Raw genomic sequence first — 576,716 nt, forward strand, 5'->3', positions numbered from 1 at the left:
GATTTTCTAAAGCTTGTCTATAACTGTGTCCAAGAACCTTATTTTTTTTACAAAATGTATGTTTGAAATTATTTTTCCATGACCCAATAAGGGGAGCCTTATCCCCTTTAGCCCCCTTTCTAGAACAACTAAGGCAATCCTTAGATGTTGCTAAGGCAATTCCTTTAGGCCTAAGCCAATATCTTTCTAAGATTAGATTTATCTTCTTTATCTAAGATTAGCTGTTGTTTTGTCAAAATTGTTAACGTGGCATCTATCACGCTTTATGAGTTTTTACTTGTAATTAATATGCGTTAGCAATTGGAAACTACAAGAAGACGATAAATAATGACAAGACCACAGTTCCATCTGATCTTTTACAAGAAACGTAAAAATGCTAATCTTATAGATAACCGCCAAAATAAAATAAATGTCTAATTTTTTTAAATATTTCTATGTTTGTTGTTTTATTTGAAACTCATGCGTATCCTCTCCTTCTCTGCATGACTGTTTTCGTAGCTCATATGCTTGCTGGATAGGCATAGCCCTAAATTCAATTTTAGCCTAGTTTAAATTGTATTCTATCAACGATCCACCTTGAATTAAGACCTTTAATACTAAGTCTCAACGTAAAGTAAAAAAAAATTAAATGTATTTACACCTGTAACACACCAAAACTTTTCTCAAATTATTTTTCTTCTAAGCTACAGATGTTTTAACGTACATTCTCATATAGTAAAAAGTATTTAATACACACAACGTTTGATTTTAACATTATTTTAAAAGAATTATCACTCTAAATAACAATGGGTCAAATTTTAAAGGCTCGCGTTTTTATGAATCCATCATTAATAACAAAAAATATTATTTATGTAAACCAAGGGTAATCGCTTAAAAAAGCAAGGACAACGTTCATGAAATAACTTTTAAAAATTGGCAAAAAGAAGTTTCTAAATAACGAGACTCAAATTTAAAAATCCAGCGTTTATTTTATAAACCACCTTCAGATAAGAGGCGAAGTAATAAAAAGCCAAAGCCTCGTTGCTTGCCAAAGAAGGCTAAAGAATAGAATATTACAGGCGGAACTTCCAAGGGTGGAGGGGATCATGAGATTCGCGTTGCCAGGAGACAAGGTGTACCCGCCAGAACGTTCCCCTTAGGACGACATTTGCGCGGGAAAAGTATTTGATAAGTCTCCCACTTTGTTGAATGTTTCCACTTTTTTCAAATCGTTATTTTGTTGATGCTTGGACGTAAATCTGTAATCTAGTAAATCATTATTATTGTAAGGGCTACCATATTCATACAGTAAAAGTAGCGTAAAATACCCACGTTAGTATAGTCGCCATTTCAGTTAAAATTATAAAAACGTAACATTTTTATCTACTGATTTTCCATACTGAATCCATCATGTTAATCGTTACGAACTGATGCATGCCTGGTTACCTCTTATCGCATACCAGCTGGCAATATGTATGACGGATTAGGAAGGCTGCAAAATATCGGTTCCTCACCATTGATCCCTCATCTATCGGTTCCTTGACTATTGTTTCCATAAAAAAGTATTCTTTGTTCAGTAATTTGTTGTCAACCCAATCGGGTTTTCAACCTTTGTTTTCTTTACTGTTGTTTCATGTGCTTCTCGATTATTAGTTTCTCGCTAGACTATTTGTTTCTTGATCATCGGTACCTTAACTATTGGTTTCTCAACTATCGATTTTTTTACTGTCGATTCCTCGACTATGAGTTCTTTGAGAATCGGTCCTTCAATTATAATAATAGTTCTAGGAGTTAAATAAATGTATAATAAGTATACTTGGAATATTGTATGGTTTCTTTGATTGTATGCAATCATATTACTCTACAATATATTGTTAAGCAACGAGAAGAATAAATGTCTGTCAACGGAAATCTCGACTCAAAAGCTGTTCAAATAGTAATGATTTATAATGTGATAGCTTCTATAAATATCAAAATAAATCTGATAAACTAATTTCAAGCTGTTTAACACCCTCTTATGCTTAAAAGAGCGGAGAACCGCCTAAAGACTGTTCCAGGCCTATAAGAACCTCTCATCGGAGACATTTTAGAAACACCTTTATTACATATTTAATGATGTGCTGATTCTTCGATTACTACGTCTGTGTCCATAGCCAGGAGTGGAGAACAATGAAATGTGAAACTACTGTGGACATTAGTGGTCCTAACTACTACCCTCTGGTACTGTGATATCATCTGTTACATCGGAGCACATTTTCACCACTAAAAAGTAAGTAAGCAATGTAGTTGATTTGATGCCATAATTTGTAAAGAGGAGTGAGAATTAAGTTATGAGAAGAAGTCCATCTATTATGTTTCAAAACAGATTTTTTTACATTATTTAAATAAAATGACATATCTTCCACAGTATATTATCAATGGCATTTTTAAAGAATGAATAAACTTGTTACATAGTCCTATAAATTATTCTACTTTAATTTTAATCACTTATGAGAAAGGAAAACTTTTTTTAATTAATTAGTGATAAGCATTTTAACTAACTCGCTTCATGGAATCTAATCAAATCATAAACTCTTGCACGCTTATCATGACATAAGTTGGTGATATAAACCTTTAAAAATCTTACTGTCAATCAATAACAAACAATTGCTTTAAAATATCACTGTGAAATAAAAAAAAAAAACAATTACATATTCGAGCAATATTGCTTTAGCTGCACGATATCTCAATGTAAAAAGTATTACAATACGACCGTGTTTCATCGTGAAAAGGTCACGTGATGAAATTACCCATAAACCACCTTGTTATCAAGAATCACATTGGATCGAATGAGGCGTGGATAAAGTGTAAATATACAGGGGCAAGTAACAATCAAGAGGATCAGCTGTTAGTTCCCGCCATTATGTCCGCCGTGAGATATTTTACAGCCAAAACTTTATGAGGTGTTTGGTCAAAGCCTATGGCCAAGAGTCTTATAATACTGTAAATCTCACAAGTCCAGTAATCAGCTGTTGACCAACTGAATTATCGAAACATTTTAGAAAGAACAAAAAAATACCAAAAGGCAGGCAAACTTTTTTATGTTTCATGGGGTTCAGAGGGAAATGCGTTTTGTTAAGTAAAAAGCTATGATATGATATTGTAGAAAATAATACTACAGAAAAAATATGGGATAAACTACTAGCTTACAAAAATAAAAGTAACAATTAATTGGACTATAAAAATAATTAAAGGCGAAATAGGTACTGGATGCATTTGACCCCGTTCAAAACTATCAGCAAAAAGGTCCATACTGATTTGTTACATTCTTTGTGTACCATTGTTAGACTTTAGGGGTGGAAATAAAGCCTTAAATAACACCGGGGGTTTGGCACTTTATATACTTTAAAAGGAAGGAAGGGAGAAAATAGAGATAAATGTGAGCTCATTCGGTGACAATGTAAGAAGGTAGAAGGGAAGTGACGCCATTGGTGGCCATTTGTGGTGAAAACAGTGTTGCCAACCCTCGTCTGAAACAAAAGGCAGTAATTCATTAAAGAGTCACATATATTTTATGTATTATTGATACGCATTTACTTAATTACTAACAATAAACATTACTTAAAGGTTCAGTTAAATGAACAACTTACAAACGGGTTTTGTTTAAAAAAAAACATATATATTTTAAATACGTAAAATTACAAAGTACTAAAGAAAGATTCTGGTTGTAGCATATTATATGGCCTTTGCCTAAAGATACTGCATTTTATGCTTCTCATCTTTGAATTTGAAGTTTTGATGTTTATTCTATTCCATGTATCGCCCAAGCAAATTCTTCTCGTCAAAAGTTCATATTTCATATTTTTGGGTAATTTTTACAACACTATTTCACTCATGCGCCAGATGATATGCAGTCAATATTTGCTGCAGAAGATACACGATCAATAATATTGATCGTAAATATAATTGATTATATCTTGGGCAATGTTAATATGAAACGATTATTTCCGACACTTGATCTATTTACTAGAATATATACATAATAATGGGTATAATGGTTTGAGTACGGTAACGCTTTTGTGAACTACATATTCATACTAATTTTCGATTATATTTTCGAGTTAGATATTTTTCTCTGACCAATGAACAAAAATTGTTTGAAATTTTTTATCAGCGTATTTGGATGTAATAAGTTAGAAACAAGAAAATGTAAATAGCTGATGCCTAAAAAACTTCGTTACCAGATGTAAACTTATCTTATAATTTTGTCTTCGGTTGGTCCATTAGTATGATAAATCCACAGAGAAGTAACCTATGTTTAATCTGGGATACCACCACACCACGCTATTGGATATGGATTCAACTCTCCACACTATTAGGTTTTTAATATTTATTAGTACGAACCTTTCAGACAAGTATTTGTAAAGGGAAGCACAAGGGATCGTCACAATTATCATATACAATCCCATAATCCCGGCATATGTCGTGGTCGCCACGCATTGATAAAGTTAGGGAACTGGTGTAAATCCCAATTATCGTATGATTACCATTTAGATGGCGGTTGGAAGATCAAACATAATCATTTGTCACCCCTAATGTGTGGAGAGGCGGGAAAAGTTAGAGGGATGTTAGGGAAGCTTGTTCTGTATTGAGGGGTGTAGTGTAGTCATTGTAATTCTGGTGTTAGAGAAGATGACTAATATTTAATGATGACTAATAGTTACCACAACGTAAACAATTTCAAAAATGATTTGAGAGTCTTAATTTCTACACATTACCATATTTATTGTAAAGTTTTGATTATAAAGTTTTGTATCAAAGCTATTACTCTTGTGTTCCTAGAAAAAATAGAATAGAAAACTATTATCGGCAGAGATTAGGATTAATTTAGAAATCCTGGGTTCCCTGATTTCCTCCGCTATCATTTTCTTCATTGAGGTTAAACGGTTAAAGGCCAAGCTATAGGTGATAAAGCTTTATCCTTAAGTTATCAAAATAAATATAACAAATATAATATTCAACAAACCGATGTATGATTTCTCAATGATAAAATATTCTATAGAATAGATATATATGAATGAAGCTATGAATGGCAACGTTATTTCACCAATAATTACTTCCTAATTTTATAACGCCCGGTCTCCTCTTAGTGATAAAGTGTCTTGACTTGTTAATGCCATTAAAATTAACTTCCATCGTATTAAAACTTTGCAAAGGAGTTTGGAAACTTATAAGCGCCGTTTAATAAGAAGTCAAACTTGGCAACTCGTTCCAAATAACTTTTAGACTCGCTTTAAACAGTTTAGTTTCGCCTGCAGTTTAAACAGCTGTCTTCATTGATTTATTTTATATCATTGTAATATTAGGTTCAGTTCACCACACTTTTTATGGTGAATTGACAATTTTTCCGCACTATAAATGTCAATAATATTTGAAACTATGTTAACTAATTACAACAGTTTTGCGTTTACTACTTACAACATCATCGAAGTCTGGAGACAAATTACAAACCTCCACTACTAGAACAATATACTATTGTAGTGAAAGACTCGTTTGTTGCAATAAGTATGGTTTTTGTGTCCTTTGATCATCACATTGGCACTATTAAAATAAGTATAAAGTCACTTAATTTTAGTTGTTTAGTGACAAAACTAACTCAAACCTACAGGGTAAGATCATAATTTGATTTTAATTAAAGATACTGACAACAATTTACAATAAATTTTAAGTTCATTAAAATAAATTCTCTTTCTTTCTGCATATCAAACAATCTCACTTGAGACAAGTGTAATTAGTGATAAAGATTTTCTGTCAAATGTTGGCAATACGGCATTAAGTAAAAACATAAAATACAAAAATAATCTATCTCAAATTACAAACATGGTTTTCCTCTTCAAAATACAATCAAGTTGATATTTTTAAGGTGGCTGTAGAGTTATAAAGAGTGTAATGGTAGATTATTTTCGTGTATTTTTATGTTATATAAATCGTTATAACTGCTGTGCAAGCATAAAATCCAAATATGATGTTTATTGTAAAGAAATATTGCAGTAACGCACTAGTTAGTTATTCGGCCACTTACAAAACACCCCCACATTAGAGGGGTGACAAATTATTATGTTTGATGTGTCAACCACCATCTAAATGGTAATCATACAGTAATGGGGATTTACACCAGCTCCCTAACTTTATCAATGTAAGTCTACCACGACATATGCCCTATGTATACTATGGATTTACACGGTGTTGTATAAATGAAAAATAGTTTTGAGTAAATATATTGTTTCAATTTTACGGCTACGATTTTAAAATACGATGATTTAAAAATTTGTTTTTGTTTGTAATGGGTTGAACGCTATCACAATTTTCTAATTAATTAAATAATCAGCCCAAACCCTGGTAATATTGAACTAGCAACAGTTATATTTGAAGGGAACGCTATGACCAGTCGAACTACCTCAAAATAACATATTTTCTTCGTTGAATTTTAAGAAAGGCCCACAATCATTGGATATGAAAAGAACGCAAATTTCTTATTAGCATGTGTTATTGTAATTACAAATTGTAAATAAAAACATTTAACTATTTCGCAAAATACCTTTTAAAACAGGGTTTTTTTTAATATTTTTTGAAAAAGGTATGTTTACACTGTTATTAAAAGATATGTATTCACCAGACAGAAAATACATTTAAACTGTGATGAATCGTGACCGATTTTGAAAGTGTCCAAATAAAATGTATCTCTATTTACCTTCACCGACATACTACAGTAAAACAGCCGTCTTCACTTAAAAAGCACTGCAGGAATAATTTTGGTTTTTAAGTTATTCATTTTTAGCGAATTTCCCAGTTGGGGTCACATGGTAAAACCTGGGACAGATTTACTTTTTCGTTTTGTGGTCGCCAGAGGCAAATCCATATCAAATTCAAATATGTTTATAAATGTGTCCGTTAGCAAGACCAAGAAACATTTGGATCCATTTGGATGACAAATGGTAAAAACGTGTAAACCTACATTTATTTGAACGAGTTTGTGATCCAGCATGATCGGACAATGGGAACGGGGGTATAGGGCGTTTATAGGGTTTCCTATTTTAGCCATAAAACCATATTTTTTCAATTTCTTACTTAACCATTTCGTAAAGCTTGAAAAACAAATAATTTCGTATATTGAAGCTTTGTCATGCGCTTAATAGTTGAGAAAAAAAATTAAAAACTGTAAATTTAAAACTCCTATGTTATTATTATAGAGAATAAGGGAACCGTGGTAACTTGGTTTGTTTATGAAGATATGTTGATCTAAATTGGAAAATATATTTATTTCATACCATACGATTAACATTTAATCATAAAAACACTTTATTAGCTTACCTGTAGCAGCAAACCTAATGACTTGTTTATAAACTAGTGTTAACAAAATGGAGATAAATATAACATTTTTTAGAAGATATATTAGCGAAGATCCAATGAAACAAATTTAAATTAGCTTAGTCTGCAGGTTTGCTGCGGCGGGTGTATTACGTCTATGAGTGTGGAACCAGACCATTGACTTAAAGCCTAGCACTATAACCAATTTTCGGGCAAAAATATTGTTAATAGGTACAGAAAAGTGGAAACATAGAAGTGGGTGAGGGAGGAGAGAGAAAGAGAGAACGTTGGCAGAGAGAGGGGGAAAGAGAGATGTGGGGGTGGTGTAGAAGCTAACTTATTTAGTAATTATCTCAATGTAGCCCATGAGAGTCGTCTCGTCGGCTGAAGCAGCGCTCTACACAGTGTAATGGAAAGTAATAGAATATCTCCCTTGAACTGGCGAAGTAGCTTTTACTGACCTTCTAACTTGCTTGCAACTACTTTGCCGCTTATTACTAAGTGCCACAGCGTAGTCTAATTTTCCTATTTAAGTTTTTGTCAAATTATTCATTATATTTTAATATGTGTTTCTCGACAGTAATGTTATTACTAGTTTATTTAAGTTATTGTAATACTAAGTCTTATCGTCCATCATAGTTCTCCATCTCCATAGCTGGTTTTGGTTAATCTATAAACAATATTATTAAACTAATCTTAATTTAAAAAACTGACTCCTATGAAAATTAATTTGTTTTAAAATTGCCTCTTAAAAATTAAATTAGAATCGCCGGATTTATATTAAAGGATTAACAAACAAGTTCTTATAACTGTATTACAAAATCACAGTTTCAAAAGATAGTTTTGGTCCCCAAACTACACCCTTGGTTTACATAATAGATTTTTATATATGTGCGTTGTTCTTAAAGAGGTTTAGTCTTAATCCTCACTTATAACTAAACCATGACAAATATTATCTGCATTTTTCTATTTCTCGAGTAAAGAGAGACAAGAAATTCGGAGATTTGTTTAATTCGATACTTATGTACATACCTTTCTCAAAACAATGTTTAATGTTTTGCAAAATATTATAGCTTTAATAGGTGTAGGCCTACTCTAAGTAAAAATGTATGAATCTTTACAATGTATAGCTATACAATATACTAACATAATAATACTATACAAGTTTATTTGTTATACAAAAATTATTCTCTTTTAATCAAGTTAGCCTTGTAATCTCTAACCATAGGTAGAATAGTACCACTAGTACTGATACGAAAATAGAGCGACGATTCCAGCGGTTTGATGTTGGCTAAGTTTAAGCAAATAAATGTAACTATACATAAATTTTAAAAAATATAATACCAAAACTGTTATTACTTCCTTGTATTCATAGCAATAGCAAAGTATTTGAATTTTACCTTAATATTTACTGATTTGTCACATTTTATTGGTTATGACTTACCAGCAGATAAAATGACTTGGTATACCCTTCAGTTAACACTTATCAAGCTGTGTTTAAAAGAAATTAAGCAAATTAAAGAAACTCAACTGTACTGTTTACATTTTATAATAAAAATATGTGATCACGCACATAACAAAATAAAAATTATTAAATAGCTCATCTAAATCAGTTTCTGAAAAAAAGAACGGTTACATTTTTAATCCATATAGAAAAATTTTTTGTAGAGACTCGCGCAACTTTTTAGAACTACCAATGAAAATAAACTAAATTTATTTTTGTGGTTTTGGTTATTTTTTATAATGAACATATTCGACTCTTCGATCAAGACAAAACTACTTATTCTTTGCAAAATAAAACTTATCAACAATAAAGTCAACACAACAAGATCAATCCTTTTAGATGTTAATTCTTAATATTTTTACAATGCTTAAGCAATTAACATTAATTTTAACAGTTTTTAATCGTAAGTTCACCCTAAGAGCTAGTGGAAAATTGAAAGCAGCAGCGGCAAGTTGACTACACTTCTGGGAGTGATTTGTTAAGAAGTCTAAACTTTTAATTCTTCTGGTTGTAACTAGCCTCGTAAAGGGTTAAAACACGTTTTAAATGAGCACCATCGGGTTTGGTTAACATAAATACTTTCATTCAATGGGATAAGCTTGTAGATCCATCATAATGTTTCTAGTATGGATAAAAAAATTTTATAGTAGAACCTTTATATTTTTGTAAATTTATAATCTTAGACAGAAGGCAAAAAAACTAGGTGTGACATTTTTTTCAAAAGACATAAAGATTTCAGGATTAAAATCTCATTAGTAGCTGCTGAGCGTTTAGAAGAACATTCAAGTTTTAAGATCTTTGAAGATAGACTCAAGAACACGTATAAAAGAAAGATTTAATAAGAACTACTTAGGGTATAAAATATTTTAAAGAACACCTTAAATAAAAAAAAACCTTTAAGTTTAAGGTTTCAAATACGATTTAATGTGCAGGATTCTCGAACGAATTGAGGGGGAAGATCCCTAAAAATGTACTGAAGTTGAAATCTCACAAGAACACATTACGTTGTAAGAACTCTCGATAATACAAGCTCTTTCAATAATTAATAAAAAAAATCTTAAGAACAATCGTGTTGAAAGGTCCCTCAAAATATTTTTAAGTGTAATGGTTTTCTAGAACTTCTTGTAGTGTAAGAGATTTTAAGAATGCCTTCTCATGTGGGAATTGTCAAAAACTATTTTGCATTCACATGAACGTTTTGAAGAACCTTCAAGAATTCTTTGAGTTTTAGGAACCAACAGGGACTAAAGAAGATTGTTAGAAGTCAGTTTTAATACCATTGTGTTCTAATTAATTATTTTTAGATATTTTTAATTTATTGTTTATATTTTTGTACATAACGTTTCTCTGTTTCTTTATCTTTTACGTCTTCATCTTGTTACAAATATATTTACAGACAACATGTTATTTCTCTTGAGAGGCAATATCTCAAGAATTCTTGAGTTTGGATATCTCCAGAATATTAGGTTCATCTCTTGAGAACATCTTGAGCAGTAAGTCTTCTTAAGAGGCAGTATGTCTCAAGAATTCTTGCGTTTGGATATATCCAGAATATTAGGTTCTGCTCTTGAGAACACCTTGAAAAGTAAGTTCTCTTAAGAGGAAGTATATCTCAAGAATTCTTGATTTTGGATGTCTCCAGAGCATCAGCTTCAGTTATTGAGAAAACTTTGATATATCTTCAACTTTGGATATGTTGGAGAACTTTGGGATATCTCCAGAACATAAGGTTCATCTCTTGGGAATACTTTGAAGCGTAAGTCTCCTTAAGAGGCAGTATATCTAATAAATTCTAATGAGTTGAGTTTGGATATCTCCGGAACATAAGGTTCATCTCTTGAGAACACCTTGAACAGTAAGTTCTCTCAACTCAAGCGAGATAAAGGTCACCAGACAGACCAGTCAGCTCAATCAACCAATTATGAGATAATTGCCGATTACAGAATTATTAAATGCTGATCAATTAACGAGACGGCGATATCTTTATGGGTTCCTCCTTATAATTACCGGTCCGCCATACGCCACCTGCTGCTGGACTGCCATCAAACGTGCGATTACGCGGGAGATTGAGACACTTCTGGCGGGAAACTGCGCATTACATGTGTTCGTGTATTGAAAAATATGTGTAAAATGTGCAATCCCAATAAAACCACTTTTTAAGGCCTTCGAGATTGATTGTAATATTCAAGAATATTCTAAATGAAATATTATTTTACTCGGCTCTTCTGTGTAGGTATATATATTATAAGAAAATCCAAATCTAAGATGAATTAATGAATAGACTCAAAGTTTGACCAATTATGTCCAAAACTTAAAACGTTTAACTCCTTTAGTTATCTCCAAATACGTACTTAGTGCATGATCACCTGTATATGAAAAAGAAAAAGTGCCACTCGATGCCAAGCCAACCAAATCTATCATTGATCTTCTACGTATGACTGCAACATGTACAGTCCACTGTTTTTTTGTATACTTTTCCTGCTCATAAAGATAACTAGTTTAAGATTAGCACTGCTCCATTTTTTTAAAGGATTGGTAGTACAGTATCACTTGAGTTCTAATAGGTCTTCTAGATCCAAACTCATTTCCCAAGCAGATCTTTACCTCGGTGGTTAAGCTTGAGCAAATTTTGTTCATATTATAATATTATATTTTTAGTTATACTACCCCAATGTCAAGTTAATCAATGCATAAGGCAAATTGTACTAATCGGGACTATTTCCTTTGGTAAAACAAGCAGACAAACTTTTAAGTCAATGTGATCGACGACTCAAGCTGATTCATTTTTGCTCTTGGAATAAAATAACTTTTTCAGACTTACGCATGTATTGAAAACCACTAATTTTGCTTTAGCAAAACAAAAGATGGCCACATATAAAATTTAAATATATTTGACCTTTTTTCTCTTTTACTCGATGATCTCCTATTGCTCACGACCTTGACTGTGTACACCTAGGGGTTGTGAAGTTACCCTCAACAGTGTAACAGTTGTCTGGACGTGTTGGAGGGTAGAATTGTGCAATCAATTACTGTACTATGACTGATGTGGCCCTAGGGTCGATCCATCTGTGGTGTGAAGTCAACAGGGTTTATGCAATAACCTAGATAATAAACCACATAAGGATCTAGGATATTCAGGGATAGAAGAATAAAATTGTTACGGTTATTGAGTGTCTGAATTATGAAACTTGTATTAACGCTTATTGTTCTTTTGTGTGCTGTATGATTCCTTATTCAACTCTTATTTGGGGATAAAAATAATATATGATTTGCCAATTGGGTCTGATGATGATTGGAGTGTCCAATCGAAATAGATCAACAGTTATTATCTTTTATATGTATTTACCGTCTTATGATTAAACAGTATAAGTGTAAATACATTATTGTAAGTGTTATTGACGTATTTTTGTGCTTTTGGATAGAAACTCAAGTGGTTTCAACAACAATGCAACTTATTCTAACATCCTTAACTACGACCGTTTAAAAGTTTTAAATACAAATACTTACTTACTTACTGCCGTGGCTCTTGTTACATACAAATACATAAATAAAATAAAATATAAATATAAATAAATTGTACACTTAGGGGCTACTTTTGTTTGAAATTATTAGAATAGTGAAAAGCAAGTTAGTCAAAATAGTTTCAACTAAGAAAACACTTAAGTTTCCTTTGGTTGTGGTAAGTAATGTAGGGATATATTCAAACAAAATCCTCTATAAGGTGTCCCGTAACTCTCTGGACATATCAATCAATCAATCAAATTAATCAAAATATCCTTTATTCATTTAAGTACAATTGTACTTAGAGTCAGATCTTACAAAATAAAATGTTTTACATTGAACTAAAAATAAGACAGAATATTTATTTTATTTGTTCTCCCAAAACTCTTCAAGAGAATAAGGGGCAATTTTAATCAAATACTGTTTCAGACAATTTTTAAACTTTTTTGTATTATTTTCAGTTAGAAGTGTTTTTGGAAGATGGGACATAAATAAAATTATAAACTTCTAGATTGTGTCTATCAATTTGAGATTGAGAACAAGTGTTATAATTATGACTAATTTTGTTTGATACATGAGTTTTTATAATATTTTTCGCATAAATAATAGTTTCCAAGATATATAGTCCATGAACAGTTAGTATTCCAAGATCGGTAAAAATATGTTTTACTGAAACTTTCCTTTTCAAATTAAACATAGCCCTAATTGCCCTTTTCTGGTACGATAAAATCCGTTTTAAGTTTTTTGATGTAGTTGCTCCATATATACTGATTCCATAACCTAAATTAGAATGAACTAAGGCATAATATATTGATATTAATGCCATATGTATATAGCGTTATTCCTTAGGTCAAGACAAACACATTTCACCATAGGAACATGGGTCTGTGGTGCCTAGTTATTATACATATATTATATTATGATACCTTATTTGTTAAAAATGAATAAATAATAACAGAGAAACGTGTTATTTTCGTAATGAATCCCTTTTCTCTATTTAAACAATGCTAATACTCCTTTTACATTGTTTAACTGGAGAAAAGTGGTCATACATTACGAAAATTACAAGTTTCTCTGTTATTATTTATCCAATCTTAAAAAAATAAGGTATCATTGAAAACTACATAGAATTTACTAACTTTTTGTCTTTTGCAATTCTTTTGTAAAGTTAACGGTTTTCGCGAAATTTGGCATCATATATTTTAAATGGTCGCCATTTTGAAACGGTTAATGATTTTTTAGTATAATTTCTAACAAAAATAGGTCTTAATAAGATAAACATCTTTGCAAAATATCAACGCTGTATCTCTAATCGTTTAGGAGTTATTAGTTTTTTTTAAGCACTTAAATACCTACAGACGGAAAACTAGGCACCACAGACCCATGTTCCTATGGTGAAATGTGTTTGTCTTGACCTAAGGAATAACGCTATATACATATGCCGAGAGAGTTACGGGACACCCTGTATATTTGTGAAAATATACATATTTTCTATCATGACATGCTCGTCTTAATGATGGTTTAATGCTCCAAGATTCGTTCGACCTGATGATGATGTGTTAACATCGAAACGCGTAGTCCATTGTGAGAGCAGAAGAGTAACAAGATAGTACCAGTTATTTTAACCTATTTACTATTTATATCATACAATTTAATCGTATATTTCATACAATTTAACCGTAGTAACACAATGTCTATGGCAATTTCCTTATAACTAACTTATTAAATAATCTACCCTACTTTGGCATTGAAAATTTATTAGTAGACTAACTTACTGATTTTTATTTCGTTTATTTCAACAGAATTTGATTAAACTTTAAAACTTAAAATCAAAATTGAAACAATTTAAAAAAAAACTTTGCATGTATTTAATTTATTTTAATTTTTACAACGATGCACACCATTTTGATAATAATGCTGGAATGTCAAATATAATAATACTATATTTATTAAACAAAAACCAAACCCTCAAACAAAATCTATGGAATCAATCGTTGAGGAGTTACATCGCCAAAGGCGCCTCTTGACGTAGACAAATCGAAAATCACTGACCAAGCATCCAGCGAAGTCCCTGGGGATGCTGTTGGTTATTTTGACATTCCTGCGAACCCGAAAATTCCTGGATTTTGTCCCGAGGGAGAAGGGAGGATTCTAATTTCTGTTTTGGGAACTGGAAAAAATCAGTCTAGTGCTTGACTTTCTCATTACAAAGATTATTTTAGTTCCAGTTATTTTTATTTTGTCTGTTCAGTAAAAGTATTGTGTTTTATTTATGTAATTCACCACTTTATACTGATCGTACCACCAATACATTTTACCGCCGTTTTTGTTATCCGTGAATAAAACACCATTCTTTTCAATCAATTTTTTTAAGCGATTAACATTTTTTTAAGTTTTACATTTTTCAATTTAATTTTATATAAAGTTTGTATAACCCTTTAATTGAGTCCCTTTAACATCTGGGGGTATTTAATGTTGGTTGCAATGGCACATAAATATTAAAATCTATTCAAATAAAAATAATTATGTTAAAGCTATTTAGCAAGTAATAACGTTGATTAAAATGCAAATATTTATTTTACTTGTTAATCTTTATTCAGTGGTAATACATATTTGTACAAAAAGACCTTTTGATAAACTTATTTTAACCAACAACAATAACGACAACAACAGAACAATAATTTTTTAAATGATTTTACATCTTATCCAGGTTTTGAAACGTACAAAACAAAGCAAGAATATTATTAATTTATTCTTAGTTCAAGTTACATGAAAAATTAATTTGTCTGAACTCTTACTCTTTTCTTTCTTTCATCTCTGATACCTCAAAACAAGCAATAAATAAATACTAGACGAGTTATTTTATATCATGCAAACAATCTTTAAAAATACCAAGATAAAAATTAATATGGTTTATTCTAGTGACAAACAAATCTACCGCGATCACATGTTTAAGGCCACAACGATTGTTGTCATGATTACTCCATATTATGAGTTACTGCGGTGTTTGAACTAAGAGTTATGGCCTAGGCATCGACGGCCTAGGCGTGTCCCTCTCCCACCAAAAACACTGTAGCGTTGTCAAAACTGATCAAATTTCCGAAAAGCTGGCCCAAATTGACATGGCGTGTTAGCCTAATTGATAAACGGCCTTGGGTTTTAGGGCTTGACAAGTTTCAGTTTTGCCAATTTGTAAACCCCGTTAGTTTTCATTTGTATCATATCTGATTTGAAATGTAGAATCCGTACACGTTAAGGTATAATAATGATTTAATGTAATTTGTGTTTTTGATAACACGAGTTTCATTGTTTGGGTTTTGAATATTTAAATCATTGAAGTAGGGTCTGCCAATGAAAATATTCAATGTTATCCTACTAATATTATAAATGAGAAAGTTTGGATGTATGGATGTATGGATGTATGTTTGTGACAAGTGAACGCGAAAAATACTGGTCGGATTGGGCTGAAATTTGGCATGATGATAGCTCACATTCCCGATTAACATATAGGCATATTCTTATTTCAAAAATCCTTTTGGGCTCCGCCCCAGTGGCTCTGGAGTTTCCCATGTTAACCTTATGAGAAATGGAATTATTGAATCTTAACAGCTGTTTCAATCAAACAAGTTGGTTCTGTTCTATGATGTTCAATAGCATTAAAAGTTACAAGGATTACCAACAGGGTGCAGCACTATTTATGACAACAGCTAATTTGCAACCAAAAGGTGAGTGAGCGTAGCGAACGAACTTCAACCTGGAGGTGAGTTAGCGAACGAGCTAACCTGAAGGCAAGTGAGCGCAGCGAACGAGCTCCAACCTAAAGGTGAGTGAGCGTAGCGAACGAGCTCCAACCTAAAGGTGAGTGAGCGTAGCGAACAAACTTCAACCAGGACGTGATTGAGCCATGCGAACGAGATAATCTTGAAAATTAAGAAGTTAAACGGGGCAAAGCCCGCGGGTTACAGCTAGTTAAATATAATTTTAGATAGCTGAAGGTAGTTTTTACGTATTTCTACTATGGGAATGTTGTGAAGCCAATGGCATATTTAATTTATAATTCGTTTGTTCGGAATTAGGTTGTGATTTACTCCCAAGTCACTAAAGAGTATTTTACTGTTAAAAAATTACAATTATTGTGATTGAGAAGTATCTATCTATTAATCGGTATTTAAATTAATGTAGATGGAAATTTGATAGTTGTACACACCACTCAAAAGTACTCTAAAATATTACTAGATAAACCTAACTTAAAAATAATAAAGTAATTAAGTAGCCACGTACACGTAAATTAAGCTGGTTATTCAACTTCTTGAAAAATGCCAAGAATGAAACTTGAAAGTAGCCTAAATCATATTTTTGTATAAGTAGTTAGTTTATTATCTCAAACATTTGAAAGTACATATTTATCATGACGACCATACTCCAATACAGTAATTCAGTAATGCTTTTCTCAGAGAATCATTACTGGTTATAGGACGAGGTGTATATACTTAACATTCAAAACTGTAACATTGTAGTTACTAACCTAAACATTATTCACCATCAACAATGAAGGCTATCCAACCAGGTAATTCAATTACCTCAATTACAAGAGGGAGTAATTCAAGTTTCTCAACAGCGCCCTGGTGTGTCGTAGTAGTAATTACTGAATAAATTACCAGACACAGACATCGTGGATAAAGGGTTGTAGACGCATTACTTTATGTACTTTCTGAGAAGGTTGTCTTTGCATGAATATGTTAATGTTATGACTCTCATTCTTTCATAAATCAACCATAAATTGATAAACATTGTACATAATAGTACGAAACTCGTGTGTAAACCTACCCTAATGTACGACCATTTTGTTGCCGCAACAGAAGGAATTGGCACCCCTGTTTCCCGCCACAAACGGCGACAATTGCGGGGATTTGTTTCCTGTGAGGGGAAATAATCTCATCCCGCTTACTTTGTCACAGACGGAGTTTTTATTTCCTCCATCTTCTCCCTTTACAACCGGGGTGTCAATAGCCCTCAAATCTCCCTTGTCTTTCTTTTATTTGTTTTATATTTAGTCTTTTTCGTTTGTTTCTTGATGTCTTTTATTTCATAGAGACATAACCACGGATAGGGAATGAGGGTGAGAATGTAATATACCTGGTGCCTTATTATATTTTTAATTCCATTGACTTAGGAGTTTAATCTAGTTATCCTACCTATATTGATTAGTTTTGGTCAGTTGTTAAGAGTCCTTGGGGCCTAGACGTTCTAAATCATAAAACAATTTAAAAACGACAAGGACAATTTCTAATCTCATAGTCCAATATATTTTCAAATTACAATCACATTGGTGTTTGAAAAAAAATTGAGGTGGTAAATAACTCTTCAGTGGTTATTTAAAATTAACGAAATAACATTGCTCTTACGGTTGGCAAATCCAAGATGGCCGTTAGCTTTCATTGGCTCTCTTGGAAAACAATTCAAAACTACAGTACAAAGAAAATTTATAATCTCACAGTGTCCTAGATATTTAAATTACAATCACTTTGCTATTTAAAAAAATTTCTAAGATAAATAACCCTTCAGCAGCTGTTTGAATCCATCCCAGATGACCGCTAGCCTCTACGAAGTTCGAAAATAATACTTGAATAAGCTTCTGAAAGAGTAATGATGGGAAATTATGTGATGATTTAAAACAAAATCTTCCTATTAATTTAATGCCATGGACAGTTCATGTTTAAGAAACCATGCCATCTTAGTAGCACACTATCAGGGGGCTCAATTGATCAACATCAAGAAAGGATTGAATTACCTACCCTAAAGTAGTTTATAGATAGGCAAATACATTACACATTTTATTCAACATGTTAAAACGTTCAAATAACCATAAAAATACAAAGTACACCCCAAGTTGTAATAAATCCAACATAGTCATCTAGGTCAGTCGAAGACGCAGACGGCTGGGCGGCGGACATAACCTCAAAGGTCGAGTTTGAGGTTATGTTCGGGTTATCAGCTGATTTTCTCTCCATATCTACAGCTGATGGATGTCAATTAGGCGGCTTGCAGCCAGCACGCGGGGTTATCTCTTTAGATTACTCGTCGTGTTTTTGTTGTTCAACGTCTGTTCAGAGTCCCGCGAACAAGGGTTTTGACAAGCTGATGTTGTTTATAGGTTAGGGCGTGTGTTTTTGTTTTTTTGCGTGACACGTTATTCTTAAGGGAAGCGTAGTATGTCGAATATGTTTTTAGTGAAAATGCTGTAAGCTATTCGTGGAGTTGGTGGCTTGAAGCTCACCGTACCAAAATAATTTCAAGGAGAAAAAACATTATGGTGTTAGCGATTTAAAGTCTAAAAATGCTACATTTACAAGTGTGTAATTATAATAGTTACTTTAAATAGAAACATTTTAAACGGGTCAGATAAACATACTTCTAGGTTTAAAGTTTAAGTAAGCGTCATCATTGACTTTAAAAATTGTACAAAGAGTCGTATCATCCTATTGAAAATAAGGAGCTATTGGTTTTTACTTGTAATTTTTACATTTCGCAGTGCGTAAATATTTCTCTGGTAATAAAACAAGAGAGCAAGAAGTAAATGCACGCAAAGGACAGAACATGTCCAATCATTTTCAGATAATCTCAACAAGGATGAAATCCATAAGAGAGTTCGTTTATTCGCTGTTCTAATGCATACTGGTGACAAGCACAACCAATCAAATGAATACAGACACTTGCCAATACACTCATATGACGTCATAAATTATGCGCAGATCATCTTCATGATAATAGTTTCAATACAAAACTACAACTGACCTTAATTCTTATATTCTTCGTCATGACATCCAGATTTAATTCACAAAGTATCAAATCATTTAATTTAAACACACCTACAACAATAAAACAACAAACCCAATGACAACAACAACTAGTTCATGAACACGTATGATTCAACATTATGAATACGTAAATACGCAATAGAAAACATCTGTCACTTACACGGTGATTGTGCCAAAAACCATAACATTTACAATCCTAAATGGAATTCACCGCAAGTGGATTTCACGGGTACAATAGAGCACATGTGCTGCAATCGGAATGGCAGTTTATTATACGGATGATTCGTCGTCCCCGAGGTAGGGGTGGGCCCCATTTTGGGGTTGCAGCCCCCGAGGAGTCGTTTGACAGTCTGTGGTCAAATCTGTGATTCTGTGCCGAATGTGGCGGAATCTGGTCTGATTGGGTGTGATTTCGCGTTGATCTTGCGTTTTGGGGACGATAGATATAGGAGTTTAAGAGTGTTTTGTGTCTTTATGTAGAGGGTTTTTTTTGATAGGATAGGGAGAATCTGATGGGTATTTGTGATTGACATGATTATGGGCAAACCGTGGATTAGAACCAGCATATACAGGGTGTTGAAAATGTCTGGAACCAACATTATATCTGGTGAGTGGTTAAAGAAAAACAACTGATATTTTGTATACGGATATACTATGGTTTTACCTATCTTTTGGTGCCTTATGAAATTTTTTACCACTTATAGGGAACGTCCCGTAGAGGATGCAGTAAAAAGTTTTAATGGAAGCCTATGGTAAATGATACATCATTTTAAAGGCCATTTTTTTCTGAGTAAGGAGCCACAAGTTTCATCTCAAAAGGACCACCCTAGCAAAAATGGCGACTGTTTGAAATTTAAAAACCCACTTATAAGGAACGTCCTGTGGAGGATGCAGTAAAAAGTTTTAATGGAATCCTATGGTAAATGATACACCATTTTAAAGGCCATTTTTTTCTGAGTAAGGAGCCACAAGTTTCATCTCAAAAGGACCACCCTAGCAAAAATGGCGACTGTTTGAAATTTAAAATTCAATTATTTTCAAAAACTTCAAACAGTCACCATTTTCGCTAGGGTGGTCCTTTTGAGATGAAACTTGTGGCTCCTTACTCAGAAAAAAATGGCCTTTTAAATGATGTATCATTTACCATAGGCTTCCATTAAAACTTTTTACTGCATCCTCCACAGGACGTTCCCTATAAGTGGTAAAAAATGTCATAAGGCACCAAAAGATAGGTAAAACCATAGTATATCCGTACACAAAATATCAGTTGTATTTCTTTAACCACTCACCAGATATAATGCTGGTTCCAGACATTTTCAACACCCTGTATAAATAATTGTATCGAGAGAGTATGGGTTTTAAATTGACCATTAAATTATTTTAGACAGAACTACTGTTTATTGTGAGTATTTTAAAATTGATATTTATTTCAGGGTGAATATAAAATAATAAGTCAATCTTACTCGTGATGGGTTATCACTCTTGATTCAGGTCAAGTTTCGTTTTGGTAGGCTATATGTAAAGGTTTGTTTTGGTTTACAATTTGTTTCTTGATACTTTATAAACTATACATTACATATTACAAGCAATCTACTCGTCCTCCAGTATTGCAGCATGTCCTAAGGGTAAAGCACAAATCCTAACATTTACTCTACAATAAATGATAAACATGTAATGCCCATCACTCAAATGTCACTAACATTCACTTTGGGAGCCAGCTGGTCTAAAGGTAGAGTGCGGGGCTTCGGTGCACAATATCCCGGGTTCAAACACCGCCAAACACCAATGAATTTTTATCTATGTGATAATTCCGCAACCCTATATAGTACTAGCTTAAAGTGTGTAACACAGTTCTAGGCTAATACTAGCGTCCTAGGATGTGAAAAAAACAATCAACAAACGAGCACAGAATACAAATTTATATTCAGTGCTATCAGAGTAGGATGGAGGTAGGCAACCTGAGTAGCATTGTGGCTAAATTTAGCGGGTTCTATTGTCGGACCACTTATTAGCAAAATGATCAAGCACAGCTGGTCCAGTTTTGAACCATAAAAAATCAACTGACTTTACTCAGGATCAAAACCAACAACACAGACTGGAGGTGGGCCATCATTAACCACCCAGCGAACCAGCTTTAATACTACTGAGACGAACCAGTATTATATGATGAAATAATCAACTTGCTGCTATTTGATAACATGACAATCTAAAGGACTGATTAAATCTTTTCTTAAGTTATTTAAAAACGTTTTCCGAAAACAATATAGAAACCACTGTTAAATGTGTTGAATGATTTTCCACAACAAAATTACTACCTAATAACATTGGGAATAAACTTTTAACAAGTTTATTGGTTAGGGTGGCTAGGGTATACAAAAGTTTATTGAACTATATCCCAATAAAAAAACTATATTTCGCCAGATTAGTTAGTTATGATATACATGTAATTCAGAGCTAACCAGAAAGCGGGTTTGAGAAGCATTAAAATGATTTGTAGCGAACAAGACGGAGGTCGAAAACGAAAAACGGCAGAAAAACTTTTTCCATCACCGAACAAACGAACTTTAACTTAGAGAGAAACAATTGAACAGCCGGAAATGGACCGGGTCCAAACCGGAACCAGGCAATCAGGGTTGCCAGCGGAGAAACAGTAAATATACCAACAATCAAACTTTTATAATTTTTCCTGATTCTTCTAGACCCTTGTGGTTTGATTTTTACCTTTTATTCCTCTTTCTCATGCGATATGCTACGAATGTGAATCATGGAAATGACTTTTTATGACTTGGTGTATCTAAAAACGTGGATAATTGCATTTACAATTCAAATAATAATTTATACATACATATATACATACATTATTATACATACATTTATTATTATCTATTGTAAAAGTATGTCATGATGTTAACGCACAACACCAATGTTAGCCATCAAATTTTTCATACGTATTGTCTTGTTAGAATTTATAGCATATTAGCATATTATTGTAAATGGTTGTTACCATCAAATAAATAAATATATTTTGCAATTAAACTGAAGGACAAGTTTTTCAAATTTTTTGGTGTTTGCATTAATTTACCCTGCGGTATATACACGTGATGAATTTTCTACATCTTTCAATTTTAAAAGAAAACTGAAAACGTTTTTATCAAATCATATGATTGAATTCACCGTCATGATTACTATACGTATAACAAACACTCCTATTCAAACTCTGATTTAAATTGATGAAGTGGAATCAAGTCTACTTAGACAACAATGACAAAAGAGGAAAACTTTAAATTTACAATATATTTTGCAAAGTACTATTATAAACCTACAAAAATATGATTGTGACGTTTCATATGCGTTTGAGCAAATGGTTAAATAATAATAAAACGCACAGTAGTTAATATAAATACATGAATAAATCAAAGGCTGAACAATCAGGATACAGTTTCAAAAGTTAGCTATGAACTGCAATATTTATTTAGAGAGGGTTAGTAACATTACAAAATCCATTTTATTGTTTTTATTCATCAAGCTGTAAGATGCATAACCAAAATGCTTTTAATCCAGAACTATACTGGAGAAAGGCGTTTATATTACAGCATAGAAACCTTTACTTTGTATCAATATGTTCAAAGCTGCATTATTTGCAACTAAAAATTGCGCCTTATTTTGTTGTAATTCTTATGAATCAGCTGGTACCTAACAATAAGGCTTGTTTCTATCTTAGGTATATATATTGATTGTATTTTATTCGGTTAACTTGTTTACCAACCCAACAGGTTACTATTATATCTAGCTAAACTAATTTTTAAAGTTGTTAGATAACAATAAACGAATAGTGCATAGCAAATAATGATCTTCTACGTACCAGCGAGAACTTACTTTATAATTGTATTTAGCTAATCCATAAAGATAATAAATAAAAATAGAGTGATTATGTTGATTATATTGAATAATAATTGATTATTATTGATTGATTGATTATTGATTATGTTGAAAATAGTTTGATGTTTTATCTATGACTTTAACTGCATTAGGTGCGCAGAAGAAATATAAGTTTTGCTTGAAATCTGTTGTTTTATTGTAATAATTTTACGGTAAAACAATTCTATTACAAATAGTCTCTGAAAATATTAAATTTAGTTGCTTGTGATTTATGACTGTACCAACGTCAAGTTACATCACAAGTTGGTTTATAAACATCGAGAAATTTAAATTGATTGTAAATTTAGAATCAATTGAATATACACAATAGTTTAACTGACATTTGGAACTGGATTTATTCACTTACCTAAACACAAATAAGATTAGATAACAAATAATGGCTCTTCTATGTTTTTCTCTATCACTAGGATTTTAGTCAACAGGAATTGAACATAACAGTGATTTTAATCCATTAGTTGTATTTGCACTGAGCAGCTGTTGATATAACAAGTAGTAGACAGATGTTATATCAGCTGATTCAGATATACATTTATGATGGTATCATGTGAACTTCGTAACTAAGAAGTCGATTTATAAATCATATACCGGGTGTCCGATAAAGAAGTATATATTTTTGAATTGATATGACAGACGTATAGAGCGCGCTACAGACTTGAAATTCTTGATTTTTTTATGTTAAGTGTTTACGTAATGGCAAATTATGGGAGTTATGAAGAGAATAACTGATAGTGAGGAGTTTTTTCCTGAATCAGAGAACAAAGGAAGATTTTGTTTGACTAAAGTAAGAGTTTGAAGGATTAGATGGATGGATGAGTTAGAATTTGGGATTGAAAGAAGAATGTTCTGCAGGGTTTGCTTAAGATTGAAAAAAATATCTAATGTAATGACTATAAACCAACCCCAACCGAAAAACAAACCCCTATTATTCAATCAGTTTACATGCTAATCTATCGCCTAGCGTTACAAACGAGCGACGTCAGAGCCATCTGTCGTGACCACTAGCGCTGCAGTGGTACCGTAACGTACTACAGTTGGGACGACGTTGTGCGCGATGATTTATACGCTTTTTTACACCATTTCCACCCTCCCTCGCCGCTCTGTTTCAATGCACCTTATCACAATTAACTTTTATCGTTTGTGCCCTGTTAGACTTATCTGCACCCTAGAGGCGACCTCCTATCTATTTCTCGCCATTCGCTGCCCGCTGGCCTTTTCCGCTGATTTATGCAAACTGTGGTGTAACTCATATTTACTGTTTTGGCTTTTTACCCGAATATGGGTTCCCTTTTGAATTCAAACGTTTATCTCGCCTAATTCCTCCAGGGCGGAGATAAATGTGTTCATTACCAAGTGTTTTATCGTTATTAACCGCGTTTATTATCTCGGAATTACGTTTTGGTTTAGTGGGATTATTTTTTTGAAAGATTGCTTTTGTGCTTAACTTTTTATTGTGTAATAGCATTTCATTCTACAACTTTAAGAAAGGAATGAGACGCATTTGACTTTCTACAGTAAAATGTTTCAGGTTTGGGACACCTTTATGCAAACATGTTCTATTGCTGATGGAAAATTCTGTATCGAATACAAGGGAAACCAAAGAAACAAATATAAATTGTTAATTTATTGAATAAGAACACATTACTAAATCCTCGATTCTACCTACTTCGCTCACAAAATAGGGGATGAGTCAGCCATCATTTACACATTTACACAGAGGATCGGATGGCGTGAGTGTTTCCAAACACAGCCACAAGGCAGCGCTCAAACACTTACACTCACTTCCGGTCATCGGAGAACCGGAAGTGACTTGGACCGTCCTCTATGGCACTTCACCCGGTATAATGTCGTATAATGGTAGACCCGCTAATGTCATGTGAGGTATTATGGTTTTATTTCTTCAGATAAGTGTAATTTGGAGGTGCACAAGGAAGGATATTTGTGAGAGTTTATCGATGTAAACCATCTTGAATATACGAGATGACACATATAATTTCAAACCTCTTAAGCTAATTATTGTTGATCTTTGATCTTTTATAACTCGATGATTATAAAATGAAGTTGGTTTATGTTTATAGTATGATAAAGTAATAGCATATACCATCTGTGGTATTATTCTTGTAATTTGACACATATATTTTAGAGTTTAGTGTTTGGTCGTGCATTTGCATATCATTACCAAACGCATCTTGATTCTTGATTCATTCCGGTAAAATTTATAAACAAAATCAAGGAGTGAGAAAGTACAATGAATTAATTAATGTACACTACAATATAAATACAATTACACCCTAGTTGATGTATTACATTCATAGCATCTCTTAAAAAATTATTAAAGGTTGCTGCAATTAACGTTATCAATGTTGTTTGGTGCTTGTAAATAATTCGAAAACATTATACAACAATGTGCCCAACAACACGCCCATGTCGATACATGTCCATAATTTATTAGTCCTTCTCAATGTTATTCCTTCCAATCCACATTCGATGTATGCAGCAAATAAAAATTAATGACAATAACAGCAAAGGCTTGAGCTGCCTAAAGGATTATTTGTTTAAAAATCATTGAAGATCAGTTACACAGAAGTTATACAGACTGTCCCACAAGTCCCGGACCGGTTTAATATTTTCTAAACGACAACAGATAAATCAATAAGATTTTGCACATCAACACCACACTTAAAAATCTACTTTTTTAAGGGACTATCAATTTTCTGTCATATCATGGAGACGTCCCGCAAGGAGTCAGAAGGAAATCTTAAATAGAAGCATTGGTTGACATGCACATCAAATTAAAGACCTTTACTAGTAGATTACGATGCCGTAAATTCAAGCTCAAAAGAACGCCTGAGTAAAAAATGGCAGCCGTTCAAAGATTTCTCGAACCTGCCATTTTGAATCTTTGGACGACTGCCATTTTTTACTCAGGCGTTCTTTTGAGCTTGAATTTACGGCATTGTAATCTACTAGTGAAGACCTTTAATTTGATGTGCATATCGACCTATGCTTACTTTAACAATTTTTCCCCGATTCCTAGGGCTGTGCCCCCAAATGCAAATTAAATGAATCTTTGAACCACTGTCATTCTTGACTTGGTTGTCCGTTTAAGTTCAAATTTACGGCATTATATTCTGCTAGTAAAGACCTTTAATTTGATGTACATGTCAACCTATGCTTCTATTTAAGATTTCCTTCTGACTCCTTGCGGGACGTCCCCATGATGTGACAGAAAATTGATATTTCCTTAAAAAAGTAGATTTTTAGGTGTGGTGTTGATGTACCAAATCTTATTGATTTATCTGTTGTAGTTTTGAAAATATTAAACCGGTCCGGGAGTTTTGGGACAGTCTGTATAATCCTACTGTACTTATCAGGGATTACCAATTTCTAAGTATGCCTATAAAGAATATTAATTTGTTATCACCAACTATAAACCAACTACAGATAAAGAAGAGGTGGTATGTAAAAAAAACCTTAGAGCATTTGGATAAACTAATTTGAAGATAATTTCAGCGCAGAAAGATACAGATAATGTGGAATAATCCTCTTAATTCTGGCATTGGCAAATAAAACAAATAAAAGAAATACAAGGGAGATTTGAGGGCTATTGACACCCCGGTTGTAGTGTAAAGTAAAGGGAGAAGATGGAGGAAATAAAAACTCCGTCTGTGACAAAGTAAGCGGAATGAGATTATTTCCCCTCACAGAAAACAAATCCCCGCAATTGTCGCCGCTTGTGGCGGGAAAAAGGGGTGCCAATTCCTTCTGTTGCGGCAACAAAATGGTCGTGCATTAGGGTAGGTTTTGCGCACGAGTTTCGAACTATTACATAATTTATACTCAATGATAATATTAAAAAATGGCTGATTTATGAAAGAGTGATAATCATAAGATTATAAGTACCAGTCATAGCTTTGATATTAAAATATTCATGCAAAGACAACCTTCTCACAAAGTACATAAAGTAATGCGTCTACAACCCTTTATCCACGATGTCTGTGTCTGGTAATTTATTCAGTAATTACTACTACGACACACCAGGGCGCTGTTGAGAAACTTGAATTACTCCCTCTTGTAATTGAGGTAATTGAATTACCTGGTTGGATAGCCTTCATTGTTGATGGTGAATAATATTTTAGGTTAGTAACTGCAGTGTTACAGTTTTAAAGGTTAAGTATTTACACCTCGTTCAGTAACCAATAATGTTTTTCTGAGAAAAAAATATAGACTAATTAAAACGATACTGTGTAGATTTGCATTTCTGTATGCTTGTTATGATAAATATTTATTTTACTGTAAAACTACTAACAATATGATTGAGCCTATATTACAAGTTACATTCTAGAAGAAGAATTAAAAGTTTTGTTTCCATTGGACGTTTCTACTTAACTACTTACTTTAGGTAGGTTAATTATGTTATTGTTGTATCTATTAGAGTACATATATATGTATTATATATATATATATATATATATATGCTATATAATGTGAGTATATGTATTATATAGTACATTTGAGCGGTGTGTATAACTATTAATTATTAATATAATATGTATTAATGTTGGTCTATTATCGTTTTATATTTGCGAATTATTTTGAAGTAGACCGATGTAGTTAATTTTTGGAAAAGTGTTTTTGTGAAACTTAACAATTTTAGAGTTTATATTGCTATTGTGTTTCATTTGTGTTCAAAATCAGCTTAAATATCCATACTAAACTTATTGATTATATTATAAATCCTTAGGTACCCAATTAGGATAAATTTGTTTATGAATAAGAATGAGACAGACCATAGCACACTTTAAAAAATATTAAAAACCATATATTATTTTATTTTAAGGTTACAACACTTATATTCATTCATCCGAAAAGTAGGAATATGTTTCTCGTAAATATTAACACCCTGAGAAAATTTAAAAACAAATATGATGGGGTAGTACATAGTCAACTAACAGAGATTGAATCACAAATATGTTTATGAGATCAACGTTAGTCACAATTATAATAATATTCCTGCCAACAATTCAGTACATTCATACTTTACCAGACAGAGCCATTTTATCAGAATTCACCAATGTAATTATCAGACTACCATTAAATCTACTTTTGAATTAGGTAAGAAAATCTTTAATTTGCTGCCACATAATGTTAAATGCTTAGATGATAAGAAATTCAAAGTGCATTTGAAATCTCTTTTGATAGAATTAAGTGTGTATGATGTTGACGAATTTATCACTTATTTAAGGTGTCCAGTTTTGTAAATAGAAATTTATTGTAAAATATGACGATGCCATATGTATGTTTTGTATGTTTTACGGCAATAAATGATTTGATTTGATTTGATTTGATTAATATTGTACAGTACTTCAAAAATTGCACTTAAACACTATCAATTAATTGTACCCTCTATTGATCCTGACTATGAAATGAACACTAAACACTTTGAACATACAGAACAAGAAGAATATTGAATAATCCATTAAATATCGATCATTCAAAAAAGTAAATTCAGAATATTTACTTTATTGAAGAAATACTCCATTTGTAATAGTTTTTTCGTTATTTTAATAATTTAATTTAGAAACAGACGAGTATGCAATTGCACAGTATAAATATATCGTGACTGATTATAATTGTAGCCGCAAGTAAATATCGTAGATAAATAAATAAAAGAAACTAAAAATACTTTTGAATCCCTGTGGTCACTTTTGGATAGATACAAATTGTAACGGGTGTTACAAAAAGAACTGATACTTGTTAAACCCTAAAACCTAAGGCCGTTTATCAATTAGGCTAACACGCCATGTCAATTTGGGGCAGCTTTTCGGATATTTGATCAGTTTTGACAACGCTACAGTGTTTTTGGCGGGGGAGACACGCCTACGCCATAACTCTTAGTTCAAACCCCGCAGTAACTCATAATTTGGAGTAATCATGACAACAATCGTTGTATTACATGGCGAGTGTGTACTGGTAAATATATTGTGATAAACGTCAACCAGAACAGTCCAAACGGTTAGCTGATACAATAAACACGCTTCAGTAACGGTAAAAATATTAATAAAACATGTTCTTATTAAGCTTATTATCTCTAAAAAATTTTATTTCGAAATCATAAGTCGTAGTTCAAAGACCAATTACTGCTCAAGTTATGCGTTAGCTTCAAAGGTTAGCATTAATTGTAAACAAGTCTTTATAGCATAAAGTTTGATGTATTATTTGATGGTTTGATTTGCAAACTTTGTACTGTTTATGAAATGATAATGCTGAATGTTCATCGTTGTATACCATGAGTTGTTGTGCATCACCGAATAGGGTAGCAGATTTAGTAAATACACCTATGTGTAAATAAAATGTGTAAAATATAATGTTATATTACACATATGTGAGTGTTTTGTTGTAGTTATGTTATGTTTTATTTTGTGTTTTATGTTGACTTTTACTTTTTAAACTTTTTAATGATCTTAAGAATTGCTTAGCCTGTTTTAGCGAATTTCCCTATAGGGAAATAACTATTACCTTAGGTGGCACGGTAAGACCTACTCCCGGGACCGTTTTACTTTCTCTTTTTGTTGTCCCTAGAGGCGAAAAAACCATCCGTTCAAAATGATGTGTCCGTGAACGCGATAACTTGAATCTTGATTTTTGATGAAGTTTGGCATTGAAGGTGTAGGGCGGCGGATAAACTTGCATGGGTTCACGAACCAGCATGATTGGACCATGGGAACAGGGTTTATGGAGTAAAATAAGCTTTTTAGCGAATTTCCCATATAGGGAATAAGCTATTACCGTAGTACTCACGGTATGACCTGGACCCGGGACCGATTTTTTTTTTCGTTTTGAGGTCCCTAGAGGTCAAAAACACCATCCGTTCAAATTCATATATATATATATATATATATATATATATATATATATATATATATATATGTGTCCGTTAGCGCGATAACTCGAGCAAAAATGATCCGATTTTGATGAAATTTGGTACAAACGTGTAAACCTACGTTTATTCGAACGAGTTCGCAAACCAGCATGATCGGACCATGGGAACGGGGGTTTATGGGGGCTGTTATGGGGTAAAAATGGGGTTTTCCCATTTTTGACCCAAAAAACATAAAATTTTGCAATTTCTTTCGAAACTATTTTGTAGAGCTTAAAAAAACAAATAATTTAGTATATTGAAGCGTTATAATGCGCCTAATGGTTACGGAGAAAATTCCAAAAAATTGTAAATTTAAAATTCCGATGTTATTCTTATGGAGAATAAGTAAACTGTTGTAGTTTGCTTGTTTATAAACATATTTTGCCCAAATTTGGAAAATGTTTTTATTTCTTACTAACTATTAACATTTTACATAAAAAACACTTTTACCCTCCCTGTTGCAGCAAACCTAAGTATGTTTTAAACTGATTCTATTTAAATAGGGAATAAATGTGATAATTTTAAGGAGACATTTTAGTGTAAATCCATTCAGGGAAATGGAAATTCGCTTAGTCTGCAGGTTTGCTGCGGCGGGGGTATTTTAATTTTTTACCCTCAAAACAATTATATCTAATTTCTATCTGAATCATTTTAAAGAGCTTCAAGGAACAATAATAATTTAGTATATTTAAGTGTTTTTGTACTGTTGTTACGGAGAAAGTTCTAACAAATTGTAAATTTAAATTCCCAGGTTATCCTTATGGAGAATTTGTAAATTGTTGTATTCTGCTTGTTTATTGTTATATTTTTATCAAACTTTTCAAGCTATTACTTTTTACCCTCCCTGAAGCAGCAAACCTAGGTATTCGCTATATATAATAAAATGTAAATAGATTTAATTGAAAATCATATCAGACAAATAGAAATTAGCTTAATCTGCAGGTTTGCTGCGGTGGGGGTATTTAAGTTTATTGCAGTTATCCATCAGTTTGAAGATGTGCAAGTTGGTGTTGTAGGTGTTATTTTAAATCGGTTGACTTACACTCTTAATAACAAATAAGGTTGGTAAAAATATTGTAAACCCCAACTCTCCACTTAAACCTCTCTCTCCAACTTTATCATGACTCACAAAGTCGCACAAAACGTGTTCAACCACCCTTACAAGTACATAGGTGTTCCACAGTATCAAACAAGATATAGTTTAAATTCAATATAACCTTTATCTACTTCAATTCCAAACCTTGCAATCTACTAATTTAATCAAGTCGCAAAACCCGCTCAAAGTACTCGAGCTTTCAATAAAGTTAATTTAATCCATTTCCACAGACAGTCGAATCGCGCACACAGAATGTATAAAATGAAACAATCCAAGAGAGAAAGAGGGTGAATTGACAGCTAGAGCGTTGCTAGGCAACGGCCAATGGAAGAGCGGCTTTTAGACCACGCCTACTGGGGAATCAGCTGTTAAAACAGCTGTTTATTGACTGTCAATTGAAACCCCCCTCTCTTCCGCACGCGGATCATTATTGTTATAGAAAATTCAGCTAAAGGAGCTTATGGTTTATTTGATAACTTTAGAGAGTTAAGTATTTTATGGGGTTGCTAGGAACTATTTGAATGGTGTTTCAATGTGTTAGTTTATTGAGTTAGGGATTTCATTAGCCATTAAATGTCTTTGATTTTGATGTGTCAAGATTTATTACTTTCCTGATTATCAATTAATCAAATAATCCTTCATCTTGTATCTGAATAATTTTAGCTTTATAATCGTTGTACTTTTTCCGATAACCTTGTTTTTTTACGATAACCAACAATTACACTAAGAACTATTAAAACAACTAACTGAAAGCACAAAAATACGTCAAATAACACTTAATAATAATATATTTACCTCTTACCGTCTTTTATATGTATTTACCGTCTTGTGAGTAAACAGTATAAGTGTAAAGATATTATTATAAGTGTTATTTGACGTATTTTTTGTGCTTTCAGGAAATTTAATACAACATACGATGCTGATCATGAAGTTATTTACAACTAACTAAGCTAGTTGCTGTCAGGACCTATTTTAATTAGTTTGGTTAGTTTACAACATTTTTAATAATAATAAATTTACTTTTGATTATGAAAAAATCTAATAAAGGTTTAGTAATCAAAATATCGATTGCAGGTCGGCTAGAAACTGCACAGAAAAGGTTGTAAAAATGCTTCCATGGTATAAAAAAATACAATTCTAAAACACACAAATTATTAGAATTCAAATCCTATTTTTGGAGCCATTAAAAGTGTCATATGTAATAAGGGTATCATGCAAACCTCTACAACGAATCAGCCAAATACTACTGTCAAACGAGGTTGTTTTAAACGTTATCTGTATCTATCTTCCCAGGTGGTGTGTGCTCACTGAGAACTAGTATACACAATATCAAGGGAATGTTTGAATGAAATTTAAGTTTAGTGAAATTTAATCTCAAGGTCAAGGAGTTTAAGATTTTAAGATTCGTAAGATTTATACTTAGTTCATGTTTTGGACTTCTTGCAGAGTTGTACTAAAGAGTATGCTATGAAAATAAATATCGTACAATGTAAAAAAAGTAAAGTACAATTTGCAAGACAGGATCTAATTCTACAAATTACAAGTAAATTATTCTTTTGTCATAAAACGTTCCCATTATATTTTTCGTTCTTGTAGTGGTGTATTAGTTTATGTAGATATATCATCACTATACGTACAAAAAAAAACTATTATCACTATTATCCTATTTATAAGAACAACATGCAAATTTTAAGTATTCAAAATCAGATTCAATTCAAAATTTAAAATCTCAAGGCTGAAAAGAGCCTAGAAAGAGCAATAAAAATAGAAGAGGTTGGGAGAACTTTCTACTCCTAACTTTGACTATATAATAAGGTAATTTTTCATTTCATTACCGGTACCCTCTAAACTTAATGGAATAAAGACTTCGACCTATTCCAAAACTTGGTCAAAAATTCCAAACACATAACCCTAACAATTTAACCGCCGTTACAATTTCCAAAATGGCCGCGGAGAAAGCAGAGTGAATAGAGGCTGTGGAGTAAAATTATGACATTAAACAGATTATCGCGAACCATCCGGTAATAAGACATTATAAAAACAAACACCGCCGGATAACAGGAATCGCGGGAATAATGGCGCGCGATGCTGTTTATCTCACAGCTGATCATGAACACCAGCTGATCCGCTGCCACGCCTACCAACCTAACAACTTATCGTTGACATCAAGTGGTTACACTCGATTATAATTCGATTATCCGCTATCGGTTTTTTAATCGATAAAACGCGGACATGATTTACCGGTTATCTGATGGAATGTCGATTGTTCCTTGTGAAAAAGGTAATTTGCTCACAACTGAAGAGAACTGCAGGGTAGATGGCGATCGGAAGATTAATAGTGCTGTAAGAGTGTAATGTATAGAACAGAAAGCGATATACAGTATGTTACAAATGACTATATATCGTGTAAAACATGGAATGGATTGTTGAATTTACATTTTAAATATTGGTAGGCATTAATCTAATCAGTTAGAACGTGTCTAGTTTTGTAAGATAAATAAATATTGTGGTCATAGTAATTTGTAGGCTGTTGTAAAAGTTTTACATCTACATACCCAGCCAAGATCTCATAACTTTGTTAGCTATAAGATAGGTATTTTCAACAAATACATGAATATAAAAATCCAGCTTTAATCCAGCTTTAGATGGGTTAAAATTAGTTTACATATACTGTACTATGTAATATAGTTTATTGTAACAGTTGCTCTCCACACCAGGGCTTTGTAACAAGTCAAAAAGTGCCCCCGGTTCACCTTATAGGAGCCTAGAATGTGATACTTGCCCCGGGGCCCCTGAGGTCCTAGTTACGGTCCTGCTTCATGAAACTTGTCTAAACAGCAGTAGGTTGCCCATAAACTAAATCAATTAGGTATTTACCTGACAAATCGCAAAACACATGTTTCCAATGATGAATCAAAATATTGTTTTACCAACATATTTTATACTTAGTTTACTTGCATATTAATAACAAGTGCCTTAAAAGAAGAATTATAGTTTAGTTCCTAATTAATAAATTTATAAATAAAGAAAAAAGACTTTGTAAAAATGCTGGTTTTAATCTATATAATTAATACGCTACACGAAACTTTGTCGGTTGAACTCCTCCGCCATTTCTTAACCGATTTTATCCATTGACGTCTCATTGGAAAGAGTGTGTCGCGTAGATTTGCAAACTGGCCTTACATTTTTGAAAAAGTCCCTTAGGCTCTGCCCCAGTGGCTTCGAAAGTTTCCATGTTATCCTTATGGAGAACATAATTGTTTACATTTTGATCAGCTGTATAATATTATTGCAGTACATTTATTTACTATTTGAGTTTGTGTAAACATAACCCCCAAGACGGACCGTGTTAGTATGGCTGTATCTTAAATTTGTGCATTTATCGTGGTTTTGTTTAGCTATAATTTGTTTATTTGTTTCTTTCTTTTACATTCCTCCGACGCGACGACAACGAAACATAGACAGGAGGCGTAGTCTAATCGTGATAACGACCGCAGCTACAGAACAGTGGCTTAACTCATCACAGTCAGCACCTGACCCTGGACAATCTCAACTTCAGGTTACCAATGCGCCCTAACACTACCCCAAAACGACTTTTCGTTCTCAATTGGCCCTCTATCAATGACCTGTATTGCCTGTACAGCGAGGCATTTTGAGAAGGAGAAAACCGACCGTAATGCTTTAGGTTTATCAATAAAAAAGATAAACATGGACAACCTTATTTGGCTACAAGTCAGGAAATGTTTGTAGAAAACATTAAAAAGCAATACCAGGTTATGAAATATGATCAAATATTTACAGGAAATGTTTATTACCGTTATATACATCGTGAATTTCTCCATGAGCTACACACCGGTAATCTTTGAGTTGACTCTTTTAAACTCATTGTAAATATGACCTGTGCAATTCGTTTTGAAATAACTCCTGCAATACTTTGCAATTGCTCGAATTCGAGCAACATGTACACTAGTCATAATTAATTTGTTATGGTCTTTTATAATTTAAAAAATGTTAAAACCCCTGCAACAATTACGGTTCAAATGTTATTGCAACTTTGGTGATTTTTAACTATAAAAGATAATATTTACTCCCACCGCTTACCCACGATAAAGGTTATTGACAAGTTTACAGTATAGGAGAAAGTATGTGTCACAGTCCTGATACCGTTTGTTTGCTGTTGTAGTGAGTCCAGACAATTTGTAAACACCCTGTATACATTTAAGGTATGAATAATTTTTTTTCAAAATGTACATATTGAATATATAATATTTATTATGTCCGTAGTTTGATTCTTGTACAATATGCATATTTAAGTGTGACATATTTACCACGGCCGCCTTTAACTCCAGCTGCTGCGGTCTTCGAAGTGGCAGCGTCGCAAGTGGTGTTGTAACAGCTGTTTTGTTTGAAGCAGCTAATGATATTTGTGTATTTATGAAAGATTAGTTACTGGACTATGACAATAATGACTCCGCTTAAATTGTACAGATATCTATTTACTTATTTAATACGCAAGCAGGTTTTTTGTGACAATTACTCCTCCGAAACTACTGAACCGATTGACATGTTTTTATTGGAAAGAGCGTAACGAGAAGTTGTGCAGGAGACTTTCTTTTTAGGAAAATAATTAGAGAGTGAGGCCTGGGGGCCCTTTAAAGTTTCGTATTTCTCCATAAGATTAACATGGGAAACAAACATTGTTATGAAACTCCAGCTGTTGTCAGAAATGCTGTACTGCTATTTAATTTAATTTGTTTACAAGGAGATTGTTTCTTGGTGCCATGTGGTCAATGAATTATATTTTTGCATATATTTTAAAATATACTCTACTAGTGGCTTGTAGGGACATAAGTCCCTAAAAAGCTCAAATGTAAAACAACTTTTTGCAATACCGGTATTTAAACAAACTCAGAATAACATTATCTATGTGTCAGAATAGGCATCCCTACACCATATATTTTGTGTAAAAACCAGTTTGTTGTTCTTCTTTGTTTGCTTTTGTTGATGTCATTTTCAATAAATAATTTGAATCACTCCAGTGGTTTAACATGAAAAGGCAGCAAACATATCATTGTTTGTGAATAAATACTGGTTTACTAAGGTAGCTTTGGTCTTGTGGTTAATGAGGATAAATAAAAGCTTCCCTGTTTGGAATTTTTAAAATTCATTGGAGGTTCGCCTTCAGATGAATTGAAGACGCCTGCAATTTCATCTGCAGGTTTATTATACCTACGACGATCCATATTTATCCTGTCTACAAACCTAAGTTCTAATTCACTGACACCTTGTACAACCATTTCTTCCGAAGCTCTTTTGTAAATTTGTGCAAATGGATTTTCTAATAGAATTTCAGCTAGTTTTGACAATATTTCAGGTTTAAAGACACTATTTTCTCGACGCCTTTGACGAATTTCTGTTGCTGTTGATGTGTCAATAATGTACAATTGGCCATACACGGGGTCTTCATCATGTTGAGGCAGCAAATCTGAGATTGAACGATAAATCTGTCCTTGAATTTTGAAACAGTATGGTCCTTTTCCTGGAAAATCTTTCTTACTGGCTGAAAAATAAGCAAAAGCCATCGCACTGTTGCATTGTCGAATGAATTTATACAGTTGTGGGCTCTCTTCAAACAAACTTTTAAGTTCTACATTAGTTTTTGACTGAGGAAGGTTAATAAGTCCGTTATGGCAACATGTCATAAAACGATTATTCGTTAGTTCTTCTATAAAATGAAGAGCACTACATTGAATGCACTCTTGGTCCAGTAATCCTGCATCATGGATCTTTACATTTCTCTCGTCTACCATGGGTCTCCTAAAAAGGGGTTGTAACATATCTTGATTAAGTTCGTCATTATCTACTCTTGCTCTCCTACGTGCACTGTCATTCCTATGAACAGTTCCCCGCCTTTGTGGTATTCCCCTGGCGTTCATATTAATTACAGTACTTATAATGAAAAGAATATATATCCAGCAGCCTACATACCAAAACATCTTGAATCCCTGGTGATTTTATAAAAGTATGATCGAATATGATTACTCTACGTTGTATATTCATTGCACTAAAAAAATTTACTTACGAAGGAATTCAAATACACCATTTTAGAACCAATAACATTTATAGGTTATTTTAGTTGTATATATTTACACAACCTTAACCTTAAAATGTGTAGAAATATAAAGAAAACAACATCATTTAAAATAAACTTGAACATATGATTTAAAAATAAAAACAAAACAGAAGTTAGATTTAATTTCGACTCTTTGATTATTTATACAGAATATTTATTCTATGTCGTTTATTCCTTTAACACGACAATAACGTAAAAGCATGAAAAAATGAAACTTGAGTATATGATTTAAATATAAACAAAGAATTTTCCGACTAATCTTCAATATTTCAGTTCTATTATGGTATACATTTCATAGTTGACTGGCTCAAATGCGTGTATTAATCACTGTTTTCAAATATGTGGCACAGCTGTTTTAATTTCAAAAGATGTAAACAAATTAAACCCCATGTTGTTTTAATGGGAAAAGTTTTATTCTGTTGCGAATTTATGGTAAAAAAAATAAGAAAAATGAATAGTTTTCCCTCAAAATTCACGTCAAGACCTTTAAAATAAGACCCCTCCCATCCTTCTACGGCCATCCAGTCACTCACAATTTCTTTACAAAAATTTGACTTACGGAATTATATATATAGATTAAAAATGATAGTACTGTAATACATTAAGATATCTTAATTTAAATAATCAATAAGCAGGATTGAGCCTTTGCCTATAAGTTTCCTGGTAAGTATGGTGTAACTGTTTCTCTTAGTATATTATAGTATCTTAAAGTAAAACCGAATTATTCTGTTCTGCATTCTCATCCCGTAGCGAAGCACGGGCAGAGCAACTAGTAGATTTTTAATTCATGTTTCGGCTTTTAATTCTTTATGTTTTATTTTCAATATATTTTGATAAATTTATGTTCATAAATTTAAATTTAAATCAATAAAGTGTGAATTAATGAGCTGATATACCTGTCTGCCATGTTATCTTATGGGACGTCTGTCACTAAACAACACCACTTGCGACGTTGCCAATTCTACCAGGCCGCGGCCTGTAGTTAAAGGTGGCCATGTATTTACATATACAATCTGTACTATAGAGTTTCTTTACAGATTGTATACAAAAGCTATACCATGTAAGTAAATAATACCATAGACAAATAGAATGAATATAGACTGGCAGCAGTGCTGCGGTTAGCATATGTTCCGGCACCCACCGCTAGGAGTGTCGTGTATTACAGCGCACACCGCTGCAGCGTCTGCTCCTGCTGGTAGCATACGGCTCCTGCGCTCCTTGCCTGCAGCGGTGTGTGCCGTAACTACACGGCACTTCTAGTGGTGGGTGCCGAAAGCTTCCTTTGACAGTCTATATTTATTCTATTTGTCTGTGATAATACGTAGGTAAATTCATAAACTAAATGTTTTATCTAAATTATACTTATTGTAAAAATCTAAAATTGTGAAAATCGGTCTTCAGAGAGCTTTGTATTCGTGAATTAAAACTTTAAGAAATTTTTCATAAAGATAAGAGTCGGATTAATACCGTTGAGCATAATTAACTACAAAGGAAATGACCAATCAGGCCTAAGCACCATTGGCTTTAGATGGAAATTATATTTTTTAGAAACAAAGATACCATTTACTATAGATACTGCAAGTGGACATCCCATTTACGTGAACCGTGAACCTGATGTGTGGTTACATTTCTCACAAGTACCGGCATTGGATTAATATGCTTGATCCACTCAATATTGCAAGCAGACAACGGAATTCTTAACCTACTTGTAGTTGTTTGGACGGCCACCTTTACCTCCAGGCCGCGGCCTTCGCAGTGGCAACGTCGCAAGTAGTGCTCTAACCGGTGTTTTGATTGGAAGCAACCATATTATTTTATGTATTTGTTAAGAATACGAAAACTTGGTTACTGCTACTCAAACTGACTCCACCATCACAGGAATACAGTTTCAATTTATATCGTGTTGGTTTTCAATTCAATGTTTCATTTTCAATCTTACATTTATTTTCATAAATTTAAATGAATACCTAATACGCGAATTAATGAGCTAGTGTCACCTGGATACCGTGTTATCTTATGCGACGTCTGGCACTAAACAACCCTACTTGTGACGTTGCCAATTCTACCAGGCCGCGGCCTGAAGTTAAAGGGGGCCGTGCAAGGTTGTTTGTCCTTGTGTATGCTTAATACTATTTTGCGTGCACGCTTACGCGGTGGGAGTTATTATATATCGATGGTCGCAGTCGGCCCGACGTAGGCTCCGTAGACTAAGTGTGCACGCACCGAGACGTGTTTTGTCTTGGTTCGGGAAAAGTGTATTTAACGAATCGTTTTAACGAGGATTTACCTGATGATGTGACCGTCATCTCGAAACCTGTAGTCATATGACACAACAAGGGATATTGTAATGGTCACAGTTTATTTAATTTTTTAAATCTACAATATGTTTTTTTTTTGTTAAAAAAAAAGGTTGGTGGCCTCTTTTAACCTTGCATTTTCCCGTCCATAGACTAAGCGCCCGTGCGTGGATCGTTTACAGCAAATCAAGGAGTGAGCCGGTACAGTACAAAGGCGAACTGTACTGATAAAATGTTATCGGCAGTGACCATCAGGATCCGAACCCACGACATCGCTGCCTTGGTCCCGAAGTCCGCGACGCTACCGACTGAGCCACCGACTCACTTTTAAATATCCAAACTCTTTTTTCCACTTTTTTTATATCCAATAGTATGAAAATGAACCATGTTTTATCCATGCCTATATCATCAGAGTTCATTTTCATACATACATTCATACCCTCCCAAAACTGTTCATGTAATTCATTGACATTAGAGAGCTGAATCATATGGGGAATGTTTAATCTAAGACTGTAAACAAGTTTCTTCCACTATAGAAGGACTACCAACAAAAATCAATGATTCAGGTATACCCTGGACCAAACTTCCACCGGAAAGTTACATGCCATTTATTCAAGCCTGTCACGGCAAACAAGAAGAAGAAAGAGAGAAAAGAAGAACCTTAAACGTCAAATTCAAACAAACCGAAACAAAAACAAATATAACCTCTTCTCTTCCTCTCTCTAGTTGCTAGTTCTTCTAGTTTGAAATAATCTTTTAAGCCTACTTCCATTTTTGTTTTCTTAGTATTATTATTTTACTGGAGCAAGAGAATGGTATCCGAGGAGGAATTAATGGAGAGTAAGTTTGTAACATACTTAAACTAACAATTTTCATCTTAATATTGGCGTAGGCCTAGGCTAGTAAATATTAATTTTAAGGTTCTTAACTTTATAGGCAGTCATAAAACTTCAGGTAGGCCTACCAAAAATATTGTTTGCCTAAACATAGTAAAAAACAATTTACCTGATGATGTGACCGTCATCTCGAAACCTGTAGTCATCTGACACAACAAGGGATATTGTAATGGTCACAGTTTAAGTTATTTAATTTTTTAAATCCTCAATATGTTTTTTGTTTTTTTAAAAAGAGGTTGGTGGCCTCTACTAGTTATTAACCAGTAATTAGTAATTAACCAGGACTAGTTTTTGGTGACACCAGTCTAACTTAGAACTAGAAGTAAGTTTTTTAAGTAGTGCACCGTTTTAACATATAGGTAAGTTATATAAGTTAATCTTTTGGTTATGAGCACGCCTTGACTAGATAATGCAATTACTAGGCCTATCTTAGTACCCAAACAATGACTGACAGCCCAAGCAATCCCCAAAGAATATTTCTTGGTGGTTAAGTAAGTTACCCTTTTAGCCACAGGGATTATCTATTGATATAGGCTACCGGTTACTCAATATTTTGTCTATTTTTAAAACACATCTTTTATTACATCCTTTCATTCATATCCTGTTCACTTTCCTTAAAAAAAAAAACTCAGTAAAGATAAGCAAAACGTAACAAAAGTCTTTGTTTGAAGTGAAACTCATAAAAATAGCTGCACTTTACTTTACGTCCTACACTCATTCCAATGAAAATATAGATCGATATATCGATTATTCAATAAGTTATATCGTTCGGTTAGTTAGGTAAGGTTAACCTTATCTAAATAACCAAACGATATATCGAATGAAACAATCGAATAATCGATCATTCGAATAGTGTAGGACGTAAAGTAAAGTGCAGCCTGCATTGAGCCTCTTCCACAAATTGTTATCAAATATATTAAGTTAATAAAAACTAACATTAACTTCTATCTCAACAGTTTTAAAAACTACACTTCGAGATAATGGTCAATATGGAAGAATCAAGGCAGACTTGATGAATCAGCTGATGAACGCTCTAGGTATGGATAAACAGCAGCTGATTGACACAGATAAGCCTACACCTCCTGTCAACATAAGTCTTGTAAATCAGCTGATCTTAGAATATCTAAACTGGGCCGGCTACAAGTTCTCAGAGAAAATGTTTACTGCAGGTAGTTAATTTATATAACTTCTTTAAAAGTCAGTTTGTTTATATTTTTTATTTAGGGATAGCCTTTAATATTTAGTAGACTTTAATTGAGTAAGCTGCATGGTTGACGTTTGTGCTAGGAGTCCTAATATCTGTTTTGGGATTAGGGCCTAGCTTGTTTCCTTATCACTGTAGAAATCTGTAATCAGGTTTTCAGATCTAGAATTTAAAAACTGAGAAACATCAGATAAAGCTTTTATCAGTAGTTAACAAAGCCACACAATGCATCTCTCACACCCCTCACTTATATTTTATTCATTCGTAGGCTGTCTGTAAATTATAGTCTCCATCGTGCTCCTGTAGCGGCCAAGAAAGTTAGTTCAAAATTAAAACCAACACTTCATTGATTGCTTCATCCCTTACTAGCCTATTCTAGATACAGTAGAGTCCCGCAAACTCGACACTCGATAACCCGACAGTCTGGATAACTCGGCCATCACATAGCTCAGTAAGTTAGAGATATTTTTTGTTAAATATGTATGGGTACAGTAATACATTTTTTTATTTCCTAAGGCACCAAGGGTTTGTTTTAAGCCCTATCTGGTGACTTAATACTGACTTGAAATATAAATAAAAAAGGCGGTTGAAAAGCTTAAAAGTTGTATTGTTCTTATTTTTAACCGCAGTTCCCGATAAACCGGCATTTTACAAACTCAGCACCCTTCCACTCCACATTACGCTGAGTTTGCGGGACTCTACTGTATCCATTTCCAACCCAATGCCTAAGCACGATTAGTTTCATCGTAGAAGCCGAAAATTACAAGAGGGTAAATAGCCAAAAGCTTATAAATTTATACAACCAGGCCGGCATCAGATGTTCACCTGTTTTTATCATGACGGTATGTAGTTGACATTGCTTGCTAATCAGTGTGTTTAGACTGCTGGGACTATCAATTCTTGATAGTCTAGGCCTAATAGAAACATTGTACACCATATCTACTCATTTCCCTAACGGCGGTTGCCGGGGGCGGACCTCTTTAGGCGCGATTGCGGGAGATGTTGATGAAATATGCACAACCGCATAAGATCTTCACTATTTTGCCACGCCGCAATCAGAGGTGACGAACAGTAGTATCCTCTAGGTCTTTTTGTCGATCGAATTGTTGGAAGCAAAAGGTAAATTCATCAAGTTGAAACAATACCACATGTATTTCTAAACCCTTAAGTTTCAACCTGTCGAAGAATAAGAATATGGAGAGGAGTCTTTCTAGTGAGAGCCGTCTGGGGCCTCGTAGGTTCTAAATACGACCCTGTATCTACTTCATTCATGTCCATAAACTGCCAATGGACCTCAATGGCAGTTGACGCCTTAGACCATAAAAATCTAATCACAAAATTTAATTCAGACTGGTAGGACGTTGATTGTCCTTCACATCGTTTTTGGCTTCTGTGAAAAGACTAACTGGTTCATATATTTGGATCTGGCTAGAATTGTTGTGGGGGAGTAGATGATATAAAGAACATGGGGCAGGTCTAAGATTTGAACGAGGTACGTTCAAATCTAATCATAGTAGGAGTACCTTCTCCCTGGCTCCAATGGGAGCGTTGGAAACCTTAATTTTTGGACAAACTCTGTATTGGTTTAAATACGTACCGTATAGTCCTTGAAACTTGTCTTTGTCTTTTTTATCTTTGTCCGTGGTTACGGATAGATAGCGTCAAATTTTATAATACTTTATACAATAAAACATATATTTACAACACATAGGTCTAAATACTAAGGCTGTGGCGGAAATTTCATCCGTGCATGAGAGGTTCCTCTACCAACTCTTGCACACTATAGGCTAGAGGGGCCTTTTCAAGAGAGAAATGCTCACTGTGGATTGAAAAGCTTTCAGGTCTAAGTTTCTGACTCTTTCAGGCAGGGTGTTGAAAATCTTTATAGCAGAGTGCGGGTAGGTAGCTCTTTTGCGTTAGACTTAGACGGCAGCGAGGCATGTCCAAGTCATAAGCTCTACGTGTTCCGTGGTTGTGGTGGCTACTTCTGCTAATAATTAAAGCTGGTCAGGTTCTCTTTTTACAGCAATAGGCTGTTCAGGACATACTGGCTAACAACGGTGAGTATACCCATAATTCTTTAAAAAGGGGTCAGCAGTGTTCTCTTGGGCCGGAAGATGTTATGACTCTCAAGGCTTTATTTTGCAGCAGTAGTATATCCTGGGCTGAAGGAGATTGGCCCCAGAGTACTATTCTATACAGTATATGGCTATGGAACAAGGAATGGTAGATGGCAATCAAGTAGTTTTTAGTAATAATAACTTCTCTAAGCTTCCTGAGAAGGTAGAGGACTCTTGACAAGTTGACCTTGTCTGTGTGGACGTTCCAGCCTTACCTAGGGTCAATCCAGAAACCTAATAGCTTTACAGCCTCGTCTTGTTCTATCCTTGATGGCAGAGTACAGATAAGGGATTGAGTTTTCGCAACATTGATTTTGAAGCGGTTTGTTATTAACCAATCCTTAGCCATTTCCAGCAGGTTGTCTCCTTCTGCCCTCAATCGCTCAATGTTCATTCCCCCATTGAACAAGGTGGTATCCTCAGCAAACAATAAGGTTTGTCCATTTGGGTCCAGATCGTTGATCATTATGCTGAACAACAGGGGTCCGACCACCGACCACCCCTTGGGGGATAATCTGCACCCTTGAAGAGTTGTTCCATTCAATGACACAAGCTGCTTTCGGTCTGCCAAGTAGCTACTTAAGGTGTTCAAAACTGTGCCTCCGATACCATACCTCTTAAGCTATATCCCCTTCCTATCTCAATATAGTAGGCCTAATATAGTCATGGTTTGATTTGTATTCTAGAAGCATCCGTCCCTGCTACGACAACCTCAAGGAATGATCTCAAACAAGAACTTAAGATAAAAGAGTGTCATCATACAGAAGGACTGTAAGTAATTCTCAGATATATTTAAAATCAACATTTTTCTTAAGTAGGCCTATAATAACATGGAGTCCTAAACTACAAGTTATATGCCACATTTGACAATAGTCTTATTACTTAAGTGCATCGCAAACTGTATGAATGAATAGGCCTATATTCATAAGAATATAGCAAACAGGTAAATATAGGTGGAAGAGTCTTACCCGAAATAAAAACTGGATGGCTCCGTTAGAAGTTGCGAAATGGGTGGATCTTGTAGGCTAATTTAAAGTAGTAGGTCCTAGCCAGAATTAGAATCCAGTAACCCTGCCATAGCAAATCTGCGCACTAAGCGAATTCCCATTCACCTGATTGGATTTTCTCTTAAATATTTCCTTAAACAGGTATAACTTATTCCCTATTATAACATTAGGTTAAGGAGTATTTAGGTTGGCTGCTACTGGGACAGTAATAAAGTGTGTTTTAAGTAAAAGCTTATTATAGTCCTCGCCACCCTAACTTGAGGCAGCCCAAGGCCGCACGCGGTATATCTAGTGCGGCCTTGGGCTGCCTCTTCAAGTTAGGGTCGCAAGGACTATAAAAAATGGTAAAATTTACCAAGTTTGGTCAAAATATAGGCCTACCGGTACCTTAAACAAGCAAACTACAACCACAGTTCACTTTTTCACTTACAATTTTTTAAATTTCTTCTACTGTATAACCAATAATCATGCAAACATACTTAAGTATTTGTTATTATTTTAAGGTCTTCAAAATCGTTTTGAGAGAAATTGGGAAATTCTAATAAAAAATTAAGTTCTACAAGTGGGGATTTTTAGCAAGGGCCTTTCTTGTGTACAAGGGTTGGTAGTTTTTTTTAGGCTGTAACAAGGCTCCTCGTCACTTACTGGCATTATTTGTGAACAGAATGACACCAATCGCAGCTCTCTGTAGCTGACATATATGTGTGTTTTTTAAGTATTTAAATGATCAAATATCCTGCCACCCAGAGTTTTTTTCCCCCGATGACAGTCTCACTTGACATGTTAAAGCGGCAAGGATAGCGAGTGGTAATGCTGGATTACAGTAATTTAGTATATATATAAATTCTAATATATAATAATATAAGGGTGAAATGTAGCCTACTGATTTTGTAAAGAAATTGATAAGGCCTAATGGCAAAAGAGGTAAAATGGCAAAATCGGCACAGGTACCAGCTATGCTACCCGCTCCACTATGTTCTGGCACACCTACATATATTATTCTATACTCACTCAGCTAGAGCGTAGCCTCGCCGCTCCGATATATTTTTACCCTAACACCTTCATTTGTTGGTATAAAATTTAACTAGAATGTATTTGCAGTTATTATTAACACTTCTAGTGATAATCTGAATACATAAATAGACCTTTATTAGGATATGTAGGCCTACCATAATCTCAGTACTTTTGATATGAATTTTAATAGATCAATTCTTTTTTTCAGGCCACTACTACTTCTACTACTATCAACAATGAAAGATTCACAATCCAACAGTCAAAATTAAAATCTATACAGGTAGGGTTTGAATGTTGTAAATATTTTGTATGTGAGTATTTGACAATAAATGTGTTTATTTTTTTATATTCAGTTGATTTACATGTAAATTTACCAAGCCTCTACCTTTGTAATTTTACATTATAAGATACTGACTGAGTAATGGAATGATAAGAGAAAGTTCTCACCTTTTAATTCGATGGTTACTGGTTCAAACAATTCTAGACCACATTGTCACTCACCATTGGGATTTGATAATTGTTTCTGGCTAAATAAACAGCTGATTTTAGTCTGTGGCAAAACTTTGCAGATAATCTCACTCACTTGCCTTCATATTTAACAATCCATACCTAACTGTGTGCTGCATTGACATTCAATAACCAGTATGTTTACTTAACAACATGATTAAATAATTTTAAGTATTTTATTATTCATTGACATCTTCATAAAACAAAATAAGCATTAAACTTAGCAGTAGGCCTACACAAAAATATTTGACTTTTTTTCTGTTTCAATCAGCTGTGTTTCAGCATAAGCAGAGTTGTTAACATCATGACAGTGTTGCCAGGTGTACGATAATTATCGTATTTGTACGATTATTTTGCTCCTTCCCCATAAAAAATAATTTTGAAAAATTGTACGATAATTTTGACGTTGTGTACGATTTTTTGTCATAATGTACGATTATTTTTTGGGGGCTGGAAAATAAACTATTTCATATTGATTATTATACATTTAAACACGTTTCCCACTTTTAATATATGGAAAAACGGTAACATCACTTCGTTGCTGTTCGATCTGGCAACCTTGCAAAGGCATCAGCTGCACTGAGCTAAAATTATAACTGGAGGTAGCACTGCCATGGCAGAAGTCTGTCAAGAGCGTGTCGCTGATTTTGTTAGGTTGGTATAGCAGTGAGTTTTTTTAACCAATGACATGGCTTCTATAACTAGGTCTGTATAGCAGTGAGCTTTTTCATCCAATAACATGGCTTCTTTATAACTCACACCTCACGCAAACATGGCGGCTGGCGACACGCATCTTTGACATTCAGTGCTACCTCCAGTTAGAATTATAGCTCAGTGATCAGCTGTGTTAGAGAGGGCCCATTGGCTACCAACTTAAGTGTTTATAGGAGAATATTGAGAGAAGTTGGCCGCCATTTGTACTAGAGGTAGATTACGTTGTACCTTCAATTAATTATTGTACTCATTACATTGGCAGTAGGGGAATGAAATAAAGCAATGAGCTGGTTGATTTTTCCAGTTGAGACCGAAAATACCATCATTTTACAGCGTTTCAATTTTTTTCTAGCAGAGATGCAGATTCCGCGTGTGTGTATGATAGTGTGCTGCCTCCGGTAGAATTTATATTTTTCATTTTTCTAGCTCAGTGGTAGGCTAGTAGAGCAAAAACGGTGGGTGGCAGAGACAAATAGAGTAAAATTTCGGCCATTCCATCATCGACTTGCTTGTTTTACATTATAATAATATTATTATAAAATAAAATTGTGTGTACGATAATTTTGCCCCAAAAACGATAATTTTGGCCTGCTTGTACGATAATTTTCGCCGGCGAATCTGGCAACACTGCATCATGATTCTCTTAGTGTTTCCATGGTAACCGATGAATCAAATAATTTTCATAATGTTTAATCATTGACTTTTTAATAAGTAGATGCCATATTTATCAGCTGTAGCCAATTGTTGTAGTCATACTAAGCATAGTTGAATGTAACACTCTTGAAGTGTGCTAGATTCAAAAATTATATTTTCTTCTGTTAAAGCTGTAACTGTGTCGTGATAAGTTGCCCTTTTAGTTTTGCTTTGTGAAACAGTTAGCATATTTAAAAAAATCAGTACTGTAATTTATTTAAGATCTCTCGGTCAATCAGTAGCTCAATTTAACTAATGTTAATTTTTTTTATATCCGGCTACAACTTTAACATTTGAATGGAATTTCGAGTTCTTATTCATAGTAAAATGTTTGATTTTAAATTTCATTATATGCTGCAAGATTAATTAAAAATTGGTTATTCTATTTTTTTTTTACCAAGATAACATTGGAAATATTTTAACTTCAACACACAACCACAATAATCTTCAACCACATCATGGAAACAATTAATTTGTGCAAAGCCACATAATGCTTATAATTGTCCATGGATCCACCAGTTATGTTTTCAAGGTTGAGCATTATTGACAAATCTAAACCCTCTCCCCCCTCTTGGGACCTCAACAGAAATTCTGTTGCTGGGCGACTCTTAAATAAATTCATCTTGACCCATCAAACGCGTCTCAAATTAGTTGTACGGTATTCTAACTGAACTGTCAATGTTCATTAATTAGATTGGATTACTTATATAAAGCTCAGGTAAGTAATTATTTTTATTATTGATGTAATAAAAAGGAAACCCTTGATATATTTTAGTCCTTCTAAATGATTTTAGAAACATACTATTCCTACATAATGCAATGACTCTGTGAGTGATCACAATAAATTGAATAAATAATGAAAGTTTTTCTAATCTTGTTTTAGAATGACAATCTACATAACATGGAAAATCTAACAAAATGTTTTGCAGATTGGTACAAACACAAAATAATTTTCTCTGAATCAAACTTGGAGCAGATTAAAAAACTTGTGTGAAATTGTTATATTTTTTTATTTCCACTCATAAGAAGTTTAAAACTGTAGAGTACTCAGTAACTAAGTACTACAGTAAGTAAAAAATAAGGACATTTCTATTGGATAGTCCTCATCAGAATTTACGTAACGAGTTTAATTTAGGAAGAATATATCTGTCCAAATTCTCCCAAAATTAAACTCTTGAATCAATATATACTGGTAATTGTATTGATGGACGACAATACATGCTTCACTATTATTTTTTACATACTGTACTTAGTAGGCTATGTAATAAAGTTGTATAAGTAAAGATAGTCAAATTGATTGTTCAATATTGGAGTACAATTTCCATTGGGGTAGGTATGTACCTATAAATTGATTTTGCTTAACATTAATGAATGTCAAAATTCATATACCATAGCTCAAACTTACTCCATTAAACATTTATCATCCTTGCAGATAATTTGAAGACAGTTCTAATATATGTCTAAGTCATGCTCGAGTGTGTCTAACTTTTCTCTTTTCTGTACTTAAAAACTAGCCAACTTACATTATTTAAAACAAAGAGAAGATAATTTTTAAACTACTGTTTGTATTATAACCAGAGAAGAGATTGAAACACTGTAACATTCAACAAAAACAGATTAGGTATCTACTTCAGTACTGTAACCAAAATCATTGTTTCCAGTAAAGTAAGACAAGAAAAAAATATGAGCTGAAACTATTGCTAAAGCCCAGACTTTAGTTAGTGATTAAACAATACATTTTCCATCTACAGTACACTTAAATAAAATAGTCCACACTCTGTATTGTATTTTATCATGGATTTTTCAGCTATAATAAAATTCCACAATGTCATCAACTCACGAAAAAGAAGATCCAAATATAGAGACAACAAACAGAGTAGTTGCAGAAGAAGATAAACAAGAGTCTACAACAAATGAAGATCAACAGTCCAATCTGAGAGACAAGGATAAGACAGAGGAAATACTTAAAACTAATGAAGTTATTGAAGAGGATAAATCAATACAAGATAAATCACCTAGGAAAGACAAAATACAACAAGAAAGCACTGATCTTACAACGGATAATGAAAAGAACATTGACGATGATGGTCCAAAAAGTACAACTTCCAAAGAATCTCCTGGAAAAGACATGAGTTCTTCTCCACCACTATGTGACAAAGAAGAATTTGGAGTGCTTGGTCAGTCTAGAGCGGTTAACACAGGCGCACAAAACACCCCCAATCAAGAAGTAGTCACAGTGAAATTTATTTTAGAAAATTCAGAAACGTTCGCTTGTGCTTTTAAAATTACCTCAAACATACAAGAGGTAAAAGAGCGTTTATCAGACGTTCTGAATTTGAACTTTGACTCGATTAAGTTGGAAAAAGATGGGTTTGACGTGGATGACTGGTTACCTTTGCAAGGTTTAGGTGTCGAGCCGTTTGGTTCTCTCGAGTTGAAACTTACATCGACTCAACCGGGGAAATGCATAACTGCGGCTAGTGTAAGCGAGTATATCCCCACGGTGGACGTGATTACTGTACACATCTGGCAGGATGGTACCTTTAAGGATCTCATTGTGGAGATTGAGAATCAATGTGTACAGAAGGAATGACTGGGAGGGTACAGGAACAAACTGACCAAACTAGAGTACCATCATGCATTCTCACAGACCGCTCCCAGAGAACGCAAAGTGTTTGATTACCCTGAGCCAGGAGTTGGCGTTCCACTTTTGTTCCATCGAGACACTCAGACGCCTTTTCCCCTTAAAGAGTCAAAAATAAACACTTCTTCTGAAAAAAGCACACAAGTGTACAAGAGCGATCGGATCATTCCTAAAATAGCGGATAAAGTTATATCAGCCAAACCTTATCAGTCGTACGCGGAATGGCTTGTGGTTAACAATGTTGAAGAAAAGGTTATGAAGATTCAAAGAGCTGTACGACACTGGCTGCATCGTTGTCGAGTAAATAAACTATTTGCATTGCAGCGATACCTCTTGGAAGACGTGAAACGCCAACGCATTGAAATGTTGAAAGAGCAGGCGGAAAAAGAAGAGAAGATTCTAACAGACCCGTTTCCATCGAAAAGAGACGACTTTTACATGATGTACCTGATGGTGGGCAAATGGTGGCAAAAAGAATGGCAGAGGATTTGCGATATGAAAACGGAAGCGCCGAAAAAAGCTGAGTTTGTTGCGCTTTTAGAAAAAGAAATCAAGTTGTTATCTGCAATTGAAAAACATCGAATTGAAGTCAAACGAGAGGCACTGAAAAGACAACAATTGAGATTTCTCGAGATGTCTTCTCGTCCTTTGACCTTCAGGAACGCTAACGGGCAACTGACCACCATAGATGACCCTGCGACCCAGAGAGCGAGAGAGTTCAAGGAAGTCTACACAGATTTGGTGCGAACAGATGTCACACCCAAGGATAGAATTGACTTCCTCATTACTCTGAAGCAACTCATGTCAAATTACTCTGCTTACGAGTACACAAAAGATATTATTAAGTTAATCGACCGAGAGATAAATTTACTAGCAATAGGTACAAAAGACGCTGACTTATCCATGCTGAGAAAGAGAATCGAACAGCTCTATATGGATTTCCTCCATCATCCCCAGTTCAATCCAAAAGTTGCGAGTTATAGGATACCCAACTGGACCAAGAAACATGATGCGCTCTATAAATGTACAAGATGTATGAAACTACTACCCGCATCTAGATATCCTGTTCATACCAGGATGAAAGCCTACACTGTGTGCAAGTCTTGTGATTGGTTGCAGAATGTGGGACACCAGCGGATAGACATGACACCCTACATGAGGCTACTCAAACAGGTAGGTCATATTTTAGTTTCTCAAAGAGATTTAAATATCATTGTACTCTTTAAACTATGAAACGTTTCTCTAGCTTTTCCATTTTTCATTGGACAATGGGTTATAGTAACTTTTGTTATAATGACAGTATATTTAAATTCACATTAATTCAACTTACAAATTGATGCATGCACAATTAGTAGCTTTGCTACCATAATTGGACCCAGAGTCCAAAAATGATTTTGAACCTACTGTGTAAAATATAGCTAATACCCTCCCATTGACTGTACAACATAACATTTTGCTGTGAATGGAAAAACAATAGATAAATTAAATGTATTGCTTAGTAGGTCAAAATTGTGAGTTATTTTCATTATCTGTATGGCAGTGAAAAATGAAAAATAATAGGGAATCAGTGACATAAAACAAGATAAAAATTTGTGCTTTTTTTGTTGCTAAGGAAACAGATGAATGAATATTTATAATCGTAAACAAAAATAAAGTTAACTAAACATTGACAGAAAAATTTCCCATAGGAACCAATCGATAAAATAACATTTACAAACTTCAATGGTAACTTTGAATACCGAGAGGCATACAGCAATAAGCCGCGCATACATAAGGCCTGTTGGTAGGCAGGGTACTTGCTTCAGGTAACCTGAAATACATTTGGCAAGTAACCTGTCCTGCAACCTGTCTACTATACCGGCCTCGTGTAAACACTGGGATTTAAAGGATAAGACTCTAACATCCTCAGTCTCCTGTAACCAATAATTTCAGTTATGGTGTAGTGGAGTGGGAACACAGAGCTCTATTTTACTCCCATTTACTCTACTCTTTGAAAAATTCTATAATTAATCCCTTATGTTGGGCAGTTCTTACAAGACAGAGCGTTCCCGCTCTGGGAAATCTATGATTACACCACTGTTCAAACCTCTCTGTCAACATAATTCACAATCGAACACGTTTTCAGGTACAAACCTCAGAGATGCAGAAGAACTGCTACTCTTCCGTCTGCTTCGTGTTTCAACAAATCGGGATGTTTTTCCTGACCAGCGTTATTTGGCACGGACACTCAGCCATCAGCGAAGACCGAGACTTAGCCAAGCTGACCCACGTAAGATGGCAACGCGAGGTCGAGTGGTCTCCTTGGAACACTATCCTTCTGACGGAAGAAGAAGCGGAATGCCACATCAACATTGAGAATGTTGGAAAGTTCTACGACAAAGTGTTCACCGAAGCTGTCAGACAGAAGCATATTCTAGCGCGAATCCATTTTACACCTCTGCTCAAGACAGATAAGCATCTTAGGAGCACTGGAGTCTGGGAGAAGATCACTGATATCGTACCTCCACCACCGAAAGTGGTGCCGCTTAAGCCGCAGATTGTATTTAAAGAGTAAATATTATGATTGGTTGTAGCTTCCTGCTTAGTAACTTGCTTATGGTAATTCCTTATGCCGTGTCATTGACATTTTGGATCCTGAAATAGACATCCCATCTATATGGAGCAGCTGTAGCCTCCTTTTATAAAAAACCCATCAATTGAGTTATATCAGAATTATGTTTTCTCCCTTATAATAATTGTTTACATTTTTAAAGATGATGTGGCAAAAGATTATGTAATAGTAGCTTACAATAAGCGGTTCAATCAGTTTGTCTTGGTTGAAAAGTTGGCTTGAAAGTCAGAAATCAGTCATTTACAACAAAAGACTGTTGGCTCAAGTCAACTTCAGTAAAGAACCCCCCATATCCTACCTCAGCATGATTCCTCTGGACCGTCTGGAACCACATACTTTTTTTCTGTTTGGGGCGATAACGCCAAGAACGTTTATACTTGAAAGGTTATTCGCCAGCAATAGTCCTTTGTTTACGAGTCAGTTCACCAAGATTTACACTCATCAGAAGTAGAGGAGTGACTAGCTTAAGCAGTTTGTTTATTGAAATAAACTTTCTTGTACAAAGAGATTTTTGCTAATTCCATTAATCTGACCTTTTGACCCTTCCCACCATGGTCAGATACGAGGGGTACTTTAGGGGGCACTTACTATCTTGCTCCTTGCCTCCTTTTGAACTACATTACTTTGTTGAGGGCTTTTCATAATAACGTTTAACGCAACTTTTCGCCACACCCCTAAGTTGTCGACCACCCCTGGAGGCGCTGACATGGGTTTTTACACTCACCTAGGCCCTTACTACCAAAATCATTTACTTACGTTTAATTACAAGGGAGTTATAAACCTATAATTAATAATATTTGTAACCTATAAACCTCCAATTTTTAACCCCTAAAATTTTACCGCCCCTAAAATTTGCCGCCCTAGGCACCCGCCTATTTCCGAATAGGCAGACTAGGCACCCGCCTAGTCCGCCTATTCGGAAATATATCCCTGCCTAGGCCCTTTTTACCAAAATCAAAAGTCAATTTAAAAAATCATTTACTTGCGTTCAATTACAAGGGAGTTATAAGATGTTTGCCGATTAATGTTTTTCACAACTTTGCGCCCCCATCTCTAAGTTGTCGACCACCCCTGGGGGGACAACATGGGATTTTACGCTCCCATTACCAAAATCTAAAGTCAAAAACTCTGACTATTTTCATGCATACTATTTTCATGCAGCTATAGCACCTCCATATAAAATGGAAGATATTTTTTTATCATCCTGCAAGCTGTCAAAATCAACATTTTTTATTTAAAAATTTGCTTACAGAATTAATAATATAAATAGATGAAAAAGATGGTACACTTATTTAGTTAGTGGTTTTTTGGTACCTAGTAGTCCTACATATTATAATTATATTTTTCTCTCAAGCCACATTTTATGTATAACCTACAGTAGAGTCCCAGAAACTCGTCACTCGATAACTCGGTAGTCTGTATAACTTGACCATCACATTGCTCAGAAAATTAGTGGTTTTTTGAGTCCTAGTTTAACATGGACTCAAGCCAGCTCAAGTCAAATCATTCGTAACTCGTACCAAGGATTTGTTGTGCAATATCTGATGACTTAATACTGACTTGTAATATAAATATTAATAAAAAAGGCGGTGTAATGACTCAAAATTCAATGTTTATAATTATAGTCCTTATTTTAATTTCAAACTCAATCTTGTTATATTTTCAATATTTATCCATGTCCATTGTTAATATTATTAAAACCATATTGTCTCAACATATATATATTTTATAATCAAAATTTATTCATTGGCTTATTCAAAAATTATTATTCAAAAACAAATCCTCCAATCAGAACACCATCCATCTGGGTTCAAGATTATTAATAAAATTCAACCATGTTTTTATTTATGTGAACCCCATAACTTGATATGATTTACAACAATGAAAAGGAGTGTGCAGTTTAAAAGCATCCAAGAAGGACATAAAAGTTTAAACTCTTAATTGTGAAAATAATTGTCATATTATAAAAGAAAGTAGTGTCAAAATTTCCAAATTTTACTGAAGAAAGAAGAATTTAACCCTTTAAACTAAGAAGAAAATTATTATTACAGAAGATTGGTGAGAACATTCCATTTTTATTAAGTTATTGACTCAGACTAGACTCTTCAAGCATCCATTTGGACCCAATTTACCTCTCTTAATTAAAATCAAAATCCTTCTTATTTAACTCATTATTTCTAAAAGATTATTTAATTCATAACTGACCATAACTTACTGAAAATTTAAATTTGAAATCTTTTGATTCGGCCAGCACGAATCCCCACCCCTGGACAATTTTTGTAACCCTATTTTAACCATTTCAATTATCAATTATCAATTATTTAAGATGGGGACGCCACTATGTGCGTATTTTAACCCAAATATGAGTGAAGGATGAGTGTAGGATGAGTGGCGCGATCTTGTAGTCTTGTTAGTGACTAAGGCCGACATGTTCCTTAGACACAGCTGTTAATTAATAGCCCATACAGCTAATGGCAACTAAGGGACCTACAGTTTATAGTGGAATCCGAACCAAATTTTTCCTTGTAATTTACGAATTGGTCTAATTATCAGGATAATTTAACTTATGTACCATTAAACCTTGTATTTTAAAAACCTCTGTCCATGTAATTATTATTGTTTAACTAAGATAAGATTAGAATACAAACCATATTTAGGGTTTATTTCAGCGGTTAAAAAGCTTATAAATTGTATTGTTCTTATTTTTAACCCTAGTTCCCGATAAACCGGCATTTCTCAAACTTGGCACCCTTCCAGTCCACACTACGCCGAGTTTGTGGGAATCTACTGTAACTTAATACTCCTTAAGTTAAATAACTTGTGTGCAACAACAGTTTGTCCCCACACAAATATGAAAAGTCTTTGTGGGGAACTTTTTACTATACATATTTGTATTTGTAATACAGTATGTTTTTGTTTTTCTATTCTAATCACTATTTGAAATATTGTCTTAGAAAATAAATTATATTATTTTAACTTTAGTAATATTTCCCAACTATTTCCCCATACTTAATTAAAAAAGAAACAGTGATAAAGTGTAAAATAGCTAAACTTTTTCACAACAAAAAAGTAGGCATTTATGTTTACATGTTTGAAATATTTAGTTCTAATTTTGGGATAAAATTAAGAAATAACAAAGTTCTGCCTCTTATGGCCATGTTCCTTGAAGTGACTACTGTATTTCTTAAAGCTTTGCCACTCATCACTTAATGCCTACTTCATTGCATGAGTTAAACTGTTTCCCTTGTTCCTAATTTTAAATACACCAAGGTTTTATTAAACAGGATCAAAGATAGAAAGAAGGAAACAAAGGATCGTAAGAAGAAGTAAACGACAAATGAGTTACAATGGATATATATTTCAATTATAAGGCGTTGGTCTCCCGTAGATATACAAAGAAATAAACGATTTATACAGTATGTTATTGTGTGTGAAAAAACACCGTTACACTATATAACCAGTACATGACCAACTGTACACACTTGTACGTACATACACCGTACATACATACAAACATACACGCTTTCATGTCACGCGTACAGGAATATTCTTTCAAGCAAAAATACAAAATGTATAAAATAATGCTGAAACAATACCTTCAACGTGAAATCGTCTGTACCTAGTGGATTTGTCTGTAAAAACCAATAATGGTGAACATTTCTCTTAAGTACATAAATTAACCTTAGGCCTAGTTAGTTTTGTAAACCAACAAATTGTTAATGGAAATGCTAAAAATAATAGACAACAGTTGAACAATAGAATTTAGTATTAGGACTATTAAAAGTGTATTTATAAATAAGTAGGAGTCTCAACTGAAAACGACAAATTACCTACTTTGAAAAGTCTATAAAATTACAATAATATATAAATATAAAAGTATAAAAAGTAAATTATATGTGCTGAAACGTTGTGCTGGATTATCAAATAATCAGTGCAGTTTTAGTTTTGAGCGAATAACTTTTTGCTCTTTGTTGGAAAGGAAAATGTTTTTGAAACGTAAGGTAAATAAGTCTCTGTGAAAAATGTCAAATGAAAGTTTGTATAAAACACTTTAAGTTTTGTTACCAAACTTAACATAGCTTATAAAATATCAAAAACAATTTAACAAATTTTAAAAATTAACAAAAAAACAGTACGAGAGACGAATCTAGCTATTCACCTTCTCCAAATTGGAAACAATAAACAATTAAGTTGTTTAAAACAACCGCTATCAATATTTATAGTTATTAAATAAAAATACTGCATTCGTTGTTTTCAAAATATTGTATATAACTTGAGTATCACACTTAACGCCACCTCATTGGAAAAACTAAGAATTAACATCAAAATATCTGATGAATATTAAATACTGCAAACGCTGTACATGGAATTATATAAGGACTAAATAAAAATGCAATGTGTCTTTTAAAGTTATAACACAAATTGTGAAATGCAATTTGGTTTTTCTTGGAGAAAAATTGCTATTTTTAATATAGAACTGATAAAAAAATCTATCATTAGTTATGCCACAGTGACTTTGAAATTCCCTACCATATCCATGAATGAAAGAGTAAATTTATCATAGATTTTATTTATGAATTTATGTATAATATTGTAACTGAAATTTGTAAAGGCCTAGTCAAACAGATTTGAAATTTGTATTTGAGGAATTATTATTTCCCAACTTAATTCAATAAGCCAGAGTTTCATTTTATTGAGCTTGAATGGGCACACTGAAATTTTTTTGTAAAAAATTAGGTACCATAGAGTTTTTATCAATAAGAATGAAAGAACATTCACCTGAAAACTCCAAGGGAAACCAAAATGCACTCACCTCACTTGTCACAAGAGCAAGACCAAATCCATCCAATCCGATTGCAAAGTCCCACCTAATAAATACGGTATATGTACACCGGAAAAAAAAACTTTGATTCCGGGATCGGAAACGAAAACCCCCGTAGGGCTCGGCCCTATGATCTGAAAGACTTAGAAAACATCAGGGGCGCGAGTTCACACCTTCCATATATATAATATGTATAGTATAATACATGGTTACAAAATACCCACTATGATAAAAATATTGTCCCTCGTCTGCGTCGCACTGAGTGTTCATACACTGACGATTGCACTTATAGTTAATCAGTCACGGCGTTACCATGTGCGGTGTTTATACATTTATACAAAGACCTCTCAGCTGTGACTTAGATCATGTGACTCCAGTTCATGAATGTAAAAACTTTTGCAAACAAAATTTAGTGTTCACTTGTGCATGAACGATTCAAAGCTACTGTATCTGTTGGAAATTTACACATTAACGTTCTGTGAAAATAAATTAAACTGAGACAAAAAAACCGATGGTGAGATAGTGAACTGGAGTCGTCACAAAATGGCGACGACCATCAGCAAGCGCGAGTCACCTTTCTTGAAGACAAGCCAAGAGGTCGGGGGGAGCGACGGTCGATGTTCGACGTAGGGTTTACGCCGCAACCCCGTGTGTCATACCTGCAATAACATCACAATATATAAAGAATTGTAAAAAATTGATAAAAAAATTAGAAAAATAGCACACAGATTTCAAGGTTATTATTTAAATTACAGAAACTTTTACTTTTTTTAGTTATGATTATGAAGCTTTCAATCAAGACTGATACTTTTACTTTTATTCAAATATTGAAGAGCTGTTAACTTAAATTCATACTAACATTGATATGGATTTGACTAAAACTCACCTCTCTTTTGAAGTTGATGTTCTGAGCCGAGCAGAAGTGGTCGGTGAGAGGGAGACAATTGAAGAAGCTGCAGATCTGACAGTCGTAGATCGGAGTGATGTAAAACAGCAACAACAGGGTGAGGAAGAGGAACACACACGTCATCAGACAGACCTGTGGAGCAATCTTCATCAGCATCAACAACAACAACATGATAATCATCATCAATATCAGCATAGTCAGCTTCGTCATCGTCATAATTATCATCAGTAGCAGTTGTACAGTAACATACACTTGGCATTTGATAATTTTACACTTAATATTATTGATCTTGATGGGGCTAGTCACCCAACGTCTATACAATACTGTACTGGAGTTCAATTAATGATTTGACAGATGTATTTTGTCATTCCTGTATCGGCTTCTGGTTCTACAGTCTTTATGGCAACTATAGGAGAATAATTACATTCCTGTGCTTAGCCTGATTGATCAGTTGGACTGTAGTATATTTTAAGTGTTGATAAACTAAATCAGTTAGAGTTTTATTCTAAGTAAACATTGCAAACTTTCAAATAATGAATAAAATTATTAACACTCTCTTTTTCCCGTTAGTTTAAGATTATAAAGAGTCAGCTGTAGTTAATTTTGTATTGACAATTATAGATAAACATGATATGACCATAATCCTCACCCATATAAGGAAGATTTTCTTCTGTCTGTCGTACTCGCCGAAGGAGACGAACGGAAGGAGCGCAAAGGACAGGAGGAAGCCAAAGATGAAGCCAAAGAGGTGGGCGAAGTTGTCAACCCAGGGAAGCAGCCCGAAGACGAACAGGAAGAGCACGATAGAGACGAGTTTGAGCAGAGCATGGTGCGGACTCTTCAACATCTGCCAGCTGTTGAGCACTTCAACGATGAGACAGGCAAGCAGACCAAACTGAGCCCCGGCGGGCCCCACCTGTGAGGACAGGAGGCTGTCAGTATGGCTAAGAAAGATTAAATGCATAAAAAGGGATAACGAGGGAGAGAATATAACTCAATATGAATATTATTCAATACAATTTAACATGTCAACAACTGTTTGCGAGGTGGTCATTTGTTAATAATAATGGTCGACTGAGTACTATCTTTGAATATTGCTAGAACTTGACATTCCATTTATATGTCGAAGCTGACGTTAGTTTTAGAATCAAAATTGATGTACATTTGAATTAAGACACCAACACAGTTTGTTGATGTAAATTTCCTATTTTGGTCAAGTCTTTTACCAAGCCAAACTGATGGGATTAGTTATTGTAAACTATATCATCTTTTATGTCACATTATTTTACCAAAGGGCAAAATCTGAATCACAGTCCATAAGAGGCACATCCGACCATATTTTTCTTTTGAAAAAAATATTTACAGCTGGTCCATACAGATGGGATGGCTAAATTCTACTCAGACCACATTATTCTGCAACATTTTACTATTTTTACTTTTTATAAATTCAAAGATATAACTCGCAAATAATTTACTACAATAATAGCGACTGAGTCTCTTTCCTCTTGGTAACAACCCGTGTACGTAATCAACTAAAGTACTGAAAAAATCACTCACGTCAGCGCGGTAAGGTACAAAGATAGCACTGGCTAGGTTCCCTCCGACGCCGGAGCCCATGTAGATGATCATGATTCTCAGTGATCCGGTCAACTTCTCTAGATCTCTCATCATGAACCACTGCAGTACAAGAGTGATGGCTAGATGAATGACCCTGCATAGAACAAAACATTTGAAACACACTGAGGGTATTTAATGGAGGTGTGGCTGGCCAGGAGTAATCATGGAACAAAAGTGAAAAAGAAAAGTTTAGCTGAGTCATTTTTATTCGACTTTAGGTTATCAGCAGATATACCCTGTGGATGATTGAGTAGTGAAATAGTGCGCTTTTTGTGCAGTATTACTATAAAACAGAACTTATGCGTTCAGGTTTGTCCCTTTTGTGTTTTTTTTTTTTGTCCCCCGTCTGGACTCGGAAGTTAAGCACCAAGCATTAGTCACCTGCATAAAACCTCTACTAACTGTTACTTGTGGGACCAGGACAATGACTTTATACTGAATAGACGGATATAAAAAAATTACTTTCTGCATGACTATAGTCTGAAGAATTACATCGTGTTGCAAAGGAATAACACAGTGCACATGAGAATTACACACAGTACTGTAAATACATCTATTTACAGAATATATAACAACAAAAACATATCACTTCACAGTCAATGATCAACAATTTCAATCAATGATTCACCAGTTCAATAATTTCAGTCAATGTGAGACCATTTCTTGCACTCTATTTCACAGATAAAAGATTTTTTTTTAATCGGGCCATGCCTGTTTCGTGTGATAGAAAGGTCGGAGAACTATCTAGAGGAAAAGGATTTCTCTCAAACATCTCACCCTGCATGCAAAAATAAAGAGGTCCACAGCCTGTAGAACTGGTCGGGCACTTCAGGTGAATAGAAGGGAATCATCCCACATACGTTGTCCAAGCAAGAAACCTAAAATAAACAGCAAACAGTGAGAAAAAAAGTTTTTATGATTAAAACAAAAGTATCCACCTCAAAGAGCTAATAAAATAAGATAGAATTTTTATAAGGATAAGGGTTATTCAATTGTTTGGGATATTTATTGATACGATTTATTGAAATGATAGGAAAGATATGTCATGAAATTGATATTTTAAGAGAACACCAAGTGAATGATGCAGGGGTTTTTTTTAAGTGGAGTTCAGCTGGTTTACATTGGAGAGTTCAAGGGACTACTTGGGAGTTTGTAGGGCTTGTAGATACAAGATAAAATGTGACACAACACAAAGTATGCTTTTATCTACTCTCTGAATAAATCCTAGACTCTAGGATGTAATATCTTTGTTATATGACCTTAAGGATCAGCCCTGAATATCAATTTTACCAAGTAAGCTATAGGTAGACTCTAGGGACAAAGCTTAATCAACCATTTGGCTTTCTCTTAATAGATACAAGTCAATAGATACTTCAAAGAGCCAAAGCCATCACTATTAGACAAACTCAATAATTCAATACTGCAGCCTAGAAATACAAGGACCATATGGTGTACCCCAAGGTTACATATAGGCTCACACACCTGCGAGCAAAGCGACGCCTCCTCGTGGAAGTACCCGTGGACAAAGTCGCAGTACTCCCTCGTTGTTATCCGACAGCTGCCGTGGATACCGATGCAGCAAGGGTGACCGATCACCTCGCATACCATGTGTTCGGCTGTGAGCCGATCTTTCTGTCGTTCGCGCAGCCGACGCTCGCTGCCTGTGAACGTCTTACGGCAGATGGGCCACTTTGTGATGTCATCGGGCCACTCATACGGAGCCACAGACGCTGGTGCCTCACAGAATCTAGAAATGTTGCGATGGTTTGTCATTTCTACAGAAAATTTCAATTTTAATATAGGCTGCATAGTGGCTGTATAATAAGCTGTGAGATGAATTTAGGTTTTTGATCAATTTGAGTTGTACGCCATACATTTTCTGTCTAATTAAGTTATTTATCCTTATAATTTCTTTGGAAAAATTAAATAACTTAATGTTTCTCTTTCTGTATATGGAAACTTCTTATGCACCAGTTCCAAAACTTACATGGCAAAACAGAGCATCTTGTGAGAGTTAACATTCAACAGTGTGTTATCTGTGATTTGCCACAAAGAAGTACAGAGGAAACATACAATGGAACACTTAAGTGGTGTCTAGCACTAGTGCTGGTGTCTAGCACTAGTGTTGGTATCTAGGACAAAGTCCAACACCATCACCCTTGGCCTCCCCATCATACGTACTACAACACTCACGGTAGAGGAAGACCCTGTGCCCTGTGCGATAGGAATTTCCACATAGTGCTCGCCCTTTGGGCTCTTTCTTGCTCGTCAAAAGTATATTTCCGCCCCAACATACTAGAGCTGAAAGCACACGTTTGTCCCTTAAGTGTGTTTTCTCTGTACCTTACTTCTCTGTGGTTTTGCAAAGTTTTACTTACTTGGGGTCCAGCCCACAAACAGTTCCAGATATTCTACCCCCAGGCCCAGAATCTCCAGGCGACCATTTCTTCCACGTTGAGATGGTTTTCTATAAACATATTATGGAATATTAATAAAATTCAATTTATTCCTGCAGTATATTTCATTTAACCATTGAAATCAAAATGAAATTGAGCTCAAGACTTTTCTAATGAAAATCAATACTAAAGAACTACTTATACAAGAGTAAAATATATTTGTATTACTAACTTATTTCTCTAGTCTTAAACAATAGATACAAATTGTCAAACTCCCTGCATTCAAACATACTGCATTTTGGTATACCGGTAGTTTAGTTTTTAATAAAAATGTGTCAAACAACTCTATGTCTGCTTTATAAATTAATTTTTGAAAATAATCACACAGTGATTTCATTGTATCAGCTTTAGTAAAATAAATCAAAATAGATAATTATAATAACATGCACAAAATTATATGAGAATGTTTCCCATATTTATTGTTAAGAAAGTAAGGTTGTCAGTATTCCCTCTCGTACATTGTCTTAACTTAAAAATTTTGGTTAGTACACACTTTGGTTGGAACGAAAATTAACGAATTAACCACACATTTATGTGTTCGAAATAAGCAAACTTCAGTATTTAAACCAATATAACAAAAACAGCTGTAGGCCTACACATTGAAACAGGTTACGACTTGCTTGTTCACGTGATTATGGAAATCAACGTGAATGTACAAATGTATAAATCCTACAAAAGTTATCATTCAAATCATCCTGATGAGTCACACTAAATATATCTGACTGAGATGAAGTCTACTTACTGTATGGTACAGTAAAAAATTAACACTCACATTAAATTAAGTTAGTTTGACAAGTAAAATAAAAGTTAAGTGATAAAAAAACAATACTTCTGACATTAAACAAACAAAACCAACACTACTGTAAAAAATCACAAAAGAAAAATCAGTACTGTTACAGAAACACACATGAGAGTAAAGTTCATGCATTTGACGTGCCTCGATTTTTACCGTTGGTCTCAGGTGTTGGATAAGGTCCCCATGATGCGTAATCAGCATGAGAAAATAAACAACATAAGTACAACAGCGTATAAAACACCAATCATTTAGAGATACAATCATTACTTATTGACCTTTCTTCGTAATCTTAAAAGTAAACTATGAAGTCTAAAATAAGAAATGCAAAGTTTACTCTGTCAAGTGAAATGGAAAAAGCCGTATGAACGGTCAACAATAAATCAATCAATCGCAATTGTGATTACCCATTGATTGCTTGCGATTGCCGTGATAGACTGTTTGCCGAGGACATTAATGTTGTGTGCATTGGACAGAGTAGTTGACTTTGCACTTGTCAATGAAATGTAATCAGGTTCTACATAGGTACTCCATGTAACTAATGGTTAAGCTATAACATTGAACTAGCCTGAAACTAGTGTTATATTTTAAAGGTAAGTCAATTTGGTTGGTGAGGATTTTTTTGAAAAGGAACAGAGCAGCTAGTTTACCTGAGAGAATTAGAGTCCAGGGGCTTATAGATAGGCAATGAAAGAACACAACACGTTGAAGAAATGTTTTTCTCTTCAACCTACTTTCTAATATTTCCTCGTACATCAGGACAAAATATCAGTATTTTGTTTTGTGTTCTTTTATTGTCTATCTATTAACCTCTGGACTCTAATTTTCCCAGATAAGCTAGCTGAACTCTATTCATTTTCTAAAAATTCCTAAAACTAGTATTAAACTGTGTTTTATGATTATTCAAACAGGGATATATTAATATTTTTAAATAGCTTTGCATTAACATCCTTCCAAATACCTTCTTAAAAAAAAAAACAGTAATATTTTATTTGGAAAATGTTAGGACACTTACAAAAATATTATATGAAGTCAGCATTGGATCATTATTAATGTTAAGTTTAGCATACTTGGGAACAAGTGTTTTTCTTCACCAACCCAGAATATTACTGAAAAGTGAAAAATCTTCTAAAAATACCCAAATTTTACATGCTTACTAACTTGGTCCAGTTTCTATATCATGTATATGCAATGTATTATATTTATGTGCAGTAGACAAACAATTTTGCATATATTTAACATAGGTATGGGTGAAGTATGAGTGTAAAGAAGAGTCTAAACTTTGAATGCCAAATGAACAGGTCTAAAGATTCCTGAAAACCTAACTATGTCATTCCTTATGGTAAAATATGTTTAGGTTTTTTTTATCGATAATATGTCTCAATTTAGATTCTACGCTCAATTCCACGTCCACTGTGTATTACAGGTCTTACGATTAATAGTAATGGTATGAACATTACTGGAAACGTCATGTTTAGTAACATGGGGGTTGTATCAACTGTCCTCATGAGTACCTTTGTGAAAGCGTTAAAGCCTTAATGCCTTTTACTAAGGTGAATTGATACCTATATTTTGAATTAATTATTTAGACTTTAACTTTGGTATTGTGAAAGTTAGTAGTATACTGCATAAGAAAAAATTTATAAAGTAGTGTTTTTGATGTTCTGAAGTTTTAGGAGGATTGAAAATGACAAATGGTTTAAGAGATCTCTTTCCTGCACAGTGAAAGTGGAATGGAGTATGGTCAAGTGAGTTCCTAACCAAATGGTTAATCACCGACTTCAGTGTGATCCAATTATTCAGGAACACATTTGTGCTCTGAACTCCTTTTGATGAATAAAGTAACAAACATAGAAACATTTTAAGGTCTAGATCAAAATAAAACTTCTTTACTCACCGAACAATCCGCCTGAGAAGATTGCACACACCCTGAGTCATCGTTCCTAATGCAACAAGCTGTCTCCCGCTCTTTTTCCCTCCCTTTTTCTATCTCTTTGATGATTTTTGCGTCTTTCCGCATGCAGGGGGCAAACTTTGCACCAAGGTGTATTAAATCCGCCTGGAAAAAGTAAAGATATGTTGGTTTTAACGAATTGTTGAAGTAAGGAAGTTTCCTAGAATTATATAAACAAGAGTGCTACTGGCCAATAGTTACCAATTTGTATCCAAAGCAAACTGTTTTTGTGCTTTGCTAAAGCAATTTGCAGGCTACACTTCTAGATTAAACTTCTAGGTTAGATAAATTTTCACTATAAATGTCAAGCTGCATTGAGAGTGGCAGCATTTGCACAAACATTTGGCACAAAGTAAAGGCTAAAACTCTACTACCTTAGTGTTAAGCTCTTATGAACAAGATGTTCTGGTTGAAAAACTTATAGTCAATATATGCATAGGGAAAAATTGTGGAAGTTTTTGAAATCATCAGTAATAAAGACTTATCTACCATTTCATCCTCTTAAACTATGAAAAAATATGCAGGTTATTTATCACACGTCTTGCATACAAATTTTAAGGGGTGAACACATTTTTTATGAACTTACCGCTCTCGGGCCTATCCAGAAGTTGGCAGGTTCGCTAAACTCTACTTGTTGCAGTGATAGACTTGTTACCAGCACCTGAATTAAAAGGGTGTGAAATAAATCAAGTGAAAAAAATAGCTGAAGATGAATACAAGGTATCTTAATGTGAAGAAAGTTATGGAAAAGCAGATAAAACCCTTTGTATCCCTAAATGTTAGTACAATAGTTTTTCTTTGAGCCACATTTCTGTTTAAAACAAATAAAATTTAACATTATATCAATCAGACCATTTCTACAGAAATTTAAGAAAAGTTAAATGTAAAATATACTTCAAAATATTAACATTCAGCAATTGTAAAACACAATTAAAAGAAACTGTATCCAGTGATCTTGACACTGTCACAAGCTGGTGGACACATCGCTCCAAAGATTAAAATAAAGGTTTTAATCAAAATATCAGAAAAACTCAAGAAAAAAATTGGTTTTAATTCCAATAAAAGTTTTCCGGGATCTTTCATATATTTTTCTTTGTAGTTTTGGACGATTTTCTCTGATGAAAAATATAGGTAAAGTACTAGAATAGAAGTTAATTTTAAAATATTAAACTACAAATTATAAATTCTGTAAAGTTTTTTAATAGTCGAACGAACAATACTTTCTACCTCTGACGTTTTAGAAATAAATTTTACTATAACATTACTTATGTTTCAAATATGAGTTTCTGAGTTTGCATTCATGGTTTGACATCATTAACTGTTTAACACCCTAACAATTACTTAATTTGTCGAGTGTCATCAAAAGTTTATTATTGATTCTAAAAATTCTTTGGCATCAGAAACTGACCAGTCCCGACTCCTGGTGGAGATCAATGCCGATTGGTCCAAAGCCGTAGCAGAAGAGAGAAAAGAAAAGAATGAGTATCTGCACAGTCGTCACCCAGTAAGTGAAGAATGGACGATGGTCTTCCAAATCTTCCAGTTGTTCCTTTACTGGCTCTCGATTGGTCACAGATCTCTTCAGCGATCGCCTGAAACAATTGTTTCTGATTAGTACTGTTCAGTTTTGAACAGAGGAAACCCATAGGATAAATAAATCAACCTAGACGATTGAGTCCATGAATTGATAGGAGGGTTTGAATTAAGACAGTATATTTTAATCTCTTCTGTGTCTACTATCAGATACCAGATAGGCAAGATTTTTGTGTTACCATTAATATGATTTGTATGACTTTTAATTTTATGACTCCTATTTTTTTTGTTCCTGAGAAGGATTTATTCTGTACAAAGTTATTGTCATTTCTCCAAAAATGGACCCAGCTGCCCTTTACCATTGAGCTTTAATTAAATTATGGATGCAGGGTTACATTAATAGTTGAAGGTAAAACTGAAATCGTATTAAACAACATACTGGATACCTACCCAAACAATCGTCCGACGATGCCCATCCCGTACTGTCGTCTGTCAGAGTTGTCCAAGACTCCATCCAGTGTGTGGTTGTATATTCTGTTGAGACCAACTTGTCCCACAGCTACCAGGTCTTGCTGTTTGTCTTGTCGCTTCCAGCTGGACAGCCGATGCATCCTGGAATGATTCACCAATAAAATATTTTGTTTAGACTAATAATGACTCGACTTTTGACTATAGATCAAGAGCCAGGCTTGTCATTTTTTAAATTCCACACAGCTGTTTCCCGCTTATTGTGTACCCTCATGACAGGAAAACCCGTAACATTTCAGATCCTTTATGAAGCTTGAGATTCTCTTAACGATTGTTCCCCAACTTTCTTGATTCCTACAAATTAACCGAAAGGATTTTGTGCGAATATCTGGGTGGATATTATAACAATATCTGGAAGGCAATTATCTGAGTAGCCGAGTGATTATAGTGTTCATCTTCAAATCTGAAAGATCGCTGGTTCGATTCCAAGCATGACCGTTTCCAGACCCAGATACCATTTTTCATTGGGCTAATTTAAGAGGGTTCAGCCCAGTCAATTCAAGATGGCAGCTAAACATAATCATGTTTCCAAACATGCCTATAGGGTACAAGAGCTCTCAACACTCTAAAACTAATTTGTTTCCAATGATTGTGTGCTTTTTGTGTTCTTAACATATCAGAGCTTGCAATGGCTGGAAATAATTTTTTTAACTACTGTATTATTTAGAAGCTAAAATAATCACATGTGAAAAAGACTAATTTACAGATTTTCAAAATGATCTTAAAGAAACAGTTACACAGTTTTAGTTCATCCAGGGCATAGTTTGGATTTTTGTGAATTTTATACATTTTATTGTAGCTCGATAACCACTTTAATAATGCCACGAGGAACTTTTTTGTAAGACCATGTTTACGTCTGGGTGGAACCCTCTTAATGGGCATTTAATTAATGGGCCATTCTGGTTTAATGAGCATTTGGGAACCATGATGAGAGAACGATTCTCATAATGCAGTTTGTAGCCAGGTTGGCCTAGAAATTATTAAAATAAACAATATGATTCATTGAAAGAGGGTACTTTAGATAATCCTTTAGAGCTTTACTCATTTCTTCACTCTGTTACTGTTTGAAGATATGACGTTGACATTTTTACTGTTGGTAGGTTTTTAATGCTGCATTTTTTAATATTTAGTACTATTAGTTGGACCTTGCTTTAGATATAAATTAAAAACTTAAAATTTTAAAAGCTTCTTTAATATAGGTGTAAAAGCTTGAAATATTGAATTTTTTACAACAACAAATAAATGTTATGATGTTAGATTGAGGATGAAGTAACAACTTTTAGTAGTTAGGAGGACATTAAACAGGGAAGAATCTTAAAATCAAATTCAACTCGACCTAATTGATGCTACAAAAGCCAAGAATGAATATATTGAAATAGGTATAGCCATTTTAATGGCTTAAAGTCAGGAGTGTTTCTGAAAAAGGAATACAGCTACCTTACCCGAGAAAATTAATTTCTATGAGCTTTATACAAACAAGTTCACACAGATTTATCAATTAAATATACTTTTAGGTTACTCACCTTTGCTGGGGTAGAACCTCTTCTGGTACAATGGCAGGCGTGAACCTGTCTGCAGGATGGGGCGAGTCTGTTACTGAGTCAGCTGTGATGACAGGTGCAGACGACGGATCCGTTAAACTGGGCTGGTCATAGAAAACCTGCAGAAATATTATTTGTGAGATTTACTGTTCAATGTTTTCACTGAAGCTTCTTTTTGCATTAAATTAACTTTCCCTGGCCATATTACCCTGGAATTCTCATGCTATACTAACTAACATCAACATCCTTAATATATATATAACAATATTAACCAAAAATGTTTTTACAAAAATTATAGGAGTATCTTCCTGTCTTTTAATCGAATCAACAAAAACTTACTTCCTTCAAACAAGTAGGCAAGTTTTTTTTGTAGCATTTAATGTGTTTTACCCCCAAAAGTAAGTGGAATAAAATTAATATTATTGCAGCTTGCAGTACTTTTTAAAGTATAATTCAGCGGTTTGGACAATGTTTGTGTTTGATTGTTTATAATATCATTGATTTTACATTGCATATAGGGAGGAATCTGGTTTTCCAAAGGCTGACAAAAGTGTTTAATTGTTTTGTGAACATAAAATTTGATATAAAAGGGATCTGATGACCAAATTTTAAACTATCATTATTTTGTTAAATTTGTTTCAAGAAGAATTTTATGGTTTGGATGATATCCAATTCATAGCAAGCCCACACATACATAGGGATGAACCCATAATGTACTCGACTTAAACATAAAATTACTTTCACAAAAATAATAATGTGATATATTGTCATAATGATGAGTAAATTCCAAAGTAGTTGATTACTATTGAGATACAATCTCAGACAAAACTACGCCTTAGATCCTCTGCTCCAGTTTGACTAGTCTTGTACCTGTGATCTTTGATGTAGATGTTAAACTAGACTTGATCAGAGTTTGATCGTGATCAACCATCCTTTGATTAAACTTGACTCTGACAGCTTGAATCTCAAGTCGACAATTAAGTGTTGCAGGAAAATTACTCAGTCGCAAATCAATGGTAAATTGGTAGTAGTCTATATCAAGGCCAATTGGAAACATATAATTAATAGATAGTGATGTGTTATTTGTGCAAGAAATATTATTGGGAGTAGCCTATACCAATATGTGACTTTCATAATATGTATACTGATCATATGGTACCAATAACTAACTACTTGTTTTGTTAAACATTTCTGTGACAAAATAAATATAAAATGCCTTATGTGAGAGTGTGGGATATTTTGAAAATTATGTACCATGTATGTGAGTGATACAACTGCACAGGGGCGTCGTCTTGGGGGGGGTAGGGGGGGGAGCCTCCCCCCCCTAGAATCCTGGAAAGAGAAAAGTTGGGAATTTCCTTGCCACGAGTTGGGACAGTTGGGAAATCAGATACAAGAAAAATATATTTTTAAACTAAATAAATTTTAAAAATATTTGCGAAAATCCATCAAAGATCAAAATTTCTTTGACTTGGACGAATAAACTTGATGTTTCTTTGATTTAATTTAACTTTGATTAAACTAGGCTAAACCATGGCTAAACACGCCTTATTTTAAGAAATCGTTAACCAATTAGCGGTATAGTTTGTTGGAATTTCGTTTACGAGAAATTTTGTTCCTTATTGGACGTATGTTGGCTACCTTGATCCTGTCCTGTGTTGATGATTTTCTGAATGGTTCGTCTGCGAGACTGCGAGTTTGAATTTTGAAAGTGCAAGCGGCGTAGCTCTTCAGTTCAATTATGTTGTTTGTTAGTGTTTACAAGAAGTTCAAAAATATTTTTCATGTCAGTCAAATAAACTATATTTTATACCTTTTTTTGTAGTATTTGGAGCAGGCTTACTGACAGGAGTACTTGCTAATAGGTAGATTAAAATAACATTAAAGATAGGTTTTGTATATCGGTATTGCCTTTAAAACTCTAATTTTTAATAACCTAAATGAAATATTTATTCTCTGAATATTATCTAAAAAATCTACAAAAGTGATTTATCATTCCTAATTAAGAATTTACAAAAATGAATCAACTAATCACTCTGAAACAGATCTACATAGACAATAGACAAAACATAACCTAAAATTTGATGTTTGACTTTCACGTTTGAGTTTGATTTTTGTCCAAGTTCTAGTTTGATGAAGATGAAGGTTAACATTTTTATTGTATGTATAAGTTTATTATCAACCAAGTTGAACGTTTTTATTTTATACAAGTCTTATTTTAGGTTTATTCTTTTCTAGGCTAGAATAATATTATTCACAACACTGATAATAATATTTCATCATTACAAACTTGTTTAGGCCTAGTTGTAAGTTTTATGAAAGTTAAAGTGTTGATCTTAATATCAACTTCTAAAAGTATTGTAATTTCATTATTTTGTAATAAAATATTGTTTTTCTATACTAATTTGTACTAGGCTTATTTTATATCCCTAAAATTTTACACTGCTACCACAATGGTTTGTAAAGTTTTTTGGATTTGAAACAATACTTATTCAAGTTTTTGAAGTCATAAAACTTCATTATGAATTGGTAGAAGTTTTAGACGTTTTTTGAATTGAGTAATTTTGTATACATGTAAAACTAGCTATGTTTTGTTAATGCAAGTTAATAAATACTGAATTGAGTGTGACTGCAGTGTAGTATAATAATTTGTAGATTTTTAAAAATAGTACAGAAATTGATTTTTTTTTATAAAAAATAGTTGGGAAATCTATGTTAAGCAGTTGGGAAATTTGAGGCTTCTCCCCCCCCTAGAATTTAACCAAGCAACGCCACTGCAACTGCATCACAAATAACCGAAACTGTACAGGCACATTATTTCCACCTACATCTGATTGGCAGGCTTATCAGCTCCTTCGCCTCTATGTTGTGAAATTATACTGTAACATTTTTTATATGGATAGTATAACTACTAACTAGTATCAATTGCTGCCTCCAACTTGTAATAGATAGAAAAATTATTTATAACTGATATTGGGCAAAACTACATTCCAAGATGAACTCTTTTGCCTTACGATTGTACTTAATTATGCATGAATTTCTCAAACCACAATCATGCTTGATTTCCAACATTTGAATTCATTGTGTCTCAAGGACAGTATTGTGTAGTAATTATATTCCTCAAGGTTGAGCCAATGTTCGTGTTTCCCCAATGATAATTTAAAACAAATTGCACGTCTCAACATGTATGCATACATCACAACATGTCCTAACATGTTTCAGCCTGTTGAAACTGTTTTAAACATGTATGAACACATCATAACACATCCTACAAGCCACAACTGTTTTAATGAAACTCAACAACTCTCAAAATATTTTAACAAATTGTAAAATGTCTCAACATCTCTCCACAAGTCGTAGCAGGACTCAACTTATCTGAACTCATGGTACACCAAAACATGCCTCGACCTGTTTTAACATGTCTCACCTCGTCCTCCAGCGGTGACGACGGGTCAGGGGTGGCAGGCACGGTGGAGGGAGAATAGCTACGAGACATCTGACGACTCAGCTGTGAAGGATGAGTACCACGGTGTCTCCCCAGCGTCTGAAATAGAGTCATTGATGAGCACAAGCTCAGTAGACTATGGGTAGAACTAGACGTTCCGTTCACATTTTAAAGTTAAATGTTAAACCAAACCATACCTAAAGGACAACATATTGTAAGCTGTAAAATTGTTGTCACATGGAATAACACAGTAACAAAAACCAAGGGAGGAAAATAGAATTCTAGACTGTAGCATTTTGTGAGTAACTAAGTCAACTCAACTATGTAACTTATATTTGAGTCAAAAAAATTGGCTTAAGTAAAAAAAAAAATTGAACTACCGAATATCCTATTGATGGGATGTCTAATTCAGTATCCAAAAGTCAACAGTATATCATAATTAGTTAGAAGCAGTAGATAAGGTCGAGTTTAGATAGTCAGCAGTTTGTGATAGCCGCTGCTTTAGTTTGACATAGCTACAAAATTACCTTGACAAAGAGTCGAAGAAATTAAATCTTATCTTAAGCAGAAAATCTCTATACTTTATACTAACTCAAGGAATAACGGAGAATTGATGTTGAAAGGTTGGCGTTGGCAGCGATCTTGAAAACTACTGACTGTGAGCATTTCACAAAAATGGAACTTTTTGTTTTTTAATTGAAAGAATTTTAGAACAATGTTAAAACTGCTTTTGGTGTCATGTGGTGTTTGAATATCGTAACCTTCACTCAATATATTTATTGACAACTGCTTTCTGTTTTGGAATGAAGCTTATCTAGTTAAGTATTTAAGTCTTGTTTAATTATAATAGATATTATCAAACAAACTATCTTTAGCTCTGTATTATTTTGGTCAAAACTAGTGCTAGAGAGTAAAGTTTTAACCTTATCAAACCAATTTTTAAACTGTGATTTAAATACTGAAAAAAAGAATATATTTACATAGGCCTACTAAAGATTAGAACACGATCATACATGATACTACACTCATTCATGTCATAATGCCAAAAGCACCAACTGTAGGTAGCATACAACCAACACATACTTGACATACTCCTTACTGTAAGAATTTGTTTATTCTAAGTATCGCATTGAATTTCTATACCATCTTGTACTTTGAGTAAAGAATATTCAAAGGCAGTTATAAATCATGGTTTAATTTTATTACCACTTTGAAACCCTGAAATGGATTGTAGTTAAATGAACATTAGTCGAAAAAAGGAGAATGAAGGGGAGCTAATTACATCAAGGAACAACAGAAAACACAACAACGTCTTAGCGACTTATTCTTGCTCTTAATTCACCCTCTTCCTAAATTTTAATAAATTACAAAAGTCATTAGCCTCTTGGATATTACCTAATTGTTGATGAACTCTGTGTCTTAACGACTTATAATAATAAGTGAAGTTGAAAAGTTTCTTCTTTTGGGTATGGTTTATGATTGATTAATCATACTCGCTAATAGATTTCACTTCCTATAAATTTTCTGAAGCCAAAATGTTTAGTTATGTTTCTGTAAGGTACATGGTGATGCACATTTGCATTATCTAATGTTTACTATTGTTTTTATGTAATTTTACCAACTTAAAAACATTTATTGGCAAATTAATTATTCATTTTTAAACTAGCTGCTACTTATGCTTCAAGTGTATACTGTAAAATTTCCAACAAAATAAAGGAGAAAAATTTATCTGATATTAGCGCACTCAAACAAGGACATTAATTCACATTTGTATTAATTTTCATTGTTATTTTACTTAAGATACAACAATTTTACATTGGTCATTGGTAATGTAATTAATTAATTATTTTATGTAAATATCTTATACTTGGCATGAAATGTAAGTGATAATGCATGAAAAAACCCACTCAAGCAATACTTAAATTGCCTGAATCATTTTAGTGCAAATAGTGAATACTGTTTTGAGACATGTTAAAAAAGTAAAATAAAATAAATCAAACCCATCAAAGTCAGGTTCAAATTTTACAATCGGTAAAGAAATTACTAGCAGAATCCAAATTCAATGGCTTAATAGCAGTATCCTATAGCCTTCTTAATGTATTCAACTCTTTGCCTTTTATGATATTAATCAGACACCAGCTATTGAATTATGAATACAACTATTATGCATGTTATGGATACCTACATCCTAAATTTCGAATAATCAATATTTTGTAATTAATCCAATATTTTACTAATTTCAACCTTGTAATAAGCCCTCATATCCCAGTAATTCTTATTTGGTAATTAAATACCTACTTTTTGTAGGCATTATTTAATAAAATAATTTATATTCTATACAATATTTTGTCTAGTAAACTTTTATTTGGTAATAAATTAATTTTTTAAGCAATTCTTATTTTGTAAGATCATTTTCTCAAAGTAAACTGTCTACTCGATGTTAAAAGAAGTTTTTCTATGTCAATACAGTCTGCCCTGGATCTCTGGATGTGTAAAGTGTAGGGACTTTTGACAGTTTAATTGACTTGTAAAACTGGTGAACAACTAGAAACTTCAACGACAAGTTAACACTGAGTCTAGTAGATATTTCTTGAGAGAAATTTAGAGAATTTGTGTGGGAGTCTTCATCAACCAATAAAATATATAATGAAATTAAAAATAATAGTAAAAATTAATAAAAATGATAAAATATAGTAGTACAAATAGGTTATACTCAATCTTGTACCACACAATGACAAATGCCAAAAAAAATCACGGGAGTTATGTCAAAAAATAGTGGAAGAAAAGTAGATTTTTTAAAAGAAATTTCTTTGCTGTATACCCGTTATTGTTTCATTTCAAAACAGAACTTACTTTCCAAACGTACCTCGTAAAATTAAAAAAAATATATATAAAACAGTAAAATAAATAGCAATAAATATTTTAATGAGTATGGATAAAAATTACTAAAATTTGTAAGAATAATTATTGTAGAATAAATTTGACAACATGATAAAAATTATAATACAGCCTACAAAAAATGAAGTTAAGGATTTCATAATTAAATTATAACATAATTGATAATAACATAATTAAAGCTGAGCCAGTAATATAATGAATAATAAATTTAAAAATATAAACAAAACAATAGTATAGCTCCAGAACAAACATACATGAGTCTAAAAAACTAATTTATCTCATCCCCTTATGCGTATTACTTATCAATATTATATAATTTACTCAGAATATTTTATAGAATAAATTTGAAAGTCAAACTCCTGTAAATTAGTTTTGACTTCATTAACAAGTTAATAATTTCAGAACAATGGATTCCTCACTTAAGTGGATGAACCTCAATTATCTTCTCGATTCACAAGTTTACTTTTACTTTTGGTAAATTATAAATTTTAATTCCCAAGCTTAATTTTGATACAAAACTGGGGAAACATTTATTTTCTACCTACAGAAGAATTTTATCAGCACTTTTTTACATTTAAAAGCTAACAAAAAATGTTTGTAAATTTTTTTAATTGTAATGTTTGATAACTTCAGTTTTTTTATATTTTTTATATTTGTTATGACATTGAACTTACTAAATAACAAAAAGTGGTAACTAATACTTACAAATTTGTTTTAATTTAATCAGCAAAAGGTTAATGACACATATTAAACATTGAAATGTAAAACAAATTAAATAACACCGGTTAAAGAACGTAAATAGTAGTATGAAAATTGTGTATGCAAAGAATAATAAATGTGGCAATCAAAGCAAAATCTTCTAAGAATCTTTTAACAATTTCATGTCGCGATTTCCTCATAAGCTTCCTCAATGAATCAATATGATCAACATTGACAACATTGATCAATATTCCATGTTTACTTATGCTCAAAGCAAACTTAACCTATACCTAAGGAAGGAATAGTTTAAATTTACAATTTGCTGACATTATAGTTGATAAATATTTTAGACAAGTGATAGCAGCAACTTTTATAATATTTCTCATTGTTTTATTTATTTGCACTTTTTATTTTAAATATTATGTTGATTCATGATTTGTTTTAAACTTATAACACCTAATATCACATTTATTTCCAACTTTTGTGCTTGGAAGTTTAGTAAACTTTATGTTCAACAAAATGGCAAAATAAGCTTTGGGCTTTATACATCCATCAACAATATTAACAACTATAAGGTAAAAATACTAATAATACAGCTATTATAGGGTATATAGGGTTCAATTTTAATTAATTGTTCTTGAAAATGTAAATGTAGAATACTAAACAAAATCGACAAAATAAAACCGTGTTTTACACCAGCACAAACTATGTCAGTGGCTTGTTAAACTAAGTTCTTTTATTCAAAAACAGAAAACAAGTTCAAAATGGAAATGGATCGTGCCATGTCCAACATGGAATATGCATTACTATAAATGTTGTTGACAGTAATTTATACTTAAATAATGTAAAAATAAATATGTTCTATTCTAACTAATTGAACAGAGTGAAGCGAAGCTCTTTGGGATCAACTTTAATGCAAACTTTGCTACATCATAACACAATAGTGCTTGAACATATTTAAGCCAAACTTACCAAGGATGTTTATACAAATGGTGGGAAGGATTGTAAAGAAAAACTTCAATTTGATCATGCTTATGTAATTTAAAACTAACTTAAGATAAAATTTTTTGACATATTAGGTTTATTGGTTTATGTTCTTATGGGTCGTGATGGTTACGGAATAACAATGTAAATGTAAACAAAGAAATAGGTACACTATTTTACACATTTTCTTTATGCAATCTAAATTAAAACTAAAACAAATAAATTAATTTATTTCAGTTTTAAGATACAGTAGCAAACTGTCTATTTATATAAAATGCTATTGATACACATTTTTTACCATTGACTGAAAACATTGACAAACAAATGACAGTAGGCCCTACTGTGGTTTGACCAGCTGACATTAACTGAGAAACATAAATTACATATGCGTTATAAGAAATTTTATATACGTTCTTATTTAAAAACAAATATCATAAAACTTGATCTCTCCGCTCAACTGACTTTCACTGCCCTGAAAGCAATCCTTGTAAAGATATACATTCAAGGTTTGAGATGGTGGAAAGCAGATGAAAGCTTTAAGAAAATATGTAAACACTGAGCGGTGTGTCTCAAAATCAATTCAACCACAGACACTAATCGGGGCTCATCAAGATGGCTACATAGTGCTTAGCCAAACGGTTACTGAGGTTCATTTGCAATTATAACCAGGCTACTTAGCCAGACCAAGACCAGCTTGATGGATTTGCAAAACACTTAGTAATGATCTTAAAGTGCCTTAATGCACTGGGGAATTTAAATCTGAATAAATCGAAGAACCTTGTTAATACTTTAGTGCTCCTTTTATAATCAGTTGCTTTTGGTTTCTTATCTATTATTTTTAAATGTTTTCATCTTTCTTTTCCTTTATGAATATTGAAATTCTACTTGTACAAAACTAAAATGTAAATTAACTATGAATCCACTCTAAATGTAACCTGAATATTTTTATTGCTTGCACTAATAAATGAAGCATTACAAATAATTAAATCCCTAGGTCTTAAACAAGCTAAGCCCTTAGTGAATTGACATTTTAATTAAAAAGTATAAACACCTCTAAGTTATACTGGTTTACTTTTAATTAGAGTTAGATTTCTTAAAGCACCTTTAATGACAAGAATTAATTTGTTTTGAGTGCCCTCTTAATCCTTCTGATTAAACAGCTACAACATTTTCTTTTTAAGTAATTCATTTAGCTAGATTGACAGACTACCGGAAATATTGATGTAAGAAGAGTTTAGTGGATGTGTGTAATATTCCAAATCGCTTAAGTAATATCTTGGATCGAAGGACCATTAAATAATGTGGAGTGTTTGTGAATAAAAATAAAATATTAAGAGAGAAAAAAATAAGTCATGTTTTCAAGAAGAACAGAAATCAATAATATTTATTTATACAGTTTGAATCATTTTTAAAACATCAGCTGTTCTAAATAAAGGCTAAAGAACATTATTAGGTGATAGAACTTAACAATGTTGGAGTGTTAAACATTGGTGGAACATGGTGGACCCTGTTGGAACATTTTTGGAACATTGCTGGGCCAAACATGGTCCACCATGTTCCAAAAATGTTCCAACATGGTCCACCATGGTTGGAACATTTTTAGAACATTGGTGGAACATGGTGGACCATGTTGGAACATTTTTGGAACATTGGTGGAACATGGTGAACCATGTTGGAACATTTTTTTAACATTGGTGGAACATGGTAGAACATGTTGGAACATATTTGGAACATTGGTGGAACATGGTGGACCATGTTGGAACATTTTTGGAACATTGGTGGAACATGGTGGACCATGTTGGAACATTTTTGAAACATTGAAGGAACATGATAGAACATGTTGGAACATTAGTGAAACATGGTGGACCATGTTGGAACATTTTTGGAACATTGGTGGAACATGGTGGACCATGTTGGAACATTTTTGGAACATTGGTGGAACATAGTGGACCATGTTGGAACATTTTTGAAAAATTGGTGGAACATGGTGGACCATTTTGGAACATTTTTGGAACATTGGTGGACCATGTTGGAACATTTTTGGAACATTGGTGGAACATGGTAAAACATGTTGGAACATTTTTGAAACATTGGTGGAACATGGTGGACCATGTTGGAATATTTTTGGAACATTGGTGGAACATGGTGGACCATGTTGGAACATTTTTGGAACATTGGTGGAACATGGTGGACCATGTTGGAACATTTTTGGAACATTGGTGGAACATGGTGGACCATGTTGGAACATTTTTGGAACATTGCTGGGCCAAACATGGTCCACCATGTTCCAAAAAAATTTCCAACATGGTCCACCATGGTTGGAACATTTTTGGAACATTGGTGGGACATGGTGGACCATGTTGGAACATTTTTGGAACATTGGTGGAACATAGTGGACCATGTTGGAACATTTTTGGAACATTTTTGGAACATGGTGGACCATGTTGGAACATTTTTGGAACATTGCTGGGTCAAACATGGTCCACCATGTTCCAAAAAAATTTCCAACATGGTCCACCATGGTTGGAACATTTTTGGAACATTGGTGGAACATGGTGGAACATTTTTGGAACATGGTGGAACATTGGTGGAACATGGTGGACCATGTTGGAACATTTTTGGAAAATTGGTGGAACATGGTGGACCATGTTGGAACATTTTTGGAACATTGGTGGAACATGGTGGACCATGTTGGAACATTTTTGGAACATTGGTGGAACATGCTGGACCATGTTGGAATATTTTTGGAACATTGGTGGAACATGGTTGAACATTGGTTGGTGGAAGATGGTGGACCATGTTCCAAAAATGTTCCAAAAATGTTCCAAAAATGTTTCAACATGGTCCACCATGTTCCACCAACCAATGTTCAACCATGTTCTTCCAATATTCCAAAAAATTTCCAACATGGTCCACCATGTTCTACCATGTTCCAAAAATGTTCCAACATGGTCCACCATGTTCCACCAATGTTCCAAAAATGTTCCAACATGGTCCACACATGGTGGAACATGTTGGAACATTTTTGGAACATTGGTGGAACATGGTTGACCATGTTGGAACATTTTTGAAACATTGGTGGAAACATTTGGTGGAACATGGTGGACCATGTTTGTGGAGTGTTTGTGAATAAAAATGAAATATTAAGAGAGAAAAAAATAAGTCATGTTTTCAAGAAGAACAGAAATCAATAATATTTATTTATACAGTTTGAATCATTTTTAAAACATCAGCTGTTCTAAATAAAGGCTAAAGAAAATTATTAGGTGATAGAACTTAACATACTCCCGGCCTTGAAGTGTCCTCACTTCAACAGTTAGTTTAGAATAAAACACATTAACACAGTTTGTCGTAGGCTGGCTATAGCAGCTGGTTGCTTTTTTCTACTTCTGCTTTTGAACCTAAGCCATCTTTGCTGGGGATACAACTTAAATACGTTTGCTGGAGACCACTGAAGTCCTAATACGTTGAAATTATGATCATCAGAGTTTTGAAGACCCCTTGGAGTTTCATTATGAGACTGAAGAATATAAGTTAACAAGTCTTTAGAGTTCATAACACATTTTTTTAATTTAAAAAATTCTTGTTTTAATAATTCAACGAGTTGTGATTGTAAGGTGAGTACTTTTTCTGTAGTTTGTAATGAAGAGTAGCTATTTGTCAGAGCTCCATCGGAAGATATAACCACTTGACTGGATTGCTGGACTGTCTTCACTTGATGTACTTACAATTCGATAAAAATAAGAATCAAAGTCTTCTTTCTTATTCTGGGTTTCTTGCATGAGAGTCTTTAAGGCTTCGTGTTGCACAACTGTTAATGTTTCTTCTTGTTCAACATGTTGATCTACGATGTTTCTTATTTCGTTGAGACGAGTTTTAATAAAAGATGTGAGTCGTGTATAAGTTTCAATTTTAAAATCACTATTTGGAGATGCCATTGTACAAAGATGATGAGATAAATGTAAAAAATTCAAAAAGTGTAAATGAGAGAGTTAAGTAGTTCCTGCAAGACATTGCACATTATTTTTAGTGTGTTAATATTTAAAATGGATAATAATATAGAAATACCAAATAAACGGTATCAGCAGTTTGAGTAATTTCTCCCATTAGCTTGTCAATAACCCTTATCGGTAAGGGTTATAAAATATTGAAATTATGCAAAAAATGCAAAAAATGCAATTTTTTAATTTGTCATGATTATGTTCATTATAAAAAAAAATGATTAACCAAACCTAATACTTGTCAGTTCGATTTTATCAGGGGTCTACCCAAACAGCTGATGCATTGGTAGTTTTTGCTGTTATCCATCTACAATCTCTACCATGGTTGCAAAAGTTGCGTGTCGACAAAAAGTAACTAATGTAACAGCTCCATTTATGGTGTGGGTCGGTCGGGTGATACATCATTGTTATCTGGCCCACTTTCAACCCTTTCTCTCTCTCACCCCCACTTCCCCACTGTACACCACACCGTTCAATATGCAATGCAGAACAACTGTACTATATGTTTTGACGGATTGCCGAGTTCTAATAGAGAAATTAAGCAAAACACGATACTCTCAAGAGATACAGCTCAGGTGAGGGGGAGGGGGGCAGTAAAGGGTACGTGGAGATTGGTTAGGTGGAATGGTTGACTTTGGGTAATAAAGTAGACATTTTATACAATGTCAAAAAATATTAAATTAATTATAAATGTAATTTACTTGTAATTAATGTTGTAGCGTAAAAAAAGAACCTGATTTTGACATATTATTTGGGGGGGGGGGGGGAAACAATAATTAGTAAAAGTGGGATGGTTGTGAATGTTTTTTTAGGTCTTTTTCACGTTACCATAGCAAAAACTTACATGTCTTTGTGATTAATTTATGTGCAATAAAACCAGACAAAAGAAAAAAAGTAAAATAGAGGTTATTAATGACAAAAATGGGGGAAAAAAGTTATTAACGAGATTTTCACATTTTTTGTCCTATCTGAGAAGTTAGTGGACCCTGTGGCATGTCATCTTTAACGGATCTGCCAAAAATAACTTTTAGGTTAGTTCTCTCCAGTTTGTGTAGAGGACGTTTTGTTCCCCAAGATTTGTGTTCTGTAACCAAACTTTACAGCTATTTAATTAATCTGAATACAACATATGATTTGTATGTTCTTTTGTTTATAATCAGTTATGAACCAATGAATAAAGTAGAAATGATAAAATCGTCCATAAAATAAGAGGAACATTTAGTCAAATCAGTGAATTCAAATGTCACCAAAATTAAACACATAAAAAAGTCTAATGGTTGCAGTTAATCTTTTATTGATGGAACATTTGTATTGTGGGTTACAAAAATTGGTTATGTTGTATATTTTGATTTGGACAATGAAGTAGACAAATCTTCAATATATGTAGCATGTAGATACATACTGCACTACCCAGTTTAATCAAATTTTCTGAGAGATTGAAGTCAATTGAGCCTCTTACTATTGAAAGTATTTTTTGTTACTTTGACATGATGACTGTTGATTGGAATATAAAGATGCTACATTTTACAAGAGAAATCATCCCCCTACCCTCCCTTTTAGTTTGGCAGGACTTAAAAGGTTGTGTGTAAGATAAAAAGAGTATTTTACAAGAGCATTGTCGGAAGGTTCAACTAAACTAAGTTATTGTCGTTCCTGCAAAACTGGGAACAATTTCAACTTAGTGTGTAATGCCACAGATAATATATTATCTGTGGTAATGCACAGTAGTGTATTTTTAGTGAAAGGTTGGCAACTCTATTGATATCTTTAACTCTATCAGCTTCTTTCGTTTAGAAAGTGAATATTTTGTTTGACATTTGTGTCCTTAGATATTTCAGTAAACGAAAAAATAATAATTATAAATATTATGGAACTTGCACACTTATGTGTTTTTTAGGGTACTAAGTGTTTAAAAACTTTTTTGTATCAAAATTTCTTATTAGTTTTTCAATATAGTTTAACAGGATTGGTTGAGCATTTCCCATAAGACTATTCCATTACTAACAATTACATCTTATGCATATGTAGGAACTTTTCTAATCAAATATAATGCTATGTAAACAACTTGATATCCATATAATAATACTTGGTTAAAATGTCAATTGTAAATTTAAGTAATTTGAAAAAAAAATTAAAAAGTAATTTAGTCAACAAAAAAAAATCAACAAAATTCCCAACTTCCAATTCACAGGACTCATAATAAACAGGTAACACCAGATTTGATAACCGAGTCAACCTATATCTTTTAACCATGGATTCACACGAAAAATTAATATTGTAACCGACAACAGTGATGTTTGCATTCTGTTGTGTATTAAACCACAACCATTCATTTGTGGTTTCCGTTTTGCAAACTATCAATTTAACAGGTCTACCACCAACTGATGTTTTGGTCTGGTGAAAAATTCTATCAAGTTTGTAAACTGATTTAATTTACTTTTACTGCGAATATATATTTTTGTAGAAGAATCATATTTGGTAAAACATTGCAAAGCTTAAATGATTAGCCAATGAGTTCTAAAAATACGTAAATCCTCTAAACATTTTTGAAAATAGTTTGTTTTTGTTTTGTTTATAACTTTTAAATATATTTGGTTATATCTTTTAACTTTTAACTTTAAAGATTTTTTTATTTTTATATTTGTTATAATATTTTTAGTTTTTTTCAATTTTTATATATATATTTTTAATCTTGTCAGTTTTTATTGTATTTTTCAGAAGTTTTGTTCTCACTTACCTGTACCACTAGAGCCATCCCCTTGAATGTCATCTTGGCCACTGAGGGTTTCCGTCGGACAGGAGGTTCCGTCCACTTCGGAGCATCTTCTCCTTCGTCCTTCCCCCCATCAGCCTGCGAGCAACACAAATGAACATTTGGCGTCAGAGTTAATCAAAATATTCTAATGGAAAAATAAAATAATTACAAGAGAAAGAACATAAAAGTTATACAACATGTGATTTCATCACAAAAGAAAATACTATACCATTCTAGAATAATACATGTATTTAAAAGGTGTCACCAAAAACTATTGATCATTAATAGCAGGATAGTCTTTTCAGTAAGAAGAACTGTCTCTAATCTGGTTATCTCCCTAGCATTTATTTTCCCTTCCTACACTCAAAAGCAGAGTGATTATTTTAACGAATCTTCTCGTATAGATATATACACAAAATATTAATTAGTTGTTTAGTTTAATTATTCTTGTGCGTATTACATCCTATATTGTGAATTATGAAAAATAGGGAACTTGTGTATTTTTTTGGGTAGCAATCAAATATAAAAAAATTAACATTTATTATAGAGTTGAATTGTTTTTTTTATTTATAATTAAAGACTTGAGTCAAACTAATTTGAGGTCTATTAATATATTACACACATTTTTTTATTTAGTTTTCAAATTGATTTATATATTTTATAAAAATAAAACCATCCTACTGGTTCGTATATAGAAAAACACAGTCTTCAACACATGTCGCTTTAAAAAGTTAGTAATTACTAAAAAGTAACATTGTATGTTTCTCATAATAGATGCGTGTACACATTTAAAATAGATTAAATAATAAGGAACTCTTTTAAACTGCAAAAATTTTCAAAATATAATAATTCCTTATAACCTATTTAGTGAAAATAATATTGCACGAGGAAAACTTTAACAACCTTTCACTAGACCACTTAAAGTGAAAAGCTTTGTTGAATATTATAAATAAGAGCTTACATTTTCAAAAGCAAACTGCATTCGTAAAAGACACGTGTATCGTCTCTATTCGCACAATTACAAATAAAACCTATTGAATATGTTAGGAGAGGTATGCTTGGATCGTAAATTGTAATTATAAATTGCTTCAATTGTTAACAGCAATGTTACCGTTACAGTAATGAAGAAGTAAATGGTTCCTTTTCACAAAGAGTTGGAAAATACGTTGATACATCCATTCAGTTTGGAAACAGTTAGAGGGTAAATTACCCCAATAAGCTTTTGTACAAAGTTTCAATAATGTTGTATCGATGTATTTGAATGAAAATGGAACAAAGGAAAACAGACTTTCAGAGATAAAGTTGAAAACAAGTGAAACATCACTAAAACCTACACGAATTGTTTGGAGTTGGTGGTTTTTTACATTGTTCTCATATATTGTTATTGCTACAGATGGGGTGACATTATAATATCTATTTTATAATTCTGATTGACCTCACTAAAGCTTACTTCTGATACTTTTAAGACTCAAATATTTACCATGTACAGTCTATATAGTCCAATAATTATAACGAAAAATCATTCTTTTAGAATCACAATCATACTGTTATGAATACGTCTATATTTTCCTATAAGCTTAATATACTGTAATAGTTTTAAGAGAATCATCTCCTTCTCTTAAATAAAATATCACCAAGCATTGGAAGGCGATTTCACCAAGATTTGGAAAACGGTTTTAAAACTCTTTCAACGAAGATTTCTGTCATGGGAAGACAATATCACTTCTTGAAAAATGATTTTATCACTCTTTGGAATCCTATAAACCACTTGCTGACAATCTTATCATACATTGGATGACAATCTTATATTGGAAGACAATCTTATCTACCATTGGATGACAATCTTATATTGGAAGACAATCTTATCAACCATTGGATGACAATCTTATATTGGAAGACAATCTTACATTGGAAGACAATCTTATCAACCATTGGATGACAATCTTATATTGGAAGACAATCTTTTCTACCATTGGATGACAATCTTACATTGGAAGACAATAATTTAAATCCTTGGAAGGGAATTTTATAATTCCTTCCAGACCATCCAACAAGAATGTCTCCTCATAAAAACGAATGGTCTTATAAGATTTTGGGATTCTAAGTTAAGCGTTACAATTATTATTACTCACTGATTCAGTGGGCCTTGGGGTCTGGCAGTGCTCGGGCTTGAGGCCGTATTTCCTGGTGCAAAGTCTCTTCCTCCTCTCTAGCCATCTTGCTCGCTCCCTAGCCTCCGTCTCCTTGTCCACTCCCAGGAAAACAGCAGCCTCTCTTTTGATAAAGCTGGAACAGAAATTAACAGGATTGTAAGATATGTATCAAGAATGGAAAGTTGACGAACATTTAAGATCGTTCTGAGTTGAACAGTATATAACGTATACGTTATAGGTATAACGTTGCCTATAGTTGAGACTTTTATATTATGTCTTTGAATGTTGAAATCAATTATTTTATTCAAATTTGGTGGTCTAAACTATGAACCCACTGAACGTTTAAATATTTGATATAATAGAATGTAAAGTCAATCGTACTTTTAGGAGGAATACCACCTCATGCTATTTTATATTTTTATGGTAATCAGAAACAAATCTAGGATGGGATGCCTTTACTCAAATTTTATCAAACCTTTATAAAAGGAGTGTAAAATTAGAAATAATAATTGGTTGCTAATTTAGCGGTTTTACCACGAACTAAGCTTATCTCAACCATTTTTTCTATGTCTCCACGCACCTTTACATGCCTTTTAATTTTTTACGCAGACAATGTCTAAAATTCCAATCTGGGAAGGCTTTTTTTACCATAATTAACCACAAGACTAAAACTACCTTAGTAAACCAGTATTTATTCACAATCAATTACGGTATAGGTTTGCTGCTTTAGGCAGAGTTAAGCTCCTAGAGTGATTCACACTTTTTATTGAAAATAACACCAACAAAAGCAAACAAAGAGACTGTTTTACACAGAACAAAATAGTGTACAGGGTTAATCTATCAAGACAAATCTATATTGATTCTGAGTTTGTTTAAATATTACAATAATTTGTTTTAAATTTGAGCTTTTTAGGGACTTATGTCCCTAGAAGCCACTAGTAATTTATTATTTTCTCCTATAACCTAATTCTGGTTTTGCAAGCTTTTTGTAGACTAATATTTAGTTTTTTAAGTATATAATTTGCTTCATTTTCATGTTTTACATATATACCAAGTGTTAGTGTGTACCACTTATTGCTATGGAATATAAACTGAATTGCTTTCAATAACTGCAATATGCAATGCATTTTGTGTGTATTGTCATCCTCATGACTGACATGGAGTATAAAAGTATTTGACATGTTACTGACAAGCTCTACTTAGCTAATATAAACTGCATTGGATATGTGGAATACATGTTTTCAATTCCAATATGTTCTGTATTCATCTTTATTAAATCTACGGTCGCAGGCTAGATATTTATAAATTCTTCACTGGCAGCAACAGGTATTTTTTCACAAGGATTCATGAATAATGTTTGTATAGACATGAATAATGCAAGCCATACAGACTCTCCCATAATCTCATGGTATATTATCATTTGAATTCATAACGAAATGAACATTAATCATTTCGTCATGAATTCAAATGATAATATGCCATGAGATTATGAGAGAGTCTATATGGCTTGCATCCTAAATACATATATTAGACCATTTATTAGGACTTAACTTTATGACCTATAAGTACAGTAGTTAAGTAGTTATAAGTAAGTATAAGTAGTTGTATCTTCATACAACAAAAGAGGGACCTGGTGTAGTATTCAGAGTACTGGACATTCTGTCCGAAAGTTGTTGTTCAAATCTAGCCAATCACTAATTGCTTTTAGCTGTGAGACATCGCCATAACCTGGTGGTTCAGAACCCAAGTCACATGTTTATGAATTTTAGTTAACTGTATGGGAAGAACTATTATACAATATGTTGTCTTACCAATTGAAAATTAACCAGGTAAGTAACAAACCACAATTGAAAAATAGTTGAGAAAAGAAAAATCAATACCACTCTAAATGTTTTTAAACCTCGAATCAATTGTCTTGGTGGTAAAAATTGTGATTTCCAAAACATACGATGGTAGCCCGTTTAATCCGGAAAAGGACCTGTTCTGACTACCCCATCCAACAAAAGATTACCACCAGACTACAAACTTAAAAATTTAAAAAGTTACAAACAAAAGTAAAACATAGCAAAGTTATTCTACATATCGCCAAAACACAGATACTTTTACAAATATCCAAATTAAAATTACAAACTCAAATTCCATAATTTAATTATTTAAACTCCACAATGGGAGTTGGCATGGAATGAAAAATAAAGTGAGTGTGGATGACACATGAAGGATTTACAGTTCGGTCTGTACAGAGAGCTGTGTTTAAATCACCCTTGCATCCAGAAATGAACAAACCGCTGCTGAATTAGACTGGTTTAATTACTGAAACTACAACAGCAAACTATGGTGTTGTAATATACTGTGGAATAATTACAGTGTGGAAAATTGTCTTACTTTTATATTATAAATCAAAGCGGGGGTTTTAAGCTACCTATCTTAGAAATAGTCGAGGTTAGTACCTACATTTATTGTTTGGCTTTTTAGTGGAGGGAGTGTCCAATAAATAAGTTCCCTGGGACGAATCATTTGTGTTTTTGGAAGGTTAAGGAAGATAAGGCTTAAACCAATGAAAAAGCGTCCCATAGGTTGGTCCAGATATTTCATTAGTAATTCATTGGATTCAAAACTAAGGTTTGAAGTTCTGCGCTCTAACCACTAAACAAAAACCACATGGTTTGTTTGCACATTAGTACCTACATAAAGTTTATTTGTGCAAAGTGCCTACGTAGGCTACAATTTTTTTCACATAATACCTAAGTATGGTTTGTTTGCATAAAGTACCTACACACGGTTTATTTCCACATTAACATCTAGATACCGTTCATTTGCACATAAGTACCTGCATATGGTTTATTTAATCTTTATAGTTTTTTTCACTCACAAATTTCAATTGTTAAACTGAAAAAAAAATTGTTTTAAAATTTGAAACTCTTTGATATTTTTTATAACATGATATTCTACAGTTTACAATTTTCAAAGCATTGTGGAATATTAAATGGTAAACTTATTTTCATGTTATACCTGGAGTAGAAAGTTGGAAAGGGTATTCTTACTTGCAAGAGTTGATGAAGCTTTTTAGGCCTAACATGTATTTTTCGAAAAGAATGTTGATACAAAGTACTGTTATTTTCTTTTTTGGCAGAGGGACTTTTTAAAATCAACCAAAAAAGAAAATTTACAATGTAAAACTACTTTAAAGGTACAAAGAGGGAGTTTGGGTCCAGTGTGTGTTTAGCAGATTGGAAAACTTTTCTCTGCTTTATAATGATGTTTACAGGGAGAAGAGTGTTGAACTTTGTACTGCAGTCGATTTAAATACTGTTTTGCTGCGTACACAACGAAAAAACAATTTAGCTCTTCACTGAGAAAATGTTTATTGTTTCATTATAGAAGTGTTTTATCATCCAGAGTTTTCTAATTTGTGTACGCTGAAAATTCCATGATCCGATTACTTATAAGAGGTTTACTTATATTATAAGAACAATAGCTATATATTTATATAGTGTACTGGTAATTATCTGAGCATAAGAATCGGAGCACTGCATACACTTTTCTACCCCATAAACCTTTTTTACTTTTTACTCAACAGATTTTAGATTTCCAAAATTACTTTCTCGCTGCTCATTTATTACAAAAGGTAAACAAATGATATAATTTTTATTACGCACCATAATAAATTGGGTTGGCAACATAATCAATGTTTTAAGCATAGCAAGTTATCTCTCAAGGCAAAAATGTATGTAGTGATGTAATAAAAGTCTATAAACTGTCTAAATGTTATTGCCTTCATGATATTTTGAGACATTTCTTTATTAAATGGCATGATTTAAAAGAATGAGAAAACATATATGTGTGACCAAAATAGTATGTTTCACTTAACATATTTATACATTTTGTAAATGAAGTCTTGAAACAAATCTGTTATTTTAAGATCGAAATAGATATATCTATCTATTTCGATCTTAAAATAACAGATTTGTTTGTGGCAATCTATTTGTTATTTATTTGTTATTTATTTGTAACAAATTTGTAATTTGTTTGTGGCAATTATTCTGTTTGTGGCAATAATTTTTAACAGAGGTTCCGCAATTTGTTACATCAAAAATATTTTAAAATAACAACCCCTATTGAGTGAAGCGCTCGTCAAAAGAAACGCAATGACGCAAATCCGAGGTGAATATCTCACTCCTAGTCAAAATGGCGGGTATTCCAAAATGGGTGTTTTTTTCACATGAATCAAATGTTGGAATACCTACTCTTTAGGCTAGGGGTGAAATATCTACCTCGGGTTTGCATCATTGTTTTTATTTTGACGAGCCCTTCAAAATGATGGGTCACTCAATAGGGGTTGTTATTAAAAAAAAAAACAAGTCACCTCCACCCCCTACCCTGTTAAAGGGGTTAAAAATATTAACCTTTTTAATCAATATACTTTATTGAAAATATTGTTGCTGTAAAAAATTGCGGAACCTATGTTAACAGTAAATTCCACAAACATAATATTACCATCTATGATGGTTTAAATAATACAGATTTGTTTCAAATAATACATATTTGTTTCAAGACTACTTAATTTAATTTACACACTGTATAGTATTTGTATGATTACAAATAATACACAATAAATAATAATACGTATTGTGTTTTTACGGTTTATGCTAAGTATTGGTTAAGTTTATTAACTACCTTCCTCGATGTTGTAACGGTAACTTTAAGTAATATTGTACCTTGTAAGCATGAAACTAGTGCTTAATTAAACTCTAGATTATGATGTTATAGTAATAAGGCACCCCTTGAAAACTTCTAACCCTCGAAGGTGTTACGTTTTCAATCATATTTCACAGCTTAGTCTCCACTTCTTGAGAAACATTTTCTAAAAGCTAAATAGTTTTCTCAATTTAGGGAGTAATGAGTAATTTCAAAACTAAATAGTTATGCAACATTGCTAATTTAAAGGAATTTCCTTTACTGAATTCTCACTCCTTGAATTTGTGGGTCGAGATTGGAAAACTTTGCAGACTTTATACGGTTTTTATTAGAGCGTAAAAAACAGACTTGAGAATATGTCAGCGTATGAAATCGTCGTCTATTTACTTGGTATGAAATAGAACGAACAAAGAGGTTACCCTGAACACTGAACTACTGTTGTCATTTCAATTGGTGTGGTATTTATTTGGTGCAGTCGTATTTTTAAACAAATCTAAGACTGTACTGCTTAAGTAGCTATCCCGTCATGTAGAGCTTAAAATAAATTATAACCTAATGTATTCATTAATAAAAAATAAGTAATAGTAAAAGAAATTATTAATAAAAAAATATTGTATTTTGATTTAACTAAGGAAGTGTATAGGGCTTGGTTTGCTTATTGGTTATAAAAAAAGTTGAGGTTTAGTAACCAAACATATAAAAGCTTCTGTTGGCTTGCAATTTTCGTGCATAAACTCATGATACGATAATAGGTGTGTAAAATATGTGAATTTTCATAGTTCTATCAACTTAATGCTGTGATGTGTTTGCATTTTGTCTATCGTGCAATTATGTCTGTAAAATCACCACTTAAATGTCCTCATTATGAATTTGTATTTATTGATAGTGAAAATAATTGTGTCCCATCCAGAAATCCAAATGAAACATATCATACTTTTAGTATGATTCAAAACATAAAAGAATTTTAAAGTATGAATATCCATTATTTATTGAAAAACAATTTTTCGTAATGTTGAAGAAAAGTTGTAGGGGATGCATTTTAAAATCAAAACATACTCAGTAGCTCATTACAGATAAGCATGCCAACCCTATAAATATTAATGACGTCATTATAGCGCATGACGTGGAGAAGCATATGTTACTCGTCTTGGAGAGTCATTCACTGGATGTGTTTGTTTTAAGAAATAAAGAGGATACCAGTACCAGTTTAACTTCCATTATTAATGATACCTCTGATACTTAATAAAACAATCAAATCCATCTGGAATTGCATGTCGAATAATATACATCAACCCAAGTTTTATGTGGATTGTACAAATCAAATATTTGATTATAATTTATATGGTTCCTATAGATATTACGAAAATCGTTTGGTTCTCAAAGTAGGTATTCACTTCTGGGTAAATACCATTTACGGTTTAATTTTGTTATCATGATATTTTACAACACTGTTAACAAAAAGGTTCAGATAGCATTTTTCCATGTGTGCAGTAAAAAAATAATTATAACTACTGTTTTATCTATTTTTATACTTATTTTAATTATGAATGTCATATTTTGGATTATCAATTATTGGAATTTACATTTACTTAACAATGCGTCCAATCAAACACAACTACCTCTTAATATAAAGCCTCAATATACTTTTTTATATAGCCTCAGTTATACGTTTTACCTCAATATGGCTTTTATTAATGTTAAGTGAGTTCATTATTTATTTGTTTAGTAATAATTTATTATCTAGAGTCTAGACAGAACATGCAATTTTTTACTTAACATGTTATTTAATTTCTAATTACACGTTATATAATTTATCTTTCTTTGCACTATAACTTATGTTTTGTTATTTTGTATCACAAATTAAAAACATTATGACTACGGTCCTGATTGAACTATCAATATGCAAAACAAGCTTAGGGGCTCGTAATCAACGTATTACTAACTACCTTACAATTAAAACAATATATTTTTTTCTTTTGCTTCGAATCAATTTAGATTTTTTTCTAATGGATGATTTAAATTGTAATTGTACTTTTTTGCGTAACCAAATTGAGTTACATTTATTACGTTGGTACCATTTTAACGTTTTGTTGTTATTAACTTAGCAATATTGGTACAATGTCTCTAAAAGCAACAAAGTGTACTTAAGTGCTTTTTAGCACTTCCCTAAATGGTGTTCCGTTCTCTATTGGCATTATTATGAGACATTAGTTTACATTTGCATGTTTTGTGCATTACACATACAGTTATTGATCCATGAGTAAAATTAACTGCAACTAAAACGAGTATTCATTTTATACCATAATGCCAACACATTGGGCAAAATTACTACAAAGATGTATATATTTTTAATTCGTCCTAAAGAGGTTGGTAGTCTGTTTTGTATCCTTCCACTTTCATCCACAAGGCCTTGGGCCTGTGTTGATAGAAAGTATCCAGCAAAGCATGAGGAGACCTGGCACAGTAGAGTGTTCCTGTATTGATAAAATGTCGGCAGGTACCCAGACCCAAACCCACGGCATTCAAAGTCCGTCACTCCACCGACTAAAAAACCGTAGAGTAAAAAGTACCAAAGGTATACATACACATCAAGTTGATACCTTAACTACACAAGCATTGAAATTGAACTGCTGTGTTGTTTAAAAACTCATACAACACTGTTATATATATTTACGTCGGGTTTTTACAACTTATAAATCTTCCGCTAAGGGAGAAAAAGTCGCGTGTGAGGAAAAAGTAACTTAAGTAACATCTCCGTGGCACGGTTGGGACGATTCATCATTGTTATCTATACATAACTTCTCTCCTTAGTTCTACACCTACGACTCAATTTGTGATGAAAATACGAACCAAGAATCTTTCCTTCAATATATAAATATAACAAATAGAATAAATTCGTGGCAACATTTTACTTATGACTATTGATAGTCTATGTGAACGGGAAAATGCAAGGCTAAAATACTAACCTTTTTTTTTAAAGAATAGTATCTGTACTGGTATCCAAAAGTAAAAAAGTTGTACATTGATTTATTTCCGAATAGTACTAAGATATTTTTACAATAGCTCAACCACATACGGCTATTAAAATCAAATGCATTATAATATTCCAATTTGTTCGACCAGACATGAGTAAAAAAATAAATTTTCTTTAATATTATGAGTTTGGACGGCTACGCACTTGTATATTTAACATAAAAAGAGTTAGCAATAGTAAGTTTGCTCCTTTTTATACTTATTAAACGTAGATTGATTGCTACAGATCAATGATTTAAATTCACAATACAGTGATTCTAAACAAAAACAATTTGAAGGGTAAACTTGTTTTAAGTGGCAATTGCGCAGATTGATGACCAAGGCAGATTTGTCAGATGATTAAATTCTTAAGGAATCTTTAACTTGTCATCTTTATCTTTTTCAATTGTTACTAAAATAATCTCTATTCATAGTCTATTAATATCAGTTGGACCAGATATAAAAATATACTATCATGAGTAAGTTTATACACGATTTTTCATTTACTGTGAACTGGGTTTAGCTATATTATAGTAAAATATCTATAAAAAAAGATTGTACTAAAAACAATCCTAATAAAATGCATTACACCAACAGCTATTTCGTTCCTTTTGACATTATTCCGCGTCATAAGTTTCAATTTGCATCGTCATTTTATTTAATTTAATAAAATACTATCGTGATCATATCTATTTTATACATGAACCGTTACAGTAAAAAATAAATATGTAATAAATATCACACACATTTTTTAAATATGGGCTATATTTTTGTGGACACAAATTAAAAGAGATCATTCCAGTGTTCAGTTGACGATGAACCACAAACTTCTGCGGGTTTTGTTTTACAAACCAACGACCAGATCACTGCACTTTATCTCGATAAAATATACGTTTATTTGGATGTTTTTAAACTTGAACATTTCACATTTATTTTTAATTGCAAACACAATACTGTCAACGTTACATCATCAAATATTTATTTGAAAAGTATATCAGCTTTGTCCAAACATCCTTTAACGATTTTTTATGAATAACTGTGTTTGTGGTACCCCTATTATACCTTGAAACTTGATGAAATAACATATTCAATTGATTAACATATAAAGGGAAAACAACGAATCTGAAAACCCAAAAGTACAATTCCTTTCATTATTGTAAAATGGTTACATTTAAAAACAATTAGATCAGTACAAACCCTCAAGTTATTTTTTTATTAGTCAAATTAAATTTAAACGATTCCTGGTAAGGTAATATTTCCCCTGTTCACAATTAATTTAACTGATATTTTTTACATTTTTATAATGATAATTGTGAAAAGAAAGTTAATGGACTTTGGCACGGGACCTTTATCCTGAGGTCCTAGGTTCAAATCCGGTTAATCAATAGCTTTTAACAATGTGATATTAATGTGACTGAATGAAGGAAACGAGGAAAAGAGATCTTTCCTAGGAGAACTATCCGGACCAAATCCATGATACATTTAATATAGTTGGAAACTCTAATTCAAATTGTCAGCCTTACACTGTCCAGAAGCCCACTAGTTGACTTTGACAGTTTGTAAGTAAACTTAGACAACTTGTGTGGATAAAAGTTGCCGGCTGTTTCCATCCTTGGTCGACGTCACAAGCTGTATTGGGTTAGTCTGTCCTCCTGGGATTGCTGGCACAAGTTGATGTCAATAAATGTTTTGAACTTGATAAGCTAAAGGGTAAAAATGTAACTATAAAGCATCTATCTCTTGCTCTACAATCATTGCTATACATCCTTTTTACAATATGATATTTTATCTTATAGATGGTTTTTTAATTGGTACCTAGTTTATGAGCACATAAAAGGTCTTCAGTTCACTTTGAGCTACCATTTTAGATAAGGTACGAATAAAGTTAGCGTATCCAAAAAAAAAAAAAAAAACTGCATTTTACAGCAATAAACGGTGTCGGTGGCTTAATCGAACTCAGTGTTTTTCTTCAAATATTGAAAGTGACATCACAAGACATCTAATTAAACGTGGAAATGAAATGTATACCAAACTAGTACAAAACAAGTTGCACTGTTGTTGGCAATGTAGAATATTTCACTTTTTATAGGGGTTTAACCATGGTCAATTGAAGTAAGCAATTTTCTCTGTACGTTTCAGATAAGAAGTAATTCTACTGTGAACAGTAATAAAAAACTTTGTAAAAACTTCAAAACGCAATAATTTATGACAGATGTCATTGTTTAAAATGCATTCAATTTTATTTGACGAATAGATAATAGTAAATAAGAGAATAAAAGAAACATATTACTTGATTACACTAAAATACCAGGAGAACAAATGATTTTCTTTAATAATAAAAACCATTGTTTTTTCTTATTGCAAAGAACAACCCAAATTAGGTTTGAAGCTTGGCACTCAAACAATGAACAAAGTTCTTCTAAGGCAGTTAAAACTCAGCAGACAGTGGTACCAACCAAACTACAATAACCCACCAAGAGTCGCCAACTTCTACATACTACTTTTAAGGCAGTTAAAACTCAGCAGACAGTGGTACCAACCAAACTACAATGACCCACCAAGAGTCGCCAACTTCTACATACTACTTCTAAGGCAGTTAAAACTCAGCAGACAGTGGTACCAACCAAACTACAATGACCCACCAAGAGTCGCCAACTTCTACATACTACTTTTCACTTAAACTTGACTTTTTATCCTCAATGTAATTTGGCCTGTGATGTTGGTATGACAATATGTTAAACATCGAGCTTTGTGATTTCGAACGCACTTTTACACAAGGTGGTTTTGATTGTCCCTTTAATGATTTGGAATGGTCTAAAACGTATTAAAAGTTTTAAGTGTGCACTCTTTAGCTGATACAAAAATAATATACATGAATTCATTACAGTATATGAAATACATTACTGATATTTTAAGAGGATAAGCTTTTCTTGATAAGCCATTAAAAAAGAATGAAGTTAATTAAACCCGTACCGAGATGGTATGTGATTTAAACGTTTTTCACGTTAATATGTGATAGCTCGATGGGCCAATTCTTATCAGTACACTGAAATAATCTGGCTAAACATATTTAAATTGAAAATCAAATGGAAATCGAGGAGTACGTAGACTTTTAAATTTAAAACAAATACTAAATAGAAAATGTATGCTTTTTAATACAAGACAAGAAAACCAATCCATATACATTTTTACAAACAATCAATTATATTTATGTACAAAACACAGAATTATAGAACAATGTATGAATGATATTTTACATTATTGAGTTATTCTGTGTGGTTGCAAGACTGCACGCTACTGTACATGTTAATTAATTGTTTAAATCGTGTTTCGTGCCTACTAATTCTTAACTATTAAACATTCGCTGCATGAAAATTTGCTATGTAGATTAGTTTGATTAATTAATTATGTAATGTATTCCTGCTTAATTAAATTGTTGGCCAACGGGTAAATGATATACTAGGCCTATACACCAAGACTTCATTATGCATATGGTATGTTACAGTTTTAAATATTAGAATCATAGGAATTATAGCATTTTGAAGTCCATTCATATTGCAATAATATGTGATCTTTTGTATATTAATTTTGTAGTTGCAACAAGTACAAATTATTGTTCGTAGTATACTCGTAGATCTTACTATCTTTATGACATTTTTATCCTTAGCAGACTTTTTCAGTATTTGTCCAGAACATGTTGGGTATAATTTAATAAATAGAAAAAATTAAAACAAAAAAATATTAATCTGATATTTTTTAATGTCATGCATAAATACTTTGGGCTACGCTACATGAAAAAATAAGAGATTTTATAGTATTTTCGTAATGCCTATGAAAGATTTGATGTATTTAGATTGCTTATAAGTAGTAATTTCAATGAAATACAATGTAGTAAACGCAAAAAAACGAAATTGAAATAGTTATAGAAGCAATGCAAATCTTTTTCCATTTGTCATAAAGTTTGAAACAGTTCTTAATCAGATCTGTTTTCTTTAAAAGAAATTTCATGTTGGACGAGTATCATAGCTATACTACTAAGCTCGTATTACATAGCTAAGCAATAACTTCAAATATTGCCCTAATTCTAAGCGACCCTTGGTGCATAGTACTGCAGTGTTTAGAAATTCCATACATTTATATCACACACAATATTGAGGCAAAGTCTCTTAGAGGGTGTCTCCGAACTTTATGATAATATCTTAATATGATTATACCAAAGAGAAGCTTTTTCTGAGCCATAATCAAAACAAAACAAAAATTTAAATTACGACTATTTTAAGATTCGTATTTGTTTATATAATTCTTAGCAAAATTTATTCTCCAATTTCTGTGGTGTAGTTTCTACAGAACTTTTATGGGATATTTCTTTCCAATAGTGCTCTATAAAACTTCTATTTAGCCAATGATGACACTAGTAAATTATTATTAAGTTACGTTTGTATTTCGGTCATTGAAAATCACATCACACAGCAAATATTTTCTTTACTAAAACATGTTTAGAACGTTGTAATTTATGGGTTTGTTTAGCAAAGAATATTTACAATTGCACTTAAGTGATTTAAAATATTCCACAACAGCTAGCAATGCTTACTAAAAAAAGTTATATATAGCCTACTTATACTTGTTTTACATTTTTCTAAATATTTACCTAAAACAAACATTGTCTCCCTACTAATGCAGCCAGTTTCGTGTCGTCTGCTCATGAATATCATATGACTGGGACAACTCTGTTGCACCTTGCTTATTGCGCAATGCAAATCGCAAACAGCTGATTTCATTGTTGACTTCTTATTAAGTTTTTATTCAAAATTAGTAACCAAAGTTTTCAACTAGAAGGTAAATGTGTGAAGGTATGTGTTTTTTTTACTTTTTTCGAAAACTCCACAAGGAATTAGTATCCATTATATTTTAAAACAAATATGAAAGAAACGAATGAATAAAAAGAAGAAGGATGAAATGAAGGATTAAGTTTCAAAAAAGTACGTATAACATTTCAAAACTATAAACTCACACAATTACAAGGTGTTATGTTTAAAAGTTTTCGTAAATATATTAAATATATTTTTGACATTCTGTAGTTTTCTTTATTTACAAACAAATCAAATTCTACTTAACATTGAATGAGTATGATTATTGCATTTATAAAATATATTTCAAACACTACTCAGAATATATTTTAAAAACCTATTCTAATCACATTCACACGTCTTAGGATCGTAACCGTCTGTCATATTTCCTTATCAAGGATAAAGTTGCTGAAACAATTCCTTATCACAAAGTTCTTGGAACGGCAAATGCCTGTTAACTACTGGTATCACACTCTAGCTCACGGCAGTTGTCTGTTAATGTCAAATGTAGTGAAAATGAGAACTTAGTTCCAGCATTAATCCTTTTACCTCATCAAGTATATTGTTTTATCTTAAATTCTTCCTGGATTGGTAAAACAGATTTTGATCTAAGTAGAAAAATCTCGCTCTCTAAAAAACAGTACTTTCGTCGTAATTGTTTGGCCAAACGATCGTTCTTTTTGTGTGAATTTGGTCTTATAAGTTTTCGTGGACATACCCTGGAAAGATTGCCTCGTAGAGAACGTTATCTGGAAGTTTGATCGCAACTTTTATTACGTAAGTTAAAGTTAAAAAAAATTAATCATGTTTAAGAACCCCTAAGACTCCCTTTTGTGTCTCACGAAAGAATATTTATTTTATGAATAATCATGTACTTTTCAACCTTTTTAAACCCCCCTAATTGAATTGTTACACCCCTATTTTGTATTACACAAAAAATATTCATTAGTAGTAATCATTGTGTATTTTCAACAGTTTTAAAACACCTAGTTGAAACGTTACAGCCTCTCCTTTGTGTTACACACATAAATATACATCAGTAAAGATAATTGGCTTTTTTAATATTTAAAACCTCTTGATGAATTGTTACAAGGAATATTCATTCGGAGGAATCATAGTGTATTTTTCACCGGTTTAAAATCCCTATTTGAATTGTTTTACCTCACCTTTGTGTTACACAAAAGAAAATTCATTCGTAGAGCTCATAGCGTATATTTTAACTATTTTAAGCCGCCTATTTGAATGGTCACACCCTTCCTTTGTGTTACACAAATTAATATTCATTCGTTGAAATCATAGTGTATTTTTCCATCTCTCAAGAGTCACCGATGCACTGTAAAAGAAACATGGACTACATCTGTATCCTGGACGTAAACAATGTTTTGATGGACAGGATAAAATTGGTTTGGGGTTTGCGGCGTAAGGTCTCCCACGGGGGCTGACCTTTTCCACCCCCCCCCCTCAACCACCAGGGTCCATCTGGCCTCACTCTTCTGTGTTTATGCGGCAGGCCTTGATTTTTGACCGGTCATCTCAACAGTATTTTTATTCTTGTTTACTTTATTCTGTCCAAATGTCCAAATTTAGTTTCTCAACCAACATCTTTTTAGAAACATTCAAATGCTTAGGTATTTTTGTTGCATTCATATCGCTGTTGGAGAATAATTTAATAAATTTACCAAATCAGGCATTATAAACACCATTACAAATTAAGTTCAAGGTTTTTATTAAGGAGGGAAATATTGAGGATACTTAATAATTCCATCCTTTAATTTAAAACATACCTTTTTTATAAAATTGAAGAGAAAGTATTGAAGTTGATAAATACTGTTCTCGCACAGAATTATTTTGAAAAAAATTAACTGTCAGGAAAGAGGAAACTCATGTCATATAATTTACATGAAGTTGAGCCTTCTAGCCTATGATTCCGGGATTTAGACCCTCATCAACTCTCATTTTATAAACATTTATTTACAAAATATAGGTTAAGTGCCCAAGGTATATGCCTAAACCGTAAGAGTTTTTATAAAAACATTATTTCGTAACCATTCTTATCTTCTTAAAAAAATATATTTTAATTTCACGTTACATATTTAACAGAAAGGATGGAATGATTTATCCTTTGTGTGAAAGGAGGTGAGATTAAATGGTAAAAGATTGAGTTGAAACACCCTGAGAGGCGAGAGGGAAAATTTATGTTGCGCTACCTTTAGTGCATCACTGAAATACACACCTGCGCCGTTCGTGTGCCAAATGCAAAGCGAAACCCGTGTATAAAACCAAAGAATACTATAATTTCTTGGTGCTCCTATACTCAGGGGCGGACTGGGTACTCTATTAGGGCGTAAACCTTGACCTGCCCGAAGGCGCCAACCGGGGGGTCTGGGGGGCATGGAGGGAAAAACGTTTTACAAATTATACCTGTAAACTGACATTTTTAGGCAATCTAGAGGCATTAACAGTGGAAAATCAGAAATCTGATAACTGACACTATTGGTCAATGTTTGGTTTACAAAATTTAGACTATTTACCCACCCGACTTGGTGCTATTCTGACAGTAAATATCCTAACAAAAATAAAAATACAAATGATTTTCTTAGGTTCTTTCGTATTATATTTGTGTATTTTCTTTATTTTCCCTTGCATGACTTGGCTGCATGCATACAATATAAATCATTTGCTTCCTGTTTACAACCTGAACTTGCAACTGTTGTATTTTTTGGCACTGTAAATAACAGAAGTTATATATTTTAGATTTCTATGAAATTATTTTAACACAAACAATATGCTTTCACTGTGAACTAAACCAATTTATTGACTTAAACTTTTTTAGCATTACATTAAGTCAAAACTGTAACCCTAAGTAGGCCTACCTAACCTATTTCTACAAACGAAATAGCCTAGAGAGAACTACGAAGGTATTTTGAGCTGGCTATCTGTAAGTAAAATAGGAAAGTTGACCAAATTAGTGCCATAGTGCATATTGAAATAATTAATTAATAGGCGGTAGCCACATACGGTATTAAAATAATGTTTACTGTTTAACCTTTACTGTGTAATGGTTAAGTTAACAAATACACTGTCACTAAATCTAATTTAAATTTTGTAAAAGTAGTAATTCTACAATACTGCTTTCGTTCATGTTTCCTGTGTAGGTAAATAATATAAAAATAAATTGAAGCTTTCGACACAGAGACACAAATCAGACACTCACTAAAGAGAGACACATTTTAATTGGCAGCTCACACTCTTTATTTATTTATTACATGCACGGCAAACGCCATTTTACAAGAGAGTTGAGTTGACATTGATAAAAATTAAATATGACTTAAAGTGAAATAGTTATAGTGTGAGAAATAATTAAATATTATAACAAATATGAATAATATTAAATTATCTTCACTAGTTGTTTACCACAGACGACATTTTGACACCGACCGATGTCGGATGCAGTCGCAGTGCAGTTTTTTTTCGGGTTCGGCGTAAAATGACGCGGGAAGAGGACAGCTGTTTTTAAGTACCTCAGACCACAGAGTAAAGTGCCTTCCACTCAGAGTAGGCCTACACGTACGAGAGAGAAGAGCTGCGTTGCTCTCGCTTGTCGACAGTGTCTATTCAGGTCTCACACCCGACTTTACGTTTTGCTATTCACTGCTGAAACTTTTACTCTAAGTTTTTCCTCTTGCTTTCTAAAAACACATCTCGTCTCATTTTTTTTAAATTTTTTACGAATTTTTCCTTTAACGAGGGCGCAAATATTGGAATGTTGAGAAGGCGTATCGGCCCATCGGCCGGTGGGCCGGCGGGCCAGTCCGCCCCTGCCTATACTGTAATACATAATCAAACAAAATAGCCTATATTTTTACTTGGTGTTGATTTTTAAATTTTGTATGCAAGTGTTCCTAGAAACCACAGAAATAACAATTGTTGACTGACGAGTAAATAAGTACTTCGAATCAGGAGCTAACATAGTATTATTTTCATGTACAACCTTAATTCATATCTTAGTAATAACGCGAACCTTTTTAGAAGAGGGCTGCCAGTTTTTAAACTGTAGAAAATCTCACAGATTAGGTTAGGTGATTTTTTGGTTTTTGTGATTATTTCTGTTCAGTAAGTAAAAAAAAAAAAAAAAAACGTGTGACGAACCCTATAATCTAACCTAACCTAACCTAAACTGTGGTTTTTCCACAGTTAAAATAGTGGCGGCCCTCTTCTGAAAAAAGAACCATTGACGCAATGTTTTATATATAAACGAACATATTTGTCGACGAAACATAGACGTTTGAGTGGTTGCTAGAAAATCTGAAGATTGCTGTCACATTTAAATTAAAACTAATTTATTTCTTGTTAAAGTTATTTAACTAGAGTTTTAAAGGGTTTATATGTTTAAATTTACCTACTTGTTAGTTTTACCTATTGTTAATTGATATTAAATCTTATCATCAGCCATATTCAAATGACACTACTCAAGTTGAGGTCGTCGTTAAACACATACACACGAACAGTGACGGAAATCACAAAACACGGATATCGAAAGTGCAATCAATACTGTACGTGAATATACTACAGGACACTACGACAAGGCACGGCTATATGCGTAATCATTGTTTTTATAGGTATATTAAGAGGTATAAACTGATACAAAATTTAATAATTGCCATTTATGAATAAATACACCATTTGTTCCAAGGCAATGCAAATTATAAATACCACTAAAATGTCATGGTCGTTCAAAGTAAGTTGTAATATAGGATGGATAAAATTGTAAATTTTTAGAAAATATACTCGGGTTGACTTAGAGAGACCGAACCATAAAATCGTCAAGTGGTTGTTTGACAAGGGGAAAGTAAACGTGTAAAGTTGAGGCGTAAAGATGAAATCCGCAGTTTCTCCTTTGATGGCTAAAGTTTCAACTGACTTTCGCACGTGAAAAACTTGTTAACGGCTCTCTAGGAGTGAGATGTGTATTTTCGTTTTATATTTGTGATCTGCTCTACAAAATTATTTTTTTTTATTTTCGTGCTTAGTAGGTTTCCTTTGAATTTATACCATGAATCATTAAGATTCACTGATAATACGGTGTATTTTTCACCACGCTACTGCGAAATAACCTGTTTCGTTGCTTGTTTATCACCTTCGAAAATTCATCATTACATTGTTTACTACGGAAATATAATGTTTACTATGTAAAAGTAATGTTAACTATCTTTTTTGGATTTTTCCGACGTAAAAAACACAGATTTGTTTTGTCAACTGTTTCAATTTTCAACAACCAAAGTAACAATTAAAACTCAAGTTTACTTAAGTATCAATTAACTTTAAATTGAAGACATAACCTAAAAATTCTAAGAGTTTTATTATGTTCCTAACTGCAATAAAAGACATATCCGATGTCTGTTTTAATTTAAAAAAATAATTATCAGTCTTTGTAGTGGAGCAAAAAAACGTTCAAAACACGATTAAAAGTGGGTCTATACATATTATTATATATATAAAATGTTATAAATAACTAAATTATTTATGTTTGAACCACATACTGTAAGATGATAGCATTTGAGCAATTAAGGACCAACAAATGAAGTATCCTTTCTTAAATTTTACTTTGTTCAGTAACTGCTCACAGTTAGAGGTTTTGAGGGTGAATATGATTAGGTGCACGTATATATAGACAAATTATGTAGCCTTGTTACTAAGACTAGTTTTTAGCCAGGATTAAAAAAATCCTGTTTTATAAAAAATACAGGAATTTCACGAAATTGATCCGGCACCCTTCTGATAAAAATATAACCCTATAACCATACCCCAAGGTCAATAAACAATCTACGCATTTAAACAATTATCATTTATTGATTAAACAAATTAAAATCATTATTGGCTACATTTCTCTGTAGTTTAAGAAGAATAATTTAAAAAGAAATCTGTATTTAAAACATAGCCTAATACATTTATAAGTACGAAATTCAACGTGATATTATAAATACAAATCAGTAAGTAAACGCATAATACACAATCCGTTTTACAAATCTTTCAATGGAGAACACTAAAACCCGTTTACAAAGACGATTCGGCTGTAAACCCTTAACAAGAAATGTCGTTAAAAAAGTAAAGACCTTTCACAAAGTACCCTCATTTTACAGCTAATGAATATGAATACTTATGAATATTCGTATTGACGTCGTCCCTATGAATATTTCAAACGTCATCAACTTGTTTACCGTCTAGCTGCTGCAGGCTTTTCTTGCATTTTATCTCCACCTTCCAACAAGACCTTAAATCTTTAAATACCCTTCAAGATGTAGGGCCTTCAGGAGAGTGAAACCTAAAAGGTCAAGCTTTACGAAATTGGTTTCTTTTGATGAAGGAAATAGAAAAATGAGAGATATCGGTTATACTTATAAGACTGCTGTATACACACCAGCCATTCCTGTATGAACAAATGTAGATTACACCGTTTGGTTCTATTTTTATTTTACAAAGTTGGTGTAGTGGTTAACAATAAGTAATTATTTATAACATGTGGTATTTTATTCGTGTTAGTTCATAATATAAAGGCACCTATTTCAATTTATATCAGGTACTACAGGGAAATAATAAACGGGAAAAAATCTGTTCAATCATTAAAAGAAAATATCTTGTATTTCAGCTAAGAATTCTCAATGAAAATTTGACCTGAAAAAGTTAAAATGGGATTACTAGCTGGCTAAAAACACGATGGAAAGAATTGCTTAAACCTTTCCTCATGACAATCTTGAAAAGAGACAAGTCTTGGAAAATGTAGGTCGATGCTATTTTGACTTATAATCCTCCTTGTCGTCGCACATATTTTAACTGACAGCATGCATATGATAAAAACCTTGGACTGTGAAATTGGCAAATAACTTTATGATTCGACTATTATTACAATAGTGGTTGGAACGCAAGACTGTTCTGGAGGACAAATTCAAGTCTATATTTGGTGTCGGCACATGGAAAATTAATATAAAGTAGTTCTCAGACAGGTCAGTTGTTTATTATATACCTCCTCCTACGACTGCTTTTTCCTCAGTTACTTTTAGATATAGTAGAAACATTAGTTGGGGTTTATTTTAATTGCACAGTTCACAAACGATGTATTTTTTTGAAAAAGTCTTTAAGTATAGATGTGGCTCTACTAGAAGCTAAATCATGTCACTTAGTGGAATAATAAAGAAAATTCATCCAATGGCAGTCAAAACTACTAAGAAGTACATACTACAATTATAAATAAATATAATATAATAAACAATCTCGAGGATAAATTACTCGAAACTCACATTCAACAGTTGATTTATTTAATGAAATGCAGTCAGCTTGGAGATGATTTTAAACGCAGTAGGGGATTTAAAGTTTAAATCGCTTTGACATACTTTTTCCAAGAAACATTCATCTGTCTCTTGTAAACTTGACTCGTGGAAAGGTGTTAGATATTTCTTGCTACATTTAGAATCATTAAATTGCAATCTTCTTTTACTAGAAGAAATATTAGGGTGAAACTCTATAAAATAGCGAAAATATAGGTCGATGAAATAGTTCTTTTAGAATCGTTTACAAAAGTATTTAGGATTTGTTTGAACTCAAACGAAAAATACATCCCTTTAGAACAGAAATTGAAATTTTATAAAATATAATGGGTGTACAGACGAATAAATAAATTTAAGAAATGAAATACTTAGCAGCTTAAGGTAAATCTTAACTTATTTTTTGAAAAACTTTTACTCCTTTACTACTTTTTGTAATATTTTATAAACTAACCTATAGAACCGGTTAAAAGTAAAGTTTTACACGTTTAGACAAGCACTAAAAAAAGAATAACATTTTATCTAATGACAAGTTTCAGAATAATGACAATTACTAGAAACTCACATTCAACAGTTGATTTATTTAATGAAATGCAGTCAGCTTGGAGATGATTTAAAACGCAGTAGGGGATTTAAAGTTTAAATCGCTTTGACATACTTTTTCCAAGAAACATTTATCTGTCTCTTGTAAACTTGACTCGTGGAAAGGTGTTAGATATTTCTTGCTACCATTTCGAATCATTAAATTGCAATCTTCTTTTACTAGAAGGAAGATTAAGATAAAACCATAGATTAAACATACTCCTGTTTAATCTATGGCAAAACTCTATAAAATAGTGAAAATATAGTTTGATGAAATAGCTCTTTTGGAAACTTTTATAAATGTATTTGGGATTCTGTTTGGACTCAAACGAAAAATACCCCTTTAGAACAGAAATTGAGTTTTTATTAAATATTATGGGTGTACAGTCTAATAAATAAATTTAAGAAATTAAATACCCAGCATCTTAAGGTAAATCTTAACTTATTTTTCGAAAAACCTTTTACTCTTTTTGTAATATTTTATAAACTAACCTATTGAATCTGTTAAAAATAAAGTTTTACACGTTTAGACAAGTACCCTAGTAAGAAAACACTAAAATGTCAACTAATGACAACTTTAACACTGTTAGGGTAACTAGTAAAATACAGAAGTATTACGTAATAACTTTACGTAACCAACTACCTAACTTCTTATATAACTTTACATAACAAATTATGTCTTTGTAATCCATAATATAAACAAGTTGCGGATCAAATCGTTTGCTTAAGCTCTTCAACTACGAACTGAGCAAGTTTCGAGTGGGGAAAAGCGGTGTCGAAAAGTTGGCAACACTGGATTATTGCGGTTGTTCAGTTGGTACAACTTCTGTCTTGAAACGTGCTTGAGCTATAAATTGTCCCAAGTTAACCTCATTCTTTCAATATGATCTAATCGGGTGTAGTAAAATAACTTTATTGTGAAAAAATGTGTTACGAAAAACTAATCAAGAAAGAAGATATGTTCTAACCTTATTTGATAGTGCCGGACTAATTAACGTTAGTATTCCAAAGCAGTCCTACAGGTCCTGAGTAATTTAATTTTTAAAGGGAGTGCATTGTTTGTGCGCCACACCAGCATAGCCACTACTAGGTCATGCAAAACGATAATGCAAGCGTTCCAGGAAAACTACTTTGAGTCTCATGTAGCGTTACAAATTAATACTCAATAACTATGCACGACGTGATTAATGGGAAATACGCAGTAACTATCGATCTGCGGGTTTCACCCAGTTATATTATTAAACGACAAATGTGTAATCATAACACATATCGGTTAGTTTATACTATCGTGATGGAATGGAGCGAACACCTGGCAATTCATTGTACACTGATTACTTTTACCATCCCTTAGCTTATATTTGGCTTCAAATACGTAAAGTAGTGTCCTCATCTCAATTGATGACAAATGTATTAATGATAATTATATGAATAAAAATGTTGTTTTAAGTAAAATAATGTTTAAGCATTACAAACTATCAATCATATATACAGGATGTCTCACCTAAAGTGAACCAATAGCTAACTGTTTTATTATGAGACATAGAGTTAACATCTTATTGGACACTCCCCTTTATTTTTTAAGGTGTTTTTGGGATGGTTTCAAATTTTAAAAATATGTCTGCCATTTTCCAATATGGCTGCCAATTTTGTTATTTCTTATGGAACTTATGGTATTTTATGATTGGTTTGGAATGTAAGTGCAATTTTAAAACGTTTTAATTCTTCATTTTTTTTCTCTAATGCTACTTGTTTAGGAGTTAAAAAGCATGTTACACCTAAGAAAAAAAGCTAGTCGTGTACATTATGCACCCTGTAGCTGCTAAACGAGTAAGTTTAGAGAGAAAATGCAAAGAAAAATATATCTTAAAATCGCATCTACAATCTAAAAAAATAATAAAAATAGGTACGTTAAACAATTTGATTTTACTATTTTAAAAATTGCAGCTAACTTTTAATATTGGAACACTATAAAAAATCAAGAATAAACACGTTTTAAATTGCATTTACGATCCAAAACAATACAGCGTGTTCTTTGAGAAATAACAAAGTTGGTGGACATATATTAAAAATTTGAAACCATCCCCATAACATTAATTACCGTACAATTTACAATTTTAAAATTTTACCGAAGTTTAACTTGAGTATCAATTTACTTTTAATTGTAGGCATAACCTAAAAGAGTTTTGTAATGTTCCTAACTACTGTATAGTAATAGTAGTTTACGCAACGATTGCGTTAAGTTAGTCTTTACGACACGAGTAGAAAATTTAAGGCACGAACCTTGGCGAGTGCCTTAAAAACTTCTACGAGTGTCGTAAAGACTATTAACGCAAGTTGCGTACACTACTTTACCTACGACCGTTTTTTAATTACTAACAATCTGGTTTTTAATTACTGTACTAACAATCGCTACTCATAACTTCTGAGAGAGGTTATGTTTTCGTTTATTGTCATTGCCACTGAAAGTGATGCAACGAATTATTGTATAATCAGCTGATTTCATGTAATAAAACCATGTTTGTAAAACTTCGTTAAATAATACGTTTTTCAGGGAATAGGTTCTGCTAGTAGCATTCTTACCATAAATGCTGTATCGGGTACAATTACGGAAATATTGTATATTTGTTTGGACAACTGAATAATATAGTGAAACAATTAGTTGCTGGTATGTAGTTTTATACCTTTGTTTAGATTTTGGTGGGAAAAGATTATCACAAAAAGTTTGTGCTCTCATTTCCATCTCGTCAACTTCAGTTTCACCAACTGACATTTTAAAATCAGTTTAATCTAACTTCCTTTAACTTCCACCAACTTAGGTTAAGAATACGCGAGTATCAACAGTAACAAGTCGGATCAACAATTAAAATTGTCAACTGATCAGCTGATAAGTTGACGTTCGAAGCATTACAATTTTACTTATTTTCTCTGAATCCTTGAACCTCATTGGTCCGTTACCCGTGTTGATATGAGAAAAACTATGCTGTTATGAAATGAAACTATACTGTTATGAAAGTAAACGGATGTTAAGTGAAACTTTTCAATTCTAAGAACTGACCTGAAATGGCTACTTTAAAAAACGGTCGTAGGTAAAATAAATATTCGATGTCCGTTTTAATTACGAAAATAATTATCAGTCTTTGTAGTGGAGCGAAAAGTGACGTTCAAATCACGAGTGAAAGTGGGTCTATACATAGTCTCGACCATTTAAAAGTGCTCGCTAACTTTAAACATATGTTCTCAAATAGTTATTTAATGACTCACTTTCAACTCTTGTTATGAAATACTGTTATAAGTAAATAAATAATTAATGTTTGAACCAGATACTTTAAGATTAAAGCATTTGAGCGATTAGGAATCAACAAATGAAGTCTCCTTTATAAAATTTTACTTTGTTCAGTAAACTGGACACAGTTAGGGGGTTTTGAGGGCGAATATGATTAGGTGCACGTAAAAATAGACAAATTGTGTAGCCTTGCTACTAAGACATGCTATTTTTTTTCCAGGATTCAACAAAAGCCTGTTTTATAAAAAAAATACAGGAATTTCACGAGCTGATCCAGCGCCCTTCTGATAAAAATATAACCCTATAACCACATACCAAGGTCAATAACAAATTTTCGCATTTTAACAATTGTTACTTATTGATTAAACAAATTAAAATCATTATTGACTACATTTCTCTGTAGTTTAAGAAGAATAATTTAAAAAGAAATCGGTCTTTAAAAGTACGAAATACAACGTGATATTATAAATACAAATCAGTAACTAAACGCATAATACACAATCCGTTTTACAAATCTTGCAATGAAGAACACTAAAACCCGTTTACAAAGACGATTCGGCTGTAAACCCTTAACAAGAAATGTCGTTAAAAAGTAAAGACCTTTTACAAAGTACCCTCATTTTACAGCTAATGAATATGAATACTTATGAATATTCGTATTGACGTCGTCCCTATGAATATTTCAAACGTCATCAACTTGTTTACCGTCTAGCTGCTGCAGGCTTTTCTTGCATTTTATCTCCACCTTCCAACAAGACCTTAAATCTTTGAATACCCTTCAAGATGTAGGGTCTTCGGGAGAGTGAAACCTAAAAGGTCAAGCTTTACGAAATTGGTTTCTTTTGATGAAGGGAATAGAAAAATGAGATGTATCGGTTATGGTTATAAGACTGCTGTATACACACCAGCCATTACTGTATGAACAAAATGTGGGTTACACCGTTTGGTTCTATTATTATTTTACAAAGTTGGTGTAGTAGTTAACAAAAAGTTATTATTTATACCATGTGATATTTTATTCCTGTTAGTTCATAATATAAAGGCACCTATTTCAATCAAAATCAGGTACCACGAGGAAATAATAAACGAAAAAAAATCTGTTCAATCACTAATAATAAAAGGAAATATCTTCTATTTCAGCTAAGAATTCTCAATGTAAATTGGACCTGAAACAGTTAAAATGGGATTACTATCTGGCTAAAAACAGGATGTAAAAATTACTAAAACCTTTCCACATGACAACTTTAACGTCATAAGAGACTTTACGTCAACATAAGATACATGTCTTGGAAAAAGTAGGTCGGTGCTATTTTGCCTTATAATCCTCTTTGGCGTTGCACATATTCTAACTGACCAAAACTTTCCAATAGCTTTCAGTATTAAAAAAACCTAACGATTACATGGCATTTCATTTGGTAAACGTGAACCAATAAATTCCTCAAAATATCACAGGTTTAGGAACACCTAATAACATCCTCGTGGTTGAAGTTTATTTGATGCTTATAAAGCTTCTTGGAAATTTTGTCAAATTATTTGAAATATTTGTTTAACTTTTTCTACTAACTGTTTTAACTTTTCCTCTTTTTCCTCTAAATATATCGTACTGCGAATATATTAATGTAGGTAAATAATTGTTTATATATGTATATATATGTTTATATATATGTAATAGAAAAACTACTACCGTTAATAAACATAGCATTTAGAAGAAAATCTTTTTCAATAAAGAAGCTCAACTTAAACAAAAACAAAAATTATACCATACAAAAAATAAAAGGCAGTACAGGTTAAATAGCAAAGGCAAAATATAAATGATTCTAAAAGTAACAAAAATTATATATTTTGCAGAAATGAGCCTCAGTAGTATGTGCGTAGACTCGAGTTTTTAAGAAATTAGAATTACTAATTTATATATTATTTTCAAGCGTGTGGTCTAAATGATATGTGCGACTATTATTTCAATAGTGGTTAGAACGCAAGACTGTTCTGGAGGACAAATTCAAGTATATATTTGGTGTTAGTAGGGGCACATGGAAAATTTATATAAGGTAGTTCTCAAACAGGTCAGTTGTTTATTATATATCTCCTCATACGACATTGCTTTTTCCTTAGTTACTTTTTAGATATAGTAGAAACATTAGTTGGGGTTTATTTTAATTGCACAGTTCACAAACGATGTAATTTTTCGAAAAAGTCTTTAAGTATACATGTGGCTCTACTAGAAGCTAAATCATGTCACTTAGTGGAATAATAAACAAACTTCATCCATTGACAGTCAAAAACCTCTAAGAAGTACGTACTACAATTATAAATAAATATAATAAACAATCTCGAGGATAAATTATTTGAAACTAACTCTCAACAGTTGATTTATTTAATGAAATGCAGTCAGCTTGGAGATGATTTTAAACGCAGTAGGGGATTTAAAGTTTAAATCGCTTTGACATACTTTTTCCAAGAAACATTCATCTGTCTCTTGTAAACTTGACTCGTGGAAAGGTGTTAGGTATTTCTTGCTACATTTCGAATCATTAAATTGCAATCTTCTTTTACTAGAAGGAAGATTAAGGTAAAACTCTATAAAATAGCGAAAATATAGGTCGATGAAATAGCTCTTTTAGAATCGTTTACAAAAGTATTTAGGATTTGTTTGAACTCAAACAAAAAAAATACATCCCTTTAGAACAACATGTAAAATATAATGGGTGTACAGTCGAATAAATAAATTTAAGAAATGAAATACTTAGCAGCTTAAGGTAAATCTTAACTTATTTTTTGAAAAACTTTTACTCCTTTACTACTTTTTGTAATATTTTATAAACTAACCTATAGAACCTGTTAAAATAAAGTTTTAAACGTTTAGACATGTAGTAAGAAAAGAATAACATTTTATCTAATGACAAGTTTAACACTGTAAGTGTAACTAGTAAAATACAGAAGTATTGCGTAATAACTTTACGTAACCAACTACCTAACTTCTTATATAAATTTACATAACAAATTATATGACTTTGTAATCCATAATATAAACAAGTTACGGATCGAACCGTTTGCTTAAGCTCTTCAACTACGAACTAAGCAAGTTTCGAGTGGGGAAAAGCGGTGTCGAGAAGTTGGCAACACTGGATTATTGCGGTTGTTCAGTTGGTACAACTTCTGTCTTGAAACGTGCTTGAGCTATAAATTGTCCAAGTTAACTTGATTCTTTCAATATGATCTAATCGGGTGTAGTCAAATAACTTTAGATATTGTGAAAAAATGTGTTACGAAAAACTAATCAAGAAAGAAGATATGTCCTAACCTTATTTGATACTACCGGACTAATTAAAGTTAGTATTCCAAAGCTGGTTGTGGCTGCTTTAAACTCTTTGGTCCTGAGTAATTTAATTTTTGAAGGGAGTACATTGTTTTAAGTGCACCACACCAGACTAGCCACTACTAGGTCATGCAAAACGATAATGCAAGCGTTCCAGGAAAACCACTTTGAGTCTCATGTAGCGTTACAAATTAATACTCAATAACTATGCACGACGTGATTAATGGGTGTCACGACGCAGTAACTATCGATCTGCGGGTTCCACCCGGTTATATTATTAACCGACAAAAGTGTAATCATAACACATATCGGTTCGTTTATGGATTCAAATACGTATAGTAGTGTCCCCATCTCAATTGATGACAGCAATAATAATGATAATGATATCAATAAAGATGTTGTGTGGTAAAATAATGTTTAAGCATTACAAACTATCAATCATATATACAGGGTGTCTCACCTAAAGTGAACAAATAGATAACTTTATATTATGAGATATAGAGTTAACTTCTTATGGGGCACTCCCCTTTTTTTAAGATGTTTTTGGGATGGTTTCAAATTTTAAAAATATGCCCACCATTTTCCAATACGGCTGCCAATTTTGTTATTTCTTACAGAACTTATGGTATTTTATAATTGTTTTGGAATGTAAATGAAATTTAAAAACGTTTTTATTTTTTAGTTTTTTCCCCTAAATACATAATACACTAAATACATAACCTAAAAGCTACATAATGGGGAGTTAAAGTCTGTTACACCTAAAAAAAAAGCTAGTCGTGTACATCATGCATCCTGTCCTGCTAATCGACTAAGTTTAGAGAGCAAATACAAAGAAAAATATATCTTAAAATCGCATCTACATTCTAAAAATAGTTTAAAAAAATAGGCACGTTAAATTTGATTTGCCTATTTCAAAAATGGCAGCTAACTTTTAATATTGGAACACTTGGTATTTTTTTTTGTGTACCAAGCTAAATTGTAACTTCTAAACGAGTAGCTTTAGAGAAATGATTCCAAGAATAAAAAGTTTTAAATTACATTTACATTCCAAAACAGTCATAAAATACAGGATGTTCCGTATGAAAAAACAAAGTTGGCGACCACATTGGAAAATAGCGGACATATTAAAAAAATTGAAACCATCCCAATACAATTTTACCGATAAAATTGAAAATTTTACCTATAAAATTGAAAATGTTACCTATAAAATTGCCAGATTGTTTAATCGACTAAAAAAGTATTAGTTTTATGTGGTAAACTATTAAATATGGAGAAAATAAAGAAAACTGTTAAACGTTGGTTAAGTAAAAAAATGAAATTAGAAACCAATAACGGAGAAAATAATTTTTCAATGTAGTGGATTATGCATCTATTATATGCAAGGAAAGCAGGTTGGTCTTTACTCACTGATTTTTTATATTTTCAAACTTACACCAACAAAAGGTGTCTTAAAATTAAATTTTTATATTAAAATCCATCACACAAATATTGTGATTACACTTAAAAATTGGCTTAGCAACAGAGAGAGAGAGAGAGAGAGAAAAATTCTTTATTTACAACAATTATTTTGCAGCATTACATAAAGAAAATAAAAAAATATCACATGGGTCACAATGACCTGTGCGTGATAGAGTCCTTATTTGGCTGCTTAAAATCAAAATAAAAGTTCACCACACTTCACATAATAAAATAAAAAACAAATCGAACAATATCTTAGTTAAATAAGCGTAAAAATTAATTTACTATACAATTATAATTATAAAAAACTGCGAAACCTAAAAAACCATATACAAATGTAACTCAATAGTAGGGAGCTCATTGCTACTCATCATTGCTCATCTGAATCTGATCTGGCTGGCGTTTTTTTGTTCTGGTTGTAACAGTTTAGGAATATTTATACTGATCCGCAGCCTAAATTCAAAACAGTTTACCATCATGTTTGGGTTGAAACTATTGAATAAAGGTATTCAATTTTAATTTAAAACTACTGTAAAGCAGGAAAACAGATATAATGGTTTCAGTTTAAAAGCGGGAAAGAGGGAGGAAGGATATTTCAAGGGGTAAGGTTGGCAGGGATGGGGGAGGATATAAATTATTCAAAACTGTGACAGTCTCGCCTACAGTTGGCAACGCTGGATGAGTGTTGACAACCTTTCAACGTTAAAATTCCCTAAAAAATTTAACGATACGTTCTTCCCTCGTTTTTTACATATTGGTAACGAAAATTAATAACTACGATCGGATACTACATTAAAATAAACACTGTAAAATTGGATCATTTGATACTCATTTGTAATGTGGAAAGCTATTTTTCTAAGTAAACTAAATGTAATGCATACGTCGTTTTTGCAAATAGATAAACGGAAAGTTATAGTAGATACGAACCAATCGATTAGCGGGTAAGGAATTATTCTTTTGAAATTCAATCAATTGTACTAACAATAAACAATAAAAAAACATTATCACCAAACGAGGAGCATATTTTGCACGTATGAAAGTTATAACGACAACACAAGTAAGAAACATACTTTTGACAACAAACCTTTGCCAGATTATAATGCAATCAAAATTAAAAATTTCCCCATTATTGTGTTTTTTATTATAAAAGTGTTGCTATTTGTGTAATCAACCCCTTAACAAAGCTAACCTTTCGGACTAAAATTGAAAAGTTGTGATCATGTGTAATTTCTCCTGTTTTGGTCGTGCTAAAACTTTTTAAATTTAAAATTAACATCAGGACTACTGAAGACAAATAAGGGAAAATCTTTACGTCACTCTTAATTTTTGTAAAAAGATAAACATACGTGGTTTAAAACCAAAGTTTTGTAAACTATAATAACTCTACACATGTAGGCTAATTAAAATTAATAAAGTGTGTGTAAAAAAATATTAAGTATGAGTATAACTATAAGCTTATGAGTACATTTGTTTCTTTTGGCAATATTAAGTAACAAATGATTAGCTGTGTAAGATTTTAAGAGAGTTGAAACAGTTAAACGATTTCTCTACAAGACAGTTTAAAACATTTCCCTTCAAAAAACCTTCCAAATATCCAATTTACCAATTGACCAAAAATATTACTTTTACTTATTGCTAGAAATCATCAATAACACAACCGTTTATGTTTATAAAACTTATGTTTTCTCCACAGATTTTACAAGCTGCAGTAAAAATAAATCGAGTGGAACGGAAGCTTAAACAATGACCATAAACAAGGTTTAAAGTTCGAAACAACGTGTAAATGGCCACCTTTACTGCAAGTCGATCCTAATGTTCCATTCACCTGAGCTTGAAGTAAATAATTCTATTCTGTTCGATGATAAAAGAAAGTCTAATGCAAACGTTAGATAAGACAAATTAAGTTTAACAAACAACACTTTACCAGTGGAACCTTTATAAGAAGACCCTCGATAACAAGTCACTCTTGATAACAACTGTAACTATTTTCAAATTCCCTTGAATTTATTTTACCCCCAATCACATAACCCTCAATAAGAAGTCAACCTCGATAACAAGTCTTATTTAATAATCCACATGAGACTCTGGTTATCAATTTTTATTATTATTTAATGAGGTTTGTTACGGTTTATCTTTGACTATTATGTCCCCTAAGTATGCGCTTGTACTATTTTATTAAGATTCGGGTAGAGGATTTTGCGTGGTACATAGTTATTTTGTGCGTTAAATTCTCAGATTTAGCCTAGCAAAGTTGAGCTTTTACAACAAATAGTTTTTATGTAAAAAGGGTGTAGCAATTTGGTTAGAAATATTAACAGGATTTAATTTTTACATTTCATACTTTTCCGTTGGTTTAACTGTAGTGAATAAATGCATTGACATTTTAAAACTAAAAAATAAAGTGATTTGTAATCTTTAAAGATTCATACAACTTTTAAAATATAAAAAATTAAACGAACGTTTATTAGTAACGTTATTTTTTAAGGGTGGGTTAATTAAATTTATCACACAAATAAACATAGCAGCTAACTCAATGAAAGTTTATTACTATAAATATCGAGCTTTACATAGAATAAAATAAAAACCAAATTAAGTAATCGATTTAGTAAATGTTGCTATAATTTGTTATACAATATTAAAAACGATTTAATGATTTATATAATCGATTAATTTAACTATTAAAAAATAAAGTAAAAACACGAAATAAAAAAAATATGTGTAAAGGAAACACCAAAAATAAAATATTCACTTCCCGAGGTCTGATATTCTCAGAAACGTTGAAAGAAACCAGAAAAGCGGAAATTCTTAAGCGACGTAACTCAAGTTTTTTTTAGCGTAGAGCATCTTTAAATGTGATCTTTAAAAGACGTGGTCTAAAATCTTTCTTCTCTTTCGGCATTTACAACTTTTGACAGCTTACAACAATAAGCTGATTAAAAATTTCCTAAAAAGTAAAAAACATTTTGAATGAATGCATATTTTTTAGTAGAGGACACGAAAACGCATAGATGAAAAGGCATTTTTTAATGTCAATTAAATATTATTGATTTTTAACTTATGTTCTCTAAGTCGAGGAAAATATCCACTTATAGTTACAGAATTAAGTATCTAATTCAATATGCTGAAAAAGATCCAATACAATTTTTCAAAATCAAGTAACTAGTTCAAAAAGACATCAGGTATTTTTTATTATACCAATCTGTTTGAATTAATTTGAATACTTGTTCAAAAAATACATAATTCAGTTTAATACAACATTATGGCTAGGTAAAATTATAAATTAACTAGTGAATTGTAAAATAGGATTATAACAAATTCAGAAATACTGCAATGGGTATAAATCATTAATGGAAATAAAACTAAAATTTACACCAAGAAAATCTTTAAAGAAGAAACTAATGGTATTTTACTTTTACACGTTGGTAATGGTGATTTTCCCTAAACATCGCATCTGCCCAGTGACAGCACTGAATTATTTATACTCCACCTTGCTATCCAGCTCTCATCCCTTCAAAACCAATAAATAACCTTCCTAACGGCAGCGTCACGACCAATTATTGGGCTTTGAATTTCTATTTCACGTTTGAGATGCGTTGCACAGATATAAGGTTGGGTAATCACTTTTTCTGATAAATAAAGATGGTGACGTATTATAAATTACGAGAACATGTGTGTATATGTAATGTAAATTTATAAATATTTAGTTGTATCCATTCAGAGCTCACTTGTGGACTTGTATAATTTACTATCAAACTATTCAATGCGTAAATTCTATAGTAAAATACACTTGTCATGTACATTTTAATTTGAATAAAAAATTAGATTGTAAAAAAAGTAAAAATGTCTATGATGTTTATTTACCTCCTATTTGTTGAAAATATTGACATATACACTTCAGTCGAGGCTCATTTGTATGCACTGTAGGAATAGATCACGTTTACTTAAGTTGCACATAGAGGAAGAACTGAGTAATAGGAATAAGAAAAAACTCTAATTACTAACGTGTAAAGGAGGATCTCCAAGAGAAGAATGAGAAGAGAAGAAAAAACTATATAAGTTTTACAAATACTAACATTTTAAAGGGATGTAATAAAACTTGGTGTTATAACTGGATACAATAATTTGTCAGACTGCGGAACTTGTGAACTATAGGGCCTGAATAAACTCCTAACGATAATATAAAAACCTTAAATCCCTAATTTATAATTATTTATAATTAAATCCCCCGTGGAACATTCTTATAATGAGAATGTCAATTTGGGGGTAAGAGAGCGGAAATACACCTATTGTACTAATATAGCAAAGAATTTGAATAAGGCAGAGGAGTATGAGGGATGGATGAGTGATGATATACAAGGGAAAAGACTGAAAATGAGTGATCATTGGCGGTCATACATTGTGGACCTTAAAATGCAATCCCAAACAGCACGTAAATTCTATTGGCACTTGAGAATGTGAACTAACAAATAATTGTATACTCCTCTTCACGACAAAGCATGCGATATTAACTTCAATCTCCTTAGTAATTTGCGAGAGTACTCACTCTTTCACCAGCTCCGTCCTGGTCAGATGGACTCTCCGCATCTCTGCCTGTGTGACAGGGGCGGAAGCCTGGTGCAGCAGGGGACGTCTCCTCGGGGGTTGCAGCCTGAGAGACACTGGAGGTTGTAGGGGCGCCACCTGCTCAGCAGCCTCGGCCGCTTCCTCAGAGTCGCCACAGGTGGCTCCGGGGGCGCCAGTAGGGGTGGGTGGGTCCGAGGGAGGCGGCAAGGGCGCCGTCGGGGCCGAGACTGACCGCATGAACGGGTGCGGTGAAGACTCCATCTGGGCACTGGGGGATGTGCTGCAACAAAACAGAATTGTCTGAGGTCTGAAAAATGTGATGAATTAAATAATGCAGCAAGGGTAAACACGTTGAAATGTACAGAAGGGAGGCAAGAAGGTAGAATGGTTAAGGAAACCGAAAACAACGGATCCATGGGAGATTGCGTAGTACTAATTAATCTGGCATGCATAATTTTTTGGCTTCCCAAGAAGGCACTGGAACAAAATAAATTTGGTAGAAGTTCATAAATATTTGGAACAATGAAAGCAAAATAAAATACTATTATAGGGACAGGAAAGAAACGTGAAAAGGGAACAGAAGGAAAGCCCAGAGGTGCAATTAAATTGCTTTACAAAATAGATAATTATCAAGTATCTGTAAATCTGGGATCCATTTTGATTATCGAAGTGGCGCTGGAATATATCTAAAAACAATTAAGATGAATTAGGCTTTTGCATGCGATGGAAATGACAAGGATTAAAAATATGGTTAGTTTAAACAAATATAAGCCTAACTTAAAATTGAAGAATTAGGAATGGGAAGTGAGGAAAATAGTAAAGTGGTAAAAAGAGAATAAAATGGGTGGAATTTTGAAGAGAATATGGGTTTGAGGATACAAAGTTGGAAGAGAGAAAGAACCTACACTCTCAATAGAGCAAATAATTTGTATAAGGTAAAGAATGAGGAAGGGGCGAAGACACTATGAATGATGTAGGAACATTGAAAGGAGAAAAAACTAGGAAATGAGCAGGATTATATGACTAATAAAGAAAGAACAAAGAGACATATATGGAGGATAATATAAGAAAAATAAAACAAGAATATATAGGTAACGATAGTCTAAATATTTTGTTCATTTAAAGTCCTTTTAAAAACTATCAAGATTAATCAATTATTAAAAAACAAATGTAATACAAAAATTTTCAAAATTTAAAAACTCTAATAACAAAAATTTTACGACAAAAAGGTAAACGAAGGTGTTAAAACATTTCTATAATTTCAGATGTAGAAAAAAAGTAAAAAATCTTAACAATCATTAATGGATTGATAAAACGAAGAGACAAGGATACAAATATAAATATGCATAACGGAGTGGAAATGTCAACAAAGAAGTGGGTTGAAAGTTTACAGAGACTGTTAACACATTCAATACAAATGCGATATTTTATTCAGCTTGGCCAATCAGAGTCTCGTATCAAAGACCGCTAAACTTCGGCCACTATTTGTTCTGCTGCCTTTGATGTTTCAATCGGAGATGTTTTATTTGGTCCGCAAAGTTCAGATTCTTCACCGATGAACTCCAAGCAGATGAACTTTACCAGTAGGGATTAATAAGTCGGAATTTTTTTGACTACTGTTTATCATTTTTCATAAAAATAATCGTTAGGTAAAAAAGTAATAATAAATACGTAAATAGTTTACGTAAATTGACATATTTAAAACATATGAGGACGCAAAATGTATAAGTAAAACTAAACATAATAAAATCCAAATAGGCTATGCAATACGAATACAACTATAAATTTGTCCTTATAACAACTTGTATTCTTAGGAATATCAATTGTTTTGTACAACGATAATGCCTCTGTAATAATAATAATAATAATAATGTTTTAACTGTCTGTAAATAACACTACTATTTTACATTTACAGACGGTTAAAAATGAAAATCCTTACAAACGCCTTCATTTTCATGAAAGCAGTATTAACGCAGTCCCTAAATCACGTTCTTATAATGAAGGGGTTTGTTCAAAATTATTAGCAAGCAATTATAAGGAGGCCGATTTAATTTCCACCTACAAAATATATACACCATTGGATGTAGCAGTATTAATTAGTAACTATTTAATAAATAAACAATTATTTTTTATACAACCTGAGATCTACAAATACGCATAAAAAAGGATTATCATAGACGGATTGTTGATCAGCAAAAAAGTCGTGTTAATAAATGTTTAAAAAACATAATAGTAAATACAAAACTAAACAAGTGTGTTATGTCTTAACAAATTTCCAATCAAATGATCCTACTACTTTTCTCAAATTCAATTTTAACAATCGTTAGTTAATTTTTTATATTTAATTTAATATAAAACCAGTGGTTTTATATTAAATTGGCGCTGGATTGGCGCTGGATTGGCGCTGGCTCATCGGTCTAATCCCCTTAAAATGCCAAAAGCTAGAACCGTTCTAAAAAAATATAAGTTTCACAATTTAGATTTTATTAATGAAAACAACTTTACTGCAAGCTACTTTACACGAAGTACAAATTTCCATCAAATATTTATTCATTCCAATGAAAAATAAGTTATTTCTAGAGTAAATTGGAACAATTAAGAAAACTCAGCAACTGTAGTGTTGTAGAAAGCAAACAGAAAGATGCCGATTCTTAATTGATACTTCTAGTTGAACAATGTTCTCTAGATACTTGAAGATATTGGAAAATTATTTAACTTCTTGCAAATGGATTTATCTGTAGTAATTCACTTTAAATACTTAAGCAAGAATTCTGTACACTCTCTTGTCCCAATAAACTGACTGAAATATAAATCAATCAACTATAACTTTTGTAGAATATGTGAAGTAATTTTTCTACCTTAAGTTATTAAATTTAGTTTGAAATAGTAGTTTGAAAATTATACAGTATACAATTCGGTTCAAGCTAGTTTAAAACCCGGAATCTCTATTGTTAACGTATTTATTAGGTCTACCGTTCAATATTTTACTTTAATCTATCAAATTTTACAGATTGGTCACATAAAAAATATTTTTTAACCGAACCTTTTATTTGACTTGTAGTTTTTAAGTATTTACTGAGCTTAAACCCAATTCAACAAATTTATAAAGTAGTATATTGTTGAACTGAAACCTTTAAACAAATATTGGAAAAATCTTTCTTTTGAAAGAACATGTTTAAGATACTTTAACGTAACTATTTTTCGTTTAGGCTATTACTTTTTCCTTTAACTATAAAATCTGAAAGGATATTCAAATTTTTAGCGAATTTCCCTATAGGGAAGTAGCTATTACCGTAGGTGGCACGGTAAGACCTAGACCCGGGACCGATTTACTTTTTCATTTTGATGTCCCCAGAGGCCAAAAACACCATTCGTTCAAATTGTTATATATGTATATATATATATATATATATATATATATATATATATATATAGACTTATATATATATATATATATATATACGTCCGTGAACGCGATAACTTGAGTAATTTTTGTCCGATTTTGATGAAATTTGGTTTAAAGGTGTAAAGCGGGATAAACTTGAATGAGTTCGCGAACCAGCACGATCGGACCATGGGAACGGGGCTTTACGGGGGGTTTTATAGGGTAAAAATTGGTTTTTCTCACTTTTGACCCTCAAAACACAAAATTTCCCGATTTCTCTTTAGACCTTTTTAAAGAGCTTAAAAAAACAAATAATTTAGTATATAAAAGTATTTTTGTTCGATTATTAGTAACGGAGAAAATTAAAAAAATTGTAAATTTAAAATTCCCATGTTATTCTTATGGAGAATATTGTCAAATGTTGTAGTTTGCTTGTTTATGGATATATTTTGATCAAACTTGGCAAATTTATTTATTTTGTACTAAGCTATCAATATTTTACTCAAAAACACACTTTATTAGTTTCCTTGTAGCAGCAAACCTAGGTACTCGTTAAACCTAATGTTATTAAAATATATTTAACTGAAAATCAATTCAGACAAATGGAAATTCGCTTAGTCGGCAGGTTTGCTGCGGCGGGGGTATTTTATATTATAATTCCTGGATTCATTGTGTAGTGCACATCATTGTTTTATCAAACTTTTCTAAAAATGCACTAATTTCCACTAGAGATACTTGAATACTAAAATAAACATAACTGTTGTATAGACTGTTGTGTAAAAATGTATTTTGCCAACAATAAATGATTATATGAATAAATGACATGTATTACTTCTTATTTTGTAATTTTTATATGCCAATGAATATTTTTAACGATTTTAGGTAACAGCTTAAAACCCATATTCTTGTTTAACCACCATTGCCATTATACAGTGGAACCTCAATAACAAGCGGTCCTCTATAACAAGTATCTTTGTACAATAGCCTTCAATTTACTACATTTAATTTACATGTTATTTCAAACCTCGATAAGAATTTTATAAAAAGTCTTATTTGATATTCCTATGAGAGACTCGTTACAAATTAAAATTGTTAGAATCGAACCTTTTCAGGGCTATACGTTTGTTATGTAAAACCGTTGACTACTAAAGGCTATTTAATAAAAAAGAAAGAAAGACCTTCTATTATTTATTATTATTATTATTATTATTTTGACTTTAATAAAACACCAATACATTCATCGCACAGTAATTGCCCCAATGTTTCATAATGAATGATTCGTTTTGCACTAATGTGGTCAAAGTTTGGTCACCAGTTGGGGATTTATGAAGATGGCGAACCACAACCAGCCTCATGTTTTATCTGTGGTTGACCGAAAATTAATTCGTCCCTAGGACAAAGTCGATAAAATTATAGCTATTGGCGGTTCGATCATGAAAACTTTAGCTTTCAGTAGTTTACCAAACTTAACGCAATACTGGTTTCAATATTGACTTAGCGAACAGATTAATTTGGCTGGAATTTAATCAGTGATAATATTGATTAGCATGGAATTACTAGTAATTTTAGTTTAAGTACTGTGATTTTAGATTAATATAACGTTATATTTCGGTAAGCAGCGATTTTTCAATTTGAAAGTATATTTGTTTTTTTCAAACAATGTTTTTTTTTATTTAAATGAAATTTTAATTTAAAGTCCTTTTTCGCTGACAATGATTTAAGTAACACTATTTACTGTATTACTAAGTATTTTAGTTGAAGGTTCTAAAGAGCTGTTAATTTTTAAATTATATACCCATTTTTATGTACACTTGTTTAAGTCTAACTTTTTACCTCTTACAACTTAATTATATTTTAAAGAATTGATCAACATATTTTGAAAACCTTTCAGGCAGGTTTGTTATGAAAGCGAGTTTATGTTCCGATACAAAAAATACAACAGTTCTATTATTATAAGACAGAAAATACTAAATACATGGAGTACAAGTAAGAAAATAAGGCACCTTTCTGTCATCTTGACCACACTATCAATTATTAACCAAACTATTGTATATGTTTGGTCGGGTTAGGTACAGTTAACGTGGCCTAATATCATACAATTACATAATACTAGTGCACATGTAGCTCGAATTCGAGCAATTGCAAAGTATTACGGGCGTTATTTCAAAACTAATAACAGTCATACTTTCCAATCACTTAAAAGAGTCAACTAAAAGATAATGTAATCAATCACTCCACTCCAGTTATTGAAACTGAAAACGAACGCTCTTGTGTGTATTATGTGTTTACTATGAACAGCTGTAATTAATACAAATTATACGTCCATTTAAGTAAACAAAATATTTTATCCATAAGAAATACATTGGTATTTTGATGGCCTGTGGGGCAAAGCCCGAGGACTTTTATTACAGGAATTGGTGAAAGGGAGTATCTACACAAACAATACTTCATTTTGACACATCGTTTGTAAAAACCCGTCCATTATAAACGGTAGAGTAGTGTTTCGTAGAAATCGCCTTCACGTATTATTTATAAGGATTTGTAGAGATAACTTAAAGTACATATGTTGTATACTAAACATGATATAAAAGTAACCTAACTTTTTCTTTCACCCATTTGTACTGTCATTAAGAAATTGCAGACAAACTTGAATCGATAACAACAAGGACACAATTTAAAAACTGCAGATGCAAAAAAGGGTAGAGAAACGAAAATTATGGAACTATTACAACATTTAATACCAAAGACTAAATATTTTTTTTATTTTTAAAAGTAAGCCTACATAATGAAAGCCAACAAGTCGATTAAGCTGCAAACATTAAATTAAAGCATGTTTTATACAAATAAATGAAAAAAAAACGGCGCATGATAGATTTGATCGTAGACCTATATAAAACTTCTGAGAAAAGATACATAAACATTAAGTCCTAAGTATTATTTACCGGGGGAGTTTGGACGTAGAAATATGATTCAAAGTAAAGCAATATGTTAAACTCCCGGCAAAACTTTCCAACTGTAGGGCTTGTACTCTCTGCTTTTGAAGTTAGTCGATTTCTCTTAGAAAACAATAAAATGCGATTGTGTAAATTCAATTAAAAGGATATTTTGTTAATCCTGTAACGTTTTTTACACTAAGGAATTTATTTGGTCTGAGCGATTAAAGTAAACTTTACCTAGTGTAAAATGAATATATTGGTAAATTAGTTTAGTTATTAACAAGCAAAGAATATCTGTAAAGATTATAGTTTCCGATTTAAAATTGAACCATTAAATCTTGATCATAATCAGATAAATATCGACCCAACTTTGTTCATTTGTAATTATAGTTAACATTTCAATAAATTATCTACTTGGCTTAAGCTTTCTGTTTAAATTATTTGTTTTATACAGCTAGTGGTTTTAAAACCATGTCCTAATTTGAGATATTTGTAAAAACCTATAAACCAACAACGTAGCTGGTGTTTGCGTTTTAAACATTGATATCAGATTATACAAATATACAGTAAACGATTTTGTCCTGCCAGGAATCGATTTAAGAACATTAAATAAATATATACTATTTGTAAAACTTAATTATTACGTATTTTTATATGATAAAGAGTAATTATTGTGTAGAGTATAATCTAAAACACGTACTTGTCTAAATTGGAAAATAGTTACTTACAACAAGTACATAAGATTGATAAACCATAAATATTTGTAGTTACTTCTGTCCAAACATTGGCAATGGTCTATACCAACGATGCTTTCACTCTTTTAAGTACATAAGTTGATTTTAAAACTGTCAGATTAAAATTGTTATTGATAAATAATAATAAAAACATAAAAATAACTTTTTCTCATGTGTTAAAGAGTAAATTTTTCGTTCTAAAATATATTATTATCTATATCGAAAAATGTTAAAGGATAAATATTTGTAATATATGAGGCAAAGTTAGGAATATTTTCCCTCCAAAAGTTTCAACACAAAGAGTTCGCCCGTCTGGACAACTGCTTTTCCCTCCGGTTTGTTAACAGCTGATTCTACAGTTATTCTCGTTTTGCCATTGTTGCAAATAACTCGGATTTCATATTTACATCTCAATAAAATACACGGAAGATCCTGACTCAGATAAATTTAGTATAACATCATATTGACCTACTGTTAATAGACTATATGAAAGCATACATTTTATTGAATTTAAAGAAAAAAATAATGATATTTGTTATAAAAAAAATAAACTGGACGGATTTTTTATATAGATTTATTTTTGATTTTAGTAGTAAAAATATTATTACTACACGAAACAGTTTTAACATTACGCAAGAGAAAATAGTCACAAATCTCAGCATCTATCCTGAATAGATGCTGAGAATATACATATCATACTTCATTAATTATTTTTGAATTGATTACACGATATTGTTGCAGGTTGTACTGCATTTGTATTTCATCTGAACAATTACCTGTGCAAAAATCATTGTTATGCTACAGATAGCTTTGTTTGGTTGGTACATTTGAAATCATACTTTTATTGAGTCAAAATTATATCCACGCTTATAATGTTGTGATGAATGATTAATGATTGTGTTTAGAGGATTTTCTCAGAAGATTTAATTATAAATAACAATTACGGTATCCAATACAGTGATTACCTGTATGAAATTTAACGACTTTTCTAAAATATAGTTTTTAAAGCGAAAGCTAGGTTTTTATGTTGAATTGAAAATTAATTTTCATTCATACCTATATTTTTTTATAAATTATGTTGAGATAGCCTAAATCTGTTCAACCTCTTCTGTGGGTTAAAATGCTAATTGGAATACATGGGCTAGTTAGAGATAACAAGCAAATAAGAAGAAATTAACTTCAATTTCGTTACTGCCTTTCACTACTACAAGCTTTACAAAATAACACTTTAGCCAAGAAGATTTTTTTACAGTAGAATACAAAAAAAAATCAACCAAATTAGTTTAGAAAAGTCTATATATCAAGCTTTTCTGAATACCAAACATATGTTGAGGAGAAATTGAATTTGACTTCCGGTCCAACCGGAAAATACGTCACCCCTGGCGGACGTTACCGGCACTTCCGCAGTGGGGCTCTTACTGCTACCGCTGTACTCTTAGGGGTGATTTTTTTACAATAATTAAAAAAATAAGCAAGATTTCCTGTTAACTAAACTAAGGTAGTCTCTAAGGTAGTATAAATTAAATTCAGTAAATTTAAATTGATGTTTTGGTAATTCTTATTTGAAGTCTAATGTTTCTCGTTCGATTTCATAGCCCTTAACTCATGTTGTATTTTGTTTTTTTTACGAATAAACATTAACATGTTATAAAAACATTTCACAAGATTTTTCACAAACTGATTGTTAAATAGTGTGGAACTTTAAAAATACACAATGAAAAGTGTGGTACGAAAATAGCTTTGTAACAGGAAAGCCAGATCTAAAGGTTAGGTTAGGTTTAATATTCTAAAGTATTGATTTTTTTACCATCTGCTAAACAATAATTGTAATTTTCTATAAATTTAAATTAAGTAACAGTACATAACATTCTTTAAATAAACACTATTCATAACAATCTATCATCATTAAGTATTATAAATACTAAAAACACGCTAACAACTAAACTTATTTGATATTTTAATGAGGTTATTTGTTCCACGTTGTTCAAAACTCTAGAAGCGATTTATTTTCGTTATTTACATTCCAAAGTCTTTGTGATGCAAATTTACTTCGTTGCCCGCTCTTTTAATCCCTGAATATTTTTGCATACTATTGATGGTAAACTTCTATTTGATTACAATATTGTGGATAAAAAGGTTTTACTTTTATACAAGTTTTTACCTCAAAAGTCAATTATAGGTTTTCAGCCCAGTGTTGTAAAATCAATCAGAATGTGAAACCGTGAAATTTAATTAGACCTAAGTTATGTTTAATTATTTGAATAAAGTTAATCTAATTTTTTAAGTTTGTCCACAGACTATAGAGTAAATACTACGTTTACTCTATATCGGTAGTCTGTGATTTTTCTCTTTGGATATTGATATACTTCGTCACTTCGATTACAGATACATCCAGTATTGTGTATACAACTTTTTTTAATGCAAAGAAAACTAATATTAAATAAATCGTATTATTTACGGACTTGGTTTTGCAATAACAATGTATTTCCTGGCCCAATGAAAAAAATATTTGAATGTACCTATGAATTATAATATCACGTGTTTTCAAATGCCCAGCTGTCCATGATCATTAATTTTCTTTCAATAAATGGCCCTAACTAAGAAACAAAATATCTTAGATAACAAAGATACATAAATAAATCAACCCAAATTTAGTTTACTATTTAATTTGATAATCATTCAATGATTTAAAATTGATAACTGATATTTAATTTAATATTTGAGCTAATAATAAATCAATGATTTAACATTGAGAATACCCACTTCGTCTACTAATAGTATAAATGAAAAACTGGAAACGAATGGAATGAAAACATCACAACGAAGTCAAAGTTTCGTCTGTGTGTTTTTGTGCTTTTAGTAAACAAAAACTGTGTGTTAGTGACACAAGATGGATTTATGTGAACAATAAAACAAACTGGATAAACAAACTGGACGGTGACAAGAGTCGAAACTGTGATGGGGAGGGGATAGTGTGGGGGAGGGGGTGTGTAGTGGAATGTCATTAGAATTTACAGCTTAGTTAAAAAATTACTAGGTGAGAATACATCAAAAACATATTTAAAAGTTTTTATAATTAGGACCAAGAAAGGTTAGAAGAATTTTTCACATGATTTTTTTATAAACAACTCTGGGTCGTGTCATTAAATTCGCGAGGAATAAAATATACTTTTGGTCATGTCAAGAGTTCATCAAATTAATAAAATCTACGAACGTTTAATTAAGCAATGGTAAATATCTCTGCGGGAGCCATTCGTTAAAAGATTAGATATTTTGCGAGATTTTTTGGTAAGCCCAATATTGTAACATGTGTAACCTTATCTATAGACACTTACAGCTGTAGTCAGGATTATACCAAAGAGAATAGACTATTAGAATAGACCATAGTGGTCTATTGTCTGTAGTTGTGCTTAAAGAAGATACAAAGAAAACACCTTTTGGGTGTGTTACTGACAAAGTTTGATTTTCCATTTTAGTTTTAAACTCAATAATAATTTCATGGAGGAAATCGATATTCCCTTAGAATTGGAAACTCTTTCAGTTTAATGTAAATAAAAATTTTGTTTTGTAAAAGAAAAGTAGATCTTTAAAAGAAATAAATGGTTTACAAAATTTCTTTCTGCCAGTAGCTTAAAGTATTTCAGTTTTCTTTAAGAGAAAATTACAGCGATATTGAATGTGAATGTTTTTACACTTACACTATTTACACCTTTGATGGTGTCTTTACAACCACAAGTTCTATGCAACCAAAGTTACTAGATACCAGACTACTATTTAGTAAGTGTCAACATTAGCATCACACTCGTGTATCCTCGAATGGTGTTAAATGATTAACTATACAAATTATTACAACTAACAACAGAAAATATAAACCTTTTTATTGATTTCTTAACGTACAAGTACAAGCTTTGTTAACTAACGTCTTTTGTTTCCTTAGCCAGCACCATTAATTGAAAGCTCATTTGTGTCCTTGGATTGTAAAACGTGATCTTTACATTTAATTATTTTCTTGTCGATTTTATCAAAAACATTTTGCTTCATCTAAAAGTAGGCCTACTACAAATGTTAATTTTAACCAAAAGAAAATCTAAATTTAAACCTTTTTTCTTAAATTGCTGTATTTATCTATAACTTGCACTATGATGAACTTTTAAATATCCCAATAATTTCCCAAATCAAACATTTATTTTTAAAACAAAATTGCTCAAGGAAAAGGTAAAACGAACAAACACTGATGCTGACAGCACCAGCAAGAAGCCGCTCAAGGCTAGTATAAAGTGCTAAGTGTGGACAGTAAGTGCTAAGTGGTGTCGGCACTTAAGTGCATGACAATGATGTGGGTATACCTGCACCCCTGACCTACAACGGTAGAGTGGTAGCCAATAGAAGTGGGGCATTAGCTCACTCACTTTAAAATGCTTACTTAACGTATACACACATTGATTCAACGTATAAATGGGTTCAGTTGGAATGGTAGTTTTAATCCATGAGAATGGTGAACAACTGGTCAAGTGGTACTTCAGCCCGAGGGTTCAAATCCCGCTAATCAGTATTTTTTCAACTATGAGATAATTATGTGACCCAATGGGGCTTAGTACATTTTTAGGAGAGGATATTCTCCTTTGCATTGACAATCTCTCCTATTATATCTATTATTTTTGCTCGCATTAACCTTTGATGACACATTCATACTGTTGTAGTAGGAGATTTTCTGAATCTACTGTACTGCAATTTGAGGGATTTAATGCTAGTATTAATTTATAATCACCAATTTTATTGTGAATTGAAATACAATTTGACGTATGTGTTTTGCCATACTGGGCTCACACAGTGTTAATATTGTTAAAATGGGTCTCAAAGGTTAAAAATAATTTATATTAGTGATAAAATTAAATATTCAAAATACAATAATGCAAAATACAGTTGAAAACTGCATAGCAAGTCTGTCCTGAAATATTAATTCAGTTAACTAAGAGAAAACTTGAAAAAGTAAGGAAAATATACATACAATTAAGGAATTATTTAACTAATAGAATTAATAAATCACATTATAATATATTGCTGAGTCAAAACCGACGTATAAATAGTGAGAAAGAAATATTAAACATCGTAATGCACTGGACAATGTAATGTACTAGTTGTAAATGTACTGGACAGAAACCTACTTTAAACTTATTGACGAGATCCTTAAGGATATTCAGTCGAATGCACCATTGAACTAATTTTGATTCAACTAAGTAAAAATAGAAAATAAACACACGGTAAAAACTATACGAATTTCGATTGTCAAAACCAATTTACCAGCCACCGATTACGTCATTACATGTCATGACAAACACGACAATTAGGTCTCTTTCACCTACCAGCTGTAAATTAGCGGTATAGCCCATTCTGCAATGATTTATCTAACGAGTTCATCAAAGTGAAATATGTATCTTTGAACCTGTTTTGACATGTTTATGACAATTGGTTGTGACATTCGCACTCGTATACGTCACAATTCCAACTTTAAAAAGTAAAGAGGTAAAAATATGATTTGTTCCTGGAAAGGAATCCGCGGAAGTCAGAAGCAAGATTGGTTAAGCCAAGTACCACCACCACAGCAAACCTGCAGACTAAGCGTGTTTCTTATGGCCTGATTGGATTTTAACCAAACTATTTCCTTAAACTTGTCAGATTTATTCAATGCTTAAATAACATTAAATTTGACGAACACTTAGGTATGCTGCTACAGGAAAGGAAAAAGTTTTTTTTAAATATAATAACTATTTGTTAGTTACTATTTTTTATGAAATAAATACATTTGTTCGAAATCCTATGAGAAATTTGAATGTACAGTTTTTTTTTATTTCTCCGTAACCTTATTACTTTAAAAAAACTTCAACGTGCAAAATTATTTGTTTATAGATCCACACGATAGGGGTAGTGTAAATTAGGGTTTTTATTTTTCAAGGGTAAAAACTTGAAAACAGGTTAATTTATAGATAGGCTACAAATTCCAACCCCATAACACCCTTTTCCCGTGTCCCAATCTTGATGGTTTTCAAACTCATACGATTGTATCTAGTACTAGGGTACATGACTATGCCAAATTTAATCAATTTAATCCATTGCATACCCTACTTATTTTTGCTGACGCCATTTAAATTAAGCGAGAAGACATCTTAGAATTGGTTTTAGGTTTTATGATTTGTCTAATGTAAGTCGGAAATAGTTGAAATTCAGTAAGGTTTTTGTTCACATTAATGTAGCTGTTCGAAATATTTACAATATTTAAATGCAATCAGGAGGATAAAGATCAATAAAATGAAATAAAAGATTTAAAAGATACTTCAGCAAAACAAAAAAATATTTTAAAATTTTACTATCTACATGTAAATTATCCTAGTAGGTATAATGTAATCTATTTGATATAACAAAAAACAACAAAAAATTTTTGGGAAATTAAAACATTTTACCAGACAGGAACCGTTAAAACGAGATGTGGAATGAAGCTGTCACATGTTTTGACAAGTGTATGTAAACCTCACTGACATCTGTATGATAACTGGGCTATTAACTTCACCTGCGAACGAGTAATATATTCACTGGACAAAATACTTCTAGTTATAATTTTTAATTATTCCCACATTAAAACCAGTAAAGGCGTTAAAAAATAACCAAACAAGTTCATACATTACAAATCTACGTGAATATATGTTTAAGATATTTTTCTTTTACCTAACAGGAAACTATTTCAGATAAAATTCCAAAAATTGCTATCCTATTTGAGTATTACGGTAATTTTTTGTCATAAATTCATCCTATTAAAGCAGTTTTTTGTCTATAGTACGTGAAAAAATGCTGAATCCTAGAACAGATTGTTCTTTCAGTTTTGAGTTATAAAATAAAGAACGGTACCAAAAATGGCAATTAATTAATGCCACTTGTTTACTTATGAATATTTCTTCATAATGACGTGCCTTATTTTTAACTAACTCGTAGGATTGTTCATCTAACTAAAAATTCTAAGTCTGAGAGTTTTTGTTATTATTTTTTCTGGCAGCAACCTGAGATATTACTAGTATACCCCCGCCGCAGCAAACCTGCAGACTAAGCGAATTTCAACTTGTCTGATTACATTTTTACTCAAATATTTCCATAAATAAGACATATTTATTCCCTATTTAAATAACATTAAATTTAACAAGTGCTTAGGTTTGCTGCTACGGGGAAGGTAAAAAGTGTTTTTTGACCATACGTGAATAGTATGGGATGAAATAAATAAATTTTCCAAATTTTATCAATATATATCCATAAACAAGTAAACTACAACAATTTTTATTTTCTCCATAAGAATAACATGGGAATTTTAAATTAAACTATTATTGAATTTTCTCCGTGACCGTTAGGCATACAACAGCGCTTCAATATACTAAATTATTTCTTTTTTTAAGCTCTACAAAACGGTTTAGAAATAAATTGCAAAATATTTTGTTTTTAGGGTAAAAAATGGGAAAAACACATTTTTACCACATAAAACCCCCCATAAACCCCTGTTCCCATGGTCCGATTATGCTGGATCGCGAACTCGTTCGAATAATTGTAGGTTTACACGTTTGTACCAAATTTTATCAAAATCGGATCATTTTTGCTCGAGTTATCGCGCTAACGGACATATATATATATATATATATATATATATGAATTTGAACGGATGGTGTTTTTGGCCTCTAGGGACCTCAAAATGAAAAAAAAATCGGTCCCGCGTCCAGGTCTTACCATGAGTACTACGGTAATAGCTTATTCCCTATATGGGAAATTCGCTAATAACGAATTTTAAATCTAAGTATACCAATAAAAAGTAACTGAAAACTTACTTTGTACACAAACTTAATTTGCCGCAAAGAGGTATTCATTATAATTAAAATACCAAGCTTCCTGCTTTACCTATAACATGTTTCACATTCCCACTTAAAAAAAAACCGTTATTAATTAATTAAATGCAAACACTTTTAGACTATATGTATGCCATTAAATATCTCTCCAAACTCTTTCGTTGTAAAACCCTAGAAAACTAGTATAACTTTCCTAGCAAACGTAGTTACAACGCTATCTAACGAAATCAAGCCATCAAAAGTAGTAATTGTTAACATATTCATAATACCCTCACTTTCTCACATTATAAGAAAGTGTTTTTTGGACGATATGTATATTTTCTGTCGTTTTAGGCACTTTTATGGAACCTTTAAAACGATTGCTATGTTCCCATTTATAATGTTCGTTATTGAGTAAGCGAAATTTCTCTTTGAATCTGTCAAGTGTTCGCGTCAAAATCAGAATCTTTGTAGAGTTAATTACTTTTCCCTCTCCAATTACCACCACAATTGCATTTGCTATTGCGTCATCTTCATTTTGAGGGGAAATGATTCCAGTTAAAAATATGAATTTTACTGTTGTATCAGGGTTGAAAATGCCACCTCTAAATAAAACAAAAAATTAACTTACTTTCACATTTTATTAAATTATATTTTCATGTAATTACTATTACGTTGGACTTTTATGCAAACAGATATTGTAATTTTTAGAGTGCACAAGATACGCATTTTACACACAATAAGCACAATTAACCTTGTTTGAAAATTTTTTACTTAATGTGAACATTAATCATTAAAATAGATTAAAAAGATAAGTTTAAGTTTTCAACTTATTCAGATTTATTTGATGATTTGATATGAAATGTGTTGATCTTTAGCGAGTAAATTAGGAATTAATGTGAATTATAAAACGTCTTACGTTTTCTTAGGTTATCTGTTGGTGATAAAAATACACAAAACATTTTTTTTCTTTTAAAAAATAAACGAGCAATCTATAATGATTCATGTATCCTCCTTGGTGTTAAAGGAGACAAAATATTGCGTTTTTTAATATCCCTGCAACTATTGAGCGTATAATAAATTACTAGGTTTTAAAAAATTTATTTGAAAACAGATACGAAGTCAAATCGTTTTATTTATTAAAAATTGAGCTTATACATATTCTGTATAGCAATTAAAACTATTGAATACAAAACTAACGTTAACATGATGTAATATAAATTACTTTCTAAGGCTTCAAATATTATTTAGTAGAATATTGTTCAGATTTTCTTCTTAAGTCTAGAAGAAAACAACAAAGTGCTTCAAGCAGTTTGGTTGTCAAAGGAGTTGGCTTTGTTTCTACGAAGCTTATTGATTTCAAGAGTCGACGAACTCTTTATAAAATACATTGGTTTCTAGAAGTTACAATTATTTTTCTTTCTTTTAAACACATTATTTTAACATTAATATTTTAAAACATTAGCCAAGCCGCTTATCAAACGCTGAAAACATATAAAAAGTCGTCATATATTTGCATTTTTTGTTCTAGCATATACAAATCTTATACAAATAGCGTTATATTTGTATTGCTTGGTAAAAAATAACAAAACATAAAAGAAAAGTACTTATTTTTCGGTGATAATGCATACCATTATGTGTAATATTAAACACATAATTCCAGTATAATATAATTTAATATTATCATGAATATCATTTAAGTATGGCAATAGTTTAATGTGATTAAACTATTTCAGTTATAATATTAACAACGACACTAATGAAAATTTTAAAGCAACTGAAATAGCACTGCATTTCTTCAGTTTTGCAATTCTGTAAAATACAAAATTAATTTTAAGCTTTGAAAGATGACACTAAATTAAAACATGGCCGTAATATACATTTAGTGTTTATATACGAAGAACAGTATTGTTCTACTACATTAAGATTAAGAGCCCAGTATAAGAAATAAATGAAATATCTTTATTTCGTGTTTTCTTAAACTGTTTTTATACTATCCACTATCTTTTATATTTTAAAACTCGTTCTGCTTAAATATTCAAGAGGCAAAAAACTGATTGATAGCTTAACATGAATAGGCATATATTTTGCGGAGAAGAGAATAAATAAGATATGAACAAAGGTATGTTAGAAATATTGCTACACTAAACTTGTATTCAATAGCTCAAACCAAAATACTGTAACAGTTGTAGATTGAAAATGCCTCCCTGCATTAATACCAGAGAGTACAGAATAGAAATTGCAATTGCACAAACAAGACGCTGAAAATCCGCTTGAAAATCAATGCGTTTTTTAGTTTGAAAAATTCTAACAAAATCTTCTTTCATTAAAAACTGTTGGCAAATACTTCAGCATATTTGTGAACATAGATTTAAAGAGCATCAAGGTCAATATCAACACTTTGTCAACAACCAAATAGATTTTAAGTAAAACAAATTGGCCTAAAAAGAAGATTTAAAACACTCAGTTGTCTAAATTAATTCTACTTTGGAACTCCTAATGATGGAAAACCAACACTTATATGAAACATAGTTTATATGTGTACCAAGGGAACTCAAGTTATGTATTAATGCAGTAACTACGTAATGGGGTACATTCGGTTCATTAGTGGACCAATGTTCAGTAACTTGGTGGATGTTCGGTTGTTCTTGGTACAAGTTTGTAGAAAAGTGTAACTTGTAAACATTATATATTTTAATTCATGATCGGTTTTATATAAATCATTTAATTTTTGAGAAATTTACTAGAATTTGACTGAAGAAAGTAACTTTACGTTGTTGACAAAATCTCACTTAAAATTATGTTACGGTAAATTAGAGGGTTTATTATTTAATTTACATTGGTTTATTAATATAACTGATAAAAAGTCAAAATATTAAAATAATTAGAATTTATACCAGTGTTAATAAGATTATTTCACTAGGTAATGACTGGATTGAAGATTCAGTTATGTTCATTGTTTTTGTGTTGTTATTGACATTAAAAATCGATATGGACTAAAAAAGGAAAATACTTACACTTGGTGACATCAAACATACATTCTGTTTTATTTCAACAAACACGTGAAAAAATGGTAAAATAACAAAATACGTTTGTCGGTTTTAATAAGACGTATGTATTAAGATAATATTATAAATAAAACAGAGAAAGAAAGAGGTACTAATGCAAACCGGTTTTCAATTTTTATAGCTTTAAAAAGCACACTATTCACGAAGTCTGTAGTCAATGTATTTACAAAAAAAGTCTGTCCTTGTACAAAGCAAATCCTGCCAAAACAAACCAATAAGATCCTCAACCCGATTCATTTTGGCCAAACCCAAAACATGTTTACGCTTTACGAATATCTGTAGGATGACGCAAAGAAACCTTTAACTAACTGGTGGATAAGAAAGTAACATACACAATTATCTGACCTTTGTTCAATCTAATTTATTTTTCAGATGAATACAAAAATTAAACATTACTGCTTAACATTTTCATTAGAATTCATACCTCCCTTGAAAAAAAAAAAACTAATTCATAACAATCGAAAATGTTTTGTGATTTATTATCCTAATGCAGTTGAGTCATAAAGACAATTAATGGCCCCATAAAGTCCCAGGCGAATTTATTGTATTGTTTACACCCAACATAGTTCACAAATCACGTCATGTGAGCGTCTTTATTATTTATTCGACGAGAAACACATTTTTAGGGTGTAAAAGGAAGTTATAAAAAGATTACAAAATATATTATTTCTCCATGACCAAGATTATGTTGCTGTTCAAAGAGCTATGTTATTGGAAAGGTGTAAATAGTTTTAAAACTTGCAGTATTATTCTAGTAGGAAAAATATAAGTAGAGTTGAATATAATTAACAAATTATTATCTTTTAATTCAAACAGTGATTTGCCACAAGGTTTACACTATTCAGAACAAAAAAAAATTATATTAATGATTAAATATATTATTTAACCCTATTCAACTTGTTATTACGAAAAAAAACTTACATGAGATGGGGGTGGGAGCAGATTCAAATAAAAAAGAGGTTAGATGGTAAAATGGACTACTATTATACAGGGTAGTACAGTGAATCGTTAACTGAATGGACATAGTACTCGTTCACTAACCAGAAGGCTACCTGTTTGATCCTGAGAAAAGCAAATAGCTTTTTGATGATTTATTTCGGAACTAGACCATGCAACTGTATAAGATTGCTGTGATTGGCCTTTTAATCATCATAAACAATTCCGGGAGTAAGGAGATAGTGATAGAGCGCGGGTCTTCGGTCCCAGAGGTCCCAGGACCTAGCCTGAAGTAATGTGGAAACAAATTTCTGACTAAAACGTAGAGGATAAAAAAAATTATTTTAATTAACAGTATTGGTTGAACTATCTGGTTTCAATCAGTAACAACGCCATGATCTTACAGATTTGATACTCGTCTTAATACCTTCGCATCATGACCTTCACGCCACCGGGTCAACATCTAATACAACATTAGAATACAAAACAGTAGGCATACAAAGTAAGCCACTGTTTTCCATTTGATGATTAGGTATATGTTTTGAACAAAGAGTAATTAATTAATAGTATTTATTCATAATTTACTGTATTTTTAAACACCTACTCACCTGGGCGTTGTAAGGGTAGGCAGAGACGGGGGTTGTGTGGTGGGGGGCGGTGTCGGCGAGGGGGGACTCTGCCCCACAGCCCTCCTGGAAGAAAAAACATAAATGAATAAATATAAAAAGGAGAATACCCATGAATACACATAGGATAATAACTAGGTACATACGAATTCGCCCTCAGAAACCTTCAAACGGTGTTAATTTTCTATAAGATTTGAAAAAGTAATTAATATAATTTTTTTCAAAATTATCACAATAAATTTATCAAAGTTTGCTCAAAACTGACCATCTACATACAGAACCAAAGAACAAACATAGAGTAACATCAACTGCCACGGTACCGAAACCCACGAAATAAAAGATAACTCAGTGGATCATTTTGGTCAATTTGTTATGGCTACGGTTACCTCCCGCTATCTCCGCGTCCCGCCACCTCCGTGTACCGCTATCTCCGAATTTCAGAGTGACACCTATAATCCTCGGTTACTTCCTGCGTTAAGACTTTCCGTCCAAACCTAACCTAAATTAACCTAACCTAACCTAACCTAACCTAACCTAACCTGACCTGACCTAACCTAACCTAACCTAACCCACGGGTTAAATTTTCATTAAATCTTCCATCCACGGGGCTTCGCAGCCGTGGATGCAATGACAGCTAATAACGCAGGCAGTGACGGGATTATAAGGGTCACTCAAGAATTTGGAGGTGGCGGGACAGATTTGGGTTCGGAGATGGCGGAACGCGGAGATAGTGGGAGCACACGATGGCTACATCTAGTGAATGCAATCTGAAACTCAATCTAAGGAACGTATGCTGAACGAATATCCTTTAAGATCATAGTTTGACCCCCAGAACCAAGATGAATCTGCACTAATTCTGATTATAAAGGTATTTTTGTCTTGATTAAGACAAATCTAAAATTCCTGATGGTATAAAAGTACACTTTACCTCTTGGATACAGCTATAATTTCGTACTTTGGTAAAATTTTCAAAGGAAAAATCTGAGGTTTTATGCTTTCACAAAGAGCGGTCAAAACCCATAAGTTTTGTGGGTGTGCCAGGGATCGAACCCGTCCCTTCCACACCGAAGTCCGAGACGCTACCACTAGGCTAGTAACGAAGTTAAAATGATTTTGAATCACTAATAAATTAAAACATCGCTTGACAATACAAAACTGTAAATGTTTATGGTAGGTTACTGAAACGTACGTTTTACATACACTAAAGGAAGGCTTAATGAAACTGTGGGTATATTAAACCACAGAGATTATCTACTGCGATGTAGTAGTGTATTCGATATCAATATCGATTACAATATCCTGAATTGTATCAATCTTAAGGCCCCGTTTATGCACCAAGTTCGGTAGCGGTAGCGACAGCGGGAGCGATTTCTAACACCATTGAGTTAAATGGGGCTGTTTATGCACCAAGAGCGATAGCGATAGCGGTTGACCTCCCGCTGCGATTTCTAATTCGCCCGCTGTGTAGTTAGGAATCGCAGCGGTTGCTTGGGCTGAAGCCAGGGTTGCCAACTTGACCCACGCGCATGTGCACTTAGGACAAATAGTTGTGTTAATTATTTGGCAGAGTTTGAGTTGGCAAGACTGTGTCCCCCTTCCATTCTCCTTTAACCAACCGCTACCGCTATCGCTCTTCGTGCATAAACAGACTCATTTACAGCGGGAGCGGGCCCGCTATCGCACCGCTCCCGCACTTGGTGCATAAATGGGGCCTTTAAGGCATGACCTCATTGCGTTAGTGGGGACCTAGAGGGAATCAAATGTCCGTGCTAATCTAATATGTCATTAAATTCGTTATAAATTGAATTTTGCTCGGGAGGATTTATTATTTGAATACGAGTTTCAAAAGTTTATGCAATTTTATGAGACCTTTTTAATGACTAAATATCAACGTAAATAATTTACTATGGGAAATCAAAAACTTATAACCCGTCGAATGTAAATGTGTACATGAAATAAGAAGGTCTAAAACTAGAATCGGGTTATTTAAATCTAGTTACTAGAGATAAATAAATATTTTATGTTAAATGTTTATATTTGTGAAAATCTGTGTGATTTCAGCTGTCATTTTACAAAACTAGTATTTTAAAAGTAAATCTAAATTAATTATTTTATTACGGTAAAGTAATGTTACTAGTAAACTACTGATCGTGAAAAGTATTAACCAAAGGCAAAAAAGGTTATCAAAACCATTGTAAAAGGGTAGTGAGATGATAATTAAACTCAAAATCGTTAAATATCCGGCTTTAACGTCAACGTCCCAGTCACGATGACATTATTTTAAATCTTTCATTAATTAGAAGATGGCTTCACGATAAGAAAAAATTAAAAACTGCTGTTAATTTTTAAAATGCAGACAAACAAAAGTGTTTGTATAACTATAAGACGCTTAATTTTAATTATTACTGTCAAAGTGATGTTAAAAGAGGCTTATTGCGACAAACCTTCGTTTGTAAACAAATTGCATTTCTTTTAATTATAAAAATGGAACGATTCTTTTGCAATACGATTCGATTAAATAATAAGTGCCAAAAATGTGTTAAAGAGGCTTACTGCCAATAATCTTAATGCATGGCCTAATTGTTTTTATATACGACGATGATATTTCATAGAATAAACCAAGAGAGCAACATGTAAAAACCTTACATTTATTATTTCCTCACACAAATAATAATTGTTTCGTTACAGTAAACTGTAATTAACTTCTTTCTGTGCTATTTTTCAGACTAGAAAGTTGTAGTTTACATAAACCGTTAAAGTCAGCTGGAGTACACGTGCTTATTGGGGTAATGATACATTTTACATACATTGTGCATTATAACCAATGGAGCAAAACATTGCTAACAACCATGTTGCTACTTACTAACTAAACGTTTACAAAATACAAGACTACCATAAACAATTTACATTAGATAACAACCAACATTTTCTTTTGTACAATTCAACAATTATTTCGGCCCAAACGTCTGTGAATCCTTATCAGAATTATTCTGAAGCTCCTGTTAGATCATCCTCACTAATGATCTGTAAACAAGGACTTCGAATAATGACGCCACCCGTTAAATGATGTCATTAAACGGCTCGGACGGCCATTTTGGTGTCAGCTCTGTAAAATGACGTCATTATAAGCGACCATTTTGGCAACTGCCTTACTCGTTTACGTATTTTTGTCATACTGCAGCGAAAAAGGATGTTTTTAATGCATGGGTTACGAGGCTAAAGAGTTGTTTTAACTCCCTAGAACAAAAAATAAATATAAAAAAACAGGAGTCGAAGACGTTCCCGGCGAGTTTACCTGATAAATAAATTTGTCCACTGATCATGCAGGATTAATATTCCCAGATAAATAATTTTTGCATCGTCAACCAAATATTGTTGTGTATACTATCGTGTTGACTCAGTATGTTCACAACATCGGCGTTTTATATTTAGCGACTTTTGTCAATTTGATTTTATCATTTTGTTGGTCGAGTAATACATGTTGCTTCTAAATAACGACAACTGACGTTAGTATATACGCAAATAGTTACGGAAACAATACGGAAATAGTTTAGATGTTAATTTCTGGGCGAAATTATTGTTTCGTGATTTTATGATTTTAAGCTTTACCTCAGCTCGGGAATCTCAGCTCGGGCTTCAGTAGCTATGTTGCGCCTTTGAACAACTCCGCAAGAAGCACTTGCACACGTTAAGTCCTCTCGAGTTCAGTTGACTTTTAAATTGTGATTCATCTGAAGAAGGTTTCTTACACCTTGCTTTCAAATCTATGACTTTCTGGTTTCAATTTCCATCAAAAAATAATTTCTCATAAGTAAAATGCTTTAGAAAAAGCTTGTTTTTAAGTTTTTACCAGTCACTTCACACTTAAATTTCTACTATTAGCACTTAATTACAAACCATACAAGCTTTCAAAAGTATGACATGAATAAATTAACATAAATATATTATTTCCAATCGGTTAAAAACTAAGCCAACAGTGACGGAGATCCTAAGCCATTGCACTAGCGCGCAGCGGTTAGGTAGGGCGGCTCCATAAATAGTATCGCAGTATATACTTACGAACATTCAGTTTACAATATTAAATAAAAAAATGTGTTTTTAGAATAATATTTTTCATCACATTTACCAGAAGTGTCAATTGTTGGCTTATTTTGTTGGTCAGTTGTTGATTATCTTATTTTTTAGACAATCTTGTTACTTTTGTGTGTTACTTGTTTGTTTGTACACCATTTATGTGTTAAAAATGTCATTCCTTTGTTTAAATAATAACTATCCTAGCCTTTATGCATATTTCTTCAGGGTACGATTTGTCAACATTTTTTAAACAAATTAAATACATAAATAAGATGATACATTTACCTAAGAATTTTCCCTTAAAATTGTACGTGATTTCTATTTTTTTTATTTATTTGTATTCGAACAGTACTTTGTTCAATCAACGAATAAAACACATTTACCTACGACCGTATTTTAAAGTAGCCGTTTCAGTACAGTTCTTAGAATTGAAAAGTATCTCATAACAGCATTGTTTACTTTTATAACAGCATAGTTTACTCATATTAACACGGGTAACGGACCAATGAGGTTCAAGGATTGAGAGATGAGAAGCAAAATTGTAATGATTCGAAATTCAACTAATCAGCTGTTCAGGCCAATTTAATTGTTGATTGGTGTGATAAGTGTGTGATACAATGTTTCGTTACATCACTGAGAGGTTATAAATATAAACAAAAACACAACCTCTCTTGGAAGTTATGAGTAGATATTTTTAGTAATTAATACACCATCGTAGGTAAATAGTGTACGCAACTCGCGTAAATAGTGTTAACGACACTCGTAGAAGTTTTTAAGGCACTCGCCAAGGCTCGTACCTTAAATTTTCTACTCGTGTCGTTAACACTATCTTTACGCAATTGTTGCGTAAACTACTATTACAAATCAACGTATTTTAGTTACAGCCTTTTTCAAAATACACATTAAAAACACCGTAACACTGTCTTTTAATGTCGAGAGTTTTCTATGAATTGACAGGGATTCCGAACTATAGGGTTCATACACGATCGACAAAGGTCACTGATCGGTGGAATTTAAACCCATTAAACAAATGTACAACAAAACATAATTCCCATACTTTTACCACCTAATCTTTGATTGGCACGCCTAAAATAATACGGTTTATAACTGTTAGAAAATATAAATAGGAACAGCTTCACCCTAAAAATAACTCATAAAAAAAGTTGTATAACTGTTAGGAAATATAAGTAGAAACCGCTAGAAGCTATTATAATGAAGAGACTAACTATCAATTTTATGTGAAACTATTTCTTGAGGAATCGTTTAGGAACTTAATAAGGTTGGCAAAATGTAATTTCTCAGAAATTTCAATATTCTTCTTCTTGTTTTACTGTAAAACAGAAACAGTTTTGTCTTCAATGTAGCAGAAGCACCTTTTTATGGTGTAACACAAACAATTATTTATATTCTTTTTAATTTTTTTCTATTTGTTTGTAACAATTCATTATATTTCCAATGATATTTTTTTCATTCAATTTTCAAGTTTTGTTTCTTTTAAATCTGCATTTCAATGTAAATATCCATTCTCCCAGTTCCAATAATAATTATCATAATAATCAATTATAGTATCAATTATAATAATAATTATTTTTAGTGTGTAATAATTATCCAAGCAGACCATTTGGTAATTAATTTAATGTAATATAACAATTTTTTGTATAACCTAATTATGTAAATATGTGATAGCCTATGTAGCCTTTTGTAAAAAAAATCAAATTAGCTCTTTATCAGATGTAAGTTTTTATAGTGTGTGTGTGTTTGTGTGTGTGAACAGTGACCTAAAAGTCTACAGTGATATAGTCAGCATTGACATGTGATTTCTATGCAACAATGCCCTAAACCTTCCTCACTTCCAAGAGAGCTGAACTAGTGTTAAAATACTAATTGTAAACTGGCATATTTTAATATCAAAATTTTGTCCCCATAAAGGTATATTTGAACAAAGTAGTTCAAATTTCTTAGAAGAAGATTCACAGGTCGTATAATGTCCCTTTTTATAAACTTCAAGAAGTATTTTGACCTGTGAAGAAGCCATCTAAATTGGGTGAGATCACACCTTTAAAACCAATACCTGGAATCCATTAAAACATTTTAAGGATTTTTATAGCTTTTGAACATTTATACAAAATTTGTACCTCAAGAAAATATTTGACTATTCCAAAACATTCATTTCACTAATTAGAAGAAGAATTTTAAGTAATATTACATAACCTGTTCGGACCAATGCCCGTGTTTGACTTGCCCGTGTTTGACTTTAACTGACTTTATTTTAAACATACACTTAAGTTTTCCAGAAGAGAGAAAGTAGATAAGATCACCCACTCCACCAAAGTTCAGGCTTTGCCCACCAGAGTTCAGCACCAATCAAACACAAACACTGCATTACTTAGTTCACTCACTTTCCACCAGAGTAAGGAGATTGGAGGGAAATAAGGATGGCCCAAACATAACCAAATATGAACATTTAATCCTTATATGAATACAGCCTATGAAAAGATCAATTACTACATCAACCAGAACATTGAACAGTCGATATGATCTCAAGTTTTAGCCATAACCTGCTAAACTGAGTCTTTATTATAATTTAATATATTAGATATTTAATTCTACAGGACTATTAATTATTAGCTATGTTTAATAACCAAGTAATCAAATCACAATATTAAATTCCGACGCCACCCGATAACCCTAATCTGAAAATTAAGAACATATGAAAGAAACCCTTGAGTCTATTGAGAACATTGTATTTAGCCTAGGCTATAAGCATTAGGTGACAGTAAATTCAACTCCCTTTATTGTTAATCACCTCTTTATATTTCATTATCAGTTTTGTATTTTCATATAATAAAATTAGGTTTTTCGTAATTGTATATGTGGAGTTTCCATTTTAGGCTTAAGATTTATTACATGTTTTCGATAAAAAATTGATTCGATATTTTCAGATCAGTTGTTCAGGTGGTACAATACAATACAGTATTTTGAGTGCTACACAAAGGTAAAGATATTAAAAATTTCCAATATTATTTGGTTATACAACTTATGTTTTCAATGTAGACCTGTGTCCTTATTTTGTTTTACGTATAACTAGTTTAGGGGTTCAAAATGTACGAACAATGGTACAAAAAGGTAAAAATTCTGATTTGGTGCAAGGTTTAAAAATCATGTCGATGTACAACCAGGTGGTTTACAACTCGACTCCTAAAAACTAACCTCCAGGACACTTGATCAGTTTTGTCCAGCCACGTATCAGGTGGTAATAGGTTTATTCAGCAATGCTGACAACTGTGCGATTGTAAATTTCCCTGCTCGTGCAGGCAGAATATTAATCGCCCTTCAAGTTAATTAAGATTGTGTTTAACAGTCTAAGATATGCTAATAGAATAATCTGTGCTCGACTGTAAACTAGATTTATTATTGTGTGTATCATGAATGAGATTTAATTTTTAACACGATTGGATTTTAGTTTTTCTACGGTAACTTCACTTGAGATGACAGAGTTAGTAGTACAAGTTAATAAATCGTATTTGCAGTACAACTTTCAAAATTATTATTTTCTTAAATTTAGATATAATTTAACCTCCTCAAGATATAGCCTAACTTATTTGGTATTCAATGTTTTTTTTTTTTAAATTTATAGTAAATTTGTAGAAATAATTTAATTTTATTTATCAATTTTAAATGGCTTTCACAAAACCTGTAGTTGAAGCTGGAGTTAGTCAACGTTTACAGATGCACTTGAGTTCGGTAATCGTGAACCGGAAAATAAACAGAGTTGACAAGTGTACCTACAACTTTATTTTCATTTATTTATTTTCTCGTTTTTTCCACTTTAACCATACTTGTTCACAATGGATAAGGTAGCATGGTCAAATATTATTCAAAATTTAAAATTTACGTAAGCAGCTTTTATATATCGTTGAACCAGATTATTTCCCATTGAATTGCGATACTTATTTGATTGCTTTCACAAACCCGAATTGAAACAGATAATTAAAACTGAAACAAATGTTTTTCAATATTATATTTATGCGTCATTCCTTGACCATTATTTTATATAACTTAGTGAATGTTGTTTTAAACCTACTTCAATTATGTTATATTATATTTTCTATTATATATTGTACTAAAATTGTAAATAAAAACGTACGAGCAATTACTAACAATGATCTCAAGCAGTCCAACTATTTTTCATTACATATTTAGCCAATAATTCCAAAATATAATTTGCTAACGTAGGCATCAGCTACACCTCATTCAAACAGAATAACCGTATTAATTCCGCCATCTTTTAGCATCATTAATATCTCAAAATAAGCTTGACATTTTAACATTAACATTGTTATGCTTCTCATTAAAGCACTCGCATTATAACGATAGGTAATAATCTAGCTAGAATGGCCATTATATAAAGCGGACCCTCGTATAGTACAGTTTCTGTGTTATAATTCAACACGGGGAAAACTAGGCCATAAACGGGTCTTTAGTGTAGTAAAGCAGACATGCCATAAACATAGAAACTATGCTATACCATGAATAGTTTGGTTATTAGGTCAAATGTTATTAAACTCTTTTAAGTCTAACAAGCCTTTATCTACGGTATACAGGGTGATCAACTTAAGGAGGCCACCATTGTTATATCGGAAACGGTAAGAATTAGAAAAAACTTTAAATGGGGGACATTCCTTTATTTTTTGTGGCAGTTAAAAATATGATTTTAGTTTTTCAAAATTCAGCCACCATTTTCCAAAATGGCGGCCAACTTTGAAATTTCTTACGGAACACCCTGTATTTTATCATGTTTTCGTATGGAACATGCAATTTAAAAACTTTTTTATTCAAGACATTTTTTCGATAAACCCACTCGTTTAGGAGTTACAGCCTATGGAAAAATGACTTCCGGTGTACATTTTACATCATGTAGCTCCAAAAAAGTAGGTTTATAGCGAAAATGCGAAGAGAAAATAAGTCAAATAAGTCTTAAAATTGCATCCACATTCCATTAAGACCATAAAATACACAGTTTTCCACTTTTCAAGTTTGCCACCATTTTGGAAAATGGCCGCCATTTTTAAATAATAGAATTAATATTTTTAACGAATTTTATGGACTTTTAAAATACAGGGTGTTCCATATGAAATTTCAAAGTTGGCCGCCATTTTGGAAAATGGTGGCTGAATTTTGAAAAACTAAAATCATATTTTTAACTGCCACAAAAAATAAAGGAATGTCCCCCATTTAAAGTTTTCTCTAATTCTTACCGTTTCCGATATCCCAATGGTGGCCTCCTTGAGTTGATCATCCTGTATACAGGGTGTTTGTGAACTCTCTCGAAAAAATTCACAGGATTATTCCTTGGGTTAATACATGAATATTTTACATTATAAACATGGGTCGCCGGAGCCTCGTTTTCCGTCTGTCTGTCTGTATGTGTTTTTTATAAATAACCTTATAACTCGAGTTTGAATCGAGGTACAAACTTTCAATTTGACACACTTGTGTATTTTAACGTGGTACACAAACATGCAAAATTTCATTTCGTTGACTATAGCCGTTTCAAAATGGCGGCCATCTAAAATCTTTGACCTAAAATTACATGAAAACCACTAGTTACAAAAAAAAAAAACACAAGAATAACCAAACGTATCCCGTATATCCCGAATTTCTATACAAATCCAATCATCCGAATTTTTGTCCATCCGAATGTGTTAGGGTTCCAATTGATTCGGATTGTAGGAGTTCTACTGTATTGGTCTTATGTGATAATTGGTCAGCTGAGCATCCACCTTAAGTTATGTCAACCAATCATGAAAACAAAGATCATGTATTTAAGGGAAAAGAAATATCTTTGTTTTTGAGAACTATGAACACAACAAAAACATAGAGTCATTTATTTCTTTGGTGTAACAAGTAAACCAGTCACTAGCTAAGCTAATGTATTTTTGCATGAGTTATTAAACAAAAAATAATTAACTAACATATTATTCAATGCAAATCGGCTTGCATCATGGTAAAAAATATATGCAAACTAAAATTTACCTCATTAAACAAACGACCCAATAAAACAACCCTCTAATGCTCACTGTGATAAGTAACGACTGTCTGCGGGGATTATTTATCCTGGAATTATGGTAATCCTGTTGGTAAGTGAATAATGAGAACGGTTCGCAGTGATGCCAACATTATAAGCTGTAATTTCCCACAATCTGCTCCGGAATATTAATGTATCGGCTCCAATAGTAGAATTGATGGCCCTCATTTTCCCATCGTGTTTAACATTTCGTAAATATTCCAGGAATTTAGGTTAATTTGTCTGTATCGTTAACTATAAATATTTATTTACAAGAATTTCTGTAAAATATTAAACAGGGTGATAACATTTATGCAGGTAATTAATTTTGCAAATATGCATTAAATAATATTTCTTTGGGTTGATATACTGATGAAAGTTTTTGTATGAAATATATCTTCTAACATTATTTAATATATTTAAAGGTATACTTTCATTGTTTGCTATACTGTAACTATAGATAAATAACAAATTGGCTTATTACTACATATCACACTCCTCCGTGTGGACAGTCAGGCCGATAACTGCCAGGCCTGATCAAAATCTGTTTGGTGGTTAAAAAATTATATTTGTTTAAAATGCTATGTTATACAAATAATAATACATAATTTTAGCAGAAAACCAATTGAAAAAAATTCCCAACTAAACCCCCCTCCATAGATAAAACATATCCACTCTGTTAATCTTTATAAAGAATAAGCGTACGGATACTAAAATTATGTTTCAAGAATATTAAGGACTTGGTAACCATTATGTAAGTTGGCCATGGTCGTAGATTGTTAGAAAAACTTAAATAGAGACCAATCATCCCTCCAAATTGCTTCGATATGTTCTAGATATTTTGAAGTTTTGTAGGTGTGATGGTCCAAAATGGAATTTTAAAAATTACAACCATTTTGAAATCCCGATTATGTTTATCCCTATTGTTTTAACCCCACTCCCTCTTGCGGAAATAAAACAAGTGCCAATAATAATAACGTTTACAATGTGTGTACTTTTATATTTTCTTGATCTCATCACATCACCGTGGTCGGCCTCGGAGGGGCCCATTCTTCGTAACGATGACGTGAACAGACAGGGGATTTTCATGAGAAAGAAGTTTCGCCCAAAGAAAACTATAGCTAAAGCTAACCCAAGATTTTGATTGACTACTTCACTTCAGTAAACGCTATAAAAGGATATTACAATGTACACAGCTATAACAATAAAATAAAGCCATAAAGGCTTTTTTTCTGTTATGGCTGGTATTGAGAATGATCATGCTTTTTGTCCATGCTGCAAGAAATCAGTATTAGATGATGAAAAAGGCGTGGAATGTGAAGGTTTTTGTAAGTTTTGGTTCCATACTAAGTGTGTTAATATTTCTGATCATGAATATGATTCAATGTCCGAGCTTGGTGACAAATCGAGGTGGTTGTGTGCAACCTGTGGTTTGAGGTTAGATAACCTTACCAAGAACGTGTTTGACTTGGAGAGTATCATTAACCTGAACTCTACTGTAAACAGACTTATTGACATTGTAAAAGGTGTAGTTTCAGATAATGTGCTATTAAATGAGAAAATTGATTCAATTTCTAAAAACACAAATAGTTTACTGACTAATTTTGTGCACAGTGACAGTGGTGTTGTCTGCACTAGGCCTAAGGAGAAACTTTCTCGTAATACAAACAGACAGTTTATTCCATCACAGTCCTTTGGACGTTCGACAGATTTCCGTAATTCATTTGAAAACTCTTATCCTAATGACATCTTAGACTCTGATAGTGTAAATGCTACTAATGGAGGTGAGACTGATCTTGTGGTGAACGTAGAGTCTAACGTTTCCACAGTTCTAACCTCACAGTCTGAACACTCTCAGGATAAGGAAGGTACTGGTATCATTGCTAGAAATACTCCAACTCCTTTAAGTAGTGTAGGTAAAACAGATAGGTTACTCTATAGTACTGTTGTTTCAACCAAAAAGACTCGTATAACTGATAGGCCTACTCTGAAACGAGACAGTAACAAAACGAGACCAGTTGTAATTGGCTGTAACGAATCTAAAGATGGTTTGAAACATGCAGAACAAAAAAGGTGGGTTTTTGTTTCTAGGTGTGACATAAACACAACAACTGACGATCTTACAGTTTATTTAAAAAACAGTGGATTATCTGAGGTATCCTGTGAAAAACTGACAACCAGGCATTCTAATTGTAGTAGTTTCAAGGTAAGTGTGCCCGAAAAAGACTTTTCTTCAGTTCTGCAAGGTGGTTTTTGGCCCAAAAATATTTTGGTAAAAGAATTTGAGTTCCCTCGTAGGGTTTTTAGGCCTAGACATAGTGGAACCGGGTTAAGCAAACCTATTTTTTTAGCGAACAAAAGTCAGTAGGCGAAGAAAACGAGTTTTGTCTGCGTCTGCTGCATCAAAACGTGGAAGGACTTGGAAATAAGTTTGACACTGTAGAGCTGTTTCTTTCGGAGCTTGCTGCGGATATTTTTGTCTTGACGGAGCATCAAAGGCGTGAGGAGGATATTCACTTTTTTAAGTTTGAGGGATATAGCCTTGTTGACTCATATTCTAGAAATCTTCATAAGGGAGGTGGTGTAGCTATCTACATTAAGGATCATCTCAGTAAATTTGTATCAAGGTTCAGGCCTACTTGGGTTAAAAATTTGTGCAGCGATTTAGACTTTGAAGTTGTAATGGCTAAGATATGTATTGGTGTTTTCATTCTATTTGTGATTGCTGTATATAGGTCACCTAATGGAAACCTGTCCACTTTCTTGGAAAATCTTGAAGTTGCGTTAAATAATATTCCAAAAAGTGACAGGGTGAGAGTTTGTATACTGGGTGATCTGAATATAGACACTTTGAATGACAGTAATGAAAAGAGAAATTTGTTGGATCTGACTGAATCTTTTAGGTTAGTGGATATTTTAGGCCATTTGCCCACTAGAGAAACTTTATCATCTTCATCTTCTATTGACCATATAATCACAGATGTTAAGTTTACAGAAGCCAAAGTGATAAATGGTTTTATATCTGATCATTATGCACAATATGTAGATGTTAAAGCTGTTGTAGCTTACAATTGTACTGATACATTTTTGTACAAGCGCAAATTTAATGAAGTAAATGTAGCTAGCCTTAGACATAGTCTGTCCAGGGAAACTTGGGATCCAGTTTTTGTTCATATGGATGTTAACGATAAATGGAAGGCGTTTTTTGACATCCTATTGTGGCATTTAGATGTAACTTGTCCTGTAACTAAAATTAAAAAGAAAGGTAATGTTCATAATAAAGCTGTAAGTAAAGTGGTTCTGAGTGAACATACATTAGGTTTGCAGGAAAGTATGATTAATATGCATACTATTTTCAAACAAACTGGAAGTGAGATCTACAAGGCAAGGTACACACGACTTAAGTATCTTTTTCGCAAAGAAGTAAAATTGGCAAAATCTGAACATATCAGATCTAAAATAACTTCATCAGATAATGTTTCTAAGAGTGCATGGTCATTTGTAAATAGCATTAGAAGTAAGCCTGGTTTGGAATCTGGGCCTAAGAGAAACATATCCCTTGTAGAAGGTAATGAGGTAATTGTGGATCCTGTTGCTGTAAGCCAACATTTTAATGACTATTTTGTAGATATTGTTAAGAATGATGCAGTAGAAAACGAGCTTAACTTGTTTCAAAACCAGGGTACTGATTTTATCAATACTCACTGGGGAGTTCCACTAACTATTAGTAATGAATCTGTTGTTTTGATCATAAATAGCTTAAACAACAAAAGCTCTTCTGGCTGGGACAGCATATCTCCAAATTTGTTAAAGAAATGCAAATCTGAACTGGCTCCTATTTTGGTGCATTTGATTCAGACTGTGTTATCAACATCTATCTTTCCAGATCCACTTAAACTCACAATTGTTAAACCATTGTATAAGAAGGGGGTAAAGACAGATGTTCAGAATTATAGGCCTATTTCTCTCACGTCTACTTTTAGTAAAGTAATCGAGAAGTTTGTTCTTGGGTGCCTAATACAATTTTTTGATGATCACAAAATTTTGTCAGATTTTCAGCATGGCTTTCGGAAGGGTCGTAGCACTATCACTGCTGCTGTTGATTTTGTTCACACTGCTCTTGAAAAACTTGATGAAGGTTGTAAAGTGGCAGCGCTTCTGCTAGACCTTTCGAAGGCCTTTGATCGGGTTGACCATTCTATCTTATTGGCAAAACTGATTGGCTATAAAGTTCCAGGATGGTTGGTGAGTCTGGTGGAATCTTATTTAAAAAATCGCCAACAATGCACCACAGTTTCTTTTGATGACGGTACGACAGAGAGAGAACATAGGTCGGAAACACGAGTGGTAACCTCAGGGGTTCCGCAGGGCTCAATTTTAGGACCTTTTCTGTATATAGTTTATGTAAATAGTTTTATTGTCATGGATAATGTTTTTGCATGTATGTATGCAGATGATACTTCTGGTCTGTGCTGGGCAAACAATATGGTAAATCTTAAAGCTTTATTAACCAATTTTTCTGAAGCTGCCAATGCTTATTTTTTGGAAATAGGTTTAAAGGTAAACTTAAGTAAGACTGATCTTGTACATTTCTCAATTGGTCGCAATGTTCCGGCTTTTAGCATCTCAGGTGATAATATGACTCTGGAAGGTAATGATTTTTGTAAATTTCTTGGAATATTTTTTGACAAACATTTTACATGGGATAAACACATTGACCATGTTGGTGCTAAAGTCTTGAGTGGTATTTCTTTGCTAAGAAGACTTTCAAACTATTTGGACTGTGAAACATTAAGGTCAGTCTATTTTGGAGTGGTGTATCCATATCTAGCTTATGGGCTTGTCCTGTGGGGAGGTTCTTTTCACACCTATACCAAAAGAATTTTTCTGTTACAAAAAAGAGCTGTACGTTTGGTAGCAAAAGTTAGCCCAAGGACTCATAGCAAAGGCATTTTTGTGTCACACAACATTATGACTTTGTACGCAATGTATGTATACCAGGTTATATGTTTAGTTAAATTTAGCTGTAGTTCTGGTATTTTAATTGCTAATGTAGGACAAATGCATGACCATAACACTAGACAGTGTAATGATTTTTTCAGAGTGAGAAGACATTTCAAAAAGACAGAGAATAGCCCTTATGTCAAGGGAACAATTTTTTTCAATAAGCTACCAAACTCCATAAAGAAACTAGAAGGTAAAAACTTCAAAATGGAATTAAAAAAATGGCTTATTAATAAATGCCCAGACAGCCTTGAAATGATTTTTTAAGTTGAAGGTATGCCTATTGTGTAAGTAGATTGGTTTGTTTGCCTCAACAGGATTGTTTTATTGTAGAGTAGAAAGCATGGTTTTGTTCTTTCTAACTTAAGTTTGAGTTTTTTTTGCATGGTTTGCACTGTATGATATGCTACTTATTTTATAATCTAAGTATTTTGACGATTGCAATGCATGTTATATGATGTTAAAAGCAATAAAGACATTTCATTTCATTTCATTTCATTTCATAAAGCACAGGTTTTAACCTCCAAACCGCACACGTTAAATGCTTCTGGTGCTGCCATAATTATGGTAATTTGCCGTTGTGTTAAATGGAAACCTTCTGTTGTGGTATTTATAACAGAAAATTAGCACATGGCTGCCTTAACAAACATATATTATGGTATAAATTATGTTTTTATACTAGTTTTCAAACAAAAAATTCTAGTTGCAAAACTCATGTTATCCCGCTCAACCATTGACTTTGAGTAATTTAATTGAGATCATTGCGTAATACTCTTCCTATGGTGTAATTCGAAGATTGATTTAAAGATCGTTTCATGTTGGTTTGATTGGGGTCGAGTCATCAGTACATTTTCTATCATCGAATCTACCATTCAAGCACAGCTATACTCTATAGTTTAAAAACGCAATCCTATCGTTTTATTTTGATGTACCAGTAGTGAAATCTGTTGAACAGAAAACATACGGTTGAATAAGCGAATAGTAAACAAAATAGATTCCAGATGAACCAGACGAAACTGTCCCTATAATTAATTGTCATCACTGTCATAAAAATTAATAAATCTATAATGATTATATTTGATATATGAATCCACAAGCATCCAAATACAAATAAGAACAGGTGCTCAAAGTTTAAATAATGTATTGGTTGAGTCATGAATTAAGAACAATATGACATGTTACACGAATAAATTATGTATGTAATGTGTTCATTTAATCACAGTATTACCAAACTATTTAGCATTCAAGGAGGGAGGTTGGGAAATTTACATTCTCAACAGTGGCAACACTGCATATTAATCCTATAGTTACCCGGTGAAACACAACTTAACTACGGTAGATTATGAAATTAGGAGACGAAAATACAATTGTTGGTCAAATAAGTTTAGAATTTCTTGAAATCTTCAAAATTTTTTGTTTAATTAGCGATTCTAATAAACTATTATTTGCCAGGAGGGGTTTTCACAAATTCATTGAATGATTTCTATATTTTCTTTCAACAGACATTGTATTCTCGATTAGGAAATTACGTTTAAAATTGATAAAGTGTTCTACATTTATTAATTTTTATAAAGATACTAGCTGGCCCTACAGACGTCGTCCTGTCCTAATGTGGTTTTATGTCAATGCTCGTTCATTTTCAAGATGAGCTCGTTCGCATGGCTCAATCATGTCCTGGTTGAAGTTCGTTCGCTACGCTCACTCACCTTTAGGTTGGAGCTCGTTCGCTACGCTAACTCGCCTCCAGGTTGTAGTTCGTTCGCTACGCTCACTCACCTTATGGTTGCAAATTGGCTGTTGTCATAAATTTAAAAAATACTAATGCTGCACCCTGTTGGTAAACCTATTACCTTTTTAATTCTACTGAACATCACAGAATCAAATTGATTGGTTGAATTGTTGTTGTTTGTTGAGTTAAGGTTCTTTAATTCCATTTAAATATGAGTACTCATAAGGTTAACATGGGAAACTCCAGAGCCACTGGGGCGGAGCCCTTTTAACAGATCCGCACCAAACTTCACACAAACCATCCTTGAATAATGCTTAATAATGCCTGAAAGTTTCATTACAATCTGTCGAGCGGTTTCGGAGTCCATAAAGGACAAACAAACAAACAAACAAACATACATTGGATTTTATATATATAGATTTTATTGATTTTCCACCGTTAAACAGAGTAATTTTCATAAAATTGTACCCCATTTCTACAACAAAATACTCGGATAAATTTGCAAAGGTTTACTTAACTCGTTTATTTTTCACTATTTTTGGCTCATAGAAATTGAAAGGGATACGACTGCAATCGGTACCAAACGTGCAATATTTTTAACGAGGTATATAGCCTAACTTAGAGTGCAATAACCGAAGATAGCATCAAAACAGTTCAATGTTTGTGGTTTATTGGCATAGACTAGTTACGTAATCGACGTAAAGAAACACGTCTAGGAATGTCTCCGGCTTATCCATAAGGATGAAAAATCTAATGGAGAATACTTTTTTATCTCTGCTTAAACTATTTCAAATCTTGAATTAGGCTTTATTTAGATGAGAGCAAAATCAGCATAACATTTTGTTAAGGTTAAAACACCCTGCATACATTTAGTGTTTAGCATTTTATTAAATAGTATAAATACAATGGTCCCAAAGGGAAATATACAAAACAACAAAACAATTTACTACGTAGTTATTTCGTATTCTAAATAGAAACGTCGAAAGGACTGTAACTCATATCCAAAATGGCCGCGGTGCATTTAAGGTCCCAACGACTGTAACTGTATAATAAAGCCATAGTGGTAAACCCTACTTTACTTTACTGCTGTTACTCAAGACTCAAGATGATTTTCTGTAAACTTTACGTAACCATTTTGTATTTTATTCAGATTTTCTTCAGATTTCTTGAATACCCAGCTAATACTTACAGAGCACCTTTTAGTGACGGGTGAATTACATGTATTGAAATCATAACACATATTAACTGAACGAGAATTAGTGTATGAGTAAACAGCGAGTAGAAAATCCATTTGAAAATAGTTTAGTTATTAAGAATAAACTAAATCCACGCCTACCAAACTATATTTGGCTTTGCAGTAAATTATATTAAAATCCCCCTCACAAAAGATATTAAACAATTCAAAATAACAAAGTATAATGTTAATTTAAAATAAAAGTACGTCTTCTTAAAGGAATTATTTGATGTTCAAATTAAGTACAACAAAACGAACTACGATATAAAGAACTTATTAGTTATGCGAGGTTCAAAATCATGTTTCTTTGAATTAGAGTCTCTGGGACAGTACAAATATTTTCGAGGGTACACTCGTTTGTCTAAATATGATTCAAACTACAATAAAACACGAAACAAATGCAGAGATAACAGCAGAATGTTTGCGAGAGGTTAAATTAATATTGAAATACTACTAAATAAACTATTCTTGCAAAACAATGTACATATATACTATACGGGATCCAGATTTAGATGTTTAAATAGGTAAAGCTTTGCATAACAATTAAATGAACAAAACCAAATAAGTGCAATTAAATGTATATTTGCATTCGAATTAACTCTTGTGCAGTATGCAATCAACGTGTGTTGAAGACTTTTGCCCTTGAACTGTCTCTATCATGTGTGTGTGTATTTGCCATATGCTATTTTTTCTATATGTTTACTTTTTTATTACATTGTTTTTATTGCTCAAGTTAACATGGTTCCTTTTTTTAATTTTATTTTTTTCATTTTCCAACCCAACATTTACATGATTATTTTGACATGTGCCTACAACCTTACATTTCTGTGGTACGAATAATTTAAATATTGTAATGTATCAAGTTTGTCAGTTGTATACTCCTTGGTGTTTGTTATATTCATGAGGCTGGGGTCCCCACCACTACTATTGTAACTAACGATGAATAAATCCTTCTATGTTGAACCATCACACGATGCACTTGTAATTATTTTACCTACCATGTTCAAGGTGATAATTATGTAAGGTAGCCTATATAAAGGAAATATACAATCATGTAGCCTATAAAATAAATAGGCATACACGATAAATATGTATTTCAGGTTCCATAGTAAAACTGTTAACTTGTGATTAACTGAACTAATAGACTTGATTTTGTTTAAAATTTATATCTGAAATAAGCTTAAATAACTAACTTAAATAAATACAAAATGTAAATCAAATAAAGAAAAACAGGTTGGTAATATTTATGATTTTATGAATAAACACCAACTGTAAATAACAATCGTTACTTCCTAACTAAATAGGCCTACAGGTACGGCAAAACTAAAAACAATTCGAAAAGCTATTAATTAAAATATTGAAGTATATGCATATCTAATACTTTCATTATTGAATTCTCAGATGATATCATGTCAACCTGGGCACATAATTTGCACGTGTTACTGAACTAAATAAACAAAGCGTATGTTACATTCAAGTAAATTTGAAAAGTTCTTATCCATTCCCCCGTGGTTCGTACTTTTTGTTCTTTCTAAAAATCATGTTATACATTTAAAAAAGTTGTGCACACAATACAATAGTGAGAACAAAAGAAAGATTTGTTTACTATTGATTCGTCTGTCGAGGTTAATAGAATATTTTTTTACAACATATCTGATGCGAGAGTACTAGAAACTGTTTTACTTTCCATTCTGTTGGTATTACTTTGACGTAGGCCTATGTTATTGTTATTCATAAGTATGCCTACACAAAAACGGGACGCCTTAGCAGTAAAATATTGTGGTATAATACATGACTGGATACTGTTTAGATTTAAATCTATAATTTAAATTTACTTCTTGTTACTTTGGATTTAGAATACTTCAGGTAGACTTGTCATCTTTGCTAAATTTTAAGATTTTGTGGATGTATTTAATGCCATAAACTTGACATCTGTTTTACCGAAATGATATAACACATCTTTGTGTAACTTATGCTTATTGCTGTTATAGTAAATATGTGCAAAAATTTTTGAAATAGGAAAGATTCATTAAATCACCACTCTTAACCAACAAAAGTGCATAAGAAAGGGTATATATTTTATAGCCAGTTGAAAAGGTACCTGCATTCGCACTATTCCAAGTAAAGCCAATATTTTATTCTACCTTTACCTTTGGGTAAAGACTACAGGACCACACACGTACCTGAAATCAAACGCAACTGGTTAAATATATATTTATTTAGGATTTCATTTTTATGTTACGAAAGACATGCATATATATTTGTAGCTGCTTAGCTAATACTTCCATTAAATACGCACATTAAAACAATGTTAAGGCCAGTTTTTTACAATGAAAAAAAATTTAAAAACATTATTGGTCTAATAATACATTTCACGTCTACATACAGGAAATGAGGAATTTTTAGACCCATGTTTATAAGATGTTTTTTCAGTATTTTGACCCAGAAACAAATACACCAAAGCTTCCCAAAGTGATTTTTTTATACACCCTGCATATGAATATAGCCTACATTATGGATTTGTTTCGAACGGTTTGAAAGTAAAATTTACTTTCATGGCACATATTTTATGAGCTAGAGCACGAAATAAGTGTAAATAAACATTATTTATTTAACGAACAGCAACCGTAATGTGGAGCCATGTCAAAATAATATGGAAACCGTTCGAAACAAATCCATAATGTAGGCTATATCTATATGCAGGATGTATAAAATCACTTTCGGAAACTTTGGTGTACAGTATTTTGTTTCTTGGTCAAAACACTGAAAAACATCGTATAAACATGGGTCTAAAAATGCCTAATTTTCTTTGAAAATCGTATCCAATCGTACCGCACAATTTATAACTCCCCAGTGCTGCTAACCATTCGGAGTAGTACGGCTCCGGAGTATTTTATTTTTAATTCGAAATACTTTAAGAACACTTAAATAGTTTTCTAATTTATTATTATTTATTATTTTTATAAGTTTTATCACCATAATGAGGAAATTTGTTGTTTTCAATACATTTGTTGCTTGTGTCAAGTATTTTTTATCCCTAGGGTAAAATAAAATGAAAATGAGACGGTAACATACCTTATCGTTACGTTGACATTTTTAAATATATAAACGGTGTTTAAAAGCGCACTAGAATGTATTGTCTTATCTGTACTTTGGATTACATTTTATTATTTCGATATAATTAATTCATACGTTTCTCTGTTTAGGTATGGTTAATAAAATAGTGCAATACGTGAATTTATCATGTATTCATTTCAATATTTAAATAAATCAAACGGTTATTTGAATAATTTAGCATCTATGTTTTCTGACTTTAATTACGTTTGAGTACTATGATAAGTAGATTAAAAATACGTAACTCAATCATTCTCATATTTTAATATCAACTTACTAATTTGGGAATATTATAAATGTATATCATAAACATTCAAATCCAATTATGTTAATTCTGTGAGCTTAAGCAAATCGGGCGAAATATAATTGGATTTTAATGTTATTCCACAAACAAGCATTCGATGTATTTTTAGAGACAATCATTAAGGTCAGCTAACAGATTATTTAGTTGGAGTGGTTTACAAATAAAGTGTTTAAGTGTTAAAAGGGGTAGTATATGGCTAGTTTATTTGTTTACAATTTCTTAATTAATTAATACTTCAAAAGTTCATAGATTTAATTTTTACACCTTTATTTTATCAACGCCTTAATTAAATTATTTACATCACGGAAGCCTAATTGGTCTATATAAATTAATTAATTTGAAAAAATATTCCACGCAACAAAATTCAATATTTTGACAAGGGCATATGTTAAAGCTGTTATGTAAAGGCTGAAGACAAATTCAAGTTGTAAGGCCGGTAAATATTTAAGGGGTTTTTATTTCCCTACTATTTTGTTTAAGGTTAAATATTTTGAGGTCATTTATAAAAGGACTTTTACTGTTAGTCATTATCGCCAAACAGTAAAAGGCACATCGCAAGATTTACCATAAAATAAAAATTTTGTCAACAAGCGCACTCAAACGAAACATAAAACATGCTAAATATTTTTACTATAGGATGATAAATCTAATTTCTGCCCTAAAATCATTAATATATCCACTACACTAATGTGATACATAAACATGATTGTTTTTCTTTTCATAACGTAATCCAAGTTTTTTAATAATCGTTAGAATATCGGTCTAAAGTTTTATAGTACATCTAGGTTAAACAACCTGAAACATTATACCGTTGTTAAAATCATTCAAAACATGTGTTTGTCCTATTTTTTGCAATGTCAATCGTTGTTCACCGTATTTGTGTTTCTATCTAGTTCCCTGAAACCGTATTTTCCTCGACGGTGCTATTACTGGTAAGTGTTAAGATGGGTGGGATTTCCAGCAACGTATTTGTTAAACATTTTTCGAGGCTGATAAAATGAATCCTATAATAGATTGCTTTAACACGCATATTTGACGAATGCAGGAATCGTGGTTTTATCAATGCCTAGTTCCAGTTTATATGATGATAAATGTATATACATGAGTGTGAAAATAACTGCTTCAAACTATCTTAATGTTAAGAGTTCTATCATATTGGATGTAATATAAGTTTTAACTTGTTAACTACATAACTAATCACATAAATAAGTATTGCTTTATTTTTATCCAGGTTTATAACATATAAATTCGTCAATAAAATACGTCCATGTAGATAGATGTTAAGATTTTATGCCTAAGTTATGTATGGATATTTTCAAGTAATTACAATAACTGACATTCAACAAAAGCATAATTAGAATTCTGTTGTAGGTAATTATGTGTTCATTTGAAATCTTAAAATATTTCAGCAACACTTTAAAAATTATAACTGTGGATTTTATTTTTGTGGTCAATGATAGTTGATTAGACCTACGACCCTGATGGTGGACTAAGTTTTGTACATCTATTTACTTAGGATTCAACAAACTTTGCTGTAATCATTGACTCAAACTTTCGATCCAACTCCAACATTTGAGTTACAGTTATTATTTCACTTCTTAAAATATAATAGTGCTATAACTATTATTTTATCTTTTAGAAGACATAATTTCTGCAATGTATATGACTAACATTTTTAATAATGTAAAGTAAAAATATGACGACAGAGAATAATGATATAAACCTTGAAACAGCGATAAGATGAAGAATAATTACAAGTTAATATTGTGTATATCCGGTTTTCACCGGAAACAAGTCCCACCGGATGTCCCGTGTGTTTCTAGCTGCATTTCAGAGTGACCTACATGTTGAGAAATTAACTTTGTGTATTAATAATTTTGTAATAATTATGTTTCCCCAAATAAGTGTTTTCGTTTAACTTATTTACTTGTCAACGAGAACACTACAAAATAAAAATAGTTTATTAAATGCTATTTACCATATATTACGAGTTATAGTTCATTTATTCTGCTACGAAAGGAACATAAAATACAAGAGGTAAGAGGAAAATAAATAAACTAACTCATGTAACCAAATAAAAATTTTGTGAGATCACAATCGATAAACCTACTTATTTGTAAAGAGAAAATTATATTTGTTAGAAAAGCTAACGAACAATATTTCAAGGAGGAATTCAATCGCAAAAGGAATTAGCCTACGCATATTTTTATGAGTTGGCCCATTTACATACGTTTTACAAATCACCAAATTATTTTTACTTCACTAACAAAACTTTTAGAGCTCTACTTAATAAAGTATAGTGGTTGTTTTTTAATTAATTTAATAATTAATTTAATTTAATTTAATAATTTAAGGTTAATAATGTGTGAAATCATTATTTCGAGCAAAAAGCAATTTGAGGGCAACCAAGCAAATTGTATAGGTGTGTTTACTAACAGTACAACTTTGAAAATACCGATACAAACATGAATCAAAATAATATAGTCAAATGGAAACCTAGGAATTTATATTTACGTATTGTTTACATAAAATCATCTTGAGTCTTGAGTAACAGCAGTAAAGCCAGACAAGTAAAGTAGGATTTACCACTATGGCTTTATTATACAGTTACAGTCGTTGGGACCTTAAATGCACCGCAGCCATTTTGGATACCAGTCTTCTACATTTACGATTCTATGTATCTATTTTGTCTTCCACTATGTATTAATTTTAAATAAAATAATAGAAAACAAAGGATATAAGTTTTTTGTTGTTTTGTATTTTTTATAGTTCGCTTGGAGATAAGAAATTCATCAGAATTTTACTGTAAACTTAAAGATTGTTATTTGTTCATTTTTTAGTAACTTTAATTTAAAACTGACAAAGCTTAAGGTTCTAATAGTTTTAATCTGAAATTTTAGTTTTTGGACTCGCTACTTTAAAGGTTTTGGTAAGGAAAAGCTAAATGGATTTGATTTATATTCATCCATCTTTTTTGTATATTTACCGTCTTGTGAGTAACAGTATAAGCGTAAATATATGTTTTAAGTGTTATAAGACGTTTCTTTTATTTACTTTCCGTTATATTTATCATCCATAAATGTAAACTGTAGAGTATTTTTATCTTTTATATTACCTAACTAGTTGCTCTGTACGAGCTCCACAAAAGAGGGAGAAGAATTTCCGTTTGGTAGGCACTTTTTCTTTGTGTAAATCTATTTAATCAATGTCCATGTCATTGGGGAAAATACTATATAGAAAAGCTTTTTTATGAGTGAGTTGTAACACACAAGGCTCATTCTAAACTATATCGGTCTTATTTCACGTTATTATGAAACAACTGTCAACATTATAATTAATTACAGTATTTATATTTATGTTATAGAAAACTCAACTGCTTTTATTTAGGTTCGTGCAATTATTCTAGTGTGTATCGCAAAACTAACGCTATACCGGAGTTCCTGTTCCTTGTCAACTTTATACATTTACATAGGTTTAATTTTATTTTATGTAAATAGTTTTTATTAATTTATCTCTAAAAACATACTGATGCTAGGCGCATCGTAAAAATCAATAACTTTCAAAATATTAAGATAACTAACCTCAATATAAATATAAAATCGATTCAATAATATAGCTATCGTATGACAATAATTCCAAAGCTAGAACAGAACATAAATTACGTTGATTGGTTTAACACTGAGCATATATATTTTGTGATTGGTATGACAATATATCATGCTTTTTCGCCAAACTGTTATGTGTGGCAGCTAAAGCCTTCATGGAATTCGCGGTGGGAATTGCGTTCTGATTAATTAATATCAAGCTATACCTACACGTAATGTCAAAACATTGCAACATTACATAGTTTACATGTTACAATCTAACTATATCGGACAGTACAAATAAAAAAAGTTCTTAATGTAATTAATTTTGGTTTTATTTTCTTTTAATTTCAGATTGTTATTATTCTATAACGTCCGTCCAGTTCTTGCGTCATTCAAATTTTGGGTTTCGTTTGTTAAATTTTGTTTTAAGTTATGTGATTCTTAATATAAACATGTCACGCGAATATCCGAATCCGAGACGAAAGGTTTTGGTGTATTCTAAGATCAAACTAAAATCAATATCCCAAAGAAAGAAAATGCGTAGTATGCTCTTTACCAACATTACTTTTTACCCTTTTCCTCAGATTTTTTTTTAATGTCAGTTTCGTTTCAAGAAGTATGGACTGTTTAAATAGTGCAGATATCTTTATTTGTTTGTAAAAACTTCAAGTTTTACCTTCACCTACTCTTTTCGTCTCAAACGTGCATGAAAGTTATTAAATTTAATGTTGTTAAAATACAATATAAAGACAAAACCCCAGTGTTCATTATAAACGTAAATGAACAAAACCTTTGACTTATTAGTCAACCATTTGTCAACCATTAACGCACGGACAATCTATTGCAACAGTTTAGAATTTAAAATCATCATTAACGTTAGGCATCCAGCCAAGGAAGCACTTCAATAAAGAAAAGCTCTTTTTTCAGAAACACTACTTTATTTTATGGTTGTAGAAAGGTGGCCCTACTAATTTTGACAAACCAGAACCAACGATTCACTGCATTTTGTATCAAATTACTAACTAAAATTAATTGATTATTAATAGAATTTTGAGCTCAAGGTTTTAGGACAGTAGTCCAGCTGCACTATAAGACAAGTAAGGCTATATTACATTACACTAATTGCACCGGTGAGCAACCTATGAAGTCAAATACATAAATACTTAAAAATAATAAATAACGAGCAAAAAATAATCGTGGTTTAGCCTACTAAAACAACAATACTCTACACTATAAAGTGGTTGTTAAGGAAAATTAAGTTTTAATAAACCTGGAGAAACAAATTACTTCCAACAAACTCGTAAACTAATTGTTATTCTTCTGTATTTACTGATTATATTTAAAAATGATGTTTAATATATAAGCCTAAGTGTATCAAAGTAAAGTAGGAAATTTTAAAATTTAAAGCAAAAAAAATTTAAAATTTAAAATTTAAAGTAGGGAATTTTTTTAGGGGCCTGCATATCGTACACGAGGTAAATTAATTGATTTGCTAAGTTCTTGTTTTGATGTATTCGTTTTAAATTCAAAAGAGAGAGCTCAGGGCTGGCCAATCGCGCTAATTTAGTCAACCACTTTAACGCTCGAGCCCTAATATAGTACAGTTATTTAAAATAAAATACTTTCCCAGGTACTTAAGTTCTAATAAACATTATCTTATTCTTTAGGAAGACAATGGTATAAAGCTGGATCTAGTTTCAATATAAATAATTTTGATGGCGAACTTAGAACAACTGTATCCATCCTTCTTATATAACAAAAAGAAACGAACTAACTAACTATATTGAATCACATAAAAACCAGCAAAGTTGTAGTACAATGTACAAATCAACTCATTAACAAACACACTCCATAGAGTATACAGACGCACCGAGCCTCCTCATATGTATCATGCTGCAGAGCGTTACTCTATGTAATGGCGGGAGTAATTCACTACAACGACTCTACAGGGACACACTTACGGTGTGAATTAAACAACGGAAATGGAGATGAAGAATACATTTTTGTGGATGCAACGAAAGTTATGATTAATATTGAAGATTTGTAAACTGCAATAAAATTAATTGTTTTCGCTCAAATTGTTGGAGTATTTTGATAGATATAATAACGCAATCTTTAAATAGGACTGATACATTTATATATTACATGACGATACAATACAACTCATAACACTTTTGCTAAAGCAAACTTCTAATTTGAAATGACCATTTTAAATTTTATGTTTGTACTATTTTGTTATAACTCTTGTATTATAGTTCCAGAACTGCTGCCAAGTTCCTAGAATGAAATACCTTTAAAGCTGTTAATGACAAAAAATTCACTGAGATAGGCCTAGCTTCAAAAATACACACTTCCTTTGTACAATTACCACAAATTATCTGCTATCGTCTTTGGCTTTACAATTTAATTCTTTTTTTTTAACTTTCATAGTTTTAACAGTTAGTTTTTGAGGGAGCATTTTCCCCTCGTATTTGATACTGTACAAAATTAAGCAATACATTTTACTTATCATAATTGTAGCGACATTTAATCAATTAGAGGAGGTAACGAAACAAATGAATACATGGCCACGTAACCAATAGTCACATTTTTATTGAAAATTAAATAAAAGTAGTAATCCATATTACCAATACACTTTTCAAACCTTAATCGTGTATTATTTGATATCAAATATCGATTAAAAGTGTTGAATTACAGATCGAAGTAATTTTCGTTACAATTCGAATTTCTTTGAACAGAAAAGGATTAATGAAAACAACATTCGCTCAGTTCTTTCCTGGAACAATTACTTAAATGTCCAAATAGTAACACCTGTTTTCCTCATTGTTTGGAAATATCAATCATTTTACCTCAAGAGAATTTCATTTTACCACACGTAAATTGTTTATCATATTACGATAAGCACAAACTCGTTTGAATTAATATTAAACGTATGTGGTGTAATTTTAAAACATACAAATATAAAGAAACGCATTATTTAAATACACAATTTAAATATTTCTGTAATCATAATATTGATTTTTGTTCCATCAACTTGCAAAGGTTAAAATACTTACTTAAGGGACTTAATTATTTGTTACAAAATATGAATCTTAAATATAATCTTAATTAACTAGCCCTTTACTTTGTATTGTTATTTGACTTAAAATGGTATAAAATATTATACATATGAATTCCTTTTGGATTAAATGGCATCCCCAAAACATGTAGTCGTAATAAAATACAAGTAGCAGATTAGTTTCCTTTTCTATATTAGTTATTTGTATAATAAATGTATAATAAATAAGGACGGTTGATTTTTGTTCCATCAACTTGCAAAGGTTAAAATACTTACTTAAGGGACTTAATTATTTGTTACAAAATATGAATCTTCAATATAATCTTAATTAACTAGCCCTTTACTTTGTATTGTTATTTGACTTAAAATGGTATAAAATATTATACATATGAATTCCTTTTGGATTAAATGGCATCCCCAAAACATCTAGTCGTAATAAAATACAAGTAGCAGATTAGTTTCCTTTTCTATATTAGTTATTTGTGGAAAAGTATTTCTATAAATAGGTTTTTATACAATATGATACCACTGCCAATTGGATACCAAAGTAATAAGTTATAAGTTGTATCAATAGTCAAAGATGATACTCTGACTACGATAATATGACAACTAACTAAACTTAAGTTTTTTTTCGTTAAGTTTTAAGTTTTAACACGTTGGGTGCTGATGACGGGAATTCCCGCAATTGCTTAACATTGAAATAAATGCAACTTTTATGTTCAAACATGTCGATAGCACGAATAGTGTTAAGTTATAAACTTCGAATGATAATTAATGTTTAGTTACTTTTTGATCTAATTAAGATTTTTGTCTAGTATATATATATATATATATATATATATATATATATATATATTATTTAAAGCTGCTATCTATTTATATATTTATTTAAACTATGCAATAGGCCCGATTAAACTATATGTAAAAATTATGTGTAATCAATATTTGCTAAATTAATAAAAGCCCTTTTACAGTTATTTCAAACTATTTGTTTTTTCCTCACACTTAAAAGTTATCAACTGTATTTCAGCACGTAAACTAAGCCCGTTTTAGAAGGTGGGTCAAAAAACAAAAGTCCTATTGGTAGGCTGTATTAGATTTTTGTTTTTTTCTTGATACTTAAAATGTTGGTGGAAGACAGTTTTTACATCTCGAACATTAGCCATTGTTGCAAACCATACTATTTACATATTCGAGGTTTCAAGACAATCTACTCAGGTGATGGTACATAAAAATCCCCTTGGTAAAGTTCCATCTAAGAGTCCAATCTTCTGAGGACAAATAACAACAATAACAACACGTAGAAAACACTGTTTCTCTTGTACATTTGTTCCAGTTTATGACATTTCTAGTTTGTCGTGCACAGTAGTTATATTTGTCATCAAAACCATCGCCTTAATAACATATGACAATCAACCATATCTGTGGTAAATGTTGTAACTATTTACCTAATCTATCAGAATTAAATGTCTCTTCAATTCCTAAATTAACCTAAACACTGAAAAGTATTCAAGCATCCATGCTTGATTAGACTAGAGATTGAAATTAAATTTCAAATTTTATTGGTAATTGAAAGCCGAAATACTAGTTGAAATAATGTTTTGTAGGACATAGCATACGTAATAAGTAATGATTAATGACTAAGTTTGCTTACCAAAACCGCTACAAAAACATCAAAACAAAAATCGTTCACTGGAAATTATTCCAGTATTGTATTACATACAATTGAATGTCAAGTATTTCAGGGAAATATTAAAAGTACAACTAAAATGGTTTAAGATAAATAGTGAGGAAGAAAAGTAATATTATTGTAGATTGATTCCTTCTAAACAGTATCTACGCTTAGTGATTTAACAATAAATACATTTAAACTCATATCAGTATTTTCTTTAGGCAGGACCGATTTTTTTCGATAGATAATTTAGTTAGGGTAGTTTAGTCAATCATTTAGCCACGATCATTTATCCAGTCAACTACAAGGTTAATAAGGTAATTTAGAACGATTTTTAGCTAGGTTTCTCGTTTTTAACCTCTCTACTTTTAACTACAAGAACATTTTAAATTCTTTAGTCGACTAAAAATGAAATTAAAGATTAAACTTAAACGAACTTGAATTTAATTTGAAGTACAACATGGAAAAGCAACGGATATAATTACCACTACAACATTCTAATGATATCTGTTATTCAAGTTTACGAAATATTTATTTAAGAAATTATTTGGTACGATTGATTAAGCAGCACTAGCATTTATCTATATTCGTAAAAGTGGTATAAATTCCTTCATTATTTACCAACAAAACATGTTTAATCGCATAATAGAAATGCTATGCATATTTCAAATTCTGCGGAGATGTTATACACCAGGTATATTACATGACCACCGTGCTGTCATTACACAATTCATCACCGACATTGTGATGTGGTATTTACAATCTGTGACAAGACTGCGGCTTGTAGTTTGTAGTCATATGCGTTACAAGCTGCTACAAGCCCACAACGTGTTGCGAGAGTTCGCGATGTTACAGTTATTTGTGTAATTAGTAACTTCCACGGTTCACATAAAATTATTTTTTCTTTAAAACGCTAGGAGACGCGTTATTCTGAAATAAATTCAAGGAATTATTTATAAAATTACTTTCAATTTGGTAAAAAACATCTTGTAAATTATCCGCATCCGTTACCCTTGTTGTTATGAGTAAAACAATGCTGTTATGGGAAACTTTTCAACTTTTTTTATTATTTTTTATTTTTTATTATTATTTCTTTGTCATGAGAGCCGAAGCCCCCTGACTACGTACCCGGTACCTATCGTGAGACTTACCCGGGCCCCATGATGTAGGCCGAAGCTTACGCATCAACCTTTAGCACATCATGGGCGGATGACTTAAGGTCATCAGGCTCGCCGGCTGCCGAAGCAGACCAATTGCTTCGGAAAGAGGGTTGCCCCTCAATCCTAACCAGGGATTCCGGCTGCTTGTTTAAGCGTCACTCCACCTGGATTCCACCAGGTACAAGCCCTAGGGGACCATAATGGAGCGCCCCGACGCATTTAGTGCAAGCAACACTCGGGACCTATCTAATCCCTGACAGGCAGAACCCTCCATCATAGCCAGAAGGAAGGGGACCGTCAGCACGCTGACGGGGGAACCCCAACCTCCCATTTACACCACTACCCGATCGAGGCCTTACCCAGTTGCTGGGAAACCAGAGATAACCAGAGCGATAGATCCCCAGATACCCCTGGCGGGCTCGGACCCAGCACCCGATCTACTTCGTTTGCCCGTCAGACCCAACATCACTGCCAGGCCATCAGGGTTTCCCAAAAGGAGGCAGGTATAGAAGTGGGACCCACCCGGATGAACCTATCCACCAGAGGTGGCGACACCCTTGACTCAATTGAGGTTCCTGGAAGAACCCCCCACACTCAAGATAACCATACCGTCCGTGCTCTAATTTTTTTGCCAAACTTTTCAACTCTAAGAACTGAACTGAAACGGCTACTTTAAAAACGGTCGTAGGTAAATAGTGTTAACGACACTCGTAGAATGTTTTAAAGCACTCGCCAAGGTTCGTACCTTAAAGTTTCTACTCGTGTCGTTAACACTATCTTTACGCAATCGTTGCGTGAACTACTTTACCTACGACTGAGTTTTAATTACTAAAAATCACTACTCATAACTTCTAAGAGACGTCATGTTTTCGTTTACAACCGCTCGTTGCCACTGACAGTGATGTGACGAAACATTGTACCAAACACTGATTGCACCACTCAACAATTAATTTGGCCTGAACAGCTGATTAGTTGAAGTTCGAATCATTACAATTTAACTTCTCCTCTCTCAATCCTTGGACCTTATTGGTCCGTTACCCGTGTTGTTATGAAAAACTATGCTGTTGTAAACAATGATGTTATGAGAAACTTTTATAAGAACTGAACTGAAACGACTAATTTAAAAAAAGGTCATGAGTAAACTAACTAACGAAACGGGAGATAGTTTAATGTTGTTGACGCGATTGGTTTGATGACAAATATAACAAACTATTGTAAGTGAAACAAATTACACAGAGTTTTATGGTTTTACACCACATCTTGTTATTGCTGTTATTTTTGTCTACAGATTAAACACATTTCTATCCAGCAGCTAAATAATAGGTCTAATTACTAGAAATATGTAAATACACTAGTATATTTTCGATTTCATGGGTAAGCGCTATTCAACACCATTAAAATGAGTTCCCTTTGGATAGAAACCGGCTACAGCTGATACCAAAAGATTTGGTCCACTGAATATTATCACCAGGGTCTTAATAATACAGTATTAATCAGTTTCTTGTACTCTTTATCTTCATACGGAATGTTAACTAACCCAATGGAGGCATTATATCCATTAATTGGATAACTAACTACTCTAGTACGGAAATGCATCATATCCACCTAAAAATCTAATAAAGAGAGAACACATAGGAGTTATAGATTTCCCAAAAGCCTGTAACAAACATGGTTATCTAACTAAGGTTAGGATGTGTAACACAATTTAATGTTACTACTGGCATTGTAGCCCTTGGGGGCGTGTTTTATTTACTAGCTTTATATCGCCCGAGACTTTTAGATGTAATTATTTGACACATACAGTACACACATGCTTTATTGTGTGCTTGGCTAATTTCCAAATAAAAACATTTGTTTGTAGCTTTTATACATCATTTTGAGAAATTATGTTGTGGTTGATATACTATGCATTTTTATTTACTACTCAAGAATTAAGATCCCTTAAATTGAAAAGAGGTGTGAAGGAGATGCATTTTTTTCAAGCAATTACCATTATTATTGGATATTAAGTATGTAGTATTGAAGACTTTTCATCCTTTGATTAGATTTTAATTTTATTTCTATGTGTTTTATCTTGTCTGAAATCGGTTGACCGTCTTTATGACAACTCCCATCGAAACGTGTTCTCTTAAACTTTAAGGCGAACTTTTCAGTGCGTATTTTACTTCTATATATACCTTAGGATCAGCATTAGTTTACAAATGGGGCGTTCTATCTAGTCATGTCAAATTTAAACTTAACAGAATATTCTGGAAGTTACCAAAAGAACTTTGTTAACTATGCCCAGCTCATCCTTTAGAAAAAAATTTAATAAGTTGGTTTAAGTACCGACACATTTGTACGAGTATAATATACTCGTACAAATGTGATGTGCCTTGTGTGCATATTATGCACATAAGGCTGTTTATATATAACAGATAATCAGAGAATCATAAATAATATCTACACATCCATATAACCTGCATAGTAAAGCATACTAAAGCTATATCAAAGTATAAATATGTAGCTTTTACAAAGAAATAGCACTTTTCAATTTTTTCTGCTAATAATATTTGTTTATGTGAAGCTAAAATTCAAAGCAAACGGGGAAAAGTGCAATGGTCATTCATACATTACTGAAAACTAAATTTATAATTATATATACGAATTCTATAAGCATCATGGAATACTATGATGTTCATATTCTAATATAAACAAATGAAACATTCCATTATAAAGTGTTAGATGGTGGTCCAGCAAGACCTGAGACTTTTGTGAATCCAAGAAGTTGCTGAGGACAGAGACAGATGGAGGCGCTGTGTTGCTGAGGCCAAGTACCGACTGGGGTATAGTGGAGTAGGTAAGTAATCAAGTTATATATAAAAAAAGTTTTGAAATCTGTACCAAAACTGAATAGTTAAAAAAACGAATTACTTAATCATGAAATATGTTATTTATACCTTACAATAGACTTGACAATCATTAGTCAGTGTAGATATATTGCGGTATTTTGACATTACGCGTAGATATTGTGATCGTGTTTGGTTAATTAATCAGAACGCAATTCCCACCGCGAATTCCATGAACGCTTTAGCTGCCACACATAACAGTTTGGCGATAATGCATGATATATTGTCATACCAATCACGATATATATGCTCAGTGTTAAACCAATCAATGTAATTTATGTTCTGTTCTAGCTTTGTAATTATTTTTATACGATAGCTATATGATTGAATCTATTTTATAGACCTTCTATTTAAAGTTCAAATTGACATTGATTTTTGTTGTTGCAAATTGAAACTGTCATCAGAATGAATAACAAATGTTTGTTTGTCTATCCAAAAAGATAGTTATTTACTTTTAAATAGTTGACAATATTTTTCCATAGTAATCGATGTAATGGTAAATTTTCTCAGGTGACAAAAATATTAACGAAAACAATTCATTTCACAGTAGTGTAGCAAACACATTTTTGCGACATCCTTTTAAATACACTAGGCCTAAGTAAAAAATACAAAAATCGAATACAGCTCAATAGGACTTTTATTTCTGGACCCACCTTCTAAAACGCTGTTTGTGGTACATCATGTGATGCTGCCATACAGTTGACAACAGTTAAATGAGAGGATAAAGGAAAATGTTAAAATAACCGTAAAAGATTTTTTTATACATTTAGCAAATGTTGTGTTTATACATAATACAATTTGTACAAATAGTATTAAGATACAACAAGGGCTAGCGTTTGAGGTGTGAACACATTTTTTCACTATAATCTTTCAATAAACTAGGTTGAACAATACACAAATGATAGATTAAAAGATTTATACAGAAAAATGTAATCTAGAAACTATTATCAGAGTTTCCGTTGCTTGGCAACGACAACAATGGATATAATAAATGTTTACTATCTTGTTGATAAAACCTATTGAATACGGTCAGGAGAGACTTTTTTATAAATTATCAGCTTTTCGAAAGGACTTATTTTTGGATCCGCCCTCTAAACGGTTATTTAGTTTATCGTGAGTTGGTCTAATACAGTTGATACAACTTTACTGTGGTAATAAGCTAATAATACTAAATACATCGCCTAATATTTTTTTAGGTATTTTTGAGCTTTGGGAATAGTTTTCTTTAAACATATTACAACAATTTTAAAATAATTTAGTAGTAAATTTGCGCATTTTAAAACAAACCTATAGCTGTCACCTATTAGAGTAACAAAATAATAGAAATATTTATTAGATCTAATAGTTGTTACTTATCTCAAATTAGATATATTAATCTCTATTTGAAACTAAGAAAATAAATGAATGTTTAATGTGTATAAACATTTATTGTTAAAAAATACACATAAACGACCTAAAATATGAACAATTATCAACAATATACACAACAGATGGAACATAAAATGGTTCCCTTCAATAAGAAATTTATTTGTATTATAATTCCTTTTCATTTATGCATAATAAAGTCGAAAACGAAAACAAACACACGATTAAATAGAATTTATTCGAGTTATTGTTAAATAGACTCCCTTTAAGGTAAAAAAAAACAAAAACAATGATTGATATTTTCAATCAAGGAGGAGAACAGATGTTACTATTTGGACATATAGTAATTGTTGCAGGAACGAAACAGAACGATCGTTGTTGTCATTAATCCCTTTTCTACACTAACAAATTCAAATTGTAGCTAAAGATACTTCGGTCTGTAATTTATAATTGTAATCATGATGTTTGAAATACATTATTACATTTTATTTTATATATTTTTATTGCAATTAAAATATGTTTCAACGTTACTTAACTTACTATACGTATTCATATGTTTCGTATCGTAATCAAATTTAATAAACTAAATTAAAATTGAGTTTAGACCTATAAATATATATACAAATAGTATATATAAAATGTATTGCCACTGTAGTTTATGGTATCAAATACACGGGGAAAATGCTTACTCATTGTTTAATTTGATAAAAAGTAAAAAGTATTTTTTAACATTCAAGTTGTTTCTCTTTATTCTATCACTGTTTACAATCAATATCATTGCTTAATTATTATTGACAACATATGTTAAACAAATTATTTTAAACAAAGACTTTTAAGTAAGTAATATACAAACATCTCCCTTTTTTAGCCGTCTTGACTGTCCTTCTTTTTTAACATAGATTTAATTTTTCTTATATGGTGTGTGTTTCTTCTTAAAACAATATTACTTTCTAATTTTACCAAATAAGAACGAGGTTCCGGTAATTTTTTTAAAAATCACACCAGGATTCCAAAATTTGGTTTTAACATCCTGTACTAAAACCTCTTCTCCAACTTGGAATTCATCTTCTTTTTTCAAGGCTGATCTGTTATACATTTGTTCTTGATACCTTTTGCTTTCATTTATGCTTTCATGTACCTCAAAAGAAACTGTTTTAGGCTGTAAATAACTGTTTGGTATAGGTAGTTTTGATCTTATGTGTCTGCTGTTTAAAAGCTGAGAAGGTGAATAGTCCAGGTTTGCAACAGGTGAGTTTCTATAATTTAATAAGAAGAGTTCAAAATCCTGTTTACTTTCAGCACTCTTCTGTAACATTTTCTTTACAATTCCTACAGCCTTTTCTGCTAGTCCATTACTTTTTGGATAGTGAGGACTTGATGTAATTATTGTAAAATTCCAATTTATAGAAAACTGTTTCATTTCATAGTTATTAAATGGTTGATTATCAGCCACTAAATACATAGGGATCCCATTTCGACTAAATAGCTCTTTGAATTTACCAATTATTGTATTACTGTTTTTACTGTTCAACTTAAATACATCAATCCAACGTGAATAAAAGTCAACAGTTACAAGATAGTATTTACCTGCATATTCAGCAATATCAGCTCCAATCTTGATGAAGGGTATTTGAGGAACACTGTGAACTTTTAAAGGTTCATTCAATTTTGAACGTTGGTGTTTCATACATATAGAACATTGAGATACTGTATTTCTTATGTCTGATGACATTCCTGGCCAGTAAAAAAATAAATTGGCAGTTTTCAATATTTTAGTTGTTCCCAGATGAGTCTCATGCAGGTGTGACAGCATAAATTTCCTCAGTTTACTTGGTATTATAAGTTTGTCATTCAAATAGAGTAATCCATCTTGATGAGTTACATCATTTCTCATATTGAAATAAGTCTTTAGATCACCATCATTAACAGATTTTGGCCATTGGGTTTTACAAAATTGTACAACTTTGTTTAAAACATCATCATTTCTTGTTTCCTCTTTAAATTCCTCAAGTCTTCTATCACTAAACTTCACTTCAGAAGATTCAATACAATGCACAATACCATCTAAGGGTTCATGCCATTCAACCTCATCTTTAATACCATTCCGAGATAAAAAATCTGCAATATGCATGTATATCATCAATTTTAGTTTAATATGCAATATTTTAGTTTAAAACTGTATATCATCAATTTAAGTCTGAGTCTTCTTATTCTGTTATTGACAATTTTAAACAATGGCTTATTAAAAATTGACAACAGAGGTAAATGGTCAGTAAAAATTGTTACATTTTCATTTCCATATATATAGTTGTGGTATTTCTTGCACGAAAAACAAATAGCTAATAATTCTTTTTCAATTTGAGCATAATTAACTTCTGCTGTGGTCAGACTTCTAGAAAAGTAACTAACAGGCCTGCCATTTTGCATGCAACAACACCCTACAGAATCCTGTGAAGCATCACATTGTATTTCAATAGGAAGAGATGGATCAAAATTCCCTAAGACCTGATTACTACAGAGTGATTGTTTGATTTTTCAAGAGCATTAGAATGATGTTCATACCATTGCCAGGGAACATTCTTTTTTAGTAAATCTCTAAGAGGTGATGCTATTGAAGCCAAATTAGGGACGAAATTTCCGATGTAATTTACCATACCTAAAAATCTTTGTAATTCTACCTTAGATGTAGGAGTTTTAAAATTCTTTATTGCTTCTATTTTTGAAGGATCCGGTTGCATCCCTTGTTCACTGAATATAGCACCAATATACTTTACCTTATTAACACAGTATTGCATTTTACTATAGTTAAATCTAATATTATACTGTTTTGCTCTTTCCATTACCTGCTTTATAATTTTATCATTTTCCTCTTTAGTATCAGTAGCAATGCACAAATCATCGAAATAGATTGAAAGACCTTTAATATCTTTGAAATATTTGTGTACCAATCTTTGAAATATTTCAGGTACACAAGAGAGGCCAAAAGGTGCCCTCAAAAATCTGTAAGTTCCAAAGATTGTGCTGAATGAACACATTTTACTGGATTCTTCATCTAGTTTTATATGATAAAACCCGTCTTTCAAATCTAAAATTGTAAAGTATTTCTTATTACTTAAGTTTGGAGCCAAGTCCTCTAGCAAAGGAATTGCATACCTCTCTCTTATGATATATTTATTAAGTTTTGTAGGATCAATACAGATTCTTAAAGATCCATTTGGCTTTTCTAGTACTGCAATATTATTGACCCATTCAACCGGCTCTTCAACTTGCTTAATAATTTCATTGTCAACCAGCGAATTTAATACCTTTTCAAATTTATCTTTAATTTTGTATGGTATTATTCTAGCAGAACTTACTTGTGGTACTGCATCTTCCTTTAATTTTATCTTACAAATGTCAGGGAAACAACCCACACCATCAAAAACATCTTTATAATCTTTATTGTTGTTGTATTTTTCTTCATCTTCTTTTACTGATAAACCATTAGCAACAGTATCTACCTTCTTTATTAAATTTAAACTTAGACAAGATTTCAGCCCTAGGATTGGAGTACATTCTCCACTGACCACTACTAACTTTACAACATCCATTTTATTTTCTGTCTCAATCTGTGCATCTATGTATCCTACTGGATTTATTTGAAACCCCCCGAATGAAATTAGTTTGTTTAGGTTTTTCTTCATCCTACTTTGTAGTTTATTTAGTTTTACAAAGGAATATGGGACAATGTCTACTTCAGACCCAGTATCAAGTTTCATTCTTACATTGAACCCTTCAACTTTAACACTTTTATACCAAGCTTTTTCTTGATTACCAATGGAATCAACTACACAAACTGTGTTAATCTCATAGCCTTGGCAATTATGCACAAAAGAACTACTACTTTGATCAGTTACTTCGTTACATTTCTCATTAGAAAGAATATTTAAGTTTGTCCTACACATACTTGCAAAATGATTTGACTTTTTGCATTTACTACAGATTTTACCCCAAGCTGGACATTGTTGTTTTCCATGACTACCACCACATCTGTAACATTTAAAACATCTTTTACCTGTTTGGTCCTCCAACTTACGTGTCCCAGCAAAGGTTTTAGTTACTTCATGAACTTCTTTCTTCTCATCATGAATATTTGTAATTTGAAGTACTTCTTTCTTCTCATTGATTTCATTCATATTTTGTTCAGTTAACTCCATCGTTTTGCAGGTTTCTATTTCCAATTTTAGATCTTCTCTCAAAAGTTTTTCTTGGACATTTTTTGAACTTAATCCCAGTATTATCTGAGCTCTCAACAGTTTTTCCTCTTGTTCTTCAAATTTACATGGTTTGACTAAATTTTTTAGGTCCGAATAGAATTTATTAAATGGTTCATCTTGTTGCTGCTTTCTTTTGAAAAACTTATAAATATCCATGATTTCATTCCTTCTTGGCGTGCAATACTTCTCTAGTGTCTCTAATATCGTTTTTACTATTTCTGGTTCATCTTGTTTGAAATCTTTATAAATTTTCAATGCTTCTTTTCCTAGTAGGTTTTTAAGCCTTGCTGCTTGTATAGAGTTAGGTTTCTTTTCGGTTTCAGTGGCTATAAAATATATCTCCACTTCTTCTTTAAATGTCCTAAAATTTTCCTCCAAGTTGCCTTCAAGGCTTAGGATATCCGGTTTGTTAAATTCCATTTCTGTGTATATTCTTCTGATATTATTCTTAATCAAATCTTTACCGACTGCGCCATGTTTAATTTGATAAAAAGTAAAAAGTATTTTTTAACATTCAAGTTGTTTCTCTTTATTCTATCACTGTTTACAATCAATATCATTGCTTAATTATAATTGACAACATATGTTAAACAAATTATTTTAAACAAAGACTTTTAAGTAAGTAATATACAAACACTCATTACAATTTTTCCCAATCTATTAAGAACACATAAAATAATTAAGTGACTGTCAAACCTAAATAACGGGGGTTAAAAGTGTTTTGCCTGAAACATCTTACGATTTCCTGGTAAGTTAAGTCATAACTTAAGTCGTTACATCAATCCATATGCATAATTACCTTTTTAACGGCAGTGAAGCCTTATGTGGTTTCATGACCCGATTTTAACAGGGATAATTCTTCTCACAAAGTTGGCAACGGTACAAATACTATACTGCTGAGTTGTGAAGCAGTTGTGTGTGGGTTCAGGGAATAAATTCCCTTCTATCGTGTATATGGATAATATGCTAAGGACAGGAACCGCAATTAAAGGGCTGTATTTTATCACATTTAAAAAATTGAATATTTATATTTGTTTTAGTTTGTTTCTTTACTTTTCCTTAACCTTTTAATCTACCATAGGTTTATATATTGCATCAAGAGAAGTGACAGTGCATTTTTCTTTTAATGTGGAATAGTGTTTCGGCATTTGAATTCTGTTTCAATTGCTTACTTATTAGTTCAGTGTTTTATATATATATATATATATATATATATACATCAAAAAAATTGTTGTGTTGTTGTTTATGTATTTTGACTCATTGCGGGACGTCCCCATGATATGACAAAAAATTCATAGTTCGTTGAAAAAGTAGATTTTTAGGTGTGGTGTTGATGTACCAAATCTTATTGATTTATCTGTTGTCGTTTAGAAAATATTAAGCCCGTGCGGGACTTTATATACACCCTCTAGATCTTGCTGTATAAGTAAGCTCTCAAAGGTTAAATTTACGCAGACCGCTTGGATAAAAAATTAAATACTGATAACAAGAGACCTAAATACTTTCTTACAATTATGTAAGCAAATTAATTATAAGAATGGTTCACACGCGTTATTTGCCGAAAGATTTTATGTAAACAATTTATCCATTAAAAAACGTCGGCCTGGGATAAATTCTAGTCGGTTTATTTAAACAATCTGCATATTTAATGTTAAAACAGTTAGAGCAAATTTATGGCTTTCATACAAAGGGAGCATATATTATTACAGAACAAAGAATATATATACTCAGAATAAAATGTTAACTCTTCATTCAGCTTTCTTTTTATGACAGTATTATTGAGGTCATGTTAGTACAGTGCTTTTATCAAGACCAGCTTTAAAGATATGTTGTCTAGGGAGGTTGGCAACTGCCCATGAACGGAGCTTATAATAATAGTGCAAACATAACAATTCAAAATGTCCAATCCAATTTTGAAGTTGAATTAGCCATAGTGGCTCTCTTTACCATAAAATACAATATAATTAAGACGATTTTATGCATTTTCCAAGTGGCAAGAACTAGAATATTTAATTATTGAACTAGTGTTACCCGTTAGAATTTGTTCTTGCTAATGAGTTACTATATAATTGTATAACAAGCTTTTTCCATATTACGATTTTATATATAACAACATTGACCAAGTTGAACAACGAAAACATATTGCAGGGTACCAATTCTCTAAAAATAATATAATCTCCGTTAAACACACATTCTGACAATGTATATTCCTCATTGACATTTCCGTTGTTTAATTCACACCGTAAGTGTGTCCCTGTAGAGTCGTTGTAGTGAATTACTCCCGCCATTACATAGAGTAACGCTCTGCAGCATGATACATATGAGGCGGCTCGGTGTGTATGTATACTCTATGGAGTGTGTTTGTTAATGAGTAAACGAATCGTTGATTGCTGCTTTACTGGTTTGTGTGAGAAGCAACAGTTTTTCTTTTAGTTTTATTCGTTATTTGGCGAGGGTGGAATATCTATGGTTTGTTATGTTTGAACTTGATGATCAACTAGTTTCTTTAGGAAAAAGGGGTTCAACGTGACGTGGCAAGTGGACTAGAATAGATTGAATTGCAAAATAATAAAACTTAAAGACCTAGAAAAGGATTCCATTTTACATTATAATATTAAAGTATCAACATCTAAGAAGTTATAGCTTTTTATGCCAATGTAAAACGAATGATAAGATATTCTTGACCATAGTGGCCCAATAAACGTAAATTTTGAAACAAATTAAACTTGGACAACCATTTTTTTTCTATCACAATCAACACTGTGTTCTCTATTTTGTATTTAAAATGCATTAATCAAAACTGAAATAAAATTTGTTTAAATGTTGTCTTGCGATACGTATAGTTTTAGATGTCTTTGTCACTTTATTTTGATTACCTTAGCTCATTTGGTAAACATCATTATTAAATAAAACCAATAACTGCATAAGACCAGTGGAAATTAGTTCAACCAATTATGAAAGTAATTACTTTTGACAAGCAATTATCTCTATCAACTGTACTATTATATTTCGCGAACAAGGTTTGTAATTGAAAATTAAACATTTGTTTTACATTCAATCCCAAATGGTAACTGTCATTAGTAATTTAGAAGCAATCAAATTAAATAATTATTATTCATATAGGCTTACCCCCGACAGATCGAAAAGTATATGCATCTAATGGATCAGTGTACTTTGTACTAAAACAAGACTGATAAAGTAAATGATAAAATAAATTAATGTGGGACACATGTTGTCTGGGATGTTGTTGTTATTTGTTCACCGGAAATTGGACTCTCGACCGGAAATACAGCCTATCTTGATAGGTCCTGAGTGTTGTTGTTTACAAAAACAAAACTGCTGAAACCAAGAGAAAATGTATGGAATATTTTAATTTATTATTTTTAAGCAACCTATTACTTACAGACGTAGCTTACAGAATTTAATGTTATAGTTATGAAGAGGTTGGTCGGATATTAGAACAGACATACTACTCTAAAACTCGATTTGAAATTCAACTAATTAATTATCAACTAGATTTAGTTATATTATATATATTATTAAGACTCGTTGGTTTATGATCCGTATAAAGCTTAACATATCTAGAAAATCATAAAGAAATAGGATACTTGGGAGATGAAAATCTTTCTGTATTGGACAGCTACCTCCACTAAAAGCTGTACAATTTGGAATGAAAAGTTTTAATCGTCACTAACAAATCGAAAAGTAAACTAGAATCATTAGGCAATTACATCAATAACCTTTAATTGATTTATTTAAATCGAGTTCATTATGTTTTACTGTTTTAACTGTCCAAGGATACCTGAATATCGCCGCTGAATCAGCTGGGGACAGCATTAAAACGTAATGTGCAAGTTCGCTTTACGTGTGTTGTGTTTTTGTTTGTGTGTTTATTAACGATTGTTTTGTTCATTTACACCCCCAGCGTGTTTAATGATATTTCAAACAACATTACATAAAATGACTTTGATGTTAAACATTCAAACCATATTCAACGATAAAATGGCAAACCTATGAATAGTAAACATTATTATAGTACACCTAAGTGATATTACGGATAAAAATGTATATTTAAAATATCACTAGTGGACCTATTTTGAGAGCATCGTAAATTAACAATTTAAATTATCTAAACAAACGAAAACCTTTGGATAATTTTAAAATAAACTATATTTACATTAAAATTATATATAATACCCAAACGTAAAATTACGTAACATTACTAGTATATAAGTTTATTACAAACATAAAATGATAATTTCGTACAACTAGGCTGTGCATATAAATCAAATTAAACGATAAATTAAATGCCTTGATATTTTTCATACAAACATTGGTGTCATGTGTGGGATTCATTTAGGTAATGTTTAATTAGGAGCCATAATTTCAAACATATTTGTTATAGTGAGGAGGCGCATATAGTAAAATATGTAAAACTACAAAGTTGGCTCACCCCGAAACCTAACCAGCGAACACTATGCTAGATTTTATTGTACAGTAGTAGATATTGTGATCGGTTTTCGCTCTGTATGAGTGGGACTCTCATTTCTGGACGCCATTTTGGAAAAGTGTTCGCCGGTTAGCTTTCGGGGTGAGTCAACTTTGGCATTTTGGTCATCCGCCTCTAAACTATTAGGTGTGTGAGTGTATTTATTATTCAGTATAAGCGTAAATATATGTTTTAAGTGTTATAAGACGTTTCTTTTATTTACTTTCTGTATTTATTTTAAATTAAAATAAATTTTATATTTACAAAAAAAAAAAAGAATTGGTGTATGGACTTTGGTAACTATGACAGATTGAGCGTTCAAATTGCCATAAATGTACACATCGTGCAATAGTGTCATAAAGCCTGATGCAGAATTAATGAGTCAGTTTGGTATAGCCACTTGATTGAATTAAATTGACTCATTCCTCCTGTTAATCACCTACAAATTATCACAGCCGATTGACAACAAAACATAGATTTCACCCTAATTTATAACTTAAATTATTTTAATTTAAAAATAATTAGTCATTCGCAGTACTAAAAATTAAACTAATATTGGTGTGAGCTGCATTTTTTGCAAATGTAAAGTAAATGACCAGATGTTGCGTAACTATATAAAAACTAGAAAACCCGTGTGCGGCTCAAGGAGCCGCATAGTATGAAACATAATGTCGAGGAAAACGTTATGCTTAAATTAGAATAATTCTAGTTACATCTTACAGTTGTTTGAAAATTTGTTGAAAACTAATTATAAATATCTCTATTTACGTCGTCAAGGTTCACCTACATTATTTCTCATTTCATGTGCACAATTTTTTTACTCACAAACTCTAGGTTACCAACTTGACAGTCATAATCTGCTTTGAATAGGCTAAAGCAGCAACACCATTGAAAGTTGGTTAACGTATTTTAACGTGTTGTCTGTCAGTCACAGTATATGCTCCACACATTCTCACGTTGTTCAGTGGAGTTTCTCTTAATACCCGTCCCAAAGTTTTGAAAGTATGGATTTATCTAAACTAAAATTGTTCTTTATTATCTTGAATTTTAAAATGAGCAGCTTACACTTTGGTTGTAATACCGAACAAACACAAGTTTACAAATACATATATGTTTTTCATGGTTACAATAGGTTTAAAGTACGTTTAAGATAACAAAATTGAGACAGCCCGCACCTTAGTGTTACCTGATTCGTAAGAGTGATAAATCTACAATGGATTACGTGTATGTTTATGTTGCCAGCAATGATCTACGGTTTAGCGTTCCCCTAAGCAGGTTATACAATCTTTAGCCAATTTAGTATAAACTCAATATGAAATATTTTAATCGTGTGGTTACTTATAATTATTATACTTATCTTTATATATTCAATCTCCAGAAATCTGATTTATTACGATTATATGTGTAGAATGAAAATATTATGTTACAATAAATAATAGTTAGTTTTAAAACAGATCTGCATCAGTTGACCTAGGTAGACGATTGTAAATACTTCTCGAAGGGCCACTTAATAAAGTATTTTTATACTAACTACATATTAAGTAATGTCAAAGCTCATTATGGATATTTCATTATTCACTAAGGGCTTTTACATTGATAAATACTATAAAAGACATTGATCTATAAGCAACTTGAAATAAAGTACTTCACACAAAAAATATTATCTATAGGAAATAGTTAAGGATGGATATAAAATAAAGGGTGAGGACTTAACGTCAGTAGATAATTAAGCTACTGTCATAAACGTAAGTTCAAATTTCTATTACAATTTTCGGCTACAGTTGAATCATCAGTAATTAAAGTTATCACTTAAATATTATCATTAACAATTTTTGTATTTACAATTTACCGACTGAAGCACGTCGAGGTACAAGTTTCATCAACTGTGATACATTCCAGGTAATTAGCGTCGCTTATGAATCAATTAAAACCAATTAGGCCGCAATTGATTGATCAATACTGAATCAATAAACATGTCTGCCACACAATAGTGATGCTTATTGTTTATGTGTTAAGCGATTTAAGCTCCAAATTAGCCATAGTTTTCCGTGTTAATGTTATGTTGTTTCAATCACTATTACACACAATCACTTAACAACTGTATAATACATCTAAAATACACCAAATAAAAAGGAGAGAAAAACATCTGGTGATGAAGATTTCCGTAAAAAATAATGTAGTTCTTTTTTTAGTTTTCAAGTAATAAAATTCTAAGATAAATTACCTTTATGTAAATAAAATCCCTTCCGTAACAACATAATAATTGTAAACAACAAATTTATATTTCCAACGTGAAATCATAACGTAATACGAGTAATATATCAAGTTATACTATGTGGCTTTACATTTCATATAATTAATTTACTTTAACAAAGTTTTTCCTACAACCGGATCGGGTTATTAAAAATAATTCAACTTAGTCTACTCTAAATTATAGTTTAAAAAAAATATTTGAGTAAAACAGTTAATAACATCAAACCATTCGGATGAACATATGTACATTTAAAACTGATCTTTGAAAAGTTTAAATACATTGAAACTATATTGATTTGGTTGTTTATTACTTTTAATCTTTTAGTGAAAAACACCTTTTGCTTTATGTTCAACATAATTTAAGGCATAGCATTGTTCGGAGAGTATATAAAGTATATATACGCACAAGTGTATAAACACAAAACCCCATCGTCCATTAACAGCATAATGGTGTAATGAACACAACACATGTTACTAAACACACAAACATAAAACATCAACATAAAGCGCGCTTGCAAGTTTAAATGTGGTCCTCAGCTGGTACAGCGGCGATATTCAGGTAACAATCGTTGTAATAATTAAAACATTAAACTAAATTACCTCGATTAACACATATAAATTCGATTCATTACTGTTCTTCGACGTCATTAATTTCATCGAAGTGCCAATTATATCCTATAATCAACGTGAAAAATATTACTTATTTTTAGTTTAATAGATGAAAAATATAAATATAAATCTGTCCTTAACCGTATCAATTTTTTTCGTATGCATAATTGAAAACTAAAAAAAGTATACTAAATAATATAATTGATAAGACTCCAAGAATAAAGTTTAGTAATACTACATCCGATAATTTCCAGTCAGATACGTACTGACACAATTTATTTTTTATTTTTTTAAATGAATTTCCTACCGTGTTAAGTTTGAAAATATGACATTTATTTATTATTACTAAATCTATGGACTGATGCAAAATTGAGGAAATCGTTAATTTTTCATAACAATACAAAATAGTGACGTATGTTAACAAATTAAATCGAGTACCATTAAAAATGTATGATTTTCTTAGTTTTTCTTTGTATCTGCAGTGTTGTGCGCTCGTAAACAACAATACTGGGTATCAAAATAAGTTCCGAACTTCCAGCTGAGAGTCCAATTTCCGGTCAACAAATAACAAAAAAACAACATCTGGGCAAATACAATGTTAGTCTCGAATATTTGTTTCGATCAATTACTTGTACATCAACTGATAAGGGAATAGCGTAAAATTTTTAAGTTAAATTTTTCCTTTACATAAAGCTAAAGTACTTCAGAAAATAAAACTTAAAACTGTCAAAACGTCTATGTAAATAAAGCTCGATGAGTCAAAATATTACTTATTTTGATTACGTCAAAGTTACTGATTACAATTACAATTCGCGGGTTGACTAAAATGTTTAGTTTCCAATTACGAACCTGGAATTTGAAATATTAAAGCTTGTTTGTGGGAGATAATAGCATGTTGAAAGTAATTAATTCCATTGTTGGTTGAACACTACATAAATTTAACATTATATACACCTCTCTACAGCAATTAATGTTTACTGAGATAATTAAACCTAAGCGAGCAAAGTGTAAGTACCTAAAGAAATTAAACATACACAATGATTATTACAATATAATTTAAGGCTTACTGAGATAAGGTTTTAAAAGCCAAACTAGAGATAACAGTCTCAATATTTAATTAATATTTGCTTGAGTGATATCAAGTAAATAAGTTCTTCATCAGCATCGTACGTGTTATTAAATTACCTGAAAACACAAAAAAATACTTCAAATAACACTTATTATAATTGTTATTTGACGTATAATTTGTGCTTTCAGGTTATATCAAGTCACAATAAAATTTATAAACCCTAATTCTCTTTAAATAATATATAACCAGGAGTTTTTTATTGGGTTTTTTTTATCAAGTACCGAGGTGAATAAATTTAGTCAATAAATATAATCTGTTAAGTTAATCTTATCTTTAACAAGATAGATTATTTTAAGCCCATGATTACTATAAATGTATTGAACTCAAACTTAAAATACCCCCGCCGCAGCAAACCTGCCGACTAAGCGAATTTCCATTTGTATGAATTGATTTTCAGTTAAATATATTTTAATAACATTAGGTTTAACGAGTACCTAGGTTTGCTGCTACAAGGAAACTAATAAAGTGTGTTTTTGAGCAAAATATTGATAGCTTAGTACAAAATAAATAAATTTGCCAAGTTTGATCAAAATATCTATCTATATATTATTAGGCAAGCATGTTTCTTTAAAACCTTTTTTCTCAGCTCGTGTGCATCGTAGGGAAAATCTACGCACACTGTTAGAAAGCTATTTTCCTGTAGGTGTGCAGAATCCCTTTATAAATTAAAATAGGCTCAAAAATAAGCACAAAAAATGAATTTAAAATTTTGAAAAATTTAACATGGATATTATGAGTTGCCATGCTGGTGACGAAATAACAACGAAATATAAACAGAAAATCAAAACAAATGGAAGAAACTCCAATCACATGTTCTATTCAAAGTGTGGAATGAAAATAAAGAAGTCTGTACATTAAATATTTTTGGTCGAGTTTCGACCACTGGACGACCACTAGTATTCATAAACAAGCAAACTACAACATTTGACAATATTCTCCATAAGAATAACATGGGAATTTTAAATTAAAATTTTTTTTAATTTTCTCCGTTACTTATAATCGAACAAAAATACTTTTATATACTAAATTATTTGTTTTTTTAAGCTCTTTAAAAAGGTCTAAAGAGAAATTTGGAAATTTTGTGTTTTGAGGGTCAAAAATGAGAAAAACCAATTTTTACCCCATAAAACCACCCGTAAAGCCCCGTTCCCATGGTCCGATCGTGCTGGTTCGCGAACTCATTCAAGTTTATCCCGCTTTACACCTTTAAACCAAATTTCATCAAAATCGGACAAAAATTACTCAAGTTATCGCGTTCACGGACGTATATATATATATATATATAAGTCTATATAAATATATATATATATATATACATATATAAAAATTTGAACGAATAGTGTTTTTGGCCTCTGGGGACATCAAAATGAAAAAGTAAATCGCTCCCGGGTCTAGGTCTTACCGTGCCACCTACGGTAATAGCTACTTCCCTATAGGGAAATTCGCTAAAACCATTGAACCGTAGGTACTTTATGTCCATTCATCCAAACAACTAAAGAATTACACTGCACTGCACGCTAAATAAACTAACAGAGCAGTAACACTGTGAATATTATCATTAACAAACACACTACATAGAGTATACAGACGCACCGAGCCTCCTCATATGTATCATGCTGCAGAGCGTTACTCTATGTAATGGCGGGAGTAATTCACTACAACGACTCTACAGGGACACACTTACGGTGTGAATTAAACAACGGAAATGGAGATGAAGAATATACTGTCAGAGATTGAGTAGTGTAGATTTATTTTTTATTATTTAAACGTATTTAAGATATCTGAGACATTGTTTTAATGTTATGGTGTGGAAGGTAATGTTGGTAATAATATTGTTTAAAAGAATTGTTGACAAAAGATTCAGAGAATGGTTGGTTATGAAATAAGTAAACGTATTTGTTATAAAGTTTTTAGTCGAGTTCAGTTATTGAATTACAGCAATAACTTTAAAGTTATACCGTTATAATATAATGTACATACACTTAAATAAGTACCAGTTAAAGTATTAGACCGTTCGAATCGGTTGTGTTTAAGTTTATATATTGGTTTACTCCCTTAATTGGCTGACATACTACTCGAGAATCAGTCGTATTCGTCTTACTTATAAATTTCAAAAAATTTTCGAGTACAACTTTTGAGTTAAGGTCATCTATTTTAACTTTAACTAGGACCTAGATGTCAATGCAGAATAAATAATTATTACCTTTTTTATTTTGCACAAAAATATGTGCATAGAAATAATGCTAAAACTGGGTTAATCATTCTACTTCCTAACTGTTTAAAACCGGCAATTGTTATTTTCCATGGTATATTTTATTTTAAAATTATTTAAAATCACGTTACTAAATAATTTGGTTTTAAAATGTATTTCCAAATATTGAGCATCGTAGTATATTAACACAGTATATTTAACACAGATATTAAATAAACAAACCAGAATGGACCCAATTAAAAACAATAAAAGAGAAGGTTCAAGGGAATTCAGAGAGGGTTAACCTAATGTGGTACAATGGAAGGGAATTTTTGTTCCTTGGGTTACCACAACTGCTCCACAAGTCAGCATTATAGTATTTGTACTGCTGCCAACATTGCGGGAAGAAATACCCTGGAAAATCGGGTCATGTAACCACTAAGTTTGAATGGTGGTTTAAGCGATAAGACAACTTTAAAATGTTATAGCACTCTAAACTCATAGAATATACTTATCGTTGTATACTACGAGTTTCATATGTTTAAACAACATAGATAATTTTTTCAAAGATAAAAATATTCTAATCCTTTAAAAACAGTACATTCAATTGAGCAGAACTATTAACAGATTCATACGCTGTGTTTTTTGTATAATAGTAAATTACCGCTATAGGGTTTTTTATCCGCACTAATATTACTACTACGGATCAAAATAGTTAACAACTAAAGCAACATTATATAAATTACAAGTTTATAATTTATAGCTTTAGGTTTAAACACTTATAACATTGTCTTATCTCTACAAACTGAAATCAAATTGAAAAAAAAAACAATGTAGGCTACCAATGCAAAATCCAAAGAAGTAATCATAAAATTGGTAAAGTTTATGAAATATTCCATTTGCGTTTTTGGCGACAACTCAAAGCATTACGAGACATGCAAAAGTGCTGGAAACCTTTCAGATTGAAAATCATAAATTGTTTATTCAAATTGTAAATAATGTAAATCTAGTTATTCGAAGCAGTAATGAATAATTCTATGCTGTTGAGATTGTTCATATGTCCGACCTTATTTACACACACGATACATAAATTTATTTATCACCACGAATACTAGAAAAATACTAGTATTCGTGATAATCACTAATGGACAGTAAATACTTACGAAAATATATTTTACATGGCCTTTAATTTAGTACAATAATGATTAGGGTACAGCATTATTTCTATGAATGAATTAACAAATATTTACTGGGGTTTAATCAAAAATGAATTTATCCGTTTAAAACAATATTTAGGTTAATCAACCCCCTTATATTATATAAAGGTCAAACTTAATTGCATTTGACAAATACATTAGCCTTTCTCGCTAATTGATGATAATTATCTCTTAGTAATTAAACTAACATTTCTAAATAATTAATAAAATATTTATATATAATATATTCGGTTTTCGCTAACAAAATAAAGGCATATATTAATGCAATTTACAAACCGGAATTTTGTAATATAATGTAATGTGTAATTACTATTTGAAGATCAGAAACAGTGTATTTGATAAATAAATAAATATTTAATATAAATTTACCTGGTTTCTTATAGGGTACTTTGATTCTAATTTTCTACTTCTCAAATGTTATCTCCTTGGTCTTTATACAGAATAGTTTGGCAACAAAATTGTATGACGCTTAATTTTCTGTGTATGAAAGAACTTAAATTAATTATGAATTTTAAATATGTTATGTACATATGTACTGAAACTGACATAGTATAACTCATAACGAGAATAATTGATTGAAAAAAATCTTTAAAAAATAAAGAAATACACAAACGCGATATAATACCCTTAAAACTGTTTCCTTGTAGATTTATTTATGTTTATGTGCGTGATTTATTTATGTTTTGGTTGGTGCCATTGGTTTACTCTCCCCCTCCATGCATAGTATGTGGAGAAAGTATTGTTTTCGTCAACATTTTCAAGTTTTAAGTTTTTGGTAGGTATATCCGTTCCGCCTAAACCCCAAAAAGTGGTTTTCGAAGTGATGTTTGTATGTGTGGTTTTGTTTCTCCTTTGCCATTGAACCTTATGGAGCTCCGAAATCGCATTACTACTGCAGTACAAAGTGTCAATGAGACCATTCTTGAAAACGTTTGGGCAGAATTTAGTTTTAGAATAAATGTATGTAAAATAAGCCGAGGATCCCATATTGAGCACTTGGAAAAACTTGAGAATCTTAGCTTTCTAATGGTGTATTTCACTTACTCCTAGGTAGTATAACTTTCCTGTAATCTTTTATTAAAGTTGTTCACTTCTTTTGTGTTCACCCTGTATATATATAAATCTTTAATCTCAACCACAGACTATAGAATATCTAATGGTTTACTCTATAGTCTGGGTCTCAACTCTCCGTCGTCATAGACTAAGTAGTGGTTTTAAGACTGCGAAGTACCATAAGTTATAAGATACTGAAGGCTGTTTCGAACCCAAGACAACCCCTGAGCTACCGTGCTCGTCAATGAACTAGTATTTAGGTTTGCTAAGACAATGTGAAAACAAAACACAAGTGTTAAGGGCCACTACACATACTCCAGACTCATATGACCTTAAACATTGAACAATGATGACAAAGATCGACATTTATTCACTAAAATAAAAATGACCACAAAAAACACTAATTGTTTTCTAAGAATCAAACCAGCAAACCCCTCAACACTATGCGAGCACTACGACCAATTCTATTCGCTAATTTCTTAATATTTCAAACAAACAAGAAAATATAATGCAAATCTAATAAAGACAAATCTTAGCACAACGGCAAATGACTGTGATTTACGTAATGACTTTAACCCTAACTCCTCGCCGCATCATTATAATGACCTCAACTGCAGTTAACTAGGTCTTAAGGCGGTGACACACTATCGATCTTTTCCCCGATCAAGACCCCGAACCGAGCAGGGAGAAGGGAGAAGGGAGATAAATATCAGCAAAATTTTACTCCGAACATTTCCCCGAACATGACCAAGACCAGACGAATTCTACCGAGCGCGGTAAAAGGAAGTTTGGAGAGAGATAGAGAGAGTGTGCGAGTGAGAGCGCGGAACTATCAATGCTAGCGCAGGCGGCCGCTCGGTGCGGCGCTCGCGACGATGTACGGGGCAAAAATGTACCGTGACACACTATCGTACATCGGACCGTACATCGGACCGATCTTTTCTTTGATCTTTCGCCAAAAAACCGCCTCCAGAGCGCTCGTCTCCCTGCTCGGCCTGATGTCTTGTTCGGCGTCTTGATCGGTGTACGGACCCGTGACACACTATCGAACATCCTCCCTTCGACCTCCCTTCTCCCTTCTCCCTGCTCGGTTCGGGGTCTTGTTCGGGGAAAAGATCGATAGTGTGTCACCGTCTTTAGTCATTAGTTGCCATTGTAACTTATAGCATTGATATTCAACAGATGAATTGATATTAAAGGGTCAGTAATGGGAATGAGACTATTTGAAACAAGTGGTTTTAGTATTGAACTAAATTATCGTATGATTTTCGAGATATCTCCAATGCAAAGAAGGTTCTCTCATGAAAGATCTAATATTAAGAGTTATATGGTGGGTTACGAAAAACGCTTTATCAACATTATCTTACATATTTCTAATGCCATTAAGACTGGCTAGATTTTACCCCGTGGCTTCAGTACTAAGGGTGGGGTTTCCTAGCTCCGCATTATGTGCGCAGCCCGCACTGAGGAGCCTACTTAACAACACTGAACACTGAACCAGACGGCGCCGTTTTCAGACAAATCCGCGGTGCGCAGTGCGCTCTCCGCTCTGCGCAACTGGCCGACTCCTCTGAGAGCAGTCAAGTGCGGACGACGATGCGCATTGGACACATATTACATACACATCGGCTGCTGATATCGGTCTTGTAATCCTGTTGAAATACTGGTTTTCAAATCATTTTCTAAAGCAAGTATTCAAACTGACACCTAGTGATCTGAAGTAAAATTCTAATTTCACATTGTCTTCGAGCAAACAAAATGTCTGTGGATCTAAAGTTTAAACACTCCCTCTTTCTCTCTAGATGTGTACATGGAACTGACAGATTTTCGCACTTTAAAAAGACGACCAACAATAAAGTAAATTTCATCTTCGATCTCTCTTCCTCTTCTAAAAATATCAAAAACCCTATTTTTGTTTCTTATTTATAGAGAGGACGAGAGCTCCAGCTCATGTTCACTCATTGTTAGCAAACAACGACTGACAGCAAACAAAATTATTCAAGTCTAAGTTAAAGAAAATACCAAGCATGTTTTTGTCATATTAAGCAAAAAACTTAATACATTCTTCAAATTTCAACACAGTGGCATAAATGGCAACATTTTGTTCTACATTACAACGTAAAATTTACAATATTTATAGGTAGAAAGCAGCAATAACTTTTATCTATAAGCCAACTGTACTAAACCAACAAAGTCGAGGTAAAGCGTTATTTCATGACCCTTCTACGGGATATTTCTTCGCGGGATGTTGGCAACGCTACAGAAACCATAATGCTGAGTTATGCGGCAATGCTGACAACCCCAGCAAAAAACTCCCTACTAACATTCTTGTTGTGGTTTCCAGCTTTATATAGCACCTGAGTTCCATTAAAACTTGTATTTACCTTTTATTTATATTTAAACAATAATAATTAATTTCTTCAGTTAGTTATGCTACTAAAACAATTTGTTTTGATCATTACGTACTTGAAAATGAATAAGAGCACACTTCACAACTATATTTTTTATACTTTTGGCTATTTTATTTTTCTATTTGAACGTATTGGTATAGTTTAATTTGTAATGCAAAAAGGGTTTTTTTTATGTTTGGTTTAATCTTTGAAGTTCGTTAGAATCAGCTGACGAATAAATTATGAAAATTCTAAATACCCCCGCTGCAGCTTACCTGTAGACTAAGGAAATTTCCACTAAAATATTCTCTGAAAATTTACACACGCATTTCCTGCTAAAGGAAAGGTGGGTGTTTTTATTGAAATGTCAATGGCTTATTATGAACTAAACAAAATAGTCAAATTTGATTAAAGTATATCCATTAACAAACAAGCCACAACTGTTTATTTATTCTCAATAAGAATAACATGAGAATTTTAAATTTCCATACGCATTAGGAATACAAAGTTTCAAACGTACTAATTTTGTTAAGCTCTACACAAGAATGGTTTGGAAAGAAATCGAGAAACTTTATGTTTTAGGGTCAAAAATTGGAAAAATAATTTGTTATTTAATACAAACCCCCATAAACCCCAGTTCTCATAGTCCGATCATGCTGGTTCGCCTCGTTCGAATAAACATAGCACAATACGTTTGTACAATATTTTATCGAAATCCCATCATTTTTACTCGAGTTATTGTGCTAACAGGCGACCTTTTGAATGAATATGAGGTGTTTTGGCCTCTGCGGACCTCAAATCAAAAAAGTAAATCTGTCCCGGGTCCAGGTCGTACTATGAGAACCACGACAATAGCTTATTCCTTAAATGGGAAATTCGCTAAAACACAAATTTAACGATCAACGACAAACGTTCCCTAAATTCAACTTCGAAACCCTCAATGATTCAAAATTTGTACGAACAGCCTACATCAATTAGTTGTAAGTTGACATTACAAATGGAGTTGGTAAAGTACTATAATTACAAACTCCAAACATGTGAGGGGAGTTAAGTTAGGACAAAATTCTCGCAAATGACACACCAGTGGTACCAACTACAACAATAGTAATTACATTAATTACTGGCGCCCGGTCATTAACTGATTAGCTTTGTAATGACTACGGCGCTCTATTGCGTCATTATTGCTTCATAACTTTTCCTGCTTCAATTTGTGATTTTGAATTTAAAGAGTGTCATGTTTATTCAGCACGAAATCTACACCTAATCATAGCCTACATTTAAAAGAAATGTTTCCAAAGTGTAATTGTTGATCATAACAAATATATTTTAAATTTCAAGGTGGGTGAGAGGGCAAAGTTTGTTTTGTGGTTAATCAAACCCCTCACTAATCAATGGCTATATTATTTGAAGTGCAAAACTGGTTTGTGCAAATGCCTAGAGTTTTGGAATGTGATGCTGGGACACAACACACAGTTTTTAGGCAGCAGCTTACATAAATGTCGTATTAAGTAGCGGAAATTCCATCTTGAAATAAATAAAATTTAAGAAGAAACCACTATTAATGATTGATGTTTTAATTTCAATTACAAGCATTCCTTATATTCTTGTTCATATATTTTAACGGATTTCTGTAAATCACTCATAAAACATTTAATTTCTTTGATGTGATTATTTTTAGAAAATATATTTACAAATACAGACGTCAACTAAACTAATGGAAAGCGTGTATTCTTTAGTTAACGAACTGCCTGTAGAAATCATTTTTAACAGCAGCCTTTTTAGAAAATCTTGATTGCAAACGAGAAATGTCCACTAAAACTCCATTATTCAAAGACAATTTTAGCACATTAAAAATAAATAGCTTATACAGGCTTTTCTAAACAAATGTTACAAAACCTCCATTTACTGTGTGGTACGGAAAGACCAATTAGGATTTACGGAAAAACAAAAAAAGTTTTAGTTATTGAAACGTAAAAAAATAGTATTCATCGATATCGAATATTTTTACACGAGTAATCGTTCGACTTGACGTACATAAATACGCTTATACAAAATCAAACTAATAGTGTTAGGGGCCTAAAAACGAAAAAAATATCGGTCCCGGGTCCAGGTCTTATCATGAGACCTACGGCAATAGCTTCCCTAGATGGGAAATTCGTTAAAAAACCTAGGTTTCACAATGATGCTTTTTATAAAAGTCGTATCATTAAACATTGCATTATAATATCAAATCAAATCAAATCAAATCAAAATATCTTTATTCGTCATCTGTACATGCTTGGTACATTGAATAGTGTCAATGAATAGCCTATATTACATTTAAAATATTTGTAACATAGGCCCTAAAATTAAATATGTAATAAAATAAAATTAATAGTACAAATTCTTAAAATATAGAAAAGAACTTAAGTTACAGAATGGTTTTAAACATCAGCACTAAATGGACTAAATTAAATTAAACTAACTAACCAGCACCTCTATAAAAATTATCTAGTGAGTAAATAGCCCTTTCAGTCAAGAAACTTTTTAATGCACGTTTGAATGAATTTAAATTGTTGTTATTTTTAATATAACTTAGTATGTATTTCAAAAAATTGGATCCATTATAGGTTGTTTTCTTTTCAAAAAATTTTAATCGATGATGATCAATCTGGATTTCATTCCCACTTCTTGTATTGTAAGAGTGTGTTTGATTGTTTAAAGTAACTTTTTCAGGATTGGATTTTACGTAGATGATTGAATCATAAATGTACTGTCCATAAACTGTTAAATTTTTTAGGCCTTTAAAGTGTTCTACAACAGATTCATCTTTTTGCAGTTTTAACATCTTTCTGATAGCTTTTTTTGGCTTCTTAAAATCATATCTAAAGAAGTTATGTTTGCAGAACCATAGATGCATAAACCGAATGATATGTGTGAATGGACGAATGAAAAATAAATTACCCTTAAAGTTTCAGTATTACAAAGGCCTGACATTTTTGAAAGAGCATGTATCCCTGAATTGATTTTGGAAAGTACTCCTTTTATGTGATCATCCCAACTCGGGGTTTCATCAATCTTCAATCCAAGAAAATTTGTAGTATTTTTTCTTTCTCATAATTAATTTCTAATAATTTTATATCAACGAGACAGTAGATGAATATTGAACCCTTGATTAAAATCGTTTTGTTTGGATAGATATTCGGATGAAACCCATTCTTTACCCTTAAGCATGTTTCATTTAAACACCCGTCTTCCCTTTGGTCCCATTAAGATGATCTATGAGTACTTCGTGGATTCGTTCATATTGGGTGTATACCCTGTGTATGCAGAACTTGGGTATATTGCATTGCTATTTCGGTAGACTTAATGTTTTATTAGTATTACTGTAGCCTGAAAAAAACATGTTACATATCGATTTATGTATATTTTCGGAAAAAACCTTGTTAATAATTTCTAAAGATGGTATTAATTGTTCTACGGATTTAGCACTGGTATGCACAGTTTCTTTAAAAAACACCACACTTTTTGATTGCAATCAAATTAAAAAGCTACTTTTTAAAAATAACTCATTCTTCCCACAAACTACCGTAACACGAAAAACAAAGAAAGAACATATAACTTTAAAAGTAGTAGGCTAAAATTAATAAGATTTTCCAAAAATATTTTCCTTTTGATAAAAATACTTCTATAACTAAATAAATTAGGGATGGGGTACATAATTTCCGTAGTTAAACTCAACAGAATACATTCTTTACATTTTAGACTAGGCAATCAGTAAATCTACAACTTATTAGTTCATACTTGAAGGACTTCTTTAACTACGTATGAGTGTAAATAATGGGATGTCTACATACATTTTATCTCGAAATTCTGGTTAAAAACATTTCGAACATGAATTAAAAGTTCCCATACTATAATATTCAATCGAAAAGAGATAAAAAGTGATAATTGGTTGGTACAACCGAAGCGCCTGCGTTATTTGATCTACTATTTGCAGCACAAATGTGCACAACAGGTCGTGGGAGAGTAATAGAAGGCACTAGGTAAATTCCTTTCATGGACCTTAAGAAAAAAAGTACTGTATAATAATAATAAATTAAATAACCGTCTTCTAAAGAATCTAATTCCGAACTGCAATCAAAGAAATTGTATACATTAAACTATACTGTGCTCAATATCTGACTTGCATAGTAAAATGTAGGTTAATCTACGGTTTTCTTTTGTCGTCTGAAAAAGATTAGTAATTAATGGAAATGAAATATTAAAAAATGTAACAAATTTGGAGTGTGAATACCACAAAAAATGCTTACCAAAAGAAGTGTTAAGCAGCTGTTTCTTACCTGAAAATAAAAATAAATTGTTAGTTTATTTATTCTAGCAAACTAAAAAAAAAACTGTTTAAAAAGGCACTAAAAACCAAACTAACTATCATAAATATAGTTATTTGAGTAACTAGAGCATCAGTGATACTCAACACACAAATTACGCATTTGTATTTTCTACAGTTAACACATTACGTATTGTAAACATCTTTCAGGCGTTTTGCAGAAGAGGGCCGCCACTTTTCAAACTGTGGAATAACCACAGTTAGGGCTAGGTTAGGTTAGGTTCGCTTATAGCGAAAAAATCCAGCTCAAAAATCCCCTAACCTAAGCTGTGGGTATTCTGCAGTTTAAATAGTGGTGGCCCTCTTTGAAGAAGACCCCCACTTTCACTTTTTATTATTTTTTTATATTTAATTTAGGCCTATTTATTTATTTTTTGCTAACACCTCTTACACGGCAAGCAGAAACCAGTCATTCTTGCGTCAATATTTATTTATCTGGGAGTTGTGTCACCTCTGAATAAAGTATGGGACAAAACGTGTTGACGAAATATCCTTGGATATTTTGTTTTCTAGCTATATCTCACTTTATTTTCCATCGTTGTTCAAAATAATCATCGTTTGAATCCTTTCGATTGAACCAATTTTGATCTTCCTACAATTTAAAGGTTTAGCTTGATGGGAAGGGAGTATCTGTCGAAGGAAAAGACTCATCAGTCATGTCACAGTGTTTTGGTAAGGTACGGTTTAGGTAGGTTAAGGTACAGGTAGGTATTCAACAACAATCAAACATTCCATAGATATGAAACTTACTATTAATAGTTTTGTCATCTTTGATATCAGCTGAAGACAATTAGGTCCGAATGGTTTAAGGAGAGACCTTAGTTATCTACAACTTGCATCTTATTGTTTAACCAGAAAAATCTGTTTACCATATAAAATAATCTAATTGTGAACTATTTATGACACAATAATGACTACACGTATCAAATAAGGTACAATACAATTAGTGGAATATGATACAGAGGTACATTTGATCACCATAAGTGCACTCAATAGTTACGGACATGACCTGCACGCCAAAACAGGTTTTAAAGGTTACAATTAATACAGGTAAGAAATTTACTTGCACTATTTAGAGTCAACAGCTGTTTAACAATGTGCATCAATAACAATGTAAATTCTTGACCCTTTGACACATCGTTGATACTTTTAGTCAGAATATTGCCAACAATGTAAAACTAAAAAAGTAACGGCAGAAACCAAGCGACGATAAAAGATCGACTATAACCTCACTCTGGTAAACAATGAGTTTACAACCCTTTATAGTTCACGTTATGGCCGCTACCGCCTTACAGCGCTAGTCTCCTTATTCTTTCCTCGGTGAGGAATTTTAATAACACTTTTGTGTGACACTAAAATTCTGGCTAAGTATCAAACTGTTTTATAAGCCTTAGATTGGATATTCATTGGGCAGTAAAGTTTTGATGGGGAAACTCTGTGACCTTTTTTTGTCAACCATGGCTTTTAGTCTGGGCAAGTATGCTGTATGATTTTTCTGCATTTAATTCGTAATTTTGGAAATTATCATGATCAATCTTTTTATTAAGCTTGGCTTTTTTTACATTATCATTTCCTATCACAGAATAAGGATATCGTTTAATTTTAATAGGAACACAATTCTGCGTTTTTTGCCCTGACTATGATTAAGCACTGAGAAAAGAATGCAATTCAATCCAATATATAGTTTTTACTGAATAAGGCCAGCTGTTTTTTTAGTCAGGACCATTAAAAGCCCTTAATGATGAGGGACTAATTCGAACAATTAAAAGCTTGAACGATTCTCAATCTCATAATCGAAGGCTTGCAGCAAATAAGACAATGAGCTTTTGTGTTACGTAAGCCAGGGTTTTTATTTCCTTTGTATTTGAGAACGCCGGTTGGACTACTTATATCTAGTTATAACTCAAACAAGTTATTCCCTTCATTGAATTTAATCAAACAATTAGTTTGAATTTTATTTCAAAGTTAATACGAATTAGAAGTTAAATTATAAAATATACAAATATAGTTTCCCCCCAAAACGACTGATCAAAACGCGTAAACACAACTTATTAAAATAATAATCTGTAAGTCATAAACTTTGACCAAGTGACTTGTCAAACTGAACATATGTCCGCAACAGCATTTCCGCCCGGTAGAAGCATAGTGGATGCAATGTATAAAGTGCCTGCATTTAAGTGCAGAGTGGTGGCACTTTAGTGCAACAAGTGATGTGGTGATATGTGTTGCTCTTTGTAGTGGTGGGTGGGTTGCTGTGTAAAGCACCTAGTGAAATATCCAACCCAAACCTACCATTTTGATAATACATTCAGTACAAATCATTGTTTAGTTTGTAAGAAATGTGTTAATAAATTCTACAATGAAAACTACTATTTAATACATGCTTCAAAGGCCGAAGTGGCTATTTTAATCCATATAGAAAACAATAAACTGTAGTTGGTGGTATCAGTTTGTTTTTCTTTTGTGAACTGGTGATGTCGAAGAAAAAAGTTACTATGAAAAACACTATCATGTCATCATTTGCGTTTAGTGCGGTTTATCTTTGTGCTGCATTGTATATGTTAACATATAGATATCCCTAATACCTAGAGTACAGTAATTTAAATGTACATCTAGTTCACTTTGATCGTGAAATTCTTGCTAACTTATTTAACGAATTATTAATACTTTTAATTTTTTATCATCTTCATTTGAGATGGTAACGCCACCTATGTGAGTATTCTAACCCAAATATGAGTTATGGGAAGTGTAAAATGGAGGGCGATGCGTTGTGTAGCTTTATTACTGGCTACGACCAGCTGTTTCATTAATCAGGACTACTTATTAAAAGCCCAATGATCAATCAAGGACAGCTGGGTCCAGTCCAAAAACCTTGTATATACCTCGGCATTCCATACAATGTTGTATGAATACTTAGTTTATCTGATAAGAAAAAAAGGTTATTCAAAACCACATTCCCCCCCCCTGTGTTCTTGGTGCGGACTTGAAACAGCCTTGGTGATTTAAACGCCACGGATGTATCTGGTATTACTTTAAATACAACGATCAATGAGTTTGATCTTAACAACACCATGCACAGCAATAAACCTTTTAAAACAACAAAAATCATCTTAACTGCAACTTAAAATATTGAATTACCGATTCAATGTTGGTGTTATAAAAAGTTGAGTTCAGAAATCTGATTTAGTTTCGTGTCCAACCTGTACATACACTGTCTACCTAGAGTTTATACAAGTAGCTACGGCTCGATATATCTCGGCGCAAACAACATCTGACATGCCACAGCGACATTGGTGCTTAGAGGTTAAAATTGGGTTACATGCTTTTAGAGCTATTTTTAGCGTAATAAGGAGACGCGAGGGAAATAAAGTTTTATCTTTTCCGAAAAAGATAAATTGATTAGTTAGAAATCCAAAACGTTTACATTTTATGGTCCTTCTTAACTGATTCAACATATTACTACACAAATATGTAATAATACCAAGAATTATATCAGTACAATAATTATTCGTATGATAATATGATATTTCTCGTTAGTTTGGGTTTACAAAATAAAACGAAATGCATCCAAACTTTTCTAAATTTAACAAGTTGAATTAACGTTTGCGTGATGATACATTGGACAATTTTTAACATATGGGTATTAAGCTGATAGAGAAAATGATATTCTTCAATACCTTTCTGCAATAAACATATCGTAAATAATGTTTATTTGAGGACTATAATTTTTGTTAATGAGTAATATTTTTCCATATAGGCCTAACACAAAAAATTATTTCAGCTTTTCATAAAACAACTTAACTTTGAGCTGAATTAAATGAAATATCAACAGTAAGAATACCAACATTTAACTGTTTAATACTGTCATTGATTATGGACATTGCAAATATGCCTTTAATTTATCCTATCATTAAATCCAAACTGATAGGCGCGAGATCACTCTACTACGACTGACTAAATCAATATCGATTATTTTATCTCAAATATTTCTGAGTAAATTTACAATGTGCTCCTTACTCTTCACAACTCCAAAGAACAAGCAATAGTTAAATAAATAGATTTTTTTCTTGTTGGTAGTTGATAAAATAACCTAAAAGAAAATCCATCAAAGCATTCAAACATTCCCAGATAATAGTTTACAGTTACTTGCCTTAATAAGTACTGTAACACTATTTTTAGCAGACCCTTTGAGGATTAAAAACCTATAAGAACATATGTTTGATATATGATATTGCGAAACAGATTTTTTATGACGGAAATGATATCATCCATACAGACCAGCAAATCAGCTGATTAAAAACAATTGATTAAACCTTTTGTGGCGCTAAGATAACACACAATGTCACGAAGATAACATATATCTTTACAAGAGGTTATCACCAAGTAATTTGACATTGCTAGAAAAGTCATAGATTAACTATTTCATTGTTACAGTTTGATTGCCATATTTAATCTAGAGGTATAAAAACAGAGTTATTCTTTGCCTTATTTTCAACCTATCATTGGCAAAGAGAAAAATTTTAACCGTATTCGGCTAAAAATGGCATTTCTTAAGTAGATAAGAAGAGCATTTGAACATTTGCATGAGGAAATATAATCTATAGCTATAAAAGAGGAACTATATATATATGTGTGTGTGTGTGTGTATATATACATTATGGACTCCGAAACCGCTCGACAGATTGTAATGAAACTTTCAGGCATTGTTAAGCATCTTTCAAGGATGGTTCGAGTAAAGTTTGGTGCAGATCCGTCAAAAGGGCTCTGCCCTAGAGGGTTTTAAGTGGGCCAATGTCAGACTTTTTGATCTACAATGTTTACAAATAAATATAATTTAAAAGCAGATGTTTACTTTCACCAACTGTGTTTTGTAGGTTTGAATAATCACAACATTCTGTATTAGCATTAGTCGTGATTTGAAATAGTGCCACAGTGTTTCTACAGAGTGCAGCACAGAAAACTATAAATGTATTAAAACCCAATCGCAGCACACCTGTGCACTGAACAACGTTTAAATTCTCCAATGTTAAATATTAAAACATAAAAACCTTTATCAAAGTATTATAAACAATTAAATGGATGACTTTTTTTAATTTATGACAACAGCTAATTTGCAACCAAAAGGTGAGTGAGCGTAGCGAACGAACATCAACCTGGAGGCGAGTAAGCGTAGCGAACGAGCTAACCTGAAAACAAGTGAGCGCAGCGAACGATTTCCAACCTGAAGCACAGAATATATACTACTATTACCTGTAATAGAAGTATATTTTCTGTGCCTGAAGGTGAGTCAGCGTAGCGAACGAACTTCAACCAGGAAGTGATTGAGCCATGCGAATACTTATGAAGTTAAAGCGGGCCAAAGCCCGCGGGTACAGCTAGTACTAAATAGTAGATATTAATAAACTATATTTATTTACGTATATCAAAACTGTAGCAAATATTATAGCAATTTTCGTGATATTACTTCTAGTTAAATATAGTGACAAGCAAGTTACAAGCTGCATTATAATCCTGTCAATGCAATATTCATCAAACTATATTTATAGACTATCTTTTATTATCCATAAATTTGAAAACAAAGTGATCTCTTTAGTCAACCGAAACTACTTTTTTTGTTTTGATACGTTCTCATTAAACAATACTTTCCTTCAAAGATTTTTAACTTGTTATTTCACAAAGAACAAAATTGTAAAAAACGGTCTATTTATAAACTATAAACGCACAGTAAAATTAGCCCCAAAAATAGAAAAAAAACTTTTTTCAGAAACATCATCAGCACTGCTTGCGAAATTGAATATAGAATATACTCATTTAAACTGGCTTCGATTTCATAATTTTTTGGGAAATATATGCATTTTTTAAACACGTACCTTTTTTATCAACTACAGAAAACTATTCTCAGAATAAAATATTTCGGAAAATAAACTAACAAAATCTAGGCATTATTGATTCATAAAATATGCCATTGGTATAAAAGTACATCTGTAGCCTATTTTACTGTTATAATTAAAATTAGCTTTAAATGAGCAGAAATCAAAAGAGCTCTCCTCGCCTAAATTATTTTATTATATGTATACCCATCCCTAATCTATAGTTGGGACATCAGGTAGCGGCTCTGCCAATCATTACCATTTGTTACTTAACATGACTTGAACTCGTGAACTTCAAGAACAGAGGTCCTGTACTTAAGCCTCTTTACAGAGCCCCCTAAAAGATATTAAAACGAAAACAATAGTATCTAGTTTCCGTGAAAAATCCATTAAAATTATTAGCACCATAGGAAACTGTGTTGTTTGAATTCTTCTCTGCATACGGTATGAGGATGAGCACACTACTGCAAAACTGCATGTCTGATAATATTTTAGCGTAACAACAAAATAAAAAAGTATTTTGTAAAATTAACCCTTCAAATAAGATGATGGTTGTGTTGCTAGCCTAAGCGTCTCGTACTTCGGTGCGGGAGGGCCGGTTTTAGTCCACACACACACATCCACCAAAATTTATGGGTTTGGACCGCTTTCCTCTAAAAGTATTAAATCTAACTTTGACTTTGATTAAACATTTCACTAACGTGGAAAAGAAAAATATACATTTCCCCGCTGTCTAAGCTAACAGGAAATTAAAAAAAAAAAAAAACAGGTTTTATATTTTACAATAGGGCGTATATACATGTAGTGTCCAAAGTCAACGCTGTATAACCTAGTTTCTCCAGTATCTTAACGACCATAACACTACCGCAGCCTTGGGATTTCCCGATCAGTAACCGAGGAACCAATACCGTGACCTTGACCTGTCTGCTTGCTCAGTTGGCAACACCGGCAACACGCTGCATTGTTGGGTGACGATTATCGTACTGCCTCAAAATTATGGTACCAGCTGTGTGATTATGGTGATATTTGTAGAATTATCGTGCTATATGTTTGGTATCCATCCTAAAACAGCGTTTGGATGTTTAACATATATTTCTTCTTATTTATTGTTCCCTATTGTTTCATCAATTTTACCTCTAAACAAAAAACATCCAGTTGTTAAGAATAAATTGTCCACCGGTGTTATGTTAATTTTATTTTTAATCACACACTGAAAACCCCCCTACGTACTGTATTAGTGAAAATTATACCATGACATGAAACTAGATATATCAAATCATTTATTTAATCTGTCAAAGTAAGTGTACAAAAGGATTATACGAGGCGTCAATGTGACAAATCATTATTAACAAATGTTTTTCGTCAATATCAATTATGTCCTAAAAAAGAAATATTTCCTTATAAATTACTCATTTCGTTATACATAGCACTAAAAATAGTATAAATTCGTGTACCAAACTAATTTCAAGCCCTTAGCGCCAATAGTGTCATAGCATGTCTGCTATCGTTTAGCTATAGGTCGCTGCTGCCTGTACACTTTGTACTGTGTATATACAACTTGGGATAGGCGGTGTTCCGGTGTTCGTGTACGTACAAGTTATGTGTCACGAAACTGAATCTAGATTGTTGCAAAACTTGTTAAACTTTGAAACTGCCATCTAGATAGTGTAGAGAGTAATTAGCTGAAGTGCTCATGACGCACGATGCTGTACTAGTTCTGCAGTTTATCAGCTGATACTTTGAGATTACCCCTATAAAAAAGTAATTTCTGGCCATATATGGCCATATCAAAATTCCATATATGGTTTCATAAAGCCATATATGGTTTTTTATGGACATATATGGAAGCAGATATGGCCAGATGTGGTTGTATCCATATATGGTGGTGTCCATATATGGTCATATATGTAGTCTATATATGGAATTATTGGCCATATATGGCCATACATGTTTTCTATATATGAAATGATTGTCCATATATGGCCATACATGTTTTCTATATATGAAATTATTGCCCATATATGGCCATAAATATCCTCCATATATGGAATCATGGTCTTTATATGGCCATATATGACTCCCAGGTATGGAATTAAATTACTCATATACGGAATAATAATTTTCCATTTATGCTCATGTATAAATGAGTTTTTGACAATAACTGGAATTATTATAAGGAATAGTTGCCACATTTGGATTTTGTAACTGGACTCCCAAACACTTCTTATAATATATATAATACTATAAATCTTAAAGTTTGTGAGTTTGTGTATTTTCTTGTTGCTCTCGGAAGCACAAACTACTGAACTGATTGAGTTGAAATGTGGTACAGTGGGGGCAGATAATATAGGCATTTCTCATTTAAAGTAATTAGTAGTAAAGTAATAAAGTATCCAGATTTGAACCCAGATAACAAAATCCTGTACATACATCTATTGTACAATTTTACTATAACGCAACAAAATCTTAAAACTGACGTATAATTTTAAAATTGTAAGTGTAGTAGGCCTAAATAAAGAGAATATTATATTAATAATTAATTTATTGTACCTTTGCTATCAAACAGCTGCAAATATCAATGTCACGTAGTTAGGCTATATTAATAATAAAATTCTTCAAATGACATAAAATGTCTAAGAAAATCTTGTTTTACGAGACCAAATACAGCTTCTCTTATTCGTAATGGGTTTTGTAAAGACATCTGATATGAAGCGGTTGTGGTGTAGTGGTCAAAGGGGTAGACTCCCACGCTGGAGTCCCAGGTTCGAATCCCAGTCGGTTACTTGAAAATTCTGTTTTGAAATTTTCAAATTAAAAATTTTTATTATGGTTTTAATGCATAGTTTATAAGATTTAATGTGAAAATATGTTTAATTGTAATTTTTTTATTTATTTATATATTTTTTATTAAAAAATTTCCATATATGGGGGATTCCATATATGATCATATCTGGTTATATTTGGTCCAAAACCAAATATAACCAGATAAAAAAAATTTTATATGGCCATATATAAACTTTTTCATAAGGGTAAAGCAGACAATTTAAGATTTAAAGTCTCATTTCAAAAATTGACTGATAGAATGGCCACAAATTTGAATAATAGTGTTTTGTGCTAAATAGATGTTTAAAACAAGTAATTTATAGCAGGCTATCCGTGTCTCCACAGATCTGAACTCTGAACACCCAGAAATTCAAGTGAGGACGGGACGGGCCATGAATCAGAGATGACTGCGGACTGTATTTGCACTAAAAACTACAAGTCATTTTCAATGATTACACTTTGGCGAGCATTACCCAGCTCGACAAACATCCCAGGCGCCCACATTAAGTAGCACTATAGTCTTTATGATGAAACCTGGCCTGGAGACGCGCCAATGGTTTTAGGATCGGTCCTGTCCCAGGTACATAAGGCCCGCCGCACATTGGAGCGAGGCGAGGAGCAGGCGAGGTGCAGGCTAGGTGCAGGCGGGAGCGGGGACTTTTTCGTGTCACCGCACATTGAAGCGAGGCGGGACAGAGGTTTCCTAGCTTTGGTCCTACTGTCGCGAGTAGAGGTAGATTCATTGGACCTTTACTGATTCTGGTTGCGAGTTTAATAATTTAGTTTGACTCTATTCACTATCCGAAAAACGTAAAAAATGTTTTTGGAAACGCGATTACATGAAAAAAGAATAAGCCATGGAGAGTATGTTTTAACCACGAATACTAGTAATCTCGTTTTAACTACTGAACTGCCAAAACGGTCTTTTAGAGAATATTTTCATGTGAATAAAGGTTTGAAAGACAGGTTCAATCATACATACTATAGCCACAGAAAAAAGCGCTGACACATCCACTCTTTCCAAGGCTACATTCTCTTTAAATCTGTGCTATGGCTTAGATTTGTGAGCTACTTCTGTGTATCTATTATTTGGATTTGGTCTATAAATAGACCAATTTTTCAATGGTTAAATTTGTTGATTACATCTTGAACTATATTATTTTGTCACGCCTAACTTGAATCACCCAATACTCGATTGCAAATGGTACCAAATGAAGTAAGAAACTAAACCACGTTCAAAAATAAGCAAACCCAACACAGGGAACACTGATAAACGTAATCAAGTACTAAGTAGGTCTAATCTACAATATATAGTAATAAAGAAGTAATCTAAATACGTACAAAAGCTTGTAGTTGAACCATTAAAGTAATATTAATCATAATACATCATCAAGACCCAAATGAATACTATTTTCATTAGATATTGTTTATAATAAATAATATAAAACCAACACAGCTAGTGTATAGACGAGTGTTTTGGTGAACACCCAAAAATAGTAATGTAGTTCAGATAATAAACAGTAATTTGCAAATCTTGAAAACATATGTTGACATGAGATAAGTTATCTGGCAAAACGGAGCTTCGGCCACGAAATTAGTTGGCTTATCTGTTATCAGTGGGCTTGGTGATAATGTTATCGAAAGGTTACAAATCGCCCAACTTGTTCCTATATAGACAGCGATGCAATCATTATGATTAAACGCCGGAAAAATTAATTGTGACTGTTAGCACAGAAAACATACTACAGTAATACGTTTTCTGTGCTGTTAGCGAAATTAAATTATTTTGTGGTTGTAAAACAGAAAATGCTGTTTGAATAATTATTGCAGAAATTCGTCAAACATTCAAAGCCAGCACACAATAAGGGTGGACATTTTCAGCTGATTTTGAACACCTCCAACCGACATTCAGATCATGATGATTAATATTATTCGTCACCACTATGTCCACAACGCGACGGTATCCAAACTGATTGCTCATATTATTAGTTTGGTCATATTATTTGATTACAGCGTATTTCGTAATAATTTGTACTATATAGCCTACTAAATACTGCACATAATTTCTTGCTAGTACATGTTTATTGTGAATATTACTTTAACTTAATACTAGCTGTTACCCACGGGCTTCACCCCGTTTGACATCATAAGTATAATACAAATATTTATTGGTTAAGTTAACCTGAAAAAACAAAATACAGTAAAAGAAACAAATAATCACACCTGATTTTAATAAGGCAATAAATTGAAAGAATAACAAACAAATATGTACAGCTGAGGTATTTTTAAGTTCCCTTTAGAAAGGAATTACGACCTTAAAGGGTAATTTAAGAAATAATGGATAGTTTTGCGCAAGGTTTCTCGTCATGACGAACATTTTAAGTACCTGTATATGGTTTAAGGGGGTGTGACTTGTAGTTTTCTCAAAAGTTCATGGGTACTTTTGGCTTTATATTTAGATTTAAGATAGAGTATAAGCTTTTAGTCAATGGTATAAGGTTTAATCCAATATAATGCAATGATTGAAAAGGTAATGACTGAATATACTGGGTAAGTTGAATTAGTCGGTGTATTTTATTGTCGATTAATTCAACTACTTAAATGATTGTCGGTCCATGAAGACGGTAAATTTATTGTGCAGCTAAAAACAATCTTTAGGTAAGAATATTAGTTTCTACCATAGACTAAACGGTACTTACGTATTATACGGAGGCCACTTATTTTACAGCGCGCTGCGGCGGTTAGGTCAGGTTGGGTTATCATAAGTTTTTATGACTCATCTCGTATAGTTCGATTCATAACGAAACTAGGAAAGTTCTACAAACATATTTATGATAACCCAACTTAACCCAACCGCCCCAGCGCGCTGTAAAATAAGTGGCCTCCGTATAATACGTAAGTACCGATTAAACATACTGAGTATGGTTAATCTATGTTTCTACCTTGTGACGTGCCTATTCGCTGCTATGTTGCGACTCGTTTCGTCAACACACTGACATCTCCAGACATCAAATAAAAATAATAAATTTAAATAAATAAATAAATTATAGTCGGTCGTCAGTTTTCAAGCCGTGCACGCGCTCTTGTTTTCGTGTATTCGTATGTCCGTTCTGTACATATATGTGTATTATTTATTCAACACCTGACGCAATGCAAATGAAGAAAACTCGTGTTAAATGTGACAAGACTATAGTTTAGTGGTCTACGCACCTGACGATGGAGTCATCTCCGAAACGGCCGTAGTGGAATATTACCCCTGATTGCGTTGACGGTAAGAACCATAGATATTATTATTAAATAAAAAAAGTTGATGCCTGAAGATACCGTGAATCATAATATTATAACGATAATATTATAACGATTATATCATAACGATGCCTGAAGAATCGTGAAGGTAAAAAAATATTAGTTTTATATTTTACGTTCCAGTAGTAAGAAATTAACCCTAATGCTATGGTATGTTTTTTTGTCGGTATAACGCATGACTTTGTAGATACATTTGTTCGGTATTTTAGTTACATTTCTGCACGTACCTTCACTGATATAAAAAATTTTAAGATATTTGTTCAAGCTAATCCTTATTATCTTGAATTAGGCCCCAAATCAAGATTAAAGGGCACACAGTGAAATATACACTAAAATCGTAGAAAATAATATAAACTTAAATATACGGAGAACGGACATCCAAACATTTGCTCACAGTATGACGAGAAGTGGGATTTCAGTTTTAAAGTCAATTGCACTGTTTTAACCATAGTCTTAGCAATTTGTCTGAATGTGTGCGAGTTATTTCAACAATGCTTTCAGTAGAACTACCAAAACAAGTCTATCCTAGTGTTGCCTCGTGAGTAAACCGATAGCACAGAAAACCTGTTTTACTGTTTTGGTAAGCCTGGGGCCTATTTAATATTACGTCACTATTTGGGTTGGGCCTAAATGTATTTAGGCTGAAACTTAGTCAACACCTTCCGAATTCGAAATTCAACTTTGTCATAATATGTTTGACAAAAGGATTTCAATTTTTATAAAACGGTTTTGAAAATGACGAAACTTTCTTTAAACTTTATGTTATTCGAGGGCGTGAATCTCAACTAAGAAAACTGAGAAAATTGTGCTATCTTGGTGGTCATAACGGTTTTTCAGTTTATATTTAATTATCGTTAGATGTCTGTTAAGATACATGCCTTTATTTACTGTAGTGAAATAGATTATAATTAATAGATCTACAATTTAAAAGCAAAATTTCCCCCGAGTCCAGGTTGACTGTCAGTTAAGTTCTAGTTTATTTTTACAACAAACTCCCTCCTGTGAAGTAGTCATAACTTACTGTGTTAAATTAAAATAAGAAGTATTTTACAGAATAGAGTCTCTGTCTAGTGAACTGATTCAATAGACTTGCAACTGCTTATTTACACTTATTATCTTTCACTACTTTGAAAATTAACATACGGTAATTTTAAGTGACTACAATGACTAGCTTTCTCTATTTGGTTTGAAGCGCTAATAACTCGGATCCAAAGGACCACTGGCGGTGTTAGCAATGTTAGCATACATTACATCACTGGACCACATGTAAACAAACATGTTAGGTCATACCAGTGGTGCCAACCTGGCTACTGGAATAAAGTGAAATTTACCTATCAAATTCTTTGCCGGTACCGGTACTGGTCTGTAAAGGAGAAAGATTCGGATTTGTCTAATTTCGGATATGTGTTTAAATTTTTAATAAAGAGAAATTGGGGTTGGACATCCCTGGTTACTTACTGCCGCATCTGTTTCGTTGTTTCGTTATACAGTACAGTAGGCCTATTATGTTAAAATGTTAGCAATATGTTTAACCGAGTTATAATAGGTAAACATATGATTCTTCAACTAGTGATGTTACTCGTTACTCGTTATTGGGAAACTAAAAAAAAAACTGAGTACGGAATCAACTATTGTCAAATATGAAATATGGTCCAAATTGTAACAAGTACGCTAATTTCATCATATAGGTACTAAGAAGTAAAATAATACAATGCATAACTTATACTGTAGGCCTAAGTGTTCAAAGATGTTATCTTTTATAACTAATAGGCTACTATGGTAAGCAGCAGAGCTTTTTCTACTACTCAGTAACTTAACAGTCTTGAGGGGTGATCCTAGAGAATGCAGATTTACAATATTAATTACTTCATTGTGACATTTAATTCCTTGAATAATATTTGGAAGTAAAAGAAACCCCAAGAGTAGAGTCACATTTGAAACCCCGTATTAATTATACGAATGCGACAAAAGTAGGCCTAAGTATTTTACCCTACGTCAAATTGAAACCTTGATAAGATACCCAACTACAGTATAAAGTTAGGTTTTACCAAAATTGGATTTTCATTTATCATAATCCAATAATAATACCTTTATAATTCCCTGGCTTGAAACAAATTTATGAGTGACTGATGAGCAAAAATATTTAAATTGGAATGATTTAAAAGTAGGTTTCTGTAAGGTGGTGTGTGATTGCAAGATCTGATTTGTTAAATTATGTGCGGAAAACTACTCAACATAATCTACTAATAGTGTGTGTTGAGCTGTCAAGATTTATTTCTTGACATCCATAACAGAAAAATTACTTATTTCCACATGAATTGAAACATAAGTTAATTATGGAAATTGATAACATTAAACCAAACCTTAGCATTATATTTCGTCAAAATCCAAAAACCACAATTCTATTTTAACTCTTACAAATTGATGCAGTATTTGAAGTACAAAATTAAACAAAACCCCAAAACTCGTAACAGGAAACAAAACTTAGTTCCATCAGCTTAGCTGACAATAGCCTAGGGCAATATTATCACACTCTCACCTGTATAGGTTAGGACAGTTCACCTGACTTTGAAATAACAAAACAGTGGCGAAATGAATGAATCCCAAGTATAAAATAACACTTAACAAACTAGAAAATCGACCAATACACAATATTTACCTGGCAAAACAACGTGTTAATTCGTAAATCAGGTGTATTCCAAGATAATCACATCACAAGACACAATCACAACACAGCAGACAGATCACAACACTCTAGGAATGACCGCGACAGACAGGTGTACCAAAAGGTCTACTGATATCACGAAATATCCCTGTCTAGCGCGGCAGACGCTGACACGGGCAATCGCACTTCACGCGCGGGCAGCGGGAAATGAGAAGGGAATTTTATCAGTGTTATCTGTTTTCCTGTAGCGGCGTTTTTATGTTATCGTTCCCTTGTGTCACAGGAAAGAATATATGTAATTTAATTCTATAATTGCGTTAAAATATTGGCATTTTAGGAGCTTCATTTTTTTAACAACAATATACATTTACTGTATAAGAAACATCACATAGAAGTTTTGTGGAAACAGGTTGTTTCTGTAATCGCCTCTCCAACACAATTGTCACAAATTGATATATTAGACAATTCTTTTTTCAGGTTAAAGTGTTACTATCTCTTCAATCTTGTTTAGAATTAGGTTGTTTCAGATTGGGTTGGTTTAGTTTAGGCTAGAACCAAGACAACTCAAAATTAAGCAGTAGTGAATAAACAAAAAAGGTCCTCTGACTTAAATATAATTTTGTAAAACACTGAAAAACACCAAATGTATTCTGTCCTAAATGCTTAGGCAAGTAGTTTACTTAGTGGGCAGATGATATTTGTTACCAAACACGCTAAACATTTAATTATCTAAATTACTAAATTATGTTTATACTGTATCACAATCCCGGCATAGTTAAATAATACCACAATTTTATTTTTTTCAAATATGTGAGGCGAGTATTGTTGTTAAGCATAAATTTGACAACACACATTCTTTGAAAAACTCTTTTACGACGGGGATTTTAATTTATTAATAAAAATTTTAGTTACATTTCAGCTGGCTTAAAGTAAAATTACATTTTATTGTATACATACTATCATTCTATCCTATAATTATGTCCGTGTTCCTTTATGAATTAACCGCAATTCTGTTTTATATAAAATTTCATTGGTAGTTAGTTTTAACGTTCACGCTATAAATAAAATATAATTGTTACTTATTTATTTAAGCGCCGACACCAATTTGCTCAATTACAACCAATTATAAAGAGAACACCTAATAAGCAAATTTTAACAGAAAGAATTCAAACAAGAAAAGAAACTCTAAAAACAATTTCAAGCGATGAAAGCCAATTAGCATAACTTAATTAGTTGGAACAAAGAAATGAAAAGAAGACAATTAGGAAAACTCTCTGTTGTGTTCAGATATCTCGAGCAAATTATATTCCAACTTTACACATGTATGATTGTTGATTTAATAAATTTGTTCGTGTTGTTTGCTATTGCTAATTACCTATTTGTCCCTAACTACCTATTTGGATGTATTTAAACAATGAATTGTAAAGAAAATAAATGTACTCTTTATTTATATGGTATAGCCTCTGGATCACTGATTTTTACAACAAAAGGTTTAAAGTATATGTATCCGTCAAGTGATCCTGGATTGTAGTTGGTTGACTACAGCTGATTCGTGTTCATAAACACATCTTATCAAGTCAAATTACATTGATTTATTCCATAGAATGGTTGTCATGAGTTTAAAATTTCACAAATAAATGTTACATGTACACGAACAATTAAACATTAATTCGCTAAAACACAAATACGAAAAACGTGTAATTTAAAAAAAAAACATTGGACATGTGCGGCGCTGGTAGAAGGTAGGTCATGACTGCCAACTTACTTTTTTACTTTAAATTTTTTTACTTTTTTATTTTAAAAGTACATCTTTAATAGTTGGCCTACTTACAAATTATTGCAGAAATGTATTTACGTTCAATGAAAATAAACCACTTTCACCCCTTTTGACAAGGAAAGATTTACGGGATGACGAAAACACAGTTTTCAATCTTACTACAGATTGACAAGAGGTTAACTTTAAAATACAGTTCTTGATAACAAGACCCTCAATAAGTAAACCTTGATATCAAGTGTCATTTTTAAATATATTGAAATTTATTTCACCCCTACTTTAATGTTATTTCAAACCTCGATAAAAGTCAACTTTGATAACAAGTCTTATTTACCAATCCCAATTAGGGTCTTATTATCAAGGTTCTACTGAAATAACCGTTTTCACCTAAAATGCATTTATAAGATGGACCTAGCCTCACAACATTGAAGATCCAAAATCAATCACTCAAGTCAACCGATTCACACCGAGTCAGTAAGGTCTTGTCACATTTTACATTGTCATATTCCAGACCGGAAGTATACCTTATGACGTCATTTCCCTCGTCACACGCTTCCGGTTTCCGTGGCCAGCCTGAAATATTGCCAGTTTGTAAAAGGAAATTGAAATGCATAACTTTCAAAAGTCGCCTAGAGATAGTTTAGAAAGTGCAGCATTTCAATATGTTAACTAGTTGCATATTGGAGTTTGCCATTGTTGAATTTTTTAGGAGTATGAAAATTCCAAAACACAAACGAAATTCAGTTTAGATGGTTTTCACGTGCTTTCTCCCATAAACCTACAGATTTAAATAATATTGTGTGGATGTATTTATGTGAAAGCTTGCAAGAAGAAGAAAGTTATTCCAAAGCAAAGAAAAGTTGCTAGCCTAGTTAGTGGTTATCGGCTTGGACTTCGATGCGGGTTCGATTCTAGGTACATCAAAAACACTTATGGTTTTAAACCACTTTCCCTAAACGCGTTATTTGATTGAACTGTTAAAATACCACTGGTATCGCCGTCAAGAAAAAAATTAAACTCATTGTAAGTTTATACTATTTAAAATGTTTTATGTAAGTGAAATATAGGGAAATGGGTAATATAAATCAAAATCATACTTACTGGACAAAGTTATATTCGTATTTTTTTTTTTTTTACAAATTTATATTAGTCTATACTGGAATAAATTTAAAATTTATAGAATACAATTGATGTTAAGGCCGAAATAGCTCAGTTGGGAGAGCGTTAGACTGAAGATCTAAAGGTCCCTGGTTCGATCCCGGGTTTCGGCAGTATCATTTTACTCGATGTGTTGCGATAATTTGTGAAAGCTGCCCATGATACAGCTTCTAACACTTAGGACTAGTTACTTGTCACTAAAATAAAGCAGTCAAAGTCGTGACGTGACTCTTTACAATACTTTCACAATGCAACGTGATTCAGGGTGACAATTTTACTGTACAGTAACAAGTAATTTATTCTGTATAACGGCACAGCTTCTGAGGCGCAACAGCACAATATCTTTTACACAATAACAAAACGCTGAATTTTTAATTTAAAATTTTAAAAGGTACCTAACGGTCCGAACCTATCTTGTTACTTAGCGTCAATCTAACATAATAAGATCTTCCGTTGTCACATGGCTTTACCAGTATATTGTATACTGTGTAGCTCTTATTAGCTGCAAAAGTTACTAAATACTGTTATACGATTAACCTAGGGAGTTACATATGTTACTTTTGAAATGTGACACACAGCGTCTAGTGTGGTGGCAAAGATGTAACAGTTATATTGTGCCGTTATTCGGCGCAACTGTTTTGAGTTGGAACAATTGGTTTTTAAAAATAATGCGATGCAGGTTGTTAGAGGTAATATGGTTGTTACAACAACAAACATCAACGCCGTTAATGTACACTCTGTTACGATTCTGTTGTAAAAGTTGATTTACACAGTTACAAATGCGGTGCAGTCAGGGTTTTAAAACAGTCATCCTTTTATCAAACAAAAATCTATGTTGCCTGAGTCTTTGCTTTATATGTTAACAACACTTAACAATTTCATCAGACTTATACACTGTCAATTTAAACACGAAAAAGTAACAAAAAATAACCAATGATTCATTTTGCTTGTGGTTTACCAACGGCTCGTTATTTTAAATGTTAGTATAAAATGTCAAGATTGCCAAATGTGTACACGAAAACACTTAACAACTATCGGATAAATTTTGTCTGACTGTATGAACAGATGTAAACTATTTTGACGTCATTGGTGGTGGCCACAGGATTGGCAACTCTTAGTGTAAGTTTTTAACTGAGACAAAATTAAGGATTAAATCGTAATTACAAATGTGAAATGAACGTAAACTGTTGTATTCAGATACATTTGCTACTTGCATTAACGAGATTATATTTCATCATTAAGACCTAGAGTGACTCTTTTCAACACGAGTTTCGGTATAAAAGTCAGGGTTGGAAAAAGCCCTTTTTGCGATCTATATTTTGTAATACTGCTCAATTTAATAAGGCTGACTGAATTTAAAAATGAAAAAAGCTATACTATTTGCCTTTACAAGTTAGCACCCTAAACGGATTTTTTTATCAGTCAACAGTTGATACCATTTAAAGAGAGATAGGTTCAACAGTTATCACATTTTATTTCATTTTCACATTTTATTGCCCCAAAATTTTGATTCAAGAATATTTATTTTAATGAACCGCACAGTATAATAAACACAAACAATACATTCATTAAAATAAATTGTAAAAATCGTTGCAAATGGTTATTCATTAATAAGAAATAATTTACGGCACATTAGGGGGAACAAGTTGAGAAGTGGCAAATTACGAAAAATGCACAACCAATGTCCTTAATCCAGCTTGTATACTTCGTACCCTAAGAATAAAAAAGCTACTTAAACACCGCACAAATATTGAACAAAATTATTTTCTACAGCAAGAATAAATATAATTCATTACAATTTGCAATACTAACCTACTAGTTTTTGTTTATTAACTGTAATGTATGTTTGTTTTCCTCCGCTACCAATTTAGTTTATACAATGTTTACGCGGGTGTTATAGACGTATTCAACTCCAGCGTGTATTGTTTGATAGGCCATAATGTTTTACGACCTCTGCTGACCTAGTACTTTCCTAAGCTACTTTTTATATCTCTGGACATTATTGACCAAGAAGTAAAATACAAATGAACTGAATACATTTTGCTATAAAAAAAGTCTTGCGATGGATAAAAATGATTTGTTTATTGTTTTTATATTCAGCACTATCTGCTCTACCCGTGCTATAATGGGGCGAGAATGTGAAAAGAATATTTAGGTTTAAAAAATGCTGTATGGTATATTTACACATCCATTATTTAATTTCAAACTATATTCAGTGTTTCTGTTAACTCGATGTGAACACGTAATAAAGCTATCTGGGATTATATATAAGTGGTGCTGATGCCCTATAAAAATACTGTAAATGTATAAGATTCTATGTTCAAAAGATATGCTTACTTTGTGTGCTGGTGTTTTATTAGAAAATGCTATACTTACTATTTTAAGAATTTAATAGACCAAACGAATCGTACAACATAGTGTACAGAAAGACTAAAATAATTGTTTATAATGTAACATAAAAAATAGGAATTATTTATTATGTCGATTTCATTAAGCACCTCCAGCAATAAAAATTTTCAGATATTTTAAATTTTAAAAAATCTCATTTGTTTACTTTGCTTTATTAAAGGATTCAGATTCAAAAAGTATTATATAAATTATATACTTGTGGATGTTAGGATACAAAATCAATGATAGATTAAAAGGCATATAGCCAAAAACATGGAGAGCAGTTTAAATTGTAAGCGTAAAGCTATCAAAATACCTACTTAAAACCCTGCTAACATTGTAATTGTATTACTGTTTACACAAAAATATGCCAAGAAAATAATTCTCAAGGACTAAGTTCAAAACTAGGGCCAAAGTTGATACAGCGACGGGTAATTGTACTTATTTCAATAGAAACCAGCTGCGTGATATTGTAATTGTGTGAGATTAAAATCAAGTGCATTTGTCGGTTATGCGAGTTAACATTGAAATGTGTAAATGTAAATATTACGAGTTCCCCAATTGTTGCCATGGGTACCAACCAATTTCTATTTTTAAAAGCCTTATTGCCGAAATTAAAAGGCCAGGAGACAGAGCCCTAGGTAAATATCGTAATTGGAATAGTTAAAAAAAATCCTCGGAGGTATGGCTGTATTTTGTGTAAATTTTAAGTTCATTCGGTTCAGTATCTTTTGCGTTTACTTCGTACAAAGAGATGTATAAATATCTATATCTCTACCAACTATATGTACCACCAATGTTAATACAATTTATAAGTTTTATAACCATTTATATTTATTGAATTACTTATATTTAATTTCGTAAAATATTAAACGTCTAAATTTCTTAAGCTACGGTTTAAATTCAAACGAAATTCGATTTAGCACACATTAAAGGTGTTTTGTTGCTATAGTTTACTTAAACTTAAGGTAAGGTTAAACTTAACTATTATGACCGTTTATGACATAAATTAGGTGCATATGCGTTTATAATACATAATTACTAACCATTTTTTTCTTTTGATTTTGTTTAATATTGACTGCCTACAATGTGGCTTTTGTTTTGTTCTTCTCTAATGAAAAAAAAAGGTTTTAATCGTGACCAAAAAACGACATGATAACCCAACGGTTGAGTCTTCGATAGTTAGCATGCTTAGTTAGTCAGTTAGCCAGAGCACTTTCCCCAAATTGGTAATTTGGAATGCCACATCCTCTACTTAGGTGGGTAAAATGTTATTGCCGAAACCCGGGATCGAACCAGGGACCTTTAGATCTTCAGTCTAACGCTCTCCCAACTGAGCTATTTCGGCTGCTGGTACACTTTTGTCTTTGTTAAGACACACTTCACAAAGTTAAGATAGTTATGGCCAAAGGTGACAAAGTTTGTATACTTGTGTATTTGAAATATATTTACTGTAATTGGAAAAGATAAGCTTTAAAGATTATACGACAGGTCCAAAAAGGGTTAAGTTACATACAAAATTATAGTTTTGAAATACCACCACGTAATTATAAAAATTATATTATTATAATATTATATCGTTGGTCTATATTATTATAATAACGTATTATAAAGGATATTTTTTATTACCTAGAATTATGTTGGATATCAATATTTACTTAAAATTAAAATTTCAACACGATAATAAAAAAAAACCATTTAAAGAAAAATAATGGAAATTTATAACTCTTACAATGAGGTATACTAAAATTATGTATTCATTGTATTGTATGCAAATTCTCAAAATATGTTAATCTTTAAAAAACACAAATTTTAATTAAACTAACAGTCTAACATTTGTAACAAATATTTTTTTTGAATTTTAAACATTTACAGAATTTAGATTACAAATACCAACTGAGTATAATTTGTTTTTCCAAATATAAAAAAAAGCTTAAGCATACATTGTGTAAAAATGAAGGCGATTAAAATAGTTAACACTATCTGCATTGTTGATGTAAATAGTTCCCACCTGAGTGGGGAGTAAATAATAAAATGGCTGAAGTGACATAACTTTTTACACCGCAATATTTTACACCGGAAGTCATCTTTATGACGTCATTTCCTGTCTGCAAAACTACCAAACTCACCACTCATCTGAATAACTTGCGTTCGTGAATGTGACGAATATTTTAAGCAGTTTACCTTGAAATAAGGTTAAATTAACATGTTTTAAAATTACACTTGTTAACATAAAAAATACATAACTAATTTATAATATACTCGTAATACATTACATACTTTATTTCAATAATTTATTGTTTATTTTATTATACTAGTGTTATATATACTGAATTGGTTTAACTTACTGGTTTTATATTGCCAGCTGTTTTCAAATAATAATATTTGTATTAGAATGCTTATTTATAATTAACCGTGTTTATTAATTTCAAAGAGAAAATGATAACAAGAGTTTGTGAGTTGTGTTGTCTTTTGACTAAAGAAGATGTTAGTTAAAATGGTTCAAATAAAATAATGTAATTACCTCATTTTACTGATTACTCATAATTTTTCTCAGTTAATTCGTAACAACTAGGATAGGACAGATATTAATTAAATCTTCGGTAAATTTAATAGTTTTATAAATATTACTCTAAAACGACGAGTCCAATAGTATAGTATGAACGTGTACGTCCGCAATACAACCATTGTATGGAAATACAAAGTTGTACGTAAGAAGAAGAGGTATTATTTAAACAAGAATACACGTTAGGAAATGCAATCTTATTAAATACAGAGAGGTAATTCATTACATTGACAGACGAAAAGTATTATTTTCTGAGTTATATCAGTTTATAAATAGCTCAAAGCTAATTTAAACTTTAGTAAACCCAAGTTGCAGTATGGACAGTATAGTGTTAACCATGGTGAAGAAAACTAAATGATTTTTTTGGAAATATTTCAGTCGTTTCATTCAGATTTGTTTAAAAAACTATTATATTTCTTTGGGACTTGTGCGCCTGATTGGAGTACCGTACAACCAAAATGTGCCGTTGGCGTTTTTAATATTCGTCGCATTATGTATTTGTGCCTGAAAAAAATAACCATGATATTGGCATACACAACTTTGTCGCTACAATCTTTTAAACAAGTTAGTTTAAATTAAATACGATTTTTTTTCTATTTAGAATACAGTAGTATTGTTTTTAGTACTACAGTATTTAATTTATAGATTTTATTACATATCAATACTAACCCCAATATATAATTGAGTAGGTATGGTGTTTGTGTTTACATTGGCATTGTATGGTAAGTGTATATCAGTTATCAATTATAAATTATCAGCTACAATTGAAATAGCTGGCAATAAAACAAACTAGGACAGTAAATTACTGTCCTTGTTGAAAAATCATTACAAACTTACAAAAAACTAACTAAAGGAAATACTAAATGAAATTCTCCATTGGATAGCATTGGTTAACGGTGGAACAACGTACAGTACGGTTAAATTGTATACGTTATTTTTTCAACGTAAACCAATTTACAGAAAACTAGCTTAAAACATATAAGTGAGCAAGAAGAAATAATTCTTGGGGTACGGAACTGCCGCTGGACCTATATTTCTTTAAACTCTTTGGTAATAAAACTTACTCAAATATAAAAAAGTTGAAATTTACGTTAGTTTAAAAACTCAGTCAAGTATTCTATAGACCTATTTGATCTAACAATTCACTATTGTGACCTTGTCAATGAGTATTAAATATTAACACGATTTATGTCAAGAACGCCCCAAAAAATAAGTAACCTACTATAGAACTCTATACACCCGACAATGTACAAGACTATAGCGTGCTGTAACTGAAATTGTTAAATTACAGAACGATTACGGAAAAATGCAGGGTCAGAGGGTACTTAGTGATTGGGAGGGGGTAGAAGATAGGGGGGGGGAGCACGCGATCCGGGGAGGGATTATTTATGTACTAAAGTAATAAAACAGTAAAGATACGCAAGATTGGCTTGGTCGATCTGATCGTTTTGAAGTACTGTAAATGGTTTTGTAATACAATAAATTATATTACGTTATACGTAAGAATCAAATAAAAATCAACCCTGTACGATATGGTGAATCTAGATGAAAATTAACTTCTATTTTAATATATTGATTCTTTCCTAAGTAAAGCAAGCTGTTCAATCAAGAGAATATTATCTATATATTAATAGGCAAGCATGTTTCTTTAAAACCTTTTTTCTCAGCTCGTGTGCATTAAAGGGGAAATCTACGCATACTTTTAGAAAGATATTTTCCTGTAGATGTGCAGAATACCATTATAAATTAAAATAGGCTCAAAAATAAGCATAACGAATTAATTTAAAATAAAAAAAAATAACATGGGTCTTATGGGTTGCCATGCTGATGACAAAATAACAAAACAGAAAATTAAAACAAATAGCATAATGGTACACAATTATCACACGTTTTATTTACAGCTTGGGGTGAAAATAGAAAAGTCTGCACATTACATGATTTTTTATCGAATTTTCGGCCACTGGGCGACCTCTAGTTTCAATGAATATTCGTATATTCACAAATTGAGCAAAATACTAATGCCGAAACCCGGGATCGAACCAGGGACCTTTAGATCTTCAGTCTAACGCTCTCCCAACTGAGCTATTTCGGCCATAGAAACAAGTTTTGCTTATCGATCAGAAATTCAAAACATAAATACGAACATTATGTTACCATTATTTTTTTAAATACGTTAATCAATTAGATAACATTTTTACCACAGACAGTGGAAACCATTAAAACATTAAAGTATTATATTGTCTGTGATTTTTACCTTTAACCTCAGTTCTAATTAAGTTAACTGTTATATTGTTTTGTTAGTTATTTTGTACTAATTAAAAATAACTATCCTTAGTCCTTACGAATTTTATCAATTACGTATTTGCAAGGAAACATTTATCAATTATTTTTTTAAATACACACACAGAGAAGTAAGGTACAGTACATTGAAACACTCCACAATCTAATACAAGTATTACATATAGTGGTTATGTAGCAAATTATTGTATTTCAACTACTTGTACTAATTCCATTAATGCAACTACTTGCAATAAAAATTTCAAACGAAACTAACAAAGTAACGTTTACACATATATATAACCACAATAATACAAGTGTTGAGTGTGACTAACTAATTATAAGCACAACATAATAAAAGCAGTATGATCTGCACATTTTGAATGTATATTGTTTCAACATGTTGAAAGTGACGCCAACACATGTATATGAGATTACTTCGGTGGTCTTTGGTCTTAGGGGTGATTTACGTCTACCCTTGTAACTCCACTAAATCCTAATATATAACGGGACCTTGCATCGTAGTTCAAAACATGTGCTACCGAGAAGTTATTGAGATAATGCTCTTCGTATCGGAAACACCAACGCTTTTCTGGGAAAAACTAACCGAAACCCAGTATTGGATTACAATGTTTATATTTAACATGTGTCCGTTGATAATTCCCACGTTTGAGCCAAATTCACGTATGTCATGGTTATAGTAGAACTAGTTTATGAAAGGGGGAAGAGGAAAACATATAAAAAATGTTCCATATATTACAGACCACATTTAAGTAAATATTATGGATTGTGTTTGATAATTGGATGGAAATTAAAAGATTTTTAAACCACCAACATTACCTTTAAAAGCATTAAATTTTCACTTAACATAACAATTGAATACCAACATTGAATTGGGCTGATGAATTAACATTGCCCAAGCTCTATTGTACGATTATAGAAAACACATTTAAAAAATAATACAATCGATTGGTTTATGACTTCACAAATAAATATTGAATTCAAATTTGACTTTCAACGTAAGTTGTATGTTAGCTTTTTCAATTATTGTATTTTTCTAAGGTAATAAACCAGGATAAGAGAGTTAGTGCAAGAAAAAGTTCAAACCCCACCTTAATCAACAAGGAGGGTTTTGATTTATAGTATTTCGAGTTTGTTAAAGCTTATCAGTATAATCTAACTAAACGATTGTTAATGATTTACAGATAGACTAGACAGATGTATTTACAGACAGACAGATTTACAGATAGACAGATACGGGGTGTTCAAAAGGTCTGGCAACGCAACGCCTTAATATTTTTCTTATTATTTAACTCAGAACAATGAAACTATAGAATTACGTCCTCAATGTAGTTACTGACTTTTTGGTCATATAAACGGGTGTTTCGCTTTGGGGGACGTCCTGTGGAGGAAGTCTCAAACGTCTTAAACGTAAGCATAAGGTCAAATTATACCTCATGTTGAAGGGCTTTATTAGAGCAACCCATTGCCGCAAACCCGACTGAAAAAGGGCGATTCGTTTGGAAATACAGTAGCAGCCTTCAAAGTTTGATAACTATTATACGTACAGAAGTGAATATTTTACCGTGTTGGTTAAGATAGTGTTTTAACTTGGATAACTTCATAGCTAGAATGTAGATGGAGGAAAATATCACTAATGGCAGATTAAATTGTTGAGAAAAGCTTTAATAAATAAAAAATTAAAACATACTAAAACGTTGCCAGACTTTTTGAACATCCGATATTTAAGTATTGTAATAGTGTAATACATGTCTACAAAAGAAAGTTGTAATAACATAAGTTATTTATATTTATTTTTTATCAGCTTATTATCTTTCCTATTAAGAATATATACTATTTAAACATTTTTTAGTTGATATTTGGCTTATTTTTCTATAATAATAATAGTTATAACCTTTTTTACCCTTGCTTTGACTACACTCTACAAACAGCTAAAACAAACAGAAAAGAAATGCTGTTTGAAGTACTCTCAAATATTAAATAAGCACAATTTTATTATGAGACATTTAAAAGTAATTAAAAATATGTATTTATATATAGTGCATTATATTACGTTGCAAGTAATATAATATAAAACGTTAGAAAAACGTCTTGTTTTGAAAAATGTAATTAAAATTTTAAAATATTCTATTCATATAAAAGCATAATCAAATTATTAAACACAAGAAATTGTTTGACTGCACTGTTGTATGCTAGTCCTGACCAAACAGCAAAAAACAGAGTGATGTAATATGTTAAAGTAATTACAAATAGTTATATTATTTTCAACCCACAAAAACATATTTGGAGATACAAAAATTGTGGACAATGGGAAAATATTTAGCACGGGTGGTGCAAATGTATAAAAGAGATGGGGATATATGTTACTCGCTCTCGGCCATGTAAAAACGGTTAAAGTATGTGAAACGAAACACCACTTATGAAGGGGGGCTGAAACCCCCCTCTAACCCCCCCCCCCTGGAGCTCAACTCGATATCACCATGGTGACAGCACTCCCCCCACCTTAACCCAGTCTGCACTCCCAGGAAATACTTGCATTTTGATCTCTGCTGGAAAATAGAGATATTTTATTTGCAGTGTATATGCAAAATTCTTTCAGACTAACTTGTTGTGTTTTGCGAAAAAAAATGTTGGTAAAATAATATTTTCTTTAATGCATCGATCCCTCGGTTTACTACTATTTATTATTAATAATATTTTTAATTACAAACATTTTGTATTTGGTTTATTGCTTGTAATTTTTCTAGAACACAATATTTAATGTTTAACGTCCAAGCTTAATGTGTAATAAAATTTAAATAAATTGTTAATGAAATGGTATTATATTTAAAATTTATGTTATAAGAAATATTTTGCCATGAACATTATTTATTGTTTTTTTTTTATTATTATGAAAAATGCATGAAAGTAACATCATTTCAATCACTTGTATAGTTTTCTATTTTGTGTGTCTTTTCATATTTTTTTAAGCCGGTACACTTAATATATATATATTACTGTAAAACTGCAACTTCACATTTGAAAAAAGGTGATTTTGAGCTATAAGGAAATGTTGGTTAAGGTTATTTAAATCATTTAGGCTAAGATGTTTGTTTTGTTCGTACAAAATATTTAATGTGTAAACGTATGCCAGCCTATTAATTTATACCTTAAAACTACTATTGATTTGTTTTCATCGTTTTTGTCTTTTCCTTTCACTAATTGATTAAAACTTATTATCAAATGTACGCATTGGAAATATAAATTCTGTTATATTCAACCTTGTCATTCCAGATTAAAGATTAACTCAAAAGTAATAAGTTAGGTTTCATTACACAATCTGTTTCGGTTATTTGTAAAACTGTTTAGACCCTATTTTATAATTTACCAACGTCAACTATTATGGTTTGTTTTAGTATTTGTATGTTTTCCTGTGCAGAACATTTTAATTTATGACGTAATCATCAACTTGTATATTTCGGACGTTAAATCTTTACTAAAATATATAAGTAACTGAACTGTTAAAGCAGAAATGATTGTGTTCTTTTTGGAAATAATTTTGAGTCTTATTTAGTATAGTAATTTATCAAGGTTTTAATTTAATTCGCATGGTGTAGAAATTAATTTTAAAATATCAAGAACATTGAATATATCACAAAAGATAATTAAAGGATATAAAACATTATTTAGTTAAACCTAAAATACATTACTATATTTTTTGAGTTATTCTTTTTAATCAATTGTAAATCTCGAATCTAAATATAAAACGTACTCGCATATTTCTTAACAATATTATTATTATTAATATTAGCATCAATTGTTATACAGCTCTGTTTAAAATTCAACATTTCTCATACAGAGCTTATTAAGCTGTAAATAAGAAACTCTAATTGTATAATAGATGAGAAAGTAAAAAATTGTCGATTTAAGTTAAGTTACAGTAGTTAGATGTTACGCTAAAAGAAAATCGTTTACGGTAAAGGTTTCAATACACACAAAAGAATAATTGGACCGAAAATATTTATGCGATGTTTTTTAATTACGAACTTTGTGGAATGCATTGATTCGATAAACTATTCACAATAAGCTTATGATATACCTCTATTTAGCTGTTATTTAGTCGTTAATGGAAAGAGGGAATAGCAATTTAATTAATGTTAATAAAAGGAACCTGAGAAAAGAATAATTGAATTACTTTGATTTAATTTTGAGACCCATTGTTGGATAAAATATATTTAAAATTTGTGCTTATGAATATATACGTTATATACTGACACAGTAGTTGACATTATATAATGATAGGACATAATTTATCATGAATTTCCGTACGTACATAGTATTCGCTATAAGTATTTATAAATGTTTCTAAATAAATATAAACATTTTCAACAATAGGATTAGAGATTATTTCTTTTATATCATGATTAATAATTACATCCCAAAGTTAATAGTTTAGGTATGATGAAAAAGATTAAGGATATATTATTGATCTTATAATAAAACCGTTACGTCTAAACAGTAAGGGTTCCATATTGTAAATAACTAGCTGATTCAAAATAATCAACCAACATAGATTTTAATATTATTAATGAGCATACAATATGATTTAGACTAAAAGAAAGAACTTGAATGTTGAATCGTTGAGTAATTATCGTCCACATAATACAGCCTATTGCATCCTGTAATGCCGAAGTGTTGTATATTCAAATTCAAATCCTTTAAAACTTGGTATACTACTTCACTGTTAGATTAAGCTACAATTCATTGTCAGTACACTGGCCGTGAATTATTTATTTAGTGACTTGCCGTTGCTACATGTACTTGCAACCGTTCCACCAACCAAACCTCTTAATAATTCCCACATTCACACGTTAAATTTCCCTGTGGAAACCCTACTCTTTAAATAAACATTCAGTGGGATATAGATTATTCCAAGGAATGTTTCCTCTTTGGGGCTCAATGACAAATTTTATATTATTTTTAACTTAAAAACTTAAATTTTTTATGTCAACATCCACATTTAGGATGCATTATAAGGGGCTTAGACCTAGACAAATTTGACATATACTATTCCTGTGGTAAATATGCATTCTTAGCTTTTATAATACAATTCTACTCTTTAAAAAATATTTACTCTATAGTTACTCTATAATTACTCTATAGGATAAGATGGTAGTTTATAAACGGATAATGAAAATATAATTTTAACTTTTGGTGAGTGGGGTTTTTTGTGCTTATAGAAGATACGTAAAACACAGTTTACAAAATTAATAAGATTATTCAATGTTACATTCATTATTACATACATTTTTCGGGGTAGCGGAATTCTACCCCCCGAATAAACGCCTACGTCATTTTGACGTCACGAGGAGCGGGGCCTATACACGGTAGAGAAACAGCCAGCTACTGGAAATTTACCCAAAATTTGTTATTTATGAAATCAACATGTAATTCTTTGCTTATAAAGTCATTTTCCATACCCTGAAAATCTACCCCCCGTGGTCAAATCAGAAATATTCAACGCCGGAATTCTACCCCCGGAAATTTATCCCCCGCAATCTATCTAACCACGCATCAACTACTTGTTGTACTTTATTTTATTAATTGGTTAATGTAAATCAACGGTTCTTCGGTTAATAATTAGCTTTTAATATCCAGTATAGGTTAGGTTAGGTTACCAATATAAAAAAATTAACTACCCCCTTGGCTTATAAGTAGTGTAGCCGACCACGGTTGTAGATTTCCGGGGGTAGGATTCCGGTGTCGGACATTTCTGATTTGACCACTGGGGGTATATTTCCAGTAAGTAAATCGTGAAATTGTGAAATGTGAATTGATTTAAATAAATAATTACTTATCCGTCATAAAAGTTCACAGCCGGAAATCTAACCCCAATCCTGAGAAGTCAAAATAAAGTTATCATTTTTTATGGGTTAAATTTCCGGGGGTAGAATTCCGGCGACCCTATTTTTTAACGTCTTACTATGTTAATTTTGGCATTGACTAACTTTTTTATGGTCAATTTTAATTGTTTAAAAACTAAGATAATTATAGATAATATGATATTTGTCACAACCATTTTACATCAAATAGCTTCATAACAGTTAAGTTACTAAAACATACCCCCTTTTCTAAGAAACGTTGCATATTTTCAACGGCATCCCTTGGTCCTATGAATACTTTAAACCGCGTCTTGTTTTCTGTTATTCACAAAGCTAACATTCTCCTTTTTGTCATACAACTTAAACACTCAATTTATAAAGCTAAACAAACGTTCCTACTTGACATGTCATGTATTCTTACTGCTGTAGTGTAACTTAATGTATTTAAGAAAATCAAATTTAACGGAGGTATTAGGCCTATTTCAAATTTGAGATTATATTTACTGAGACAAAAGTCAAAACAAAATCGTATTTTTGTAACCTTTACAATTACAATTTTTGAAGTTTTCGCCACTTCCTTAACTGTAATTAGCGTGTTTAGTTGCATATTTTAAATCTAGACATTTCTCTATGCTGAATACCCTATTTGGCCTATGCGGCCCACAGAATGGCCTACCACTGTAGTAAATGCCTTTCTACGGTATGGGTCAAGGCAAAAATTACAATAATTTTTTTTACTTTAATTTTTTAATTGGTAAATAGTTACATTACTTTTTCCTAAAATACCGATACAGTTACAACACCGATTTACAATTAGGCCTAAATATTACAAATAATAATTTTATAAAAATTAAATATAACACAATGCAACGAAAAACAAACTATTGATATAACATATGTACTTAACACGTTCGCTGCGGGCCATCAAACAGCAGGCGTAGCCCCAGTGCGGCGCAGCCCGCAGCGTCGAACAAACCCGATTGCCGGGTGATTGGCTCTCATATTTCGGTATGACGAATAGCAAATAACGTGCGGTGATGTCCTGTTTTATAACAAGTCGACGTAGTTCGCTAAACACTCACATATAGCAGCACTGCTTGGAACGTAGCCGGTCCCATCGTATTAACAATTGGAGGGAGAAAGACGGGACAAAAAGTTGATTTTTAAGTTTGCCAGACGGGGATTTTATGGGGAAATTTTACTACCAACCTACAACACAACAAAAAGCAAGTCACCCACTACACGCTAACGTGGAAACATTCTGCAAAGGGTCGTAAACAAACGCACGTGGCGCGCTCGCCCACCCCCATCCCGCCCCCCCTACTGATAACGCGACAAAAATAGAAACCAAGGTCACCACGGTCATTCAACTGTGTCAACGCAGGTGGCTACAAAGTATTAGTTCGAAATATCAAACGGCTGAGCCACAGGAAAATATTGAAGTTCAGGAGGACCCAAGTATCCATATGGATACCGCCGCCTCTACGTGATGGACTCCAGGTATCCATATGGATACCGCCGCACCCAATGTGTTAATTTATTATATTCCAAAACCTCGTTTTCGAGTTTTCCGGAAACGGGTCATCGCATCCGGTCCAGTCTCACCATAAACAATAGACCGGAAGCAGTGTACCGGAAGTGTCTGATTTATACCTCAGTGGTGCCAACCTCAACAGCTGAATATCCAGTGCAATATAATATACTCTCACATGTATATGAAATAATATTTCGTATATGCTTAACAACAGTGCTTCTACGCCTTCATCATACGTCAGCTGTTGTTTTGGTTTGTAGGGGGTGTTTTATTTCATAATAGTTATAGCTCTACGGGTTTATACATTAAATCTGAATTCAAATATTATAGGCCGATAAAAATATATTCATCCATTATCGTCCATTCACCAATGCTTGTAATAGTCATCGATCTGCATTATTGATATTTTCCGTATATCACGATTTTCTTACTCATAATATGACTATTTTGTTTACTACAATTAGTTTTTAAAACATCGATGATTCTACGAATGTCGTTATGAATTAAAACCTTACCGCAAAGAATAATTATTCAGTCGAACCAAAGTAGCATACAATAACTAAATAAAAATTCTTTGTTAAGCTATTTAGACGCCGAGTCCCAAGACATGACAATCAGGACGAAAGGAATAAAAACGATCCCTTTAGACATTAAGGTTTGCGGTTAAAGAGAGCCAAATTAGCCGCAACGACTACGTAAATGGCTTGACTCTTTGTGGCAGAATTTCCTCCAACGTCAAGAGAAGTGGATTTGAGTCTTTTCATTTTCGTTTTCCTCGTTGCAAGTACTACTTTTCAGAATGTACCTTTATGATTATGGTTTTGAAATATCTTTGCAAAAATCATAATGTTGGCTGAAAAATTTTGAATAATACTGAACATAAATGTACATGGCCTATTGTATAAGTCAAATGCAGAGAATATGTTTATGCATACGCATATTATAAGAAAGATTCTCAAAAAATTCACTCAACACCATACACTAACATACTTTTACATTTTTCATTGACAAATACAACATGACTATGATAAAAAGTGTGGAAACTATATGTTGATTAAATGTATTTTTTTGTTGACAAGAATACAAAGTAGTTAGTATTGTGATTGAATATTAATGGTATTCAAAATTATTCGTAAATCTTCTTTGTACTACAAGCTTTAAATAATCTTTTACCTAAGTGTAAAATAATAATAACCTTAGGGGCCTACAGCTTAACAAGTTTAAAAAACTGTATTAATTGTATGTTATGCCAATCTATTATTATATATAAATTTAGTTAAGAAAAAAGAAAGATAACGCTGCATTTTCCCATCTAAATAGTAAATATGATTCCGTCTTATTTGAATGATTAATATCAACGTCTAACAGTAGAAAAGCTTATAGATTTACTTACGTTGTAATACCAAAGTAACGGCAGAATATTTCCCACATTCTCATAGATTTCCCCAAGGTACGTGAAATTCTTTATGCACATACTAGACTAAGATGTTCTGAGCATATGCAAACCGTATGTTCTCATGGGGAAAAAATAAAGCAACATTCATAGAACATGAAATGGTCACCATTATTATCGATAACAATATAGAAATTTATACCTGCATTGTACAAATAGTATTTAATTAATAATTTAAAAAATACTTTTTTGAAAATTATAATTATATTTAAGGTAGCCTATTTTATAGATATGAAAGTAATTTACAAAGACATTTAAAATATGTATAAATTATATGTATTTGTAAAAAACTGTCTAAAATTTGATTTAAAGCATTGAGTATAAAAGCAATGAATATAATTAAGAATATGCATTTGTAATAGGTTGAACAGTGTTGTAGAAGGCTGACAACAAAACATTACATTCAAAATAATTGCATTAATGATTTTATTATATGCATTTCACGTCCAAATATTTGTTCTACATGTAGAACAATAGCTCGGAACAATGACATTGTTGACAGAACAATGAAGAGGTTCGACAACAATGGCAAGACGTTATTACTTGGTAACAATAACAATGACATATTATGAGTGTACAATACATAGCGAGTATGTAGCTCAACAATTGTGTACGACAATACTTTTGTATAACTAAACAATAGTTATAATACAAGTCGTTGCCACAAGTTTGTTCAAGTCTTATTTTGTAGGTAACTTGGCAAATGCTTGTGTATGTTGTAAATCAGATCAAATACTAAATAAATGTACAAACAGTTAGCGTATTTCTAAATATATGTTTTTTATTTATTTCTTTTAAGCCGGTAAAAGTGTATACGGAGGACATATCATTTCCGGCTCATAAGTTAGAAAAATAATATTGAGATGGTAGGAAAATGGATGGTTAATGTGTTTAAAGAAAATTTATGTTTGTAAAAAAAAAAACAGCGTAATGTTAATAAACAACAACGTGTGAAAGTATTGTAGGTTATGTATTTCTTTATGATTTACTTCGTATTTACTGAACATAAAGATCTTATTCAAAATTAGCAACGAAGAAAATCCGCTGCAAGCGATGAATTCGTCTAGATGAAATTGTTTGGCTTGCTGAAGAGGCTTGGCATCCTCGGAATTCCTGAACGTCTGTTCTGACAAGAAATACTTCAGCCCTTCTACTTATCAAGGAAATCGTAGGTTAAATACATTATATTTAACGTAGTCGATTAAACTATTAAAATATTTTATTTTACATTTTTTGAAATTTAAAATTATACTGTAATAATTATACAGGTGAGTTTTAAATGAGCCCCCCCCCATATTTTCTACATTTCTCAAAATATCAACTGCGGACCACGTCTGGCCATTATAGAGTACTGAAAGTACTTCATTTTGAATGGGTATACATTTTTGGCCGCCATCTTGGATCCACCATAGTGGATACAATTTTTTTTTCAATTGTAGATGTAGGGTTGTGACCCATTTTTCCAAACTAGATTTTTACGCTGAATACGATGCAGCAATCCCTTAAAAAAAACCTTGATCCATTCTAAAGTTATAAGAACTATTTATAACTTTATTTTTAGCCCATTTTAACATTGTGAATTCACAAACTAAGACCATAATCTCAAAATAGTGCTAGATAAAGATAAGTATACACCACTAATCATTGTCGACCTATTTTCACTTGGTTATGACGGACGTATTTTTTCGGCCACTTTGAAATGTGATAAATTATTTTAAATATGAAGGAGGGGTTGTGTTGTGACCCATCATTTTGAACGACTTTTTTATTCTGAACTCAATGCCGCTTATCAAGCTTTCTTCACGAAATATTACAATTATTTTATTGAAAATGTCAATATTTCAAAAAACCAAATATAAAAATGAAAAATGGATTGCAGCATTGGGTTCAGCATACTAAAGTAGTTCAACATGATGGGTCACAACACAACCTTCATATTTAAAATAATTTATCACATTTCAAAATGGTGGATCCAAGATGGTGGCCGAAAAAATACATCCGTCATAACCAAGGGAAAATTGTTCGACAATGAATGGTGATGTGTACTTATCTTTATCTAGCACTATTTTGCTATTATGGTCCTAGTTTGTAAATGCTCAATGTTAAAATGGGCTAAAAATAAAGGTATAAAAAGTTCTCATAAATTTAGAATGGATCAACATTTTTTTAAAGGATTGCAGAATCGTATTCAGCGTAAAATTCTAGCTTGAAACAATGGGTCACAACCCTATCGTGACTAAAAAAAATTGTATATCCAATATGGCGGATCCAAATTGGCAGCCAACAATGTATACCCAGTCAAAATTAAGTACTTACTACTCTACAATGATCTGACGTGGTCGGGAGTTGATACCTTTAGAAATGTAGATAAAGGAGGGGGGAACTCATTTAAAACTCACCCTGTATAAATATCTTTGATTTGATAAAAAAAACCTAGCTCTTTTGTGGAAACTAATTTGTAGCTTTTAAAAATATTGTACTTTTCATATAAACATTTCTGTACAGAGAATAATGTAGCTAGGTATAAGATAAGCATTTACCACTTCCATTTTGTATTTTAAAAGACTTCAATTAAAAAATTGGCAACGAGGGTCACAACTTCTAATTTTAAAGTCATCAAAAATAAACCGGAAGCAGTGACCCGGAAATGTTTGATTTATACCTCAGTAATGCCAACCTCGTAAATGAATATTGGGAGGAATATAATACGGATGAAAGTGTATAATTAATTATTATATATCACATAAAGATAGTTTATGAAATAACCCTTTACCCGTACAGTCAACTTTGACAGCTAACTATGGGGATTTAAACTATATGGACGTATTTGATAGTAGATAATTTAATATTTTTTTTGGAATGCATGTTTTAAACATTTTACTGTAAGCTTTGTCGACTGAAAGCTAACGTAGTCAGAATGACTTCGGTCTCGTAAAAGGTGTAAGGTTGAATCTATAGAGGATTTCCTAAAAACCGTTTAAGGATTTTTCTAACATAGATTTTAATAAGTGTAATATACATACCAAGTTTTATGGAGATCGGTTGGACATTTTTTAAGACTACAAATATTTAGGTAGAGAACACAAAATATTAGTGTTTTTCGTTTGATTAATAATAGGTTGTTTTTTTTAGAATTTCCTGTAACAAAAGCTTTGTTCAAATGTTTACAAAGGAAGTTTGTAAATATTAAAACAAATCAACTGACTACAACCAATGAGGTTTGCATGTCATATCCCATGCTCTAGTATTTTGTTAAACAATCCTAAATGTTTCTTATTCTAAATGTTGTTTAAATAAATAAAAAATATGAGAGTAAGCTCATACATACAATGGTTTAAATTAGTGACTGAAAGTGCATGAAGGCAAAAATTACTTTTTTCATGGTCTGGCGTAATGTTTTGATTACAAAATAGTTTAAAGAATTAATAACCATAAGATGTTCTATGGATATAAAAACTCAGTTGTTAAATCTTAATATAACAATAATATTGGTTTGCAAAATATAAATGCTAAAATAAAGCATATTCGAGATATTTGTTATTAAAATCACATAAAAGATATTAACAGTGAAGTAGTCAACGTAATTTTATATTTTAATGATGAAGATTGACAACAATTAAAAATGTATTCCTATCTTCGAGATTCAAGGAATTTCATGATATAGTGGTTTTAACAAGGGCAGTTCTTGGTTTTCAATGCTCTGACATCAGATTTGTACGTAGAATTGGGACTAATTCAACCGGGGCTTATTCATAAATTTAAAGAACCCCGTATACTAATCAATGTACTACTCGAACAAAATTACACAAACATTAACTCTAACTAAATAGGAACCACACCCACAATGTGTATAATTATTAAGTACGATAACCTATATCTCAGGAGGGATGGAATACATTGGGCCATCTATTATCATGTCGGAGACAAGATGTCCTGTAAGGATTACAAGGACGTTGTAATAACACAATGGAATAACCATGTCATGGCCTGGTACCGACCCGACTCCCCCTACCCCTTTATAGCTATGACTGTTAAATACAGTACAACTATACTACATTCCACGTTCACTGGTACCGTGAGATTTAAGTTGTGTATCTGAAATGGGAGTTTTAGTTGTAATTTACTGTGTTAAAACATCAAAAACACGCAACAGGGTTTTTAATTTTTAATTTTTTGGAACGCCTTTTACTACTAACTTTGGCTATAACAAGTAATAAAACCAAAATGTTGTGTCAAAATGCATATCGATTAAAAGCATAAATTTACGGAAATAATTAGACTTAAGCACCTTCCAAGTGTTGTAAAGGACAAATGTCACAAAATAAAAATATTGTTCTGGTAGAATATTGACAATAGCACGAGTATCCCATAGACCTGTGCCATCGATGTATGTAGTCTAACTGTCTAACTGAATATATAGTTAGACTAATGTATATCGTTTTTATAACATTTAAAATCAGTAAACTTTGCTGTAAAGTAAAGTAGAACTCCGATTATCCGAATCAATAGGGACCAGACCCCATTCGGATAATCAAAAATTCGGATAATCGGAGTTTTACCGGAATTCCGGGAATTTTTTAGAAAAATCCTCATTTTCAGTACTAAGTGAACTTTTAATTAATAATAATTTAAATCAGAACATTTTTACAGTTTACAATGCTCATAGTACAAGTGTTCTATACATGTTATTAAGTCAATAGTGTTCCATCAAAGTCCAAAATCGGCTAAATGTGTTTAATAACAATTCTTTGATATTTTGCAAAACTTATTACTGTAGCTTTACGTTTTTAAAATTGTTGAAATAAGCGATTCGGATAATTGGAGATTCGGTTAATTGGAGTTCGGATAATTGGAGTTCTACTGTAAAGTACCTATGTTTGTGGTTAGTGCGATAAAACCCCTGTACTTAATTAGTTCATTTAAACAATTAATTGAACAATTTACAGTAAAACAATTTTTAAATGGTTATATTGTTATCCATTATTACTTTCTATCGTTTCTCAAATCCTGAATATTTTTTAAACTAATTTCAATACCGTATGTGTAAAACCGGCAAAAAGTAGTATAATCTAGGAATCATTATTTAAAAAATTAGTATTTACAACAAATGTGTTAGACAAATTTGTTCAGGAAATACTGTTGTAAATAACATCTTGATCAGCATCGTACGCATTATTCATTTATCCGAATGTACAAAACATACCTCTACCTCTTACCATCTTGTATTTGTATTTACCGTAGTCAACAGTATAAGTGTAAATGTATTATTGCAAGTGTGTAATTTGATGGGTGTTTTGTACTTTCAGGTAAATACTGGATAAAAAAAACAACAAAACATACTTATGATGCAATACACGACAAGAATCCTTAAGCTTTAAAAATCTCCCAAAAAATGCAATAAAGAATAAGACTTTTTTTAGTTAACTTATACATTAACTTTGTTTTTCCAAGATTTAAGCTATCGTTTGTAATTTATTTCAATGAAACAATTTCAAACCAAGCAAAGTGCAAAAGAAGTCCTCTTTTGCTATGCGGGAGAAAATTGGAAAACTTTCCTAGAAATAAACATGCCGCAGAAAGACTCGTTTCATTCGAACTTAAAGTTTCATTTGAAATGTGTTTGGGCTCGGAAAGAGTTGCTGGCCTATTATTTTGTCTTGGACTCGAGTATTTAAAAAGATCGAGTCTCTCAAGACAATTGAGAATGGGATTTATTTAAAAAAAAAAAAAAACTTTAGGGTTCCTGATTGAAGAGACTATTTATATTTAATTAACTTAAATATTGATACAATCTTTTAAAATATACTTCTTTAAAATGCACCACATTGATTAACTATCATCAAGTATTATAAAATACAGTATGCAAAAAATTAAAGAACACTATTGAATTTGTAGTGTAAAATATAAGTCACACAGCCGCAGCAAACCTGCAGACTTAGCGAATTTCCATTTGCCTGATTGGATTTAAACTAAAATGTCTCCTTAAAAATATCACATTTATTCCCTATTTAAACAGAATTAGTTTAATGAGTACTTAGGTTTGCTGCAACAGGGAGGGTAAAAAGTTTTTTTTATGTAGAATATTTATAAAGGTACTGTGGTTTAGTAAGAAGTTAATGTATTTTCCAACTTTTATCAAAATATGTTCATAAACAAGCAAACTACAACAGTTGACTTATTCTCCATAAGAATAACATGGGAATTTTAAAATTACAATTTTTTTGAATTTTCTCCGTAACAATTAGGCGCATAATAATGCTTCAATATACTAAATTATTTGTTTTTTTAAGCTCTACAAAATGATTTAAAAAGAAATTGTGAAATGTTGTGTTTTTAGGGTCAAAAATGGGAAAAACCTATTTTTACCCCATAAAACCCCCCATAAACCCCCGTCCCCATAGTCCGATCATGCTGGTTCGCGAACTCATTCAAGTTTATCCCGCCTTACACCTTCAAACCAAATTTTATCAAAATCGGACAAAAATTACTCAAGTTATCGTGCGGATGGACACATATATATATATATATATCTATATATAGATATATAAAATTTTAACGAATGGTGTTTTTGGCCTCTGGGGACATCAAAATGAAAAAGTAAATCGGTCCCGGGCTTAGGTCTTACCATGAGACCTACGGTAATAGCTACTTCCCTATAGGGAAATTCGCTAAAAACTGATTAGTTTAGGCTTACTATTTTTAAACTGATCACTTATAAATTACATGAAAAGAACTATCCACATGTTAAGTAACTCATTAAGTAAAATAAATTAGATCTCAATAGAAATAATTCATTCAAAATTGTACAGGGACACACTTTTTATAAAAGTTCTCATCTTTGAATTATTCCTCAGTCAAATCTTCAATTTTTTAGATACTATCAATTTCCCTTAATACGACACCAAGAGGTTTGGTGAAGATTGTCAGGAAGCAAGACGGCCTTGTGCCCTAGTGGTAGAGCGCGGTTCCGAAATGGATTTTATCTTAGTGATAACGCCACAACCCTGGGATAGAACCTAGGATGTACAAGTAAAACAAAAATAGGTGAAGATAGGTAAATAATGCGTGCTATACAAATTATATGATAGCTTTGGATCATCTGGTTCTTCAGCCTTTTTGGTCTAGTTAATAATAATGAAAAACGTCTGACTTTACTCGAACCAGCGACTTTCCTTTTTACTAGGCGAACAATATAACCATTTAGCTACTCAGTTACATGCCAAAATGGATAACAGATGGAGAGGGCAATGACTTAAGTTAAGGTCAAACTAGGTAAGGTTGAATTAGAAATTCTTTATTGTATTAAAGGTGGGCCAGACTTTAGAGAAAATATTAATCCATCCGTCTAGTCTACTATTTCCTTCAAGCTACTGTCGAAAAAGGTTAAGTAAAATATGTGAAAAGTTTTGCTAGGATAGCATAACTTATGTTCGTTTGGTTGTATCAGGGAAATATTGGTCAAGTTCAGCTGAGTTAAAAAAAACTAGGTTTTGGCGTCTCAATTGGTTTGGAAAGATCACAATAAAAATGGTCCAGGTTATGTAAGCCAAGAAATGTTGGGTTAGAACATCTTAACTTTTTTGGATATCCTAACCCTTTGAGCCCTAGAGATTTTTCATAGCTTTAGTCACGCCTGATCTTTTTATCGGTGCTGTGGAGTACTGATTGTTTCAGCATATCTGAAGATTTTTGGGCTACGGTGATTAGACTAAGTCATCAGTACGGGGTAGAGCTATATATGCTAGTTGAGGGTTTTTATGTGAACATAGGTTATTAAGCATTAACTATATCTATGCAGACTACTACTCACCAGACAGAGTTGTGATGCGGCGTGAGTAGCTGCGTGGTCTGAGGAGGAGTAGGTCTTCTCGCATTACAACACAACGCCATCTCACACCCTCGTCTGGACCCTCCGCACTGGTCCTTCACATCACTCACGCTCGCACACCTCGGTAACGGGGGAGTCGTCGACACGTACCTTCCTCCGGAGGAGCCCACGTACTCCACTGGGGTGCTTCCACTCCCACTGCTCCCACTTCTACAAGTCCGTCCCCGCGGGAGCACTGGGGACGTCACGTAATCCCTAGCACTCCCTCCTCCGGAGTTCCCTTCGCGCGTGTTCCCCTGGGGGTACATCCCCGGACAGCAGCGCGTGTGACGATGATGCCTCATGGTAGCGTACCCGGCGTTGTGGTGGGAATGGTTGGGCGTACGTTGGTACACAGGATGGTAGAACCCCGGTGGAGGTGGTAGCCTGTAGTGATGGTGGTAGCCGAGGTCCCTCCGCATGTAAGGGTCTCCAGGTCCCCCGGGGGTGGTGCTGACCACGTTGTTCTGGAAGCGGTCGTACCTGTCCAACGTCCCGCAGAGGTAGCGCTCATGGTAGTTGGGGGATTGTGGCGAGATGTAGTCGTAGTATCTGTCTCGGTAGCGGTCGTAGCGGTCGTACCGGTCGTAGCCGCTGGGTGAGAGGGGAGGGACATAGCGCTCGTTGGGTGCGGGCGCCGGGGGTGATGGAGGTGCCCAGTGGTCCGATGGCGCGGGGGCGGGAGGCGGCAGGTAGCGGTCGGGTGGAGGGAGGTAACGTTCCCCTGGGGCAGGAGGGACCAGGTAGCGGTCGCCGCCGTGGTGGAGTAGTAGCAACCTCTCCCTCCGCACGTAGTCGTCGTCCGCCCCCGTCATCCTCCCGCGACCTCCACTGTCAGGACATCTGAAACAACATCAGACACATCAGCCACACAGGCACACACAAACGTCCTCACAAAACTTCGCAGCCTGCAAATCATCGTAAAATTAAATATAGGGATCTTGAGAAACTTCAAATGCTTAGACAAACTGAGAGACCTTCTACTATGGATAAAACATACCATTCCTATAATGAAGATGTAGCCAGTTAAGAAAAGAATGATTACGGTAGAATAGAGCCACTGAATGTACTGACACATCACTGACTTCAGTTGAATAATACAACTATTTTATCCAAATACAGGACAGCTTATTGTAAGCCATGTCATCGTTTATGTCACACCCACTATATACTCTCTCCTCGGGACCGAGGCCAGTCCGGGTATCAGTTCTGGTTGAACCGACGTCCCCTTAACTCGTTAAATTCAATCGCCACGAGAATCACTCGAAAACTAACCCAAATATTCTACTTGAATTTGGGAGAGCATTGTGTGTATAGATATACCACGAACAAAACAACCTGCGCAGAAACGAAAAGATCACGTGGTTCGCGCAGGTAGTGGGCCGTACCATTGAAACCTGCGCGGCTCGAAACGGCCGAGGGTTCTTTTGTTTCTGGTATTACTATAGACACGTGATCACTGGTCTCAGATCTTTCTCACGAGAAAAGTCGTTGCTGATATGTCACTCCTGTAGAGTGTAGTCCGGTAAAATTATATCCGGATGAGTAAGTCCACTGTATTACCAACAACTTTGGGAGAAAATAGAAATTTAGAAAACGCATTCTTTAAGAGACTCATGTTGTAACTTACTTGTACTTCTTATGTTGTACTTAACTATGTTAATTTCATATTGGAAAATCGACGTCAATTGACATAGCTAGGACATAGATAATATGTGAGATGTCTATTCCATTATAAAAAACCAAAGATGATTCACAGTTAGTCAAGATTTCCAATATGAACGAACACCTACAGTATCATATTAGTTAACAGCCCTCGGAAGTGTTTAGCATATCACAGTTGTTATAAGTAAATGTGCTGAGTTTTCAAGTGATATCATGATTAACCACTGACATGTAACAACCGACGATCGGTAACTGGGATGACAAAAATTTCCAATAATATTAGTAGTCGTACCATAGGTAATGAATTGTTGATATTAGCAGACGTTACCTTACGTAAAGAAACTATATTAGTTGCACTGAGATGATGAATATCCAACACTTTTCGTACTTAAGTTGACAAGTAAAATTGTACATATTTATCTTTTTTTAAATTACTGACAAAGAAATGTATATTACGGATTACACTAGTATTATGGACATTAATACAAACAATAAATTACTTATTTAACTCTAGTTTACAGTCAAGCAAATTGCTTTTCTGTTTACAAAGTCATAATGACCTAACACTTTCAGAGTAGAGTAAGAGAATCATGCCTGACAAGTCCAAACACAATTCAAATGGAATTTAAGAGGTCAAATAAAACGAGCCTTGCTGCGGCATGTATATTTCTAAGAAAGTTTTCCAATTTTCCCCCGCAATGTAAAGTGGAGTGAAGATTCTCTAAACAGTTTGTCCTTTAAAGCTAAATACTTATATTAAAATTTTTAATTTTTTTTAAATTCTCTTCTATTGTAACTTTTTTGATGCTATAATTAACTGTATGCTGCGTCATTAATTGGAACTGGCTTGTGAATAGTTGGTAGTTTGTTTAAGCAATTTAGTTATAGGCAAGTTTTTATGCTTCATCTGGAACACGCAAACTAGAAGTTACATTAAAAACAATTATGTAACGTGTGATGACTAAAATCCTGACTTAATGTACTTAGTGTTATCGGTTAATAGTTTCATATCAAATTTATTATTATCAATCTAATGTATACAAATTAATAACTAAAACCCAAAAATAGGATAAAACTAACAAAAAGATAGTTAGAGAGTTTGGTATTATATGGAACAACCATTAACATTTATTTTCAATTTTGCAAACTATCCTTATGTAGGTCATATTATCTACAATCTTTTATGGATATACTTTGGCAAACTAGTTTCAAACTTAATTAATTTCTTGGGGATAACTTCTTTAAAACAGCTTTTCAACAAAGTTTGCATGCAAGTTACCATGAGTCAGTTTAAATAGTAAACATAGTATTTTAAGCTTTCTGAGTATAGCCGTAATTTTGTAATTGCAGATTCAAGTTATAATCCCTTTTTGTTTCGTATCATCCCACGTTTATGTTTTACCTATTTCAGCCATACCAATAATACTCATACGAATTCAAATATCGAGTTTTCAACATCGACCATCTATAATCTCGACTCTCGAAAATACCCGATTCTCATATCGATTACTTTTGTTTCGCCGGACAACGTTACGCCATGATAAATGATCTTATATGGGTTTTAAGCGAACCAAGACAAATTGTGTTGCCAACGCCTGTTTTTGCAGACGATGGATTGCCCAGCGTTGTGTATGTTGGATTAATGTTCCGGTGTCCAAGGTAATACGATTCTTTTAAACTATTATTTTAAACAATAAATAATAAATTCCCAAATTACTAGAAAAAGGGAATAATCAGGCAAATATAACTACTAACTTTGAACTGGTTGTAATTACACATATTACAATGAGAGGTAAATAATCAACGAATTAAATAATTAATTTGCGCACCGTTCTGTCCATCTTAATATCTCACGGGCAACACTCACGTATCTTTGGTAGGCTAAGTAACAAATCAGATCTCAAGTTTTGGCAATCAGTTAAGTTTCCCCACTAAAACTAATTTCAACAGCAACTGTTATGATTAGTAGTATCGTAATGTTGAATACTGTACCAATATGTTGTCGTTAGCACCACATACTGTGAACTGTGATACAATAGAGTCACTCATAACGCAGACAGAATCACGCTATTTACTTTTTTTTCTTTTTTTTTACAGTGGTCTCTAAGGTCACGTATTTTATAAATGCGTCTAGATGCATGCGGTAAAACTTCTGGAACTTCTCTGGATGTTCCAAGAGCTGGTCATGTATTGGCTACTTTCAACATTTTGGCGTCTATAAGAGGGTACCCAATATTTTATTCACCCTACAGCATTTCATCAACCGATGACGACGTCGACATTTTCCAATGAACTGAGCGTCAAAAAGTCTCACCTCTCTCATCTTGCTACTAGCACGTGCCACCACCATGCAACATGCATGCATCTCGCACAGTGGACTGGCATCAAAAATGGGGCTAGTCGCACCGTGCAAGATGTATGTAACCCACCTTAATAAGCAAAAATTAATTGCCAGTCGTAACTGTTACCCAGTAACGGTTGCTATGGGTAACCGTAGTCAAAAGTAACAGTTGTGATAGTCATTGTTATAGTTAGTTGCCTATTTATTTGTCACCCATCGAAACCATTCTTTATATTTCCAAATGTAGATAAGTTGTGTTTTTTCATTGTCATTTGACGTACTAAACACAGTTTCATATCAAGAAATTAGGGATATTAGGGGGGTCGTGTAAAAAAGGTAAAGAGTGACAAAGAAGCATATGGTGTCAGCTAGCTACGGCTACGTATCAGTTCCGGTTCTACATATTTTAAGAATCAAGTGCATGTTAATAAAAGTTACAGTGGATACTTCATATTGGCAAAAATTAGTGGTCGAGGCTAATAAATTTTTAACACAAAATAAGTCACACGCCGACCAGTTATACAACAAATACATCGGGTAGAATGCATTAATTCCAACAAGTAAAAAAGAAGACACAAGTAGATAAATCTGCTCAGTTAAGTCTAACAGGAGCACCATAATAGTTAAATGATCACATGTAACAATAAGCTATTAGAAAAAAGCGAAACATTTAATGATCCATCTTTCTTATTGCATGCATCTTATTTAGAGCAAAATAGCTTAACATTACCTATCTTAGCTTTTACTACATTTATAACCTTTAAATTTAATAATTATAAATCTAAAACTCCAATATCTCTCTCTCTCTGTTATCCCTCACTAACAAGAACTCGCCAATCAGTAAAGCAAACTTTGGCTCAATTTCATCAGTCTTATCCAAACCATGAAATCTTTCTGTGTAAATCAACTTCGTTTAAAATATCCGTATAAATTACTTTCAGAACTAATATTTTAATTGAACTATAGACAGGGTAAAATGTGCCTCACTATATCAGTTTATTCATTCTTTGATTTACGTAAGCAATGAAATTAAGGTAAAAAATAAAATATTTTATGATCACACGATTTATATTATAGAAATAACATATTAGATAACTCAATAATTATTAGTTGATAAGGCATAAGGCACCTGTAAGTACTGGAAGTAGAATTCGCATTATATTAGAGTACTATGTTGTTCTATAATTTTGCACTTTTGTTTGGAAAAAATTTGCAGTTTATATTCGGTGTGAATTTATTTTAAAGTTACCAACAATTAATTCAGAAAAATCTACTCAAAGTGTTTTTGAACATGAATATAGTCCCTTTGATTTATTTTCACTAGTCTATAAGAATGATATGGTATATTTCATCACTGGGCGTAAAGTGACTCTTTTCGACCCAAGCCCAAGTTTCACTAAATGAGTAAGGGTTGAAAATGCACTTTTCAAAATTGTGATAGGCTATATTTTTCGTCATATTCTATCTTTATTAACCAACTAAGCTAGAAAACCAAAAACCTTTTTACAAAAAAATAACCTCTCAAAACTATTTCCAGCTTGTTTTGAATTTATGCCACTGTAAAAAACCAGCTGTATAGTAGGTGAATCAATCATTTCCATCCGTTACAATTTTGCTACTGTACGTTATTCGATCGATAATTCGAACTGTTGACAATAATAATGCAATAAGCAAAAACCTTACCTGATAAATCAATCGATAAATAAACTTGAACCCCCGAATGCTTACAACCGAAATTTACAACCGTTAACAACAGTTGACTTTACTCCCTAGGGACGAAAAATGCTTTTTTTTACTTCCTCTAGAGAGTAAAAATGCTACTTTAGACCCTCAACACATAACTACTGTTTTTGATGCAGTTTGACGAAAAGTATACAAGAGAGTATGTTGCCAAGATCAATACAAAATTAGTTGCATTTGAATTGGTTTGTAACTGATTTAATCCACGAACTAATGATAATAATTTAGGATCCGATTAATAAAGCATCATAATTATAACAAATAAATAATATTGAATCTATTTTTAATAGCTTTCTTTAACGAGGCACATATAAATGTACTTTTTAGTGGGTCTAAGATTCGAAGTGTAAGGTAAATTTTAATGCGCACCATCAAGTAATAGGTTGCATGCGGCCTTTGCTTTGACGCTCAAAGGCTTTGTTAGCCAGCCTATGAGAACGCAATCAAAACGTTGCCTTTTTGTTTCAACGTTTACGTTAACGTTGTTGTTCAAATTTAGGTCAAATCTAGTGCAGTTCAAAACGTTATACCTAGTGTTTTAGGATATTTTATCCGTGGATTTAATTGCTGTGCATAATACCACTGTATTAAGGGAAAGTATTTGATTACTGAGTCATACGATTATATAGCTCATAAGATGTAAAGATGAGACCATTGATGGTGATTTATTTCAACTGTTGAGTTTCGAATTTCAAAACAATAGATTTTAAATTAATTTAATGAAACCCTTGTCTTAAACGTACCTTTGTATATATTTATCATCTTGAAGAGCAATGTACGACATTATTTAAGGTTTCTTATTGTGCAGGCAATGTAAATGGTGTTATTACAATAACTTTTATTCTGTCTACGAAAGGGGCTTTTCAAAACAAACTACGTTAATCATTATGTTTCTCCACTGGTAATATTATAAAACTGATTTGACCAGTTGAAATATTTCTTTTAGTTTATAAAACTATACTATCGTCGTATAACACTTTAACCTTTCTTCGATTAGTAATTTGGATTTAAACCAAACATTCACGAAAAAATTTAAATGTTTTCGAACAAAGAAGCCTTCGTTTTGTTAAAAAATTAAATAAAGTGCAGTGCAAGCCTTCAAGTAGATTTAATATAGTGTGTTCTTTTTTGCACATTTCGTATGCAAAATTATCTTTTCAAATTTAGTATCTATTTAATCTGTTCGTTTGGAAATAGCCAAAAGGTGACTGAGTCAATATTTAGCCATCAAATCCACTTTCAGCACTTCGCTCAGCTATGAAGTCATAAAGTAAACATGTTATATTTGCACTTCATTTTTATACTACTCAAGGATTGAAACAATCATTTAGCGGAAAATTATATACTTCACATCCGACAAAACTACCACAATTTATAGTTTACAAAATATTTTTTATATTTTTTATTTTATTAGTCGCAAATTATGTATGGTAATTCGTTACCACCATCAATTTCATCCATAGCTGGGAGATCGTTGACCCTACCCCCTACTTCGTTGAGTGCAAACCTAACTATTTAATACGAGTCTTAAATGACTTTGAATTAGTTACCACTAGAGAGGAAACTAGATGTATGTAACTTTAGGTGGAAATCATCAAAACTGGTCCATAAGTTTGAAGTAGTTATAAGAAACTGTGATTTAATTGTTGATAAAACAAGGTTTCGTATAAAGTAGTATAAACGTATTTAAGGTTTTGTTTTATAAATGTAAAATTATCTTTTAGAAAAAATACAAAAAAATTTAGGAACTCAAAATTATGTGACCTCAGTGTGATACTAAATTTAGCTAAATCACCGTTGTCCAAAAACTGTCCTGCATTCATTAAAACCTAGGCTACATCTTCAAGATTACTTTTTACTACTATTAACATTTCAATGCCAAAACTCATTTCGAATAGTAACTGGCATTACAAAATATGTGATCATAAAATCCAAATATTCTATACGTGTTTCTATTAGTTAAAACTGTAAATTATATTGGGTACTCATATAGACTAATAAAAAAACATATTAACGTACAGAAAAATGAAAAGGCTAACAATGCTACGAATTGATATTGTTGTTAGGTAATGGGTTCAGAAATAAAAACTAGTTGAATGGTTTTAATTGTCATAGATTTCAAACAAGTAATTCACTAATTAAAATTTCAGTCATATTATATTGTCGTACTGATGATATTTTGCTCGTATTACAATATTATATTTCACCCCTAGGAAGTGTCTTTTTTGTACGCAATCTATACATACGATTAAGTAGCAAAAACACGTTCGCTCCGTGTGATGAACCACTATTTTCACCATATTGTTGAAATAACCTCATAATGTATACAAAATTAGACCACATAATTTGAGGTTTATACAAAGAGTCCATCAATGTTTACATTTCTTATGTTTAGAAACAACAGAAATTTCTTGTGATTGGCAGCGTTTTCATCATGTGTGTTTCAAATAGTAAACAACATTTATAACATGCTACATATAAACGATTTTAGCGAACCAAAAAATGTAATAATATGTTTATAGTATATAGTAATATGTTTGTTATGTTCCCTATTAGAAGTCACCCGAAAACTACGATTTTGCGGACGATTTAGAGAGCGAAAAACTGCGCTGTTTTTCGAACAGTATGATGAAAAATATACATTGTATCCTGATCCTTGGGCCTTAAATAAATGGTCTTGACTAATGAAACAGCTGATTTTAATCAGTTAAAAAGCTACACAGAACATCTCACACTATACTACAAGTAGAGTTCCCCATTGCAATGACTAATGATATAAACTACCCTAAGTACTAAGCCATTTTACTATCAATTAATTTATTGTCTATTGGGAAAATGGAACGTAATTTTTCTAGTAGCTTAGCATTCAATTATTATGATATCTTTGAAAGAGTTCTCTACGATGTTTTAGGAATAGTAAATTTTAATTACAAATTAATATCGGTCCTTTGATAAACTGTTCATGAATACCGATATTCGTGGAACGTTTGAGAGGTTATTAAAATAAAAGTTTTCCCATTTTTCGCCAAAAAGCAAACTTTGCCAAGGTGAACAACTTTCGTTCTCATTTCATTAAAGATTAATGAGTTTTCTTTAGAAACTACACGAAAGAGGTTTTGGTTGTGCTTGTTCACCTCTGTTTTATATGGTTGTAGAGATATATAAAGTCTCCTTTTAACGAACACAAAGTAGGGGTTAAAGCGTTTCTAAATATGACTGGGATGAGCTAAGTCATGAGCGTAATTAAGTTTCTAGTATATTTATATATAAAAAATTACTAGAAAGCAATAAAAGACCTTAACAAAATACAAACTAGTATTTTAGTATAACAAAGGTGTATCAGTAGTAGGGTGGGAAACACGTTAATGTAAACAAACTTTTAACAATATTTGGAAACTTGATCAAAATTGTGTAATTTTAAAGTTAAATGTTGTTTATTATTGTTGCATCTAAAGACAGTAAGGTAAAAACTACTTTTATGCAAAATTCGACTGAAAACTCGTTAGTACATAAGTTCTGTAGCTGATAATTAACTACTTAAATATAAAGCTTTAATAATTTTATGCAGATAATTGAATCATAAAACTGAATTTTAAGCTAAAAAAGAGCCATGTTCGACAAAACATGTAAAAAATCATTATTGTAAGTTTTGAGAACAGATACACATGTTACAACATAAGATAATATAAATTCAGATTTTAGATTCGGCACATTTTAAAATACTCGATTACTTACATATAGACTATGCATGCATACAAATCATATATATTTATCACATATATTTTTTATATTCACATATATTTTTTATATTTATAAACAAACTAGCTGTTACCCGTAGGATTCGCCCAACATAATTTTGTGTTTTATTACTACTATGAACCCGCTAAAGTCTAAAATGGCCTTTTGCATTAAATTACTGACTAACTGTCCTGTTAGTAGAAGCTTCAAGCTACTCGCTCTGGACCAACCTACATAATGTTTTTCACCAAAATGCTATTTTTGCTACTTCTCCTTTCACTTAGAATAATTATTAGGCTACCCTTCAACTGAATTAGCCAGTCTTGCAGTTATTTAGCTTTTTACTTAATTGAAAAGTGTTACAATTCTTACAGCAGCATAAGAGCATTTATTTAAGTGACACGGTGTACCTTAAGTATATATTCTTAGATACATCCTTACAAACTAATTAATTTCAAAAGCTTCTTTTGAATAGAGCTGGAAAATGGCACGATGATGTATTGTGGTTCTTATAACCCTCAGAGGCCTTAGATAGTTGCAGGTCTACAGTATCTACGAAGTTTTCACTAAGCGGAATGGAAAAAATAAATAAAAAAAACCTTCCACAAAGTATTTTTTTATGCATCGAGTTTATCGAAACTAGCCAGTCCAGTGGTCGAAAACTCACTTTAGCTTGAAATGTGTTGACTTTGAGCTACCGTAGATGCCTAATGAGATTTCTGACTTTGACATTTAAAAGAGTTCCAAGAATGTCGTATGTAACTCCTCTTCAAACAACTCAGTTCACTTTACAACCGAGTTGCCGCTTCTAAAAGCAATTTAATGCTGTTGACGTGAACTAAATAACGCCACTGAGTTCCTAATTAATATTTTCGGTTTAACGGTTTTGTGTTTTGCTATATTTAAGAGTTAAGTATTTTTAAAATATACAATTCCATAAACGATGTATATTTCAAGATAATACCCAGAGAAGGATTGGACATCTTCCATTGATTTATCACTCATGTTCATCAAAAGCTAATTATAAGATATAGAATAGAATATAGCCTAATAAAACGGTAAGTTATTGTACAAATACGTGTCTTTACAGTGCGTATAAATACAGCTTGCATTTATACGCACACAAAACAATGGTCATCAGACTGTCTGTTCGGTTGACAAAGCCCTTTTCCACTACATAATTGAAACAACAAACACTGCACTCCAACAAAATATTTTAAACTAAATTGTTCAAACTTATTTCAGAAAGAATGTTCAGCCTATTTTATTTATATTTTAACTTTTTAAGAAGTTTAGTCAATATAACTAAAAAAACTTTAAGGTACAAAGTTGGCAACACTTTTGGTGCGTTTAAGTTTTCTATCCATCTCTAAAATATTGAAAGTTATATGAATATAGTATACTTTAGTGTTGTTGGTAAAATGAATTTATTTCAAATAGTCTTTACTTGCTTTTGTCAGCTGATTATTTAAATGATTTAAATTAGTCATCTGCCAATGTTTTGTTTTTTAGTTTTTATATACACAATTCTTGTTCAGTTCATGAAAATAAAATAATGTTAGAAGTGTTTGTTAATCTGTGAGTTTATCTTAAATTAAGCTTTCCAACATGGTGTCAGGTTATTAGAAGAATTACAATAATGAATGGAATACCTCTACCAGATCCACTTGACATTTCGGACAAAACAAATGCAGCAGAGAAATGGATGTTATTCAAGGTCCAATGGAACAACTATCTAACTTTGGCTGAAGCGTGTGGTGGCTCAAAATGCAGCAAGATAACAAGCAAAAAAGTTCAGGTAGCTTTATTCCAGTCTCTCATTGGAGGTAAAACATTACAGCTAATAAATAAAATAGGTATGCAATGACAAGGCCAGTGTTGATGAGATTATTGATAGACTAGATGATTATTTTAATAATGCTAAGAATGTTACTTTTGAGCGCTTTATGTTTAATAGTGCTACACAATCACCAAATGAGTCTTGTAAAGAGTATATTAACAGGTTACATGAAATGATAGGAAAATGTGAATTTGAGTCAATGTCAAATTTATCTAGGCTTGAAATTGAAGAGCAGCTCTTATGTGATAGGTTAGTAGTAGGTTTATCAAATAATGACTTAAGAAAACGGCTCTTATCAAAAAAAGATCTGACTCTTGATAATGCGACAAGCATATGTCTTTCTGATGAGCAGGCTAGTAATCTTGCTAAAAAAATCAATGAACGTAGAACTAACGAGACTGAACCTTCTACGGAAAATATAGTTAATGAGTCGTTTAGAATAAACAGTGATCAAAAACTTCTTTCGTGTAAATTCTGTGGGGGAAAACACCAAAGAGGAGCAAGTTACTGTCCTGCGTTTGGAAAAGCGTGTAGTTTATGTCGAAAAAACAATCATTTTGCTAAAATGTGCCTTAAAGCAAAAGAAAAGATTAAAGTAGTAAGCTCTGCTTGTGAAGATACCATTCCTGGAGATTATGTAGACAAAAATGACATATATGAAATGGAAGATGACATTCCAAAAAAACGTCTATTCGTCCATTTGAAAGTCCCATTTAGGAAAGGTAATCGAATGCTAAAATGTCAACTTGATAGCGGGGCGACATGCAATGTAATGAGTTACGATATTTTGAAGGAGCTGGTTGGAGTTGATCGTCCAGTCCTCCAAAAAAGTAATACAACGCTTACTTTCTATGGTGGTGCTTCAAAGGCTTCTCTTGGGAAAATAACATTGCATGTTATATGGAAGAATATTAAGCAAAGAATGTCGTTTGAAGTTATCAATACGAAGCATATTCCATTGATTGGAGCTCAAGACTGTTTACGGTTAGGGCTTATTGCAGTAGATGAGGATGTTTTTGAGTTAAAGAATTCTCCAAATCCAAGCTCCATTCTATCTTCTTTTCAAGACATTGGTCAAGGTCTAGGATGCTTTGAGGGTAAACATAAATTTAGACTTGACGAATCTGTTGTTCCTGTAGTGGTTCCACCTCGAAGATATCCTCTGGTTTTACAAGATGAGATAAAAAGTGAAATACAACGTCTTCAAGAATTAGGTGTAATACGTAAGGTAACGGAACCTTCCTCATGGGTCAGTGCTATGGTTGTCGTTAAGAAACCGAACAAGTTACGCATTTGTATTGACCCACATCAACTAAACAAAGCTATCCAGCGGTCACATTATCAGGTCCCCACTATAGAAGAAGTTGCTCCAAAAACTTATAAAAGCCAGGATATTTAGTACTCTAGACCTAAAAGATGGGTTCTGGCATATAAAGTTAACCGAAGAGGCAAGCAAATTAACGACATTTTGGACTCCATTTGGGAGGTACCGCTGGCTAAGGATGCCTTTCGGAGTAAAGTCAGCTCCAGAAGAATTTCAACGGCGAGTACACGAAGAGCTGGAAGGACTAAAAGGAATTTTTACGATTGCAGATGATGTCGTAGTTTACGGCAGTGGAGACACAGATGAACAAGCTTTAGAGGACCATAACAAGAATCTGCATGCATTGCTTGAGCGAGCTAGACAAAGAAATATAAAGTTCAACATGAATAAATGTAAAATCGGACTGAAGGAAGTTAAGTACATGGGACATGTTTTGAGCAGTGATGGCTTGAAAGCAGATCCTGACAAGATATCAGCAGTCTCAAATATGAAAGAGCCTCAGAACAAGGAGGAAGCTCAAAGGTTCTTGGGATTTATCAATTATTTAAGTAAATTTCTGCCAGGACTGTCAGAAGTAGCAGTTCCAATAAGAACTCTAATTAAAGAAGATGTTAAGTGGACGTGGCAGGAATTACATTCATTGGCTTTCAAGAAATTAGTTAACATGGTGACCAACTCTCCAACCCTACAGTATTACAATAAGGACTCTCCTGTGACGTTGCAATGTGATGCAAGTCAGTTTGGTTTGGGTGCTTCGCTATTGCAAAATGGTAAGCCAGTTTCATATATATCAAGGACTTTAAATCCAACAGAATGCCACTATGCTCAGATCGAGAAAGAATGCCTGGCAGTTCTATTTGCCTTTGAAAGGTTTGAACAGTATTTGTTCGGTAAGTGTGATATTACGGTAGAAACCGATCACAAACCTCTTGAGACTATTTTCAAAAAACCTTTGGTCAACGCACCTAAGCGGTTGCAAAGAATGTTGCTGCGATTGCAGAAGTTTACATTTACTGTTGTTTATCGACCAGGTAAAACAATGCTTTTAGCAGATTTTTTGTCACGCGCCCCAGAAACTAAGTATGAATGCAGTATGCAGGACAATTCAGTAATGATTTTTGAAACCTCAATGAACAGCTCGACAAAGGAGTTTGAACAGTGTAAGTCCTTAGAGTACATAAATGTTACGGATGAGCGTTTAAACCAACTGAAAGAACACACATACAAAGACCCCGTGCTTCAGAAGCTTATACCGGTGATTATAAATGGTTGGCCTAATAGAAAGACTCAAGTTCCCAAGGAGCTATGGAATTACTGGCCTTTTAAGGAAGAGCTTGGAGTTGAAGACGGACTTGTCCTCAAAGGAGAGCGGATTGTTATCCCAAGTAGCATGACAATTGAACTAGTCCATAGAATTCATTTTTCACATCAAGGGGTTGAATCATGTATAAGGAGAGCAAAAGATGTATTTTTTTGGCCGGGAATGGCAGGAGATATAAGAAAAGAAGTTGAAAAATGTTTAGTATGCAAGAAATATGCACCGACTCAACGGAAAGAACACCTCTTACTTCAAGAAACACCATCACGACCATGGCAGCGAATGTGGGTTGATTTTGCTCAAGAAGGCTCAACTCACTTCATTATTGTGACTGATTACTATTCGTCATTTTTTGAGATTAGGAAAACACAAAAATGTACCTCTGAATCATTGATTGTTTTCTGTAAAGAGTTATTTGCAAGATACGGCATTCCAGACATTGTAGTTGGTGATAGTGGCACCCCTATATTAAGTCAAGCATTTAAAGATTTTTCAGAAGAGTGGAAATTTAAGATAATTACTTCCTCTCCATATCACCACCAGGCAAATGGAAAAGTTGAATCTGCTGTAAAGATATTTAAGAGTATTTTAAAAAAAGTGAGAGAAGACAAAGGCGACGTTCAGCAGGCTCTTCTTGAGTTGAGAAATACACCACTCAAAGAAATTGGTAAGAGTCCAGCTCAGTTGTTAATGTCTAGAAGAACTAAAAGCTTTGTACCCACTTGTGAAGATCTGCTGCGTCCTAATGTTCCTGTGAAAGTAATTGAAAAGTGGGATAAAAAGAAAGATGCATACAAAACATATTTTGACAAAGGAGCTAAAGACCTCGCCCCACTGATACCAGGACAAGTTGTTTGGGTTCAAAGGAAACCTCAAGAGAGAAGGGATCCCTGGGTAGAAGGTAAAGTTATAAAAAAAGAAAGAGATCGAAGATATGTGGTACAAGTTGGTGGAAACTTATATGTTCGCAACAGACGCTTTTTAAAGACATAAAAAAAAGTTAAGAAAGGGAGGATGTTGGTAAAATGAATTTATTTCAAATAGTCTTTACTTGCTTTTGTCAGCTGATTATTTAAATGATTTAAATTAGTCATCTGCCAATGTTTTGTTTTTTAGTTTTTATATACACAATTCTTGTTCAGTTCATGAAAATAAAATAATGTTAGAAGTGTTTGTTAATCTGTGAGTTTATCTTAAATTAAGCTTTCCAACAAGTGTATTCAATATTCAATACAGTATTATGGAGAGTTTATATGATAACAAAGCAAGCACGTTTGTTTGTAATACAGTGTTTGTATTACTATCAAAGTAAAACCTGCCCTAAAAAGAGGAGAACTATTTTGTTTACATTAGCTCACACTTGCTATATCGGACAAGAAACACCCTTTAAACTAGGTTTGATATTTTACTATGGAGTGAGAAGTCTTCATGCTGTATTTACCTTCAATTCTAGAGACGATTTCTTTAAGGGATTAATGCTAAGGAAAATAGTTAATAATTTTTTAAATAATTTTTCTACCACATTACAATTTTTTAAACTAAGTATTCACCTAATATTTCATTTTTATGATTCTTTTAGCAATAATCTATTTGTAAGATTTAAGCATTTTTATAATGACACTTTGAGTCATTAACTAATTTAGAATCAATATTTTATTTGTGTTATATTTTAGATTATCTAAAATACTATAGTATATCTCATGAAGTTAGTAATTTCTTTGTTAAAAGAAATGAACACATTTAATATTACAAAGAAAACTATCATGGTTAATATTGGTGACATACTGATCGAAGATATTGTTAAATTAAAAGAAATACCCAAATTTTAAATTTTGCATCTAAAATAAAATTTTGTAGAACGAATAAACAATCATTACACTTATTTATCTCAGGAGTCGTGTTGTGAATAATTTTCACACCAATGTGAAAATTATTTCTTATTCCACCCAATAACAGTTTAACAATTTCCACGTCATTATTTTATCGAAAAATTGTTAAATAGCCAACTAAATTTAATTTCTTGCTACAACTAATATACAATGTAGTTAAGAGATGCATTCAGAATTCTGTTCGCAGCAAATTTTACAGTTATTTCTTATCATTTGACGAAATATCCTAAAATTACAAGCAATCCGAATTTTAAATATTAGTACTGAACTAATATAAATATAATTTAAAATCCGTATGAAACTTTTGAAGCGATGGTTAAAAATGTATTATAATCATGATTCAGGCCTTCAATATCATGCAATTACTTTTACTCAAAGTTTGCATATATCTATGCTGTTACAAGAAAACATTCAAACTAACAACCTTATCATATTTCTCAAATTCTATAAATTAAATACGTGTCTCAATTAGTAATAACTTTCAAACGATACAAACTCACATAGGAAGGAAACTGCTAAAGACATGAAAGCTAATAAGTATAGTACTTTTGAGGATTTAATGTCAGAAGTCCTTTGAAACTTTGAGCAGAGTGTAATATGCTTCAAGAGACCTTCAAAAGCTGAATACTTTGTGAAGCCTGCCTTTGTAGAAATGAGTCAAATGTTGCTTTCTCCAGTGAAACTTCCATGTTTATTACGATCGTATATAAACATGCCTAAATTGGATATGATTTGAATTTATAGTATGATTATTATTAACCTTCATACTTCGCGTTGACCAAAACTTAAAAACATGAAGTTTAAACACAGGGAACGTATTTCACTGTAAAAAAATGTTAATTTTTTTTGTATTTCAGGTATCTCCTTATTTTAGACCTTTAACGGTTTCAATATTTTAAGAGGAAATGGGTCGGTTCTATTTGCAGACCATTTCATGATAAAATTATCATCGAACTCATTTTTCTCACTTTACACATATAAGTAATGAGTCAAAGGCTGTAAAGTAGTGTATGAGGCCATAAAGGTCGGACTCAGGCCCCGGTATGCCAACCGAAACTTGTAGTGCATAGTCAAAGATCTCTGTCAGAATCAGTATCATTTCAGTCATTTTAGAACATATGAAACCATCTAAGCAGAGAACTAGACGAAAAAATGACGAAAAATCTCATGTTAATCATGAAATTTGCTTAAAAAGTAATTGTTTTTAAGTCCATTCCGTAATAATTAATTTAAAAAACCCAAAAACACAGCGTTCCTAAACATAAAATAAATATTGTTGTAAACCAGAACAACTCTGGTTGTCACAGATATTTGAAATAACATTCAAAACATCTAAAGAGACATTGCAACATGTAAACATTACTTTGTGGGGAAAAGAACATCAATTTCGTAACATGACACTACTAGATTTGTTTTCACAAAAACCAGCCGCAGGGTAATTTGTCTTTGTTTCGTTTAAACAGAGGGTAATTTTAAATTAATCTTCTTTTCCGCCACGCCCATTGTAAAATAAATGGTTTCAGATGTATTTAGATTTGTAAATGTAAATCCTACGGCAAACACATTAATTTTACATTATTGAAATCAGGAATAAATTCAAGTATTGATACAATTTGTATGAATGAATATACATTTCACACACATTTCTATCTTTAAAATGTGTGGATCAGTTCTGCAGTTTCTAGTTTGATTTTTCTAAACTTACTTAGCTTAGAGCAGTTTTCGTTTGCATTAGTTTTCCATTGTTGAGAAGGTTCTCAACAATGGAGAACCATGAGAAGGTTGATGGTTTTAATCAACCTTAAAAGGCATGAAATTCCTACTAAAAGTCCTTGGTGATTGGAAGGATTTGAACACTGAACCCCAAGACTGAAGCTACTGCATTAGATCAACTGCGTTCCTATACAATTTTTACTTGAAAACTTATTTCAACACAGATACTAGCAATAGCATAGTTTTTTAAGAACACAAATGAAATGCAATAAAATTTATTTGCACGGTTAAACATTTAAACGTAAAATTTACTTACATAAATATCACTGCAATAAGTATTTTACTGGCTTAAGTTTACGCAGGGATTTAAAGTTTAGAAGTCTTTGAAATGCAGAACGCGGTGCAATAAGTTTTGAGCGGTCTTCGCTCTACGGCTCAAAAGGCTTTGTAAGTTCAACATCCATGGCAATCTAATCAAAACTGTCACAGTTTAATATCATGTTTCGTAATAATTAAATAGCTTGAAATTGAATTCGTAAGTAGTAGGCTTTTTATACCTAATATCTTATATTTTAACTGCGTCAATAGAAATTGTGATATTTAAATTGGTGGATTTTATTATTTTTCAAAATATAACAATAAAAAATATTTTTTTTTATTTGGAGGTTAAAATTGCCATACTTCAATTAATATAATTAATAAAATATGCAATGTGTTTTGAAAAATAATGTAATGCACTCAAAAAATGTTTAAATAATACAAAAAGCAAAATATTAAAATAATATTCTTTGGAAGTTCTTGGAAACTTGTATCTTAATTCCGCCCCTAGTGAAATCCAAACTTTTAAACCCGAAATTATTAATAAGTGACTCAGTGGTGTTTATTTAGTTAATGCTAACGGCATAACTTGTTTTTCGGAGCGGCAACTGGGCTGAGGAGTTACATTCGACATTCTCGGAACTCTTTTAGATTTCAAAGATCAGAAATCACGGTAATTTTCTAAAATAATTTGGAAGTTTGATAATATCTTGATAGGCGTTAAAAAGTTAACATTTTTTTAACCAAAACCCGATTATCCTAGAAATATGTTTAAGTTGAACCATACCACATATATTCTGGAAATATGTTGAATTTCAAAGTTAATGTCATTTGGCTTCACGGAAACAGTAGACTAAAGTCAACGTAAATAAGTCACAGGCTCGTGACTATTTGTGTATGAAGTAATGGCTTAAAAAGTGGGTATTATCTGCAAAATTCTAAACCCCTATTTAAAAATAGTCATAAATGCTAATTTTTAACGCCACTATTTGATTCATGTATGAACAGCTTTGTAAAATAAAATCACCTGACATAAGAGTAACTATTCATTGACTTGGTGATAATTTTATCCCTACACTCACTAATAATTGTTGATATCTTGTTTCTGCTCTAAAACTAATCGACTCAGCTTAAGAGTTAATTCATGCATCAATAATTCACAACTTCTGAACTACATACGCTGTTTCCAGTACAAACCTCTCGTAAATTTGCTTTGCATTTCCAAAGTTTATGATTGTGTAAGGTTTAAACAAAAATGACCTAATCAACAAACTTATCCTGCTCTTTTCGTCAGTTATAATTTTTATTTTACATAGTTTTGCATTATTTTAAGGTATTCCAGATGCATGACGTCATTATTGCTTCTAGATAACGCCAATATAACTTTCTCTTATTACCTCTCGTCAACACGAACGACTGCCATCTGTAAAGTAAACTTTGGCTCAATTTCGTCAGTCTTATCCAAACCATGAAATCTTTCAGTGTAAATCAACTTCATTTAAGATCCCTAACAATTTCATGGAATTGTTATTCTAAATTATTATTCGTGATTATTTTTTAGTGGATTCTTCATTATGACATCAAGCTACACTATATCGATTAAATGTTTTGTGGCTGAAGTTTACATGATGATTAACATTTAAAAACATATTTGTAAATAGTAGGTTTAATGTTGCGCATTGTGTTCTATATTTTTTTGTGTTAGAAGATGGATTTTAATCTGAAGTAGATATTACCATAATCTTTATTTAATTATCATTACTTAATTCATCATCATTTTTTGCAGAGCTTAAAACGTATTAAATTCCTATATTAAAGATTAGTTGTACGTTTAAAGGTTATGGAGGACACTTTAGAATCTATCAATTAAAATTTCCACGATATTCTCATTACAAACTGTTAACTATTGTAGTTTGATGGTTTACAGATATATTTAGTTAAATTTGAAATATTTCATACTATACTATTAATATTAATATTAATACAAACAAAACATAATTTTTTTGCCCTGAAGCAGCCCGTAAGTACTTGTTCAACATAATATTATTTAAATAGTGAATAAATCTGATCTTTTTAGGTAATATTTAGCGGAAATCCAGTCACGCAAATGTAAACTTGCTTGTCTGCAGGTTTGCTGTGGCATGGATATTGTAAAATTAATTGCAAAGTGGGTATCTACTGTTTTACATGACTGTATACTTCCTTGATATTCTTTCCACGTTTCAATGTTCCAAGTTTCATAGTTATTCAGTTCCTTAGTTATTGTTACCATATCTGGTTTCCAACTGAACACCTTTCCCGGGTGACTTAACTCAAACAAGATCGCCTGTAAGTGTTGAACTACCGAACCGAACTTTAGTGTGCACGCGTACTGTTTATGAGTTACAGGATAAGGCCTTCATTTAAGATAAAATGTTGAAGAAGTAGAAATATTATGAAAAATCCAAATTAAAACAAATTATTTTTGTTTTTCTCTTAATTAAAATCCGTTAAATAATTAAAGTAACCAATTAAGGTAATTTCCGACTAGAGCAACCCATCAGGCGCAGAGTTTGTCTATGCCTCCTGATTCCACGGACCAGTACTAAACTGAATTATTTGTTTTATGTATTTAAAACTGGCCAAAATTAAATCCAGAAGATAAAACACAGAACAAAATAGTGGCATTAAAGGGAATAAGAATCACCATATAATGTTTCATATATTTATCACCTTTATCCCTTTACAGCAAAACGGTAGATTTATTGTTTGCAGCGATATTATGATAATACTGATTCACTTACTCGATCCTCGTAGGAACGGACTTTACATGTTTTTGGGTACATCCTCTCAAATCGATCAATTTAATCTGTAGTTTGATAGGAAAATTTATAGTTCACGAAATGAAAATAAATAAGGTACTCGTCTTTTATTGTATGAAAATAAAGACTTGACTTTTTCAAACGCGTAAGAATATACGTAAATAAAAAATTAATCAAACTTTAACAATAGCAAGAAATTTCAAGAAATCACAAGCTATTTCCCCATAATTCCAAACCACGCATAATTCAAAATTACATCCATTACTATATTATTATTAATTTACACTTAAAAAACCCCCTACTGTTAAGAAGTTGTAGGACTTGTCTTGTACTCTCATAAACGATGGGGAAGTATAATGCTATGCCATTAATTTCAAATATTACTTGCCTCCAAATGTAAAAGGTAGAAAGGAATCAATCTTCACAAAGACCCAAGGGGAGCTTTGAAGTCGCTACAAAGGATTTTCATACACGATCATTGCATACGAGCAACATTATATCGTGATCGATAAAATATAATCATTGACAGTTGCATTACACAAGGACTATGTGTTTTGCAAAAATATACTTATTATTCTACTTTAAATTCTGAAGCTTGTTTGATGTATGTTTCTTGTTCAGTACTGCTTTAGTGTACTGGTGTAGGTTCTCGTACTTTATCACTTAAGTCAATTGAAAATGTACAATGTTTGATTAGCTGTGATACTTAAGAACAACCACTGGTGTACAGATTCATCAATGTCGGTTGTTATAGACCTAACTGTTGTACAGTTATAAATAAAAAAAGTAATCTATGCATCCTGGCGTTAAAGGCAAATATACTTTAAAATTATCTTTATATAATCCATGATGGTACCTAACAACTCTATAGAAGAAGTAACTAAGATTTAATTTGATTATTAAAACATTTTCGGAAATCATCACCGAAATCGCATATCACATATCCTTTATCACATAGGAAAACTTGAGTAGCTTGTTCATGCTACAAACAATAGTCTACTTGATGTGTGACAAATAAATAAGCTTTAATTAGCAATCTCAAATTGGTGGATGGCCATTTTTTATTTTACATTTGTATGGGTTTTTTAAGTGGAAAATAAAAGATAATAATCTTAAAAAGGACCATTCTGCCTAAGTATATAGATATTCTATACGAACAATTGTTCGCAAAGTACTTTAGGGGTAATAAATTGAAAGATATCGAAGCGTTTTGGCTTAAAGTAACTTCAAATGAAATTTCCGTATGGTTATATTGAATTGTAGGAATTCTCTTACCACAACTTCAGCTTCTGAGATAATCCTTTTTTTATAATAATAATAATAATCCAATAATCTAAAGGAATTACTATTTAAATTCTACGAACCTTGTTAAATCGTAATAACTCATAGGAGATTCTACAGTACACAAGTCATGGATAAATATATGAACCTAAACCGCTTACGTGGTTCAATTGTCAACAATAATCCACCAATCGGATAACGTCATGAGAGCGCCAATAGCGTTACGATCACCTGACTGCAGTCCCGTGATCATTATTACCAACATCACCTGTTTGTGCGGAACAGCTGATCAGTTTTGCCAACATACCGCAGTGTTAATGCATCAATCTTGTTTATATCGATAAAGCGAGTTCAACGATTTGTAAAATCCCTCAAGTAGGGTTAGAAGTTAATTGATTAAATATTTTTATTTTGAGTTACCACACCTTTTTTTAATACTACAGTATTAATATTTTTTCTATTTACATTTATTTAAATATGTAATGATTTTAAATATCACGTATTGATTTTCCATTAATATGTTTTTGATACTTGATGAAATTAGGAATATTTGTTCTTAGAAGCATATTATCCTCGGTCGAAGATGGATACTAGTATGTTATAATGTAGTTGGTATTAAAACAGAAAATGTGCTTGTATTAATGACAAAATCTAAATCTAAATACACAGCAAGTGAATTATTATGTTTATTTGTTCAGTTAGTTGCATAAGAAACTTGTCTTTGGTGATTAACAAGTAATAAAGTAAAAGTAAAGTAAAAGTAAGTAAGTTAATAGTATATACTATTATGTAGGCGTTTAGAGAGTAGATCCTTATTTTTCATCCTGTTTTCCAAATCCACAAATATTTTACGAAAACCCTTTTGTATTTATACCTTTCCTCAGTGCTATAATAAAATAAGTACAGGATAACAGAAAAAATACAAAAGATTTAATTTATATTTGAGTTAGAGAAAGATTTTTCTTTGACTGAAAACTAAGGCACAAACAGTTAATGAGGGAGAAGAAGACTTGCTCCTTTTGACAAGTCTATCTTATTTATTGAAGCTCCAGAAAATCCTTTGCCAGTTTTCCGGAGAAAAGTGTGTATTATATTTTAGATAAAGAGCGTTGGTCGGGTTTTTTGATCTCACTGAAATATTTTGGTTATTTATTATGTACTAGTCTGTGAGCCTTGAGAATTTCCTTTATAATTTTCATCAATTTTCAATCACTGATGATGTGTGATATTATGTAAAAGGGAGTCTAACCTATTTCCAATCAATATAATATAAATAAGACGACCTGTCCTTTTTACTTACACATATACCTTAAAATCAATCAAATTTATTCCAAACTCATGGGAAAATTAACTGTTTTATTCTAATAAAAATAACATCCCTTGAAAATAATATGCCACATACGTCATACATATCCATTTAAGAGGATGTTTCCCTTCAAGACCATTTATTCTTTCTAATACATTTTAGATTATTCTAGCACACGACAACTAATCATACGATTTAATCAGCTAACATACACAAATCAAACAGTATTTTAGCTGAAAAAGGCTATTTGCTTGATAAACAAACATGTAAATTTTAAACGATTTCCTATAGATCAAATCAGTACACAGTCTAATTTAACTAATCAACTAACATAATATAAATACATATGTAGTGTGTACCTGTGCCTTGTGGTTAGGTTGTTCCAAGCCACAGAGTCTGGCTGGTCCGTGGCGGCCTGGCTACGTCATCACAGTAGCCACGTGACCTCGCCTTCACCCTCCACTCCCTGCATCCGTACCCTGCAACATGACGTCACCATGAGATATAAGAAACTACGTCATCACAGTAGCCACGTGACACCGCCTTCACCCTCCACTCCCTGCATCCGTACCCTGCAACATGACGTCACCATGAGATATAAGAAACTACGTCATCACAGTAGCCACGTGACACCGCCTTCACCCTCCACTCCCTGCAACCGTACCCTGCAACATGACGTCACCATGAGATATAAGAAACTACGTCATCACAGTAGCCACGTGACACCGCCTTCACCCTCCACTCCCTGCATCCGTACCCTGCAACATGACGTCACCGTCAGATACAAGACTTAGCGTCATCACAGTAACCACGTGACACCTCGCCTTCACCCTACACTCCCTACATCCGTACCCTGCAACATGACGTCACCATGAGATATAAGAAACTACGTCATCACAGTAGCCACGTGACCTCGCCTTCACCCTCCACTCCCTGCATCCGTCCCCTGCAATATGACGTCACCGTCAGATACAAGACTTAACGTCATCACAGTAACCAAATATGTAAATTATTATATATATAAATACATTACTAACAAACAAGCTTGATACATCATTAATACATCATTGGTTTTCCACGTGACCTCGCCTTCACCCTCCACTCCCTGCATCCGTTCCCTGCAACATGACGTCACCGTTAGATACAAGACATAACGTCATCACAGTAGCCAAGTGACCTCGCCTTCACCCTACACTCCCTGCATCCGTACCCTGCAATATGACGTTACCATCAGATACTATTCTCACCTAAAATTAATACCTTCTTACATTCGGTGTGAGGAATTGCTCTAAGAGACTCTCCTCAGAAATAATGTAGATGATTTGGCATATATCATAACAACTGTGCTTTGAAGGACACTGCTATGAATAGCACTCCGAAATCTAATAAAATCTAATGAATTGTTGTAGGATTAAAATTCATTGTGTAGCCCCTGAATTGTTGATTAGACTAAAATTTATGGTACATACCTTCACGTCCACAGTTCATAGATTTATGGTCAAACCCACTACATGTTTCGCCTATACATAGGCATTGTCAAGTGATCCTTCAAGAACGTTTCATCCATTGCAGACTCGTCAAAAAACATTTAAATAAATACACAAAACACGATACATTGTACGAAACATTTTATACTTAGTAGGCCTACTATTTACCGGTCGCGGTACGGAGGCCTACTAAGTGTAAAATGTTTCGTACAATGTATCGTGTTTTGTGTATTTATTTAAATGATTTTGACGAGTCTGCTTGAAGGATCACTTGACAATGCCTATGTATAGGCGAAACATGTAGTGGGTTTGACCATACATCTATGAACTGTGGACGTGAAGGTATGTACCTTAAATTTTAACTGTTGTAGGAGTAGAACATCTATAGATTAAAACTCCTCTAGTAAAGTATTAATTTTAGAACCTCACAACGGCTTTGTAAGTCCGTTGGCAAAAACGCTAACACGTTTCGATCCTTGGTCTAACGACAGCATGCATCTGTTAAATATTACTTGCCTCCAAATGTAAAAGGTAGAAAGGAATCAATATAGTACAGCTATATATATAATATATATATATTATATTATATATTATATATATATTATATACCTAAATATATTACAGCTTTACCGTAACGATAAATCCATTACCCTCAATAATGCAGATTAATTTGAAATAGTTACCTATTAATAAACATAGGTTGAATTCCTATGTAAAAATTTCTAAAATTTCCCTCCCATACATTGTGGTTGACAAAGAATTTGTTTGTTCCCCAAGTTGCGTAAAGAAACACTGAATAAAGTTTTGAGCGAGAAATCGTCAGTGACGCCATTAGAGGACCGGAGTCAGCCGGGATTTCCCCCATTGTAATACTAATGAGTGGCTTTATTAGGCTTACTTCGTCAGAGACTAGCTCTACTGTGCATCACAAACTGACTGATTGTAAACGTGTGTTTTGTGAACTCAATATTTGAACTGAAACATCGAAAAAGTAATAACTATAAAACAAGGCTTGATATTGCGTAATATTTGGGATTATGGGGAACTTATAAGACGCCGGCACACTAGGGTGATAATGTTAAAGTGAAGATAAGGACTTCATAAGACTTCATTAAAAATTATACCTAGATCAGCTTTTCTTTGACCAGGAGCGTTTGATAATCATTTAGGCGTTTGCCTTTATTAGGGCAGGTGGTTACATTTTGATATGTCTAGAAGCTATGTATAGCAAAGGGAAAATATTGTTTTGAAAAATGTTGTAAGCTGTAAAACACTATTCAATAAATAAATGAAATATGCATAAATATGTCAGTATGGAAAGTATTTGACCCATTTTTAGTAATTTAAAAATGTAAAGTAAGCTTATTTTCATCGTAGTATTTAGGGAAAAGTGAAAGAGTGTATAAGGGATTTGGTAGTTTAAGATTCTGAAAGTTTCAGGTTTTTAAAAACTATTAAACTAATGTACAACACATAAAATAAAAATAAATAATTGTAATATTACTTCAACAAACTGTGAGCATTTGTGTAGTTAGTTTTAATATTACATTTTTCAACATGATCCTCAACTACAGAAATGTAATACTTGCGACGAAATAAGACAGTCTTGAGAAACGTGAGATTCGTGGAGTAAATCAAAATTTGTTTCTTTATTATAATGAAAATGTGTCCAATAAAACCCATTACGATTCTAAATTTAGTCACTCTATATTGCTCATTTATATTTGAGCCCTAATACGAAATGGAGCTCTCAGAGGCGCAAACAAACAAAGCTATTAAATGTTGCAATAACGCTCTGTTTATTCTACTTAAATACGCCATTTGGATGTTGTAAAGGGTAAATCATTGTTTTGGGAGCAAACATAAAACAACTAATGGGAGTTATATGAAGTTTCTTTGATTACCACGATGTTGCGTAGTTGGAGTTGTAACATACGAGTTTTGTTTACACCTTTACTTTTGGCTAAAACAGTTTTACACTTTACATGTCGTATGTGATATATAAATTTAATATTGGTTTAATAACTTTGATGCAATATGAATGTGTAATTAGATATAATCATATCTATTCTAAAAACGGGTTTTTTGAAAATATTTGTTGAAATGATTTTGAAGTACAATATTTATATTTACCGCGTAGTACCCATTGCTTAAAGAAATATTTGGGCAATTTAACATTAAAAAGTAATTATTGGAAAACTTTTAAATACCTGCTACTAAGCAAACCAATTTTGTTGTTGGATTGCTGGATTTTTGTTGTTTGTAATTTAGTTGCAATTTTGTTGTTGGACTAAATTGGATTGCTTAATAGCAGGTATTTAAACCTTTTCTAATATCATTTGGCAATCCGGAGGCTAAAAACTACCATTAAAAAGTAAACTTATAGTTCATTAAAAGGGTTTTAATACACGTTTTAATTTACGATTAGTGAAATGTTGGACATACATGTATTGGCAAGTAACTGCTCATTTGGTAAAATATTGTTAACGTTTTAATCTGTTTTGAAATGTTTGACACCTTATAAATTTCAAACAGAGAGTAATATAGATGTATGAAGTGGGATCTCAATACAAACCACCATTAATAGTGTTCTGTGCAGGCAAAGATTTCATAGCAAAGACTAATAGTTACGTTAAATTTTAAGCATGTGTGGGTGATACACATTAGAGTGCATTATGTCAAATAAATGTATCTCTTTTTCATTAGGTGATTTTACAGTTTCTTTAGTACAAAATTAAAGCTGTAGCAACACAAATACATTTTTAGTGAAATAATATGAAAAATAGATAGCGGGTCAAATAAATAATAAATCATATTTACAGTCTCATGATTTGACCTTGTTTTTAAAATGTTGTTAAAGGTCATGTTTCGCGTGCTGCATACAGAGCTGCGTTGTTACAGTTGCCACAATCGATGGGGGGGGGGGGGAGAGAGAGAGCAAGAGAGCGAAGGGGGTAGCGAAGTGTCCTTGTTAAATCTTTGAAGCTTTTGTTGAAAAAAGAAAGTAAACACTTAAGACGGCATACTACTTGAGACTGGATTAAACATGGAGGAAACTGTTAAGAATCCACACCTAATTAGGACCTAAGTGGAAACCTCGAGATAATTGACTTTAATTGGCCCCTTTCGTAAACAGAGCAAAGTAGGGCAATTGAATCATAGTGCAATACAGAATCGATTGCTGATTCAGGGGTAATTATCAAAATTGATTGAAGTACGATTTTTCTTTATTTCAAATTGGCATAGTTAAAAAAGGTAAATCACGAATATCTTTATTGTCTTACGCATATTTACATGGATGGAAATAGTCCCATTTTACAAATAAAGTATATACGTAATAAGCAATGACATATATACTAATGCAGATGATTTCAGGCCTAAACTACAAGGATTTTTTTTATATAGTGAGATGATTTGTAGTGGGTTGATAGTTATTTTTTTCCCCCAAATAAGTTAAATTAACATCCCATATTAATTGTAGGCCTAGATGTTAGTATGAGTACATTATTTACTTAAAATCTAATATGCTATTTTATGTTTTGTGATTAATAAGTGGTTACAATAAATGTATGAGTTAATGTATGAGATATATTATTGCTATTTTATGCTCTTTTATGTTATATATTTAGTAGATCTAAATAGTATACCTTACTCAATGCAAATTTTATTAATTTATTAGTTTAAAATCATTTGATTTAAGGACCAATTATTCAAGAAAACATTGTTCTGCAAACAATTTAAGTTACCCTAAAATGTGGAAGAAAACAATATAAATTTTCTGACAAGCCCATTAATTGCTATTACGAGTTTTTTACATTTAAAACCTAAGCTAGAACTTTAAAAAATCAATATTAACTGTAGTAAATTTTGTAATAATTTTTGAAAAAAATTGATTTTTTTCACGTAACTCTATAAAATCGATTAAACTTATTTGTTTATTTGTTAATATAAAAAGTGAACAATCTGACTGCTAAATAAAAACATGAATTTACTAAAGTTGCGTCAAAAATACGGTTTACATATTATAATATCCATTAGGTTTATAATTACGTTAGTTAATTGGCAGCCCTGTTTCCGGTGAGTAATGACAACCTTTGTGACCAGAACATTACTTCCGGTCGTCTGATGATGGATGCTCGCCATTAAAAGTATGAGAGACGTTTTTTAGAATGGAACTTACTTTACAAAGAACTTAGAAAGAGGCACTCATTCTGAGTAATACTTAAAAGCTGCCCCATAAAATAATTGATTAATAATAAAATGTATTAAATCATTTATTATTATTTATTTCTTTACTGTAATTTTTTTAATGGTAAATAATCGTAAGTGCAACTAATTTCCTTGTTTGATTGGGGTGGGCAAACCATTACTATTACTTTATATAACAGGATAAATAATGAAATACAAAAAAAATTAAAACAGAGTTTTTTTTTATTTCATTGTATTTGTCTATAACAAACCCATAACGCTCGTTGATAAAAATAAGATAGGTAGCTTATAACCTATGTTTAATTCATATAAAATCAAACGTAATACGTACAACAAGCAAAGTTTATTTTTTACTATTTATTAATTTATTTTCGAAGCAGACGACCTAATGTCTTTATTACTTTGAATCAAATTTCTTTTACACGATTATGTGTAATAGTGAAGGATTAATTTTGAGTACTGTAGTAGAAAACTAACTTATAATAAGTTATAACCTAAACAATAAGGGCACACTCCACAATATTAAAAAATTATTACTTGATTTAAAAATAATTTGGCGAAGAGAAAGTGGTTTTAGAAAGTGTTTTCACCAAATTCTATCATATTTCACCGATGAGCACGACACACAATTAACTGATAAGATCTGCTCTGTCTAGAATCTAATTGGATATTGCAGCTGTAAGTGATGAAAATTATGTCAATGTACGAATCGTTTTTTTTTCATGATTTAATTTTTAAATAGAATGAGTATATTTGAGACCAATTCTTTAACTTAAATTCTAAAATACCTAGACACAGTGTTATTCAAATTAAAATAAATGTAGATTTCAAACGATATCTTAAAATGGACCTATTTTAGGTGAATTTTTTATTAAAAAAGAACAGGGTACTCTTAGGTAAAAAAAATACATTGTAATAGATCTTCCGGTATTATTTTAATGCATTACACCTTTTAAAAATCAAATATAATAGCAAAGCTTTTGAAGGAAATAATTACTATGTCTACACATATAATTTATATATTTATTTTTTCTCGATATTGTTAGACAAAAATGCATCTTTAACCTTTTAACTTTTCAAATTAATTACGGGGTTTTAATTTACAAATCGCCACCTACATAATATATGCAGAGAAATACAAACTCATTCTTTGCCACTAAGAAACACATTATTCAAGTTTAACCCACATAACTTAACAATCAGTTAGCCTTTTACCCCCTTTAATGACAGCAATACATTTAGCCACCGGAAGTAATGTCATGGTCACAGAGGTCGCCATTACTCATCGGAAGCAGTGTTGCCAGTGACGTAAATCAAGGAAATTATAATGGCCTTTGGATTTATCACTGTGAATCAATCTTGCTCGAACAAAACCTTTTGATATCATTTTCACTGCAGAGGAAAGATGAAAGCGTGTTTAGCTGAAGCTATACTGGTGTTTAAGGAGTTATTGAGGACATTTTAATCACGATAAAAAAGGACACAACGTTTCAAGATCTGTAATCTGGTCCTGTCCTCAGGCGAGACAACCATTTTTTAAAGGTGTTCCTGAACATGCTATGGACGGTAACTTGTTTTATATAGTATTTTAAACACCATATACCCGTCGTCACCAAAAAAATAACTTCAACTAAAGAATCCCTACAGGGTTTAGCCTACAAAAGAAATTAAAAAGCAAATCGTATAAGTATTTGATTTTAACTGTAGTGGTACTGCATTATATTTTAGCTCTCTATTGTTTCAATATAAAAAGTCGTCCATTTGTTTGTGACGAACATGTATTCAATCAAACAATGGACGTTTTGAAACATCGCTGTTGGTTTTCCATTTAATTTCGTAAAATATTTTTGATGTTGCAAAAAGTATTTTATGAAATTAAATGGTTCTCAAAAATCTGTGCTTTTCTTCTTATGTTGAAAAATAATGCTATTTTTAACATCCAAGAATTACTGTTTTCACGTTGCCTTAAAATGTTATGCTATGGATTCTATTTGTACGAAATCCCCCCCAAAAAAACGTTAACAGAAAATGGAAACCGAATAAGCGTTTCATAGTGATAAGACTAACTGAACATGTTCAAGCTCTTTTACAAACAGGATTTAAATCTTACACGAACAATACCTTCTTTTTGAGCTAAAAGTTTCCATAAGTCTAAATGCTTTTAAGCAAATTTGGAAACTAAATGTTTTTCAAACTGCAAGAAGATCACTTACCTAACAGAGAAATTTGAATTTCAAAAGCCCTTATAGAGGAATACTTCACAATTTTCAATTGTGTTCTGGGTGATTATAATCTATTAGATATTCGAAATGTGTGTAATTTTTACTACTGGAGTGTTTTTTTCTTATGGCCATTAGTTTTTGTTCATGCAACAATAATACACTTGCTCTGGTGAAATCAGAAGTATAACCAAAGCTAAGCTAGAGCGTAACCAACGGTTTATAAATCGTCTTTTCGATTAAGATAGTTTAAAAACGGTTTATAAGATGCTACAGTATAGAATTATTAAAATCAATAGTAGTTTTCTTTACTGGGCAGACACATAAACCAAAATTGTCTTTAGCTGAACCAGTGGAATGTTAATGTGTAAACGAAGATTTTGGATCCATGGTTTCTGATTTTATATAACTTTAATTTATAAAACTATACTACTATATTACGTGTGTGGTAATACTTTACTATGTTAAAAATATAGCATTAACTACTACTGCATTTCAATTTTTAATACCAACTACACACCAAGTTACACCTTTATGAACATAACATAAGTTACTTTATCATTACAGTGTTACGAGTTAACCTTAAATCAATACAGCATTTCAATGTCACGAGTATCACGTTACAACAATTACGATAATACGTTGACTACACACTTTATTACATAAAGTAATATTACATTCTATTACAAAATTGCTTGTTACCTAACGTTGGCTTATCTTTACTTGAAATTAATTACCAAAATAAACAGGTCGGGAAGATTATGCGGGAATATTAATTGGTATTGTAGATAACACAAACGCACACAACTTTGCTTCATTGCCGCAGCATGTTGGTGTTTGTTTTGTGATTAGCTAAGCGTTAACAATAATAATCAATAGTGTTCATGTAGCTGTGCCTAATTGTTCAGTTGTTCATGATATCGGAAGTTGTGTTGACTGTCAATTAAGGACATTTCTGAGACAATTATAAATATCGTAAATGTCTACTTTTGTTATGTGTGTAATCGATGGGTATTAAATAATTAAATTTTAGATAAGAATTTGGAAATCGCATCTTTATGGACATCAATATTTTAAAAGCATTCTGTCGGGAATTTAATGTCTAGTTCTAAGCGAAATAAAGACAGTATAATTCCTATTTTGATGTTAGCCTGCGGATTACTTGATTATAGGAATTGGTGTAAATAGCTGCGTCGGTGTTTTCCAAATTGTTTCTTATACCGCAGATCTTAGTCAGTAACAAAACTACATATAAAAACTCACACCATTCTACACTCATCCTTCACTCATATTTGGGTTAAAATACGCACCCAGGTGGCGGCTCAATATAATATTGATGACTGAATTGATGCATTGGTAACTTAATACACTTGCAGATGATAGCTTTGAAGGTTTTTGTTTATGCTAACTTTATCGTGTACTACTCTTATTGCGTAGTTCAATTCGAGCATGGTTTTATGTTCTTAATTCATGGTTCGTCTATTAGCTTAATGTTTTTTTTTTTTTTTTATTCAATGATCAACTAGACGATTTATTTGATTCGACCGACCGTATATCATTATGATAGAATAAACAATAGCAAATAGAATTGTAAAATATTCTCCTAAATTAGTTTACAAGTATATCACAGTTACTCTCCTCGTTTAATCACAACAACATGAGTTACCTCCCTTTATTCTGTGGCTAATTACTTATCAAGTAATGTTTTTTAAGCCATGTTGCGTTAACCCTAGACCTGCTACGGTGACACTGAAAGCTATTTTTAAATTATAAAAACATTAGAGCATTTGGTCTAATATAAACATTGATAGAACGTGTATATAAAAATATTGCTAATTGTGTATATACTCTAAATCATCATTAGGTACATTTGCACTTAAAAGCTTCCCCTTGCTACAAATCAGAGAAAGTAAAAAAAAGGTTTTTTGAAAGAAGTTTGAAAACGTTTACTAGTGTGGTGTATAAACTAAATATAAAGAGGTGTAATTTTAAAATATACAGAAGTAAGTTTACCAAGATTAAAACGTTGTATTTGAGAGATACATGTACAACTTACGCACCAACATCACCAAACACACATTGCTTTCAATTGTGAAGCTTAGGACATAGGAATTACGTTGTGGGCAAAGTTCATTGGCAACACTGTTTCCGATGAAGCATTAGGTTCTTTGTGACCCCAATATTACTTCCGGTGTTTAGATGATGCATTGCTGCCATTAAAAGAGCAAAGAACTTGCTGAACCGTCACTTGGCTGGTACAGTAAGGTTGTTTGTGACATCGAAAAATATCTTGAGAAAACATTTACTTACAGTAAACTTAAATTTTTATATACGAATTTATTACAAACATGATTTTGTCATGACATTAATGAATTGAAGGGGAAAAAAATTAAGTAAAAATTAGGAAATGTATTTGATTGTATGTAAATTTATATAATGCTAATATTAAACACGAATAAAATATATGTAGCAGTCAATGATTTTGCTGTATTTGTTAAAACAAATTAGCTAGTACGAGTATTACTCAACAATAGAATACTCAAAGCATATTTAAATCTAATACATTTCATTATTCCCGTCTAGGTCTTAATTTTTAGAACCAAAACATACCTTAATTGTCTAATGATTTCTATATAAAAAGTTTAATTGTAAAAGGTTAATTAGTAAAAATAATGTAAACTCAATTTTTGTCACTTACGGCTGCGATTTCCAATTAAATTCCAGGCACTGAAGATCTTATCAGTTAATTGCATTTTGCTTTTATCAGTGAAATATGATAGAATTAGCTGGAAACATTTCGCGAAAGTACTTTTTAATTTGAATTGTTCTTTCACAAATTCTTATAACAGCTTTTGGTTACCGCAATTTCTTTAAAACACATTTTAATATTTTAAAAAGTGTAATCATTAGTGCGTATACAACAAATATATACAAATATTAAGTTACAGGGTGGAATTATAGAAATAGCAAAGACGAATAAATTCGAAAGTATAACCACAGAAAATATACTTCTAGTATATATTCTGTGGTATAACTCATAAAGTTAGGCTCAGTTGTTTCGCAGACCTTTTAATGGTGCGTATCCATCATCCAAAGACCGGAAGTAACGTTCGGGTCACAAAGGTCGTCATTACTCACCGGAAACAGGGCTACCAGATAATCTCACGTAGAAAATAATTATCCTTTAATATCCTTAAGGTACACATCTAGAATGTATCAAGTGAGCAGTTTGCTTGTGTTGATTTCGTTGACTATTACTTGGAGTTATGACTTGTCTATATTTTAAATAATTGAAGTTAATAAAATTGCTATCAAATCAATATATATCTCATGCAGCATCACAAAATATGAAGTGGGGGAGCGAGCTGGTGTAGTGGTTAGAGCACGGGACTTCGGTCCCTGAGGTCCCGGGTTCAAATCCCGCCAAATCATCAATGAACTTTACCTAAGTGATAATGCTGCAACTGCTAGGTCTAGCCTGAAGTAATGTGAAAAACAAACCCGGGTTCGTGTCTAGCGTCTTAGGACAAAAATAAAATAAAATGACTTGTCTATATTTTAAATAATTGAAGTTGATAAAATTGTTATCAAAGCAAGACATATCTAACATCATCACAAAATATGAAGTGTTAAACTCATTTTAAATATTTATTTAAATTATTGTTAAGTAATATTGAAAAAACATGTTAACTACGTAAAAAAACATTATTGTCCTCTTATAATTAATCGTTGGAAGTTGCAATGATTAAAGTAAAAAAAACCAACATAATTGTTTAAAGTAAATAAAAGTATTGTGATAATTCCCCAGAGTGAAAATAATAATTATGTAAGTAATAATGTTATTATTGATTTGCATATTAATGCCCAGATGATACAGTATAAAGTTATATATAATACAAAATCGTGCATTTTTAATTTGTTTCAAATAATGGGGTATCTCTTTAATATTTTTGATTTGTAGTTAAACATAGTTCCTAAGATACATCAGCACGAATATAATTAATTAAACGTTGTCTGCACTAAATACGCTATGTTTTAATACAGCAATGTTTAGTGCAATGTTAGTGCCTGGCAACACACAAATCCTAGTGCCTCGGACATCGGTGCAGGGGAGACGGGTTCGATTCCGGACCATCCACTAAATATATGGGTTTGGTCCGAGTTCCCAAAAGGCGTTTATGCATCTCCTTTATAACTTATCAAAAAATGCCACAGGTTGAGACAGTAAAAAAAATAAAATATATTAGATTACCTTTATAATATTTTATTTCTTCAACAAATCTAAATCATATATGCATTTTATTTCGAGCTAAATAAAACTAAATTTCTCATTCTTTAATATTCTTTGAATTACCTCCCAATCTTTTAAGATATTTAGCGAAATAGCTTAGTAATTTCATACTTAATAAAAGATGCAGTTTTCTCTAATTAAAGTGAAATCTCGGATGAACTCAAAGGAAACAGGAACAATAATTAGAAAGAACAGTTTTGCACGAAGACACAAAATAGACACTTTGAAATGGTCGACCCAGTTAACCTAGATGACGCTAAAACTTGGCTTAATTAACAAATCCTTGGCCTTACATTCAGAACTAATTAGTTTTAGTTCTTTTATAGTTTTAGATTGTTTTTTTCTTATGATTATTGTAATCAGTAATACAGTAATTATGCTTTCTTTAAGGTAGTTGAACATAACATAACAACTTACCAACCTTAATATGTCTTAACCGTCTTGTGAGTCAACAGTATAAGTTTAAATATATTATTACAAGTGTATAACGTGTGTAAGACGTATGTATTTTTTTCTGGTAATTTAATAACACGTACGATGCTGATCAAGAAGTTATTCATAACATAACATGCATTCTTCTGATAGACTTTTTCTCTTTGGTAATAAATATGTATTTTTTTGTAAGAGTATATCTAGGTTTTTGTTTGACAATGTATACTTTATATCAGTTACTTCAACCTCGTGGGAAATTAACTTATGTAACGTTCAACTTCCATTCTTCTGTACATAAAGTAATATTCAGATCGGCCTATCTGTTTGCTAATGCCTAAAGGCCTTGTTTTCGATAATAAGCTCAAATAGGAGTCGTATGGGAACTAATAACAAACTATTGTTTAACATAGCAATTATTGTTGGGTCAGTTCTACTACTTCTACTACATAATAACGCTACTCTTTATTATATCGTTATTTGAACAACCGTTCTAAATTTTATAGCTTTGCTAAGTTAATTTATCTTGGGTTAAAATTGTAGTTACAACCCCATTTCTAACAGTTTCTGTTGTTTTTGTAAGATTATAAGAAAGTTTACAGACCATTTTGTCACATTTATTTTAAATAAGATTGGTAACTACTAACGTATATTGAACTTGTTCAGTTATAAATATTTGTTATCGTAATGGATGATTTAAAGTCAGTTAAAAGGCATGCTCTTGCACAGTATATAGAGCTTTGATATATTAAAGGTTATTTAGCGAACTTTCGAAACAATTTAACAAATATTTTGACAAAACAATGTTCGCCCTTCGGTATTTTAGCGAAATTTTTAAGCACGTATTTAAAAAATAACTCTAAAATAAGGACATATTCAGTTGAAAACACGACACTCAAGCGCTCAAATTGGAGAAATAAAGACACGCTTAAACAAGCTTCACATGTTACAAAAGAATCATAAATCAACCAGCAGTATCTATATGTATAATTATAAGGAAAAGATCTACAACCCAATAAACTTCGTTTCGAATTGAAATAACTACAACAAATTTAAGATATAAAGAAATTAGGTTCTACTAAACGATGGAAAGTATCCAAAGGCAATTAAACTCATTACAGTAGTCTACATGGGTAGAACATGTAAACATCAGTAAAATGAATGATTTCTGAAAATATTACGTAAACACAATTTTTACATCATTGAGTGTCTTGTTAACGAAGTTGTACTGAGGTGCAAACTCAAGAATTCTTACTCTAACACTCTTGCCAATAAACTAACTCTTGATTTGAAACAATGTACTCTTTGCAATTTATAGGACGACAATTTCCTTGATTATTTCTTTGACCCCTAACCACTTCCTGAGGCCGTTTGCACGCTATAATTCTATAATAACGCTTCAGGCGAGTTTTCTTCGTGTTCTTATATTGGTTGTTCGCATGTAACTTTTAATGTGTTCGTCCATTCTATACAAAATTAGAATCGTTATGAAAGTGTTTGAAACATTGTATATTAATTAATCTGTATGAATTAATTTATTTTAGAACTGTTAGTTTGAAAACCCTGCTGACTATCGGTAGATTTCTTATGCGGTAACGCGTCCTAATAGTTCATTGTTATACCAAAACTATTACACCAGTGTTTTTTTTATATTTATTTCAAGAATATTTTTAAATTCTGGTAGTATGATTCAAAGTTTACAATTTAAAGTAAAAAATTGTTTGGGTGTACTGTAGTTTGCTATAATATAAAATTAACTTCTATGCCTAATAATTAATATATCCTAGTGGACGTCCAGTGGTCGAGAACTCGACCAGATTACAATTTGTGAGAGCTTATCTATTTTCACCCAAAACAAAAGATGTGATATTGGAATATCTTCCATTTGTTTTTATTTTCTGTTTATATTTCGTTGTTATTTCGTCACCAACATGGCAACCCATAAGGCCCATTTTCTTTTTTTATTTCAAATTAATTTTTGTGCTCATTTTTTGCTTATTTTAATTTATAACGGGATTCTGCACATCTGCAGGTAAATAAATATCTTTCTACGATGTGCGTAGATTATTCCTGCGATGCTCACGACCTAAGAAAAAGGTTTTTAAGAAACTTGCTTGCCTATTAATATATATATTTCAAAGCAATTATAAAAATGTGGTTTCAGCTTCTTTTTTTATCTCACATTTTGTCAAAAACAGTCACCTGCGTTGATAAACGAACAATTTGTGAGCTTTACCTTCCATTAAGTGTCTGTTAAATATTTGAGAGAGCTGCGACAAACCTCAAACTTTAATACAAAGGAACCTAACTTTTGTAAAACATCTGTAAACATTGTATGCCAGTAATACTGCAGTGTGACTGCGAAGAAAACACACTAAAAAATGTGTCATTAAAAGAAATAGGAAAAGAGAACTTCAAATTCTAAATGCCAAGGTATGGTTAGGTAATAACTTTATATTATTTAAAAAATATGTAATAACAACACATGACTATTTATTAATTCAAAATATTTTACGTTGAAGTAACGTTGTTTTTTTTTTATTTGTAAATACAAAAAGCAAGTAAAAAATAAAGTGACAAGATATTTATATATTCACACCATAAAAAAAGTTTTGGCGTATTTAAAAACAACCGTAACATATACAATATTGCACAATGTTTCGTAGGGGATGTTTATGACACATTCTGTATACATTGGCCACCACGTGAGGGTGTAAAGTATAAATATATGATGACGTCACACGTAAGATGTACAAAACATATCTATTGTGTTGGTGGGGGTTCACCAATAGCGTGCTTCACTAAGCTTCTTCTTCTTTACGACTGACGTTGTTCTTGTATCAGTTGAAAAGAACGCATTGCGTGTGTAGGCTTTCGTGGGGTTGGTAAATGTTATCTTGTTAAAACATAGCCTAATGTTTTGATACTTTTGTTTATTGAATGGTTAATAAATTCAGAACTTTGTCGATAGAGAAACACGTAAATTAACTTTAAATCAAAAACTAAACACGAATTTATTCAGGCCGTTTGATTTATTTACTTAGGCAAGAAGATGACAAAAAAATCTTGCACAATGTTGTTTATAGTAGAATTAAATGTTTTTGTGAGGTCTTCAAAAGTAGAACTCACTGTAAAGATTTATTGGACATTGGAAGGTTGTGTGAGCTCCATTTCTAAACTAAAATTATTATGTGACGGATTTTTCTCTTATTTGTCTTTAAAAGCTCTAGGCAAAAACCTAGCACGGACAGTTATAACTTTATTACAGTTATTACTTCAGTCTATACCAAGGGGTTGCGGCAATATCACTTATATAAAATCTATTAGTGATTTGCAGGATTTGAACCCACGACCTCAGGGACCGAAGGCCCGCACTCTACCATTACACCAGTTCGCTCCCTATGTTATACAGTTGTATGTCACATTCAGGGTGGAAAAAAGTCCCGAGACGGTTAAATATTTCAAAATGTAATCAAGATAGAGCTTTAAACTTTGTACACAGTTACTTGGCAATAGAATCATTTTAACACGTTATTCAGTGATGCGCTACCTCCTCAGGAGGACGACCCGTTAGGAGTCATAAAAAAATCTCAAATGTAGCCATAGGTTAATATGCTCATAAAACTTAATGCCTTTGTTAGTAAAATACAAGTCGAGTACAAAATGACAGGTATTGAAAGATGCATTGAATTTTCAATGCTATCAAACGCTGCCTCCTCAGGGAGGCGCCTGCTAGAAGTCAGAAGAGATCTATGGAAGAAAATCATAAACGTGTGTGCATAGGTCATCGAACTAAAGGGCTTTATTGGTAGAATACAATGCCGAAAATTTGAATCAACAGTACAACTGATTAAAGGATGGCAGCCATTCAAAGATTCAAAATGGCAGCTTCATAAAATCGTAGATCTGTCGTCATTTTTGACTCGCTTGTCCGTTTAGATCAAATTTGCAAATGGAGGAAGACTGAATACTGTTAAAATAGCTTTAATACCCAGTAACTTTGTACTGTTTTGAAGCTCTATCTTTATTACTTTTTTAAATACTTAACTGTTCCGGGACTTCTTTCCACCCTGTATAGGTTATTATGTTACATTAAGCACAGATATGTAACAGGCACAGGTAATTCAATATCTACATTTTGACAGCTGGTCACAACTATGATTACATTCCATTGAAATTTTGCGTTAGTCCATAAACTGTTATCGTTCTGATGTAAAGCCGTCTAATTTAGTAAGGGCCCGACAACTTTCCGTGAGTCAATTGTAGAGGTGTCTTGTGACTCCGCAACACCCAACCATCCCCCAACCACCCTCTAGGCCACCGACACATTGATGTTATTGCAGTCTATAAAGGACCCAAACTTGGATTGTTCCGGACATGTAATGCTAACTGAAAATGGCGTCTCTAGATTAACTGAGATTACAGATATAGTTTTGCTGTTGAGAATGAACGATATATTCTAAGGAATTTCCTTAAGTAATAACTAGCTTGCCCTTGTATTTTTTTTTATTTACGATTGTTGGACGACCTTTTGCAACAATATAGACATTGTGGCGACCTCATCAACCCACTTCCGGGCAAGTGCAGTCTAGCACCGATAAACTACTTTGTTGCATGTTCTGTAAATTAAAGAGCCTCGTTGAAATTAAAGACCCATGCACATGCACATTGTAGCATAAAAGGTTGGCGTGCATAATGTAATTGCATAGTCATAAATTGTGTCCATCAATCCTTGGAAAATAATAGCACCTGTTTAATAGGGAGCATTATTACAACATTCTTCAATCTGATAAGTACATCAAAGCTTTACAATTAATTAAAATTCAAAACATTAAAATTAATTAAAAAGTTAATTTCACACATTTTTTTGAAAAGGTTTAACACCGGTTTAATTTAACCGTCTGAGTAATTCAGTTATGGGTTTTATGTAATATTTTTTTTATTATTTAATGCTGAGAATAGTAAAATGAAGTTGAAAATAAGCTACCATGATTTACAAAACTGTACTATCTATGGGCAAGCATGTTTCTTGAAAACCTTTTTACTCAGCTCGTGTGCATAGCAGGGAAAATCTACGCATACTGTAAGAAAGATTTATTCCTGTAGATGTGCAGAATCCCTTTTTATATTATAAAAGGAAATAGACAAAAAAACAGCAAAAACGTGAATTAAAAATTTTGAAAAATGAACATGGCCCTTATGGGTTGCCTTGCTGGTGATGACATATCAAACAAATATATAAACAGGAAAAAATGGAAAAAATTACAATCACAAGTTTTTTTTACGTATATGTAAGTATATACATTACATATTGTGGTCGAGTTTTCAACCACCGGACGACCTCTAGTTAGAATTAATTCACGGAATGTGTCTTGAAGAAATTTAGAACGCTGTTTTCTACCGACCTTAGAGGACTATATCTTATCTATTTAATGTGTACATATATTTATACAGCTACGTTTTTTTAATAGGATGGAGTCTACTCCACTGATCATAGATTTCATGTTACATTTGTTGGCAACAGATCAATAATTGTAGTTATCTTCTTAATAAATATATCTTGATTTAAAAATAATGTTTAATTTCGCAATGATACTAATAATATATTATTTATATTTACTAATTCATGTCTTGGGATACTGAAATATTATATATTTTGTTCATGGAAATTTCAGGTATAAATATTTTAATTTCTTCAACTAACTATAGCTACAGCTTTAAAATACAGTCATCGAATTTTAAACGATTGATTCTAGGTGCATAAATTTGTCAAAAGATTTTTTCTATAAAATTAAAGATTACTGACCCAACAAATAAGATCAAAACGTAATTAATATAGAACCAAGCGTGAAAATGGAAATAACTATAAAACAAATTAGTAATATGAAATAATAAGGTTTTTATGTGACCTAGAATACCAAGGATGATACAACAAGTCACCTATATAAACAGTTAAGCTTTTAAATACTGTTTGAACACAGTCAACGTTATTACCGGTCAGGTTTAATGGACTATACAAGTGACCTTTGCAGCATTATCGTCACAATCAGACAAACAACAATCAACTCGGTCAGTAAACAAACCTATCGATGTATTGATTACAACAACACTATCATAGTTGTTAATCCACAGTTACTCTATGCATTAGACAGAATGGTTTAATCTATTGAGTTGTTATTATAGTAATTGATTATTTTTGTATTTTATTCAGCTAATCGTGGTAATTTAGATTTGTTTATATTAATACGACCTCAATTTATGCAAAGTGATACCTATTTGTACACCAATTGTAGTTGTTAAAGAAAGGTCCTAAAAAAACTATATTTTCTTTATTGCTTTTATTTTGAGACTAGATTAATAAAGTTTAGTTACTATTCGACGCAAAATGGTGCGTTGAAGATACTGATTAGGGACAAATTGTAAATGTTATAATAGTATTGTTTACAAACAGTTTCAAAAATGTCAGCACAATAACGTAAACTCTTCAAAAATCTAATGAAAAGTGCCGATTATTATTAGTTACAAATATTTTTAAGAATAACACTAATTTATTATTCAAAATCATAGTAAAAATACGTTTTACAACAACTTGAATATTTTAAAGGTTTTGAAGTATTATTGCCAATAAATGCCACATACACATCATAATTATGTATTAGTCTGTTGTAATTTAATCTTCTAACAAACTTAATGTGTTCAAAACGTGTCAAATAGTTATTATTCAATAGTAAATACGAATCATTGTTATGCCTTTCAAAACATGTTTGAAATATACCTAAATAGTTAAATTTTGTCAGTAGTGATTTTTTTGAAATAAATAATTCAAATAACATTAATCCATAAAGGAAAGATTTATTTTTTATTCAAAATTTTTTTTACCATTGTAAAATATTTGTTCCTATATTTTGTAAGGAGTTTTCCCTATCGGAAAATACTCTCTTTTCCCTTTACAACAGGGTTGGATCCCGTTGTAATGAACCTTGACTAAATAAGTTTCCTTCCTAATTAGGAGATAAAACAACTTTCAGAAGGGTATAAAATGAGGAAAGTATTACCTTTTGAATTACCATAGACTAATTTTGGTCAAAGGAGATTAAGCAAATCAAAAGTCGGTTAGTATTTAATTAAACTATTCGTTTGCGTATAAACACAACAAACTGTCGTAATTTAATATAATATTATAACATATACAATGTTAATTATAGTGCCCAGAAAATATGTATTGATAATTATAATCAATTAAATTCCAAATAATATAAATCTTTAAAAATAAAGTATATATTAAAATATTTTGGACAACCACGCTCTTTATAATGAGAATAAACTTAACGGGATTTAAAATATTTACTATTCGCATGAATATGTAATTAGAGCTTAAACATAAATATACTCATAATAGTCGTCGTCTTACTGTAAACAATAATAAGCCACGATCTTTAAAGAAAACAAAACTACAGTTAATGACCTATAAAATAATCAGGTCATACATAACAGGATACAAGGCAAATATGAGGGAAAGAGGAAATAATAAATAAAAATTGTCTTGCATAGTAACTTCTTTCCACAACTTTTGGATTGTTCATACTTTAACCTTTTGTTAAATACGTACAATTACATTACTTGAAGCTGTCGCTTGATTTAAAAAGAGTAACTGATTGATGTAGTTTTAAATTAACATCAGTTAGAGCACAGAAAACATACTACTATATCCATATAGGTTACAGTAGTATGTTTTCTGTGGTTAGAGGTAAAAAATCAGTTTTACTTTTGCATTGATTACGCAATATAACAGTATATTATGTAGTAAAAAAACGTTTCTAACATGTCAACGCATAAACTAATTACGATATCATTCAATAAAACGCATAGCATTTTAAAACAAAAAAGATAGTACAGAGAAAAGGCGAATCTAAAAGAAGGGCATAGAGTTTTAAAGCTCTTGGAAAATGTCCCGGAAATCCTAAGGTGGAATTCGATAAGCCTAAGACTGAAGTTATAACCAAGTTGTCCCTTACTGATCTTTTAACATTTTGTTATCGCAGAACTTGGGGCTTACAGAAATGTTTTCGGTTTTTATCACATCGTTTTAGGCGAAATTGTACAAATTCGATTTCTTCTGTTACGCTTAATTTAAGGATGAAATAAAGTTAAGTTACAGGATTACATGTGTTTTGTTACATAGAGGTCGTTAACATTTCAAACATTTTATGCTAAATAAGGTCAATTATAACCAACCATATTTCAGCTAGGTTTCTGATACTGATTCAGCATTAAATGTCCAAATAGTGTATGCTTTCCTCTTAAATTGCAATATTTAACTCCTCGTCTACCGCATTTTTTCTAAAATCTTACTGCACAAACCTTGGTGAAATGAAAAAAAGTTTTATCAACATGTAAACTAGAAAAGTTCTACAAAGTTCTAACACTAGACCTGCAACACCTATCTTAACACACGTGGACGTCGAGGTTTTCTCAATTTTTTTATATTTTGGTTTGTTAAACGAATTCAAAATATTCAGCAAGTCATTTTTGTTATAAGTACCCAAAGTTCGTGTACATTGACTGTAGTCTAGCTGGTTTACTAAGAGGTTTCTTGCGTGCTCATAAATAAATACCTACAGTATCAGATATGTTGGCATTACCAGTTATAAATAGCCCGACTCAGCATTTAATCAATTCTAACTTATTTGTTCACAGAATACATTTCAATCACGTACGAACGTGCCGAAAAATCGTTGACCCTGCTGACCTTGGTTGATTTCAAAGGTTGATGTCTCACCCACTACAAAGTTGATTGAAGGGGTTTTATTTGTAATTAAAACTCCAATTATTGATCTATTCTTAATTACATTGGTTTTGTTATAATTTTTTTAAGAATAGTTATTTGCCTAAATTATACTGTACAAAATCATAAACATTTCTCGTTGAGGGGTATTCGTTGCTCGCTATTTACAAGATATTTTTGTTTGTTATCTAAAGTTGTATATGCTACTAAATGTGGGATTTGACCCATTAATATACTACGACTTATACATGCTAAAAAAGTATGTAAGCTATTAAGCTTTGCTCGATACAAAGAGTGAACATTTAAATACAGATCTTTCATACAAAAAATGTTTTATTAAACTGGAAGGACCAATAATAATGGCGTGTATCGTTGTATCCATCAACTAAGCTTGAAATTTGGTTCTCGCTTTGATGTAAATATTTTTCCTGCAACATGCATTAGACGTGCTTTCTAGTTTTTTTTTTCAGTTTGTAAGTACTCCCATGGTTTTATAACGCAACTTTGAAAACTCAATAAAACAGTGTAACTGCTTAAATAAATTATATCCAGCTACATTTTTTGCGCCGTTAAGTTTGTTGAACATTTTGTGATTTACTTTTGATTTATTTTAACATTCTCTAACAACAACAAGATATCTCAAGTTAATAACATTGATTACATTCCGGTTCTATCTAATCTTATGTGTAATAAACCATGCGACATAATTTACAATTAGTGCAAGTAATGTATTTCCAAACAAATATATTCCTATCGTTTTATTGACGGAATATTACTATTGCAAAGTACTCGATAGAAACTTTGATCTGCGGTTCCAAGTTGAATAAACCCTTTGTAGGTTGCATGTGGATTGAAGTTGACTGCAGTTTTAACTCAAGAATAAGTTTATTGCAGTTGACTCATAGATTGACTTGAATCTAGATATATACTTTATCTAGTTGATTCTAAATATTGACGGTATCTGTAATACACTTAACTCTATTAATTTTTTTCTATTTATATTTTTGTCTGATTATCAGTTTGTATATTTAATCTACTCGAACTTTAACCATAACGATTTGCAAAATTAAATAATGTGTGTGAAACAAAATTTAGCTATCTTAAGTGATACAAACTTTTAACCAAGGGTTTCTAAGTTAAAATTCGATTTACCTCCCACCAATGTCAGCACTGCTTACCTGAAAGAAAGAAATACGATTTTAATATTTAAAATATTAATTCATATAATCATATAATTGCAGATTAAACCATGAATACTTTTATAAATTAATGTTTCCTTTTACTGACACGTGTTTACTTCTTAAATAAAAGAGTGCACTGTACCATTGAAATTTGTATCGACATTGTTATCTAAAATTATTTTAAACGAGTTTCAGCTGTACGATTCATTTATATTTTGGCATTTACAACATTTTATTGGCAAAAGATACCGTGTTAGGGAAAAGTATTGATACACCCTTGTAAACTTAGCAAAGGGTTACACCAGGTAAATTACATTTTGTACACCTTTATATGGACCAAAATACATCATTTTGGGGTCCCGAACAGAATTGCCATAACTACCAAAAAGTAAACTTTTATACCGTGTAAAGATGTAATGAGTTTAGTTTTCCTGGATCAACCCGTTATAACGTTAAGAGGTTGTATCCAGTATTCATGCATGTATATTAGAATTTGCATCTCCATGTTTTGAAAAAAAAAACATTTTATTAAAAACATGAGTTATAACCAAAAATATCAAATCCCGCAGCAAAAATGTATTTAAAAACTGATTTCTCTAACAACATTACCAAAAGCACGATCAACTAGTTGAAGAAACCCTTATAAACAAAAACAAATTGTCTGGGAAAATTCCGTGAAAAACGACCAGCTACGTGACAGCACCGTTACCAGTTATTTGACTACATAATACCTTCAGATAAACAAAGATTGATTATTCAGGGTTACCAACCTCATTGTCTGTACTGGTACTGATAAACGATGTATTTGGCGGGAACAAATTTGCCCTATCATGTTGGCAAGACAGATTGGGTAGGTATTGATATCAGTGTAGCCAACATGATTAATTCATGGGGAAAATTCAAGTAATACTATTTCTTCTGTATGTAAGAGCTAATAATGGATTGTGGTTGGTAGGGTTTTCATTCTGACATTTAACAACACGAGTAAAATACATTCTATTAAGTATGAATAGTATTTTCTGTGAACACTAAACTTCTGTTATAATACATTATATTATACGAAATTAGGGGTTTCCTTAAAATTAGAAGGGGGTTAAGCAAGTGAAAATAGTTTGTTGAGAAATTCAATTATGTGAACAAATTCAGTGATTTTATTTGACGATTTTTGTGTGGAGGTATTCAGTATTATAAAACCAGTTAGAGTAAAATTTCCATTTACTATTCAAGATAATTTACTTTTTTCGAGATTGATTATCTCTAATTTATGTTTTTTACGTTTGTGGAAACTTAAACTCACAGTGAATATAAATTGTAAAACTCCCTGCACACGGTAATTTTTTTTTAACAAGTTTTTAGGTTTTTGGACAATGTTGCATGCATCTAAAATTAAGTACCTCAATGACAAACATTTTGAACATTTAAGTAATTTCATTAATACGTAGGCCTTAATGACGTGGTTTTGAGTGAGGTTTAGATCATCTCAACCATTAGCTTTTGTCTATTAAATACAATTTGCTACTGTGAAAGAATATCTGTGAAAATGATGTGGAAATAATAAAGTTCCAATTCACGAAACCATATTGTAATACTAGTATAATATTTCGTTCTGTCGGTCGAATTATTAATTTCTACCCGTTATTAATGCAGTGGTTAATCGTATTTTAATATTACTAAAACCCAATTATAATCCAATTTCGTTATTTCGCTGAAGTATTACTAAAATAATTTGAATACTTTAATATTTATCTCTACCTAAAGTAACACTATCCAAGTTATTAAAATAATGAATTAGTTCGTTGCATGTATTTGAATTCATACACAGTATAAATAATAGTTCCATAAGCAAAATATAAAAAGAATACTACTGTTTAAGTAATGAAATACATAATATCTTATAATTCATTCATCAAGCTGATTTCTCTTGTAAAACATTATTCAGCAGCAGGGCAGTTATTATTTTACACATGCAACCAAGGAGTTCCAGCCATTACTCAGGTTACTCATAAAATGTTTTTATTTCTTCCTCGTGATACGACTTCAGCTTAAAACTCTCTTCATTTGAATACCTATATTTTTGGCATTTAATTTCTTTTCAGAAAGTTAGAAATACCGGGTGTCCATAAAGTCTTTTCCTGATAAAGAAACCGAATAACACGAAAACCAATGATTGGAGAACAAAGTTTTATTTACAGATAGAACAAGCAACTTCTTAAGTTATTTTACAATTTTAATACAATGTTAGTACACCTCTACGTGAGTGCCTCTAATGGCCTGAATATCAACTAGGCGATTTTCAATTTCATTCCATGTTTTAGTCAGCATATCTTCAGTCACAGACATAACAGCATTCGTAATTCTTCTTTTGAGCGTTTCCAAATCGGCTACCGGGCTAGAATAAACAATGTCCTTTACAAACCCCCACAAGAAAAAATCCAGGGTGTCTTGATTAACACGCGGGCGACCGGTTCTTTCCTTATCACACACACTGCCTCTTTCCTGAAACTTTGCATACCAACTCTTGATACTTTTCACATTAGGTGGAGGCCTTCCAAAAATTCTCAAAAAATTTCTCTGAACTGTAACAGCGGAATGAGTTTCATGAAACCATAAGACGCACTGTGATTTCTCTTGAAAACTTACCATTACAGTATTACTGTTTTGTTTATTTGTTCAACGTAACGTTATTGTTGGAAATCAGCTGGATTTAAAGTGATACCAAACAAAAACTTGATTAAATTCACTTTCAGAAAAACTAAAAAAGTACGGCGTAGCATTGATGGTGTCCGCACAACAAAGATTTATAATCAGGGAACGACTTTATGGACACCCGGTATATCTTTAACTAAGAAGACTTGTGATGTAATGTTGAGCTACTATTTATTTTTAGAGAATCGATAAGGTTTTCATGTTCAATCCTCACATCCTATGGTTCTAGCTTAACTGTTGTGCAAATTACTTCAGGCGTGTCATAGAGGGTCGCGGCATTTTTACATAGATGGTATTCTTTGACCATTAGGATTTGCATTCAATTTAAAAAGTATTAAAATGGACGAAGTTAAAATTAGTTATCATATATCAAATAAGCAAAAATATTAAAATACTATTTTGTTTTGGTTCAGGTTTAACACATTAGTAGGTCTAGGTAACAGTTTTTAAGATTATTTAGACTCTCCTATTGGACCACACGATTACAAGTCTGTTTGCACATTTACACGTTCGAAATAAAACTAGACTATTATTTTAAACCTTATGATAGATAACTGCAATCAAGTACAATTTTAATAAAATAACACCAATTTTTAATTTATGAACTGAAAGGATTTAACAACAGAATCAAATTGAGGTATCAATCGTTGTTTGTTTTATTAGAGATTACAAGGTGAAGACGTTGGTAAAAAAGACGAAAATTTTTCAATTCATAAATAAGAGCAATTATTGTTAAATCTTCATCTAAAAATATCCATTTATATAATACTTTAAAATTCTTTGGGGAATCTTGAGAGTTTTTGATATATATTATATTATATACTACTGAGTAATTTACATGAAACCTTTTTTCCACTTAAGAGGTTTTCATATATCAAGAAAAAATATACAAATCTAATCTTTAGCATTCAGCATTGAAGAAAAATGGCTTGGGCTGATTAAAAGTTAAAAACAACCCTCTTTTATTGAAAAATTAACACATTTGTAAGTTTAATTAATCATAAAAAATATTGTAGAATTTGATTAAAACAATTTGAAACTTTAAAAATTGAAGGGAATTTAAGCTTTTAAATCACTCCAATTTGGCACCACTGTTTCCTAAGACTAATGTGGCCTAGTGACCAGCACATTACTTCTGTTGTCCTGATGACAAATTCCCGCCATTTTGTGGTAGAGAGAGCCAGCTGGTCCCTTATTATACCCGGGCATACTCACTAGAAGCTGCTATTAATTCTGGATTACATCATAATGTTAATAAACTTCGTTGAAGTAATAGACAAAGTGGGTTTTAAGCTTATAAAAAGTGGATGTAGCCTCTAGGTTATTTTTTTTTACAAAATAAATTATTGAAATTAATGTAATTAGTAAGCTTAATTTAATCCTTCATACTATAAAAGTACATCCGTCGCAACAAACCTGCAGACTAAGCCGTTTTCCATTTACCTGGCTGGATATCTGCTAAAATATTCCCTTAAAATTGTCAGATTTATTTCCTATTTAAATAACATCAGTTTTAATAAGTACTTAGGTTTGCTGCTACAGGGAAGGTAATGAGATATTTTTATAGAAATGCTGATAGCTTAGTATGAAAAAACCAAAATTGCCAAATTTGATTGAAATATGGGAAAACCCAACGTTTAACCCATCCCTTTCAACCACCATGTTATGAAAACTAAAAGAGAAAATATAACTTCTTCAGTAGCAAATTATTAGAGGAAGGCTTGTTCTACAACCCTCTCTAAGTGGAAGCATAGATGTTTTATCTATGGTGGAAGCTAGCTACAACTGATCCGTTCAGAAGAGATGTCACTTGAGATTAAAATTACCGCTGAATAAAGTTACTTGTAATAATATCAAAATTTAACTGGTTTATTTGTAACTGTGGCTTTTCTGTGCTTATCAGCTGCGTGGACAAACATATCCCACTTGTAAATAAAGTTATGAATGTCATTTAAATGTTTTTTCTCTGTATTTGTCCTTCTCAAGTAAATCTTTGAACCGTTGATCCATTAAGCTAGAATATTTAATTTAGTTTGCCATCTAATTAAGTCGATCAGTCACTTAAATACAACATGAATACCAAAATATGGCATTTAACGGAAAACTTTGCAATTTAAAGGTCTTAAGTTACTTTAAACGTAATTAATCGGCAAAATAATAAACAGATATCGATAGATTTATCATGTTAAGCTCGGTCTTAGTACAGTTATATGATGTACAAATACATGTTAAAAGTTACATATTTTATTCAATGTTAACATTATCACAAGTACAACGAAGCTCATTGTTTGTTTATGTCAGTAAGCCAATTTTTTAAGCGTTGCCAACATTTCAAAACGAATTTCCCTCCGATAATTGGCTGTCATACATGACAAACTGTGATCGATTTATCAATATTGTAAGGTTGGACTTACAAATACGTATTTATGGGTTTCGGCTAGTCAGATTATGAAGTTAATGGGGAAAGATAATTAAAATACTGAATTATCACTATTAACATTTCTCAACTTTATTGTTATAATTGTTTATATTTTTGTGAAGGTTCTTAAATAAATATGATTATTTTACTTACATTTTGGATGGAAGTAAGTTACCCTTTAAAACTTTTTCTTAGTGCGAAAATATTGTTAAGTTTATTCTGGGAAAGATTGCATGGTACTATATTAACATTTTTAAAATGTTTTATTATGTCAATTCAATTTCTTTAAATAGTAAAAAAAAAATTGTATTAGTTATATTTTTAATTTACTTTGTAATATATGCTAAGCATCATATTAAATATAAAATATTTCACGTCATGCTTTCATGAATACGCACACATACACTATTCTATACTTGACGATACAATGTATACTTGTAAAATGAGTGATTATTGATTTAATGGGAATTTAAAACTAAACTAAACGAAAGCCAACGATCACGTAAAAAAAGTTTAACATAAATAATTTGCAAAAATATTTTACAAAGCATCAAAACGAGTTGTCAAGAAAATAAGAAAGGGAGGAATGCATTATAAAATGTCTTACTAAAAGCATTTCAATTCCTGCTTCTGTTTAAAAGTGTCATTTCTTAAAATACTTTTTGGTTGTATTGTATTACCATCAAGATAATGAAATATTTTATCACCTTTTGTATTGTCTTTAGTAATGGAATATATTAATGGATTCAACCCATGTTTATTTAGAGATTTTATAAGGTATCACTATATGAAATAATATTTATTGAACTGTTCAATTTTTCTAAAAGCTAAATCAAATTTATAATCCCCAAAAGTTGTGTAACTTATGTAAAAGAAAATTTATTAGAAAACACAGGTTGTAAAACTAAATGCTAAATGTTATAAATAAAAATTGCGTACATGCAATACACATACTGTTTAATAGATTATAATTGGTTGTCCAATGGAAATAACCTATCTTTGTATTTTTCAAAGGATCTTTCAGAAGAATACAGCATCACTGTAAATTAGGTTTGAAAGGGACTTTTTAAGCAGCTTCTGAATGATTGGATCATGACATAAAACTTCAGAGAACTTTCACGAAGCCTACAGAGATCGTAGCGGGATTTCCGGGACAATCCTGTTAAAGTTCCCAAGCTAAATGTCAGTTTTCCTCGAAATATTTCAGTTTACAAATGTATAATGCTACAATAATCAGGTAGCCTACACAACTTTATAGGGTGGAAAAAAGGTCACGGGACGGTTAAATATTTCAAAAAGTAATATAAAGAGCTTCAAAACTTGGTACACAGTTAGTGGGCAAGATAATTTTAACACATATTCAAAAATGCGATATCTCTTCAGGGGGATGGCCCGCTAGTAGTCATAAAAAAATCTTCTAAGTAAGCATAGGTTGATATGCACATCAAAATAAAGGTCTCTACTATTACACCCAAATCTGAACTCAAACGGACAACCAAGTCAAAAATGACAGCCGTTCTAGGATTTCTTGAATATGCCATTTTGAATCTTTGAACGGCTGCCATTTTATACTCAGTTGTTCTTTTGAGCTTAAATTTGTGGAATATTCTTCTAATAAAGACCTTTAATTTGATTGTGCATATCGATTATAACCTATACATACGATTATAATTTTCTTCCGACTTCTAGCTGGCACCCTCCTGAGGAGGTAGCGTATAACTGCAATGAAAGTTCAATACATCTTTGAATAGCTTGTCATATTTGACGCGGTTGTCCGTTTGAGTTCGAATTGACGTCAATTTTTTACCAACAAAGACATTTAATTTGATGTGCGTATCAACCTATACTTAATTTTAAGATTTTCTTCTTACTCCTAGCGTGCCCCTGAAAAGATATCGCATCTTTGAATAATGTGTAAAAATTATCTTTGCCCAGTAACTGTGTACCAAGTTTTGAAGCTCTATCTAGATAACTTTTTTGAAATATTTAACCGTCTTGTGTTTCTTCCATCCTATATATTAAGTATCTGCTACGCTGATGTTTTATTCTAATACTCTTTTAACAACAATGAAAACGATTACGTCATAAACACCACAATCCCATCAAACAGCTGAGTAGTGACGTATCGTGTGTGTTGTTTGTTTGTGTTTGACGATGAAGGGATTGGCGGATCAATCAGCAACGCTAACAGAAGCCTCAAAACAAACAAGCGAAATCGTTGGATTGAATAACACTTCCACTTACTACTGTTGACTTCTACATTTACACATGTATTTTATTTTTATTGCAAACCATGAATGTAGAAACAGTTTTGTAAAAGAATAGGTATTAATTGTTATAAATCCAAGTAAAGTATATCAATGAGTTTTATGTTTAAAAATATACCAGCTTTGATACAGTATAAATATTTTAGGTTATTTAAATGGAATACTATGTATTGGCCTATTGGACTGACATAATGTTTTTAATCAGTAAAAACAATCAATAACAATGATGTACTAGTAGTTTGTTATGTTTCACGGTGTCAGCAGTTTTACAGCGTTTCTGACAGGAATGGTAATAAAATTGGTGAACTCATTTATTACTTAGGCTTAAATATACAGTATTTCATTATAAACTGTTTCCTTCTATCATTGTTCACTAAAACAAGTCTTTGAATGTCTTAAATGTGCATTGTAAACCTGTGTGAAATTCTAAAAATCGTTAGGGAATAGTATATTACGTTACTAGTCCTGAAAATAAGTGTTTACCGGACGAGTGTGGTCGTTCCCGTGCGAGACGAAGTCGAGTTTTTGGACGAGTTACTTACGATAGTTTACGCCATACTAATAAATCTGTACAAATCCTTGTATATTTCCACCAACTAAAGGACTAAAGATCACTAGTCATAACCTCTAAGAGACGTTATGTTTTTGTTTATAACCATTCATTGCCACCTAAATACAGTATAATCAGCTGATTGGTGTCCGGTAAAACTCATTACAGTACAGTAGTACGAAATGAAACCCCATTTGAATAAGCTGGCGGCAAACAGCTGTTTTCTGAACTAAATCCTTGCGTGGGAAGTTCGTCAAAATAATGTAGTGTGGCGTAAACATATTAATTGCAAAGCATGCATTGGTGCTAACAGAAATATTTTCACTGTTTAGGTTATCTAAAGCAAACGATCCAGTAAGTTAATTGGAATGGCCGCAAATTGGTAATTTAAAGTTGAGTTTAAAATTGATTACCTCGTAAAGAAACTAATCAATTGCCTATAACTACGTTTATTGGAGGTTTATTTCGGGAATCTGCATAGAATCTACGTTAAGGTCTTAAGTTGGTGAATTATTTACAAATTTATTTTACAGGACTTTCTTTCTGTGTGTTCCCTTTTACTAAATCCAAGACTCTTTGGATAATTTAACGAATTTGCGAACTACCAACACTAAATCCAATGAATACAAATTTAGTGTTTTTGAAAATATATGGCATGTTTACTTGATGGTGTTGTTTCTGTGTCAAGTATAATTTCATCATAATCCCCACACAATAATTGTATTCGTATTCAGTGCATTTATACTAATTGTTGGTTTATTTAAGTTATTTGTCATATTTTTTGTTTTCAGTTTTGACTACCATAATGTTCTGAGTGGATTTTTTTGCGTTTTTCATGCTTTGACTAGCTTGTAGGTAAAAAGTTATTATGTTTTGGTATTAAAAGACTTGTTCAGATTCAAGGTGCCGTAACGTCAAAACACCTAATTAAATTCGGGATAGAAAATGTGAAAAACTCCAACAAATAACATAATTCCGATGATATATTTTTATTTTCAAATAAAAAAAGGGTCATATAGTATTATTGGAAATAAACATAGTGTATCTTGTTTTATTGAGTCTATTTTGAGACTTCCGAAGAGCAGTTGGACACGATTCTGCCCTAGGGAAATGTAAATTGAAACTCGTAAGGGACTCGAAGGTCTTTTATCCAGGCAGGATATTCAATGTATCTTTTCCCTTCAGAACTCAAGATAATTCTAGAAAAATAAAAAGTGTGTATCTTTGTTGATATTGTTGTACATATTATACAATAATTAGGTTAATTTTCTAACTTCGAATATAATAATCATAATTTTAACTAATAGGGAATCCATAACACTTTAAGAGTAATCCTAACTTATGGGTTTTCTACCTATATTTATTTACAACGTAATGGAAGTTCTTTGTAACATTTGTGAGAAAACCATCCAATCTCTCGTCTTGTTATTATTTTACAACCAGCTTTTTAACATTTTAGTTTCACAGCCTATATTTCTACGAGCTGAACCCCCGGGGAAACTCCCAACATTTTTAGTAAGAACGCCACAGGGGCCCATAATTTTCCTATCTTTAGCATAATGATTAGTAAAGACTTCTTATCATTGTGTTATAACTCTTTAGAAAAACTTTCAGATATTTTTACAAAGTATTGCACTTAAAGTGTTTTAATTGGAAGGTTTGAAAGCTGTAACTAAAACAATCTATAAATAGCAACATTTTATTTCAACAAAAATATTTATCAAGAAAAACATATTTAAATAGTGAGTAAACATTAAACACATTATCACAAACACACGCATTATCACATTAAACATTATCGTCAAAGTAATGAAGTTCCAAAACCTACCTCTAGATTAAATACAAAATAAAGGTGAAAAGGTGGGCTTTAGATAAGCCAAATACCTTTCTTTGACCACAAACGGAATCTCGTAGAAAGAAGTGGGAAATAAACAAAGGAAGCTACAAAAAGGCAGAAACCCCTAATCCTTATCTCGCTTCAACCAACATCCCTTTAACTGTAAAAAGGACTTTAGATGGTATCACTTTCTGCACTGGATTTCGCCTATCCACCCGGTGTCGGACAAAAAGTCCTTTCTACACTCGTTTCATGTAAATGGCCTGTAACATCTTTACAAATTAGATAAATTTATAAAATTACTTAGAAAGTTTAATTTAAAAACTAACTTTGCATTTATTAATGAACTATGAAATATATCAACTTGTGAAAGTATTAAATTGTCAAAATTGTCAAACAATTATTTAATTTGCACCCTAATATCCACGCGATTAAATGTAAAAACAATGACATGTAAAGAAGTCAAGGCTACTTAGGTATTAAATATAAAGATAGGTTTCCCTTCCTAATGTACTTCGAGTCGATATGTGGACCTACAGTATAAGATGGGATCTATTGGATCATGGTTATATCACACAAGTAAAAGTTGTTAGTGATTTCGGTGATTTGGACTCAAATCTTCAGGACAGAAGTTTCATACTGTAATTACTAGTATTAATTACTAATTACTAGCACTAACCGAGTCCACCAGTTTTTTATTTCTCAAGTTGAAGTTAAGTTCCTAAGGAAAAGATTGCCCCACAAAATGAACGATTACTAACCTTGTAAATAAATTAAAAGTGGATATTCGGATAATACTTTGAACAAATACCAAGTGTAATTAACTCAAGCAATTTTTATAAATAAACAAACAACATGATTCTAACCTACAATTCGGGTGAAAAATTGTCGGTTGTGTGCAATTAGGCTAAGTTTATAACTTCGCATCACGAATGTTATCAAACGCACGCGAAAATTTCTAGTTAGTCTGAAGGTGAACTACAGTTTTGACCAATAGTGGCTCAAGAAAACGTTTGAATTTATCCATGTAAAAAAAATCTGTGTAAATACCTGAACTAACAATATATTACGTGGTTGAGTTATTTCTGAGTTCTTCCAGATTTTATTTCCCCCAATGTGTATCATTTCCGGAATTTAGTACATAGCAAAGTTTTAGCTAGATTTTCTTTTGTTTTAGCATTGTTGTTAGCATGAAAAATTGCATATTTTACCTTGTTATGTTGCCTTTAAGTAGAAGATAACAAGATTATGACATGATTCTCATAAAATGTGTGTCATGTTATGCAGTGTCTCTATTTTAATAATGTATTCTGCATTGTAGCATTAAAAAATGTAGCATACTAATAAATCAAATTACATTTGAAACTATTAAAACTAACTTATTGGGGACTAACTTCATCAAGGTGACCTTTAAGCAAGGACACAATTTTGATTATCTCTACTCTTATTGGGCCTGATGACGACTAGTGAATCCGGACGAAATCTATAGCCCTTGTAAGAAATGTTTATAGGCCTATTTACCGAGAGGATGGTAGTTTTCATTTCTTCGATAGTTAAAACCATAGATTATGGTGTAGTCTAAAACCATCGGGATTATGGTTGTAAAAGATGTTAGTCAATGTAGGGATTTGAACAGAAGCTTTCAGGCTAGAAATTCCTGCGCTCTGAACAATAAACTTGCCGCACCACTGGTGAGTGCAAGCTTTAACCAAATAACACAGATAAAAACTAGTTTTGAAACAAACCACCCGTTTCTAAAAAGATAAAACGAATGTTTAACTAAAGGAGAATTTGCACTATAAAAGTAAATGACACGAATAACTCTTTTTTAGACCTGCAATGCCTATACCTACTATAGGCGACCACTTCACAACAAATTATCCGCAACCAATAATGCATGGGGATAAAACATGAAACACACCAATTTACTGACCCCATTAATTTCAATTTACATAACCGCGTTCGTAGTTATACTCAGTTGCAATCAATACTAATTATAGCACTGATTACATTTATTGCGTCAATACATTTTGTTAATCACCGTGTGAATGGCTTCAAAGTTCCTGTTCGATTTCACATTGATGGAAAAGATAATATTCGGCAATAGGGTAATTGGAGTAAAGTATAGAACAGTTGATTGTTTATGGATGGTTTTAAAACAATTCATTACCCTTAACCCTAATTATTTTGTGAATTTGCCTACTATTATAGTATTATTAAGTTGTATTTTAGATATTTCGGAACTGGAAATTTCATAACTTTGAATAGCGCTAATAAAATTCAAAAGCGTGTCAGTCTCGCTAAAATGTTTAAAATTATCATGATTTTTTTTTACTCCCTAAAATATTGAAACTCGTTATACGAGATATATTTATGAAGTAAATTAACCTGAAAATCTAAAAGCGTAAGGTTATTACTTTCTTTGTGCGTCAAAGTCAATGGTTTGAAGTAAAATAAAATGTTTCACAAGCTCTTTCAATTATTTGTAGTATAAGTCTCTTCAGTCAAAGGAAATGTATTGCAAATTATATTACGACTTTTATCTGAAATTTTCTATACCGTCAATTTATATTTTTATAACTTTTACAAATGCTATTAGTTACTTTAGTAACATTCAATTTAACTTTATAAAAAGGGATTTTTAAATATTTGTGTGCGATTAATTAATACAGGTTCTGCTTATTAAATAAGCAATTCAATTGTTAACATCATTGGCTCCATTGGCCTATTAAATAATATCTTCGACACGGAGTACAGCAGGTAGGCCTTTCGTCCCATCTTATATGGTTTTGTTATTTCTACGTGTATTTCATGTAAGTTTATGGAGCTTATGCCATCTTAAAGTGGTTCTAATTTTTTATTTTTTATTCTACAGTATACGCTGTTTTGTTTGAGAACTGAAGGACAAACACAAAACAATCAGTTGTTATTTGATTTAAACTGTTTTGAAGTAGTTAAATACGAAAAACATTTTTAGAAGCAACCTATAGCACTTTTCTCGTCCTCTAGTACAGTGCATATAAAAAAATTAAATGTGAAATCCAGAAGTGCAAATATAATATGATGAAGAAATACTTTTAGTGAATTTCCCTATAGGGAAGTAGCTATTACCGTAGGTCTCATGGTAAAGCTACCAGTACACTATCGCCGAACATTCGCCCGAATGTTTCGCCGAATGTTCGGGTCAGATTGCGACCACGAATGTTGAAGAATGTGCAGCCCGAACCATCCCAAACTAACCAAGTACACTATCGGCTAACTTCGGTCGAACTGTGCTGAGCCCAATATTGCGTATTCGCGGCAAAACATTCGCACCAAACTTTGTGCAACATGGACGCTAACGTCAAAGACTATTCTAGATAATTATAGAGTAAATTCTATAATTTCCGTTTGGTGTTAGTCACCACTTGAATGTATCCTAAGGTTCTTACTTCTCTGTGGCTAATTTAAAATTATGCTTGCTTTTTTTATTAAAATGTTTGTATTATATTAAGCGATACTTTGTATATGTATATATTCAATTAAATTATCCCACAGCCACAGAACAGGCTCACTATGGTACAGTTCCATAAATAACAGTGTTTCCTCATTAGAACACTCCGTACTTTGTACAATTAATTTATCTACATAAGATCTAGCAGAAAATAATTAAATAACAAAACTAAAAGTTTTGTTATTTAGTGCACAACCACTGCAGTAAATACTGTATAAAGAGAGCGTCCGTGACTACGAATGACAGCGAGTGTGTACTGGCTATGTTCGTGCCCGTCTGCGTTCAGCATTCGTCCTAGTTCGTCTCCTTTGATTCGCGACGGGAGACCGCCAAAAAAGCGAGCGCACCCGAACACGAATGTTGGCGATGCGAACTACCCCAAATGTGCACGAGCACACCGAGTACACTATCGCGTTCGTCTTAGTTCGCCTACATTCGGCGATAGTGTACTGCAGGCATAAGACTTAGGCCCGGGACCGATTTACTTTTTCATTTTAATGTCCCCAGAGGCCAAAAACACCATTCTTTAAAATTGTTATATAGTTATATATATACATATATATAGATATATAGATATATATATAGATTTATATATATATATATATATATATGTCCGTGAACACGATAACTTGAGTAATTTTTATCCGATTTTGATGAAATTTGGTTTGAAGGTGTAAGGCGGGATAAACTTGAATGGGTTCGTGATCCAGCATGATCGGACCATGGGAACAGGGTTTTATGGGGGGTTTTATGGGGTAAAAATTGGGTTTTCTCACTTTTTACCCTCAAAACACAAAATTTCCCAATTTTTCTCTAAACCTTCTTAAAGAGCTTAAAAAAAACAAACAATTCAGTATATCAAAGTGTTTTTGTACGGTTATTGGTTACGGAGAAAACTAAAAAAATTTTAAAGTTAAAATTCCCATGTTATTCTTATGGAGAATATTGTCAAATGTTGTAGTTTGCTTGTTTATGGATATATTTTGATCAAACTTGGCAAATTTATTTATTTTATAGTAAGCTATCAATATTTTACTAAAAACACACTACTTTATTAGTTTCCTTGTAGCAGCAAACCTAGGTACTCGTTAAACCTAATGTTATTTAAATAGATCAATTGAAAATCAATTCGGCCAAATGGAAATACGCTTAGACGGCAGGTTTGCTGCGGCGGGGGTATTTCCATATACAATCAACTGTTCGATACCATCGTTCCGTTGCAAAGCCTGACTCCAAATACACTAACACAAAAAAAAAAACACAATGCTCAATCAGTGAGAAGAGACAAGAGAAAGAAAAGTAAATTCAGAATATCGTTTTATATTATTTTTATTATTTTATTATTATATTGTTTTTATTATTAGGGCCCTAAACTACTTGCACTGTCCGCGAGGCATTTTTTAAAAGGAAATTTATTTAAAAAATGTTGATATATTCTGTTACTGTCATTTTGTACTTTTTACGTACCTTGACCCGATAAACTTCAAAATAAAAATATAAATAGTAAATCATTTTATGAGATACTAATTATACCATATTATTGATAAGCAACAGGCTGATTTAGATAATTTATACAGGTGTGATGTCTACTTAGACGTACTCTATGTCAAATTAATGTCAAAACCCAGTAAACTTCGTTGTAAGGAATATTCAAAAATAATGAACGTATGAAAATTAAATTTCCATACCCTTTAAAACGATGTTACATTAGTATATTATTTATCTCGATAGCCATTTACATAACACACAATGATAACTTAATTCAAAACAGAAATGGCAAATGGTAGCATTCTCTTCGAGCTATAGTCTTAAGTGTTGATAAGAATTTAGTTAAAAATCATTTGTACTATTTTTGACAAAAAACGTGGTAACACTTTTCGAACAGCAATCTATAAATAAGATACCGCTGAAACTACAATAAATAAAATAAACCATCAACTTTATAGAGCTAATGGATTGAAATTCTAAACAGGCCAGCATATTGAAGGCATGGGGTCAATGCAGTTAGCCTAGATTCTCGCTTATAATAGTAAACTGAAGCAGAATCTGCATAATACACATTCACATTCAACCTTCTACTTATTAATGTGTCGTACTTAAACCCTACTTAGATTAAGTTAGATTATACAGTGTACTTGGTTGAAAATTTAAGTATTTTATAGGTTAATACCAACCGCCGCAGAAAATCTGCAGGCTAAGCGAATTTCCATTTTCCTGATTTGATTTTCACATAAATCTATTTAAATACCGTTAGGTTTGATGAGTAACTAGATTTGCTGCGACAGTGTGTTTAAAAAAGTGTTTTTAGTATGATAATATTATACCATTATAAAATAACAAAATATGCCAAATTGGACCAAAATATATCCATAAACAAGCAAAAAATTACAAAATTTAACTTATTCTCCAAAAGAATAACATGGGAATTTTAAGTATAAAATATTCTTTAATTCTACCATAACCAATAACCGTACAAAATCCCTTCAATATACTAAATTATTTGTTTTAAGCTCTTCAAAATAGTTTGGAGAGAAACTATCCAACTTTGTGTTTTGATGGTCAAAAATGAGAAGACTCTATTTTTACCCCCATAATACCCCATTCCCATTAAACAATACTGTTTTTGGCCTCTGGTGACATTGTCCCGGGCCTAGGTGGCCGAGCCATCTACGGTAAATAGCTACTTCCCTATTCGCTAAAATGGCTTTGCTTGACTAACAGAAACGATCAATACTATTTTAAAATCGATGGATTAATAGATTTAAATTGAATTAATTGAGCAGTACACGATTCAATTAATGTACTTTCAGTTAGATTTAACTATTGTAATTACTAGTTTGATAGGAACGCTTTTGTTTTCGAGGTCTCAATTATTTTTATTATTTAGAATTTATAAATCAATAGCAGAATATATTTCTCTCTCACTTAAATTAAATAAACAAAACACAATTTACACGTAAAATAAAATAACGATGGAATAAAAGTTATTCATTATTTTTGTTTAAATCAACGTATTCATTTATTTTATAAAAAACATCTATGTACTTTAATACAAAAAATTATATGCAAGACCAATGTACCTTAATAGTCTGGTGAGCTTATTTGTTAGTCGGCATTGCTATCACTTTATTTTATCATTGCGCTTTTAATTACGTTACGTTTGGTTGTACGAACAGTTATGGTTAGGTTATTTTGGTTGATGTTGGATGGGCTTACATAATTTGGGTGTTTATTAACTTGTTTTGAATTGTGATTTAATTGTTAGCAAAAATCGAATAGGTTAAATTTTGCCACTGCCATGTTGAACATTGGTGTAAACAAAAGGTTTACATTCTAGCTATTATTTCCCCCGGGATTTTATTGTTGCTGTAAGTTACACTGAACGTTGTGTTTTTACTGTGGCCTAATTTGATTTTCCTCTAGATAATATTGTGTCAGTTAAGGTAGTATTTAAAACTTTCGTGAGCACTAATGTAATTAAAAAAGGGTTGAGAAGTTTTAACCCTTGAGTAAAATTATCCACCGCAGTGGATTCATCCCCACAGCAACAACACAGTACAATATTTACACCATTGTCGTAAGGGCTACACTTACGTAAAGTTCGACAAAAATAGGTAAATTGAGTTGGTTTAGGTTATATGTATTAAAATTATCCACTCTCCTATACATAGGGAAAACAGGAGCGATATGAGGGTGGAAGGTGGTGGAGTTATACAGGGTGGTGTTCTGGTGACAGTATCCATGACAACCACCCCTCCCTTTACCCCCCCCCCCCCCCGGCAAATAGTTTCCCACAGTTCGCTTGGTAACAAGGACTAGCTTTGTCTCTGTATCTTCACCATCAATGTAATAACATTGAGTGGTTTTCCGTTTCCAACTTTGCCATCTCTATTCATCATTTGATTAAAATTGCCTTTCCTCGTCGGGTGAACGGATGCGTTTTATGTAAGGAAGTTGAGAAACGGTTAAATTGGTAAAATTTAAACGGAATGGTTTTTTATGTGTTGCCAAAGGTTAGGTAAATAAAACAAAGTGTGATTTCCAAAAATAATAACACCTTTAAAAACGCATTATAAATATGAAAATTTAAATTAGTTTTTAAATTATTTTAAACTTATACTAAATAATAATAGTATGCGAAAAGTTAATTTAATGCCCCATGTTTAGTTATTAAATGTGTACATGCAAATGTTTTTATATATACATGGCACTCCATGGAAGTGCAGCTCTGAATGCCACGTTTCCGACTAGAACTGTGCACATACCAACAGATTATTCATATTCAATTATCCATTAAAATAAAATTCTGTGTTTTTAGTTTTACTTTAAATGCTACACGTAAAATGTCATCTCAGTAGACAATGTTTATAAGCAAAAAGAGATTGTGTTGCTCCTTATTTAATATACATTTAAAAAGATCTTAATAATAGATCCAGTGAAAAAGTTTGTACTCACAGTCTCAAAACTGGCATAGTATAAGTAACACCAACCTGAAAAACATAGATAATTTTATTCTTAAAATAATATATTTTCATTGTTTTAAACAATACCTGTAATGATCCCTCATAGCTTATAGAGATTCGACAGATAGTTTCCTGATCTTTCGATGATTTCTGCGTTTATGTATAAGACTATTATAGGAAAGAAAGGTCCCAAACCCTTCAGATAGCACCGTAACACAATGAATAACATGCTTTGTGGATTTACTTTCTTGGGGATTTCTTTTTAGATCTCAAGAAATGAAATATAATGAAATAAGATGAATGTATTGCCAACTAACAACCAGTTGTATGAAAATATACAACTGCTATAGCTACAAATTAAACTATTGCATTCTTGAAAAGTACATTCAAAATCTCTCAAAACAGATGATTCCAGTTGAATAGTTGCATTACTCCCAATTCAGTCTATAACCACTAAAATGTAAATACCCAAAAAAGGACTGATGCAAAATAATACCGACAAATGAGCAGTCTACTTTAGTAATCCTGTAATACGTTGAAATCAACCTTGGGAACTAGATCGTCCCGCCATTTATACCAACTGTTGCCGGTTTAATTAACGACCTCATGTAACTTGAGTTTAAAGACACTGCAAGCAGAATAATTTTAGAATTTAAATCCTGAAGGTTTAGCATATGAGGATAGGGACATGACTAGTTCGAGTGAGGGTTTGTTATGCCACCCATTACGTAACATTGAATTATTGTCTCTTTTTGGCTAAAAAAAACACTGTAATGTGGTATTTTTTGGAATGTTGATCTCCCAAATGTACCTGGTGAAAATTTCTGTTTCTATCTGCTTTTTGGGATTTGTTTGCGGGTAGTTGTAGGCTTTGCCTAGTGGCTTTCAATATTGATCTTTGAAGCTCGAAAAGTTTATTACTGATGTTAAACATTCTGGTTAATGTTAGAACTTTTGTTTTCTAGTTTGCAGCACATGTTTTGCTAATTACAGTCTTCGGCGGAATTCGTTCATATCCATAAATAGTGTAAACTAAACAAGTGTTATAACATACTCCCGATATACCGGATTTGATACACAAAGGGTAATTGGAACATTATTCTTTCTTTACTGGTTCAGCCTTCATATAACTAAGGTTTACATAAAAAAAAAACTAATTTAGTAAGATTGTATTTGGAAAAGATATTTAAAACAAAAGTACTTGCGGAACATCTGACTCTATACAGATATTATTTTTTTATTTAATATGCCAGCTTGATAAAAATAAAAAAAGTAACAAATTTATATTAAAGGATTATGACACTGTTCACAAAATAGCTGAACTACTTAATAAATTATTCTAGCATTTTCCAAATACGTTTTCTTGCTATTTAAATAATCCCTTGTTTAACCAAATGGTGGGCCTTAGAGCTGTATTTAAGGCCTTCCACAGTTATAGCCCCCAGAAGTGTTGTTTGGTTGATATTTATTTTTGTCGCTGACCCAAAGTTACTTAAAAGACGAGTTAGACCAGCCTTGTTCGTTTTATAATGGTTATTTCAGCTCTAAAATTGAAAAAAATATATACTAAAACAAGTATCTTTACTTGAAAATAGTGTGGGAAGTAGTGTTTAGTTGAAACTATGAAACCTAAAAACAATCCCAAATATTTAATAAAACAATATTAATGTTTAATATTCGATTGCTATAGCATTTTTGACTATAGAAAGAATTTTAGGTGTGTAATAATTTACATATAAGGGTTATTTTAAGCGGTTGTGTTGAATATTACTAAGCAAGCTTAAATTCCCCCTATCTTTTAAGGATTTATATAAAAATCTACGCAATATACAAAATATATATTTCAAAATTATTTCAATACTAACCTACGCTTTGTAACAGTTTTGTAGAATATACTTTGATAGTGTCGTACACTTTTTCCTTAAAAATAGTTTTCCATTGCCAAAATAGTTAGGATTTGGCTCCTTGCAGTTGTTCTTTGTCTAATTGAGGTTACTTTTGCCTAAGATTCAAAGGCCACATCCGTTGCCCTAATATTATGGACTAGTACCAAACATATTAAACTCATCGGTTTTAACCTATTTTTAAATGTCTATTAACTTCCATTGGTACTAGAATAATTTTAACTGATGATAAGATTGACACTATTAAAAAACGGCTATGTGATAGCTCAAGAATTTGTTCAACTCGAGAACTCTCTGTGTTTAATTAAAAACTGTGGTTATAACTCAATAATAGTTTTGCATATCTCAGGACCTAGTTTTTAAACTCAAAACCCATTTTGTTGGCTCAAGAACGTAACTAAAATCAAACTAAAAATATCAATACCTTACGGTCCTTCCTCCTGTTTTCAAAAAACGCAGTCTTATTTCCTTTTTTGTCATTTGTCACACCCTTACTTTCTTTGAAACTACTACGCCATTTAATTGTGCCTACCATTTATTTCAATGTACCGGTACCGGTATATTTTTTGTAATGTACTTTTAACGTGTTTTACACAATTTGTTTCACTGACAGTGTAAGTTCATCTTTGTATAGCATTACGTGTTTTAGATAAACAAAAACCATCTAAGTGTTTACTATTCAGTAACTCAATAAGTTCAGAGTTTGGTGTATACAGAATCCTAAGGTCAATGGTATGACTCATGATTATTTGAGAAATAAGTTTTAACTCGAAGACCTCTTTGTATGGCTCTAGATAAAATATTATTGAAATTATTATTTATATTATTAAAATATTATTTCAATGCTTAACATATTTTAGTTAGAGTTGTTTAGTCAGCTATATCAGGAAATCTCAAGATTGTCAGCTATAAGCTAAGCCTAAGCTGATTACTCCAAGCTGTCATCTCTTGGATTTAATCTCTAATCAACAGTGAGGTCGTTTGTACATTTCACAACATTTCGCGAAATTTTGTAATTTGAAGACAAATTAAAGTTAACACGTATTAGAGAAAACAATCCAATTGTGTTGTCATGAAACAATAGGATAGCGTAAACTACATTGATAAAAAAAATAGTAACAAAAAATAGTGTTTAAATACCCTATTGAAAATCTGTTTGTACTGCCATAAATGTGATTATTTTAATACGTTTTTATTAGCTCGCTCTCTTGTCCGGTACAAATTTTGCAATCAATTCTAAACGAAGTTCCCGATGAGCTAGAGACTTGAAATTTGAAACACAGCTCACAAATGGATGACAATGCAATATTATATCATTTAATTTCCATCTTTCCCTTGGGCTACGCCCCATGGGCTTCCAAACTTTCCATGTTTACATTTTGAAAGAATGTAAATATATTAATTAATTTAAGTCAGCTGTAAATACTTAAATTTGACAGTTCGAAGAGCAGAGGTTAAGAGTACAGGTTCTGCTCCCGAGATGTTCTAAAAATATAAAACAAGCATTTCAAAGTAAAGATAAAACATCTGATTTCATATAATAAGGTTTTGGTTACGTATTAACAGGCGATATAAAATAGATTTAACATATTTACACATTAAAAACTAAAAATGGAAAATAATTTATAAATAAAAATACTTTTCAAAAATGTCACGTTTTTAAACGCACTAAAAAGTAGACAAAGATTTATAAAAATGTTGAGAGAATAAATACTTGTAAGATTATGACGAAAAACGTGGGGCGCTTGCAATAGATCATAATAGTTCAATAGGTGAAGTTAATTGTAAATTAGCATGCGCCCCACGTTTTTCGTTTTAAATGTTACAGGTATTTATTCTCTCAACATATTTATAAATTATTTTCTACTTTTTAGTGCGTTTAAAAACTTGGCATTTTTGAAAAATATTTTTATTTATAAATTGTTTTTATTTTTGAGTTTGTAATTTCGTAAAATTCACTTAATTGGCTGGTTTAAAACAAATTACTTAACTGGTTAAACCAATCGTTCTATTTTAGGTTTGATTCGGAGATTATAGTTTTGATTAAAAAGGATGAGTACTTTGGTCAATTCAGAAGTTCAATAGGAAAAACCAATTAGTAAAATAATACTGCTCCATTAATTAAATCAAATCCATTCAAGCCTTATTATTTAATTGGTAAACATCCAGATTGTATGTTCATAAACACATTATGAACGTGTTTTGTATGGTTTTTAAGTAGATTTTACTATACAGATGAAACGTTGTTGACCAATTGAAATCAATTAAAATTAAAACCTTTTAAATTCACTCATGTAGCATTGACAAATGGATATATCAGTATGCATCCCTTTTCAGGCATAACTTTCTTTAAAACGAAAGAAAACTTATCACCCTATCATTACAAGTTCCAATTCAAACTCTGTCTCCAACAGGAAACTCAATTCTAACGCTTTTTGTTACTTCTTTCTCCTTCTCGCGAACTAGTTTTATCTTGTGTTCTGTAAGGGAGTGATCAGCAAGTCTTTTGTTCATACGTAAAATCTGTAAAAAATTGTCTTGGAACCTATGTCTTGGAAACAATATAGATAGTGTTTATTTACATTTTCTTCATACAATACTATAAAGTACAGAGGAAGCTACGATTTTACAGGAGGAAAGTTTAAAATTTTAAATCGAAATTCAATAACACAACAATTTATTTTTTATCTTATTTCAAGCCATATACTGAAGAGTAAGGACAAATTGGTTTAAATATAATGGAATATCTTTGGGTACTATCTAGAGCCCGTATTTACAAGTTAAAGGTTCCACTTTCATGACGAATTTCATGACTACAATATAATGCATGTGTTTAGTACTAACACTTTATTTCCTCAATTTCCAACATAGCCAGTTTTAACAGGAAGTAGCAACGGTAGTGCAAGTTATGGATGCAAGTTTTTAAAAACAACGAACTACTCATGGTTTTACTCAAATGTTATTATTCGCCTTACTAAATAGCTATTTTCCAACGTGAATACCAAACTGTATTTAAAACTAACCATCAATTGTATTCTTATTATGAAATGCTCTGCACATAATTATAATGACTATTTCGTGCTGGAAGATAAGTAGTAAGATTGTTGACTGAAATGTTTCATTATTTAGACATATTGTTTAATCCTTTGGGTTAACATTACGGCTGAATTCACTTCATTGCCATCTCACAGAATTCGCTGACATGGTTACGGTTCAGGATTATACTAATCGTCTTAGCTCTCGTTAAAGCTAGCTCTGAAAACATTACATTTACACTGGAACATTGGTTGAGACTGACATATCAGGGACTTGGAATTTTATTAGCTTTTCATCATGCAGTGAATAAAAAGGTCGGCAAAATTATTCATACTAATATTTTTATAGCTATCGATCAAGCTAGCTCTGGAAACATTAAATTTACCCTGAACCATACAGTGATTAAAAAAAAGATTATTTATTTGATATTAAACGATGAATACACTTTGCGGGGTTATTAATACGTCAATTGTAATATTATTTTTTGTTTTAGTGAAATTTTATTTTTGAAAGATTTAAATACTTTGCAAACCGTCCTATTTGCTTTAAAAGCAAAAATGGGAATTTTTAAATAACAAAGGGTTAAAACTTTAGTAAATTCAGCGCTAGGATTTTTTAATTCATTAACACACGCAATGAGGCCAAATTAAATGTCCAAATAAGCTTTTCAGGTGTTAAACAGGGATTTGGACGGCAAAAGTAGCAACCTTGTTGTATAGAAGGATATCGCTGGCGAAACAATAAAAATCCCTTTTTCTGAGGGAAACAACATCCCTGAAAATCCCTACCACTGTAGTCATAGTTGAAGCATTTGCTGAAAAACATTTTACATTACTTACTAGTGAACTGGAAGAAATTAAAACAAAAAGTTAAATTAAACCCAGTAAATCTACTAAATTTGTTTTCGAAATTCATACTTCGCTGTTTAAACAATTCAGCTACCGCAGGGCTGATTATAAATTCAAACAGTGTTGCCACCCGCACTGTGGCTCGAGAAATAAATTTCCCTCGAGGACCCTGCTCAATTCAAATGTAAATAAACCCTGGGTTTCATATCTTTTGAAATTGAGGTATTGGGTTTTGGACCTCTTTTGGAGATTTTCATACGAATAAGTTTAAAATTTACGATTTGAAAAAGTTGTATTAGACGTGATAACGCTTTGTTCGGTACTTTCAATATGCATACTTTATCTTGACTTAATATTAAAAATGGTTGATTTTTTTTCCTATTACAGGTTATAAATGTAATCAAAAATTAATACTCTTTTTTCAGTCATATTTAGTGACATGCCACATTAATATCTGTTAAAACTGTGTATGAACAAGATATGACGCTTTTTATACCTAACTAAGAAAAAAACCACACACAATGAGTATGTTTCTGACTCAGAATCTTTTAAAACAACAAAAATATTAGGTATTAAAACTCATAAAATGATTAAACTTACAAAATAAATAATTTGGCATTTGTATTATTAGATATTGGTGTAGTAACATAGTGAGCTTAATTGAGAGCCCATCTTTAAAATTGTAAGTGTATTTTAAACTTGAAGGCTACACTTTAAAACAATGCAGATTAAATGTATTTATCAAACGTATTGCATTTTAAAATTGAATTTCCAAGTCATTTTACACTGAAAAGTAGTCATTTTGTTGTATACGTATATCCTTGTCATATGATAGTTTAAAAATGATACGTTAGAGCAATTAGACAATCGTCAACATAAAGGAAAATCCTTTACACTATTTTCAAAAGATTTGCCTTTTTATTTATGTAGCCTACAGTTTTCTATTACCCTACTTCTTAATATTCAGTTATAAATAATTTTCAATAATTAATATATCCTAGTGTCACACTAGATGATCTAAGGTAATAAGCATACCTCCAAGTCTATTTAACTGGATGCAAAATGCATCATTAGTTTATGCAAATATATTACTGTTGCTAATAATGCTAATTATAATTAAACGTAATTGGTTGTATGAAATATTATTGAAAACATGAAAAAACCTCATTTACCCAAGAGTCCGGGGTGGTTCAGTGTTTGGAGGGAGGGGGGACGGTGCGACAGAGACAGAAACTAGTGACCGTTGTCATAGCAACCGCCCTATCACTATCACCGCGGAGACTATCTAATATCAGCTATGTTTTCTGTTTATCCAATTTCTGATCGATGGTTCTTTGCAATATCAGTTTTTAGTTCTACATCACTGTTTATTTGTTTTTTGTGATAGCGTGGTTTTCTTGTGGACCTTGAGCTAGCCGACAGGCCCATTCATGTAAAAAGATAAAATTGGATTTTAATTTTTATTTAATCGAGAATTTTTTTAATTACAGGTGGAGCTTAAGAAATGAGTGAGGGTTGAAAAAATACTTAAATCCTATGCGATGAGGATTTATTGTCTTAATTTATGTCTTATTTCACTATTATTTATGCTAATTAAAATAAATATAATTTAAAAAAAACATACCCCAAAAATTGTATTAAAAGCAACCGGTTTTGCTACACAATTACGAACTTTTATTTTCCAAATCAATTGAGGATCATGTAATCAGACCAATAGAGATCTACAACATAATCTCAAAATATGTTTTTCATTGTTACCAACCTCGGCTTGACATATTCCAAGTTGTGCCAACTGACGCAACCTTAATTTCCCTACTAATGAGCCTTATCCAGATCAAAGCAAGGGCCGTTGTTTACTAATTTACAACGTCGTTAATGGCGTTAATGGCGCCCGTTAATGTTAATGCTAATGGTAACAGGAGAGTTATTGTAATGGCCCGTCGTGATCGATTGACCGCCTGTACACATTTGGGAATTCATTTGTTAAATGGTTTTTTTTTGTGGTCTTCTATTTCCTTTATCGTCGATTTGAATACGCCACTTACCTATACATTATTAAGTCTAAGATTTGGTATTAAAACTCGAAGTCCCTTTATCATCTCACGATTCAGAAACATTGAAACTTTGCAGGTAGCAAATCAAATTAGTATGGATCTTGTCAAAACAATATTCAAGTTTTGAAATCGAAGTCTTTTCTTCACATTAGTGGAAATTCATCGGACTTTTGTATATTTTCTATAAAGGTTCAATGCAATGAACAACTCAGATTTTTTTGTATTGTGTAATAAAATATTGTTAAAATGAAGAAGAAATAAATTTCAAACATTTGTACATATACAAACCCTACCACTTGTCCTTTTAGGAAAGATACTCGTATATACAATGACTAAGGGAAACAAAGAGGTTAATTTTGTTGATGAAAATTGCGATGTGTAAATTAATTGAATAAAAACGTCATATGTGTGTCTTCGGAGTTTTCCTATGTCGAATTATTTTAAGTTTAAGTTTTATTTGCAATCAACAAATACGGTTATCAATTTAATATGATTTATTACATGTTGCAATGTGGAAACTGTGACGTAATATTTTACGCATGCGTCGATGAATTTACAAATCAACAACACTTTTTTTGAATGATCAATAAGTTTCTACAGCTCAATGTTTACAGACGTTCTCAACAAATTTTCCCGTGTTAGAACGAGATAAAAATAAACTCCGACAGCCGGTGTCGTCGCGGAAGGGGAGATAATATTGGAGGTCCTAAAATACAGCCTTGGGGAACTCCTCATTCATTGCTTCGAGACAACAGAGAGGTTGTGAAGTGTTTGGTTACATTTGTGTAGATACCGTTATAACTCACAAACAATAAAACATAGACAGTATTACAAAGTACTGAACACTATATTAGTACACAAAGAGGATACGGACAATATACTCTATAGGACTTTTTTGACGACACGTTTCCCAAATTTGTAGTCCACACATCCCACATATTCACATGCCAACGTTTAAAAAATTTGTATGTATGTATCAGTTTGTTTCAAATGTATTCAAGTGTATTGCATTTCTGACGCCATCAGTTCATTTTAGGTAAAAGATGAAGAAACGGTAATAAGGAATATTACCGGTGAAAAAATATTGTATAGAAAATTATTTTGTAGAGGTCGAGGGTCAATAATTCAAGACTAAATTTAGGGATTATGGAGGCTTTAGAAAACTTGCATGTGGACGATTTACTGAAAAATATATGAGTGTTCAAAGACATATCTGGGTTAATGAAACCATAAATAGTAGTGCTCTGTTGTTGCCCTGAAGATGATCATCTTCAACAACATGGAAACGTCAACTTTTTATCAGCAATATGCATGTAAATGTTTTTTTCTTTAAATATCACGGTATTGTAATTTAGTGTAACTAAATTGTCTTGCTTCTAGTGCTAGAATGACTTGCTACAAAAACTGCCCATTCGATTGGATAGTGATAAATTAAATAAACTCAAGAAATCGCAAGATCTTTTTTTATAAAACTTGCTATTTTTTACATTGCATTAGGTTGACAGCAGTATAATTTAACCAGCAACTCAATTTTGAAAGTAGGGCAACATTTCCTCCTTTGCGTCATTAAAAGAACATCAGGATCTCATATCAGTAGTGCCTCTTTGGTGATAAGAAAAATTGTGGATATCGCTACATCGAGGTCTCCTTTAGTTAGACTTAGTAAGTTATACTCCGGGAAAGTACACATTCTATATTAAAGTTGTGGCCAGTTTTAGGTTAAAACCGCAAACTTAGTTAAATTGAGTCGAAGGAAAATTGTGCTGATGTAACCTATATACGAAATAGGAAGGCAAACTCAAGAGGCAAAGTTTTGTCAACGATATAATCTTTTATGTCCTCAGTTAAAAGAACTAGGAGAGAGAATAGAACTTCGATATTAGCTGTACAAGAGTTTTGTTCTAATATGATTCCTTAGAGTGAAATGTGGCAACGTGCGTTTCCTTCAGTAAACAAAATTAATAAGATAAAATCTTCAATACGTGCGAATATAAAGCAAGTATATCAGCTATTTTCCCAAATTTGTCAACATGCACTGTAAAGTAGTGTGTCTAGAAAACCTTTTTTTGGATATATAATAATGTTCACTACTTCCATTATAATATTTAAATTCATAAGATTATCCATTAAAGGCATTGAGACCATAATGGGCGTTGGTTGGGGTTTCTTATAAAAAAAAAACATGTAATAATTTTAACTCAAGAAACTTACACATATAGATTTTGATTCTTTTTTAAGACTTTGAAAACCCTGTGAATCATATGCTTGTAATCATCCATTTTACGATTTGTGGGGGAATAGTTTAAACCCGTCATGCTGTTAAAGGACATAATTTACTAATTGCTAGGAGAAGAATCACAACTGGATTTTGATTCGATATTTTAAGAATACAAACTAGACGAAAATCAGCCCTTCAGCAGCGGAGGGATGCTCTCAGGGCTTAATAGTGCACGCCCTGGAGGAAAGCCCCACACACACACACACACACACAAAACAAACAGATTATTTGTTTGGGTTTGTGCTGTTTTTTTGGAACAGTAAAAAATAAAAAATAAAAAAAATTCAATAGATTTCTAAAACCAAACCAATAGTAAGAACTTAAGTAAGACTTGAAATCAGAGAAAGTTGGAAGCTCGAAAAGAAGATACCAAGCCCTGTTTTTCGAGGGGGTTCTATATATCCTGGGAGACCGTACGGTAAAATAAATTGTATGAAGAAAACGTCGTGAAGTGGAGCTTGGTATTAGGGTTAATCAATAAACATTTAAAATTTACGGTAGATACTTATTTTGCAGTCAAATCATAACATGATGGAGAAAATACTAGCATAAATTTACATAATTTGTTAGATAAAATTATTAACTACAAAATAAATGCTTAACTTTACAGCTTAATTATTTTTCCACTGTGTTTAACATCTTCTTGCCACGTTACCTGTACGATTACTCTACTTTCTGCACCAAAACCAAAGTATGAACAATTCTACTGCAGAGGAACTTAACGTGTGATTGATGTGTTGGACTAACGCTGTCATCTGACAGCTTGGGGTAAGAAGCTTAAGCTTAAGCTTAGACAAGTCGAGAAGCACCAAGCTTTACAAATGTATCCGTACTGTCTGCAATGTTTGAGGTTTCATGTTTGAGGTGACGTGAGCTGTATATATCACATCTAACATTAAATTTAGAAATATAAGAGAGTTAAAACCCGATATCTTCATAAAATTTTTCTTGTACAGTTTATTACTGCAAGGTTTATTGGCTTTAGTATCTGATAAGGCAACTCGAGTATCAATGTTAATGCTCCCCTAGGGCACAATATTCCAAATCGATTTGGATAAATAGGGCATCTAAAGCAACCTAATTAAGAGGTTCAAACTAAGTGCCGGTCAGTAATTTCTGCCTTACTTAACCTAATTCACCTTATCTTATTTTATCTAAGCTTACCTAAACGTGTCTTATCTTATTAGGCCTAATCATGTCTTAACTTAATTTACCTTATTTTATTTAATTATAACTAATCTTATCTTACCCCTTAGTAGGGACTTATTCTATGTATGAATATCAAACATCTTTCGTCTTCACAAAGTACGTTTAGTTGCGTGTGTGTAAAATTAATTGAGGTAAAAAATCGGTATATTTTTTACGAACGAATGGAGAAAAACGTCAACGCATTAAACAATCAACTATTTAATTACAGGAAACATTAATACGTAGGGATGAATACGTTTAAATTTAACCAATGCTTAAACACAGTAACAACTTTCAAGTTTATATTAATAAAATATTAAACTTTAGGATTTCTCCGCTGTAAAAGAAAACCGTTAATACCTTTGAGGGCCAAGGACTCCTAAATAACCCGAGAGCTCGCAATATCAAAGAAAACCTTAACCAATTCAAACAGCGCGGTTCGGTCACGTCGTGCGAGAAACAACTACAAACACCCGTGGTTTCCTGTTATAAAAATAATGCTTCAGAAATAGCAGAACCCTCGGAGTTTCATATTACGTGTAACTGTATAACCTGTAAAACTATCTGGGTAGTTGAGGGGTTGTAGTGCTCGAGTGGTGACGGGATAGTCACCGTTTCAACCCTGAGATGATTCTATAGTTTAAGCTTTCTCGATGAGCCATTCGTGACATTAATAATAAAGGACAGCTAGATCAAGATTCGATCCGTCAATATGATGCTAAATTATCTAATGGTATCATTAATGTCTAAATGAGTGAAGGGCAATTATAAACCCCACTAGGTTACCCTGCTATACTAATAACACATTATTGTAATAGTTTTTTGGTCATATCAAAAACACTAACATTTATCTTGTAATCATGTTTTATATTACTCCAGGCTAGGCATATAGGCTTGCGGCATTACCACATTAAGAGCAGTTTGAGATAGCGGAATTTGAACCCGGTACCTCTGGGACCGAAGCCCAGCGCTCTTGACCTGCTCACCCCCAATCAATACAAGTCTGTTAATACAAGGGGTTTCTCTGTAACATCCATTTTCAACTGCCCTACTTAACCTATTTTTACTATTGATGTATCATTTCAATCGCATGATCTAGCGGATATGCGAATGGCAACTAAAAAGGTCATTTATTTTAGGGCTTTGCCTCCCTTGCGTTTTATTTATATCATGAGTAAAGATTCAAAGATTCGATTATGCTTGCCAACCTTATAACGGTTTAAATGTGAAGTGTAATTTAACAGCAGGGGCCTGTTTCATGATAAACAACAAACTAATATTATTAGTAAATCAGCTGATTGCCCAATGCAAGTCTAATGAAGATTACAAATTACAAGCTTTTAGCTTGTAGTTTATTATGAAAATTGACCATGTTGAATGTTTACAGTCAGATTATAAACAAAAGACAAACAAGTTTATGAACATAAATGCCAAGTATGCTGATTTTTTACAAACGTGAGCTGATTGAGGTGGGTAAACCAATATTTATAGTGTATATCCATAACATATCTGGATTATTTTGTCTTGGAAACAAGTGTTGATACAACTGCACTATTTGCGCTCGGGTCCTCTCATAAGAAAAAATACATAACAAAATTAATTTAAGATTTATCATCTAAAAAAAAAAATAGATATTAAAAAATACGTATTTTTAGACGCAATTCGTATCTGTCTGAAGTTTATAAGCCACTAGGTACTATATTTTCTCACAAACTGCAGCAGAAGTTTTAACTGCCAACTAGATGCTAACTTTTGCCAAACAGAATTGACGCTGGTGACATCCAGCTGGTTGGGTGCCAGAATAAGTAGACTCATGGGAAAACCGCAGGTCTTATGGAGTTTTAAATAAATATACAATTGCAGTATTGAAATTGTCAAGTAATGCCAGTATAGTTGCTTATAGCGAATTTCCCAAATAGCTATATCCGTATGTTTAAGTCCCAGGACCGATTTACTTTTTCGTTTTTAGGTCCCAAAGGTCAAAAATACCATCCAGTCAAATTTATAGTCCGTTATAATATACAACTCGAGACTAAAAGTATCCGATTTTAATGAAAATTGGTAGACATGTGTAAACCTACGTGTATTCGAACGAGTTCGCAAACCGGCATGCCCAGGCTTTTATTTGGGAACGGAGTTTAATGGGGTAAAAATTGATTTTCCCATTTTTACTATCAAAACATACCTATAATTTTTAATTTCCCTTGTAAACAATTTTGTCGTGTTCAAAAGGCACATAATTTAATAGGCGGATAATTTTATCAAAGCATTACTGTACGCTTAATGGGTAGAGGGAACATTCCAGAAAGATTGTAAATAAGAAGATTGTAAATACCCATTTTATTGTTATGGAGAAAAAGTATTCTGTAGTAAGTAGTTTGCTTTTTTTTGAACAGATTTTGATCAAATTTTGAAAATGTTTTTATTTTAAACTAAAAGAAAAATATGACTACCTTTCCTGGAGCAGCAAACCTACTCGTTTACCTAATTTTTTCTAAATAAGGGAATAATATGACAATTTTAAGGCAATATTTTAGTGAAATTTATCAAATTAGGCAAATGGAAATTCACTTAATCTGCAGGTTTGCTACGGCGGGGGATATTTTATCTTTTTATTTGGTAGCGGTCACTAATTAAGGGTCCGAGAATTCCTTTTTGGATTACTAATATCTCCAATGGCTTCTACCTACGATAACTCGGACCGGAGACCAACTTAAGCTCTGGCACTTAAAAGTATGTTTCTGAGGTAAGGCGTACATATTCTGTTTTGCAGGACAATTTCATCTAAAAGTTATGGAGCATTTGTTCAAAGAGGAACAAATTAGACGTATATTTACTTTTTGGCTATTGAAAACCCCTAACTTTAAATACAATTTGATGTTTCATGTTTTTATTTCAGTGTTTTCTACGCCAAAAGCGTTTTTATGGTTTTTAAGGCAACGATCCAAATCTTTGTCTTGTTATTATCAAACATCGAACTTTTATTAGAAAGAATCATTTATTGGTGGCTGAACAAAAATTGCATCTGGGGCCAAATCAATCGGACACGGTATCAAACCTTCAGCCTTCGGATTTGAAGGCTAGCACTATAACTGTCGGCTACCAGCACCATTTCGACCATCCAGAGCTTAATGATCTTGTTAATACACCCAAACCACTTCAAACGGATTCCTCAAATAAAATTGATGTTTCAAATGAATTGAAAACGCGTGAACTGCTCTCCACTTCTCGTGCCAAAAAGTACGTCTGCCAGATCTTACACCGACGAGACTTTTGCAACGGTCAATATAGTTCTAAACGGCCGTCTGGATCTGAAATATTTTTGACCCAGTTTTACTGAAGTTTGAAGATCAAACTCAACACATTCATTAGTTAAATTTACAAACAGAATTTTCTTCCACTTACTGTTGAAAGCAGTTTTAAATTAATTTATCGGAGCATTTGTAGGGCGAACTTCGCTCGATCAAGGTGCATACCTGTAGGGGCAAAACATCCTTTCAAAATATGTGATTTAGGTATAAAACATGTCTGTCTATCTATCTACCTATATACGTAATACAATAAGGGGTTCCTCTGAAGCCTCATTTAAGTGTGTATTTGTGCAGTGGCCCCCTTGTATAATCTAAATATTACGTTTTAAGTTAGTATTAAGTAGATATTCCAATATTATGTCACAGAAAACCTACAAACTGGACCAGTTCTGCTTTTTTTACCGAGTTTTTAGGTTTTAATACTAGTTTCCGCATACTGTACATGTAAATTTACCGTTTACTGAACGCCGAATGTGTTATTTGGTCTCGATATTTCTATTTTATTTTAAAAGTAAAAAAAAAAATCAAATGATTAAATTCAATGCTTTACAAATAAATATCCATAAAAGCGTATCAATTGAATTAGGTTACTTTTAATAGGCCTAAAGTTTTATCAGTGAGAATATACTTGTATACTACTTTTTACATCAAAGCAATAGGTGTATATTAAAAGTTTTGGAAACCACAATATGCATTTTGCAAGTCTTTTAAACCGATTAGAGTGGAATACTTTCTTAAATACCCAAGAAAATGTCGATCGAAAAATTTACATTAAACCATATAAAGTGTAAATTCAGTATAATTCCATGTAATATTGATACAAACCTACATACCTGAGAATAATTTATCTACCTGGATTAATCATGGACTTAATCCACTTTAATCACCTCATTCAGGGTGCGGCAAAAAAACCTATCTATTTTCTGTAGAGCACTGTTAAGCGTCAGGTCGTCTGAGAGTGCTGGGAGTAGGCTCGTTGGAAAGCCTACAAAATGCCATTTTTTTAGTCATAGAGCAGTGATCACCTGAGCTAGAGCGGTTGGTATGAAGTCGTTTTTATAAAGTAGTGTATTCATTCACTGCTACTCTGCGGCAGTGTCATGCATTCTTTCAATTAAGATGACACGGAGAAGTTCCGTTGCATAGCACAATAATGCGGTGGGTTACTTACTTTAGAACAACGGCATCTGCGTTGAAAAGGAAGCTGACAGGCCTTCCAAAGTCAGATCGGACGCCAGACAATGAACATTCGATAGAGTTCGTGCTGCTGTGGAAAACAGTTCTAGTAGGACCGCCCGGAAACAAGCGGCTGCCTTGAACATGTCTGACCGCTCAGTTACACGAATTTCCAGGTTAATTTTTATCCCTACGGATTAGAATAATAATCTGTTTAATTTGGTAATCATCCATACAGATAATCACGACGGAACTTCTCTATGTCGACCTAATTGAATAAAAACACAGAACTGCCGCTGAGTTGCAATGACTAAATCATTACTTTTTAAAAACTACTCGATAACAATCTCACGTAGCTCATACGATCACTGCTCTAGGACTACAAAAAATGACATTGTATAGGCTTTCCAACGAGCCTACTCCCACCACCCTCAGACGACCTGTCGCTGAACAGTGCGCTGCAGAAAATGGATCTGTTTTTTGCCGCACCCTGTATTAATAAAAACTCGTGCTTCAGTTGCCACGTAAAAATACTTTAAAAACAACAAACATACGTTAAACAGTACAAAACGTCATGGGTGTACTCTACGGAAATGCAGCAAAAAAAGAAAGTATGGATGATTTAAGACAGAAAAAGTAGAACCACTCGCTTCACCGTCACAGGGAGTGACTTCTCCCTTGCGAAAAATAAACGAACATCTCAACTTATCATCCCCTTGTTGTACACTTGTCTATATGCCTACAATATCTCTCTCTCGCTCTAAGACGAAGGGGAAACTCGGTGAAAAATAGGGATTGTACAACAAGGGGTTCGCCTTTTGGTGAAGATGGATATCAACGCCGTGAGGGGAATAGGAAACAACCCTCTGAAAGGGGAGCAAAAATGTCTACAGGTGGAGCTCCGTATTTGTTATTGGTATCTTTATCTCCCTTGGGTACTAAAGGTTGACAAATATTTCATTTTCAAAACTGAAATGTTTTCTATTGAACAAGTTGATTTTTTTATAATCGTTTCACAAATATATAGTAGACCATTCGTGTAATTGATGTTTTATCGTTAATACCATTTTTTGAGTGCCTCCAGGTTATAAAACATTTACTAAAAAACAAAGCATAATCTTTGGAAGTACACTAGGCCTATGTAGCAGGCAATACCTCAATGTTTGTCTAATTGGATGAAAGAGTTTCAATGTGTCAGAAACGATCAAAAAGAGCACTGAATCTAATTTACAAAAATTCATCAAAGAAAATGTTAAAATCAAATGTTTTAAAACAAAACATTACAGCTCAATTACATTTAGTTAGCTCGAAATTTATCATAAGCTCTCAGGGTTTTAAGCAAGAAAAACTCACAGACAATCAAATTTTACAACAGACTTTTCAATAAGTTAGAAGGACCATTTAGTCGTTTTTTTTTTTGTAAAAAAAACCAACAACTTTTTACCCGAAACACTTTACACTACCTTAGAAAAATAACTTCTTCATAAGAAAGGGAACCCAAGGAAATCTGAAGTTAGCCGTCACCACAATGTCAAAATATACCCCCCTCGATCCCCTCCCCCAAGGGGTTATATAACATACACCAGTCACGCCTGGCCCCTGGCTTCCTCAAACTTTCTCCCCTTTTCATTTCCGTATATATGTCTTACGTGTCTTTTTCATTTCCTTGGAGCCACGTGCTTACAAACGAAAATCATTCTTTGTCTCTGTTCTTCTGTAATAGGTCTATCACAAAACAAAGGCTAAACGTTTACAGTTGGGAATACAACAAGAAAAATAAGTAGTCAACATGCAAAAGGGGCTTCATATATTTATTGTACAGAAGCAGACTAAAATTCCTCTGATAAAATTGGATGGAAAATCTAAAGGAGTGGATTCAATCAATTTTAATTTAACACTTTCAGTAAAACAGTAATACGTTTGTAATTTGTAGCTTGTATTTGAAAGGCCTTAATAGGTTGTTCGTTTGAAACAAGTTGAAATACTTTCAATCTGCATACCTATCCATTTAAAATCAATAGTTCCCAATCATTAGTTTGTTTACAAAAACATCGTGACTGATGAATAACATTTACTGTAGAATGTTATTTATTCCGTCTAAGGTAGTTTTATCTTGAAATTCCCCTGTGGTCTCATTATCCCAAAATAGCGTATACAACATGCACTACTTGTGTTTTAAATAAGAAAGGTGGCACCAGATTATTTTAACTTGCTGAGTAAACATTTTCCCGAAAGACGAAATGTTTTTGTTTTGCAAGTTAAAAAATTTAAACATGTTTTGACTAAACCTTACGAAATTCTTAGCCTTAGCCTTCTTAAATTGACGAAACAGTTCCGTGTTTACACAAAGCTCAAACAATGAATTGTGGATACAAGATTATGTAGTGTATTATATCATGAACTACTTAAGTTACGTTTTTATGACAGGATTACATACTACGAATAATTAAACCGAATGTTTTAACAGCAAAATATCTCGAGCAAACAATACAATAAAAACTGTCAATTAACTATGATTCGTTCCACGTAAATGTTCTAAATAATGGTTGTAATTCAAATTTAATCCGGTTTATCAACACCCAGCTAACTCAGTGTACATTGGCCTATAATAAACTGCTGGCTTCATTTATGGCTAATTTAACGCCCTATAAAGCTTATTGACAAAGGTTATAAAAGTTTATTGACCTTTAAACTCTGGCGTATTTACTGTTTATGGCCAAAAGGTTTTGTCGACAGTTGAACGTATTTGGTATTGAATCCAGTTGAGTGATTTTTGCGATAACCTAAAAACTATAAATACCACATTAAAGTATGGTAGGCTGGTTTTATGCACCGCGACAGTCGCGAGTCGCGAGTCGCGCCACGTCTTGCGGCTGACAAAAATGTCACGCGATAGCGACACTTTTTTGTCGCGTAAACTCACATCCGGTGGTGGGGGAATTGAAGAAATCAGTCTGTTCTCAATCCAATGTTGTGTGTTGTGTTTTGATGTAGAAGTGATTATTAAGTTGTTTAAATATAGACCCTGTAGTGTTGTACACGTTAATGACAAAACCCCAGTTATTTAAACAACACATACAATTTACAGTTGGAATTGGGTCAACCCTCTTAAAAATGTCATAACATAATATAATTATGTAATTTATATTACAAATAAAGAGTAAAGAACTCATTTATATACTAATTATTAACATTAATCAATATAAACATATGGAGAATATACCACGTGGAGTATGAAAAATACTACTGTCGCGCCGCAACTGTCGCGGTGCATAAACGTGCCCATTTGATCCAATAGAACTTGAACCGCGCGCGACACATTTTTTGAAGCTGCGATTCTAAAACCTGTCGCGGGTATTTAGAGTCGCTCCGCGGCAGTTTGTCGCTGTCGCGGTGCATAAATGCTCCCATTTAACTTAATAGAACTTGAGTCGCGCCGCGACACGCGACACGCGACTGTCCCGTTGCATAAAACCGGCCGTAGTATAGCGGGTTATATAATTACCTAATTTGATAGTAAACATTAGAATAACAGTTGAGAATTCGCTTATTTTACAGTTTAGGTATTCATTTCGTTATCGCGGGATTCTGTTCTCAAAGTTATTAATAATAAAGTAAATGTCTAGAATATGTTTTATTTTAGCGGGGTTTTACCCTAGATTTTAGATTGATTAAACCAAAACGTCCTAAATCCGTTCGTTTGTGTTTTAACGTCAACAGGACTTTTTACATATTTTTAAGGGGCTCGCTCAAACACTAGTCTTTTTACTATCTAACGCCAACCATTTGTAACATATTGTAATTAATACATTAATAACTAACAAATGGCATCTGAGTCTAGAATCTAGTTGGATTGGATTCGAACCCGCAACCCTCACATTTGAAGGCTAGCACTATAACTTGGCTACCGAGACAATCTATCAAAATAAATCGTAATTGTTTAATGAGTATTTCGTAACTATATCATATTGGGTTTATACAATGGTTCAACATTAGCATTTAATTTAAGACTTTAAATTAATTTACGTGTTCCTCTAAAGTTTGTATGATTTGTATACCTACATGTTAAAGATGTAGGCCTAATTTATTCATATTATAATGTCCATAATAGTTATGTTAGAAAAGAACATATGATGTTTCCTTGGTAACAGAGTTTAGTTGTTTGTTATATTTTGATGAAGTAAGATGTATACACAAATCTAAGTTTTTCATTCTATCAGTTTTACTATTAAATTAACTTAATTTTTGATCCACAAGACGACTTGTTATTTTAGACGATATTTCCAACATGGTAGCAGAACAGAGTGGTTAAATTAATTGAGAAGAAGTTAATAGAATAGTGAATGATGAGTAATGAAAAACAGATTGAAAAATTAAGAGGGACTGAGAATTTCACAACATGGAAAATAGTCATGAAGGTAATCTTAGAATGTGAAGGAGTTTATGGAATTGTTAGTGGAGAATTCGGAAAACCAACAACAGGTACACCAAATTATGACGAAAAATTGGTAAATTGGTCAAAAAAAATTATGCAAAAGCCAGAAAATATATTGTTTTATCCCTTGAGACGAATCCTCTACTTAGAGTAAGCAATTGCTCTACAGGAAAAGAGATGTGGGAGAAACTTGTCCACATTTATGATGTCAAGTCAACTGAAAATATTGACATATTGAGAAATAAGTTCCATAACATTTCTTGGGAACCTACCCTTGGAATGAATGGTCATCTGGAAAAGTTTGACGAAATCCAAAACCAATTAACAATATACGGTAAGCCTATTAATGAAGACGATTTGTGTGCTCGACTCCTTCAAACTCTACCAAAGGAATATGATCACATATATGTGACTTGGCACGACTCACCAAGGGAGGTGAAGACGGGACATTCTACAGAAGAAATGTCTCAACTTTGAATTACGTCTAAAGGACAGAGACGAGATGGATGTAGCAGTAGCCATGGTTTCCAAAATAAAAGTAAGTTCTAAACAGCCAAAATATATGGGAGCCAAAAATGCCAAAAAGGGAGACTTGCATAAATTAGGAGCGATAAAATGTTTTTCATGTGGCAAAAATGGTCATCTATCTAAAAACTGTAGAACAGGTGTAATTTGTTTTAAGTGTCACACAAAAGGACATAAATCAAATGAATGTACCCCCCGTGAGATACAAAATGCTGCAATGATGACTCGATCAAATCTAGAGGTAGGCCTAATTGATAAGTCATTTTTCAGTGAATGTGACAACTGGCTTGTTGACAGTGGTGCTTCTCACCATGTGACAAACCGCAGGGACTGGTTCGCCACTTACAAACCATTTGATACTCCTAAAAAGATGGACAGTGCTCGCCAAGGTGTTCATATTCAGGCCTTGGGGTCAGGAAAAATAGACGTTATGGTTTTTGATGGTAAACAGTGGACTTACAGGTATTTCGATGATGTTTGGTACTGTCCTGATGTTGCTTGTAACTTATTCTCTGTGAGGAAAGCAGGTGAAAAAGGCATTCACCAGACTGTGAAAAACAATGGTAAGTCATGGGTGTTTTCTCAAAATGGAACAATCATTGCTTTGGATATATTTAATACAGCTAATCAATTGTATAATATGGTTGTTAAGGTTATTCCACCAAAAGAATCATGTTTTATTTTGAAGAAAATAAACAATAACGATGATAAACACTACTTTAACATTGAAGAGAGTAGCAATGATATCGAGCATGATCCCCTTGACAGTAGGCAATCAATTCTAAATGATGAGACCAGAAATCAGCTTGTTGACAGTAATCAGGACAATATATTCCATGAAGAAGAGCAAGATATTGTGTATCCAGGAACCAATGATACTGATGAGCAAAATATGTTGTGTCCTAGTGATGATAACACTATTCCAGGTGATATATTACAAGAGGAGACTTATAACCTGAGAAAACGTGATGGAATAAAAATACCTATGAGATATAGAGATGATTCTGTCATGTGTGTCAGTGACAGAGATAAAAATGAGCTTTTAGCTTCTGCAATACTTACAAACGAAGTACCGGAAAATTATGATGAAGCAATTAGATCTGAGCATGTTGTCGATTGGAAATCCGCTATGGATGAAGAAATAAATTCATTAATAAAAAATAAAACTTATGATTTGGTTGATCAACCAAAAGGAAGAAAAGTCATCGATAATCGCTGGGTATTTGCACTGAAAACAAATTCTGAGAACGAGATCATTCGTTACAAGGCACGTTTGGTCGCAAAAGGATTTACTCAGCGTCCTGGTATTGATTATGGTGACACTTTCAGCCCTGTAGCTCGGTTTAAGACGATGCGAACTATGTTAGGCTATTCAGTTCAGTACAATCTTGCTATCAAACAGTTTGATGTTAAAACGGCATTTTTGAATGGCAATCTTGATGAGACTATTTGGAAGAGTAAGCTTCAACGGTGTGTTTCCCAATCTTCAATGGAAGCAGAATATGTTGCCGCTAGCGAGACCTGTAAATCCCTTCGTCTTGTGAAAGAGATTGGCGCAATTGAAGAAAAGTCTATTCCTATACTACATGTGGACAATCAAAGTGTGATTAAACTTATGAACAATCCAATGTTCCACGATCGCTCTAAACATATTGAGACGAGATACCATTATGTTCGACAGTTGGTCTCTGGGAAACAGATCACTGTCAGATACATTCCAACAGAAGAACAAACCGCTGATATTTTACCAAAGGGCTTATCATCATTGAAACATGTTAAAATGAAAACTTTCATTGGGATGGTGACCTCTTAACTAAAACTTACTTTTCTCAAATGTTTTATGGACATTACGGGGGTGTGTTAAAGATGTAGGCCTAATTTATTCATATTATAATGTCCATAATAGTTATGTTAGAAAAGAACATATGATGTTTCCTTGGCAACAGAGTTTAGTTGTTTGTTATATTTTGATGAAGTAAGATGTATACACAAATCTAAGTTTTTCATTCTATCAGTTTTACTATTAAATTAACTTAATTTTTGATCCACAAGACGACTTGTTATTTTAGACGATATTTCCAACACTACATTCAATGTAAGAAAGTATAAAAACATTACGTTTTAACAAGATAACATTTACCAACCCCACGAAATCTACACACGCAATGCGTTCTTTTCAACTGGTACAAGAACAACGTCAGTCGTAAAGAAGAAGAAGCATAGAGAGGCACGCTATTGGTGAACCCCCACCATCTTACGTGTGACGTCATCATATATTTATACTTTACACCCTCACGTGGTGGCCAAGGTATAGAGGATGTGTCATAAACCTCCCCTACGAAACATTACAGAATATTGTATAGTCTAAAATTTTTATTCTCTAAGTTAAACCCAAGTATGACTTTAAGTGGAGGAAATCGCAAACACATAGAAAAAATAAATGTATAGTTGAACCTAAAGTTTCCTGGTATGGCATTTTTACTTGGCTAAAAGCCATAATTGGCGAGACTTCCTCCACTTTACCAACTTGACCTGCAAAGGTCTATAAATGTCTTGAGAGAAGTCAATTTAACTTTAAGTTGTTGGCCCTGTCCTAATTATTGTACTTAAATTAAGAATCATGTGTGATTCGAGAGAAATTAAATGGCTTGTGAATTTATGTCAACATAACCCAAGTGAGTAACGTATCAGGCCAAGACGTCATGTTTTGCAGATATAAAAACTCGTATGAGTGTTTGTCATTTATGCCTCATAAATTATATATTATGCTATTGGTTGCCCACTCAATTGCATTATGAACTGACTAGCCTATATTAGCAGGGTAATCGTCTTTCGTCCGGAGATGATGAATGTTTGAATTGATATTCAATTATTTACCTGTTCAATGTCCCTTGACTTTGTTGGATGACGACCGGATTTGCGATGACGGTCACATCATCAGGTCGATCCTCGTAGAACGATTCGTTATAGTGTATACCGAACACAGGACACATAATATTTACAAAGTATTCAAAAAAATAACATATACATAATATATATTAAAATATACAAGAAAGGCTTTCAGATCCTTGAAACCCCTTTAATACGTCACCCATAAAAAACTGACATATTTACTGAAAATTAATCGTCAGATTTATTCTTTATTGAGTTAGGTTAAATGAGTACGTAGGATTGCTATTACAGGCATGGATTAAAGGATTAGACACTCTTTCCTCCTCCTCTTTTGTCACAGGACAGGTAAAATGTGTGTTTATTGAAATTTTCATAGTTTTGTAGAAAATATATAAATATGCTGGTTCGCTAACTGTCTCAAACGCAAGCTTACACGTTTGTACCGAATTATATCTTTCGAGTTATCGCGCCAACGGACACACACGTATACACATGATAAATTTGGGACCTCAAAACGAAAAATTAAAACAGTCCAATGGCTAGGTCTTACCATGAAGCCTACGGTAAAAGCGTATTATCTATGGGAATTCGCTAAAAACTAAAATTAATCGTCTATGCCTTCACAGCTTGAAACGCAAAACTGATCCAGCAGTCAGATTGCGTTAATATTTGTACGGCGTTTCACATAAACATTCGTTTACTTATAAAATAATATTGTTAGTTTAAATTTAATTGGACGGACAGGGTTTTTGGCCTCTGGGGACTTCAAAATGAAAAAGTAAACCAAAAGTGTACGAGTTCCAAGTGCATATGGGTTTATGTATTATCATGAGACCCACTATAGCGTACTCACTGTATGGGGAAATTCGCTAAAATACAAATATTTACCATTCAATTGTTTCTGCTCAAATTTAAGGAGACGATTCATCCAGAGAACGGTGTCAATTACGAATTACGTGAATTATGAATTACGTCATTAGAGTAGCAGACACCGTTCAGAAATACTCTGTAGTTCTACTTCATTAGATTTGGGGGGTTATGTGACGGGGGGGGGGGGGTGAGACCTAATTTGTGACTAACAAAATCGATGCCCTACTCCCACGCCCTTAAAAAGCTTAATTCTCTGGAGTTGTTTTTTTAGCCACAATATAATTGGTATGCCCTAGATATACAATTAGCACAAATAATTTTTGAATTCCAAATCAGTTCATCACACCAGACCGTAGATTTCGAATAGTAACACAACTTAACAAGCATAGTTTAAAAACGGTTTTACTTAACTAACCTAAAGATTTTTGGTAAATAAAAATCAATAATTAGTATACAGAAAACGGCCTCTAAACTTACTGGTTAGAAGAAACATGTGTCAGAATTGTCTTCGGATCGATATGATAAATATTTATTAGATGTTATAGGAAATGTTGTTCCATGGCAATAGAGGCTATTTGCCTAAAAGCATTTTTTTTTCAAAACCAGACAAGATTAGACCTTAAATTAAATCTCTTCTCTGTATTTCATTTACCACGGGAAAATATTACTACTAAACTAGTAGTACGCTTATTCCGCGCGTAACGGGATGAGTGAACATGAGCGCAGTAATGAAAGAGTCCACCCACACCTAGCCTACCGGTGTCACTGGTGAACACAATGTTATTTGTATGGGCAAATCAACCAAATCTTAGTCAACAACAATCCTAACTTCTCATCCAATAATCAACCAAAGTCATTGGTAATATACGTAATGGATTTCCAACAGTTATTGATAGGACGTAAATCCATCGTTCCTGTACAACATGTCTTTTGATTAAATGAAGCCTATTTCCATATTTGTTATGAGGCCTATCATAAACAAAACTAAGCCAAACTGAACTAATCTAACTTAACCTAATTGCCAAAGCACGATGTAAGGAATCTCCTAAAAAATATCGTATGGCTTACAATGATGATTTAAAACAACGATATCGTAATTATATCATCTAAAAATGATTAAAAATCCAATATATGTTTATCTAACTAATGAAGGGTCCCCACACTCCGGACTGTCCGCCTCAACTACTTCCATCACCACTTCTTACGTCGTGGACATGTTTCCCTCCCTTCCCATAGCGTTTTAGTATTGCAGGTACATTAACCTAACTGTCACAAAGGGCCCCCACACTCTGGACTGCTCGCCTTGACTACTTCCATCACCACTTCCTACGTCATAGACCTGTTTAATTCCCTTCCTTTAGAATTTTTTTTATTGCAGATCCATTAACCTAACTGTCACAAAGGGTCCCCACACACCGGACTGCTCGCCTTGACTACTTCCATCACCACTTCCTACGTCGTGGACATGTTTCCCTCCCTTCCTATGGCATTTTAGTATTGCAGGTACATTAACCTAACCCTCACAAAGGGTCCCCACACTCCGGACTGCTCGCCTTGACTACTTCCATCACCACTTTCTACGTCGTGGACATGTTTCCCTCCCTTCCTATGGTATTTAGTATTGCAGGTACATTAACCTAACTGTCACAACGGGTTCCCACACTCCGGACTGCTCGCCTTAACTACTTCCTTCACCACTTCCTACGTCGTGGACCTGTTTCCCTCCCTTCCTTTAGCATTTTATTAATGCAGATACATTAATCTAACTGCCACAAAGGGTTCCCACACTCCGGACTGCTGGCATTGACTACTTCCTTCACCACTTCCTACGTCGTGGACCTGTTTCCCTCCCTTCCTTTAGAATTTTTTTATTACAGATCCATTAATCTAACTGTCACAACGGGTTCCCACACTCCGGACTGCTCGCCTTGACTACTTCCTTCACCACTTCCTAAGTCGTGGACCTGTTTCCCTCCCTTCCTTTAGCATTTTATTAATGCAGATCCATTAATCTAACTGTCACAAAGGGTCCCCACACTCCGGACTGCTCGCCTTGACTACTTCCATAATCACTTCCTACGTCGTGGACATGTTTCCCTCCCTTCCTATGACATTTTAGTATTGCAGGTACATTAACCTAACAGTCACAAAGGGTCCCCACACTCCGGACTGCTCGCCTTGACTACTTCCATCACCACTTTCTACGTCGTGGACATGTTTCCCTCCCTTCCTATAGCATTTTAGTATTGCAGGTACATTAACTTAACTGTCACAAAGGGTTCCCATACTCCGGACTGCTCACCTTGACTACTTCCTTCACCACTTCCTACGTCGTGGACCTGTTTCCCTCCCTTCCTTTAGCATTTTTTTTATTGCAGATTCATTAATCTAACTGTCACAACGGGTTCCCACACTCCGGACTGCTCGCCTTGACTACTTCCTTCAACACTTCCTACGTCGTGGACCTGTTTCCCTTTAGCATTTTATTATTGCAGATACATTAATCTAATTGTTACAATGGGTTCCCACACTCCGGACTGCTCGCCTTGACTACTTCCTTCACCACTTCCTACGTCGTGGACCTGTTTCCCTCCCTTCCTTTAGCATTTTATTATTGCAGATCCATTAATCTAACTGTCACAAAGGGTTCCCACACTCCCGAGTGCTCACCTTGACTACTTCCTTTACTACTTCCTACGTCGTGGACCTGTTTCTCTCCCTTCCTATAGCATTTTTAGAATTGCAGATACATTATTCTAACTGTCACAAAGGGTTCCCACGCTCCGGACTGCTCGCCTTGACTACTTCCTTCACCACTTCCTACGTTGTGGACCTGTTTCTCTCCCTTCCCATTGCGTTTTTAGAATTGTAGATACATTATTATAACTGTCACAAAGGCTTTCCACACTCCGGAGCGCTCGCCTTGACTACTGCCTTCACTACTTCCTACATCGTAGACCTGTTTCCCTCTCTTTCCATAGCATTTAAGTATTACAGATATATTAATTTAACAGTCACAAAGGATTTCCACATTCCGCACTGCTCACCTTTCCGCTTCCTTTACCACTCTCTACGTCGTGGACGTATTTCCCCCCTCTTCGCATAGCAGTTTAGTATAACTAAAATCTTTGAATTTTTAATATTCAATGCCAACATTAAATTGAATAATGTATAAAGCTGCTTTGTTCTAAATATATACATATATATTTTTAATTTAAAGGTGAATTTTAATACTGAATATAAACGGTATATAACTGCCGATAAATATTGTAAAGTTCAATTTATTATTCAGAAAGTTGTGAAATTTAATTAACTTAAACAACATTATTCTGAAACCTGTGAAATTATAATGATATATATTCATAGACGCCAAACTGTTTACTCCATGAATAAAATAGCTTAGAGTAAAAGTCGTTCTCTCTGTCTTAAGTAGACAACAAAATTGTTGGTCGCAAAACGTAAACAAATAAGAAGAAGAAGAAGGTAGCTCCTAATGTTATTCTTATGGGACAAATTTAAAAATGTTTTTAAGGTTTTTATAATTACTACTGAACGGAATCGTCTAGAATTTTAATGAGGTCTTCCCACTGGTGTCATAATTATTTGTGCAAAATTTGAACGCTATAAGTGCAACGGTTCTTGAGTTTTTGGTGCGAACACACTCACGGACTCACAGACAAGCGGACAACTTTTCTCCGACTCCGCTATACACGATACATAGATTCGTTCACTTCGTTCACTCATCTATAATTGTTCAGAAGTTCCATTGTCAGCTTCTCGACGAAAAAATAACAAAGAACAGCAAAACCTAAATCTTCAAATAAAACATTACTATTTAGTAAATATTTTTTATTATTTTAAAGTGTAGAGGTCCATAATATTACATATAACCTTTTACTTATCAAACGTATCCAGCGGGTTTTTATATAAACACAAAACGTGAAGGTAATAAATGTGTGTACTGTGTAGGCCTAAATCTATTAGGAATATATGTTATATGGTTTTTAAAATTTTTATCAAAACATATTTTGAAGCTATTGATTGCAATTAAAGTTCAAGGTTTCATTCGATGCAAAATTATTGGAAATTCAGATTAAAAATGTACTTTGAAGATTTATATGGTTTTTATAATTTTTATAAAAACATATTTTGAAACTATTGATTGCAATTAAAGTTTAAGGTTTCATTCGATGCAAAATTATTGAAAATTCATATAAAAAATGTACCTTAAATATTGCTGGAACATTTTGTTTAATTAGACTATTCGTGCCAATCTAATCCCCACCCGAATGTGTGTTTGAGAAATTTAATTAGTCGCAATTGAATTAACTGCTTAGTACTGCTGATGTTGTTAAATAAATTTAAAACTATCATTGGAAATACCGGTAATTATTACAATTGAACAAATACCCTGGTGTGATATACGGTACTCTGTTTAAGAAACAAGACAATTTTTTTTAGTAAAAAAAGTTTAATTGGACAGAAATATGTTTTGAGTTGTGAAACAACAACAACAAAATTAAGATGAAAATAAATACTCACACTGCACTTTTTGGTAAACTTTTTATCACGCACAGGTCATTGTGACCCAAGTGATATTTTTATTTGATTCATGTAATGCTGCAAAATAATTTGTTGTAAATAAAGAAGTTCTCCCTCTCAGTAATGTACTAAACATTGACTTAAGCTGATTTAAGGGTCGTAAAACCACAAGGATATAATTAATATATTGTGTTACATTGAACAAATGGGAATGGTAGCATTAAATAAATACTTTTCGTGACAAAAACATTATAAATATATTTTATTTATTTATACTAAACAAAACCATCAGTGTAGTTGAATCATTTGTATACATTGAATTAAATGACTTCAATTCCAACTCTTGGCGTCAAATATGAAAGTAGTAGCCTAATGAATTGGAAAATATTCTAACAGTTAACAGTGTGCTGGAAAAATATCCCAAACAGTTACAAGAGCGTTTAACGTTTTATGAACTTTTAAATTTCCTGCAACGACCAACTAAATGGATTAAACAATGTCACAATGTCTTAATTTAAGGAGGCAACTAAATTTTTATTTCAAAAATAAAATCGATAACTAGCCTATTTATCAGTTGAAAAGAAATAGCATAGGAGATAGGTAAAGTTATCAGTAATTTGAAAATAGTTTACCCTTAAATATAAGATTGAAAAATATTATATAAGTAGTAGTTGATGAATTGGCAAAATGTTTTTGCTAGAAGGTTGCTAGCAAAATTGTCATCCAAACAATCCGGAATATAGAATAACTTCATCTCCGTAGGAATTAACTAACAGCACAGTTAAAAATTTACCTAAAAAAGTCTGTAATAATATTATGTCCTCTTTAGTGAATTTACCTTATACGAAATAAGCTTTTACCATATCCTAGGTTTCATGTGAAGGCCTGCACTTAGGACCGTTTTAATTTTTAGTTTTGAGGCCCCCAAAGATAAAAACCACCATCCATTATATTTAAAAAAATTAATGTATATTTAACCAACACACGGTTTACTGTATACGAGTTTACTTCAACCAGGACGTGATTGAGCCATGCGAACGAGATAATCTTGAAAATTAAGAATTTAAACGGGGCAAAGCCCGCGGGTTACAGCTAGTATATTCATAAACCAGCAAATTACAACAGTTTACTTTTTACATGGGAATTTGAAATTTACAGTTAGGCCTAGTTGTAAATTCTCTCCAGAAGTGTTAATCCTGCAAAACGCTTCAGTTATAAAATAATTTGTTTTGTGGAGCTATATAAAAAGGTTTTAATAAAAATTCGGAATTTTGTTGTTTTAAGGGTAACAATTGAAAACTATTTGGTAACTTCCAAATTGAATCAATATCTTCCAATAAAGGCTTTTGCATTTCAATTTTTGTGTTCTACATACCTAGTAGCAAACCCACTTGCTCATTTTATGGATGTTATTTAAACTGGGCGTGTATGCAGGCCTACAGTGTAAATTTCCTTCTATTACCGGTACGAATTTGAACTAATAACTTCTTAAATAACTCTTAACTTTAGAAATTCCCTCAGTCCAAAGTATTGACGTGGCAGGTGAAGGTGATGATAATAGTATATGAATGAAGAATTTATCAAAAAATGTTAACTTATATTGAAGTCACTTAAAACATATTTAAAATTAAAATTTAAATAACTACAAAGATTTCCAAATCCGCTAATAGGGGAACCAAAATGTAATTTATAGGCCTAATCAAAATATTATGGATATAATTTCATACTTGGTATTCAATTTGGTGTAGACGTCAAATTTGTAATGTACATAGCAATTCCCGAGGCTGTAGGCCTATAATAATAAATATGAAATAATAATCTGAAAATAGTTTGGGCTATATGTTCTGTGGCGTAATGAATTTAGGAAAACATTAATTATGCGAAGAGATTTTCTGATTATTTGTCAATACCGTACCTAATAAATAAAAATAAAATTATGTAGACTAGACATTGAAGTACGTAATAAAGTGATGCAAACTTCAATGGTGATTGAGCATAATTGAAATATCAAAAATAAGTGCACAGATAAAAAAAATATCATTACACAATCACTATTCAACTAACTTAATCGTGATTTTAAAACTTTATTACAAATTTTACAATAGAAAACCAAATGAATAAAATCCCGGTTCGCAAATTATTACAATGAGAAAATATTATATCAATCAAGTTATACCTAAGAAAAACAATTTTGTATTACACTATAAGTTAACAAGAATCTAAACCTTTACCCAGTCTACATTAGATTCTAAACTACCAGTTAATTGTAAAATACATTGTTTAAAATTAGATTGATCACATAATAAAAGTAATTAAAGCTTAAAATCACCAGAAATATAAAATTTACTTTTACATTTGTAACAAAATTGTAAGAAACTGCATCATGATTGCGGACTAACCTATCCACCAATCGATAGCAGCCAAGTAAACATGGAACCACACCTATGGCAAACATTGGCCAATTCGTGGAATATAGGGCTACAAAACGGGATACAAATTTGTAAACAATGGTGATTGATACAATAAACTACCTCAAATGTGCCAAATTTCCACCCTAAAGCCACTGAAGTGCTGCGCCCTTTCAAAATGGTGGACCCTAAACCCGTACCATCTTGCGGCTTTTCAACCTTATTTTGTATTAAAATATTGAAAGCACGTACAGTATATGTATTCATTAAAATTCCCTTACCTTACAGAAGTATATCCTGTATTTTCCAGAATGATAGGGTTCACAACACTTTGAAATTCACTCACTTATTTCATTTGGTAATCTCCCAAAACGAGTAAACACTGGAATTTTAGTTAATTTTGAGTTAAATTGTAAAATTTAAAACGATGTTTTCTCGACCTACCGTTTCGCTACGGAACCAAATCGATAAATTAATTAATCGCAATTCTACTAAATTATAACACAACCACTTAAATCACTAAATAAACCCGATTACAACTAAAACCGGTGACAGGATTCCACTGCACAAATACAAATCGATAGACACTTAACGATGTAATCCATACAGCACTGGACAACAATGAAATCAGCTGGTAATGCCAGTCAGTTTTACCAACAACATAAAATTGTAATTTTTCACCACACAGTAGATCTTTCCTCGACGAGCTGGCAGTCGTCTGCTAGGTTGTGACATGCGCATCGCGCAGCATTCTGGGTTGGAGACTAAACTCTCAGACCCAGACGTACCGAGCACAAGACAATCAATACACGATCTAGCACGGGCGAAAATCAAAATCGCATGGTATAAATGACATACTTTGTATTGTTTTTGTCTCAAAATATACATCCAAGCGAAACACTACTTTAATATTAGGCCTATGTTTAGAGCAGTAAAGCAAACTGGATTCGGGACCGTTAAGTTTGTACGTTTTGGATTTGTAAAATCAGATTTAAAAAAGGGTTTTACTTGTAGTTATTGTTTTATTTAACTGCGCAATGTTTTGCCAATCAATTATTATTGGAATTCAAATAAAATATTGGAAATGAACTGTTTTGAGTTATCAATTATTTTAAATTCCTGCAATATTTGTTCGATTGGTTGATTACGAAAAATAATTAATTTTAAAATCGTGTTTATATATTTTTATCATGCTTTATGGCCTTTTAATTATATTTATGTTAAAATATTGTAAAATTTATAGATTGCTTTAGTTTGTTTTAAACTTTTTAGAACATCTTGCACTGGGATCAATTTTCAATTTAGTATTCACTGCTCCATGAGAAATTCTATATTTGTATATTTTTCTTAGTACAGTATTGATTTTCTCTTTGTTAGCTAGTGGTCAATCACCAGCTCATGTTTTTCAAGTTAGATTTAAATGTTGTATTGTTATTGAATTTGCGTATTGTTCAACTTTGAACAGATTGTAAATTAAATCAGTTGAAAAAGTATTGTTTTTACAGAGAAACCTATAGGCCTAGTGACGTAAAATATTTTAAAAACACTTTGCTCAACTATGTTTTACTTCAACGCTCAATTACACTCAAAAGTCTCCTATCATAGCCTGAATCAATATACTCCAATTTATATTTGTTATCATACTTGAAAATTAGCTGAACATTTCATTTAAACTTATGTTTAAACATGTTTTATCCATTGCGCGTATTATTTTTAACAATTCAGTATAGTTCCTGTAGTTTTACAAACTGTGAATTTTTACAATTGTATTTTTTTAATAGTTCGATAGTTTTGAACTGCTGTATGTAATTTAGTTAGACTAAAACACAAACTATGTAACAGTTTGCCAAAATCTTGGTGAAAAGTTTTGCCGACATAACCTTCAAAATGTATTACAAAATATGAATACTCAACACGATATCCTTCACATTTTTGTAAAAATTACTTCTGTAGTTCACTTTCAATGTTCAAGTTTTGGTCTAAATGCACCGTACCATAATAATAGTAGATTTTTAAGGAAGGAAATTCAAAATTTTCCAAAGTTCTCCCTCTACACTCTAGGTTCTAAATGGTATAACTTTTACTAAACAGTACGTGGACTATTTAAAACAACTTGCCGTAGGAAATCTTTGATTCAAGATGTTACGGCTTTGACATTAAATTGCTAAATTCACCGTATTTCAATTATCGTAGCCTAAATGTTTTAAATATTTGATGAGCTACATATAATATTTTGAGAACGAGCGAAAATACCAACTGTAATGAAAACCAATAAATTAACAGAAGGATTAAAAACTAGACTGTTATCAAATTAGTATTAAATATAGTATTAAATATATACACTATAGTATATTAGTATATTAAATATATATAGTATTAAATACTATATAAATGTAGTAAATATTATAAACCATTTTTTTTTGTTAAAAAAGCATTTTATGTTTTAAAACATAATTTTTTTGCATGTAGGTAAAGGTTTTTTATATTCTCAAATAATTTTTGAACAGTTAGTAATGTTTAAAGTGTTCACTTTAAATCTAAAAATTGCCGATTCGACTAGGACCTACATCAAATGACGGTTTCTTACAAAAGGTAGGCGTTAGTAACAGGACCATGGTTTTGAACGAAAATAAAGCCAATAGCATTAACATTAGGAAAATAACCAAAAAAATGCAAAGGTCAGCGAAGGTGTATGTGAAACGCCGTACAAATATTAACGCAATCTAACTGCTGCATCAGTTTTGCGATTCCACTTTTGAAGGCGCAGTTCGTGCTGTGTGTTTAGACCGATGGTTTAGACGATGGTGTTCCGTTTTATTATTATTATTATTATTATTTTTTTTTACTAAAATCTTTGGCTATCAATACAATAATCCAAAAAACTTCAGTATCCAATAGTCAATGCTAAAATATTAAAAACCATAATTTTTTTTATTATTCAGCAGCATAATGTATTAACACAATTTAATCGACACAGTTGTACAATATTTGCTTAGCTTTTGAGTGCATAGATTTAGATTATCTACAAACCTAAATACAGTGCTTTACTGTTTATCGATTCAGAACACATTTTTTAAGTTTAGACTTTCTGTTAGGTGTTTCATTAAGGTCTGTGAAGTTATCAAATATCTATATTAATTTTCTCATATTGTTACGTAAATTTTATGATTCTAAACTATCCTTTAATTAATTTGAAAATAATAGTTTGAACCCTTAATTTTTTCATGATGAAATGTAATAATGGTGTTAAAGAGGAGAAATCGTAGTTAAACTAGTTTTTATTGCAAACGAATATTACTTAAAATTTTACAAAAGTATACTATTTGTAAAAAAACCATGGAAGCAGCAAATATTTCATGGATGACATTACCCAGTTTGTAGAAAATACTTTACAAAATATAAAAAAAATTTAACTTTCTTTAATAATGTGTGATTTTTCTTTAAACATCCTCGTCCAGTGGTTGGTTTAAAAGTCCTTTTAAACACACTTCACAAATAATTTACATTTGTCTCTGGCACATGGTTTTTTTTATAAGGTTTTACACTTAAATTCTTGGTCTTGGCATCTTTTTGTCCAAGGCAAACGGTGCGCCTTTGCAATGGGAGGCTGGATCAGTGGACATGGACTTTTCAATCCAATTGGTTTACAGATACAAATTTTTTTGGCAAAATTTCAATACAACTATCAAAATTATAAATAAAAAAAGTTATGAAGTTAATTATACTAATTATGCTAGTAAAACCATAGATAAAACATCCATGATAAAACTGAGCCACTACTATGGGCACGGGATTATGATTTGTGCATACAATATCTATCACTGTTACTCTCATGCTAACTGATTATGAAGGATTGTGACAAGCTAATGGGAGAAAGGATGCATCAATTACCTGAGACCGTTTATTTTGATACAGCCTACAAAAATTCATGTACAAATTATTTTAGATTCCTAAAATAGCTTTATGGTACCATTCAGACTTATTTAAAATTAAATGAATTACAAGTATGAATTTGTTTACTCTTTAGTTAAAATAAGAGACTATATGATAAATCCCAGATAAGTTCATCTCAATAAACCGATCCTCAATAACCTCAATCTAAATCAAACACAATAGGTATAATTTATTTGCCTTTGAAAATAAATAAAATTTTAAAATGGTAATTCCCATAGAATTTCTCGTCTTCAGCTCCATAAAAAACTAAGAATAAAAGAATAAAGACAAAACCATGATCTGAAAGCTATTAATCAAGACTTAGCAAAATTGTGTTTTTCATTCGTTTGTAAAAAACAAACTCTGTTGATATTGGACATTTTTTTTCAATTTTTATTGGTAACATGTTGTATAAACAAAATTACATACTTGTCATAGAAGTTTGAGGACAATTAGATAACAAAACAGTTATTTTTCTTTCAGACACAATCCAAATTACAATAATAGAGACTTTATTTACCGTTCATATTCACAATTACCTAAATAACCCAAATATTTACCATCCTTAGCCTAGATTTCACTAAAATTTTTTTATTTTATGAATTTTTAAAAACTGCTACTATACATCCACATATTATTGAAGCTTTCTCTAACCAATTTTTAATTTATAGTAATTTGGAGACAAAATGATTTTTTTCTTTACAACAAGAAAATTGTATCTTTACTCTAGTCGCACTCAATGTTCATCCACCCCAGGGCTACCCCTGCATCCACCCCCTTAGTTTTAGAGGAGTCACATATTTTAATCTAGATTTTGGAAAAGTTTCAGTTAAACTAACAAATTATATACAGGGTGTTCATTTGACAACTTTCCATATCTGTTGTGTGCAAAGGTGGGGCTTTTAACACTTGTTTGTTCTCATTTCCCCCTAATTTGGACATGCCAAATCCAATAAAATTATTTTCAATTTTGAAAAATGCCCCAAAAGGGCCCAATTTGGGGTAGGGGTGCTTTTTGAGAAATTTTCAAATGTAAACATGGGTTGTGTGATACACCAATTTAAAGGTCTAATCACCCCGATCATTTTGGTGCAAAAAAAGTTTAATTATCTTTAACCGTATTTACAGGGTGGGTCATAACGTTTTAAAAAAGGACTTTGAAGTTAAATACCGTATTACCCTAACTACCGAACGGAACAGCGCCAAATTTCTTTCCAAGCTTATTCGTGAGCTACTCTTTAAGATAACTTGTAGTAAGGGCATTTTCCATGTTATTTTCTAATTTTAAAAAAAATCTCAAATTTTAAGAATAAAAGAAGCTGAAAACTCAAAATTCTTAAATAGCAAGGTATAACAAATTTCATACCACGTGAAAGGTCCTTTTTTAACAAACATTTTACATATTTAAGTTTTCTTTCTATCTCTTACTGTTTAAAAATTGCAGTAGAAAAACATAATTTTCTATGGTAAAATTGTAACTAGTTTTCTAATAAAACAGCCAAAATTCGTCTCTAGACACATTAAATGGTACAATAACTGAAGGAAACAATTCATAATTATTTTTAGGCAGATAGGCAAACAAGTCATTACGTTTTACTTTGTGAAAAACAAGTTTTATAGCTGATGAGAAAACCCCAAGCGTGGGCCGCTTTCTGTAGTACCATTGACTAGTCAATGGTAGTACTAATTTCAAAAGTACCATTTCCTGTAGTACCTAATCAAATATGGTGTAAACTTAAAAAAATAGACTTTATTTTTACTTATTGGTCAGAACAAAAGTGTTCCAGGATAACTGCAAAGTGTTCAACAATAGATATCCAGGTATAACCTTGAGTCATATGGCTGTAAATGATTTAGTTAGGAAGTTTTCTGAAACTGGCTCAGTTACCAATGAGAAAAGAACAGGATGAAGGGTCCAAGATGAATTCTGACACACGTAAAAGTAGTCGATCAATTTGTTATGAATCCTACTACATCGTTGAACAAAGTGCAATGTGTTTTATTAGAAAACTAGTTATAATTTTACCATAGAAAATTATGTTTTTACACTGCAATTTTTAAACGGCAAGAGATAGAAAGAAAACTTAAAAACGTAAAATATTTGTTAAAAAATGACCTTTCACGTGGTATGAAATTTGTTATACATTGCTATTTAAGAATTTTGAGTTTTCAGCTTTCTTTTATTCTTAAAATTTGAGATTTTTTAAAAATTAGAAAATAACTTGGAAAATGCCCTTACTACAAGTTATCTTAAAGAGTAGCTCAAGAATAAGCTTGGAAAGAAATTTGGCGCTGTTCCGTTCAGTAGTTAGGGTAATACGGTACTTAACTTCAAAGTCCTTTTTTAAAACGTTTTGACCCACCCTGTAAATACGGTTAAAGATAATTAAACATTTTTTGCACCAAAATGATCGGGGTGATTAGACCTTTAAATTGATGTATCACACAACCCATGTTTACATTTGAAAATTTCTCAAAAAGCACCCCTACCTCCCAAATTGGGCCCTTTTGGGGCATTTTTCAAAATTGAAAATAATTTTATTGGATTTGGCATGTCCAAATTAGGGGGAAATGAGAACAAACAAGTGTTAAAAGCCTTACCTTTGCACACAACAGACATGGAAAGTTTTCAAATGAACACCCTGTATAGTTCAAGCAATAAACCATAGGTTATTAAAAGTTTTATGAGAGATGGCAAAAAAATGTGCTCAACTTTTAATCTATGCTATCATACAAAACAATGAATGTCCAACAAATGTTTGCAAATAGTGTGATGTGCTGATTTTTTTGTTTAATTCCAATTCACTTATTTCAATGTTAACTTCTAAAATCAAAATTTTCATCAACTAAATTTTTATTTTTTGGGCCCTATACATAGTATATGGAGAAAGTATAGTTTTCTTAAAAAAATTTTGAGTTTTGAGTGATCTGTTTGGGTCCCCCTGAACCAAAAAAGTGGTTTTCAAAGTGATGTCTGTGTGTGAGTGTGGATGTGTACAGGGCTACAGAACACACCTGTAGTCAGATTTTGATGACACTGTACTATGGAACAAAATGGGACAAATCCTATTTCCGTAAAAATTACGGCTCAAAAGATCCATGGTATCTCCAGTTTTTTTTTTTATTTTTTAAAAATTTTTATTTTTAATGGGGATTTTTACATAAAAACCCATAAAATAACAAAAACATTGGATTTTCTCAAAAACGGCCCAAACGATTTTGATAAAAACCTGGTATATTATAGTCTTTAAATTCTGAACAAAATGGGACAAATCCTATTTCCGTAAAAATTACGGCTCAAAAGTTATTGTAACTTGTGTTATTTTCCCATAAAAAACAAAAAATTTGATTTTAGGAAAAAAACAGTTTTGATTAATATTAATTAACGTGTTATAGTCCTTGTAGTTCTAAACAAAATAGTGCAACCCCCTATTGCTGTAACAATTACGTTAAAAAAATTATGTAATTTTTCCCTACAAAATATAGTTCAAGTTAATCCCACCGCTTAGGTACCCATGATAAAGGTTGTTGACAAGTTTATGGGAGAAGGTTTGTGTCAGATTGCTGATACCATTTATTTTGTTCACTGTTATGTTTTTTTATATTAGTTAGAAACTGATAGTGATAAAATCAATGGGAAAGAAATGCACTGCTGCCTACAAGATCTAGTGTGTCTCAGTTTCTAAGTTCCAGGGTTTTCTAAAGTGCTACCTCCATTAACAGTTCCTAAAGAAATTTGTTAGCTGATGGTTTCAATGTAGAATCTATCCTTATTCCTAGTTGCTACTAAAGCACTTGATCCTCTTGGGGTAAACCACCTTAACTCCTGATAACTACAAAGCACTTCATCTGAGCTTTACGAATAAATTTGTACCTCAATAAGTTAGACCATATGCTTGGATATTTAAAACTACAACCTGATAAATGGTTGCAGTCTATCAATCAGTTTCTCCTTAAAATGATGGTGTCAAAGCTACAATAACGCCTAAATCTTTGAATGCGTGCTTCTTTAATATTTATCGTTATTCATGTAAAACAACTACTCCATCTTACCTCAAAGAGCAGGTTATCGGCGTTTCCGCAAATCTGTAGCATTTCCTGCACAATGGTGCACCATCATACAAACCTGTTGCATATGTTTTCTGAACTGACCCTGTCCAGTAATCAGTTCTACTGTTAGTCTAATTCTTCCCCTATCCAGCCTCAGAATGTTTGAGGCAACCCGGTTTGAAGGTGTGTGTAAGCTTACTTATTAGGTGCTTTAGGAAATCGTCTACCTTGTAATGCAGTGACCTATGACATGATGGAGGTGCACACAAACTTACGTGAGATGCCACAGAAAGGTTGTGGCCCATACAGAGTTGCTACTGAACCAACATTTGTCAGTTTGTCAGTAGCTTTGTTACTTTCAATGCCTGAGAGTCCAGGCACCCAACAAAGCATAAGATTCTTCCTACACAATTCCAACTTACACAAAGGTGAGAAGTCCCACACAAACTTAAATTCATATGAGTTGGGAGCTTTCAAAGTTACTTTAATCTGAGGCCTGTTACAAGTCCAATAAAACTCCCGAGAATACTCTTGCTGAGCTTCATGAAGGCTTCACCTCACTCCTAGTTAGGTTTACTAAGCAGTTTCTTAGCCCACAAAAATCCCAGAATGGAAAACCACCTTGTACTTTTAATTTCTTTGATCTCTTTGAGTTCACTTTGACCTATTCTTCAAAATAAAACAAATGTATTATTTCATACCTTATCTTTATTTTTGTTTATTCACTGAAATCCCAATAAAACAAAATATTTCAACATTTACACATTACAGCTGTTTATGCAGGTTTCAGAAAAAAAACTTCAATATAAAATAAATATAAGGTTTTATTAAAAAAATATCACAGTTTTAAGTCATTCCGAGTCCGATTCAATGACGTAAACTTTATGAGATTTTCCTTCTTTTTCAGTCTCGGATCTTTTTCTCTTTGCATTGTTGGCAGGTTTTGGACAGGAAGATTTATTTTCAGATTTGTTACCCTCGCAGGATTTCTCATCCACACTTTTACCTTTGATTGTCATGGAGATTACATAAGAAGGTTCATCCACTTTATGGGACAACTGGCCTGGAAAGTACAGTAAAATCATTAGGTATTTCCCAAAAGTAATTGAATAAAACACATAAAGCCACGACTATGATGCTTAATTCCATAAATCTTTCCTGAATTTAAAGTAACCTTTTTCTAAAGAATTTTCTCTGCTCATTCAGTTTATATGGAAAAGTTTGGCAATAAAGTAATCTGAAGAATGTTGACTTCTTTGATACTTACAAAAAAAATTTGCACAAAAGTTATGTCAAGTCATTAATATCAAAATATGCTTGAATTGGGTAGCTCTGACAGGGATTTGGCACAAATAAACCAAGAATCCAACTTTATCCGAAGATAGTAGGAAGGAAAAGTTCCAAACAATATCAATAGTGATGACTAATTTGTCTGGGTACCTGAGTGGTTATAGAGCAAAGCAGAATCGATTCCTGGACCCAGATGCCCCAAGAAAAGATACGATGTACAGGGTTACGACTGTTCCTCAGATAAAATGTACAAAATGTAAATTCCAATTTATAATTTACCCAAGATATTTAGAAAATTAGAGAAGAGATTCCAAAATTTTATGAAACTAAAATCAATTTTTCAAACTAAATCTTGAAATTTGTTATGAGTAATTTTGCTCCCAAACTCTCTTTGTGACCCACCTCTCCTGATATAACTGATGGTAGAGTAGGGAGTGAAGTGGAAATCCTCCTTAAGATAACCGTTAATGAGAAGATGGGCTAGAATGTTCTCGGCCGTGTCTCGTGAGAATGTAGGAGCCGAGACGCCTGACAACTTGAGTGCAGGCGGACCTTTACCATACCAGGCATCTAGGATCTTCTGAGCTATAAGGAGAGATTTCATGTTAAAACATGGATAAAGATTTATCTATGCATACAGTAGTGGCCAAGTGTGATATTTGGTCTCCGTTTTATCGGACCTCAGTTTATTCAGCTTCTTTTCAGAAGTTGAAATCAAAAAGTATTCCCATGGCTCAGAGAGCTTTTGCTGAGTGCGGCCATACATTAAGAGAGCGGCAATAACTATTTGTGCTCGTAATACAAAGAAGATTTTTCTTACTAGCATTAATTTGATTATCATAAAACACAGATTAACATTTTAGGTAGTCTATAAAATAAAAATTTAAATTATGTTATCTTTTTTAGGTTACGTAATTTTTTTACCAGATGTTAGTTGTATAATAGAAACGCTAACAGCAAAATCAGTTCAGATTTAGCGAGCTGGAATCAATAAAGCGAAACTGAGCTATTTTTTGTTGAAACAGCAAGTCGATAATGCACTATACGTGTTGGGGGACTTAATATATGGGCTACAACTCCTACTGTTTACAGGTCTGTAAATGTAATGATTTACATGCAGAGTAAGGAAAATAATAACCCTATCCAAAGACACGTAAATTTATCGAAATGTCAAAACCGTAAATCCACTTACCAGTCATTTTAGTGTCGGACGCTGCTGCTTGTGCTAGAAGCTTGTAGATGGTGCGACAGTGTTTGGTAATGTCCACTTTTTTTGGCTCACGCGGGGCACGACAATGGTCGCACATTTGGTTACAATCCGCACGGTCCCACACCTCGTCAAAATGGGAAGCAATCATTTGTCGTCTGCATCTGCAAATAATGAGTAAGAAGCTAATTACAACCTGTGAGTGAATTTGGCAGAAATAATTGTGTATTATTAATGTGTTTTGTTAATATTTTATAAATACCGCAATGTCATTTAAGTTAAAAAATAATTTTGACACATATGTAAACTAAGTGACTTTACACTATATACACAAAACATTAGAATATTCTAATCTCTGATGTTTTGTGTATATAGTGTTAAGTTTTGCGTTTCCTGTGCCAGTTTGGACTCTTTCCCATTCAGGCAAGCCTGCTATCCTCTCAAAAAATTCCAAAAACCTTGGCCCTTATGCTCTATGTTTATGTTACACCCTTAAGTAAATAAATTTTTTTATAATTAAAATTCAAGCATGTCAAGGCTGTTCAATTTTTGACAAGAATAACGGTAAAACCTGATTATATCACAAAAATATGATTCCTCAAAGTAGATTGATTTAATTCAAATTTCAATTTCCAACAATATATACTCCTTGAATTAAAATAAATATATAGGCTACTTGCATATACTGTAAACACAACAATGTGCTACTTTGGATATGCAGTAGACTATTTGCCATAAATTTAAATACTTTTACTAAAATGACAATAACCAAAAACATCTGGCATAAAAACATTGTAGTGCATTGTAGTGTGATTTAGAAAAGAAAGTGAAGTGAATGAATAGAGATGGGATTTAGGGTTAGGAATAGATTTCTATAAAACAACTGGATCGTGCACTGAAATACTCAGAACTTACTATACAGGTTTACATATCTTATGTCATCAATCCTAATTAAGTCTTGGGGAACTAGTTTAGAAACAACAGTTTTATTGTAAACCCTCTCGCTTCTTGAAATCACATTTTCGTCGGCAATACACACAAGCTTTGTGATACAATTTATTACCATAAACAAATGCGGGTCCGGCCACAACACGTGCAGTGACGGACACCACGATACAACTCAAAATTAGAACTAGGCTTGTATCAACAGCACCGCTGCAACCATACACTACATACCATCATGTTATCATTTAAAAATTGATTCAGCTTTATCAATACTTACTCAATTCTGATTGAAATAAAGGGTTCACCATTGCACTCACCATGAAAGTAGGGAGATATTGGTACGGTACAGTATTTAATTCAATGTCAAGTATAGTTTACAAATTATTTTGATATCAAATCAATTGCCGCAGTTTCATGCAGATTACAGATGTGTAAAATAATTGAAAATCAAACTCCTGTGTCAAAGATGCAGAGTCTTTTTTGAGTGTGAGCATGGTAACCCCTAAAGAGGTAAAGTGTAGAGAGTGACAGTTCATAAGTTAGGAGAGCCAAGTGGGTCACCAAAAACCCAGCACAGAGCATGCGATCCAGTTGTAGTGATAGAGATTGATAGGTAAAGGCGGTATAACTGCTGTAATGATACGATTGATCAACAAATATTAGGCATTAGTGTTCATTAAATTAGTAAAACAAATGTAAAATGATTTTTTTTATAAAACTAATGCTCCCTTCTTTTCAATTCAAATTTTAAAGAAGAAAAACAGGTTTTAAGCAAGCTTGGGGTTATTCGAAACTGAGGTTCCACTGTAAAAAGATTTAATCAAATCGCTTCAACATCCTCATTAAGTTTGCTACCAATGTTCACCTGTAAAAGTCCAAACAGTATCCCACCATTCCGTAGAGACATTGCAGCCCAGTCTGTTGTGTAAAGACCATTGTGCTGAGCCTAAACACGTCTGCCAACCTGTAGAACAAGATACACTCGGCAGGCTTGCCATCCCGACCAGCTCGTCCACTCTCCTGGAATACAATGTAATGGTCAAATTGTGTTAGTGGTATTTTTTTGTTATTTATATTCACGAACGATTATATTCATCGTATTTAGAACCAAATTGGTCTTTGTCAGTGCGTCGCTGTGCTGACACCGCGTTGTCGTACGACATAGTAGTAATTAGTGGTATACTTGGTATACATTGGTACACATTGGTATACTTCGTGTACTGGTAGATCGACACAATGGCATCTTACGAAGGCCGAAAAGCAGTTTGCAAGCGACGGAGACAGTTAGCGTGAGAGTCCTGGACTTCTCAAGCTGTCCTAACAAACGGAGGTAAGTTTAGGCTAGGTGACCCTAATCCGAACCAAACACCTCACAAAAACACAGTCAACAAGTTTTTAAAATAACTTAAGTTTGAGCCAAAAGAAGAATTTGTTTCACGTCAGAATAGTGTTAAAGATTTCAAACCCATGAATTGAGCTGTAGAATAGATTTTTGAAATGATAGTATCTTAAAATTGTGTCATGAATGTATAGGCTATTACTCGGTAAACCTTTTTGAGGGATTTTAAATCATCTATTTTTTTGGAGGGTAACAAACATTTTTTTAATTGCACTAAAGAAGTCCATAGTTAGATTCCACAGCCCCCCCCCCATGTAAAAATTGTAAAATGTGAAAAGTGCTAAACATTAAATCAATCAATAATTCCTTTATCTTAATACTAAAATTAATTATTAACAAAATGTACTTGTAATAGGTCTATATGAATGTTGGAAACAACAATAACTAAATCAATATACATCTGGATATGTTTACAGCAACTTCTTAAAAGCCAACTATAAATGTTAATAGTTTTATAAGTTTACTGTGTAACAGAAAGGTAACAGCTATTACAACAAATCAATGGATAGAAAAGATCCCTAATTCTTTACAGCATTTTTGCAGCAGGACCTTGAAGTTGGTTTTCAAGTTGTATAATATGGCACTTGGCAGGGTCAATAGTTTGTTTCAGAGTCAATAAGAAGAAAATTCAATGGTGGAAGCATCATGTCTAGAGCATTTGTAAGTGCGAATGATTATACAATTTTACAAACTTTATTTGCGTAGATAAATAATTGTTTATTGACCTGATAGAAGTTTTCCATAGACTTGCTGAGTGCATGGTGTATAACAAATCTAACATCAGGTTTATCAATGCCTAGTCCGAAGGCAATTGTAGCGACCACTGCTTGGTACTCCCCCGTCAGCCACTTCTGGTGAACTTTACTGCGCAGAGCTGCGTCCAGGTTGGCGTGGTACCCGCTCACACGCAGATCTCGCTTTCTGTGTACAAAATAGTTATAAAGTCAATCAACATTAGTATGTAGTTCCATGTTGCTAATCTCAGAATCTATTGACAGATTCTACTTTAAATAATTCAATACTGAATGCCGAGCGATTCTTGTAACTTTATCTGGACTACCTGTTTTGACTCTTATAAGTCTTATTCAGGTAATAAATTAAATTGTTGTCAATATACGCAATGGCCCAGACTACAGTACAGACAGAACCAAACAAAGCCTGTCACGAAAGGCACCGCTGATGAGTCACCTGCATGGATCTCTATCAAAATCAGGTGATCTATGGTCAGTCTGAGTTACAAGTGAGCGGGTAGTGGTGGAGGGGGAGGGGCTGGCTCCGAGTGTGTCGCCCAGGAGGTAGGCGCACAGCTGTAGCCTGAAGCAACAAAACCACATGGACAACACACATCGTCGGGTGATTGCGGTGGGCGGTGGTGTTTCATTAACAATTTTGTTAATTAAAAGATAAAACATCAGTAGATTTGGCAGGATAAAAGTATCTACCAACACAATGTGTATTAAAAAAATGGTTAGGAGAGAAAAACATCCGTGAACATAAGGATCGGTTTTACAGACGGTTTTAGGAGAAAAGGGTATCTCAACCTCACAGGCCCCTAAACTCCGCGTGCCCCCCCGCACCGCGGGGTCTGCGGGGCTGGCTGTTACACCACTGTGTTTTGAAAGTAACCTACAAATAATGGTGAACAATTTAATGAAATACCTACTATAGCCTACTCCTTACTACCACAAAACATTCTAAAATCCAAGGGAGCTTGTGAAACAGATACAGTAGACCCCCTCTTAACCGACCTTGTATTAACCGATAATCGGATTATCCGCCTTCGATCGTAAAATAATGCAGTTTGTTTTAACCGACCTTGCTTTGAGAGCAGCTCGGTTTAACCGCCGCTTTCTAGGAATCTCGGCATTTCCGCTCCCACGCTGGGCGATGAGAACTGAACCATACGCTTATCTCCACAGGATATGACTAACAATAAGTTATTTTGTGTTGATCACAAAAAATATAGCATAGCCTATTGTCAGTTTGTCATCATCGTTCGTAGCTATATCTGTATTCGAGCACATCTGATCTGATTTGTTATCTGCGCGGCAAATTTATAACATCATAAAGTGCGTCACGATTTTGAGAACTGATTATCTTATCGCCGGAGTAAACAAACAACGCAACTTGTAGGGAAGGCAGGGATGGGGGGTTAACAATTCCAAGGTCAAGATAGTTTTTGTGCCTCGAGACTCCAGTGAGAGGCTATAAATAAACGTCCTGTCTTGTAACAAAATGGTCGCTTGTATCTAATGTCAACAAAAGGTTCTGTACTGTATTACAAGGTATTTGGAAAGCATCTAAATATATAAAAGGCAAAGCCCTCACTGACTGACTGACTGACTGACTCACTCACTCATCACTAATTCTCCCATTTCCCATTTACCTAGGAGGCTGAAATTCGGTACACCGATTCTTTGGGCATTAAATAGGAAAACTAAGTAGTTTTTATTCTGATCGGAGTTTCGGGCTCCGCCCCAGTGGCTCTGGAGTTTCCCATGTTAACCTTATGATTTTCATATTTAAAAGGAATTTCTTAACAGCTGTTTCAATTAAACAAGTTGGTTCTGTTCTATGATGTTCAATAGCATTAAAGTTACAAGGATTACCAACAGGGTGCAGCACTATTATTTTTTTAAATTTATGACTACAGCCAATTTGCAACCAAAAGGTGAGTGAGCGTAGCGAACGAACTTCAACCTGGAAGCGAGTGAGCGTAGCGAACGAGCTAACCTGAAGGTAAGTGAGCGGAGCGAACGAGCTCCAACCTAAAGGTGAGTGAGCGTAGCGAACGAACATCAACCAGGACGTGATTGAGCCATGCGAACGAGCTCACTTGTGAAGTTGAACGGGGCAAAGCCCGCGGGTACAGCTAGTCAATTAATACATTGCAGTACTAAAGTTATTAAAATAGGAATTTTATTGACTCTTGCCTAGTATTATAATATGTTCCACTGAAAGTAGGCCTATTTGACTTAACCGTGTTTTGTGTTTATTTGTGACTTTTCTATCAATATGAAAAAGGAGATAAGAGTAGTTTATTTTATAAATAATGCTAGTATGACTTCAAAATAATGATTATATAATTCCAAATGAATAGCACTTCATTGTGTTATGATTTTTGGGATTGCCCGTTTTATCCGACCTTTTGCGTTATCCGACCTAGGTCCGGTCCCATTAGGGTCGGTTAAGAGGGGGTCTACTGTACATAAAAACAACTACTTTTACTCAAACCAAAACACAATTAACTTATTATTAAATTTTTAAATATTCAGAAAGTGATAAATAATTTGTGATTTTAAATGTGCTGTTCAATCTATAAATTTTGAAACACTGTAAATTCCTTTGAAGGAATAGTGGAGACTGTAGTAAAGCCATCAAGCTATGTAATAAGGAGTTTTTTTTGTTTTTTTTTTATAGATAGAGAGGAAAATGCAATATCTTGAATAGGCTATTGATATTTTTTTTTATGTACATAGCCTACAACTAAACTATCCCTACAACAAAAAAACTCCTAAACCTTACCTTAGCTGCTCCCTTAGTTCTTCACAGTCCTTGATGGATGTTGTGTAGATAATACCTGATTGGTTGGTAAACCTGTGTTTCAGTAAGTCCGCCAACTCGTCTACACATTCATTCATCGAACTCGGTTTTGGCCTCACCTGAATCATAAAGAGTCATTAGTTTCATTATAGAGGAAGAAGGAAGTTGGATACACAACTAACTTTCCTAAGTAGAGAGTTCCTGTCAGTTGACAATAGCTTATCCATATGCAAAAGGTTCACAACACAATTAATTTAATATTCCACCTTTACGAAGGGGCTTCTTCAGAAGGAGTGGATGATGGTTACTAAACTGACTATGTATGGCCTGTTCCTAAATCAGTCTAGCCAAAACATTATTTTCTTATTAAAATATTAAAACTACTCTTTTCCCGTTCATATGTATTTTTCCGTCGTATGTATAATTTGTACATAGACAGAGTGTCATGGACATGACATAATGTAGTTCAGGTAGATGACCATAAATTTGAAAAAGTAGACTCTTTTAAATATTCAGGTGTTGTTATTTCTAGAAAAAAAAACAAAAGGAACAGAGACTAAGGCCTGATTTCACCAAATTCACGCTAAAAATGGTTTAGTTAATCTTTGGTTAAAACTAACTGATGATTTAAAACACAGTTAAGGAAATCTGGTTTTACAATCGAAAACCTGTCAATATTAATGCTGGTTTTATAAACGAGAGTTTAGAGTAAAATCCAGGTGGCGGTGGCAGTAAACTGTCATAATACCGGGCTGTTATGGGAGCAATAAGTAAACATAACCTAGAAAATAAATAGGTGTTTATGAGGTAGTGAAAACAAAACTGGAGACAGCAAGATTACAAGTATACAATAGATTCTGAGCAACAATAGAACGAAAGAACAACAGAAAACAAGAATAAATAGCTAAACAATTAATATGAGTAAATAAAGGGAGAGTAATGTTGATGAAACATTTTTAATTGAGGAACAGAGGATTGAGTTTTGCTGTTGAGTCAAGACTCAAAAATCTAACTTTGTATGGTAGGCTACATTTGAAATAGAGAGAAAACTTGAGGCAAAAAGAGTTACACAAGAACAAGATATAATAAAGATACCATAAAAATAATGATTTTCTATAAATACTAGCAGAATAATGACAATTTAGGTTTAGTTATTGTCCTTTTTACTTCTGACCGAACTAAATTAATTGTTTGACAGTAGGGTTAGGGTTACTCAAAACCGGGAAAAGGAAAAGGCAGCCTATTTTTTCGAACAAAGAAAAAAGTAGTTCGATAATGTAGGTAGAAAAACACTTTTTCAGCCGGGAAAAAAGAGTGGCTGATCACATACCTAGAGATACGTCTTTACTAAAAACCTTGTGAGATGACCTAAAGAAAAGGGCAAAACGTTTTGATAATTCATATCTAGTAATAAAATTAGTTCCGCCTTAGTTAAATCATCAAGCTTTTCTCTTACACACCTAGTTTGGCGAACAACATAGGCAACTATTCATCACATCACTATCACTTTCAAAAGCTAATTCCTATTGTATGCTCTTCTAGAATTTGACCTTTCCATATAAACTTAAAACTTAAAGCCAGCTGATATTTACTTGACGAAATATTAAAGAAGTTAACCGGTCAAAATTGGGCAGTTAATTATCTAACGACAGTGGTGAAGTTAAGAGCTAACTGCAGTTAGAGCAAGGCTTAATGGCGGTTTAAGTGTTTGGTGAAATCTGGCCTTAACCTTAGGCTACTAACCAGAGGTGCCCACAAGGGGGGGCTGTGACGCAGACTGCGTCATTGAAATTCTTGGGGGGGGGGGCTCGAAAAATTCAAATGGGGGGGGGTGGCTAAAGCTAATTGCAACAGTGTTCAACGTGAAGACAATCCAAAATATATTACGAAGTCGCCAGATAGAAAGTGGATTAATTAATGACAATAGTTATATTATTGAATTCAATTAGTTAAAATAGGATTTTAGGATTCGTGTAGGAAGTTATTATTTAAGATTAGCAAGACGTGAGATCTAAGAGGGTGGGCACGGAATGGCTCAACTGCTGTGATAGATAAAAGATAACGCGTGGTACAGACACGTCCAGCTACACCGCGACTCAGCACAGAATGCTTTGTTGACATAAAGCTCGTTAAAATGCAATCAAGTAGCATAGGCTACAATACTTTACACTATTGTGTAGATACTCGATTACTTGAGTTAATAGGGAGAGGGGGGTAATGAAAAATACGGTTAATCCATTATATTATAAAAACAAATGACAAACTCATCAAAACGCTGTAAACAGCCATTAACGTCACGATTATCATTTTTATAAACAAAATTCAATATTGCACAATCATTATTATTGTGCAATAACATTATTATTGTAAATTTCAAATCATTTATCTTGGCTCAGTTGTACAAACGGCAACGTTTAAAATTATAGCTAACTCAAACTCAACTAATCACTAGCCAAACATTGCATTGCTATAAATAACGTAAATATTAAAGGAACCTTTAGAAAGTGTTATAAGGTACTGCTCATGATAGACAGATAGGCTACCGATAGGTGCTGTATCACAGCATAGGAATTGATAGATAAGTGATAAAAAAGTGTAAAATTATATTTAGAGATAATTAAAACACTCTTAAAAAGGAATGTAACGAGAACAATCTTGTTATTCTTTTTCTTTGTTCTTTAATAGGTTTCTCTTCAATTCATACACAAATTCAACAAGTCGCCATATTTAGGCCTACTCATTGGCCAATCACAGCCTTACTAAAGTTAACATGGTTACTATAGTTCGGCCGCTTAGAAAACGACCGGCGCGCTAATGCTAAACCAATGCTGGAGGAGGTCGCTTTCTAAGCGGCCGAACTATAATCACTCAATCACAGTTTACTAAGCATTATAACGTCATCATTCCCCAGCTGTTGTATCTGACATCTGTTGTAACATAGCGGACAGCAGACAGAAGTGTAAAACGGAGCAGACGATTGTTGGCGCAAGCGTTGTTTCCATTTCATTTTCATCAAAGGAGCTGTGATGTTTCAAAAGGGAGGGAGAGGAGATCGTTATATCGAGAAAAGACGCTGACAATTCGTTAAGTAGAGGTTACGAACGCTATATGGATATTCTGACAATAAAAAATTCCTTAAATTGTGGTGACTTATAAAACTCTAATTTTATTTATATAAAAAGATAAGTTTTCCAGTCCTGTACAACACTGATTCGCGGTCTTTTCCCTGTAATCAAAATTCAAGTACAACCTGATACACACAGAATCTCCGGTTCCCGACCTGGATGATGGCTCTAGTTATTTAATTTAATTTACAGTTATATATTAGTACCCGTGATAAATCAAACCCGTTATGTAAGCCAAATCACACATGGTTATTAATCTCACTTGGTTTTGGATTTGCTTACTAACGTGATCGTAAATGGTTACAAACGTGATCGGAAATGGTTAGGGCCTACACAGTATTTGTCAACAACATTTATGTAAACATATCAGTGACAGCTAGGAAAAGGAATCTTTATCAAAACAGCTGTTCGTAATTTCTAAATTCTCTTAACAGATTATTAGTATTTCATAAATAAATGACGTATGTAGTAAACATGGAGAAAATAAACTAGAAAAATCACACAAAACTGTGTTTTTGATCGTCCGTTATTTTATTTCCAAAATAGTGAGGCCATATTTTAATGGCTATGAGGACTCTCTCGCAAATCCTGTGGATACAATTAAACCATTAGAATCATAATCGGTACTCTAGTTTTCTTTAGAGTAGGCCATGAGTAGGCCGCGTAAAATGTCTTCTGGGCCGTGACAGACGGACATAAATGGAGCTAAGACATGTTTCAACTTCTTCAATGTATAAAACATAAATAACCCAAAATAGGTATAATTCTGAGCAATGTACAGACAAACCTATAACTTTATTTATATCTTCATATAGATTAACTGGGTTTGAATTTTAAATATCTAAAAAAATTATAAAACTTTTTTTATAGTTTTAAAAATAGTGCTGGGCGGGGGAATAATGTTTCTCATTTGTTGTGTACATCATTTATGGTGGGGGGGGGGGGCTGTTGCTCAATTGAGGGGGGGTGCGTCATGAGTCTAGGGGGGATGGGCACCCCTGTACTAACGGATTTTTATTCATGCAACAAACTCTTATCTTTAAAATTACTGTCACATAAAACCAAAATAAGAATATACAAAACCACGATTAGTCTAATATTTCTTTATGGGGCAGAAACATGAAAATTAAATAAAAAGATAGAAACAATTTTTTCATATTAAAAAAAAATCTTGCCAATTTTGAAGAAGGAGAATGGAGGAAAAGACACAATAAGGAACTAATACAATAATATACAGTTATTCTAAGTTTCTTTTGATCATCACTCATTTTTGCTTTGTTTTGTATTTTTTGTCCTAGGACGCTATACACGAGCCAGGGATTGTTTTTCACATAACTAGACCTAGGGGTTGCGGCATTATCACTTAGACAGGGTGTCTAGTTTATTTCCATTACAAAATTCAAGACTAATTCCAGACTTTTCAAGACTAATTCCAGATTTTTCAAGACTAGTTTGTTCAACAATTAGTGGGTAATGATACCAAAATGTATCGATTCTCGATCCTTGATGCCGATACCAATTTTTATAGCTTAACCAAATTGTCTATAATACTACACCAACCCCTGTCTTTGTCATAAAGTAGTATTTGATAATGTCGTGTTTTCAAGTAAAGAAATAATGCAGAACTCCCGCGGTAACAAAAACGTTATCGTCGTCGTCCGCTATCACGGCAAAATCATAAACATTTCCTGCGGCCGTGTAGACATCATCGTCGTCTCCCGCGGTCACGGAAACGTCATCGTCGTCTCCCGCGGTCACGGAAACGTCATCGTCGTCGTCCGCGATTGCGACAAAATCATGAACATTTCCCGCAGCCGAGCAGATATCATCGTCGTCTCCCGCGGTCACGGAAACGTCATCGTCGTCTCCCGCGGTCAAGGAAACGTCATCGTCGTCGTCCGCGATCGCGACAAAATCATGAACATTTCCCGCGGCCGAGCAGATATCATCGTCGTCTCCCACGGTCACGGAAACGTCTTCGTCGTCTCCCGCGGTCACGGAAACGTCATCGTCGTCTCCCGCGGTCACGGAAACGTCATCGTCTCCCGCGGTCACGGAAACGTCATCGTCGTCTCCCGCGGTCACAGAAACGTCATCGTCATCTCCCGCGATCGCGAAATAATCATGAACATTTCCCGCGGCCGAGCAGATATCATCGTCGTCTCCCACGGTCACGGAAACGTCATCGTCGTCTCCCGCGGTCACGGAAACGTCATCGTCGTCTCCCGCGGTCACGGAAACGTCATCGTCGTCTCCCGCGGTCACGGAAACGTCATCGTCATCTCCCGCGATCGCGACAAAATCATGAACATTTCCCGCGGCCTAGCAGATATCATCGTCGTCTCCCGCGGTCACGGAAACGTCATCGTCGTCTCCCGCGGTCACGGAAACGTCATCGTCGTCTCCCGCGGTCACGGAAACGTCATCGTCGTCGTCCGCGATTGCGACAAAATCATGAACATTTCCCGCAGCCGAGCAGATATCATCGTCGTCTCCCGCGGTCACGGAAACGTCATCGTCGTCTCCCGCGGTCACGGAAACGTCATCGTCATCTCCCGCGATCGCGACAAAATCATGAACATTTCCCGCGGCCGAGCAGATATCATCGTCGTCTCCCGCGGTCACGGAAACGTCATCGTCGTCTCCCGCGGTCACGGAAACGTCATCGTCTCCCGCGGTCACGGAAACGTCATCGTCGTCTCCCGCGGTCACAGAAACGTCATCGTCATCTCCCGCGATCGCGAAATAATCATGAACATTTCCCGCGGCCGAGCAGATATCATCGTCGTCTCCCGCGGTCACGGAAACGTCATCGTCGTCTCCCGCGGTCACGGAAACGTCATCGTCGTCTCCCGCGGTCACGGAAACGTCATCGTCTTCTCCCGCGGTCACGGAAACGTCATCGTCGTCTCCCGCGGTCACGGAAACGTCATCGTCGTCTCCCGCGGTCACGGAAACGTCATCGTCGTCTCCCGCGGTCACGGAAACGTCATCGTCGTCGTCCGCGATTGCGACAAAATCATGAACATTTCCCGCAGCCGAGCAGATATCATCGTCGTCTCCCGCGGTCACGGAAACGTCATCGTCGTCTCCCGCGGTCACGGAAACGTCATCGTCATCTCACGCGATCGCGACAAAATCATGAACATTTCCCGCGGCCGAGCAGATATCATCGTCGTCTCCCGCGGTCACGGAAACGTCATCGTCGTCTCCCGCGGTCACGGAAACGTCATCGTCTCCCGCGGTCACGGAAACGTCATCGTCGTCTCCCGCGGTCACGGAAACGTCATCGTCTCCCGCGGTCACGGAAACGTCATCGTCGTCTCCCGCGGTCACAGAAACGTCATCGTCATCTCCCGCGATCGCGACAAAATCATGAACATTTCCCGCGGCCGAGCAGATATCATCGTCGTCTCCCGCGGTCACGGAAACGTCATCGTCGTCTCCCTCGGTCACGGAAACGTCATCGTCGTCTCCCGCGGTCACGGAAACGTCATCGTCGTCGTCCGCGATTGCGACAAAATCATGAACATTTCCCGCAGCCGAGCAGATATCATCGTCGTCTCCCGCGGTCACGGAAACGTCATCGTCGTCGTCCGCGATCGCGGCAAAATCATGAAAATTCCCGACTTTGAAATCAAATTTAAGACTAAATCCCGACTTTTCAAGACCATTTTGAAATTCAATACTAATTCCCGACTTTCCCGATTTTCCCGACTACTAGACACCCTGCTTAGATCAAATTCACAAGTGATTTGGCAGGATTTGAACCCGGGACATCAGGGACCCAAGTCCCGCGCTCTAACCACTAGACCAGCTCGCTCCCCCGGACCATCACTAATTAATATGACTAAATTTAGGTCAGCGTTGACTGTCACCTCGTAGTACAAGTTGGGCCGATTGAAGGAGGCTTTGAACACAATACATCCCTGGATGCCCAACATCTTCTGGACATCCAGTGTAACCTTGGATGTAGCAGTGGCTGTCAGCCCCAGAATAGGAACATCTGGGAACATCGACTTTAACACTCCCAGGAACTTGTAGTCTGCAATATAAACAAACATATTGTGAAAATATTACTTACTTATTCATTTATTTTTGTCTCTTCTTTCTATGGGAATATTACTTACAAAATGTTTTGTATTTTTTTATACAAAATACAATCCTATTAACACACCTAATATGTTAGCCTAACCCTATTACCTTGGTATGCGAGAAAATCAAATTGATTGTCATATTTGTGTTTCAACGCCATTAGCATTTTTAATGATTTTGTACAAGAACGGTCCAAACCAAAATTTTTTTATCGTTAGCATAATAAATTCATAGCCCAGCAATGACATCAGGGTCCAGAAACGATCTTGCTTGTAATTAAACCAGCAGCTTCCAGATTTTTTTATTTTTTCTCTTAGTTTTGACGCCAGGGGCATTTTTTGACCAGAGACAATGTCCAGTGTGTACTGAATTACGCTTTCAGGGAAAGTGGTCCAGTCTTAAAGTTATACCAAAAGGGACTTTCAAAACTCATATTGCCTCTGGCCACCATATTGTACCTGAAGAAAACTCTCTCTTCCTCAGTTGAAAATGCTGTCAGTGACAGTGAAATAGTCTAATGTTTTGTGTATACACCCAAAATATAAAAACCTAGATAGTGTAAAGTGTTGTGTCTCTTGTGCCAGTTTGGACTCTTTCCCATTCAGTCCCATCCAGACAAAAATCCTATAAAGTATAAACTCATTTTATGTTGTTTATGTCCTCCGGCACCCAAGTCCGGAACAATTTGTTATTATTGTAATATAATATAATAAGTTATGCCTTCCATCACTATTCAATATATTTATATTTATACATAAATACTGTACTTACAATGACAAGATGGTACCGGTAGATATATTTCACTTTCACTGGCAGAAGTGTTGAAAGGTGTATTTTTTTATTAGGCTATATTCCTAAAACAGCACCCAGGGACCCTATTATAAACAGGCAGACTGGGTATATGCCCAGAGAAGCCTGCCGAATGCTCCCCAACCACCGCTCACCCGCTCTAGGAAAAAGAGGGCGCTGCTTTTGGGTTTGCTCAGGGCTCTACTGACCCTTAACACGGCCCTGACAGCAATAACATGGGTGCTAATCAAGAAATTATTGTATCCCTGTTTGAATGTAAAAGTAACCATTTCTAAACTATTGTCTAAAAAAATTCCTTGTTTGTACACTAAAAGTATCTTTTTGGAAAAATCGGTTAAAGATGTTGGTAAGCGCCGTAAGGTTAGGTTTTCTGCTGGGCTACCCTAATAGTCTATTAGATTTGCATTGTTTGTTTTGGCGACGTACCTAACCAAAGTACGCTCACCTGGCCTAAAGTCATGTCCCCACTGAGAGCAGCAATGTACCTCGTCAATGGCTATTCTCGCCAATCTACCCGCTTCGTAAGCCTTCTGAAGCTTGCTCATGAAGCGTTTGCTCTTGGCTAGCTTTTCTGGTGTAGCATATATCAACTTCAGGGCCGATTTGGAGTCTGTCATTGCCTAAAAATGATCCGCCAAAACTTAATTTACAGTATTATCAAAATCATTATTTTTACCTTGACACAGGGATTGAATAATTTCTTCATTATCACACATGTCTGTACTATTAGGATTAATACATTTTTCAACACTTTTGCTGGTGTATGTGTAACATAGCTACCGTCTTGTGAATTGTAAATTTTTATATGCAAATACATCCAATGGTGATGGAATGGAGACTTTTGATATATTCCTAGAGACACAAGTCTTCTTTTACCTTAATATAAAGTGAAAGGATTAATAAAGCCACACAAGTCATCAGTGTTATTCTCACTTAGTAACGGCTACAGTAGCTGATAGCTTAAGACTATCAATACAACTAGACATTCCATCCCCATGTTAAATTTGTAGCCAGCTTTTTTATTAAAACCGTTGTAGTTGATGTGAGCCACCTACAGATTGCGCTGATCTAAATTACTAAATTTTGCCGAATACACAATCTTTTTAACCAAGTCAAACACAGGGAATGACTTATGATGAGTTATGGCAACTGTTATGACCCATCAACCTGGTCAGCAACAAAAAAAACGTATAAAATAGAATTTTAGACACTAGCGCATTCTGTGACTGGCTCACACAACTACATTCTTATTAATACAAAATTTGCTACAGCTGGTCCATAGGCCTATAGATGGGAAGTCTAATGGTAGAACCTAACAAGTCTCTCATAGGGATTATAAATATGACTTGCTATCAAGGTGGAATTCTAATAGAGGTCGGCAATTACATTGTGATAAGTAGTAGGCCTGCTGATTGGGGGTAGTACACAATCGAAGGCATTTGACGACACTTGCCATGGGTGATTTGCTATTGAGGGTCTTGTTATTGAGGTTTCATCGCAATTTTCTCTAGTTCTTTTGCCGGTTTTAGATTCATCTTACTAACCTTAAGTTAGATTTTATGGGTCTATAAAACCATCATACAACCTGTATCATTGTATGGGTCAAAAGTATGGGCAATGTAAAACCAAGCTGAAAAAAAGCTGATGGTGTTTGAAAACAAAATTTTAAGATGCATTTATGATCCCATAAATGAAGATGGAATATGGAGAATACTCACTAATAAAGAGATTCGTGAGCTATACAGAGACCCGGACATAATAGCCCAAATCAAAAGCAGAAGACTCAGGTGGGCAGGCCATATCGCAAGAAGAGAACGAAATGCAACAGTTAAAGCGATAAATGAAGGACTACCAAGAGGAAAGCGGCCCTTGGGACGACCACGATTTCGCTGGAAGGACCAAGTGGAAAAGGACTTGAGAAGATTGGGGGCAGAGGCTCAATGGATGCAAGACAGAGAGAGATGGCGAGGCATAGTTGGCGAGGCCAAAAACCTTCTGAGGTTTGAGTGGCCTAATAGGTAAGGTAAGGTAACTAACCTTAAGATGTAGGGTTAATTTCAATTTTCCAAAGCAGATTTTTTAAAATTTTTTTAGAAGAGCCAAAATATCTCTAAATCTTTGTGCAGGAATTTACAACTACTCTTAAAAAATATATTTAGGATTTCAGGGATGCTTTCTACGATCACAATTCCTTGTGTATGCCTATACTACTGCCGAATCAGCTGCTGTTCTGTATTTTTTCTTTGAGTATTTTATCATAACTTACCTGCATCAGCCGGTTGGTTTCCGTCTTGTCAGACTGAGAGTGAAACATTCCAGCATCAATGTTCAGACGTCGGAGAGCGAGCACCTGGTCCTCCATTAGAGATAGGAGAGGAGATACGACCAGAGTGAACCCTGTGAAAAACAATAGGTCAGTTCCATGTGAAAATTAATTTAGCTCTAGATGATGGCTGTGTAGTAAAAATTGTTAAATGTTATTGTTTTCTGTAAACAATATTGAAAAAAAACTCAATTGGAAAATTTTACATCTTTTTCCTATAGCCTAAACCAATCCTGTAAACCGGCCTATACTTCCACCCTCAATATTAAAAATATCTAATAAGATTAAGTCAGCAAATATTGGGGACAAAAATACCCCCATTAACAATTATTCGCCCATTTATGATTGAAACATTGCTACCAACCTTTATCGACGACTGCAGTTAGCTGGTAAGTGAGACTTTTCCCACCACCAGTTGGCATGATTAGAATAGCATCTTGTCTTGACATTGTTGCATTCATTGTAGCCAACTGATGAGCACGAAACTCTTTGATCTTAAACACATCTCGAAGAGCTTTTAATAGTTTGTCATGCCAGGGGTAATCTACATGAAAAACAAAACAAACTGATAAAAATTTAATATTCAAATGGAATGGTATACCTAAAAGTTCAAACTTGAAAATATATACAGTTTAATTCTGTTCACAAAAGGTTTACTATTCTTTATTTAAGTGACTAATATTATTTCTTGGTGTAAACTTTAATATTACTTGAACATTATTTACTAACTTTTTATCTGCTCATAATAGTGGACTAGATTAAAAATAAGACATGGATTCAGGATTCATTGGTGTTAAAAACGTTGGATAAATAACAAAAAGATTAATGGATTTACTGTAGATTAACTTTTTAGATAAACTAACCGGTTCGATCCCAGTTTTGGTCTGCTAATGATTTGCTTTTCTCTAAATTCATACGATCTTTCAGTTCTTCTTGAAAAGCGATTAATTCACTCTTTCTCTCTGATAGTTTTTGTATCTCTGAACATATTTGTTTCAACTCGTGCTCAACTGCTGCAAGCCGTTCTTCATCTGAAATTTAGAGAACAATGTTAGATTCATAGTGCTATATTAGGTGCTTATGATGATACAACGGTTAGTATGAAACGATGGTGCTCAAGAACGAACTAAAACTATCAAGAAGATATACGTAAAGTTAGAATGTAGACTACTAACTTATAAATTATTGTTTTTGAATCAACCCATATCACAGAATCTCAATGCTCAATGATCTTATAAGTTTATCACTTTAAAAAAATACTAGGACTTAATTATTTATGGTAAAAAAGCTGAGCTTGTAAAAACTTATATTTTTTTATGTTTCAAGGACCATAGACAACTGTAGCAAAAATATTATTCTTAAAGCATTTATTTTTTTACCGGTAATATTACATGTTTGAGCATTACATCTTCAATTTTATTTGTAGCAAATTTGCTATACCTATTTGGTATTTCTTGTAGGCCCAACTCAGTTCACCATAGAGCCCTGAAGGGCTTTTTTATTCATAGTTCAATAAATGATCTTTATCACAATGTCTGTCTTGATGTGTAGATGTACTTTAATACTTTACATTGAAATGGCGACCATACAAAGGTAGGTAGTTTAAAAGCCAAGTATGAATGGAGATATGTGTAGGATGAGTGTACCGGTACATGAATGATACCATCTTATTTGCTTAGCACTGGTCTTATTACGGCTATAAATTGTGTAGGCCTAGACACATTTTTCAATGTAGCATCCAAATTATTTGCGGGAAATAAATTGGTCTAAACCTAGACAAGACTTAAGAAATCATATTTAGACCTCTGAGCTTGTGTGGAGTGACCACATACAGTAGCACCTCGTTAATCCGAACTAATTGAGACCGGGGGTAGTTCGCATTATTGAATAGTTCGGATTACAGAACATATTGTTGTTTTTACATAACAAAGCTAGGGAAAAGTGAAAAATGCTTTATAAATTAAAATACAGTGTTTATTTAATACAGTAGGAAATATAGGGAATAAACAGTACTATAGATTACAATTTACAAGTAAATATAGTGCGTATCCTATACTCTAATACGAGCAATGTTTGCTTGTATGCTTGCTTGCTTGCTTGCTTGCTTGCAGAAAGATCTCGAAAACGGCTCCGACGATTTTCTTCAAATCTTGTAAATAGTTTATTTTTGGCCTAAAAACGAGTTTCATGCAGTTAGAACTGCCAACAAAAATCTAATTACGTAGAAAAATGAAACTGAAAATCACATTTTTTTAACATTAGTCTTATGGGTTGCTAGGTAACCATGTTGGATGAATTAAATAACAAGGATAAAGTAAACAAAAGACTTGAAGTTGTAGCATGTGTTCATAGTAAGCCAACTACCCACAGTATACTAGCAAATTACAAATACAGTACAAAAGGAAAACATCACTTAATAATTAGCATAATATTTAGCAAAGATTATACTGAAGATTACTCGATACATTGTAGGGAGTATGTTTTATAGTCTATGGTTTTATCTATGATTGTAGTCAAGGGCAGCAGTGCGAAGTCTGGGATCTGTTTATGACGATTAGATTAGATTAAGGTATCTGCAATCCTAAAATGCTATGGGAAGGGAAGGAAACAGGTCTGCGACATAGGAAGTGGTGAAGGAAGTAATAAAGGCAATCATAAAATGCTATGGGAATAGAGGGAAACAGGTCCGTGACGTAGGGAGTGATTAAGGAAGTAGTGAAGGCGAGCAGTCCGGAGTGTGGGGAATGTTTATGACGATAAGATTAGGGTATCTGCAATCCTAAAATGCTATGGGAAGGAAGGAAAACAGGTCCGCGACGTAGGAAGTGGTGAAGGAAGTAGTCAAGGCGAGTAGTCCGGATTGTGGGAACTGTTTATGACGATTAGATTAAGGTGTCCGCAATCTTAAAATGCTATGGAAAGGAAGGAAAACAGGTCCGCGACATAGGAAGTGGTGAAGGAAGTAGTCAAGGCGAGCTGTCCGGAATGTGGGAACTGTTTATGACGATTAGATAAGGGTATGGGCAATCCTAAAATGCTACGGGAAGGGAGGGAAACAGGTCCGCGACGTAGGAAGTGGTGAAGGAAGTAGTCAAGGCGAGCTGTCCGGAATGTGGGAACTGTTTATGACGATTAGATAAGGATATGGGCAATCCTAAAATGCTATGGGAAGCGAGGGAAACAGGTCCGCGACGTAGAAAGTGGTGAAGGAAGTAGTCAAGGCGAGCTGTCCGGAGTGTGGGAACTGTTTATGACGATTAGATAAGGGTATGGGCAATCCTAAAATGCTATGGGAAGGGAGGGAAACAGATCCGCGACGTAGGAAGTGGTGAAGGAAGTAACAAAGGCAATCATAAAATGCTATGGGAATAGAGGGAAACAGGTCCGTGACGTAGGAAGTGATGAAGGAAGTAGTGAAGGCGATAAGTCCGGAGTGTGGGGAATGTTTATGACGATAAGATTAGGGTATCTGCAATCCTAAAATGCTATGGGAAGGAAGGAAAACAGGTCCGCGACGTAGGAAGTGGTGAAGGAAGTAGTCAAGGCGAGTAGTCCGTAGTGTGGGAACTTTTTATGACGATTAGATTAAGGTGTCCGCAATCTTAAAATGCTATGGAAAGGAAGGAAAACAGGTCCGCGACATAGGAAGTGGTGAAGGAAGTAGTCAAGGCGAGCTGTCCTGGGTGTGGGAACTGTTTATGACGATTAGATAAGGGTATGGGCAATCCTAAAATGTTATGGGAAGGGAGGGAAACAGGTCCGCGACGTAGGAAGTGGTGAAGGAAGTAGTCAAGGCGAGCTGTCCGGAGTGTGAGAACTGTTTATGGCGATTAGATTAAGGTATTTGCAATCCTAAAATGCAATGGGAAGGGAGGGAAACAGGTCCGCGACGTAGGAAGTGGCGAAGGAAGTAGTCAAGGCGAGTAGTCCGGAGTGTGGGAATTGTTTATGATGATTAGATTAAAGTATTTGCAATCCTAAAATGCTATGGAAAGGGAGGGAAACAGGTCCGCGACGTAGGAAGTGGTGAAGGAAGTAGTCAAGGCGAGTAGTCCGGAGTGTGGGAACTGTTTATGACGATTAGATTAAGGTATTTGCAATCTTTAAATGCAATGGGAATGGAGGGAAACAGGTCCATGACGTAGGAAATGGTGGTGAAGGCGAGCCGTGTGGAGTTTGGGAATGGATTTATGCATCTCCAATACTAAGGTGCTTTCAGAGTGAACTAATGATTTTCCCCGAGCAAAGCTCGGTCCCCAGGTACTATCAATAAAAACAGTATACAATGAAGAACTACTGTACTGTGTATTGAGTACAGCAATGAGGCGTTCGGATTAGTGGACGTTCGGGTTGCAGGGGTTCGGTCTAAAGAAGTTCTACTATATATACGAAGGCTCCTTGTATACTCTGTGGCACCCCGCTTGCCGCTGCGGCTGGCTAGATGCACGTCAGCGCACATAGGAGCCCCAGAAACGTGCAGCCTCTAGGTGCATATGGGACCTTTTATACTCAGCGGCAGGTGCTGTCAAGTGCTGCCAACTGATAAAAAAACTCAGCCCAGCTCGGTACTGCCTTGCCTCCCTCATTTCACTTTCTGTTGCCAGTGTGGTAGGTGGTTTTGTTTTTCTTTCCTGTGCATGAGTTTACTAAATTTGTGTATGCACAATTACGGAATCAACTACGACTGATGTCAATATCGCACATAGTATTAATTCTGATAGCCCCTGGAATACGTATAAATGAATTTATAGGCTTACCTCCGTCAGTAGTCCAAAACTGTACGTCTAACTTCAAACAATGTTGTTCAAAGCTGACATGTTTTGTTGCAAATGCAGCATCTTTACGTCAAATGCTTTACGTCAAAACATCAAAATAATTTACACATACAGTACATAAACACGACACAGGACACTTAATAACTTGATAGCAGCATGACACGGCGCAGCAGCGGTTGTAGCCTACTTGCAGGTGGACTAGAAAAAACGTAAAGCTGACATTTGACGTTTTAAAGCTCCACAATGTTGCATTTGCAAAGAAACATGCCAGGTTTGAACAACATTGTTTGATGTTAGACACAATTTTGGACTACTGACCGGTAAGCCTATAAAGTCGATATCGGACAGTTTAGCCTACGGTATCAACAAAATCAAATCAACACATCTAAACACTAGGATAACTTAGTGGTGAATAGAAATTCTTAAGTTGGGAGCCCTGACAACACCACCTATGCCTTGGCCGCCACAAAACGTGCGGCAACCACCGTCAAACGCAACAGCGTGCGGCAGAGTATAGCAGGGGACTAAAGCAAATAAAAAAACATTTAAAATTGAATAATGGAAAATTATGTGTAATCTGACTAGCTTAGCCATAAAAGACCCCATTTTACAACTAGGTAGGCCTAAAGAGTGGATCCTAAACAATAATCTGCCCCTCTTGCCCTCTTCTAGGAAAATCTAGGCTTAGGCCTAAATCAAGGGCTGTCTCCCGGCACAGAAACAACACTAGCCTATAGACCTCTTAGGGTGAAAACATAGTGGAGTGGCAAGACTAAATTTTAGCGGAGAGCGTAGCTGAGAGTTTTTTCACCCCTGATGATAGCGGCACTGCACATGTACAGTAGGGTACAGTTTGGGGTCAATACATCGCCTAGTGGATCGCCCATGTAGCGAGTCAAGACAGCTGAATTAGGCCTACAGTACTTTTGAATTTAGGCTACTTTAAACCTGATTTGGTACTTTGGTATGATGCGGAGGCCACCCTTATACTGCGCTGCAACAGTTATGTTAGGGTGGGTTATCATAAATATGTTAGTAGGACTTTCCTCGTTTCATTATGAATAAAAAAACACCAGATCAAATGAGATGAGGTGAGCATGCGCATCACCTGTCACCGCCTATAACTGATGTGGCAGCTAGAGGCGGTGACGCATTCAACTCAATCCTCGCCAACATCGCTGCCTTCTGGGAGGCATATCTCAAAGGCAGCTAATTGTAATTATGTCAAATTTGGACAGTAAGTCAATTAAAGTATGTTCTTTCCATTTATGATAACCCATTCTAACATAACCGCCGCAGCGGGCTGTATAAGAGTGGCCTCCGGATAATACCAAATTACTCTAGATTTAGGCTATCTATCTTGAGAATATATTGTAGGATATATTACTGATTTTGTAAAGAAATTGATGAATGGTGAAAATAGTAAAGGGAAATTAAATAAAAGAAGCGTCTTATAACAAGCTTAAAACAGTAAGTTAAAACACAGCAAAGTGACCATTCATTGAAAAACTGCCTAGGCCTTCATAGCCTTTACATAATATAATAATACAAATTTCATGGATACCTATATTTAAATATAGAAACTTTTTTTCACTATACAAACTAAGGAAAAAAAAACTGAAACAGGATAAATTGTTTATTAAATAACTTATGTCACTTAATGAGATTTAACTGTTACACCCTTTTGACAAGATTAATTACACAATACCATTTCATGCATCGTAATTTACATTAACTTATTCCTTGTCCCAAACAGGATGGCGTTCATGAACTGACAAAATAAAAATACATTTTATAATCGGTTTGACTCTTTACCAAACCCTCAAGGTAAAGCAATCGCAGTGGAATATCGTAGCGGAGACTTACGTGTAGACGCAGACGTACCCGTTACACTATGTTATGGCGCACCTAAGTTACGTACATGTATGATTTTAAAACCGCTAAGCTACACTCTCCGCTACGCTCTACAACTACTATGTTTTCACCCTTAGCCATTGATCATATCTCAGTCTGCCACACTTTTAATAACTGTTTACTTACTTAAACCAAAATTCCAGTGTAAGTTAAGTTACTGGTTGTAACTTAGGCTTGACTTTCTCCAATGCAGTAGGCCTACATTATAACTAGGGCCTTCCAGTTTTACGGGGTACACTTCCATATCTGTTGGCACAAAACAACCTAATGAAAATATCGATCGATATAGGCCTATCTTTTGGTTAGTTAGGTAAGGTAAACCTCACCTAACTAAACAAACGAATTTAACAATCAAATAATCAATATTACTCATTCGGTTGTTTGTGCCAACTGATTTGGAAGTGTAACTGATTACCTTCTTCTTAGCCTGAGACCAGTATCACACTGGATAAGCTGCGTCCAAAATTATTTATATATATACATATTTACAAATGCTATTTACTATTTACAGAACTTCCAAGATGGAGTTATAACGTGTCACGCGGATGGCGTGGACAATAGTCTACTGTTAAGTTCCAAGTTTGCTTCGAACAACTCTTTCAAGCTGTAGTAGGGCTGTTCTCTCATGAGGCTCTTAAGATTTGAGGCAAACTTGTTACCCTCAAGGTGCTTGATTCCGTCAGGGAGATTATTGTAGAGCTTTAGGGCCAGTTGGTACCAACGGGCCAGTTAGTAGGCTACCCGTTTTAGGCAACATTGTTCTTTTATGCATGATGTTAGAGAAACTCAAATTCAACTTAAGTAAATTATAGTAAACCGGCTGTTTCGAAAAAACAATTCTTTAGGCCTACAGAGGCCTAGGCCCTAGGTAACCATTATAGTCGGTATAACTTAAAAGTATCAGTGTTGTCGATTTTAATTTTATTGACATTTACAGTATATTATAGGCCTAGGGCTAGGTATATTTTACGTATTATTGGCCTACATTATGATATTAGTTTAACACTGTTTTTCTTTAACTTAACATTAAACAAAACATAGGCCTAGGCTACGTACCATTACACAGGCCTTCTAGTTCATTTTCCATTTTAGGGGTTAGGTTGAACTGAACTTACTGTTGTACAATGACACCAAAATAATTATTTTGGTTTTTTTTAACTGGTTCAAGAAGGATGTATTAATCCAGTTAGAGTAAGATAACATTTACATCGCTGCTGATCAGAATTAATTAAGGTTCTTTGGTTTGAGTTCAGTCAGGGTTTGTTTACCCAATACCCAACGAACTGACGGACGACAGAGTCGGACAGTCACACTCGACAGGACGAGGACAGCCGACAGCGACAGGGCGACAGACCATAGAATATAGAATCATTGCTTGACTAAGCAGAACTACAACAAGAACTACAACTACAACTATTACAATTTTACTTTTGCTCTCTCAATCCTTGAACCTCATTGGTCCGATGGTCCGATACCCGTGTTGATATGAGTAAAACGGAGTATGTTTTATCTATGGTAAAACTATGCTGTTATGAAAGTAAACAATGCTGTTAAGAGACAGGCCTACTTTTCAATTCTAATAACTGCACTGAAACGGCTACGGTAAATAATAATAATAAAAGGTCGTAGGTAAATAATGTTAACAACACTCGTAGAAGTTTTTAAGCCACTCGCCAAGGCTCGTACCATAAATTTTCTACTCGTGTCGTCAGTGGCGGTTCTAGGACCTTGTCAAGGGGGGGGTCCACCGGGGGGTTTGGGGGGTGTGGAGCACCCCACAAGGAAAATTTGCAATTTTCAAAGCCGTTTGGTGACTTTCTAAAGCCATTTTTAACACCTAAAACCGTGCCCAATTGTCCATAAACTCCCATTTCACCTGCTGTTTGTCATGAGCAAAAATAGACATTTAAAAAATTAAGCTATGATGATTGCATTAATGAATTTCAAACCCTACTTTAGACTACGGCCATATCCTAATAAAAACAGATTGATGACTTTCTACAGCCAGTTTTACCGTCTAGAACTGTGCGCAAACCTCCCATTTCCCCATTTATTTGTCATGAATAAGTAGACATTTTTAAAAATAACTATGACGATTGCATTCATAAATAAAACATATTGTAGGCTACGGCCATATCCTCCTAAAAGCTGTTTACTGATTTTCTAAAGCCATTATTAACGTCTATATCTGTTATCCAACTGTCCAAAAACCTCCCATTTCACCTGTTATTTTTGTTAGTCATGAGCAAGTAGACAATTAAAAATCAAACTATAATGAACTTGCATTCATGAATTTCAAAACATAGGCCTACTGTAGACTACGAAGCCATCTCCTAAAAGCCGTTTGGTGACTTTATAAAGCCATTTTATAACGGCTAGAACTGTGTCCAATTGTCCTAAAACCTTCCATTTAAACTGTTATATGTCATGCAAACAAGTATAAGCACGTTTTTAACCTTACGTTTTTCTCCATTTCATAGATCTGTCACAATATGTATAGAATCGAATTCATTAATAGCATTCATTGACTATGTAAACTTTAACACTTAGTGTTTATATAGTCAATGGTAATAGGCTACTGGTGCTACCGCTGATTGCTGATTGATGCCAGTGTAAAGTTAGTAGCCAGCAGACAATTTTGCAGAAAACCAGCTGTTTCCCCGTCCTCGCTCGCGCGCTCGGCGCTCGCCTTTGCCCTAGAGCATGTCAACAGCTGACTGCTGTACAAATTGGATGATTTGTACAACTTTCCATAGCGTTAATATTGTTTTATTCGTTGTGCTATTGTCCACAAAGTGTATCTATGTGGAACTTAATACTGCCCCTGCCATCGCTTATTAAGTTTAATAAAAACTACATTGATGTCTGTTTTATGGACGAATTTGTTTTAAGGACGAAATGTACATTTAAATTTTTTTTCCAGGGTCCAAGGGGGGGGCTTTAGCCCCTGTAGCCCCCCCCTTGGAACCGCCACTGTGTGTCGTTAACACCGCATCTTTACGCAATCGTTGCGTAAACTACTATTATTCCACGGATAGAGCAGAAACAGTATGGATCATAAATATTATAATCAAATTACGACTTGCTTGAATATTATACTAATAGCAGAAATCAGAAACATTTATTGCCGAAAACATTACAAACATGTATAGGCCATCTTCAGGTACCTACAATTTGTAGTAAACATGAATTGCTTGGTACCTCCACCTTATGAGTCTCTTACCTTACCTCCTGAGCTGTTTGCGCTTGATGATTATGAGTGTTTTCAAGTGCTGAAAGAGTAGCCGACAGTTGCAAATAGTCGCAATACTTAAAATATTTTTGATACTACAGTAGGTATATAATATGATTCTGTTTAGGCCTCAAGTAGTTGAATAGTTTTTCTGGTAGTTGGAGAGAGGATACTGGTATTTGAATATAGATTAATTTAATTACCATTAGATTATCACTGTTTGTTATATGATTAAAATTAGTTTTAGATTATTTTATTAATTTAAAGTTGGAATTAAATACACATTTCACACAACTATGATAGAACTCTAGTTTTCATGAACTCAGCGGTAGTAATATAACAGTAAAGTAAAGTCAGCCCTTGCTAGCCACAGTATTAACAAGGCACATTTTCATTCTGGGAAACCTTCAACTTTTAAAACAAATTATAAAACCTCGACATCTTAATGCGTGGGAATCTTATTTTATAGAAAAAATAGACCAAAATTAATTATTTGTTATATAGTGAAGACGGCTCAATTATAAACTCGAAATTACTGAAAATAATTACATCAAGAACAACAATATAATATATATCCAAAATTCAAAAGATTAATTTTTCTAATATTATTTTTTATTTTTCCAATATCCTTTAAATCATCTGTTTTAACTTGGTTTAAAATTAATTTATTAAGTAAATATTTACTTTTTGTACTAGTGTAAACACAGCCTGAAGATGGAAACCTAGTTTCTGAAAGCGCTAGTGAATAAATCAGTGGTAGTAGTTTTTTTATTCAGTTTGTTACCGGGGCATTACGGGACATTACATGATATCCAGTGGATTTTGTATATGTCCCGGGATGTCATGGGACATTCTGGGATATCCTATGGCACTCGTACATATCCCAGGACTTTACAGGATATCCTGAGGTTAACTTACAAATCCCGGGACATTACGGTATATTGTAGGATATCCTGTGGATTTTCGTACTCGTACCGGGATTTTGCGGGATATCCTGAGGGGCTAGCGTACATATCCCGAGACATTCTCAGGACATATGGGACTACTATAGGATGTCCCTGGCTGGGATAAAGTGTGCTGTCTGGGTTGTCTTAAGAAAACAACCACGATGAAGCAGTCTTTAAATCGTCTTTAGATTTCTATCACAGAAGTTGATTGAAAAAAAATGTATAAGTATATAAACAAATGTCAACAATACATAAAAATTTTTTAACAGTTAAAAAAAGTCAGAGAATAACAAAATAAAACTCAACAATATATAGAACAAAAAATTTTTAAAATTGCTATGGGCGGTAACAGGAGATTCAACAATAAAACATACATTTAACATAATAACATTAGACAATAAAAAACAAACAGCACATCTGACATTAACAATAAAAAACTAATTGAACTTGTTTTCAACGAAATTTTTAGTGCTGTAAAAAGGCTTTGCTGTTTAAAGATAATTCAACTTACATTTAAAACTTTTTAAGGGTAGACAAGTTAACTTATAAGGAAGGTGATTCAACATTTTTAAACCTATAACTACATGGCTCTTTTGAGTTTTACTTAACCTAACTCTAGGAACATGGACGTTAAGTTGTGCGTTAAATACTTGTGAACATCTCTGTTGAAAGTACATTCTATTTCTTTACTATAGACACATAACATGAAAATATATAGATTTATCACAGTCAATATTTTAAGTTCAGCAAAAAGATGTTTACAATGTTACAATGAGCGTTCAATTTTGAGCCTGTCATTATTATAATAATCTTTTCTGCAAAATCAGTACTTCATCAATTCTTGAGCTATTACCCCATAGAATTAAACCAAAACTGATGTCACTGTGAAACAAAGCATAATAGACATTGATAGCATAGGTTGAAGGAACGAAATCTTAACACTGATGATAACAAAAATATAGCTCCTGGACAGTTTTGAACATACGTGGTCTATTTGGTTACTCCAGGTTAGATTGTGATCTATTTTCAAGCCTAACAGTTTGATACATTTCGGTCCTATGGTCAACCTGGGATATCCCAGGATATCCACTGGAATGCGTAATGTCCCCGCCCGGGGATGTCTTACGGATAAGCTCACACGCATATACGTAGGACATCCGAGGTCTTTTTTAACGCCATATAGATGTTGGCACTCACCGATATGGTCTTTATCACCATGCAAAATTTGAAAACGATTGATTCAGCCGTCTAGGAGGAGTTTGCGTATTACGAAATGCATAAAAGTCGACGTATAAGAGCTTCGCTCGCTCCGCTCAATTAAACTGCAGATTTGATCCATTATTTTTGGGACACGGTGTATTTCAGCCTGTGAGAGCCGGAATGCCTCTTTCACTCCTTTGATAACATCAGTCTGCGGAATCCTAGGCAAGGATTTTCAAACATTAATAAGAGCACTAGCTGAGAGATTGTCAGGAAAATGGGTTAAGCCTTACAGCCTGGTAGTTAGTTGGATCAGAACGAGACTGACTTGCTCAATTTTAAGGGCAACAAGTATGTGCCTGAGAAGATCTCGAAAAAAATGGAGATCTGCTCGAGAATTCGAAGATGGAGCAGGCATCCAACATATTTATTGAAAGAATCAAAATTTTTAGTAATATCTATAAATTTAGATTTATTTGTCTTGTCATTATCTATGTTAAATTGATTTAATTTGTAAAAAAAATTGAACTTTAAACAAACAAACTTTCACATTTGTAATATTACTGTGGTTTGAAGTAACAATAAACATTAAAAATACATCAATATACATTGTAAAGTTGTTTTGCAAGAAACTATTTTTTGCGACTTTTTGCTAATTCTCCTTTGGATCGGTGCCTGCTAATTCTTGGATTTTGGCTCTCCTACACCTGAGTATGGGGGTTGAAAGGATTTATACAGTTCGATGAGCAGAGTGGCCGCTCCGCGCGACCGGTCTCTACCCTTGGGGGCCATGAAACTAACCCTCGTCAAAAATCTGACCACTCCGCGCAACCCGGAGCACATGAAAAGAGCCCGAAATTTTAATCCCCATAAAGGTTCACTAATCTTAAGCATGGAAAGAGCCCGGGTCTCCACAGGTACCTGAGGAGGAGGACGATGACTCGTGTTCTGAAATAGCGTTGTGTTTGGTTGGGTTAGGTTAGGTTAAGTTAGGTTAGGTTAGGTTAGGTTAGGTTGGGTTAGGTTAGGTTAAGTTATGTTAGGTAAACAGACTATATCTTTTAGTAATGTAAATATCTTTTAATAATCTATATTTTAATAATTCATCTTTTAACAGAGTATCTTTTAATATTGTAAAAAAAATTCATGTATTTCAACTGTGATTGGTCTTTTCTCCTTTAAAGACTCGTTGTGAAAGTAGGAAGAACCCGGGCTCTTTTCGCACCGTCCTGGGGGGAACCTTGGAGGTCCGGGCGCTTTTCAAGCGTCTGTCTGAGTTTTTGGGCTCTTTTCATGTGCGCCCGCGCAACCGGTAGGTGCCCGAGTGAAGGACTTGGGCTCAGCTATTGTTCTCAAGGGTACTTCCATTCCACCATGGTAGAGACTGTCCCGTATTACCACCGCTCGACTGAACTCGCAAGAATGGGAAGGATTTTAACTCGCATAAACATAAATGGGAAGGATTTTGTATTAATACGCAAATTTTGTTGATATTAAGATAAATACAAATTAACACTTTGATATTGTGCTTTCTCTAGACATTTCCCGTTAATTTTTATCCCGAGAATGGTTTTCTTAAACAGTTGTCTGCCCTGTGTGTAGGGCTACTGTTAGAAGTTACAGGAAAACATTTTACTGAGTTATTTGAGTTATTTTTTGTATTAAAGTTTTTTGGGATACTATTTTTTTTCTTTATTCTTGTTTTCTGTTTTGTGCTCTTGACTTTTATTTTCTGTATTTTATCGTTTTAAATTATATTGTAAATTATGTTTGTACTGTATAAATTCCTTGACACTTTGTAGAATATTAAATGTTTATTCAGATCAAAATATTTTAGTAATTTCTTTCCACAATTAAAATGTATAAGCCTAATAGACGATTTTAATACTCATTGTGTGTATTTATTTCTCAATTTAAGTACCTGTCTTCCAAACTTTGTTACAAAATCCTAAATTTGTTTTTAAAATTATAATTGGCACGTTGTGATACATGAATTGAAGTATATACGGTACGAATGTTGCTATCGTTTAAGCGATGTTATACAAGTTTACAGCTCAATATTTTGAGTTGAATTTTTGAATTTGTAGCTCAATTCCTCTCTTGACGCCAACCATCACTACTCTTATTCTAGCATTGTTAAATTATTTCTTTGATGTGTTCTGTTTTAGGCGTGTTTAAATTAGGGGCCCCAACCCAAGTCTCCGGTTGGGAATATAAGAGGGTAAGCAAGTGGATCTAACGACAGATCTAGAATGGATACGCGTTTAACATTATTAGTGTTGGAAAAACCTATACGATTTATTTGGCCAGGTGGTGCTTTGTTTTCAGCTTTAAAAATTGCTGCGACATCTACACAGGTAGCGCCATTGTAGCGAGGGAAGACACTTCTTCTGTCTCTTATTATGTACATAAGAATCTCACTTGACTCCTAGGAGCTCTCGTCCCTAGATAATGTCTGCCACAGTCTTCAAAGATTTGCAAATGGGTTGGCATTGTGACCCTATTTCTCGCATATCTTTTCATTGAATTGTTTGTTTAAATTGTGCTTAATTCTTCTTTGGGTTCTAGTAACATCTCGTACTTATTTATATATATATATATATGTGCGTATTCAGGATCATCACCTTCTTGAGGAATTAGAGGACCCACTCGGTGGTAAAACGTGTCACGGATCTTAAAATTTTAGATCCCCTGTGGAACTTGCTCATCTTAATGAGCTTCGGAGCTGACCATGGTAAAGGCAGAATTGAATTGACGAACTTTATCCAAATAATTTCTGGATATAATTCTCACAGTCCTATTTTCAGATTGGGAGTTTCCAATAAGAACCTGAAGGTATGGTGAATTGCACAAATGAGGTAAACGAACCTTTCATTTACGGCAACAAAGAGTACCTACTTTAACTGTCTCGGCCAGTTTTTTCTTGCTTAAAAATATGTAAGCCACTACAATGTAAACATTTAACGTTCATTTGTCCGAGATTGGACTATCACAACGGTGGTACTATCACTATGTACCCATCAAATGTTCAATTGAAAGGTTGATGCAAACGGTCATGTTCGCGTTCCCTCCAGCCACTCACAGTTCTTCGTCGTACTGGCGGCATTTGATTTTAAATTGAAATGAAATAAGAAAGTTTACGAAAAACACCAGAAAACATTATAAAGGAATTGGAATTTTGATACACATTGTAAATTACATGATAATATGGTAATGTAACTGATAACTGCCCTGTGAATAATCCCTTTTAAACATTCACTTCATCACATCGAACTGTAACCACATGATAACCAGTAAAATACGATGTAAGGTAAATCAATTTAACCATAGACAAAAAGAATTAAATATTTATTCTTAAACACTTTGTTCTAGTATTGATAGGAAACTCTTCATTATGAACCAGACTTAGTTAACAGATTGAAACAGCAGTCCTGCAGCTAGCAGTCTGTGGTTAACCTTAAAAACTATTTCAAACTAGCTGGCCCGACAGACGTCGTCCTGTCCTATTGTGGTTTTATGTCACATGCTCGTTCATTTTCAAGATGAGCTCGTTCGCATGGCTCAATCACGTCCTGGTTGAAGTTCGTTCGCTACGCTCACTCACCTTTGGGTTGGAGCTCGTTCGCTGCGCTCACTTGCCTTCAGGTTAGCTCGTTCGCTACGCTAACTCGCCTCCAGGTTGAAGTTCGTTCGCTACGCTCACTCACCTTTTGGTTGCAAATTAGCTGTTCTCATAAATAAAAAAAAATATAGTGCTGCACCCTGTTGGTAAACCTATTAACTTTTTAATGCTATTGAACATCACAGAATCAAATTGTTTAGCTGCACCAGCTGTTAAGATTCTTTAATTCCATTAAAATATGAGTACTCATAAGGTTAACATGGGAAACTCCAGAGCCACTGGGGCGGAGCCCTATTGACGGATCTGCACCAAACTTCACACAAACCATCCTTGAATAATGCTTCATAATACCTAAAAGTTCCATTACAATCTGTCGAGCGGTTTTGGAGTCCATAAAGGACAAACATACAAATATACAAACATACATTGTACTTTATATATATAGATAGACTACGTCCATAGGTCCATATGTTATTTGTAAACAAAGGGAAATGAGTTTGATCAAATGTCAACAGAGAGCGTCGCCTTTCGAACTTAAGCCCTTAAGTGGTGCCCTTTCTAAATATTCTGAGACGTATTTGCACATCTACGTGAAAATACCTTTAATTTGACACCTCAAACTTTAAAATCCATATAGCCGTTATTGAGTTATGACAATGACTGTGAAAAGAAAACTGCTTGCGTATTAATATATAGATCAATGAAATCGAATCCAACCCTAAAGCAATGCAATTTATTTTTAATACATTTAGAAATTATTCTATTTTTAACAAATTAATGTGTTGCTTAACAATTACCATAGGGTGTAAGGTAAGTTTACTGATGTTGATAAGTATAGCTACTATTTAATAAAACAGAAAAATGTATACTTTAAGCATTATCGTTGGTAGTTTTTTTATGAATTAAGTATAAAATAATCATTTTTTAAAGTCAAACTTTGCTCGTATTGTTTAGTTGTCTTAGAAGTTTATACACATCTAAATCTACTGATTGATATTCCACCATAGGGTCTGCTATTTTTTAAGTAGAAAAAAGCTATTGCCCTAGCGACAATAATAATGAACGAGCTGCCGACCCTCAAAACAATGGCCTGAGGAGGACGGGCAGCCGAGCAGCCCAGCCATCCCTACTAGGGGTAGCGTTTCAGGGGGGGACGATTCCGGGGTGTACATAGGGTATGCCTTGCTGGGGGAGACCTTTCCGTTTCTACTTGTTTGAATTAAAATTAATAACATAATTATTTTGTATCAACTAGACTTTGATAAATTACTTGTCAAGTCCTTGGTGGGGGGGGGGGGGTACGATTCCGGTCGTGGACATAGATTTTATACCAGCTGGTTGTCTGGTTTTGTGACGTCACGTTTAGCCTGGGGGGTGACGTTTCTGGGGGAGACCATTCTGGCGACCCACGAGTGAGTGTGTCAGTGAGGGCTTTGCCTTTTATAAGTATAGATAGATGTTAAAATAACAAAGGACAAGGACCAAGGGTACTTTCTTGAACTACGCCATAGTCCACTTCAGCTTAATTGCTCTAAGCTCCATTTATGGCTACAAATTGCTTTCTTTCTGAAAAAAATATGATTTAAACCATTCCAATGTTGTTTATTCCTATTAACTCCATTTTCTTTAAAATTATTGATCCGTCGACAGAGTCGAAGGCTTTTGCTAAATAAAAAATACGAGCACAATTTTGTTTCTTTTCTTTTCTTAACAGCTAAATTAATGTCTTTGTTAACTTCAAAGCGTCAGAAATATTTATTTTTATTTTTTTAAAAGGTTATAATGATTTAAGTTTTTAGTTAGCTGGTGTCTTTAATTATTTCTTCCAAAACCTTGGTAAATACATTCAGCAATGAGATTGGCCTAAAGTTTGAAGTCTCTATTCATGTCTCCTGACTTGAATAGAGGAACAATCTTAGTGATTTTGTAGGCGTCGGAGTAAACTTCCCTCCGGATACTCATGTAAAAGTGATCGGGTAAAAGTGGCTGTTTTATTGATTCCCAGTTGTCCTTGAGTAAATCAGCTGATACACAATCATACCCTGAAGCTGAGCATCCTCTCGTGACAGTGTGCTGTGTGAGGACGGAGTCGTCAGCAATTGTAGTCTATCGCTAAATCATCACGATGTTGTCCCCTGGCACTGCGGAGTGGGTGAAGCACAATTTTGGGGAAGAGCATTCCATTGGCTGAGGGAACGATACGGTTTGGAGCCATCGGCCTCGGTGGACTAATGAGTAATGAATAACGTGCCGGGCTGAGAAACTGAAGGTAGTAGCGTTGACTGTAAAGTAGTAGGTTCGAATCCTCTCGGTGGCATGTACTTTTTGTCTAAGATTTTTTGCATTATCAGCAAGTTTAGTTAGGTTATGACGGTTAAATTTGATAATTAAAATATTCAATTTGAGCTATTATAGTTTTAGAACTATATTTTTTTTCTATTAGTAAACCATCGTTCGATTTTTTCATTATAAGCAAGTTTGGTTAGGTTATGACAGTTTAATTTTATAATTAATAAATTATAAAATTGAATTTGAGGCATTTATAATTTTATTCTATGAACAGAACAATTTTTTTGATTAGTAAACCTTCATTCGATTTTTATTTTATTTCTTCTTTTTATACAATCAGCAAGTTCGGTTGGTTAGGTTAGTTTATGACAGTTTAATTTTTTAAATATTCATTTTTTAACTTATTGAAAAACTGCGGCATAGGCTATATGCATGTAAAACAACGCGGGCTTGTTTGGACGCCGTCTAGAGGGGAGGTGGAGGGAGAATCATTTCCACCCCCCCCCCCCCGCAGCACCAGGAGACAACATCGCGATGATACAGCGAAGTTAGACTCCAGTGTCAACAGCATAGTCAGAGTCGTGACCGCAGGTGGACCACTTTAATCAATTATAGCTGCAATGTTTGAACCAACTTGATCGAGTAAAACAGACGTTGAATTCATTGACCCCCCGCGGTCTCGGATTGACGTCAGTGTTTGGGTAGGCCTATGGTTTGTTTAATGTGTTTGTTGAAAATGCCATGTTGAGTGCTTCTACCCGCCAATTCATTTAAAACCCCCCAACAATTTTTAGGCTTATCTTTATAGGTACCTAACACCTTTTCTAAATGCAACCTATAATAAATGTAATCGATGAATGACAAACCCAATTTTTAACCTAAAAATATTTAATTTTTAACCAATTTATCCCCTTTTTATGTATGATAGGCTAACAACATTTTGGATGTTTAAAAGTGTGTGCCAAATTACCTTCTAAAAGCATTTTATTGTAAGCCTCTAACAACTTTAACTTAACAAGACAAGTATATATAGTAACAACTTTATAGTTTAACAAGACCAGGGTTTTGGACCGGCCCCTTTCAAAAGGTAAAAAATAATGCCACTGGCGTTAAAACACACACAAAAGAAAAAAACACATCATCAGGAAAATTAAAAAAAAAATACTCATACGGCCTCCTGTCTAAACTGGAAGTTGTATCACATCATACTCTTGAGCTCAGTGAGTAGTGAAAATTCTTGTCAACGAAACTTTCGCAAGCAGACGACAGCGGCGGCATTGACTATAAGGCGGCGGGTTGATCAAATGCTTAAGTGATTTATTCACATATCAGGTGTAATGTTCCCTACAACCATATCAAAGTCCTCTGTCTTTAAAACACTTTTATGACTTTCCAAAACAAATTTGTGCCTTCACATTTTTTTACTCGTCAATTAATTTATAAAAATGTTTTTTTTTTCTTATTCCTACACACTTTTCTGAAGCGTCTTTTTGGTAATATTATTTCACAATATGTTTTGATTTTGTTTGCTAAAATCACAAAAAAGCCCACACACACATTTCAAACAGTAACCTCAAAATAGTGTTCTTGAAGCTTGTTCAGTCACTTTAATTTCCAAGGGAGGTCCCCAGCAAGACCTATAGTTGATAAGGGGATGCTTGCCACCCAGGGAGCCATTCACCCTAAGCCCATGCCTGCTGACAACCTTTAAGATGACATGTATTGTGTCAAAGCAAAACTATAATAAGGAATCAATATCAATGAGAGATAAGTTCCTGCAACACGATATAATTACTCAGTTCCAGAATCAGTTTGTCAGTTTCTCAGAATCCAGTTTGACACAGGAAAAAGAAAAAAAGTAGAATGATTTTAAATTATTATATTAATTATATAATAATATCTCTGACAAGATAAAGAGGTGCAGTACTTCACTGACCAGCTTTTCCACCTTAAGCTTTACCACCTTCAGCTTGTCCACCTTCAGCTTTACCACCTTCAGCTTGTCCACCTTCAGCTTTACCACCTTCAGCTTGTCCACCTTCACCTTCAGATCCTTTCTTATCAGTTTTACCAGGAGATGCACAGTCATCTTTTCCATAGAACGATACAGAGGGATCTTGTCTGTATACAGCTCTCAACTAAACAGAACAAAAGAAGGGTAAGTATTAGGTAACAGTACTGGCAGTCGACAGAGACACTACATCAAGTGGCATCCTACGGCAGAATAGATCTTACCGTTGGGTAGCCCAACCTTATCACCATTGACCTCACAGCCAGATAAAAAAAATCAGATGAAACTCCGCCCGCAAACCTTTGAGTTGTACAACATGAGTTAAATTTAAAAAATGTGAAATTCAATGTTTCTTGTCACGGTTGTGCATTTAACCGGAATAAAATCTGATCCTGTTGCAAGGCACGGGTAGGCCTATAGCTGCTAGTAGTTATGAAAAAATGCTAAATTGAATATGTTTAAATCAGCTGTCTGAAACTGTGAAATAAGCATTTCTCTCAACCCTGCTATGGAGACCAAGCTACAGAAACCCCATTATTGGAGAAGTTGTATTGATAGGTAAGAGATGACAACATCAAGCGAATAAGGGAGAGGTGGTTTCTCCACAGTTGTAAGAGTATAAACCGGGAATGGTATTTTGGAAAGATCAATACAAAGATTTTCCCCATTAGAAATCACAGCTTGTGAAAAAGAAAAGATTTTATGAAAGAAAATAAGAGACCATCCGAAAAAGACAAAAGTGTAATTGAAAAAAAAACAATTTAAGCCAAGGAGAAAACCAGTTGTATAAGACAAGCAAAATTTTCCCAAAGATTTTACTGATTAAAAATTGAACATGCTTGGTTAGGAATTTTAAATGGAAGGAGGATTTTATGAATTTTATTAATTTTACTCTTGGTCTGTCTTTTAAATTTATCTAAATTACTGTTATATTTGTTTTTCAACTTAAAATTTATTTAGTACTAGTTGTTGTACCCGTGCTTACTGCTTCACAACGGAAAGGACACTGAAGAGAAAAAAAATTATCTTGAATTCTGTTGTATAAAATAGTTACACATTCCCCTTTGGTTTCAGGAACATAACTCAATTGAAACTCTTAGTTTAACAAATATCTTTCTTTAAGGCTAGGCTAACTTATAAGGCTACCTCTAGTACGAATGCGTATGAGGCGCTGATGCATTTATGGAAATGATATACCCACACGATTCAATTTTCAAATGATAATATATAAATTATATTATATTATATACTATGTTAATGTTAGATATTTATAATGAATTCAATTATTGTTCAATGCCCAATGGTTATTCAATGACGATTATTCAATGATTCAATTATTGTTAGAAGAGTTAGTTGTCTTTAGATTCAATACAGAAACCTACTACCTAATTTGTTTGTGAAATAATTATTATAGTATTTTTGTTAATTATTTCAAGATTGAAAACAGTGCAATATATAGGCTATCAAAATTACGAATATTGATTGACTCATGAATTCCATCACAATGATATAAAGGTACTGTGCTGATGTAAAGTAAGCCATTTGTTAATAAAGTTTCTTAAAGATGATTTAATCTATTTACAGATTACTTACCCTCCCTTCCCATTCCACGTATAGTACTGGGAGTTGTGGTACTCCCGCTTTTGCACACACTTCATTGAAATGTTTAGCAGTGTCTAAGTGGATTTTTTTGACATCAACCCAAAGAAGCACAAGGTTTTCATGACCATCTGTTTCAGCAATTGTGGGTGCAGATTTCTGACAACAAAAACATGATTATTTATAGCTAAACACTAATTAATTTATACATTTATCAAATAATACAGTATACAAACATTTACCTACATGAATAAGGAATAATAAACTACAGTTAGACATAACAGCTCATAGACAAAGGGTAGTACCTAATAGTCATAGACTAAACTGCATTCATTTTGTTAATAAATTGCCTGATTCAGCCAGAACTGTATCCTTCAAGATATTCAAATCTAAATTATGTGAATGGTTGATAAGCAATCCTTTTTATGGCATCCATGAATTTCTTAAAACAAAAGTTTATATTGAATTTTGATGTGTATCTACATGATCCATATTCTCTAGACATGTCATATGTTAATTAACAAAGTATTTTTCTAAACTTTGTATTTTATTTGTTAATTTGGAATGTTTTGTATGTGTTTTGACTATGACTATTCCTTTGTACAAAGAAAGGTTATTGGCAATAAAACTCTTGATTCTTGACTGGTTTGGAGAGAAATTGGGAAATTTTATGTCTTGACGGTCAAAAATGAGAAAAAAAACTAATTTTTACCCCATAAAGCCTCGTTCTCATGGTCCGAGCAAAGCGGGTTCATGAACTTTTTAGAATAAATGTACACGTTTGTAGTAAATTTAATCAAAAACTGTTCATTTTTGATCGTTTTATCGTGCTAACAGACACATATATTATGAGTAAGACAAAACAAAAGGAATACTTCAGAACTTTTATTATCATAAATAAAAGAATACAAAGATTAATAATTAATGTACAGTATATGAATTTAGACGGATAGTTTTTTTTGCCTCTGGGGACATGAAAACAAAAAAGTAAATCTGTCTCGGGTCCAGGTCTTACTATTAGACCCACGGTCAAGCTTATTCCCAACGTGGGAAATTTGCCTGAACTCAAAAACTTTGACAAAACAATTATTTCTCCATTTACCATGTATAATGGAGAAAGTAAAAGCTCTATAGATACAATTAATATTCAATTGTCCACTCACCGTCACTGATGTTTTGAAGTATGCAAGACATCTTCTATCTTTTAACTCATCAGTACATGGATAATCAGCATCATAATACGCAACAAAGATAGTTTTTCCAGCGTACTTGGTAAATCTTCCGTCCAGCTCTTCCTAAAACAAGTAAAATCCAGTTACCGTACTATATATGCCACCAATCAATCATTCTGTATATACAATAATTGATATCTAACAAAGTACCTAGTAAGATAAGTTTTAACATTAATTATAAACAACTAGTTGCTAGCCCGACAACAAGGATGGTAGCCATAACAATTTAAAAGTAAAGCTTGGCCTTTGGAAATAAATGCAATTTTCTACAGTCATTTTAAACACAAATTACAACAGAAAAATATAATAATCTGCAAGAGTAAAAAATCATTTGATGCATATCAAATGCATGTTGGTTTTTGGACAGGTATCTGGTATCTACAGTCCCACTTGTAACTGCTCTAGGCTGAAACACAGGCTGAGATAGAAGCCCAGAAGTGTGGCGATGTTTTGTCTGTCCCTGAGCCTTGGTAATATTATGCAAAAGATCAGGTATATTATATAGGCCACTGTGGTCTATGAAATACAAATTTTAGAGTAGAATTCATGATGTAGGCACACATTTTTCTGTAGAATACTAACGTGTCAAAATCGGTACTGCACATTTATTATTTATCAATTCTATATCTAGTTCTAGTGAATAGTTGGAACTAGAGACTTACCTTTGTTTGGATATCGACCTGGTCAAACTGTAATAAAATCAATTTTTGTATTAAAACAATAAATAATAAGCGTTTACTAATTTATTTATTTTAATGCATATACTTTGCAATAAATGGTGTAGGCTACTGCCCAACGGGATTGTAGGAAGTATTGTAATCCTGTAGGAAGTGTTGTAAAGAACATAAAATCATTTGTAATATTAACAGTCCCTACATCTCAAATTTTTTGATGCATGTAAAGGAAAACATGACTATAAGATCGACTATTTCAGAAACTGTATTTCCTTTTATTTACCTTTAACATGACTAACACTAACCCACAACAGTTATAAATATTTAAGTATAAAGTTGTTTAATAGATTTCTCACCAACAGCAGCTACTGCTACTACATCAAAGAAAACAGCAGTCCTTGCTGAGAAGTTAAAAAAGCTCTTTTATATTTTTCTATAAATGAATTCACTATAACCACTAAATTATAAACGATTTAATTTTAAGAATAATTAGCACTGTAAATCAAACCATTTAGCCTATTTTCGATTGTAATACATTTTATTACAGACAAGAACTATTGACGTTGATTTATAATAATACCTTAAAGCAAATAAAAGAGATTTGGTATACCAATTTTCTATTTGCATTCATAAATCTATTGACTTATAATAATTGTTGTAATAATTTCACTAGGCTTTGAAGGTAGTTCTTAAATAATTGGTCCTATTGATTGATATTGGAGGTTGAAATAACAAATGAAAGTTGAAGTACTGGTACATCATAGACATAGAATCTTAGCGAAGTATATTTATTCTATGATCTTAGTCAATTATTGCTTTTCCTTGGTTTCCTTTGATGAATTTCTTTTGCACTATTTAATATCACAGATAAAACATACTAGTATATGATAATACATACTCACTATATCAGTAAAGCAAGCCTAAAATGTATTACAGTTTTAGGTTTATCTTGAATGGAGATTGCAAATTTTGTTAATCGATTCAAACTTTTCCAATACATGAAAACTAGCAGCCTGTGTCAATTTGTGACTTCATATTCTGTGATATGTTTGATATAGTTAATAAGGGTGAAACAATCATCCCATATGATTTTCATTGTGTACGTGATCTCTTCGATGCATCTTAGTAAAATTACAAATAATTGCTAATGAAACATCAGCTTAATTGTAAAAAGCTATTTACTTAATTTAGCCCCTAGACTTATCTAATGTTCTCAGGTAAGCTAGCTAAATTCAATTCTTAAAAAAAAAATTCTAACATAGCACATTAGTACAAGTTTTTTAAAGAGGCTAATACTTTTTCAAACTACATAAAAGTTTATACGTTAATATCTTACCTCTGCTGTTGATTTTGATTTCATTATCATTGCCTGAAAAAAAACTATGTTTAATTATGTGGCAAAATAGTTTTTTAAATACAGCAAAATAGCAGCTTGTACATTTTATTACTACTAGTTGCTCTGCCCGTGCTTCGCTACGGGGTGAAAATGCAGAAAAGAATAATTCGGTTTTACTTTAAGATACTATAATTTACTATGAGAAACAGTTACAACACACTTACCAGGAAACACATAGGCAAAAGCTCAATCCTGCTTATTGATTATTTAAATTCAGATCTCTTAATTACAGTACTATCATTTTATATAGTGTATAGCATTGAATATATATATAAAAGTATAATTCATTGACCACATGGTACCAAGAAACAATTCTCCTTGTAAACAAATTAAATTAAATAGCAGAACAGCATTTCTGACAACAGCTGTAGTTTCATAACAATATGTGTTTCCCATGTTAATCTTATGGAGAAATACGAAACTTCAAAGGGCCCCCAGGCCTCACTTTCTAATTATTTCCCCAAAAAGAAAGTTTCCTGCACAACTTCACGTTACGCTCTTTCCAATGACACCAAAAACATGTCAATCGGTTCAGTAGTTTCGGAGGAGTAATTGTCACAAAAATCCTGCTTGCGTATTAAATAAGTATAAATAGATTTTATTATCCATTATCCTTCGGGATGATTGTTAAAGCAATTAATTTTCTGAGTAGAAAAAATTCAATTTATAAAATAAATTAAAATTTAGCAGGGTAACATGAAATATAAAGCATTAGGACGGCTTTCGACTAATGGATCATTCAATTTATCACCATCCCTTCAATTTATTGTCTGAAATATGCGCAATATCTTACACATATTCACCTATAATAGCAAAGTTACTAATCATAAAACATATAATACCGTACTTTTGACTTTGGGCTCGTTTACCAGATTCTTCGCTACGGTACCATATTTTAAGCTATGGCATTTTACTTTGGGGACAGTGGTCAAATAGAACTTTGCTCCAACAAAAGAAGGCACTAAGAATTATAAAATTTTCTAAGTACAGAGCCCATTATATCATTCAGAATTTGTTCATTCAGAAAAAATACTTTCTGTTTTTAATTTATTTCTTTTGTATGTCTAGTTTATGTAAAAGTAAATGTCAATTCTGTACCTTTAAAATCACATTTACGTCTAGTCATTTTAATAGACATAGGAATAATTTAGATTTCCAGTCAGGCTATAAGCAAGTCCCAAGAACATTTTTATTATTTTGGTCAGAAATGGTTTTGCCAGCTAATCATTCCAAGCCAACCAACTCCATCTGACTGATGTTCATGTTATGTTACATTCCTGTTTTACATTGTCTTTGGGGAATATCTTGTTTGTAGGCCCTAATTAATAGGCTATCCACTGGTCACTTTACTGTAGTGAATCATTGAGACTTTTTAAGCCTATTCATGTTTCGACTCCAGAAAGTATACTCAAAGTCAAATCATCTTTATTCACAATATGCACACATAGCACATGAGAATAGTGTCAAATCAAAAACTTATGACTTTGACTAAGAATTTAAAAAATCCTCAAACGAGTATATTGGTTTGTGAAAAAGGTATTTTTTTTAACATCTTCTTAAATTTATTAATGTTATTTTCAGTTTTTAACAAAATAGGAAGTCTATGTAGTTACTTTGCTTCAATATATAAAGGGGTTTTCATAAAATGCTAATCTATGGTGAGTGGGTATGACGGACGGTATTTTTATTTCATGTGTTATCAAACATATTCATTCCTTAGACACAGCATTATAGCCTATACAGCTAATGGCAACTAAGGTACCTACAGTTTATAGTGGAATCCGATCCACATTTTTGTCTTGGTATTAACAAATTGGTCTAATTATCAAATTCTCATCTATTTCCAACCCCAAAAATCTAGTTGACTTTTCAATTTCTAGCTTAGAATCAATTGCAATTGTGGGTTCAAACTTTCTCCTGCACTGAGCAGTCTCAAAGGAAACAAAATTACTTTTTGATGGATTTAATTTTCATTTATGATTGTTAAAAAAGTCAAAACGACCAGAGTGAGATAGAGCGAGGGAGAGGGAGGGTGGAACGTCGAGTTCGAGCCATCACACCAGCTGAGACGAGACGGAGATGGCTGGCATGAGGGATGGCGTGGGGAGTGTACAGTCCAATCAAAAATTCCTGCTGAAAATGTAATTTCTTAAACATAATAAGATCCTAATATTCATTTTAGTTTTTTTGAATATTAATATTTTTAGTCTAAAAACAATTTTTTTTTAATGAAAGAATAATTTTACTTTATTTATGTCAGTTTTCTGCTTTGTATACTTGAACGCGTACCACCGTAGACGTCCGTAGACGTCCATGCGTACCACCAATTGGGAGCCGCTGACTAGACTACTGTCTTTGTTTGGGATGAAAAGTTTTAAAATGAAGAATAATCGAATTGAAACAATGTTGAACAATCAATTATCAATTATCAATTATTTAAGATGGGGACGCCACTATGTGCGTATTTTAACCCAAATATGAGTGAAGGATGAGTGTAGGATGAGTGGCGCGATCTTGTAGTCTTGTTAGTGACTAAGGCCGACATGTTCCTTAGACACAGCTGTTAATTAATAGCCCATACAGCTAATGGCAACTAAGGGACCTACAGTTTATAGTGGAATCCGAACCACATTTTCCCTTGTAATTTACGAATTGGTCTAATTATCAGGATAGTACTGCGGATAGTCGTAGTACTCACTAGTGCGGACGTTAATCCACACCAGGGAGCATCGCATCCACAGTGCATCCCTATAAATATCCACAATTCGTGACTTCCTAGTAGCTGGATTACAGGACGACGCCACCCGTCCCAGTCATCGATACTTATAATTTATTACTTAAAATGTTACTTTATTTTATTACTTAATAATTAAATATAGTACTACTGAGCAAGGCTTGCTCAGTTGAATGTTTCTATTACTAACCACATATAAACCTGTATCGGGTAGGTACTTACCATAAGGCAGCAGATTCCCAGAAGTATCTTCGCCATGCTAAAAGTGGAGTGGTTTAAGCAAATGATTCTTCCAAATATATACCAGGGTTCGTTGTACAATTAAATATTATTATCGGCAATCAATATGTCAGCATTGCACACTTTCTAGGCCTGATAAATCGATAGATGACATCATGTATCAACTCGATATTTATACACCAGCTCTAATAATTTTGCTGTGTGACTTTGGGTGTATGTCAGGTGTTTTTCGCTATTTAATTGCCAACATCATTGGCATATATCACTCACTGTCGTAAATGACGCAAACACATGGTTGACGCACATCGTTTGGTTCAAACTAAAATTAAATATTAAGACCTTTCTTGTAATCTAGCGTTTCTAAAAAATTTTGTCTAGCGACCCACCTACTTCTTGGGTTTAATTTTGCGACCCAAAATCTTTAAAAAAATATTAATTGCAAAATAGATTTGTTAATATTATCATGTAAATGGTCTATTGCCCCCTGTGGTAATAGCTCCTTCCCTAAAGGAGAAATATGCCTAGAACTGAAATATTTTCCAATTGAATTAATAATCCTACTAATGTTTTAAGTGAGAAAGTTTGGATGTATGGAAGGATGGATTAATGTTTGTGACAAGTAAACGCAAAAAATACTAAGCTGACAGGGTTGGGGGTATGATGATAGCTCACATTCCCGATTAACATATAGACATATTCTTATCTAAAAAATCCTTTCGGATTCCGCCCCAGTGGCTCTGGAATTTCCCATTTTAACCTTATGAGCATTAATATTAAAAAGGAATTAAAGAATTTTATCAGCTATTTCACTTGCACAAGTTGGTTTTATGATATTAAATAGCATTAAAAAGTTATAAGGTTTACCTACAGAGTGCAGCACTATTATTTTTTTTTTGCATTTATGACAGCAGCTAATTTGAATCAACTAGCAACAAAAAGCTGTGGTACACAATGAGAACTTTACTTTAGGAGGGAATAGACTTAATAACCAGCCTGTGTAAATGTAGGTGGATGTATTTAATTTTTTTTCTCTACTTTCAAACTTTTTTCAGTGCCTCAGAAAAATTTATGGAGCTTGGTTTTTGGGCTTAGGTAGGTGGTTGGTTGGGAGAGCAAATTTATTTTACTCTCGATTGAAATTAACTGAAAGAAGGGTGAAGAAAAAAACCATGTATTTTAGGACAATTTATTACAACCGTCTTAGTACAACGAGCAAAAAAATTACAAAAATGAAGAGGTAAATAAGTATATTTTTTTACAAAAGTATAAGATATCAATTTTAGTGCAAAACTGTATAATGAAGAAACCTTTCAATAAATAAATAAATATATTATATCACATTTATTAGTCGTAATAATTTTACTGTGACCTTAAACTATGAATGGATACTGTACAATTCTGGAGTATAAGAATATCTTAAACATAAACAGCTGAATAATTCATCATAATTCATTGAGCAAGGATTTAATTATTGACTTTACACTCTAGTAGTACTAGTACAATAGTAGACTTCTCATCCTATTCTCAAACATGAAGCCTGGTTTTGATATGGATCAAAATGAATGTAAGAAAAGTGTATTTAGAATCCTATTATAATTAACATTATTTATCAACAATTATGATCTGATCAATTTGTTCTGGGAGTTTTACCTCAGTATCAGTTAAAAGCAACTCTAAAAACAGCAACTGTATACCGGTAGTTAAAATTCATTTTTATCAATTGTTTGAATATTTTATTTACAAAAGCAACAAGAGTATACCATACATTACTGTCAAAGATTGTACATGTCTTAATTCAACAACAGACTTCTACTAATACACAATAGTTGTTCATAGCACTATCCTATTTTTTGTCATTCATAAGATTATTCATTAACTAGATAACTTTGTATTGGCTTTGATTACATAATTCTATGAGTGTGAGGTTCACTTATTTAAACACCTTTAAAATTGCATCAAAAGTATTTAAGTATCACAACCCCTTTACTCCAATAAATAATCATCATAAAAGAAAATAAGTTAATGATTTCCTACCGACACCACTGCATGCACTAAAAATGTAGTGTATATAAATAATTTACCAATGGCACACATGAATATTTTAAGCTTACGCTAAAGAATCATCACATCTCTTTTTCAAACTCTCTAATCTCTAACATCTTTTTCTTTAAAACTAATACAAAAATATACTTCATAATCACAGTTTAGTGGTACAGTATTTCTAATGTTAATTTTCAATAGCTTTCAGATCATAATGGAGCTACCTCTAGGTTGTCAATAAACAAATAAAGTTATAATTGCCTGCATTGATTACAGAAACATGTTCATGCTTCAGTTGGTTATCGTAGTTTACTTAACTGTCACATACAGTACAGATAGTCTTTTAGGACACAAATATAAATTTTCTATGAATATCGTAAAGGCTAATTAAGAGAGTTGCTTACACTACCTACTTTACCAACAACCGTTTTTATATTACATTTGTGAAACTTCATTTTCATATTCTCTTTCTGTTACCAGTACTTTTTTTAGAGAGTTAACACAGCTACCACCATTCGTACTATAAATAGTGTTTCAGATAAAAGTAGACAAATATTACATATTTTTAGCAATAATGAATACATTGGAAAAGTTTATTTGCAACATTTAAATCAAATCAAACAAAATGATTAGATAAGTTGGCTTAAACTTTTCAAAGTATTACAAATTTACTTCTTTTCCCTCAATACTTGAACCCCATTGGTACACTTTACTTTACAACACTAGTGCTGTAAAGTAAGTAAACAAAGCAAATCTTTTTGCTAAAAAAAATGTATATTAAAAATTTGGTTCAAATAATGGTTGTAGGTAAACATATTTTCATCTAACAGTTGAAGAGTGAAATTGAAAGGTTATCACAATAGCAACCACAACCAAATTCAAAAGGAAATTGTCATTGAAGTCCAATATTATTTTACAAAACTGACAATGTGCAAGAAAAGGACAAAAGGTATGAAGCTAGGGGTGAATACAGCTAAAAGGCGACAGCGTGATCATTCTTAATTCTTTGTTTGAAATTCATTGTTGGTGATGGTGAGTTAATGTTGTTCAAAGGTTTATTGCGGACATTTTCCATCACGATGGTAAAAAATAATACACAACGTTTTGGGATCTGGAATCTGATCCCATCCTAAGGTGAAAAAAACTTAACTAACACATTACAACTAACAATACACAAATGCCCAACCTAAGTTGGAATACACCACAGAAGGTAGCAGTAAAAAAATATGCACTGTATAACAGTCAAGTCATGATACAACATGCAAATAATAACCAATCACAAAACACTATAGTCTATAAAATACCTCAGTTTCAGTACAGATTCAAGATCCAGAAACGTTGTGTATTGTTTTTTACCATCGTAATGGAAAATGAAAATGTCCTCATAAACCGTTGAACAACATTCTTAATTAATCCTAAAAGTTACGTCTTTTAGTATTTTTTTTGTTGATTGTACTTTTGAAAACTTCTGACTAGCTCCACTATGATGTACATGCTGTAATACCCATATCCACCCCATTAAAACCAATATTAGGTTTTAACCTGAAGAGGGAATCCTTGGAGGCTGGCGGCCATGTTCGATTATTCCAAACAACTGTTGAAGGGTTATTTATTATCACATTTTTTTTTTTAAATACCAAATTGATTGTAATTTAAATATCTAGATCACTGTGGGATTTTGTTTCCTACTTTTGTAATTGTTTTATTACTATGAGTTATAATGTCTTAGGCTCCAAGGACTCTTAACTGGGATATAAAGTACTAACCACAGATTTTGTGTCCCATGACACAGCTGTAGTAACAGCAACAGCATAAGTTTTCTCTGATTTCTACATTGTCAACTTATACCTTATTTGATAACTATAAGCCAATAAGTATCAGTACCCTTGAACTGCAGGCTTGTCTTTGGACAAATGCATGTAAGTATAACACTGCATATAACTGTATAGCTTACAGCAGAACCTCCTTAGTTGGACACTTTGTGAGCTAAGAGGGTGATGAACAATAGGGAGTATATTTGACTAACAGAAGGAGTATTTACAATTCGAGATAAAGCAAATATATTTAATGAATATTATAAAACTGGACAAAAATATAAATAAACAAAGGTATCAACTTACATCTTTACTGTACGTTCTTTGAATTCTTACTGTATAAATAGTTTTTTATATTCAACAGCTTTTTACTTTAAAAGTTTGAAAAAAAGTAAATAATTGGGATAATTATAATATTGAGTTTTTCCATGCACGAAAACAATAAGGAGGCTCTATTAGTAGACCTTGGTAGACCCATCATCGGCACCTACCGACGTGTCATCAAGGCCCGTGTAAGACAACTGGGATTATTGAACTATATTGAAGTTCTACTGTAATGGGATGGAGATGTATTAGATAGATGTTACTTAGCTATTTTTAGATAATACAAAAGGTTAACTGCCATGGCCACTTCAGCTGTTTTCCTTCTGCTCTTTTCTTGTCACCTGCTTGGGTTATTTCATTGTTCTGCATTTCGATTGTTGGCACTAAATAGCAGTGAAACTTGTACATATTTCCAAGAGGATGTCACAATCAGTTTAGCATGATATTCTACTTGATCAAGTTACTTGACCCAATCAAATCGGCATGGCAGCTAACATTGTTGACAAGTTAAACCATCTATTCTATATATAAATAGTTAACAATTTGCATTTATGTGTGTTCCTTATGTTAAATGTATGATTCTAATGTTATGTGCTTAAACTGCACCATTTATATTAGCGAGTAAAGTGGTGTATGGATTTCATAACCATTATTTTACTAGAGACCGTTGTATTTAACCACAACGGGCACTGTTGCTAGTGTTCACATAATTTTGATTTGATTCATTGATGTGGAAAACTAAAAAAAATTACAAATCATTTCCTTTAATGTGAATCTTGGTGTGGTTTTGAAACTCATACTTAGACTTAATCAATTTCTTACAAACCCCACATTTAAAGAGACGATCATTGTGCATATTTTTCATGTGTAATTTCAAATTTCCTTTGGTGGTGTACATACTTCCACACATACCACAGTTTACATATTCTTTCGCATGCATTCTCATATGTGTGCGATAGTTGCTATTTTGACTAAAGGTCTTGCTACACTTCTCACATTTATAGGGTTTTTCGTTGGTGTGAACACATCGTATATGCATCACTAAAGAAGAGGAGTGTTTGAATTTGGCCTTACATTTCTCACACTTGTAAGGTTTGACATCATCATGAACACGTTTATGCAAGGTTAACGAACTATTTTGAGCAAACGCTTTTCCACAATGACAAACAAACGGCTTTTCATTTGTGTGAGATCTCATATGCAGCTTCAGATTATAATTACGAGCAAATTTTTTGTTGCAAAGACCACATGAAACATGTTGTCGCTCGTGTGTGCTATTTCTGTGATGCTTTAAATGAAACAACGAGAAAAAATACTTGCCACAATCTTGGCACTGAAAACTTTTCACACCAGAGTGAGTTTGCTTGTGATGTTCCAGAGATTTCAGTCTCTTGAATGTCTTGTTGTCACATTGGTCACACTTGTAGGGGCGTTCTTCTGAATGTGACGCCATGTGCACTTCCAAGTGGGATTTTTGACAGAAAGCTCTTTTACAAACTGCACAATGGAAGTTTAGCAAATCTTTGTGCTTCCGAATGTGTGTCTCCAAATATCTTTTCAGACGAAACCTTTCTCCGCAATCTGAGCATTTAAAAGTATAAGTTTCATGAGAACAGTTATATTTTTCATGAATTGTTAAAAGGTTTTTAGTTTTAAAACACTCACGGCAGTGAATGCATCTAAACATCCCTTCCTGCACTTTGCAAACATGAGTTTTGAAATTTTCGTCTGAAAATGTCCTGAAGCAATTATTGCAATGTTTGGTGCTTGTATAAGGACAGGAGTGAGTTTTCAACAGGGTTCTACTCCTGTAACATTGATTGCATTTATCACAAACAAAAAAAGTACAACTTGAATATTTTAGTTGGTTCTCTTCATCAAAATCCCTGCCATTACTGTTTGTCTCGGAAGAGGTACTTTGCTCATCGTCATTATCAAAGGGCTGAAAAAAATCTTTATGTTAGTTTACAATACCATCAATTTTGAAAACGTAATATAAGTCATTTGTTTGAATTCAACAAAGTTAAACACTGTTTTGCTAATTTTATTGTTTATAATACATAAGATTACAAAACATTGCTGTTGATCATTAGGCTTTAAAACTTAACTGAATTCAAGCCAACATAAATATTTCTTTCTGCACATTAAATCAAGGACTGTGTGGTTTTGCAAAGAATTTTCCAAAATACTGCGAATCTCAGATGACCTATTTTGTGTTGTATACATGTAATGACACCATTTGAGAAAATAAATTTGATTTTAGCGAATTTCCCCTATAGGGAAGTAGCTATTACCGTAGGTCTCATGATAAGTCATAGACCCGGGACCGATTTACTTTTTCATTTTGATGTCCCCCAGAGGCCAAAAACACTATTTGTTAAAAATTTGATATATGTATATTGGCCTATGTTTATATATATATATATATAGATATAAACCCCAGACCACTTCCAACATTGTTAGGTAGTAAATACTTCATTTTGACAAGGTGGTCATTTCCGGCCGCCATCTTGGATTCACCATATTGGATGCAAAATATTTTTTTTCAAATCTAAATGTGGGGTTGTGACCCATTATTTCGAATTAAATTTTTACCCTGATTAGAATGACACAAACTGTTCTTAAAAATCTTGATCCATTCCAAAGTTACGAGGGCTTATTATAACTTTACTAGCAGTTACCCAGCGTGCATTGCTGCGCTTAACAACTATTATTTTAAATGGTAATTTGTTCTTTACGATGAATAATAAAAGTGTATATCAAAAATAAAAATAGAATATTTTACTTAATTGCCAGTGCTAACAATGTTACGCCACTGTGTGGTATTATGTAATCCTTAGTAAGATTTCTAACTACATAGCTGTACTGTGTGAGCTAATCTTGTTTTCTATGACTCCGACTCCAAGAACCGTATTTTGAGGTGTAGATGAGTGAGGGATGAAAGTTGAAAGGATTAAGTAAAAGGTTTGATACTGACTGAAATCATAAACCATAAACAGCAAGACTTTTTCCAGGGTAGCACTGGCTAACTTTTTTAGTAGAGTACTACATCCAAACAGTTACGGTTCATGTTTATGATCAATAATGTTTCTGTTCTCATATCTGTGGTACTGTCTAACATAATTTCAGATCCCTAACGTCAAAAAATTGTTCATGTTTGTTTAGTAAAAGAACCACAAATGATTCCTAAAATATCAGAAATGTTTACATACCTCCGCATTGTCTTCACAGTGATCTTCATCGTTTACTTCCATCAACTCCTTCATGCATTCATGAATTTCACGCATTTCACCCAGTACAACAGGGACTGTCAATTGATCAACTTCTGACTTCATATCCGATATAACTGACTGGACACATTTTCTCTGTACATAAAACAAAACAACAATTTATTCAGAATTGAGGATTATCTGAGACCTCAACACATTGTAAGATGAAGTTGTATCTATTTAGCATCTTTTCTTGAGGCACTCTCATCCTTGATTTCAAAAGAGCGCAGAGGCATTAAGATACAAGTCTAACTTACCTAGCTATTATATGTTATTAGTAAAAAATATAGTTGAATGAGCCACTCCCACAGTGAGCTATTGTCCAAATTCCTTATCTTCCTTTGTTTTTGATGCTCTGTCAGTTTTGACAATACATAAAATGATATAGTTTACAGTAAGTTGATCTTTCAGATTGTATTGACTCTTGACTGAACAGTTTGTGTGCCAGAAATCAGTAAATGACATCAGGTCAATCTGTCGGAAGTTTAAAAATGGTCACATCTCTTCAACATGCAAACATACTGGCTAGTCAAATACATACTCTAAGTCACTACCACATCTACTTCCTACAAAACTAAATTCTGTTTATGTATTCTTATATGCATTAGGAGGTGAATAAAAATTTTTTTAATTTTACTTGAAAATTGAGGAAATGGTTAAACAACAAAAGGACAATTTAAAGATATGAAGATCATATTCTATTAAACGTTTATCAATGTTTAAAGCAAAAATTTGTCTAGGCCGGTTTCTAAAAAGCATGTGTTTTCTCTCACAAAAAGACATTGAGTAAAACACTTAATAAACACACCTACTATAACTAGGCTACTGAATAATGAAAAAAGAGTTTTGTCTAAATAACCTTGGCAAAGGTATGGAGTACTAGAATATTGAAACGCTTAGCATACGTTTACGTTCCCTGCTGATCCCTGTAGTTTTCAAGACAATCTGTTTTCATAGAAAACTTTGAATTCAATCCATCAGTATTTTTAGGGATTCTAACTCAAAATTTACCCACCATTAACTGATTTTTCCCTTCTTGAACAGCAAGTTCTATCTCTTGATTTCTATTAAGCTTGACAACTGGAGTCAAGTTCAATATACATTTTGAACTGACGCTTTTAAAAATATTTGGACCCTCCTGAAACAAATTTTTTTGAATCAAAAACAATGATAAATAGTAAAATAGCATAATTTAATAGCAGAATAGGTTATTGAAATTGAATAACCTTGAGTGTTTCTGCAAAAACATTTTGATTAATTTAGAGGGTTATCTAAATTAAGATTTCGAGGAGCTCCCTTGGCGACGAAGGAAGTTACTTCAAATCTAACACTAGTGCCATGTTCCGTACATCCCCATCAATATTCTCTAGTCATTCCCCATCTCTATATGTTGCGATCAATATCCGATGAGACTGTTGGGAAAGGATGCTTTGGAAGGAATTAAAGAATTTTGCTAGCTGTTTCAACTAAACAAGTTCGTCCTATGATATTTAATAGTATTACAAAATAACAAGGTTTACCAACAACGCCTACCTAAGCAAAACTCATTTAAACTAAGCAGCAACAAAAGGCTATGATACACAATGAGAACTGTCACTGTAAAAGTAGTATAGTTTACAGCTGTGTTTATTATTTTAATTTAATAAATAATTTGTGATATTGTGCAAATGTTTGATCATTTACTTTTTCTATTGTTGAGGTGCAGAGGTAGAACATTATGGGCTATGGCTATCGTAGATGTGTTATACGATAGCGGTACTGTAAATTTAAAGAACCAAATCTTCTCAAACCCTGTCCTCTCCCATTGCAAACGCACAGCACGAGTATAACTGCAATAAGTACGGTATTTTATACTTATACGAACACCCCGTACGAAGGACGGGTACTCTGCTAGTCCAACTATATTACTGGAATAAAATGGATGAATTTTACTAAGGTGTTGCTATGGATAAGCGTCTAGGCAGCCAGTGCAACTCCGAGGATCATGGATCAGATCGGAAACCCCCCACCACTGCTCCGTGCCGATGGCGTGACGTCAACCATTACAGCAACGATACGGAGCCAAGTCATGAGCCTTGGTGGTGTAGTGGATAGCGTGTTGGGCTGATAACCGAAAGGTGCCGGGTTCGAATCCCGCTGGTAGCACAAACTTTTTGTCAACAATTTTTTTCATATCAGCAAGTTTAGTTGGTTTGGTTAGGTTATGACAGTTTAATATTATAATTAAAAAATTTAATTTGAGACATTTATAATTTGATTTTTAGAACAGAACTATTTTTTCGATCAGTAAACCTTTATTCGAGTTTTTCATTATCAGCAAGTTTGGTTAGTTTGGTTAGGTAATGACAGTTTAATTATTTTTAATTTAAATTTAACCTACAAACGATACGTTTTGACAGGGACAGTGATAGAGATAACAATTTTGTGGGAACAGTTAGGCTATGCTGATGCGCCGGTACGATTCGGAAGCGTACGACATGGTGCGGTGGTGGGGGGTGTAGTTCTGATCCACGATCCTCGGAGTTGCACTGGCTGCCTAGACGCTTGTTTGCTATGGCTATAATGGTTATTGATGGAGATTACTTACAACACTAGGAATACAAACTTTTTAAAACCCTTTTGGAATAAAGTTTTTCTGACTTAGTTTTCTCCAAAATGTAGCAAACAATTATTATTGCTATTTGTCATTGTATAATTTCAAAAACACTATTCGACAAAAGCTTTGTTTTCAGGCTAACTAGAGGGGTTTACAGTGATTTATTGAGGAAGATGGTTTTTTATTACAAGGGATTCAGATGATAATGTACAGAACAATGTGAAAAAATTTTATTTTAAGTTGGTGTTCAGTGCAAATTGACCTTGCCACTCTTGTACTAGGCTGTGCCATTACATTAATAATGACTGATGATACCAACTGTTTGTGACGCTCGAGCTAATGTAAACCAGATTTTTGGAAGCACGAAAAACAAAATCAACTGTTTGGTTCAACACAGCTCGTTGCTTAACAAGGGAGTAAATGTTTAAACATGTTGATTCTATATTTTAATCCGTTCCCAAGAATTACTACTTTAACTATGTTGCAAATTGTTTTTTGTCCTTGTGGTAAAAAAAAGTTTCTTTTGTGGAGCAGTATTTTAAGGACCAAATAGTAATTCCTTCAATATAAAATAAAACCTATAACCTCACATATGAAAAATAAAGACCCAACCTTAATACATATATAACACATCAATAATACATCAATGAGTGATGTAAGTTTAAATATCCTTCTTAAGGATATGAGTAGAAGTCAAATTCCCATGGCCAATTAGATGCTTGATTCTTCTTCTAAAACTGTTGCAAATGAAAATCTAAGTATTTCATTTGGTAAGGTGATTCTTTGCGTCAAATTTATGGGCCTCAGCACAGAATACATACTAACTATAACCCAGAATGCTAACCGCATGGTAAAAAGCATTAAGTACTCGGGGAGAGAGCTTTGCCTGTCAATTTGTAGGCAGCGCCACCAGAGCACAGCAACTATAGTGTGTTGGCTAGGGGTGAGATATTCACCTCGGAGTTGCGTCATTGTGTTTCTTTTGACAAGCCCTTCAAAATGAGGGGTCACTCAATAGGGGTTGCTATTTGAAAAAAATAAGTCACCCCCTACCCCCTACCCTATTAGGGGGGGTTATAACATTTTTTGGTGTAAAAAAATAGTGGAACCTTTGTTAAGAACAAACTTTGCTACAAACAGAATATTTCTATCTATTTCGATTTTAAAAATACAGATGTTTCAAGACTTAATTTACACACTGTATATATAAATCTCTCTCTCTATATATATATACATAAATAAAAATTTGAACGTATAGTGTTTTTGGCCTCTGGACAAAATGAAAAAGTAAATTGGTCCTGGGCCTAGGTCTTACCGTGCCACCTACAGTAATAGCCACTTCCCTATAGGGAAATTCGCTAAAGCTGTGGTTTCCTAGACGCCTAATAGATGCGCAGCGTTTTAGATACGCTGCGGCTTTTATCCAGGTCCCAAAACGCAGCCGTCGTGAGTGGTTTCCAAGACTGCGTACAATACACACGGTCGGTGTGTAACATAAGTTCACGGGAGAGTTTACTAGTGGCTTCTATGATTTTATAGGATGATTTAGATATAATGAAATAGATACTTTGGTATTAAAAGCTTCGAAGAAGCGTAAGCAGTGAAAAGTACATGATTAGGAACTGTATGTGGCCCTCACGGATGTTTTAACCGTAGTATTAAAGCAAACATGTCAATTTAAAATGTAAACGATAAATCTTAATTTACCCTCTCCAGCTTTTACTGTTATTATATTTACCTATTCGGGATTTACCGAATAGACGAAAATACATTTTACGAGTGTAACTGCAATAAGCATTTCATACTTAATACTTATACGCCAACCCCGTAAGACGGACGGGCACTCTGCTAGTAATTAGGCTTATTACTAAGATGTTCAGGAGTTCTTAAAATAATTATGGGGGCTCTTATATTTTGGAATTTGGTGTTGTGCTGACTTGAAAAGAATATTTGTCAACATTTGGTTTATTTACAAATTACAGCAATTAGAAAATATGTGAGGACAAATCAATTGTAGGGATTTAATAAGGGAATTAAATATTACACATTATGGGGAAATCAACACTACATATCGAATCATATGAAATGTAATACTATAAAAATTTTAATTGTATGAACAATTAACGTACTTCCATAATATGTCATTACAAGAGACAAATTCAATCAATTGTTCGTTGTTGTTGGGAATTTTGCCTTCTGGATAACATTTACTTCCGAATCCATTGCACAAAGACATGTCTAAAACGCAGCGTAACTCAGATTCGACTGCTCTGAAAGCAGTCGGTCAAAACCGCAGCTATTGATGCGCACTTATTAGATGCGCGCGCGTTAGATACGCAGCCTAGGAAACCGCTTACACAAAACTCCATAAGACAAGTGTGCTGCGTCTTAGATGCGCACACGCAGCGCATCTATTACGCGTCTAGGAAACCACAGCCTTAAATGAGCTTCCAAATTTACAATGGGATGAGAAGTCTACTCGTGTGTTGGTTAGCCTATGGTCTAGATTATTGTGCTATCAATTTTTTTTTTGCTGCAGAATGACTAAAAAACTATTTCTACTTAAATAATTAAGCTCAACCATGTACTTTAACTAATCAATACATACATCTTCTATTTTCGTTGGTATTTTGATTTCCTTTGTAGTTTTTAGTCTGACAAAGCATTGTGATAAGTCACCCCAGTCAGCTTCAGTCTTTAGTTTGATTTCCTGAAAAATATTCAATATATGATGATCATAAATACAGTATGGTAATGAAGCTTGACTACCTACCCTATTTCTACTTTAGTACTTTAATTTGTTCAAACTATACACCAACACAATTCAGTCAGGAGTTAGCCCAGTCAATACAAGTTTTGTGTCGGAACAAATTAGTGACAAGCAAAACTATATACCACTGGATAGTACACATAAGGATGTACATTTTACCAAAAGTCCCCTAAAATCCCCTCGGTGCTTTCCCCCCACCCCCCCCCCCCTCAAAGTCAGGAATTGCAAGGTTTTACTAAATCACTCATATATCCTATATGGCTCATTTGATTACAATAAGCTTCAATTGATTGTACTCCTTAATACATTGTCTAGATTAAAGTTCCTTTACACTTTTGTGATAAATCCAATACTTTCTTCAAAATTAAATTATAAATAATATTAAATTTAACAAACGCTTACGCTGATATTTTAGTTTTTCTGCCGTAGTTTTTTTATTAGTAGAAAAATTGAAAAACACTTCCTTTAAAGGTTGTAGAGCATGTCTTTCTGAACACTTTCATATACATATAAGTATATGAAAAAAAAAATTAACATAGGCTTTATGGGACGCCATGCTTATGATGAAATAACAACAAAATATAAACAGAAAAACAAAACAAATGGAGGAAATTCCAATTACATGTTTTATTTACAGCGTTGGGTGAGAATAGAGAAGTCTGTACATTACATACATAATTTTAGTTGAGTCTTCAACCACTGGACGACCTCTAGCACAAATAAATATATAGGTAATTTTTGTTTATTTCTGATTTATTTAAAAAAAATTTTAAGTCAAATTGAGAAATCAGTATTCCGATCTGGCAGAAATTAATAGCAATGAATATCACGGACCTCGTACCCACCCTTAAATAATACATGTAATAAACTTATTTAGTATTTACATTTATTAACTTAAATGAAAATATTGACTCGAGTGTTTATGATCTTACTCTCATCTTGAATCAGTGTGTCGTGAAATGATTCTACCTACGTCAATTAACCTTTTACTTTACTAAATATTTTTGGTTTTATTGTTCTGTTGGGGCAATTTTTTCCCTAGTATTTCGTCTTTTTTGTTGTTATGTAGGCTTCTTATGATAATGTATTACATAACTATTGCTCATCTTCGTCTTGGTCTTCTTCAATACTTGCTGTATTATGGCAACTCAGTCCGTTATAAAATGCAATTTACTAACAGGGGGAGGCAGTGCTATAGTTCGGCCGCTTATAAAACGACCTGTGCGCTAATGCTAAACCAATGCTAGAGGAGGTCGCTTTCTAAGCGGCCAACTATACTAACATAACTGGTCTATGAACGTACCAACAACAAAGACTTGTTGTTTTCAATACATTTTCGCAACAACACAAAAACAATATCATGACCAGCATCTTCTTCAGCAGTGTGTGTCGTGATGCTGCGCTTTTTTAACTTCATTGGCACTGCCAGCAACGAATCATTTTGCATTATTTTTGTTCCCCTAAAAGATTTATTTTTAAATTGGACATCTCGATATATTACTTGAAGCCCTTCTAAGTTGCTCTTCGTGCTTAAATCGTTGGAGGATCTGGAAATCCGTCAAACAGCACATTTTGATATAACATGGTTACATTAGTTATTTATAATGTCTTCATAGGTAGAATTGCCGGGCCATTTTAACTAGTGCCCCTGTTGCTTGAAATCGAGCAATTGCAAAGTATTACAGTTGTCACTTCAAAACCAATTACCCTAGTCATAATTTACGATGTAAAAGAGTCAACTCCAAGATAATGTAATCAAGCACTCCACTCCAGTTATTGAAACTGAAAACGAACTCACTCTGAAGACGATCGCTCTTGCGTGTATTATGTGTTTAGGTTTACTATGAACACTGAACAGCAGTAATTAATACAAATTATTCGTCTGTTTGAGTAAACATCTTTTCTTCATAAGAAATACATTGCGATTTTGATGGCTTGTGGGGCAAAGTCAACGAGGTGTTTTATGACTGGAATTGGTGAAATACGGAATTGGTCTACACAAAAAGTACTTTATTTTGACACATCGTTTGTAAAAATACGTTCATTATTAATGGACGAGTAGTGTTTCGTAGAAGTCGCCTTCACGTGTATTAAATATAAGGATGGATCGAGAATCAACAATGTGGGACGATTCAATTGTATATGTATGGTCATCAATTCTGCAATCAAATACTTTGTTCCTTTTTTTTATGGAAACATCATCAAAAGAATCTTTAATAGTCATTAAGTGGCCAGTTACATACGTAAACTATTAACTTATATTGAAAGTAGCTGTGACTTCTATTTGAATTAACTGTGACTTCTCGAAACCTCATTTTTACCTTTTGTCTGTTTCGCCTGTGTTTTTAACTTGTCTCTCCTTGTAGGTGAAGTTCACCAAAGTTGTTTTTATGTATTTTCCAGGGCTGTGCGAATAGTTCGAAAAACGAATCGAATCCGAATCTTTTTAGAGATTCGATTCGGATTCGAGAACGAATCTACTATTTCTAACTAGATTCGGATTCGGAATCGATATTCGAATTTACTGGTAAGAGATCCGGGTTCGATATTCGAATTTCTTGGAAATAGATCCGAGTTGGGATTCGATATTCAAATTTACTAGATTCTGATTGAATATAATTTTCAATATAATTTTTTAGACACTAAAAAACTCTACTATGTGCACTCCGATTTGCTGTTGACTGGTTCATGTTAGGAACCTGACCAACTTGGTGTTAGGTTTTAGGCACATTAGTGTAGGTCGCATTTGAACCCTATCTTGGCTATCAGTAAACTTAACCTCACAGTGTTAGTTGTTACTTGTAATAGTAATGCAGACATAGGCTTGTGTGGAGGATTAACACCGAGGTGTATAATAGGCTGGGCCTATGTTTTAGACTACACAAATTGGTAGTCCATCACTTTTAGCGAGTAACTTAGGCCTAGGTGGTATGCCTAACTTATGCCCAATTTTTTAGTTTCAAAACTTCAAATAGGTAGGCCTAAATTTTATAACTTTTTTATTTGGCCCATTTCAAGAATTTTTTTAAGAAATTCCCTAAGTTATTTCAGCCCCAGAAAATGTGGTCTAAAAATGTGAAAATTGGTACTGCTGACTTTCCTCGGATTTGGATTCGACTCTGAACAGGTTTAAATATTCGGATTCGATAACAGCTTTAAATTTCAGATTCGGATTCGATCCAGGTTCGATAATGGCTGTAAATTTGAGATTCGGGTTCGACTCAGGATTAATTAAAATATTCGGATTCGATAAAATCTGTACAGCTATGATTCGGATTCGAACCAAAATTTCTGGATTCGCACAGCCCTGGTATTTTCTCCAAAGCTGTTATACCCATGGTGGAAGTAAATAAGGTGTGCTACTCAGCCGGACGAGTTTGAGACCGTTCTGCGCATCGTGATGTGACGCCACCTCGGGGGCAAACCGCTTCGCGCGCGTATATAGCTCAGCGTGACACTGCTCTATTAACATCAACATTTTGAACTGTTAGAATTGAGGAAAAATTATGAAACTTGACATGGACATCAATTATAAGTGGACGATGCGTGTTGTGAAAAAATAGTTTGTAATTGTTAAAAACTTAAGCGTTATTTACTTCCACCATGGTTATACCTACGTCGTATGATATCAGTTGACAGATCAGAGAAATATCCAGATGCTAACGATATTAGCTCTTGCGAGCTTCAAGTCCACTTACTGTAGGTTTTATTTTAGCTTTTCTTTTTCTTGGCTCTTGGGTCTCAACATGCTGTTCAGAAAAAGCCAACAAGGTCTCATGGAACTCCTGTGAAGCTACGTGGACTTTGAAACAGTATGGGATTCCATGTACCCTCTTTTAGAACGTGCTACATATCTGTTATGCCTCGCCCATGTGTAAATCCACCAAAGGACATCATTGGACTATCTTTTGGAATATTTTTATTCATAGCTCAAATAATTTTTTTTATCGATTTACAAAGAGATAAGCCATACGCATACTGACATTTGAAACAAATTAAAAGTAATGCAATAGTGGGAGTTTTGTTAACAATTATATCAAGAAATAATATGTTTAACACTACAGCTAATGTAATCTCTAACAATCTATATATTAATATTAGTTAAAAACTCGTTAATATAAAGTTTATACTGCATAAACATCTCATCCGTACCTTACTGTGGGTCGATCACTTCACTCGCGGATATCAGGCGGCAAGGCGCGGCCGCGTCGCCGAGGCTCGGACGCCCATCTACTTGAGGCGTTCCCCTGCCCATGAATATATCGGAAACCTATACTTATATATACTGTATATGAAAGTGTTCAGAAAGACATGCTACAACCTTTAGAGGTAGTGTTTTTTTGATTTTTCTTCAAACAAAAAAACTACGGCGGAGAAACTAAAATATCACCGTAAACATTTGCTCAATTTCATTATTTATCATTTAATTTTGAAGAAGGTTTTGGATTTATCGCAAAAGTGTAAAGGAACTTTATTCTAGACAAATACAACCAATTGAAGATTATTGTAATCGAATTAGCCATATAGGATATACGAGTGATTTAGTAAAACCTTGCAATTCCTGACTTTGAGGGTGGTGGGGGGAAAGCACCGGGGGGATTTTAGGGGATTTTTGGTACAATGTACATCTTTAAGTGTACTATCCAGTGGTATATAGTTTTGCTTGTCACTAATTTGTTCCGACATTGGTGGATTTTGTGTCTTTATTGACTGGGCTAAGTTGAGTAACAGAAACTACCAGTTAAGCTGACGTGGTAGACAGTATGGCTGCAGACCTGGTAGATCCACTACATTGACCTCACCAAAGATTTTGATTGCATCCCTTTTGATTTCTTGATTAAGAAGCTTCAATCTGATGGAATTAGGGGCAACTCATTACTCAAATCACATCCAACCAATAGATCACAGTTTGTTTGTGTTAAAGGTAAAAATTCATCAGTTACACAAATCAAGGCCGGTGTTAGGCAGGGCTCTGTCCTTGGCCCTTTTCTTTTTATTGTAGCCGTAAATGATCTTCCTCGTAATTTACCTGAAAATGTACAATCTATGCTGATGACACAACAATCTTTGCTGCCAATAGAGATCCAAACCTTCTTGCCCACACAATTCAGGATGCGAACAATCATGCTTTGAACTGGTTTTCCTCTAATCAACTTATTTGCAATGAAAGTAAAACTCAAAGCATAATATTTTCTCTTTTACAAAACCTACCTGAAAATTCAGTCAAACTTCTGGGAATTTGCCTTGATAGCAGATTAAACTGGAAAATGCATATTACAAGAAGTTGTCAAGAGTCATTTATCTTTTTTGGAAACTTAAACCTCTTATCAACATAGAGTACCTGAGATCAGCATATTTAGGCTTGTTTCAATCTCATTTGCAATATGGTCTTAATTTATGGGGTCACACATTTATGATGTACTTTTGCTACAAAAGGAAAAAACCACTCTTTGTAAAATATCGCAATAGCACAGTCATCAACCTATACATTTACAATGTCTTGACGTACACAAAATGTAATTTACATAAATTTTAAACTCTACAGGACATTCACTCACACAATACAAGATACAAAGGAGCACTGGACATTCCCCAGCACCGGCTTGCACTTACAGGTAATTCTTTTAAATTAACTGGATCAAGTTTTATAATAAGCTGTCTGAACATCTCCTTGAAGCAACCATTCCTATTTTCAAGTCAAAAAGTTTACTAATGGCTGTTAGAAAATCCATTTTACTCTCTAAAAGAATTCTTAGATTCGAGTATTCTAATATAGCAATTTTTTTTGTCCTAGGACGCGAGGCACAAGCCTGGGATTGTTTGTAATATTACTTCAGGCTAGTCCTAGGGGTTGTGGCATTATCACTTAGATAAAACCCATTGGTGATTTGGCGGGGATCGAACCTGGGACCTCAGGGACTGAAGTCCCGCACTCTAACCACTACGCCAGCTCGCTCCCCAAGCCACTCGCTCTAATATAGCCATTAGATTAAGCCTATTTAGCTACTATTTCCCTCACTTTGTATTTATTTACTCTGTGACTTTGTATGTTTGACCAATGTAAAGATTTAGCCTTAATTTGACAATGACTATCTCAATGTATTATTGATCAATGGCAATAAAGATTCTGATTTATGTGCTGTAAGAGGCATGCACACACTAACACACTTTTGTAAATCAAAATAATGTCACTAGGCTCTGTTTGTTTTGATGATTTTCAATTAAATAGGTTTAACAAGTACCTAGGTTTGCTGCTACATGGACGCTAATAAAGCGTATTTTTAGTAAAATATTAATAGCTTAGTACTGTAGTATAAAATAGATAAATCTGTCAAGTAGATCAAGAAGCATAGAAAAACACTATAATATAGGTCGCCTTACACCTTCAAGCCAAATTTCATCAAAATCAGAAAAAAATACTCAAATTCATGGAGACATAACTTAAGGTACATATATATCTATAATAGGTATAATTGTGATAAGGACTACTATATATACATTTGAAAACATTATAAAACAATAGTACGGTACCCATTTTAATTACTCATTTTAATTATCATCGACTAGTTTTGTTTCTACACTAAGGTCATAGTCATGTTGACACTTCATACAAATACAATAACAGATTTGTTATTGTATATAACAGGTTTGTTATTGAACCAATATGCCAGATTTGTTATTATATTTGTCAACATGACTATGACCTTAGTCTGGAAACTAGTCGGTTATAATTAATTAAACTGAGTTAAAAGGGTACTAATGTTTTTATAATGTTTTCACATGTATATTATATCTATATACAGTGATCGATTTGTTAAAAATGAGGTGCCGGAACTGTGATATTATTAGAACCTATTTATGTATTTATTTATGCTAATATTTTTATCTTTCTGAAAGAGAGGTAGGGTACTGGAACTTCGTTCCGCCTTGTTCCCCCCCAAATTGAGACTGTCTATATACAGGGTGTTTCAGAATTTGTGTCGGATATTTTAGGGTATTATTCCTGGGTAAGAAACATATCCAAATATCATATTTAAATAGTCCCTGAGTCCTTATAGTTACTCACACAGCCGCCATTTTGGTTTTTTTCACTTAAATTGTTTTCTAAAATATGATAAAAGAAATAAAATTGACACTTTGCAGGACCATTTATGGCAACTAGACAAAGCTACAAAAATATTATGACATAAAATTGCATAAAAATGTTATTCTTGTAAAATCAACGGTTTTTGAATTATTTAAGAAAGAAAATTTTAAATGGGCGCCATTTTGTTTTATGCATTTTAAACATTTTCATACGGTAATTTGTTTATAACTTTTTCTAGTTGTCATAAGGTAAACTTACCAAGTACCGTGACTTTTTAGGATGTTGCTATACATTTTTAGGTAAACCAAAATATTATGAATAAAAAGATGAAAAATATTTATACCGATTTTTCCCCTGTGAATTCCTGAACAAAAAAATGTGACTATGTGTGAATGAATACTAAAAACTGATTATTTAATAAATAAAATACCCATAGTCCTCATTTTATCATCATGGCCTAACTCTGTGGAATTGATACCGTGATTTCCTGGCCAAAGTCCATGATGTAGTAAAACTTACCAAACAAATTGTGTTTGACAGCTGTTTTATGACTAAAAAGAAACTAAACACAAGAAGAAAACTTTACGTAAGCTACCAAACCTTCAATTTAGTCTGCTGGAGCACAACACACAGCAGAATGCTACTGCATACATTACATAGAGAAAGGAAATAAGTACACAGAAAAGAGAGCTGAACGTTAGCTTTATATGTGTAAGAAATTGTTCAAACAGAACATAAATAAATAAGTTTACATAGATAGTTGGGTTAATATTTACATAACCACATGCTGTACTTAATTTTTTACAAACTAAATGACAAAAAAATACACATAAACAAAAGAACGAAAATTTGATAAGTGTGTAACTTATATGCCCACATTTGTTACTAAAGTTTAAACAAACCAAAACAGACAAAAGGAATTAATTTACATGAAAAAAAGGAATATGATGAAGGCTCGTGCCTTAAATTTTCTGCTTGTAGGTTAGTTTGATTTATCACTGAATTCTTAGACTTTGGTGAGAGCCGCGCCTAGTCTGTATGTTATACACTATGTACAACACCACACTGCATGCTGTGATGAGGCATCCTCAGTGGTAAAGCTGAGACTAGAAGGACAGGGTGAATCATTGTTTTTTTACTCATACTATGGCATGTGGGAGGGGAATAATCTCGTCAGGCAGGCAGTCCGTGGAATGTGACTCATGTAGGAGGGTGATTGGAATCCTATAGGTGAGTTATTGGATGTAGGATTTATTTCTTCTGGATACTTGCTGTGTACTGTAATGACTGGCACTTCCCGTTCGATTGGGAAGTTTATTTCTTCATAGTTCATCCGCAAGGATGTCAATAGCCACTTCCTACCCATCGGCAATTACGTATGCCTCTACCTCTTCTTCTTCCTCTACATCTTCTACACCATGTGGATTCACCTCAGATCGTCTCTCTTCATCGGGTATCCTATCAAGTCCTTCTTTGTAGAGGGAGACTTCTTTTTTATGTCCAGCCACACTCCATGGAGAGATTTGTCTTCCATTTTGATGTTTTTTTAAAAGTATTTAGTCTCTCCTTCCCAATTTTTCCCTCAATATAAGTCAGGTGGCTACGCAACATTAGCCATTGGCTTTGGCTGTATGGTTTTTGTTGCAAGTGATGAAGCCACTGGTTATTGTCTTTTTGTTGACGCCTTCTTTAAGACATTAGTCTAATAGAGAAGCAAATTCTTCTTCTGATTTCCCGATGCCCCAGGTGCTTGGTACCTGCTGGACAATACTTGATGGGACCCTTTTCTTAGGAGTATACGATCATTGGTGCCAAGTCACCTGAGGCATTTGCTGTGAAAAGTACTGTGAGGCATTCCTTTTCATCATTACCAGTGATGGTGTAGACCTGCTTCTGAACTTTCTTGATGTATAATTTTTTTTGTCTTAAGGGCATAGGAAAAATGTGGTTTCATCATACTCCGGTTGAACACTCTCCTGGAGTCATCAAAGATAGTCATTAGACTCTTACCTTCTAGGTATTCCCTTATTTCGGAAAACCATTTCTTGATGTGTCCCTCTATGACATTTGACCTGGTGGTTGTGAGGGCTTGTGACACTCTGGCTGAAATTACAGGATGTCTGTGTGAATAGAGCCAAACATTTATCTCCAGGGTCGCTCTCTGAAAAGGGATTTTCTCTCTTCAAATTCTTTATCAATTTCTGGACGCTGGTAAGAAGCTGGTCTCAGCTGATGGGGAAACCGTCTAACCGTGATTACCCAGTCGACGACAGTTTTCTCTTCTTCGGGAGTCAAAATAGACGGACGTCTCATCTTGCACAAAGTGGCATACTTTCCCGCTGATTTTATCTTTCAAAATCTGTCTGGGAATGCAAAACTGCTTTGAAGCAGCAGATACCGTCATCCCATCTTGCACTGCTGTGATGGCCGCTTCCAAAGTCTCCTGGGAGTAAGCTCTCCTGGGCGCATTCAGAGTAGGCATTCTACAAAAAAAGAAACACAACTTTGTAGGAGATAAAAAAACAGTGACATAATAAAGTGTTCATGACAGTCTTGAACACACAGTTATATACATTTGAATAAAACCCAATGAATAAACTAACTTACGAATTTTAGACGTTGCATTTTTAGCTCTAAACAACAATATTTAAATATATTCAAAGTTTAGTTACAAATCCACCTAACCACACAACACAATTAGGGTTTGTTAGGTGCATATTTGGTTAAATCAAAAACTCCATGAAATCGTCACAGAGTTTAGCAGAAGCATTGAACAATTGGTTCCCGCTTAAAAGACCTTATTGTGATTAAAAAATGCTTGTAAAGAGGTAAATATGTTAAATATATATATATTTTGTGGGGGTTACTTAAGTCCGTACAAAATGGGGAAGTTCTTGGAATAAAATATAAAGCCTTCAAGTGCCCATAAAAAATCCCAAATGCCACACCATTTTTTGCTTTGGCAGTTTTGCAGACATTTACAAAAACCGCTCTTGAACATATTTATGAAATTACCTACACCTATAACACTATATATATCTATCTATCTATCTATATATATATATATATTATATATATATAATAGGCTACGCCATTTTTTTGTTAATCTAACTCCTCCGTTGTTACTCGCCCGATTTTGACGATTGAGGTCTCAAAATAAAGGTTAAAACGTATAGTTGTGCCCAAGAGTATTAGATTATGGATAAAGTCCTTGGTAAGGGTGTCAGAGGCCCTTGAAGTCAATTTTTTTCTCCATAAGGATAACATTGGAGATAATTTTTATTTATAGAAAGATATGTCAGACAAATTAATTGCATACGTAAATTTTGTGATGCGCTTTACTTTGATACAGAAAAGAAAACCACAGGTATTTATACATCATGTTGTCACAGTGGAGTGGTAACGTTACCCAATGTAAGCACAAATTTATTTTAAAAAGAAATATATTTACAAATTTATTAATATTCTGGGGATACTGAAACCACTAGAAACCTTTGAACATAGTAGAAACTATAACAACGCCTTGGCTATGGTTAGTACCAGTAGTAAAATTAAACCTAACCGTTCTGGTCTGTACATATTTTTTGTAGTAAAGGGTCAGGTGTACCATAAATTGTAGCATAAACCAGAGTCTATAGTATATCAACCAAAATAACCAATACGCTCAAATATATTTTTATGAAACAGACCAAGCATCTAACATGAGATGCAATGCTCCCCAGAACATTGGGTGTGATTCTACTTTGATGAGAGAGCTATCACTTCTTTTAAGTGAAATCAATCCTTATCCTCAAGCATTTAAAACTAAGGGAGGAATAATATGAGAGACACCACAAGACCAGCAAAATAACGTTTGTATGGTAATTTATTCAGACCGGAACACACATCAGAGACGGTACTATCTACCGATCACAAATGATGTTACTCAATAAAACAAATTACATTTGCTCAAGAGATGGTCCTTTTTTCTGGAGATTTTCATCAAACATTACCGGTCGTAGCACACGCTAGCCGCACTGTTGTAGTTGAAAATTGTTTAAAAAGCAATCCATTGTGGCCAAAAGTAAAAAAGTTAAGAGTTCTGCACAAATATGCGTCTGAACGAAGGACAATGTGACTTTGCTCAATTTTTACTTCAAGTTGGAAACGCTATATTGCCAGTAACAGCTGATGGTTTCCCCATTTTGCCAGCAATATTAGTTGGAGTTGGATGCCCTGTTGATTTCATCTACCCAAACGTCGTTGAAAGTATACAAAATGGTCAAATGAAGGACAAAGCTATTTTAGCTCCAAAAAACAGTGACTGTGATTTAATCAACTACAAAGTCTTGGATAAATTACCAGGTGAGCCCAAGGTGTACAAAAGCATTAACAGTTTGCTTGCAGATAATTTAAACGCCCATCTAGAACGCCCAGCAGTGTTTTTAAACAATATATAAGTAAAATAAAATAAAATAAAATAATCTTTATTCACAATCTTCATCTTCATTGGTCAGTGGATTGCCAAGACATAGATTGATTTCAAAAAAGGGGGTAGTGGTTTTATTGATGAGGAATATCGTACATCAAAGGGCTTCATTAATGGAACAAGGCTTAAATTGTTCCATCTATCAAATCTATTAAATTTTTAACCATTTTGGTCACACACCAAATGAACAAAATGTTTAACAATTTAATAGAATGTAAAGTCCTAACTGGAACAAGTGAGGGGGCACATATTTTGATTCCGAGGATAAAAATGTTCCCGTCGGAAAAAAAACTTACCATTTAAAATGAAAAGATGCCAATTTCCGTTAGCTTTGTCATTTGCTATGAAAATCAATTAAGCTCTGGGGCAATCACATTAAAGAGTAGCACTGTTCTTACCCAGAACAGTTTTCAGTCAAGAGCAACTATATGTTGCTTTAAGTAGAGCTACATATTTTGATGGTGTATGCATATTCAACACGGAAAATTCTGACCAGGATAATCTTCCTGAAACGCGACCTGAACGCAATCCTGAAGGTGTTTCACGACTAAAAACGTAGTATTCAAGGAAGTACTTTTGTGAATAAAATATATTTTTTAGAGTTTATTTTTAAAAGGGTGTTCTTCAAAAAGATTTTTATGTTCTTCAAATATGCTACATATTATTTTATTAAAATTATTAAATGTGTATAAAAATCTTTAAAAAAATAAATATAAAATACTTGATAACTTATAATACTTGATAACTTTACTAAATATAAGACAAAAATATATACAGCTAGAAAATGGATGGACTGCTTTCCTTTTAAGGCTTCATTACTGTAATTTATTTTCGACTTAGGACGGTGACACACTATCCATTTGACGGGATGAATCAAACTCATGGGTTTTAATGGGAGCTGTCACAATGATGCGGTTGTGGCGCGTCAACGGGATCCACTGCAAGGTGCTGCGGCGTGGCGGGACAACCGGACAAAAAGATAAATACATGCAGTTAAATAAGAGCTGTCACACTGTCCTGTTTTACCACACGCGTTTAGCATGTTCAACACGGACAAGTTAATCGAATGTGTCCAGTTCTATCTGCACTGTGGGATAAACACCTACGGTACAAGAGTACTCCGATAGGACTGAACGTGAGAAATGTTGGAATTTGGTTGAAGAAGAGATGTTCAACGACTGGTTGGAGGTTGAATTAAAGGTGAAAGATGCCTGAAGTGAGTATAAAAACAAATTACTTTTCTATTGTCTGTGCTATTAGATACCTCACATACAGGGGATTCACAAACTTCATGAGTACTAATCAATCTAAACAAAAAAGTTCATATAAACATGGGCCGAAAAAAATTTAAAAGGGTAGTCTTTAATAAATACTAATTTAACAAAATCTTAAAAGAATAAAACTATTTTCCTTACCTTATTGTTATCGTTAATCTTTCTTCAGCACTGATTGAATTCCTAAATTGTGTACTGATCTTCGTTAAATGTGGCCTCAAAACGTGAAGCAGCTCATCAAAAGATGTGATGGACATTCTATAATAATTAAAAATAAACTTGCGAAGATATTGCCTCATACTTTGATAAAAACTCTTTAACTGTTCATCTATCATTTTTGCAATGAAAAGGGTGTGCCCAATAATGCCTGCGTAAAGGTTTTCACAACAAACCACTTACTTCAAGAGCACAGACAAATTTCACTTTAGACAACATCGTAATGTTGTCGCTATCAACAGTGCACTGCATGTGATGCTCCCGATCTTCACTCGAAATATGTTGCGGTAGAACGGGACAAGTGTGACAGGGCAATGTCTAAACACATCCCGCTAAACCGCATCCTGCTAAACCGGATAGTGTGTCACCGGCCTTAGAGTAAATAGCCTATATAACACGATGAATTTGTTTTCTAAAATTCATGCTATATGTTGAAATACAACAAGAGAGCAGACAGCAAAGGTAGGTTTAAATCATGTGACATTGCTTCATAACAAATAGTAAAACATCTGAAACTAGACATTGAATTCAAGCTTAGAATTTGCTTTTTCCGTTGACACCAAATTCAATCCAGTTCAGTACAACTGGAGTTCATTCAGAGCGAGTTGTATAGCGTCTGCAACGTCGTACACTCGCGGACCATCTAAAGTTGACATCTATTGACACTCGGAGTCAGAAGTCTTCAACATGTAGGCCTAGTTCGATAAACCTTTTATCTTGAAATGTGTTTTACCAAAGTTTAATAGAAAGCTAGCGTGTACAGACTTTAGCCAACACATCAAGATGAATAATAAGTATAGATTTCACTCCGATACTGATAATATTTGTAAATTTAACTATTTCTAACATAATTAAAACATTTGTGTTAAAAGCGAAACTCCGTGAAATCGTCCTTAAATTTGTCACAGAGTTTAGCAGAAGCATTGGTCAATTCATTCTCGGTTAAAAGACCCTAACTTGATCAAAAACACTTGTAAAGATGTTAAATCTATTGGAAAAATATATTTTAAAGGGGTTACTATTTAATGTCCGTACAAAGCGGGAAATTACTTGGAATAACATTATAGGTCCATGATTAAAACATTATTTTAGTATGAAGTCTTCAACATGTTGTTTCAGTAACCTTGTTATTTTGGACCGGTTTTACTAAAATGTAATAGAAAACTCACCTACAGACTATGCCAGTACGTAGTGTGTTGTGAAATTTTAAAGCCTATTTTAATTTGATTTGAATTTCCCGCCCTTAGCGCCACCTGCGGTGGCCGAGGTCGGCAGTGCTTATCTGTCCGTTGGGTTTTAAAATCATATCATTGTACTAGTGGGGGTGCTGGCTACAAGTTGCATGGCTCCTGTGATTATGTAAGTTTTACAATTATTTAGTTTAAGGATTATTATAGTCATGTTTAAATGCTTTTTCAGGTGCCATAATTTAATTGAGATACATAATTAACCAATTGGTACAAGTCTTTATTCACTGTTAAATTTCGTTTGCCACGTGAGGTCAGTCAGCCTGTTTCAGTTTGTAATTTCTTGAATAGTAAAACATCAGAAGAGTTTTGAAAGCTGTATAAATTTAAAATGAAAATTATATAACTTTAATATTAGGTTCTGGTCAAATGTAAATTTTTATTCAATTTAATGTAACTTAACTCAATGAATGATTTTTGTATTGAACACTTTATAAGAAATCCGAATCAATGTTTTATACCTTTTATGCTTTTCCAACAGGTCTCTTGTAATATTAATTTTATTTTAATTTAAGCTTGTGTTAATGGTTTTGCAGACGGGAGTCAAATTTGTTCAGCTAATTCTTAACATGGCCCAGCCCACCCCTGCTGTATTGAGTAATGTACCATTTCATAATTTTGGGTACTAATCACAATTAAGGCTAGCATATGTGTAAAGGGTTATTTGGTTTAAAAATTAATAAATTGTTGAACCGTAATTCACTGAGTCGTTATTATTCGACTCCCCTTGTTCACGGGTCAACTTGGCGACCCTCTTGGCTGATCCACAAGCTAAAGGAAGTGGATCTAAATTCACACCATAATTATATTCGATTGGCCACCCTGGAATATAATTAATATGCGCAACTCTGCTGCACTTCCTGAGCTTTAAGATAACCAAGACTTTGAACGAGGTCATTTAGGCTACTCCGAGAATTTCATTTGAACTTTTATGAACTACCAAAACCCAGTGTAGTGTTGTGTGATTATTAAGTTAAGAACTATAATTATGTTGAACTGTAATCACAATACTCATAAAGGGATGATAAAGGACATGTCGGTATAAGTATATTGTAATAAGATTTTGAGGGTATTTTATCATTACAATCTTAAACCGGTTTATCAAATAGGCTGAATTTAAATAGTTCAAGTAAACAACGGTGAAATCGAACAGCTAGGTGCTAAACAAAAAGGTTTAAATTAGCTTAAAGAATTCTAATGTGTTGATCCGAATTTTGAAACTAATAGGTAGGGTTCACTAAATCCTTCCTTTCCTCACCTTTATCAGCACTTATCCTATTATCAAGATGGCTAACTACAATGTCAATTATCTTCAGAAGGGCGAGTTGATTTATGAAATAATGTGCAGAGAGCTAGACTGTCAACATGAGGTTTTAAATAAATTAAGTGTAGATGAACTCAGAAAATCCTTGCGTAAAATCATTGGGCAGGCACCTAATTTTTCAAACATTGAAAATAAATTGACTGTTTTGGCGGAGATTAAATATTGCCAAATTGCGTCAAGCGTATTGCAAGTGCTAATCGATCGACAGTCTGAAGAGCCTACGGCACTGAATTTAGCTAAGATAAATGCAAAGCTAGCGCATTTAGAGCTAAGAGCAAACATGCTAAAACGAAGTATACTGTTAGAAACCGACCGCAAAACCGTTGAAGAGTTAGACAAAACCATGATTAGTCTTAGTAATAAACTGTCAGAAATCGAGAATAAAATCGCTCCGGACGAATACCAACGTTTTCAAGAAGAATTAAATAAATCGTTAATCGAGAGTGAGTCAGCCGATGAGGAAATAAACGGCGAATCAACCGGGCAGCTTATCACCTCTTCACCTAGTAATCAGCTGAGATTAGAGAACCACGACACGGCACACGCACACGTCCCACCTCAAGGTCACTGTACGCCCCCGCACCCCGCGGACTCTGTTCGTCCCGCTCCTGCACCGCTGCCGCCGGTAGACTTGTTCCAGAAACTAGCAAACCCATTGGAAAAAATTTTGTCAAAATTTCCAGAGAATTGTACTGGTATGGAGATAACCCCGTTACTAAACTTTCTGAGACAGACAGTAATTTTACAACAGGAATCGCGCCTACCCGAAGATCAGATATTTAGAATAATTAGCAGGTACGCTATTTCTCCGCTCATTGGAACAATAATAGAATGCCAAAACGGCGGGAAAAGTATCATACAAACACGCAGGGAAATATTAAATTCATTTATTCCAGCAGCTTTGGGAGAGCAATTAAAATATGAGTATATTCATCGTCCCCAACGCTACGATGAGAGTTTATCACTGTATTGCGAGGAAATTAAATTAAATAACCAAGTATTTATGGCAAACCTAACGGAGAAACAATTGCTTGACTCTATTAGAAATGGATTGAACCCGGACACCCGCAACAAGATAGCTGTATATAAATTCCCCGAAACAATGAATGAATTGAAACTTATTGTGGTGCAAATGAACAATTTGGTCTATAATGATTATTTGCGCAACAAAGCGTGCGCCAACGTAGTCCCTATGAGACCGGTATTAACCGCGGCCATGCCTGTTTCGCAGCCTGTTGGATTGCCTGCAAATCGCATAAATGAGCAAAATGTGTACCATCACTCAAACTTCCACAGTCGCCAACCAAGTGATGTAAAGAGATGTTATATTTGTAACAGACCAGGCCATTTAGCCCGGCATTGCTATCGTGGTTCAAAAAACTAGTAGACGCGGGAAAATTTGCCATTAAGTCACAGCACCAGTTTAAGGTAAATGTTCCCGCCAATAAAAACAATCAACAAACCTATTACCCAGTTAATCACAATAATGAGTTTACTGAACATAGTAAGGATTTTAAGAAGGAGTTCCGGAAAATAACAAAACAATGGAATAGTTTAAATAGGAAGAATTGTATGCCGACAAAGGGCCGAACGGTATCAAATTTGCCGTGCGTAAATGTGATTATCAATGAGAATATAACTATCCCAGCATTAATTGATAGTGGTGCTTCCTACAACATTTTAAGTTTAGAATTATTCGAGCAATTATTGAAGAGTAAACATGCAATTAGATGTAAACAAAGCATACCTAGTCATTTAATGGCGGCAAATGAAACTCCTATAAATGTAATAAATGCATGCAACTTAAGGATTAAAATTGGAAAATTTACATGGTGGGAGAAATTTTTAGTCATTGAGTCAAATCGATACAAAATAATTTTAGGAATGCCTTTCCTACAGCACAAGGGGCTTTGTATTGATTTCCAGAGTAAGACCTGTCATTTCAAATTTGATCCAGGATATTTAATTGAATTAAATGTGGACGACCAGATCGATGCTGGATTAAATGCGATAAGAATAGGATGCATAGAAATGCAAGACGAAACCGAAAAGTTTATTGCCGAATATCCATCGGTATTCACAGATCAAATAGGCGAAGCACTCGACCTTGAGATAAAGCTAGAGGTCACTGACCCCACTCCAGTTTCGATACGGCCTTATAACTTAAGTCCTCCGGCCATAGCTAAAATGAAGGTAATCATTGATGAATGGTTAAAACAAGGAATTATTGAACATAGCACGTCTCCTTATCAAAGTCCCGCATTTTTAACCAAGCGTGACCGTCTCGTTGTAAATTACGCTCAAGTTAACCAGCGTATAAAGAATATTTCTTATCCACTGGGTGATATTGAAAACATGTATCAGCATCTGCAAGGGGCGAATTATTTTTCCATATTCGACCTTAATAAGGCTTTTTTACAGTGCCCATTAAATGAGGAGAGTAGGGATTTAACCTCATTTGTATGTGCGGTGGGAAAGTTCCGTTTTCGCAGAGTATGTTTTGGTCTAAAGGTCGGAAGTTCCATATTGAGTAACTACATGGATAAGATATTTTATCACCTGAAATATAAGCACCTATTGATATATTGTGACGACCTTCTAATTTTTAGTAAAACTAAAGAAGAGCATCTAAGACATCTACACGAAGTCGCTGGTATTTTAGCGGCGAACAAGTTGACAGTTAACCCGGACAAAGCCAGATTCTTTTGCACTGAGATCAGTTTTTTGGGCCATCTAATTAGCCATAATTCTATAACTATAGACCCAGAGCGCACTGTGGCAATCAAGAATTTCCCGGTCCCTCGCACGGTAAAGCAAGTGAGACAATTCACGGGCATGTGTGGTTATTGGCGGAAATATATTGAGAATTATGCCGATATTAGTCGACCTCTCCATGCGCTCAAACGAAAGAATACAAAATTCTTATGGACAGCAGAATGTCAAGGTGCCTATGAGACTCTTAAAGAGAAAATAGCAAATCCCCCAATATTAACTATGGCTGACTTTAACAAACCGTTCGTAGTACATACGGACGCGAGCGCCACAGGTGCCGGAGCGGCTCTCCTACAGTATAATGAGTCTGGTGATCTGATGCCGATTGCTTTTTATAGTAAATCCTTCACCGAAAACGAACTGCGTTATTCCATCTACGAGAAGGAAGCGTATACAGCGGTATTGGCTATGGAAAAATGGAACGCCTACTTATCACCTCAACCCTTCACCTTAGTGACGGACAACCAGGCGTTAAGTTACGTGTTAAACACCAAGAACAAATTAGGACGCCTTTCCAGATGGGTAGAACGACTACTAGCACTTCCATTCAACGTAGTTCATAAACCTGGGACAGAGAATGTTATAGCGGACGCCCTATCAAGACTCTACGAGCTACCAGAGGAAACTTCGGAGAGTAACACAATCAACGTATCTGGAAATAACACAGTTACTTATGGCAGTGAAAGCACACCTAACCCGGTAGAACAGCTGAATATGTTAATTAACGAGCTCAGAGAACACCCTGTACAACACCATGGAGGAGTGAACTTTATCAGCGAGATACCTATGGCTATGAAGGACCTGAAATACCATCAACGTCAAGATAAGGAATGCAAGAGGATCCTGAAGAGTATAAACGACGGTACCAATCAATTAAACTACGTTATGAAGAACGAACTATTGATGTATAAAGGATCTAAGGGAGGAAACAAGATTTATTTACCCGAGAGGTTAATAAACGTTGCATATACATTCTTTCATGATGGATTAAATGGAGGACACCTTGGAATCGCACGGACGGTGGCAAAAATCGAACAGTATTTTTATCGGCCAGACATGGAGCGTATTATTAGGGGTAAAATTAAAGAATGTCGCATATGTATGATGTCTAAACCTGCTCAAAGAAAATACGAAGGAAAGTTAGTGTCGAGACCAGTCACATCTGCTTTTGAAACATTATTTTGTGACATTTTAGGCCCACTTCCACGCACGACACGAGGAAATAAATATATTTTTGTTGTGTTAGATGCATTCACTCGATTCTCCTGGACATTCGCTTAAAGGAAGTGAATAGCAAAGCTATAATTGATAGGTTGGAACAAATTTTTGGATTATTTTCAGTACCACGCACGTTAGTATCTGATAATGCCACTTACTTCACTTCGCAACAGTTTAAAGCCTACCTGTTCAAAAATTATGTAACACATCACCTGATTGCCCTGTACAGACCCTCAGCTAATCGTGTGGAACGACAGTTAAGAGATCTAGGCACATTGCTTAAGTGTTATTATGCCAATGAACAATCTAATTGGGATGCTGAATTGCCGTTAATACAGATGACCTTAAATACAGCGAAAAATTCGTCCACTGGTTTCAGTCCATTTTCGCTTATGTTTTTCCACGAGCCCCGTAACGCCCTCTCAAACATATGGAACCTGGATGATTTATTGAGTGAGAACTTAAGTCGTGATGATAAAGTCCAAAATTTAACACAGGCCTTACGAAATGTTAAGTCTAGCATCGCACGTAGCAACAAACGTGAGAAATATTCGGAGAAACGCATCCGACATCCTTTCAAAGTGAATTCTATAGTATTTTGGAAAACGCACTACTTAAGTAAAAAGATAAACAAATTCAGTAAGAAACTAGCCCCAAGATATGACGGTCCCTGGCGCATTGTCTGGTTTGTTAGCCCCAATACAACCATAATTCAACGATGCGATAACGTCCTAGACGTGAGGAAAGTTCACATATCTGAACTCAAACTGTATGTTTAATTAGGTACAAAGCATGTGTCTCCAAATACTGTCGGACACGAAGTTTGGAAAAAATCCATTGTAAATAAACATCTTTAAATTGTAAATAGTAGATTAGGAAATGTTTAGGCTAAGAAACTGAGATCACGAAGGACAGTGTACATATTATTTGTATTAGCAAAATATAACCTCTATGGATACATTAGAGTGTATAACAAATCTGCATAGAAATGTGTAATTAAGGAATAATGAAGGAGATTATATGAAGATAAGCAGTTCGGAGGAGCAGAAGGATTAATGAGCATAAAATTATGTGCTAAAATAAGGTTCAGAATGTTTATTTACGTTGGTGAACAAAGATAAGGTGATAAAGTAGATAACAAGAATTGGTGAAAATAGCGACGCCTATTTATATGAATAGTTATAAAGGCACCGCAAACTAAATTTATCTCAGTATAAAAGCTGCAATTGGTATAACAGTCGTTAGATCACAAATGGGACTGGATGCATTGCACGGCTGAGCTTGTAAATAGTAAACAAAGGAGTACATATTTATTTTAATGCTGAGAAGGCAACTAGGTTATTCAATTATTGACAATGTTTAGCAAAAGGTGACATTTATTAAATAGCAAGAGCTAAGGCAGTTACAAAATATTTCGTTATTACATGGATTATAACATAAAAGGAGCATTTTGTTGATGAACAACAATGAAGACTGGAACTGAAGATAAACGAAGATGGAATGAAGAATAGATTGAAGAATACGATTCCCTTCCGTTATTCCTTATTCCTCTCAAAAATAAAATGTTTTTATTTAACGCATTTTAGGGTAAAGATCTGTAATGTTTGTAAATAATTTTAAATCAGACTGAACATTTCATTTACAATTTTGAATTTGTGCATAAGGTTTTACATAAGGTTCGTTTGAGGATAAACGAAACAGCTGATAACTAGTTGACCGTGATTGTTTGGTAGGATGATTAGGGCACTGATAACGAGAAAGGATTCATACTACTGTCCGTATCTTGTTTGTTTGGAATCATAAACCTGTCTAATGAATTGCAATTCTATATTTTGTGAGTTTATTTATTTTTACTGTCCAGAATAAGAATTAGGGACAAATCATGTTTCAGTTAAGGATTTTTTAAATACGGCAGACACAACTGAATATGACCTAAAATAAATAAATAGGTAAAGAAAGGTTTTAGAGTCAAGTTGACTTATTTTATGATAAATCGAATAAATTAAACTCTCGTTAATGATCGAGGATGGATGAATCAGTGAATGCTAGGGATGAAAGTTTGAATGTATGGGATTAGCAAAAGGTTAGCGCGTCTGTGGTACGAATGTTCACACTCATAATCTGTTTTTATTTAGTTTCACACGTCACACTTGGTACTTACGTGGCCCGGGACACACAGGGTACTTCACGTTGAACATTGACACTTGTTATTTTTGCAACTTTATGTACACAAACATTATTATTATGCTCCATTTTGGTTTCGCCTTAAGCGCACTTTTGGGAATATACAGGAAAATGAGAGTTTAATGTTAAGTTTTGTTTGACATAGGTTTTTATACAATTTCGTGGTTCAGGATTACTAGGTCATATAAAGTTAGTTTAAAGTAAGTTTTGGGTACTAACAGCATGTATTTAGGTTAAGAAATGTAATACTTTGATCTGAGAGGGTCTAAATGAAAATGTCTGACTTTAGTTTACGATCAGTTTGCCGTATTTTTCAGAGTGAAAGTTAAGTTGTCTTATCTTGATTATTGTTGTAACCTGTCATATGTTAGACCGAGCGATTGCAGCGCTCTGTACCCTGGCGGATGGCAACGAGGAAATCTAGAACTATTGCGATTGTTGCCCGCCAAGTAGTTGTAATTCAAACGGACGCTCCTGCGTCGGAAAACTTTGATTTCTTTGAATGAGAAAATGTATAAATTATGTTTGGTTTTATTAGATGAAAATTTGTAATGTTTAGAATAGCTAAGTGAGTTTATTTTTTTATAGGCTTGTAAAATTTTAAAAAGCAGGGGAAAATGTTATGCCAGTACGTAGTGTGTTGTGAAATTTTAAAGCCTATTTTAATTTGATTTGAATTTCCCGCCCTTAGCGCCACCTGCGGTGGCCGAGGTCGGCAGTGCTTATCTGTCCGTTGGGTTTTAAAATCATATCATTGTACTAGTGGGGGTGCTGGCTACAAGTTGCATGGCTCCTGTGATTATGTAAGTTTTACAATTATTTAGTTTAAGGATTATTATAGTCATGTTTAAATGCTTTTTCAGGTGCCATAATTTAATTGAGATACATAATTAACCAATTGGTACAAGTCTTTATTCACTGTTAAATTTCGTTTGCCACGTGAGGTCAGTCAGCCTGTTTCAGTTTGTAATTTCTTGAATAGTAAAACATCAGAAGAGTTTTGAAAGCTGTATAAATTTAAAATGAAAATTATATAACTTTAATATTAGGTTCTGGTCAAATGTAAATTTTTATTCAATTTAATGTAACTTAACTCAATGAATGATTTTTGTATTGAACACTTTATAAGAAATCCGAATCAATGTTTTATACCTTTTATGCTTTTCCAACAGGTCTCTTGTAATATTAATTTTATTTTAATTTAAGCTTGTGTTAATGGTTTTGCAGACGGGAGTCAAATTTGTTCAGCTAATTCTTAACATGGCCCAGCCCACCCCTGCTGTATTGAGTAATGTACCATTTCATAATTTTGGGTACTAATCACAATTAAGGCTAGCATATGTGTAAAGGGTTATTTGGTTTAAAAATTAATAAATTGTTGAACCGTAATTCACTGAGTCGTTATTATTCGACTCCCCTTGTTCACGGGTCAACTTGGCGACCCTCTTGGCTGATCCACAAGCTAAAGGAAGTGGATCTAAATTCACACCATAATTATATTCGATTGGCCACCCTGGAATAAGACTTAAGTCGACATATCAAGATGAATAAAAAGTTAAGACTACTCACCGACACTGTTACTATTATTAAATTTAACTATTTAACACAACTGAAACATTTGTGTTAAAAGCGAAACTCATTTGTCACAGAGTTTAGCAGAAGCATTAGTCGTGTCATTCCCGGTTAAAAGACCCTAACTTGATCAAAAACACTTGTAAAGATGTTAAATCTGTTGGAAAAATATATTTTGAAAGGGTAACCTTGTTATTTTGGACCGGCTTTACCAAAATGTAATAGAAAACTCACGTACAGACTTAAGCCAAGATGAATAAAACATTTGTGATAAAAGCAAAACTCTGTGAATTCGGCACGGAGTTTAGATTGATGCAGTATATAATTTCTGCTAAACAACGTGATCCTAATTTTCCCTTAACTAAATTGAAAAATTAACCCTAGATGCGTATTGCACGTAAATTTGACGTAGTGTGAGTTATTTTTTGCTTCTCACCCACCCGACAACACCCTCTTCCCGGCAGTGCTCTCAGCAGTCATTTGCCTTGCGATGGCTGCCTTGGTTGGGTCGTAGTGTGTTTCTGTAAAAATGCACTTGCTAGTCAGTTTCTTGGAACGCATACATCAAACTTACGTGTCAATATCCTTTGTGAACAGTAAAATGGCCAGCCTGTGTATGGTAAAACGGCCGGCAGCACGTCAAATTTACGTATTGATACCCTTAGTGTAACACTGTATGACGATACCTAACTATGCAATTCCTATGTACCGGTACATCAAATTTACGTATTGATACCCTTAGCGTCATGCTGTATGACGATACCTTTCTAGGGTTAACTGAATGAATGAATAAGAACTAAATAGCCTACCGTACTAATATAACTCCACGAAATAACACCAAAATTATTCATACAGCTGTCATACATAATAAATTAAATCCTATTTTGCTTAACTGAATCACTACCTATCTTGAATCTCAACAGATGTAAACAAATCAGCGACATCCAAACTAGTCACGATTTCAGACGCTACTGTCACAGTCTGCTTGGCGCCGACTACGACCGAAACTAAGAGTAAGTTAACAAACTTAAAGACACATAGAGCAAGCTATTGTTTCTCTATGTGTTGTACCCTCAGTTGTCTGCTTATTATTTACGTTTAAAGCGGGGAATCACGGTATTTGGCAATTAAAAATATTTCTGCAAAGTTTCAATTTCACATCTTTTATCACTTTTTAGAAATAATTAAGTGGAAAACACAAAATGGCGGCTGTGTGAGTAAGTAAGGACTTCCGAACAATTTAAATATGATATTTGGATATGTTTCTTGGCCAGGAATAAATAACCTAGAAAATATCTGAAACCAATTCAGAAACACCCTGTATATTACACATAAATAACATTTTAAAAGGATCGTTTTTTTGGCGGGTCGCCAGAAGACTGTTCCACGGACAACTACCCCCCCCCCCCCAAATAGGTTCCTACGTCATGTTGACGCCAGAGATCGGGGTAGGGTTGGGGGGCCAGTTTTCCAGTCAAGGACACTCAAGTTTCGTTTCAAACCAACCTAACCTAACCAACCAAGTCCACAAACTAACTACGTCTATATACGTTCTATAAAACATAATGTAGGTAGGCTAAAATGGAGAGGGAAAGAAGCAAAGATGAAGGGGTTAAGTTAGTATTTTCCAGTCCAATCACACCTTTTGGTTTCGATTTTTTTTTGGGGGGGTGGAGGGGGGATGAAGAAAGCCAAACAATTTATTTCCAGAGTAAAAGAAGTGCAAGTTATATGGATAAAACTGAGTCGGCTGAAAATCATTCTTTTGAGGTAAGTTAGGCCTAGAAGTCAAATATTACTATACGGAAGGTCTGTCACCGTTAGGAAGACAAAAAAAAGTAAAAAAGGGGGAATTAATCCATCGATTTTGCTGATATTCAGGTTGTAGTCTTGGTGAAATCTAAGTCCATCGAGTTATGTAGTAATTTTAGGTTTTTTATAAACTAGCCGTTTCAGTTCAGTTCTTGGAATTGGAAAGATTCACTCTGACATCATTGTTTAACGCACTCGCTAAGGCTTGTACGGTAGCCTACCTTAAATTTCTACTCGTGTTGTTAACACTATCTTTACATGATCTTTGCGTAAACTGTAAACTATTAAGCCTATTACATCAGTGACAATATTGATTGTTTTACCCCACGAAAATTGAAGTTTATGATACCTGCTTAGCGGATGGTCGAAAATCGTTTGGTCCACCGTTTATATTACCGTTCGTTTGGTCCACCAGTTACAGAATAATACAAGTGCAGAAGGGCACGTTGCCCATATGAGCCATATAGCAAAAAATTTATTAATATTATTATTGTATACTATGGCAGATATATGAATGCCTTTAATGTGAGGGACGCAATAAGTTAGTTCATACTGGTGGACCAAAAGAAATCGTATTAGAGTGTTAGACCAAAGGACCCGATCGAATGGTCCACCGTGAAACGTACAGTATAACTTATTTCATAAGTTTACTCCACAATGCAAAATTGTACTTCAGGATTTGACTGTAACTTACCTACTTTTGGATCAAACGATTTTGGGCAAAAACAAACTGTTTTACAACTGGTGGACCAAACGAACTGTTGTACAACTGGTGGAAAAAACAATTTTGGACCAAACGAACAGTTTTACAATTGGTGGACCATTCAATTTTGGACCAAATGAAATGCTCCCCTTAAAGCATTTAGATAAAGATATTTTGTACCTTCACACAAGCTTCTGTTAAATTTACTGTTTAAGTACTTACACTTTTTGTAGGAACTTCATTTACAGCTGTTCTCTCAGCTTTTACAGCTGTTCTCTCAGCTTTTACAGCTGTTCTCTCAGCTTTTACAGCTGTTCTCTCAGATTTTACTGCTGTTCTTTCAGCTTTTACATCTGTTCTCTCAGCTCCTACCACAGACACCAGCTCGGCAATGAATTCTTTTTTCATGACTCTGCTGGAAAAAAACCCACTAAGTTAAGAAATGGTAGGGAAACTACCGTACCACTTTAAACTTATTAATAATTTATATGATAAATGATTCTCTAACGTGTTGGAACAGAAATTTGCTAGACACGTCATGCGCGCATAAGCCTTTGCCTCTGTAAATTACTAAGAACACAGAGGATACGCGTCCGGCAGTTAAGTCACCAGGTTGTGGGGGCCCGGAGCGCCACTACCACAACTATACGATGTTAGAGTGCTCGGCTGATTTGCAAGAGGTCCCCGGTTTGAATCTCATCGGTACCGTAACTTTATCTTTTTGTCAAAGATTTTCTTTGAATGCCATTTCTTCCTAACTGTATCTTTTGTTAGAATATTTGGCATTTACAACTTATAACTTAATTTTATTTTATGACCGGAATTTAACCTTCATTAGATTTCTTCATTACCAGCAAGTTTGGTTGGATAGGTTAGGTTATGGCAGTAACAGCCGGACGCCTAATCCACGTCCGGTTACGGAACGCATAGGCTATCCTCTGCGTACTAAGAAACCAAATACCGTAACTTAGGGCCTAAATGTAATTTAGCCTAGCCCTACTTACGATCTAGAGACTGTATGTTACTAGGCCTAACTTTGATGACAAACCGGTCCACTAAACAAACAGGTTGAAATTTGATCTTACCTAAGTTAGGCCTAATTTAGTCTAACCCTGTGTTGTATCAACAAAATCTTTTCGTTACGGATCTTGTCATATTATTTTAGTCTAATTTTAGTCTATATGTAACAATCACACCTAGTAACAGAAACAACGCATTTACAAATTAATAATTTTTAACCTACCTAAGTCACTTACACAGTTTTTGTTCAAATTTGTTCTTGTTCATTCATCGTTATTTGTTGTTATGTTGTTGTATTTTCCATTAATTTAAGTTAAGGTTATGTTATGTTTGTTGTCGTTGTCATCCTTTCCTCATACAGTATTCCTAATTCCTATTCCTCCTTGTCTTGTCCTGATTTTTTTTCACTGAGCTAATTTGCTACAGTATTTGGCAGACTTTGGATAGACAATACAGCTGTATGCTGCATAGAAACATGAAAGCTTGTTTTATTATTAAAAGCAGTCATTTACACTAGTACAATCAGTAATCCAATTTTGTTCAATCAAACAGGGCCAAGGTAAGAAAATTATGAATGTTGGTCATAGTGTAATGAAATAATAAACCACTGTATTTGTGTTCTTTTAACAGCATTTTTTTCCTAAAGATCCTTCACTTTTTAAATTTACATATTTTTTTATAAGAACAATCCTGTATACTTGTACAATGTGTAATAACAGTAGGTGCAATCAATCAGTAGCAAGGTGAGGTTCGTGGTCTATTCTCATAAATAACAGACTATCTATCTTGGGGCCAGGGTAAAGGAGTGGGGGAGCCGCCGCAACTGCTAGGCGACAGCTGGTGACAGCTATCTTCACGGCCGTTTAGTGACATCAGTGTTTTAACTTTTAAGGACAGCTTTGTCGCCACTTTCGAGGCAGATTTTTTGTTTCGTATAGGTACGCCAAGCCTATCAAGCATCTTACCTGTGTGCAAGTTATATACGATACGAGCGTTTTGTCTGTTACGTCAGACCCTCTAAAATCAGTGTCAGAGTAAACAACGCGTCCAAACCGGTAAACTGGCAGCAAAAACGCGGCATAATCGGACAGCTTTGACACCGCATCAATTTACCTCATGCCCACCACACACCCCTTGCGCATTAGCATAGATAAAACATACTCCAGTATGTTTTATCTATGGCATTAGTATCTGTTGCATCGTTTATACTGCTCGTAGCCTAGGCTGTATACCAACTTTACCACCGAGCGTCAATGACTAGGTGTTTTTTTCGGATGATCAGCATCCAGCGACTTTAGTGAAAACTGTGGTAAAGGCAATATGGACAATATTATAGGATGCGGATCGCCCGAGTAATATATTAGGCAAATGAAAATTCGCTTATTCTGCATGCTTGCTGCGGTGGGGGTATTTTAACTATAGGGTTTGAAACAAACTATTACTAATAAAAAATATTTTTGTAGTTGTTGAAGAGTTACCGCGGTCCTTTCCTTGACCACCCTAGATTTTTTTGGAGGAGGTTAAAATGCGTTTACACGCTCTGAGATGCTCAATATCCTCTCGGTAGTGCCGGACTTCTGCGGGAACAAAGACCCTCAAAACCATCAACAAAAAAACCTCATCTCTTAGGACACTAGCCTGGCAGATTTCGATTACATTGACCATATCAACGTTAGTAGGTAATTCCATAGACTTACCAATAGGGAGTTGGCCTGTGTTTTATCCATGGTAAAACATAGCATCACATTTTCAAACGCACTAAAATAATAAATAAACAACTAAAATTACAAATTTTTAGGTGTACGGTATTTGCCCAAATTCGATTAGAAAAAGACGTTGTATATCAAAATATCGTTTATTGAAAAACACATAACAAAACATTTGTTGTAAAACTTTCTAAAACCATAAAAATGTAAACGTAAGAAAAATTATACAAAATAAAATATATAGACGTACCGTATATAAAATGTGAGTAGTCAGGTGATGATGATGTTGTAGATGTCCTGGGCCACTAAGCATAATGTTAATGTGGATGTCTGGGGATCTTCATACTTCTGCGGTCGTGCCTGTTGTCGTTAATGGTGTTGCGGTTATGCATTACTCTCTTGTATTCAGGGAAAGCTTTTTTGTGAAGTCTAGGTTGTTCTTTGTGCCACTGACTCTCGGACATTCGGCGGGCAAAGTTTTTGTCTTTGGCGGGTAAGTGTGGCACACCGACAGCACCTGGTAGAGCCTAAGGGAAAAAATAAAAGGCTGATGAGTAAAATTGTCAGCTGTTTTTTTTTAACACATTCCAATTATAAGTTAAGCCATTATGACTTTTGGATACAGAAGGTTAAGCATACATTTTATTGAATTTCACCATTGTGAGAACTCTCCTTATTTGCCGAAGATCTAATAAGGTGATCATATCTGTTGGAAAAGCTCATCCTATGTAAATGTATCTGCTTTAGATTTACAATCAAAAGTCGTAAATACTTCAGTCCACATTTTACAATAAATAAGTAATTTAAGTGAATTGTTTAAGTTTAACAATAGCATAAGCAGTATATTAAATGTCACAGAATAAGGAGTTCAAAGTCGATGATTCAGATTTAAAATAAGAAGTCTCATTTTAATTTAATTTTGTATGTTTACACGCCACTAGCATTAAAAATGTCTAGGGACTTGTAGTATTCTATGGCAATGATTCTCATTTTGGATTTTGCGATAAGCTAATACTTGAAATATTCAAAGTCAACATTAGTTCTCAATAGAAATCTACTAACAGTTTCAATGTGAATGAATGAGCTACTATTTAAGTTGTAGATATTATAGCATATGTTCTTAGACTCACCTCTCCAGGCAAAACCTTTCCTGTGTCATCGTCCACGACTCTCTTCAGAACATGGTCCTGGACAAGCTGCACAAGCTCTGCCTTCTGGAATAAAGACAACAATGGAACAATGATGCTTAAAAGGCTTGCATTCATTAATGCAAAGATCGTCTTCATCATAAAGTTCTTGTAAACTACACAACCCATTGACTCCGAGTACCTATGTAGTTTACAAACTGTTCAGAGAAAAACCGGATATAAAGGTGAAACAAAGCATGTTAATGTGAAAAATAGCAAGCAACTTACCAGCCTTTTTATGTTGTGTTTAAATTTATTGATACAATAAAAAATAAAGATCAATTATTCTATCGTAGACAGTATTGTGAAAATCTAAACGACTTTCATGATCTTGAGTTATTAAAAAAACTACATACTGCCAACAAATTAACATATAGGGCCTATCGAATTTGTTGAAATAAGAATAACTTGATGTAAGGAAGCATTTAGTGATATATTTAATAAGTTTTCTTTCCAAGGGCCTAAAATTAATAGTATATTTCATGACTAGGGCCCAAAGTAACTCTTTTTGCCCGTGTGGTGAACTATATTTTTTACAATCGAAATTTACAACTAAGTTGATAACAGCTGATTTTTACCCTTACATGGCAACAAACCTCATGACTAGACAAATTTTCTTTTGCCTGGTTGTATAGTACTTTCACTTAAATATCTAGGCTAAAGAAAATTCACTTTCCTCCCCTATTTAAATAACATTAGTTTAACGAGTACTTTGGTTTTCTGTCACAAGTAAGGCAATATATTGTTTTTTAGTAAAATGATAATAGTTTAGTAAGAGATAAATACATTTTATAGATTTCATCAAAATATCATTATAAATAAGCAAACTACAACAGTTTACTAAATCTCCATAAGAATGACACACGAATCCCCATAAGCTCCCGTTCACATAGTATGTTCATGCTGGTTCGCAAACTCGTTTGAGTAAAACTAAGTTTTTTTACACGTTTGTAGCAAATTTCATCAAAATCGCATGGTTTAATTTAATGAATTATGCTGAAGGTCACACACACACACATATAAAACAAATTTATATGAATAAGTCAAAACATATAATGTTTCCTCTCAAAACGTATGGAAAATTCTCTAAAAATACTTGGATACCAGTTTCACTATAAATGTTACAATACTGTACAATGTTTACAACTTGTGTAAAACCTTTTTTCACCACACTTGTGCCCTTTGTATTATAGGTAATTTTTATTACAACTAGTTTTACTTGACATATTAATGCATTTGTCATACCTCTCCTTTGTTATTTTCTTCCACACTGTCTACTTCTTGGCTGACTATCTTCTTCCCCATTCCTGTCTCCTGAAAATATTAGTTTTTTTTTATATTTCATACCTTGGTAAAAATTATAACAGGGATATAATATGCTGCTTAGTTAAGACTAGAGCACGACCAGTGGTAGAAAAATCGACCAAGTATGTATTGTTCAAACTTCTCTATTTTCACCCAACACTGTAAATAAAACATGTGATTGGAATGTCTTCCATTTGTTTAGATTTTCTGTTGATATTTTGTTGTTATTTTGTCATCACCATGGCAACCCATAAGACCCATGTTAATTATTTCAAAATTTCAAATTAATTTTTCGTGCTTATTTGTGAGTCTATTTTAATTTATAAAGGGACTCTGCACATCTAAAGGTAAATATCTTTCATTTGGTACCAACCGCGTGTAATTCGGCCCAGTAGTATGGTCAGGCTAGCTGTCATAAGTTTTGCAAAAGTTTTTAGTATATAAGGTGACATATTTTTAGGTAATCCATTTCGTAAATTGATCAATACAGCAAACTTAATATAAGTGGTTCTTTAAGTTGCCTCTGTAATTCAAACGTAAAGAAAGTAAGATTTAGTAACATTCATCATTAAATACGGTATAGTTAACAAATAATTTTAACTGTCAAGGCTTCAATCATTTAAAAATACAAAAGCACATTTAAACTGTTATGTGTAAAATGCTATAAAGAATGACAAAAATCCTACCACTTACCTGTTTTGGTAGACAAACCACACATGAAAAAAGAAATGAAGACAGAAGAACAACGTGGCACAACATTGTTGATCTTGACTATGTGTCTTGAAGGCGCAAACTGAATTGTAAAATGAAGACTCCTTTATATAAACAAAAACGATGACATAAATTCACAAAAGTCATGACATTGAAATGTTGTTGATAACATCTTTATTATACGCAAGTCGGAAACAGTAGAAACTTCTAGTCATCATTCTACAGTAAAGATTAGATATAAGATCAAGATCGGATCAGTTACAATCTAATGGGTGCCGATGTTAAGAATTTAAATAATGCGCATTAGAATGTTCTAGAACGTTCAGTATGTAATGTTATGTAATGTTTTTCTGACAAATATTGCATAATATGATGTAACATGTGGAAAATCATCTTGTAAACAAATAGCACGTGACCACGTATTTCTTTCATCCGATTATAGGTCCATACCATAAGTATTTTAAATCCGATAATTTTCATAATAAAACAGCTATTGTGTCGATTTGCGACAGCCTTGATTGTGTCAACAGCCATAAGATTGGCGGACGATTCACACACACTGGTTTTGTTGAGTAGGGTGGCTAGCTTACATACCACCCCATTGCATACTATAACTTACCGTACCTTATCCTACCTACGTAGCCACTAAAACCTTAAGACGATTCTGGCCTACAATTTTTTCCATCCCCTGCCTCTTGTTTGCATAAAGCCAACACACATTACGCTTTTTCATATAGTATTACATAATGTAGAGAACAAATAATATTTGAAAAACCCGGCTTTGCCCGGGTAAAATTATACAATGTATAACAAGTGGTTATAGAATTAATTTTGTTTCTGTTTTGATAGATGTACTCATATCTTGATCCTATTAAATCTGGAAATATCCTTATATATAATACGTGAAGGCGATTTCTACAAAACACTACTCCTCCGTTAATAATGGACGGATTTTTACAAACGACGTGTCAAAATAAAGCATTTTTTGTGTAGACGCCCCCTTTTACCAATTCATGTAGTAAAAATCCTCGGGCTTTGCCCCACTGGCCATCAAAGTGGAAGTTTCTCCCATAAGATTAACATGGGGGAATCTAAATATTTAATTGGAAACTTTGTCCCCACTAATTTGAAAGAACGGCTGGGCGTATATAGCTAGATGTGTATAGTTGTGACAAATGTAACGAGAAATGAACGATGATAAATAATATCATTATGAGAATAAATCAGGTTATTCAGTATGTAGAGATCAAAACCTCTACATAAAAATTTCTCAAGGAATAACCATAGCTTTAGAACGTGTATAATGTAGTTGAAATTTCATTTTATCATATGGCTTTTATTGTAAAAGGGAGACATTACAGACGCAGCAAAAAAACACAGAAGCTAAGCTGTTAAAATGATTTGTACATGAATATTTTAAGGTGGCTCTTTATTAATTCACGTTGGAATATAGAATTAAGCTAAAACTTAATGATAATCCCATTTTAATATGAAATCATAATTTTCGTCTTTATATTATATGGACAAAACTTAGGCAATGGGTTGGTAGAAAACCCTACCCTCAATTAAATCAGCCGATAATCTTTGATGACTAGTATTCTCATTGGCTTAAAATAGAGCGAGTAGACACTTCAACGATTCATTTTGATCAATATTCATCAAGATGTCGATCTGGCCTTAGTAAAGTTGTTGTAGATTATAAGTTATATAATAAATAAATATTCTCTTAAGAAACACCTCATAAAATAGGAACATGTGGATTATGAACATTAAATGTGTTTGATCCTATAAGGTAATTTAAATTTTTTAACAAGTTCATAAGCAAGGTTACTGATAAATAATTTTAAACAAACAAAACGTCTTGTTACATCACATATAAAACTGTAAAACAATATTAAGCTTCTTTCTAATAAAAAATATGCTGTCAATATCTTTTATATTGATTGTTTTGACAAAAAATATGATTTATGACTACAATGTACAATGCACAAGGTAATAAATGATTTCCTTTTCCCTCCAAAAATGTCAAATCCAAGCAAAGGTGTGAAGTTGTCAGCAAATCTCATGGACCATTTACCTTTACCAATGGACTTCCGCTTCAAAGACGCACAAGTTGAAAACCTTAAGTGGTTTGGAAATGTGGTTGTATGGATTTATCCAAATCTTGCATCACATTTGATCATGCATAAAAACTATCAAATGTTGAAAAAATATTAATGTTATACATTTTTTACATTAGTTTATTATTTTGTCACCAAGAATTTCAATTGTTAGCTTTATTGTATTATCTAAGAGGCTGCTTCCCACTTTTAATATTAATTTGCCCGTCAAGTGATCTTCAATTATGTGTGTTGAACGTCGAGAATACCGAGTAAAAAATGAAGTAAGAAAGAGGTGTAGACTAAGAAGTTAATTGGGAAGAAGGAGCGAGCCTGTGACATCGCTGCATTAGCTTCATGCTCGTTACACTACAACTAAGCCACTAACTGATCATATTTTATCAGAAAATTTAAATCAAGGTAAGATCGCAGTAGGCTTCATGTTTCTTATTAACATAAACAAATTCTTACTATATTTTGTTTACCTTTAGATGGCAGTTTATCAAACATTTGGCCCGGGCAGACGGTTTGTCATTCTAGGTCATGTTTATTTATTTAAATGTTTAATGTCTTACCGGTATCCCCTCGAAACCGGTAGCTGCTCACTACAACGGTTATACGACGAATCGACGAATTAGGCAAATTTATACCATTTTAGTGTTCAAGAAATGATCCTGAGCCAAAGAACATCAATATGGAAAAAAATTTCTTCATTAACAAGCAAACTACAACAGTTTACCTATTTTCCATAAGAATACCATTAGAGTTTTAAATATTATAGTTTTTTATAAAATTTCACTTTACCCATTAAGCACATAACAACGCTTATATATACTAAGCTTTTACCCCATAAGCCTCCGTTCTAACTTATCTATTATGCTTGTTCGGAAAACTCGTTTGAATAAACGTAGGTTTGCATTATTGTTAAAATCAAACGTTAGGTTTGATTGATACAATTGATGAAATTTCATTTATGTGAATTTGAACGGATAGTGTTTTTGCCTCTATGTACATCAAAACGATAAAGTAAATCGGCCCTCGGTCAATTACCATAAAACCTATGGTAATTTCTAATTCCCCTTATAGGAAATTCGCTAAAAACCAAATCAAAAATACTATTTCGACTGAAATATCACTCATACATTTCCATAAATAAATCCTTAGTAACATTTTTGTAACGACCCAATGAACACACTGCAAGCAACAATGTAAACAGTTTCCAAAACATTTAGTCCCCAATGTTACACCAGTTAATGTCCACCATTTGTAAATGTTTAACGCGTACTTCAACATTAAACACAAACGTTGTTGCACATTTGTTTTGTGAGTTAACAATCGGTCCTGATTTAAACACCTTTGATAGAAATCTTTTCATCATTCGGTTATTTGAGGTTAACATTAACGTCCAATCATATTATATTTTATGTTAAGAACAATAAAATAGTGCAGTAAATTGTGTGCAGTATTGTATTGTAAAGCAAATTGATTTTGATGCTTGTTTTACCAAGTCATTATTAAGCGCGAAGCACTTTAATTTTTGATTTTTCAGCCAAAAAAAGGACTCTACCACGCACAGGTCACTGTGAATAATGTGATAAAGATAAGTAATCCGAATCACTAACAGTTATCGGAATAAAATTTGTTTAGGTAATTTTAAGTTTATCTAAGGTATTACTTTTTATTTTCCTAATGAGAGTTCCATAACAAACTTTCACGTCTTACAGTAAGATAATCCAGGACACTGTTCTAATTTATTCGGGCAAGTTTGTAACACAAGCTAGAGCTAACACTGACTCGGTAATAATTTAAGTAATCAAACTTTGATTTTGAACAGCACTAAAGACCAATTCAAATCCCCTACATATTGTTTTCATTTAATTAAGTTCTTTTATTAATGTGTTTGACGTTGATGTTTTACGAAGCGGGAGGAAAATACATGTTTTACTCACCACTAATGAAAATATATGCAATACTTATTAAAAGACAAAGTCATAAAAAAAATATTTCCTATACATTTATGATAGTATTTCTTAAAACTAATGCTAAACCACCTAACAAAATTGTTTAAATAATTAAGGTGAGCCAAACAAAAGTTTTGATGAACTAAAATAACGAAATTTATAAGTTTGAAAATCGATTTAATTTGATATTCTATATGCTCATCATTTTAATCATGAGTTCTAATATTTTATAGATGATAATGTACTTTCGGATAAGAATAGCACATTATTTTAGTAAAGCTATAATAAGATGTCATAGGAAAGTAATTATTAAGTATTAATTTTTCATATTCAATATTTATTCAGAAAATAAATGATGAATTGATATACAGTATTTAATTTAAAATTCATTATATTAACTTACTAATGCATTTAATTTTCCTTTTTTAAATTTTTGTACTCTGCGTTTTTACGAATACATTATGCATCAAACTTTGAACTGAGAATAAGTAATATTCAATAGGTATTGAGGTTATAAGCATACTTCTTATAATGATTCCTGTAAATCTAATTTCGTAGTCAAGAAGGGAAAAATAGTGGGGTATTTACTCAGCAAACGGTGTTAGTCATGATGACTTATTCATGAGGCGACAATTGTTTTATTCAGAAGCTGAACTTCCAGCTTTCTACCAGAATGTTCAAAGTTATTTTTATCCAAGTGCTTAATATATACTTTTGAAATCATCTAACACCTTCTTGTTGACAGTGTCAGATTCCAGACCCTGAAACTAACAGTACATATTTACATTCACTTTGTAAACTATTTGTTACTATGACTGTCCCATAAACTGGACAAAAACAAACACAAACACAAACTGGACACAAACAAACACAAACACAAACTTGACTGGGATTTTTTGTACTGTCTCACAAAAAATGAAGACTGATTTCAAAATATGTATCTTTCTAGTTACATTTACATTTGAAAGGTGATATTTCCAAAAGCTTGTCCAATGCTACATTAACTGTGTCCACATAAAGCGGGCCACTCGCAAATCTCTGCCACATAAACTTCAAAACGACGATAGAAAGAAAACAATCCTCATGTTGTTCGTAAACATTGGCCACGTAAACTATTCTGTTAAAATTGATCTCTAAATTCTTTTTCCTACAGTTACCTGACAAAGTGGACTTCCTTGCACCGGTTATAGTACTCAAAGTAGCTAACTGATGCATTAACTTAATTTTGCCAAACAACTATTTTTTTGCACAGTATTCCAACCAAACAACACAAAATCGTGGGATTGTATTACACACGTTCACTCTTGAAAAAAGTTGCAACGCTCGTAAAGATACTACGACTAGTTGAGGTGGTGCAGCGTTTCCTATTTCGTTCAACCCTTTGATTTAACCTAACCTAAAAACGTGTTGTGTAGTGTTTGATAGACTTATTTTGTATATGCCTTCTAGTAATTGTAAACAAAATATAATGGGTAACGCAAGCGCAGTGTCTTTGCTACACTCGAAAAACTTTCCACACTTGCCTGTGGCTCGTGTGTAAACATTTATCTCATGTGCAGCAAAGTGTCACATTGCACACTATAGTTACACATATAAAACTATTTTACAAATAGCTCTATGACAGTGTGGACAAATCTTATAATAACTCTCATAATATAAGAGGGATAAAAATAACAATGTAAGCTGTATATTTAACATCTAATCCAACCAAAAGATATAAAACTTATGTGACAAAATTGTATGATGTCTTACTGCAGCAGACCATGCATTTGACGACCTTAAAGAACTCATTTAAACAGGAATTACTGTCTGATCACAGATAGTATTATCCATAAAAACAAAGGTACTCATAAGTTTGACGGAATTGTTTCTTGTTTAATTTTACTATATTTTATAGATTAAATGTCATCTCAGTTTCACACAAGAAACCAGTTCTACCCAGTTCCACACGTGTGTGTAGGTTTTGTAGCAAAACAGAAACACAGCTGACTGTGACAGTTACTGGAGACTAGCTCTGTTGCTGCACAAACAAGTTTATAAAGTTATAATTATGACTTTGGAACTTCTGGTGTTGAAATGTGTCACATCCCTAACTAAGTGTATAACCCACTCCTTAGTGCGATTATTCATGTTTTCTGGGAAAACGTTCTTGAAACTTATTTACATTGCCTATGTATTGATGTACATACTCATCATTGACGCACTCTTCATTAAATTTACATGTGTCATATCTAAATTGGAGGCTTTGCGGTTAAGCTATATTGCCAAAGAATTACATTCTTATAATAACCTTCATAATAGGTAGATCTAGCGTCACAACAACGCATACAATAATGTTATATATTTAATCACCAAGTATCTCTATAATAAAACAATAAATAAGTCATTACTGTAAAATAAAAATAAAACACCAAAAACATACGTAGGCCTAAAGCTATGACCTTATATATTATTAATCCTCATGGATATGAAACAAAAGGGGATGTAGTAGGCCTATACAAAAGGTTGGGGACAAAGACTTTCAGTTCATATATTACTTTTCGAATAAATATAGACAAATTAAAATAATTTTGATCCAACATATTGATGAATTTGAACAGTCTATTTTCAATTCCTACGTTGATATGACTATACAGTGTGATTGAAAAGTCCCGGAACGGTTAAATATTTTAAAAAATAATGTAGATAGAGCTAAAATACTTAGTACAAAGTTACAGGGCATAAAACTATATTTTAACACATATTCAGTGATCCAATAATTCTTCAGGGGGACGGCCCACAAGGAGTCGGAAGAAAATCTTAAATCGAAGCATAGGTCAATATGCGCATCAAATTAAAGGTCATTTTTAGTAGAATACAATGCCGCAAACCGCACTTCAAAAGGTTGATCCTGCACAAAATGGCAGTTGTTCGAAGATTTCTTGAATCCGCTATTTTGAATCTTTGAACGGCTGCCATTTTTTACTCAGGCATTCTTTGGGGGAGCTTGAATTTACGGCATCGTAATCTAAAAGTGAAGACCTTTAATTTGATGTGCATATCGATCTATTCTTACGTTAACAATTTTCTTCCGATTCCTAGGGCTGTGAGAAAGTTTTTCCCCCTGAGGAGAAAGCGTATAATAGCAATGTAAATTAAATGAATCTTTGAACAACTGTCATTTTGCGCAGGATCAACCTTTTGAAGTGCGGTTTGTGGCATTGTATTCTACTAAAAAAGACCTTTAATTTGATGTGCATATTGACCTATGCTTCCATTTAAGATTTTCTTCTGACTCCTTGTGGGACGTCCCCCTGAAGAGTTATTGAGTCACTGAATAATGTGTTAAAATAGAATTTTATGCCCTGTAACTTTGTACCAAGTATTTTAGCTCTATCTGCATTATTTTTTAAAATATTAAACCGTTCCGGGACTTTTCAATCACACTGTATAAACTCCTCTTTGATTTCACAAATCCGATTTTTGGCAGATGATAAGGTATTATTCTATGCCAAACAATATTTCACACAACACACAGTTTAGAGCGGTTTTGCAGCACAAAACAACAGTATGGACTGTTGAGTATATAAATCATGGTGTTGACAGAGATAGCAAATATATTGATACTCTTGGCCAAATATATGGACAGAGTTGTCACGGTGTATTTAGTTTATCGTCAAAACTTGGATTACTAGAGTTAGAGATAGATAATTATATGTAATGTTCATTAAAAACCGTTTAAAATATAAAATATGTTTGTAACGGAATGTTAAAAGGTTCAGTTTAACTATATTCCATACCTAAATAAGGCGCTGATATAAGTGCAACGCTACAGTATAAATGGTAGTTATATAACAATGACATTTTATCACTGGTATACTGTTAAATATTATTATTTAGGCTATGTTGTGAAAACTACCACAATCTTTGTTGGTGAAACGATTTTAAAGTAATGGCACTTTATCTTACTATTTTTACTTCATATAAAAATACTTATGTAACTATACTTTACAAAATAATTTTATTTCGAAGAAAATATATATTTTCGTTGATTTTAAATCATAGTCTATATCAAGCAAACATATTGTTTATGAACTTTTTAAATTGGTTGTAGTTTCGGAGAGTCCATGTAATTTAAATTTATAGGACATAATAATGCGAATGACATGATGTGTTTCCCTGATACACAGGAAATTGAATGTATGCTGTAGAGTTCACATTTAGAAGCAATACGTTGTTCTGAACTGTATAAAATCCATCTCATATGGGTCAAGTGTATTCCAGGTTTATAGATATCGTAACTTTTACAAACTAAATGTATTTACTTACTACAGATGTAATGTACAGGGTTACACCGAGTGAAACCTGTAATTTTATTAAAATATTGCAAATCTCTAATTATAAGCTTTTTTTAAGTTCTTGCAGTTACCACTAGCCAACCTAAAGTAAAATAGTTTTCGTAAAAAAAATAATAAAAGGCGGTAATGCGTACTAACTGGGTTAATTAATACTAACCCGATTTCCAACAGATTTTGATAAAAAAGAGATAAAATCATAACAGCTGGATCAGATGTCATGTTTAAATGTTTACGTAACCCGCCATGTTAAACTTCCCTATCCCAAGCGTGATGTATACAACTTCCTTACTTCTCGAGTGATGTAAAGTATCAAAAACTCACTCGGTGATGTAATGAAACCCATTTAAATAACATTGAGTGATTAACTTAAAAAATATACCTCTATGGAGCCAACGACATTCAACGCTAGAAATCAGCTGTGCTCTTGAATTTTATTGTTATGTTTTGAAGAACTTTCCTAACCTAGCTTTTGTTTTTAAATGAACGTTACTGTTAGAAGATGAGTGAAATGGATAATGATTAATATTGTTCGTAACCTCCTGTATATTGTCGGGTCAGGTAAAATCTTGTACGTTACACGTTACGCAAGAGCGTGTTTACATCACTTAAGTAAATTATGCAACTCGCTTCCGCTCGTTGCACAACCTTCACCTGCGTGATGTAAAAACGCTCTTACTACACTTGTAAGGTAAATAGCTATTGTTCCTGTCAATACAAACATTTCTATCGATTTATCATTGTAACATCTTCATCTAGCTATGTAAACTTTGATTTAATCCTAAATAAATGTTACTGCAATGAGTTAGAATTGTAGTCACTTGGTAAAAAACATGACTATTTTGATCTTTGGAGAGTATTTCAAAGCTTTTGGTTGAAAGGTAGTTAATTTTTTGAATTAAGAATTTCTCCCTTAGTTTGAATTTAGTAGTCTGATATGTCTAATTAGCTTAGTTAATTAGAGTGGAATATGAGAATGGAATCAATCCTTAATAACAGTTACTACACGGAAACATAATGTAAAAGGTCATGTTAGCCAGTATAGTGAAGTAACAACAACTACAGCCGGTTCATGATAACTCAAAAGTATGTTGGGCGAAGCCGACGGGCAACAGCTAGTATTGCTATAGGTTTGAAATTATTTCGCTGCGACAAAATAGTTAAAACTTAAATTTAAAATAGTAAAGACTCGTACCTTATTTTTTTACACGTTCGTTAACACTATCTTTACGCAATCGTTGCGTAAACTACTATTTTCATATATTATGAGTAAAATAAGATATTTTTTTGGTTTTTCATTCCTAAAATATTTTTGAAACACAAAGTAAATTCTGAAATATTTGTGTTTTTATACAATTTGGATGTCAAACAGTAAAAAGGTTGATGAAAAAATTGTTACTGTCTACATAAAATACGCAAGACCTATGTAAAATAGTAAATTCGAAAACTAAATATTACCTTTATTATTGTATTAAAATGTCATTCATTGCTATTTACATTTACTCAATAAAATATGTTTATAGCATAAATTTTATCACCACGCAAATATAACTAAGTAGAAAAGAGTTTTTAGCCTGAAGATATAAATTCTTAACCTTAATTTTGTCAAGTAAAGCTAGAAGAAAATCAATCTCTTTCCCCTCCTCTAACGTTATGTCTTGTTTGTACCGTGATTGAACGAATCTTCTTTGTAAGAAAATTCTCCATTTATCTCAATCTGGGCGTAACCATCTGCGGTGCCCCTGATTTATAATACATTTTCTAACATACAAAATATGGCGTATTATTTTTGGTGATGTATATATTATTATATCTTAGCATTTAAGTGGGTTCCATTCAGATTTTGGTCTTGTGGGGAACATTACCATTAAATGTTCTGTGACTAGTGTAAGCACTTGTATCATTTTCCTGAAAATAAAAACATCTTGTATGTTATGGAAACTTAGGATATACAGGGTGTCCCGTAAGTAAACAGCCAAACTCCGGGAAATGGTTCTATAGGTCAAAATAAAGATAAAATTAAGAAGAAAATTTTTTTCCAAAATCGCTTCGTTAACCAGATATTCGCCATTTTGTATTTTTTACATAATTCATAATAATTCATCTTGATTTAACTAAAAATTTCAAAATGGCGGCCATTTTAATTCTTTAAACTTAACTTACTTAAAAAACGGCTAATGTTATGAAAAAATGTCTAGAACAATTTTATTTATTTTTTGTAATTCCCTATCAAACGATACCAAGTTCAAAAAGATCGAATAAGAAATAGCTGAAATATTACGTTAGTTGTCGAATGGGGTAGAATAATGGAAAAGCTAGTCAGGTTTGCCCCTTTTTACAACTAAAAAATTGTAATTTTTCAGCTATTTTTTATTTGATATTTTTGACCTTGGTATCGTTTGATAGGGAATAAAAAAAAAGCTAAATAAAAGTGTTCTTGACACTTCTTCCTCAAATTAGCCGTTTTTGAGTAATTTAAGTTTTAAAAATTAAAACGACCGCCTTTTTGAAATTTTTTGTTGAATCAAGATGAATTTTTTTACTAACATTGGGCTTTGTTACCTTAACCTACATAACAAGTTTTATAAAGATTGGTTGGAAAAATTCAAAAATAAAAATGTTTTTGTAAAAAATACAAAACGGCGGATATCTGGTTAACAAAGCGATTTTGGAAAAAATGTTATTCTTGATTTTCTCTTTATTTTGACCCATAGAGCCATTTCCCGGAGTTTGGCTGTTTACTTACGGGACACCCTGTATATCTTTTAAACAACAATGTTTTATGGACGAAATGTTTTTGGAGAAGTATTAAATTACAAACTTCGATTTTGTAACGAAGAAAGTTTTCACTCAACTATATCAGAGCGCTGTTTTCATAGGTAATGCAAAATAATTTACTAATTTGGTTATTATATTAATTTCGTAGTAGTTACAGATTGATAGATAAGAAGGAAAACAATATTATAGAGCAGCACATTATGTCAGTGGGTCCATGAAGGAATGACGAAAACTTAAACATGGTAACCGTTAAAATGTCTATCAAAGAAGCCTTTTGATAATTAATTTGTCAACAAGATATCTTGGTGATTTAGATCATAGTTCCAAACCAACTTCCCTCATGGTGTAAACCTCATTATACATTCTGTTTGAGTAATACAGTCGTACCACCATGACAGAGCAAACATCCCACAGTGTGATTGGAGCGGAATAATTAATGTGGTCATGTTGGCACCACTGAGTTGGTGGTTAATTGTTCAACACTGGCGACAAAGGTAAACCCAACGGAGATGCAAGTTGTTTCCTTACGTCTTATGTTTGTACAATTATTTTTTAAATATTCATAAAGCAACCTCTTGGTCATTTGAAAATATTTGCGTCAGACGAACCGCATATTGAAAATAGAAAGCCAATGTTTATTTTTGTGAACATATCAACCATCCTTGTGTTAGAGGAGTACTGTACAGTCAGCAGAATATACAGAGAAAAAGTAGGTTATTGACCAAATTTGTACAGCTTGTGTTGCAAGCACTGATACTTATTAATTACGTAACCAAATAAAAATAGATACTTTTAAAATGGTTGTCCAAGTGTGATATTTTTGCATACTGATAATTTTATATTTAGATTAAAGCATTGTATTGCTTTATGAGTGCAATGTTTTATTTTTAGTTAGAGTAATCTGCAATATTTGTTTTGGTAAACCAAATTGGTTTAGGCCTCATGGCTCTTATGGTCACTAAAATTAATTATCAGCAATAGATAGTTTACAACTGACTGTGTTTCTAAAATAAAACTGTTACAAATATGGTAACAAATATGTACCTTGTAATAGTAAACCGGAGATGGAAATAAAACTCTTTATCAAAATTGCTAGGCAGAGCTGTAAAACACCTTATAGGGTGGTAAAATATTTATCTCTGTGGTGATCATTGGTTTTATTGTGATGTACTTTGTTGTAAAGTGTTGGTTTATTGAGACGATCTTTAAACACCCTTATAATGCCTGTATATTTAGAGTATCATAGTTATGATAGAGGGAAAAAATTAACACGTACCCTATTTAAATTTTATGTCAAGGCCTATCTGTAAATTTCAGAAAGCTGGAAATTGCAAGTTATAAAAATGGATCATTACGAGATTAATTACCAAAGTAATAAATTAAGTTCTCCGTTTGAGAATCTCTAACATAATTAGTATAAGTAAATTCACAAACATAAATGTTCTAATGACTTTTAAATTAGGTTTTACACAATTACAGAATATACATTATGAAATTATGTTTTGAATCCATAAAGATAGTGCAAAAAAGCCTTGCACATAAGTATCATGCCTAAAAACAAAACTTCTCTAAGCTAATATTTTTTATCTTACTGACAACAGATGAGAAAGAGCCATAATATATATTTTTTATGTCCATAATTTAACGGAAAAATTCACATAGTAAAATATAAATTTTTCTGTAAGGTATTTAAGCTACTTATTTGCAGACGGTTGCATTACTTGCAATGGTTCAAAAGTAAACTCCTGCCCAGAACATTTTTTGGGACCCCTTATTCAGCTAAGAAAGCCTGATGAGTGATGATCTTGCTCAAAGTACTGAAATCTATAACTTAAATTGTGTGACCAACAATATAGTCCACAATAATATGTCTATCATTAGGATACTTCCAATATTGCCTAGTTATAACAAATAACTTATGAAAAAAACAAAAATAATAATGATTAAATACTTGTTTTTTTAATCATAGTTTAGTATTTTTTTGTGTCCTTTACAGGTTGCACGAAAACCCTTAACAAATACTTTACAAGAAATGTACAGAATTTGTTTTTTGAAAATGTTAAAAACTAAAGGAATACAAAACATGCTCGATCAAGATGGCTTTTGGGAGGAACAGGAAGTACCAGAGACCGGAAGTCCTTTGACGTCACTGATAATAAGTTTCTTATCCGACTGACCTTCTTGCGTTACTTCATTATCAAGATCAAATATATGTGTTGCAAGGATTTAAGTTTGGATTTTCATTTAGATTTCTTTCTGGAATTAATTTTGTTAATGCAATTTGGAATGTCATTAGGAGAACAGCTAGAAGCCAGGAGGAATGGCGTTTTTGTAAAGGAAACCTGACAAATGACATTGGTAACAATATACACGATTAAATGTAAAAGTAACTCTGTTTCATGATAAAAATTCATAAATAATGATGTACATACTTATTTAGTAACAAAACATAGTCTACATTATGTATTCAAATGTTTTTCTTTTACGTACATTGAGTTTAGAATACATAAATATTTTTTTGTGGTGTGATTAATTTGACACTAGTGTAGCTAAGTTTACCGTATAGTGTGAATAAGCCACTGACTAAATCAAGTCAACTACATTCAGCAATTTTGGGATTCTAAGTACAGCTGGACAACTTGTACCAATATAAAATGGTAAAATGTATATGAATCAATTAAATATTATGTCTATATTATCAATACATGGTATTGATTTAAGTATGTTAAAATATTCTTTATAGGAAAACAGGTTAATCACTGGTATTGAGATCTTATTTTAATACGTAAAAAAATTATGTATTACGAGGTTCAACCACTATTTTTAAAACAACTGATACAAAACAATTCTGGTGTCCACATAAAGTTAGTTGTCCACTCACAAATCTCTACGACGGAAACTCCTTTCATGTAATGGATATAGCCTTAAACTGTTTTCTTGTAAATGTTTTATTTTTTACCAATAACCGTGCGCAGTTGAGAAGAAACATAAATCAACAGAAAAATTATATACACCAACATAAATTATTTATAAGTAAACTACAAGTATTAAATGTATTATGAAACCGCGACCAACACACTACTATAAGTAACATGTTCGAATTGCATTAAAACTCAAAGAATTTTATGGACTAATTACGTTAATATTATTATTATGGACTATGATAAAAGATAATAAATCTGTAATAACCTAAATGAAGAAGATAATTTACAGCTCAACAAATTATCGAGGAAGTAAATTAAGACAAACGGCTCTCTCAGAAAAATCTATAATCATTAGTTCTATTGCCCGATTATTGGTTTTATTTCCTCACTTTATACCTTTTTGATTTATATTCCTCGGAATTTAACAAAAACTGTTTATTAACTCACTTAAATAAAAAATTTAAATACTTGATTACACATTATTCCTTCCGTTAAAATATCATATTAAAACATCATAATTTGTTTCAATGCATGTCTCATAATTGAAATTATTGTGAATATTAAAATAAAAAATAAACACATAACTCGAGTATGATTATCCTATCTGGTATAGCGATGAAAATATACTCTAGTATCAAAATATGTCACCCAATGGTTGAATAATAAGACCATCATGTGATACAAGTTTACATGATGGAATTATTTAGCTTTGTCATTAGAATTGATTAAACATACATCACAGCTATATAAAAAATGTTTTTTCACATAGTTTCCACGTATATATATAATTTAGGCTTCAAACCATGTATGTGTGGTTTGTAATAAGATGAGCCTATGAAGATGGCATTTCATGCTCATGAATGCTTATAAATAATTATTTTCGATTTTATTATTTGATTTTCATAAACATTCACGAACCTAAGACATCCACATTAACAAATAATTTTGTACTATGAATTACATTTTTACCACAGTAAAAGTATATTACGAGCAATATTGAGCTTAAACTTTACAAATGTTAAATTTATTTAAAGAAATAATTGCACAACTAACAATTTTTGAAGTAAATAACTCTGATTTTCCATCAGACTCGTTCCTTTTGCAGGTAGAAAGACGTCACTCCCAGATAAAGTGGAAAGTGTTTGGTTCAGTGAGTTCACACAAAGCTATTGTATTGAGTGAAGACATTCTGGTTCAAAATAAAGTTATTTCGAAACGAGTACTTCTCGTGGTGAAAGACGTTTTGACAAAGTCGACCTATTCTTTAAGTTTTTACTTATCTTAGCTAATATGACTTCATTTCTTGCTCTTTTTAAGATAATATATGTACTGGTGGGATATTAACAGTTCCCATTTTGGGTTCTTCCTGAGTATCACTATTGCTTGATTTAAAAATCACTAAATACCCCTTTTTACACTTAAAAAAATATGAACAATGAACAATGAAACATGATCAAATGGTGTGAGAAGTCATATTTTTAATATGCCTATATAATAGCACAGCCACTTGTAATGCTAAGTAAGTTATTAACGGATAGTGCAGTGGAACCTCGATAACAAGACCCTCGATAGCAAATCACTCTTTATAACAAGTGTCAAATCCCCAACCAAATCCCCTTGAATCTATTTTAACTCGATAAGGTTCTAATTGAACGTTTCTCACCTGAGCATGAAATATTTAGCAAAACTGGGAAGTATTTTACTTGTTGGATCTTTTAGGATATTTGTCTCGTGGGACTTAATTTTTAATGTTAGTCATTTTTCGTAATTTTTACGTAAATTTAAGAATTGTTTCACCCTCAACTGATGCTCATACCTTTAGTATGATAACTTTAAAAATATTGCATACTCCATAAGTAGTTAGGTGTGTAGAATTTTTTTGTTCAAGTTATGGTTTCTAATAAAAGCACTATTTTTGCCATAGATTTTTAAAAATATATAAGGATTAAGAATGTATTGTACGTGATCATGTTTTCAATAGTCTTTTTTTATTAACTATTTATTTATTGAAACTTATTTGCTCTTTATGTTTCGTATTATTTGAAATGTGTTTTCATATGTCCCCACAATGGACACAAAGGACATTAACATTGTCAAGTTTCACTTAATATGTACATCGGTATTATAATCACCTATTTAAGTTACGTTTCTTTTATAAAATTTTATTAGCTGCCAAATACTATCTTATAATAATTTGTCGTGACAGTAAAATCACATAATTCAATCATCGTATGGTTTTAAGATGATATTTTGTAAATGGCGCAAACAATTACATACGCTTGGATGCATTTCAATTTAAATACTCTATATCTAATACAAAACAACTAGCATAGTGAGCTAGTTGTTAAAAGCTAAATGTTTACTAAATTACTAAAATTTTTCTTTGCTGATGCTTCTTATTATTTTAATTTTGACGTTCCTTAACACCTAAAACTTATTTCATTGTAAATTAAGTTCTTACTTCAATCAAAATTTAATCATCGCAATTCTAAATGTTTTACACGTTAAAGTATTTACATCAGATCATGAATATAAAAACATTTAGGAGCATAGAGTCTCGGAATAGCCTAAATTTAATTACTTTAACACTCAGTTACACGTAGTTAACCGGGTATAGGTTTTTATGCAGATACCTACTGACAAAATAAGCCACAGTTTTGGCGCCAACTCAACTTTCGCAAGGGATTTTCCCCAAAAATCATCTTTTGTTTTCAGGTGTTGGTAGATTTTGACAAAATAGTTGCAGAATCTACGCTTGGTTTTTTATTTGATATATTATGGAGTACTGTATTACAATATTCCACTTACTAGGCTATAAATCAAAACTTTAAATTATTGAATGTGGGTTACGGTAACTAGCAGCAATTTTTTGTTGTGCCTAAGATACACATACATTTTAAAAATACGCTCGCAAATATGAAATTGGCAGTATATTCACCAGGAAATGTTTCAGGAAGTGATACCACATAACACGATTCCATCGAACTGTCCCTTAAATGTCAGCGAGATGACAGTGAAAGTGTCAAAATCACTCGTGCGATTGTCAGCCTTGTCAATAACCTTTCCTGGCTACAGGTTCTTGATTGGAGTTTAAAATATTGATAATTATCGATTACACTGAGAATAACGTTTCTATTGATATTTATGATAACTGTTTAGTCATACTTGTTTCATATTTTAACCTGATAAAATTATAATAAAAAATCAACAAGTTATAATAATTTTAACTCTTGCATACCCTAAACTCAGTGCAGACTCCGGAAATTCCTAAACCGGAAGTAAGAGTGGCGGAATGGCAACAGGAACCGGATATGATGTAAGTGAACCTAACAACTCGTGACTATTTCTTTATCTAATTTTAACTTATGACCAGCTACCTAAGTTTAACTCCAAGTTATAACTCCAAGTTTAAGTGTACTCTTTTATAGTTATTTTCTATTATGAAGAATAAACTGACATTTCAAGGAATGTTCTGTTTGATATATTTTGAGTTAGCTAACCAATGATAAATATACATTTGTTATTTTTAACCAATTTCGAATATACGGTTAACAAAATAAAACATTTATTCGTAGAGTATTGCTTGTTTCGTAGTAATATGACAAAAAGTGAAAGCACGCATTGCACTTGCATTAATGGAAATTAAAATGGAAATATCTTCTATGTTTACAAAAGGATTGAACAAATATTTACAGGAAAAAAAATTAAGTGGTTACGGTATATAAAAAAATGTTTTTAAATAATATTCTTTTCAGTATTTACTTAAAAGTAAATAATAAACTTTTAAGTAAAAATAGTTGTGCTTTTTATTAATTTACAGGGATGTATTTTGCTGGTATTTTTCTAAAATGTTTTACATCTACTTGTAGTTTTAAGGTGGAATCAGATCCAGGAAGACATGAGACTTTTGGGAATTGAAAAGAAGTTGCTGAGGACAGAGGACTGGAGGCCATGGAAGCGACGTGTCCCTGGCCAAGTACCAACTGGGACAAAAATGGCCATGGCAGTAAGCAGTAAGTAGTATATTGAGTTTTCTGTGCTTACGTTTTACCATTGACCATACAACACTAGTGTTATATAGTCAATGGTTTTGCGAGTTGCGTTCAACCATGTTCAACATAACGTTTTCGTCACCGACTTAATCTGTGCCTTAATCATTAACATACACTTTTCTAATAGTAGTTTTTTTTTTATTGACCCCCTCATTTCACTTAATGAAAGAGGCTTCAACACATGTTAAACGTAGGGCAATACAACAAGCAAATCCTATTCATTCCATCACACGCTGTACTGCAGTGCGGAAATTGGACGGATATTCACTAGGTGCAAGTAACGTCATGCTATAACGTCATCACTGTCAGCTCTAATGCTGTCACACTCTGGCTAATTATGCTGTTCACGTTTTAGCATTTTATAAGCAAAAGTATAAATTGTTGATGCGAATTTTAGATCTCAAATTATTATTGGTTATTATTTAGACGTTGAAAATATGTAAATATGTAAAGGCACGATGCATGTATACCTACTAGTACAGAAGTAAACCACACATTTTAATTTGTAAGGAACTCAAGTTTTCGCCTAAATTGTCTTCATTTAAAGATCTAGGTTTTTTTTTTAAATTTTGTGTAATGTTTACGGTCCGGCCTGATATTAAGTCTGTTTCATTTTAATTTATCCATGTTTTGCCTCCTGAATTGATAAAGAGTAATAATAATAATAGGTTAAATACCTTAATTTACAGTAATTTAACAAAACAAGAAGATTTGACAATGGAGCTGTTAGCCCCGAAACTATAGTAATCATAAAAAGACTACTTTGAATTGAAGACGTAAATAAGGTATTTAACATATTATTATTATTATTCATTTTAATGTAAGCTTGATATCACTTGCTTTCAAGTAATACTTAGAAGTAGCATTTCTTCAAGTGATATTTTCATATGACATCAGAATTATATCCTTACAGGATAAGAGACAACACTTTTGATAAGTATAGTCGGATAATGGTACTTTCCTGTTAAAGGGAACATTCATTATTATCGATGATTTTTTTCTCGATATATCGATATTAACAAATTGAAACATATCAGCTGACAACTACAATAAATATTGTTCAGTATCAACCTAACATAACTAACCAAACTTGCTGTAACATTTAAATATTCCGTGTTTATAACTTGCCTTTTATATTCAAACCCAAACGGAATTTTTAAATGGTACAGCAAGTTTGGTTGGTTAAGTTAGGTTAGCTTAGAACAGCTTCATTTCTTAACCCATAGTAGACTATTTTAGCCTAAACAAGATCAGTTAGTTGTTGTCAATTTGCAATGGATCGGAAAACAAAAATATCGATATATCGAGAAAAAAATCATCGATAATAATGAATGTTCCCTTTAACAGGAAAGTACCCGGATGATAATTTACTATAATTAAGCTATTAATTTTTTTGACGGCGAGAAACATATTAAATAATGAATCAAATCCAATCGGTATTTATTTTATTTTCTCTAAGATTGGTACAGCATTGGCCTAAATCCGCTGAGTTCATAATTTAATATAAAATTAGTTTTAAAGGGTAGGCGTACATTTAACAAAATATTTACAGGAAAAACTATAAAATAAAAACTGTTTTAATTCTCTATTGGAAAGTTACATAAAGAGAACCAGGATCAACTTTGCTAACGAGTCAACTTTTATTATAATTCCTGTTCAGACATCATTATTCACAAACCTCTCAGCTCATTTCGAACTGGAGTTTTCCATTTCCTCCCCGTTGCAAAGTAATTATTCAATTCAATTATAATTTAAACATATTTTATTATTTACATACGCATATACTTCATTATACAGTTTAAGAGAAAACTAAGGTTTCCAGTATGGCATTATCCGTTGTGACTTATCTAAATTTATTTTCCCATTTAGTAAAATGTAAGCATTTACAAAACTAACTAAAGTAAATAGTAGGACTATATTTTTCTATTATTTGTATACGTATCCTGCATGTACTGGAGAACTCAAATGCATAATCATAATATGAAGAGTTTTTAAATAATATTAATTTGTTTTAATAAATCTTATTTTTATTAATAAAACTCATAAGAAAAGAGAGGTAGCAAAACCTAAAAAGTCCATGCTGAGACATTATTTCCTTACAGAATTATTTTGTTTATTTACAAGGACGTTAAAAAAAGAATTTCATTGTTTTTGTTTGAGTTCAAGTAATATTGTTTACACTTGATTAAATGACCACCGTTTTGTAAAACAACAGAGAATATTAGAATTTTATCATTAATACAAACTTTTTTCTTAGCGTATCCTTTATTGTAGATAATATTTCTTTCTTTTGTTAGTAAACACTTTCCTTAAACAATACGTAATTTATATTAACACCTCATGTACCTATTCTTTATATAAAAATACAAGAAGTTTTATTCATGAAGGTTTATTCTTATTAATAAAGTTCATGAAGGTATTATTTTATTCTTATTAATACAACTCATTTACAGAATGTGAGAAATTATCTCAAAACGTTTCATTGAAATCGGTGAATAATTGTTGGAGAAAATTTTAACGTTTCACTAACGTTAATCACGTTTTTATTGTGATAGTAAAACCCAAAAAATATCTGTATCATTTTACTTTAATCAAGCTAGGTCAGGCTTTCCTCCACATACAACTATTTCTCAAATTCTCTATGTTGTAAGAAAAATGAAAGAACATATTTTGCGATTATTTCTCGAAACTAATTTCTACAATTAAAAATTCAGAAATAACCTTTTTTGTGACTATAGTCAAGCCTGAATACAAAGATATTAATGAAAATGAAAGCAGAGATGGAAAAAGGACGGTTCAATAAGGCCTGTATCAATATTCATATTGACCATATGGGACTTGCTTTAGAAGTCCAGCATTTCAAAAGAGTTATTGAAATTCCAATGAATCTTTCATATAGGAAAATCAATAATTACTTTCTTTTGTATCGATATATTGCGACATAAAACCCTAATTGAGAAATGTATGATTTACTATTGATTTAGATTCTTAATTATCAACTCTTTAGATACTTTTATTTGTGGAAGATAAATGTATTCGTAATTCTTTCTTCTTTTTAATTTACTCTAATTTTGAAGCATTATTTAATATCTATTTAATTTATCAAACCTTTGGTCACCCAGGAACGATTATAAATGTTTTTATTGTTCATATTGTTTGTACTGTATTTTGATTATTCACATCGTTCTAATGTTCATTCTAGTACAATTTGAATCCTTTACAGTAAACAATGATCTTAGGGAACTTAGATTTTATATTTTTGTAAATCGCAATGACGTATGCAAGCCCTGGGTGGATATGAAAATATAGTCTTGGTAGCCATAATACAAATAAAATGACCAATTTTTATTTTACCATTTTTAGCCTCTTAAAAAAAGTTAAACGTCAAAATTAAAACTTATTTCCTTTTTAATTACTACATTTTCTAAATCCACGCGTATATTAGACGATACAAAAATGGGTCTAACCTGACAAAAAAATAAAGTCGGGACATACTTCATAAATGGTGAATATAAAAGAAATACAATTCTTCATTAACAGTTGACCATTATTTCTTATGTTTTATCTTACTAATGATATGTTTTTACACATCAGGAAGTCAAAACCAAGAAAGATTAGGTTACTAATTATCACCCTTTCTCGATGGCTTATTTTAATAGTTTTCTTATAAACCTAACCACTCAAGTTTTTACCATACTTTAGCTTACTACTGTAAGAATGGAATCAGAACCATGTTTAGTAACCTATGAATTATTAAACTTTTATTAGGTATTATCTTCCCACAAATAAACGCTTTGTAGGTCTTTGAATAAAGTTTGGCTTGTTTGTATTTTAAGTTTAGTTTAATTACGTTTACAATCTGACACTACTGAGTTATTAGTACTTTTTAGTTTGTAATTCAACGTAACGGAGACACAGTATATTATGCAAAAACATTTCTCATATTTTTTGCAAATGTTTTGACATCTTAACGAATGGATTTCTTATTTAAGTTCGTGTATTTTGACTATATTCGTTCTATCTTGCTCCAGTTTATATAATTTTTATTTCTCAACTTAAATTTAATTTTAAACACTTTATAATAATAAACGTTTTATGACATGTCTTTCTTTATTTTGATGCAGGATAACACTAAAGTGCCATTATAAAGTAAAGAAAATTTTTAAAATATCTAAAAAATTGGTGTTAGTGCAAGATAAATTTTATTATCAAATTAAAATTTCCTTTATGGTTACTTCAGTAAATCCGACCTTAATTTCCCACACAATGTCTAAAAGAAGTTAATTTTCTGTAATACTTTTTTACATCAAAATAAATCATCAATTTATTATGAAATAAACTGTCTTGTTTAAATTAATAAAGTTTATGGTATCCGATGGAAATTTTAGTTTCACAGGACATTTTTTGTTTTACGAAACTCTCAGATCAAGGGAAAAAATGGTGTATTTAGTTTTGAAGACGTCTCCATCTCTCTTATCTTTGTTGAATGTAAAATGGAAAAACTTTGAAGAGTCTAGAAAAGAAATTGTTTCAAGAAGTAGAAAACACTTTGCAAGTCTCTGTTTTTTTTACCTTAATTAAATTATAAGCTAAATATTGTTTGAATTATTTAATATAAATATGGATAATAAATTATTATTTTCATGCATATTATTTTTATCCATATTACCTCATATTATTATTATTTTATAAATGATTTTAATTAATGCTGCTTTTGTAACATGTTTATAACACTATAATATCTATGACATTACATGTACCTATAAAGAGGTCAAAGTCTGAGGTCAATGACTGTGACAACAGTAAAAAAAATAAAATTGATGTAAAGGAAATTATACAACAATCTACGTTTTAATAGTGTTTGTCAAACACAACACGTTATATGAATCATGATTTATTGTACATATCGAGTAACAACAGACTTTAGATCAAAATTATACAAATGAAAAATTAAATAAAAGAATGAAATTCGTTGGGGATGGGCAGCAAAACAACGAAAAACCTGATGGAGCCATTCAAAAATCGTAAATGTATACACAAAATACAGATCGTACTTTTCAAATCGCGTTTCCCACGTTTTAAGAAATTAATACTAAATACGTTATCCACAAAACTTTAAGAAATACGTCAGTTTCAATATTAAAATTAATTTCATATAATATTTATAACCCATTGTTTTATTTCTAAAATATTATCAATGGGATTAAAATACATTAAACAGTAAAAGAAATTTTTTTCATAAAATGTCCTACTGTAATCTCACTTTAATGATTATAAAGTATCAAAGTGAAACATATTAATAGTTCAAATAGTCTAAACTATTGCAGAGACATTGGTATTTTAGTGTGAAACTAAGTAATTATTTTGAATGTAAGAGAACCTCCAGTTAAAAGTAACATTGTACATTACTCTGGCTTAATTGCGCATTAACTTCAACGCGTTTAAATTAGACCATACATTTGTGTCGCCTTCAGGATTTTCTCCAAATCTAATTCGATAACTTAAAAAAAACGCACTAGAAAAGTTTTTAAATAAAGTTGTAAGGCTTTCAGGATTTTCTATATATTTTTGTTTTTACTTCGTTTTAAAATCTACAGATATTAGTATTTCAATAATAATCACAGCTTAAAAGGATTTGAAAATTGATTGCCGATAGGCATATGATAGGAATTAAAACATATTTGAATACATGACCATTAATAAATTATTTCAGTTGAATCAAAAGAAGAAAATGGTTGCGACTAACCTTCTTCTTACCTTCCCCAAAGACGGTGCGAGAATAACAGATTAAACCCCACCAAACTAAGGGGTTTCTTCTTCCATGGACGCTTAAAATAAGGTTATCATAATTTACGAACAAAGATAATATGAATATACATAATCTACCTTAGTTTTTCAATCTTTCGCTTATAGGAAGCCTTTCATGTAGCTGTCATTCGTAAATTTTTGTTTATTTGCCACTTAATATTATAACATAAATAAACTAATATCATATATTTATTTATTCTGTGGTTGTAATACATTCATATAGTAAAATAACGTTAATACAATAAATAAATACTACCAGCTACAGATGCCAAAGAAGATACATAAACTAAATTCATTGGTTTAACTGCAGTTTTTATTTATATTAATATATTCAGTTAAAAATGTTTATAATTGAAGTTTCTCATTTCAACTCCGTAAACAGTCGAGAATGAGTTTTCTTCAAAGTGTTTACCTTTCGAACCAAGCAAGCGGATTGGCAAGTTTCATTTATAAAGCAATCTGCATCTACCTCAAAGAAATAATACTTTGCATTTTTAAAAGACATTTATATATTTGTGTTCCTATTCTTTTCAAATCTTTGACCAGATTATAATTTCAATTTACTTTTAGATGTTTTTTTTTCAATTTATTTAAACCAATGTGTATTATGGCAATCATTCAAACTCGATATTTTATATGGCTTGATATGCATGAAAATCTTAAAACATGAAGTATACAGGTAGAACTACAGTTTGATTTACTACTTGATATTTCCTTTATTAATTGCCATTTAGTAAACTGTTATAAAAAAGAGAATTTAAAAAAATAAGTTGGCAAATTCAATTGACACTATATAAAGTTATTGCTTCTCATCTGTAGCTGTTCCATACATGAGATATGATGGCATATGTACAACAGATGACGTCATAACGTTGGATTGATGACATCATTGTACAGAACGCCATCTTACTATGATTGATCATGTACTTCGTTGACGTTTGAGCGGATGAAGATATGCTAAGGAAATTAATTAATCATGATGACCAAATGGTAATGATGGTTTTAAGATAAAGGTAAATTTACATAATTAATTACCTTTACAGTTTATTAAGCTTAACATGATATAACCTTATTTAAGTGTGTTCATTTTAGTCTGCAAAGTCACTTTCTTAATATTCTTCCGTAGGGTTCTTGCCGTTTTCATTATCGGCGTCTCGAACCTCGGTCGGGGAGTTAACGAGTATACTCCTAGCAAATCCATACATATGGGTTATCACCTTTGAAAGCAAATTGAGTCTTTTGTATAGTGCCCTATGGGCTAAGTCAATTACAACTTATATTTCCTTACAAGTATGCAAATTTAATGGAGAAGAGTTACCATTTGAATTAAAAACGTCACCGCTAAATTTGTAAATTGTCGCTTAAGGCGTAGCTAACGACATTGTTTAATAATTGTTTGGTAAAAAACAATTAACAAACTGGTTTTTAACTTAATGTTTGTGATAGTTTCTGACAAAAAATAAAGCTAGTGTTTGAACAAATCTAAACAGATTTATTCACCCTTTTTGAGTACTCTCATGCCTCACAATTGTACAAAAAATCATTGAAAAACATTTTGAGAATCATGATAACTTTTATGTTCATTTTAATGTTTCGGTAGAGTCTTTGGGAATGTATTTCTCGTTGACTACAAACATTGGTCACAAATGGTGTTTAAAAATAAGATATATACTCTCGTACCCAAGTTTAGAGTGTAATAACATAGAACATAAAACACATAAAAACATTTTGTAAACATGAAATATTGGAAAAATGTTACTAATTACACTTAATTTGATTGTTTTAATTCCCTTAAAGAGTACTAGAAGGTAATGGCAGATTGGAGTGCATTTACTCATATAAACATTTAAATATAAGATGAAAAACCTCCCTTAAGCTCCATCTTGTGGTTGAAACCACTTAGCTGGGGGAGGAGATAACAGTTGATACTGGATCCTCGCATCCGAGACACTTGTATAAAACTCTCCTAGTGACTTGAACTTGAGTAGAAAATATTTGAGCGAAATATATGTATATATTTTATAGTTTTGTATTCATTGTGCATCAGCAGAAATTAAAAAAGAACCTGTAGGGATGTAAGTAAAAAAAAAAAAATCAAATATATTGCTATTTGAAGAAACGCATAAATATTTCTTGCAATTTTAGCATAAATAATTTACATTTTTAGATTTTTATAGAGCACGAGGAAAACACTTAGGCCTATACAAAACAGGTTTCTGTCTTTGCATTTGATTTTTTTCTTATTATTTTTACAGTACCACTAACTAACGCACTTAATAAAGTGATACTCTACGAAGCTTTCTTGGTTAATAAGTGAACATTTTCACTTATTCTTTTAACCTATATGGCTTATGAAGTTTCGATCGACAGGTTTGTAATATCTAATTCTATCTTAGTATTCTTATACGCAAGGAGAATTGCTGGTCGATTGAACACACATACAGACAAGTAGGATGAGGGGGTGTATAGGGGGCGGTAGGGACAAAAACATTTATCCCGGATCTGTCTCGCACTTGTGCAACCAACGAACTGAACAAAATTGAATCTTCCACCTTTCAATCCATTACAGACTCTTCTACTTCAGCTGTTTTAAAATTTATGTGGATAAGTATAGTAATCCGATTTTCCTCTCAAATTTTATAACAAATTTTTACATTCAAATGCTTTGAATCACCCCTTTCTTTGACAATCTTTTAGCAAACTAAATCATAAAGGGGCAAAATAAATTAAAACCTCGTTTTCCTGGTACAGTAGATATTGTACAGTTAAACATCCATGTAATAATGTGTATAAGTTAACGATTAGTAAAACATTTATAAAATTTAACTTAATTTGATTTCTGATTAAAACTTATCAAAAATTAATCATAAATCCGTAAATACACTGACTATGTCATTATGGAAAAACGTGAAATTATATACCGTAGTGTTTATTTGAACCTGCCAACTATAATTATTGCACTCATGCGTACCTTCAACATAATACAAGTTAAATACTACCTACTTGTAAATCTGTATTTTAAATTTCAACTAGCCGGAAATCTTTAATTACTGAAGTTTGGGCCTGAAAGTATTCCCCTTTAACGGCAGCAAACATTAAAATTAATCAAATAGATTTTTGTTAAGCTTGAGACACAGAGCACAGAATACAAATTTCTATTCGTGTCTTTTGGATTGAGACGTGTTTATTTGTAAGCCTTCAATCATAACTGCTGTATGTTAAAATAAATTTTTCTATTGCTTTTCTTACATGCAGGGTATAACAATAGTTTTTGTTTATGAAATTTGTTGAAATCGTAAATAAATGTTGGCAAATTTAACATTTTTAGATTAATCTTTTTCCAATGTCTTTATAAATTGACATTGATGGTACATGGAACCTTTTACGTCACATTATCCGTACCTCGGTAAAGTAGTTGCGTATCTCTATCGAATTAACTCCAAGAAACAATTAAAAAAATTGTTTTTCATTTCGAGAAACCTGGTTTTGTGTGTAACCTGTAGTGTGCAATGGTATAATGGTAATATGTATCATAATGGATGATTTAACTACTAGTTATTCAACTTAGTATTTCTTAATTTGTTTTGTGGTAGTATTCACTACAATCATCATCTGATATTAGTCTTATCATTAATAATGGTAACTCTAACCTTTTACTCATAATAAGTTTTATAGTTAACGGTTTTTAATATTTATTATCTGGTCATATATGGCAAACAAGGAGAATATATTGACCTCGTTGATGTAGATATAACATTTTTAACATTGAAACTACTACTGGTATAGGTTATGGTTAGAGCACATACCTTTTAACCACATCATAAAGTCCTTTACCGAAGTCAATCCGCTGCATTGCAGTGCATTATGGTGCAACGCTCACTTTGCCCATTCATAAGTATATACTGTATTTAATTTAAACAGATATTTTGCTGTTTACATGTAAGTAAACATATTCAACGTATACATTTAAATTACATTAGATACTAAATTTATGTCTTAAACCTTAGGTAAAGGGTTACTATATCTTGTACACCACGGCTTAACTATTAATTTATATTAAACTCTTATTTTATTTAAGCTTAAACGGGGTTTTATTAAAATCTTTCTCTCTACTGTATAAAGGGATATTGAACCAAAGTATATTTTAATTAATATATCCGTCATACGTAAAACTAAATTAAAAAAATATTATATATATATCCAATCATCCTAACTTGCAAAATTTTATTACCATACGTTTATAACAAGTATTTTTTTTAGATAATTAACAACTATTTCATAACTGAAAAAGTTTAGACGTCTTTACTTAGCTGATTATTAATTATTAAGCTAAATTAATAAGCTAATGTTATTAGTTCAATCTAAATAATTTTTAGTACGATCAGGAACCAAGGAAAAATTAAAAAAAAATACTAACATTTACTTCTATCCGCTAACAGGAATGTTAAGATGTTTACAACGTTCCGATGATTTGTAAGGTTAAGAGTGCAATAAAGCTTCGTGTTGAAGACGTCCTTTTACTTATGTTACTTTTACAGCCCCTCAGTTACCAGGCGTTTTACGACCCTCGGTAAAACCTGCATTTTCTGTTGAAGTAGGCTAAATACAAGTTATTAGGTTGAAAATAAAATTATGAAATTATTTAAATTGTTGAGCAAAACATTATTTCACCATGATCTAAATAATAATAAAAAAAGAACGCCACAAAATACTTTGTTTTGAGACACCTAATTATTATTCTATTCGACATAAATGTACTTTGTTTACAAATTTGAAGCGTATCATAAAAAGGACAAAAATAGGCTGAGGTGATCTGTGTAACATTGATACTGACTATGATCAGCTATGATACTAGCCAGGACCTTTTCCATCAATAAATGACCAATGATTTTCGTACCTTCCTTCCTTTTCGTACCATTGATAGCCATTGCCTTTTCCTACGATAGAACCAGCGATTTTCAGATCATTATTCAGATCCACATACCTACCAGCTTATTTGGATTCAATTTCTTAATATCTCCTTTACTGCATTTCACTGGGATTTGTATACTTCTTATCCATCCTGTAATTCTGTAAGGTTACTATTATATTTAAGAGATTTCAATATTTTAACAATTTCCATTTATTTTTATGAGTTCGTGTGAAACGTGCCATTATGTCTCCACGAGCGTCTAATATTTTAATGATGTTTTTAACAACTTGTTTTCCACACACTTCATTGAGTGTAATAACATGAAATCTTTCAAAGTTATGAGACATGAATGTTCTTTAACACAAATTTTAACTTAATTGCATTTTTGTGTTTCATTTTTGAATACAAAAAATATTTTTTAAATTAATCATTCCAATGTCTTAGGCCTAAGGTCAACGATTATGATCCATAAACTCGTTTAGGTTTTGCAATAACGATTACATTAATGGAAAATATAGCTTGCACATTGTGTTGTACAGTTTTGAAAACATGAACTTACCCTTGCTACAAGCACTTTATTAATTGAAACACTTAAACTGCGCAAACGCGCGTACCGCAAACTAGGTCAACACATAAATCGGCTCCCTCATGTAGACACAAGTAATTAACATGGTGCAGGTAATTATGCTCATCTCCAGTGACAAACCAAGTCGAGCTACAGTTTTGGCGCCAACCTCAGTGTTCACGCGGGAGTTTCCTTACAAATAACCTCTTAAAAGTCTGTGTGGTAGTAATGTGAATCGTTGCTTTGTTTATATTTTTTTAGTAAGGTAGATTTGTTTTGTTTCTCGTTATCCATATAATATGCATATTTTAAGCTTTGTTTGAATTTATTATCGATTCAGTGCTAATATAAAGAGACTAGGAACTTAAATCTAATCAGCTCATTTATAGTAAAGGGTTATAGATTTTTCAGTAGAGGTTTATTTAATACATGTAATTAAGTTTGCTTGGATACAATTATATTATATCATATTATATAAAGTTGGCACCACCCACAGTTTTTTTATGATAACACATGAGCCAAAAGAGCACTAACGATGGGGATTTCAGAACTAACCAGTACTAACGTAGCACTAACGATTGGTGCCATTTTTTACGATAGTGATAAAATGGGGGAGATGGGGCCACTTTATGGACCTGGATCCACAGATGTGTGTAGGTTTTGTAGCAAAACAGAAACACAACTGACTGTGACAGCTACTGGAGACTAGCTTTGCAGTACAAACAAGTTTATAAAGTCATAATTATGACTTTGGAACTTTTGTTGTTGATATGTGCCACATCTCTCATACTGTATGATAAACTTGCTTGAACTTAAATTAATCATTTATGTACTGTATACATTGGATTAATTAGAATCAAAATCAGTTCTTTAGCCCATTAAGTTAAGGAAGATTCTAGTTCGGGTTAACCGGCTCAAAATCAGTTTATAATAAATGTAAACATATTCTGATAATAGTAATTTTCGAGCAAGATATAAAAAAGTATAATAATACCATAAAGTAAATAATGAAAAATACACATTTAAATAGTCTTTTCTAAAATGCTGCATGTTTATGACTCAACTCAGAGTTAGTAACTCAAATCCGTAATTAATTACTTATCTGTAAAATATGAATAATCATAGTAAGTATTAAATTAAAATTATAAAATAATGACGTAGCTTAAACTTTTTTCGGTAAGCTTACAAAAGTCAACAACAAATTACTAAAGTTTATTGGGATTGAAAGATATTCTTCTTCCAAAGACAGTCACATTTTCTAATGTCGTTCAGCCTTCTCAAGTATATTTTAACAAAACAACGTTCTTCAGCATTAGGCCTAATTTAAGGCGTGCGTTTCTATTTTCAAAGAAACCACTTCAGACTTTTGTGCTCAGTAATAATGTATGAGTTTTATGCAGTTTTTAATTTTCTATAACTTAATTAAAATATTCAGCTCCAAAATAAAATGTATATTTTATAATAATTGTTTTGTACCATTTCTGAAGTGTGTATAAGATTTAACAATTTTTTAATTGAGAGAGATGGAAATATAATTCCTCATGAAATATAATGTAATAACAAACCCATATACAGACTCGTCGTAAATATTAATTACGTTATAAATACGTCATTTATTTCAAATTTATGTGAAATACATATTGAACATTAGATTATTTAATAAAATTGAATAAATAACTACTAACTGCAGAATATAATTTTTTATTGTGATTATCGAATTAATTTTTCGAAATACATTTTATCTACGAACAACTGATTTTACCTAAAATCGTTTAACAAACATATCGTGAGATGTAAAACAATTTGTTGAACTTTAAACTCATATACACAGTAAAACATATGAATTTGATCGAATACATTTGTTTTAGTTTTAAATATCCACGTCAAGGATTACTGTAGCTGGCCAATCGAGCTTTTCTTTCTTATTTACTGTGATGTATTTGAACTAAGGTTCTAAACAAATAACAAAACTGCATCGAAATCAAAACAATGATTATGTTTTTTAACGTAACAAAAATTAACTAGGTCTTGATATACATTAGACAAAAATATCCTATCATTTGTTGGAAGTGAATTTAAAATACTATGTTCTATAAATACAAATAAAAAGTTGAGCCTTTTTGTTACAGTTGTGCGAAGACTGGCATCCCTTACAAACCCTTCGAAAAATGTCAATACGTTTACAGGATACTGTGGTTGAAGTGAATCGTTTCAATAACATCCTGATGAATAACACATGAATCAGAAACGGACCCCTTTGACTCTAGTCGATATATGGTTTAACATTAGACCCTCAAACAGTTTTACTGTACTTTGTTTGACTGTTTGTATCAAACTAATGCTTTGTTAATCATATACCATTTTAAATGAATACTTAATTTGAAAGATCTAAATCATCTCTTCGGTATCTTCTCAGAATTAGAAAAAAAACTATCACTTTAGTTACACTGTTTATCATCTCCAATAACGCTTTTTGCATCATAACGAATGGTGTTTGGCTAATGAAGTATTACCTACAACTTACATTCCACATTGTGACTGGAGGACATAATTAACGTGTGGCTATGTTGGTAACACTGGTTCCTGGTTATTATCCGTATGACTTCAATCCTTCTTGGTCAAAGTAGAATTTTCTCATCAGAATATTCCTGTCAATGTTTTACAAATTAATTAAAGGGGCCTTGAGGTCATATTTTTATAATTAGCGCGGTATTATAACAATACATTTATGTTTAACGAGTTTTAAACTATGTAGTAGTTTTACAGTTATGATTCATGCTATAAAAAATATTAACAAACTTAATAAAAAAAATTTAAAATTCGATTTCGCAGAAATAATAATTGCAGTACACCTAATTACAATGATCATGCTAAGGATGGGCACATTGAAAGGTAAAAACAGCCTATAAAACCTAAAAAGGTAAAAAGGCAAGACAAAAGGTTCGAAGTATAGAATTATGTGCATTCGATCATTTTCCTTCCAAGATGATGTACGAGGAAATATGGATGAGGCTTGTATCCAAAACAACAGCAATTTCAGCATTTCAGCTAAAGTGCTTCCAACTGTGATGGAGCGTCGAAAAGTTTTAAGAATCTTATCGAGATACACACTCTTTCTGCAGCTACAAAAAACGGGCGAAGCTCAGCTTTGCTTACTCTTAAGTACCTTAATTACCTCATAAGACCTCTTAAGTCTTATGTTACTTTAAGCTGAGAACATAGCAAACATCTTTCAATTATTATAAAAAACCCACCTTAAATAAATACAAGTACATAGAGTAAATGATAGTTTAGACCAAAAAGAATCACAGAGAATGGAATAAAAGCAAGGCATGTTTAATATTTATTGAAGCAATTAATTTATAAAAAGAAATAAGTATTTTTATTATTTATGTTATTGATTAATATAACTTGTAGTTGATTTATTAGGAACTAAGATCCAACCTGGAAACTTGATGCAAATCCTTATTGATATGAAATGAATGATTTATTCCCAAATAGCACTGAACAGTGGAGAGGAAAGTGTAACAAAACATTATCTCATCGTTAATGGAGAAAAGGAGACAGGGCTATCCAATGAGCTGGTTTTGTCCCTATACAAATTTGTCTTATACAAAAAACACACCCTGTAGATAGTTAAAAATATTGTGCTAATAACATTTAAAATATATTTCGATTCCTACACTCTAGGCAGTGAATTTCCCAGTATCAGTAATTGCTTTATGGGGTCAAACAGTTATCTCAGTCTGATCTAGTTGTTGGAGTATTCTTGACTCTTTTAGATTTTCAGGAAAGCCTCAACAAGTTGTCCTACAATAAGGAGTTCTTAAGAACTTCTATATTGGCTTGATTTTGAATAAAAATGTGATAGTTCCGCTTAAGATTAAAAAAATCAACAGGCCATTAATAATTGAATATTACCTTCTCTACTCGTTTATTCGAGTAAAATGTGTTTTAAATAATTGTAAATCTTCGTAAACGTTAATTTAAATGTTTTGAGGTTTGCTTAAAAAAAAGTGATGTTTGCATATTTCATCATTTCACTTACCCTTTTGCTTGTACTTAATTGATAAAATGTGACTTTTTGTCTAACAGTAGGTTGTTAGTGAATAAAAACTGCTGGGGAAAATTACTGGTCCTCAAATCAAGGTTATATAAAGATTTTGATTTGTTATGACTATTAAATAGTATTATGATTTCAAAAATTGTTTAAGGAATTAATGTTTTAATACTGAAAATATAATAATTAAAAACTATTCAATCAACAAACCCGCTTGTACTAACTCTTTGTTTGCGTAAACTCTTTTAATCAATTGTATGTGGCATTAAAATTCTATAATTTATTTAAAAGACTTTTCAATAACCTAGTGCTTATGTGAATAGAACCACGATTCCGTGCCTTGAATCACATCAGTCATAAAATGTCGCATTGAACTGTAAGCTTTGATTTAGCTTCACAGATAAAAAATCATGTTCCCAGTGTCAATCGTCGACGTTGGAAATGCACGCCTCTGTAGAATAGATTTGTATATAAATGTGTTCTAGATTTTACAAAAGTTGAACACATTTTCGTTTCATATGTCACTTTACCATAAATTGACATTGTTTAGCCATACAAGTTATTATTAGAGAAAATTAATTGCATTAATACAATCTTCTTGCATAATATTATCAAGCTAAGTGGACCTTTTAATAAGATATACAACTTGTCATTGGCCTGCCTGGCCAATTACTTGATGCGTTCATTTATAGTTCCCCTTTAATTCCTGAAATAATTTTCTGTAACGTTTCTTTTAATAAAAATAAAGCAGATAGTTTCAAATTACCAATCGTATAGAACTATGGAAGATTAATTTTAATGAGCGGGTAGAAAGGTTGAGGGATTCGAAGTTTATTTCCTTTGCTTGGTAATTTTCTTCAATGGGCTGACAATAGTTTTACTTTACAATACGTATCACCAGTGGTAAATCGGTACTCAACAGGAAACCTACAAATATTTTTCACACAAAATATTTGGTTTAATCTCAATATACATCAAATCGATTATTTTTCCAAAGTACAGTGGATATCAAACTAAAAACTAAATATTTTTTTTGCAATATAACTTTAAAAATGCGTTAAAGAAAAATTAGTTTTTATCGGTGAATATTTACATTCCATTAATTTTCTTAAATTTAAAGCATTTTATTTTTACCTTTTTAAACGAGTTCAGGAAATTACTCTAATCTTTCTTGTAAAGCGGATCTTTAGAATCTGTGGTTAACTCAAGAAACTCAACCACCATTCATCGCATGAAAATAGGATGAGAGAATACTTGAATAGAAACCAACAGGCTTTCATCGCATTATGTACTGAAATCGAAACATCTCTTTCGTGGTGCTTTCAAATTAAAAGGATTGAAACTGTTTGCCAAGTAGCATGATCTATGTTGAATATGGCTTAACAAGCATTTTATATTGCTGAGTTATCTCGACCAATAATCTAAGATTAAATGTAATTATTAACTCTTAGTTACAGTCCAGAAGTCTATTGGTGTGGCTAATTTAAGTAAGTTAAAATTTCTTGAAACAAGTAAACTAAAACTAGAACAATGATGGAATCTTAGTTGGTTCTAAAACATTTAATCATATACAGGGGGAATCTCGTAAGGTTTCCCTTATTTAACTTATTTACGACAAACTGTTGGTTTTGCCCATAGTTATAAAAATGAGATTTATTCCCCCCATTCAACCCCAAGGAATAACGTAAAAAATATTTTCAATGTTATTTAACACAGGAATGCACCAAAACCGAAGAGTTAAAATTTAAGAATTGACAAATAAAAAATATGTTACATCATACATAATGTTAATGCAAACATAGACATGGACAAATTTTATTCATGAATTAAATACAAAAAATACAATACCCAGTATGTTTTTGAAAATGCGGACATCCCCACCCTTATTAAAATTCCATTTACTTATGAGCTAACCTTGATTTTTATATGTATTAAACACACAATTTTGTTAGTTACATAGACAAGATTTAAACATTCCAAATAGCATCCTATGTCAAGCTGAAGTTTATTTTAAGGGTGTTGCACTTTAAAGATACTTTCAAATACAAAATTTATACATCTGCTTAAGTTGTCGAGTTTACAAATAGAATATGTTTTCCACATATAAAAAATGTCAACTCTTAAACATTATGAGCCAAAAGGGCCAAATGATTACGAACTACCATACAAACAATAAACATGAAGCTTTAGAAACTAATAACATTCCACCAAAATGTTTGTATTACGACCAGCATGAAATAATATGACATACGATTGGATTTGAAAATTGTGAGTTTCAAAATAAAAAAAATATGGATCCTGAGGTTTTGGCACATTCTGTATTGAAAAGAAAAAACATAGCAAATACATATATTAAATATATATTTTAATACGATATATTAAATTAAATTTTCATGGTGAACTATAAATCACTATAACTATGTATGATATATGATACCCATAACATAAATAAATAGCATAAAATAACATATCATAACATAAATATATGATAAAAAGATAAATAGATATAGATATATGATATATAATAAATATCAAGTAATCATTTAAAATTACTTGAACACATATTAATAAGTATAATTTATAATCATGATATATGTATCTCAGACAAACCGTTGGTTCCTCAATGATAAAATAGAGGGTTTCCCACTAAACCAATTCATATATTGAATAACATTTCTCGAAGTTGGTTTAGTTAAGAAAAACCATTGTAGGACCAATTGTTTGTCTGAAATCAATAATGGAAATGAGATTGGCTCTGTCTGTATATTCTATGTTTATATATTCTCTGTTGTAGACTGAACCTTGCTGATCAAGGTTTTATGTTTTGTGAACGTATTGCTCTCGTTCAACTATAACTATTGTTGCCCTATATATTTTACTTAAGATTATTATTATACTTTCATATAGATTTTTTAGGAAATTTATTTTGAATACAAATAGAATTCGTTTTAATGAATACATTATGCTGATAAGTGAAAATTTTTATGTAATTGTAGGGATTATTGGTTTCCATTCTGCTTCATTTATTTACCTCCGTTGTATGAAATTAAATTATAAATACTCTTCTGTTTAAAGTGCACCGATTAAGGTGTTTGAAAGGAAGAATGTTGGTTTAACATAAACGTTCTATGAGAGAAATAAAAATAATCATGAAAACTTTGTTTAGCAAAAATATTCTACAAAACGAAGAAATTTCATATACTGTTACTGGTAAAGTTAATTTTCTGGAACTTAATAATATGATTGTATACTTAAAAGCAATTCATCTAAGAACTATTTCAATTCCAGGATTGTGAAAAAGGACTCTATGTCAGCAACGTCATGACAAATTTACCTTATATACTTACCTTTTGTTCTTCAATCAAAGGTAAAACCAATCAAACTTAGTTGATTTTATTGGCTCTTTGATAAATTAACATTACATTTCTAGTTGTAAAACCCCTAATAATTATTAGTTAACAACTGTTGTAAGCCAAAGATTTGATATGGAGTAATAATAAGGCTATAATTTATTTTACGGAAATGTTGGTTTTTAAAAACAGGATTGACAGTTTTTTCTAATTTGACTCATACGAACTGAAATGACTACTTAGCTATGCTATTAATACTATAGGGCCTACCGTCAATTTTCCTTAACTCTTGAGATCAAGAATCCCTTCAAGCCCAAGCTGGTCAGACGGTTGAAGTGTTGTTGAATCTTTATGAGATTGTCAGCAAAGTTTGTACAAGCTGAACAACTCTCAAGGGTTTTGACTGTAAGGACCCTTCAGATTTGAGTTTTGAATTCCACCTGGAAGAAAACCGTAGGCTAATTAATTTTAAATAAAATCATCTCTAATATAGTTTACCATAAAGTCTGTTTTAATTTTTTCTTTTTGATATGAGCTTAAATCAAATCTTCATTTTATGAGACGAAAAAACAAAATCAGTAAGGATGAAAGACACTTGTTGTTTGTATGGTGAACTATATATTCTGTCAAACGAAAATATTTAAATTGCCGGAATATTTTTACATTTTAATAAATCTTTATGTTAACGTTCAACTTAAATATATATTCAAATGCAAAATGTTACACGATGAAAAAACTATGTGTTATGTGGAATATTTTTTCGATATCAAAATACTCTTTAAAAAGAAGACTAATTTCTTTGTCAACCTATAAAATGTGTGTCGAAGAGAAAAGTCTACAGCTGATGTTTTTGCATGTGATAATTTTTACACAAGAGACGACGAAAAAGTACTTTAGCCTTACACTCATCTACTATAAACAGAGTTTATCTTGCATTATAGCCAGACATTGTTTTAGTTTATGATTAAGTCCAGATTAAATTTTATGTTTCGTATCGAGTTAAGAAGATTTCATTACATGCACGACTATTAAAAGAGGTCATTCACATAATTGTATCAAAATGTCCGAAAATACTGTTTAACACTGACACAAAATTATTATAGAGTTTAAGGTTAAGAGTTTAAACTTTTTTAAGTAAGGGTTTTCTATTATATTTGAATTATTTTCACGATATTTTTACGGCACACGTTAATTGTTTGTTTTAATGTCTAAATAGTGCAAGACTGTTATGAACATGTTTGTTATAAATGATTAAAGACAAAGGAGAGGACTGACGATTACTTTTTGACGTAGAAACCTAGGTATCTACTATAAAAATAATTTGGATCGTAAGGTAAGCCTTAGATTTAATTATGTTCAAAAACGATCCAGAGGCTATATCTCCAAACTTGTAATACGCCTACATGTTTAAGCATGGTGCTGCAATGAGCTTCTAACGTTTTAAACATTATAGAGGCTTTTAAATTTCCAAGAAATTCTTTTATTAACACAACTACGTTGTTTTTGTAATAAAATCACAATTGGACTGTATAGATGGAATTAGTATTGAAAATATTAACAATTGTTCCACCTCATAAGCAACACACTTTTAGTACTTTTGACCTTTTTTTATAAAAAGATCAAATGAGTCTAATGTTCTTAAATGCAACGTCAATTAATATAGAATTTTTCAAGTGACAATGCCAATTAATTAATTGTTTCACGGAGTCGTTATGTTTCGGTGTACCCAAACCAAGCATTTCTTCGTAACGAAAAACATAATTTTACATTTTATCATTATTGACAGAAAAGAAAATATTTTCCGTTAGAAAGACAAATAGAATTTTTAAAATATCAGAGAAATTTGATGTTTCTCCATCAACCATACTTTATTTACAAAGATATTCTCTCAGAAAACGCCTTGAGTATTGACATTTCATAACACAAATATGATATTTTAGTAATTTGAAAATGTATCTTTATTGAAACACTTTGTTTTTTCTACCACACTCTTACGATGTAAAATAATTATTAGATAATTTAAGCTATTTATAAGTTATGTTATTGAAAACTGAGTTGAATTACAAGAAACCTTTCAACCCAGTTTTCATGTAAAGATTATTTTCGGAGATTTAAAACCTGTAATACTTTAGTTTTATTAGTTATTTAGTTTTATTATGTTCATAAAAAACAGTAGATGGAATTTTAGAGAATTATTAAATTTGTCTTAGCAGTATCTAGAGTAACAATGTTAGTTTGTATACATTTCATGTATTTTTTTAACTTTTGTTTACAAAACGAAAGGAGAATCTCCAAAAGAATAATGCAAATTACCTACGGTAAATGAAACTTCCAATTCCGCTTACCTGGTTCGTAAGGTAAACACTTTCAAGAAAACTCATTCACGACTGTTTATACAGCTGAAATGAGAAGCCGCGATTTTAAACATCTTTGAAGGTAGCCTACTATTTTTGTATACACTACAAAGGAAATAAAAAAGCATGGAGATTTGTTGGGTTTGGAATTAGTCAAATAGGCCCTTATTTATAATCAACAGTTAGCCTAGGAATTTGCAGTATTTAAATACTAAAATTAAACAACAAGTTGTAGATTGGATAGTATTGGACTTCTAAGACTGGTATTAGTGGTATTAAACAAGCCTTTTCCTAGAAAATTTAAGCAGAAAACCCGTTAACATAAATTTACCAAGCCAATTACCTGTGCCGAGTTTTAATAGTGCTGACATTTAAATCTGAAGGTCGCTGGTTCGGTTTCGAGCGAAGTCGTTATGGGCCGAGTGTCATTTGTCATTTAGCCATCAATGATTGATGATGCTATATTACGAAATGTCAACGTTAACTGAAAAAAAGAATAACGTTTCTACAAAAAAGGATATAATATCTGAAAACGTTTCAGATATTTGCCATTCAAAGCTTTACAGAGATGTGAAATATGGGTATATCTTACAAACCAAAAACTATACTATATATGGAGTTACAGATTGAACTTTAGAATAATTCATACTTGTATACAAATAGTCGAATTTGAACAGATTTTTCTTTTGATTCTCTGAGTTATTATTACATTTTAATACCGAGCAATTTACCAAATAAAGATTTGGAAAGTAACATTAATATTTTTCTGAAACATACAATACGCCATGTTCAGTTAATCAATAACTATATAGAATATTCGCGTTCAACAGATGTAATATAAATACACAATACAGGTTTTTGAAAACTATATTTTTGACTACCTTAGTTGGCGTAAATTTTTAAGAGTGTGTCCACCATGAAAACCATAACAAAACAGTTGTTTATTGTTTAATATACAATTAAACTTCACTACATCCAATCTCGGTAACTTGACAGTTTGCGTAACTTTACAGCCAAGAGCTAAGAGAGCCCACGCCAAAATAGCAATAAAAAACTTTAGTTTTAATTGTTGTACATTCGAATTCTGTTTAAAGATTGTTTACTCAATATGTAAAATTACTTGTGTTGGAAATAAATATAAATGTATAAATTAGTCTGTTACATATTCATTTATTGAACCCGATTAAACATTTTCTGCTCAAGTTTACTACCCTCTAACTTGACAACCTCTGGGTCCACAAATAGTCCAGAATGAGGTTTTACTCATAGTTTATTTCTGGAACACTGTTAAAAACATTTTTATTGGAAACTCAAACATACACAATAAGTGGAACACAAACTAAATGTACTAATGATTACTTAACTATTGATATATACTATTACGTAAAGTAAATAAAAGAAGCGTTTTTAACACTTAAAACATATGTTTACGCTTATACTATTACCTAAAAGACGTTAAATATACATAAAAAATGGTAAGTGGTGATCAATTACGATTGGACACTCCAATCATCATCAGACCTAATAGGTGAATGTTTGTTTCATCTTTTTTGTATAATTATCGTCTTGTAAGTAACAGTGAAGCGTAAATATATGTTGTAAGTGTTATAAGACTTTTCTTTTATTTACTTTCCGTATTTTTAATAACACAAACAATGCTGATTAAGAAGTTATTTATATACTATTCTATTAATAGTTAAGTCTATTAAAAGTCTATAATGACGATTCCAATTAATAGATACTTAACTTTTTGATCACACCTAAAAATTAAGGTATACAATTTATCGTAACATATAAATACGTATAGATTAGTTAGTGTTAGGATATATGCTTTCTAAATACCTTCTAAATCTTTGCCTGTCGTAGTCACATATTGAAGCTAAAATAACACTTCCACTTAGAAGGAGATTACCAGACTCCATTCTCTGTATCCCCAGAGCACTCAGTCTCTGAATAAATCTTTGTGTAATCACACAATTCTTGCTGTTCGATTCTAATTTATTTAGATACTTGTAGATTATTCACAAGAGTGACTTAACGTTATAGAGATAGTCAGACTATTATAACATACAAATCTATGAGTTATTAAAATATAAAATCCGTTGATTGATTATAATTAGCATAGTTTTAGTTTAACACATCCTTTTGCTTTGTGAGAAAAATACTTTCAAATGTTTAATTCAGTTAAGCCATAACTATCGAACCATAAGACTAAATTTACATTAAGAGTTATACATTATTCAGTAATTCATACACCAAAATATAGGGCCTATACTATACCGTGAAAACATTTTTGAAACTGTAATTAAGTTCAAAAGTAATACAGGGTGGTCATTAATTATTGGACACATTTTAAGATTACATAAACCAATAACCAAGCAACTTAGAAACTTGGGAATTGTTTTATTGAATGGCAAATTTAAAATAGTGTTATACTATAACTGCAAAACGATAATTACATGAAGATTAATAATTATAAAAAGTTGTTATAAAAAATGTTCAAAAATCATTCAAACAGTGTGTGTAAGTTTTTTTTCCTCAATGACTCGTGTTGTGCATAGTCAGCATGGATAGCATGGCATAGTTAGCATGGCAAAACCAACAATGGACCTTTCTACACCAGCTGTGTATGATATTTGGCGAATAAAACCTTAAACTGACTTAAAAGTAACAATTTTACTAGGGTTCAATAAAAAGCAAAGTCTTTGGTTTAATGAAAGCAAAACTGCAATAACTGTTCGAAGAAGGTTTCTTTTAGAGTATAGCCGTAATTCTGCGTGTAAAGATTCTATAAAATGGTAGTACAGTCAGTTCGAACGACTTGGAAGTGTCCAACATATAGTCTAAAGGGTCCTCATCTCAAAAGAACAAAACTTACAATAACAATTTAGGTGATTTTTACTGTGTCTTTATAACTACTTTTCATAATTGCTGACATTTTTATAATTAATTTTTTGTAGTTACTGTATAAAACTGTTTTAAATTTGCTATTTAATGAACGATATTCCATGTTTCTATGTTGCTTGGTTTTTTTATTTATTTCATCTTAAAATGTGTACAATAATTTATGACCACCCTGCATATTTCACACGAATATTACAAAAAAATTTTCTACTATGCAACTTTTATAACATAAAAAGAAATTCATTAGATTTAAACGTCAAATATAAAGAAATTATGGATATAAGGGAAACGTCTAAAGAAATTACAAGGAGGTAAAAAATAGTAAGGTGGAAGAAATAATTAACGAAAGCACAAAGGTACATATTCCACAAAAAGCTTATGACTTCTGGTGTTAACAAAAGGAGTTAATTTGACTAAGCGCAAATGGTTTTTGCTTGAACTCAGGCCAAAACTGTAGACTTGAGCTGGTTTATGTCCTTGTAAATTAACAAAGTTGTTCTGCAGCGAATTAGTCATGGAGTAAGCTAATTTTGGAAACAAATAAATTGGTGCCAAGCCGTTTTAAACATAGGCTTAAGGCTTTTTCGTATTGGAACTATAAAAGAGAAAATTTATTTTAATGAGTGTATTAGGTGAAAATGAATATTTACGAAACTAAACTCAAATTGAACTTAAATGCTTGGCTAGATTTTTGTAGAAGAATTATGTAGAATACACAATAAAAAAATACACAAAATTAATATATATTCGTAACTAAATTGATATTGTTTCATAGCCATGAAGATATTGCTTATAACGTAATTAAATACTTAACAAAATAATAATTTTGATATATAATAAGAAGGTAAAGTAAAACAAAGGGATTAGTTAGGAAATATTTAACGTTCTTATGAATAATGATGTTTGAAAAGAAATGAGTTTACTCGTTTGAAAGAAGATCCAGAACCTCTTTATAATGTTTGTTAAATTTAATGGTTGATCAGCTTTTTGTGATATAATTACAAGTCATAAATGTAAAAATTTGTAAATAGTTCACAAGGGATTCATAGAGTATACAACTTATGAATTATTGCAATAAACATAATACACTAACACAGAAACACAAGATCATACATAATGTTTATGGTTTCTTGCTCATTTTATATCCCTTGATACCGGAAAATAAGAATATAATTGTTAAATAAACCTTATGGGAATTACTTTGCTTTAGTATTTAGACAAAAAGTAAAGTTGTATGAGCTTATTTGTCCAAAATTAATATTAGTGAGACAATTTAACTTTATCAATGAGTTAACATTTGAAATGTTGAATAATTAACTAATATTAAAGTATTCATTTATTTATTCTTTTATTTGTTTTAAGAGATTGGCGGCCTCTTTTAACCTCGAATTTGCCCGTCCACATAGACTATAGATCTGTGCGTGTAACGTATCCAGCAAAGCAAGGGGATGAGCCTGTACAGTACGAAGGTGAACTGTACTGATCAATTTTAGTGGCAGTGACCAGGATCGGAACCCACGACATCGCTGCCTTGGGCCCGAAGTCCGCGACGCTACCACTGAGCCACCGACTCACTAGTAGAGTTCAATATTCCAGTGGAACTATGCAAGCCAAAACAATATTGCACACAATATGATTCTTTTTCTTTCCAACCCAAATATTTTGGTTGTGACAAAGACGTGTCAATCAATATTGATGATCAGGCCTAGCAGTGATGCATAATATCATAATAACGTCATAGAGACTGGTGAATTTCCCTTAATTTCCGTAACGCAGTGACCAAGCAGAGTTAATTTCTTTGCTGATAGTAGCTATAAAACTACTAGTTAAAGCTGTTATTTATTGTTTCGTTTACACTCAGATAACCCCTGGTAAAAAAATAGTTGTTTTAGGTTCTCATAGAAATAGTGATTATTTAATAACATAGAATGACTGTCAATGACTGAGCACTATTGAATGAAGCAATAGTTTTTAAGGTAAACACCATCATTTAGAAACGTAAGCAATCTAAATCCTATTATTTCATCACTTGGGCCTAAAGTTACTATTTCATCCGAGCTCAAGTTTTACGATCGAGGCGAATCCGAGGTCAGAAAATGAGCGAAGGCTTAAAAGTCACTTTTTGTTCTTGTAATGAACTATATTTTACTCTATTTTATACTGGTGTCATATTGCACCGGTATTTCATTAAACTATGTTCCAAAACTAAAATTGTTTTCATTTAAAGAAAACATCTCAAAACTACTTCTGGCTTGTTATCAATTTATTTTACTAATACAAACAAGCATCTATTTAGTAAGTGATTTTAATCGTTTCGTCGATAACGATTGTGTTTGTGTGTATTTACCATCGATATGTCGAACTATTTACTAGAAGGCCATTAACAACAATCGATATATACTTTCGATACAATTTTTTTGCAGTCGAAATTTACAATAGAGTTGACGACAGCTTATTTTTACTCCCAAGGGGCTAAAAACACTTTTTACTCCCTAGACAGCAAAAATGCTACTTTATTAACAGCATTAAAATTTGTATGATTTATTAAAGCATGATTAACTCACAGAGATTGAGTAACTGTATTGGGTGTCGACACTTTTAGATATTGTTTGAACATATATGTTACAATTTACTATGGTAGGTAATTAAACCGATTGTATATTATGGATGACAAAATGACGACACGAGTTGTTAAGCTTAAGCACGTAATTTGGTTCTGTTATTATATCATCACTCTTACTTCCGCATTGGACAACTTAAACACCACTCTAAGTAGGGAATTGGTTATTTGGTTCGAATCTGGGCCCAGCTATCCTTAGTCACAAGATATGACATTATAACCTAACTTTCATTCACATACGCATACCTATTAGTAATATTTATATTTGTAATATGAAACCTATTCTCAATCGTAAAATGTAACTGTCTAACAATAGCAACGGAAATATTTACTATTTATTATTTAAATCCCATGTAGAAGGACCCACTAAAATTATTGACAAGCAATGAATTTTTCGTATACTGATAAATAGTTGTTTGTAAGATGATTAAACCGAATTTATATTTCAAAATAAAGTAAATGAAATATGTTTAGCTTGAAAAAGACCAACAGTGTACACACTAAAGTATTAGTTTGTAAGGATAGGATTGTAGACGGACGCTATAACATAGACCTTCCTTACAAGTGCTCTGTATTACAGAAGACTTTGATTTTAGTGGCAATGTTCAATTTGTTTAAAAATAATACATGGTCAATATCCATTGTAACTATGTATATCTTTTAAAATTTATTTACTGTGGTATCTTTTCGTAAGAGTCATGCATCTTAACCAATCAATCTGATACATCTGAAATAAAATGTGTTGAAACTATTTTATAATAGGCTACAATTTAAAATAAACACACTTTATCATTTTGATTGGACAGATATGGTTTCGAATAGTATTACTATTGATGAATTATTGATCTCAATACGAACGATACAGAATAACCAACGCATTAACTATTAGATGCATTTGAACAACATTAAATATGTATTACTTCAGAATAAATAATTGGATGAGTAAACATTAGACTACATTTGCTAATTGTATTAATGTAAAGATAATAATTAAATCAAATACTTTTTACTAATTACACTAATGAAACTTTATATTCCTTGATATCTGATTAAATTATTAAAAATTAAAGACTGAAAGGAAAAAAAAATCTTTTAGTTCACTCAATATTTTTTCACCCGATTTGAAATCCTCATGATTTCTTCTAAAAGAGTTTAAAATGGTGTTTTTATTTTTAACTAGTTTTTAAACTGTCATATTTTAAAAACATAATAAAATGTTCAGCGTTGTTTTTAAATTCAGGTTGACATCGATATTATTAATACAAATGTTTAAACGAGTGTATGATGTCAAAAAGAGCTCTATGTACCTGGATATCATAGGACAGTCTGACAATCACACTCACATCCTTGTCACTCTCACTGACATATCACTGATGTTTATGGGACAGTTTAGTGTTTATGGGAATGTGTGATCAGTATCACTTTTCCAAACATTTCCTGTTAAAATTGTTGTCAATAACATGCCTGGCAATGTTTACAGCAAGCTGTTATTTTAAAACACGGAAAAAAATCTGCTATAATCCTACTAATATTATAAATGAGAAAGTTTGGATGTATGGATGTATGGATGTATGGATGTATGTTTGTGACAAGTGAACACGAAAAATACTGGTCGGATTGGGCTGAAATTTGTCATGATGATAGCTCACATTCCCGATTAACATATAGGCATATTCTTATTTCAAAAATCCTTTCGGGTTCCGCCCCAGTGGCTCTGGAGTTTCCCATGTTAACCTTATGAGAAATGGAATTATTGAATCTTAACAGCTGTTTCAATTAAACAAGTTGGTTCTGTTCTATGATGTTCAATAACATTAAAGTTACAAGGATTACCAACAGGGTGCAGCACTATTATTTCTTTTACATTTATGACAACAGCTAATTTGCAACCAAAAGGTGAGTGAGCGTAGCGAACGAACTTCAACCTGGAGGTGAGATAGCGTAGCGAACGAGCTAACCTGAAGGCAAGTGAGCTCAGTGAATGAGCTCCAACCTAAATGTGAGTGAGCGTAGCGAACGAGCTCCAACCTAAAGGTGAGTGAGCGTAGCGAACAAACTTCAACCAGGACGTGATTGAGCCATGCGAACGGGATAATATTGAAAATTAAGAAGTTAAACGGGGCAAAGCCTGCGGGTTACAGCTAGTATATGTATAATGGAATATGGTTTAAATTAAATGTATGGCTCAAACTTTTTTCATTATACTTTGGGAGTTTTAAGGCTAAATAAGTGCTTCATTAAACATAATTTACTAAATTAGCTACATATTTATCTTAATTATAAACTCATATTGTACATAGTTGAAAGTATCAATATATTTGAGGTTGTAGTACAGTGCAGTACTGAATTTATGTCGTATATCAAGTGCAGTAAAAAAAAAGAAAAATTGTTTTAGAAAGAGTTTATATGTGATACATTCTAATTTCTCGATGCTTCGGTTCCACAGTCTAATTTAAGCTCGGTTTAATAAGAAAATAATATACTGTAAGAAAACAGTGTTAAATTCACCGTTATTTTCTAATAAATGTTTATTTACTATATTCACGTCTTACCTGAATCAACATTTTATAGTGATAACACATCGTAATAATTTACCTAATAGAATTTTTTTTTAAATTTAATTTCTAAAAACATATAAGCATGTAGGCCTACATATTTTTTTATTTCCATCAAAGCTAAAATAATATTACATTTTTAAAATTAAACAATCCAAACAAAACATTGAAGGCATATATTTTTTTTAATAAGAAATGTAAGACGTAGTCAGACAATGGCTTTACTTTAATAAGAATTCGTTCGCAATAAAGTTTCAAGCCTCAACATTTCTCTTCAATACAATACCTTTGTGTGAACTCACTGAACCGAGCTTTCCCCACTTTGACCAAGTGTGACGTCACCCACAGACTTGCTGAGGAAACTTATCTTTAGGATAAAAACTTGGTTACATTCATCAATTTATTAGCGAATTTCCCTATAGGGAAGTAGCTATTACCGTAGGTCTCATGGTAAGACTTAGGCCCGGGACCGATTTACTTTTTCATTTTGATGTCCCCAGAGGCCAAAAACACCATTCGTTCAGATTTTTATATATGTATATATATATAGATATATATATATATATAGATTTATATATATATATATGTGTCCGTGAACACGATAACTTGAGTAATTTTTATCCGATTTTGATGAAATTTGGTTTGAAGGTGTAAGGCGGGATAAACTTGAATGAGTTCGCGATCCAGCATGATCGGACCATGGGAACAGGATTTTATGGGGGGTTTTATGGGGTAAAAATTGGTTTTTCTCACTTTTGACCCTCAAAACACAAAATTTTCCAATTTTTCTCTAAACCTTCTTAAAGAGCTTAAAAAACAAACAATTCAGTATATCAAAGTGTTTTTGTACGGTTATTGGTTACGGAGAAAACAAAAAAAAAATTAAATTTAAAATTCCCATGTTATTCTTATGGAGAATATTGTAAAATGTTGTAGTTTGCTTGTTTATGGATATCTTTTGATCAAACTTGGCAAATATATTCATTTTATACTAAGCAATAATTATTTTACCTAAAACACACTATTTATTAGTTTCCTTGTAGCAGCAAACCTAGGTACTCGTTAAACCTAATGTTATTTAAATAGACCAATTGAAAATCAATTCAGCCAAATGGAAATTTGCTTAGACGGCAGGTTTGCTGCGGCGGGGGTATTTATTTTATATATATAACCAATTGTAAAATGTTTAACAAATATTTTGTACTAAAGTGCAATAAATGGCTATACACACCATGACTGTACTCATGAAGTATAGCAAATAAATTGTAACTGTTACCGGCAAAGTATACTAACCAGATGTTCTATAGAATGACTAAGCCATTAACATGATAACTCTAGTAACTGCCAATCAATTTCAATAAAATTCTATACAAAGGTTCAATCAGGTTCCCAAAACACCGTAATCAGACACCATAGGGAAGGGGGTTTATTGGGTAGAAATAGGGGTTTCCCATCTTGAACCCCAGAACATAAAATATAGAATTTTTTTCAAACTAATTTGTAGAGCTTCTAAAAAGATAGGACAATTAGTTGTTGTTGTTGTAACGTTGTTGTAAAATAAATAGTTACAGAAACATGCAAAACAAAACTGCAATTGGAAATTTCTATGTTACTTTTATGGAAATTGAGACTGATTTTCTTTCTTATAAATGTGGGAATATTAAGAGTTATAGTTTATTATATAAAAGGTACAGAAGCAAATTAACAAGTAAGACCCGCCTTAACAGTTGGCAAGCGTGTTTCCGTTCTCTCTTCCCACTTAGAGCTTCCGGTGGAAATGAATTTATGCTTCTTGAAAACTAAGTGCCATGAAATTTACTTTTTGTTCCGAACTCTAACGAGAACTAACTTGTAAATTAATACTATAGCTTCATCAATATTGTTAGCAGTCAGAAATACAAATACAAAATAATGTAATCTAAAACCATACTGCAATCTCTATGCTACATATTATTTGAATACTCTTGAATGCGCTTGCTTTAATTGTTGATTTGCATTTTCCAATTGGAAAGGAGATTTTACCGTACCATGAAATATAAATATGAAGGATCGTCATTGGACTTCGTTACTTATAATTTAGTTTTCTTGCTATTTTATATTGGCACTTATTATAATGGTTTAATAGGAAACGTGTTAAAATGAATTCACTACTTAATTCTTTAAATTATATTCTCAATTATCCTAATAAACTGGATAAAATTTAGTTGGTAATTCTTTTTAAACGTTAACAGTGTTCATCTTCATTTTTTTCAAATCGGTAAAGACCTACTGAACTTCTGTTGTTATACTTATCTGTAAAATTGAATGTGTTAAATTTGAGAAATCAACAGTTACGTGCAAAAAAGACTAAACTACTTAAAAGCCACTTTAAGATGTAAAGCTGTCTTACCTTATTCTCTACATTATAGATTAGAGGAGTAGACTACTCCTTTAATCTATGTCTACATAATCTATGTCTAGCACCATAACAAGGTGCTGATTACCTTTTGAGGGTTTATACACATAGCACTATTCAATATACTGTTTAATTAAAAATAAAATTAATCCCAAGTCGATAATATATGTATAAATATTAAATCTATAACTATTTTTAGCAAAATGTCATAGCTTTGCTTATTTAGTAGCTTTTCTAACACATTTTCTGGCAGTTCCTCTATTTTCATCAATATTCAATTAAAACCCTAACAAGAGCACTTATATAAAAAATATTCAACTTCAATAAAATATGGCAGCATTTTTTAAATCATTATTTATTGTGTTTGTAGTATTTTTTTAAAGTGCAAAAACAGTCTGGAGATAATATAAATCAACATTTCGATTCATCATAACCTAAACTTTAACTTCCCTAATCCAACCTACCTTCAAAGGACCCCGAATACACATTACAACCAACCTACCTACATCACATGTCTTTGTTAACTTATGAAACAGATTTTAAGCTGTTCTAGAAGTTTGGTTAGGTTATTTTAGGTTAGAATAGTGTCAATTTGTTGTTTATTCATTTGATTAAAAATTCCACTACACTATTACTTAATACATACTTACATAATAGGACATAACGGCTACATGGTCAAAACTTAAGCTAAGCTACTCGATTAAGTGAAGAGAAAAACGAAATTAATTCCTGCTTCTTTTTTCATAATAATCATAATCCAGTCCAGATCCAAATTAAAAATGTCCAACCTAGAGGTGTTTATTAATGTTAATTAATTTTAATCAAATATTACATATATCCTACTTAAATTAACGTATTTACCTTTCTAAGTGTGGGTTGAGGGTAATATTTACTTTAAAATTGCATATAATCTATCAATAAATGTGAATTGGGCTATTAACTTAGATTTTACAGTGTAAATATTGAAGTGCAGATTCAACGTTCGTAAAACATTAAAATAAAATTCAAAAAATCTTAGTTAATTCAGTTTTTGTGACAGTAGAAAAATTTGTGCACCAATGTTTTCGGGTAACAATCTAGTGACTAATGATTATAATTGCAATAATTACCAAAATATTACTTGAACTATTTTGTTGATTTAATGTTTTTTCCAATATTTTGTCTAAATATTAGTTTTTTTATTTCTTCTATTGTTGATAATGCATTGAAACTATATATATATATATAACTCTATTGCTTACTTTCAGTAAAACCCAGGATTAACCTATCTATAATATTAAAACGAAACAGTGTTTTTTTTAATTCACGATTCTGAATCAACCACTCGACGAATTTTCATGATTTTTGTGTTGAACGAAAGATCATTTTGAGAACTAGGGAATGTCGAAGCCATAATTTTAGTATAGAGTCCCAGTTTTTTAGAAATTAAGTTTTAATTTTTAAAAAGTCTAGCAGCCGACGCTAAGATTCTAAACTAGCTTTTGGCATAAAATAATTTGCTTAACATTACAGCTGTAAACATTCAGCTTTTGTGTCACAAATTCAGCATTTGGATAAAAATGTAAAGTCATACTTAGGGTTGACTTATTTATACTATGTGTAATGCTAATCATTGATAAGTTTAATTCTTCTGTAAGAGGATGACAGATTAATTAAATTATACATAGTAAAATACAAGGATGTTAAAATTATTTTTTAAAGCAATCTTTGTAATCTTCGATTTGTTTTAGAGCAATATAATTTGTTTTAACTAACAGCTGGTTAAATATAAACTATGGAACTATGAGGTTATTTTATTTACTCTTATTTTGTCATTGATTATAGGAAATAAGTAAGATTAGTAGAGATAATTAGACCGCAGTTTAAAATAGTTTAAACCAAAATTAATTAAACCACAGTACAAATCGAGGCTCTGTACACGAGTCTTAATAAAAAAGGATAAATGCAAATTGTTTTACTGCTCCACTTTTCAAGGAAAGAATAGAAAAATAACAATGTTTACATGTTTTAATTCTTCATGGTAGCTTTTTGTTTACAATTAATGTTTGTCTGCTTTAACTTTGTTTGGATTAGGCCCGGAAATATTGATGTCATAAAAAGATCAAGAATAATCAGGAATCACGATTTTAAATTACCACCACAACCTCAGCCGGGTTTTATACATAGATAAATAGATGGATGACATAGATTGAACACCACGTCAACATTGACCTAGGATACTGCAATTAGACAAACCATCCTTTTATGAAATCGTGTTCAGTTGTGGTTACGTTTGGGGGTGCCTATATCAGCGCCCCCAAACGTGAAAATATCACTTTTATTTCAACTATGAATATATTGTAGTTTAAATTAACTAATATGGGAAATTACGATGTACATTTATTCAATGAGGGTGGGTAATTATCAAGGATAGAACTGATAACGGTATGGATAATAATCATTGAAAATTACGTCATTAGCTTTACTAGCGTGTTTACTTTTAATATTCCTGCTACATGTGACCAGTTTTTTTTCAAATAATTGTTATTTGAACCAAACAGCTGTTTCAAAACAAACTGTTATTGTTTTTACTTTTCTTTGTTTACACTTATTTATTTAGCAATTAATGCAGTGAAATTGATATAAAGGATAGGTGTGACGATTAGTTTTGATGTCAGGACACCAAAGTTAAATTATGTGTACTGTGAATTTTATTGGATATTATCGTTTTATTTGAGCACGTTTCTATTCAGACCTACTGGAAATTGTGTATAGTACCATAGTTGTATTGTGGTGATAATAATTATGGAAGAGGCAGGTATGCTATGGAAGGTGGTATCGTTGACTAGGTCTATACAATTCTCAATTGACTATTACTCTCTCTACTGTAGGCTACTTATAATCAGTGTGCGTCTGTGCGAATCGGCTGCAAATCTCACTTCGACGCTTTTCACATCATAAAAATTGCAGAATTGCTGTTTTATTGTAAAATTATCGGATTTAAAATGCATATCGTATAGGCCTATGATGGAATAAAAACATATTTGGTTAAACACACAACATTTCTTTAAAAGATGATTTTTTACATTAAATCTGCAAGAAACTTTGTCTTTATATGTGTAAACTAGCTGATCTGAATTGTACACGGTTTTAACTGACTACTGAATTCCCGTACGTAGGACGGGCTAGCACCTCGTTTAATTTAAAACTGGAGTGTGTCATAAACAAAGTAAAAACATCTAACAGAAATATAAATCTAACCCAGAGGCAAAGAATAAACTAGAACGCCACAAGAGTAACGTTCAGTTAGAAAGTCTTCTTCATCGGTCTTATCTCTGTAGAACTTTAAATGGGAATTCGTAGTGGTGAAAACTTGGAAAGTGTTTTAGACTGAAAGATATATCTCATTTCTAAATCATTAAAAATACTTTATTATTTCAAATATGATTTATATTGCCTAGTAATAAAACTATTATGATATATATTCAAAATTCTACTTTTAGTAATGAATTGCTAAGGTCAGGTTTACATTTTTACATCGTAAAGAATTAAATAGTCAAATAAATAAAATTAACACCATGATACATTTATTCAATAATGTAATGCAATAGTAATGCATTAAGCAGAGGGCTTGAGGCTGAAAATAATTTCTGTGTAAATTCTTTTTAAATAAAAAAAATATCTTTGATTCACCCATGAATTTTCAAAGTATGTGTAATTTTTATCAATATTACATTTAGTTATTTAAAATATAAATAAAATTGAAACTAAATATTACCAAAAAGCTTATCTTGTTATAACATGATACTTACTTTAAATATAGTTTAATTAGTAAGAGTTACTTTAGTTCAATTATTTTTAATAAAAAAAATATTGAGAAAGCTATAATTGATTGAAACAATATCAGTAGTAGGCAGAAACATAGTTCAAGTCAATTTGATTGTCGACATTCCTTTTATTCATAGAGTTCATTTTTGTTTCATAGATTTATTGATGTTATTGTCTCACCAGAACTTTTTGTTATTTTTTTTTTGTTTTTTTTTTATATTGTTACATCTTGAGGAAATATTTGTAGTTGTTATTATCTTTACTTGTTAAATTACGTAGATTGTTATTTTGTTTAAATTCAGTTTTCTTGTCGTTATTTCTTGTTGCGATAATGTTTTGGTCAATGCTTGATGAACTTCTTTTGTTATTTGTAATACATCTAGATAATTTCTTCATCCTCTTGCCTAAAGCATAATATTATTTTGTAAATTATCTATCCGTTGATATAAATAAATAAATAAAGTAAACAACAGATATTTCAAGGTTTACGCTGGTAGCAATTATTACTACGTTTTTGGTTATTGTTTCTTTCAAAATTATTTATAAGAACTGCCGTATGTTCTTACTTCTTTTCAACAAACTAATATTGTCTGTAAAGATCTTTATGTACAATGGTAAACCTATATAAGTCATTTGACAAAACCTGGGATAATTCTGTTTAAATTGAAAACAGTATTCACGATAACAGATTTTGATAACGCAGCATATTAGGCCCTGAATCAGTGGTTGTCAAACGAAAAAACTTACTTCACAGAATTACATACATTATACCCTTTTGTTAGAGGTGCAGAACACATGACAAACAATTCCAGTAATACTATTGGTGTTTATTTATTCTATGCTATGATACTGGACTGTTTCTAACGGATTGTTGGACGGATCAGTAGCCTTTCGAGATCCTCCCATGCATTCAGAGAGGTAACTGAACATTTATTTTACGGCGAGTTCAAATGAGTTCCTATATTTCTTGCTTCCTTCGGGATTTTTTAGAATTACACCTGGTTACGAAAGTTTACAAGTTTTATATTCGTATAAATGTTCTTGCTGATGTAAATATGTATAAAGCCACGTAGTTCAATAGCACTTTTTATCAATTTGGAAAATATTTTAAGAATAATACATAGTACCTATATATTTATAAGTAAAACCATTTGTAACTTGCTACTATATTGTTGTAAGTAAATGTGAGTTATGTATTTAGTGAGGTAAATTGGTTTTTTTTATTTTTTACTTGTAAGTTATTGTAATAAGTTGTGAAAATTACAGTTTACCTTTAAATATCATATCCATATGGTAATATTGTAGGAAAAGAACTTTTGAAAGAGCAAGACTTGTTTGACCAATTTTAAGGTTCGAGCGTGGAGATCCATATTAATGATGAACAGTGGCACTTTGCTAAGCCTATTAATCTTTTATACAGGTTTGTTTTGCTGTCCCCTTTTCACTTCCCTTTTCGTAATGTCTTAAGAGAGGTAGTTATTACGTACTTAATTTGCTTGGTATTGATAAAGAGTAAATATTATAAAATCTGTCACCTTTAAATGATTAATTTTCCAAACCAGCATAACAAATATTTAAAGGTAGCAAAATGACATAAGCCGTTATACAGTATACATGATTATTTCCAATTACCCAAACTTAACGGCACTTACATGAAATAGAACAGAATAGTGTACCCTTTTATACCATTACCAAGTGTATATAAGGTGAGTGTTTACAAAGCTTATAAAATCAAATACTCGGTCCTAAATAGATTTAAATGTATTTATAACGTTTTATTGTTGAGTACCTAGTTGAAGGCTAGTCAATTTAAATAATGCATCTCTCGTACATAATCAAGTATAGTGAATGTAGAATCCTTTGTCGTTCGCTAAGAAAAATCCTCTGTAAAGTTTATTTATTTAATCAACATAAAGAATTTCATTGGGAGATCATGTGAAAATTAAGCGTGATATTTTATTATAATAATAGGCTTTTGCTCTGACAGTTACTCTGATAGTAATGGGCAGAAGTAATTATTTCTCCTAAGGATGTTCTATTACCCAACACATCCTCGCCCCCAGCTGTTCTATTACACAAACATGTCCTTATCCTCAGCTGTATGACCTACGTAACATATACCTATATAAAATCAACAGTTCCAAACATATGCAGTACAGAGAATAAAATGCATTTGATTTGTGAATATTCATTTAACGTTTTATTAATGTTTGTATATCACAAACTATTAAATCTTTTTGCTATTGATAGGTTTATACTCTGCCAATCGTGCTATACAAATTTACTTTATTAACTTAAAATGAGTAAAGAATGGAATGATTATTTTTAAATTAAACATTTGGTGTTACCTAGGAATTCCGGTATCCAATCTTACATTCAGAATCAAACGCTGTAATAATTTCATATTGCTTAAAGATATGTATTATTTAATTAAGTGAAAATATAGTAACCAACTGTCCCACAAAAAGAATTCATATAAATCGAGTCCATATAACATGGAACTTACTATTAGTCTTATATATTGTAGTTTAATCAGTATAGTAATTTGTTGGAAAAACATGTACAAGAAAAGTCTCAGTATTGACAGGTTAAATATGGTAAATAATAATAGGCTACATAACAAAAATAAATAGATTGCTCTGATCTTAATAAATATATTAACTGTCCTGATCATAGCTTGCTTAACTTTTAAAAGGAAAACTTAATACAAAAAATACACTACTTGCGTATCTACATTTCCGACTGAAAAAGCCGACCCTTACTAGCAGATGTCCATTTATAAGGTTAAATGGTCTGTAAAGTCTCGGCCGTCAATCTTTGGTTTTAATCTTCTAAGAGTAATATACCAAATGGTTCATAAAGCTACTTATCAAAAATTTAATGTCTTACGCCATTTAAGAAAATTATGATGGACTATGAACAATTAAAAAATCTTTACTGACTAATTGCATAGCCGGTCATTTATTGTGATCTTTTAACAACCTTTTTGACCACACATTAAAAGGGTCTTAGCATAAATAAATTGTTATATTTGCTCAAATACATAAACACAACAACAAGATGATAAATAATTAGAACAATATGAAATAAACCCCTTAGGTTTAATAATTATATTTATTGACATATTAACACATTATTTTTATGCATGTCACTGTAATTAATTTTAATTCCAATAGAATGAATGACTTTTAAAAGAGGATAATAAGAGTCTAGTTTTATCAGTTTTTGTGTTTTACTTTTGCTTCTACGTCTTCAGAGGTTTCACACTTTTTGTAAGAGAACGGTCCAAACATGTTATTGTTAACATCCAACGTAGACCTTTTGTTAAATAAAATCTCAGGTGATAACTCATGAAAAATATTAAACACTGCTAAATCCTAATATTTGTACAAAGTGACCAACCTCACCATGTTTAAGTTGTAGAACATTTTCAACGACAGAATGCACTCTTTTAAATTTTTTGTGAAGAACACGCTGGATTTTGAGCTAAGACAGCTGAAAACTAAGTCAATGATCAAGGGTTTTTCGGTGATCTAGCATTCAATTTAAAACGATTTGAATGTAGTTTGCTAGAAGTATGATTTTAAATGATTTAGATTGAAAATACTGTACAAGTCATATTAAATGTATACTTTAATTAACGTGTTTTTATTTTCAAACTAACATTAAATTGAAACTGTGGATATCACCTAATGTACAATAATTTGTTTCCAAACTGTGTAATATTACTGTGGAAAGCTCAAATAACCGTTCTAGGATATTATATAACATGAATGATGGATGGAGTTTGATAAAGCGAAATTGATGACTTTGACCTTCATTGTTGAAAGCTGAAGAGGTGAACTTGATAATGTTGTGGTTTCGTAGCGGTTTAGAATTACAATCTCATACAAACCTATGTTATTACTACAAGCAAATAATACACGTTTTAATAATTATTTTAATAAACATGTACCGTATTCAATTGATTTAAAAAGTAATGACTGTTTTACATTAAATGATACTGTATTAGAAAAAGTAAGTTTTATTAAAGTACTTTACATAAAGCACTCTTTTTAGATTAGGCCTTAGCAGGATTTAGTTATAACCTTGAGCGTATCTAGATAAATGTGATACTTTTATTAATTAAAGCGTTGAAAAATTCAACGCCTTTGGAATTTCAATGTTTCCTCAAAGGCAAATTCTCGTAAATATCTTTTCATACCATCATCATCCACTATCCTATACCTGAAGATTTTTCAAATTGTCAGCCTCCTTAGGTCTGAAATGCCTGAAGAAACCGTTTTAGTTGGGTACGCAGATGACATTGCAGCTTTAATAGCTGCTCGTAGTGTTGAGCTGGCCCAGCTAAAATTAAACCGAGTCATGCGAACTATAAACGCATGGATGGCAGATCACGGTCTCTCACTCGCGCTGAACAAAACTGAGATCGTGATTCTGACCAAAAAGCGGATTGACACCATTGTGCCGTTGAGGGTGGGGGACGTCGAAGTCCAGTCCGTTCGTGCCGCCAAGTATCTTGGTGTCATGGTGGACTCTAAGCTTAGCTGGCGGGACCAGATATTCCGAACGGCGGACAAGGCCGCTAAGGTGATCTCTTCTCTTAGCCGGTTAATGGCCAATGTCGGAGGTCCTCGTTCCAGTCGCAGAAGGCTGTTGATGTCTACAGTTCAGTCTGTGCTCCTGTATGGTGCGGAGGTGTGGACAGACGCGCTCAATAAGGAGGTGTATAGGATGCGGCTTGCCAGAGTGCAGCGTCAGGCAGCATTCAGTCCGAACAGTGTCTGAACCTGCCATCTTGGTGGTTGCTGGAGTAATCCCCGTCAAACTTTTGGCGGCGGAGAGGAAAGCGATTTATCAGCGGCGTGGAGAGGACCATGCAAAAATGGAGGAGCGCAACCGCACCTACCAGCTCTGGCAGGAGAGCTGGGAACAGGAGTCGCGGGGACGCTGGACCAGGAGACTGATTCAGCAAGTCCAACCATGGGTTGACCGACGGTATGGTGAGGTGGACCTTAACCAGTTTCTGACAGGTCACGGGTTTTTTCGGTCGTACCTGTTCAGGATGGGCAAAGCCGTGTCACCCGATTGCATCTACTGCCCAGGCACTCCCGACGACGCGGAGCACACCTTCTTCCGCTGCCAGCGTTGGGAAGGTTCCCGCCTGGAGGCTGAACAACATGTAGGGCAGTTGTTGGTGGACACGGTCATTCCGATGATGACGGAGGGTGAGGACAATTGGACCTGTATGTCACATTTCGTCCAGGATATTCTCCGCACAAAGAAGCTAGAGCTTGACCGAGATGCAGTCTAGGTCATAAAGAAATTGAATGCCAGAAACGGCGCGAGCCCTGAGGGCTTAGGTCACACGTTGACCTGACCTGAAGTAATGTGACAAACAATCCCAGGTCTGTGTCCAACAGAGTAGAGGGGGTTTTTTAGTGAGTAGTCTGACAAGCTCAGGAGTCTCACACTACAGGCTGGCTACCTGTTTGCGTAAAAGCATTTTTACCTCCTTTCCCTTAAAAAAAAAAAAAAAAAAACAACTATCCTATACCTGAAGATTTTTCAAATAGTTTTCAGCAAACTCATTGTAAAATATGCCAATCATGCCTTGATTTTTTTCGGAGTAATTTATTATTCATTAATTAAAATAATGGTGCCCTTACTAAGTTTAAAAAACATTACTCAATATTTCAGGAAAGTAATTAATGTAATTACAAGCCGTTTAAACGGAAATATATTTACTGTTAAGTTTTTTAGCATAATATATGACTAGTAAAGTGTCTGTCTACGTGTATGTATGTCATATTTTTGGACTGTTAATAATAATTGCTTTTTTAATGATATTTAAATTAATCCATTTACTAAATTAATTTGTTAACTCTAAAGCATACACAATAACGCATGTTTGACCATAAACTTGGTATTTTCGAATTTATTTCGAAAATTGTTACAATTTTATTTTAAATATTCAGAATATTTTATGTAGCGTTGAATACTTAAAAGCAAGATTTTCTCATTTGACATTACACTAGCTAGAAAAAATCCAAACATTTCTGAAAATCTAAAAGAAAAAAAAAACACCAACCAACTGACTATAGTGTTCGAGGATTATGGGAACATATTGTTAAAATAAAAAAATTACGACAATTTTTATTATTTTTCTAACAAAATACAGCCAACCATAATTCATAGAGCCAGTAACGATTGAACATGCTAGAACAAGCTATTATACATTCCTGAAATATTAGACGAGAAGTTTGCAAAACTAGAGTTTTGTAATATTCAGGGATGAGGCATGACATTATGATATATCTATATTTTTGCTGTCCATTTGGTTTGACGAGCTTTAATCTTTGGTTTGTCGTTGGGTTTGTCACATATTAAAAGTTTAATATTATGTAAGTAAGAAGGAAGTTTGTAATCCTTAATCCTTCCATAATAGTTATTTATTAGTAGGTGGAATAGTTTTTTTGTAAATGAACCAGCGTAAACAATTTCACTGCTAAAAAATATTTTGGACTTGCAAGCTACATTATAACTTGTATAATGACACTGAATATTCAAATTGTAAAAAGGTTACAATCAATTAATCACACTATATTTTGATACCAAATACTAATTGCTAATTAAGACAGCTATGCGACAACTATCATCATCATTCAAACAACACACCAACTAAATTATTTTGGGCTATAACAGGACAATGATTACCATACCAACCATATACACATTTCAACCGGCGTAAGTGAATCGCCGGGTATCGTTCAAGTAGGATCAATACCCATCCCATACGAAATCGTGTTATTTAATTCTAGACTGATTGTAAATTGTAGTATAATGTCGTAAAATTATTAAAAAAAACTGCAATTAAACACATTGTAAACGATAAGTTAAAACGTGTCTGGCTTACATAAAGTTAATTTCCTTTTACCACGATCGTAAAATACAAACCTGTCACCAACTATAACAATACATTGTCAGTGTAAAACCTCTGCATCCTCTTAACACGTATTCCCTTATAACATGGAACTGGTATATTATGTTAGTAAACCATGCTGGTTTGGTATTATGAAATAAAGTATGACCAACAAATTCTAAATTGACAAATACTATTTGCATTAAGGTGATATACTTTACCGTCCCCATTATCTTTGTTATAATTTATTATTCATTACCAATATTTAGACAATTTATTTTTAAAAATTTTGTGTAAAATAACTGCATTTATGCAATCAAATGGTTAGGGAATGGCAACCGGTTTCGACTCGCACGGGAATCATCTTTAGGCCAGTGTCAAGATGTCTAGTCACTTCATATGAAGGTCTTTAAATTAAATTAATTTTTAATAAATATTACAGCATATTCTCAATTTAAATTTTGACATTGATAGGAAAAACAAAGATATTGTTGCAGTAAGGGACACGACGTGATATATGTTAAGATGTAGACCTATAAATTTATGGTATTTAAATGCGATGCATTTACTTTTCAATTATTAAAACATACACTAAATATGTTGTACGTAAAATATGTTGTAAGTATTGTTGTAAGTATGTTGTAAATACCCTGCCATATTTTATATTTAAGTGTTAGTCTCTCATGTGAAACATAAAATATAATTTTTTTTAGATACATGTTGACATAAAGGATACATTAAAAAAAAATGTGGTACCATATACCAAAATAGGTATGTGTCTTTATAAATATAAATATATTTTTATATAAAGCATTTTTTGGTAAAAGAATCATTGATAATTTGACTATTTAGTACCAGGTACGAAACTGTATCCATAACTTTTAATTATTGTATTATTAAGTTCATTGTAGTGTTTAAGGGTTTGTTGTTAAAATTTGGTAAAAAGTATACTTGTTCAAACGTTCTGAAGAAAAATATACCTCGTCAATTTGTTTAGTTATTGGTAAATTGGTTTAAATTAATTTTTAGTTATAATTTTACATTCATTCAATATATTTAAATATGTCTGCATAACATGTTCAAGTTAAATAAAGGGCTTGTAAACTTAAAGACAGCCAAGACATTGACTAATAGAGATGTTGAGCCGTGTTTAGAATTCCCGGAACACTTTACAAGGAAATTTCTAGGAAGGCACAATTTGTTTGAGTTCTTTGACGTTTCACATTTGTATCTTACAGAAACAGAATGCGTGGTTTATTTTAGACAACGATATTTTGTAGTTTATTTTGTATTGTTGTCAGTAAAATTCCAATCCTAATAAGAATTTTCACCTTAAAATGTTATTTCCCTTTAAATTAAAAGTGAAAACATTTTATATAAACAGACTTCGCTACAAACACACAGGTCACCAATTATTTGCCACACAGGACGGGAATCGAACCCGAGCAGACGAATGCCACTGGCCAAGTGACACACGCCCTAGCCTTCTCGGCTATCTGTGCTTAAAGACTGAGGTGTCAAAAACCGGTATCTAAACTGACGCCACCGATTGCGAAAAGATAGCGCTACAGATAGTAGTTCAATGCGTTACTAGGTAGCAGCACTAGTTAGTCTCGGACTATTTAGATGATATTTTCCAGTTGAAACACAACAGTGATCATAAATGTGTTCCAGAGACTTTGCTGCAAAACATTATTTTCCCTAAAATGGCTATATTATGATAACCTTGTCCAACTACAATGTAAACTATATGACTTTTGATTTTATGAGATTTTTGTTTCAAACAATGATATCAGAAATTTTCTTTTCGTCTTATTATTCAAAATTATCCTAATTAATAAAATAGTGACAACATTACAGTTAAAATTCAACAGCAGGTAATGGAATTGAAAGGCAAACAAAAAAGTCTTACGAAATACGATTTATTGGCCTAGCCCAGATAGAATATAATTCAAGGGTCCTACTAAACATTTATGTAGCCTGAATCAACCCTGAAAATTATAGGTTGATTCAAGGTAAACATTATTTGCAGAAATCCATAATCAAGGCTGAATTGAGGTTGAATCAAGGTATAAATGCGTTTAAATTAAGGTAAAATCATGGTCGATTTAAGGCACATAACTTAAACATTTTAGGTTCAATCAAGGTCAAGATTTTTGGCCGCAAAAAAATGATTGGCGAGCAGCCTAGTGTGACTGCTGCGTCGGGGCTATTTAGTCATTAACCCTGAATTAAGGTTAAAAAATCAAGCCATCAAGCCAAATTCAGGGTTAATTTAAGAATTCAACTGAACACTTGTGTGGCCTGAATCAACCCTGAAAATTGTAGGTTGATTCAAGGTAAACATGATTTGCAGAAATAAAAAATCAAGGCTTAATTGAGGTAGAGGAAGGCAAACAAAAAAGTCTTACGAAATACTAATTATTGGCTTAACCCAGATAGATATTTTTCCTGATTTAGTATTGAATCAAGGTTTAACTCTCAAGGATGAAACCCTGAATTAAGGTTAAAAAATCAAGCCATCAAGCCAAATTAAGGGTTATTTGCAGAAATCCAAAATCAAGGCATAATTGAGGTTGAATCAAGGTATAAATGCGTTTAAATTAAGGTAAAATCATGGTAAATTCAGGGTACATAACTTAAAAATTTTAGGTTTAATCAAGGTCAAGATTTTTGGCCGCAATAAAAAATCATTGCTTAATTTAGGAAAAATTAAAGTATAATCATGATCAACTTATGGTACATAGAAGTAATTGATTGAAAAGGAATTTAAATATTCTTATAATTACGGTCTTATAGCAAACCGGTATTTATAGTCAAGCCAAATTCAGGGTTAATTCAAGGGTCCTACTGAACATTTGTGTAGTCTGAATTAACCCTGAAAATTATAGGTTGATTCAAGGTAAACATTATTTGCAGAAATCAATAATCATGGCTGAATTGAGGTTGAATCAAGGTATAAATGCGTTTAAATTAAGGTAAAATCATGGCCAATTTAGGGCACATAACTTAAACATTTTAGGTTTAATCAAGGTCAAGATTTTTGGCCGCAAAAAAATGATAAGCGAGCAGCCTAGTGTGACTGCTGCGTCGGGTGTATTTAGTCATTAACTCTGAATTAAGGTTAAAAAATCAAACCATCAAGCCAAATTCAGGGTTAATTCAAGGGTTCAACTGAACACTTGTGTGGCCTGAATCAACCCTGAAAATTGTAGGTTGATTCAAGGTAACCATTATTTGTAGAAATCCAAAATCAAGGCTTAATTGAGGTTGAGGAAGGCAAACAAAAAAGTCTTACGAAATACGAATCATTGGCTTAGCCCGGATAGATAATTTTCCTGATTTAGTTTTGAATCAAGGTTTAACTCTCAAGGATGCAACCCTGAATTAAGGTTAAAAGATCAAGCCATCAATCAAAATTCAGGGTTATTTGCAGAAATCCAAAATCAAGGCTTAATTGAGGTTGAAACAAGGTAAAAATGCGTTTAAATTAAGGTAAAATCATGGCAAATTCAGGGCACATAACTTAAAAATTGTAGGTTTAACCAAGGTCAAGATTTTTGGCCGCAATAAACAATCATTGCTTAATTCAAGTAAAATCAAAGTATAATCATGATCAACATATACGGTCTTATAGCAAACCGGTATTTATTGTCAAGCCGAATTCAGAGTTAATTCAAGGGTCCTACTGAACATTTGTGTAGCCTGAATTAACCCTGAAAATTATAGGTTGATTCAAGGTAAACATTATTTGCAGAAATCAATAATCAAGGCTGAATTGAGGTTGAATCAAGGTATAAATGCGTTTAAATTAAGGTAAAATCATGGCCAATTTAGGGAACATAACTCAAAAATTTTAGGTTTAATCAAGGTCAAGATTTTTGGCAGCAAAGAAATGATTGGCGAGCAGCCTAGTGTGACTGCTGCGTCGGGGGTATTTAGTCATTAACCCTGAATTAAGGTTAAAAAATCAAGCCATCAAGCAAAATTCAGGGTTAATTCAAGAGTTCAACTGAACACTTGTGTGGCCTGAATCAACCCTGAAAATTGTAGGTTGATTCGAGGTAAACATTATTTGTAGAAATCCATAATCAAGGCTGAATTGAGGTTGAATCAAGGTATAAATGCGTTTAAATTAAGGTAAAATCATGGTCGATTTAAAGCACATAACTTAAACATTTTAGGTTCAATCAAGGTCAAGATTTTTGGCCGCAAAAAAATGATTGGCGAGCAGCCTAGTGTGACTGCTGCGTCGGGGGTATTTAGTCATTAACCCTGAATTAAGGTTAAAAAATCAAGCCATCAAGCCAAATTCAGGGTAAATTTAAGAATTCAACTGAACACTTGTGTGGCCTGAATCAACCCTGAAAATTGTAGGTTGATTCAAGGTAAACATGATTTGCAGAAATAAAAAATCAAGGCTTAATTGAGGTAGAGGAAGGCAAACAAAAAAGTCTTACGAAATACTAATTATTGGCTTAACCCAGATAGATATTTTTCCTGATTTAGTATTGAATCAAGGTTTAACTCTCAAGGATGAAACCCTGAATTAAGGTTAAAAAATCAAGCCATCTTCCAAATTCAGGTTATTTGCAGAAATCTAAAATCAAGGCTTAATTGAGGTCAAATCAACGTTTAAATCTGTTTAAATTAAGATAAAATCATGGTCAATTCAGGGCACATAACTTAAAAATTTTAGGTTTAATCAAGGTCAAGATTTTTGGCCGCAATAAAAAATCATTGCCTAATTCAGATAAAATTGAAGTATAATCATGATCAACTTATGGTACATAAAAGTAATTGATTGAAAAGGAATTTAAATATTCTTATAATTACGGTCTTATAGCAAACCGGTATTTTTAGTCAAGCCAAATTCAGGGTTAATTCAAGGGTTCAACTGAACACTTGTGTGGCCTGAATCAACCCTGATAATTGTAGGTTGATTCAAGGTAAACATTATTTGCAGAAATAAAAAATCAAGGCTTAATTGAGGTTGAGGAAGGCAAAAAAAGTCTTACGAAATACGAATCATTGGCTTAGCCCAGATAGATATTTTTCCTGATTTAGTATTGAATCAAGGTTTAACTCTCAAGGATGCAACCCTGAATTAAGGTTAAAAAATCAAGTCATCAAGCCAAAATCAGGGTTATTTGCAGAAATCCAAAATCAAGGCTTAATTGAGGTTGAATCAAGGTATAAATGCGTTTAAATTAAGGTAAAATCATGGTAAATTCAGGGCACATAACTTAAAAATTGTAGGTTTAATCAAGGTCAAGATTTTGGCCGCAATAAAAAATCATTGCTTAATTCAAGTAAAATTACAGTATAATCATGATCAACTTATACGGTCTTATAGCAAACCGGTATTAATAGTCTAACCAAATTCAGGGTTAATTCAAGGGTCCTACTGAACATTTGTGTAGCCTGAATAAACCCTGAAAATTATAGGTTAATTCAAGGTAAACATTATTTGCAGAAATCCATAATCAAGGCTGAATTGAGGTTGAATCAAGGTATAAATGCGTTTAAATTAAGGTAAATTCATGGTCAATTTAGGGCACGTAACTTAAAAATTTTAAGTTGAATTAAGGTCAAGATTGTTGGCCGCAAAAAAATTATTGGCGAGCAGCCTACTGTGACTGCTGGGTTGGGGGTATTTTGTCATTAACCCTGAATTAAGGTTAAAAAATCAAGCCATCAAGCCACCTTCAGGATTAATTCAAGGGTTCAACTGAACACTTGTGTGGCCTGAATCAACCCTGAAAATTGTAGGTTGATTCAAAGTAAACATTATTTGCAGAAATAAAAAATCAAGGCTTAATTGAGGTTGAGGAAGGCAAAAAAAGTCTTACGAAATTCGAATTATTGGCTTAGCCCAGATAGCAATTTTTTCCTGATTTAGTATGGAATCAAGGTTTAACTTTCAAGGATGCAACCCTGAATTAAGGTTTAAAAATAAAGCCATCAAGCCAAACTCAGGGTTAATTCAAGGGTCCAACTAAACAATGGTGTAGTCTGAATCAACCCTGAAAATTATAGGTTGATTTAAGGTAAACATTATTTGCAGAAATAAATAATCAAGGCTTAATTTAGGTTGAATCAAGGTATAAATGCGTTTAAAATAAAGTAAAATCATGGTCAATTCAAGGCACATAACTTAAAAATTTTAGGTTTAATCAAGGTCAAGATTTTTGGCCTTATACGGTCTTATAGCAAACCGGTATTTATTGTCAAGCCAAATTCAGGGTTAATTCAAGGGTCATACCGAACATTTGTGTAGCCTGAATTAACCCTGAAAATTATAGGTTGATTCAAGGTAAATATTATCTGCAGAAATCAATAATCAAGGCAGAATGAGGTTGAATCAAGGTATAAATGCGTTTAAATTAGGGTAATATCATGGTCAATTTAGGGCACATAACTTAAACATTTTGGGCTTAATCAAGGTCAAGATTTTTGGCCACAAAAAAATTATTGGCGAGCAGCCTAGTGTGACTGCTGCGTCGGGGGTATTTAGTCATTAACTCTGAATTAAAATTAAAAAATCAAGCCATCAAGCAAAATTCAGGGTTAATTCAAGGGTTCAACTTAACACTTGTGTGGCCTGAATCAACCCTGAAAATTGTAGGTTGATTCAAGGTAACCATTATTTGCAGAAATCCAAAATCAAGGCTTAATTGAGGTTGAGGAAGGCAAACAAAAAAGTCTTACGAAATACGAATCATTGGCTTAGCCCAGATAGATATTTTTCCTGATTTAGTATTGAATCAAGGTTTAACTCTCAAGGATGCAACCCTGAATTAAGATTAAAAAATCAAGTCATCAAGCCAAAATCAGGGTTATTTGCAGAAATCCAAAATCAAGGCTTAATTGAGGTTGAATCAACTTTAAATGCGTGTAAATTGAGGTAAAATCATGGTCAATTCAGGGCACATAACTTAAAAATTTTAGGTTTAATCAAGGTCAAGATTTTTGGCCGCAATAAAAAATCATTGCCTAGTTCAGGTAAAATTAAAGTATAATCATGATCAACTTATGGTACATAGAAGTAATTGATTGAAAAGGAATTTAAATATTCTTATAATTACGGTTATAGCAAACCGGTATTTATAGTCAAGCCAAATTCAGGGTTAATTCAAGGGTCCTACTGAACATTTGTGTAGCCTGAATTAACCCTGAAAATTATAGGTTGATTCAAGGTAAACATTATTTGCAGAAATCAATAATCAAGGCTGAATTGAGGTTGAATCAAGGTATAAATGCGTTTAAATTAAGGTAAAATCATGGCCAATTTAGGGAACATAACTTAAAAATTTTAGGTTTAATCAAGGTCAAGATTTTTGGCCGCAAAGAAATGATTGGCGAGCAGCCTAGTGTGACTGCTGCGTCGGGGGTATTTAGTCATTAACCCTGAATTAAGGTTACAAAATCAAGCCATCAAGCAAAATTCAGGGTTAATTTAAGGGTTCAACTGAACACTTGTGTGGCCTGAATAAACCCTGAAAATTGTAGGTTGATTCAAGGTAAACATTATTTGCAGAGATAAAAAATCAAGGCTTAATTGAGGTTGAGGAAGGCAAACAAAAAAGTCTTACGAAATACGAATCATTAACTTAGCCCAGATAGATATTTTTCCTGATTTAGTATTGAATCAAGGTTTAACTCTCAAGGATGCAACCCTGAATTAAGGTTAAAAAATCAAGCCATCAAGCCAAATTCAGGGTTATTTGCAGAAATCTAAAATCAAGGCTTAATTGAGGTTGAATCAGAGTTTAAATGCGTTTAAATTGAGGTAAAATCATGGTCAATTCCGGGCACATAACTTAAAAATTTTAGGTTTAATCAAGGTCAAGATTTTTTGCCGCAATAAAAAATCATTGCCTAATTCAGGTAAAATTAAAGTATAATCATGATCAACTTATGGTACATAGAAGTAATTGATTGAAAAGGAATTTAAATATTCTTATAATTACGGTCTTATAGCAAACCGGTATTTATAGTCAAGCCAAATTCAGGGTTAATTCAAGAGTCCTACTGAAAATTTGTGTAGCCTGAATTAACCCTGAAAATTATAGGTTGATTCAAGGTAAACATTATTTGCAGAAAACAATAATCAAGGCTTAATTTAGGTTGAATCAAGGTATAAATGCGTTTAAAATAAAGTAAAATCATGGTCAATTCAAGGCACATAACTTAAAAATTTTAGGTTTAATCAAAGTCAAGATTTTTGGCCGCAATAAAAAATTATTGCTTAATTCAGGTAAAATTAAAGTATAATCATGATCAACTTATACGGTCTTAAAGCAAACCGGTATTTATTGTCAAGCCAAATTCAGGGTTAATTCAAGGGTCCTACTGAACATTTGTGTAGCCTAAATTAACCCTGAAAATTATAGGTTGATTTAAGGTAAACATTATCTGCAGAAATCAATAATCAAGGCAGAATGAGGTTGAATCAAGGTATAAATGCGTTTAATTTAGGGTAATATAATGGTCAATTTAGGGCACATAACTTAAAATTTTTAGGTTTAATCAAGGGCAAGATTTTTTGCCGCAATAAAAAATCATTGCCTAATTCAGGTAAAATTAATGAATAATCATGATCAACTTATGGTACATAGAAGTAATTGATTGAAAAGGAATTTAAATATTCTTATAATTACGGTCTTATAGCAAACCGGTATTTATAGTCAAGCCAAATTCAGGGTTAATTCAAGGGTCCTACTGAACATTTGTGTAGCCTGAATTAACCCTGAAAATTATAGGTTGATTCAAGGTAAACATTATTTGCAGAAATCAATAATCAAGGCTTAATTTAGGTTGAATCAAGGTATAAATGCGTTTAAAATCAAGTAAAATCATGGTCAATTCAAGGCACATAACTTAAAAATTTTAGGTTTAATCAAGGTGAAGATTTTTGGCCGCAATAAAAAATTATTGCTTAATTCAGGTAAAATTAAAGTATAATCATGATCAACTTATACGGTCTTATAGCAAACCGGTATTTATTGTCAAGCCAAATTCAGGGTTAATTCAAGGGTCCTACTGAACATTTGTGTAGCCTGAATTAACCCTGAAAATTATAGGTTGATTCAAGGTAAACATTATTTGCAGAAATCAATATTCAAGGCTTAATTGAGGTTGAGGAAGGCAAAAAAAGTCTTACGAAATTCGAATTATTGGCTTAGCCTAGATAGCAATTTTTTCCTGATTTAGTATTGAATCAAGGTTTAACTTTCAAGGATGCAACCCTGAATTAAGGTTTAAAAAAAGCCATCAAGCCAAACTCAGGGTTAATTCAAGGGAAGAATCACCATTGCACTTCGTTAATTAAAATTTAGTTTTCTTGCTATCTTATATTGGTACTCATTGTAATGGTTTAATAGGAAACGTGTTAAAATGAATTCACAATTTAATTCGCTAAATTATAATCTCAATTATCCTAATAAACTGGATTAAATTTAGTTGGTAAATCCGGTTTAAACGTTTAACAGTGTTCGTCTTCATATTTTTCAAATCGGTAAAGACCTTCTGAACTTCTGTTGTTATACTTATCTGTAAAATTGAATGTGTTAGATTTGAGAAATCAACAGTTACGTGCAAAAAAGAATAAACTACTTAAAAGCCACTTTAAGATGTAAAGCTGTCTTACCTTATTCTCTACATTATAGATTAGAGGAGTAGACTACTCCTTTAATCTATGTCTACATAATCTATGTCTAGCACCATAACAAGGTGCTGATTACCTTTTGAGGGTTTACACACATAGTACTATTCAATATACGGTTTAATTGAAAATGAAATTAATCCCAAGTCCCAATATAAGTATAAATATTAAATCTATAACTATTTTTAGCAAAATGTCATAGCTTTGCTTATTTCGTAGCTTTTCTAACACATTTTCTGGACATTCCTCTATTTTCATCAAATTTCAATTAAAACCCTAACAAAAGCCCTTTTTAAAACCCCTTAAAACCCTTTTTAAAGTGCAAACACAGCTTGGAGATAATATAAATCAACAACTCGATTTATTATAACCTAAACTTTAACTTCCCTAATCCAACCTCCCTATAAAGGACCCCGAATACACATTGCAACCAACCTACCTACATCACATGTCTTTGTTAACTTATAAAACAAATTTTAAGCTGTTCGAGAAGTTTGGTTGGGTTATGTTAGGTTAGAATAGTGTCAATTTGTTGTTTATTCATTTTATTAAAACTGCCACTACACTATAATCATAATGGGACATAACGGACACATGGTCAAAACCTTAGCTAAGCCACTCGGTTAAGTGAAGAGAAGAACGAAATTAATTCCTTCTTCAATTTTCATAAAAATCATAATCCAGTCCAGATCCAAATTAAAAATGTCCAACCTAGAGGTGTTTATTAATGTTAATTAATTTTAATCAACTATTATATATAGCATACTTAAATTAACGTATTTACCTTTCTAAGTGTGGGTTGAGGGTAAAATTTACTTTAAAATGGCATATAATCAATCAATAAATGTTAATTGGGCTATTAACTTCGACAGCCTGATTGCAATTATTACCAAAATATTACTTTAAGCCGTGGTAAAAACCAAATACTGTTATTTCGATGACTCAATTTTGTGTTTAAACTTTTTTGTTGATTTAATGTTTTTTCCAATATTTTTTCTAAATATTAGTTTTTTTTTATTTCTTCTATTGTTGATAATGCATTGAAACTATATATATATATATAACTCTATTGCTTAATTTAAGTAAAACCTAGGATTAACTTATCCTATTTAAAACTGGAGTGCGTCATAAACAAAGTAAAAACATCTAACAGAAATATAAATCTAACCCAGAGGCAAAGAATAAACGAGAACGCCACAAGAGTAACGTTCAGTTAGAAAGTCTTCTTCATCGGTCTTATCTCTGTAAAACCCTTAAATGGGAATTCGTAGTGGTGGAAACTTGGAAAGTGTTTTAGACTGAAAGATATATCTCATTTCTAAATCATTTCAAATACTTTATTATTTCAAATATGATTTATACTGCCTAGTAATAAAAATGTCATGATGTATATTCAAAATTCTACTTTTGTAAATAATTGTCAAGGTCAGGTTTAGATTTTTACATTGTAAAGAATTAAATAGTCAAATAAATAAAATTAGAAAAGGTTTAAATACCTGCTATAAAGCAATCCAATTTTGTTGTTAACACAACTAGTCTCGGTGTATGTGTGACACCATCACCAGGCTGCACAAGGACAGTTTTCTTTCTTCATACGAAGAGCGTCATATTTACACGAAAATAAATAAACATTTAAACACGACACAAACACGAATACGAGACATTTATGGTAACTGATCAGTTAAGAAAACAGACGACGCTAACCCGGCGGAGTTTGAGTCCAGACTGCCTATAACAACTACAATGAAATAAATAAAATTAACACCATGATACATTTATTCAATAATGCAATGCAATAATGCATTAAGCAGAGGACTTGAGGCTGAAAATAATTTCCGTGCAAATTGTATTTAAATACGCGTAAAAAAAATGTTAACATTGTCTCACTCTAATTACCTTGTCTGACTCCAGATTTGCAACGTGAAGGCACGAAATAGTAAGCGCGTAACATGCAGGCAACTAAACATCGTATACAACTAAACGTCGTATGCGTGCGAAATGCGTTGGCAGCACTGGCTGTAAATCAGCTGGTCAGCTGTTGTACTGTTGTATTTGTCACTTCACATTAAATGTTATATTGAAAGTTCACTTCTGTGTAAAAATAGGTTATGTTTCTTCACAAATTTATTTGTTTTATGGTAATTGTAGGAAAAGTATAATGTGCAACTTGAGTTCAAAGTACAATTGCCTCACTCGAGAAACCATTCCTCACTCGCCTACGGCTCGTGAGTAAGGATTTCTCTCGAGTGAGTCAATTGCTCACTTTTCTCACTAGTTGCACAAATAACTATTGATTCACCCATGCATTTTCAAAGTATGTGTAATTTTTATCAATATTACATTTATTTATTTAAAATATAAATAAAATTGGAACTAAATATTACCAAAAAGCTTATCTTGTTATAACATGATAGAACTTTTTGTTATCTTTTTTTTTTGTTTTTTTTATATTGTTACATCTTGAGGAAATATTTGTAGTTGTTATCAATATATTAATTTGAAACTGTTTTTCTTCGTGACAGCTATTTTGAGAGAACGGCTGGGCGTAGAAACTCGGTAGAGGTGTCTAAAGGAAGGGCTTGGTCTGTAGATGAGCCATCAAAAGAGAAACATGGTAAATTCCCTTGGGGCTCTGCCCCAGTGGCCTTTAAATTCCCATCCCATGTTATTCTTATGGGGGAAAAACGGGTTTTTGTCACAGCTAATTCCATAGAACGGCTGGGCGTAGAAACTTGTAGGGGTCTCTAAAGAAAGGTCTTGGTCAGTAGATGAGCCATCAAAAGAGAAACGAGGTAAATACCCTTGGGGCTCTGCCCCAGAGGCCTTTAAAGTCCCCTCCGCAGATTTGTTTACATTATGGCAATATATATAATTATACACTACTTTTTAATGAAACAGCTGTTAATATTTAAATTGTGATTTACTGAATTTGTCAAAATGAAGTATATTTGCAATGGCTTTTTTCTGATTTTAAAATAAATTTTCTTCTGCATCGTGTCATGTTTTGCAATATAATGTTCTATTGCCAAATCAGTGGAAAATCCTAATATCACAGTAACTCTTAAAATCATTTCTTATGGAGTTAACTTTATGTCTATTGTATGGCTTGGTTTCTGCCTTTTTTTACCACTTCTTGGAGATTGTACGTAGGCGTGTTGCACGTAGATGATATTCTTTGGCGTATTGCATCTGTAGACGATACTTGGGTTGGTGTAATTATTACAATGGAAAAAAGTGAAAAATCCTGGACAATTTGATATAGGCCTAGGCCCTACTAAAAATTAAACTGAGTTAACACTGTGCTACATTTCTTTAGCAATCATTGAAAGAGCCGATTCGCAAACAATGGAAACATAAGAAAGTCAAAGAACACAACCAAGTAGAAGAAATAGAAATAATGTGTTTTTTCTTCATTTATAATCGTTATCATAGAGAACCTAATGCGGCTATGAGTGGGAATCATTTGTAGAAAACTCTAAAAACCAAGATCAGCTTTAAAAAAAAGATAATTTACAAACAGTTTCGATTATATCTAACTGTTGTGTACATCGTGAGTATTTCCATAATCTTTGAATCGACTTTTATAAAGTCATCGGAAATTATGACTGTTATTCGTTTTAAAATAACGCCTGTAATGCTTCTCAATTGCTCGAATTCGAGCAACAGGTACACTAGTTATCTTTACTTGTTAAATTACGTAGATTGTTATTTTGTTTCAATTCAGTTTTCATGTTGTTTTTTTTTGTTGCAATAATGTTTTGGTCAATGCTTGATGAACTTCTTTTGTAATTTGTAATGCATCTAGATAATTTCTTCATTCTCTTGCCTAAAACATAATATTATTTTGTAAATGATCTATCCGTTGATATAAATAAATAAATAAAGTAAACAACAGATATTTCAAGGTTTGCGCTTGTAGCAATTATTACTACGTTTTTGGTTATTGTTTCTTTCAAAATTATTTATAAGAACTGCCGTATGTTCTTACTTCTTTTCAACAAACTAATATTGTCTGTAAAGATATTTATGTACAATGGTAAACCTATATAAGTCATTTGACAAAACCTGGGATCATTCTGTTTAAATTAATTGAAAACAGTATTCACGATACACATTTTTGATCACGCAGTATATTAGGCTCTGAATCAGTGGTTGTCAAACGAAAAACTTACTTCACAGAATTACATACATTATACCTTTTTGTTAGAAGGTGCAGAACACATGACAAACAATTCCAGTAATACTATTGGTGTTTATTTATTCTATGCTATGATACTGGACTGTTTCTAACGGATTGTTGGACGGATCAGTAGCCAGTAACAGCCTTTCAAGATCCTCCCATGCATTCACAGAGGTAACTGAACATTCATATTACGGCGAGTCCAAATGAGTTCTTATATTTCTTGCTTCCTTCTGGATTTTTTAGAATTACACCTGGTTACGAAAGCTTACAAGTTTTATATTCGTTTACAATTCCTAAACTTTCACGAATAAATGTTCTTCCTGATGTAAATATGTATACAGCCATATACTTCAATAGCAGTTTAATGAATTTGGAAAATATTTTAAGAACAATACAGTAGTAATAAGTAATACGATCTATAACTTGCTATATTGTTGTGAGTAAATGTGAGTTATGTATTTAGTGAGGAAAATTATTTTTCTATTTTTTGACTAAAATTTAACATTTCTTGCAGGGACTTTCTGAAATATGTTGATCAAAAGTTGTGTAAATTACAGTTTACCTTTAAATATCATATTCATATGGTAATATTGTAGGGAAAGAACTTTTGAAAGAGCAAGACTTGTTTGACCAATTATTTTAAGTTTCGAGCGTGGAGATCCATATTAATGATGAACAGTGACACTTTGCTAAGCCTATTAATCCTGTATACAGGTTTGTTTTGCTGTCCCATTTTCACTTCCCTTTTCGTAATGTCTTAAGAGAGGTAGTTATTACGTACTTAATTTGCTTTGTATTGATAAAGAGTAAATATTATAAAATCTGTCACCTTTAAATGATTAGTTTTCCAAACCAGTATAGCAAATATTTAAAGGTAGCAAAATGACATACAGTATACATAATTATTTCCAATAACCCAAACTTAACGGCATTTACATAAAATAGAACTGAATAGTACCCTTTTATACCATAACCAAGTGTATATAAGGTGAGTGTTTACAAAGCTTATAAAATAAAATACTTGGTCCTAAATAGATTTCTTATGTATTTATAACTATTTATTGTTGAGTACCTAGTTGAAGACGAATCAATTTAAATAATGCATCTCTCGTTCGTAGTCAAGCGTAGCGCTAAAAATCCTCTGTAAAGTTTATTTATTTTATTATCATCATGAATTCCATTGGGAGATCATGTGGAAATTCTGCGTGATATTTAATTATAATATAAGGCTTTTGCTCTGACAGTTACTTTGATAGTAATGGGCAGAAGTAATTATCTCTCCTAAGGATGTTCTATTGTTCAACACATCCTCGCCCCCAGCTGTTCTATTACACAAACATGTCCTTATCCTCAGCTGTTTGACCTACGTAACATATACCTATATAAAATCAACAGTTCCAAACATACGCAGAACAGAAAATAAAATACATTTAATTTGTGAATATTGATTTAACGTTCCATTATTGTTTGAATATTACAAACTAACCAATTTCTTTGCTTTTTGTTGTGTTCGTGGGTTGAATGGACCTTGGAAGTGGACTTAATGAGTACGAGAGTTTTACATGATTATAACACGGCTATAAACAGGTGGTTAAGGTTCGACTTTTGGAGGTAGACTGGGCTGTTGAAGGGACAGATGGACATGGACGGTGGTGTGATGTAGGTGGAGAGGGGATCAGGTGATGTTTGTAGCCAATGAGATATATTGAAAATCATACGATACACAGTGGCGTGATGTACAAGGAAATCATAGTTACAACGGATATTGATATTCTTATGATATATTACACTTTTGATAGGTTTATTTTCTGCCAATCGTGCTATCTAAATTTACTTTATTATTTTAAAATGAGTAAAGAATGGAATTATGATTTTTTAATAATACATATGTCGTCATTAATATATTTTTACTTGAGTCTATAAACCTAGAAATACCATTTACCCAATCTTATGTTCAGAACTAAACAGATTTAACCATTTCATAAAACTCAAAGATATTTTTTTATTAAGTGAATTTATTACCCAACTGTCCCACAAAAAGAATTCATATAAATCGAGTCCATATAACATGTAACTTACGTTAGTCTTATATATTGTAGTTTAATCAGCCTTAGTATAGTATTTTGTTGGAAAAAAATGCACAAGAAAAGTCACAGTAATGACAGGTTAAATATGGTATATAATAATAGGCTACATAACAAAAATAAATAGATTGCTCTGATCTTATGAATATATTAACTGTCCTGATCATAGCTCCCTTAACTTTTAAAAGGAAAACTTTATACAAAAATACACTACTTGCGTATCTACATTTCCGACTGAAAAAGCCGACCCTTTACAAGCAGATGTCCATTTATAAGGTTAAATGGTCTGTAAAGTCTCGGCCGTCAATCTTTGGTTTTAATCTTCTAAGAGTAATATACCAAATGGTTCATAAGACTACTTATCAAAAATTTAATATCTTACGCCATTTAAGAAAATTATGATGGACTATGAACAATTAAAAACACTCTTCCTGATTAATTTCAAAGCTGGTCACGTATTACGATCTAATAACATCCTTTTTGACCACTCATTAACAGGGTTTTATTATAAATAAATTGTTTTAAACTCGCTCAAATAGATAAACACGACCACAAGATGGTAAATAATTAGAACATGAAAACCCCCCTTATGTTTATGAATAACTAGAGATCGTCTAGTGGTCGAAATTTCGACCAAAAATAAGTAATGTACAGAGTTCTATATTTTCCCCCCACGCTGTATACAGGGTGTTGAAAATGTCTGGAACCAACATTATATCTCGTGAGTGGTTAAAGAAAAACAACTGATATTTTGTGTACGGATATACTATGGTTTTACCTATCTTTTAGTGCCTTATGAAAATTTTTACCACTTATAAGGAACGTCCTGTGGAGGATGCAGTAAAAAGTTTAAATGGAAGCCTATGGTAAATAATACATCATTTTAAAGGCCATTTTTTTCTGAGTAAGGAGCCACAAGTTTCATCTCAAAAGGACCACCCTAGCAAAAATGGCGACTGTTTGAAATTTAAATAACCACTTATAGGGAACGTTCCGTGGAGGATGCAGTAAAAAGTTTTCTTTGAAGCCTATGGTAAATGATACATCATTTTAAAGGCCATTTTTTTCTGAGTAAGGAGCCACAAGTTTCATCTCAAAAGGACCACCCTAGCGAAAATGGCGACTGTTTGAAATTTAAAAATTCCGTTCCCTATAAGTGGTTTTTTAAATTTCAAACAGTCGCCATTTTTGCTAGGGTGGTCCTTTTGAGATGGAACTTGTGGCTCCTTACTCAGAAAAAAATGACCTTTAAAATGATGTATCATTTACCATAGGCTTCCATTAAAACTTTTTACTGCATCCTCCACAGGACGTTCCCTATAAGTGGTAAAAATTTTCATAAGGCACTAAAAGATAGGTAAAACCATAGTATATCCGTACACAAAATATCAGTTGTTTTTCTTTAACCACTCACGAGATATAATGATGGTTCCAGACATTTTCAACACCCTGTATAACCATGTGATTTGAATTTCTTTAATTTGTTTTGATTTTCTGTTTATATTTTGTTGTTATTTGATCACCAGCGTGGCAACCCATGAGGCCCATGTAAATGTTTTTCAAATTTTAAAATGATTTTTTTTTTCTTATTGTTTTGTCTATTTTAATTTATAAAGGGGTTCTGCACATCTACAGGCAAATATATTTCTAACAGAATGCGTAGATTCTACCTGTGATGCACACGAGCTGAGAAAAAAGGTTTTAAAGAAATAGGCTTGCCTAATAATATATAGATATTTATTGGGATATTGTTTTTATGCGTGTCACTGTAAATAGTTTTAATTAAATGGAATGAATGACTTTTAAAAGAGTATAATACGAGTGTAGTTTTATCAGTTTTTGTGTTTTACGTTTGCTTCTACGTCATCAGAGGTTTCATACTTTTTGTAAGAGAACGGTCTAAATCATGTTATTGCTAAAATCCAACGTAGACCTTTTGTTGGATAAAATCTCAGGTGACAACTCATGAAAAATATTAAACTCTGCCAAATCCTAATATTTGTACAAAGTGACCAACCTCACCATGTTTAAGTTAAAGAGCATTTTCAACGTCAGAATGCACAATTTTTTTGTGTGGAACACGCTAGATTTTGAGCTAGGACAGCTTAAAACTAAGTCAATGGTCAAGGGTATTTCGGTGATCTAGCATTCAATTTAAGACTTTAAAGTTAAACGATTTGAATGTAGTTTGCTAGAAGTATGATTTTAAATGATTTAGATTGAAAATACTGTACAAGTCATATTAAATTTATACTCCAATTAACGTGTTTCCTGATCAAACAAACATTACATTGAAATTGTGGATGTCACCTAATGTACGATAATTTGTTTCCAAACTGTGTAATATTACTGTAGAAAGCCCAAATAACCGTTCTAGGATATTATATAACATGAATGATGGATGGAGTTTGATAAAGCGAAATTGATGGCTTTGGCCTTCATTGTTGAAAGCTGAAGAGGTGAACTTGATAATGTTGTGGTTTCGTAGCGGTTTAGAATTACAATCTCATACAAACCTATGTTATTACTACAAGCAAATAATACACGTTTTAATAATTATTTTAATAAACATGTACCGTATTCAATTAATTTAAAAAGTAATGACTGTTTTACATTGAATGATAATGTATTATAAAAAGTAAGTTTTATTAATGTACTTTAAATAATGCATTCTCTTTAGATTAGGCCTTATCAGGATTGAGCAAGAAAATGATTTTGTTATACCCTTGGGCGTATCTAGATAAATGTGATACTTTTATTAATTAAGTCGTTGAAAAATTCAATGCCTTTGGAATTTCAATGTTTCCTCAAAGGCAAATTCTCGTAAACATCTTTTCATACCGTCATCATCCACTATTCTATACCTGAAGATTTTTCAAATTGTTTTCAGCAAACTCAGAGTAAAATATGCCAATCATGCCTTGATTTTTTTCGGAGTAATTTATTATTCATTAATTAAAATACTGGTGCCGTTACTAAGTTTAAAAAAAACATTGCTAAATATTTCAGGAAAGCAATTAATGTAATTACAAGCTTTTTAAACGGAAATATATTTACTGTAAAGTTTTTTTAGCATATATGACTAGTTAAGTGTCTGTCTACGTGTATGTATGTCATATTTTTGGACTGTTAATAATAATTGCTGTTTTAATGATATTTAATTCAATTTATTTACTAAATTAATGTGCTAACTCTAAAGCGTACAAAATAACGCTTGATTGACCATAAATGTTTGACCATAAACGTGGTATTTTAGAATTTATTTCGAAATGTGTTACAATTTTATTTTAAATATTCAGAATATTCTATGTGGCGTTGGTCATCATTTTAAATACTTAAAAGCAATTTTTTCTCATTTGACATTACACTAGCTAGAAAAAAATCAAAACATTACTGAAAATAAAAAAACAAACACCAACTAACTGACTATAGTGTTCGAGAATTATGGGAACATATTGTTAAAATAAAAAAAAATAACGCAAATTTTTAATATTCTTCTAACAAAATACAGCCAAATATAATTCATAGAGCCAGTAACGATTGAACATGCTAGAACAAGCTATTATACATTCCTGAAATATTAGACGAGAAGTTTGCAAAACTAGAGTTTTGTAATATTCAGGGATGAGGCATGTAATTATGATATATCTATATTTTTGCTGTTCATTTGGTTTGACTAGCTTTAATCTTTGGTTTGTCGTTGAGTTTGTCACATATTAAAAATTTAATATTCTGTAAGCAAGAAGGAAGGTAGTAATCCTTAATCCTTCCAAAACTAGTTATTTATTAGTAGGTGGAATAGTTTTTTGTAAATGAACCAGCGTAAAACATTTCACTGCTAAAAATATTTTGGACTTACACGATATATGTAATAACTTGTTAAATGACACTGAATATTCAAATTGTAAAAAAAAGGTTACAATCAATAAATCACACTCTATTTTTATACCAAATACCAATTGCTAATTAAGACAGCTATGCGTGAACTATCATCATCATTCAAACAACACACCAACTAAATTATTTTGGGCTCTAACAGGACAATGATTACCATAAAAACCATATACTGGTTCAACCGGCGTAAGTGAATCACCGGGTATCGTTCAAGTAGGATCAATTGCCATCCCATACGAAAACGTTATTTAATTCTACTAGGTTGATTGTAAATTGTAGTATAATGTCGTAAAATTATAAAAAAAACTGCAATTAAACTCACATTGTAAACGATAAGTTAAAACGTGTCTGGCTTACATAAAGTTAATTTCCTTTTACCACGATCGTAAAATACAAACCTGTCACCAACTATAACAATACATTGTCAGTGTAAAACCTCTGCATCCTCTTAACACGTATTCCCTTATAACATGGAACTGGTATATTATGTTAGTAAACCATGCTGGTTTGGTATTATGAAATAAAGTATGACCAACAAATTCTAAATTGACAAATACTATTTGCATTAAGGTGATAAAAAAATATTTTTCCCTACCGTCCCCATTATCTTTGTTATAATTTTTTATTCATTACTAATTATTATATTTAGACAATTTATTTTTACAGATTTTGTGTAAAATAACTGCATTTATGCAATCAAATGGTTAGGGAATGGCAACCGGTTTTGACTCGCACGGGAATCATCTTCAGGCCAGTGTCAAGATGTCTAGTCACTTCATATGAAGGTCTTTAAATGAAATTAATGTTTAATAAATATTACAGCATATTCACAATTTAAATTTTGACATTGATAGTAAAAACAAAGATATTGTTGCAGTAAGGGACACGACGTGGTAGGGCAAAAGTTATGTCAAGATGTAGACCTATTAATTTATGGTATTTAAATACGATGCATTTACTTTTCAATTATTAAAACATACACTAAATATGTTGTACGTAAAATATGTTGTAAGTATTGTTGTAAGTATGTTGTAAATACCCTGCCATATTTTATATTTAAGTGTTAGTCTCTCATGTGAAACATAAAATATAATTTTTTTTAGATACATGTTGACATAAAGGATTCATTAAAAAAAAATATGTGGTACCATATACCAAAATAGGTATGTGTCTGTATAAATATAAATATATTTTTATATAAAGCATTTTTTGGTAAAAGAATCATTGATAATTTGACTATTTAGTACCAGGTACGAAACTGTATCCATAACTTTTAATTATTGTATTATTAAGTTCATTGAAGTGTTTAAGGGTTTGTTGTTCAAATTTGGTAAAAAGTATACTTGTTCAAACGTTCTGAAGAAAAATATACCTCGTCAAATTGTTTAGTTATTGGTAAATTGGTTTAAACTAATTTTTAGTTATAATTTTACATTCAGCCAATATATTGAAATATGTCTGCATAACATGTTCAAGTTAAATAAAGGGCTTGTAAACTTAAAAGACAGCCAAGACATTGACTAATAGAGATGTTGAGCCGTGTTTAGAATTCCCGGAACACTTAACAAGGAAATTTCTAGGAAGGCACAATTTGTTTGAGTTCTTTGACGTTTCACATTTGTATCTTACAGAAACAGAATGCGTGGTTTATTTTAGACAACGATATTTTGTGGTTTATTTTGTATTGTTGTCAGTAAAATTCCAATCCTAATAAGAATTTTCACCTTAAAATGTTATTTCTTTAAAATTAAAAGTGAAAACAATTTATATAAACTGACTTCGCTACAAACACACAGGTGACCAATTATTTGCCACACAGGACGGGAATCGAACCCGAGCAGACGAATGCCACTGGCCAAGTGACACACGCCCTAGCCTTCTCGGCTATCTGTGCTTAAAGACTGAGGTGACAAAAACCGGTATCTAAACTGATGCCACTGATTGCGAAAAGATAGCGCTACAGATAGTAGTTAAATGCGTTACTAGGTAGCAGCACTAGTTAGTCTCGGACTATTTAGATGATATTTTCCAGTTGAAACACAACAGTGATCATAAATGTGTTCCAGAGACTTTGCTGCAAAACATTATTTTCCCTAAAATGGCTATATTATGATAACCTTATCCAACTACAATGTAAACTATATGACTTTTGATTTTATGAGATTTTGGTTTCAAACAATGATATCAGAAATTTTCTTTTTGTCTTATTATTCAAAATTATCCTAATTAATAAAATAGTGACAACATTACAGTTAAATTCAACAGCAAGTAATGGAATTGAATGGCAAAAAAAAGGCTGAAGAAATACGATTTATTGGCCTAGCCCAGATAGAATTTAATTGAAGGGTCCTACTGAACATTTATGTAGCCTGAATCAACCCTGAAAAATATAGGTTGATTCAAGGTAAACATTATTTGCAGAAATCCATAATCAAGGCTGAATTGAGCTTGAATCAAGGTATAAATGCGTTTAAATTAAGGTAAAATCATGGTCGATTTAGGGCACATAACTTAAAAATTTTAGGTATAATCAAGGTCAAGATTTTTGGCCGCGAAAAAATTATTGGCGAGCAGCCTAGTGTGACTGCTGCGTCGGGGGTATTTAGTCATTAACCCTGAATTAAGGTTAAAAAATCAAGCCATCAAGCCAAATTCAGGGTTAATTGAAGGGTTCAACTGAACACTTGTGTGGCCTGAATCAACCCTGAAAATTGTAGGTTGATTCAAGGTAAACATTATTTGCAGATATAAAAAATCAAGGCTTAATTGAGGTAGAGGCAAACAAAAAAGTCTTACGAAATACGAATTATTGGCTTAACCCAGATAGATATTTTTCCTGATTTAGTATTGAATCAAGGTTTAACTCTCAAGGATGCAACCCTGAATTAAGGTTAAAAAATCAAGCCATCAAGCCAAATTCAGGGTTATTTGCAGCAATCCAAAATCAAGGCTTAATGGAGGTTGAATCAAGTTATAAATGCGTTTAAATAAAGGTAAAATCATGGTAAATTCAGGGTACATAACTTAAAAATTGTAGGATTAATCAAGGTCAAGATTTTTGGCCGCAATAAGAAATCAATGCTTAATTCAGGTAAAATTAAAGTATAATCATCATCAACTTATACGGTCTTATAGCAAACCGGTATTTATTGTCAAGCCAAATTCAGGGTTAATTCAAGGGTCCTACTAAACATTTGTGTAGCCTGTATAAACCCTGAAAATTATAGGTTAATTCAAGGTAAACATTATTTGCAGAAATCCATAATCAAGGCTGAATTGAGATTGAATCAAGGTATAAATGCGTTTAAATTAAGGTAAAATCATGGTCAATTTAGGGCACATAACTTAAAAATTTTAGGTATAATCAAGGTCAAGATTTTTGGCCGCAAGAAAATGATTGGCGAGCAGCCTAGTGTGACTGCTGCGTCGGGGGTATTTAGTCATTAACCCTGAATTAAGGTTAAAAAATCAAGCCGTCAAGCAAAATTCAGGGTTAATTCAAGGGTTCAACTGAACACTTGTGTGGCCTGAATCAACCCTGAAAATTGTAGGTTGATTCAAGGTAACCATTATTTGTAAAAAATCCAAAATCAAGGCTTAATTGAGGTTGAGGAAGGCAAACAAAAAAGTCTTACGAAATACGAATCATTGGCTTAGCCCGGATAGATACTTTTCCTGATTTAGTATTGAATCAAGGTTTAACTCTCAAGGATGCAACCCTGAATTAAGGTTAAAAGATCAAGCCATCAAGCCAAATTCAGAGTTATTTGCAGAAATCCAAAATCAATGCTTAATTGAGGTTGAATCAAGGTATAAATGCGTTTAAATTAGGGCAAAATCATGGTAAATTCAGGGCACATAACATAAACATTGTAGGTTTATTCAAGGTCAAGATTTTTGGCCGCAATTAGAAATCATTGCTTTATTCAGGTAAAATTAAAGTATAATCATGATCAACTTATGCGGTCTTATAGCAAACCGGTATTTATTGTCAAAACAAATTCAGGGTTAATTCAAGGGTCCTACTGAACATTTGTGTAGCCTGAATTAACCCTGAAAATTATAGGTTGATTCAAGGTAAGCATTATTTGCAGAAACCCACATTCAAGGCTGAATTGAGGTTGAATCAAGGTATAAATGCGTTTAAATTAAGGTAAAATCATGGTAAATTCAGGGTACATATCTTAAAAATTGTAGGTTTAATCAAGGTCAAGATTTTTGGCCGCAATTAGAAATCATTGCTTTATTCAGGTAAAATTAAAGTATAATCATGATCAACTTATACGGAATTATAGCAAACCGGTATTTTTTGTCAAGCCGAATTCAGGGTTAATTCAAGGGTCCTACTGAACATTTGTGTAGCCTGAATTAACCCTGAAAATTATAGGTTAATTCAAGGTAAACATTATTTGCAGAATTCCATAATCAAGGCTGAATTGCGATTGAATCAAGGTATAAATGCGTTTAAATTAAGGTAAAATCATGGTCAATTTAGGGCACATAACTTAAAAATTTTAGGTATAATCAAGGTCAAGATTTTTGGCCGCAAGAAAATGATTGGCGAGCAGCCTAGTGTGACTGCTGCGTCGGGGGTATTAAGTCATTAACCCTGAATTAAGGTTCAAAAATCAAGCCATCAAGCAAAATTCAGGGTTAATTCAAGGGTTCAACTGAACACTTGTGTGGCCTGAATCAACCCTGAAAATTGTAGATTGATTCAAGGTAACCATTATTTGTAGAAAACAAAAATCAAGACTTAATTGAGGTTGAGGAAGGCAAAGAAAAAAGTCTTACGAAATACAATTCATTGGCTTAGCCCGGATAGATAATTTTCCTGATTTAGTATTGAATCAAGGTTTAACTCTCAAGGATGCAACCCTGAATTAAGGTTAAAAGATCAAGCCATCAAGCCAAATTCAGGGTTATTTGCAGAAATCCAAAATCAAGGCTTAATTGAGGTTGAATCATGGTATAAATGCGTTTCAATTGAGGTAAAATCATGGTAAATTCAGGGCACATAACATAAACATTGTAGGTTTATTCAAGGTCAAGATTTTTGGCCGCAATATGAAATCATTGCTTTATTCAGGTAAAATTAAAGTATAATCATGATCAACTTATACGGTCTTATAGCAAACCGGTATTTGTTGTCAAACCAAATTCAGGGTTAATTCAAGGGTCCTACTGAACATTTGTGTAGCCTGAATTAACCCTGAAAATTATAGGTTGATTCAAGGTAAACATTATTTGAAGAAATCCATAATCAAGGCTGAATTGAGATTGAATCAAGGTATAAATGCGTTTAAATTAAGGTAAAATCATGGTCGATTTAGGGCACATAACTTAAAAATTTTAGGTTTAATCAAGGTCAAGATTTTTGGCCGCAAAAAATGATTGGCGAGCAGCCTAGTGTGACTGCTGCGTCGGGGGTATTTAGTCATTAACCCATATAAGGTTAAAAAATCAAGCCATCAAGCAAAATTCTGGGTTAATTCAAGGGTTCAACTGCACACTTGTGTGGCCTGAATCAACCCTGAAAATTGTAGGTTGATTCAAGGTAACCATTATTTGAAGAAATCTAAAATCAAGGCTTAATTGAGGTTTGAATCAAGATATAAATGAGTTTAAATTAAGGTAAAATCAAGGTCGATTTAGGGCACATAACTTAAAAATTTTAGGTTTAATCAAGGTCAAGTTTTTTGGCCGCAAAAAATGATTGGCGAGCAGCCTAGTGTGACTGCTGCGTCGGGGGTATTTAGTCATTAACCCATATAAGGTTAAAAAATCAAGCCATCAAGCAAAATTCTGGGTTAATTCAAGGGTTCAACTGAACACTTGTGTGGCCTGAATCAACCCTGAATATTGTAGGTTGATTCAAGGTAACCATTATTTGCAGAAATCCAAAATCAAGGCTTAATTGAGGTTGTATCAAGGTATAAATGCGTTTAAATTAAGGTAAAATCATGGTCAATTCAGGGCACATAACATAAACATTGTAGGTTTGTTCAAGGTCAAGATTTTTGGTCGCAATAAAAAATCATTGCCTAATTCAGGTAAAATTAAAGTATAATCATGATCAACCTATACGGTCTTATAGCAAACCGGTATTTATTGTCAAGCCAAATTCAGGGTTAATTCTAAGGGTCCTACTGAACATTTGTGTAGCCTGAATTAACCCTGATAATTATAGGTTGATTCAAGGTAAACATTATTTGCAGAAATCAATAATCAATGGTAAATTCAGGGCACATAACTTAAAAGTTTTAGGTTTAATCAAGGTCAAGATTTTTGGCCGCAAAAAAATATTGGCGAGCAGCCTAGTGTGACTGCTGCGTCGGGGGCATTTAGTCATTAACCCTGAATTAAGGTTAAAAAATGAAGCCATCAAGCAAAATTCAGGGTTAATTCAAGGGTTCAACTGAACACTTGTGTGGCCTGAATCAACCCTGAAAATTGTAGGTTGATTCAAGGTAAACATTAAAAAATCAAGGCTTAATTGAGGTTGAGGAAGGCAAACAAAAAAGTCTTACGAAATACGAATCATTGACTTAGCCCAGATAGATACTGTATTTTTCCTAATTTAGTATTCAATCAAGGTTTAACTCTCAAGGATGCAACCCTGAATTAAGGTTCAAAAATCAAGCCATCAAGCCAAATTCAGGGTTATTTGCAGAAATCTAAAATCAAGGCTTAATTGAGGTTGAATCAAGGTAAAAATGCGTTTAAATTAAGGAAAAATCATGGTCAATTCAGGGCACATAACTTAAAAATTTTAGGTTTAATCAAGGTCAAGATTTTTGGCCGCAATAAAAAATCATTGCCTAATTCAGGTAAAATTAAAGTATAATCATGATCAACTTATGGTACATAGAAGTAATTGATTGAAAAGGAATTTAAATATTCTTATAATTACGGTCTGATAGCAAACCGGTATTTATAGTCAAGCCAAATTCAGGGTTAATCCAAGGGTTCAACTGAACACTTGTGTGGCCTCAATCAACCCTGAAAATTGTAGGTTGATTCAAGGTAACCATTATTTGTAGAAATCCAAAATCAAGGCTTAATTGAGGTTGAGGAAGGAAAACAAAAAAGTCTTACGAAATACGAATCATTGGCTTAGCCTGGATAGATATTTTTCCTGATTTAGTATTGAATCAAGGTTTAACTCTCAAGGATGCAACCCTGAATTAAGGTTAAAAGATCAAGCCATCAAACCAAATTCAGGGTTATTTGCAGAAATCCAAAATCAAGGCTTTATTGAGGTTGAATCAAGGTATAAATGAGTTTAAATTAAGGTAAAATCATGGTCGTTTTAGGGCACATAACTTGGTCAGGATTTTTGGATGCAAATAAATGATTGGCGAGCAGCCTAGTGTGACTGCTGCGTCGGGGGTATTTAGTCATTAACCCTGAATTAAGGTTAAAAATTCAAGCAATCAAGCAAAATTCAGGGTTAATTCAAGGGTTCAACTGAACACTTGTGTGGCCTAAATCAACCCTGAAAATTGTAGGTTGATTCAAGGTAACCATTATTTGTAGAAATCCAAAATCAAGGCTTAATTGAGGTTAAGGAAGGCAAACAAAAAAGTTTTACGAAATACGAACCATTGGCTTAGCCCGGATAGATATTTTTCCTGATTTAGTATTGAATCGAGGTTTAACTCTCAAGGATGCAACCCTAAATTAAGGTTAAAAGATCGAGCCATCAAACCAAATTCAGGGTTATTTGCAGAAATCTAAAATCAAGGCTTAATTGAGGTTGAATCAAGGTATAAATGCGTTTAAATTAAGGTAAAATCATGGTTAATTTAGGGCACATAACTTATTAGGTTTTTCAAGGTCAACATTTTTGACCACAATAAAAAATCATTGCTTAATTCAGGTAAAATTAAAGTATAATCATGATCAACTTATACGGTCTTATAGCAAACCGGTATTTATTGTCAAGTCAAATTCAGGGTTAATTCAAGGTAAACATTATTTGCAGAAATCCATAATCAAGGCTGAATTGAGGTTGAATCAAGGTATAAATGCGTTTAAATTAAGGTAAAATCATGGTCAATTTAGGGCACATAACTTAAAAAATTTAGGTTTAATCAAAGGTCAAGATTTTTGGCCGCAAAAAATTGGCGAGCAGCCTAGTGTGACTGCTGCGTCGGGGGTATTTAGTCATTAACCCTGAATTAAGGTTAAAAAATCAAGCCATCAAGCCAAATTCAAGATTGATTCAAGGGTTCAACTGAACACTTGTGTGGCCTGAATCAACCCTGAAAATTTTAGGTTGATTCAAGGTAAACATTATTTGCAGAAATCCATAATCAAGGCTGAATTGAGGTTGAATCAAGGTATAAATGCGTTTAAATTAAGGAAAAATCATGGTAAATTCAGGGCACATAACTTAAAAATTTTAGGTTTAATCAAGGTCAAGATTTTTGGCCGCAAAAAAATATTGGCGAGCAGCCTAGTGTGACTGCTGCGTCGGGGGCATTTAGTCATTAACCCTGAATTAAGGTTAAAAAATCAAGCCATCAAGCAAAATTCAGGGTTAATTCAAGGGTTCAACTGAACACTTGTGTGGCCTGAATCAACCCTGAAAATTGTAGGTTGATTCAAGGTAAACATTAAAAAATCAAGGCTTAATTGAGGTTGAGGAAGGCAAACAAATAAGTCTTACGAAATACGAATCATTGACTTAGCCCAGATAGATACTGTATTTTTCCTAATTTAGTATTGAATCAAGGTTTAACTCTCAAGGATGCAACCCTGAATTAGGGTTAAAAAATCAAGCCATCAAGCCAAATTCAGGGTTATTTGCAGAAATCTAAAATCAAGGCTTAATTGAGGTTGAATCAAGGTAAAAATGCGTTTAAATTAAGGAAAAATCATGGTCAATTCAGGGCACATAACTTAAAAATTTTAGGTTTAATCAAGGTCAAGATTTTTGGCCGCAATAAAAAATCATTGCCTAATTCAGGTAAAATTAAAGTATAATCATGATCAACTTATGGTACATAGAAGTAATTGATTGAAAAGAAATTTAAATATTCTTATAATTACGGTCTGATAGCAAACCGGTATTTATAGTCAAGCCAAATTCAGGGTTAATCCAAGGGTTCAACTGAACACTTGTGTGGCCTCAATCAACCCTGAAAATTGTAGGTTGATTCAAGGTAACCATTATTTGTAGAAATCCAAAATCAAGGCTTAATTGAGGTTGAGGAAGGAAAAGAAAAAAGTCTTACGAAATACGAATCATTGGCTTAGCCTGGATAGATATTTTTCCTGATTTAGTATTGAATCAAGGTTTAACTCTCAGGATGCAACCCTGAATTAAGGTTAAAAGATCAAGCCATCAAACCAAATTCAGGGTTATCTGCAGAAATCCAAAATCAAGGCCTAATTGAGGTTGAATCAAGGTATAAATGAGTTTAAATTAAGGTAAAATCATGGTCGTTTTAGGGCACATAACTTGGTCAGGATTTTTGGATGCAAATAAATGATTGGCGAGCAGCCTAGTGTGACTGCTGCGTCGGGGGTATTTAGTCATTAACCCTGAATTAAGGTAAAAATTCAAGCAATCAAGCAAAATTCAGGGTTAATTCAAGGGTTCAACTGAACACTTGTGTGGCCTAAATCAACCCTGAAAATTGTAGGTTGATTCAAGGTAACCATTATTTGTAGAAATCCAAAATCAAGGCTTAATTGAGGTTAAGGAAGGCAAACAAAAAGTCTTACGAAATACGAACCATTGGCTTAGCCCGGATAGATATTTTTCCTGATTTAGTATTGAATCGAGGTTTAACTCTCAAGGATGCAACCCTAAATTAAGGTTAAAAGATCGAGCCATAAAACCAAATTCAGGGTTATTTGCAGAAATCCAAAATCAAGGCTTAATTGAGGTTGAATCAAGGTATAAATGCGTTTAAATTAAGGTAAAATCATGGTTAATTTAGGGCACATAACTTAAAAATTTTAGGTTTTTCAAGGTCAACATTTTTGACCACAATAAAAAATCATTGCTTAATTCAGGTAAAATTAAAGTATAATCATGATCAACTTATACGGTCTTATAGCAAACCGGTATTTATTGTCAAGTCAAATTCAGGGTTAATTCAAGGGTCCTACTGAACATTTGTGTAGCCTGAATTAACCCTGAAAATTATAGGTTGATTCAAGGTAAACATTATTTGCAGAAATCCATAATCAAGGCTGAATTGAGGTTGAATCAAGGTATAAATGCGTTTAAATTAAGGTAAAATCATGGTCAATTTAGGGCACATAACTTAAAAAATTTAGGTTTAATCAAAGGTCAAGATTTTTGGCCGCAAAAAATTGGCGAGCAGCCTAGTGTGACTGCTGCGTCGGGGGTATTTAGTCATTAACCCTGAATTAAGGTTAAAAAATTAAGCCATCAAGCCAAATTCAAGATTGATTCAAGGGTTCAACTGAACACTTGTGTGGCCTGAATCAACCCTGAAAATTTTAGGTTGATTCAAGGTAAACATTATTTGCAGAAATCCATAATCAAGGCTGAATTGAGGTTGAATCAAGGTATAAATGCGTTTAAATTAAGGTAAAATCATGGTAAATTCAGGGCACATAACTTAAAAATTTTAGGTTTAATCAAGGTCAAGATTTTTGGCCGCAAAAAAATATTGGCGAGCAGCCTAGTGTGACTGCTGCGTCGGGGGCATTTAGTCATTAACCCTGAATTAAGGTTAAAAAATCAAGCCATCAAGCAAAATTCAGGGTTAATTCAAGGGTTCAACTGAACACTTGTGTGGCCTGAATCAACCCTGAAAATTGTAGGTTGATTCAAGGTAAACATTAAAAAATCAAGGCTTAATTGAGGTTGAGGAAGGCAAACAACAAAGTCTTACGAAATACGAATCATTGACTTAGCCCAGATAGGTACTGTATTTTTCCTAATTTAGTATTGAATCAAGGTTTAACTCTCAAGGATGCAACCCTGAATTAACGGTTAAAAAATCAAGCCATCAAGCCAAATTCAGGGTTATTTGCAGAAATCTAAAATCAAGGCTTAATTGAGGTTGAATCAAGGTAAAAATGCGTTTAAATTAAGGAAAAATCATGGTCAATTCAGGGCACATAACTTAAAAATTTTAGGGTTTAATCAAGGTCAAGATTTTTGGCCGCAATAAAAAATCATTGCCTAATTCAGGTAAAATTAAAGTATAATCATGATCAACTTATGGTACATAGAAGTAATTGATTGAAAAGGAATTTAAATATTCTTATAATTACGGTCTGATAGCAAACCGGTATTTATAGTCAAGCCAAATTCAGGGTTAATCCAAGGGTTCAACTGAACACTTGTGTGGCCTCAATCAACCCTGAAAATTGTAGGTTGATTCAAGGTAACCATTATTTGTAGAAATCCAAAATCAAGGCTTAATTGAGGTTAAGGAAGGCAAACAAAAAAGTCTTACGAAATACGAACCATTGGCTTAGCCCGGATAGATATTTTTCCTGATTTAGTATTGAATCGAGGTTTAACTCTCAAGGATGCAACCCTAAATTAAGGTTAAAAGATCGAGCCATCAAACCAAATTCAGGGTTATTTGCAGAAATCCAAAATCAAGGCTTAATTGAGGTTAAATCAAGGTATAAATGCGTTTAAATTAAGGTAAAATCATGGTTAATTTAGGGCACATAACTTAAAAATTTTAGGTTTTTCAAGGTCAACATTTTTGACCACAATAAAAAATCATTGCTTAATTCAGGTAAAATTAAAGTATAATCATGATCAACTTATACGGTCTTATAGCAAACCGGTATTTATTGTCAAGTCAAATTCAGGGTTAATTCAAGGGTCCTACTGAACATTTGTGTAGCCTGAATTAACCCTGAAAATTATAGGTTGATTCAAGGTAAACATTATTTGCAGAAATCCATAATCAAGGCTGAATTGAGGTTGAATCAAGGTATAAATGCGTTTAAATTAAGGTAAAATCATGGTCAATTTAGGGCACATAACTTAAAAAATTTAGGTTTAATCAAAGGTCAAGATTTTTGGCCGCAAAAAATTGGCGAGCAGCCTAGTGTGACTGCTGCGTCGGGGGTATTTAGTCATTAACCCTGAATTAAGGTTAAAAAATCAAGCCATCAAGCCAAATTCAAGATTGATTCAAGGGTTCAACTGAACACTTGTGTGGCCTGAATCAACCCTGAAAATTTTAGGTTGATTCAAGGTAAACATTATTTGCAGAAATCCTTAATCAAGGCTGAATTGAGGTTGAATCAAGGTATAAATGCGTTTAAATTAAGGTAAAATCATGGTAAATTCAGGGCACATAACTTAAAAATTTTAGGTTTAATCAAGGTCAAGATTTTTGGCCGCAAAAAAATATTGGCGAGCAGCCTAGTGTGACTGCTGCGTCGGGGGCATTTAGTCATTAACCCTGAATTAAGGTTAAAAAATCAAGCCATCAAGCAAAATTCAGGGTTAATTCAAGGGTTCAACTGAACACTTGTGTGGCCTGAATCAACCCTGAAAATTGTAGGTTGATTCAAGGTAAACATTAAAAAATCAAGGCTTAATTGAGGTTGAGGAAGGCAAACAAATAAGTCTTACGAAATACGAATCATTGACTTAGCCCAGATAGATACTGTATTTTTCCTAATTTAGTATTGAATCAAGGTTTAACTCTCAAGGATGCAACCCTGAATTAAGGTTAAAAAATCAAGCCATCAAGCCAAATTCAGGGTTATTTGCAGAAATCTAAAATCAAGGCTTAATTGAGGTTGAATCAAGGTAAAAATGCGTTTAAATTAAGGAAAAATCATGGTCAATTCAGGGCACATAACTTAAAAATTTTAGGTTTAATCAAGGTCAAGATTTTTGGCCGCAATAAAAAATCATTGCCTAATTCAGGTAAAATTAAAGTATAATCATGATCAACTTATGGTACATAGAAGTAATTGATTGAAAAGGAATTTAAATATTCTTATAATTACGGTCTGATAGCAAACCGGTATTTATAGTCAAGCCAAATTCAGGGTTAATCCAAGGGTTCAACTGAACACTTGTGTGGCCTCAATCAACCCTGAAAATTGTAGGTTGATTCAAGGTAACCATTATTTGCAGAAATCCAAAATCAAGGCTTAATTGAGGTTGAATCAAGGTATAAATGCGTTTAAATTAAGGTAAAATCATGGTTAATTTAGGGCACATAACTTAAAAATTTTAGGTTTTTCAAGGTCAACATTTTTGACCACAATAAAAAATCATTGCTTAATTCAGGTAAAATTAAAGTATAATCATGATCAACTTATACGGTCTTATAGCAAACCGGTATTTATTGTCAAGTCAAATTCAGGGTTAATTCAAGGGTCCTACTGAACATTTGTGTAGCCTGAATTAACCCTGAAAATTATAGGTTGATTCAAGGTAAACATTATTTGCAGAAATCCATAATCAAGGCTGAATTGAGGTTGAATCATGGTATAAATGCGTTTAAATTAAGGTAAAATCATGGTCAATTTAGGGCACATAACTTAAAAAATTTAGGTTTAATCAAAGGTCAAGATTTTTGGCCGCAAAAAATTGGCGAGCAGCCTAGTGTGACTGCTGCGTCGGGGGTATTTAGTCATTAACCCTGAATTAAGGTTAAAAAATCAAGCCATCAAGCCAAATTCAAGATTGATTCAAGGGTTCAACTGAACACTTGTGTGGCCTGAATCAACCCTGAAAATTTTAGGTTGATTCAAGGTAAACATTATTTGCAGAAATCCATAATCAAGGCTGAATTGAGGTTGAATCAAGGTATAAATGCGTTTAAATTAAGGTAAAATCATGGTAAATTGAGGGCACATAACTTAACAATTTTAGGTTTAATCAAGGTCAAGATTTTTGGCCGCAAAAAAATATTGGCGAGCAGCCTAGTGTGACTGCTGCGTCGGGGGCATTTAGTCATTAACCCTGAATTAAGGTTAAAAAATCAAGCCATCAAGCAAAATTCAGGGTTAATTCAAGGGTTCAACTGAACACTTGTGTGGCCTGAATCAACCCTGAAAATTGTAGGTTGATTCAAGGTAAACATTAAAAAATCAAGGCTTAATTGAGGTTGAGGAAGGCAAACAAATAAGTCTTACGAAATACGAATCATTGACTTAGCCCAGATAGATACTGTATTTTTCCTAATTTAGTATTGAATCAAGGTTTAACTCTCAAGGATGCAACCCTGAATTAAGGTTAAAAAATCAAGCCATCAAGCCAAATTCAGGGTTATTTGCAGAAATCTAAAATCAAGGCTTAATTGAGGTTGAATCAAGGTAAAAATGCGTTTAAATTAAGGAAAAATCATGGTCAATTCAGGGCACATAACTTAAAAATTTTAGGTTTAATCAAGGTCAAGATTTTTGGCCGCAATAAAAAATCATTGCCTAATTCAGGTAAAATTAAAGTATAATCATGATCAACTTATGGTACATAGAAGTAATTGATTGAAAAGGAATTTAAATATTCTTATAATTACGGTCTGATAGCAAACCGGTATTTATAGTCAAGCCAAATTCAGGGTTAATCCAAGGGTTCAACTGAACACTTGTGTGGCCTCAATCAACCCTGAAAATTGTAGGTTGATTCAAGGTAACCATTATTTGTAGAAATCCAAAATCAAGGCTTAATTGAGGTTGAGGAAGGAAAAGAAAAAAGTCTTACGAAATACGAATCATTGGCTTAGCCTGGATAGATATTTTTCCTGATTTAGTATTGAATCAAGGTTTAACTCTCAAGGATGCAACCCTGAATTAAGGTTAAAAGATCAAGCCATCAAACCAAATTCAGGGTTATTTGCAGAAATCCAAAATCAAGGCTTAATTGAGGTTGAATCAAGGTATAAATGAGTTTAAATTAAGGTAAAATCATGGTCGTTTTAGGGCACATAACTTGGTCAGGATTTTTGGATGCAAATAAATGATTGGCGAGCAGCCTAGTGTGACTGCTGCGTCGGGGGTATTTAGTCATTAACCCTGAATTAAGGTTAAAAATTCAAGCAATCAAGCAAAATTCAGGGTTAATTCAAGGGTTCAACTGAACACTTGTGTGGCCTAAATCAACCCTGAAAATTGTAGGTTGATTCAAGGTAACCATTTTTTGTAGAAATCCAAAATCAAGGCTTAATTGAGGTTAAGGAAGGCAAACAAAAAAGTCTTACGAAATACGAACCATTGGCTTAGCCCGGATAGATATTTTTCCTGATTTAGTATTGAATCGAGGTTTAACTCTCAAGGATGCAACCCTAAATTAACAATAAGGCCTGTATCAATATTCATATTGACCATATGGGACTTGCTTTAGAAGTACAGCATTTCAAAAGAGTTATTGAAATTCCAATGAATCTTTCAGAAAGGAAAATCAATAATTACTTACTTTTGTTTCGATATATTGCGACATAAAACCCTAATAGAGAAATGAATGATTTACTATTGATTTAAATTCTTAATTATAAACTCTTTAGATATTTTTAGTTGCGGAAGATAAATGTATTCGTAATTCTTTTCTTATTTTTAATTTACTATAATTTTGAAGTGTTTTTTCATATCTATTTAATTTCATCAAACCTTTGGTGGTCACCCATGACCAATTATAAATGTTTTTATTGTTCATATTTTTTGTAATGTATTTTGATTATTCACATCGTTCCAATGTTCATTCTAATAAAATTTGAATGCTTTACAGTAAATGTTCTAAAGGAACTTAGATTTTATATTTTTGTAAATATTGACGTATGCAAGCCCTGGGTGGATATAAACATTTAGGCTAGCTAGCCATAATACAAACAAAACGACCTATTTTTATTTTACCATTTGTAGGCTCTTAAAAAAGTTTAACGTCAAAATAAAAACTTATTTCCTTTTTAATTACTACATTTTTAAAATCCACGCTTATATTAGACGATATAAAAATGGGTCTAACCTGACAAAAAAATAATGACGGGACATACTTCATAAATGGTGAATATAAAAGAAATACAATTCTTCATTAACAGTTGACCAACATTTCTTATGTTTTACCTTACTAATGGTATTTTTTTTATACATCAGGAAGTCAAAACCAAGAAAGATTAGGTTACTATTTATCATCCTTTCTCGATGGCTTATTTTAATAGTTTTGTTATAAACCTAACCACTCAAGTTTTTACCATACTTTAGCTTACTACTGTAAGAATGGAATCAGAACCATGTTTAGTAACCTATGAATTATTAAACTTTTATTAGGTATTATCTTCTTACAACTAAACGCTTTATAGGTTTTGAATGAAATTTAGCTTGTTTGTATTTTAAGTTTAGTGTAATTACGTTTAAAATCTGACACTACTGAGTTATTAGTACTTTTTAGTTTGTAATTCAACGTAACGGAGACACAATATATTATGCAAAAATATTTCTCATATTTTTTTGCAAATGTTTTGACATCTTAACGAATGGGTTTCTTATTTAACTTCGTGTATTTTGATTATATTGGTTCTATCTTTCTCCAGTTTCTATAATTTTTATTTCTCAACTTAAACTTAATTTTAAACACTTTATAATAATAAACGTGTTATGACATGTCTTTCTTTATTTTGATGCAGGATATCACTAAAGTGCCATTATAAAGTAAAGAATACCTATCTTAAAAGTATCTTAAAAATGGGTGTTAGTGCACGATTAATTTTATTATCAAATTAAAATATCCCTTATGGTTACTTCAGTAAATCCGACCTTAATTTCCCACGCAATGTCTAAAAGAAGTTAATTTTCTGTAATGCAGAATAGGGATAATCATAGTAGTTTTTTTATAAATAGTTAGGTATACTTTTTTACGTCAAAATAAATCATAAATTTATTATGAAATAAACGGTCTTGTTTAATTTAATAAAGTGTATGGTATTTGATGGAAATTTTAGTTTCACAGGACATATTTTGTTTAACGAAACTCTCAGATCAAGGGATATGGTGTATTTAGTTTTGAAGATGTCTCCATCTCTCTTATCTTTGTTGAATGTAAAATGGAAAAACTTTGAAGAGTCTAGAAAAGAAATTGTTTTAAGAAGTAGAAAACTCTTTGCAAGTCTCTGTTTTTTTACCTTAATTAAATTATAAGCTAAATATTGTTTGAAATATTAAATATAAATATGGATAATACATTATTATTTTCATGTATATTATTTTTATCCATATTACCTCATATTATTTTTTTTAAATGATTTTAATTAATGATGCTTTAGTAACATTTTTATAACACTATAATATCTATGACATTACATGTACCTATAATGAGGTTAAAGTCCTGAGGTCAATGACTGTGGCAAAAGTTAAAAAAATAAAATTGATGTAAAGGAAATTATACAAAAATCTACGTTTTAATAGTGTTTGTCAAACACAACATGTTATATGAATCATGATTTATTGTATATATCGAGTAACAACAGACTTTAGATCAAAATTATACAAATGAAAAATTAAATAAAAGAATGAAATTCGTTGGTGATGGGCAGCAAAACAACGAAAACCCTGATGGAGCCATTCAAAAATCGTAAATGTATACACAAATACAAATCGTACTTTTCAAATCGCGTTTCTCACGTTTTAAGCAATTAATATTAAATACGTTATCCACAAAACCTTAAGAAATACATCAGTTTCAATATTTAAATTAATTTCATGTAATATTTATAACCCTTTGTTTTACTTCTCAAATATTATCAACGGGATTGGAATACATTAAACATTAAAAGAAATTGTTTTCATAAAATGTCCTACTGTAATCTCGCTTTAATGATTATAAAGTATCAACGTGAAACATATTAATGGTTCAAATAGTCTAAACTATTGCAGGGACATTGTTATTTTAGTGTGAAACTAAGTAATTATTTTGAATGTAAGAGAACCCCCAGTTAAAAGTAACATTGTACATTACTCTGGCTTAATTGCGCATTAACTTCAACGCATTTAAATTAGACCATACATTTGTGTCGCCTTCAGGATTTTCTCCAAATCTAATTCCATAACTTAAAAAAAACGCACTAGAAAAGTTTTTAAATAAAGTTTTAAGGATTTCAGTATTTTCTATACATTTTTGTTTTTACTTCGGCTTAAAATCTACAGATATTAGTATTTTAATAATATTCACAGCTTAAAAGGCTTGAAAATTGATTGCCGATATGCATATGATAGGAATTAAAACATATTCTAATCCACGACCCTTAATAAATTATTTCAGTCGATACAAAAGAAGAAAATATTTGCAACTAACCTTCTTCTTACCTTCTTCAAAGACGGTGCGAGAATAACGGATTAAACCCCACAACATTTAGGGATTTCTTCTTCCGTGGACGCTTAAAATATGGTTATCATAATTTGCGAACAAAGATAATATGAATATACATAATCTACCTTAGTTTTTCAATCTTTCGCTTATAGGAAGCCTTTCATGTAGCTGTCTTTCGTAAATTTTTGTTTGTTTTGCCACTTAATTTTACATAAATAAACAAATATCATATATTTATTTATTCTGTGGTTGTAATATATTCATATAGTAAAATAACGTTAATACAATAAATAAAATCACTACCAGCTACAGATACCAGAGAAGATACATAAAACTAAATTCATTGGTTTAACTGTAATTTTTATTTATGTTTATAATCTATTTTATTAATATATTCAGTCAAAAATGTTTAGAATTAATGTTTCTCATTTCAACTCCGTAAACAGTCGAGAATGAGTTTTCTTCAAAGTGTTTACCTTTCGAACCAAGCAAGCGGAGTCGCAAGTTTCATTTATAAAGCAATCTGCATCTACCCAAAGAAATAATACTTTGCATTTTTTAAAGACATTTATATATTTGTGTTTTTAATTTTTTCAAATCTCTGACAAGATTATAATTTCAATTTATTTTTAGATGTTTGTTTTTCAATTTATTTAAACCAATGTGTATTATGGCAATCATTCAAACTCGATATTTTATATGGCTTGATATGCATGAAAATCTAAAAACATGAAGTATACAAGTATAACTACAGTTTGATTTACTACTTGATATTTCCTTTATTAATTGTTATTTAGTAAACTGTTATAAAAAAGAGAATTTAAAAAATAAGTTGGCAAATTCAATTGACACTATATAAAGTTATTGCTTCTCATCTGTAGCTGTTCCATACATGAGATATGACGGCATATGTACAACAGATGACGTCATAACGTTGGATTGATGACATCGTTGTACAGAACGCCATCTTACTATGATTTATCATGTACTTCGTTGACGTTTGAGCGGATCAAGATGTGCTTAGAGTTAATTGTAAAGGCAAAATGGCAACGTTATTGGTTTTAAGATAAAGGTAAAATTGCAGAATCAATTACCTTTACAGTTTATTTAGCTTAACATGATATAACCTTATTTAAGTGAGTTCATTTTAGTATGCATAGTCACTTTCTTAATATTCTTCTAAAGGTTCTTGCCGTTTTCACTATCGCCGTCTCGAACCTCGGTCGGGGAGTAACGAGTATAAACCTAGGCAAATCCAAAAAATAGGTTATCACCTTTGAAAGGAAATTCAGTCTTTTGTATAGTGCCCTATGGGCTAAGTCAATTACAACTTATATTTCCTTACAAGTATGCAAAGTTAATAGAGAAGAGTTACCATTTGAATTAAAAACGTCACCGCTAAATTTGTAAATTGTCGCTTAAGGCATAGCTAGCGGATCAATAAAAAACAATTAACAAACTGGTTTTTAACTTAATGTTTGTGACAGTTTCTGACAAAAAATAAAGCTAGTGTTTGAACAAATCTAAACAGATTTATTCAACTTTTTGAGTACTCTCATGCCTTACAATTGTACAAAATATTATTGAAAAACATTGTTTCGGTAGAGTCTTTGGGAATGTATTTATCGTTGACTACAAACACCTATCACAAATAGTGTTTAAAAATTAGATATCTACTCCCGTACCCAAGTTAAGTGTGTAAAAATATAAATCATAAAACACATAAAAACATTTTGTAAACATAAAACATTAGAAAAATCTGACTAATTACACATAATTTGATTGTTTTAATTCCCTTAAAGACTACTAGAAGGTAATGGCAGATTGGAGTGCAGGTACTTTTATAAACATTTAAATATAAGATGAAAAACCTCCCTTAAGCTCCATCTTGTGGTTGAAACCACTTAGCTGGGGGGAGGAGATAACAGTTCATACTCAAACCTCGCATCCGAGACATTTGTACAAAACTCTCCTAGTGACTTAAAACTTGAGTAGGAAATGTTCGAGCGAAATGTATGTATATATATAATAGTTTAGTATTCATTGTGCAACAGCAGAAATTAAAAAAGACCTGGAGGTAAGATGTAATTAAAACAACAAATTTAAAAATGTATTAATATTTGAAGAAACGCATGAATTAATTTAATTAATCAATTTACATTTTAAGATTTTTATAATGTATGAGGAAAGCACTTATACAAAACCGGGTTGATTTTTATATACAGTACCACTAACTAACGCACTTAATACAGTGATAGTCTATGAAGTTTTCTTGGTTAATATATGAATATTTTCGCTTATTCTTTTAAACTATCTGGCTTATGAAGTTTCGATCGACAGGTTTGTAAATTAATATCTAATTATTTCTTAGTATTCTTATACACGAGGAGAATTGCTAGTCGATTGAAACACACATACAGACAAGTAGGATGGGGGGATGTATATATCACGGGGGTGGTAGGGACAAAAACATTTATCCCGGATCTGTCTCGCACTTGTGCAACCAACGAACTGAACAAAATTGAATCTTCCACCTTTCAATCCATTACAGACTCTTCTACTTCAGCTGTTTTAAAATTTATGTGGATAGTTATGAACAGTTATACAATTTTCCACTAAAATAAAAATAAAAATGCCAGCATTAAAACTGTTATCACCCATGTCTGTAACAATTTTTTTCAGCATAAATGGACAAAACCAATTATAGACTCGTTTATCTTTTAGACATTGTATGGTTTGAAATGCATGGAATATAAGACATAAAAAATCAGCAAACCATTTATGAAATTTAACTAAATTCGATTTAAAATTTATTGATATCACAATTACGTACAAAACCGTAAATATACTCACTATGTCAATAAGGAAAAACGTTGAATTATATACTGTGGTGTTTATTTGAACCTGCTAACTATAATTTTCGCACTCATATCATCACCCTCAATATCGTAAAAGTTAAATAATACCTACTTGTAAATCAGTATTTTAAATATCTTAAACTATCCGGAAGTCTTAAATTACGGAGGTTTGGGACTGAAAGTATTCCCCTTTAACGACAGCAAACAATAAAATTGATCAAATAGATTTTTGTTAAGCTTGAGACACAGAGCACAGGATACAAATTTATATTAGTGTCTTTTGGATTTAGGCGAGTTTATTTGTTAGCCTTCAATCATAATTGGTCTATGTAAAATTCAGTTTTCTATTGCTTTTCTTACGTGCAAGGTATAACAATAGTTTTTGTTTATGAGATTTGTTGAAATCGTAAATAAATGTTGGAAACTCAACATTTTTAGATTAATCTTTTTCTAATGTCCTTCTAAATTGACATTGATGTCGCTTAAGTGAAACCTTCTACGCCACATTATCCGTACCTCGGTAAAGTAGTTGCGTATCTCTGCCAAAAAAAAAAAACAAAAACTCCTAGAAACAATTAAAACATTTGCTTATATCATTTTGAAGGACCTGGTTTTGTGTGTAACCTGTAGTGTGTAATGGAAATGGTAATACAGTACCATAATAACTTTGGCTGATTTAACTACTAGTTATTTCTTAATTTGTTGGTAGTTTTCACTACAATCATCATCTTATATTAGTCTTATCAATTAATTAATAATGGTAACTTTAACCATTTACTCATAAGTTTTATAGTTAAAGTTTTTTAATATTTATTATCTGGTTATATATGGCATACAAGGAGAATATATTGACCTCGCTGATGGAGAAATAACATTTTTAAACATTGAAACTACTACTGCTATAGGTTAGGGTTAGAGCACATACCTTTTAACCACATCATAAAGTCCATTACCAAAGTCAATCCGCTGCATTGCAGTGCATTATGGTGCAATGCTCCTTTGCCCATTCATACGTATATACTGTATTTAATTTAAACATATATTTTGCTGTTTACATGCAAGTAAACATATTCAACGGATATATTTAAATTACATTAGATACTAAATATAAATTTATGTCTTAAAAGTTAGGTAAAGGGTTACTCTATCTTGTACACAACGGCTTAATTAATAATGTATATTAACCTCTTATTTTCTTTAAGCTAAAACGGGGTTTTTAATTTCTCAATATATAGTAAAAAATGGGGAAATTGAACCAAAGTATATTTTAATTAACATATCCGTCATACGTAAAACTAAATTAAAAAATATTATATATTCAATCATCTTAATTTGCAAAATTTGTAAGATATTACTATACGTTTATTACAAGTATTTTAAAGACGAAAAACAACTATTTCATAACTGAAAACGTATAGACATCTATTAAAATTGTATTTTACTTAGCTGATTATTGATTATTCAGCTATTAATAATAGCAGATTAAAAATATTCAGGTTGAATTAATAACATTAGCTAATTAATAATTAGCTAATGTTATTAATTCAACCTGAATATTTTTAATACGATCGGGAACCAAGGAAAAAGTAAAAAATTATTAACATTTACATCCATCCGCTAACAGGAATGTTAAGATGTTTACAACGTTTCGATGATTTGTAAGGTTAAGAGTGCAATAAAGCTTCGTGTTGAAGACGTCCTTTTACTTATGTTACTTTTACAACCCCTCAGTTACCAGGCGTTTTTACGACCTTTTACAGTAAACCCTGCTTTTGCTGTTGATGTTAGAAGTAATTAGAATAAATAAAAATTATCAACTTATTTAAATTGTTGAGAAAAACATTATCTAACGGTAATGTAAATAATAAAAAAACCACAGAATAATTTACTTTGAGACACCTAATAATTTTTCTATTTGACATAAATGTACTTTGCTTACGTATTTGAAGCGTATCATAAAAATGGAAAAAAATAGGCTGAGGTGATCTGAGTAACATTGTTACTGACTATGATCAGCTATGATTCTAGCCAGGACCTTTTCCATCAATAAATGATCAATGCTTTTCGTACCTTCCTTCCTTTTCGTGCCATTTATATACATTGCCTTTTCTTAGGATAGAACTGGCGATTTTCCGATCATTATTCGAGAGCTTCAACTCTTCGTATAGTCGAAAATACCAACCAGCCTATGTAGATTCAATTTCTTAATACAGTATCTAATTTGCCAAATTTTACTGGGTTTCGTATTCTTCTTATCATTACTGTATTTCTGTTAGGCTACTAAATATTTACTAGTTTTCTATATTTTAATAATTTCCATTCTTTTCAATGAGTTTCCTATCGTTAATTGGATTTTATTGTATTTAAAGAGTTCATGTAAAAAGTGTCACTATGTTTCCATGAGAGTCCAATATTTTAATGATGTTTTTAACAACTTGTTTTCCATACACCTTGATGAATGTAATAACATAAAATATTTCAAAGTAATGAGAAAATGATGTTCTTTACTCAACTAATTTTTCATGTTTCATTTTTGAATGCAAAATATTTTTAGAAAATAATTAATTCAACATCTTAGGTTTAATGTCAACGACTGTAATAATCACAAGCCATCAAATATTATAAACTCGTTTAGATTTTGCAATAACGATCACAGTATAGCGTACATTTTGTGGGACAAAGTTTTGAAAACGTGAACTCACCAGCTACAACTACAAATTTGTACTTTATTTATTAAAACACTTAAACTGAGAGTACCGCAAATTAGGTCCCACATAAATCAGCTCCCTCATGCAGACACGAGTAATTAACATGGTGCAGGTAATTATGCTCATCTCCTGTGACAAAACAAGTCGAGCTACAGTTTTGGCGCCAACCTCAGTTTTCACGCGGGAGTTTCCTCACAAATAACCTCTTAAGAGTCTGGGTGGAAGTAATGTGGATCGTTGCTTGGTTTATATTTTGCTTAGTACTGTAAATTTGTTTAGTTTCTAGTTATAAATTTTGTAATGTGCCAATTCTAAGCTTTGTTTGAATTAAAAATCGATTCAGGGCTAATATAAAGAAACCAGGAACCAACTTAAATCTAGTCAGCTCATTTATAGTCAAGGGTTATAGATCTTTTAGTAGAAAAGGTTTTTTTTTAATACATGTAATTAAGTTTGCTTAGATACAAGTATATTATATCATATTATATACTAAATTTGGCACCACCCACAGTTTTTTTATGTTTACACTTGAACCAAAAGAGCACCAATGATGGGGATTTCAGCACTAACCAGCACTAACGATATGGTATCTTTTTTGACGTTAGTGCTAAATTATTTGTACTGAGGGGGGGCTAACTTTATATAAAGTTGGCCCCACCCACAGTTTTTTAATGATAACACTTGAACCAAAAGAGCACTAAAATGGGGATCTCAGCACTAACGATTGGTACCATTTTTTTATGTTAGTGCTAAAATGGGGGGGGGACTTCATGGACCTAGATCCACAGGTGCGTGTAGGTTTTGTAGCAAAACAGAAACACAGCTGACTGTGACAGTTACTGGAGACTAGCTTTGCAGTACAAACAAGTTTATAAAGTCATAATTATGACTTTGGAACTTTTGTTGTTGATATGTGTCACATCTCTCATACTGTATGATAAAATTGCTTGAACTTAAATTAATCTATTTACTGTATACATTGGATGAATCAAAATCAAAATCAGTTCTTGAGCCCATTAAGTTAAGGAAGATTCTAGTTCGGGTTAACTGGCTCAAAATATGTTTATAATTAATATAAACATATTCTGATAATAGTAATTTTCGACCAAGATATAAAAAAGTAAAATAATACAATAAAGTAAATAATGAAAAATACACATTTTAACAGTCTTTTCTAAAATGCAGTATGTTTATGACTCAATCCAGTGAAGAGTTAGTCAGTCAAATCCGTAATTAATTACTTATCAGTAAAATATGAATAATCATAGTAAATATTAAATTAAAATTTTAAAATAATGACTAGCTTAAACTTCTTATGGTAAGCTTACAAACGTAAACAACAAATTACTGAAGTTTATTGGGATGGAAAGATATTCTTCTTCCAAAGACAGTCACATTTTCCAATGTCGTTCAGCATTCTCAAGTATATTTCACCAAAACAAAGTTCTTCAGCATTAGGCCTAATTTAAGGCGTGCGTTTCTATTTTCAAAGAAACCACTTCGGACTTTTGTGCTTAGAAATAATGTATGAGTTTTAGGCAGTTTTTAATTTTCCATAACTTAATTAAAATATTTAGCTCCAAAATAAAAAGTTGAACCTTTTTGTTACAGTTGTGCGAAGACTGACATCCCTTACAAACCCTTCGAAACATGTCAATACCGTTACAGGATACTTTGGTTAAAGTGAGCCGTTTCTATGAATCCTGATGAATAACACATGAATCAGAAACGGACCTCGTGGACTCTAGTCGATCTATGGTTTAACATTAGACCCTCAATCCGTTTTACTGTACTTTGTTTGACTGTTTGTATCAAACTAATGCTTTGTCAATCATAAACCATTTTAAATGAATACTTAATTTGAAAGATCTAAATCATCTCTTCGGTATCACTTTAGTTACACTGTTTATCATCTGCAATAACGCTTTTTGCATCATAACGAATGGTGTTTGGCTAATGAAGTATTACCTACAACTTACATTCCACATTGTGACTGGAGGACATAATTAACGTGTGGCTATGTTGATAACACTGGTTCCTGGTTATTATCCGTATGACTTCAATCCTTCTTGGTCAAAGTAGAATTTTCTGATCAGAATATTCCTGTCAATGTTTTAAAAATTAATTAAAGGGGCCGTGAGGTCATATTTTTATAATTAGCGCGGTATTATAACAATACATTTATGTTTAACGAGTTTATACAATGTAGTAGTTTTACAGTTATGATTCATGCAATAAAAATATTAACAAACTTAATAAAAATATTTTAAAATTCGATTTCCCAGAAATAAAAATTGCAGTACACCTAATTACAATGATGATGCTAAGGATGGGCACATTGAAAGGTAAAAGCAGCCTATAAAACCTTAAAAAGTAAAAAGGCAAGAAAAAAGGTTCGAAGTATAGAGCTATGTGCATTCGATCATTTTCCTTCCAAGATGATGTACGAGGAAATATGGATGAGGCTTGTATCCAAAACAACAGCAATTTCAGCATTTCAGCTAAAGTGCTTCCATCTGTGATGGAGCGTCGGAAAGTTTTAAGAATCTTATCGAGATACACACTCTTTATGCAGCTAAAAAAAAAACGGGTGAAGCTCAGCTTTGCTTACTCTTAAGTACCTTAAGTACCTCATAACACCTCTTAAGTCTTATGTTACTTTAAGCTGAGAAGATAGCAAACATCTTTCAAGTATCATAAAAAAAACGCAACTTATATAAATACAAGCACATAGAGTAAATGATAGTTTAGACAAAAAAGAATCACAGAGAATGGAATAAAAGCAAGGCATGTTTAATATTTATTGAAGCAATTAATTTATGAAAAGAAATTAGTATTTTTATTCTTTATATTAACGTTTAATATAACTAGAAGTTGATTTATTAGGAACTGAGATCTAACCTGGAAACTTAATGCAAATCCTTATTGATATGAAATGAATGATTTATTCCCAATAGCACTGAACAGTGGTGAGGAAAGTGTAACAAAACATTACCTCATCAGGAGAAAAGGAGACAGGGCTATCCAATTAGCTGGTTTTGTCCCAATGCAATTTTGTCTTATACAAAAAACACACCCTGTAGATAGTTAAAAATATTGTGCTAATAGCATTTAAAATATATTTAGATTCCTACACTCTAGGCAGTGAATTTCCCAGTATGGGGTCAAACAGTTATCTCAGTCTGATCTGGTAGTTGGAGTATTCTTGACTCTTTCCCAGATTTTCAGGAAAGCCTCAACAAGTTGTCCTACAATAAGGAGTTCTTCAGAACTTCTATATTGGCTTAATTTGGAATAAAAATGTGATAGTTCCGCTTAAGATAAAAAAAATCAACAGGCCATTAATAATAGAATCTAATTATACCTTCTTTACTTGTTTATTCGAGTAAAATGTGTTTTAAATAATTGTAAATCTTCGTAAACGTTAATTTAAATGTTTTGAGGTGTGCTTACAATTACAAAAAAGTGCTCTTTGCATATTTTATCATTTCACTTACCCTTTTGCTTGTACTTAATTGATCAAATATGATTTTTTCCTTAACAGTAGGATATATATATATACTAGCTGACCCGGCGAACTTCGTATCGCCTAAGTTATAGGTTTCCCCTAAGACAGACCGATGGAAAGAAAGTACCGTTACGTTTAATTTTCAAGATGATCTCGTTCGCATCGCTCAATCCTGGTTGAAGTTCGTTCGCTACGTTCACTCACCTTTGGGTTGGAGCTCGTTCGCTGCGCTCACTTGCCTTTAGGTTGGAGCTCGTTCGCTACGCTAACTCGCCTCCAGGTTAGCTCGTTCGCTACGCTCACTCGCCTCCAGGTTGAAGTTCGTTCGCTACGCTCACTCACCTTTTGGTTGCAAATTAGCTGTTGTCATAAATGTAAAAGAAATAATAGTGCTGCACCCTGTTGGTAATCCTTGTAACTTTAATGCTATTGAACATCATAGAACAGAACCAACTTGTTTAATTGAAACAGCTGTTAAGATTCATTAATTCCATTTCTCATAAGGTTAACATGGGAAACTCCAGAGCCACTAGGGCGGAGCCCTTTTAAGAATTTCGAAACGGGAAATAGTTTACGTCCGATTCGCATACCTACAGAATTTACACACCAAATTTCATAACGATCGGTGAAGTCGTTCCGGAGGAGTTTGCAGACAAACACTGTGACACGAGAATTTTATATATTAGATATATCCCATAATTATTAAGTACAAGTCCATTTTTAATTTGCTAACTCAAAAGAAAGACTTAAATTTTATTATCATTTCAATTGTTAGTGTATAAAAATGCTGGGCAAATTACTAGTTTTCAAATCAAGGTTATCTAAAATTTTTGACTATTAAACAAATCATTTAAATTTCAAAAATTCTATAAGGGATGTATTATTTAATACTGCAAATACAAATAATTACAAACTATACAATCAACAGCCCCACTTGTACTTACTCTTTGTTTGCGTAAACTCTTTTAATCAATTTAATGTGGCATTAAAATTCGATAATTAATTTAAAAGAAATTTTCAAAAACCTAGTATTTATGTGAATAGAACCACGATTCCGTGCCTTGAATCACGTCAGTCATAAAAAGTTGCATTGAACTGTAATCTTTTATTTAGCTTCGCAGATAAAAAATCACGTTCCCAGTGTCAATCGTTGACGTTGGAAATGCACGCCTCTGTAGAATAGATTTGAATATAAATGTGTTCTAGATAATACAAAAGTTGAAAATATTTTCATTTCATATGTCAGTTTAACATAAATCAACATTGTTTAGCCATACTAGTTATAATTAGAGAAAATTATTGCATTAATACAAGTTTCTTGCATAATCTTATCAAGCTAAATGGGCCTTTTAATAGGAGGTACAATTGGGTACAACTTGTCACAGGCCTGCCTGGCCAATTACTTGATGAGTTCATTTATAGTTCCCCTTTAATTTCTGATATAATTTTCTGGAATGTTTCTTTTAATAAAAATAAAGCAGATAGTATGAAATTATCAATCGTATAGAACTATAGAAGATTAATTTTAATGAGCGGGTAGAAAGGATGAGGGATTCAAAGTTGATTTCCTTTGCTTGGTAATTTTCTTCAATGGGCTGACAATAGTTTTACTTTACAATACGTATCACCAGTGGTAAATTGGAACTCAACAGGAAACCTACAAATATTTTTCACAAAAAATATTTGGTTCAATCTCAATACACGCCAAATCGATTATTATTCTAAAGTACAGTGGATATCAAACAAAAAACTAAATATTTTTTGCATTATAACTTTAAAAATGCGTTAAAGAAAAATTAGTTTATATCGTTGAATATTTACATTCCATAAATATTCTTAATTTAAAGCATTCGTCTATATTTTTTTTACCTTTTTAAACGAGTTCAGGAAATAACTCTAATCTTCCTTGTAAAGCGGATCTTTAGAATCTGTGGTTAACTCAAGAAACTCAACCACCATTCATCGTATGAAAATAGGATGAGAGAATACTTGAATAGAAACCAACAGGCTTTCATCGCATTATGTACTGAAATCGAAACATCTCTTTCGTGGTGCTTTCAAATTAAAAGGATTGAAACGGTTTTTCAAGTATCATAATCTATGTTGAATATGGCTTAACAAGCATTTTATATTGCTGAGTTATCTAAAAAAATAATCTAAGATTAAATGCAATTATTAATTCTTAATTACAGTCTAGAAGTCTATCTCTTTAGTGTGGCATATTTAACTACGTTAATATTCTTTAAACAAGCAAACTGAAACTAGACCAATGATGGAATCTTAGTTGGTTCAAAAATATTTAATTATATACAGGAGGAATCTAGTAAGGTTCACAGTATTCATTAATGACAAACTGTTGGTTTTACTCATAATTACTGTATAAAACATGAGATTTATTTCCCCCATTCAACCGCAAGTAATAGCGTAATAAATATTTTTAAATGGCTTTATTAGACATAATAAATAAATAAATATCTATATATAAGAAATGTATTTATTAGACATGGATAAATCTTATTCATGAATGAAATACAAGTAATACAATACACAGTATGTTTTTTGCAAATGCAGATATTACCATCCTTATTAAAATTCCATTTACTTATGAGCTGAACTTGGTTTTTATACGTATTATTACTATAATCACAAAAAATGTGTAAACACACATTTCAAGATTTAAAAATTCCAAATAGCATCCTATGTGAAGCTGAAGTTTATTTTAAGGGTATTGCACTTTAAAGATACTTTCAAATTCAAATTTTATACATCCGCTTAAGTTGTCGAGTTTACAATTGAAATATGTTTTCTACATATAAAAAAATTGTAATTCTTAATATTATGAGTCAAAAGGTCCAAAGGATTACGAACTACCATACAAATAATAAACATGAAACATTGAAACTGATAACATTCCACCAAAATGTATATATTGCGACTAGCTATTAATTAATATGACTTACGGATTTGGCGGATTTGACAATTGTAAGAATCAAGATTTAAAATATGGAACCTGAGGTTTTGGCACATTCTTTATTGAAAAGAAAAACATAACAAATAAACACCTATATTAACTTTATTTTTATACGATTTATACAATTTAATTTTCATAGTGAACTATAAATCACCATAACTATGTATGATATATGACAAATATATAAATAGATATAGATATATGATATATGATAAATATCAAGTAATCATATAAAATTACTTGAACACATAATAATAATTATAATTTATAATTATGATATATGTATCTCAGACAAACCGTTGGTCCCTCAATGATAAAATAAAGGGTTGCCCACTAAACCAATTCATATATTGAATAACATTTCTCGAAGTTGGTTTAGTCGAGAAAACCATTGTAGGACCAATTGTTTGTCTGAAATCAATAATGGAAATGAGATTGGCTCTGTCCGTATATTCTATGTTTATATTCGCTGTTGTAGACTGAACCTTGCTTTAATGATCTAGATTTTTTTGTTTTGTGAACGTATTGTTCTCGTTCAAATAAAACTACTCTCGCCCTAAATATATTTTAGGTCAGATTATTATTATACTTTCTAATAGATTTTTCAGGAAAGACATATTTTGTATATAAATTCGATTAATTTGAATATATTCAACATGCAGATAAACGAATATTTTCATGTGATTGTAGTGATTATTGGTTTATATTTTGCTTCATTAATTTACCTCCGATATATGATATTAAATCATAAATAATCTTCTATTAAGTGCAACGATTAAGGTGTTTGAAAGAAGGGATGTTGGTTTAACATACGATACGTTCTATGAGATAAATATAAATATTAATGAAAAGTTTGTTGAGTAAATATTCTAGAAAACGAAGAAAATGCATATACTTTTGTATTACTCTTATATCACTGTTAAAGTTATTTTTTTTTAACTTAATAATATTATTGTATACTTAAAAGTGATTCATTTAAGTAATATCTCAATTCCAGGCTTGTGAAAAAAGGACTCTATGTCAGCAACGTCATGAACAATTTACCTTATAAACCTACCTTTTGTTCTTCAATCAAAGGTAAAACCAATCAAACTTAGTTGATTTTATGGGCTCTTTGATAAATTAACATTACATTTCTAGTAGTAAACCCCCTAATAATTTTTAGTTAACAACTTTTGTAAACCAAAGATTTGATATGGAGTAATAATTAGGCTATAATTTTATTTTACGGAAATATTACTTAAAAAAAACAAGATTGACAGTTTTATTCTAACTTAACTATAAATTTAAATAGTTTGACTCATACGAAATTAAATTACTATCGTAGTTTGCTATGTTATTTATACCAACCCGTCAATTTTCATTGGTTTTTGAGATCAAGAAGCCCTTCAATCCCAAGGTGGTCAGACAGTTGAAGTGTTGTTGAATCTTTATGAGATTGTCAGCAAAGTTTGTACAAGCTGTACAACTCTCAAGGGTTTTGACTGTAAGGACCCTTTAGATTTGAGTTTTGAATTCCACCTGGAAGGAAGGTTAATTAATTCTAAATAAAAAATATCTCCAATTATATTTTACCATAAAATCTGTTTTAAAATATTTTTGATAGGAGCTCTAAATTAATGATGTTTTATAAGACGAAAAAAATTTAATCAGTAAGGATTAAAGGCCCTTGTTGTTCGTATGGTGAACTACATAATTATTCTGTCAAACGAAAATATTTAAATTGCCGTAATATTTTTAAATTTTTTTAAATCTTCATGTTTATGTTCAACTTAAATATATATTCAAATGCAAAATGTTACACGACAAAAAAAAGATGTGTTATGTAGAATATTTTTTCGATATCAAAATATTCTTTAAATAAGGACTATTTTCTTTGTCAACCTATGAAATTTGTGTCGAAGAGAAAAGTCTACAGCTGATGTTTTTGCATGTGATAATTTTTACACAAGAGACGACAAACAGGTACTTTGGCCTTACATTTATCTATTGTAAACAGAGTTTACCTTGCATTATAGCCAGACATTGTTTTAGTTTATGATTAAGTCCAGATTAAATTATTTGACTCGTATCGAATTAGGAAGATTTCATTACATACACAACTATTAAAATAGGACATTCACATAATTGTATCAAAATGTCCGAAAATATTGTTTAACACTGACACAAAATTATTATAGAGTTTAAGGTAAAGAGTTTAAACTGTTTTAAGTAAGGGTTTTGTATTATATTTGAATTATTTTCACGATAGTTTTACGGTACACGTTAATTGTATGTTTTAATGTCTAAATAGTGCAAGACTGTTATGAGCATGCTTGTTATAAATGATTAAAGACAAAGGAGACGTACGTTTCGACGTAGAAACCTAGGTAACTACTATAAAAATAATTTGGGTCGTAAGGTAAGCCTTAGATTTAATTATGTTCAAAAACGATCCAGAGGCTATATCTCCAAACTTGTAATACGCCTACATGTTTAAGCATGGTGCTACAATGAGCTTCTAACGTTTTAAACATTATGGAGGCTTTTAAATTTCCAAGAAATTCTTTTATTAACACAACTACGTTGTTTTTGTAATAAAATCACAATTGGACTGTATAGATGGAATTAGTATTGAAAATATTAACAAGTGTTCCACCTTATTTCATTTGCAACACACTATTAGTATTTTTGACCTTTTTTCATAAAAAGATCAAATGAGTCTAATGTTCTTAACTTCTTTTCGGTGCAATACTCGACAGGAAAAGCTGTTTCACTTCCCGAGAGTGAGGCTGGAGATTGGCAGGAGAGGTTTTTCATATTTTGGGCCCAAGTTGTATAATGACCTCCCCTGTAATCTTAAGTTGCTGGGTGTTCCAGCCTTTAGAAATAAGCTAAAAGAAATGTATGGAAAGGACCTCAAATTTTGTAAATAGATTATGCACTTTTTGTTATTAGTTTTATTTAGTATTAGTAATTAAATTGACAAGAGTTATCCTGTAAAGCAGTATGTACTGAGGAACGCTTGCTAAATAAAGGCATTTTTATTTATTTATTAAACTGCAACGTCAATTTATATAGAATTATTCAAGTGACAATGCCAATTAATTGTTTCACGGAGTCGTTATGTTTCGGTGTACCCAAACCGAGTATTTCTTCGTAACGAAAAACATAATTTTACATAAAACTCTATCATATGACAGAAAAAAAAAATATTTTCCGTTGGAAAGACAAATAGAATTTTTTAAATATCAGAGAAATTTGATGTTTCTCCATCAACCATACTTTATTTACAAAGATATTCTCTCAGAAAACGCCTTGAGTATTGACATTTCATAACACAAATATGATATTTTAGTAATTTAAAAATGTATCTTTATTGAAACACTTTGTTTTTCTACCACACTCTTACGATGTAAAATAATTATTAGATAATTATAAGTTATATTATTGAAAACTGAGTTGAATTACAAGAAACCTTTCAACCCAGTTTTCATGTAAAGATTATTTTCGGAGATTTAAAACCTGTAATACTTTAGTTTTATTAGTTATTTAGTTTTATTATGTTCATAAAAAAACAGTAGATGGAATTTTAGGGGATTATTAAATTTGTCTTAACAGTATCTAGAGTAACAATGTTATTTTGTATACATTTATTGTATTTGTAAGTTTTTTTTTTACAAAGCGAAAGGTGAATCTCAAAAAAAAAAATAATGCAAATTACCTATTTTAAATGAAACTTCCAATTCCGCTTACCTGGTTCGTAAGGTAAACACTTTCAAGAAAACTCATTCACGACTGTTTATACAGCTGAAATGAGAAGCCGCGATTTTAAACATCTTTGAAGGTTTTATTTTTGTATACACTACAAAGGAATTAAAAAAGCATGGAGATCTGTTGGATTTCGATTATATTAGTAAAAGAGGCCCTTAATTATAATCAACAGTTAGCCCAGAAATTTGCATTTTTAAATAGTAAATACCCCCGCCGCAGCAAACCTGTAGACTAAGCGAATTTCCATTTCCCTGAATGGATTTACACTAAAATGTCTCCTTAAAATTATCACATTTATTCCCTACTAGTGTTCATGTTGCTCGAATTCGAGCAATTCTAAAGCATTACAGGAGTTATTTCAAAAAGAATAACAGTCATATTTACAATGAGTTTAAAAGAGTCAACTCAAAGATCACCGGTGTGTAACTCAAACTATGTTTATCTTCGTTATTGATAAACCTAAAGCATTCCGGCCGGTTTTCTCCTTCTCAAAATGCCTCGCTGTACAGGCAACACAGGTCATTGATAGAGGGCCAATTGAGAACGGAAAGTCGTTTTGGGGTAGTATTAGGGCCGGCGCATTTTTAACCTAATAGTTGAGATTGTCCAGGGTCAGGTGCTGACTTTAAGCCTATTACGCGCCACCGTTCTGTAGCTGCGGTCGTTATCACGATTGCGCCTCCTGTCTATGTTTCGTTGTCGTCACGTCGGAGGCATTTAAAAGAAAAAAAACAACAAATAAACAAATTATAGCTACACAAAACAACGATAAATGCACAATTTTAAGTAACAATCATGCTAACACGATCCGTCATAGCGACACAAAACAACGATAAATACACAAATTTAAGATACAACCATACTAACACGATCCGTCTTGGGGGTTATGTTTACACAAACTCAAATAGTAAATAAATGTACTCAATGCGTTTCATAGGATTGAAAAATAAATAACAGCAATTAAATTATACAGCTGATCAAAATGTAAACAATTATGTTCTTCATAAGGGTAACATGGGAACTTTAACAGCCACTGGGGCAAAGCCCAAGGGAATTTTTTCAAAAAAGTAAGGCCAGTTTGCAAATCTACGCGACACGCTCTTTCCAATGAGACATCAACGGATAAAATCGGTTAAGAAATGGCGGAGGAGTTCGACCGACAAAGTTTCATGTGGCGTATTAATTATATAGATTTAAATAGAATCAGTTTAAAACATACTTAGGTTTGCTGCAACAGGGAGGGTAAAAGTGTTTTTTTATGTAAAATGTTAATAGTTAGTAAGAAATAAAAACATTTTCCAAATTTGGGCAAAATATGTTTATAAACAAGCAAACTACAACAGTTTACTTATTCTCCATAAGAATAACATGGGAATTTTAAATTTACAATTTTTTGGAATTTTCTCCGTAACCATTAGGCGCATTATAACGCTTCAATATACTAAATTATTTGTTTTTTTAAGCTCTACAAAATAGTTTCGAAAGAAATTGCAAAATGTTATGTTTTTTGGGTCAAAAATGGGAAAAACCCATTTTTTCCCCATAAAAGCCCCCATAAACCCCCGTTCCCATGGTCCGATCATGCTGGTTCGCGAACTCGTTCGAATAAACGTAGGTTTACACGTTTGTACCAAATTTAATCAAAATCGGATCATTTTTGCTCTATCCATATAAATAATATATATATATATATATATATATATATATATATATGAATTTGAACGGATGGTGTTTTTGGCCTCTAGGGACCTCAAAACGAAAAAAAAAATCGGTCCCGGGTCCAGGTCTTACCGTGGGTACTACGGTAATAGCTTATTCCCTATATGGGAAATTAGCTAAAATAAACAAGTTCTAGATTAAATATTATTGTATTTCTTAGACTGGTGTAAAATAAGTCTTTTCCTGGAAAATTTCTGCAGAAAATCCTTTAACATAAATTTACCAAGCCAATTGCCTGTGTAGCCGAGTTTAATAGTGCTGACATTTAAATCTGAGGGTCGCTCGTTCGATTTCCAGTGAAGTCGTTATGGGCCGAGTGTCATTTGTCATTTAGCTATCAATGATTGATGATGCTATCTTACGAAATGTCAACGTTAACTGAAAAGATAGAAAAATGTTTCTACAATAAAGGATATAATATCTGAAAACTATTCAGATATTTGCCGTTCAAAGTTTTACAGAGATGTGAAATGTGGGGACATCTTACAAACCAAAAACTATATTATATGGAGCTACAGATTGCATTTTAGAATAATTCATACTTGTAAACAAATAGTTGAATTCAAACAGATTTTTCTTTTGATTCTCTGAGTTATTATTACATTTTAATTCCGAGCAATTTACCAAAAATTTGGAAAGTAACATTAATATTTTTCTGAAACATACAATACATGTTTAGTTAATCGAAAACTACATAGAATATGCGCGTTCAACAGATATAATATAAATACACAATACAGGTTTTTGAAAACTATATTTTCGACTACTTGAGTTGGCGTACATTTGTAAGAGTGTGTCCGCCATGTAACCATAAGAAAACAGTTGTTTATTGTTTAATATACAATTAAATTTCACTACATCTAAACTCGATAACTCGACAGTTTGCGTAGCTCGACAGCCAAAAGCTAAAAGGGCTCACGCCAAAATAGTAATAAAAAAACTTTAGTTTTAATTGTTGTATATTCAAATTTTTCTTAAAGATTGTTTACTCAACATGTAAAAATACTCGTGTTAGAAATAAATATAAATGTATAAATTAGTCTGTTACATATTCATTTATTGAACCCGATTAAACATTTTCTGCTCAACTTTACTACTCCCGAACTCGACAACCTCTGGGTCCACAAATTGTCTAGTTAATGAGGTTTTACTCGTAGTTTATATCTGGAACACTGTTAAAACATTTTATTGGAAACTTAAACATACACCATAAGTGGATCACAAACTAAATCCATTAATAATTACTTAACTATTAACATATACTATTACGTAAAGTAAATAAAAGAAGCGTTTTTAACACTCAAAACATATGTTTCCGCTTATACTATTACTCAAAAGACGGTAAATATACATAAAAAATGGTAAGTGGTGACCGATTGCGATTGGACACTCCAATCATCATCAGACCCAATAGGTGAATGTTTGTTCCATCTTTTATGTATATTTACCGTCTTGTAAGTAAAAGTATAAGCGTAAATATATATTGTAGGTGTTGTAAGACTTTTCTTTTATTTACTTCCCGCATTTTTAATAACACAAACAATGCTGATTAAGGAGTTATTTATATACTATTCTATTAATAGAAGTCTATTAAAAGTCTATAATGACGATTCTAATTAATAGATACTTAACTTTTTGATCACACCTAAAAATTAAGGTATACAATTTATTGAAACATATAAGTACGTATAGATTAGTTAGTGTTAGGATATTTGCTTTCTAAATACCCTCTAAATCGTTGCCTATTGCAGTCACATATTAAAGCCAAAATAACACTTCCACTTAGAAGGAGATTACCCTAGGAGGATTAATCCTCCTAGAGATTACCAGACTCCATTCTCTGTATCCCCAGAGCACTCAGCCTCTGAATAAATCTTTGTGTAATCACGCAATTCTTGCTTTACGATTCTAATTTATTTAGATACTTGTAGATTATTCACAAGAGTGACTCTACGTTATAGAGATAGTCAGACTATTATAGCATACCAACCTACGGATTATCAAATTATAAAATCCGTTGATTGATTATAACTAGCATAGTTAGCAGATGATTAAATTATTTGACGTTTATGGATCTTCAATGACTTTTGCTTATTATACGATTACCGTTATAGTACTTAAACACAGTAAGAATTCAAAAAAAGATAATTAAATACGTAAATTCTAAGAACTCTTTAGAGCTCTTAGGTAGATTATCTCAAATCATAGATGTTGAGATAACTCCTTAAATGCTGAGATAAACATTTAAGGACCTATCGTATAAAGAAAGGCTCAGTATATTTTTTACTATAAATATAATCTTGTTATTTTTTACCTGCGATTTTCCTGTATCTAGTTGCAGTATTTTCTATTTTTAAATTAAAGCACACTATCACAAGTAACATGTTACGTTAAAGTAACACTCATTTATTTGTGGAAGACAACATATATTAGCTCTTTTGCTATGTGAGAAAAATACTTTCAAATTTTTAATTCAGTTAAGCCTTAACTATCAAACCATAAGACTATATTTTCATTAAGAGTTATGCATTATTCAGTAATTCATACACCACAATATAGTGCGTATACTATACCTTGAAAACATTTTTGAAACTAATTTAGTTCAAAAGTAATATATTCCACACGAATATTACAACAAAATGTTCTGTTATGCAACTTTTATAACATAAAAAGAAATTCATTAGATTTTAAACGTCTAATATACAGAAAATATGGGTATAAGGTAAACGGCTAAAGAAATTACAAGGATGTAAAAAAGTAGTAAGGTGGAAGAAATAATTAACGAAAGCACAAAGGTACATATTCCACAAAAAGCTTGTGACTTCTGGTGTTAACAAAGGGAGTAAATTTGACTAAGCGCAAATGGTTTTTGCTTGAACTCAGGCCAAAACTGTAGACTTGAGCTGGTTTATGTCCTTGTAAATTAACAAAGTTGTTCTGGAGCGAAATACGAGTCATGGAGTAAGCTAATTTTGGAAACAAATAAATTCGTCCGAAGCCGTTTCAAACATAAGTTTTTTGTTAGATTTATCAAAGAGAAATATTAAATTAAATAATGAATTTGGTGAAAATGAAAATTAACGAAATTAAACTCAAATTGAACTTAAATGCTTGGCTAGATTATTGTAGAAAAATAATGTAGAAAAATACACAATACTTTTATCCTCGTAACTAAATTTATATTGTTTCATAGCCATAAAGATATTACTTTTAACGTATTAAATACTTTGATGAAAATAATAATTTTGATATATAATAATAAGGTAAATACAAATAAAGGGATTCAGTAAGAAACAATCTAACGTTTTTATGAATAATGATGTTTGAAATAAATGAGTTTCAGAATAAGCCCTATTATAGTGTTTGTTTAGTTTAGTGGTTGATATATCAGATTTTTGTGATATAATTACATGTCATTATTATTGAATATATGTCATTACATGCCATATATGTAAAAAATAGTTAATAGTTCACAAGGACATAGAGTATACAACGTATTAATCATTGCAATCAACATAATACACTAACACAGAAACACAAGATCATACATACTTTTTATGGGTTCATGTTCATTTTATATCCCTTGATACCGGTACCTAAAAAGATAATTTTCAAAATATACCTTATGGGAATTACTTAGCTTTAATATGTAGACAAAAAGTAAAATTGTATGAGCTTATATGTCCAAAATTAATATTAGTGAGACAATTTAACTTTATCAATGAGTTAAGATTTGAAATGTTGAATAACTAATATTAAAGTTTTAAAGTATTTATTTTTTTTTTTTTTTTAAGAGGTTAGTGGCCTCTTTTAACATTTACCCGTCCACATAGACTACAGATCTGTGAGTGGAACGTATCCAGCAAAGCAAGGGGTGAGCCGGTACAGTACGAAGGTGAATTGTACTGATAGATTTTAGTGGCAGTGACCAAAATCCGAACCCACGACATCGCTGCCTTGGGCCCGAAGTCTGTGACGCTACCAACTGAGCCACCGACACACTAGTAGAGTTCAATATTCCAGTGGAAATATGCAAGCCAAAACAATATTGCACACAAAATGATTCTTTTACTTTGCAACCCAAATATTTTGGTTGTGACAAATACATGTCAATCGATATTGATGATCAGGCCTAGCAGTGATGTATAATATCATAATGACGTCATAGAAACTGGTGAATTTCACTGTAATTTCCGTAACGCAGTGACCCACCAGAGTTGAATTTCATTGCTGATGTAGCCATACAACCACTAGTTTAAGCTTTTATTTATATTTTCGCTTAAAACACTAGTATTAAAAGGGAAATGGAAAGTATAACTTATAGTCATGTAAATTGAGATAACCCCTGGTGGAAAAATTAGTCTTTATTTCAAATGTTTTAGTTGAAATTATTGTTATTTAATAACAGAGAATGTTAGGACTGTCAATGACTGAACACTTTTGAACTGTGTAATTGCTTTTTGGACTAAACTCTATTATTTACAAATGTAATCGATCTTATGTTCGGTTAAACTACGAGTTACTCACAGCGATGGAGTAACTGTATTACGTATGGACAGTTTTAGATATTGTTTCAACATACATGTTCAATTTAACTTTTCGATGGTAGATAGTTAAAACCAGCGAAATAGCAAAATGATCACTCGAGTTGTTAAGTTTAGACACATAAATTAGGTTCTAGTTATTATTTCATCACTCCTACTTCCACCCCCGATAACAAGGAAATCGGTTATTAAATTTGGTTTGAATCAGGGCCCAGTTGTTCTAATAATAAAGACAGATATGTTACTGAATTCTTACCGACGCTTCAATTATATTTGGGTTAAAATATGCCCACACTATTGGTACTATTTAAATTTGTATCCATGAAACTCATTATTGACTGATTATAAACTGATAATCGAAGACCCATATAAAATTATTGTTACGCATTGTAGATTCCGTATATTGATAAATAGGTGATTGTGAGATTATTTAACTGAATTCATCGCTTAAAAATAGAGTAAATGAAATGTGTAGTAACTTAAAACAAACCAACAGTATACAAACTAAAGTAGTAGCAAGTAAGGAAAGTATTGTAGAAGGACGCTAAAAACATGGGCCTTCCTTACTGGTGTTCTGTATTACAGAAGAGTTTGATTTGAATTCCAATGTAAAGGTAGGTTATAAATAATATATGGTGAATATCAATTGTAACTATAAATACCTTTTAAAATATATTTACTGTAGTATCTTTTCATAAGAGCCATGCATCTTTACCAACAAGAAACCAGCCAATCGATCTGGTTCATCCTAAATAAAAGTTATTCAAACTATTTTATAATACAACAATAAACACACTTTATCATTTTGATTGGACAGATATTGTTTCGAATAGTATTACTATTGATGAATTAATTATTGATTTCAATCCGAACGACACAGAATAACCAATGCATTAACTATTAGATGCATTTCAACAACATTAAATATGTATTACTTCAGAATAAATAACTGGACGAGTAAACATTAAACTACATTTGCCAATTGTATTAATGTAGAGATAATAAACTAACTAATAATTAAATCACATGCTTTTTACTAATTACATAGAAAAGAACTTTATATTCCTTGATATCCGATTAAATTATTAAAAGTTAAAGACTGAAAGGGGGGAAACTTTTAGTTCTCTTAATAGTTTTTGCACCCCATTTTAAATCCCATTTGTTAATTTATATTCTAAAAGAGTTTGAAATAGTGTTTTTTTATTTTTATTTAGTTTTTAAACTGCCTTAAAAAAATAAAATATTCACTGTTGTTTTCAAAATTAAAGTCGACATCAATATTATTAATACAAATGTTTAAACGAGTGTATTATGTTAAAAAGAGCTTTATGTAGCCTACCTGGATATGATAGGACAGCCTGACAATCACACTCACATCCTTGTCACTCTCACTGACATATCACTGATGTTTATGGGACAGTTTAGTGTTTATGGGAATGTGTGATCAGTATCACTTTTCCAAACATTTCCTGTTAAAAGTGTTGTCAATGACATGGCTGACAATGTTTACAGCAAGCTGTTATTTTAAATTACGGCCAAAAATCTGCTATAATATATTTTTAATCGAATATGGTTTAAATGTATGGCTCATTTTTCGTTATACTTTGGGAGTTTTAGGGCTAAATAAGTGTATCAATGAACATAATTTACTAAATTAGCTACGTAATAACTTTACTTATAAACTCATATTGTACATAATTTAATGTGTCAATATTTATTTGCTGTTGTAGTACTGTACAGTAGTGCATCTATGTCGGATAGTAAGTGCAGTAAAAAATAGTTTTCGAGAGAGTTTTTCTATGTGACACATTCTAATCTCTCGTTGCTTCGGTTCCACAGTCTAATTTAAGCCCGATAAAAAACAAATCTGTTTAAAACCAAAAATAACATACTGTAAGAAAACAGTGTTAAATCCAACGTTGTTTTCTAATAAAAATTTAATTTACTGTATTCCCGTCCTTACCTAAATTAAACTTTTATAGTGATAATACATCGTAATAATTTACCTTATTGATATGTCTTAAAAAATTACATTTCTAAAGACATAAAACTATGTACATCTTTCTTTATTTCCACCAAAGCTAAAATAATATTAAATTTTTAAAATTAAACAATCCAAACAAAACATTGAAGGCATATATATATATTTTTTTAAGAAATGTAAGAAGTAGTCAGACAATGGCTCTACTTTAATAAGAATTCGTTTCGCAATAAAGTTTCAAGCCTCGACATTTCTCTTCAATACAATACCTTTGTGTGAACTCACTGAACCAAGCTTTCCCCACTTTGACCAAGTGTGACGTCACCCACAGACTTGCTGAGGAAACTTCTCTTTAGGATAAAAACTTGGTTACATTCATCAATCTATTTGTTTATATATATATATATATAACCAATTGTAACATGTCTAATAAATATTTTGTTCTGATTTGCAATAATGGCTATAACACACCATGACTGAACTCATGAAGTATTGCAAATAAATTGTAACTGTTACCGGCAAAGTATCCTAACCAGATGTTCTATAGAATGACTAAGCCATTAGCATGATAACTCTAGTAACCTCCAACCAATTTCAATGAAATTCTATACAAAGGTTCATTTAAGTTCCCAAAACACCGCAATCAGACACCACAGGAAAGGGTGTTCATTGGGTAGAAATAGGGGTTTCCTATCTTGAACTCCAAAACATAAAATATAGAAATTTTCTCCAAACTAATTTCTAGAGCTTCTTAAAAAAATAGTACAATCAGATGTTATAACGTTGTTGTAAAATAAATAGTTACAGAAAAATGCAAAACAAAACTGCAATTGGAAATTTCTATGTTACTTTTATGGAAATTGAGACTGATTATCTTTCTTATAAAATGTGGGAATATTAAGAGTTATAGTTTATTATATGAAAGGTACAGAAGCAAATTAACAAGTAAGACCCGCCTTAACAGTTGGCAAGCGTGTTTCCGTTCTCTCTTCCCACTTAGAGCTTCCGGTGGAAATGAATTTATGCTTCTTGAAAACTAAGTTCCATGAAATTTACTTTTTGTTCAGAACTCTAACGAGAAGTAACTTGTAAATAATACCATCCCTTTAGCAGTCAGAAATACAAATGCAAAATAGTGTAATCTAAAACTGTTCTGCAATCCCAATGTTACATATTATTTGAATACAAGTTGTTTTGCATTTTCACATTGGAATAGAGGTTTTACTGTACCATGAAATATAAATATGAAGAATCGTCATAGTACTTTGTTACTTATAATTTAGTTTTCCTGCTATTTTATATTGATACTCATTGTAACGGTTCGATAGGAAACGTGTTAAAAGGATTTCAATATACAATTCGTTAAATTCTACTCTTAATTATCATAATAATCTGAGTAAAATTAAGTTTAGTCTATAAATCCGGTTTAAGACGTTTAACAGTGTTCGTCTTTACTTTGTTTTGAATCGGTTAAGACCTAAGCCACTGCACTTCTGTTGTTATACTTATCTGTGGAATTGAATGTGGTAGATTTGGGAAATTAACAGTTACGTGCAAAAAGGACTAAACTACTTAAAAGCCACTTTAAGATGTTAAGCTGTCTTATATTATCCTCTACACTATTAGAGGAGTAGACTACTAGCCTACATACAGCCACCAGAACCAGGTTCAAAAATCCTTATTACCTTTTGAGGGTTATACACGTAGTACTATCCAATACTGTCTAATCAAAAATAAGATTAATACCAAGATATTAAATCTATAAACATATTTAGCAAAATGTCATAGCTTTGCTTAATTTGTAGCTTTTCTAACTCATTTTCTGTGGATTCCTCTATTTTCATCAATATTCAATGAAAAAACTAACAAGAGCATTTATATTAAAACATTTTAAACCTCAATAAAATATAGTATAACAAAATATTCAGGCAAATTATTCATATGTATAAACATGTTGCATTAAACTGACACATTTTTAAGTAAAGTATTACTAGGAGCCGTGGTTAAGACAAAATTCTGTTATTTCGATGACTCAATCTTGGGTAAAAACCTTTTTGTTATGTTTTTTCTCAATATTTTTTCTAATTATTAGTTTTATTTCTTCTATTGTTGATAATATATCGAAACTATATATCTAACTCTGCAAATAACTCAATTCTTTACTTTGAGTAAAACCCAGGATTAACTTATCCAATTTAAAACTGGAGTGTGTCATAAAAAAAAAACAAAGTAAAAACATCTAACAGAAATATCAATCTAACCCAGAGGCAAAGAATGAACGAGAACGCCACAAGAGTAACGTTCTTAGAAAGTCTTCTTCATCGGTCTTATCTCTGTTGAACTTTAAATTGGAATGCGTAGTGGTGGAAACTTGGAAAGTGTTTTAGACTGAAAGATATATCTCATTTCTAAATCATTTAAAATACTTTATTATTTCAAATATGATTTATACTGCCTAGTAATAAAAATGTCATGATGTATATTCAAAATTCTACTTTTGTAAAGAATTGCCAAGGTCAGGTTTAGATTTTTACATTGTAAAGAATTAAATAGTCAAATAAATAAAATTAGAAACGGTTTAAATACCTACTATAAAACAATTCAATTTTGTTGTTAACACAACCAGTTTCGGTGTCTGTGTGACACCATCATCAGGCTGCACAAGGACAGTTTTCTTTCTTCATACGAAGAGCGTCATATTTACACGAAAATAAATAAACATTTAAACACGACACAAACACGAATACGAGACATTTATGGTAACTGATCAGTTAAGAAAACAGACGACGCTAACCCGGCGGAGTTTGAGTCCAGCCTGCCTATAACAACTACAATGAAATAAATAAAATTAACACCATCAATAATGCAATGCAGTAATGCATTAAGCAGAGGGCTTGAGGCTGAAAATAATTTCCGTGCAAATTGTATTTAAATAAAAAAATATCTTTGATTCACCCATGAATTTTCAAAGTATGTGTAATTTTTATCAATATTACAATTATTTATTTAAAATATAAATAAAATTGGAAATAAATATTACCAAAAAGCTTATCTTGTTATAACATGATACTTACTTTAAATATAGTTTAAATAGTAGTAAGAGTTACTTTTTTTCAATTATTTTTAATATAAAAAAATTCGAGAAAGCTAGAATTGTTTGAAACAATATCAGTAGTAGGAAGAAACATATTATTTAAGTCAATTTGATTGTCGACATTCCTTTCATTCATAGAGTTCATTTTTGTTTCATAGATTTATTGATGTTATTGTCTCACCAGAACTTTTTGTTATCTTTTTTTTTTTATTGGTACATCTTGAGGAAATATTTGTAGTTGTTATTATCTTTACTTGTTAAATTACGTAGATTGTTATTTTGTTTCAATTCAGTTTTCTTGTTGTTATTTTTTTTTTGCAATAATGTTTTGGTCAATGCTTGATGAACTTCTTTTGTTATTTGTAATGCATCTAGATAATTTCTTCATGCTATTGCCTAAAACATAATATTATTTTGTAAATGATCTATCAGTTGATATAAATAAATAAATAAAGTAAACAACAAATATTTCAAGGTTTACGCTGGTAGCAATTATTACTACGTTTTCGGTTATTGTTTCTGTCAAAATTATTTATAAGAACTGCCGTATGTTTTTACTTCTTTTCAACAAACTAATATTGTCTGTAAAGATCTTTATGTACAATGGTAAACCTATATAAGTCATTTGACAAAACCTGGGATAATTCTGTTTAAATTAATTGAAAACGGTATTCACGATACATATTTTTGATCACGCAGCATATTAGGCTCTGAATCAGTGGTTGTCAAACGAAAAACTTACTTCACAGAATTACATACATCATACCCTTTTGTTAGAAGGTGCAGAACACATGACAAACAATTCCAGTAATACTATTGGTGTTTATTTATTCTATGCTATGATACTGGACTGTTTCTAACGGATTGTTGGACGGATCAGTAGCCAGTAGCAGCCTTTCAAGATCCTCCCATGCATTCAGAGAGGTAACTGAACATTTATTTTACGGGGAGTCCAAATGAGTTCCTATATTTCTTGCTTCCTTCGGGATTTTTTAGAATTACACCTGGTTACGAAAGTTTATGAAGTAAATATGTATAAATCCACGTAGTTCAATAGCACTTTTTATCAATTTGGAAAATATTTCAAGAATAATAAATAGTACCTATATATTTATAAGTAAAACCATTTGTTACTTGCTACTATAATGTTGTAAGTAACTGTGAGTTATGTATTTAGTGAGGTAAATTGGTCTTTTATTTTTTACTTGTAAGTTCTTGTAAAAAGTTGTGTAAATTACAGTTTACCTTTTAATATCATATCCATATGGTAATATTGTAGGAAAAGAACTTTTGAAAGAGCAAGACTTGTTTGACCAATTTTAAGATTCGAGCGTGGAGATCCATATTAAAGATGAACAGTGACACTTTGCTAAGCCTATTCATCTTTTATACAGGTTTGTTTTGCTGTCCCATTTTAACTTCCTTTTTCGTAATGTCTTAAGAGAGATAGTTATTACGTACTTAATTTGCTTTGTATTGATAAAGAGTAAATATTATAAAATCTGTCACCTTTAAATGATTAGTTTTCCAAACCAGTATAGCAAATATTTAAAGGTAGCAAAATGACATAAACGGTTATACAGTATACATGATTATTTCCAATTACCCAAACTTAACGTCATTTACATAAAATAGAACTGAATAGTACCCTTGTATACCATTACGAAGTGTATATAAGGTGAGTGTTTACAAAGCTTATAAAATCAAATACTCGGTCCTAAATAGAGTTAAATGTATTTATAACTATTTATTTTTGAGTACCTAGTTGAAGACTAAACAATTTAAATAATGCATCTCTCCTACGTAATCAAGTGTAGTGAATTGTAGAATCCTTTGTCGTTCACTAAAAATCCTCTGTAAAGTCTGTAAATTTATTTAATTATCATCACAAATTCCATTGGGAGATCATGTGGCAATTCTTCATGATATTTCATTATAATAATAGGCTTTTGCTCTGACAGTTACTCTGATAGTAATGGGCAGAAGTAATTATCTCTCCTATGGATGTTCTATTACTCAACACATCCTCGCCTCCAGCTGTTCTATTACACAAACATGTCCTTATCCTCAGCTATTTGACCTACGTAACAAAAACCTATATAAAATCAACAGTTCCAAACATAAGCAGTAAAGAGAATAAAATACATTTGATTGTAAATATTGATTTAACGTTCCATTAATGTTTGTATATCACAAACTATTAAATCTTTTTGCTATTGATAGGTTTATACTCTGCTAATCGTGATACCTAAATTTACTTTTATTATTTTATAATGAGTAAAGAATGGAATAATGATTTTAAAATTAACGTGTCTGTAATATGGTGTATATAAACCTAGAAATACCGTTATTCAATCTTACAAATAGAGACAAACAGCTTTAATAATATCATATTGCTTAGTATTATTTAAGTGAATACTGTATATTACCCAACTGTAGTACAGAAAGAGTTCATATAAGTCGAGTCCATATAACATGTAACTTACTATTAGTCTTATATATTGTAGTTTAATCAGCCTTAGTATAGTATTTTGTTGGAAAACATGTACAAGAAAAGTCTCAATAATGACAGGTTAAATATGGTATATAATAATAGGCTACATAACAAAAATAAATAGATTGCTCTGATTTTAATAAATATATTAACTGTCCTGATCAAAGCTCGCTTAACTTTTAAAAGGAAAACTTAATACAAAAATACCCTACTTGCGTATCTACATTTCCGACTGAAAAAGCCGACCCCTTACAAGCAGATGTCCATTTATAAGGTTAAATGGTCTGTAAAGTCTCGACCGTCAATCTTTGGTTTTAATCTTCTAAGGGTAATATACCAAATGGTTCATAAGACTACTTATCAAAAATTTAATGCCTTAAGCCATTTAAGAAAATTATGATGGACTATGAACAATTAAAAACACCCTTCCTGATTAATTTCAAACCCGGTCACGTATTACGATCTAATAACATCCTTTTTGACCACACATTAAAAGGGTTTTATTATAAATAAATTATTTTACTCGCCCAAATAGATAAACACGACCACAAGATGGTAAATAATTAGAAGAACATGAAAACCCCCTTAAGTTTATGAATAACTAGAGGTCGCCCAGTGGTCGAAATTTCGACCAAAAAAGAGTAATGTACAGAGCTCTCTATTTTCACCCCACGCTGTATATAAAACATGTGATTTGAATTTCTTTAATTTGTTTAGATTTTCTGTTCATATTGCGTTGTTATTTGATCACCCATAATGACACCTATAACACCCATAAGGCCCATGAAAATTTTTTGAAATTTAAAATGATTTTTTTTCAAATTTTTTGACTATTTTAATTTATAAAGGGGTTCTGCACATTTACAGGCAAATATATTTCTAACAGAATGCGTAGATTCTCCCTGCGATGCACACGAGCTGAAAAAAAGGTTTTAAAGAAATGTGCTTGCCTAATAATATATAGATATTTATTGAGATATTATTTTTATGCGTGTCACTGTAATTAGTTTAAATTAAAATGGAATGAATGACTTTTAAAAGAGTATAATAAGAGTGTAGTTTTATCCGTTTTTGCTTTTGCTTCTACGTCATCAGAGGTTTCACACTTTTTGTAAGAGAACGGTCTAAACCCTGTTATTGTTAAAATCCAACGTCAACCTTTTGTTGGATAAAATCTCAGGTGACAACTCATGAAAAATATTAAACACTCCTAAATCCTAATATTTTTACAAAGTGGCCAACCTCACCATGTTTAAGTTGTAGAACATTTTCACCGACAGAATGCACTCTTTTAAATTTTTAGTGAAGAACATGCTAGATTTTAACTAGGACAGCTGAAAACAAAGTTAATGGTCAAAGGTATCTCCGAGACCTAGCATTCAATTTAAAACTTTTAAGTAAACAATTTGAATGTAGTTATAAAAAGTTAACTTCTGCTACAGGTATGATTTTAAATTATTTAAATTGAAAATACTGTACAATCCATATTAAATGTATACTCTAATTAACGTGTTTCCTGATCAAACAAACATTACATTGAAAGTGTGTACGATAATTTGTTTCCAAACTGTGTAATATTACTGTGGAAAGCCCAAATAACCGTTCTAGGATATTATATAACATGAATGATGGATGGAGTTTGATAAAGCGAAATTGATGGCTTTGACCTTCATTGTTGAAAGCTGAAGAGGTGAACTCGATAATGTTGTGGTTTCGTAGCGGTTTAGAATTACAATCTCATACAAAACTTATGTTATAACTATAGTAAATAATACCAGTTTTTATATTTATTTAAATAAACATGTATTATATCAATTTAAAAAGTAATGTTTGTTTTACATTGAATGATACCGTATAAGAAAAAGCAAGTTTGATTGATAAGCAATGTAAACTATATTAATAGTTCTTTTAATCACCAAATAATGTATTATCTTTAGTTTAGGCCTTAGCAGGATTGAGTTAAAAAGGATTTTGTTAATCTCTGGGGCGTATCTAAATAAACGTAATGCTTTAATTAATTCCAAGAGCTTTGAAATTCAACGCCTTTGGAATTGTTATGTTTCCTTTAAAGGCAAATTCTCATAAATAAAATTTGTATAGACATCACTACTTAATACTTGAAGAATTTTCATATTGTTTTAGCAAACTCAGGGTAAAAATATGGTTATCATGCCTTAGTAATTTAGTAATTTGTTATTCAGTTTACTGTTATACTATTGGACGATTATGTTTACTATTACATTTACTATTTACTACAATTGGTGCCGTAACTTGTATAAAACATCTCTTTATAAATTATCCAGGAATATAGTTATAAGCTGTACGGCAACTTATTTACATTTTCTTTTTTTTACATAAATGGCTAGTAAAGAGTGTATTTGTAATAGTGTCACATTTTCTTGGACTACTATTAATAAGTGTTGCTGTTTTGATTATACTTCATTCAATTTATTTACTTTGGGAATATACTAACTCTAAACCATACTAAATACTGGGTGTTTTATCATAAACTTGAAATTTTAAAACAATATATTTTAAATATTAAAATACTAAAGCAATTGGGGATCATGATAAAACTGTGTTTATATTTTAAAGGCTCAGTTCTTCCAATGTAACTTTTACCAGAACCTTGAATACTTAGTCGCATATCAACCATCTGCTTAGACCAAGATTTCAGATGGGTAGCATTATGACACTTCCCCTTATATGCTCAAAGCAATATTTTCTCATGTTGGCATTATGCTACCTAACAAAATAATAACAAAATCTTCATATCTAATAAGTTAAACATCAACCATCTGTAATTCGTTGTTTGATGATTATGGGAACATGTAATTAAAATATATTTTAATAAATTGGTTAAAAATTAAAACAAAGTTAAAACTGGAATTATTTGGACTTTTCTTACGAAGTAAGTTTACTTTACAGCCAAACATACATTAAGGCAAGTAGCAAGAGAAAGTAACGATTGAACATGCTAGAACAAGGCATAAAACATTCCTGAAATGTTGGACGAGTCGTTTGCAAAACAAGAGGTTTATAATATTCAGAAATGTGTTGGAATGTAATTGCAGTTAACTGTAATTGATTTGACGAGCTTTGACCACTTGATTTATTTATCGTTAAAATTTATTATTCTGTAATCAAGGAAGGTAGTATTTCTTTAAAAAATTGCAGAATTTAATTGTAAAAGACCACAGAGTAAAAATGTTAAAGCTTAATTTTAATTGTTAAAAAGCTGCCATGGGTAAGGCTAACTCTACTTAGATCCGAAATACCAATTTCAATAAGATAGTTATGCGAGCACTATCATTAAAGCAATTCACCAGCCAAGTCATTTTGGGCTATACCAAGGAAATGATTTACTATGCAAACCCTGAACGGAGCTTCCATAAACATTTTCTTTAAAATATGGTTGGTTTAGCGTAAAAGGCTACTATTTACATACTTTTGTATTTCAGCGAATTACGCTTACACTAAAACGTAGAGAATATACGGCTTACCGGTTTGGGAATAATACCTTAAAAAGAGTTCAAAGTACTTTAGTACTTAATTAATGGCCTTTGATACCTAAATCCATCGGTGCTGAACCATTTATTTTTTACTCCCAAGCTTCAACTCAACTAATTGAACATGTTATTATACGTCGTTAGTAATTTAAAACTCTAATTACACTCACTTTGAAAACAATAAGTTAAAACGTGTCTGGCTTACATAGAGTTAATTTCCTGTTACCACAATCGTAAAATACAAACCTGTCACCAACTATAACAATACATTGTCAGTGTAAAACCTCTGCATCCTCTTAACACGTATTCCCTTTGAACATGGAACTGGTATATTATGTTAGTAAACCATGCTGGTTAGGTATTATGAAATAAAGTTTTTTTTTTGTCCTAGGACGCTAGGCACGAACCTGGGATTGTTTTTCACATTACTTCAGGCTAGACCTAGGGGTTGCAGCATTATCACTTACATAAAATCCATTGGTGACTTGGCGGGGATCGAACTCGGGACTTCACGGAAGTCCCATGCTCTAGCCACTACGCCAGCTCGCTCCCCTATGAAATAAAGTATGACCAACAAATTCTAAATTGACAAATACTATTTGCATTAAGGTGATATACTTTACCGTCCCCATTATCTTTGTTATAATTTTTTATTCATTACTAATATTTAGACAATTTATTTTTACAAATTTAGTGTAAAATAACTGCATTTATGCAATCAAAGGGTTAGGGAATGGCAACCGGTTTCGACTCACACAAGAATCATCTTCAGGCCAGTGTCAAGATGTCTAGTCACTTCATATGAACGTCTTTAAATGAAATTAAATATCAATAAAATTAGGAGAGCATAATCACAAGTTTAAATGTTGCCATTGATTGAAAACAGAGATACTGTATCGGTACGGGACACGACACGATTGGGCAAAAGTTATGACTAAATATACAGGGTGTCCCGGAACTCTCTACCAATATTTTAGGGCATTGTTCCTGGGTAAGAAACATATCTAAATATCATATTTAAATTGTCCGGAAGTCCTTATTTACTCAGATAGCCGCCATTTAGTTTTTTCACTTATTAATTTTTTTCTGAAGATTGGTTAAACATACGAAGTTGAAACTTTGCACAAACATTTATGACAACTAGACAAAGCTACAAAAAAATTATGACGATTTTTCAAATTCATAAAACAAAATGGCGGCTGTTTAAAATTTTGTTTTTTAAATAACTCGAAAACCGTTGATGTTACAAAAATTTTACAAGAATAATTTTTTTAAGGCAATTTTTCTACAAATCGTGATACGTGACCGCTTTCAGCATGCGCTGCAACTAATATCCGGCGGTCACGTATCACTAAAACTGCCATATCTCAGTTAATACTCGTCCGATCTTAAAGATTAAGGTGTCGATCGATTTGCAATAAAATTGCCTTAAAAAGTTATTCCTGTAAAACTTTTGTAACATCAACGGTTTTCGAGTTATTTAAGAAACAAAATTTTAAACAGCCGCCATTTTGTTTTATGAATTTGAAAAATCGTCATAGTTTTTTTGTAGCTTTGTCTAGTTGTCATAAATGTTTGTGCAAAGTTTCAACTTCGTATGTTTAACTAATTAAAAAAAAAATAAATAAGTAAAAAAACAAAATGGCGGATATCTGAGTAACTAAGGACTTCCGGACAATTTAAATATGATATTTAGATATGTTTCTTACCTAGGAACAATGCCCTAAAATATTGGTAGAGAGTTCCGGGACACCCTGTAGACCAGTTTATAGTATTTAAATGCGATCGGGTGGCTAAAACTCAATATAATGTATTTATTTTTAAATTATTTATAAAAACGTTGTACTGATATACCCACCATATTTTATATTTAAATGTTAGTCTATTATGTGAAACATGAAATACAAATTAAAAATATACATTTTTTATATACATGTTGACATAAAGGATTCATTTATAAAAAATATGTTGGACCATATATACCAAAATAGGTATGTATCTGTATAAATATAAATATATTTTTATATAAAGCATTTTTTGGTAAAATAATTATTGATAATTTGACTATTTGTTTGTACCAGGTACGAAACTGTATCCATAACTTTTAATTATTGTATTATTAAGTTTATTGTAGTGTTTAATTAAGAGTTTGTTGTTCCAATTTTGGTAAAAAGTAAACTTGTTCAAACGTTCTGAAGAAAAATATACCTCGTCAATTTGTTCAGTTATTGGTAAATTGGTTTAAACTAATTTTTAGTTATAATTTTACATTCAGCCAATATATTGAAATATGTCTGCATAACATGTTCAAGTTAAATAAAGGGCTTGTAAACTTAAAAGACAGCCAAGACATTGACTAATAGAGATGTTGAGCCGTGTTTAGAATTCCCGGAACACTTTACAAGGAAATTTCTAGGAAGGCACAATTTGTTTGAGTTCTTTGACGTTTCACATTTGTATCTTACAGAACCAGAATGCGTGGTTTATTTTAGACAACGATATTTTGTGGTTTATTTTGTATTGTTGTCAGTAAAATTCCAATCCTAATAAGAATTTTCACCTTAAAATGTTATTTACCTTTAAATTAAAAGTGAAAACAATTTATATAAACAGACTTCGCTACAAACACACAGGTGACCAATTATTTGCCACACAGGACGGGAATCGAACCCGAGCAGACGAATGCCACTGGCCAAGTGACACACGCCCTAGCCTTCTCGGCTATCTGTGCTTAAAGACTGAGGTGTCAAAAACCGGTATCTAAACTGACGCCACTGATTGCGAAAAATAGCGCTACAGATAGTAGTTCAATGCGTTACTAGGTAGCAGCACTAGCTAGTCTCGGACTATTTAGATGATATTTTCCAGTTGAAACACAACAGTGATCATAAATGTGTTCCAGAGACTTTGCTGCAAAACATTATTTTCCCTAAAATGGCTATATTATGATAACCTTGTACAACTACAATGTAAACTATATGAATTTTGATTTTTAAGTCTTACGAAATACGATTTATTGGCCTAGTCCAGATAGAATTTAATTGAAGGGTCCTACTAAACATTTGTGTAGCCTGAATTAACCCTGAAAATTATAGGTTAATTCAAGGTAAACATTATTTGCAGAAATCCATAATCAAGGCTGAATTGAGATTGAATCAAGGTATAAATGCGTTTAAATTAAGGTAAAATCATGGTCAATTTAGGGCACATAACTTAAAAATTTTAGGTTTAATCAAGGTCAAGATTTTTGGCAGCAAAAAAATGATTGGCCAGTAGTCTAGTGCGACTGCTGCGTCGGGGGTATTTAGTCATTAGACCTGAATTAAGGTAAAAAATCAAGCCATCAAGCAAAATTCAGGGTTAATTCAAGGGTTCAACTGAACACTTGTGTGGCCTGAATCAACCCTGAAAATTGTAGGTCGATTCAAGGTAACCATTATTTGCAGAAATCCAAAATCAAGGCTTTATTGAGGTAGAGGAAGGCAAACAAAAAAGTCTTACGAAATACGAATTATTGGCTTAACCCAGATAGATATTTTTCCTGATTTATTATTGAACCAAGGTTTAACTCTCAAGGATGCAACCCTGAATTAAGGTTAAACAATCAAGCCATCAAGCCATTTGTGTAGCCTGAATTAACCCTGAAAATTATAGGTTGATTCAAGGTAAACATTATTTGCAGAAAACCATATTCAAGGCTGAATTGAGGTTGAATCAAGGTGTAAATGCGTTTAAATTAAGGTAAAATCATGGTCAATTTAGGGCACATAACTTAAAAATTTTAGGTTTAATCAAAGGTCAAGATATTTGGCCGCAAAAAATTATTGGTGTTCAGCCTAGTGTGACTGCTGCGTCGTTGGTATTTAGTCATTAACCCTGAATTAAGGTTAAAAAATTAAGCCATCAAGCAAATTTCAGGGTTAATTCAAGGGTTCAACTGAACACTTGTGTGGCCTGAATCAACCCTGAAAATTGTAGGATGAATCAAGGTAACCATTATTTGTAGAAATCCAAAATAAAGGCTTATTTGAGATTGAGGAAGGCAAACAAAAAAGTCTTACGAAATACGAATCATTGGCTTAGCTCGGATAGATATTTTTCCTGATTTAGTATTGAATCAAGGTTTAACTCTCAAGGATGCAACCCTGAATTAAGGTTAAAAAATCAAGCCATCAAGCTAAATCAGGGTTATTTGCAGAAATCCAAACTCAAGGCCTAATTGAGGTTGAATCAAGGTAAAAATGCGTTTAAATTAAGGTAAAATCATGGTCAATTCAGGGCACATAATTTAAAAATTTTAGGTTTAATCAAGGTCAAGATTTTTGGCCGCAATTAAAAAATCATTGCCTAATTGAGGTAAAATTAAAGTATAATCATGATCAACGTATGGTACATAGAAGTAATTGATTGAAAAGGAATTTAAATATTTTTATAATTACGGTCTTATAGCAAACCGGTATTTATAGTCAAGCCAAATTCAGGGTTAATTCAAGGGTCCTACTGAACATTTGTGTAGCCTGAATTAACCCTGAAAATTATAGGTTGATTCAAGGAAAACATTATTTTCAGAAATCAATAATCAAGGCTGAATTGAGGTTGAATCAAGGTATAAATGCGTTTTAATTAAGGTAAAATCATGGCCAATTTAGGGCACATATCTTAAAATTTTTAGTTTTAATCAAGGTCAAGATTTTTTGCCGCAAAAAATGATTGGCGAGCAGCCTAGTGTGACTGCTGCGTCGGGGTTATTTAGTCATTAACCCTGAATTAAGGTTAAAAAATCAAGCCATGAAGCAAAATTCAGGGTTAATTCAAGGGCTGAACTGAACACTCGTGTGGCCTAAATCAACCCTGAAAATTGTAGGTTGATTCAAGGTAACCATTGTTTGTAGAAATCCAAAATCAAGGCCTAATTGAGATTGAGGAAGGCAAACAAAAAAGTCTTACGAAATACGAATCATTGGCTTAGCTCGGAAAGATATTTTTCCTGATTTAGTATTGAATCAAGGTTTAACTCTCAAGGATGCAACCCTGAATTAAGGTTAAAAAATCAAGCCATCAAGCCAAAATCAGGGTTATTTGCAGAAATCCAAACTCAAGGCCTAATTGAGGTTGAATCAAGGTAAAAATGCGTTTAAATTAAGGTAAAATCATGGTCAATTCAGGGCACATAATTTAAAAATTTTAGGTTTAATCAAGGTCAAGATTTTTGGCCGCAATTAAAAAATCATTGCCTAATTCAGGTAAAATTAAAGTATAATCATGATCAACTTATGGTACATAGAAGTAATTGATTGAAAAGGAATTTAAATGTTTTTATAATTACGGTCTTATAGCAAACCGGTATTTATAGTCAAGCCAAATTCAGGGTTAATCCAAGGGTCCTACTGAACATTTGTGTAGCCTGAATTAACCCTGAAAATTATAGGTTGATTCAAGGAAAACATTATTTGCAGAAATCAATAATCAAGGCTGAATTGCGGTTGAATCAAGGTATAAATGCGTTTAAATTAAGGTAAAATCATGGCCAATTTAGGGCACATAACTTAAAAATTTTAAGTTTAATCAAGGTCAAGATTTTGGCCGCAAAAAATAATTGGCGAGCAGCCTAGTGTGACTGCTGCGTTGGGGTTATTTAGTCATTAACCCTGAATTAAGGTTAAAAAATCAAGCCATGAAGCAAAATTCAGGGTTAATTCAAGGGTTGAACTGAACACTCGTGTGGCCTGAACCAACCCTGAAAATTGTAGGTTGATTCAAGGTAACCATTATTTGTAGAAATCCAAAATCAAGGCTTAATTGAGGTTGAGGAAGGCAAACAAAAAAGTCTTTCGAAATACAAATAATTGGCTTAACGCCGATAGATATTTTTCCTGATTTAGTATTAAATTAAGGTTTAACTCTCAAGGATGCAACCCTGAATTAAGGTTAAAAGATCAAGCCATCAAGCCTATTTCAGGGTTATTTGCAGAAATCCAAAATCAAGGCTTAATTGAGGTTTAATCAAGGTATAAATGCTTTTAAATTAAGGTTAAATCATGGTAAATTCAGGGCACATAACTTAAAAATTGTAGGTTTAATCAAGGTCAAGATTTTTGGCCACAATAAAAAATCATTGCTTAATTCACGTAAAATTAAAGTATAATCATGATCAACTTATACGGTCTTATAGCAAACCGGTATTTATTGTCAAGCCAAATTCAGTGTTAATTCAAGGGTCCTACTGAACATTTGTGTATCCTGAATTAATCCTGAAAATTATAGGTTGATTCAAGGTAAACATTATTTGCAGAAATCGATAATGAAGGCTGAATTGAGGTTGAATCAAGGTATAAATGAGTTTAAATTAAGGTAAAATCATGGTCAATTTAGGGCACATAATTTAAAAGTTTTAGGTTTAATCAAAGGTCAAGATTTTTGGCCGCAAAAAATTATTGGCGAGCAGCCTAGTGTGACTGCTGCGTCAGGGGTATTAAGTATTAACCCTAAATTAAGGTTAACAAATCAAGCCATAAAGCCAAATTCAGAGTTAATTCAAGGGTTCAACTGAACACTTGTGTGGCCTGAATCAACCCTGAAAATTGTAGGTTGATTCAAGGTAACCATTATTTGTAGAAATCCAAAATCAAGGCTTAATTGAGGTTGAGGAAGGCAAACAAAAAGTCTTACGAAATACGAATAATTGGCTTAGCCCGGATAGATATTTTTACTGATTTAGTATTGAATCAAGGTTTAACTCTCAAGGATGCAACCCTGAATTAAGGTTAAAAGATCAAGCCATCAAGCCAAATTCAGGGTTATTTGCAGAAATCCAAAATCAAGGCTTAATGAGGTTGAATCAAGGTATAAATGCTTTTAATTTAAGGTTAAATCATGGTAAATTCAGGGCACATAACTTAAAAATTTTAGGTTTAATCAAGGTGTAAATGCGTTTAAATTAAGGTAAAATCATGGTCAATTTAGGGCACATAACTTAAAATTTTTAGGTTTAATCAAAGGTCAAGATTTTTTGCCGCAAAAAATGATTGGCGAGCAGCCTAGTGTGACTGCTGCGTCGGGGTTATTTAGTTATTAACCCTGAATTAAGGTTAAAAAATCAAGCCATGAAGAAAAATTCAGGGTTAATTCAAGGGCTGAACTAAACACTCGTGTGGCCTGAATCAACCCTGAAAATTGTAGGTTGATTCAAGGTAACCATCATTTGTGGAAATCCAAAATCAAGGCTTAATTGAGGTTGAGGAAGGCTAACAAAAAAGTCTTTCGAATTACGAATAATTGGCTTAACCCCGATAGATATTTCTCCTGATTTAGTATTAAATCAAGGTTTAACTCTCAAGGATGCAACCCTGAATTAAGGTTAAAAGATCAAGCCATCAAGCCAAATTCAGGGTTATTTGCAGAAATCCAAAATCAAGGCTTAATGAGGTTGAATCAAGGTATAAATGCTTTTAAATTAAGGTTAAATCATGGTAAATTCAGGGCACATAACTTAAAAATTGTAGGTTTAATCAAGGTCAAGATTCTTGGCCTCATTAAAAAATCATTGCTTAATTCAGGTAAAATTAAAGTACAATCATGATCAACTTATACGGTCTTATAGCAAACCGGTATTTATTGTCAAGCCAAATTCAGGGTTAATTCAAGGGTCCTACTGAACATTTGTGTACCTGAATTAACCCTGAAAATTATAGGTTGATTCAAGGTAAACATAATTTGCAGAAATCCATAATGAAGGCTGAATTGAGGTTAAATCAAGGTATAAATGCGTTTAAATTAAGGTAAAATCATGGTCAATTTAGGGCACATCACTTAAAAATTTTAGGTTTAATCAAAGGTCAAGATTTTTGGCCGCAAAAAATTATTGGCGAGCAGCCTAGTGTGACTGCTGCGTCAGGGGTATTTAGTCATTAACCCTGAATTAAGGTTAACAAATCAAACCATCAAGCCAAATTCAGAGTTAATTCAAGGGTTCAACTGAACACTTGTGTGGCCTGAATCCACCCTGAAAATTGTAGGTTGATTCAAGGTAACCATTATTTGTAGAAATCCAAAATCAAGGCTTAATTGAGGATGAGGAAGGCAAACAAAAAGTCTTACGAAATACGAATAATTGGCTTAGCCCGGATAGATATTTTTACTTATTTAGTATTGAATCAAGGTTTAACTCTCAAGGATGCAACCCTGAATTAAGGTTAAAAAATCAAGCCATCAATCCAAAATCAAGGCTTATTTGAGGTAGAATCAAGGTATAAATGCGTTTAAATTAAGGTAAAATCATGGTAATTTCAGAGCACATAACGTAAACATTTTAGGTTAAATCAAGGTCAAGATCGTTGGCCGCAATAAAAAATTATTGCTTAATTAAGGTAAAATTAAAGTATAATCATGATCAACTTATGGTACATAGAAGTAATTGATTGAAGAGGAATTTAAATATTTTATAATTACGGTCTTATAGCAAACTTGTATTTATAGTCAAGCCAAATTCAGGGTTAATTCAAGGGTCCTACTGAACATTTGTGTAGCCTGAATTAACCCTGAAAATTATAGGTTGATTCAAGGAAAACATTATTTGCAGAAATCAATAATCAAGGCTGAATTGCGGTTGAATCAAGGTATAAATGCGTTTAAATTAAGGTAAAATCATGGCCAATTTAGGGCACATAACTTAAAAATTTTAAGTTTAATCAAGGTCAAGATTTTGGCCGCAAAAAATGATTGGCGAGCAGCCTAGTGTGACTGCTGCGTCGGGGTTATTTAGTCATTAACCCTGAATTAAGGTTAAAAAATCAAGCCATGAAGCAAAATTCAGGGTTAATACAAGGGTTGAACTGAACACTCGTGTGGCCTGAATCAACCCTGCAAATTGTAGGTTGATTCAAGGTAACCATTATTTGTAGAAATCCAAAATCAAGGCTTAATTGAGGTTGAGGAAGGCAAACAAAAAAGTCTTTCGAAATACAAATAATTGGCTTAACGCCGATAGATATTTTTCCTGATTTAGTATTAAATCAAGGTTTAACTCTCAAGGATGCAACCCTGAATTAAGGTTAAAAGATCAAGCCATCAAGCCTAATTCAGGGTTATTTGCAGAAATCCAAAATCAAGGCTTAATTGAGGTTTAATCAAGGTATAAATGCTTTTAAATTCAGGTTAAATCATGGTAAATTCAGGGCACATAACTTAAAAATTGTAGGTTTAATCAAGGTCAAGATTTTTGGCCACAATAAAAAATCATTGCTTAATTCACGTAAAATTAAAGTATAATCATGATCAACTTATACGGTCTTATAGCAAACCGGTATTTATTGTCAAGCCAAATTCAGGGTTAATTCAAGGGTCCTACTGAACATTTGTGTATCCTGAATTAATCCTGAAAATTATAGGTTGATTCAAGGTAAACATTATTTGCAGAAATCGATAATGAAGGCTGAATTGAGGTTGAATCAAGGTATAAATGAGTTTAAATTAAGGTAAAATCATGGTCAATTTAGGGCACATAATTTAAAAATTTTAGGTTTAATCAAAGGTCAAGATTTTTGGCCGCAAAAAATTATTGGCGAGCAGCCTAGTGTGACTGCTGCGTCAGGGGTATTAAGTATTAACCCTAAATTAAGGTTAACAAATCAAGCCATCAAGCCAAATTCAGAGTTAATTCAAGGGTTCAACTGAACACTTGTGTGGCCTGAATCAACCCTGAAAATTGTAGGTTGATTCAAGGTAACCATTATTTGTAGAAATCCAAAATCAAGGCTTAATTGAGGTTGAGGAAGGCAAACAAAAAGTCTTACGAAATACGAATAATTGGCTTAGCCCGGATAGATATTTTTACTGATTTAGTATTGAATCAAGGTTTAACTCTCAAGGATGCAACCCTGAATTAAGGTTAAAAGATCAAGCCATCAAGCCAAATTCAGGGTTATTTGCAGAAATCCAAAATCAAGGCTTAATGAGGTTGAATCAAGGTATAAATGCTTTTAATTTAAGGTTAAATCATGGTAAATTCAGGGCACATAACTTAAAAATTTTAGGTTTAATCAAGGTGTAAATGCGTTTAAATTAAGGTAAAATCATGGTCAGTTTAGGGCACATAACTTAAAATTTTTAGGTTTAATCAAAGGTCAAGATTTTTTGCCGCAAAAAATGATTGGCGAGCAGCCTAGTGTGACTGCTGCGTCGGGGTTATTTAGTTATTAACCCTGAATTAAGGTTAAAAAATCAAGCCATGAAGAAAAATTCAGGGTTAATTCAAGGGCTGAACTAAACACTCGTGTGGCCTGAATCAACCCTGAAAATTGTAGGTTGATTCAAGGTAACCATCATTTGTGGAAATCCAAAATCAAGGCTTAATTGAGGTTGAGGAAGGCTAACAAAAAAGTCTTTCGAAATACGAATAATTGGCTTAACCCCGATAGATATTTTTCCTGATTTAGTATTAAATCAAGGTTTAACTCTCAAGGATGCAACCCTGAATTAAGGTTAAAAGATCAAGCCATCAAGCCAAATTCAGGGTTATTTGCAGAAATCCAAAATCAAGGCTTAATGAGGTTGAATCAAGGTATAAATGCTTTTAAATTAAGGTTAAATCATGGTAAATTCAGGGCACATAACTTAAAAACTGTAGGTTTAATCAAGGTCAAGATTTTTGGCCTCATTAAAAAATCATTGCTTAATTCAGGTAAAATTAAAGTACAATCATGATCAACTTATACGGTCTTATAGCAAACCGGTATTTATTGTCAAGCCAAATTCAGGGTTAATTCAAGGGTCCTACTGAACATTTGTGTACCTGAATTAACCCTGAAAATTATAGGTTGATTCAAGGTAAACATTATTTGCAGAAATCCATAATGAAGGCTGAATTGAGGTTAAATCAAGGTATAAATGCGTTTAAATTAAGGTAAAATCATGGTCAATTTAGGGCACATCACTTAAAAATTTTAGGTTTAATCAAAGGTCAAGATTTTTGGCCGCAAAAAATTATTGGCGAGCAGCCTAGTGTGACTGCTGCGTCAGGGGTATTTAGTCATTAACCCTGAATTAAGGTTAACAAATCAAACCATCAAGCCAAATTCAGAGTTAATTCAAGGGTTCAACTGAACACTTGTGTGGCCTGAATCCACCCTGAAAATTGTAGGTTGATTCAAGGTAACCATTATTTGTAGAAATCCAAAATCAAGGCTTAATTGAGGATGAGGAAGGCAAACAAAAAGTCTTACGAAATACGAATAATTGGCTTAGCCCGGATAGATATTTTTACTGATTTAGTATTGAATCAAGGTTTAACTCTCAAGGATGCAACCCTGAATTAAGGTAAAAAAATCAAGCCATCAATCCAAAATCAAGGTTTATTTGAGGTAGAATCAAGGTA

At 32.5% G+C, this 576,716-nt stretch overlaps 7 protein-coding genes and 3 non-coding genes across 14 annotated transcripts; 4 read left to right on the forward strand and 6 right to left on the reverse strand.

Annotated features, from left to right (window-relative positions):
* The first annotated feature begins 40,234 nt into the window (after window positions 1–40,234).
* Window positions 40,235–46,122, forward strand: LOC129004984 (uncharacterized). Its single transcript, XM_054433714.1, has 4 exons — window positions 40,235–40,373; window positions 41,386–41,598; window positions 44,440–44,524; window positions 45,983–46,122. Exons 1-4 carry the CDS (start codon window positions 40,346–40,348, stop codon window positions 46,041–46,043), a joined length of 387 nt encoding a protein of 128 aa, XP_054289689.1. The 5' UTR covers window positions 40,235–40,345; the 3' UTR covers window positions 46,044–46,122.
* A 4,159-nt stretch (window positions 46,123–50,281) lies between these two features.
* Window positions 50,282–52,886, forward strand: LOC129005023 (IQ and ubiquitin-like domain-containing protein; the record flags this gene model as incomplete). The annotated part of the gene is made up of 2 exons (XM_054433772.1): window positions 50,282–51,505; window positions 52,458–52,886. Coding segments are annotated over 2 exons (1,653 nt in total), but the record flags the coding sequence as incomplete, so codon positions are not given.
* Window positions 52,887–56,281: 3,395 nt separating this feature from the next.
* On the reverse strand, window positions 56,282–335,223 carry LOC129004987 (inactive rhomboid protein 1-like). 3 transcript variants are annotated; one of them, XM_054433718.1, is made up of 21 exons: window positions 334,779–335,223; window positions 263,054–263,173; window positions 239,364–240,263; window positions 138,628–138,711; window positions 119,085–119,384; window positions 86,009–86,162; window positions 83,859–83,972; window positions 72,522–72,638; window positions 69,077–69,213; window positions 67,476–67,637; window positions 66,901–67,084; window positions 66,079–66,153; window positions 65,436–65,597; window positions 63,695–63,736; window positions 62,668–62,756; window positions 61,772–62,036; window positions 61,067–61,167; window positions 60,230–60,383; window positions 59,322–59,588; window positions 58,652–58,804; window positions 56,282–58,424 (listed from the first exon to the last, which is right to left on the reverse strand). In XM_054433718.1, the coding sequence occupies exons 3-21, from the start codon at window positions 240,233–240,235 to the stop codon at window positions 58,419–58,421; spliced, it is 3,438 nt and encodes a 1,145-aa protein (XP_054289693.1). In that variant the 5' UTR covers window positions 240,236–240,263; window positions 263,054–263,173; window positions 334,779–335,223; the 3' UTR covers window positions 56,282–58,418. The 3 variants fall into 3 exon arrangements, with proteins under 3 accessions (XP_054289693.1, XP_054289692.1, XP_054289694.1); XM_054433717.1 differs by having other exon boundaries at window positions 63,683–63,736; XM_054433719.1 differs by lacking the exon at window positions 63,695–63,736.
* Trnaf-gaa (transfer RNA phenylalanine (anticodon GAA)) lies at window positions 215,494–215,566 on the forward strand. Its single transcript has one exon. It is a non-coding gene; the product is annotated as a tRNA-Phe (tRNA).
* Trnaf-gaa (transfer RNA phenylalanine (anticodon GAA)) lies at window positions 219,117–219,189 on the reverse strand. The gene has a single exon. It is a non-coding gene; the product is annotated as a tRNA-Phe (tRNA).
* On the reverse strand, window positions 222,427–222,499 carry Trnaf-gaa (transfer RNA phenylalanine (anticodon GAA)). Its single transcript has one exon. It is a non-coding gene; the product is annotated as a tRNA-Phe (tRNA).
* On the forward strand, window positions 252,247–263,488 carry LOC129005024 (uncharacterized protein K02A2.6-like). The gene is made up of 2 exons (XM_054433773.1): window positions 252,247–254,287; window positions 263,082–263,488. The coding sequence occupies exons 1-2, from the start codon at window positions 252,247–252,249 to the stop codon at window positions 263,486–263,488; spliced, it is 2,448 nt and encodes an 815-aa protein (XP_054289748.1).
* An 8,102-nt stretch (window positions 335,224–343,325) lies between the features above and the next one.
* LOC129005000 (ATP-dependent DNA helicase Q1-like) lies at window positions 343,326–369,184 on the reverse strand. The gene is made up of 12 exons (XM_054433743.1): window positions 368,963–369,184; window positions 362,081–362,248; window positions 361,582–361,761; window positions 361,161–361,291; window positions 359,340–359,514; window positions 357,868–358,034; window positions 350,847–350,983; window positions 348,047–348,242; window positions 346,788–346,942; window positions 344,963–345,141; window positions 344,173–344,355; window positions 343,326–343,543 (listed from the first exon to the last, which is right to left on the reverse strand). Exons 1-12 carry the CDS (start codon window positions 368,991–368,993, stop codon window positions 343,332–343,334), a joined length of 1,914 nt encoding a protein of 637 aa, XP_054289718.1. The 5' UTR covers window positions 368,994–369,184; the 3' UTR covers window positions 343,326–343,331.
* On the reverse strand, window positions 369,171–389,143 carry LOC129005025 (uncharacterized). Its single transcript, XM_054433774.1, has 7 exons — window positions 389,065–389,143; window positions 386,049–386,081; window positions 384,701–384,727; window positions 383,970–384,101; window positions 382,801–382,965; window positions 381,157–381,334; window positions 369,171–369,295 (listed from the first exon to the last, which is right to left on the reverse strand). The coding sequence occupies exons 1-7, from the start codon at window positions 389,098–389,100 to the stop codon at window positions 369,171–369,173; spliced, it is 696 nt and encodes a 231-aa protein (XP_054289749.1). The 5' UTR covers window positions 389,101–389,143.
* Window positions 389,144–393,985: 4,842 nt separating this feature from the next.
* LOC129005027 (gastrula zinc finger protein XlCGF57.1-like) lies at window positions 393,986–429,070 on the reverse strand. 3 transcript variants are annotated; one of them, XM_054433777.1, is made up of 6 exons: window positions 429,016–429,070; window positions 427,995–428,184; window positions 401,734–401,835; window positions 397,545–397,667; window positions 396,473–396,625; window positions 393,986–395,202 (listed from the first exon to the last, which is right to left on the reverse strand). In XM_054433777.1, exons 2-6 carry the CDS (start codon window positions 428,178–428,180, stop codon window positions 394,009–394,011), a joined length of 1,758 nt encoding a protein of 585 aa, XP_054289752.1. In that variant the 5' UTR covers window positions 428,181–428,184; window positions 429,016–429,070; the 3' UTR covers window positions 393,986–394,008. The 3 variants fall into 3 exon arrangements, with proteins under 3 accessions (XP_054289752.1, XP_054289753.1, XP_054289754.1); XM_054433778.1 differs by having other exon boundaries at window positions 427,995–428,187; window positions 429,016–429,037; XM_054433779.1 differs by having other exon boundaries at window positions 394,692–394,841.
* Between the last annotated feature and the right edge of the window lie 147,646 nt (window positions 429,071–576,716).

This window comes from Macrosteles quadrilineatus, unplaced genomic scaffold, assembly GCF_028750875.1.
Source record: "Macrosteles quadrilineatus isolate MER2022 unplaced genomic scaffold, UCM_ALF_1.0 Scaffold_14__1_contigs__length_3811126, whole genome shotgun sequence".
Lineage (NCBI taxonomy): Eukaryota > Metazoa > Arthropoda > Insecta > Hemiptera > Cicadellidae > Macrosteles > Macrosteles quadrilineatus.

What these genes read in the sequence shown, in the direction of transcription:
- LOC129004984 (XM_054433714.1), top strand. Translation starts at nt 40,346, where the DNA reads ATGGTATCCGAGGAGGAATTAATGGAGA. An exon ending in CGAGGAGGAATTAATGGAGA is followed by an intron (nt 40,374 to 41,385) that starts GTAAGTTTGTAA and finishes CTATCTCAACAG; the next exon opens with TTTTAAAAACTACACTTCGA. An exon ending in TGTCATCATACAGAAGGACT is followed by an intron (nt 44,525 to 45,982) that starts GTAAGTAATTCT and finishes TCTTTTTTTCAG; the next exon opens with GCCACTACTACTTCTACTAC.
- LOC129004987 (XM_054433717.1), bottom strand. Translation starts at nt 240,235, where the DNA reads ATGACGGGGGCGGACGACGACTACGTGCGGAGGGAGAGGTTGCTACTA. An exon ending in AGGACGGAGCTGGTGAAAGA is followed by an intron (nt 86,163 to 119,084) that starts GTGAGTACTCTC and finishes TTTCTGTTCCAG; the next exon opens with CTTTATCAAAAGAGAGGCTG. An exon ending in TTGTACCTTACCGCGCTGAC is followed by an intron (nt 59,589 to 60,229) that starts GTGAGTGATTTT and finishes CTGTCCTCACAG; the next exon opens with GTGGGGCCCGCCGGGGCTCA.
- LOC129005024 (XM_054433773.1), top strand. Translation starts at nt 252,247, where the DNA reads ATGCCTTTCGGAGTAAAGTCAGCTCCAGAAGAATTTCAACGGCGAGTA. An exon ending in AAGGGATCCCTGGGTAGAAG is followed by an intron (nt 254,288 to 263,081) that starts GTAAAGTTATAA and finishes GGTTGTTCCAAG; the next exon opens with CCACAGAGTCTGGCTGGTCC.
- LOC129005000 (XM_054433743.1), bottom strand. Translation starts at nt 368,993, where the DNA reads ATGGAAAATGAACTAGAAGGCCTGTGTAATG. An exon ending in GGGACATGACTTTAGGCCAG is followed by an intron (nt 358,035 to 359,339) that starts GTGAGCGTACTT and finishes TTTATATTGCAG; the next exon opens with ACTACAAGTTCCTGGGAGTG. An exon ending in GAACTAAGGGAGCAGCTAAG is followed by an intron (nt 348,243 to 350,846) that starts GTAAGGTTTAGG and finishes TTTTGTACACAG; the next exon opens with AAAGCGAGATCTGCGTGTGA.
- LOC129005025 (XM_054433774.1), bottom strand. Translation starts at nt 389,100, where the DNA reads ATGGCGAAGATACTTCTGGGAATCTGCTGCCTTATG. An exon ending in AGGTCGATATCCAAACAAAG is followed by an intron (nt 384,102 to 384,700) that starts GTAAGTCTCTAG and finishes TACTTGTTTTAG; the next exon opens with GAAGAGCTGGACGGAAGATT. An exon ending in ACGTGGAATGGGAAGGGAGG is followed by an intron (nt 381,335 to 382,800) that starts GTAAGTAATCTG and finishes TGTTCTGTTTAG; the next exon opens with TTGAGAGCTGTATACAGACA.
- LOC129005027 (XM_054433777.1), bottom strand. Translation starts at nt 428,180, where the DNA reads ATGAAAAAAGAATTCATTGCCGAGCTGGTGTCTGTGGTAGGAGCTGAG. An exon ending in TACCAACGAAAATAGAAGAT is followed by an intron (nt 397,668 to 401,733) that starts GTATGTATTGAT and finishes AATTTGTTTCAG; the next exon opens with GAGGGTCCAAATATTTTTAA. An exon ending in ACTGTGAAGACAATGCGGAG is followed by an intron (nt 395,203 to 396,472) that starts GTATGTAAACAT and finishes GATTTTTTTCAG; the next exon opens with CCCTTTGATAATGACGATGA.